The sequence below is a fragment of the Dendrobates tinctorius genome, unplaced genomic scaffold (genome assembly GCF_039654945.1).
Source record: "Dendrobates tinctorius isolate UK_male_01 unplaced genomic scaffold, ASM3965494v1 ptg000155l, whole genome shotgun sequence".
Taxonomy (NCBI): Eukaryota; Metazoa; Chordata; class Amphibia; order Anura; family Dendrobatidae; genus Dendrobates; species Dendrobates tinctorius.
In genome coordinates, this window is record NW_027361822.1 from 4,126,414 (window position 1) to 4,703,129 (window position 576,716).

Consider the following 576,716-nt stretch of genomic DNA (forward strand, 5'->3'; position numbering starts at 1 on the left):
CAGTACCACCTTTATGCTGATGATACTAAGATCTACCAATCTGGCCCAGATGTCACCTCTCTGCTCTCCAGAATTCCAGAGTGTCTATCAGCCATATCCTCCTTCTTCTCCTCCCACCTCCTCAAACTGAATGTGGACATATCGAAACTGATCATCTTTCCCCCATCTCACAGATCTTCCTTACCTTACAGTGCCTTGTGAAAGTATTCAGCCCCCTGGAACTTTTTAACCTTTTCCCACATATCATGCTTCAAACATAAAGATAACTTATGTAAATTTTTGGTGAAGAATCAACAACAAGTGGGACACAATTGTGAAGTTGAACGAAATTTATTGGTTATTTTAAATTTTTGTGGAAATTCAAAAACTGAAAAGTGGGGCGTGCAATATTATTTGGCCCCTTTAACTTAATACTTTGTTGCGCCACCTTTTGCTGCGATTACAGCTGCAAGTCGTTTGGGGTATGTCTCTATCAGTTTTGTACATCGAGAGACTGAAATTCTTGCCCATTCTTCCTTGGCAAACAGCTCGAGCTCAGTGAGGTTTGATGGAGATCATTTGTGAACAGCAGTTTGCAGCTCTTTCCACAGATTCTTGATTGGATTCAGGTCTGGACTTTGACTTGGCCATTCTAACACCTGGATACGTTTATTTGTGAACCAGTCCATTGTAGATTTTGCTTTATGTTTGGGATCATTGTCTTGTTGGAAGACAAATCTCAGTCCCAGTCTCAGGTCTTTTGCAGACTCCAACAGGTTTTCTTCAAGAATGGTCCTGTATTTGGCTCCATCCATCTTCCCATCAATTTTAACCATTTTCCCTGTCCCTGCTGAAGAAAAGCAGGTCCAAACCATGATGCTGCCATCACCATGTTTGACAGTGGGGATGGTGTGTTCAGGGTGATGAGCTGTGTGCCTTTACACCAAACATATGGTTTGGCATTGTTGCCAAAAAGTTAAATTTTGGTTTCATCTGACCAGAGCACCTTCTTCCACATGTTTGGTGTGTCTCCCAGGTGGCTTGTTGCAAACTTTAAATGACACTTTTTATGGATATCTTTGAGAAATGGCTTTCTTCTTGCCACTCTTCCATAAAGGCCAGATTTGTGCAGTGTATGACTGATTGTTGTCCTATGGACAGACTGTCCCACCTCAGTTTTAGATCTCTGCAGTTCATCCAGAGTGATCATGGGCCTCTTGATTGCATCTCTGATCAGTCTTCTCCTTGTTTGAGATGAAAGTTTAGAGGGACGGCCGAGTCTTGGTAGATTTGCAGTGGTATGATACTCCTTCCATTTCAATATGATCGCTTGCACAGTGCTCCTTGGGATGTTTAAAGTTTTAGAAATCATTTTGTATCCAAATCTGGCTTTAAACTTCTCCACAACAGTATCACGGACCTGCCTGTTGTGTTCCTTGGTCTTCAAGATGCTCTCTGTGCATCAAACAGAACCCTGAGACTATCACAGAGCAGGTGCATTTATACGGAGACTTGATTACACATAGGTGGATTATATTTATCATCATTAGTCATTTAGGACAACATTGGATAATTCAAAGATCCACAATGAACTTCTGGAGTGAGTTTGCTGCACTGAAAGTAAAGGGGACGAATAATATTGCACGCCCCACTTTTCAGTTTTTGAATTTCCACAAAAATTTAAAATAACCAATACATTTCGTTCAACTTCACAATTGTGTCCCACTTGTTGTTGATTCTTCACCAAAAATTTACATTTGGTATCTTTAGGTTTGAAGCATGATATGTGGGAAAAGGTTGAAAAGTTCCAGGGGGCTGAATACTTTCGCAAAGGAACTGTACCTATCTATAACAATTGACAACATCATGCTTTTCCCCCGTACCAGAGGTCCGCTGCCTCGGAGTAACCCTTGACTCTGCCCTGTCCTTCAAACCGCACATCCAAGCTCTCTCCACCTCATGCCACCTCCAGCTCAAAAATATTTCCAGAATCCGTCCCTTCCTCAACCCTCACTCTACTAAAATGCTTGTGCATGCCCTCATCATCTCCCGTCTTGACTACTGCAACATCCTTTTCGTTGGCCTCCCTACTAACACCCTCGCACCTCTCCAGTCCATCCTTAACTCTGCTACCCGACTAATTCATCTCTCTCCTCACTACTCCTCCGCTTCTCCCCTCTGCAAATCTCTTCACTGGCTCGCACTCCCTCAGCGTATCCATTTCATATTACTAATACTGACCTACAAGGCCATCTATAACCTGTCTCCTCCATATATCTCTGAACTAATCTCCCGTTATATTCCCTCATGTAATCTCCGATCCTCCTATGACCTCCTTCTCTCCTCCACACTTATTCGCTCCTCACCCAACCGCCTCCAAGACTTCTCCCGAATAGCCCCCATCCTCTGGAATTCCTTGCCCCAACACGTCCGGCTATCAACCACACTCGGATCCTTCAGACGGAACCTGAAAACCCACCTCTTCAGGAAGGCCAACAGCCTGCAATGATCACCCTGACTCCTCACCACTACTGGAGCTACTGCCTCACCATCACTGGAGCTGCTGCAACCCCCCCAACCTACTGTCTCCTTCCCCACCATCCTGTAGAATGTAAGCCCGCAAGAGCAGGGTCCTCTCTCCCCTCTATATCAGTCTGTCATTGTTAGTTTGTTTACTGCAAGTGATATCTGTAATTTGTATGTAACCCCTTCTCATGTACAGCACCATGGAATCAATGGTACTATATAAATAAATAAATAATAATAATGATTATGACCACTAGCAAATAGCTGTCACTTTATCAGTGGATGTAAGTAATCATGGATATCTAAGGTCCAGCAATGCTTGCACATGAGGAAAGCGACATAGCAAATCAGAAAAACTATACTACATTTGTAATTGGAAGAATTTGCTAATATTATTATCATTATTACACCTACTGCATATTGGGATAGGATCTTGTAGATGGGAATATTCCTTTAAGGGCACACTAGACAAATCACTATGTACACAATGGATATATACTGACGAGCAAAATAGTAACAATGTTTTGAATTTTTTTACTTTCAGGCTCCATAACTCACCATCTACTACAGCTTCGAACATCAGGCTATCATCATTTTATAGACAATCATCTTGGCTATCTCATACATAAATTTGATTTGCAACTATTTAGCACATGATTAGTTATTCAGATACTTGTCATGTCACTGCATTTATACTGTTTTGCTCCCGGTGGTGTAAAAATATTTTTCTTCCTATATGCTACAAAATCCAACCTGTGTTATTAGGTTGATTCCCAAGCGAAAGGTCACAGGTTGTAATCGTGGAGCAGCCATGTAGAATATTTCTCAAAAAAAGAGAAATGACATCATCCAGCGGTCTAGATAGCGGTCGCTAGGCCAAGAAAATTGCCAAACTGCATCATGTGAGTGCCATGATAGTTTGAAGAATACGAAATGAAGTCTGTCCATCCATTCAAAAGCCAAGAGGTGGACGTCCAGGCAAAATATTGAAGTCAAGAGTCGGCTCGTCATAAGGTCTGTCATTGTTGGAACAACAAACATGACAGTTGAGGTGGCTCTTATGCTCCTTAATAGTAAGATCACAGACATCCATGCAAGCACCATGAGACGCATAAGTCTGGAATGATGGCCAGAAAAAAATGATGAAGCCTTGACTACAATATCCTCTTAACAAGCATCGACTTGAGTTTACAAAAAAGTACGAAAAGTGGACAGTAGAAGACTGGAAATGGGTAATTTGGAGAAATGAGACAAAAGTCAACACATACTGTATGCAATACAGGTGGTAGTACAATAAGTAAAAGCAGATTATACAAAAGTCAGTTACCAGTTGGATTTTAGACCTTGGTGCGTCTTGGCCATGTCGAAGATATGGAGTGCCAGCAGTTTAGTTTCACCCAACAGGATACGACTATGTAACATGTTAACTGCCCTTAGAAGAGAACCCTTGGACACAGTCTCGCATAAGCAATTAACTCCTTGGTCAGTCACTTCCTTTCTTTGCTCCCAGGGATGGTCCTCATTTCCCTCCCCTTGAGTTTGAAAGCTGAAATTCCAAAACCTCTGATGGAGCATAACTTCTTAACTGAAGGTCATAGGGAGGCAGTTTTGGCACAATCGGATTTGGCCGGGCCTCTGTTACGCTTTGAGACCGATTACATCTTTGCTACCTGGCCTCTACTAGCCGTTCTACGTAACTCCCCACCCCGGGGTGCAAGAACTGGTTGAGACCCTGGCAGATGTGTATCCTGTTACCGAGATCTCGTAAATGTAACTGGTATATGACTAGAATGTGTGATAACTCCATAACTTCCTATGAAATTACGACTCCCGTCTGCCGGGGTTTTTTTAAGAAGTTAAGCAGCTTGGGCTCCGAGCAGTGGTTCATTGTGAAAGAAATGCCTTGGTTCCAGCTATACTGCTAGGGTTGAGATTTTCCACTTAGAGTTTTTGAAGCTTTACCACCTGCTGAGCCAGGGATCCTATTTCAGCTTCACATTTTAAAGTAGGTCTATAATTTCGGACCACATATGATACAGTCAATTGGCATGAAATTTTTTTCCCCCATATTCTTCACAGAATCCTATTGTCAAGACTCAGTTGTTGGGTGACCCGGGACCAGGGGCTTCTTACCTGTCCCTAACACTAGGGGGCACACTAGCTTGCCCTATTCCCTGGGATACTTCTGAAGGTGAAAAAAAACCCAAATCAATCTGGCAACACACACGACCAATGGGACGTCAGTGGCGGTGTGGTATGTTAATATATAGACCCTGTCTACAGTATTCTTCACATTTGCTTGATTTTTCTTGTGTCAACATGGATCTGCGCTGGAAGAGTTTTCACTTCAACTTGGATTTGGACATTGCGATGGCTCAGGCTTATGCAGTTGCTTGCCATGAACAAAAGGAAGAGAGAGAGGCAGCAAAGACGGCAGCGGCGGCGTATGTGGATACATCCGATTGTTGAACTCCGGGAGAGCCGTGGGGCATACCACACCCTCTACAGTGAGCTACAGGCAAACCCGGAGAAATTTACAGATTATATATCCGGATGTCCCAAGAAAGCTTCAGGGATTTGCTTGCTCGTGTCCAAGAATCCATCCGGAGACAGGACACACAGCTCCGTCGTGCGATTCCTCCTGAGGAACGGCTACTGGTGACATTACGGTACGTAATATTTTTAAACACCAAGGGGTGGGGTCTGATGGGTTTTTTTTACATTTACTATTCAAAACCTTGGCTAATTTTTGTTCGTGAATGTAGTAATATTTTATTTTATAGTTTTACAAAACAATATACATAAATATTAATTTTAATTCTTTCTCTGCTTCGCAGATTCCTGGCGACTGGAGAAACCCTATCTTCACTCCACTTCCAGTACCGTATTGGAATCTCTACCTTGTCTGGAATTGTTGCGGACACCTGCCGGGCTCTCTGGAATGTTCTTTGTCCAGAATTTATGCCCCTGCCCACCACTGAAAAGTGGATGGAAATTGCTGACAAATTCTGGACAGTCTGCAATTTCCCCAACTGTTTGGGAGCTGTTGATGGTAAACACATACGGATCATCAAACCCAAAAGGACTGGATCTCAGTACTATAATTACAAAAAGTACTTTTCAATAGTACTCATGGCCATTGCGGATGCTGAATGTATGTTTGTAGCAGTGGACATTGGAGCATTTGGCCGTAGTAATGACTCACAGGCTTTTAAAAACTCAGACATGGGCCGGAGGTTGTTTGGAAACCAATTTAATTTCCCTATGCCACGGCCTCTTCCCCACACCGAAGCTCCGCCACTGCCCTTTGTAATAGTTGGGGATGAGGCTTTTCAAATGTGCACAAACCTACTGAAACCCTACTCCAGCCGTGACTTGGACCACACCAAAAAAATATTTAATTACAGTCTGACCAGGGCCAGAAGAACTGTCGAGTGTGCTTTTGGGATTCTTGTCTCCAGATGGCGAATTCTCGGCACAGCTATTAATCTTAAACTTGAAACAGTGGATGAGGTGGTGAAGGCGTATGTGGTTTTACATAATTTTTTGATGGCTAAAGAGCACCCAACCTTTGAACTCGATGATGCTGCTCCCAACCCATTGCCTGAATTCACTCAGCACCCTCTCAGGTCATCTGTTGAAGTTGGCCAAATGAGGGACCAATTTGCGGCCTACTTTATCTCTGATGTAGGAAGGGTGCACTGGCAAGATGAAATGTTGTAAGAATGTTTTCGTTTGTTTATGGTAATAAAAAACCTTATTTGATACCATTACTGAGTGCACTATATTTTTTACACTCCAATTAAATAAAAAACTTCCCATGTATACCTGTGAATTTTTTGATGTTCTCACACCTGGGCAGGTAAATACACATATGAGTTAAAATGCAGCATTGCTAGTCTGCGTGAAATATATTGGAACGTAAGCAAAGCTGCAGGTTAAATCTGATGTGTATTAACCAGGCCATGATTGATAGCTATAACCAGGCCATGATTGATAAATAGTTATGATTATGACTTTTGAGCGACGTTGGTAGGATCGGGTTTCAGGAAACCAAATTTTTTCAAAAGAAAATTGTTCAACTAGTGTAAAAAAAGTATGAGATTCGTTCAAAACCCAACCCCAATGCAAGTCAATGGGGAATAAAAGTCTGCATTGAGTGGATGAATGTAATCAGCTCAATTCCAACTTTTATTTAACATTAACTAACATTGTGGTAGTGTTTCGAAAGAAACTTTTTTTTGTTTTCTCCAAGTTTCACCAGTTTGTTTTTCAGGAAACCAGATCCTAGTCGGTAAAACTCGAGTTATTATACTAGGCCTTGGTATGGCTATACTAGGCTGTGGTATTTAACATATGACTATACTATTCCTTGGTATTTAACACATGATTATACTAGGCCTTGGTATTTATTATACTAGGCATTGGTATTTAACATATGACTATACTAGGCCTTGTTATTTCACATATGACTATACTAGGCTATGGTATTTAACATATGACCATACTAGTCCTTGGTATTTAACACATGATTATACTAGGCCTTGGTATTTATTATACTAGGCCTTGGTATTTAACATATGACTATACTAGGCCTTGTTATTTCACATATGTTAAATACCAATGCCTAGTATAGTCATATGACTACACTAGGCCTTGGTAATATGTTAAATACCAAGGCCTAGTATAGTCATATGACTATATTAGGCCTTGGTTTGTAACATATTACGTGTATTTACCCATCAGTGAATTCTTCACACAAATGTATGTTGTTAATTACAAGGTATATAAATAATCCCCCTTGCCTAGAATCACAATAAGTGAAATGAGGATTGGAAAAAACAGCCAATCCTCCAAACACTTTTTATGACAGTGTGTGTGAGCGGCACCAAAAACATTAATCAAACTTTATTATGGTGAACCACAAATGTAAATTTATTTTTAACCACAAAAATAAAAAAAATCTTTATTTTTTTCTGCGTTTGGGGGCAGATGGTTGCAATTTGGGGGTGTGCAGAGAAGATGCAACACTTGCAGTTGAAGAAGGTGTTTGAGGGGAAGGGGCAACAAAACTTGTGTGGGAAGGTAGTCCAGTTAAGGGAATTAAACTAGAAACACTTGGAGGAGAGGAAATAGGTTCAGGTACATTTGTTCTAAGTGCATGTCTCCGTAAGCTTGTCTGCCAGGACCTACTTGGGCCCAATGCCCGCCTTGATTGGTTTCGCCTTGAACTTTGGGCAAATATTGAATGTAGGTCCCCCGTCTGCTGCTGTGGCTGCTGCTGCGGTGGCTGCTGCTGTGGCTGCTGCTGCTGGTGCTGCTGCTGTAGCTGCTGCTGCGGTGGCTGTTGCTGCTGTGGCTGCTGTGGTGGCTGTTGCTGCTGTGGCTGCTGCTGATGCTCTGTGTTGGCAGTGCTCGTCCTTGCAGGAGGACTGGTGGCGGCAGTGATGGTCCAGGTTTGCGGAGTGGTGGTGGCAGGGCTACTACATGTTGTTGTAGCGGCAGGGCTGTTGCACGTTTGCCTAGTGGTGGCTGTGCTCCACGCATGCATGGGGGTGGCGGTGGTGCTCCAGACAGGAGCAGCGCTTGCCATGGTGGTGTTGGTGAAGTGACCAGCTGCACTCAGACTTGTGGTGGTGTAACGGTGGGTGTCCTGGCTTTGAATAGAGGTGTCCGTGCAGTGGTATGCAGCACAAGTCGGTACTGAGGTGAAGCGAGTCAATGGTGGCACAGGTGGAAATGACACCACTGACTGCTGCCCGTACCGATTAAGCTGCATAGCCTGCAAGAAAGCATTGTTGCAGGCCTGCAGCACATTCAGCTGTTGCTCAGGACTAAGGTGTTCCGCCATGCCCTTTTCAATCTTACTAAAAAAATGGTGCGCTGGTCTGTTGAGGTCGGCCTCCAGACGGTCAAGGCGCTGTTCGACAGAAAGGAAGCGGTGTTCCATGTGGTTAAAACCACATTCCATGAGTGCAAAACCGCTTTCCACTCTGTCGGACAGTGACTTGAGGCTGGCATTAAAGGCCTCGCTCAAGTGCATAAACTCAGGCAAGACATTCCTGTCCAAGGCCCTCTGCCGCTGGCAGGTAGTGCCCGCATAACCAGTGGCAGAGACCTGGGATAGGGAAACACCTGATGGACCAGCTTCCTGGTCACCAGCTGTCTGTGTGGCTGACCTGCAAGGTGCTTCCTGGCTGTCGGATGGCTGGAACGGGTCAGAGGACGTCCGAGGAAGGACCGCTCCAGGTGCTGTGGAAGAAAGGAAAATCATTACTACCATGCCTTTACAAGAAGCATCAACAGTGGATTAGAAAAACACAGATTAATAAAAATAAAAACCCAAAATTTATAATACTTACGATCTGGTGGCAAGGACCGGTCTTAGGAACTGCAACGTGTGATAGTGACGGTATCTAGTTCTTGTCCTTGACACAGATCCACTGCGAACCTGGCCCTCAGCATGAACATCACTGTTGAAGCGGTCCTTGATCGAGCGCCAACGTGTTCGGACTTTGTCCACTGTTGGAAAAAAAAAACAACAACATGTCACTTGTGTTTTTGATGCACGACATATGCTATCACTAAACCCAACAGTGCCATCAAGAATAATAGTCACTGCGGCACAATACAGCAATGCAATACTCAAAGCAGTCACTGTAGAGCCCGATGACACTGTTGGGTTTCCTGATAGAATATATCTAGCACGAAACCCAACAGTGCCATCAAGGGCAACAGTCACTGCGGCACAATACAGCAATACAATACTCAAAGCAGTCACTGTAGAGCCCGATGACACTGTTGGGTTTCCTGCTAGAATATATCTAGCACGAAACCCAACAGTGCCATCAAGGACAACAGTCACTGCGGCACAATACAGAGCAGGGAAATACTTACTAAACACATTTTTGGAGGATGCAGTGGCGCTGTCCCAGCCATCCATCAACGCTGCGGCCACCTCATTCCATAGCTGCCGGGTCACCACATTGTCCTTGTACAGCCGGTCACGGCTGTCCCACAACGGGGCACGCTCCTGGACAAGGCTGATGAGCTGCTCATTATCCAGGTAGACATCTTCATCCCGTTGTGGAACCTAGACAAAACACATTCATTAGAATAATCAAATTTAAATTGAATAAAAAGTTCCCAAAAAAAAAAATACAGAAAAGATGAAATATAGAAGATAAAAAATAAAGAACATTACAAATCTTTTGATACATACATTCCGTATCACCACCGGGACTTGGCTTCGCTGCACCTGCTGTTCGCCCTCAGTAGTCCCGTCCGCAGAAGATGACGATGTCTTAAAAAAAAAAAACATAAGAGATTTGGAGTAGCAGCAGATATACTTACCAGATGCACGAAAATAATCACCTCACGGTCTGCTTGCGCCAATTCCTGCCGCACTGGGGAATATTCTGATTCCGAAGACATACTGCATGTAAAAATAATAAAAATCATTAGTACATACACAATTTAAAAGGACAGGCATACGATGTAATAATACTCACATTCTTGATGCTGATAGAAGATGGGTTCGTTGCTGAATGTCTGCTCTCCAATCTGTCACTGTAGTTGTGGTACAGTGTTGGCAGACACCTCCTTTATATAGACTTTTTTTTTTGGACTTTTGAATTTTATAACTTGTCTAAATAGTGGACACTAAAAAAAAACGCATACATGCGCATGCCAGTGCGCATGTATGCTCCTCCATAGGCCATAATGGCCTTTTTTAGCGCAAAACGTGCGCATACGTGCGCATGCGCTTTTTTGAAGTGGTTGGGCAGACCAAAAAATGCAACATGTAGTCTGGAAAATAAAATCGCACACCTCAAAAAAACGCAGCGCACGAAAAACGCATACGTGCGCATGCCAATGCGCACGTATGCACGCCCATGTTAAATATAGGGGAAAAAAGCGCATGCGCACGTATGCGGTTTTTTCCAGCACAAAAAAACGCAAATGTGAAACCAGCCTGACCCGTGTATAAGCCGACCCCCTAATTTTGCCACAAAAACTGGGAAAACATTAACTTGTGTATAAGCCGAGGGTGGAATCCATAGACTATGCCCCCATATGCTGCTCCACAGTTTATGCCCCCATATGCTGCTCCATAGAATATGCCCCCATATGCTGCTCCATAGATTATGCCCCCATATGCTGCTCCATAGCTTATGCCCCCCATATGCTGCCCCATAGACTATGCCCCCATATACTGCTCCATAGACTATGCCCTCATATACTGCTCCATAGAATATGTCCCCATATGCTGCCCCATAGAATATGCCCCCCATATGCTGCCCCATAGACTATGCCCCCATATACTGCTCCATAGACTATGCCCCCATATGCTGCCCCATAGAATATTCCCCATATGCTGCTCCATAGACTATGTCCCCATATGCTGCTCCATAGAGTATGCCCCCATATGCTGCAAAAAAAAAAAGCCATACTCACCTCTCCTGGGTGCATCGCCGCTGTCTGCCGCTTCTTGTGTCAGTGACTGTTCAGCCAGCAGAGGGGTGGCGCGCTCTAATCACGTCACCACGCCCCCTGCTGCCTAAACATCACTGACACAGGATGCAGCAGAGACAGCGATGAGCAGCGATGGACCGGGGGGCAGGTGAATATCGCCATACTCACCCATCCTGCCGCGGTCTCTGCAGCCTCGCTCGCTTCTCCACTGTCTCCCTTCCTGTCTTCAGCGGTCACGTGGTACCGCTCATTAACACTCATGAATATGCGCATATTGATAAGTGGTAATGAGCGGCACCACGTGACCTCTGAAGACAGGAAGGGAGACAGTGGAGAAGCGAGCGAGGCTGCAGAGACTGTGGCAGGACAGGTAAGTATGATCTCTGACACCCCCGCTCCCCCTCCCCCGCTGACCCCCAGGTATATGACCCGTGTATAAGCCGAGAGGGGGACTTTCAGCCCAAAAAAATGGGCTGAAAATCTCAGCTTATACACGAGTATATACAGTAATCAAACAATTAATAGTACGTTTTTAAACTGGCCTTTTATCATCAATTTGTCCCTTCTAGTGGGTGAAATGTAATCTTGTCCATAAGTGCTTTCTAGCAATGGCCATTTCCTTTTGTGACAAAGAGTATGTACGGTCTGTCATGGTGTTCGACTCCACCTGAGTTAATATCTTATTTTTGTTAACTTTTAAAATGTCTGGTTTTCTTGGATACACAAAGGATGGCACTGGATCAGAAGGTTGCAGAAAAGTCAATTCTACTTCTTCATTTTCACAATACTTGGAGAGTACAGCAATCAGCCACCAGCTCCAATCATATTCACAGGTCACATAACCAGTTATGTCATCCATTGCCAATCTTGTGCTGCCTTCACTGTCTTTGCTGAATGAAAAAATCCTTGTTTTTACTTCTGCTTCACTACATGGAATGAAAGTGTGGTATTGCTGAGTCCCTTTGATGGGTTCTGTTTCCTGTAACCGATGTTTTAACAAGCTCTCCTCCTCTTCGTAGTCCTGGTTTGTACAATACATGAACTGGATGTTAAGAATATTTTTCTCACTCCATTTGAAAAGTTGCATGGGTGTTAAGATTGGGTCTGAATATGGCCTCTGGAGGCTAGCCCGGGCTGCAAGGCATTTCACGGTGCCTCCTAAACCATCACATACACCTTTGCCATGAGCAGTGGCAAAAAAAAGTGCCATTCAGCTTCCATTCCAAAATCTTTCTTGTTATGGCATACATTTATAAAGTTTTTCCTGTTTTAAACTGTGCAGAAGAGCCATTCAAGAAGTAGTAGACCTTGCTCAAACTTGGAAGGATGTCCGTTTTTATCAATGGAATATTTTTTTTTTACAAATGAACAGCTATTGAATCATGAAGCACTCCGATATCATAACTTTCACTTTTGTACTTTATTTCTCCATTCTCATTGTAATAGATCGCAGAAGGGTGCACAGTTGCTTGTTCATTGTTCCAGTGAAATGACTGTGCTTCATCCTGAACAACAAAGGAATAGTTCTCTGAAAAGTCTAAGCTTATTACTGCCTCATTCTGTTTGATGCTTTCTTTGATGTGATTGTCTTAGGCCGGTTTCACATTTGCGCTTTATAGCGCAGCGACGGCCTGCGCATGGCTGCCGCTAAGCCCCGCCCCCTGCCGGCTCCCTGCCTGCCCCATCCGGTCATTGCCGCCTACTAGCACACATGGGCACTTGCGATCTGCGCACCCTATCTTTAGCATAGGGTGCGCAGATCGTGCGCTGGACGTGCGCTAGCAGGATTTTGCTGTGCGCTGCGCACTTTTGAAGGTGCGCCGAGCGCGCCGAAATGCAACATGCTGCGTTCGGCGCACACGGGCGCACCTTCAAAAGTGAGCAGCGCACGGCAAAATCCTGCTAGCGCACGATCTGCGCACTCTATGCTAAAGATAGGGTGCGCAGATCGCATGCAGCCGTGTGCGATAGTAGACGGCGATGACCGGATGGGGCGGGCAGGGAGGTGGCAGGGGCGTGGCTTAGTGGCACCCTGCGCTGCAGGAAATAAACGCTAGTGTGAAACTAGCCTAAGTCATACTGTTGGCGAGCTATAAATGAGTGTTTCTTAAGGACTATCAGCTGTTCACAAAAACATTCTATAAAATGTTCTGCACTTTTACAAGCAGTGTCAAAAGTACATCTGCCAACAGATATCCACTGTTTATAAGTTGTATTATCTACCATAGCCTCTTCAAAATAATTTAATATTTTTTCTTTGAGAGCCAATACTGAAGGACATTTTTTGCAAATATTGAGGTAACAACTCCAACTCTTCTGGACACAATATTTGAGTCAGACATTATGATTATTATTATTTATTTATATAGCGCCATTAATTCCATGGTGCTGTACATGAGAAGAGATTACATACAAAGTTATAGATATCGTTAACAGTAGACAAATTTACAATGACAGACTGGTACAGAGGGGAGAGGACCCTGTCCTTGCGGACTTACATTCTATACATACTTTGTAATCGCCAAGGATGGACTCGCCAATCTGAATATCTTTCAGCTTACCCCCTTCAATCATGAGCTTAGTGTTCTGGTGTGCTGTACATACGCATACTGAGTGTGTACCACTACCACCAGTCAGGACACAATTCTTCGGTCGCAGTTCAGCAAACTTTGAAAATCCTATTTTGGCAGAAGTGGAATTTTTTTCTTTAAAAAGTTCATAGGTTTCCTTCAAATTCGTAAGGACCAACCTCTTCTGGACAAGAGTTTTCTTACCGTTCACTTTTATAGACACACAATCTTTCTTGCAAGGTATAATTCATCTCACTTCATCACTATGGTAAAAATCTTTCACTTTACCCACTATAGCTTCATCTAATGTTTTGCCTGGTTTAGGATCAGGACAAGACATGAAACCTAGAGATTTGGCTTTTCTAGCCATTCTATTGCTAACGTTAAATTCATTTTCTATTCTTTTGTACGTCCAGCTCTTTGGTACTGTAGTCAGTATCATGAACTGTTCACTTCTGCTATGGGTGGATTTAAATTTATCTTTAACCCCTTTATGACGGAGCGTTTTTAGTTTTTCGCTCCCCTTCTTCCCAGAGCCATAACTTTTTTATTTTTCTCTCAATTTGGCTTATTTTTTGCGGGACGAGTTGTACTTTTGAACGACACTATTGGTTTTACCATGTCGTGTGCTAGAAAACGGTAAAAATTGCAAGTGCCGTGAAATTGCAAAAAAAAGTGCAATCCCACACTTGTTTTTTGTCTGGCTTTTTTGCTAGGTTCAATAAATGCTAAAACTGACCTGAAATTATGATTCTGATTCTCCAGGTCATGACGAGTTCATAGACACCAAACATGTCTAGGTTCTCTTTTATCTAAGTGGTGAAAAAAAATTCCAAAATTTGCGAAAAGAAAAAAAATTGCGCCATTTTCCGAGACAGGTAGCGTCTCCAGTTTTTGTGATCGTGGGTTGGGTGAGGGCTTATTTTTTGCATGCCGAGCTGATGTTTTTAATGATACCACTTTTGTGCAGATGCGATCTTTTGATCCCCCGTTATTGCATTTTAATGCAATGTTGCGGCGACCAAAAAAACATAATTCTGGCATTTTTAATTTTTTTTCTCTCTACATCGTTTAGCGATCAGGTTAATCCTTTTCTTTAATTGATAGATCGGGTGATTCTGAATGCGGCGATACCAAATATGCGTAGGTTTGATTTTTTTTATTGTTTTATTTTGATTGAGGTGAAAGGGGTGTGATTAAAAATTAAAAAAATAAATAAAACAAGTTTAAAACACTTTTTTTACTCAATAGCCACCAGAGGAGGCTAGAAGCTGCCTATGGGTAAGTGCACACGTAGTTTTTAGGTTGTGCAGATTTTGTTGGAAAATCCGCAGGACAAAAGTCTTGCGGTTTATCTGCGGATTAGCCTGCGGCTTTGCACTGCAGTTTCACACCTTATAATAGATAAGGTGTGAAACCGCAGCGGAATCCGCACAAAGAATTGACATGCTGCGGATTGTAACCCACGGAAAAATCCTCAGCATGTGCACTGCGTTTTTCAGTTTACCATTGAAAACAATGATACTGTACAACGCAGCTAAATCTGCTGCGGACCTGCAGGGCCAAAACTGCTGCGGATCCGCAGTAGAATCCGAACCGTGTGCACATAGCCATAGAGGTGATGCTTAGATCACCTCTATGTAGTTGAATTACAGCATTGCTATGGACGCCGACCACAGGGTGGCACTTATAACAATCTGCCATCAACAACCATAGAGGTCTTGAGGAGACCTCAGGTTGCTATGGCAACGCAATGATGACCCCGATCACGTGACGGGTCGTCGGTACGCGTATTTCCAGCCGCTTGCCGGAAGCTCTAGTTAAATACCCGCTGTCAACGTTTGACAGAGGGATTTAACTAGTTAATAGGCAGAGGGTGGATCGCGATTCTGCTCGCGCCTATTGCGGGCACATGGCAGCTGTTTAAAGCAGCTGACATGTTCCGGCTTTGAGGTGGGCTCACCGCCAGAGACCACCTCAAAGCGGGGGATACTGCCAGCTGACGCAATCAAACAATGTAGAATTGATCTTCAGCTCACCTGGTTCAGCCTGCCCAGTCCTCCTTTCCATAATCTCGGTGCACGGAGTGGATCCATCCCCATCTGGGAGAAATGCTCAATGAAAAAAGGTTTTTTATGGTTCCAGCACACGATGTGAAAAAATTAAGAAAAGCCTTTATTTAATCCATAATTAAAAAATGCAATTCCAGTGATGATAAAAGCATGTGTAGGCTTACGCGTTTCGGATCATATTTGACCCTTAATCATAGCATAAAATACTGAATAAATGTTGCACTTATCAAGGAAAAGCAACCAAAAAAGGCTGCCTTGGGTAACACCCACCAAAATCAGCTGTGAAACTGACATCACTAATTCAAAGTTAACAATAGTACCTCACTGGTTTAACCCTATGATGCATTCATCTTATACAAACATATTACAATGTGAATTCTCACTTAATAATAATCTGATGATTAAACCAAAAACAAACAAACTTCAGCCTCCCTAGTAGCTGGGATTAAAGGCACATACCACCGCACCCGGCAAAAGAAAAAAAAAAACAACAAAAAACAAAAAACATATTAATATAGATACATCAATTCATGCTTTAAATTTAATCCTGCTGGATATCTAGTATTAAGTTTTAATATCCTTCGAGCTTCAATCATATGGAGTAATTTAATTCTATCGCCACCACGCCGAGGAGCAGGAACAAATTCCAAAGCACTTACTCGCAGGCTATTCAATTCTCCCTTATGTTCATGCAAAAAATGTTTAGAAGCCCCCGAAAGACTACGGGTAGTAATATTATTGATGTCATAAATGTGTTCCGACAATCTTTTTCTTATGCTACGACTTGTGGATCCTACATACTGTTTTCTGCATGTCGTGCAAAAGATGATATAAACACAGTAATCAGTGGCACAATTCATAAAAGTTTTGAGCTTAAATACTTGACCCTCATTACTTGTAACAGACTTATCATTATTTATCATGAATTTACATAAACCACATAACTTCTGCCCGCATCTAAATGAACCTTTAGTAGATAACCATGTACAACCTATTTTATCTGTGTTCTCACTGAGTTCACTAGGAGAGATTATATTTCCTATCGTCAAAGATTTTTTGGGGACAAATTTGCAACCATTTTTCAAAATTTCCCTAAGTGTACTATCAGTAGTTAATAATGGTAGATGTTTCCGAACAACATTAATTACTTTGTAATAATTACTATGATACGTAGTAGAAAAAATCATTTCATTAGAAAAATCTTTCTTATCTGATTTTTTCGACTGGAATAAATACTGATCTCTGCTTTTTTCATTGGCTTTAGTTTCAGCTTTTTTTAACCATTTTAAGATTATAACCCCTGTGTTGTAACCTTTTTTTAATATTATCACATTCTTCCTTATACTTGCTGTCATCGGTACAACACCTACGGGCTCTGATAAATTCCCCTGTGGGGATATTCCTAATCACATGTTGTGGATGTTGACTAAAAGCATGCAAAATGGAATTTCCTGAAATTTTTTTACGAAAAAGCTGACAATCTACTTTTTTCTTCAGACTATCACCACCCAATTGTATGTCGAGGAAGGAAATCATATCCCTATTGGTATCTACTACGAAAGACAGATTTAGATTATTATCATTAATATAATCTTTAAAGCTGGACACTAGATCATGTGATCCTTTCCACACTATCAAAATATAATCTATGAATCGTAAATATTGTTCTATATAATCTGAATAAGGATTAAATTCAGAATAAATAAATTTCGACTCCCACCAGTTCATGTACAGATTAGCCAGGGATGGGGAGAATTTAGCTCCCATGGAACAACCCTGACACTGCACATAGAACTGGTGGGAGAATCTAAAGTAGTTGTTTTGAAGCAAAAATAGAGTAACATCTAAAATATATTCTTTCATTACATCAGAATAATTGGAATATATATTTAGTTGATCTGTCAATGCTTGCATAGCTAAATCATGTGGAATGCAAGAATACAGTGTTTTAACATCACAAGTCATCCACATGAAATTCTCATCCCAATTCTGATTTAACATTACTGATAGCACATGTTTGCTGTCTTTCAAATAACTAGGTGACATAACAACCAATGGTTGCAATCTCTCATCTAACCAAGAACCTAGTCTTTCCAATAATGAATCCACACCTGACACTATAGGTCTGAAAGGAGGAGGAAAAAGCCCTTTATGGGTTTTAGGTAGGGCATGAAAAATGTGAATTTTGGGATTTACTGGTAATAAGAATTCTTTTTGTTTTAAATTAAGAATGCCTAGATCAAATCCGTCTTGGAAAATTTTTTCCAATTTAATTTTTATAGTTTCCGTTGGATCTCCATCTATTTTCTTGTAAGCATGACTTTCATTTAAAATACTATTAACCTCTCTTACATATAGGGTCTTATCCAATATTACCACTGATCCCCCCTTATCAGCATTCTTCACTACAATGTTTGGATTATTTTGTATGTTTTTTAGAGCTTTTCTTTCTCCCTTAGATAAATTATCCCCCTTGTTATTATCAGAAAATACAGATTTTAATTCCCGTTCCACAGAGAGCTGAAATTCATCCATAATGGGGACTCTTGATTGTAAGGGATAAAAATCCACATTTGGCACTCTAGAGACCACACTATTGTCACTGACAAAATTGTCCCTTTGGGAAGAATCAGATAAGGAATTAAGTTCAGTCAAGGCAAATTGTTCTCTGAAGGTAAGTCCTGCATATTCATTAACTGGTAAGAGAGGAGTGTTGATTTCAGCAGCTGATTGATCCTGATCAAAAAAATGTTTCTTGATAGTTAATCTTCTCACAAATTTGTTGACATCCAAAATTGTAGAAAAAAAATCTCCATTATTCTTAGGCACAAAATTAAGCCCTTAACGCAGTACTTTCAATTCATTATTAGTAAGGATACATGCAGATTGATTTAGGACCGTAAACTGATTTATTTGCGATACCTCATTCTGTAATTGTATTTTCTGTGTTTTAACTCTGTGCTTACGCCCCGCTCTTCTATAGGATTTTGATTTGGATCTATAATTGGGGTTACACCGTTTTTTGCCCCACTAGATCCTTCCCCTGAACTATAGCAATCATTTTCATCTTCTTCCATTTCTCCATCAGTCATTTCAAGTTCAGAGGAGCTGAAAGTAACTCGTGATGTTCCTCCACCTTCTGAAATCCTATTAGCTCTTTGACCTTTCAAGATAGATTTTGGTTTCTTAGAAAACCTAAAATTTCTATAAGGTCTTTGCGGGGGTCGCCAGTCGTACACATGTCCGGTCTCAAAATCTTTGACATCTCTTTCATATTTTTTCTGTTTATTTTCAACAATAATGTCCTCTAATTTATCCAATCTATCCATAATGTCAGATCTCAGTTTCTTATATGTGGCATTAACAAAAGATTCTGTCAAAGAATTTTCAATTTCTTTAATTTTTAAATCAAGATCTTTCACTTTTTTTTGTTCATAATCTATAAGAAGCTCCATAAGCTTAAGGGAACATCCCGTCAAAATGTCATTCCATTCTTTTTGGAAAACTTCATCAAATCGAACAGTAGACTGTTTTTTATTCTCAGTCCTCTGGGAATCATCAAATTTTCTACATACTTTTCAAGCATGATATGATCCCACCAGGTTCTCAGGCGTGTAGACAAGAATTTTTCCAATTGTTGCATGTTATGTCTTAAATCTGCCTGACCTTCCATATTGGGATTTCCCTTATTTTTGGAGACTATAGTTGCCACTTTTTCCAATTTGTATTTGTCATTTAAACTCAGGAATAAAGTGTCCTTGAAAGTGACTTCCATTTTATCAGAAAATATATAATTCAAATGAAAGGGGAATTAGGAGAGTGCAACAAACACTTATAACTCCTATGGGCAGCTGTAACGCTGTTATTGATGAAGGATAAAAAATTCCTTCAGCGTTAATAAACCAGGGAGCACGAAAAAAGTTCAGACAGTAACAATATCAAACAATGTAGAATTGATCTTCAGCTCACCTGGTTCAGCCTGCCCAGTCCTCCTTTCCATAATCTCGGTGCACGGAGTGGATCCATCCCCATCTGGGAGAAATGCTCAATGAAAAAAAGTTTTTTATGGTTCCAGCACACGATGTGAAAAAATTAAGAAAAGCCTTTATTTAATCCATAATTAAAAAATGCAATTCCAGTGATGATAAAAGCATGTGTAGGCTTACGCGTTTCGGATCATATTTGACCCTTAATCATAGCATAAAATACTGAATAAATGTTGCACTTATCAAGGAAAAGCAACCAAAAAAGGCTGCCTTGGGTAACACCCACCAAAATCAGCTGTGAAACTGACATCACTAATTCAAAGTTAACAAGAGTACCTCACTGGTTTAACCCTATGATGCATTCATCTTATACAAACATATTACAATGTGAATTCTCACTTAATAATAATCTAATGATTAAACCAAAAACAAACGAACTTCAGCCTCCCTAGTAGCTGGGATTAAAGGCACATACCACCGCACCCGGCAAAAGAAAAAAAACAAAAACATATTAATATAGATACATCAATTCATGCTTCAAATTTAATCCTGCTGGATATCTAGTATTAAGTTTTAATATCCATCGAGCTTCAATCATATGGAGTAATTTAATTCTATCGCCACCACGCCGAGGAGCAGGAACAAATTCCAAAGCACTTACTCGCAGGCTATTCAATTCTCCCTTATGTTCATGCAAAAAATGTTTAGAAGCCCCCGAAAGACTACGGGTGGTAATATTATTGATGTCATAAATGTGTTCCGACAATCTTTTTCTTATGCTACGACTTGTGGATCCTACATACTGTTTTCTGCATGTCGTGCAAAAGATGATATAAACACAGTAATCAGTGGCACAATTCATAAAAGTTTTGAGCTTAAATACTTGACCCTCATTACTTATAACAGACTTATTATTATTTATCATGAATTTACATAAACCACATAACTTCTGCCCGCATCTAAATGAACCTTTAGTAGATAACCATGTACAACCTATTTTATCTGTGTTCTCACTCCATATGATTGAAGCTCGATGGATATTAAAACTTAATACTAGATATCCAGCAGGATTAAATTTGAAGCATGAATTGATGTATCTATATTAATATGTTTTTTTTTTTGGTTTTTTTTTTTTTCTTTTGCCGGGTGCGGTGGTATGTGCCTTTAATCCCAGCTACTAGGGAGGCTGAAGTTTGTTTGTTTTTGGTTTAATCATTAGATTATTATTAAGTGAGAATTCACATTGTAATATGTTTGTATAAGATGAATGCATCATAGGGTTAAACCAGTGAGGTACTATTGTTAACTTTGAATTAGTGATGTCAGTTTCACAGCTGATTTTGGTGGGTGTTACCCAAGGCAGCCTTCTCTGGTTGCTTTTCCTTGATAAGTGCAACATTTATTCAGTATTTTATGCTATGATTAAGGGTCAAATATGATCCGAAACGCGTAAGCCTACACATGCTTTTATCATCACTGGAATTGCATTTTTTAATTATGGATTAAATAAAGGCTTTTCTTAATTTTTTCACATCGTGTGCTGGAACCATAAAAAACTTTTTTTCATTGTCAGCTGACGCACTATTCCGTCATCTGGCAGTAAGGGGTTAAGCTGCAGAATGATCTCTGAATCAGTGTCATTTTTTCCTTCACCTTCTACTGTTTCAACTACCAGCTCAAGGGTCAATTTTTTTGTAACTTTTTCTACTTTGTTTTGGTAATAACCTTGATAATGGATTCTTTTTTTGCAGTGGGTGATTCTGTGATGTTAGAAAGTGATTTATTCAAATACTTTATTGTTCAATCAGGATTTATAAAATCCTCTGTGTTGGAAGTTACAGGTTCTTCAAAATGTTCTGCCTGCAGAGTATTTTTCTCTTTTGCAAGTTGCTTTCTACAACTGTCACAAATTTTCATGGCTGCATTGATTGATGGATTTATATGAAACATCCAATCTTGTACCGGCCTAAGATTTTTTCTTGTTGTGTGTCCAGTTTTTTTTGAAAGGATTGCAACAGCATATATTATGAAATGCTGTTCCTAGAGAAGGAGCAGCCATTGCTGTGTGAGAAAAATACAGTTAATATTAAGGAAGATAGGTAATAAAACTAAAGATTTAGGCTATGTGCACACGTGTGGAATTCCATTCCGCAGAAATATGCGAGAAATCCACATTTGTAATTCCCACGGAAAAACTAGCGATTTGCAAGCGTAATTAGCTTGCAGAATACTAGCGTTTTCCAAGCGATCTGTAGCATCGCTTTGAAAACTGATTGACAGGTTGGTCACACTCGTCAAACAGTGTTTGACGAGTGTGACCAACTTTTTACTATTGAGGCCGCCTATGCAGCCTCAATAGTAAAAGATAGAATGTTAAAAATAAAAAATCGTGATATTCTCACCTTCCGGCATCCCGTGCAGTGTTCCCGATCATCACGATGCTCCCGGCAACTCCCGTTCCAGCGACGTCATCAAAGGTCATTGTCGCAAGGCATCCCTGGGAACGGGAGTTGCTGGGAGCATCACTGAGGCCTAGTGACGCTGCGTGGGACACCAGAAGGTGAGAATAACATGATTTTTTATTTTCTTTTTTTCAACAGGGATATGGTACCCAGGGCCCGAAGGACAGTCTCCTCTCCTCCACACCATGGGTACCATCCGCAAATGTTCTGCTTACTTTTCGCATGGTGGGCACAGCCACATGCAAAGTAAGCGGAACAATGCATTCCTATGGGTGCGGATTTTCCTGCGATTCTGCACAAAGAATGAACATGCTGCGTATTTTTCCGTAATGCAATTCTGCCGTGGAAAAATGCGCAGCATTAGCACAGCATGTGCGTAAAGCCATAGGATTGCATGGAATGTTTATTTTTTGCGTTTTCGCGACAAAATAGCGCGTTTAAAAACGCCGTGAAAACGCAAAAAAAACTACTTGTGAACTCAGCCTTACAGTACTCTTGAGATATAACTGTGTAACTATAAAGTGAATATTAGGGCTAGCGCACACACAGCTTTTTTCTGTCTGCGGATAAAAACTGTGGTCTTGGCAACATTTTTCTACCGAGTTTTCGCTATATCGGCATTAGTTTTTTTTAATCGCTAGTGAAAACGATGGCAGCTATTTTTTATATAAATAGTGATAAATGCTGCGTTTATTGCAGCGATCAAAAAGTACTTTTTGTGCAAGCAGTGATTTACTCACTTTGTGAGTGTTTCAAAAACACTGCATGTGTTGTACTGTGAGCTCTTAGTGACTGGGCTTTAACAAGTGGACGCAGTATCCACCGCGAATCCAAGGGTGCACCCTTGGATTCGCGGTGGATACTGCGTCCACTTGTTATATAGAACCACGTGGGACGGCCGCAGGTGCCTCCTTGCAGTATTGGTATCTCCCTTAAAGCCCAGTCACTAAGAGCTCACAGTACAACTTATTGTACATTGATGAAGGTCCTAGACCGAAACGTCTGTATGTATGTACTGCAATTCATTAAAACCACCTTTCTGCATCAGAATCTTTTTGGTGTGTGCCAAGTCTATATAAATTGAAGTTCATGGATTGGGATCCTACTTGTGCACCACCTCCGGTTACCAGGGTTGTGCCAACGGTTTTGTTCTAACAAATGCTTTATAGGGCCCGATCCAAATTTTCCTTTTTCTCCATTCTATATTTAATCACAGAACTCAGTCTAACCTCACTGAAAGGGACACAGGGTCTGATTCAGAGGCCATCCTCGATCCTGTAGGTGGAGGGGTTGAGGTGTCTGGCCCATCTTGTGACCTTCCAAGGAGCCAGGCCCTAGTGACTTCTCCTGCTCGATCTGAGCCTGCCCTAGAACCTGGCCCGCCACCAGAAACACCACCACCAAGAACAGAGCTACTACAAGGACCATCAGCTGCAGCACCACCCGACATCCAGGATGAACAGGGCAACAGCAGCAGCCCAACTGTTCGGCTAGAGGGCTCCCCCCAGCCTTCTGTGCCATCCCGGCGAGGTAGACGAAGGCTCCATATCCCTGCCACTGATACCAGGATCAATGTGGATACATGGGACCAAAATTATCTTTCCAGAGTTGCCACTGATGATGGGGAGGAGGCGTACTCATGCAGCCTTGCCCATTATCTTCGTTTCCTTCCCCGTGAGGTGCGGCTACGTGTGCGAGGATCCATTCAGATCCTAATTGATGCAAGCACACCCCCCAATACCGCTTATGAGGTGTTTGAGTTTCTGGACAGGTGGCAGCTGTCACCCAGGAATCTCATGCGTCTTAACCCACACCCCCAAGTGCTTGCTCAATCAGGGTCTGAGGATCCTCCTACTTGTGGGCCTACACCTCACCCCCTTCCCCCCTACCCATCATTGGCAACATCATTCCCAAATGTCAGGGTATAACCCAGCACACCAATATGGCCACTTGTTCCTAGCCAATGTTGGAGGCTGGTCCCAATCTGGTTGGGGACAACATGGCCATTTTGGTGGTTTAGACTCACGGCCCTACCATCCCCAACAGGAGAGTCGTCTCCAATATCATAGTGCCCAGTATCCACCTCAAGCCCATGAGCTGGCCCACTACCTCCATCATGGGCTAGAGTATGCCCCCACACAGGCCGAGGGACAAGTTGGCCAATCTAGCCATCAGGCAACACAGGCTGGGCTGCCGCCTTCTCCCCCCTCTACATATTACAGTTTATAAGTTTTTTTGTGGTTAATGCTGTATTGTAACATTTTGACATTTTTTTGTGTTCTAAGGCCAATTATTGCCATTTTGCTAAATACCATATGGCTCGAATATGGTTTCACAAGGCCTTGAAAAAAAGGATACATAAAAAGTTTTAACTTTCAATTGTTGTTGTCTTTATCAATGATGAACTTACATCACAACATGCTGCCATATGCTTACACAGTGATTTAGAAACAGAAAAGACATAAGGGGTTGTAATATATATATTTTCCCAAAGGCCAAAAAGAAACATTTACAACATAGACACAGCATGCTCTTGCCATGAAGTTTCCCCCTCAGGTGACATAAAATAATTTGTGTAAATATCACGCACTTTGATACCAGAGAGTGGACGACGGGTAGGGTTGACATGTGGTCTCGCCCTGCGCACATTGTCCATCACACGCACCACAACATCAACGGCAGAGCAATCATGAATCCTGGTGAAATTATGTAGGACCACACATGCTTTGATTACCTCATTGACATTTTGTTCACTCAGCTGAATGGCTGACTGGAGAACACGCCATTTGGCACAAAGAATGCCAAAGGCGCACTCCACCAGTCGCCGGGCACATGATAGACGCAAGTTAAATATCCTGTGCCGGTGGTCCAGGTTGCGCCGGGATATGGCCTCATTACATGATCTGTACTTCACTTTTCCAGAAGGCAACGGCCTCCAACAGTCTGCTTCATTATAGTAGCTTTCATCCTCCACATGTCCGCAATGGTATACCCAAAGGACAATTCTATAGGATTAAGAATCATAGAATCGTAGAGTTGGAAGGGACCTCCTGGGCCATCTGGTCCAACCCCCTGCTCAAAGCAGGATTCGCTAAATCTTCCTAGTCAGATGTCTGTCCAGCCTCTGTTTGAAGACTTCCATTGAAGGAGAACTCACCACTTCTCGTGGCAGCCTGTTCCACTCATTGATCACTCTAACTATCAAAAAAAAATTTCTAATATCTAATCTGTGTCTCCTCCCATTCAGTTTCATCCCATTGCTTCTAGTCTTTCCTTGTGCAAATGAGAATAAAGGTGATCCTTCTACAATGTGACAGCCCTTTAGATATTTGTAGACAGCTATTAAGTCTCCTCTCAGTCTTCTCTTTTGCAAACTAAACATTCCCAAATCCTGCAACCTTTCCTCATAAGACAGGGTTTGCAGACCGGTCACCATTCTGGTCGCTCTTTTCTGAACTTGCTCCAGTTTGTTGATGTCTTTTTTAAAATGTGGTGCCCAAAACTGGACACAATATTCCAGATGAGGTCTGACCAAAGAGGAGTAGTGGGCAATAAAGACTTCACGTGATCTAGACTGTATGCTTCTGCTAATACATCCTAGAATTGTATTTGCCTTTTTTGCTGCTGCATCACACTGTTAACTCATATTCAGTCTGTGATCTATTAGTATGCCCAAGTCTTTTTCACATGTGCTGTTGCTTAGCCCTATTCCTCCCATTCTGTATATGCTTTTTTCATTTTTATTGCCTAGATGTAGTACTTTGCATTTTTCCCTGTTAAAAACCATTCTGTTAGTTGCTGCCCACTGCTCCAGTTTATTTATATCTTTTTGAATCCTCTCTCTCTTCTCTAGTATTAGCTATCCCTCCTAGCTTTGTGTCATCAGCAAATTTAATCAGTTTACCCTCAATTCCTTCATCTAAATCGTTGATAAAGATGTTGAACAATACAGGGCCCAGGACAGAGCCCTGTGGTACACCACTTGAGACATTCTTCCAACTGGATGTGCCTCCATTTATGACCACTCTTTGGGTCCGATCACTAAGCCAGTTATGAATCCACCTAACAGTTGCCTTGTCCATTCCATACTTAGTCATTTTTTTCAATAAGGATTGTATGAGATACTTTGTCAAATGCTTTGCTGAAGTCAAGATATACTATATCTACAGCATTTCCTTGATCCACCCAATCAGTGATTCCGTCATAGAAGGAAATTAAGTTAGTCTGACATGACTTATTAGTTATAAAACCATTCTGACTCTGTTTAATCACTTCATTCTTATCCAGGTACTGACATACATGTTGTTTAATAATTTGCTCAAAGATCTTTCCTGGTATAGAAGTCAGACTCACCGGCCTATAGTTGCCTGGGTCCACCTTCTTCCCCTTTTTGAAGACAGGAACAACATTTGCTCTTCTCCAGTCTTCTGGGACTTCTCCTGTTCTCCAAGAATTTTCAAAGATTATGGAGAGGGGTTCAAAAATTTCTTCTGCTATCTCCTTCAGTACTTTGGGGTGTAATTCATCTGGACCTGGAGACTTGAATTCATTTAGGTTAGCTAAGTGTTTCCTCACTATCTTTCTGTTTATAGATATCCTGGATTCTTCTATTCCCTTAATAGGACAGTTTAAAACAGTTGATGTTACATTTCCTTTCTGAGAGAAAACAGATGCAAAATAGGAATTTAAAAGTTCGGCCTTCTCAACATCCTGTCTTACCATTTCATCATTTTCATCCTGTAAAAATCCTATAGCATCTTTGACTTTTCTTTTACTTTTGACATATCCCCAAAATCCTTTATTATTGCTTTTGACATCTCTTGCAAACCTCAATTCATTGTCAGCTTTACTAATCTGATTTGTGCCCTGCAGGTTCTGCAGACAGCATTATATTCTTCTTTAGATATGCCTCCCTCTTTCCATTTTATAAACATTTCTTTCTTAGCATGTGCTTAAGTACTGTGTTCATCCATCCTGGTTTCCTTAAATGCTTCCTATTCTTCCCTATTTTTGGAATTGTTAACAATTGTGCTTTGAGAATTTCATTTTTCAAGATTTCCCATCCTTCCCGGACATTTTTGTCTTTAAAGATATCCAGCCATTGGATCCCTCCAATTCTCTTTCTGAATCCCTTAAAATCTGCCTTTCTGAAATCTAACCTTGAAGTCTGAGTCTTCACAAGTCTTCCTCCTCTAGTTATCCAAATTTCTAAAATAGCTTGGTCGCTACCTCCTAGGGTCCCAGCCACTTTTACCTCCTCAACCATTTCCTCCCTGTTTATAAGGATTAGATCCAAGGTAGCAGTTCCCCTTGTTTTCTCCCCTACCTTTTGGAAGATAAAGTTGTCAGCAAGAGAGGATAAGAATTTCCTAGACTTGTTAGTTTTGCCTGAGAGAGATTCCCAACAAATGTCTGGATAGTTGAAATCTCCCATGACAACTGTCATATTTTTTGGAGAACTTGGCCATTTGATGCATAAAGAGTTCATCCATATCTTCAGCTTGCACAGGCGGCCTGTAGTAAATGCCTACAATGGTGTCCTTTCCATTGTTCTGTCCTTGTATTCTTACCCAAAGTTTCCACAGAACTCCCAGTCTCTGAAGCTTCAATCTCTGTGCAGATATACATGTTTCTAACATACAATGCGACACCTCCTCCTCGTTTATCAAGTCTGTTTCTTGCAAATAAGTTGTATCCTTCTAGTCTTGTATTCCCACCAAGTTTCAGTGATTCCAATGACATATTTCTTTTCCTGCGTTAGTAGTTCCAATTCTCCTTGTTTGTTGCCCATGCTTTGTGCATTAGTATAGAAACATTTTAGCGTGTGATTGTTTTATCTTTCTCCAATATTTTTATTATTTAGGTTCTTTTGTCTTTGTTCTTCCTTTCCACTTCTAATAGCAGAGTTCTCAATAGCATTTGTCAGGTGTATGGCTTTTTCTGGTCTTTTGCTTCCCTTCCCACATTGTTCTAGTTTAAAGCTCTCCTTACAAGTGTAGCAAGGCGACTTCCAAATACTGGTTTTCCAGTCTTCATAAGAGAAACTGCAGTGAACAGAGCCAGTTTCTGAATTAAGCCAGATCACTTTCTACTCGTTTTAGGGAAAGGGGATATTCAAGACGTGTCATCTCACAAGCCTTCGAGGCATCTGACTGTAAGGCACGTAAGGAACTTTTGGAACCAAGACAGCGGAGGGATTTTTCAAGTACCAATATAATCACCACCTACAACAATCGGTGAACGGAAGTCTATGATATTCTTCGTAAGAACTGGAACATTTTGTTGAGCGAATCCAAAGTGATTCCTTTTGTTGGTGAACGCCCTAGACTCATTGCCAGGCGGGCGAAAAACTTGAGGGACTCTCTTTGTGTCAGCCACTTTAAACGTCCTACAGTATCATTGAATAGGGGGACTAAAATAATTGGTACTTACCCTTGTGGGGGTGCACAATTTGTCCATTTGTTGTCTCTAACAACACTCTGAATCTTTCGGTTTTTCCAGGTTGTATTCGTACTACTCTTTATTCTAACTGTCGCACACGCAATGTTATTTACATCATGGTTTGCAGTTGCCCAAAAATTTATGTTGGTCAAGCGAGCCAAGAGCTCCACCAATGTACCCAACATCATTTCTCAAATATTATGTGTGCACGCAGGGACCAGGGTTTGGGCAAACCCATTACTCCATTGGCCAACCATTATTTACTCTGTCACAATGGCTCTCCGGGGAAAACTCGCATTATAGTTGTCGATAAGGTGGAGTCCTCCATAAGGGGTGGTCGTTGTACTGATGCTCTTCTCAGAAAGGAGTCCAGATGGATTTTTGATCTACACAGTTTGGCACCAGAAGGCCTCAATGAAGAATTGCTATTCACTGGTTTCTACAAGAAATAAAAATTCTAACTATTTCTCTGCCACATAGTGTTTTAATTTATTTTATTCCATTTTTTATCTTAACATACTGGGTTATGTGACTCAGCCCTACTATCATCTTTTTGAATGGATTGCACTCCTATTATCATCTTTTTGATTTGATTGCACTCATGTGGTTTATAATGCCACTATTCATTCTATTATGTATCTTCATTTTCTGTTGAGTCTGGTCTCCTCGATTCGAGTTTATGGGAAGTATATGTTGGTGGCTTTGATTTATGGCCCCCAAACTTAATTTAGGAGACTTCAGCTCGAATGCTTGTTTTTTCTACCTACCCCATTGTTTTGACAGCCTGTATGGTTTGGCTGGTATATATAAATTTATTGGCGGCCTTCGGCCTGCTTATTCCATTTTTCACACTCCTCCCTGAGTTGTTTTCTCATCTGGTAGGGATAGTTGACAATAAGAAATTTAAGAAAGACAGGGGGGGCAAGTGAGAGACATAAAGAGACAAAAAAAAGAAACAGGGATAAGTAAGAATTAGGACAAGTTACAACAATAACATCATGGATAATACATAGCCATTTTGGTTTTCCTTTCAATGTCTTTGCACCTATGGTTTGGCAACTTATAACTATGGGGGGGCTTTTGGCCATATAGAAATATAATGGGCCCAAATGTTTTTTACATTCTTTATTGTTTTTTGACAAACATCCATACATTGCTTGTGGACGTGTATGGGGCTCCCCTCTTGAGGGGTGCCTCCTTTTTTCACGTCCACTTGCTCTGCCTTACCACCGTTTGTCATATAGCCATCCTCCATTTTTTAGGGCTCTAAGTGTTTTCCATCAAAAATTCTTTTTTTTTTTAATATTTATGCATGTATTTTGTCACTCTAAATGGCTACGAGACTTCATATTTCTGATTACATCTGTATTCACAAATTTATATTCTTGCCATAGAAGAATTATTTATTTATTATTTATCTATTTTTTTAATTCTATATGGTGATATTTATTAGCGTTGGATTTACTTTCAAGGCGCATGTGCATGTTACAACTTCCGATTATTGCTGTTATTATTCTTTGTAAGGCGTGTGTGCTTTATTTTATCAGCGCAGCATTGGCCGTCAATCTATGGCCTCTACCATGCTAGAACCATGTTTTGATCCTTTACCATATGTTATCAGATGATATTAGAGGGGGTCTGCCCTCTCATTATGTGTGGTCAAGTTTGTTTGGTTCTTGCGACTGCGCCGCATTTGATTCTCAGGTTTCGGTCCTGATCTATCCCTGGCGTCTGCGCACTTGTCCTATTCTTCCCGTCGGCTTTTTCATTACTGAATCAGCTGCGGTCTCCTCTTTTTGACACATGCAGTTATACCTATTTGATATCCATTCAAACTGCGCCTGCACCGCTTCTTGACTCTCAGGTTTTGGTTTCGATTTCATCTCGGCGCCTGCGCACATGTCATTTCCGGACGCCAGCTCCTTGCATGCCGTACTAGCCTACCATAAGTAAGTACTCTATTGTAATTTTGTGGCATATAAAAAGGACATCACTCGTGACTAGGACTTACCTCCATCTCCCCTGAGGAAGCCACGCCAGAGGTGGCGATACATGTGGGGTAATATCCCCCTCCTGGCATTAGATCTTGCGGGCATATGGCTTCACTTTAAGACCTCTACTTGATTTATCTTTATGCAATCCACAGGCATTATATATGTTTGCTTGTCTCCTATTTTAGAGACAATTTAGCCCTTGTCTGAGGTTTCAGCTATTCCTTGTGTATATATTTGTCACTTTGCATTAATTTATGTACATTTGGGGGCTTTTTTGTCTCCTTGGAGGCACTACACTTTATGGATCATTCAGACAGCCTATCTTGGGTAATATGAATCATACATTTGGTCTATATTTTCGTGTCTAAACCATCATTTCCATAATCAGGGTTCTTGTTTCTATGATCATTTGTGGTTAACTGTTTTCAGGTCCATTTGTTCCATCTTATGTTTTCAGTTTTTAGTGCACTCCATGCCTTCCTATGCTATATATTTAGATAGTCTATTTTGGGCACTGCAAACCATACATCTGCTTTTCATTTTTTTGTCCAGACCCTTATTTTTACATATAGGGGCCTGTGCATTTATGGTCATCTGTGGTCACTTGCAATTAGATATATTTGCTCTATCTCCATGTTATTTATAGTGCTCAGTGCACTCCATGCTTTGTCATGCTATATATTTTTTTCATCTAGTACATGCTTCAAATAGGTCTCTCTATATGTATGGATTTACATCTTTATGCATTATTATTCTGTAGGTCGTTGCCCAGCACATTAGAGGGGGTTAATACCAGGTTCCTATCTTAGAACCTGCTCTTTGGGAGTGTCTTCTATGGCCATTTTATTTCGGCCTTTTTAATTTGTTTTAACTTTATCTTTTGTTATTTGTGTGTGTTTTTGTATGCTAACAATAAAATATTTACTATTTTTGATAACATTTTGTTGATTTTGGGGTCGATCGCATCCATGATACACACTTCTTTTCTCCTTTTATTCGCACTGTTTCTTCAAGTGTGTGGATAGCAGTCCCCCGCAGATAGTTTGTAGTGCCCTCAAGTTTTCTTGCCCCATGGCCTCATTACATGGCGCGTTAATTGAAAGGCCTCATCGGCAACAAGGACAAAAGGGACAGGTTGCTGATTTGAGCCAGGTAGCTGCCGTGGTGAGAGTAGGTCCAACTGGTTGGTGCGTCGCCGCCGACCCATAATGGAAGTATTGAAGACTCTAGAGTCTCCCGTCCTTCCATAGGCCACAATGTCTACAATAATAAACTTGTATTCACTGTCGGCCAGAGCCAACAAACCAACAGAAAAGTATTGCTTATAATTGAAGAATTGTGAGCCTGAGTTGTGCGGCTTACGCACCCTGATATGTTTCCCATCCAGGGCCCCAATACAATTTGGAAACTGGCATTGCTCCTCAAAGTCCCTTGAGATCCTCAACCAGTCTTCAATCCTGGGCTCGGGCATGACGACTTGATGGAGTCTTGACCATATTTCACTACACGTAGACCTCACTATGCCCAAAATGGTTGATCTTCCAATGAGAAACTCATGTTGGAGTGCAGCATACGATAGGCCAGCGGACAGGAAGCTGGATAACCACAAAAGGTGAAAAAACTGTATTAAGAAAATTGATAAATAAGAGCTATATGAATAGAACACAGTATCACTTTAAATCTGTTAAAACACACACCTTTTTCGAATAATAAGGCCTATTTGCTAGACATTTAATACTACACATATTAATCTGGTATTAAATGTCCAAGATATCTGGCCAAAGATGAGGGCAACAAATTAAAACAAAGAAGAAACGAAACATACTTTGAGCTATACATCATGAACATAGAGAATGTGGTTGAGGAATACATACCGTAATGTGAATAGAAGTCGCTCCTCCGCAGATATAGCTTTGTGGATTCTGGTGTCCTGAAAGGTGATCCCAGGATGCACTGTCTCCAACAATAGATCAAAAGTGTCCAGGCTCATGCGACAATATTGGAAGAATTTTTCCGGATGAGTCCGCAGAGAATAGAGGGGTGAAAATGACCTCTTGCGAGTCGTTGTCTCAAAAGTGGATGGACCCACATGCGTCTCCTCCTCCGCGGATCCACTATCACTGGGTATGGGTGACCAAAGCGGCATGACAAAAGCCAGTTGTGTTGAAACTTTACTGTCTGCCATGTTGCACATACAACAGCAACACACCTAGTCAAGGCAAAGTCACAATTTGACAGAATGGAGGCAGCCACCTGTTGCAGAGCCAATAGTGTAGGCTGCTGATTTAGCAGGCCTCAAAACCGTTAAATGTCCATTTTGCAATCCTGCGAGAAAATCTCGCCATAGGGATGCTGACATTCACAAAATACGCGACCACACCTTGTTTACGGATGACATACGGAGCACTATTTAGGGGTCATGTGAGACCTTGTGTCACAGGACTGGGATGCCGGGAGGCAGGACATCAACACGGAGGAGACAGCAAGGCGGAGGCACGGGCTGGAGGACAAGGCTTGAGACACAGGAACGAGACAGGACAGCACCATGGGCAGGCATGCACTAGGAGAGAGGAACACGGAGGAGAGTTGAGACAGGCAACGGAACTGCTGGCAGGGGAATGCATGGCAGGACGTGGGGCCAGGATCACTTGCAAGGCACAAATGATAATCAAGCACTGCCAGGAGGAAGGGGAGGCCTGATAAGGGGAGAGGCTAAAGGACTTCCGGGTCAGGGTGCACCGTGAGCAGGGAGACATGAGCGGCCGCCCTAGGCAGAACGGAGTGCGTGTTCGCTGCTAAACACAGCATGGGCGCGCGCCCATCGGGAAGCCGGAGCAGGAGGCAGAGCGAGAGCGTGCAGGGATGCTGGGTGAGTGTGCCAGGGATCGGAGGACCGCGGCGAGGCAGGCGGTGGCAGGAGTGGCATGGGCGGCTTGACAGTACCCCCCCTCAAGTGCTCCCTTCCGCAAGCTTGAAAGAAACCTAGCCAAGATTCGAGGAGCCTGGATATTCTCCCGGGGCTCCCAGGATCTCTCCTCAGGACCAAAACCCTTCCAATCAACCAGAAAAAAGGTCCTCCCTCTTATCTTTTTCCTGGCCAGAATGTATTTCACTTCGAACACATCGTCAGTGGAGAGAGGTGGAGGTGAACAAGTGGTAGAGGCATGAAACTGATTGAGGATGACAGGTTTTAGTAGGGACACGTGAAAGGAATTAGGAATGCGGAGCGAGGCGGGAAGCCGCAGTTTGTAGGAGACATCGTTGATGCGAGCCAAGACCTCGAAGGGTCCGATGTACCGGGGACCTAGCTTATGCGAAGGAATCTTTAGGCAAATGAACTTGGAGGATACCCAAACCTTATCACCCGGGTGATATCGAGGAGGGTCTAAGCGCCTTTTGTCTGCGTGTCTCTTCACCCTGTCACGAGATAACTCGAGAGCGGACTTGGTCTCCTGCCAGATCCTAGAGAACTCCCCAGACAGAAGATCAGCCGCCGGTACACCCGAGACAGGAGGGACCGGTAGGGGTATGCCAGGATGTTGCCCATAGACGACAAAAAAGAAAGGCGACTTGGCAGAAGATTCGCGTGAGTGATTGTTATATGTGAATTCAGCCCACGGGAGTAAGTCAGACCAGTCATTCTGGTGGGCATTAGAGAAGTGACGGAGATAATTCACCAGGCACTGGTTAGTCCACTCCACTTGTCCATTGGACTGTGGGTGGTACGCTGAAGAGAAGTCGAGAGTAACGTTCATAGACTGCCATAAAGCTCTCCAAAATTGAGAGGTGAACTGAACTCCTCTGTCCGAAACAATATGTTGAGGTAGACCATGGAGGTGAAAGATATGATGGATAAAAACTTTCGCCAAGTCAGGTGCTGAGGGTAAACCAGGAAAGGCGATGAAGTGTGCCATTTTGGAGAATTTGTCCATGACCACAAGGATGACAGTACAACCCGAAGACCGAGGTAGATCGGTAATGAAGTCCATTGCGACATGTTGCCACGGAGCCGAAGGGACTGGAAGCGAGTGTAAAAGACCAGAGGGCAGCTGCCTTGGAACCTTGTTCTTGGCACAGAATGGGCAGGAGGCAACAAAACTTCGGACATCATGGAGAAGGGTAGGCCACCAGTAGTAACGGGACACAAGGATAAGTGTTTTTTAAGACCAGCATGACCCGTGAGTTTGGAGGCATGCCCCCAGCATAAGACTCGCTTCCGGTCTCTTTCTGGCACAAAAGTTTTACCGGGAGGTAGAAAAGTTAAAGTGACAGGTGCCATCGTGATGAGCCTGGAAGGATCCATGATGTGCATGGGTTCCTCCTCAGTATCTGCAGACAAGAAGGACCTGGACAAGGCATCGGCCCTGAGATTTTTGTTGCCGGGGCTGAAGTGAAGTTTGAAATCGAAACGGCCGAAGAACAGGGACCACCTGGCTTGCCGGGGGTTGAGTCTCTGAGCAGATCGGATGTAGGCTAAGTTCTTATGATCCGTGTAGATTTTAAAAGGATGTATAGCTCCCTCCAATAGGTACCTCCACTCCTCCAGTGCCAACTTGATGGCCAGCAGTTCCCTGTCACCGATGGAGTAGTTCCGTTCCGCAGTGGAGAACGTCTTGGAGAAGAAACCGCAAGTACCCAGCCGTCCGGAGGAAGCTCTCTTAGAAAGTACTGCTCCGGCCCCAGTTGCCGAGGCATCAACCTCGAGGATGAAAGGTTTGTTGGCCTCAGGACGCTGGAGCACGGGTGCGGTGGCAAAGGCTTGCTTCAGAGCCAGGAAGGCGTTCTCGGTCTCAGACGACCAGACGTGAGGATTAGCCCCCTTGCGGCTCAACGAGGAGATGGGACCAAAAAAAGAAGAAAAATAAGGAATAAATTGCCGGTAATAGTTCGCGAAGCCGAGAAACCGCTGAATTGCTTTAACACCATGAGGCCGCGGCCAGTTGAGCACAGCGGAAACCTTTTCTGGATCCATGCGTAAGTCCGAGTCGAAGATGATGTAACCCAGGAATGGAAGGGACAACTGCTCAAAGGAGCACTTCTCCAGCTTGGCATACAGGCGATTCTCCCTCAAACGCAGCAGTACTTGTCGGACATTTCTTTGGGTGGACAGGTCCGGAGAGAAGACGAGAATATCATCAGATACACCACCACACAGGAGTACAGAAGGTCTCAGAAAATGTAATTTACAAACTCCTGGAATACTGCGGGGGCATTGCACAAACCGAAGGGCATGACCAGATATTCGTAGTGCTCAAGGCGGTCTTCCATTCATCTCCGGAGTAAATACGGATGAGGTTGTAAGCCCCACAGAGATCTAGTTTATTAAAGATTCGTGCTCCCCACAGCCGATCGAACAACTCCGGGATGAGAGGCAGTGGGTACTTATTCTTGATCGTAATTTCATTTAGACCCTGGTAATCAATACAGGGACGAAGAGACCCGTCCTTTTTCTTGATGAAGAAAAAACCTGCGCCAGCAGGTGAAGACGACTTCCGAATAAAGCCTCTGGCCAAATTTTCCTGGATGTACTCGGTCATGGCTTGAGACTCAAGAGGATTCAGAGGATAGATTCGGCCTCTAGGAGGAGTAGAGCCTGGAACAAGATCGATCGGGCAATTGTACGGACGATGCGGGGGAAGACTCTCTGCCTCTTTCTTATCGAAGACGTCAGCGAAGGCCCAGTAGGCCGAAGGCAAGTCTGCAGGCACCGTGACTGGCCGCGAAGTCTTAAGAGGCTGAACAGGAAGGAGGCACTTAGTCTGGCAGGAATGACCCCAACGAAGGATGTCTCCAGACCGCCAATCCAGAACAGGTTCATGTATCCTTAACCAAGGAAGGCCTAAGAGAAGCGTATGGGACAATGATGATCGTCTCCCGATGCAAGGCTCCAATCTGTAACTCCACCTCTTCGGTGACCAAGGTAACGGTCTCCCGTAGGGGAGCACTGTCGACTGACGCTAACTGCTGAGGAGTCTCCAAGGACCTGACAGGTATTCGCAATCTTTTTACCGCCTCAAGCTGAATGAAGTTCCCTGCTGCCCCAGAATCTATATAAGCTACCTCTGAAGAACGTTTAGAACCCTGGTTCAACAAGACAGAGGGTCAAAGGAAGAGAGGTGTCATTGACACCTAGGGAGGCCTCTCTTACCTGTCCTAGGTGGAGGTGTTTCCTGGTCTCACCGGACAAGAACACAGGAGATGGGTGGCGCTGCCACAATAGAGACAGAGACCTTGTGTGAGTCTCTCCTGGCGACGCTGCTCAGCCGGCTTGAGTCGGTCCACCTGCACGGGCTCTGGAGCTGCAGCCGCGGTGGAAAATCACGAGCGAGGAGGACTGCATGTAGCTGGAGACGAGCGAGGAAATCTTCTCTCCCTGGCAGCTTCGCGGGTACGCTCCTGGAAACGTAGATCGATACACGTCGCCAGGGAAATTAGGTTTTCCAGGGACGTTGGTGTGTCTCCCCCTGCCAACTTGTCTTTAATTCGAGCGGACAAGCCAATCCAAAAGGCTCCTACCAGGGCCTCATTGTTCCATCCTAGCTCGGAAAGCCAACGTATGGAACTGGATGGCGTACTGGCCCGAGAGAGTACCCTGGCGGAGATTAAATAAGGACTCGGTGGCAGAGACCAGGCGCCTGGGCTCGTCAAAGACTTTATGGAAAGTCTCCAGAAAGGGGGCGAGCTGGGAGACCAGAGGATCGTCTCACTCCCACAGGGGGTTTACCCAAGCCAGTGCCTCACCCTCCAAGTGGGATACCACAAAGGCCACTTTGGCTCGGTCGGTGGGGTACTGTTGTGGCAATAATTCAAAATGCAACTGGCATTGGTTAAGGAACCCCCGACACAGCTTGGGATCTCTGGTGTACCGTGGTTTAGCCAAACGGGGGGAAGAATGTGGAACCGGAGCCATAGCGGCAGCCTGTAGGGAGAGCAGTCGATTATCCACTGAGGCCATGAAATTAAGCATGTGGGCTTGGGTGTCTCGCTGCTGGGCGAGTTCCTGCTGGAGACTGGCTAGCTGGGATGTGCTCCCCGGATCGGAGGGCTGTAGGGCCGAGAGACGGGACTCCATGGTCTTCAACAATGCCATGATCCGGGTCTGATTTTCCCGCAGGAACACTAGTTCCTTTTGGGCAGCGGCATAGGAACCAGCGGGGTCCATGGCCTGATTATACTGTGAGACCTTTGGAGGGCCTCCCGGGGTGGACCTGCTGGACCGTGGCAACCAACCTCCCTCGGGCGAGCTGACCTGGTGTACCACCCCCTATACAGGGAACGTTAGGGGCAGACCCAAGGGAGACTATCGCCACAGTAGCTGGTACCCAGGGAAGAGACCCAGGAGTAGATGCGGGGGACCAGAGAGGCTGGCGGAGAACCGACAGGACTGGACCATGGACGACGAACAGGACTGGGATGCCGGGAGGCAGGACAGCAACACGGAGGAGACAGCAAGGCAGCACGGGCTGGAGGACAAGGCTTGAGACACAGGAACGAAACAGGATGGGATCACGGGCAGGCAGGCACTAGGAGAGAGGAACACGGAGGAGAGTAAGAGACAGGCACAGACAACGGAGCTGCTGGCAGGGGAATGCGTGGCAGGACGTGGGGCCAGGATCACTTGCAAGTCACAAATGATAATCAGGCACCGCCAGGAAGAAGGGGCGGCCTGATAAGGGGAGAGGCTGAAGGACTTCCAGGTCAGGGTGCACCGTGAGCAGGGAGACATGAGCGGCCGCCCTAGGCAGAACGGAGTGCGCGTGCGCTGCTAAACACAGCGCAGGCGCGCGCCCGTCGGAAAGCCGGAGCAGGAGCCAGAGCGGGAGCGCGCAGGGAGCCGGGTGAGTGTGCCAGGGATCGGAGGACCGCGGTGAGGCAGGCGGTGGCCGCGGCGGTGCAAAGAGCGGCGTGACAGGTCATTCATCCGTATTACGCATGTAAAATACGGACCGTATTTTGCGTCGGTTAGTGTGACCCCGGCCTTACTTCCGGACTCTGCGGTGGGCAGATACTTAACATGACTGACAGAGCTGCTGGCCTGTCATCTGCTCTGCATTCACTGTCTACCCCTGTTCATTCTCAGGTTGAGCCCTAACAAAGCTTTCTCCTCTGTCCTCTCCTGCTTCTAAGTTGTAACATAAACAGTAATCTCTAAAAATCATGGATTATTTGGTAAATATAGACCCCACACTTTTAGACCACAGGTTGAACAGAATTGAATTCAGGATTTTTGAATTGACACTTTTATATTTTTAAATATGATTCCATCACGATCCCAACTTGAATTTTCGTACAGATGTGGCTAGGAGCATAGCAGGCACATGTGCATTTTTTTACATTTTTAAATTAAATGTTTTTTTAGGAAATACATTTTATAATTTAGCATTTGCGTTTGCATGGGTAAAATATTAACAAAGATACTCTTGTGACATATCTGGTGAAAGCCTGTACAGTTCTGAGTAGAATGGTGTTTATTTTGTTTCTCTTTTTTCTAGCCTGAGTTATGAGGAGAAATGTAAAGGCAAGCAACACTGAAATTCGCAATTTTTCCGAACTTTGAAAATCAATTAAAAAAAAAAATCTAGAATTTTTTTCTTCACATTTTGCATTCTCTGACACACTGTTACTAAATAACAAAACCTTAAAAATATAGAGGTAAAAATGATTGGTTCACTTGACATAGAATGACCCTAGAGTTGATCAAGTTAAACACTACCCCACTGTCGAGCAATGCAGGCACAGCTACTTTAATTTCACCCAGGTGAATTTCAGCTGGCAGAAAAATTGTATCCTATCCACAATGATGATGAGTATACCCGGGTTGCTAACCTCCCCGCAACCCGGGCCTCTAAGTTTTCGGGAGGCTGTTTACTGTGAGGTCTGGAAGGACACGTGCCCACGAAATGGCCCTATTTATCACAGTAAAAACAAGCTCTCCCTTTGCGCCAAACAGCAGACAGTTTTCCAGAGTGAGTTGCCACAACCACCTAACATGGGTTCCTCAGATGACTCAGTGCTGATCTCCCTTGACCCCGGACTTCCCACATACAGGGGTGTCACCCTGTCTCTGGCAAAGATGGCGATCATCTCCGCCAAGGTCAGGGTTGTTGTATGTAAGGCCCAGCGCCAGAAAAAAATTCCTCCACCATCTGAAGTGACTGGGAGTCAGACGGGAAAGAAAACACCCTTGCTCCTCTGTACCTGACGAAGCAGGACGTAATCTAAAGTAGTTTATAGGCCTCTCTGAAAACCAAAAACTTGTCACGCCTCCCAGAGAACCTATCAGGCAAAGCAGGTCTTGAGTTCTACTACGGTTTGCTTGGGAGACATGATTACTACACCAGATGTATTAGGGTGCTGCAAAACAACAGTGCATAGATCTGCCACCTCCAGACTGAGCTGCTGCAGTTGCCCTGTCAGAGCAGTAATAAAAAATGGTTCTGGTCAGAGGTAATGTCACGACTCAGCTGTCGGGTGACCGGGGATCAGGGGCTCCTTCCTTGTCCCTAATACTAGGGGGCATACTAACTTGCCAACTCTTCTGAAGGTGAAGATGCCAGAGCCTCCACCCTTGCCTTATCTCCTGAATCAGCTCTCCGTCTGTTCCCTTCCCCCACCCAGGGAAGAGCGAAGCTGCTGTGCACAGCAGTACACCAACCTGACGAACAAGGCAACACAAAAAAGGGGTAACTGAAAATAACAGGTATAGGCATACAAATAGTCACTCACATATAACAGAGGAATGCACCAGGGAGTGAAAGCTGGGGAAAAAACTAAATAAGAGGATGGAACGGAATTATCACACTTTCAAACCCATGCAACCTCTCCTCCAAGCCAAGTAGCATAAGCTAGCTCTAAAAAAAAAGTGTTTCAATTAGTACACAGATTATATAGGGGATAGGAGTGGCTAACAGAGCTCAGCTGAGAACTCAGACTCCCAGAGCTCCCAATATGGCCGATTAACCCCTGTTCTGCCAAAAGAAATAAACACCATTTAAAAAGAAGGTGAAGTGCTTCTTTTCAGTGCAGGAGTAGGAGCAATCAGACGCTGTAGTCTTCTGCCTCCTCTCTGTTGCAGTAACCTTGTGACACATATTGAGACCTCTTAGACACGCTAAGATATTATTTATAATATCTGATCTGCTGCTGCCTTACAATTTGGACCGTGTTCTTACTATCCCATTGTCTTGTCATTTTGCTTTGATCCGCTATCTCCTTGTGTTTTGACCCTTGGACGGTGACCTGATTTATGCCTTTGTCTTTTCCATTGGTTATCTACATGCTCTCTTGATACTGACCCTGGAACATGTGACTTCTCTGCCTCACAATCTGTCTGTGAGTAGTGACAAGTACTAGTAGTCACAGTGCAAACTATCAAAAAAAAGTTTCGATGAATAATTAGAACAAAATAAAATGAATTCCACACTGATCAACATTCGGGATCAGAAAATAAAGCATGCCATTTTAGGGAAGATTAGTTAATGCATTATGGCTTTGCCTATACCCCTTCCTTTCATTCATACATTCTCCCATTCATCAGGTGAACTTCAGGGAGCAGCACAGCTGAGTTTAGCTGTGTCATCTTATAAACTCTTCAATCAACTCTTCTCAAAGAACTATCAGCTCTGCTCTATAGCTCCTTCCTCCATAATGTTTGGAGATTAATCACACTTAAGTTTGTTGTGATAAAATCAGGTTTTGAGCACAACAGATGTAACTGTGATTACTGATACATTTCCACACAGATAGCTTGAAGGAAGGGGCAGTAAAACACAACTTACAATGCGAGGAAAGGAAAAGAACTGATTCTGGAGTGTGACCCCTACATATCTTCTCAAAGGAGGTGTCGAGAGAGACATAAGTAAAGTTAAGAAGGGAAATAGAAAAATGCTTTATCTGTGATAGTGGTAACTCTCTCACTCAACGAGATTAAGTTCACACTAATCGTTTTTTCCGTGTTTTCCTGATGTTTTTTTAATGCAAATTTTCAGCTGGGTTTTACAGTACCAGCAAAGTCTATGAGATTTCAGAAATCTCATGCATACATCTTGTTTTTTTGTCAACAGGATTTTGTGCTTTGCTTTTTTTTTTTTGCACAATGGAGCATGTCACTTCTTTCAGCATTTTTTCAGCGTTTTTCACCCATTGAAATAAATGAACGGTGAAAAAAAGCACCAAAAACACAGGTATCAGGTTTTGCTGTTTTTTTTTTTTTTTTTAGCAAAATCTGATTTTATAGAATAGGACTTTTTTACCACTAAACTTAATGATGCAAGACACAAATCTAGCATGCCAAAACTGCAGCAAAAACCAACAAAAAACGCAGCAAAAAAAACATGCTTTTTTCTGCAGCTTCCTTCCTGCCTAGAGATCATGTTTTGCTGCACAAAAAAATGCTGCAAAAACGTCTAGTGTAAACTTAGCCTAAATATGACTTTTATAGATTTGAAAGGAGACCAGATTGTTCTCATATTGGTGTCGACTTCTGTCTGCAAATCAGAACAGGCTCACCGATGTGACCAAAGAACCATGGCTGAAGTCTTGCTATAGGGGTTTGCTTTAGGATGAAGAAAATAGTCTAATGCCTTTTACAAGTATATCTCTGGTAAGTTTAATTGGACCCAGTAAGTCTTTTGAGGGGCGGGGAAGGCGTTACTTGCCATAGGAGGGAAATAGTGTGAACATGTGATACCCACAATTTTTGTATTTGTTTGTTTGCTGAATGAGAGGCGGGGAAACAGATTCTGCATAGGTAAAAGGCCCAATAATATTTATTTAACTACATCTTGTACTGCAAGCCTCCCTGGTATTGTCTATATACTAAAACTTACAAAGCATTTTTTAAATTCTGAACATGAATATGGCTATTCCCTTGTGTGAGATCTTTGATGTTTAACAAGTAGGTGTTTTTGTGTAAAACATTTCCCACATTCTGAACATGAAAATGGCTTTATCCCTGTGTGAGTTTTCTGATGTGTAACAAGACTTGATTTCACTGTATAACATTTCCCACATTCAGAACATGAAAACGGCTTCTCCCCTGTGTGAATTCTTCGATGTGTGACAAGATGTGATTTCTTTATAAAACATTTCTCACATTCGGAACATGAAAATGGTTTCTCCCCTGTGTGCATTCTCTGATGTGTGATAACAGAGTATATCTGTGTAAAACACTTCCCGCATTCTGAACATGAATAAGGCTTCTCGCCTGTGTGACTTCTCTCATGTATAACAAGATGTGATTTCCTTGTAAAACATTTCCCACATTCTGAACATGAATATGGCTTCTCACCTGTGTGATTTTTCTGATGATTAACAAGTCTTGATTTCTCTGTAAAACACTTTCCACATTCTGAACATGAATATGGCTTCTCCCCTGTGTGACTTCGCTCATGTGCAACAAGATTTGATTTTTGTGTAAAACATTTCCCACATTCTGAACATGAAAATGGCTTCTCCCCTGTGTGACTTCTCCAATGTTCAACAAGAAAACATTTTTGTGTAAAACATTTCCCACATTCTGAACATGAATATGGCTTCTCACCTGTGTGTCTTTTCTCATGTTTAAATAGACTTGATTTAAATGTAAAACACTTTCCACAATCTAAACATGAAAAAGGTTGTTCCCCTGTGTGACTTCTCTCATGTGCAACAAGATACGATTTTTGTGTAAAACATTTTCCACATTCTGAACAGGAATATGGCTTCTCACCTGTGTGCCTTTTCTCATGTTTAAGAAGACTTGATTTAACTGTAAAACATTTCTCACATTCTAAACATGAAAACGGCTTCATCCCCGTGTGACTTCTCTCATGTGCAACAAGATTTGATTTCTGTGTAAAAGATTTGCCACACTCTGAACATGAATATGGCTTCTTTCTTGTGTGAGCTCTTTGATGTTCACAACCAATTCTGTTATTTTTGTTTTGCTTAATAGTCTGTGATGAATCAGAAGATAGAAGCTTTTCAAAAGGATCATATGGTAGATCTTTACTGTGAAGGGCTGAGGATAAATCTGGGATATTGTCATGTTCTTCACATGTATCCTGTGTGATTGTATGATCATGCGCCGTCAAATCTGAAAATGTAAGATGTGTCCCCATTCGGCTGGTGCAGTCATCTGCCATGAATAAAATGCAAATTAAAAAATAACGATGAAATTAGATTAATAATTATAATATTTATACTTTCTATAACATTTCAATGCAAATTGTATTAAAATTCAATTAGTAACTGGTGGCAACAGAACATATCAAAGCAGGGACTCATACATTATGTTAGACCATTAGATTTCTGCTCTTTTCATCTTACACTTTGCCACTTTATAGGTCCATGTTTCAGTGTACCTGACACCAAACATTTGTGCACTTCACCCCAGCTGCCATTTGCCATTCCTTTTGTGGGTCACTTGATGTCATCTTGCAGTTGCTGAGTGACATTCAGTGAAGATCATTAAGGAAGGTGAAGAGTTCTTGGACAGAGCAGAATTATCTCTTCATGTTACAGAAAGAGAAGAAATTCGAAGTACACCTGAAGAAACAGAGGAATGGAGACATGTGACCCAGAGAAGCAGGAGGATCAGGAGGCAGTCAGCACCCATACTGCTCAGAAACCAGTACCAGGCTCTCACGCAGGAAAACGATGAAGAAATACATCAGGATAAGACTTTGCCAACAAACAGCAACCTTGTACGCCTTCAGAGTCCTCCTGGATGGAGAAAGAAAAATGTTGTGAAGAAGAAACGGAGAGTGGTGGTCATGGGGGATTCCCTGCTGAGAGGAACAGAGGCCGCTATCTGCAGACCGGATATAACTACAAGAGAAATGTGCTGTCTTCCAGGTGCAAAAATTAAAGATGTGTCTGACAGGATATCAGGACTCTTCAGACCTACAGATGACTACCCATTCCTGCTACTACATGTGGGGACAAATGACACCGCAAGAAACGACCTGGAAATCATCTGCAGAGACTTTGAAGACTTAGGCAAGAAAGTGAAAGAACTGGGAGCGCAGGTGGTCTTCTCTTCCATCCTCCCAGTGGATGGCCATGGAACAAGGAGGTGGAATAAGATTCTGCAGGTGAACAACTGGCTACGTCGATGGTGCCGTCAGCAAGGATTTGGATTTCTGGATCACGGAGTGAACTACTTATATGATGGACTACTTGCTAGAGATGGGGTGCACCTTACGAAGACTGGAAAGCATGTATTTGGAAGTCACCTTGCTACACTTGTAAGGAGAGCTTTAAACTAGAACAACATGGGAAGGGAAGCAAAAGACCAGAAAAAGCCATACACCTGACAAATGCTATTGAGAACTCTGCTATTAGAAGTGGAAAGGAAGAACAAAGACGAAAGAATCTAATTAATAAAAATATTGGAGAAAGAGAAACCAATCACAAACTAAAATGTTTCTATACTAATGCACAAAGCATGGGCAACAAACAAGGAGAATTGGAACTACTAACACAGGAACAGAAATATGATGTAATTGGAATCACTGAAACTTGGTGGGACAATACACATGATTGGAATACAAGACTAGAAGGATACAACTTATTTGCAAGAAACAGACTTGATAAACGAGGAGGGGGTGTCGCATTGTATGTTCGAAATGCGTATATCTGCACAGAGATTGAAGCTTCAGAGACTGGGAGTTCTGTGGAAACTGTTTGGGTAAGAATACAAGGACAGAACAATGGAAAGGACACCATTGTAGGCATTTACTACAGGCCGCCTGTGCAAGCCGAATATATAGATGAACTCTTTATGCATCAGATGGCCAAGTTCTCCAAAAAATATGACATAGTTGTCATGGGAGATTTCAACTATCCAGACATTTGTTGGGAATCTCTCTCAGGCAAAACTAACAGGTCAAGGAAATTCTTATCCTCTCTTGCTGACAACTTTATCTTCCAAAAGGTAAGGGAGAAAACAAGGGGAACTGCTACCTTGGATCTAATCCTTATAAACAGGGAGGAAATGGTTGAGGAGGTAAAAGTGGCTGGGACCCTAGGAGGTAGCGACCATGCTATTTTAGAATTTTGGATTACTAGAGGTGGAAGACCTGTGAAGACTCAGACGTCAAGGTTAGATTTCAGAAAGGCAGATTTTAAGGGATTCAGAAAGAGAATTGGAGGGATCCAATGGCTGGATATCCTTAAAGACAAAAATGTCCAGGAAGGATGGGAAATCTTGAAAAATGAAATTCTAAAAGCACAGTTGTTAACAATTCCGAAAAGAGGGAAGAATAGGAAGCATTTAAGGAAACCAGGATGGATGAACACAGAACTTAAGCACATGCTAAAAAGGAAGAAAAAAATGTTTATAAAATGGAAAGAGGGAGGCATATCTAAAGAAGAATATAATGCTGTCTGCAGAACCTGCAGGGCACAAATCAGATTAGCTAAAGCTGAAAATGAACTGAGGCTTGCAAGAGATGTCAAAAGCAATAATAAAGGATTTTGGGGATATGTCAAAAGTAAAAGAAAAGTCAAAGATGCTATAGGATTTTTACAGGATGAAAATGATGAAATGGTAAGACAGGATGTTGAGAAGGCTGAACTTTTAAATTCCTATTTTGCATCTGTTTTCTCTCAGAAAGGAAATGCAACATCAACTGTTATTCACTGTCCTATTAAGGGAATAGAAGAATCCAGGATGTCTATAAACAGAAAGATAGTGAGGAAACACTTAGCTAACCTAAATGAATTCAAGTCTCCAGGTCCAGATGAATTACACCCCAGAGTACTGAAGGAGATAGCAGAAGAAATTTTTGAACCCCTCTCCATAATCTTTGAAAATTCTTGGAGAACAGGAGAAGTGCCAGAAGACTGGAGAAGAGCAAATGTTGTTCCTATCTTCAAAAAGGGGAAGAAGGTGGACCCAGGCAACTATAGGCCGGTGAGTCTGACTTCTATACCAGGAAAGATCTTTGAACAAATTATTAAACAACATGTATGTCAATACCTGGATAAGAATGAAGTGATTAAACAGAGTCAGCATGGGTTTCTAACTAATAAGTCATGTCAGACTAACTTAATTTCCTTCTATGATGGTATCACTGATTGGGTGGATCAAGGAAATGCTGTAGATATAGTATATCTTGACTTCAGCAAAGCATTTGACAAAGTCTCTCATACAATCCTTATTGAAAAAATGACTAAGTATGGAATGGACAAGGCAACTGTTAGGTGGATTCATAACTGGCTTAGTGATCGGACCCAAAGAGTGGTCGTAAATGGCTGTACATCCAGTTGGAAGAATGTCTCAAGTGGGGTACCACAGGGCTCTGTCCTGGGCCCTGTATTGTTCAACATCTTTATCAACGATTTAGATGAAGGAATTGAGGGTAAACTGATTAAATTTGCTGATGACACAAAGCTAGGAGGGATAGCTAATACTAGAGAAGAGAGAGAGAGGATTCAAAAAGATTTAAATAAACTGGAGAAGTGGGCAGCAACTAACAGAATGGTTTTTAACAGGGAGAAATGCAAAGTACTACATCTGGGCAATAAAAATGAAAAAAGCATATATAGAATGGGAGGAATAGGGCTAAGTGACAGCACATGTGAAAAAGACTTGGGTATACTAATAGATCACAGACTGAATATGAGTCAACAGTGTGATGCAGCAGCAAAAAAGGCAAATGCAATTCTAGGATGTATTAACAGAAGCATACAGTCTAGATCACGTGAAGTCATTATTTCCCTCTACTCCTCTTTGGTCAGACCTCATCTGGAATATTGTGTCCAGTTTTGGGCACCACATTTTAAAAAAGACATCAACAAACTGGAGCAAGTTCAGAAAAGAGCGACCAGAATGGTGACCGGTCTGCAAACCCTGTCTTATGAGGAAAGGTTGCAGGATTTGGGGATGTTTAGTTTGCAAAAGAGAAGACTGAGAGGAGACTTAATAGCTGTCTACAAATATCTAAAGGGCTGTCACATTGTAGAAGGATCAACTTTATTCTCATTTGCACAAGGAAAGACTAGAAGCAATGGGATGAAACTGAATGGGAAGAGACACAGATTAGATATTAGAAAAAACTTTTTGACAGTTAGAGTGATCAATGAGTGGAACAGGCTGCCACGAGAAGTGGTGAGTTCTCCTTCAATGGAAGTCTTCAAACAGAGGCTGGACAGACATCTGACTGGGATGATTTAGCGAATCCTGCTTTGAGCAGGGGGTTGGACCAGATGGCCCAGGAGGTCCCTTCCAACTCTACGATTCTATGATTCGAATAAGATGATGGTCATCCCGGTCAGTGGAGAGTCGCTTTCGCCCTCTGCCGGTCTGTAGCTTGTAATGGACTGCAATCTTAGAAATTTTAAGGATGGAGGCAACATGACGCTCACTGTATTCCTCTGTTAGTAAAGCCAGAATTCTTTTCCTCACTCAAGACTTCTTTTCAACTCCTTTAGCATGGTTAAAAGTTATTTTTTCATTCCTTTTACTTTTGGGATATTACTAGCACTTGTCTTGCCATCGAGCTTGTCCTATTACAAGAGGACTGTGAACACCACAGCAGAGTTTTTTAGTTTCCTTTGTTAAATAAGATTTGGTTCAGGTGATTATCTAATCAGAAGCAGATTAAGTAGAATGAGGTGTACTCTGGTTGGAATTCAACTGACACTGGAAGGGAATGGCTGCCAGACATGTAGAGAAGCAGATTTTTATAAAACTGTGCAGTGGTCTCTTATCTTCATTATCATCCCCCAATGGGGGTGCTTTGTTGTCCTTCCTCATTCTCGGGTCCTCTACCAGAGGCCTGTGAGTTTGAGGGTTCTGCGCAGGATCTTAGTTATTCCCAGCATTGCGCTTTTCTAGACAGACAGCCCAGATGTTGCTCCTGGGATCTGTTGTAGCCATTCTTCCAACTTAGGGTTCACTGCTCCAAGTGCTCCTATCACCACTGGAATCACTGTTGCCTTTACCTCCCACATCTTCTCCAGTTCTCCTTTGAGGCCCTGGTATTTATCCAGCTTCTCATAATCCTTCTTTCTGATGTTGCTGTTGCTGTCACTTGGCACTGTCACATCTATCATTGCTGTCTTCTGATCCTTGTCTACTATGACAATGTCTGGTTGGTTAGCCCACACCATCTGGATCTTGAAGTTCCACAGGATTTTGGCCCTTTCATTTGCCACCACTTTTTCTGGGTTTTTCCATCTGGACTTAGGGGGACTTAGCCCATATGCTGTGCAGATGTTCCTGTATACAATTCCCGCTACTTGGTTGTCGCGTTCAGTATATGCCGTTCCTGCTTGCATTTTGCATCCTGCCATTATGTGTTGGACAGTTTCTGAGGTTTCTTTGCATAGTCTGTTGGGTCTTGTCTTGTGTGGTAGATTCCTGCTTCTATGGATCTGGTACTTAGTGCTTGCTCTTGTGCCGCTATGATTAGTGCCTCTGTGCTGTCTCGTAGTCCAGCTTTCTCCAGCCATTGGTAGTTTTTCTCCATGTCTGCCACCTCCATTATCTGTCGATGGTACATCCCATGCTCCTGTCATTCCTTCCAGTTCTGTTGTTTTTGCTGCCTTAGGCATTCTCTCACCATCTCCTCTTTTGGTGCCATTTTTCTGATGTATTCCTGGATACTCCTTGTTACATCCATGATGGTGGCTTGGATGCTTATAATAAAGATATCAATATCATAAAGAGAAAGCCATTATATATGAGGCAGTGACCGGTGTCATATGTGAGGGTCGCTATATGTCCCCCAGGATGCACTCAGAAGTGTATTCGATCCGCTGGAGTGCCTTGTGGTGACAGCAGGGTGCCTGTGAGTCACAAGGCAGAATAAAAGTAAGTTTGAACCTGGTCAAGTTATTTTGACCAAGGAGCTTGTTCAGGAAAACCCGGTATGGGCTTTTATTTTTTAAATGGACTGCAGAAAGGTAGTGAGGTCCGGTCCGTTTCCTCCAGCCCAGATCTTATAAGTGGCCTATTGACTCGAGTATAAGCCGAGGGTGGGAAATGTAGCAGCTACTGGTAAATTTCAAAAATGAAAATAGATACCAGTAGGTTAAATGTTTTTGAATATCCATATCGAATCAGATTGGAGTTCATGACTCCTATAGGAGTGGAGATGCATCCATATTCATTACTTTAATGAGCGGTGTCACATGACAGCACAGGAAGAAGACAGGAAATTGAGAAGCAGACGCCAGGACTGAGATGTAGCAGAGCCTGATATGCAGACGCCAGGAGGATGAGTATGATGTTTTCTGCTCTATTGTGGCTATCTGGTGTATGACTCGTGTATAAGCCAAGAGGGGGGTGTTTTCAGTAAAAAAAAAAAAAAAAAGTGCTGAAAATCTCGGCTTATACACGACTATATACGGTATATGTGTGTGTGTGCTACCAGTGGCAACGGAGCTTTTATAGGCACAATATTTTCAAAACACAGGCCAATAAAACCTGTTCAGAAATTACGGTAACCACTTAGTGACCACCAATACATCTTTTTACTGACCTGCAATATAAGAGACTAGCATGCCCCAATGGGTGACAATCGAGCAGCTGTCAGCTGTACAGTATAGCTGACAACTTTCGGCATCAGCCATGATCAGTGTTGGCACCGACTAAAGCCATTTAACCCCTTAAATACTGCTGTAAAAAGTGACTACAGAATCTAGATGGTTAAAAGAGTGTGGGGGCTCCTTCTTGATCCCCATCGGCACCCTGAGATCTTGATCGTGTGGTCCTGATGTTTGCAATGGTGATTCATGACCAAATAGCGGCCTTAGAGTCTGCCAGCCTGTTCAAAAGTAATCAAAATTTAGATGCTAAAAAGAAAGTTCTTAATTCCTGTCGTACCACATTGCATTAATTCCGGAAAAGCACCTGAAGGGTTAATGAACTAACTGAAAGCAATTTTGAATATGTTAAGAGGTGCTGTTTTTAAAGTGGTATCACTTTGGGGGTCCTACATATTGGAAACACCCAATTAAAAAATGAACAGGTCCCAAAAAAAATAAGTTTTGTACATTTCCTTGAAAAATGACTGCTACATTTTTAAACTTTCTAAAATTCTAACAATATAAAACAACATTTTTCAAATGGTGCTGATATAAAGCCGACATGAGGGAAATATTACTTATTATTGTTTTTATGCAGTGTGACTATTTGGATTGAAGGGATATTGATTCAAAGTTGCAATTTTTTTGAAATTTTTGTAAAAAGTTCTGATATTTTTATAAATAAGCACAGTACATTATGTCACGACAAAAAAATAATCTCAAAATCAATAGGATATGTTTAAGCATTCCAGAGTTATTACCACATAAAGTGACAATGGTCAGATTTGAAAAATTTGGCCCCGTCACTAAGGCTACTTTCACACTTGCGTTTTTTGCGCTGCGCTCCGTGCGCAGTGCAAACGCGCATAAAAAACATATCATGCGGTTTTTTATGCGTTTTCTTGTTTTTTGCGCATGGTTTTTTAAAAAAAACGCTTGCTTTTTTTGCGCTGACATGCGCATGACCACACTAGAAAAAAACTACACACTACAAAAAACCGCATGCGTATACAAACGCATACAAACGCATGACTATGCGCACCCATGTTAAGTATAGGGAAAAAACCGCATGCGCATTTATGCGAAAAAACGCAGCGCAAAAAAACGCAAGTGTGAAACCAGCCTAAGAGATTAAGAACGCAGCCTACATTTGATTTTGCATTTACATTTTTTTCCTTCTCATTCTCACTTTTTCAATTTCCTGACAATATAGATGTCATGAGGGCAGTTGTTTCTCTTTTTTTTGCAGTATGAGTTGTTGCTTTGTATGACACCATTCACTTTATCATAAAATTTACTGAAAAACAGGTAATAAAGAAGCCAAAAGTTGGGAAATCGGTAACTACACTTGATGGTAATTTTGTTACCTCAAACCATGACAGCCCCAATATACGCCCACCATTCTTTATTGTTCTCATCCACTATGTGTTGAAGGTTTTTATATTGTGATGTTGGCAGGAAAAAAGTTGCTTAATAAATAAATGTTTCTTTAATTCCTTTGTGGCAAATTTCTTTCTTGCACTTTCAGTTGCACTTTCTTTCTCGTCCCTCTTCCAAGAGCCATAACTTTTCTATTTTTCCATGTGATGGCATAATTATTTTTTGTCTGATGAATTCTCGTTTTGAATATTCATTTTGTCATACAACAAACTGGAAAACAGTAAAATCATTTTTTCCATTGCCGTTTGGGTTTTGAGTTAATTTTACTGTAAAAATAACCTGGCAACATCATCCTGTAGGTCAGAAGAATTTAAAAAAAAAATTAAAAGATTATTCTTTTGTGGACTATATGGTCGGCTTTTTCTTTCTTTGGTTGTTGAGGCTTGTGGTTTTTCCGACTGTCCACACGGTGTCAATCTAGTCTGACTTTTATTGGTTGGGGGCTTGATATATTCTTTAAGGGTAATATGCCAGTCACTTACAATATATTGTACATACCGCCACTACCATTTGTAGCATTTTACTCCGTTTCTCCTTTTTGAAAGGTCAGAAAAATTACAGAGATGCAAAACTTGTAGGATTGTAAAAGAAAAATATTGGTATCTGTTGCCATTTATTGAGACTCATAACTTATTTTTTCCTCATTGCAGCTGTATGAGGGACTGGTTTCTGCTTGGTGACCTGATATTTTTATTGGAAATATTTTATTGTTTTTTACCTAATTCTTTCAGGAGTGGCAGAATATTTTTTAGCACCTCAGGGGTCCTAAACCTGCAATCACATGAGCTGTTCTTCTGTATTTTTGTGCGTAAATTTGTAACTTGGCCATCCAATTTTTTTTACCAGTCCAATCACACATCAATATTACAGACCCTAAAGAGATTAAAACTTATTTCTACAATCTGGTGACTGAGTAGAATCTGTGACTCCTCTGCATTTAGTGGTCATTTCTCACCTGTGCTGTTATCTGTAGGAATCTCCTCTTTACACCGCTCATCACCCCTCACATATGTCTCTGTAGTATTACTATGGGGCAGATCTTTACCCTGAAAGAAATATTGTAAAAGTCACAGATAGATGGAAAAGTCGTGAGAAATGAATTAAAAGATCAGAAAAAATAGCTGCAGGTCTCCTGTATAAATCCAACCTGTCGGATCCTAATTGTATCCAGCAGTCTCCATAACCAGAAAATTGTGAGAAGATCCAGACACCATCTAATGTCTATGATCAGCTTTATCCTGTCATCTCCACCAAGTATAAAACGTACACTGAAAGGCCACATTATTAGAGACACCCGTCTAGTAGCACGCTGAACCTCTTTTGGTCTTCAGATCCTCAGCAAATTATTATGTTGTCAATTCCAATAAGTGTTAATCTTTCTGCACCAGTAATATCCCTTGAGAGCAGGATAGGTTTTCCTAGTTGCCAAAATATGGAGATACTGACGTCCTCGGAATAACTCATGCTTGCTTGTAAATCAGAATAGGATTAAGAACTGAACTCTTTAAGGGCCGAGTAAGCAAGAAAACATGTACAGTCATGTTCCTGGAAGCAATCCATGGTTATATGACCATTGTGGCATCGAGCATTGTCTTGCCGTAAGTGTCCTTCTGCCAGAAAAGGATGAACTTAGTTGACCACTGGCCACAAAGCCTAGGTAAGCTCCCGGGCTTAAGAGTTTGTAATCCTATAAAAACTAGGAAGTCAATTCCAAGTATAGAAATAATCTTTATTTAATATAATTAGGTAAAAAATCTGATTCAATGGAGGTACAGGTACAAAACAAGACTACAAGCATCAGGTAAGTATATAAACAAGTGGCGCAGTCACCTCAACTATATTTCTTTAACCAATAAGTAAAGTATATCAGACCACTCAACTCCTGCTCAAAATTTAAATGCACATGAAAGTGATTTGAAAAAAATATACCGTATATTATTCAAATATTTTCCATTTAATAAAGTGCTTAGTGCTGTAAGTCAGTAGGTCAGTATTGAGTAGCTTAGTGCATCATAAAATATATGACCATCTGACAGACATATAAAGTGCACAAACTGTAACAATATATCTTCATATTAATGTGCATATGGAAAGCTATTAGCAGCAGTTAGTGGCAACAAGAGAGTAAATCCCATTTGCATAATGTTAGGCAAATTAAACCATAGACCTGTGTAGCATATTGCCAGTGCGTAAAGCCATACAAGGTCAGAAGTTGACAGATAGGTGATACCAGTTCAAAGATACATAACCTGAGGTGTAGTCACGGTCCCCGACGTGCGTTTTGCGTTTGCTTCTTCTCAGGGGGGTAATCTGAGCCACTTGTTTATATACTTATCTGATGCTTGTAGTCTTGTTTTGTACCCGTACCTCCATTGAATCAGATTTTTTACCTTATTATGTTAAATAAAGCTTATTTATTTATATACTTGGCATTGACTTCCCAGTTTTTATAGGTTTACAGTCGATGTTAGGAAGTGCCTTTTAGCTAGGCCTGTAATTTTGGTTTTGTGCTGAAGAGCTGTTTATTCAGACACCTTAGTTGTAGATCCAGCATTGTATTCAGCTGCAGGACATGACTGTGCACCGCCTTTTCTTATAACGACTCTTGACAAACCCCTCTGACTTCTTTAACCCCTTTCCGACATCGGGTGTAATAGTACGCCGCAGTTGGACTCCCTCTCTTTGATGTGGGCTCCAGCGGTAAGCCCACGTCTTTCCCGACACATGGCAGCTGGTTTGAAGAGCTGACACGTGCCCAGAACAGCCGCAGATGGAATCGCGATCCGCCCATGGCTATTAACTCATTAAAATACTGCTGTCAAACGCTGACAGTGGCATTTAACATGCGCTTCTGGCAATTGCGATTGAAATCCGCCCACCAGTGTCTGACGTCACGTGATGGCGGGTCACCGGTGGGTTGGCCTGACAACCAAAAGTCTCCTGGAGACCTCTATGGTTGTCACTGCCAGCTTGCAGCGAGTGCCGCCCGATGGACGGCGCCCATAGCAAGTAATTCAGTTACATATAGGCGAACTGATCATCACCTGTATGTAGCGGAGTTCAAATCACCCCCCTTTCGCCCCATTCAAAATAAAACAAGTAAAAAAAAATCAAACATACAAATATTTGGTATCACCACGTTCAGAATCGCCCGATCAATTAAAAAAAGGATTAACCTGATCTCTAAACGACGTAGCGAGAAAAAAAGTCAAAACGCCAGAATTACGTTTTTTTGGTCACTGCGACATTGCATTAAAATGCAATAACGGGCGATCAAAAGATCGTATCTTCACCAAAAAGGTATACTTAAAAACGACAGCTCGGTATGCAAAAAATAAGCCCTCACCCTACCCGAGATCGGCTCTTGGAAAATGACGAAATTTTTTTTAACAAAGTTTGGAATTTTTTTACCACTTAGATAAATAAGAACGTAGACATGTTTGGTGTTTATGAACTCGTAATGACCTGGAGAATCATAATGGCAGGTCAGTTTTAGCATTTAGTGAACCTAGTAAAAAGCCAAACAAAAAGCAAGTGTGGGATTGCACTTTTTTTGCAATTTCACCGCACTTGGAATTTTTTTCCTGTGTTCCAGTACACGATGGTAAAACCAATGGTGTTCTTCAAAAGTACAACTCGGCCCACAAAAAACAAGCCCTCACGCGGCCATATTAACAGAAAAATAAAAAAGTTATGGCTCTGGGAAGAAGGGGAACGAAAAACGAAAACGCAAACACGAAAATACCTCCGGGGGTTAATTGAGGAGTTCCTTGTATACATAGGATCGGTTTTTGTTGGATGTTTTTCGTCAGTCCCAACATTCTCAGTATAATCTCAACACCATTGTATGTAATAAATGTTCAAAGTCGATCACATCACTTTATGTTCCCATTATAATGTGGATTCACATTTCCAAATATCCACAGAAAAGTGATCACTGGATTTCCTGCTGCACTCTGGAGTCACTGGTCACATTTCCATTCACAAAACTTTCCATTAGAAAAGTTTCAGTGTCTCTAATAAATCGACCATTCAGTGTATAATACTGGTGGATAAAACAAGACCGAACACAAGACCTTCACAGGCTTCACCCTATCACTGGGAAGCATGTTTGCAAGCGGGACCATGCAGGGGGGGCCCAGCCGATGACAGAACAATGTTCAACTGCATGTGTGTCTGTGGATGCGCATTCAACTGAAGTGTATTGTGGCTTAGAGAACAGTACGGTCAGTACGCGGCAATATACACTGGCGGCCAATCAGAGGCCAGCAGCTGACATCAGCGTGCACATGACTTATGAAGCATAGCAGTGTCATCATGCGCTCCTGTCGCTGAAACGCTGAAGTCAGCTGCCGGCAGGGGAGCGGAGGGAAGGATGGGGGATATGTATACCAGGATTGGGTCCAGAATGAGGGATATATACAAGGTGATTATGATAGATTCATCTGGTTTTGCATTCATATTACTACAAAGATATAAATGTCACCAGTTTGTAATAATAACTTATCAAAAGGTCACATCTCAGAGTTTGAGACTCCCTTGTGACTCACCAGGTGGCAGGGCAGCATCAGATCCCAAAATGATGACTATGCAAGAAAATAGCGCCCCGGTCTCCTGATCTGACAGTGTGTGACTTCTTCCTTTGGGGGTATGTCAAAGACACTGATTATGTGCTGCCTTTATCAGCAACACTGGATGAGCTCCGAGATCACATTACCGCCGCTCCAATGACCATCGGCGGGGACATGCTGCAGCGGGTTTGGGTGGAACTGGATTACCACATTGATGTGTGTCATGTGACAAAAGGAGGAAACATACAACATTTATAAACATTATGTGCTAAACTTGGAGAGTTTATGTTCGTTATCATGTGCTATTCACTATTGTGCATGAAATACATTATGAAACAAACCTCTTTGAAACCCGATGAATCTTTTATAATTACCCTGTATATATGAGGCCAGGATGAGGGACATATATACCAGGATGGGTGGGGGGCCTGGTCCATATCTTGTACCAGGGCCCATCAAAATCTAGTAACACCATCGCTGTTTAAGACTATATTGCACATTCTCTGCATCTACCTGATGATCCTGAGGAACATTTGGATCTTCTTGTTTACAGCCCTGTGGAAGAAGAGGACGGGGACATCTCTCTGGTGTTGTCCTCTCACTGGATAGAACTGGAGGAAACACATACAGGGACAGAATTCATTCTTTACATACAGATAATTATAGGCCGTGTGTATTTAGTCCTGTCTATTACCTGGTGATGTGAAGGGCTGGGGAACCTCCATCATGACGTCCTTGTACAGATCTTTGTGTCCTTCTAAATACTCCCACTCCTCCATGGAGAAATAGACGGTGACATCCTGACACCTTATAGGAACCTGACACATACAATGATACCGTCATCCCCCCGATCCCTCCATAGCGTTACTGTATAATGTCCCAGCATTCCCAGCAGTGTCACCTCTCCAGTCAGCAGCTCAATCATCTTGTAGGTGAGTTCTAGGATCTTCTGGTCATTGATGTCCTCATGTATCAGGGGGTGAGGTGGAGGCCCCGTGATTGGGCTCAGGGGTCTTCCCCATCCCTCAGACACAGGGGCCTGACAGCGCTGACTAGAGGTCTTCTTCACTACTGTGTAATCCTGGTTATGGAGAGACACATTAATAAACCTCACTACAGACATTTCCAGAGTCCTCACCTCTCCAGTTCTGTCCATCTGTTATTCCCATAGATAAGAATGATGTAATGTGACGTCATCAGAATCTCTCACCTCTCCAGTAAGCCGGAAGAGGATCTCTAGGGTGAGGTGTAACATCTTCTCTGCCATCTTGTCCCTGTCCCTATCCATCCTTGTAGGGTCACTCAGGAGAATTCTCTTATATTGAAGATCTCCACTGAGAGGATCCGATACTGTAGGGACCTGAATGGGGAGAAGATGACGATGTAACATCATAAAGATCCCGTGTAAGAAATCTCCGGAGCTGTTACCAGCTTCACATGATCACTACATCCAGTCATGGCCCCGTCCTGCCCCCGGTATAACACACAGTCCAATTATAGTCACACACAGAGATTTATCCCAGGCTCAGCACTGAGGGGGTTAATGTCCCCTGCCCCCGCCAGTAATGGGGAATCTCCAGCACCTACCTCCACCTGCAGAGCCGCACACCACATATATGGCTGCTCTGTGCGCACAGGACCTGGGATGAGGTCACAGGAGGGGAGGAGTCAGGGGTCACATGATCAGGGGCCTCAGTGTATGCCGGACCCTGCTGTGCTGGTTGTCATGGTGCTGGATGAGGGGAAGTTTCTGTGTGGGGTAAGGAGGGGTTTACAGGGGCCAGGGGGATGTATTTGTTGAACCAAAGAAGATTGATAAGACAATTTTTAACCCCTTCACACCCAAAGCCTGTTTTCACCTTCATGCCCAGCGTCACTTTATGAGATAATATCTCTGGAATGAGTCTGTAGATCCCATACACAAATTGTCTCTTCAGCGAGGACTTACCTCTATAGCGCCACTTATTGGAAGCAGCGACCCTGCAAGTCACAATGAAATATGTCTTAGGATAAAATTCAAATCAGAATCTCAATTTGCAGACACGGTGTTTCGGGCTATTTGCCCTCGTCAGTGCAAAGTATGAGAACTGATTTGGCTAGGTGAGAGGCTCTGGACTGAGGTCTAAGTGGTAACGTTTCTCCTTGCGGAGAGGAGCATTTCACTGCAAATAAGCCTCCTTACCTTGGCATGCCAGAACCAGTATGGTCAACATTATCAATGGATCCCAATGATTCTGAGAAGGTTTTTTTTTTTCCATGATATACTCGTATTGTACTTCATGCTTGTGATAAATTTTGTTCAATATGATTTGCGTTTATTTATAAAAATATCGGCAGTTTTGTGAAAATTTTGAAAAAACTTTGCAATTTCCAAACTTTTATTCCCTTGTATCAGAAAGTTACGTCCTACAAGATAATTAATAAATAACATTTCCCACATGTCTACTTTACATCAGCACAATTTTGGAAACATACATTTTCGCTAGGAACATAAAAGGGTTAAAAGTTGATCAGCGTTTTCTCATTTTTACAACAAAAGTTTAAAAAAAAAAACAACACTTTTTTTTAGGGACCACATCACAATTGAAGTCACTTTGAGGGGTCTATACGACAGAAAATACCCAAAAGTGACACCATTCTAAACACTGCACCCCTCAAGGTGCTCAAAACCACATTCAAAAAGTTTATTAACCCTTCAGGTGCTTCACAGGAATTAAAACAATATGGAAGGAAAATTTTTACTTTTTCCAACAAAAAATATGTTTTAGCGACAAATTTAGCATTTTCATTAGGGTAATAGGAGGAATTCCACCATACAAGTTGTATGATATAATTTCTCCTCAGGGCACAGATACCCCATATGTGGTGGAAAACTACTGTTTGGGAGCACGGCATGGCTTGGAAGGGAAGGAGCGCCATTTAACTTTTTGAAAGCAAAATTGGCTGAGATCATTAGCATATGCCTTGTTGCAATTGGAGAGTCCCTAATGTGCCTAAACAGTGGAAACCCCCCACAAGTGTGACCCCATTTTGAAAACTATACCACTCCCAGAATTTATCTGGATGTGTGGTGAGCACGTTGATCCCACAGGTGTTTCACAGAATTTTACAACGTTGAACTGTAAAAATGAAAAAAATATTATTTTTTCCCACAAAAATGTTGTTTTAGCCCCAAATTTTTTATTTTCACAAGGATAACAGGAGAAAATTGACCCCAAAATTTCCGGTGCAATTTCTCCGAAGTACAACGATCCGCCATGTGTGGTCAAAACTAATTTTGAGGCACAGTGTGAAGCTCAGAAGGGAAGAAGCGCCATATTGGAGTGAAGATTTTGCTGTGAAAGTTTGAGGGTGCCATGTCTCATTAACAGAGCCCCTGAGGTGCCAAAACAGCAGAAAACCCCCCATAAGTGACCTCATTTTACAAACTACACCCCCCACCCCAATTAATTCATATAACGGTGCAGTGAGCATGTTGACACATGTGCCTCACAGAACCATTGGGCGATGAAGAAAGAATAATTATTTTTTTATCCGGACTAAAATGTTGTTTTAGTCCCAAGTTTTTAATTTTTCAAAGGGCTAATAGTAAAAAATGGACAAATGGACCTTTTTTGTTGTACAATTTCTCCTGAGTGCATCAATACTCTACATGTCATCAGGGACTACTTTTCAGACACACAGCAAAGTTCATAAAGGATGAACTGCCATATAAGGCTAGTTTCACATTAGCGTTTTTTTGCGCAGCGCATCGGGCGCATAAAAAACGCAAAGAAAAACGCAAAACAAACGCGCGTTTTTTTAACGTCATGCGCACGCTGATGCGTCAAAAAAACGCAGCGTTGCTTGCGTTTTACATGCGTTTTTGCATGCGTTTGCGTTTTTTTATGCACATGTGTTTTTAGGTGTGACATTTTTTCCATTTTCTAGAGAACATTCTAGACTTGTTTCACTCAAAAACGCATGCGCAAAAAAACGCAACCGTGCGCAAGACCATGCGCACGCATGCGTTACCATAGACTTCAATGTGTCGTTTGTGCGCATTCCGTGCGCAAGCGTGCGCATGCGTTTTTTTGCCGAGACAGGGCGCACCAAAAAATCCAACATGTTGCGTCTGGCGCGCCTGGCGCAAAAGACAAAAAAACGCATGCGCACGAAAACGCAAGTGTGCGCAAGACCATGCGCACGTCATGTTAAACATAGGTGCGCAGTGCGCATGCGCACGGGTGCGCACGATGCGCTGCGCACAAAAGCGCAAATGTGAAACCAGCCTTATAGTGCAGATTTTACTGCTTTGGTTTTTGAGTGCCATGACCAACTGGAAGAGCCCCTGAAGTGCCAGAACAGCAGAACCCCCCATAAGTGACCCTATTTTATAAAGATCGACTGTCAATGAATTCATCTAGGGGTGCAGTGATCATATTGACACCACACGTGTGTCACAGAATTTTGTGCCATTAGGCAACGAAGACAAAATATATTTTTAACCCCTTGGTTTGCACGTTCATGACCGGGCCAATTTTTACAATTCTGACCACTGTCCCTTTATGAGGTAATAACTCTGGAACGCTTCCATGGAGCCCGGTGATTCTGTCATTGTTTTCTCATGACATATTGTACTTCATGATAGTGGTAAAATTTCATTCAAATAACTTGCGTTTAATTGTGGAAAAAAAACAAAAATTTGGCGAAAATTTTGAACATTTTGCAGTTTTCCAACTTTTAATTTTTATGCCCTTAAATCAAAGAGATACGGCACTCAAAAAGCTTAATAAATAACATTTCCCACATGTTTACCTTACATCAGTACAGTTTTGGAATGAAAATTTTTTTTTTAGAAAGTTTTTTAGAAAGTTATAAGGGTTAAAAGTTGACCAGCGATATCTCAATTTTACAACACCAATTTTTTATAAGGAACCACATCACATTTGAAGTCACTTTGAGGGGTCTATATGATAGAAAATACCCAAAAGTGACACCATTCTAAAAACTGCACCCATCAAGGTGCTCAAAACCACATTCAAGAAGTTTATTAACCCTTCAGGTGCTTCACAGGAATTTTTTGAATTTTTTTGAAAAAAAAAGAACATTTAACTTTTTTTCACAAAAAAAATTACTTCAGGTCCATTTTTTTTATTTCACCAAGTGTAACAAGAGAAATTGGACTGCAAAAGTTATTGTGCAATTTGTCCTGAGTACGCTGATACCTGATATGTGGGGGGGAACCACTATTTTGGCGCATGGCAGAGCTAAGAAGGGAAGGAGCGCCGTTTGACTTTTTCAACGCAGAATTGGCTGGAATTGAGATCAGACGCCATGTTGCGTTTGGAGAGCCCCTGATGTGCCTAAACAGTGGAAACCCCCCAATTCTAACTCCAACCCTAACCCCAACACACCCCTAACCCTAATTTCAGCCCTAACCCTAGCCCTTGCCCTAACCCTAGCCCTAATGGGAAAATGTAAATAAATATATTTTTTAAATTTTATTATTTTTCCCTATCTAAGGGGTGATAAAGGGGGGTTTGATTTACTATTTATTGCTGGGTTTTATGTTTGGCAGCTGTCATACGCTAAAAGACACTTTTTATAGTAAAAATAGTTTTTGCATCACCACATTTTGAGAGCTATAATTTTTCCGTATTTTAACCCACAGAGTCATGTGAGATCTTATCTTTTGCAGGACGAGTTGACGTTTTTTATTGGTACCATTTTCGGGCACGTGACATTTGATCGCTTTTTATTCCGATTTTTGGGACGCAGAATGAACAAAAACCAGCATTCCAAGAATTTCTTTTGTGGGGGGGTGTTTACACCGTTTCGCGTGTGGTAAAATTGATAAAGCGGTTTTATTCTTCGGGTCAGTACGATTACAGCGATACCTCATTTGTATCTTTTTTTATGTTTTGGCGCTTTTATACAATAAAACAATTTTATATAAAAAATAATTATTTTTCATTGCTTTATTCTGCGAGCTATATCTTTTTTATTTTTTCACCAATGACACTGTATGGCAGCTATTTTTTTGTGGGACAAGATAACGTTTTCTGCGGTACCATGGTTATTTCTATTCAACTTTTTGATCGCATGTTATTTGCACTTTTTGTTCGGTGGTATGATGATAAAGCATTGTTTTTTGCTTTGTTTTTTAATTTTTTTTTAAAGGGGTTCACTAAAGGGGCTAACTGGTGGGACAGTTTTATAGGGCGGGCCGTTACGGACGCGGTGACACTGAATATGTGCACTTTTATTGTATTGCTTTTTTATTTACAAAAAAAATAATTTATTAGGGAATTTTTTTTTTATTTTATTTAGGGATTTTTTATAAATTATTTTTACACATGATTTTTTTTTACTTTATAGTAATGTCCCAGTGTGGGACAGTACTATAAAGTGTCAGATCGCTGATCTGACACTTTGCACAGCCCTGTGTCAGATCAGCGATCTGACAGGTGATGCACAGGCTTCCTCAGTGCCTGCTCTCAGCAGGCACTGAGGAAGCCGCCTCCCTGCAGGACCCCGGAGGCCACTGTGGCCATATTGGATCTGGGGGCCTGCAGAGAGGAGCCCCTCGGAACAGCGCTATCACATTGTGCTGTTCTGAGGATCTCAGGGAAGCACGCAGGGAGCCCCCTCCCTGCGTGATTTTTCCCTGTGCCCCCGGTACACTGCGATCATGTTTGATCACAGTGTGCCAGGGGGTCTGCTTTAATAATCAGCTGACACCCAGTCACGATCAGCAGCACTCCCCTGTGAGTGCCGCTGATCACGCTGACGTACTATCCCGTCCCCGGTCATAGGGGCCCGGGAACCGTGGACGGGATAGTACGTCAGATATCAGAAAGGGGTTAAGGGATTAGATTCTAGTACATTGTTTCTGGGTACCCTATCTTGCAGCTGTTTTTCTAACTGATCCACCCATATCATAAGAGATCTAGAGGTACAGAAAGCTGCTATAGTGGGCCTAAAGTTATCCCCTGCTGATTCCCATGCCCCTTTAAGAAAAGTGTCAGCCTTTTTATCTCAAGGATCTTTCATTGTTCCTATGTCTTCAAAGGGAAGGGCAAACTTTTTTAGAGGCCTTAGCCACTGCAATATCTAATTTTGGGGCTTTATCCCATGATGTTGATACCTCATCCTCAAAGGGGTATTTTCTTTTAAGGGAAGGTACCAATGAATTTTTCCTGTCGGTCTTTTCATATTCTTTTTTAATTAGGGACTGGATGTTTTCGTTCATGGAAAAGACTCTACGCCTCCTCTGGCCTAATTCCTCAAACATAATGTCCTGTACGTTTTTGTCGAGGAGAGGGTCTACCACCTCCATAGTAGATCTCACCACCTTAACTAGACTTTACCTCCTCCAGGGGAGAACAGTGGTGTCCCCCTTTTCTTCATCCGAGGCTGAGTCTGATATGTCTGAGCCTATGCCTCTGGAGCTAGAGGACTCAGACTGGGGGTAATTGATGGCTTCCTTTTTTCTGCCCTTATCCCCCTGCGTGAGAAATTTAAAGGCACTTTCAACTTCCGTTTTGATTACTCTTCTCAGCTCGGAGGCGAAGTCTGGGATTTCTTCGCATAGCGAATCCCACAGTTTGCAGTATCACCTCTACGCTGATGACACGCAGATCTACCTATCTGGACCCAACCTCACCTCCTTACTGATCGAAATCCCACAATGTCTGTCTGCTATCTCAGCCTTCTTCTTTGCTTGCTTTCTCAAACTGAACATGGACAAAACAGAATTCATCATCTTTCCCCCATCTCACTCTACCCCTCCACCAGATCTATCCATCAACGTCAATGGCTGCTCTTTTTCGCCAGTCCCGCACGCTCGGTGCCTTGAGGTGATCCTCAACTCCGCGCTCTGTTTCAAACCACATATCCAAGCCCTTGCCTCCTCCTGCTGGCTCAAACTCAAAAATATCTCCCGGATCCGCTCATTCCTCAACCACGAAACCACAGAAACACTAGTGCATGCTTTTATCGTCTCCCGCCTTGACTACTGCAACCTCCTCCTCTCTGGCCTCCCCTCTAGCACTCTGGCACCACTCCAGTCCATCCTACACTCTGCTGCCTGACTAATCCACCTGTCTCCCCGCTACTCCCCAACCTCCCCCCTATGTCAGGCCCTTCACTGGCTTCCTATTGCCCAGAGGCTCCAATTCAAAACCCTATCCATGACATGCAAAGCCATCCACAACCTGTCTCCTCCATACATCCGTGACATGGTCTCCAGGTACCTACCCGCACGCAACCTTCGATCATCTCAAGATCTCCATCTCTACTCTCCCCTTATGTCTTCTTCCCACAACCGCATACAAGACTTCTCCCGTGCTTCCCCCATACTCTGGAACTCTCTGCCGCAACACATCAGACTCTCACCATCAACAGAAACCTTCAAGAAGAACCTGAAGACCCAATATTCCTCGGTCAACTTAACCACCGCATGACCTGCTCTACCCTCTCCTACTGTATCCTCACCCATCCCGGTAGACTGTGAGCCTTTGCGGGCAGGGACCCCTCTCCTTATGTACTTGTGTGTCCCTTGTCTTACACATGTTTATTATACTTGTCTATATTTCCCCTTTTCACATGTAAAGCACCATGGATAAATGGCGCTATACAAATGCACAATAATAATAATAGCTCCTGACCTATGCAAGAGTGGCATAACTTCTATCCCAGGTGACAGGTAATGATTTATCCCACATGGGGCAACATCTGTGCTTAGTCTTTGCCAGTCTCTTCCTTCCCAAAATAAAAGGAAGAGAAGGGAATCCCAACTACAATGGTGAACTTTGACGAAGATCACTCACCCATCAGATGCAGCCACGGGTACCGGTTCTGGAGGAGGGATAGGATCCAGTAAAGGGCTTTTTGGAGATGGTGATTTATCCATCGTGTCAGATTTCCTTCTGCGTTGTGTGGAGTGGCTATTGAATCGTCCGCTACGCTTGCCTGCAGAAGGATGTCTTTTAGCCTGCTGTGGCTGCGTCATCAGTTGCTGCTGCTGTTGCCGTTCACTGTCCTCCATGATTACAGGGAATGCATGCAGCAGGGAGTGCCCGTACGCTTCCCCTTTTGAATCTCCCACCTAGCGATTCAAGCCCTACTTCCAGTCTGCTCTGGAAGCCCTCCTCTTGCGGCCGTGTCATCAGGGGGTGTCTCGGCTGAGGGCATGCGCTGGCCCGGAAGCCTCGCATCCATCTCCGGAGTGGCGGCCCTGTCATAAGGGGCACCCGGCTGAACTTTTCATGCACACGTCCAACCGGGAACTGGAAGCCCCGCACCCATTTCCAGAGTGGCGGTCGCGCTGCCCACGTTCACCCTGCAAAACCCCTTCATTCCCAGCAGTGGCGGCCTCAGGCACCGCACCAGCCTTGGAGCAGCCTCCTCACTGCCGAAACCCAGATTGGCCGGCCCTGGAACATCTTTGGAATCTTTACTGCTAGGCCTAGCTGCATCCTGCAAAAAATGATAAAAAGTGCGAAAAAAAATTAGTGCATATGAAATTTTTTAATTTTTCTATGTTAGTCATTTTCAATATTAGTCCTCTGATGAGGACCCTTGACAATGGGTTGCGATCTTATCTATTTTGGCCAAATTATTAACCAAAACCTCATTTAATGTATTTAGCACATGCATTAATTTTTCACACTTTTTATAATTTTATGCAGGATGCAGCTAGGCCTCTTTTTGTTGGCTTGGTGTATTGGGGCGTCTGTCCCTGTGTGGAGCATATATTATAGTGCAGCCCGCTTAATTATACTATGGGTGTCATCAATAGGCTGTATGCCGGACATAATGCATCGCATATACCTGTGTGACTGGCATGCTACGCAAGCCCTATTAATGTGCAATTTTTTTCTACTAGGCAGCCAACCCCTTCATAATCTGGTAGGTGTGTGGGTGGCTTTTTTTTTTATAAATAGTTTGCACCTGTGCTGCCCTTGGTTTTATCAGTGGGGGCCTGCTGCATCCTGCTAGTAGTGCATTTGTCATCAGGCAGGTCTTGGGAACGCTGTATATTTATGGTATGTGTTTTTTTGAATTTTTCTATGTTAGCTGACTTCTACATAATCGGTCATTTTTCTGAAATTGGTCAATGTGAATGGGCCTTTAGTTTTGAGTGAAGATTAAAAGAATGAAATTTATTTAGACTTGAAATAAACAAATAAGGAGGAACAAACAATTATAAGTGTGTGGCGCCCCTGAGGCTTCAGTCGCCACAGAGGTACTGCACCTTCTCCTAAGGTGTAGTGCCCCACCATCCAGGTAGGCTGGGAACTCCTTTCCGCATTCCAACACCTGCACCCCACACACAGGATAGTTCAGCAGTAACCCATCCATGCTTTATGCTGGAAAGGTCATAGGGTGCCTTTGGTGGTCCCTGGCTTCGTAACACGAGAGGTGCTGGGGAGGCGGGTGGAGTTAGATATAAAAGAGAGGGAAGGTGTAGGATTTCAGGTCAGTCTGACAGAAGGTCAGTCTGGGGTGAGTCCCAGAGAAGGGAGTCAGACGAGGGTCTGAAAGAGGGAGAGCAGGCTGACAGCAGGTCAGCCTGAGAGGAGTTCAAGGCGGAGGAAGGCAGTCAGTCAGGAGAGGCTGAGGACTGGTCTTAGTGGAACGAGCTCCCTAAGGAAGGAAGAGAAGGAGAAAGCGACGTAGACCTGAGACTACAGATTCCATAAGAGAGAGAGAAGAGATCGGAACGAAGGAGAATAGAAGGACGGTGGGAAGCAGGTTGAGAAAGAGAGAGAACCCTTCCAGTCCAGAGAGTGCAAAGACCGGGGCCCGGTCCCCGAGGTTGATTGGATCTTTATATCCGGCAACAGACACCGGAGGAGTAGTGAGCCGCTAACGCCTTGCTCCCATCATAGACTTGGGACACAACAGCAACTGAATAGAGAGCCAGGACGCAGAGTGGAGTCCCCGAAGCAGGCTACAGCTGTCTGTCATACAAGTAAAGACTAGGAACACCTAGAGAGAGGCATTCCAGGGTAACTAAGTACTGGAGTGCTTCGCACCTAAAGGCGCATTGGAGGAGTCATTCAGTAAGGTACATGTTGGCGGAGTGTGGAGGGCAGAATCCTATCCTGCCTGGAGGTTGGCTGGAGCCCTGACCTGGAGAACACAGTACGGAGGCAGGCAGTTGTGTGAACTGCAAACAGTGAGTAAAGCTTTGGAACCGCATACTCTGGTGTCGTCCAGTTATTCCCGCACCACTACACCTGGGTTCCAGCCTCCATACCATTCTGCGCCTCTCCTCATCCATTGCGCCTACACTGCCCTGGGACTACAGCTCCACCGTTGGGGAACTATACCATCTCTGCTGCATCACACCATCAGTCCCAGCGGATCTGCATGCAGCGCTGTCTCAACACCTTACTTGCCAAACACCACGGATGGCGTCACAAGCTATTTTAATAAACTTTAACATCACTGCCATTGATATTGGGCGCCCAGGGCCACGGACCGGGTGACCGCTGCTGTGACACATTCCCACCTTGACACAGGCCCGGTACCGAGTACCCCGCTGCCCTGGGTGTGCGAGGGTGACCCATTTTTGGTGTCACGAACAGGATGACGAGACCCGATGCCATCGAGTTCTGTGTGCCTTGGATTTACAACTTTTGAAATTGTGCAGAAGACCAAATTTAATAGACTTTGAAATGGACATTAGAAATGGCCGTTGGCGCGGAGAAGGGCGTGAAGAGATGGGAGGTCCCAAGAAAAGACCGCAAAGAGTCTTGGGCTGTCCCTGCCTGAATTACTATGTGACCGATGCATGGCCCACCCCCCGAGGGGTTCGTATACTGGCTTGGTGTGACGGACTCAGCTCCTGCTGAGCCCATTTTTTGAGTGGACCCTCTGGGTCATGGCACCCACCCGCCGAGGGCGAGCTTACCTTGTGAGAATCCACCCCCTGTACAGGGAGTGTCAGGGGCAAGACCAAGGGGGTGAGCCACCACGACTGCTGGGACCAGACGGCCGGCTCAGGGGACACTAGATGAGTGTCTGACGACAAGGACGAGCAGGAAGCAAGACGAGACAAGACGTAGGTGCAAGGTAACTTCATTAGGATAACATACAGTGTAAACAAGCAAACGTGCAAGGTGCGCGCGTGGGCACGCCAAGGTCCATAGAATGGTACGTGCCAGGTGGCACGCCTAGGTACAGGTATCGGCACGATGGCATCGGACTCCGGACTGCTGGCAACGATCGACATCATCAAGGCATCAGGCTGCGGACATCAGCTCCGGACGTCAGGCCGCAGTCATCCAGCTCATGATCTCTGGCAGCGATGGGCAGGTTCCGGGCATCCGGCAGGCAAACCAGGTTCCAGGCAAGGAGGCACGACAGATATCCGGGAATGGTGCGTGATAGGGAACACGCCGAGGTCCAAGGCTAGGTGCGTGTGTAGGGGACACGCCAGGGTTCAAAGCTAGGTGCAAGGCAAGGTGCGTGTGTAGGGGACACGCCAGGGTTCACAGACGAGACAGGGTGCGTGTGTGGAGACACGCCAAGGCATGAGACAGAGCGCGAGTGTAGACACACGCCAAGGCACAAGGTATGAGACAGAGTGCGTGTGTAAAGACACGCCAAGGCATGAGACAGAGTGCGTGTGTAGAGACACGCCAAGGCACAAGGTACGAGACAGAGTCCTGAGCGTGCAAAGGGCACGCCAGGGTCAGGCGAGGCAGAGTCCTGCGCGTGCAGAGAGGCACGCCAGGAACAGGGTTCAAGGACCAGGTTAGGACCTGTGCGTGCAAGAGGGCACGACAGGGTACATGGCCAAACCTGTGCGTACTATTATGGAAGCACGGGGAGGTATGCCATGGGCAGGCGAGGGCCTGCGCGTGCTTTAGAGAGCACGCAGAGCACAGTGCGGAAACAGCGTGAAGTGCAAGGGAGCACAGAGGGCACGGCTGGGGCACTGGCTAGCTGATCGGGCTGCGGCACAGACAGACGGGCAAGACTCCAGCGAACCCGGCTGAGGCATGGCAGGCGACACAGCTGTCACTGACCGACGAGCACGGCTGAGGCACAAGCAGGCGGGCATGGCTAGGGCGCGCACGGCTGAGGCACAAACAGGAGGCTAGGAAGGCCAGGCGCATGCAAAGAGCATACGAAGAAACAGAGCAGGGGAAGACAAGACGAGAAACAAGGCAGGGCTTCAGCAGAGTACAGAACCAGGAACGGAAGCAGATCAGAGCAAGAACAGAGCTAGCAGCGAAGCGTAGGCCGAAGCCCAGAGCCGGGCCAAGGGAGAACCTTGGGACTAGCCTAGAAACGTGCAAGAGAGCATAATAGGAAAGAGTCTAGCAGCGGAGCGTAGGCGAAGCCCAGAGCCGGGCCAAGGGAGAACCTTGGGACTAGACATGGAAAAGAGAGGAGGAAGGGTGCGTGTGCCAGGGAGCACAACAGAGCACCATAGGAGAGAGCAAGGCAGAGCAAGCAAAGACCATAGGGAGGAACAAGGCAGAGCAAGGCAAGGTACGGAACAAGGCATGGCGAAAACAGGCAAGGCAGAGAAACAGAAGGACTACAAGTCCAAGCAGGACAAAGACGAACATGGCACAAGAGACAAACATAAGACAAGGCATGGGACAAGAGATGGAGTACGAGCACGGAGCGTGTGCAGAGAGGCACGACAGAGCAGAGTGCAAGGGCACAGAATAGAGGGAGCGCCCCACAGACCAAGCAGCCATGCAGGGACACCACACAATACTCAGGCCCTGAGCAAAGGAAGGGGCGGCCTGTTATAGGGCATAGCACCTCCTCTTCCAGGTCAGGACCAGGGGAGCACTTCCGGGTTCAGATCCACAGGATAACAGAGCACAGTCACATGATCAGATTTCCAGACATGATGAGACGACTGCAGATCCAATGCTGAAACCTAGACAGGTCACATGATCATAGTTCTAGACATGACGAGATGATTACCGAACCAGACAGTGCAGGATCTTTAGGAAACGTCACATGATCAGCGTTCCAGACATGACGAGATGATTGCAGAACCAGACAGTGCAGGATCCAGGCAGGGACACATGATCAGGGACTCTAGACAAGACGAGAAGATCACAGAAGGCAGAGCAGAAATGCAGGCATCCTGCAGCTCAGACATGAGGTGAGTGTGCACACTGCTCTAGTGAACATGCAGGACAGCAGACAAGATATGCGCATGCACATCGCTCCAGGAGTTCTTGAGACAAAACAGACATGGCAGACATGACAAACATGGCGGACATGACACTTGGTATGGAGGCGCTGGAAGAAGACACCGCCCCCGGAAGGAGGGGCAGAGAAAACCATTGGCGAGCAGAAGGGCGGAGCAAGAAGAAGAACGCCATTTTGGAGAGCAAGGGAAGGAGGCCTGCGGAGCGCGGGGAACTGAATCTCCCTGGCGCCATGGCTGAAGGCTCTGACCCGATCTCAAGAATGAATCCCCAACAGCTGGAGGACGAGATTATCCAGCTGACATGCCGCCTGCGACTGAGGCGAGAAGCGCTATGGACATTAGACCTGCAGCGCGCCCAGGAAGGGCCCACACCTGCGGTATCTGCAACACCGGTACCCGCCGCTGCTGCACAGGATCTTTTCCTGGCAGACCCCATGGAACTGCTGCCATGCCACCAGCAGCGTACTCTGTTCCTTCTTTGCCGCTGCTACCGGAGGAGTTGTACACAGCCCAGGGAGCTGAAGCGGAGGAAGAGGAGCCCCTGTTTGGACCTGGTGCGGCTGCGCAGGTCCCACCAGCCGCCCCCGCAGAACCGGAGCTGCTGATGCTAATATTGGCTCCACTGCTATCCCCGATATCTCACCGGGCGGCACCCGCTACCACCACGCCAACACCGGAGCAGAGGTCGCACCACCGGGAACTCCCAGGTATTTACCCCGACCTTCCTAATGGGTTGATGGGGAGGAGGAGGACCATGCTGGTGGGGGTACGGTTGGAGCCGGCATGCCCGATCCAACATCTACAGGTCAGAGGGGGATCTGGATCATTTTGGGACGGTGATCTTGGGATCCCTTCACTGCCAAATCCCCAGGCAGTTGCTCATCAGCACCAACACACTGCAGAAGCCTTAGGAGCTAGACCTCGTACCAGAACAGTGGAACCACCTATTGAGGAAGAACAGTTGATGGGCATGGAGATACATCATGGGTTCCATTTGCCACAGCTTCAAGGCCCTTTAACAAGAAGCCAGAATCACGATGATACTACCTCTGAGAACAGTTCCAGTTCAGCTACCAGAACCCCAGGAGGGGATCACCAGTAAATAAGAAATAATTTGCTAAATCTCGTTACCCAGGAGGGTTTGTTTGCACCAGTTGTGCTTTGTTGCTTTTGCTATCATGTTTTTCCGGTAGCACTTTTGTTGCCTGCTTTTGATCGGCAGTGTTTTTCTACAAATGGAACTGTGGAGATCATAGACGCTGATTGATCCAAAAACTTTTATTGTAAATTGTTGCACCTCTTTAGATGCCGTTTCTTGGTTTTACATATAAAGAGACTCTTTGCGAAGATAATGTTTTTGCATGGACACTTTTCGAAGAATGATGTCTACCTCAAGGGACACTGCAAGAAAGCCCGGCTGAGAGCAGTGTTCAGCACTTTGCAAGAATTTTTGAATGTTTTATTAAAAAGTATTTGATAATGTTGTGTCTTATGAAAAGTAAATGCCTTTTATAGAATATTTGAAACAGAGAATTAGATATCTTTTTAGATAGAATGTGAGAATTGAATAAAGACTGAAGAATTGAAAGTGACAGGTGACAGGCCAAGAGTAGATGGTCAGTGTCTTGCGTCCAGTAGAAGAAAGAAAGAAAAAGAGAATAATTGATAGAAAATGTAATAAAGAAAATGTGTTGAGTATAGCACTTTGAATTGAGAATTGCACTTAAGTAAATTTTTAATACTAAGATAGGAAGTTAACCTGTTTGTAACGTATAAGAAATGTGCCTCCTACATTAGGAAGATTAGATAAGTATTGTTGAATAGCATTTAAAAATTTTTGTGTGTTCCTGTATTGTACCTTTTGTTGTCTTACAGCCCGGGGACGTGCTGTGTTTAATGGGGGGGTATGTGGCACCCCTGAGGCTTCAGTTGCCACAGAGGTACTGCACCTTCTCCTAAGGTGTAGTGCTCCACCATCCAGGTAGGCTGGGAACTCCTTTCCGCATTCCAACACCTGCACCCCACACACAGGATAGTTCAGCAGGGACCCATCCATGCTTTATGCTGGAAAGGTCATAGAGTGCCTTTTGTGGTCCCTGGCTTCGTAACACGAGAGGTGCTGGGGAGGCGGGTGGAGTTAGATATAAAAGAGAGGGAAGGTGTAGGATTTCAGGTCAGTCTGACAGAAGGTCAGTCTGGGGTGAGTCCCAGAGAAAGGAGTCAGACGAGGGTCTGAAAGAGGGAGAGCAGGCTGACAGCAGGTCAGCCTGAGAGGAGTTCAAGGCGGAGGAAGGCAGTCAGTCAGGAGAGGCTGAGGACTGGTCTTAGTGGAACGAGCTCCCTAAGGAAGGAAGAGAAGGAGAAAGAAATGTAGACCTGAGACTACAGATTCCATAAGAGAGAGAGAGAACAGATCGGAACGAAAGAGAATAGAAGGACGGTGAGAAGCAGGTTGAGAAAGAGAGAACCCTTCCAGTCCAGAGAGCGCAAAGGCCGGGGCCCGGTCCCCGAGGTTGATTGGATCTTTATGTCCGGCAACAGACACCAGAGGAGTAGTGAGCCGCTAACGCCTTGCTCCCATCATAGACTTGGGACACAACAGCAACTGAATAGAGAGCCAGGACACAGAGTGGAGTCCCCGAAGCAGGCTACAGCTGTCTGTCATACAAGTAAAGACTAGGAACACCTAGAGAGAGGCATTCCATGGTAACTAAGTACTGGAGTGCTTCGCACCTAAAGGCGCGTTGGAGGAGTCGTTCAGTAAGGTACATGTTGGCGGAGTGTGGAGGGGAGAATCCTATCCTGCCTGGAGGTTGGCTGGAGCCCTGACCTGGAGAACACAGTACGGAGGCAGGCAGTTGTGTGAACTGCAAACAGTGAGTAAAGCTTTGGAACCGCATACTCTGGTGTCCTCCAGTTATTCCCGCACCACTACACCGGGGTACCAGCCTCCATACCATTCTGCGCCTCTCCTCATCCATTGCGCCTACACTGCCCTGGGACTACAGCTCCACCTGTGGGGAACTATACCATCTCTGCTGCACCACACCATCAGTCCCAGCGGATCTGCATGCAGCGTTGGCTCAACACCTTACTTGCCAAACACCACGGGTGGCGTCACGAACTATTCTAATAAACTTTAACACCATTAACATCACCGCCATTGATATTGGGCGCCCAGGGCCACGGACCGGGTCACCGCTGCTGTGACACATTCCCGCCTTGACACCGGCCCGGTACCGAGTACCCCGCTGCCCTGGGTGTGCGAAGGCGACCCAAGTGTATACTGTAAATGGCCCATAGAAAAAAATATGGTGAAAAGTTTTTAGATTTAAAAACCACCTCAACAGACAAAGGGCCGTGTCTTTGTATAGACAAAAAAGGTTCACTCTCCAGGGGTGATGAGATAACTCTGCTGCAAAGCCTATCTAAATTTCTTGTCACAGTGGGAATCATCAATGACTTCAAAAAAGGTGAAGATGAATACTTAGAACAAAATTAAATTAATTTCTATGCAAATGTGTCCTTGCGGAGAGTGACATGTTAAGCATGCCGAGCTGAGATTTGAAACAGCAATGCTCCTCTGGGAAATATGCAAATAGTCTCTTCAGAGAAGAAGAAGACTAGAACTCTAGTGCCACCTATAGGAAGCAACATCCCTAGAAGTCAGTGTCCACCCTTTAATGAACCTTGTTACATGACTTAGGATAAAAGCCAAAACCAGAAACTCAATTTGCAGACACTCTGTTTCGGGGTACTGCCCCTCATCATATTTGCATATTTCCCAGAGGAGCATTGCGGTTTCATGTCTCCTCATCTTGGCATGCTTAACATGTCACTCTCTGCAAGGAGAAACGTTACTTCTTGGATCCCGGTCAGACGCCTCTCACACAGTCAAACCAGATCTCATACTTTGCATTGATGAGGGGCAGTACCCCGAAACACAATGTCTGCAAATTGAGATTCTGGTTTTGGCTTTAATCCTAAGTCATGTAACAAGGCTCGTTAAAGGGTTGACATTGACTTCTAGGATTGCTACTTCCTATAAGGTGGCATTAGAGTTCTAGTTATCTTCCTCTCTGAAGAGACTATTTGCATATGCAAATGTGTAAAGTTATTGTTCTGAAGCCAGTATGATCAACATTTGGAACCAAAAAGGAAAGTTTGCCATTTTAGGAAAGATTGGTTTTATGGTTTTGCCTATAACCTTTCCTTTCGTTCACATATTCTCCCATTCCTCAGGTGAACTTCAGGGTGCAGAACAACTTAATTTAGCTGTGTCACATTATTGTCACACTGAAGCAAGGAAATACGCCACGTGTGGAGCAAACAACAGGAGGAGGTAAAGGGTGGACTAGGGAAAGGGGAGATGGGACAGCCCTAAACACTCTCCTGAGACTAAACCCAGCACTCCATATCCTAGACAGGTCTTCTTCCCGTGCACTGTCACGTGTCCAAGCACTGGCTGGCCAAGAGCTAGCCTTAATTAGTGAGTAGGGCAGGAAGGCACTAGTCTCACTACTAAAGATAAGGAAACACAGGGAAGAAAATAAAATGGGACAAATCAAACAACAAATGGAACTCCACAGCTTAACCCCTTACTGCAAGCTGACGGAATAGTACGTCAGCTGGCAGTATCCCTCGCTTTGATGAGAGCTCCGGCGGTGAGCCCGAATCAAAGCCGGGACATGTCAGCTGTTTTGAACAGCTGACATGTGCCCGCAATAGGCGCGAGCGGAATTGCGATCTGCCCGCACCTATTAACTAGCTAAATGCCACTGTCAAACACTGACAGAGGCATTTAACAAGCGCTTCCGGCCACCGGGCCGGAAATACGTGCACCGCTGTCTCCCATCACATGATCGGGGGTCATCGGTGCATTGGTATAACAACCAGAGGTCTCCTTGAGACCTCTATGGTTGTTGATGCCTGATTGCTGAGCACCACCCTGTGGTCGACACTCATGGCAATGCAGTTAATCTGCTACATAGAGATGGTCTGAGCATGTAACAGAGGCGATTGTGCTATGGCAGTTTCTAGCCTCCCATGGAGGCTATTGAAGCATGCCAAAAATTTAAAAAAAAATTGTTTTAAAAATATGAAAAAAAATAAAAAAAATGAAAGTTTAAATCACCCTCCCCTTTTGCCCCATTTATTAAACAATAAAAATAAAATCAAACATACACATATTTGGTATCGCCACGTTCAGAATCGCCATATCAATTAAAAAAAGGATTAACCTGATCGCTAAACGGCATAGAGAGAATGAAAATCAAAACACCAGAATTACGTTTTTTTGGTCGCCACAACAGGGCGATCAAAAGAATGTATCTGCACAATAATGTTATCATTAAAAACGTCAGCTTGGCACGCAAAAAAATAAGCCCTCACCCAACCCTAGATCATGAAAAATGGAGACGCTAGGGGTCTCAAAAAATGGCGCAATTTTTTTATTTTTTTTTAGCAAACGTTGGAATTTTTTTTCACCACTTAGATAAAAAAGAACCAAGACATGTTTGGTGTCTATGAACTCGTAATGACCTGGAGAATGGAAGGTCAGTTTTAGCATTTAGTGAACCTAGCAAAAAAGCCAAACAAAAAACCAGCGTGAGATTGCCTTGACAACGGGAAAGGGAAGAAGGGACACCCCTAAACACCTGAGACTGCACCCTACACTCCCTATTGTCCATAGATGGGTCCATCCCCCATGCACTGTCTGGCCCAGAGCTAGCCATAATTAGTAATTAAGGCAGTAAGACACTGGTCTCACTACTAAGGTAAGGAAACACTGGGAAAGAAACAAAAAGGGAGAAGTCAGACAACAAATAGAACTCCACAGCTTAAACAGGAACAACCTAATCAGGGATAGGAACAACTTCTCAAGCAGGTCAGCATAGCAATCCTGTAACCTACACAGGAGAGAGCTAAAAGTGAGTGTAAATAATGAAAGGGAGTGGCAACAAGCTGCAGCAGCTGAGATTAGAGCCATATAGAATCCCAGCAGGATCAAAAAACAGGATTTTTGGTTGCTTACCGTAAAATATGTTTCTCAGAGCCTTCATTGGGGGACACAGGAACCATGGGTGTATGCTGCTGCCACTAGGAGGCTGACACTATGCACAACAAAAGTTAGCTCCTCCTCTGCAGTGTACACCCCGACTGGCACTAGGTTAATCAGTTAGTGAGAAAGCAGTAGGAGAAGCAACAAGATAAAGATAAAACAAACCATCAAAAACCTTTACAGTAGAACACAGAAATCAGAGCTGATAAACATGGGAGGGTGCTGTGGCCCCCAATGAAGGCTTTTATGGTAAGCAACCAAAAATCCTGTTTTCTCTATAGCTTCATTGGGGGACACAGGAACCATGGGACGTCCCAAAGCAGTCCCTGGGGAGGGAACAGCCGAAGCTTCGTTCAGGTCGGAGAACTCACCACAGCCGCTTGCAAGACACTTCTGCTTAGGCTGGCATCCGCCGAGGCGTAGGTATGGACCTTCTAAAATTTGGGAACGTAGATGGAAGACCAAGTTGCTGCTTTGCAAAGTTGTTGGGCGGATGCCCTATGGTGCACGGCCCAGGAGGCGCCCACTGCCTGGGTAGAGTGAGCCATAATCCCAGGGGGAGGCACTCTGTTCTTGACCCAGTAAGCCTCCAAAATTACCTTTCTGATTCAGCAAGCAATCGCAGCCTTAGAGGCTGGCAGCCCTCTTTGCGCACCATCTGGAATGACAAAAAGAGAATCTGTCTTACTAAAAGGGGTGGTCCTGGCCAGATAGACCCTCCAGGGGATGAGCTGGAGCAAGGAAGGGAGGACAATATTCTCATTTAGGTGAAAGGCAGACACCACCTTGGGAAGAAAGGCGGAGGCAGAAAAACCACATTATCTTGATAAAGAATCAAGAAAGGAGGACGATAGGAAAGGGCCGTCAACTCCAAAAAGCGGCAAATGGAGGTGATGGCCACCAGAAATGCCAAATTCCAAGCCAGAAAGGACAGGGAAACCTCTCAGATCGGTTCAAAGGGAGAATTCCTCAGGGGCTCCAGAACTAGATTGAAGTCCCAGGGGTCCACAGGTGTTCGGTATGGGGGAGCCAAATGTGCAACCCCCTGAAAAAAAGTTCTGACCTGAGAATGGGAGGATAAATTCTTCTGGAAAAGAATGGAAAGTGCTGACACCTGTCCCTTTAGTTAAATAAGGGCAAGACTAGCGTCAAGTCCTGCCTGGAGAAATGCCAAAATGGAAGGGAGAGAAAAGGACATAGGCAGGATGAGATTAGACTCACACCAGCTGAAATAGGCTTTCCAGGTCCGATAATAGACCCTGGAAGACGATGGCTTCCTAGCCTGGATCATGGTGTGAATCACCCGATCTGAAAAACCGGACACTCTCAGCACCGTGGTTTCAACAGCCACGCCGTTAAATTGAGCAACCGAGAATTCTGGTGGCAGATCAGTCCTTGGGACAGAAAATTCGGTCTGTCTGGGAGCCTCCAGGGGACGTCTGCAAGATTGACAATGTCTGCGAACCAAGACCTTCTGGGCTAATCCGGTGTGATCAGTATGACCGGCACCTCTTCCAACTTGATCTTCAACAGGCTGGGAAGAAGGGGAAGGGGAGGAAACAGGGAAGCACAATCTGTGACCAGGGAATGGCCAGAGCGTCGGCCCACCGCGAGAGGATCGTGGGACCTGGAGACGAGCTGTGGAATCTTCCTGTTCAGCCAGGATGCCATGAGGTCCACATCCAGAGTTCCCTATCGAAGGCAAATCTGATAGAAGACCTCCTGATGCAGGGACCACTCTCCTGCTGCGAGACCCTCGCAGCTGAGAAAATCGGCAGCCCAGTAGTTCACGCCGGGCATATGCACTGCGGATATAAGCGGAACAGTCGTCTCTGCCCAGAGGAGAATCTTGGATACCTGGGCCATAGCCAAGGTACTCCGAGTTCCTCCCTGGTGATTGACATATGCCACCGCTGTGGCATTTTCCGTCTGAACTCGGATTGGCAGACCCCTGAGAAGCCTTTCCCAGTGATGGAGGGACAAAAGAATGGCCTTTATCTCAAGGATGCTGATTCCTGTACCGACCAACTTCCCTGGACCATCAGATGGCGAAATACTGCATCCCAGCAGAGAAGGCTGACATCCGTCATCACTACCTGCCAGTGAAGGGAAGTGACCACCAATTGAGAGACCGTTTGACTGGGGAAGAGAGTCGAATCGGACAATCCAGGGACAGAACAGACCTGTCCCACTGTGAAAGGATGGACAACTGAAGTAGTCTTGAATGGAATTGTGCAAAAGGGATCGCTTCCGACACTGCCACCATCTTCCCAAGGACCTTCAGTGCTGCTTGGAAGGAAAGAAGCCAAGGGCCTTGTAGCGAGCAAACTCCCTGCTGAAGATTGCTCTCTTTTCTTCGGGAAGAAAAACCTTTGTCTGACAGGTGCTGAACAGCATGCCCAAAAAATTGAGGCGCTGAGTACAAGGCAGGACTTTGTCCTGTTGACTAGCCACCCAAACCGGAACAGGGTGTCGAGGATGGACAGGCTCTCCTGGGCCTGAGAAAAGGACAGAGCCTTGGTGAAGATGTCGTCGAGGTACAGGATGAGCACTAGGCCTCTGATCCTCAAAATGGCCATCAACACTGCAATGAATTTTGTGAAAACCATGGGAGCGGTTGCAAGTCCAAACAGCAGGGCGACAAACTGGAAATGGTGCTGCTGTACCGCGAAACGCAGGAATCTCTGATGTCATGGGAAAATCGGGACATGGAGATGGGCGTATTGGATGTCTATGAAGCACAGGAATTCCTGCACCTCCATGGAAGCAATTATTGAACGAAGGGACTCCATCCTGAAATGTCACATGTGGACTCTTTTGTTCAGTAACTTCAGATCCGGGATGGGCCGAACCGCGCTGTCCTTCGGTAACACAAACAGGTTTGAATAGAAACCTGTGAAGCTTTCCCGTTCTGAGGCAGGGACGATAAACCCCAAACTGAGGGAGGCGATGTATGCAAAGAAACCCAGAACCAAAGAAGGATCTCTTTGAGGAAGGGATTCGAAGAACCGATCTCGGGGCAGCGAAGCAAACTCTATTTTGTATCCTGAGGATACAACCTCCCTGACCCATGTGTCCTCCATGGAGGTGAGCCAAGCGTCCCTGAAAAAAGGAGACGACCGCCCAGCCTGGGAGATACGCTGGGTTCTTGACACGAATCATGCCGAGGAAGATCTGACAGGTCTAGGACTGGTGGATCTACCACGGGTGTTACAGGAACGCCAGAAAGGGGTGGGTTTGAAGGAAGCCTTTTTCCTATCCTGGCCAGCTTGCAGCCTCTGCTGGTGGGAAACATCTTCCGTCGCTGCGAAACGATGAAAGAGACGAAAGGACCGAAACTGCGGCTTCAGAAGAGGCTGGCGAGGTTTGGACTGGGAAAGGAGGGAACTCGTGCCCCCGGTGGCCTCCTTCATAATTTGGTCCAACAAGAAGCCAAACAGACAGGACCCCTGGAAAGGCAGGTTGGTAAGGGATTTCTTTGACGACAAGTCCACCTGCCAGGCCTTAAGCCAAATAGTCCGTCGGATGGCCACAATATTGCTGGATGCCTGAGCTGCACAAAATGTGGTATCCGGGGGGGGGGCAGATACCATGTACTTACCTGCATGAGAGATCTGGTCGGCGAGATCAGCCAACTCCTCTGGACGAGCTCCAGCAAGGATGCCCTGACGAAGTTGTTTGGCTCATCTAGCTATGGACTTCGAGACCCAGGTAGAGGCAAAAGCAGGGTATAATGTAGAAGCAGCCGCTTCAAAGGCTGACTTTGCCAACTATTCTATACTCCTCTAAATGGAATCCTTGAGGGATGCTCCAGTAGAAAACATGAGGACTGTTGGTGGACAGTCTGGAAACTGGCGGGTCCACAGCCTGAGAAGCTGTCCAGTTAGCGGTGAACTCAGGAAAGGAGGGATATAGGATGCCGAGGCGCTTCTCTCTTTGAAAGCGTCTGGTCGGGTTCTCCCTTTCCCTGGCAAGTACCTTCTCCAATTCTCTATGTGGGGCGAAGACCTTGTAAGGTGCTTTTGACTGTCTAAACGAAACCGCCTGATCTGCAGGTTCCGTAGAGGTATCCTTGATGCTAAAGGTCTGATTGACCGCCACAATGAGGCTCTGGACCATACCTCTCATGTTAGAGGCTTGGCCTGAATCCAAGTCCGAGACATCCTCAGTGCAAATATGTAAAGAAGGGTCTGACAGCACTCACTAAGTTGGGGCGCACGTTCCTAATCCAAAGAACCCACTTGGAAATGATAGCAGTCCAGAAAAGATGAGAACAGCGTCCAATCCAGGTATAATAGTAGAAAAGAGCTTTATACTTTATACTTGACAAAGACCTGTTGCTGGTCGAAACATCATATTATATCATGGTGAAATAAAGCTCTTTTCTACTATTATACTTGGATTGGACACTGTTCTCATCTTTTCTGGAATCCTCTGATAGTGTGTCTGAAAACATCTCCCTGACTTGGGAGAGGAGGGTCGAGAAGAGGCAGATTGCCGGGAAGGACCAGGGGGTGAGATGGAGCGGGAAGAAGACCCAGAACAATGTGCCTACCTGGATCTCTTGCGGCCTTTGTTGGAAGACCCAGATGGTGAAACCTGTGACACACTAGCAAATGCAGGAGCTGGAAGGGGCAACCTGTCCAGCACGGACACGAGGGTCTGAGCCACCTTGGTGAGGTCCGCCACGGACTGTGACAGAGAAGAAGCCCACACTGGAATAGGGGTGTCGCTCTCAGCTGGGGCAGAAAGGGACTCCTGGGTGGTGGGCACAATAGGGTTGCTGCAGTCCTGACAGAGGGGAGGGAACTGACCTGAAGGAAGCTTGCATTTACACAAAGAACACAGAAAGTGTCTGACAAGGGCAGAGGAGGAGGCAGGTGGACGAGAACACTCTCCTTTAGGGTTAGGCATGGTGAGCAGACCCACTAACTGATGCCAGAAGCTTAGGGGACAGGAAAGATGCAGAGAAGAGTGTCAGTCTGAAGCGCAGATCTACTCACAGTAAGTTCAGTGTCCTGTAGGCTGTTTCTAGGCTGTAGTGCGATGATGTTAGGCATCAGGTTCCTGTCGCTGCACAGCGGGAATCCCGAGACTTACTTCCGGCGGTCTCCCATTCCTCTCCAGCCGCAGAGGAGGTTGCTCAGCAAACTAGTCGGTCCTGGTGCTCTGCCCAGACCAGCTCCATGGGTTTGCTCTGGCACAGCTATGGCAATGCATGCTGCTCAGCAGCGAGATTATCCAGGGACTAAGTCCCCATGTCGGGCCACTGAGCATGCCCGTGGAGTGATCTCCCATTGGAGATCAAGGGTCACGTGCTCAGGTCCTGCTCGTGTTCGGATTGGCCCATCCGAGAAGCCAGGAAGGTCCTGGACGCTCGCGGCTATAAAAGGTTTGCATGGCCGCTCGGCCATGCGCTAGGATAGCCTGTATTTTCAGACTGTAAGGAGTGAGTGGTGTATGCACGTATGAATGTCTCTGGTGACTGACTCATTATGAAACCCCTACCCTTGGTACACATGTGTTGTGCAGCCTAGCCTGCTAGCGCCCAGGCTTAGGCGTAGGTAGGTCAGAGTTTGAGTCAGGCATTAGCCATCACCAGTGACTCGGCACGCCTTAGTACCCCGTGCTCCACACTCCATAGTCAGCGTCTATAGCGGCGCTCGTGGCAGCGACGCCGCGCGCTCAGTGGGCCTAGAAGGACTCTAACCCCGTGTCCTTGGGGTAGAGTTCTGTGGCCACTTGCTGTGCACTCTTTGGCCGGGCTCTGTGAGTTAAACAGGCTCCGGCATCCACGTTCAGCGGCTGTGCGGCTCTGTGAATTAACAGAGTCCGCTCCTGTTCACATTGGGTGACGTAACCCACGTGACTGTTTTTACGCCGCTCTATTCTTCCGCCATTACCTAGCAGCAGTGTACCACCTCTGCACGGTGGACCCTGGGCTGCGAACGCACCTACTATTATTTTATAATTTGGTGCGTTCCGCCAGTCCTAACAGATGATAGGCAGAGCAGGTCCTGCCGGGAGAAAACGCTGTCCGGATGCACAAGCCGGAAAATGGCAACCACAAAGATGCAGGGGACCAGCCGTTAAAAGCGTGCCCTGCAGAAGGTCCCGCTCTCTGAGGCCGTAAGAGGGCCGAGGCTAACCAATGGGTGCTAGGGGGAGAAAGATGGCAGCGATCGCAAACTGGTGAGGTTGGAAGGAGTGGGCGGAGCTAACTGCTGGGTGCAGAAAGAGGAAGAAAGGGAACAGCGGGTGGGAGAAAAGCCCGCCCTAAGAGCTGAGGATGGGGACGGATGCTGCAACTAGGCCCGAGAGAAGCCGGGACCTAGTTTACAGCTGGTGACCGAAGGAGCATGGGGGAAGTCCATAAAACGCTGCAAAAGGCATGCCTGATGACCCCATCAATCAGAATTAAAAGGGAAAGACCCCTAATGCCCTCTGTCACTATCAGGGGTTTTGGTTTTGTATGACCTTTGGTTGCACACGGCTATCACATGTGCAGGGGGGCTTATCTTAGTTATCCCACCACTGCCAACAATGTGATGAAAATAGCAAGCTAGTCTTGCCCTAACAATTTATCCCAGGGGTTTATTGTAGATATCACACTGCTGCCACAATATGTCACGAACTGCCAGGATTTATGTATTTCCCACTTTCCAGTTCCACTTTGGAACTCGCAGGTTGCCGGCACCCCCTTACCCTCAGGTCAGAGAACTGCACCTAGGATAATTAGTCGCCGGATGGGCTACTTGTTGTGCAATGGCTAGTAGGCCCGCTTGCAGTGAGGGAGTTATAAATGCTTTGGCCGCAGCCACACAATCAGCTTATAAAACCCGTTCAGTCACTGCCAGCGCTACCCACCTAGCCAAAACACACTTCGCTGCCACCAGCTTCCGTTCTCTCTAGTAATATTTAAAACTAATAAAGGGGTACGAGGCCAACCCAAATTAATAGCGTAATTAGCTTATAGACATGTGAATTCATCACAGAGCAAGGAGACGGAACTAATAAATTTTATGTTCACTCCAAAAAGTAGGCAGTGTTTACAGAGATATAAAAAGATTTTACAATGGGAGACAATTAAGTTATGTACAATGCAATTACAAATAAAATAAAGGATTAACAGAAGAAAAGAGGCACTCACATGTTACTTAGATCATTTTAGGCAGAACCATGTTGGGGGAGGAGACAGACGTCACCATGCATTTGAGAGGTCTGGATGCGGCAGCTTCCCAGGCTAGAATGACTGGGGGGGTGGGGGACAATACCTTCTACCTTTGGGCTTGTGACATCACTAAAGGGGCTGATTTTCCGGCTCCCTCCCCCTTGCTTTCAGAGGTAAAATCTGGCTAAAAACTTATAATAATTATAACTTGCAAAGGGTACCTCGTACAGAAATGTACATAGTATTATCTTTTCCAGTTTGTCGCTGGCGATCATTCAAAACCAAATTCAAACTAGTTATTTCACACGGTTCAGGAGAAATCCATTTCTCCAGTTCTGTTAGCGCTGGAACCAGGAAAAACATGGGTCAGGACGCTTGTCATGATCCAGCGTGGATCTCACAGAGTAAATGGATAAGTGAACTTTTTTCCTTTGGCTAGGTGCCAAAGTTATGTGATTGCCCCCGGTGGCCATTAGAATTATTACACGTGGTGTCGTTCATTCTAACTTGCCCCGGTGGTGGTGAGTGGTAGTGCACTTTAGTTTCTTTGGTTTAGTGCACGTAATTATAAGTCAGGTGTGAGGCTCTATAAAAGAGTTCAGGTGGGTTTGATGATTGTTGGTGATATTGTGTGTTAGGCATTCACAAGGAAGCCTGGGTGAGGAAGGAGCTGAGCATGAGTCCTGCGCAGCCCAGCCAGAGGGGACGAGTGGCAGCTATGTGGTCTGCAAGAAGGGCTGGCATGGCATGGTGGAGTCACAGTTTATGGTGTCGGCAGGAAGTGCTTGCATGGCTTGGTGGAGTGACGACTATGGAGAGAGTTGCACTCAGCATGCGGGACTTGGTTGCTGAGAGCTGGACTTTTTGGGCAGGAGCTGAACTCATCTTTGGGACTCTGTTACTGGACTTCTGCAATTGGTGGTGGACTCTGCTCCAAGGCTGCACTATGGTTAAGGATCCAGTTATGGTGATGGATCCGGGTGGGGGAGAAGATGCACACAGGTGGAGGGCTCTGTTGCTAGGAGCGTACGCAGCAGAGCAAAGCTAAGTGGTGTTTCCCCTGTATTGTCATTTTCCCTCGTGTGTTTAGTGCAGTGGTGGGATTAGTTTCTGCACTGACCAATTCCCTAGTGAGGGTTTAGGTTTAGGGCGACCTAGGGTTTTTAGGTTCCGGCATAGGGAACGTTAGGAGTGCAGGGACACTGGCTCAGGGGAGTACAGGAGGTCTCCACTTCACTATTCCCTATTGCAGGACCTACCATTGTTATTGTTACCCAGGTTCCCCCTTTATTATTTAAATTCGACTTACTGGAGGCGGGGTTTCCAGACTACTGTATGTATAACGTGTAATACCTAAATTCGCCAGTTGGAGGTGGCGTATCCAGCTGCACGTTTTATTATTTAAATTCGCCCCACTGGAAGCGCTGCATCCAGGGTCACGGGTGTCTTACGGGTTCGCCTTGCGGTACTCGCTGCGTCCAGACACACGCATGACCGTGACATTATCACCAACCCTACATTTTTTTTTCTGGTGAGCTTTGGCCATGTGGAGACCTGTGAGTTATTGCTGCTGGGTCTCACTGAGGTGAGTGGGGAGTGGCAAGGTGTGTTACAGCCACTGCAGCAGCAGTTATCATGATCTGGTGCCTGTGCTCAGGCAACCAGGAAATCAAAATGGCGGCTTTGGCAAATTGCGGGTCTGGCAAAAGCCCCCTTGAGTAGCTGCTAGTGAGCGGGACTTGTTCATACAGGTGGACGTAACCAGACAGGTGGGTGGAGTTGGTGATCCCCATGGTGCTGTCTAGGGTTCCCTGAGGTGAAGGGGTATGTTCCTGTAGTGAGCAGACTGGTGATAGTCCGCGGGGCTCACGCCAAATTTTCAATACCATCGAAGAAGCCGCCCCCTCCTGGTCGTTTGGAGGAAGGCGACCAGCGAGTGTATTTTTCCTCCATGTCCCTGCGGCTTTGGTAAAAGCCCCCTAGAGTCGCTGCTGGGGAGCGGGACTTGTTCATACAGGCAGACGTAATCAGACAGGTGGGTGGAGTTGGTGATCCCCATGGTGCTGACTGGATTTTAAGAATAATTATAAATTATTTCTGGCCTTTAAGCCTAACTCATCGGGGAGCTCTGTGCAGCAGGTTAAAATTGTCATCGACTTGCTGCGCGGCGATCCCCAGGATTCGGCTTTTTCTCTGACACCTGAAAATCCTATTCTGACTAATGTGGATGCATTTTTTCAAGCCTTGGGGTTGTTGTATGATGAACCTAATGCTGTTGATCAAGCTGAGAGAACCCTGTTGGCATTAAACCAGGGTCAGGATTCTGCAGTTATACTGTCAAAAATTCCAAAAGTGGGCGGTCCTTACTACATGGAATGATAGTGCATTGGCAGCTCTCTTTCGGAAGGGTTTATCAGAGACCGTAAAAGATGTTATGGTGGGATTTCCTGTTCCCTCTGGTCTGGATGATTCTATGTCATTAGCCATTCAAGTTGATCGGCGTTTACGTGAACGTAAAACTACACGGGAGGCGCTGCCACCTTTTGAACAAACGTCTGAACCTATGCAATGTGATGGGGTTTTGTCTAGGGCGCAACGTCAGGAGTTTAGAAGGCGTAATAAGCTGTGTTTTTTCTGTGGAGATGTCTCTCATACTGTTTCTGTCTGCCCAAAACGAGAGAAACGTTTTGCACACACATTTGCTGTGGGCAGTATACAACCTAAGTTTCTTTTGGCAATTACTCTGATCTGCTCCTTATCCACGTTTTCCACAAAGGCTTTTTTGGATTCAGGAGCAGCGTTGAATCTGATGGATTTGGACTTTGCTAAACGTTGTGGTTTTTCCATGACACCTCTTCGGACGCCTATTCCTTTGAGGGGTATTGATGCTACTCCTTTGGCGGAGAATAAACCTCAGTTTTGGACCCAGATGACAATGCGAGTTGCCCCAGACCACCAAGAAAATTGTAAATTTTTGGTGCTGCATAATTTGCATGATACTATTGTTCTGGGTTTTCCTTGGTTGCAAACTCATAATCCAGTTTTGGATTGGAAATCTGGGTCTGTGGTGAGTTGAGGTTGTCAGTGTGTTCTTAGGGACGCTCCTGTTTTCTCCACCTCTCCTCAGTCTCATGATATTCCTGATTATCTAGCCAATTTTTCTGATGTATTTAGTGAGAGCAAGTCTGCGTCTTTGCCTCCTGAAAGGAGTTATGACTGTGCAATTGAGTTGATGCCTGGGTGTAAATTTCCCAAGGGTCGGCTTTTCAACTTATCAGTACCCGAACATGATGCTATGCGATCCTATATTAAGGAGTCATTGGAGAAGGGTCATATTAGACCATCCTCCTCACCTTTAGGTGCTGTTTTTTTTTGTGGCCAAGAAAGATGGTTCATTAAGACCGTGTATTGATTATCGTTCCCTTAACAAGATGATGGTTAAATATCACTACCCGTTACATCTGATGTCTGATTTATTCTCCAGAGTTAAGAGTGCCTGCTTGTTTACTAAGCTTGACCTCAGGGGGGCGTATAGTCTTATTCGCATCAAGCACGGGGATGAATGGAAGACGGCGTTTAATACTCCGGAAGGACATTTTGAGTACCTGGTGATGCCTTTTGGGCTCACTAATGCCCCTTCTGTCTTCCAGTCCTTTATGAATGATATTTTCCATGACTTTGTGGATAAGTGTAACAACCCTGCTGGCATCACTGCATGGTCTCCCATCCCTCGCACACCAACTTACTTTCTGCTTCAAGCCATGCTGTGAATTCTGTCTGTTGCCAGCTCTGTGCCTCTGCTCTCCATGTTTCCAGACTGTGTGTATAGGGGGGCGGCGCCTGAACTCTCTGGTTCTTATGCAGTCTGGGTGCACCTGTGTAATCTGTCCCTGACCAATCACCTGGAGCCCTTGACTATTTAGTTTCGCCACTCCCACTGAAACATTGCCTGAGCAATGTCTATACTCAGTTAGTATCTCGCTGCTGAGGAAGCCAGGCCCTGTTCTGTGTGTCTCCTTCTCTGGAGGATTCTCTAGTCTTGCTTTGTACCCTGTCTGCCTACCAGGAGGCTGAATATCCTGGTCCTAGTGTCTTTGTCCCTGTGCCTCTGTCTGAACTCAGTCTTACCTCTGTCTGTCAGTCTCCTTGTTTGTGGTTCCTTCCCTGCCGTGTCTTTCCTTGTGTCCACTTTATCTGTGCATCTGCACGCTCGCAGCTCTGTCTGCACAGCTTCCTAGCTGCTCTGCCTGCTCCGCACTCCTGCGCCTCTGCCTGCTCCGCACTCCTGCGCCTCTGCCTGCTCCGCACTCCTGCGCCTCTGCCTGCTCCGCACTCCTGCGCCTCTGCCTGCTCCGCACTCCTGCGGCTCTGTCTGCCTGCTCCGCACTCCTGCGGCTCTGTCTGCCTGCTCCGCACTCCTGCGGCTCTGTCTGCCTGCTCCGCACTCCTGCGGCTCTGTCTACCTGCACCTCCTGTGTGAACAGGCCCAAACCTGTTCCTTCATACTCCATTCCTTCCTGCCTATATCCATACCTGTACCTCCTGTGTGAACAGGTCCAGATCCTGTTCCAGCATACACCACTCCCTCCTGCCTACACCTCCTGTGTGAACAGGTCCAGATCTTGTTCCAGAATACACTACTCCCTCCTGCCTACACCTGCTGTGTGAACAGGTCCCTACCTGCTCCTTTTCATACCACGCCAATCTGTCCTGTGTCTCCAAGCCGTGCCTGCCTGTCCTGTGTCTCCAAGCCGTGCCCGCCTGTCCTGTGTCTCCAAGCCGTGCCCGCCTGTCCTGTGTCTCCAAGCCGTGCCCGCCTGTCCTGTGTCTCCAAGCCGTGCCCGCCTGTCCTGTGTCTCCAAGCCGTGCCCGCCTGTCCTGTGTCTCCAAGCCGTGCCCGCCTGTCCTGTGTCTCCAAGCCGTGCCCGCCTGCCCTGTGTCTCAGCCGTGCCTGCCGTGTCCACCTGCCTGCCTGTCTATAGCATCTGTCAAGGTGTCCTGTTCCCGAGTGGGATCAGCAGCCACAGCCAGACACCACCCTGGAGTGGCACCCGGCAGCTACCTGCCGCACAAGCCTGACCTCACCATCAGAGGCTCCAGTGAAGACCAAGGAAGCTGCCGTAGGTACGCCCCTTCCAGGGTAGTCTGGTTTGTGGCACAGTGGGGCCACAACCCCCCGGCTCGCGCCATTCAGCCAAGGCGCGAGCGCGACAGTTTGCTCAGGCCATGGTCCCCGCTGAGTCCCATGTCCTTACGCTCGCAGAGCGTCATGAACCTGTGTTCCACCAGTATGAGCAACCAGAGGAATTTGTTCCGTCCTGCGTGGTTCCGATTGTGGAGACCTCTGAACCAATCATCGTCTCCAATGCCCTCTACAATCAGCTCCTGGCCTATGAAGAGCACAACCCAGCAGATCTGCCTAGGTTCTATGGGGACCCTAAAGAGTGCCAAGGGTTCCTGAAGAAATGCCTGCACTACATCCTGCAGAATGCAGCTTGTTTCCCCTCTGACCGGGTCAAGGTGGGCTACATCATGTCTTACCTAGCTGGTGATGTCTTGATATGGATTTGTCCCCTTTGGGAAGCAGGGGACCCTGTCGTCATGAGCCTGGGGGCCTTCCTGGTGGCCTTCCGTAAAGTGTTCGACGTGCCTCGTCCAGCTGCTCTTGAAAAGTCTTCCTCTTCAAGCTTCCAGATACAGACCAGACAAGAGGAACCTATGGGTGAATCCTCTCATCCGTCTGTGACCGTCCCTGACACTCCTGTTCCTCAGCCTGCTAAGGCGGCCTCCCGTGTAAGGTCCAAGAGGTCTAAGAAAAAGCGGCTGGCAAGCTTACAGCCGCAATCTGGTCTCATGAAGGAACATCCCGACGGTCTCTGTTATGTGAAGCCAATGACTGTTTCTCTGCCTTCTGGGAGCTTTGGTGTGTATAAACCGCCAGCCATACGGAGTCAGTGTGTTGTCTCTGTCATACAGCTCCCGAAGCCGACGTGGGCGTTGTCTCGAGGTGGCCGAGCCCTGTTGGAAAACAGTCTAGTCCTGCAGGGACAACTACAGCTCCAGGTCGGAGCTTTATACATGAAGAAGTTCATCTTCCATCTGCTGACTGGTATGCCCATGGGTCATTCTGATCCAGAGATTCTAGTACCCGTCTATGTCTGGAAACCTAGTAGGGCACCACGCTTGAAACAATCAAGTGACAAGAAGTGTCTGGTTCCCTTACGTCAGAGTCGGTCAGCAATGTCACCTTCTTCATCTGGTCTGCTAGTCGTCGAGTCAAGGGGTGAAGACGTCTCCGAAGAAGGGGAGGCGGTGTCAGTCTCCTCACACGTCTCCAGCGACTATACCAGTGATCTGCTCCCAGGAGCATCCCTGTCTCTTGATTGTCCTCCCCTGGATTTCAGGCTGAAGATGGGTCCTAAATATATGCCTTCAACCCCTGTGTGGCCAGTGAGTGAAGATACTGAGACAGAGATTTTCTCACCCTCTAACCTGGTAGAGGAGGCCCAGTTTTTTCAGGGTAACAGGTGGAAGTGGCTCCCTGTATGTATGCCTCCAGCTTCCATTTGGCAGGTGGGTGAAGAGGTTGGAACAGTGACCCACATATCTCCGATTCTCACCAACCGGGAGGAGGAGGTCCAATTTTTCTGGCATGTCGGGCTGAAGTCGGACTTGGTGAAGGTGTCTGCTGTTTCTAGCTGGCCGGCTGATGTAGGGGTCAAAGCTTCCAGGTCCCTGCTCTCTGCCAATCAGGAGGAAGAAGTCTTTGTACCCTCTGTGTTGGAAACTGACTCCCTTAGGCACCAAGAAACCGGGCAATCTGTGATTCCTGATGGCACACATACTCCACCCTACCTGAAGGATGTCATGTCAACCTGGACTGTGTGTGGTCCCGTACTCCTTCTTCTGGTCATTCTGGCAGGCTTGAGGAAGAGGGGCCGTAAAGGGGGGGGTACTGTAACAACCCTGCTGGCATCACTGCATGGTCTCCCATCCCTCGCACACCAACTTACTTTCTGCTTCAAGCCATGCTGTGAATTCTGTCTGTTGCCAGCTCTGTGCCTCTGCTCTCCATGTTTCCAGACTGTGTGTATAGGGGGGCGGCGCCTGAACTCTCTGGTTCTTATGCAGTCTGGGTGCACCTGTGTAATCTGTCCCTGACCAATCACCTGGAGCCCTTGACTATTTAGTTTCGCCACTCCCACTGAAACATTGCCTGAGCAATGTCTATACTCAGTTAGTATCTCGCTGCTGAGGAAGCCAGGCCCTGTTCTGTGTGTCTCCTTCTCTGGAGGATTCTCTAGTCTTGCTTTGTACCCTGTCTGCCTACCAGGAGGCTGAATATCCTGGTCCTAGTGTCTTTGTCCCTGTGCCTCTGTCTGAACTCAGTCTTACCTCTGTCTGTCAGTCTCCTTGTTTGTGGTTCCTTCCCTGCCGTGTCTTTCCTTGTGTCCACTTTATCTGTGCATCTGCACGCTCGCAGCTGTCTGCACAGCTCCCTAGCTGCTCTGCCTGCTCCGCACTCCTGCGGCTCTGCCTGCTCCGCACTCCTGCGGCTCTGCCTGCTCCGCACTCCTGCGCCTCTGCCTGCTCCGCACTCCTGCGCCTCTGCCTGCTCCGCACTCCTGCGGCTCTGTCTGCCTGCTCCGCACTCCTGCGGCTCTGTCTGCCTGCTCCGCACTCCTGCGGCTCTGTCTACCTGCACCTCCTGTGTGAACAGGCCCAAACCTGTTCCTTCATACTCCATTCCTTCCTGCCTATATCCATACCTGTACCTCCTGTGTGAACAGGTCCAGATCCTGTTCCAGCATACACCACTCCCTCCTGCCTACACCTCCTGTGTGAACAGGTCCAGATCTTGTTCCAGAATACACTACTCCCTCCTGCCTACACCTGCTGTGTGAACAGGTCCCTACCTGCTCCTTTTCATACCACGCCAATCTGTCCTGTGTCTCCAAGCCGTGCCCGCCTGTCCTGTGTCTCCAAGCCGTGCCCGCCTGTCCTGTGTCTCCAAGCCGTGCCCGCCTATCCTGTGTCTCCAAGCCGTGCCCGCCTGTCCTGTGTCTCCAAGCCGTGCCCGCCTGTCCTGTGTCTCCAAGCCGTGCCCGCCTGTCCTGTGTCTCCAAGCCGTGCCCGCCTGTCCTGTGTCTCCAAGCCGTGCCCGCCTGCCCTGTGTCTCAGCCGTGCCTGCCGTGTCCACCTGCCTGCCTGTCTATAGCCTCTGTCAAGGTGTCCTGTTCCCGAGTGGGATCAGCAGCCACAGCCAGACACCACCCTGGAGTGGCACCCGGCAGCTACCTGCCGCACAAGCCTGACCTCACCATCAGAGGCTCCAGTGAAGACCAAGGAAGCTGCCGTAGTTACGCCCCTTCCAGGGTAGTCTGGTTTGTGGCACAGTGGGGCCACAACCCCCCGGCTCGCGCCATTCAGCCAAGGCGCGAGCGTGACAATAAGTTTTTGATCATCTATCTGGATGATATTTTGATCTTTTCTAGTCATTGGGATTCTCATGTGGAACACGTCCGGACTGTGTTCCGGATTTTGAGGGAGAATTCTGTTTGTTAAGGGATCGAAATGCCTCTTTGGTGTACAGAGGATTTCATTTTTGGGATTTATCTTATCTCCATCGACTATTGAAATGGACCCGGCCAAGGTACAGGCCTTTTATGATTGGGTTCAGCCTATTTCTTTGAAGGCCCTCCAGAAGTTTTTGGGTTTTGCTAATTTCTAACGTAAATTTATAGGTAATTTTTCTGGTATTGTCAAACCACTGACTGGTCTGACCAAGAAGGGCGCTGATGTGCTGAATTGGTCTCCTGAGGCTATCTCAGCATTTCAGGAGCTTAAACAGAGATTTACTTCAGCTCCAGTTTTACGGCAACCTGATGTCTCACTTCCATTTCAGGTGGAGGTAGATGCTTCTGAGATTGGTGCAGGAGCTGTTTTGTCCCAAAAAGACCCTGTGACTTCTAAGATGAATCCCTGTGCCTTCTTTTCTCGAAAGTTCTCCCCATCTGAACGCAACTATGACGTGGGGAATCGGGAATTGTTGGCCATGAAGTGGGCATTTGAAGAGTGGAGACATTGGTTGGAGGGAGCTAGACATCAAGTCGTGGTCCTCACCTATCACAAGAATTTGATTTATCTGGAGTCGGCCAAACGCTTGAATCCTAGACAGGCTAGATGGGCCTTGTTTTTCACGCGTTTTAATTTTGTGGTCTCTTTTCTTCCGGGCACTAAGAATCTTAAGGCAGACACCCTTTCTAGGAGTTTCTTTGTCGATTCTCTTAGTGTGACCGAGCCTACTACCATCCTAGGTGAGGGGGTAGTTCTTTCTGCCATTTCGCCCGATTTGAGACACGCCCTGGAGGAATTTCAGGAGGATAAACCTGAGCGTTGCCCTATGGGAAAATTGTATGTTCCTGACCAGTGGAGAAAGAGAGTGATGTCTGAAATTCATTGCTCCGCATTGGCTGGTCATCCAGGTATTTTTGGTACCAGAGATTTGGTGAGTCGGTCCTTTTGGTAGCCTGCCTTATCTCGTGACGTCAGGAATTTTGTACAGTCCAGTGGGACTTGTTCTCGTTCTAGTGGGTTGCTGATGCTCTTGCCGGTGCCCAAGAGGCCATGGACCCATATCTCAAATGGATTTTATTTCTGATCTTCCTGTCTCTCAGAGAATGACTGTTATCTGGGTGATTTATGATAGATTTTCGAAGATGGTCCATCTTGTACCACTCCTAAAGTTGCCATCTTCCGCTGAGTTGGTACTCTTGTTTTTACAACAGGTGGTTCGGTTACATGGGATTCCTGAGAACATTGTGTCCGACAGAGGAGTCCAGTTTGTTTCCAGATTCTGGAAAGCCTTTTGTTCCAATCTGGGAATTCAGTTATCCTTCTCCTCCGCGTTTCATCCCCAGACCAATGGACAGACTGAGAGAACAAACCAGACCTTGGAGTCTTATTTGAGATGCTTTATATCTGCTGATCAGGATGATTTGGGTCTCATTTTTGCCCTTGGCCGAATTCGCACTGAACAATAAAGCTAGTTTTGCCACTTTGATGTCACCCTTTTTCTGTAATTTCGGGTTTCATCCTTGATTCTCTTCAGGGCAAGTGGAATCTTCGTCCTGCCCAGGTGTGGGCACTGTGGTTAAGAGAATGCAGCAGATATGGGACCAAGTGGTGGATAAGTTGTCACTCTCTCAGGAAAAGGCCCAGCGATTTTCCAAACGGCATAGGACCATTGGTCCCCGGTTTAAAGTGGGTGATATGGTTTGGTTGGCGTCTAAGAATATTCCTATGAAGGTTGCATCTCCTAAATTTAAGCCAAGATTTATTGGTCCTTATAAGTTTTTGGAAATTCTTAATCCTGTTTCGTTTCGATTGGCTCTTCCAGTTATGTTCAAGATCCATAACGTATTTCACAAATCTCTGTTGAAGGTTTGTTGAGCCAGAGGTTCCTATGGCAGCACCTCCTGACCCTGTGTTGGTTGAAGGCAATGTGGAATATGAAGTAGAGAAAATATTGGATTCTCGTTTGGTTAGACGGAGACTCCAGTATTTGGTCAAATGGAAGGGTTATGGTCAGGAGGATAATTCTTGGGTCTCTGCCTCCGATATTCATGCCAATAGATTGGTTCTTGCTTTTCACTGGGCCCATCCTGATCGGCCTGGTGGCGTGGATGAGGGTTGGGTGACCCCTCCTCAAGGGGGGTACTGTTGTGAGTTCATTCTCTGGTTCACCAGTAGTGAGTTCTCCTTCCAGACTCCCTCTGGTGGTAACAGGAAGTAGTGAGGCTGATTTGATCGGTGGAGATCTGCCACCTGAGAATGAGGATGACAATTGGACCTCAGGAGTCTCAGATTGGATTTAAGACAGCCGACGCCCTTTTCAGTTGCTGGGGATTCCTTCTGGCGTGTCAGCTCTTGGTTTTCAGCTCTGTTCCAGTCATCTAAAGTTAAATTTTTCTGCTAATGTTCACACTTGATTTTGTTGGTCTATTCAGTTTTATGTGTGGTCAGCCAGCCCCGGCTGGGGGCTGTGCTGAATTTCCACTCTTATTTATCAGTATTTTGCCAATTTGCTTTTTGTCCCTTACTAGTTTGGTCTCTTTTTGCTCTGTCTCAGAATATTTCAGAGTGCTGATATAGTGGGTGAAGTCTAGTGACTTCAGGGTTAATTTTGCTATCAGAAGTGTTGGACATTATTTTTGTAGGGATTTTTGCAGGTTGCAGACAGTGTCTTTCCTTTCCTTTCTAGTTAGTTTGGGCCCCATCGTTTGCTCAGCCTATTTTCCTGCCTGTGTTTGTGCCTTCATCTTGTTTCACCGTCAATACATGTGTGGGGGCTATCTATTCCTTTGGCGTCTGCTCTGGGGCAGTTAGTTTTCCCCTTTTCATGCTTCAGGCTTATTTAGTCCTCCGGCTGTGACGAAGCATCTAGGAACATCGTAGGTACGCTCCACGACTGCTGCTAGTTGTGTGGTAGGATCAGGGATCTGCAATCTGCATAGTTACCAACCTCTCTGGTTTTCTGTGACTTAGCTTGTTTTGCTTTTTTCTCCTCGGTGACCCATTCATAACAGGTTGGGGTGTCAAGCCAGCTTGACTTATGAGGATTCGGGGTGGTAGTACACGCCGTACTCATAGTCTCTTCGTGGGAGTACAATAGTGACTGTTCACACTGTATCCCTCCAGGTACCTGGAGGGATACAGTGGAGGAAACGACGCAGTGAGGTAGATATGGGTCTATTGAAAGACCTGTGTCCACCTCCTACTGACACTAAGCTAAACCTGATTAACCTAGTGCCAGTCGGTGGGGTGTACACTGCAGAGGAGGATCTAACTGTTGTTGTGCATAGTGTCAGCCTCCTAGTGGCAGCAGCATACACCCATGGTTCCTGTGTCCCCCAATGAAGCGATAGAGAAAGAACCCTTAACCACTTCCTCACCAAGTGAAAATCAATCTGCATCATTCAAGTTAAATGCCGAGTGGACTCCAAAGAGGACTTGCGATCTGCCAACCGCTGCAACATTCTGATCGCAGATATCCCAAAAGGTCTCAGCAGGATGAAGCACATTCGTGACAATTATAAACAATTCAATCAGCTCTCATCTCAGGGACAATACAGCATAACTGACAGTGCTAGGAGAGCGGATTCTGGAGATTGGTAACAGAACACCATTATTTTACATTTGTTCTCTTTTATTTCTTGTACAAATTAAAGTCTCAGTAACTCATACCCAAATAGTTTGCCAGGTACAAAGAGGGAATTCTCTTCACAAATAGGTCTCCCATTTAATCATATTTGTGTGTATGCCAGGGAGGGTAAGGGGTCATTTATCATTAAATATATTTTTGAAATAAGCCCTTTAGTAGAAAGGGAACTGCTACATATATTTTCAAAGGTGGTTGGGAGAGTGATTTGACAGAGACTAGAGAGAGCAGAGTTAAAAAGGGAAAAGGCAAATTTCTATATCTGAAAATTATTTTAACGCCCTCATTCAGGGATATGAAATGTGGGTTTTATAGATTTGAAACATATGGTTCTCATATTGGCATTGACTTTGTCCACAAATCAGAACAGGCTCATCAATGACCAAGGGTTCAGAACCATGGCTGAAGTCATGCTGTATGAGAAATGTTAATGAAATAAGAAAGATATAGGGGATTTCCTATTGTGTTTTACAAATACATCTCATTTAAATGTAATTGGACCAAGAAAGTCTGTTGAGGAGGGGGTCCATTTATTGAATGAGAAGCCCAAGAAGGGATCCTGCATACGGAAAGAGAAAAATAATATTTACCTACATCTGGGACTGCAAGCCTCCCTGGTATTGGCTACTTACTGAAACTGGCAAAGCATTTTTTTACATTCTGAACACAAACATGGCTAATTACCTGTGTGAGATCTGTGATGTTTACGATTTAATATAGCTGTATAACATATCCTACACTCTCAACATGAAAATGGCTTTTCACCTGTGTGAGTTTTATGATGTGTAACAAGATGAGATTTCTCTGTAAAAACATTTTCCACATTGTGACCATGAATATGGTTTCTCACCTGTGTGAATTCTCTGATGCGTGACAGTATGGTATTTCTGTGTAAAACATTTCACACATTCTGAATATTAATATGGCTTCTCACCTGTGTGTCTTTTCTGATGCTGAACAAGAGTTGATTTCGCTGTAAAACACTTTCCACATTCTAAACAAGGAAAAGGCTTTTCCCCTGTGTGACTTCTCAAATGTACAAGAAGATTTGATTTTTTTGCAAAACATTTCCCACATTCTGAACATGAAAATGGTTTCTCCCCTGTGTGATTTCTCTCATGTGCAACAAGATTTGCTTTTTGCGTAAAACATTTCTCACATTTTGAACATGAAAAAGGCTTCTCCCCAGTGTGAAATGTTTGATGAGCAAGAAGATGTGATTTTTTTTTAAAACATTTCCCACATTCTGAACATGAAAATGGTTTTTCCCCTGTGTGCATTCTCTGATGTGTGACAGCATGGTATTTCTGTGTAAAACATTTCCCACATTCTGAACATGAATATGGCTTCCCACCTGTGTGCGTTTTCTGATGTCTAGCAAGACTTGATTTCTCTGTAAAACACTTTCCACATTCTGAACATGAAAAAGACTTCTCCCCTGTGTGACTTCTCTGATGTACAAGAAAATTTGATCTTTGTGTAAAACATTTCCCACATTCTGAACATGAAAATGGCTTCTCACCTGTGTGATTTCTCTCATGTGCAACAAGATTTGATTTTTTTGCAAAACATTTCCCACATTCTGAACATGAAAATGGCTTCTCACCAGTGTGATTTTTCTCATGTGCAACAAGATTTGATTTTTTTGTAAAACATTTCTCACATTCTGAACATGAATACGGCTTCTTTTTTCTGTGAGCTCTTTCATGTTCACTATCAATTCTGTTATTTTTGTTTTGCATAATAGTCTGTGATGAATCAAAAGATTGAAGCTTTTCAAAAGGATCAGATGGTGGCTCTTTACTGTAAAAGGCTGGGGATAAATCCGGAATATTATCATGTTCTTCACTTGTATCCGGTGTGATAGTATGATCATGTGCTGTCAAATCTAAAAATGTAAGATGTGTCCCCGATCTGCTTGTACAATCACCTGCCAAGAATAAAACGGAAACTATAACATATACGGCCTTGAAATTAGATTAATAATTTTAAGATTTATACTTTTTATAACATTTCTATGCAAATTGTACTAAAATTCGGTTAGGAACTGATGAAGGCACTAATGGCAGCAATAGATATTAAAGCAGAGACTCAAATTGTTATATTAGACCATTAGGTTTCTGCTCTTTTCCTTTCACTTCAACACATTATAGGTCCATGTTTTAGTGTACCTGTCACCAAACGTTTGTGAAATATAAAATATTTATTTATATTTAATGCAATATTCAGTGAAGTCTATAAGTCAACCTCCCAAAAAATCCTCAAAACTAATCCACCTCATTCACTTTCCATATTACAAATATAAAACTAACAAACAACAATGAAGTGCAGTCGAATGAAATACAGAAGCGACACGTGTTAACCACTGAAAAATACAGAAATCTAGTATGAGCCCAGAGACACAAAGGGGATATATACAATGAGGTAGTCACAGGAACAGCAAGGCTATAAAGATGCTCTTGGTTTATTAGACACGACATAAACAAAGTTTAAGCACAAAAAAAACCTTGGCCATCTGGGCAAAACAGAACGGGTAGCACTAGATACGGGTAAGCAAGACCCATGGTTCAGGCATAAAAAAATCAAAATCCACTTCTCTGGAGTATTCCTCTCCAGCCAGACACCCTCCTGCCTTTGGAGGCAGCTACTTAAGCCCTAGACCATGTGACTGATCACATGACTGATACCACACAGTTCCTGTCAGCAGGCGGCAGTTCCAGCTCTGCAGGTGGAGATAAGGTAAACATCCTCCCACCCATTCTATGGATGTCTACATAACAAACCAGCCCATTTTGCAAATTAGCTTAAACCTCACGGCACGTAGTGTACTGAAGGAAAATACTCTGGGTTTTACATCACTGACGCCATTAACAGTAATGACATGGCAGTGGCATGTCTGGGATGCTGTGCTGAGAGGACATGCAAAAGGGGAGCTCTCTCCAGACACTGCAGATTACAAGGCTCCACAGCCTCATTTTCAGCCAGATTAGCCTTAGCGATGGGCCCCAGGAGAGGCAGGACCTGGCACATGCAGGGACAGTGTCGGCTGCTTATGCGACAGCCCTGGATGCGTTCCCCTTCAGATGTGGCTGCTTCACAGAAGGCTGGAGGCTCAGACACAAGGGAGCTGCTGATAGGGACAGGAGACGGTGAGCCAGCAGGGGGTGAGGTGGATGGACACATGGAGATTTCCCAGCAGCAGAGATTACAGGAGGGTCTGAAGGAGCAGGGTTTATTTACAGTGTGCACCTCACAAAATGGCTGCTTGGCTTCTACAGACTCCCCTCTCCCCCAGCCTGGATCAAACCCCTAAGCCCACATCACAGACAGGAGAGAAGAAAGTCTCCATACAAAATGCCTGGGGAGACTGGACTATAAGAGCCACAGGTTCTGCAAAGGATCATTCAGAGGCACTTTTACTCTACTAATAAAGAAGGGGACTGGACTGACCCACATGATGATTCCTCTGGGGATGAGGATGAGGGACTGGCATATGATCCTCCCTCTTCAGCTGCTTCGAAGAGACTTGTTACATTTTCCCTCTAAAGATGATTTTAATGCTTTAAATAAAGATGTTAAAAATACTTGCAGATCTGATAAGGATGCATAAGGCAAGATTTGCAGCAACTAACAGGTCGTATAGACAATCTGGAAGAGAATCATGATGTTACTAGATCCCATGTGTCAGAATTGCATCAACTAACTCTCCTTCAACAAAAGCCTGTAAAGATCTTCATGTTCAATTAGAGGATCTAGAAAACAGGGGCAGAAGATGTAATATATTAAAGTACAGGGTGTTCCAGAGTCAAATGAACAGGAGAATCCTAAACCAATTCTGCAAACTATCTTTAACTGTATCCTTGGAGATTCACCCGCAAAACAAAAAATGGACAGAGCACACCGAGCCTTACAACCGAAAGGGTCTACGCCATTTCCTCGCGACATCATCTGCTGCCTCCATGGCTACAAGTTTAAAGAAAATATTATGACAAAGGCAAGGTCTCAGAGGGAAATATCCTACATGGACTTCATAATCCGGATATTTCCAGATCTGTCTCATATTACCCTGCAAAAGAGAAGAATTCGTAAAGATTTATTAATCATCCTGTAGGACCTCCAGATCCCCTACAGGTGGATTTTCCCTTTTGCATTAACAGTCCGTTGTGAAGGAATTTCTGCAACTCTACGTTCTTTGGTGTACTTGCCAGCTTTTTGTAAAGCCCTTAATCTACAACTTCCTAAAATAGTGGACTGGGATGCCCCTCTGCCTTCGGGAGCACCACAGTCAATTTGGAACCAAAAAAGAAGATAAGATATTAGAGGACCAAGCGTGAGGGGCAATGGGGGAGGAGGTTCCCCTGATAGACCTCGATGAGCTGACTTTTACTGTAGTAGTGCTTTATTGTAGGGGCTTCTCTCCTGTTGCTTCTGGTGGAGATTATATGCCGGTTTCTTTTTTTTTTTTTAAGGTACTGGCTGGTACTGGTTTGCTCTTATGCTGATTATTGTTATTTGTGAAGCTATCTAAAAGGCATGTGGAGTTTCCGTGTGTTATAAACAATGTAGATCTGGGGGTCTATTGCCTGATGCACTGTAAAGGGGTTTGTTATTTCTTATCCTCTTTGGATCTCTCTGGGGTTACCTAATTTACAAATTCCAGATTTTTTCCACAAGACTAACCCCTTGCCAGGAGATTTTCCTAGGAAATACAGTTTTATGTTCACTGAAATTTGTACATTTTCTTAAAAATTGTGTCTTTGTGTTTTACCTAACCTCATGAGTGTACCATCCCTTTTTGTTATAGTTCACATTGTTCAGATGGAGCGGAAGTCCTGTGAAAGTAAAGTAATCTGGCATATATTAGGAAGTCCTGGACAGGAGATAGGCCCAGGGTCTTCCACATAGGTGAGTAGTGCACTCGACACTTGCAGACACTGGTCCTTAGGCTTAGGGTACCGTTACACTTAGCGATGCACCAGCGATCCCGACAACGATATGGATCGCTGGTGCATCGCTAAGTGGTCGCTAGTGAGCTGCCACACAGGCAGATCTCACCAGCGACATAGCAGGGGTCGGGGGTCGCTACTTACCTGTCAGACGCGGCGATCCTGACATCCTCCCGCTCGCGTCCACGCATCGCTCATCGGCGCCACAGGAAGCCCAGCAGGAAGCGCCCGACGAGAAATGATCCAGGACCTTCTCGCGCGACCAGCGATAATCAGCGGTCGGAGGTAAGTATCACATGTAGCGATATCGCTAGCAATATCGCTGCTATGTCACAAAATCCGTGACTTTACAGCGATATTGCTAGCGATATCGCTATGTGTAACGGGGGCTTTACACTCGTATAATTTCACTTAATGTAAGGGGTCTTAATTCCCCTAGGAAGAGAAGACTTGCCTTGCAGGAGAAGATGGTAGTGTTTCCACAGGAGAAACATTATGACCATACAGGCACATTTAAGTTTGCACTAAATTCTTTTCCCCGGGCCTACTCAGCTTACAATTACAGTAAGAAGGGTGGAGTAGCGATTTTGTGGTCTTAAAATTGTCCACTACAGGTGACTAAAGCTCATGGCAATCCAGAGGACAGATATGTTGTCTTGGAAGCACTTCTGAAGGGTAAGCCAACCATTTTATGTAATCTGTATACACCAAACATGGAAAAAAATAGCCAAAAAAAGGACCAGCACATCTAAGCTAGTGGGAATAAGCGCCAACCAAAGAAAGCATATAAGTCGAAAAGATTAAGGTTTGCACCATAACTTACCAAGCATGATTACTCTAGAGCATAGGAACTGCATTGCTGCCATAGAAATAGCAATGCAGTTCCTGTGCTCTAGAGTAAAAATTCTTGGTAAGTTATGGTGCAAACTTTAATCTTTTTGACTTACACCAAACACGGGTCAGATTTGTTTTCTACAAAAGGTTTTCTCCTTACTTCAGAAATTGCCTCCAGGGGCTTTAACATCCCTTTTTCAGGGGATTTTGATACTCATTTTGGGGCAGTTTGACTCCACAAAACCTAGTCAGGTTAGCAGTGGAATTAAGGATATTGATGTTTGATTTATGGAGAACAGATCATCCTAAGGAGAGGACCTACTCTTTTCTCCTCACCTCACGGTACACATACAAGAATAGATTTTTTTGGGAGGAAATATTTTAACTCTTAGAATGTTGAAAAGGCTGGAGATGGGACAAATCACTTGGTCCGATCATGCCCCAATTCTGTTGGACCCGAAGTCTTCTCAGCCATTAACTCGGGCCTGCCACTGGCGCCTGAATGAGTTTCTTGCCAAGGACCTCAACAACAGGAAAACTCTGCTTGACAATCTGACTTTTTCCACCTAAATGAGGGCTCTGTTAAATCTCCTTCAATGCTTTGGGAGACTCATAAGGCAGTAATGAGGGGTCATTGTATTAAAGAGGGTTCCAAATATGAAAAAAAAATGCCAAACTTGAATATAATAATTTTTCATTGCAACTCAAAAAAGAACATAACATCTCTGCAGGTTTTGAGGAGGGTGGGAGAGATTAGAAATAAATTAAAATACTTTTCTATGCAAAAAGTAGAGAAACTACTTTTATACACAACACAAAACTATTGTGTTGTGCCAATAAGGCGCATACACTATTGGCGAGGCAATTGAAGGAGAGGGCTTTGTCCTCCAATCCCCAAGCAATAAGAAGTGAAGATGGCACTATACACTACAATCCATCTGAGATTTCTAATTTATTTTATAATTTCTATAGTAAATTAAATAATTTCCAGGATATGCTTCCTTTGGATGAAAACAGAAGGGATTATTGAAAAATTATTTATACAATTTAAATTTACTAGTCCTGGCCCCTGAACCCCTGAAGTGATAAACTCTCTTGGGGCTCTCCCATACCAGATACCTTTTCACATTCATACTTGATACTTATTATACTTATTCCTAAAGCTGGAAAAGACCCCATGGAATGCTCTAATTATCGTCTGATAGCCCTATTAAACTCGGACTTGAAAATATTTTCAGTATGATTGGCTAACAGACTTAAATCAGTGGCTACCCCAGCTTATTAGTAAGAATCAGGTAGGCTTTGTCCATTTTCGCCCGGGAGGGGACAACATTAGAAGGGCGATAGATTGGATTGATGTGTCCAACAAAAATAAAAAACAAACACTTATTTTAAGTTTAGACGCAGAGAAGGCATTTGACCGACTTAACTGGTCTTTCTCATTTGAAAGAGTGAAAACATTTGGTATCTCAGGAGTTTTTTTTACAGCATTATAGGCATTGTATAGATCCCCATCAGCCTCTATTAAATTGCCCTTTTGTGTCTCCCCTTCTCTTCTTCTCTCGAATGGCATAATGTAAGGATGCCCTCTATCCTACCTGCTACATGTAATGTGTATGGAGCCTTTAGCATCAAGAATAAGGTATTTAAGATTTCACTATTTGCTGATGACGTTTTACTGGCCCTCACACTCCCCAACCTCATGGTTACTTTGAAGGAGTATGGACAACTGTTGGGATATAACTTAAATACCTCTAAAACAGAGGCCTTACCCTTGAACATTCCCTCTATTATCAATAATCAATTAAGAATTAGTAGTTCCAATTCTCCTCTAATATTCAGTGAAGTCTAATAGAGGTCAACCTCCCAACAAATCCTCAAAAGTATCCCGCCACATTCACTTTCCATATAGCAAATATAAAACCAACAAGCAATATTGCAGTTCAGGCAATAAACACACAAGTGACAATTGTATTGACCACTGACATTGAAAAATACAGAAAACTAGTCTAAGCCCAGAGGCACAAAAGGGATATATATATATCACACTGTATATATACATATATATATATATACACACACACACATACTGTATATAGCCAGTGGCAAAGAAGCTTCTATCAGAACAATATTTTCAAAATACTGTCCAATAAAGCCTGTTCAGAAGGAACGCCTTAAGAACACAACCTATATTTGATTTAGCATTTTCATTGTTTCCTTCTCTTTCTCTCTAATCTGTGACTTATCTACATACAGTGGTCACTACTCACCTGTGCGGTTATCTGTAGCACTCTGTAGGACATATGTCTCTGTAGTATTACTAGGGGACAGATCTTTACCCTGAAACAAAGATTGTAAAAGTCACAGACAGATGGAAAAGTTGTGTGAAAGGATTTAGAAGAACAGAAAAGATGAAATGGCTGCAGGTCTTCTGTATAAATCCAACCTGTCGGCTCCTAATTCTAACAGCAGTCTCCATAACCAGAAAATTGTGAAAAAAAAATCGAGACAACACCTATCATCTATGATCAGCTTATTCTTGTCATCTCCACCAAATAAAAAACATACAGTGAATGGCCACATTATGAGAGACACCCACTTGGACCTCATTTGGACTTCAGAACCTCAGCAAATTGTTATGTTGTTAATTCCAATGAGTGTTAATCCTTCTGCATGAGTAATGTCCACACAGGATAGGTTTTTACAGTTGCCACAATATAGGTGGATGTGCTAACTTGCTCTGAACAAGTCATTCTTAGGCTACTTTCAGACATCTGTCTTTTGTGTTCCGGCGCCGTGCGGTGAAAAGCCGTACTGCCGGATGCGGCGTGCAGTGCTGACACCAGATGTATGTGCACAGCCAGATACGGTGTCGTGAAGATTTAAAGGAGCCAGACCGCAAAGAGGGCGAGAGACGCAGACAGGTATGATGATCCGGGGGACGGGAGGAGAGAGAGAGAGAGATCTGGGGGATGGGAGGAGAGAGAGAGAGATCTGGGGGACGGGAGGAGAGAGAGACTTTTTCCTGTAGATGGCAGTCACTTATGGGGTTAAATCACAAAGTGTTCGGGCATGCGCTGTTCGGAAAACCGTTCCGGCGCTGTCAAAAAACGTTCCAGGGAACGTTTTTTGCAGACGCCGGACGGCGCATTTTTGCCATATCCGGCAGAAATCTGACACGCCGCATGGCCATCCGGCACGATGCGGCGATAATAACAGTCAACCGGCGCCGGATCAGGTTTTTTACATTTTCGCCGCATTGTGCCGGATTCCAGAAGACGGATGTGTGAAAGTAGCCTTACTTGTAAAGCAGATGTTTTATACAATTAAGATCTAAATACTATAAGGGCCGGGTAAGAAAATAAAAAAAAAGTGTACTGTCATGTTCCTGGAAGCAATCCATGACGATACGACCATTGTGGCATCGAGGCATTTGTCTGCGTAAGTGTCCTTCTGCCAGAAAAGAATTAACTTAAAACTGGCCACAAAGCCTAGGTAAGTTCCTGTGCTGAAGAGTTGTTTATTCGGACAACCTAGTTATAGATCCAGAGTTGTATTTTGCTGCAGGACATGACTGTGCACCGCCTGTTCTTAGAACGACTCTTGACAAACACCTCTGACTTCTTTAATATATGAGTTGCTTGTATTGAGAGGTTCTGTTTTTGCATTGTATGTAATAAATGTTCAAAGTCGATCACATCACTTTATGTTCCCAATATAATGTACCGTATTTTTAGCTTTTAAGACGCTCCGGATTATAAGACGCACCCCAAATTTTGAGGAGAAAAATAAGATTTTTTTTTTAAATAAAATGGTGGTGCTTCTTATAATCCATGCGTCTTATTGCTTACCCGGGGTGGTGGCTGCGGTGAAGCGGGGTCCCATGGTCGCTGCTGGAGGAGGCAAGAGTGGGGTGATGCTGCAAGCAGGGATGAGGGGGTGTTCTGATGTGCAGCGTTCTGCCAGGGGGGCTTGTGCTGCTCTCAGGGGAGCTTGTGCTGCTCTCAGGGGGGCTTGTGCTGCTACCAGGGGGGCTTGTGCTGCTGCCGGGTTTCTCCAGGTGCCCGGCAGTGCTGGCCAGTGCTGTGGGTGTCTCTGGTGCCCAGCAGTGTCTCCAGGTGCCCAGCGGTGTCTCCAGGTGACCAGCACAGGGCTCTGCCGACATTTTGCGACAGGCCAGAGCCCCGGGGCACTTTCTCGGTTCCCTCTGTGTGATGGACTCCGGCAATATGGCGGCAACTGCCGGGGGCGGCGCATGCGCTGAGGGTGATCTCAGGACTGAGATCTTGAGAGATGAGATCTCAGCACTGAGATCTCATCTCCCGAGATCACCATCAGCACATGCGCCGCCCCGGCGGCGACCACCATATTGCCGGAGTCCATCACACAGAGGGAACCGAGAAAGTGCCCCGGGGCTATGACCTGTCGCAAAATGTCGGCAGACACCGCTGGGCACCCGGAGACACCCACAGCAACACCGGACACCCCTGCGGCCTACACCCAGTAAGGCATGTCCGCTTTGTAAGACGCACCTCCATTTCCCCCCCCCCAAGGTTGGGGGAAAGAAGTGGGTCTTACAAAGCGAAAAATACGGTAAATTCTCATTGCAAATGTCCACAGAAAACTGATCATTAGATTTCCTGCTGCACTCTGGAGTCACTGGTCAGATTTCCTTTCACAATAAATAATATCAGAAGAGTTCCGGTGTCTCTAATAAATCGACCATTCAGTGTAAAATACTGGTGGTTAAAACAAGCCTTCTACACATTAGGGAGATTTTAGAACACCTTCTCTCCACCTACCTGATGAACTTTTGGATTTTCTTGTTTACAGTCCTGTGGAAGGAGAGAACGGGGACATCTCTCTGGTGTTGTCCTCTTACTGGATAGAACTGGAGGAAACCCATACAGGGACTGAATTCAGTTTTTACAGATAATTATAGACCATGTGTATTTAGTCCTGTCTATTACCTGGTGATGTGAGGGGCTGGGGATCCTCCATCATGACGTCCTTGTACAGATCTTTGTGTCCTTCTAAATACTCCCACTCCTCCATGGAGAAATAGATGGTGACGTCCTGACACCTTATAGGAACCTGACACATACAATGAAACCGTCATCCCCCGATCCCTCCATAGCATTACTGTATAATGTCTCAGCATTCCCAGCAGTGTCACCTCTCCAGTCAGCAGCTCAATCATCTTGTAGGTGAGTTCAAGGATCTTCTGGTCATTGATGTCCTCATGTATCAGGGTGTGAGGTGGAGGCCCCGTGATTGGGCTCATGGGTCTTCCCCATCCCTTAGACACAAGGGCCTGACAGCGCTCACTAGAGGTCTTCTTCACTACTGTGTAATCCTGATTATGGAGAGACACATTAATAAATCTCACTACAGACATTTCCAGAGTCCTCACCTCTCCAGTTCTGTCCATCTGTTATTCCCATAGATTAGAATGATGTAATGTGACGTCATCAGAATCTCTCACCTCTCCAGTAAGCCGGAAGAGGATCTCTAGGGTGAGGTGTAATATCCTCTCCGCCATCTTGTCCCTGTCCCTATCCATCCTTATAGGGTCACTCAAGAGAATTCTCTTATATAGAAGATCTCCACTGAGAGGATCCGATACTGCAGACACCTTAATGGGGAGAAGATGTAACAGTATTATATTAGAGCACTACTGACTCTCTGGTGATGTATATATGTAGACGCCTTACATACATATATACAGTCATATGTTAAAGTTTGGGCACCCCTATTAATGTTAACCTTTTTTCTTTATAACAATTTTGTTTTTTGCAACAGCTATTTCAGTTTCATATATCTAATAACTGATGGACTCAGTTATATTTCTGTATTCAAATGAGGTTTATTGTACTAACAGAAAATGTGCAATCTGCATTTAAACAAACTTTGACCGGTGCAAAAGCATGGGCACCTCAACATAAAAGTGACATTAATATTTCGTAGATCCTCCTTTTGCAAAAATAACATCCTCTAGTCGCTTCCTGTAGCTATTAATGAGTTCCTGGATCCTGGATGAAGGTATTTGTGACCATTCCTGTTTACAAAACAATTCCAGTTCAGTTAAGTTTGATGGCCGCCGAGCATGGACAGCCCGCTTCAAATCATCCCACAGATGTTCAATGATATTCAGGTCTGGGGACTGGGATGGCCATTCCAGAACATTGTAATTGTTCCTCTGCATGAATGCCTAAGTAGATTTGGAGCGGTGTTTTGGATCATTGTCTTGCTGAAATATCCATCCCCTGCGTAACTTCAACTTCGTCACTGATTCTTGCACATTATTGTCAAGAATCTGCTGATACTGAGTTGAATCCATGCGACCCTCAACTTTAACAAGATTCCCGGTGCCGGCATTGGCCACACAGCCCCAAAGCATGATGGAACATCCACCAAATTTTACTGTGGGTAGCAAGTATTTTTCTTGGAATGCTGTGTTTTTTAGCCTCCATGCATAACGCCTTTTTGTATGACCAAACAACTCAATCTTTGTTTCATCATTCCACAGGACCTTCTTCCAAAATGTAACTGGCTTGTCCAAATGTGCTTTTGCATACCTCAGGCGACTCTGTTTGTGGCGTGCTTGCAGAAACGGCTTCTTTCGCATCACTCTCCCTGTATTGTTGACCGATGCACAGTGACACCATCTGCAGCAAGATGATGCTGCAGGTCTTTGGAGGTGGTCTGTGGATTGTCCTTGACTGTTCTCACCATTCTTCTCTGCCTTTCTGATATTTTTCTTGGCCTGCCACTTCTGGGCTTAACAAGAACTGTACCTGTGTTCTTCCATTTCCTTACTATGTTCCTCACAGTGGAAACTGACAGGTTAAATCTCTGAGACAACTTTTTGTATCCTTCCCCTGAAAAGCTATGTTGAATATTCTTTGTTTTCAGATCATTTGAGAGTTGTTTTGAGGAGTTCATGATGCCACTCTTCATAGGAGAATCAAATAGGAGAACTACTTGCAAGTGGCCACCTTAAATACCTTTTCTCATGATTTGATACACCTGGCTATGAAGGTCAAAGCTCAATGAGGTTACAAAACCAATTTAGTGCTTCAGTAAGTCAGTAAAAAGTAGTTAGGAGTGTTAAAATCAAGAAAATGATAAGGGTACCCATACTTTTGCACCTACAATAAACCTCATTTGAATCCAGAAATATAACTGAGTCCATCAGTTATTAGATATATGAAACTGAAATAGCTGTTGCAAAAACCAAAATTGTTATAAAGAAAAAAGGTTAACATTAATAGGGGTGCCCAAACTTTAACATATGACTGTAATATAGTGAAATATCATTGACAGACTAGTAGAGAGGGGAGAGGATTCTGTCCTCATGGACTGATTTCAGAGTCTCCCAAAATGATGTGAGGAGACAGTTTAGGAAACTAGACATAAGTAAAGCAGCAAGGCCAGACGGTCTCGGTACACGTGTCCGTAAAATGTATGCAAACACTGTGTATTGTTGTCTTACAGCACCTGTTTAACTGGAGTCTATAATCACTGAGGTTACCAGTGCTATGGAAGATGTCCTGTCTGGTTCCGGTTCCCAATACAACTTTCCCAGATTCCCTAAATGACTATCGCCCTTTGGCATGGACGCCTCCAGGACGATAAGATAAGATAATCCTTTAATCGTCCCACCATGGGGAAATTCAGAGCATTACAGCAGCAAGGCAGGAACAAGTACAGATACATATGCATAAAAGGCATTACATTGACAGTAGGTAGGTACATATACGAAAAAAAAAAAAAAAAAAAAATGTAACCGGACTGTCACAACTTTGGATCTATAAGTTCTCTGTTTGGGTCGTTCTCCGTTTTGGACAGTGCTGGTTATACAGCCTAACTGCAGCAGGAAGGAAGGACTTTCGATAGCGCTCCCTCTCACATTTAGGATGAAGTAGCCGGTCACTGACAGTACTGCACATCTTTGTCACGGTCTCATGCATGAGATGGGAATCATTCTGCACCATGTAGCTCACCTTGGCCAGTATCTTCCTGTCGCCTTCTTCCTGAACTGGGTCAAGGGGGCATCCCAGGACAGAGCTGGCCCTTCTAATCAGTTTGTCCAGCCTATTCCTGTCCCTGGTTGATATGCCACTACCCCAGCACGCCACACCAAAGAAGATGACTGATGCCACAACAGAGTTGAAGAAGGATGCAAGGAGTGCCCCTCTAACTCCGAAGGCTCTCAGCCTTCTGAGCAGATAAAGCCTGCTTTGGCCCTTCCTGTACACTGCATCCAAGTGATGGGCCCAGTCAAGCTTATTATTGAGGATCACACCAAGGTACTTATAGGTGTCGACTATCTCAATGTCATTTCCCTGAATGTTCACCACTACTGGTGGATTTTTGCCCTTGCGAAAGTCTACCACCAATTCCTTGGTCTTCCCGGAATTAATCCTAAGGTGGTTCCTCTGACACCACTCCACAAAAGCTTGGTTAGTATCTCTGTACTCTCTTTCATTTCCTCCTGTGATGAAAAGGCCTACTATTGCAGAGTCATCAGAATACTTCTGCAAGTAGCAGCTAAATGAGTTGCACCTAAAATCCGCAGTGTACAGTGTGAAGAGAAAAGGGGCAAGAACTGTACCTTGAGGTGCCCCTGTATTGCAGATCACTGTGTCTGACACACTGTCCCGAACCTTTACAAACTGAGGTCAGTTTGTGAGGTAGTTAAGGATCCAGGTGGAGAGTTGGAGGTCCACGCCAACAAGGCCCAGCTTGTCTCTCAGTAGACCTGGCTATATGGTGTTAAAAGCACTAGAGAAATCGAAGAACATTATTCTCACAGTGTTCCCAGGTTTCTCCAGGTGAGAGAGAGTCCTATCTAGAAGGTGGATAATGGCATCATCCACACCAATGCCCGGCCTGTAGGCAAACTGGAGAGGGTCCATATCCGAGCTCACTAGAGGACGGAGACGTGTGAGAACCAATCTCTCTAATACCTTCATCAGGTGTGATGTCAATGCTACAGGTCTATAGTCATTAAGCTCTTTCGGATAAGGTTTCTTCGGAACTGGTACCACACACGATAATTTCCACAGTTGTGGTACTATACCCATTCTCAGGCTCATATTGAACAGATATGTAATGATCTCACTCAGCTGGTGCCCGCAGGTTTTGATTAGCCTTGCACTGATGCCATCAGGACCGGCAGCCTTCAAAACTTTGATCTTATTCAGTTCTTTTGCAACCTGGGTACTTGTGAAGAACAGACCCTGGCTCAGTTGACAAGTTGCAGCAGGGGGTGAGGTTATTGTAGCAGAGAGGTGTGAATGGTATGCAGGGGCAGGAGCAGCCAGTGTGTGATTAAATCTGTTAAAGAATAGATTAAGTTCATTAAGCCCCTCTTTATCTACAACCTTCCTGGAGACAGTCTGTCTATGCCCAGATATAGACTTTAGACCCTCCCAGACTTCATGGATCCTTTTCTGTGACAATTTCAGTTCAATCCTTCTCTTATAATTAGCCTTTCCCTGCCTGATTAGATACTTCAGATCCTTCTGCACCTCTCTCAGCTTGCCCTTGTCACCTGATCTGAAGGCCAACTTCTCTTTGAGAAGAGCCTTTATTCCGGGGCTGATCCATGGTTTGTTGTTAGAGAAGCACCTCACTACTTTTGTGGGTACCGTGTCGTCTACACAGAAATTAATGTAGTCCGTTATACAGTGTGTGAGACCATCCATGTCATCACCATAGGAATCTTGCAGCACTTCCCAAGTGGTTGTTTCAAAGCAGTCTCTCAGAGCATCATCACTCTCCTGTCATGTCGGACGCTGTTCACACCACAGCGTCCGGCAGGCAGAGGTAGTTCCACCTCCAGCCACTATAGCCTCAGTGGCGCCGGCTTGATCTTCAGGCTCTCGGGGGTTAATCCTGCTGGAGACCAGGTTGGAAGGTTAGTCACGCCCACGGTCTTTAAATAGTCATACTGGCATATGGGCGTCGCCGATTATAGCTTGTGTTTCATACCAAGTGGTTCCGGTCTGGAGTGGAGGTGTTTCAGAGAGAGAGAGATTCGTATCTGGTGTCGTATGATCCGTTGTTATCCTTTCTCCTTCCCATATTTGTGTTTAGTTGTGCCCTGTTCACATTACTGTTTATTCCTGTGTGTGTGCGGCGCAGTGCATTTTAAGTTCTCCCTGTCTGTCTTATTTGTGTGGGAGCTTTGGTGGTGTGACTCCTCACTGGGTGGAGGGTGGAGGGTTAAGTGCAGGGCTGAGCAGGAGATAAGGAAAGGTCGGAGGCTCAGGCATTTGCACCTTCAGCAAAAACCCTGGGTTGAGGGTCAGACAGGGTTTCCCCTAGTAAAAAGGACACCACAGGGGCCCCGGGTATTTCAGCCTTAGTTGAACTAAGCCCCCGTGACATTATAATCGGCCCACATTTTTTCAGGAGTCCATGGATCCATTAGATTCCATAACCCGCCACTTGGCGGCGCTGTCCATACAGGTCTCCGAGTTGAAAGGGGCAGTTCAGCAGCAGGGCCTGGTAGTAGCAAAGGTGCAAAAGGCATCTGCAGGTATCGGTGCAGAGCCGAAGTTTCCGCTGCCAGAACGATTTTCAGGCGATCGCAGCAAATTTGTCGTATTTCGGGAGGCCTGCAAATTATACTTCCGCATGCGGCCAATCTCCTCAGGTAATGAGGCCCAGCGAGTAGGGCTGGTGTTGTCATTACTGAGTGGTGACCCCCAAGCATGGGCATTTTCCTTACCAGCTGACTCAGCTACATTTCATTCGGTCGATAATGTTTTTTCTGCCCTCGGGCTCATTTACGATGACCCTGACCGACTGGCTCTAGCGGAATCTAAAATCCGCGCCCTCCGCCAGGGGGAGCGCTTGGCAGAAGACTATTGTTCGGAATTTCGCCGCTGGGCTGTAGACACACAGTGGAATGACCCAGCACTGCGGAGCCAGTTTATTCATGGGGTATCAGGGAGGGTGAAACAAGCCCTCCTGATGTATGAGACTCCGGCATCATTGGAGTCTGCCATGAGTTTGGTGATACGTATTGATCGCCGTTTTCGTCAGGGGGCACAGGAGACGCTACCTCTGGGGGAAAACAGAGGTGCAGGTGTGGTTGAAGTAGATGAGTCCCCTGAACCTATGCAGATTGCTGGCGTGGCACAGGTTCAGCCTCGCGCTCCGGGATTCCGGAAGCCCGGAGCATGTTTCTACTGTGGTAAAGGAGGTCATTATGTTAACGTTTGCCCGGTACTACCTAAGAGGGTCACACCGGCGGAAAACTGTTAAGCTCAGAGGGTATGGAGGAGACCCAACTGAGCGTATGCATATCCTCCATGATGGTATCTCAATGTATGCTCCCTGCCAAGGTTATTATCGCCGGCAGAGAGCTACCTATATCAGTGTTTGTGGATAGCGGTTCCGCCACCAATCTCATAGATGAGGAGTTTGCACACACCGCCGGGTTTAAGATCGAAAAACTTCCTCACCCCATACAGGTGGTGACCATTAATGCTGTTCCCCTCCCTCAAGGGGAGATTACTGAGTTTGTGGCAGAGGTGAAACTCCACATTGGGGTCCTACATTCTGAGTCGGTTACATGTAGGGTCCTCCGTAATCTTCCAGCTCAAATGGTCCTGGGTTTTCCATGGCTGTCCAGGCACAACCCGGTAATTGATTGGAAAACTCAGGACATAGTACAATGGAGTGGTTTCTGCCAAGACAATTGCTTGGCCACATGTGTGTCCGCCGTGACGCCCAGCCTGCCGGAGGCTTTGCAGGATTTCGCGGATGTTTTCTCTGAGAAGGGTTGCTCAGAACTGCCTCCACATAGAGCCTATGACTGTGCGATTAGGTTAAAACCCGGGGCCAAATTACCTAAGGCCAGGATGTTTAATATTTCTGGTCCTGAGAGACAAGCTCTGAAAGACTACATCGCGGAGAGTCTGAGCAAAGGTCACATCCGGCCTTCGTCCTCGCCTGTAGCCGCGAGGTTTTTCTTCATTAAGAAGAAAGATGGGGGGTTACGCCCGTGTCTGGATTTCCGAGAGTTAAACCAGATTACTATCCGTGATCCCTACCCAATGCCGTTGATCCCGGATTTGTTCAACCAGGTAGCGGGGGCGAAATGGTTTTCCAAGCTGGACCTCAGGGGGGCGTATAACCTCATAAGGGTCCGTCAGGGGGATGAGTGGAAGACGGCGTTTAACACTCCTGAGGGTCATTTTGAGAGTCTGGTTATGCCGTTTGGGTTGACCACCGCGCCTGCCGTTTTCCAACATTTTATTAATGATGTATTTGCTCATGTCCTGGGGAGATTTGTGATTGTATACCTGGATGATATCCTCATTTATTCTAGCGATCGGGACACTCATTTGGAGCATGTTAGGCAGGTGTTACAGTTGCTCCGGGAGAACCAGCTCTATGCTAAGCTGGAAAAATGTTTATTTTTTGTCCAGGAGTTGCCCTTTTTGGGATATATTGTGTCCGCAGCCGGTTTTAAAATGGACACCGCTAAGGTGCAAGCGGTGTTGCAATGGGAGAGGCCGGAGAGTCTGAAAGCACTCCAGCGGTTCCTTGGGTTTGCGAATTATTATAGGAAATTTATAAAACACTTTTCGACTGTCGCCGAACCGCTCACGGACATGACAAAAAAGGGTGCCGATCTGGCGAACTGGCCTGAGGTGGCTATACGTGCATTTGAGCGTCTGAAGAATAGTTTTGCTTCAGCCCCCATTCTGGTGCAACCAGACGTGTCTAAACCTTTTGTGGTAGAGGTTGATGCGTCGGAGGTGGGAGTGGGGGCAGTACTGTCTCAAGGCTCGTCCTTGAGCGAGATGCATCCATGCGCCTACTTCTCCAAGAAGCTGTCGCCGGCCGAACGGAATTATGATATCGGCAACAGGGAGTTGTTGGCCATCAAACTGGCTTTTGAGGAATGGCGACACTTCTTGGAGGGGGCGGCTCACCAGGTCACAGTTATCACCGACCATAAGAATCTGCTCTACCTGGAGTCGGCCAAGCGTCTGTCTCCTAGGCAGGCTCGCTGGGCATTGTTTTTTACTCGTTTCAATTTTCTTGTGACGTACCGTCCCGGGGCTAAAAACACCAAGGCGGATGCTTTGTCTAGGTGTTTTCCGGGGGGAGAACCTCGGGAAGAGCCGGTACCCATCCTCCAGAAAGGGGTAGTGGTCTCGGCTCTCACGACTGAGGTAGAGGCGGAGATTGCCGAGGCCCAAGAGGAGGTACCACCAGGTCTTCCCGCCAACAAATCATTTGTACCCCTGCATCTTCGGCTTAAGGTGTTGAAGGAACACCACGATTCGGTACTGGCTGGTCACCCAGGGGTGAAGGGCACCTTAGAGCTGGTATCGCGTCGTTTCTGGTGGCCCAAAATCCGGCAGGACGTGGTCTCGTACGTGGCAGCTTGCATCACGTGCGCTAGGGCTAAGTCACCCCGAACCCGTCCTGCTGGCACGCTACAGCCTCTGGGGGTACCCAATAGGCCATGGACAGAAATCTCCATGGATTTTATCACTGACTTGCCAGCCTCGGCAGGGAACACGGTCATCCTGGTGGTGGTTGACCGTTTTTCAAAGATGGCGCATTTTGTGGCGTTGTTTTCTTTGCCCAATGCTAAGACGTTGGCTCAGGTATTTGTGAAGGAGGTGGTCAGACTCCACGGAGTACCGTCTGACATAGTATCTGATAGGGGTACGCAATTTGTGGCGAGGTTTTGGAAAGCTTTTTGCTCAAGGTTGGGGATCAAGTTGTCACATTCATCGGCGTTTCATCCACAGTCTAATGGACAAACTGAGCGCATGAACCAAAATCTAGAACAGTATTTACGATGCTTTGTGTCCGACAACCAGGAGGAGTGGCCTACTTTCCTTCCTCTGGCCGAATTCGCATTAAATAATCACCGCCAAGAGTCATCAGGAGAGTCTCCATTCTTTTGTGTGTACGGTCAACATCCTCAGTTTTGTACCTTACGTCAGGGTGACTCCGGGGGTGTCCCGAAGGAGGATCAGCTAGGAGCCCAATTGTCATCAGTCTGGAGGCGGGTGAAACAGCGTTTGTTGAGCATGAGTGCCAGGTACAAACGGGTGGCTGACAGTAGACGCGTGCCAGGTCCGGACCTGTGTGTGGGTGAATGGGTGTGGTTAGCTACGAAGAACATAAAACTCAAAATCCCATCTTTAAAACTGGGTCCAAGGTTTATTGGGCCTTTTAGGATTTCTGCCATCATTAACCCAGTGGCTTATCGGTTGGAACTTCCTGCGGTGTACAGAATACATAACGTTTTTCACAGGGCTTTATTGAAAAAGGTGGTAGGCTTGGTGGACACGACGCCGATGCCACCTCCAGTCATGGTGGATGGCGAGTTAGAGTTCGAGGTCGCCAAGGTAGTGGACTCTCGAGTAGTACGCCGTACTCTTCAGTATTTGGTGCACTGGCGGGGGTATGGTCCAGAGGAGAGGTCTTGGGTTCCAGCCTCAGACATACATGCGGATCGGCTGGTCAGTTCTTTTCACCGTCGTCATCCGGACAAGCCGGGTCCTATGAGTCTTGAGGGCCCTGGGGTCCCTCGTAGAAGACGGGGTACTGTCATGTCGGACGCTGTTCACACCACAGCGTCCGGCAGGCAGAGGTAGTTCCACCTCCAGCCACTATAGCCTCAGTGGCGCTGGCTTGATCTTCAGGCTCTCGGGGGTTAATCCTGCTGGAGACCAGGTTGGAAGGTTAGTCACGCCCACGGTCTTTAAATAGTCATACTGGCATATGGGCGTCGCCGATTATAGCTTGTGTTTCATACCAAGTGGTTCCGGTCTGGAGTGGAGGTGTTTCAGAGAGAGAGAGATTCGTATCTGGTGTCGTATGATCCGTTGTTATCCTTTCTCCTTCCCATATTTGTGTTTAGTTGTGCCCTGTTCACATTACTGTTTATTCCTGTGTGTGTGCGGCGCAGTGCAGTTTAAGTTCTCCCTGTCTGTCTTATTTGTGTGGGAGCTTTGGTGGTGTGACTCCTCACTTGGTGGAGGGTGGAGGGTTAAGTGCAGGGCTGAGCAGGAGATAAGGAAAGGTCGGAGGCTCAGGCATTTGCACCTTCAGCAAAAACCCTGGGTTGAGGGTCAGACAGGGTTTCCCCTAGTAAAAGGGACACCACAGGGGCCCCGGGTATTTCAGCCTTAGTTGAACTAAGCCCCCGTGACATCTCCTCAGTCCATATCCTCACTGTGCGAGTGACAGCAGGTTCTCTCTGTACAAGTGGCTTGTACACGGGTTGGAGGTGCACTAGGTTATGATCCGATCTTCCAAGGGGCGGTAGGGCTGACGAGGCATATGCCCCTCTCACATTGGCAAAGAACAAGTCCATTATTACCCTTACTGGTGTGTGGTGCCTGTGAGCTGGGGGGGCCCTACGTCAGAGTTTTCATAAACCGGAACAACAGGAGGAGCGTCACTGTGTAAGACAGTTTGAAGAGGCAACCAGTGCTGAGCCACAGGAGGGCAGGATTCCACCATCCAATCCCCGCTGAGCCAGCGCTCCTGCAGTATTCTCCCCAGTCACAGTTGTTAAGGATATGTATTTGATTATATATATATTTGATCGTAAAGATATACAAAAAAAAGAAAAAGACTCTTGTAGACATTTAACCAATAAACCAGAATTCATTTGACTGCTTCAGACTGCGGCCCAGCAGTAACATACATGAAAACTTTTTGGGAGAAAAAGCAGGTGCGTCCATTTATAAAAACTATATGCTTTACTTCAGATCCATAAAAAAACAGTTCTGTCGGCTCAAACAGACATTTCTGACGCTTTTCCGTCGCTGCTGACCGCTCTTAGTTATAGAGATCTCTGTGATTAAGATCAGTCAAATATGTCTGGATGAGCCAACAGAACTCTTTTTTATAGATCTGAAATACAACATATTGTTTATATAAGTGGACATGCCTGCTTTTTCTCCAAAAAAGCTTTCATGCATACCTCACCACCCTCTTATTATTGTATAGAGACAGTCCTCACTAATGCCAGGTGTCACATATGTGCCACCGAGAAACCCACAATAATGGTGACAATGCATCTCAGACTGGAAAGGTGGAGGACGGGCGACAGCGGATGATATACTGAGGGTGAGGGGAGGTGAGATGAATCGAGAGTGGGGGATAGGGGACAGCACTTGATGAATTGAAGGCGAGGAGAGCAAATAATGATGAACTGAGGTGGAGAGACCAAATAATAATGATTTTGGGGTGGGGACAGAAAATAATGAATTGGGGGGAGGGAAAACAAATAATGAATTGGGGGTGGAGGAGAGTAAATGATGTACTGAAGCTCAGGGAGAGAAAATGATGCTCTATTGGGGATGGGAGCAAGCCAATGATTATGAATTGAGACAGGGGGTGGGGAACATCTGCTCTGTGATAGTCTCAGGGTTCCGTTTGATGCACAGAGAGCATCATGAAGAGCAAGGAACACAACAGGCAGGTCCGTGATACTGTTGTGGAGAAGTTTAAAGCCGAATTTGGATACAAAATGATTTCCAAAACTTTAAACTTCCCAAGGAGCACTGTGCAAGCGATCATATTGAAGTGGAAGGAGTATCATACCACTGCAAATCTACCAAGACCCGGCCGTCCATCTAAACTTTCATCTCAAACAAGGAGAAGACTGATCAGAGATGCAGCCAAGAGGCCCATGATCACTCTAGATGAACTTCAGAGATCTACAGCTGAGATGGGACAGTCTGTCCATAGGACAACAATCAGTCATACACTGCACAAATCTGGCCTTTATGGAAGAGTGATAAGAAGAAAGCCATTTCTCAAAGATATCCATATAAAGTGTCGTTTAAAGTTTGCAACAAGCCACCTGGGAGACACACGAAACATGTGGAAGAAGGTGTTCTGGTCAGATGAAACAAAAATCAAACTTTTTGGCAACTATGCCAAACGATATGTTTGGCGTAAAGGCAACACAGCTCATCACCCTGAACACACCATCCTCACTGTCAAACATGGTGGTGGCAGCATCATGGTTTGGGCTTGCTTTTCTTCAGCAGGGACAGGGAAGATGGTTAAAATTGATGGGAAGATGGATGGAGCCAAATACAGGACCATTCTTGAAGAAAACCTGTTGGAGTCTGCAAAACACCTGAGACTGGGACGGAGATTTGTCTTCCAACAAGACAATGATCCCAAACATAAAGCAAAATCTACAATGGAATGGTTCACAAATAAACATATCCAGGTGTTAGAATGGCCAAGTCAAAGTCCAGACCTGAATACAATCGAGAATCTGTGGAAAGAGCTGAAAACTGCTGTTCACAAACGATCTCCATCAAACCTCACTGAGCTCGAGCTGTTTGCCAAGGAAGAATGTGCAAGAATTTCAGTCTCTTGATGTACAAAACTGAGAGACATACCCCAAGCGACTTGCAGCTGTAATCGCAGCAAAAGGTGGCGCAACAAAGTATTAAGGTAAAGGGGCCGAATAATATTGCAGGCCCCACTTTTCAGTTTTTGTATTTTCACAAAAATTTAAAATAACCAATAAAATTCATTCAACTTCACAATTGTGTCCCACTTGTTGATGATTCTTCATCAAAAATTTACATTTGGTACCTTTATGTTTGAAGCATGATATGTGGGAAAAGGTTGAAAAGTTCCAGGGGGTCGAATACTTTCGCAAGGCACTGTATATCAATAGAAATTTCCATAGATACAGTATATCCATATCCATGTTTATAATGAACAATGTTTCATTAAAAAAAAAAATGGTGTGGGCTCCCGCGCAATTTTCTGCGCCCGAGGGGGAAAGCCGACTGCCAGTATTTGTAGCCTGGGAAGGGGGTAATACCCATGGCCCCTTCCCAGGCTATGAATATCAGCCTGCAGCTGTCTGCATAGCCTTTACTGGCTATTAAAATAGGGAGACCCCCCAAAAAAATGATGTGGGGCCCTCCTATATTTTATAGCCAGAAAGGCTACGCAGACAGCGGGCTGATATTCATAGCCTAGGAAGGGGCCATGGATATTGCCCCCCCCGGCTACAAATACCAGCCCGCAGCCACTTCAGAGATGTCGCGTATATAAGAGTCCGGCGCTGAGCCTCTCTCTTCCCACTCCCGTGTAGTGGTGGGATATGGGGTAACTAGGGGTTAATGTCACCTTGCTATTGAAAGGTGACATTAAGCCTGCTTAATAATGGAGAGGCGTCAATAAGATACCTCTCCATTATTAATCTTATAAAAGTAAAGGGTTAAAAAAAACCACACACATAAGAATAAAGTATTTTAATTAAATGAAATACAACACGGTTTTCATATTTTTATTGCCCGCCCAGATCCAAGCGACACCCTCGGTCTCCTGCTATAAAGTAAAAAAATAAACAAACCATATACTCCCTGCCTGACGCAGTCCAATTAATAAGGAGTGTCCCAAGATGATCTCCCCAATAGAACAGTGACATCAAGTGATGTCACTGCTCTACGGGGCCTCCCAGTGATGAACTGACAGGAGACAATGGCTCCTGCAGTCCATCACTGAGGTTACCTGAGTTCAGAGTCTCACTTTACAGCAATGCTGAGTGAGAATTAGGGTTACAGGACATCTTTCACAGCAGCGGAGGGATACACAGCTAATCCTCCTGTCATTTCATTGCTGGAGCCCCTGGAGAGTGGTCACATCAGCTGATGTGGAAGCTCTCCATGGGAGATCGTCGTGGAACCCTCGTTATTAATTGGACTACGGCGCAAAGGTAAGTATAGGTTGGTTTATTATTTTATTTTTATTACAGGTGATCGGTGGCTTCGGGGAATTAGGTGATTGGTGAGTATGAACTCTATGTTATGTGTTGTATGTTATATGTATGTTCTGTATGTTATATGTTCTGTATGTGTTTTTGTTTTTTTACATTCATTCAACACATTAGCCGGATGATGAGACTACTTCTGTCCCATCATTGGCTAATGTGTCCCTCACTATCAGGGTAGCAGGCCTAGTCTGATGGGACTTGTAGTCCCATCGGACGATGCCTGCATACAGACACACGCACACACAGCCCCGCACAGCCAGCAGAGCCCCCTCGCACAGCCCCCCCACGCAGACAGCCCCCCTGCCCGCACACACACAGCCCCTCACTCTGGATGGGAGAGGAGACAGACGCTGCAGAGCGACGAGGCTGCCTGTGACGTGTGGTGCAGCACCGCCCACAGACTGCTGTCACTCTTGCTGAGTGACAGGAGTGTGCAGAGCCTGTGGCACGCCTGCTGATGATGTCACGCCAATTTCCAGAGTCAGGAAATTGACGTAACATCAGCGGATATGAGCGGCGGTTGCAGCCTGGGGGTCACGTGACCCGAACTCAGACGCCGGCATAGCGCCAATCACAGCGCAAGGTAGTAACAAAAATCATTAGGGGCCCCGGGGGGATACATAGGGGGGTTAATAAAAAGTAGTGGACAACCCCTTTAAGAAATGAATATTAGGTTAGAGTACAGTACAGCCTTGCCAAAAGAGTCTAACTTGACGTAGTAAGGCTAAACAAAAGTTGCTGGCTATATATGTGATATGGTGTGGTGTTCGATGAGAAATTTTAATGTGTGATTGGTGAGGACGTGGTGAACAAGTGGAATTATTCCAAGAGTGGGCGGTGGGACTGTGGAAGGTTCGAGGGGGGTGGAAGTGGAGCTGTGCGGAGTCCCAAGGAGCCAAAAAAATTTGCCAGTATGGGGCCCTGAATTTCCTAGTGGCAGTCCTGCCCTGTTGTCCTGCAGCCTTAACATAGCATGCTATGAAGTATTTGGAAAGATTAGCGTTTGCTTACTTGAGTCTGAGTGTGAGGGTTTTGATGACCCCCCTATAGTTTGCTTATCAACATAGATTGAGGGGGTGACGATGCTGTTATGTCTCTATTACATACAGTACATTCATTTTGTAACAATGATGGAACCACAGTAATCACAATGTTCTTTGCCTTCTCCAGTGCGCTCAATACCTTACAGCCACATTTACTACACAGAAAGATGACTGATATGAAGGTGGATGAGAGGATGATAAATTGGATATCTGACTACATGTCAGACAGGCCACAGTTTGTACAGAAGGGAGCGATTGTGTCTGGCAGATTATTGAGCAGTGTAGGTGCCCCTCACGGAACAGTCCGGTCGCCCTTTCTTTTCACGCACTATACAGAAGATTTTCAGTATAAATCTGACTTTTGCCAGCTCAAAAAATTCTTGGATGACTCCGTGGTAGTTGGATGTATTAGAGGGGGTCAGGGTGAGGTAGAATATAGAAGTTGGCATCAGATTTTGTAGAATGGTGCTGTGACGACACCGCATATAATCTTAATTATGTAGATGTCTAATTTAAGTTGGTTAAGAACCATATACTGTTGTCATATAAGTCTTAAACATTGATTTTTGATCTGTTTGAATGGTTGCCATTTGCCTCTTATATCAGCTCCTACAGCTTATTGTCTGCTATCTTTGCAAGACAGCGATGCAGGGTCATTGAACAATGGATGTTTGATAATATGTTGATAGACCATTATGAGGAGTAAAAACTATGGAAATTGATTAAATACTCAAACGATGCAAGTTATTCTCATCACATCTTTCTCTTGACCTCTGGATGATGATTTGAAGGATAGCAGTTGTCATCTATATAATGGGGATATGCCTCTGTAACAAGAGATCCAGAGAACCAGAGACTCTTTACAAAACCACAGCCAGGAACACTCTATAAGACAGAGTGCCAGAACATCATGGCTCCATCAGGAGGGACACAGATTTGACATTGTACAGGATGCCAGCTGAGGGGACCATGGCCGCGGCTGAAATACCGATTTGCTCCATTGACCATCACTGAACCCATGGATAGGTTTGGGGACGTCAGGATTTGGACCCACCAGTAATCTGAATCCCATGGATTCATTTGGGGGATGTTCATGGAGATGTTCATAGAAGCCAGGATGTGACCCTCCAGTCACCTGGTCTTGTAGCTCTATGGACTGTCAGCTTCCTAAGCTTGTCATTACCTTCTCTCTGTGAGTGCCACAGGTGAGAGTAGTCAGCCCTGGAAGTCGCAGCTGGTTTTAATCCCGGCGAGTCAGCAGAAAGGTTAGACGCTGTAAATTTTCACTATCTTGAGTATTTTGCTGTGACTGTTCTATGTGTTATTTGCCTGTTTTGTGGTTCAAAATAGTGTTTCCACACTGTTTTACCCTCAACCCTGTGTTGTCTGAGTAGTATTATGCCCTCAGTAAAAGTAGAGTGGGCGTTCAGTGGGATGATCCCTATTCCATGCAGTCTCGATTCAGGAGATAAGGCAAGGGTGGAGGTTCCAGCATCTTCACCTTCAGAAGTATCCCGGGAGCGAGCTAGGGTGCCCCTAGCGTTAGGGACAGGGAAGAAGACCTTGGTATCGAGTCACTTGACAATCGAGTAGAGCCATATGGTCATTTAATATGTGCAGCAAAATGCTAGAAATGTTCTACTAGTCTGTAGTGGAAAGTGCCATCTTTTTTGCAATCACATGCTGGGGATGTAGTGTTCGGGTGTCTGATGCTAATAAAATAAATAAGCTCATCAAGAAGGCAAACTCGGCTGATGGCCGCCATCTTCTTGGATTTGGAATAGCAGAGTTTTGGACACAGGGTATTTGCGCTGGGTTCTACATACACACTTGTCTTCTAGACCTATGCGGATTACAGCATCTAATGAGGGTCTATTCAGGGACAGCACACTGTGGAGATTAGCTTCTCCGCTACAGAAACTCACATGTTGCGGCTCAGAAACCTGCACCGCAGCTCAGATTACTCAGGGTTAAGAAGAAGAAGCCCAGTGGGGATGGGGTTTCTATAAATCTCATCCACTGTGCTTGTAACGTAGAACGCAGCGTGGAGTCCAAAACGCTCCTATTCCTGATGGTGGGTGCGGACGCACCCTAAGGGGCAGGAAGGAAAGAGACAGGGAAAGGGAATGTACAACAGCGACCGGAGTGGGAACTTCTCCGAGTGACCGGTGTATTACTGGCGTCCTAATGGTGAGTGGTACTGAGCGGCCATGAATAGGAACCTGTGAGATCACACCTGCAGGACTCTCCTGTTATGTAGGAACTCAGCTCCTTGTTCTGCTGATCCTGGGATTCCCCTCTGGGTCAATAACGCGAATCACATGGATCCAATCTACAGCCTCATAAACCAGAGACTGCAGGAAATCCCCAGGAAGGAAGAGAATTCCCCTCCAATAACTGACCTGTCCCCTCAGGTCCTGCAGCGGCTTCTCAGGAAGGAAACTGTGCGCACAGGACCTGTGATGAGGTCACAGGAGGGGAGGAGTCAGGGGTCACATGATAAGGGGCCTCAGTGTATGCAGGACTCTGCTGTGCTGGTTGTCATGGTGCTGGATGAGGGGAAGTTTCTGTGTGGGGTCAGGAGGGGTTTACAGGGTGGGAGTAGCAGAGCCGTGTGTGTACGAGGTGTACGGAGCGGAGCCGCGTGTGTACGAGGTGTACGGAGCGGAGCCGCGTGTGTACGAGGTGTACGGAGCGGAGCCGCGTGTGTACGAGGTGTACGGAGCGGAGCCGCGTGTGTACGAGGTGTACGGAGCGGAGCCGTGTGTGTACGAGGTGTACGGAGCGGAGCCGTGTGTGTACGAGGTGTACGGAGCGGAGCCGTGTGTGTACGAGGTGTACGGAGCGGAGCCGCGTGTGTACGAGGTGTACGGAGCGGAGCCGTGTGTGTACGAGGTGTACGGAGCGGAGCTGCGTGTGTACGAGGTGTATTCCCATCTAATAACTCACCTGTCCCCTCAGGTCCATCAGCAGCTTCTCAGGAAGGAAACTGTGCGCACAGGACCTGGGATGAGGTCACAAGAGGAGAAAAGTCATGGGTCACATGATCAGGGGCCTCAGTGTATGCAGGACTCTGCTGTAATGAAAGAAGAAGCGATCCAGCTGAGTGCTCTGGTGATTTATTGAATGCTGTTCAAACAACAGAACGTTGTTTACGCGTTTCTGGCTAGACGCCCTTAATCATATTAAGGGCGTCTAGCCAGAAACGCGTAAACAACGTTCTGTTGTTTGAACAGCATTCAATAAATCACCAGAGCACTCAGCTGGATCGCTTCTTCTTTCATTATTGCTGTGCGGCCAGGGCAGGGCCGGATCCGAGTCTGAGGCGCGGTGAGGTCAGACGTGGGTGAGCTGGACTTCTATACAAAGGACTCTGCTGTGCTGGGTGTCATGGTGCTGGATGAGGGGAAGTTTCTGTGTGGGGTCAGGAGGGGTTTACTGGGCGGATGTAGCAGAGCCATCACCCGTGTGTGTACGAGGTGTATGAAGCGGAGCCGCGTGTGTACGAGGTGTACGGAGCGGAGCCGTGTGTTTAGGAGATGTACGGAGCGGAGCCATGAGAGTTGGAGGTGTATGGAGCGGAGCCGTGTGCGTACGAGGAGTACGGAGCGGACCTGCGTGTGTAGGAGGTGTACGGAGCGGAGCCACGTGTGTTCGAGGTGTACGGAGAAGAGCCACGTGTGTACGAGGTGTACGGAGCGGAGGCGCATGTGTACGAGGTGTACGGAGCGGAGGCGCGTGTATACGAGGTGTACGGTGCGGAGGCGCGTGTGTACGGAGCGGAGGCAGTGTGTACGAAGTGTACGGAGCGGAAGCACGGGTGTACGAAGTGTACGGAGCGGAGGCGCGTGTGTACGAAGTGTACGGAGCGGAGGCGCGTGTGTACGAGGTGTACGGAGCGGAGGCGCGTGTGTACGAGGTGTACGGAGCGGAGCTGACTGTACGAGGTGTACGGAGAAGAGCCTCGTGTGTACGAGATGTACGGAGCAGAGCCGCATGTGTACGAGGTGTATGGAGCGAAGGAGAGGAGCCGCGTGTGTACGAAGTGTACGGAGCAGAGCCGCGTGTGTACGAGGTGTACTTAGCAGAGCCGCGTGTGTACGGAGCGGATCCGCGTGTGTACGAGGTGTACAGAGAGGAGCCGTGTGTTTACGAGGTGTACAGAGCGCAGCCGTATGTGTACGAGGTGTACGGAGCGCAGCCGTGTGTGTGTACGAGGTGTACGGAGAGGAGCTGCATGTGTATGAGTGTATGGAGCGGAGCCACGTGTGTGCAAGATGTACAGAGCAGAGCCGTGTGTGTACGAGGTGTACGGAGCAGAGCCGACTGTACGAGGTGTCGGAGCGAAGCCGTGTGTGTACGAGGTGTACGGAGCGGAGCCGTGTGTGTACGAGGTGTCCAGAGCGGAGCCGTGTGTGTACGAGGTGTACGGAGCCGCATGTGTAAGAGGTGTGCGGAGCTGAGCCTCGTGTGTACTAGGTGTATAGAATGGAGCCAAGTAGGGATGAGCGACTTTGCCTTTTTTAGGGTCGAGTCGGGTTTCATGAAACCCAACTTTCTCAAAAGTCGAGTCGAACAAAATCGGCCAACTATCGTGAAAAGTCGGAGGTCCGACTGAAACACGAAACCCAATGCAAGTCCATGAGGAAGCAAAGTCGTCGGGGAGTGTAGGACAATAAACACACCTACAGTGCCCATTTCAATACCAACGACATCAATTCTTATTACTCAAGCTTCTCAACCTTAATTTACTTTATAATAATAGTTACGCATTGAAAACTTGGGGTTATTTGACTAAAGTTGTGGGGGGTAGGGCTGGCTCCAGGTTTTCATGTGCCCCTGGCGAAACAGTGTCAGTGGGCCCCTTTAACACATATCACAATTCATGATGCTCCAATACGGCAGAGAAATATAGGTATAGTACAATGACAAATACTTCACTTCTTACATTACATGACTGATATCTATTTTAAATTCTACAATAGCTCAAAAACCGGACAATATATTCCTCCATACAGTATTATGGCCACCACATAGTGCGCCATACAGAATAATGAGCCCATTATATTGCTCCATACAGAATAACTGGTCCCATATAATGTTCCATGCAGTATATGATGAGCTCCATATAATGCTACAGTATATGATGGTCCCCATATAATGTGCCATACAGTATAGGACGGTCCCCATAGAGTAGAATGAGCCCCACATATTGCTCCATACAGTATAATGAGTCGCATATAAAGCTCCATACAGTATATGATGGGCCCCATATATTGCACCATACAGAATGGGCTCCATATAATGCTCCATACGGAATAGGCCTCATATGTGCTCCATATAATGCTCCATAAACCATATGATGCCCCATAAATAATGAACCCCATATGATGCTCCAGTATATGATGGGCCTCATGGATGATGCTCCATTGTATGATGGGCCTATATAATGCTCCATATACACTCACTGGCCACTTTATTAGGTACACCTGTCCAACTGTGTGTTAAGACTTAATTTCTAATCAGCCAATCACATGGCGGCAACTCAGTGCATTTAGGCATGTAGACATGGTCAAGACAATCTCCTGCAGTTCAAACCGAGCATCAGTATGGGGAAGAAAGGTGATTTGAGTGCCTTTGAACGTGGCATGATTGTTGGTGCCAGAAGGGCTGGTCTGAGAATTTCAGAAACTGCTGATCTACTGGGATTTTCACGCACAACCATCTCTAGGGTTTACAGAGAATGGTCCGAAAAAGAAAAAAAATCCAGTGAGCGGCAGTTCTGTGGCCGGAAATGCCATGTTGATGCCAGAGGTCAGAGGAGAATGGGCAGACTGGTTCGAGCTGATAGAAAGGCAACAGTGACTCAAATTGCCACCCGTTACAACCAAGGTAGGCAGAAGAGCATCTCTGAACGCACAGTGCGTCGAACTTTGAGGCAGATGGGCTACAGCAGCAGAAGACCACACTGGGTACCACTCCTCTCAGCTAAGAACAGGAAACTGAGGCTACAATTTGCACAAGCTCATCGAAATTGGACAGTAGAAGATTGGAAAAACGTTGCCTGGTCTGATGAGTCTCGATTTCTGCTGCGACATTCGGATGGTAGGGTCAGAATTTGGCGTAAACAACATGAAAGCATGGATCCATCCTGCCTTGTATCAACGGTTCAGGCTGGTGGTGGTGGTGTCATGGTGTGGGGAATTTTTTCTGGGCACTCTTTGGGCCCCTTGGTACCAATTGAGCATCGTTGCAACGCCACAGCCTACCTGAGTATTGTTGCTGACCATGTCCATCCCTTTATGACCACAATGTACCCAACATCTGATGGCTACTTTCAGCAGGATAATGCGCCATGTCATAAAGCTCGAATCATCTCAGATTGGTTTCTTGAACATGACAATGAGTTTACTGTACTCAAATGGCCTCCTCAGTCACCAGATCTCAATCCAATAGAGCATCTTTGGGATGTGGTGGAACGGGAGATTCGCATCAGGGATGTGCAGCCGACAAATCTGCGCCAACTGTGTGATGCCATCATGTCAATATGGTCCAAAATCTCTGAGGAATGCTTCCAGCACCTTGTTGAATCTCTGCCACGAAGAATTGAGGCAGTTCTGAAGGCAAAAGGGGGTCCAACCCCTTACTAGCATGGTGTACCTAATAAAGTGGCCAGTGAGTGTATAATGGGCCCCATATGATGCTCCAGTGTATGATGGGCCTATATACTGTGTGCACAATTATAAAGCAAATGAGTATTTTGATCACATCATCCTTTTTATACATGTCCTACGCGAAGATGTATAGGCTTGAAAGCCAACTGCCAATTATGTAAATCAGGTGATTTGCATCTCTGTAAGGCTACTTTCAGACATTCGTCCTTTGTGCTCCAGCGCCGTGCGGTGAAAAGCCGTACTGCCAGATTCAGCGGGCAGTGCTGATACCAGATGTATGTGTGCGGCCGGATACGGTGTTGTGAAGATTTAAAGGAGCCAGACTGCAAAGAGGGCGAGAGATGCAGTCAGGAATGATGATCCGGGGGACGGGAGGAGAGAGAGAGATCCGGGGGATGGGAGGAGAGAGAGAGAGAGAGATCCGGGGGTTGGGAGGAGAGAGAGATTCGGGGAATGGGAGGAGAGATCCGGGGGACGGGAGGAGGGGGAGAGAGAGACTTTTTCCTGCAGACGGCAGTCACTTATGGGGTTAAATCACAAAGTGTCCGGGCATGCACTGTTAGGAAAACAGTTCCGGCGCTGTCAAAAAACGTTCCAGGGAACATTTTTTGCAGACACCGGACAGCGCATTTTTGCTGTCTCCGGCAGAAACCTGACACACCGCATGCCCATCCGGCACGATGCGGCGATAATAACAGTCAATGGTGGAAAAAACGGATCCGGTGCCAACCGGCACCAGATCTGGCTTTTTACATTTTTGCCGGATTCTGGAAGACGTGTGTGGTCTAATGACATAAACACCCTATATAAGGCGTGCTTAATTATTAGCTAACTTCCTTTCATTTGGTAAAATGGGTCAGAAGAGAGATTTGACGGACTCTGAAAAGTTAAAAATTGTGAGATGTCTTGCAGAGGGATGCAGCAGTCTTGAAATTGCCAAACTTTTAAAGCGTGATCACTGAACAATCAAGCGTTTCATTACAAATAGCTAACAGAGTCGCAAGAAGCGTGTTGATAAAAAAAGGCTCAAAATAACTGCCCATGAATTGAGGAAAATCAAGCGTGAATCTGCCAAGATGCCATTTAACGCCAGTTTTGCCATATTTCAGATCTGCAACGTTACTGGAGTATCAAAAATCACAAGGTGTGCCTTACTCAGGGACATGGCCAAGGTAGGGAAGGCTGGAAAACGACCACCTTTGAACAAGAAACATAAGATAAAACGTCAAGACTGGGCCAAGAAATGTGTTAAGACAGATTTTTGTAAGGTTTTATGGACTGATGAAATGAGAGTGACTCTTGATGGGACAGATGGATGGGTCCGAGGCTGGATCAGTAAAGGCCAAAGAGCTCCACTTTGACTCAGACGCCAGCAAGGTGGAGGTGGGGTACTGGTATGGGCTGGTATCATCAAAGATGAACTTGTGGGACCTTTTCGGGTTGAGGATGGAGTGAAGCTCAACTCCCAGACCTACTGGCAGTTTCTGGAAGACACCTTCTTCAAGCAGTGTTACAGGAAGAAGTCGGTATCGTTCAAGAAAAACATGATTTTCATGCAGGACAATGCTCCATCACATGCATCCAAATACTCCACAGCGTGGCTGGCCAGTAAAGGTCTAAAAGAAGAAAAAAATAATGACATGACCCCCTTGTTCACCTGATCTGAACCCCATAGAGAACCTGTGGTCCCTCATAAAATGTGAGATCTACAGGGAGTGAAAACATTACACCTCTCGGAACAGTGTCAGGGAGGCTGTGGTGGCTGCTGCATGCAATGTTGATCGTAAACAGATCAAGCAACTGACAGAATCTATGGATGGAAGGCTTTTAAGTGTCATCGTAAAGAAAGCTGGCTATGTTGTTCCCTTTTTTTTTGGTTTTGAATGTCAGAAATGTTTATTTCTAAATTTTGTGTTGTTATATTGGTTTACCTGGTGAAAACAAACAAGTGAGATGGGTATATATTTGGTTTTTATTAAGTTGCCTAATAATTATGCACAGTAATAGTTACCTGCACAAACAGGGATCCTCCTAAGATAGCCAAATCTAAAAAAAACCCACACCAACTTCCAAAAATATGAAGCTTTGAAATTTATGAGTCTTTTTGGTTGATTGACAACATAGTTGTTGTTCAATAATAAAAAATCCTCTCAAATACAACTTGCCTAATAATAATTATGCAAACAGTGTATAATGCTCCATATATAATGGGCCCCATTTATAATGCTCAAGTGTATAATAGGCCCCGTGTATGATGCTCCAGTGTATGATGGGCACCATGGATGATGCTCCAGTGTATGATGGGCCCATATAATGCTCCATATGTAATGGGCCCCATACGATGCTCCAGTGTATAATGGGCCCTATCTATGATGCTCAAGTGTATGATGGGCACCATATATAATTCTCCAGTGTATAATGCTCCCCTTTTATTTCTCCAAACATTAAAAAAATGAAATACCTCTCCTCGCTGGGCACTGCTCAACTCTAGACTCCTCAGCGTCACCATCTTCCAGCTCTGTGCACTTGGACTGTTCAGGCAGAGGGCGTACAGACATGACGTCATCGTGCTCTCTGACCTGAATGTCACTGTCAAGAAACGCATAAGAGGTCACAGCGGTGGAGCAGGGAGAGGTAAGTATTGCAAGTGCTGGTGCCCTGAGCAAGCAGGGGGGGCCCACTCATGGGCAACGGCACTGGCACAGGGCCCCTCATAGTACGACGGTGTCTGTAATGGCGAGTGGGCCCCCCCACCATCAGAGACACCGGCCTACTGTGAGGGGCCCTGTGCCAGTGCCGTCGCACATGAGTGGGCCCCCCACCTGCTCAGGGCCCCGGCACTTGCCCGGATGCACCAGGTGCTGATGCCGGCCCTGGGGGGGACAGCCCAGTTAGGGAGGTGGAAAAATTGGCATATGTCAAGGTGTAGGCTGGACGTTCAGCAGCTGCAAATGTAGGAATTGGAGAAGTCGGAGGAAGAGGAGGACAAAGCGAGCCATTTTGCTGGCAACCTATGTGTCATCAGGGAAAGGTGAGACAAAATCCTTTGAAACCAATGTATTGGTTTATTTTAATGAAGGTGAGATCATCAACAGTTTGGGTCGACAACCGGGTCCTTTCTGTCAGGATTGCTCCGGCAGCACTGAAGACTCCTGTAAGGCATATTGTGCCAATTCAGGCCAGGTGTCCAGTTTACAGGCCCAGTAGTCAAAGGGGAATGAACTGTGAGGGAGAACATCAATAGGGGAGGAGAGCTAATTTTGATCCATAGTTGACAACTGCTGTCTCCTGTCTGTTGCAATTGATTCAGTTTTACCAGTCGTGTGAGTGGTCCTCGAGAAATCAGTCCACAACATGGTCATGAAACCCCTGTCTCCAACGCCAGTTCGGCTGTGTGCACCACAAACAGCTCTTCCATTTGGCCCACTATGGCTCGTGGCAGAACCTGCACTGCTGCTGTGTGCTGGGAATGCCTCTAACAAACGGTTAACCAGAGTTGCTTGTTTGTGCTCCAATATTAGCTCTAGGTTCTCCTGTGGCATGATGTTCTGTAATTTGCTTTTATATCGTGGATCGAGGATGCTGGCCAACGAGTAGTCGTCATCCTTCATAATTCTGACAATGCGGGGGTCCCTTTTTAGGATCCGCAAGAGATAATCACACATGTGGCCCAATGTTCCAGGTGTCAATGATGCACTGACAGTGGTGGGTGGAGGAGCACTTTCTGCCAAATCCACATCCCTCCAGTCACGCACAAACCCTGTACCTGACCTTGGAAAGCCAACATTTTCTCTTGCCCCCCGAGAAGCATCCTAATCATACCCCTCATCCTCCTCCTCTTCTTCCTCCATCTCATCCAGGACAGTTTCCTGACCAGACAATGGCTGACTGTCATCAAGGCTTCCCTCCTCCTCCTCTTCCTCCGCTGCAGATGCCTGATCCTTAATGTGCGTCAAAGTTTGCATGAGCAGACGCATAAGTGGGATGCTCATGCTTATGATGGCGTTGTCTGCGCTTACCAGCCATGTGCATTCCTCAAAACACTGAAGGACTTTACAGAGGTCTTTCAGCTTTGACTACTGCACACCCAACAACTCCATGTCTGCCCTCAAACTGCCTCCCCATGTATCCTCCCACAAATGCATTACAGCCTGCTTCTGTTCGCACAGCCTCTCAACGATGTGCATGGTGGAGTTCCACCTTGTTGCATCGTCTATGATTAGGCAGTGCTTGGGGAGGTTGAGCAATCGCTGCAGCCTCTGCATATGACTGGAGTCTACGGGCGAGCAACGGATGTGCGAGCACAGTCTTCGCACCTTATGGAGCAGGGCTGTTAACTCCGGATAATTATTTAGGAAGCACTGCACCAGGTGTTCAAGGTGTGAGCCAGGCAAGGTATGTGTCTGAGTTTTGCAAGGGCTATGGCAGCCACAGAATTACGGCCGTTATCACTGACTACCTTGCCTGGCTCAAGATGTAGACTGCCCAGCCATGACTCAGTTTGTCGCTGCAAGTAGTCAGCTAGTACCTCCACGGTGCGTCTGTTGTCGCCCAAAGACATCATCTTTAAAACAGCCTGCTGACGCTTACCACTAGCTGTTCGATAGTGGGACACCTCGTGTGCAACACTGGCAGCTGCGGATGGAGTGCTCGTGCGGCTGCGCTCTGCCAACAACCTTTCGCTTCTGGAGGAGGAAGAGGAGGGTCGAATGCCTACAGCCAACTGTTTCCTATACCGTGAGCTAGGCAGCACTGCTCCACCGCCGCTGTCCCCTGTGGAGCCTGCATCCACCACATTAACCCAGTGTGCAGTGATGGACACGTAACGGCCCTGGCCATGCCTACTGGCCCATGCATCTGTTGTGAGGTGCACCTTTCCACTCACTGATTGTTTGAGTGCATGGACAATGCGGTCTTTCACATGCAGGTGGAGGGCAGGGATGGCTTTTCTAGAAAAGAAGTGCCGATTGGGTAGGTCATAGCGTGGGACAGCGTAGGCCATGAGCTCACGGAATGCTGCGCATTCAACCAAACGGAAGGGCATCATCTCTAATGAGATCAGTTTGGCAATGTAGGCATTCAAAGCCAGTGTACGCGGATGAGAGGATGAGTACTTTCTTGTCCTACTCAGAGTGTCTGCTAGGGTGAGCAGGACTTGAGAGCTGCATATGGGGGAACTAGTGGTGGACCTGATGGACTGAGAGGGGATTGGTGATGGTGGTGGTGCTGGTTGGTGATGGCCTAGATTCAGTCTTTCGTTGCAAAAACATTGTGATTCCCTGACTGCTTTGGCCTTGCGACGACACCTCAAGATTTCTTGCTGGTGGTGTGCTTACCGGTCGGCTTACAGTGAGGGAAGTGATGGAGCGTTGCTGGCTACCTTCTGTTGGAGCAGGTGCACATGTGCTACCTGAGGTTTTGTAGTCAGTCCACGCTTGCAAGTGCATGGTGATTAAATGTCTAAGCATGCAACTGGTATTCAAATTTCAGAGATTTTTCCCTCGACTAAAGGTCCTTCCGCACTTCTTACAGATAAACTTTGCCTCATCAATAGGATTTTGGTCAAAAAAGTGCCACACTGCACTCTTCCTACTATGGTATAAATTTTCAGGGCTTGCACGCTGTGCTAATTTGACCGTCTGGGCAGGCTGTCCTGCAACTCTTTTTGTTTTTTTACCACGTTTTTGGACAGCTACGAGCCTGCCAGATAACCGCTGCTGCGATGTCGATGCCTGCTGCAGATCCTTCTCTTCTGAGCCATTGCCAGCGGCACCCTCTTCCCCCAATGAATGCCAATCCGGGTCAACAACTGGGTCATCCATCACCTCCTCTTCAATTTCAGCTGCACCTTCCTCTGTGTCACCGTGTAAGGTGGTATAGTATGCGGGAAGGGGCACTTGAATTTCATCAGGGTCAGATTCGGGCTCAGTACACTGCGAGGACAATGTAGTGCTCTGAGTGAATCTACCAGCAGACAAATCTAGCAGTGACTGTGCATCAGTGCACTCCATGTCAGATTCATCTTGTACTGGGGAATTCACGATTTAACTTGATAACCCAGGCATGGTATGTGAAAAGAGCTCCATGGAGTAATCTGTAGTGTGGCCTGCCGCATCCTTCACTTTTGGTAGGGGTGAAGGGCACAAGGAAAGGTGTTGTTCCTGACCAGGAGCCTCCACTGACGACTCAGTGCTTTTATTTTTTGAAACTTCAGAAGAGGAGGTGATGGAGCTGGAGGCTGTGTCAGCAATGTAAGCCAAAACTTGTTCCTGAAGCTCCGGCTTTAAAAGCAGTTTACCTACTCCCAGAAAAGGGAGCCTTCGAGGCCTTGTGGAGCCAGACAATGATGCAGGCTCAACATCTCCTGCCTTAGGTGCTATTGTGCTTTTGCCACTACCAGCAGATGCACCACCACCACCATCAGTACCAGCTGGCAACCCCCGCCCACTTCCATGGCCTCTTCCACCATGCTTCCTCATTTTTGGGAAAATGTACCCAAAATACCACCAGCTATATGGTACTGTAAAACAAGGTACAAGGTGTATATAGTATTGGGGAGAATTTGAATCTCCCTAGAGATTTTAGGAGGCTGAACAATTATCTCAGGCCCACTATAGATTACACCTCAATTTAACAGGCTGAAATTGGCTGGTGTATGACAAAGTACAAGGTGTATATAGTATTGGGGAGAATTTAAATCTCCCTAGAGATTTTAGGAGGCTGAACTATTATCTCAGGCCCACTATAGAGTACACCTCAATTTAACAGGCTGAAATAGGCAGGTGTATGACAAGATAGAAGGTGTATATAGTATTGGGGAGAATCTGAATCTCCCTAGAGATTTTAGGAGGCTGAACTATTATCTCAGGCCCACTATAGATTACACCTCAATTTAACAGGCTGAAATAGGCTGGTGTATGACAAGGTACAAGGTGTATATAGTATTGGGGAGAATTTGAATCTCCCTAAAGATTTTAGGAGGCTGACAATGATGCTCTCAGTCCAAGTATGGCAGCAGGCAGCCTAATAAGCAGGACTGCTGCACACAAAAGTGTGGAAAAATGAACGCTTGGTAACTGTGCAGAAAAGAGGAAGAAAAGTATTTTTGCTTTAAAAAAAAGCAGTTTACACAGCAGTGTGCAAACAGCAATGCAGCTATCAGGGAGCCTTATAAGGCAGCCTAATAACCAACAGAGCTGATGCACAAAAATATAGCCTCCCCTGTCATTGCACACAAACTGTTGTGTTGTACAGTGAAAATCGCTACCAGCAGAAGCAGTTTTTTTTTGTTCTTCTTCCCTTATTCAGAATCAGCAGCAGCAACCTCTCCCTCCCTATGCTAAGATTGGCAGAAGTAAGATGGCGGTTGGCGTGCACACCCTTTTATAGCCCCTATGACGCCACACAAAGCAAGCCAATCACTTGCATGCCCTTCTCAAAGATGGTGGTGACCGCTGCCCATGTCATCGCGTTGCCCACAGTGTGCGTCCTCCATCATTGGCTGAAAAAGGGCGCTGGAAGCATCATTTGAAGCATGACTTTGGCGCTCTGGTCGCTGACTTCATGGCCGACCTCACGCTATGGTCGGTTTTTGTTTCATGAAACCCGACTTCAGCGAAAGTCGGCGACTTATGAACTTGACCGACCCGTTTCGCTCAACTCTAACCACCACATCAAATCCCTGTCATGGGCAGCCCATTCTCCAGACCTGAACCCCATTGAAAACCTCAGGAATGTAATCAAGAGGAAGATGGATAGTCACAAGCCAACAAGCAAAGATGAACTACTTACATTTTTGAACCAGGAGTGGCATAAGGTCACCCAAAAGCAGTGTGAAAGACTGGTGGAAAGCATGCCAAGACGCAGGAAAGCTGTGATTAAAAATAATGGTTATTTCACAAAATATTGATTTCTGAACTCTTCCTGAGTTAAAACATTAGTATTGTTGTTTCTAAATGATTATGAACTTGTTTTCTTTGCATTATTTGAGGACTGAAAGCACTAGTTTTTTTTTTAATTTTGACCATTTTTCTTTGTCAGCAAAAAATACAAAATTTATTGCTTGGAAAATCAGAGGCATGTTGTCAGAAGTTTGTAGACTAAAAGAACAATTTACATTTTACTCCAACATATACCTACAAAGAGAAAAATCAGACAAACTGAACATTTGAAAAGTGGTCTCTTAATTTTTGCCAGAGCTGTATATGAGCTCGATATGGTGTCTTTTCCTGGCATACTAAGAAATTTGATATTTTGCCAGGACTATAAATTTATATTAAATTGATTATACATGTGACTAATTACCACTTTATTCTTTGTACAAATTTATCCCCTTTTAATTTTAATTGTATTTGTCTAAATTACTGCATTTAATAAATATTCATATTTTAATACATTTAGTAATGGGTAGTTTAATATCTATTGGTGCTCCTGTGTATAAAGTCACCTGTAATCCCTGTAGTACCTGTGTACACTGACACTATATAAAGAGCTTCTGTGTATAAAGTCACCAGTAATCACTGTATTACCTGTACACTGACACTATATACAGAGGTCCTGTGTATAATGTCACTGGTGATCCCTGTATTAACTGTACACTGACACTATATACTGAGCTCCTGTATATAATGTCACTGGTGATCCCTGTATTAACTGTTCACTGACACTATATACAGAGCTCCTGTATATAATGTCACTGGTGATCCCTGTATTACCTGTACACTGACTCTATATACAGAGCTCCTGTGTATAATGTCACTGGTGATCCCTGTATTACCTGTACACTGACACAGTATACAGAGCTCCTGTGTTTAATGTCACTGGTAATCACTGCATAACCTGTACACTAGTACTATTGTAGGATGGCAGCCAGATGAGTCCTTGGGGGGAGATATGTGTCATCACAGCTATTAGCTGCGGTGATGTGAGCTCGGAAGCATGCAGCACATACAGTATAAGGCCCCATTACACGAAACGATATTGTGAACAATATCGTTGCAACGTCACCAGTTTGGTGACGTTGCAGCAATGTCGAAATGACATCGTTGCGTGTGACACGTAGCAATGATCAATGATCAGTTGGCTGATCGTTAATCGTTGCCTAATGGTCTGGGCCATAAATCTATCGTTGGTCTCCCACTGGGCAGCACACATCGCTGCGTGTGACAGCAAGAGACCAACAATCATTGAGCTCCCAGCGCCATACAGCAGACGCTGGGTGCTGGTATCCAGGGTAAACAGCAGGTATCTAAGCCGCGCGGCTCTTAGTTACCCACTGTTTACCCTGGATACCAGCGTGCTCGCTGGTCCTGATCGCTGGTGAGTCTGCCTATGTGACAACTCACCAGCGATCAGCTAACTACTGTATGTCCCAGCAATCCCATCCACGTCGGATCGTTGGTGGGATCGCTGGGACATTGAAGCGTGTAACGGGGCCCTTAGTGCTGAGAAAGTTATTTGGCCGTTCCAGCGTTGGGTTTTACGAGTGGTGATAAGAGATGGGTGGGAATCACCGCTCACATATCCCAACCCCAGGGGCGTGGTTTGGCAGATAAAATGGAGGCCGAGTCTCTCATTTATTGCCTGTGGCTGGAGTTGTGGAGACCTCCAGTATGTGTTGCTAAAGGCATTGACCTTAGCGGGCAGACCCGCAGGGCTATATGGACTATTTACTTGCAGTTTGTGTTCACCTTCAGTGTGTGTTGCTAAAGGCACTGACCTGAGCAGGAGAATCCGCAATACCATATGGACTATTTGTTTTCACTTTGTGCCTGCCAAGGCTGTTTTCTTTTGCCTGCTGGAGAGGTTTATGAAGTTAAGCAAACTTGCCTGGACTTTGCATGAATACTGCCTCCTGTGCCTACCTCAAGAGCAGCTGAGTACAAACCTCTACACTGTATACAGAGCTCCTGTGTATAAAGTCACCTGTAGTCTATGTATTACCTGTCACTGGCATTATATACAGAGCTCCTGTGTATAAAGTCACTTTTAATCTCTGTATTACCTGTACACTATACATTATATACAGAGCTCCTGTGTATAATGTCACTGGTGATTCCTGTATTACCTGTACATGGACACTATACACTGCATACTATGTACAGAACTCCTGTGTATAATGTCACTGGTGGTCCCTGTATTACCTGTATGCTTACACTATACACTGTATACTATGAGATAGTCGACACCTATAAGTACCTTGGTGTGATCCTCAATAATAAGCTTGACTGGGCCCATCACTTGGATGCAGTGTACAGGAAGGGCCACAGTAGGCTTTATCTGCTCAGAAGGCTGAGAGCCTTCGGAGTTAGGGGGGCACTCCTTGCATCCTTCTTCAACTCTGTTGTGGCATCAGTCATCTTCTTTGGTGTGGCGTGCTGGGGTAGTGGCATATCAACCAGGGACAGGAAAAGGCTGGACAAACTGATTAGAAGGGCCAGCTCTGTCCTGGGATGCCCCCTTGATCCAGTTCAGGAAGTAGGTGACAGGAGGATACTGGCCAAGGTGAGCTACATGGTGCAGAATGATTCCCATCCCATGCATGAGACCGTGACAAAGATGTGCAGTACTGTCAGTGACCGGCTACTTCATCCTAAATGTGAGAGGGAGCGCTATCGAAAGTCCTTCCTTCCTGCTGCAGTTAGGCTGTATAACCAGCACTGTCCAAAACGGAGAATGACCCAAACAGTGAACTGATTTGGTGGTAATATGTGGTCGGGCCATGGTATGATGGTATTTGTCCCTGTATGTGGTAATAGTAAATTTAAAAAATGTATGTGACACATTCCCTTAAAGAAAATATATATATATATATATATATATATATATATATATATATATTACCGAAAAAGAGTATTGGATATTTTAACAATTGTTTAATAGGTTAGAGTAGAGGAATGCCCTGCCAGAAGAGTAAACCTTGTCGACTTAGAGAATCTTTTGGGCAAAACAAAAGCTGCTGGCTATGTATGTGATCTAGTGTTTGATGGGAACTGTTAATATGTGATTGGTGAGGACGTGGTGCAGAAATGGAGTTTTACTTACAGTGGGTGGTGGAACTATGGAAGGTTTGAGGGGTGGAAGCGGGGCTGGGGTGGAGCCTGGGCAGAGTCTCAAGAGGGCCTGAAAATGTTGCCAGTACAGGGCCCTGAAATTCCTGCTGGCAGCCCTAAGCAGTACATTGCTAAACACTAAGTGACAACATAGTAGAATGAAGGCAGTGATACACAACAAGCATTGGAATTGAACCTGGTCTAGAAATTTTCCTGCATCCATTCCCAATGCATGCTTTGCCCTGCTTTATCATGGGGTGTGCAAGAGGAAGAAGTATGCCTTCTAACTATTATGAGGACTGGCTAAAAGGGAGTGGTACAGGTAGTTAGCTAATTTCCAGCAGCCTAGAACCTCTGATGGATGTTCCTGTTAGCCCGCAATATCTGTTGTATGGTTCATCTCATCCTGCCTTGATCAGGAAACTTCAGGACTTCTCACTGCACATGATCTACATTGCCCCCTTGGAAACTATTCATAGTCTCAAGTGCTGAGTGTACACATGACTTTATTCCAGAGTGCCAAATCTCTGAGTACTCGGTGAGACCGTGCATGCTCTCAGACCATTCATCTGTGCAGCTGATACCTATGTCTAAACATCTCCAATAGGTAAGTTGTGTCCGTAATAAGATGGGGATGAGTGGAAAACACTGCAGCTTTTAATACATCTGAAGGACACTATGAGAACCTTATGATGCCATTTGGGTTGACGAATGCTCCCGCCGTCTTTCAGAACTTTGTAAATTATATCTTTAGTTACCTGGTAGATTTGTTATAATTTATCTTGATGACATTTTAATTTATTCACCTGATCTTGAGTCACATCAGGTACATGTCAGGCATGTCTTACAGATAATCAGAGACAATAAATTATTTGTCAAACCAGAGAAATGTATGTGCTCGGTTGAGAAGATCCCTTTTCCAGGATATGTGTTATCGTCCACCAGTTTTCACATGGATCCGGCGGAAATCCGAGCGGTGCTAGATGGGGATCATCCTGAGAATTTGATGGCATTACAAAAGGTTTTTGGGTTTTGTCAAATTCTACTGTGTTCCGCAAAAGCTTTTTGTTAGGGGCCAAAAATCTGACTGATATGACCAGGAAAGGAACAGACTTTTCCAAGTGGTCCATTCCGGTCAGGGAGGCATTCGATACCTTGATGGAGTGTTTTTCATCTGCACCAATTCTCATACAGCCTGAAGTCACTCAGTTTTTTATTGTAAAAGTTGATGCATCTGAAGTGGGGGCTGTATTGTCTCAGGGTGCATCACCTGGTAAGTGGCATCCATGTGCATAGTGTCAGGAACACCACACTGAACTTGCTTACTGAGCCAGTGCGCGTGTCCTGAGTAAAGCGAACTGTGCTCAACGATACCTGTGGATCGGGCAGCAGCCGAGTAGGTGCGTACTTCAGAACAGCAGGACCTGAAGGACGTGACTGTTGGGGGTGTGGCCTAAACTCCAGAGAGCTAGGAGCTGCAAGATAACTCCTAGCAGGGTAACTGCGAGACAGTTACCAAGGGGCATAGACAGGGAGGATAGTCAGGACGTAGCCAATGAGTCATACACAGAGATAGCTGCAAGGTACAAGAGGGGCGAGCAGAGAGTAGTCAGATCACAGGCAACGAGTCATACACAGAGAGGGTAGCGTAGTACAGAATCAACAGGCAAACTCACAACGGGGAACAGAACTGGGTCAGAACCATATTAACAAGCTATAACAACGAACAGGCACAGGCACACAGAGGTCACCACACTCGGCCAAAGGCAAAAGTATAACTGACAGGGATTGGAGCTTCCCAGGGGTTTAAGAAGCTCTCCCAGAACCAAAGAGAGGACACAATCATTAACCCCAAGTGTGCAGGTCAAAACCTGCACTGAGCTCCAGACATTAACCCCTGACGTGCAGCTCAAAAACCTGCACTGGGATCATGACACAGTTTTCTAAAAAACTGTCATCTGCAGAGAGAAATTATGACATTGGTAACAGGGAACTCTTGGCAATCAAGTGGGCCTTTAAAGAGTGGCGTTATTTTCTGGAGGTGGCAGTTCATCCGGTTATGGTAATCACGGATCAAAACGTCTAAAGCCTTGACAGGTAAGATGGGCAATGTTCTTCACCGGGTATAAATTTTTTGTTACATATAGGTCGGGGAACAAGAACATTAAGGTGGATGCCTTATCTCGTTTTCCTGGGAGTGGAGATAATTGTGAACTGTGTGAGGTAGCGCTGTCATTCAAGTATGGGATACTCGCTCAGCAGCCACAAAATCAGATCCGGCACAGGTTTTCCATACAACATCATAGTCCATGCGGTTTATTAGGCATCATAAACCCACAGCAGTAACATAAACTTCATATAACAGCATAGCGTCCATGACCGAGTTCAGCTCTGTAATCCCTGTGGTCACACGGGTTAGATATGCGCAGGCTTTCTAGCCTCAGTGTTATCTCACCCACGTCAGGGTCACTCATGGTTCCTTCACCATCATGCAGCAGACGTCCATTCCCTCCAGGGAATTACCAGGCACCTGCAGCCATTAACACAGCGTTCACTTGCTGTCAGAAGGCAGCCCCATCTCACTCAGACGGGACCTTCCACACTGGACCAACCAGGTCCCAGCATTCACTCCACGTGACCTACCCTGGCCACCTTATATGGTCCGTAGCCACGCCCACCGGGTCACGTCTATGACCTCATCACAGGTCCTTCACACACACATATACACTTTACAATAGCGTTATTAAACACACCCCCTGGGTGGTTTTGTAGGTAACTAGTCCCTGACACATTGAACCAGCACCTCAGCAGTATCACTGCTGATTAACACACACATAAATCTCCATCTCAAGGCCACCCACCTTGAGATACATAACGGTCATTCAATATCTTGCCATTCATCCACTCTCCTGGGACATCCATACAGCGCCCCCTAGTGGACACAGTGGTCACTACACAACTGGTTCCTATACTACAAAAAAGGGTGGTTATTGCATCTATATGCTCCGATTGTGAAAAAGAGGTTCTTAACGCTCAGTGAGACGCCTCTGCTACCAATCCTTTAGGTAAACTATTTGTGCTTGTGCATGTGAATCTCCATCTGAGAGTTCTTAGTGAACATCATGATTTGATCTTGGCCGGACATCCCAGTAATAAAGCCACCACAGATCTTCTTACTCTGCATTTTTGGTGGTCAGAACCATCCTAAGTTTACTTATTACTATAGAGGTCATCGCTCTCCAGTTGAGCTCTGCAGTGTTGGATCAAGTTGCCTATCACTAGGAAGACGTCCAGGTAAGAGACAATCAAGATCTGCTGCTCCTTCAGGTGTGCCATTGCTTCCACCACAAGTCTGGTAAATACTCGAGCGGCTGCCAATCTGAAAGGGAGGGCTCTGTACTGAAAAAGATCTGACTTTGACTGCTATGAAGACAGCTACCTTGAGGAACTTCTGAGAGTTTTTGTGTATGGGAATGTGATAGTATGCATCCCTCCAGTCCAGGACTGTCATAAAGCAATCTGGAAACAAGATTTTGACAGTTGTTTTTATGGACTCCATTTTGAAAGTCTGAGCCTTTAGAGACTTGTTCAGTTTTATTATTACCCTGAAGGATCCATCTGGTTTCTTCACCAGAAACAATGGGCAGTCGATTCCTTCTGTCTTTGCCTGAGGGGGAAAGTCTCCTGGAGGACAGCTTTGTCCACTAGATTTAACACTTTGTGTTCCAAGGCCCATTGTTCCCTTGGAGAGGACCGTAGAGGAGTTACCACAAAGCTTGGGACTGGAAATGAGAAATTCTATCTTTACACCTGACTTTATTGGGCCCAGTATCCAGGAATTCCTGGAAATCTTTTCCCAGGCTGGGAGAAAGAGGGAAAATGTTCCCCCCCACCTGGGAAAGACCATCACTGAGAGGGATTCTTCTCCTGAGAGGAACCTCTAAAGAGGAACTCTCTGCTTTTCTTTTTCCCTTCTGTTTTGCTCTCTCGGGGGTCTTCTATGAATTTTTTTTTACCCTGAAATGACTTCTAATATGTAGGAATAGGCAGGTTGGGAAACCCCTTTTTCTTATCCCCTGCTTTCTCAAGAAAGTCATCTAATGTTGACCTGAATAGCAAATCACCTTCACAGCGGATAGATCATAATTTAGCATTTAATCCAGAGAGTTTTATGGGCTGCATTTGAGCATGCTGCGAATTTGGCCACCAGTCAAATTGAATCAGCTGACAAGACAGCCAGGAGAGCCGCACCCCCACGCATTAAGGGAATGGATTCTAGTATCCTATCCCGGAGATGCTTCTCTAATTGGTATGACCAAATCATCAAAGATCTAGCTGTGCAACTTGCTGCTATAGCATGTTTTAAACTGCCCTGACGCTTCCCAGGCACCCCTGAGGCTTTTTCCCAGGACATGGAAGCTAGATCATCAAAAGGATATTTCTTTTTGAGGGATGGCATAGTTTTTTTTTCGGGTCTATTCCATTTTTTCTTAATTAGAGATTGTATATTCTCATTAAGAAGGGAAGACCTACGTTTCTTTTTTCAGTGTCCCCCAAACATGGCATCCTGCACTGATTTTTCTTGGCGAGGCTCCATCACTCCCATCATGCCCCTTACAGCTTTGACCAGACCATCTACTTCTTCTAAAGGGAAACAATGGCGCCCTTCCATCTCTTCCTCTGAGGATGAAGAAGAGTCCAATGAACCTGAGTCTCTCTGTTATTCACTAATTCAGGGCAACTCCTGCTGATCTTTTGCCTCTTGATACTACCCCCCCTGGGAGAGGGATTTAAAGGTGCTTTTGACCTCCGATCTGATTACAGATCTTAATCCACTGATAGGCCTCTCGAGATTTATCCACCATGACGGAGCTCTTGCTCTGTTGGGTATAGTGGCTGCTGAAACGCCTAATCTGCCAGAATAAGGGTTGATGCTGCCGAACCTCCTTGGTTACTGCTGCCTTGGCTGCTGCGCTGGCTACCATGATGTGTCATCCTGTGTCTCCATACCTACAGGGGACCGCCTATGCTTCCGGGAACATCTTACCACGCTCCCTTTTTAACTCAGGCAGCCTCAGCGTGTCCTGTCTCCTTCCGGTTTCCGCGCCGAAGTTACATCCGGTCATGTGACCCGCCGGCTGCTTCATCAGGGGGCGACTCTGGCGCGATCCCGCGCATGCACAGTGCTGGATGCCTGGAAGCCGACACTGGAGCATGGTGTGAAGGCTGCACTCCCTGAAAGCCCTCGGTCCCAGTGGTGGCAGCTTCAGGACAACGCACCGGCCACAGCAGGGGCATCCCCACCACCTATACCAGACTGGCCAGTCCTGAACTCCTTTCTTCCATCTTCTTTCTTCACCTGCTCCATAACTGAAAGGTTCCCCATCAAGGACAGGAAATCAACTGATGCGAAGGAGAGGTAATGCCCTTTGTATCTGTAGGTTTCTTGTCCTTGAAGGGAGGATCCCTCTCTCTGCGGTGCTGTCATAAGGAAGGAGAAATAAGAAAATATAGGGGATTTCCTTGAGGACAAAGAAAAGAATCTATTGTGTTTTACAAATACATCTCATGTAAATTTAATTGGACCCAGAGAGTCTGTTGAGGAAAGGTCCATTTATTGAATGAGAAGCACAAAAATGGATTCTGCATATGTAAATGGAACAATAATATTTATTTACCCACATCTGAGAATACAAGCCTCCCTGGTATTGGCCACATACTAAAACTGGCAAAGCATCTTTTACATTCTGAACACAAATATGGCTAGTCCCCTTTGTAAGATCTCTGATGTTTAAGATTTGATTTCACTGTATAACATTTTTCAAATTTTGAACATGAATATGACTTCTCCCTTGTCTGAATTCATTTATGTGCAAGATGTGATTTCTTTTTAAAACTTTTCTCACATTCAGAATATAAAAATGGTTTCTACCCTGTGTGCATTATCTGATGTGACAGTGTGGTATTTCTATAGAAGTGGTCAAATTCTGCACTGCTGAATCACTGTAGTCCAAAGATAATATTAAAAGTGGTCTTTATTCAACGTGTTTCAAAGAATTCCGTCATCAGGAAATACCACATAAGAATGTCATTACAGGTCAGAGGGATCTTTAAATAAACAGACAGTTCAAGTACAATTCAAATCTCGGTGCCAAACAGGTCACCTGATCGAAGATGTCAAAGTTCAATGACTGAACAAATGATAGACACACATTGAACAGGGTATACAGTATATTCACAAAGGAAAATTAATTTAGAATTTAATAATTGTTCTCTTCTGCCAGCCAGTGTTCAGGTAGAACTCGGCCATTACCTAGCAGCAGTATACCACCTCTGCATGGTGGACCCCGGGTTGCGATCGCACTTTCTCATATTTTATATTTAGTGCGATCCGCAACCCTAACATTTCCTGATGACGGAGTTCTTTGAAACGCTGAAACGTGTTGAATAAAGACCACTTTTAATAATACCTTTGGACTACAGTGATTCAGCAGCACTAAATTTGACCACGTTCTCCCATAATGTTTTCTCAATGGCCGGTCTCTCATGGATCCGTGGATCTGCGGCAGCGAATCTCTCCAACGCTAGTCATAAGCTACATATGGTGAGTGCTATTACCTTGCAATGGCTATTTAATCTCGGATAAGACCCTATTGCGCTACTTTTATCCAACAGTTTTCATAGTATGGTATTTCTGTGTAAAACAATTCCCACATTATGGCTTCTTATCTGTGTCTTTTCTGATGCTTAACAAGACTTGATTTCACTGTAAAACATATTCCACATTCTAAACAAGAAAAAGGCTTTTCCCCTGTGTGACTTCTCAAATGTGCAACAAGATTTGATTTTTGTGCAAAACATTTCCCACATTCCGAACATGAATATGGCTTCTCCCCTGTGTGATTTTTCTCATGTGCAACAAGATTTGATTTCTTTTTAAAACATTTCCCACATTCCGAACATGAAAATGGCTTCTCACCAGTGTGATTTCTCTCATGGGCAGCAAGATTTGATTTGTGGGTAAAACATTTCCCACATTCTGAACATGAATATGGCTTCTCACCTGTGTGTTTTTTCCGATGCTTAAGAAGACTTGATTTCACTGTAAAACACTTTCCACATTCTGAACATGAAAAAGACTTCTCCCCTGTGTGACTTATCTGATGTGCAAGAAGATTTGCTTTTTGTGTAAAACATTTCCCACATTCTGAACATGAAAATGGCTTTTCCCCTGTGTGACTTCTCTGATGTGCAAGAAGATTTGATTTTTGTGTAAAACATTTCCCACATTCTGAACATGAAAACGGCTTTTCCCCTGTGTGACTTCTCTCATGTGCAACAAGGCTAGATTTTTGTGTAAAACATTTCCCACATTTTGAACATGAATACGGCTTCTCCACTGTGTGATGTTTTTGAAGATGTGCTTTCTTTTTAAAACATTTCTCACATTCGGAATTTGAAAAAAGTTTATCCCCTGTGTGCATTCTCTGATGTGTTTCAACATGGTATTTCTGTATAAAACATTTCCCACATTCTGAACATGAATATGGCTTCTCACCTGTGTGTCTTTTCTGATGCTTAACAAGACTTGATTTCACTGTAAAACACTTTCCACATTCTGAACATGAAAAAGACTTCTCCCCTGTGTGACTTCTCTGATGTGCAAGAAGATTTGATTTTTTTGCAAAACATTTCCCACATTCTGAACATGAAAAAGGTTTCTCCCCTGTGTGACTTCTCTGATGTGCAAGAAGATTTGATTTTTTTGCAAAACATTTCCCACATTCTGAACACGGAAATGGCTTCTCCCCTGTGTGACTTCTCTGATGTGCATATAGATTTGATTTTTGTTTAAAACATTTCCCACACTCTGAACATGAATATGGCATATTTTTTCTGTGAGCCCTTTGATGTTCACTATCAAGTCTGTTATTTTTGTTTTGCATAATAGTCTGTGATGAATCAGAAAATAGAAACTTTTCAAGAGGATCAGATGGTAGATCTTTACTGTGAGGGGCTGGGGATAAATCCAGAATATTGTCATGTTCTGCACATGGAACCGGAGTGGTAGTATAATCATGTGCAGTCAAATCTGAAAGTGTCCCCGATCTGCTGGTACAGTCATCTGCCAAGAATAAAATGGAAATTATAACATATACTGCCTTGAAAATAGATTAATAATTATAATATTTATACTTTCTATAACATTTCTGTACAAGTTGTGCTAAAATTCAATTAGGAACTGATGAAGGCACTAATGGCAGCAATGGCTATTAAAGCAGGGACTCAGAGTGTAATGGTAGACCACTAGGTTTATGCTCTTTTCGTCGTTCGCTTCAATACTTTATAGGTCAATGTTACTTTTGTGAAATATAAAATATTTATTTATATTTAATGACATTTTCAGTGACGTCTGAGCACAGAGACACAAAGGGGTTATATATATATGTGCGTGTATATATCTGTTATATATATATTTAATATATATTATATACAGTATAATATATATATATATATATATGCATTGCCAGTGGAAAATAAGCTTCTATCAGCACAATATTTTAAAAATACAGGCCAATAAAACCTTTTCAGAAGGTAACCTCTTACAAACGCAGCCAATATTTAATTTTGCATTTTCATTATTTTCCTTCTCTTTCTCCAAGAGCCCACTTTTTCATATTCCTGACAACATAGACATTATGAGGGAAATTTTTTCTTTTTTTACGGGATGAGTTGTTGTTTTGCATGACACTATTCAGTATACCATATAATTTACTGAAAAATAGAAATAAAAAAAGCCAAAAGTTGGGAAAATCGGTAACTACCTTCAGTGGTAATTTTGTTTTCCCATGTCAGTGCTTGATATTTTTTCATTTTGATTTTATCTTCATTTTTTTAAATAATTATTTTATCATACAACATACAGGAAAACAGTGAAAATAATGTTGCCATTGCTGTTTGGGTTCTGAGTTCATTGTGCTGTAAAATTGCCTCGAACATGATTCCCCAGGGTCAGAGCAATTACAGAGATGCAAAACTTCTTAGTTTGTAAAAAAAAATTGGCATCTTTTACCATTTATAGAGAATCATAACTATTTCCCCGTCGTTGAAGCTGTAAGAGGGATTGTCTGCATTGTGATTGCTATAAGTGTGTGCTAGAAGTGTGAAGATTAATTTAAGAATTAAAACCAGAAGGATGTATACAGACTGTGCCCTGCTACCTGCCACCATCGCACTCTAACAAGCATCTCTATTCTTCCGACAGGTATGTCCATCCACCCAGCTCTCCTGCTCTCCTGCTGTCTGTCTATGAAGGACACACAGTGCGTCACCCAGCTTTGCACATAGACTTGCCTCTGCACCTAGCATTCACATGGTATGTCCATCCACCCAGCTCTCCTGCTGTCTGTCTATGAAGGACACACAGTGCGTCACCCAGCTTTGCACATAGACTTGCCTCTGCACCTAGCATTCACATGGTATGTCCATCCACCCAGCTCTCCTGCTCTCCTGCTGTCTGTCTATGAAGGACACACAGTGCGTCACCCAGCTTTGCACATAGACTTGCCTCTGCACCTAGCATTCACATGGTATGTCCATCCACCCAGCTCTCCTGCTGTCTGTCTATGAAGGACACACAGTGCGTCACCCAGCTTTGCACATAGACTTGCCTCTGCACCTAGCATTCACATGGTATGTCCATCCACCCAGCTCTCCTGCTCTCCTGCTGTCTGTCTATGAAGGACACACAGTGCGTCACCCAGCTTTGCACATAGACTTGCCTCTGCACCTAGCATTCACATGGTATGTCCATCCACCCAGCTCTCCTGCTCTCCTGCTGTCTGTCTATGAAGGACACACAGTGCGTCACCCAGCTTTGCACATAGACTTGCCTCTGCACCTAGCATTCACATGGTATGTCCATCCACCCAGCTCTCCTGCTCTCTGTCTATGAAGGACACACAGTGCGTCACCCAGCTTTGCACATAGACTTGCCTCTGCACCTAGCATTCACATGGTATGCCTTTCAGCTAACCCCAGCTTACCCCAGTGTTATTTATGACCTTGTTTACTCTGGCTTGATCATATACATCTGGTCCACTCTTAATTGTCTGGCCAAGATGAGCAGAGACCACTCCTCTCTGCTTCACACCTGACTGCACTTAGTTGTACATATATTGCAGAGCACAAGTCTGCATAGACTTCAGTCTGCATTGTGATTGCTATAAGTGTGTGCTAGAAGTGTGAAGATTAATTTAAGAATTAAAACCAGAATTGGAACTGAAGGGAACTGGACACAGTCACTGTAAACAATGTTTCTGTTTGTTTGCACTTTCACCCCAATAATCCTTCACTTTCTGCTAATTCCCCTAATCCCTACTCCTAGTAAGGAACTGTTCATCTCTTCTTCAATCCTCCCCATCCACCTCACCTCCGCCTCAAAACTGTTCCTTAACATACAATCCTCTGTCTGCAAACACAGACAGCCCCCTCATGCTCTCTCCTGCTCCCACCTGCTAACACTTTCTCTGCTCCTTCTCACTGCTGGTGATATCTCTCCAAATCCTGGTCCTCCTCACCACATTCCCACAGTCATTTCTACCTCCCATCCACGCTCTATCACAACCTTCCGTAACCTCTCCAACCTTATACCCATTCACCCAGCCCCCGCTTCCCCAGTCCCACTAACAGGAGCTCTGTGGAACGCTCGCTCTGTCTGCAACAAGCTTTCCTACATCCATGATCTTTTTGTTACTACCAAACTCTCCTTCCTCGCCATCACCGAAACCTGGCTCACCCCTTCTGACACAGCCTCTCCTGCTGCACTTTCGTATGGCGGCTTCCACCTTTCTCACACCCCCCGCCCCAGCAGCAAACATGGTGGAGGAGTTGGTTTTCTCCTGTCAGATACCTGCTCCTTCACCCCAATCCCACTGCCACCCTATGTTACCCTCCCTTCCTTTGAGGTGCACTCTGTGCGCATCTACTCCCCCTCCAACTGGCTGTCATCTACCGCCCCCCAGGGCCAGCCACCACCTTCTTTGACCACTTCACCACCTGGTTATTTCATTTCCTTTCCGCGGACATCCCTACTATCATCGTGGGCGACTTCAACATCCCCATCGACACTTCCCTCTCAGCTGCCACTAAACTTCTATCTCTCACTTCCTCCTTCGGCCTCACTCAATGGTCTTCTACAGCCACCCACAAAGATGGCCACACACTGGACCTCATCTTCACCCGCCTCTGCTCCCTATCTAACCTCTCTAACTCACCTCTTCCTCTCTCTGACCACAACCTGCTCACATTCTCCTCCCTCTTCACTCCATGTCTACAATCCCCACCCCACAAACTTTCACACCCTCGCAGGAATCTTAAACACCTTGACCTACACTCATTCTCCGAATCCCTCCTCCCTCTTACAGATATAAGTTCCTTACACAATGCGGATGACGCTGCCGCTCTATATAACACCACAATAGCTGTAGCTTTGGAATCCGCTGCCCCACTTACACATACCAAAACTCGCAAAATCAACAGACAGCCCTGGCACACCAGCCTGACCAAAGAGCTGAGGCGAGCTTCCAGGGCTGCTGAGCGCAGATGGAAAAGATCCCACTCCAACGAGCATTTCATCGCATTCAAACAGTCCCTCACTACTTTCAAGACCACACTCGCCACAGCTAAACAAACCTACTTCTCATCTCTCATATCCTCCCTGTCTCACAACCCTAAACAGTTATTCAACACCTTCAATTCTCTCCTCCGCCCCCCAGCACCTCCTCCCTCCCCACTCATCTCAGCTGAAGACTTTGCCTCATTTTTCAAGCAGAAAATTGATAACATCAGGGACAGTTTTGGTCAACAACCCCCAGAGCCCTTCCTCCCGACTTCCCAGCCCTCCACCTTCAAAACCAACTTCTCCACCATTACAGAAGATCGACTCTCCACTCTACTCTCAAGATTACATCTCACCACCTGTGCACTCGACCCGATCCCATCCCACTTCATCCCAAACCTCACCACAGTCTTCATCCCAACCCTAACCCATCTCTTCAACCTATCACTAACAACTGGTGTTTTCCCCTCAAGCTTTAAACATGCCTCCATCACACCTATCCTCAAAAAGCCCTCTCTTGACCCATCCTCTGTATCTAGCTATCGCCCTATATCACTTCTCCCATACGCCTCCAAGCTACTGGAACAACACGTCTACCTTGAACTGTCCTCCCATCTCTCTTCTTGCTCCCTCTTCGACCGCTTACAATCTGGCTTCCGGTCACACCACTCCACTGAAACTGCCCTTACTAAGGTCACCAATGACCTCTTAACTGCCAAGAGCAAGCGACACTACTCTGTCCTCCTCCTCCTGGACCTGTCGGCTGCCTTTGACACAGTGGACCATTCCCTATTATTACAGACCCTCTCATCCCTCGGCATCACAGACTTGGCCCTCTCCTGGATCTCATCATACCTAACAGACCGGACATTCAGCGTCTCCCACTCACACACCACCTCCTCACCTCGCCCCCTATCTGTCGGAGTCCCACAAGGTTCAGTCCTAGGGCCCCTGCTGTTCTCTATTTACACCTTTGGCCTGGGACAGCTCATAGAATCTCATGGCTTTCAGTATCATCTTTATGCTGATGACACACAGATCTACATCTCTGGACCAGATATCACCTCCCTACTAACCAGAATCCCTCAATGTCTGTCCACTATTTCATCCTTCTTCTCCACTAGATATCTGAAACTCAACATGGACAAAACAGAATTCATCATCTTTCCCCCATCTCACGTGACCCCCCCTACGAACCTATCAATTACAGTAAATGACTGCCCACTCTCCCCAGTCCCACAAGCTCGCTGCCTCGGAGTAATCCTTGATGCTGATCTCTCCTTCAAACCACATATCCAAACCCTTTCCACTTCCTGCCGACTTCAACTCAAAAATATTTCACGCATCCGTTCATTCCTCACCCAAGAATCTGCAAAAACCCTAGTCCATGCCCTCATCATCTCTCGCCTTGACTACTGCAACCTCATGCTCTGCGGCCTCCCCTCAAACACTCTCGCACCCCTCCAATCTATTCTAAACTCTGCTGCCCGACTAATCCACCTGTCCCCCCGCTATTCCCCAGCTTCTCCCCTCTGTCAATCCCTTCACTGGCTCCCAATTGCCCAGAGACTCCATTACAAAACCCTAACCATGACATACAAAGCCATCCACAACTTGTCTCCTCCATACATCTGTGACCTCGTCTCCCGGTACTTTCCTGCACGCAACCTCCGATCCTCACAAGATCTCCTTCTCTACTCCCCTCTTATCTCCTCTTCCCACAATCGCATACAAGATTTCTCTCGCGCATCACCCCTACTCTGGAACTCTCTACCACAACATATCAGACTCTCACCTACCATCGAAACCTTCAAAAAGAGCCTGAAGACCCACCTCTTCCGACAAGCCTATAACCTGCAGTAACCACCGATCGACCAAACCGCTGCACGACCAGCTCTACCCTCGCCTACTGTATTATCACCCATCCCTTGAAGATTGTGAGCCCTCGCGGGCAGGGTCCTCTCTCCTCCTGTACCAGTTATGACTTGTATTGTTTAAGATTATTGTACTTGTTTTTATGTATACCCCCCTCACATGTAAAGCGCCATGGAATAAATGGCGCTATAACAATAAATAATAATAATAATAAAATTGTATTTTTCCTTGGTGAGCTGATATTTGGTACAAGTTTATTGGTTTTTACCTCATTTTTTCAGGAGTGGCAGTAATATTTGTAAGCCCCTCAGGGGACCTAAACCTGCAATCTCTTGAGCCCTTTTTCTAAAACACCATTTAATTTAGTCAATTTAAAAGTTTGCTATCAAAATTTTCTACCAGTCCGATCAGACGTTAATATTCTGTGTTACAAACCCCAACGAGATTATCACACAATTCTACAATCCAGTGTTTTACCTAAGATACCCTGCAATAAATAGTAATAGTGCATGAAAATAACATAAGGTACTTGGCTAACAAAACAGTGTGACCAATATGAACACGCACCTACATATTGCATACATACCAACTTATATTCTAGTTCATTAGGTTTTTAATCCAATGACTGAGTATAATCTGTGACTTCTCTGCATTTAGTGGTCACTACTCACCTGTGCCGTTATCTGTAGGACTCTCCTCTTTACACCGCTCATCACCCCTCACATATGTCTCTGCAGTATCAATATGAGTCAGATCTTCACCCTGAAACAAAGATTGTAAAAGTCACAGACAGGTGGAAAAGTTGTGTGAATGATTTAGAAGAAAAGATGAAATAGCTGCAGGTCTCCTGTATAAATCCAACATGTCGGCTTCCTTATTCTAACCAGCAGTCTCCATAACCAGAAAATTGTGAGAAAAATCAAGACAACATCTGTAGTCTATGATCATTTTTTTCCTGTCATCTACACCAAATATAGAACATACTCGGAATGGTCACATTATTAGAGACACCCGCTTGGACCTCCTTTGGTCTTCAGAACCTCAGCAAATTGTTATATTGTCAACTTTAAAGAGTATTATTCCTTCTGCATGAGTAATGCCCTTGACCACAGGAAAGGCTTTTACAGTTGCCACAATATAGATGAAGGTGCTAACTTGCTCGGAACAAGTCATTCTTACTTGTAAAGCAAATGTCCTATAAGATTAAGATCTGAACACTATAAGGACCGGGTAAGAAAAAAAATAAAAAATGTACTGTCATGACCATTGGCCACAAAGCCTAGGTAAGCTCCTGAGCTGAAGAGCTGTTTCTTCAGACACTATAGTTGTAGATCCAGCGTTGTATTCAGCTGCAGGACATGAGTATGCACCGCCTGTTCTTAGAACGACTCTTGACAAACAATTGTAACTTCTTTAATTCATGAGTTGCTTGTTTTCTTAGGATATGTTTTTGCATTGTATGTAATAAATGTTTAAAGTCGATCACATCACTTTATGTTCCCAATATAATAAAGATTCTCATTGCAAATGTTCACATAAAAGTGATCATTGGATTTCCTGCTGCACTGAGTCACATTTCCATTCACGAAAAATTATATTAGAAAGGTTCCGGTGTCTCTAATAAATCGACAGTTCAGTGTAAAATATTGATGGTTAAAACAAGCCTGAAGACAAGATCTTCACAGCCCTCTACACATTAGAGGGGAGATCTCATGACACCTCTCCACCTACCTGATGATTCTGAGGAACATTGGGATCTTCTTGTTTACAGTCCTGTGGAGGAAGAGGACGGGGACATCTCTCTGGTGTTTTCTTCTCACTGGATAGAACTGGCGAAAACATGTACAGGGGCTGAATAATTTATTTACACTGAGATAATTATAGGCGGTGTGTATTTAGTCCTGTCCACATGTCTATTACCTGGTGATGGGAGGGGCTGGGGAACCTCCATCATGATGTCCTTGTACAGATCTTTATGTCCTTCTAAATACTCCCACTCCTCCATGGAGAAATAGACAGTGACATCCTGACACCTTATAGGAACCTGACACACACAATGACACCGTCATCTCCCAATCCCTTTATAGCGTTACTGTATAATGTCCCAGCATTCCCAGCAGTGTCACCTCTCCAGTCAGCAGCTCAATCATCTTATAGGTGAGCTCAAGGATCTTCTGGCCATTGATGTCCTCATGTATCAGGAGGTGAGGTGGAGGCCCTGTGATTGGGCTCAGGGGTCTTCCCCATCCCTCAGACACAGGGTCCTGACAGCGCTCCCTAGAGGTCTTCTTCACAACTGTGTAATCCTGGTTATAGAGAGACACAATAAATTTCACTAAAGACATTTCCAGAGCCCTCACCTCTTCAATTCTGTCCACCTGTTAGTCCCATTGTAGTGCCGCAGTAGCACGCTGCATAGTTATGAGGCAGTGACCCAGCAAATTTTCAACATAAAGTCCTTTTAATATGTTTACTTCACAGCATTAAATGCCCAATTCACACACGTGCATAGCATTAACATCCATTTCATAGCACTACATAGTACCAAGTATCGTTCGCAACCGGACATATATCCTCTGGATTACGTAGTCCCTAAACATGCTAGTCCACCTTCATGACCAGTTGCCATGGGCGACTGCATCGCCAAGGTAATGTCTCTTTACTCCCAGCTTTCCGCAGTACGATATCCTTCAGTTTACAGTCACTAAACACGCTAGTCCTCCTTCGGGCACAGGACAATCTACCTCCATTTCACCACCGGATGCACCTCCGAGACTAGTTACCTTGGGTAACTGCACCGCTGTGTAAACTGGGGGTGCCAGGCATCTCACCTCTCCTGGTTGTTTGGCTCCGCTGGCCTGTGTTGCCTCACACCACAGATGGAGCACTGCAGAGCCAACTGCTCCAAACACCAGACTGACACTGACTTTCACCCTGACCTGACATCCATACCCTATACTGCAGGATTTTTAACTAGCAACCTGTGGCCTTCAGCCACATGGAAAACCCAGACCCAGAATGAAACAGACTGCACGACCACTATCCTGCAGTCTGTTTCAAAATACGAAAACCCCAGAGCAGGTTTTTACCAAAATCTGCCTTGGACACTAGAATGCCCAAGACTAACACTTATTTTTAGTCTGCATTGCAATCACAGCTATGCCTGAGACTTCAATGCACTATCATGGCCTCTATATGCCTCCATGCACATCCTGGGGAGACCCCACAGTGACCCCTACCTGTGATACCAGTCACTACCTCACAATTATAGTCACGTTATGTGACCGTAATGCACCCCCATGGCCTCAACACGCCTCCGTGTTCATCCCGCGGAGAACACACACCGGGCCCCTACCTATGACACCGGTCACTGCCTCACATATCCCCCCATTCAAACCTGTGGGGTTGAACACTTGTCACCCCACATGGGAGTGTGACAGGGCATCTGCATGACCCTGTGACATCCCCACCTGAAACTGCACCGAGAAACCAAAGTAGGGACCGGACCCATACCACTCCTTTGGGTTTCTCCTGCATACTTCATTACTGGACCACCCCATTCTCCATTGCAGATGACACGCCCACTTTCCTGATTAACAGTAGATTTGAACCAGTTTTGGGTGGTCTCAACCTTGTTTATTTGGGTTCACTAACCCCACAGCTCATCCTATCACCTAAGTACCTGCCTTCTGGCCCTTGATACAGTTTCCTCCGTACCCTTACCCATGCCTCGGTGACTATGTCACACTGAAACGCTCAAAAGAAGAAAAAAAGCCAGCTCACCTGAAGGCATGTGTAGTGGATAGCCCGGACCACGTGCAGTCTTCACACAATGACCAAGGAAAAAAGAAAAAGAAAGGTCCAGCTTTGCAAATTCAAGTCCAATTTATTGTTAAAAACAAGTCCAAGACAGAGCAAAAATTGGTATGTTCACATGAGTAACAAGTAGTAGATTACGCGTTTCGAACAATAGCTTGATCTTTCTCAAAACCACTGAAACGCTGCTGTCTGCCCCAGCAACTTCGTGCATACATCTGTATTACATCTCACCTAAACCTGAGCCTCCCGACATTGCTGTCTAGCGAGAACTCTATCGATTCTTCCCTGACACTCGGCCACATTCTTGGCCGGTGCCAGAGGGTTCCCCCATGCGTATGTCCCCAGTCATCTCTGCAACCACACACTTCCGGTTCCTCCCGGCTTTCTTTTTATACAGGCTTTTTTTGCATGAGAACCCGGAACTGAGCTGTCCCGAATCTACCAGGGGACATTTCCCGCTAGGGATTCAGTGGGGTCTTCACAACCTCTCCTGCTACCACCTCTAGATGGAACCTATCAGGTTACACTCTGTCCCTAGGTTGGCGACTCCTATAACAGGTATCCCTGACTTGGGATCTTCGGGTACTGCACCCGGTACAGCATTTATCAGGGGAGGGTCAAGCTTGGTCGTCCAAAGAACCAGAACAGGGGCAAGTCTCTTCCCAACACAGTCCCATATGGAAGGGTCTTCACCACTCCCACCACATGTTCACCGTCCCCACATGATGTGAAAAAATTAACCTCCGACGTCGGGTACTCCCAGATTTCCCCATGGATACCCATCACCTCCACTTACCACCCTTTGGATTTGTCCACGCCAACCAGGGACCCATGTACCAAAGTTACTACGCTCCTCAAGTCCAGGAAAGCATCCGTTTGTCACCCATTAATGAGTACCTTACACAGCTGGGCTTTGGTACCAGCAGCGTCTGTAGTGGCGATGCAGATTGGCTGGGCAAACATAGATACCCAGTGAGTATACTCGCAGTCCTTGGACTCAGATTTCAGGGAATCACTGCAGCATGACTACACCTCGGAGCGGCTCCAGGAGATACAGAACCCTTGTCATCCTTACGTCGGGTTACCCCCTCAACATGGGCTCGGACCTGGCTAGCCCCAACAGAGGTTTGAAGACCTTTTCGATGCTCCTGTGCTGGCGAGGCCTGACATATCAGCTGAAGTGGAGCAGTGTCCCGTACATTGTCCTGAGTGGCTGTATACCACTCAATCCATGTTATCAGCTGGTCCAGAGAGCCAAGGTCCCGTAGCCCCACCCGACACTGCATGGCGGCCGGCAGAGCCCTCATTAGCTTGTCGACCACCATTCTCTACTACCATCTGGGCCAGGGTCAAAGTCTCAGGCTGGAGCCATTCCTGCACCAACTGCAATAAGTCATTCGCCTGAGTCCTGGAGGGACAAGACTCCACAACGGACCACTGGTACACCCTCTGATCGCCCCTTACCTTAAAGGTATCTTCCTTACACCGCTGATCATCTGGTTGCTGCTACAGTGCCTCTTGTTTCTGCCATGGGAACTGCAGCATCTCTTGCTGCTACTGGTCTCATAGCTCCTGCTGCTGCAGCTTGAACTGCAGCGCCTCTTGCTGCTCCCGCTGGAACTGCAATGCCTCTTGTTGCTGCCACTGCAACTGCAGTGCCTCTTGATGCTGCTGCTGGAACTGCAGCCCCTGCTCCTGCTGCATGAGGATCACCTGCTTCAAAAGCTCCTCCATTTCTCTCAGCAGTCTTCAGCTGTAGCAATACAGGCTACATGCTTAAACATGCCAGTCCACCTTCATGACCCGTTGCCATGGGTAACTGCACCGCTGTGTTAATGCCTCTTTACTCAAAGCTTTCCGCAGTACACGATATCGTTCAGTTTGCAGTCACTAAATAGGCTAGTCCTCCTTCGGGCACAGGACAGTCTACCTCCATTTCATCGCTGGGCACAAGACCATCCACCTCCGAGATGCTGCGGGTAATTGCACCGTTGTGTAAGCTGTGGGTGCCAGGCATCTCAGCTCTCCTGGCTGTTTGGCTCCGCTGGCCTGTGTTGCCGCGCATAGGTAAAACGCAGCAGAGCCGACTGCTCCAAATACCAGACTGACACTGACTTTGACCTTGACCTGACATCCGTACCCTATACTGCAGGGTTTTTATCTAGCAACCTGTGGCCTTCAGCAACATGGAAAACTCAGGCCTGGAATGAAACAGACTGCACAACTACCATCCTGTTGTCTGTTTCAAAATACAAAAACCCAAGAGCAGGTTTTTCCTAAATCTGCCTTGGACACTGTTAGCGTGGGTGGTCAGGAGTGGGAGCTCCGAGAGTGGACCCTCTGGACCGTGGCACCGAGGGACCCCGGGCGAGCTGCCAGGTGGAACCGACCCCTATACAGGGACCGTTAGGAGCAGGCCCAGGGGTTCGAGTACCACGGTAGCCGGTACCGAGAGGGGCGGCTCAGGATGGACCGGAGTAAGACTGAGACTGGAGTAGGACGGCAGGAGCACTGAAGACAGGACTGGAGTAGGACGGCAGGAACACAAGGCAGGACTGGAGTAAGACGGCAGGAACAGTGAAGGCAGGACTGGAGTAGGACGGTAGGAACACAAGGCAGGACTGGAGTAGGACGGCAGGAACAGTGAAGGCAGGACTGGAGTAGGACGGCAGGAACACAAGGCAGGACTGGAGTAGGACGACAGGAACACAAGGCAGGACTGGAGTAGGACGGCAGGAACACAAGGCAGGACTGGAGTAGGACGACAGGAACACGGGTAGCAGGACTGAGAAGCTGCTGTGAGGAGCAGCCGAGACAGGAACTGCAGGAGCAGAGTGTGCACGATGGAGCGAGGCCAGAGTGTCAGGAAACACAACGATCAGGCGCCTCCCTCAGGGGGAAGCGGCCTGATATGGCCCCGTCTGGTCAGCCATTGGTCCAAATGTGCTTCCGGGTCAGGGCACAGCCGGAGCATAAGAAGCAGGAAGGAGGCGCGGCCGCGGCCTATGGCGCATGCGCATAGCATGCAGGGAAGGCATCGGTCGCGGGTCTGTCTCAGGTGACCGCCGCGGCCGTCGGGTGGAGAGAGGCTGCGGCGTGGGAGCGGAGGGCGACTGCGGCGTGGGAGCGGAGGCCGGGTGAGTATGGCGGAGCGGTGTAACAGTACCCCCTCCCCTAAGCCGCCCCCCCCGGAGATTAACAAGAAACCTCTTGAGGATACGGGGAGCATTAATATTCTCCCGAGGCTCCCAGGATCTCTCCTCAGGACCAAAGCCCTTCCAATCAACGAGAAAGAAAGTCCTACCTCTAACCCTTTTCACAGCGAGGATGTCCTGCACTTCAAAAACGTTGTCGGCACCCACCGGCTGAGGACCAAGATCAAGCGAGGAATGGAAACGATTCAGCACCACAGGCTTCAGGAGAGAGACGTGAAAGGTGTTCGGGATCCGGAGCGAAGCAGGCAACCTCAATTTGTAGGCAACTTCGTTAATACGTCCCAGAATTTCAAACGGACCGATGTAGCGTGGACCCAACTTGTAGGAGGGCAGTTTTAGTCGGACGAATTTGGAGGAGAGCCAGACCTTGTCGCCAACACGATACGGAGGAGAATCCAACCTCTTTTTGTCTGCATAGTTCTTCATCTGATCAGCGGATCTCTTGAGTGATGTGTTGGTCTCAGCCCAAATCTTAGAAAATTCCGAGGACAAAGCATTGGCCGCGGGTACCTCAGAGGCAGGGGTTATCGGAAGAGGGACACCAGGATGTCTGCCAAAAACAATGAAAAACGGAGACTTGGCCGAAGACTCACCAGCATGGTTGTTATAAGCGAACTCTGCCCAGGGGAGTAAGCTGACCCAATCGTTCTGGTGGGCGTTAGAGAAGTGGCGTAAGTATCCCGTAAGCGTCTGGTTGGTACGCTCTACTTGTCCGTTGGACTGTGGATGGTAGGCCGAGGAGAAGTCGAGGGAAACGTTCATAAGCTTACAAAGCGAACGCCAGAACTTGGAGGTAAACTGAACCCCTCGGTCAGACACAATGCGTCGAGGTAGTCCATGAAGCCTGAAGACTTGATGAATGAAGATCTCGGCCAGCTCCGGCGCTGAGGGAAGACCGGGCAGAGGGATGAAGTGAGCCATCTTGGAAAAACGATCCACCACCACCAGAATGACTGAGCAGCCCGCAGAGCAGGGTAGGTCGGTGATGAAATCCATGGCGATGTTCTCCCAAGGAACCGTAGGGACAGGCAACGGAAGCAACAAGCCAGACGGAGATCTCCGTGGTACCTTGTTCTTTGCACAGGATGGACAAGAAGCCACAAAATCAAGTACATCTTGGCGAAGTGAGGGCCACCAGTAGTGACGTTTGATAAGATCAAGGGTCTTCTTAGTTCCGGCATGGCCGGCCAGTTTGGAGGAGTGCCCCCATAGAAGAACCTTTTGCTTGAGATTCTCTGGCACAAGCGTCTTGCCAGGCGGAGGAGTAAGCCAGTTCACTGGAGCCACGGTGATGATCCTAGTGGGATCAATGATATGTGACGGTTCCTCCGTGGATTCGTGTGGTTGGAAGACCCTGGACAGGGCGTCGGCTTTGGAATTCTTGCTGCCGGGACGGAATCGGAGCTCGAAATCAAATCGGGCAAAAAATAAAGACCATCTGGCCTGGCGAGGGTTTAGTCTCTGGGCAGACTGGAGATAGGCCAGATTCTTGTGGTCCGAGAAGATGACAAAAGGATGGACAGCTCCTTCCAGGAGGTGGCGCCATTCCTCCAAGGCCAACTTGATGGCCAAAAGTTCCCGGTCACCGATCGAGTAGTTACACTCGGATGGAGAAAAGGCCTTCGAGAAGAAGCCACAAGGGTGCAGGCGACCGGAGGCGGTTCTCTGGGACAGCACCGCCCCAGCACCAGTCGAGGAAGCGTCCACCTCGAGTACAAAAGGTCGATCGCTCACAGGGCGATGCAGGACCGGAGCCGTGGAGAAAGCCCGTTTTAGGGACAGAAAGGCCTCCTCTGCCTCAGGAGACCAATCCTTGGAAGTAGACCCTTTACGGGTGAGCACAGAAATGGGTCTTGTGATCGCGGAGAAGTGGGAGACAAATTGCCGGTAATAGTTGGCGAACCCGAGGAATCGTTGTATCGCCTTTAATCCGACGGGGCGAGGCCATTTGAGGATGGCAGACAACTTCTCGGGATCCATCCTTAGACCAGCGTCGGAGATAATGTATCCCAGAAATGGCAGAGAGGTCTGTTCGAAGAGACATTTCTCGATCTTTGCATACAGACGGTTCTCCCGAAGACGCTGAAGCACCAGGCGGACACTCTTTCTGTGGGACGAGAGGTCCGGCGAGAAGACGAGGATGTCGTCTAAGTACACGACCACACAGGAGTACAAGAGATCCCGGAAGATCTCGTTGACGAACTCTTGAAAGACTGCAGGAGCATTGCAAAGACCGAAGGGCATGACCAGGTACTCGTAATGGCCATCTCGAGTGTTGAAAGCGGTCTTCCACTCGTCACCTGCACGGATACGGACCAGATTGTAGGCTCCTCTGAGGTCCAGCTTGGTAAAGACCCGAGCCCCTCTGAGACGGTCAAACAGTTCCGGAATGAGTGGAAGAGGGTACCTGTTCTTGATGGTAATCTCATTCAAGCCCCTATAGTCAATGCATGGCCGTAGAGTCCCGTCCTTCTTTTTGACGAAGAAGAACCCGGCTCCCGCGGGCGAAGAGGATTTCCGTATAAAGCCTTTGGCGAGGTTCTCTTGGACGTACTCGGACATGGCGGTGGTCTCCACGGGAGACAGAGGGTAGATTCTGCCCCTTGGGGGGGTTGAACCAGAAACAAGTTCAATTGGGCAGTCAAACGGCCGGTGTGGAGGGAGGACCTCTGCTTCCTTCTTATCAAAAACATCGGCGTAGGAGCTGTAAGCTGGAGGAAGACCCGGGAGGTCTGGAGGTGACCGTGGAGCGGCCGCCAGGCGGACAGGAGTCAGACAGCGAGCTTGGCACGGGTGCCCCCAGCGGAGTATCTCCCCAGAAGACCAGTCGAGAACAGGCTGATGAGTCCTTAACCATGGAAGACCGAGTAGAATGGCGTGAGAGAGCTTAGGTAAAACGTAAAAGGCTATCTTCTCTCGATGTAAGGCTCCGATTTGCAATTCCACCTCTTCAGTGACCAAGGTGACGGTCACCTGTAGCGGTTTGCCATCCACGGTGGCAATCTGAATTGGGTTAGATAGAGTGACTACAGGAATTTGGTATTTGTCTACCTCTTCCGGCCGAATGAAGTTACCCGCTGAGCCCGAATCCACGTAGGCCACCTCGGAACCACGCCTCCCTCCTGAAACCAAAAGCACAGAAATCGTAAGGGGTTGAGAGGAATCATCATCATCACCTAGGAAGGCCTCTCTTACCTGACCTAGGTGGAGTCGTTTCCCTGTCTCTTAGGACAGGTGCGGATATAGTGTGACGAATGACCGCAATAGAGGCACAGACCTTGTGCCCGTCTCTCTCTGACGTAACTCGGCCAACCTGAGATGATCTATCTGCATGGGCTCACCCGAAGAGAGGGAAGAAGATCCGACTGAACGTGAGCTGGCCGACTGAGCGAAAGGAGGAACTGACCTGGAGGAGCGCCTGTCTCTCACTGACTCCCGAGCGCGCTCCAGGAAGCGCAGGTCAATGCGGGTAGCCAGCGAGATAAGGTCCTCTAAGGTGGACGGGGTATCTCGACCAGCGAGTTCATCCTTTATTTTACTAGAAAGACCGCGCCAGAATGCCCCCACCAAAGCTGCGTTATTCCAGCCGAGCTCAGAGGAAATAGTGCGAAAGCGAATAGCGTACTGTCCGACCGTGAGAGAGCCCTGGTGTAAGTTAAAGAGTGACTCAGTGAGAGAGGCTAACCGGCCCGGCTCATCGAAAACCTTACGAAACGTATCCAGGAAAACCGGGAGACTCGAAACGACCGGGTCGTCACGTTCCCAGAGCGGGTTTACCCAAGAAAGGGCCTCTCCCTCCAGATGGGACATGATGAAGGCCACTTTGGCCCGGTCCGAGGGATATTGCTGCGGCAGCCATTCAAAGTGGAGACTACACTGATTTAAGAACCCCCTACAGAGCTTGGGATCCCCGGTGAAACGAGGCGGCTTGGCGAGGCGGGGCGTCGGATGAGCAGCAGACGCAGGGGGAGGAGTCGGCACTGCAGCGGCAGCCTGGAGGGCCGACAAGCGACTATCAAAGGAGGCCATGTAGGACAAAATGTGGGTTTGAGTATCTTGCTGCTGGCCCAGCTCCTGTTGGAGACTGGCCAGCTGAGTGGCATTTCCAGGATCGGCCACCTGTAAGGCCGACAAACGGGTGTCCATCGACTTCATGATTGACATAATGCGCCCCTGATTCTCCCGTAGGAATAGCAACTCTTTCTGGGTAGCAGCCGTAGTACCGGCGGAGTCCATGGCCTGATTGTACTGTTAGCGTGGGTGGTCAGGAGCGGGAGCTCCGAGAGTGGACCCTCTGGACCGTGGCACCGAGGGACCCCGGGCGAGCTGCCAGGTGGAACCGACCCCTATACAGGGACCGTTAGGAGCAGGCCCAGGGGTTCGAGTACCACGGTAGCCGGTACCGAGAGGGGCGGTTCAGGATGGACCGGAGTAAGACTGAGACTGGAGTAGGACGGCAGGAGCACTGAAGACAGGACTGGAGTAGGACGGCAGGAACACAAGGCAGGACTGGAGTAGGACGGCAGGAACAGTGAAGGCAGGACTGGAGTAGGACGGCAGGAACACAAGGCAGGACTGGAGTAGGACGGCAGGAACAGTGAAGGCAGGACTGGAGTAGGACGGCAGGAACACAAGGCAGGACTGGAGTAGGACGACAGGAACACAAGGCAGGACTGGAGTAGGACGGCAGGAACACAAGGCAGGACTGGAGTAGGACGACAGGAACACGGGTAGCAGGACTGAGAAGCTGCTGTGAGGAGCAGCCGAGACAGGAACTGCAGGAGCAGAGTGTGCACGATGGAGCGAGGCCAGAGTGTCAGGAAACACAACGATCAGGCGCCTCCCTCAGGGGGAAGCGGCCTGATATGGCCCCGTCTGGTCAGCCATTGGTCCAAATGTGCTTCCGGGTCAGGGCACAGCCGGAGCATAAGAAGCAGGAAGGAGGCGCGGCCGCGGCCTATGGCGCATGCGCATAGCATGCAGGGAAGGCATCGGTCGCGGGTCTGTCTCAGGTGACCGCCGCGGCCGTCGGGTGGAGAGAGGCTGCGGCGTGGGAGCGGAGGGCGACTGCGGCGTGGGAGCGGAGGCCGGGTGAGTATGGCGGAGCGGTGTAACAGACACTAGCATGCCCAAGACTAACACTTATTTTTAAAAAAGGCTGCACGGCACTCTGAGAAAAAGAGGTGCACGAATAGGATAACACTCCAAAATAGTCCAAAAAATGAATTTGGCACTCCACTATTAATTGCAGAAAAACATCAATAATGTTTACTAACGGAAAGTGCTTTATCTCCAACACTTCAGTGCAAGTACCCTCGCGCTTTACCACATTATTCTGATAGTCTATTTGTCAGTCTTATCTGACCTGTTGTGTAGTCTCTGAAAACAGAAGATTATTTCTGATGAAGGCCTAGTGTTGGCAGAAACGTCAAATATTTATACACAGTGGATGTACCTCAGTTAATAAAACATTATTGATGTTTTTCTGCATTTAACATTTAATTTTAGTCTGCATTGCAATTACAGCTTTGCCTGTGACTGCAATGCACTCTCATGGCCTCCATATGCCTCCGTGCACATCCTGAGGAGAACCCACAGTGACCCCTACCTGCGATATTGGTCACTGCCTCACAATTGTAACCACAGCTACGCCTGCAATGCACTCCCATGGGCTCAAAACGCCTTCATGCACATCGTGGGGAGAACACACAGCGACCCCTACCTGTGACAACGGTCACTGCTTCACACCATAGATAAGAATGATGTAATGTGACGTCATCAGAATCTCTCACCTCTCCAGTAAGCCAGAAGAGGACCTCTAGGGTGAGGTGTAATATCCTCTCCGCCATCTTGTCCCTATCCATCCTTGTAGAGTCACTCAGGAGAATTTGCTTATATAGAAGATCTCCACTGATCGGATCCGATATTGTAGGACCTGTATGGGGAGAAAATGATGCATCAGTATTATATTAGAGAACTACTGACTAATGATGGACGGGTGCTCATTGCTCAGGTTGAGCAAATTAGAATGCTCAGGTGCTCGGCCCGAGCAACGAGCCCAATGTAAGTCTATAGGAAAGGCGAGCATTTTTCTGGCACCCCCCCGGCAGTCTTTAACCCCTTCACGACCTTTGACGCCACGTAGGCGTCATGAAAAGTCGTGCCAGAACGACCCATGACGCCTATGTGGCGTCATGACTTTAAAGCCCCCCTGCGGGTCGGGTGACCTAGGTCACTGAAAGGTCACCCGACTCGCAGATACAGGGGGCTTTGTTCTTTGCCACAGGGGGCGTGGCTTCGCCCCCACGTGGCTACGATCGCTCTGATTGGCTGTTAAAAGTGAAACAGCCAATCCGAGCGATAGTAATAATTCATCAATGAAAATTGATGAATTATTACAATCCAGCCAAGGCCGATGCTGCTGTAGCATCGGACATGGCTGGAGACACCGATTCCACCCCCCCACCGTCGATCGCCCCCCCCGCAACTGAATGACAGCGGCGATCTGCCGCCGCTGTCATCATCTGCCCCCCTCCCATTCCCTCTGCTCCCCGCCAGCTTCCGATAACCCCCTCACCCCATCTCACCTCCCCCGGCACCTTCTAAGTCCCCCTGTCGCTACCGGTGTCCGGCGGGTCCGGTTCATGGGCGCCGCCATCTTGAAAATGGCGGACGCATGCGCAGTGCGCCCGCCCGAATCTGCCAGCTGCAGATTCCATACTTTCATTTTGATCACTCTCACAGTGATCAAAATGAAAGAAAAAGTAAATAAACCCCCCGATTATCACCCCCATAGGTAGGCACAACTAATAAAGTAAAGAAAATATTTTTATTTTTCCATTAGGGTTAGGGTTAGGGTTGAAAAGAGGGTTAGGGTTGAAAAGAGGGTTAGGGTTAGGGTTGGAAAGAGGGTTAGGGTTGGAAAGAGGGTTAGGGTTGGAAAGAGGGTTAGGGTTAGGGTTGGAAAGAGGGTTAGGGTTGGAAAGAGGGTTAGGATTGGAAAGAGGGTTAGGGTTGGAAAGAGGGTTAGGGTTGGAAAGAGGGTTAGGGTTGGAAAGAGGGTTAGGGTTGGAAAGAGGGTTAGGGTTGAATTAGGGTTAGGGTTGGAATTAGGGTTAGGGTTGGAATTAGGGTTAGGGTTGGAATTAGGATTAGAATTAGGGTTAGGGTTGGAATTAGGGTTAGCGTTGGAATTAGGGTTAGGCTTGTGGTTAGGGATGTGTTAGGGTTAGGGCTGTGGTTAGGGGTGTTGGAGTTAGAATTGAGGGGTTTCCACTGTTTAGGCACATCAGGGGGTCTCCAAACGCGACATGGTGCAACCATTGATTCCAGCCAATTTTGCGTTCAAAAAGTCAAACGGTGCACCCTCCCTTCCAAGCCCTGACATGTGCCCAAACAGTGGTTTACCCCAACATATGGGGTATCAGCATACTCAGGAAAAATTGCACAACAACTTTTGGGGACTAATTTCCCGTGTTACCCTTAGGAAAATAAAAAATTGGAGGCTAAAAAATTATTTTTGTGGAAAAAAATGATTTTTTCATTTTCACGTCTCTGCATTATAAACTTCTGTGAAGCACTTGGGGGTTCAAAGTGCTCACAACACATCTTACATACGTTCCTTGGAAGGTCTAGTTTCCAAAATGGGGTCACTTGTGGGGGGTTTCCACTGTTTAGGCACATCAGGGGCTCTGCAAACGTAATTACGACCGCAGACTATTCCATCAAAGTCTGCATTTCAAAACGTCACTACTTCCATTCCGAGCCCTGACGTGTGCCCAAACAATGGTTCCCCCCCACATATGGGGTACCAGCGTACTCAGGACAAACTGGACAACAACTTTTAGGGTCCAATTTCTCCTGTTACCCTTGTGAAAATAAAAAATTGAGAGCTAAAAAATCATTTTTTGAGGAAAAAAAAATTATTTTTTATTTTCATGGCTCTGCGTTATAATCTTCTGTGAAGCACTTGGGGGTTCGGTGTGCTCACTACACATCTAGGCAACTTCCTTATGGGGTATAGTTTCCAAAATGGGGTCATTTATGGGGGGTTTCAACAGTTTAGGTACATCAAGGGCTCTGCAAATGTAACATGACGCCCGCAGACCATGCCATCAAAGTCAGCATTTCAAAATGTCACTACTTCCCTTCCGAGCCCTGACGTGTACCCATACAGTGGTTTTCCCCCCACATATGGGGTATCAGCGTACTCAGGACAAACTGTACAACAACTTTTGGGGTCCAATTCATCCTGTTACTGTTGTGAAAAAAAATTGCGGGCTAAAAATCTTTTTTTTGTTTGAGGAAAAAAATTATTTTTTATTTTCACGGCTCTGCGTTATAAACTTCTGTGAAGCACTTGGGGGTTCAAGGTGCTCACCACACATCTAGATAAGTTCCTTGGGGGGTCTAGTTTCCAAAATGAGGTCACATGCCGGGGGTTTCTACTGTTTAGGCACACAGGGGCTCTGCAAATGTAACATGACACCCTCAGACCATGCCATCAAAGTCAGCATTTCAAAATGTCACTACCTCCCTGCTGAGCCCCGATGTGTGCCCAAACAGTTGTCCCCCCCCACATATGGGGTACCAGTGTACTCAGGACTAACTGTACAACAACTTTTGGGGTCCAATGTATCCTGGTACCACTGTGAAAATAAAAAATTGCGGACTAAAAATTTTTTAAGAAAAAAAAAAATTTTTTATTTTCACGGCTCTGCGTTATAAACTTCTGTGAAGCACCTGGGGGTTCAAAGTGCTCACTATGCATCTAGATAAGTTCCTTAGGGGGTCTAGTTTCCATACTGGGGTCATTTGTGGGGGAGCTCCAAAGTTTAGGCACACAGGGGCTCTCCAAACACGACATGGTGTCCGCTAACGATTGGAGCTAATTTTCATTTCAAAAAGTCAAATGGCACTCCTTCCCTTCTGAGCCCTGCCGTGCGCCCAAACAGTGGTTCCCCCCACATATGGGGTACCAGCGTACTCAGGACAAACTGGACAACAACTTTTGTGGTCCAATTTCTCCTGTTACCCTTGTGAAAATAAAAAATAGCGTGCTAAAAAATCTTTTTTGAGGAAAAAAAATGATTTTTTATTTTCACTGCTCTACGTTATAAACTTTTGTGAAGCACTTGGGGGTTCAAAGTGCTCCCTACACTAGATAAGTTCCTTAAGGGGTCTAGTTTCCAAAATGGTGTCACTTGTGGGGGAGCTCCAATGTTTAGGTACACAGGGGCTCTCCAAACGCGACATGGTGTCCGATAACGATTGGAGCGAATTTTCCATTCAAAAAGTCAAATAGCGCTCCTTCACTTACGGACCCTGCCGTGCGCCCAAAGAGTGGTTTATGACCACATATAAGGTATCTGTGCACTCAGGAGAAATTGCCCAACACATTTTAGGATCCATTTTATCCTGTTGCCCATGTGAAAATGAAAAAACTGAGACCAAAAGAAAATTTTTGTGAAAAAAAAGTACTTTTTTTTTTTACCGATCAATTTGTGAAGCACCTGGGGGGTTCAAAGTGATCGCTATGCATGTAGATAAGTTCCTTGGGGGGTCTAGTTTCCAAAATGGGGTCACTTGTGGGGAACCTCCAGTGCTTAGGCGCACAGCGACTCTCCAAACGCGACATGGCAAGCGCTAAATATTCCAGCATATTTTCCATTCAAAAAGTCAAATGTGCTCCTTCCCTTCCGAGCCCTGCCGTGCGCCCAAACAGTGGTTTATGACCACATATGAGGTATCAGTGTACTCAGGAGAAATTGCCCAACAAATTTTAGGATCCATTTTATCCTGTAGCCCATGTGAAAATGAAAAAAATTAATGATAAATGAAAATTTGTGGTGCAAAAAATAAAATGTCCATTTTTTCCTTCCACGTTGCTTTAGTTCCTGTGAAGCACCTGAAGGGTTAATAATCTCCTAGAATGTAGTTTTGAGTAGCTTGAGGGGTGTAGTTTTTAGAATGGTGTCACTTTTGGGTATTTTCTGCCATATAGACCCCTCAAAGTGATTTCAAATGTGAGGTGGTCCCTAAAAAAAATGGTTTTGTAAATATTGTTGTAAAAATGAGAAATCGCTGGTCAACTTTTAACCCTTATAACTTCCTACCAAAAAAAAAATTGTTTCCAAAATTGTGCTGATGTAAAGTAGACATGTGGGAAATGTTATTTAGTAACTATTTTGTGTCACATCACTCTCTGGTTTAACAGAATAAAAATTCAAAATTTGAAAATTGCGAAATTTTCAAAATTTTCGCCAAATTTCTGTTTTTTTCACAAATAAACGCAAAAATTATCGACCTAAGTTTACCACTAACATGAAGCCCAATATGTCACGAAAAAACAATCTCAGAATCGCTAAGATGCGTTGAAGTGTTACAGAGTTATTACCTCATAAAGGGACACTGGTCAGAATTGCAAAAAATGGCCAGGTCATTAAGGTCAAAAAAGGCTGGGTCATGAAGGGGTTAAAGGGACTAAAAATTGCAGAAATCGATGGACACAGTGCTCAAATGACATGGGAACAGCACAGGGAACGATCCCTGGAAGCATTTCTGACTCCCAGGTCACTGCTATGAACAATGTTGTCAGAGTCTTATGCCACTTTTACAGACTCACAATAAAACATACAAAAAAGAAACCAAAATGGATTTTCCTGGGAAATATGTTAAGGAACATCCTTTCCAGGGTAATAACTTGTACATAAGGCAAAATAAATAACCAAAAACAAAAAATGCTCCTCCACACCTTGGGAAATGTTCACATGTAACGTTTTTGATGCGTTTTTGAACTTTAGCATTGCTTTCAACCAAGACAAATGCTTTCACTGGGAAATGTCATTTTAACATTTTACAACCTTATCTGGCTATGTGGTGTGTGACACATCATCAGACACATCCTGTTTCATTTATGAAGGAGGGACTCTGAAAGTCACAAAGCCTATTTTTATAGGGCCATCAGGTGGCCTTTACTATTCTTAAAGGGCCAGCAGTCAGCCCTCACTATTCTTAGAATCAGAAATGGTGAATCCATTGCTCGAAAAAGCAAATATTTATATTTTTAAAATTTCAAAAAATTTATTTAATGCATATTAAAAAAATTCTAGTGTGCAGATGGCCAGAACTAACATTAGCCTCGTGTAGCATAGACAATCCTACGCGTTTCAGCATAAAGCCTCATGGATTCCATGTTCCTGCCTGGGCCTAGGCAGTTCCGTGCACTGGGTGTGGACCCATAGGTTTTCCTCAGAACAGGGCAAGTAATGAGCAAAGCTGGATGAAATTGCAAGGAGCAGTTGCTTACATCTCTCATGAATAAGGTAATCCCAACTAAGCAAAGTTGAGTTACAGTTTAAGACGGAATAAGCAGCCAGGAGACCATCTCTACACTGAGGGGACTTCAAGCTCTGCAGTACAAGTGGTTTCCCTACTGAGGATTGCACAGAAGAGAGTTTTACAAGGATTAACCACACTGTGGTGCCCATGCTTACCATCTGCTTTTCCAGCAAATTGCTCTGAAATACACAGATTGACATAGAGGATCCTTTAAATGGGTGTGCTGAAATTTTTCTTTTCTCTTTCACTATTCTTAGAGATCCATCAGCCGGCTATGCTTTGTTGTTTCCATTATTAAACAGTGGGTCTCCTATACTGTTATTGCATATGCAGTGAGTGGCAGGGCTGCCAAAAATTAGGGCGCACCCCAATACCCCTTTGACGAGATATACATGAGAGCCTCATGAAACAATGTTCCCATTATTAGGAAGTGGGTCTCCCATACTGTATGCCTATGCAGTGAGTGGCAGGGCTGCCCAAAATTTGGACGCACCCCAGTACCCCTTTGAAGAGACGTACAGGAGGACCTCCTGAAAACAATGTTCCCATTATTAGGAAGTGGGTCTCCCATACTGTTTGCCTACGCAGTGAATGCAAAGCCTGGCCAAAATTTTGGTGCACCCCAATACCCCTTTGAAGAGACAACATGAGGGCCTGCTGAAAACAATGTTCCCATTATTAGGAAGTAGGTCTCTCATACTGTTTGCCTATGCAGTGAATGCAAGGCCTGGCCAAAATTTAGACGCACACCAATACCCCTTTGAAAAGACTTACAAGAGGGCCTCCTGAAAACAATTTTCCTGTAACGCTTGCGCCCTGACTGACTGACGCAAGCGTGGGGGTGTGTGGCCCCACTGGACCACAAACCAGACTACCATGGAAGGCGCGTAACTAAGCAGCTACCTTGGTGTTCACTGGAGCCTCTGATGGTGAAGTTAGGCTTGTGCGGCAGGGTGGTGCCTGGCTGTGGCTGCTGATCCCACTGAGGGACTGGATACTGCAAGCAGATGCAGGCTAGTACAAACTGACACAACGGGTACTCTAGCAGGCACGGCTTGAGATACTGGCAGGCAGGCGGGCACAGCTGAGACACTGGCAGGCAGGCAGGCACAGCTGAGACACTGGCAGGCAGGCACAGCTGAGGCACTGGCAGGCGGGCATGGCTGAGGCACTGGCAGGCGGGCATGGCTGAGGCACTGGCAGGCAGGCGGGCACAGCTGAGGCACTGGCAGGAACTGACTCGGTAGTGACAGGACAGAGACTCGGACTGAGACAAGTAGTATATGTGTTTGAACATATACACACTATATATGACAGCTATACTGGGTGGGCAGTAACCCTGATGAAGAAGCACGTTTTGCTTTGAAACGGTTTTTGGCCCCAGCTAGGCTCCGTAGCCTTAGCCTGTGACGTCACACGCTGTCAGTGCAGGACAGTGTCGGCCCCCCCTCAGCTGTGCATCCAGGACGCTACCGGCCAGAGCTATCCTGGCTCTGCCCAGCTCTTTTCTTTACTTGCACCCCAGTCAGCCAGCTCATTCACTTCATCCTCCCAGCTTCTCACCTGCTTATCCAGCATTTCTGTGGATCATTCACTGTGATCAGCACAGCACCTTCATTCAGCAGAGCTAGGGTAAGTTTGTATAAGTCCTTTACTGTTCGGCTACTTTCACACATCAGGTTTTCGGCGTCAGGCGCGATCCGGCGTCGTGCCGGAATGCCGGATCCGGCAAATGTTTTGTAAAACCTGATGTGCCGGATCCGGTTTTCTGCCGGATCCGTCTTGTTCTTGACAGACAAAACCGGATCCGTCTCATCCGGTTCATCCGTTTTTCTATCCGTTTTTTCGACGGATTACGCCGGATCCGGTTTTTAAAATTGACCCTTGTGGCCCCTCAAGGCAGAGTACACTGGCAGGATGACAGAGTGTGAAAGATTTGTGCCCTAACCAAACTTGTGTACCTTCTGGACCAACAGTATATACCTTTGCCAACCAAAGTTGGCTATCTTGTCATGGTCTTACTATTTTTAGCTTTAGGCCACAGGTGTGTACCTGGTTGTGTTTTATGCAAAGTATTTCACCTTTTAACAAAAGTTGTGTACATTGTTAGGAAATCACCAACAATAAACACAACTTTTTAGGTGAAATACTTTGCTTCAAACACAACCAGGAACACAACTGTGGCAAAAAGCTAAAATTTACCCACAGTTATATACCTGGTTTTGAATACCTTTTTACCTTTGAAATACCCTGTATTTAACCTTTTTTTTAAACATAGTTCGCCGCAGAAAGAAAAGACAGACAACCATTGTGAAACGATAATTTAACTTTTATTTACATTTTTTTTTTTTTTATGTTTTTAAAGTGCAAAAAACTTTTTTAATAAAGGTTTTAAACCCAATGGGCATTTTTATTACAAAAAAAAAACATTACAACTCTGTGTATTGTGGGGTGGAAATACTGCTGGAGGGGCTGCGGGACACTTCGACACTGGGTGTGTGGAGAGAGGACTGGGATCGTGGTGGGGAAGGAACAGTTAGAGGTGAAGGTGTGGAAAAAACTACAGAATGGGTGGACATGTGGGAAGCAGAAGAGGTGGTGGGTGGTGGAGTGGAGGGTTGGGCAGGGACTGTAGGAGCAGATGATGTTGATGGAAAGTTGTATGGGGAAGGAGTTTGTTACGGGGAAGGAGTTTGGTATGGGGAAGGAGTTTGGTACGGGGCAGGTTGCTGGAAGTGGGGAGATGACTGGTACTGGAGAGGTTGCTGGTACTGGGGAGGTTGCTGGTACTGTGCAGGTTGCTGGTATGTAGTAGGAGGGGGAGGATGAAAAGTGGCTGGAGGGGGTGCAGATGTAATAGGAGGGGGAGGATGGAAAGTGGCTGGAGGGGGTGCAGGTGGAGGAACTACAGTGGTGGGAGGTGGAGGTTGGGAGGTAACCTGCTGTAGAGCACCGTGGCACGAATGCATTACATGCATCTGCTGGGCAGGAGAGAGCGTTTCCATGCGCTCCACAACAGACCTGAAAAAGGTGTGGTTTGGCGAAGATCTTGCTTCTGAATGCATGGTTTGCAGAAGTGTATTCACCTCCAGAATGCTGGAGTTGATCTGCTGAAAGCCTGCGGAGATTTGCTCTGACAAGACTTTGAGACAGTTCTGGAAAGATGCATTCAGATGCAATAACTCTTGCGCATAACTCTTTTCCTGACCCCTCTGCCGCTGCCGCCCAGTACCCGCAGGTGTACTAGAGGCGGCAGGGGCAGAAGGGTGGGGTAAAGGGAAAGCAATCTCCTCACCAGCAGCTTCATGTAATGTAGGCGGCCACGATGCTCCTGTGCTGGTGGATGGGACAGATGGGTCGAATGTGTGGGAAGGCAGGGAAGGTGCAGATGTACCAGGGCGGTCGAAGTGTCCCTCGGTGCCGGTCTCCTCAGGGATCGCCTCAGAAGGGTCCAATCGTGCAGGCTCCCGAGTGCTGCTCACCATGCTGTGGAATAAAGAGAAAAAAAAACAATTAAAATACTGACATGGTATGGCCCTGGCTGAAAAAAAAAAGTTACATCTTTTTCACATGTGGTGTGTAATATTTACCTTCTGGTGAGCATTGTTTCCCGGAGGAACGACAGGGCTCGTGCGTACTTGTACTTGCTCCTGCGTCCTCCAGATCCACTCGGGGCCCGCATCTCTTTATTGAACTCCTTCTTGAAACGATCCCTCACAGACCGCCACCGATTCACAATTCTGTTCCCTGAAACGAGAAAGGAGTGGTTAGTATACAACATCAGTGTTTCACAAACTCCAGTCCTCATGGTCCCCAGGGGTCATGTTTTCAGGATTTCAATAGTAAATAGAAATCCTGAACACATGATCCGTGGGGACCACGAGGACTGGAGTTCGGGAAACACTGGTTTACATCAAGCAACCGTTACTGTATATACTTACGCTCTTTAATCTGGTCCCGAGCTTCGAGGTCCTCCCAGCGGCCCACAAGGAGAGAACAGATTTCCTCCCAGAGTCGTCGGGTAATGATCAGGTCAGCGTGGCGGCGGTCAGCCATATTCCAGAGCGGCTCCCTTTCTCTGACGAGATCGATGAGGCGGTCCACATCAATCCCTCCATCCTCAACGTCAGAGTCGGGAGCACGCTGTGAAGGCTGTTAAAGAAAAAGACAAAAATAACATAATTAGCCTCCACAAAAGAAATGAAATAAAAAGTGCAAAAAAAACAAAGCAAAAATATTTATACTTACACGCTGGTGACCGCCGCGTTGCTGTCGCCGACGACCCTGGGAGGCACTGCGAGGACCTCTTGGCCGAGCACCAGATTGGGAAGACTAGAGAAGAAAACAAAAAATGTTATGAGTTTGGATGTAGGCATTTGTTTGCTGTGTGTGGTCTGCAGAACATTGTTTTCTATGTGTTGTGTGTAGTGTGATGTTGTGTTTCTGCGTTTGATGCAAAAAACTTACGAATTGTGAGCCCACTCCAAGCGTCTGTCCACCCCTTCCTTCTTCTTCTGGGAGCTCCTCTTCATCTTGTGATTCCTGTTTTGAAATAAAAGGCAATGAATAGACATATATTACAGAGATGATGGATTTTGGAAATAAAAACTTACCGTCAAACGCTGACGATGCGAGGGAGGGCTCCCAGAAGAAGATGTGCTGTCCTGTTGATGGCCAGACTCCATGGCTGTGGGTATTGCTGCTGCCAGTGATGCCATTTCTGCTGCTGCTGCTGCTGCATCTCTTTGGCGGCTGTTGAATAAAGAGAAACAAAGGGCCAATGAATATCTTGATATTCCATGGCCCTAGTTTGGAGGAATGGGGGATTTGATAATTACCGTCTCTCATCTGCTTCTGGACTCCCCTCCCGTTCAGCATGCTGCTCCATTTGGGGTGTTGCTGATGGTGCTGCTGCTGCAGATGTCTGCTTCCTTCTCCTGCGCCTGGTTGCTGTCTTGGGTGGCATGTTGGGTGTGGCTGAGGGTCCCATTGTCTTGCTTTTATATATCTCCTGTGGGCAGAGCTACTGAGCATGCCGGAGACAAAAAACGTTACAGTAGACGTTTTTTCCAGACGCCGGATCGCGACACATTGCGACACATTGCCGGATCCGGCGAAAACCGGATGAAACGCATGGCCATCCGGCGCGATCCGGCGCAAATGCAAGTCAATGGGGGGGAAACCGGATCCGGCATTGCATTTCGCCGGATCCGGTTTCTGTCAAAAGCGCCGGATCGCGCCTGACGGCAAAAACCTGATGTGTGAAAGAGGCCTTCATCAGTGTATCTTGCTGTGGTAGATTTTTATCTCCTGCATGCTTTGAGTATCGGGCTTATGTGTGAAAGGCAGAACTTTCACTTTCACTTTTACGTTATCATCTTTGAATTGTCCTGTGAGCGCGGTGCCTTTCTCTATTTACTTAAGTAGTATATGTGAACAGGCAGGGGGCTGTTCACACTGGCGGTGCAGGAACTGGTTCGGGAAGGACGGGAACATAGACATATGAGGGAACAGGTTGGGACCTGTTCACACTGGAGAAGCTGGTACTGACTAGGAACCAATACAGATGGGTAGGACAAGGATCCGCAAGATACGGCCCAGAAGCAAAGCAGAACAGCAGGGTTGCAGAGCAGAGTAGAACCGCAAGCAGCGGAGAGGCGCTGCAGTTTGCAGTAAGAGGTTCTGCAGCAGCAGGAGCTACAGAAAGCAAATAGAGCGTAACTGTAAGGTATGCGGAGAGGAGCTGCAGCAAGAGGTTCTGCAGGAGGAGTGAAGCAAAGTGGAACCGCAAGGTATGCAGAGAGAAGCTGCAGCAAGAGGTTCTGCAGCAGAAGCGGAGCACAGGCAGAGCCGCAAGAGTGAGGAGCACAGGCAGAACCTCAAGAGTGCGGAGCATAGGCAGAGCCGCAAGAGTGTGGAGCACAGGCAGAGCCGCAAAAGTGCGGAGCACGGGCAGAGCCGAAAGAGTGCGGAGCACAGGCAGAACCGCAAGAGTGCGGAGCACAGGTAGAAACACAAGAGTGCAGAGCACAGGCAGACGGCGAGGACACAAGGATAGACATTGCAGGGAAAGGAGCCACAGACAAGGAGGCCAACAGACAGAGGTTAGAACAGAGTTCAGACTAGGCAACGTACAGGGCAAGGCACAGAGACAGTGATAAAATGGACAAAGGTATATAGGACAGAGTTCAGACAAGGCAAAGTACGAGTCGGTGCACAGGAACAAGGACACAGACCAGGATATTCTGCCTCCTGGTGGGCGGAACGAGAAATGCACAAGGCACAGAGACAGGGATACAGAGACCAGGGTATTCTGCCTCCTGGTGGGTGGAGAACATGACACAAAGCACACAGAAACAGATCTTGGTATGATGCCCCCAGAGCAGGCAGAGACAGGACAGGACCTGGCAACTCAGCAGCAAGGCACTGCCTGAGTAAAGGCATTACTCAGGCAGCTTCCATCGGGTGGAGCTGTCTTAAATATCTGAGGCCTCTTGGTAATTGGCTGAGAACACCATAGGCAGGTGCACACTGATTCTATAACCAGAGAGTGCCAGAGCCGTCCCCCCATGCACACAGCCAGGAAGTATACAGAGAACAGGCAAGAGGCATAAAGCAAGGAGCCGGCAGCAGACAGATCTCACAGAATGGCCTCGAGTAGTGAGTAAGCCTGGTGGAAGATGGGAGGCCATGCAGTGATGCCGGCAGGGTTGTTATAGTTCCATTAGAAAGTGGGTTTCCCATACTGTTTGCCTATGCAGTGAATGCAAGAGCTGCCAAACATTTGGGCGCACCATAATACCACTTTGAAGACATAAAGCAGGACCTCCTGAAAACAATGTTCCCATTATTAGGAAGTGGTTCTCCCATACTATTTTCCTATGCAGTGATTGCAAGGCCTGGACAAAATTTAGACGCACCCCAATCCCCCTTTGAAGGTCTCATGAAAACAATAATCAGAAAGGATTAAAAATACTCCGGTCTCAAGATGGGTTACAAGGCTGAAAATAAGAAAGAATAGAAAAAAATTAACCCATCTTGTCTCTGGAGTATTTTTAAACCTTTCTGATTTTAATATACTTTTCTGTTTGTTTTTTCATGTTTTTAGCACTGCAGCTGATGATGAGTTTTCCTTTGAGCTGTGCCGCTGTCGCTTGAATCGATGCCGTTCTTCATATCGCAGATTTCATATTCTTAGCTTAATTACCAAATATATATGTTTATTATTATTATTTTGTTTTTTCATTACATTTTTTACAGTTTGTCTTATGTATATTCATTTATTTTTATTTTTTCATTTTTTAATGGTCTCGGTGATTTCATTAGCCTGGCATTTTGCTAGGCAATGAATTGATGCTCTGTAGGTATACATCATTATGGCTCTCTTTAAATGTATTACATTGGCATACTTACATTTACAGCAATATGACATTCATTGTTAGGGCTTCATGTTATTTATTTGGTAATTCTATATACACGTCCTTAGCTAACATGGCATAATACAGCTTTACGTGTTCTATTTACATCGCCTCTTTGTGTTGCGCGTGTCGTCGGTGATTCCGGTTGACCCCTGCCCCGGAAGGTGTCGGTACAGTTCGATGCATTCCACTGACATCATTGGAACATTTGTACCTGGAATGCATCGCATCCGCGACACCGGAAGTGACGGTGTGGCGCCGGGAGTCCCGCCCCCGTGCTCACACTACGGTTGATTGACCATCTCGACAGGACGGCGGCATATTTAAACACGTAGATCATGAGGGATTACACTGCCCCCTGAGGAAGCAGGGTGCGAAACGCATGTCGGGGCTTCACCTTCACCATAGGTATGAGACCTTTGTGATTTGTTTATTTGATGGTTGCAATTAATAACTGCTGATAGACTATTATGTCCTGAAGGTTTTTTCCATAGAGGGAGCCTTGTGCATTTTTCGGCTTAATTGCACTAGTCTACCACCTTTATGTGGGTGGTGCCTCTATGCACTTTCTTTATATATGAGGATACATGGGGTTTTATTCTATGTATCATTATCTAGCACCCATTATTTGATGTTTAACATGCGTTTTTTTTAGGGTACCGTCACATTTAGCGATGCACCAGCGATCCCGACAACGATACGACCCGGTCAAGATCGCTGGTGCATCGCTAAATGGTTGCTAGTGAGCTGCCAAACAGGCAGATCTCACCAGCGACATAGCAGCGGTCAGCGGTCGCTACTTACCTCCCGCCCGCGTCCATGCGTTGCTCGTCGGCGCCAGCCGACGAGAAACGGACCAGGACGTTCTCGCGCGATCAGCGATAACCAGCGGGGGAGCCGGTCGGAGGTAAGTATCACACATAGCGATATCACTAGCAATATCGCTGCTGCGTCACAAAATCGGTGACGCTTTAGCGACATCGCTAGCGATCTCGCTTAGTGTGACGGGCCCTTTATGCCTTTTGTTTACATATTTCCCGCTCCACTAGCATGGCTGCATCACTGTCCGTCTGTTGTTGATTTTATATATATCTCTAATCAAGTTTTGTAAATTGTATTGTATGATATCTTGTCAAGTCCTGTCTAATTATCAATATTTAATAAAGTGATTTTTCTCTTTTTGAATACAATGGGACTTTTATAGTTTTTTTTGTCATTTTGTTAACACATCTTAAGGAGATTTAAGCTCTCACTTTTTCTTTGATGCATTCTTACTGTCCCATTTTAGTAGACCTGTCTGCCTCGGGAATAAGAGATAGAAAGTTCTCCTTGTAGTGTGAGTCTAGAAGTGTCACCAACCAGTAATGACTGTCACCCAAAATTTTGAGAACGCGAGGGTCACGGGAGAAGTAACATAACATAAACTCAGTCATGTGTTACAGACTACTAATAGGCAAGACTTCCGTGTCCTCACCAAGAGGATGACTGACCATGCTCTCCTCCTCCTACTCTCTGTCCTCAGGCCATCCATACTGAGCAGACGGTATGACAGTTGTGCAGGCAGTACCGTCTATAGCGCATGAAACTAGCTCCTGTTCTTCCCCCTCCTCCTCATTGTCACCCAATCCACGTTGGGATGAGATGAGGCTGGGCTGTGTGTAATCACCCTATATGGTTCCTTACTCCATCTCATCGTGCTCTGCCTGCAATGCATCCTCTTTGATTGTGAGCAGAGAGCGTTTCAGAACACAGAGAAGCGGGATGATGACGCTCATTATGGCATCATCGCCGCTCACCATCTTGGTGGAGTCCTCAAAGTTTTGGAGGATGGTACATATGTCTGACATCCATGTCCACTCATGAGGTCTTATGTGTGGAGTCTGAACTGAATACTGACGACAAGAGATGAGCGACTTTGCCTTTTTTAGGATCGAGTCGGGTTTCATGAAACACGACTTTCTCAAAAGTCAAGTCGAACGAAATCGGCCGACTATAGGGAAAAGTCGTGAAACATGAAACCCAATGCAAGTCAATGGGGAGAAAAGTCGGCAGTGAGTGGAGGACTGTAAACACACCTGTCATGAATTTTAACCCTAGAGGTGGCGAAATCTCTCTCTCTTCTCTCTCTCTTCTCCCTCTCCCTCTTTCTCTCTCTCTCCCACTCCAGCTCCGCTCCGCTTCTCTCATTGGCTGAAAAAAGTCACGTGCAAGCATTCGGCGAAACCCGACTTTGGTGCTTGGGTCGCCGACCGCATGGCCGACTTCACACTGTGGCAAAAGTCGGCGACTTTTGAATCTGACCGACCTGTTTCGCTCAACTCTACCGACGACCTTGTTGATGCTGGTAGTCAACAACTGCCCTCTTCTACTCACAAATCCTTTCCAACATCTGCAGTGTAGAGTTCCAACAAGTGGAGACATTACACACACCTGTCGGTGAGCCAGCAGCTGCAAATGCTGCTAAAGCATGGTAAGGGAGGCGGAAGCTGTAGCTGACCTTCTAAAATAGGCACACAGGCAGAGTACTTTCACAAGCAGATCCGGCAGCTCTGGGTAGGTTTTTAGAAACCGCTGAACCACAAAGTTAAGCACATGGGCCAGGCATGGTACATGTGTGAGCTCGCCACAGAGCTGCCACAAAGTTCTGGCCATTGTCTCACACAACCATGCCTGGCTGTAGGTTCAGCTGTGTCAGCCACAGATCTGCCTGCTCTTTCAGAGCTGTCCACAACTCTTCAGCATTGTGCGGTTTGTCACGTAAGCATATTAGCTTCAGCACAGCCTGCTGGGTCCTGGCTTCCACTATGTTAACCCAGTGTGCCATCAGCGAAATGTACCGTCCATGCCGACAAGCACTTGTCCATGTATACGTGGTTAGGTGGACTTTCTCAGCAACTGCATTGCTGAGGGCACATCTAATGTTGTGGGACACATGTTGTGGGACACAGGTAGTGTGACCTGTGAGGTGTTGGCTGCATATTTTCGCTTGCGTTCCAAGGGCAGTGGTATGGACAACTGAACGCTGCGCTGGGACAAGGACATGGACGTACTTGCTGACGGTGCTAGTTGAGTGTGTGCAACGACAGGTGCTGGGCAGAAGGCATCTTCGCATGCACCATGGACAGGCGATTGACTTGCATGCACAACAGCAAAAGAAGCAGAGGTGTCACCCGTAGACATTGTTCCTGGACCCTGGGGATCGGCCCACAAAGTCAGCTGTTTTTCTGCCATGTGCCTAATCATGCTGGTGGTGGTCAGGCTGGTAGTTTTGCTACCCCTGCTCATTCTGGCCTGGCAGGTGGTGCAAATGGCCTTTTTGAGCTTATCGGCAGAGTCTTTAAATAACAACTAGCCTTGGGAAGACCTAACAATTGGACTGGCAACTTCCGTCATGTTGGTGTTACGGGGAACGATTGCACACCTTCTGTCTGTGGCCACCACACTGCTTCTTCCTGCCTTTTGGGGTGCTATACATCCCTCCCCCTATGTGCTGCTGTCTGCGATCTGCATGTCCTCCTGCCAGCTTGGGTCAGTTATTATGTCATCTACCATCTCGTCTTCCACTTCTGCACTCTGGTCATCCTTCTGACTATCTGGCAATTGTGTTTCATCATCGTCCATCTCTTGTGACACTTTGCCACCTTCGCCTTCATGTGACCGTGGCTGCTCAAATATTTGGGCATCGCTACATGCGATCTCCTCTTGCCCCGCTTCAAGTGGACCGGGTGAGAGGCTCAAATCTATTAATAGAAAAGTGAACAGCTCTTCGGAGTGTCCAAGTGTGGGATCAGTTGTTTCAGGGCACTCAGCATGGTGGGAGGAAGGAGCATCAGGGCGAGGAATATGCGGTCCAGACTCACGGCTACTCAGACTTGACCGTGTGGAAGACAGGGTGGTGGTGGCGGCAATGTGACTGGAAAAAGTATCCACTGTCCAACCAACAGCCTTTTGACATTGCTCTGGGTTCAATAGTGGTGTGCTGCTGCGGTCTTCTAGTTTTTGCGACAGGAAGGTCGGGCGAGATGTGTGTGTTTGCTGTGGCACAATTTCAGCTTGCCCAAGGCCTCTGCATGCACCATTATTAATATTATTATTAATATTTATTTCCATCGCACCATTGATTCCATGGTGCTGTACATGAGAAGGGGTAACATACAAAGTACAGATATCACTTACACCATCACATCCAGTTTCCCGTCCCTTGCCACGCATCTTGCCCATTTTAAATGGAAGACAATATTTTCCACATTCACTACAAATGGCTGAATTTAGAGCAACCTTATCAGTGATCTGTGTGATGGACAAACCCCAGTTTAAAACATCTGGCCTGTAGGTAACTATTTTTTTTCACCAAACTTTTGTCAATAACTTGGCTAAGACACTGTAACAAAATTTAAATGGAGGCCTGAAATGGCACAATTTTGAGTGCAGTGATATGTGATCCATATAACGGACAAACCCCAGTTTAAAATATCTGGCCTGTAGGTAACTGTTTTTTTTTGTTTTTGCAAACTGGTGTCAATAACTTGGCTAAGACACTGCAAAAAAATTTAAATGGAGGCCTGAAATGGCACAATTTTGAGCGCACTGATTTGTGATCCGTGTGATAGACAAACCACAGTTTAAAATAGCTGCTTTTTAGCACGTAATATGGAAAGGATCTGGCTGTATTCTGCAGCGCCAACAAGCAAATGGAGCAGAAAAACGGTGTTCTCTGGATTGCTTTTAAAGCAAATAATCAGGATTAAGATAAAAAAAATTATTCCTGGCCCCTGTTACCTGGGGCTAGGTCTAGAAATATCTGTAATAGGAAGCAGCATCAGCAGACAGAACTGGAATGGACCCTCTTGCTATATGCAGTGAAGTCCGCTGTTATGAATGGGAAACCGAGGAGGAAAAAAAGACAACAAGCTAAGTCTCAGAAAACCAGAGAAGTTGGTAACTATGCAGATTGCAGATCCCTAATCTTACCCGTACAACTAGCTGCAGTCGTGGAGCGTTCATACGTTGGTCCTAGACGCCTCGTCACAACCGGAGAACTACATAAGCCTAAAGCAGGAAAAGAGGAAAACTAACTGCCCCAGAGCAGACCCCAAAGGAAAGACAGCCCCCCACATGTATTGACGGTGAAACAAGAAGAAAATACAAACAAAGGCAGGAAAATAGGCTGAGCAAACGATGGGGCCCGGCTAACTAAAAAGGACAGAAAAGGAAAGACACTGTCTGCAATCCGCCAAAAAAAACCTACAAAAATATTGTCCAACACTTTTGATAGCAAAATTAACCCTGAAGCCACTAGACTTCTAAACCTATATCAGCACTCTGAAATATTCTGAGACAGAGCAAAAAAGAGGCCAATCTAATAAGGGACAAAAAGCAGATTGGCAAATACTAATTAATAGGAGTGGAATTTCAGCATAGCCCCAGCAGGGGCAGGCTGATTACACAAAAAACTGAATTGACCAACAAGCGCAAGTGTGAACCTTAGCAAAAAACAAACTTAACTTGAGAAGACTGGAAGAGAGCTGAAGTCCAGGACCTGAGAAGCAGACTGAATCAGCAGCACCCGGATAGGGCGTCGGCTGTCTTATATCCAGTCTGATATTCCAGAGATCCAATCGTTATCTTCCTCATCAGGTGGCAGATCACTACCACTTAAACCAACTGCACTACCTCCTGTCACCACCAGAGGGAGAACGGAATGGGAACTCTCAACTGGTGGAGCAGAAAATGAGTTCATGACAGTCCGCCACATACACTGCCTGCCAAGCACTGATATCTATGCAGCTTTATTATTCCTCAGAAGGACTGTTAGTTTAGATGGACATGTGTATTAGATATGGTATACCCACACTAAGTATGAAGCAAACAAATCTCTCCCTAGCCTCTCCCTAGGTCAGCAGCAACTCTCCCTACATTGACTGATTCTAGAGCAGACTGTAACGAGCATTGCGGCGCCAGGTCTGATATAGACCTGATGACACTGTGTGCCAAGCCACTCACTATAATGCCACAACCAACATGGCTATGGCACTACAGTGTGTGGCAGACAATCCCTGCATGTTCATTGACTCTCTAAAGAGCACCAAACATGCAGGGTGCAGACCCGAGTTCCCGCCGAGCAACCCATTAAATACTCAGAGAGCTCCGAGCATCTCGAGCAGTGAGATGATGTTTGGGCAAGCATCGAGTATTGGCGAGCATGCTCGCTCATCATTACTACTGACTGTCTGGCGCTGTATATATGTAGACGCCTTACATATGTATACAATACAGTGAAATGTCATTGACAGACTAATACAGAGGGGAGAAAACTCTGTCCTCACGGACTGATTTCAGAGTCTCCCAAAATGATGTGAGGAGACAGTTTAGGAAACTAACAAAGCTGTAGGTGAAATTAGCGCAAATAGGGTCTTATCCGATATATATTACAAGTATGTCATCAGATTATACTAACTGATTTGATCCTTTGAATAAAGTGAGAAATATAATGTGGGAGATATCAGTTGCAGCAGATCCACTGGTCAGCAAGTGATTGTATCAGTACCAGAGAATAATGGAATGTGGATATTATCCGCGCTGCTGATATAAGCATTAATATAGATAGGATGAAATAAAAGATGGTGGCTTATTCTACGCGTTTCGAAGTATGTTACTTCTTCATCAGGAAATTACCACATGAAGCATAGATTGAGGGGGGGACGATACTGTTATGTCTCTGTTACATACGGACAATGATCATGGAACCATTGTACTCGCAATGTTCTTTGACTTCTCCAGTGCGCTCAATACCTTACAGCCACTATTACCACACAGAAAGATGACTGATATGAAGGTGGAGGAGAGGATGATAAATTAGATAACTACCTGTCAGACAGGCAACTGTTGTGAGTTCATTTTCCCCTTCGTCACTGAGGTCTGGTGAACTCCCTATTCTGGTAAAGGAAGGTAATGAGCCTGATTATCAGGCACCTGAGCCTAATGATGATGACTGGCTGAGTGGAGTCACGGACTGGATATAAGGCTGCCGACGCCCTTCTGCCCTGCGGGTGATTTCTCTGTGGACTTCTAGGAGACCAGTCTGATTCCTGCTCCTCTAAAGCTAAGTTTTCTGCTTTGCCTTTTAGAATTTGTGTTTTGTTTTTTTTTGCCTTGCTTTTCTGGATTCTGCCATTCCCTGCTGGGGTGAGCTGAATCTCCTTTTGCCGATTGCTCTGTCTTCAGAATATTCCTGAGTACTGACATAGTCTTTTTGAAGCCTAGCGTCTTCAGGGCCTTTTTCACGGTCAGTCTGTTGGCTCTTATTTTCATAGGGTTTTTCACGGATTGCAGACAGCAGCCTTTCTGTCCTTTCCTATCTAGTTAGCTTGGGCCCCGTCTTTGCTCAGTCTATCTTTCTGTCTGTATTGTGTTCTTTCTTCTTGCTTCACCGTCATTATATGTGGGGGGCTGCCTTTTGCTTTGGGGTCTGCTCTGGGGCAGTTTAGATTTCCCTTTCTTTCTTTAGGCTATTTAGTCCTCCAGCTGTGATCGAGGGGTCTAGGGCATCGTAGGAACCCCCCACGGCTACTGCTAGTTGTGTTGATAGGTTCAGGGGTCTGCAATCCGATAGCTGCCAACCTCTCTGGTTTTCTGGACTAAGCTAGCATTTCTGTTTTTGCCTCCTACGGCGACTCAATCATAACAGAATCACCCGCCATACCGCAGATCCTAGGGTACTAAATAGCAGGAAAGAATTGTGTTTAAAAAAAAAAAAAAAAAGTGTGTATATTCTTTCCTCTATATCTCTGAGGCCGTAGGGGGAATTTTTTTTTCTCTCAATGGAGATAAAGCAGTTGTCTGATCGTGTGGAGCAGCTCGCTGCGGAAGTGCGGGGAATTTCCGTCTACCTTGCTCGTTCGCATGCTGTTGAACCAAAGATCCCTACACCTGATGTATTTTTTGGTGATCGATCTAAATTTTTGAGTTTCAACAATAATTGTAAATTATTTTTTGCCTTGAAGCCTAACTTGTCAAGGAGCTCCGCGCAGCAGGTTAAAATTGTCATCTCTTTGCTGCGTGGCGATCCCCAGGATTGGGCGTTTTCTTTGAAACAAGATGATCCTATTCTGACTAATGTGAACGCATTCTTTCAAGCCTTGGGGTTGTTGTATGACGAACCTAATGCTATTGATCAGGCTGAAAAGACCCTGTTGGCATTGAACCAGGGTCGAGATTCTGCAGAGTTGTACTGTCAAAAGTTCCGAAAGTGGGCGGTCATTACTACCTGGAATGATAATGCCTTGGCTGCTCTCTTTCGGAAGGGTTTGTCAGAAGCCGTAAAAGATACTATGGTGGGATTTCCTGTTCCCTCTGGTCTGGACGATTCTATGTCATTAGCCATTCAGGTTGATCGGCGTTTACGTGAACGCAGGATTGCACGAGAGGTGTTGCCACCGGTTGAACAGACGTCTGAACCTATGCAATGTGATAGAGTTTTGTCTAAGGCGCAACGTCAGGAGTTCAGAAGGCGTAATAAGCTGTGTTTTTTCTGTGGAGATGCCTCGCATATTATTTCTGTTTGTCCTAAACGAGAGAAACGCTTTGCACACACGTTTTCTGTTGGTGGTGTTCAACCTAAGTTTCTTCTGGCAATTACTCTGATCTGCTCCCTGTCCACATTTTCCACCAAGGCTTTTGTGGATTCGGGAGCAGCGCTAAACCTAATGGACTTGGATTTTGCTAAACGTTGTGGATTTCCGATGACACCTCTGCAGACGCCTATCCCTTTGAGGGGGATTGATGCTACTCCTTTGTCGAAAAATAAACCTCAGTTTTGGACCCAGGTGGTCATGCGGGTCGCCCCAGACCATCAAGAAAATTGCAGATTTTTGGTGTTGCATGGTCTGCATGATGCCGTTGTTCTGGGGTTTCCCTGGTTGCAAATTCATAATCCAGTTTTGGATTGGAAATCTGTGTCTGTGGTGAGTTGGGGTTGTCGGTGTGCCTTTAGTGAGGCTCCGGTTTTTTCCACCTCTCCTCAGTCGCATGATGTTCCTGACTATTTGGCGGACTTTTATGATGTATTTAGTGAGAATGAGTCTGCGTCCTTGCCTCCTCATAGGAGTTATGACTGTGCAATTGAACTGAGCCTGGGGTGTAAATTTCCCAAGGGTTGACTCTTCAATTTATCTGTACCCGAGCACGAGGCTATGCGGTCCTATATTAAGGAGGTGTTGGAGAAGGGTCATATTAGACCATCCTCTTCACCCTTAGGTGCCGGGTTTTTTTTTGTGGCCAAAAAGGATGGTTCTTTAAGGCCTTGTATTGATTATCGTGCCCTCAACAAAATTACTATTAAATATCAGTATCCGTTACCCCTGATTTCGGATCTATTCTCTAGAGTTAGAGGTGCTTGCTGGTTTACCAAGCTTGACCTCAGGGGGGCGTATAATCTTATCCGCATTAAGCAGGGGGATGAATGGAAGATGGCGTTTAATACTCCGGAGGGACATTTTGAGTACCTGGTGATGCCTTTTGGGCTCTCTAATGCCCCTTCTGTCTTCCAGTGCTTCATGAACGATATTTTCCGAGACTTTGTCGATAAATTTTTGATTATCTATCTGGATGATATTTTGATCTTCTCCAAGGATTGGGATTCTCATGTGGAACATATTCGGACTGTGTTCCGGATCTTGAGGGAGAACTCCCTGTATGTCAAAGGATCGAAATGCCTTTTTGGAGTACAGAGGATTTCATTTTTGGGATTTATTTTGTCTCCCTCAACTATTGAAATGGACCCGGCCAAGGTACAGGCCATTTATGATTGGGTTCAGCCCACTTCTTTGAAGGCCCTCCAGAAGTTTTTGGGTTTTGCTAATTTTTATCGGAAATTTATAGCAAAATTTTCTAGTATTGCCAAGCCATTGACTGACCTGACTAAGAAGGGTGCTGATGTGTTGAATTGGTCTCCGGAGGCTGTTGCTTCCTTTCAGGAGCTGAAGCGAAGATTTACCTCCGCCCCGGTTTTGCGGCAACCTGATGTCTCACTCCCGTTCCAGGTAGAGGTGGATGCTTCTGAGATTGGTGCAGGAGCTGTTTTGTCCCAAAAGGATCCTGTAACATCTAAAATGAATCCCTGTGCTTTCTTTTCCCGAAAGTTCTCTCCATCTGAACGTAACTATGATGTGGGGAATCGGGAACTGTTGGCCATGAAATGGGCATTTGAGGAGTGGAGACATTGGTTGGAGGGCGTTAAACATCAAGTTGTGGTCCTCACTGACCACAAGAATTTGATTTACCTAGAGTCGGCTAAACGCTTGAACCCTAGACAGGCTAGGTGGGCCTTGTTTTTTACTCGTTTTGATTTTGTGGTCTCTTTTCTTCCTGGAACTAAGAATGTCAAGGCAGACGCCCTCTCTAGGAGCTTCTTTGCTGATTCTCCTGTGGTGACCAAGCCTGCTACCATCTTAGGCGAAGGGGTAGTTCTTTCTGCCATCTCGCCCGATTTGAGACTTGCTCTGCAAGAGTTCCAGGAGGACAAACCTGAGCGTTGTCCCAGTGGAAAGTTGTATGTTCCTGACCAGTGGAAGAAGAGAGTGATGTCTGAAGTTCATTGCTCTGCATTGGCTGGTCATCCAGGTATTTTTGGTACTAGAGATCTGGTGGGTCGCTCTTTTTGGTGGCCCACCTTGTCTCATGATGTCAGGAATTTTGTGCAGTCCTGTGGGACTTGCTCCCGGTCTAAATCTTGTTCTCGCTCTAGTGGGTTGTTGATGCCTTTGCCGGTCCCCAGGAGGCCATGGACCCATATTTCAATGGATTTCATCTCTGATATGCCGGTCTCTCAAAGAATGACTGTTATTTGGGTGATTTGTGATAGGTTCTCTAAGATGGTTCATCTTGTACCACTCCCTAAGTTGCCATCTTCCTCTGAGTTGGTGCCCCTGTTTTTGCAACAGGTGGTTCGCTTGCACGGGATTCCTGAGAACATTGTATCTGACAGAGGAGTTCAGTTTGTGTCTAGATTTTGGAGGACTTTCTGTTCCAAGCTGGGAATTCAGTTGTCCTTCTCCTCTGCTTTTCACCCTCAGACCAATGGGCAGACAGAGAGAAGAAACCAGACCTTGGAGTCGTATTTGAGATGTTTTATTTCCGCTGATCAGGAAGATTGGGTTTCATTTTTGCCCTTGGCCGAATTTGCTTTAAATAATAGAGCTAGTTCTGCCACTTTGATGTCACCTTTTTTTTGTAACTTTGGGTTTCATCCTCGATTTTCTTCAGGGCAGGTGGAGCCTTCTGCCTGCCCAGGTGTTGACACTGTGGTGGAGAGAATGCACCAGATCTGGGACCAGGTGGTGGATAAGTTATCTCTCTCCCAGGAAAAGGCCCAGCGGTTTTCCAATCGACATAGGACCATTGTTCCCCAGTTTAAGATTGGTGATATGGTGTGGTTATCATCAAAAAATATTGCTATGAAGGTGGCTTCTCCTAAGTTTAAGCCTAGATTTATTGGACCTTACAAGATTTTGGAGATTATTAATCCGGTCTCTTTTCGTTTGGCTCTTCCTGTCACATTTAAAATCCATAATGTGTTCCATAAGTCCTTGTTGAAGAGGTTTGTTGAACCAGTGGTTCCTGGGGTGGCACCTCCGGACCATGTATTGGTTGAAGGTAACATGGAATATGAGGTAGAGAAAATACTGGATTCCTGTCTGGCTAGACGGAGACACCAGTATTTGGTTAAGTGGGGGTTATGGTCAGGAGGATAATTCCTGGGTCTCTGCCTCTGATATTCATGCCAAAAGATTGGTGCGTGCCTTTCATCGGGCTCACCCTGATCGCCCTGGTGGCATGGTTGAGGGTTCGGTGACCCCTCCTCAAGGGGGAGGTACTGTTGTGAGTTCATTTTCCCCTTCGTCTCTGAGGTCTGGTGAACTCCCTATTCTGGTAAAGGAAGGTAATGAGCCTGATTATCAGGCACCTGAGCCTAATGATGATGACTGGCTGAGTGGAGTCACGGACTGGATATAAGGCTGCCGACGCCCTTCTGCCCTGCGGGTGATTTCTCTGTGGACTTCTAGGAGACCAGTCTGATTCCTGCTCCTCTAAAGCTAAGTTTTCTGCTTTGCCTTTTAGCATTTGTTTTGGTTTTTTTTTGCCTTGCTTTTCCGGATTCTGCCATTCCCTGCTGGGGTGAGCTGAATCTCCTTTTGCCGATTGCTCTGTCTTCAGAATATTCCTGAGTACTGACATAGTCTTTTTGAAGCCTAGCGTCTTCAGTGCCTTTTTCACTGTCAGTCTGTTGGCTCTTATTTTCATAGGGTTTTTCACGGATTGCAGACAGCAGCCTTCCTGTCCTTTCCTATCTAGTTAGCTTGGGCCCCGTCTTTGCTCAGTCTATCTTTCTGTCTGTATTGTGTTCTTTCTTCTTGCTTCACCGTCATTATATGTGGGGGGCTGCCTTTTGCTTTGGGGTCTGCTCTGGGGCAGTTTAGATTTCCCTTTCTTTCTTTAGGCTATTTAGTCCTCCGGCTGTGATCGAGGGGTCTAGGGCATCGTAGGAACCCCCCACGGCTACTGCTAGTTGTGTTGATAGGTTCAGGGGTCTGCAATCCGATAGCTGCCAACCTCTCTGGTTTTCTGGACTTAGCTAGCATTTCTGTTTTTGCCTCCTACGGTGACTCAATCATAACAGGCAACAATTTGTACAGATGAGAGCAATTGTGTCTGGCAGATCATTGAGCAGTGTAGATGCCCCTTATGGAATGGTGCTGTGCTCCATTATTTTCACGTTGTATACAGAAGATTTTCATTCTAAATCTGATTTTTGCCAGCTCCAAAAATTCTTGCATGACTCCGTGGTAGTAGGATGTATTAGAGGGGGCTGGGGTGAGGTGGAATATAGAAGTTGGTGTCAGATTTTTTAGTATGGTGCTGTGACAACAGAGCATTTAATCGTAATTATCCAGATGTCTATTTTCAGTTGGTTAAGAACCATATACTGTTGTCATAAGAGTCTTAAACACTGACTTTTGATATGTTTGAATGGCTGTCATTTGCCTCTTAAAGCAGCTCCTACAGCTTATTGTCTGCTATCTCTGCAAGACAGGGATGCAGAGTCATTGAACAATTGATGTTTGATAATATGTTGAGTGACCATTTTGTGGGACTCTGTGGCTTGATGACTTGCAAAACAGAGGAGTGAAAACTATGCAAATTGATTAAATTTCAAGTTATTCTTATCACATCTTCCTCTTGACCTCTGGATGATGACTTAAAGGACAACTGTTGTGATCTATATAATGGGGATATGCCTCTGTAACAAGAGATGCAGATAACCACAGACTCTTACAAAATCACAGCCAGGAACACTCTACAAGACAGCTGCCAGAACATCATGGCTCCATCACGAGGGACACAGATTTGACACTGTACACGATGCCAGCTTAGGGGACCATGGCCGTGACTGAAATCTGCTCCACTGACCATCACTGAACCCATGGATATGTTTAGGGAAGTCCGGATTTGAACCCACCGGTCACCTGGCTCCATGGAGATGTTCAGAGAAGCCAGGTTGTGATCCTTCCGTCACCTGGTTTTGTACCTCTGGAATACTCTAACCCAAGAAATCAAGAAATCAGGACAAACCACAACTTATACCGTTTTAGGTGCTCCCTTAAACACATCTGATTAGACCGGCCCATCACAGTCCATAATCGAAGTCCTTTTATACATATAGTCCACACACTTTCTCTGAACATAACTCTAAATCAAACTCCACCACACCCAAAAGCACTACACGTACTGGCTGATGACTAGCTCATGCAGCCTTTATCTATCCCCATTCCCTCAAGATGCCTGGACCATCATTGTAAATAAGCACCTATACTTTGTGTCTCCCCCCCCACCTCATTGTAGATTGTAAGCTCTTACGAGCGGGGTCGTCATTATTTCTGCATTAATTATTGGATTATCTTTAAAGTTGTTACTTATGACTTGTATATGAACTGTTGAATTATAAAGCGCAGCGGAATATGTTGACGCCATAAAAATAAAGATTTTATTATTATTACTACCTCAATGGACAGTCAGCTTCGTAACCTTGTTGTTACCTCCTTTCTGTGTGTGCCACAGGTAAGGGTAATCAGCCCTGGAAGTCGCAGATGGTTTTAATCCCGGTGAGTCAGCAGAAGGGTGAAACTGTAAATTTGCACCACCTTCCTGGGACTGTTCTATGTCTTATTAGCCTGTTTTATGGTTCAATAAAGTGTTGCCACACTGTTTTACCCACAACCCTGTGTGGTCAAAGTAGTATTATGCCCACAATAAAAGAAGAGTGGGCGTTCAGTGGGATGATCCCTGGTCCATGCGGTCTCGAGCTTGAGGACTAGAGCTGACCTTCATGTCTCTACAAGTGCTATGCTAACAATTTGCAACTAAACATAAAGAAAACTAAGGCTCTGGTGATGAACTACAGCAGGAAAAAGATGGACTGCTTACCCCTCCGTATTCCTGGTAAGAAGATGGAGCAGGTCGAGAGTAGAGTTGAGCTAATTTCTTTGGGTCCCTGCTTTTTCAGCAAGCTATAGTGCTTACCAAATAAGCTGCAAAGGGATCAAGGATACATGGAGCGTGCGCCGGCTGATTAGCGCCGCAGCTGCATGTGTCGCGGTTATGTCACTGTCACAGCACATGCATGGACAGCCCAACACACAGGCTGTCCATGCATGCGCTAGGACAGTGACACAGCTGCGACACATGCAGCTGCGACGCCGATCAACTGATCAGTTGGCACGCTCCATGTATCCGGGTTCCCTCTACAGCTTATTTGGCAAACGCTTTAGCTTGCCGAATAAGCGGGGACCTGAAGAAATTCGCTCAACTCTAATTGAGAGTTGCAAATATTTGGGAGTCCATTTGGACAGTAAACTGGATTGGAGGTGCCATCATCTCGACACTTTTGAAGAGGTAGTAGAGGAAAGAATTCCGATGTAAAAGTTTGGCGATAATGAACAATAACACACACCCATTATATTAGCTGTTAATGAGATGGAGGAGGAGGAGGAGCACCTTCATTAACCATCTAACCCTACTAAGGGTATGAGCCTATGATCAGGAATAGTAACATTTTGGATGCACTGTATTTTTGACAGAGGAGCACCTTTATTAACTCTCTACTCCTACTAAGGGTACTTGTCCACGATCAGGAATAGTAGCGTTTCAGACGCAGTGTATTTTCGCTAGGGTTCTACATATGCACTTTTCTTTTAGAACTTTGTGGATTTACAGTATCTAATGACTGTCTATTCAGGGAAAGTACACAGAGGAGGTTAGTATCTCGGCTACAAAAATTAACGTGTTGCGGCTCAGAAACCTGCACTGCAGGTCAGTTTACTCAGCGTTAAAAAGAAGCACAGTGGGAATGGGGTTTCTATAAATCTCATCCACTGTGCTTGTACTGTAGAACGCAGCGTTTGAGTCCAAAACGCTGTTATTCCTAATCGTGGGTGTGTACGTACCCTAAGGTGCAGGAAGGAAAGATACAGGAAAAGGTCGGTGCAAAATACAATGGGAATGTACAACAGCGACCTGGGAACTTCTTCGAGTGACCGGTGTATTATTGGCGTCCTAATGGTGAATGGTACTGAGCAGCATGAATAGGAAAGTGTAAGATTATACCTGCTGTATTCTCCTGTTATTGAGAACAATAATACTGAACAGATATCATCATTGTACATAATCAACAGTACTAAGGGCCACGGTCTTGGAAAGCATCGCCAAACCAGAGATTGAAGCTTGAGGAGGCCAATTTGCATATTCCAGGTGCCTTCTGGGAAAAGAGAAAAGTCTCCCTCAACAAGAAGATCGTTGGGTACAGCCAGGACCAGCTACTTGGAAAGCATCACCAAACCGCGCGATTGGTGATAAGACATTATTGCAAGAAAGCTTGGCTCATTGAGTAGATTACACAAGAAGGAAAAAACACAGCAGATTACACAAGAAGGTTACACATAGTAGATTACACAAGAAGGAAGACACGCAGGAAATCAGCAGAATCTAGGAGCAACCTGGCAGATGTGACAACCTACATGGTGAGCTGCAACATGTGCTACAGTTTCACAGATCGACCAGAAGAAGAATCCAACTTCTTCTGGCCCTTTTAGAAGGAAAGGTGCCGGGTGTGGAAGAAAGAATTGCAACTTTGAAACTCATCAAAGAAAATGAAGACTTCCTAGACAGAACAGAAGCATCTCTACTGGTTACAGAAGGTGAAGAAAGAGTCAGAGAACCTCCAAAAGCAGATGAGTGGAAGCATGTGACCAAAAGAAGAAAGAAGACCATGGACCACACACAACTGAGAAACTGATACCAAGGCCTTGTGGAGGACGAAGATGGCACACCGAAGGATGAGACACTACTAGCAAGCAAAGAAGAAAAGGGCACACAGCAACACCCAGAAATGACAACAAAAAGTACAGCCAAGAAGCAAAGAATAGTAGTAGTGGTGGGAGACTCACTACTGAGAAGCACAGAAGCAACCATCTGCAGACCGGACATAACCGCAAGAGAAGTATGCTGCCTCCCAGGTGCGAAGATCAAGGATGTGATCGATAGAATACCAAAGCTCATCAGTTCCAAGGACGTCCACCCATTTCTTCTGATACATGTTGGCACCAATGACACGACAAGGACCTACCGACAATCTGTAAGGACTTTGAAGAGTTGGGGAAGAAAGTAAAGGAACTGGATGCACAAGTAGTTTTTTCTTCTATCCTTCCAGTATATGGGCATGGCACCAGGAGATGGAGTAGGATCCTTGAAGCGAACAACTGGCTAAGATGATGGTGCAGACAACAAGGATTCAGATTTCTGGACCACAGTATGAATTACCTGTGCGACGGACTCCTAGCCAGAGACGGAATCCACCTCAACAAACCTGGGAAACACACATTAGCAAGAAGACTTGCTTCACTCATCAGGAGGGCATTAAACTAGAAGAGGGGATGGGAAGAAAAACGTTAGACACGAACATGAAGCCAGAAAATATACTGATTAAGGATATGAGGAGCGGCAAAGAAGACCCAAGACAACATACTCCGAAGGGATGTAAGAAAATTTCTAAAACAAACCACAGGGAGGAGATTGGAACAAAACAAAATCCTCTAAACTGAAAGCTTGCACATGTCAGAAGCCTGACAAACAAGATTGAAGAACTATAAGCAGAAATATCTACAGGTAACTATGACATAGTGGAAATGACTACCCGGATATTAACCCCTTTACCCCCAAGGGTGGTTTGCACGTTCATGATCGGGCCAATTTTTACAATTCTGACCACTGTCCCTTTATGAGGTAATAACTCTGGAATGATTCCATGGATCCAGGTGATTCTGACATTGTTTTCTCGTGACATATTGTACTTCATGTTAGTGGTAAAATTTAATCCATATAACTTGCGCTTATTTGTGAAAAAATGGAAATTTGGCAAAAATTTTGAAAATTTCGCAATTTTACAACTTTGAATTTTTATGCCCTTAAATCATAGAGATATGGCACAAAAAAACTTAATAAATAACATTTTTCTCATGTTTACTTTACATCAGCACAATTTGGGAACCAAATTTTTTTTTGGTTTGGAAGTTATAAGGGTTAAAAGTTGACCAGCGATTTCTCATTTTTACAACACCATTTTATTTCTAGGGACCACATCACATTTGAATTAACTTTGAGGTGTCCATATGATAGAAAATACCCAAAAGTGACACCATTCTAAAAATTGCACCCCTCAAGGTGCTCAAAACCACATTCAAGAAGTTTATTAACCCTTCAGGTGCTTCACAGGAATTTAAAAATAAAAAAATCATATTTTTTCCACACACACACACATGATCTATTAGTCCCCAATTTTTTTTATTTCCCCAAGGGTAAGAAGAGAAATTGGACCCCAAAAGTTGTTTTCCAATTTGTCCTGAGCATGCTGCTATCCCATATGTGGGAGAAAACTACTGTATGGGCCTCGGAAGGGAAGTAGTGTCGTTTTGGAATGCAGACTTTGATGGAATGGTCTGCAGGTGTCATGTTGCCTTTGGAGAGCCCCTGATGTGCCTAAACTGTGGAAACCCCCCACAAGTGACCCCATTTTGGAAACTAGACCCCCCAAGGAACTTATCTAGATGTGTGTGGTGAGCACTTTGAACCCCCAAGTGCTTCACAGAAGTTTATATCATGGAGCCATAAAAATAAAAAAATCATTTTTTCCCACGAAAATGATATTTTTGCCCCCAATTTTTTATTTTTCCAAGGCTAACAGGAGAAATTGGACCCCAAAAGAGGTTGTGCAACTTGTCCTGAGTAGGTTGATACCCCATATGTGGGGGTAAACCATTGTTTGGGCGCATGACAGAGCTTGGAAGGGAAGGAGCGCCATTTGACTTTTTCAACACAGAATTGGCTGGAATTGAGATCAGACGCCATGATGCGTTTGGAGAGCCCCTGATGTGCCTAAACAGTGGAAGCCTCCCAATTCTAACTCCAACCCTAACCCCAACACACCCCTAACCCTAATCTCAGCCCTAACCCTAGCCCTAACCCTAATGGGAAAATGGAAATAAATACATTTTTTTTAATTTTATTATTTTTCCCTACCTAAGGGGGTGATAAAGGGGGGTTTGATTTACTATTTATAGCGGGTTTTTATGTTTGGCAGCAGTCATATGCTAAAAGACGCATTTTATTGTAAAAATAGTTTTTGCATCACCACATTTTGAGAGTTATAATTTTTCCATATTTTGACCCACCGAGTCATGTGAGATCTTATTTTTTGCAGGACAAGTTGACTTTTTTATTGGTACCATTTTCGGGCACATGACATTTTTTGATCGCTTTTTATTCCGATTTTTAGGATGCAGATTGAACAAAAACCAGCATTTCATGAATTTCTTTTGGTGGGTGCGTTTACACCATTCCGTGTTGTGAGTTCATTTTCCCCTTCACCATTGAGGTCTGATAAACTCCCTCTTCTGGTGAAGGAAGGTAGTGAGGCTGATTACAAAGCACCTGAGCAGAATGATGATGACTGGGTGACTGGAATTGCTGACTGGATATAAGGCAGCCGACGCCCTTCTGCCTTGCGGGTGATTTCTCTGAGGGATTCTAGGAGACCAGTCTGATTCCTGCTCCTCAAAAGCTAAGTTTTCTGCTCTTCTTTTTGCATTTGTGTTTTGGTTTTGTTTTGCCTTGTTTTTCTGGATTTCTGCCTTCCCCTGCTGGGTGAGCTGAATTCCTTTTTGCTCTGTCTTCAGAAAATACCTGAGTACTGATATAGTCTTTTTGAAGCCTAGCGTCTTCAGGGCTTTTTTCCCTATCAGTCTGTTGGCTCTTGTTTTGAGAGGGTTTTGGCGGATTGCAGACAGCAGCTTTTCTGTCCTGTCCTATTTAGTTAGCTTGGGCCCCATCATTTGCTCAGCCTATCTATCTATCTATCTATCTATCTATCTATCTGTGTGAGTGTTTTTTAATCTTGCTTCACCGTCATTATATGTTGGGGGCTGCCTATTGCTTTGGGGTCTGCTCTGGGGCAGTTTAGATTTCCCTTTCTGTCTTTAGGCTATGTAGTTCTCCGGCTGTGATCGAGGGGTCTAGGGCACCGTAGGAACCCCCCACGGCTACTGCTAGTTGTTGTTGTTAGGTTCAGGGGTCTGCAATCCGATAGCTGCCAACTTCTCTGGTTTTCTGGACTTAGCTAGTATTTCTGTTTTTGCCTCCTACGGTGACTCATTCATAACAGAATCACCCGCCATACCGCAGATCCTAGGGTACTCAATAGCAGGAAAGAATTGTAAAAAAAAAAAAAGAGTGTGTATATTTTTTCCTCTATATCTCTGAGGCCGTAGGGGGAATTTTTTTTCTCTCTCAATGGAGATAAAGCAATTGTCTGATCGTGTGGAGCACCTCGCTGCAGAAGTGCCGGAATTTCCGCCTACCTTGCTCATTCACATGCTGCTGAATTAAAGACCCCTACTCCTGATGTGTTTTTTGGGGATCGGTCTAAATTTTTGAATTTCAAAAATAATTGTAAATTATTTTTTGCCTTGAAGCCTAACTCGTCAGGGAGCTCCGCGCAGCAGGTTAAAATTGTCATTTCTTTGCTGCGTGGCGATCCCCAGGATTGGGCGTTTTCTTTGAAACCAGATGATCCTATTCTGTCTAATGTGAACGCATTTTTTCAAGCCTTGGGGTTGTTGTATGACGAACCTAATGCTATTGATCAGGCTGAAAAGACCCTGTTGGCATTGAGCCAGGGTCGAGATTCTGCAGAATTGTGCTGTCAAACATTCCGAAAGTGGGCGATCCTTACTACCTGGAATGATAATGCCTTGGCAGCTTTCTTTCGGAAGGGTTTGTCAGAAGCCGTAAAAGATACTATGGTGGGATTTCCTGTTCCCTCTGGTCTTGACGATTCTATGTAATTAGCCATTCAGGTTGATCGGCGTTTACGTGAACGCAGGACTGCACGAGAGGTGTTGCCACCTGTTGAACAAGTGTCTGAACCTATGCAATGTGATAGAGTTTTGTCCAGGGAGGAACGTCAGGAGTTCAGAAGGCATAATAAGCTGTTTTTTTTTTTGTGGAAATGCTTCGCATATTATTTGTCTGTCCTAAACGAGAGAAACGTTTTGCACACACGTTTTCTGTGGGTGGTGTTCAACCTAAGTTTCTTCTGGCAATTACTCTGATCTGCTCCCTGTCCACATTTTCCTCCAAGGCTTTTGTGGATTCGGGAGCAGCCCTGAACCTAATGGACTTGGATTTTGCTAAACGTTGTGGATTTCCGATGACACCTCTGCGGACGCCTATCCCTTTGAGGGGGATTGATGCTACTCCTTTGGCGAAAAATAAACCTCAGTTTTGGACCCAGGTGGTAATGCGGGTCGCCCCAGACCATCAAGAAAATTGCAGATTTTTGGTGTTGCATAATTTGCATGATACCATTGTTCTGGGGTTTCCCTGGTTGCAAATTCATAATCCAGTTTTGGATTGGAATCTGTGTCTGTGGTGAGTTGGGGTTGTCGGTGTGCCCTTAGTGAGGCTCCGTTTTTTTCCACTATTTGGCGGACTTTTATGATGTATTTAGTGAGAATGAGTCTGCGTCTTTGCCTCCTCATAGGAGTTATGACTGTGCAATTGAACTGAGCCCGGGGTGTAAATTTCCCAAGGGTCGGCTCTTCAATTTATCTGTACCCAAGCACGAGGCTATGCGATCCTATATTAAGGAGGCGTTGGAGAAGGGTCATATTAGACCATCCTCTTCACCCTTAGGTGCCGTTTTTTTTTTCGCGGCCAAAAAGGATGGTTCATTAAGGCCTTGTATTGATTATCGTGCCCTCAACAAAATTACTATTAAAAATCAGTATCCGTTACCCCTGATTTCGGATCTATTCTCCAGAGTTAAAGGTGCTTGCTGGTTTACCAAGCTTGACCTCAGGGGGGCGTATAATCTTATCCGCATTAAGCATGGGGATGAATGGAAGACGGCGTTTAATACTCCGGAGGGACATTTTGAGTACCTGGTGATGCCTTTTGGGCTCACTAATGCCCCTTCTGTCTTCCAGTGCTTCATGAACGACATTTTCCGAGACTTTGTGGATAAATTTTTGATTATCTATCTGGATGATATTTTGATCTTCTCCAAGGATTGGGATTCTCATGTGGAACATGTTCGGACTGTGTTCCGGATCTTGAGGGAGAATTCCCTGTATGTCAAAGGATCGAAATGCCTTTTTGGGGTACAGAGGATTTCATTTTTGGGATTCATTTTGTCTTCGTCAACTATTGAAATGGACCCGGCCAAGGTACAGGCCATTTATGATTGGGTTCAGCCCACTTCTTTGAAGGCCCTCCAGAAGTTTTTGGGTTTTGCTAATTTTTATCGGAAATTTATAGCAAAATTTTCTAGTATTGCCAAGCCATTGACTGATCTGACTAAGAAGGGTGCTGATGTGTTGAATTGGTCTCCGGAGGCTGTTTCTTCCTTTCAGGAGCTGAAGCGAAGATTCACTTCTGCCCCGGTTTTGCGGCAACCTGATGTCGCACTCCCGTTCCAGGTAGAGGTGGACGCTTCTGAGATTGGTGCAGGAGCTGTTTTGTCCCAAAAGGATCCTGTAACATCTAAAATGAATACCCGTGCTTTCTTTTCCCAAAAGTTCTCTCCATCTGAACGTAACTATGATGTGGGGAATCGGGAACTGTTAGCCATGAAATGGGCATTTTAGGAGTGGAGACATTGGTTGGAGGGAGCTAAACATCAAGTCGTGGTCCTCACTGACCACAAGAATTTGATTTACCTGGAGTCGGCCAAACGCTTGAACCCTAGACAGGCTAGGTGGGCCTTGTTTTTTACACGTTTTGATTTTGTGGTCTCTTTTCTTCCTGGCACTAAGAATGTCAAGGCAGACGCCCTCTCTAGGAGCTTCTTTGCTGATTCTCCTGTGGTGACCAAGCCTGCTACCATCTTAGGCGAAGGGGTAGTTCTTTCTGCCATCTCGCCCGATTTGAGACGTGCTCTGGAAGAGTTCCAGGAGGACAAACCTGAGCATTGTCCCAGTGGAAAGTTGTATGTTCCTGACCAGTGGAAGAAGAGAGTGATGTCTGAAGTTCATTGCTCTGCATTGGCTGGTCATCCAGGTAATTTTGGTACTAGAAATCTGGTGAGTCGGTCTTTTTGGTGGCCCGCCTTGTCTCGTGATGTCAGGAATTTTGTGCAGTCCTGTGGGACTTGCTCCCGGTCTAAACCTTGTTCTCGCTCTAGTGGGTTGTTGATGCCTTTGCCGGTGCCCAGGAGGCCATGGACCCATATTTCAATGGATTTCATCTCTGATATGCCTGTTTCTCAGAGAATGACTGTTATTTGGGTGATTTGTGATAGGTTCTCTAAGATGGTTCATCTTGTACCACTCCCTAAGTTGCCGTCTTCCTCTGAGTTGGTGCCCCTGTTTTTGCAACAGGTGGTTCGCTTGCACGGGATTCCTGAGAACATTGTATCTGACAGAGGAGTTCAGTTTGTGTCTAGATTTTGGAGGACTTTCTGCTCCAAGCTGGGAAATCAGTTGTCCTTCTCCTCTGCTTTTCACCCTCAGACCAATGGGCAGACGGAGAGAACAAACCAGACCTTGGAGTCGTATTTGAGATGTTTTATTTCCGCTGATCAGGATGATTGGGTTTCATTTTTGCCCTTGGCCGAATTTGCTTTAAATAATAGAGCTAGTTCTGTCACCTTTTTTTTGTAACTTTGGGTTTCAGCCTCGATTTTTTTCAGGACAGGTGGAGCCTTCTGCCTGCCCAGGTGTTGACACTGTGGTGGAGAGAATGCACCAGATCTGGGACCAGGTGGTGGATAAGTTATCTCTCTCCCAGGAAAAGGCCCAGCGGTTTTCCAACCGACATTGGACCATTGGTCCCCAGTTTAAGGTTGGTGATATGGTTTGGTTATCATCAAAAAATATCGTTATGAAGGTGGCTTCTCCTAAGTTTAAGCCTAGATTTACTGGATCTTGCAAGATTTTGGAGATTATTAATCCGGTCTCTTTTCGTTTGGCTCTTCCTGTCACATTTAAAATTCATAATGTGTTTCATAAGTCCTTGTTGAAGAGGTTTGTTGAACCAGTTGTTCCTGGGGTGGCACCTCCGGACCCTGTATTAGTTGAAGGTAACATGGAATATGAGGTAGAGAAGATACTAGATTCCCGTCTGGCTAGACGGAGACTCCAGTATTTGGTTAAGTGGAAGGGTTATGGTCAGGAGGATAATTCCTGGGTCTCTGCCTCTGATATTCATGCCAAAAGATTGGTGCGTGCCTTTCATCGGGCTCACCCTGATCGCCCTGGTGGCGTGGATGAGGGTTCGGTGACCCCTCCTCAAGGGGGAGGTACTGTTGTGAGTTCATTTTCCCCTTCACCATTGAGGTCTGATAAACTCCCTCTTCTGGTGAAGGAAGGTAGTGAGGCTGATTACAAAGCACCTGAGCAGAATGATGATGACTGGGTGACTGGAATTGCTGACTGGATATAAGGCAGCCGACGCCCTTCTGCCTTGCGGGTGATTTCTCTGAGGGATTCTAGGAGACCAGTCTGATTCCTGCTCCTCAAAAGCTAAGTTTTCTGCTCTTCTTTTTGCATTTGTGTTTTGGTTTTGTTTTGCCTTGTTTTTCTGGATTTCTGCCTTCCCCGCTGGGTGAGCTGAATTCCTTTTTGCTCTGTCTTCAGAAAATACCTGAGTACTGATAGTCTTTTTGAAGCCTAGCGTCTTCAGGGCTTTTTTTCCTATCAGTCTGTTGGCTCTTGTTTTGATAGGGTTTTTGGCAGATTGCAGACAGCAGCTTTTCTATCCTGTCCTCTTTAGTTAGCTTGGGCCCCATCATTTGCTTAGCCTATCTTTCTATCTGTGTGAGTGTTTTTTCATCTTGCTTCACCGTCATTATATGTTGGGGGCTGCCTATTGCTTTGGGGTCTGCTCTGGGGCAGTTTAGATTTCCCTTTCTGTCATTAGGCTATGTAGTTCTCCGGCTGTGATCGAGGGGTCTAGGGCACCGTAGGAACCCCCCACGGCTACTGCTAGTTGTTGTTGTTAGGTTCAGGGGTCTGCAATCCGATAGCTGCCAACTTCTCTGGTTTTCTGGACTTAGCTAGTATTTATGTTTTTGCCTCCTACGGTGACTCATTCATAACGTTTCCGCGTGTGGTAAAATTGTTAAAGCGGTTTTATTCTTTGGGTCAGTACGGTTACAGCGATACCTCATTTATGTCTTTTTTTATGTTTTGGCGCTTTTTGCAATGAAAACAATTTTATATAAAAAATAATTAGTTTTGCATCGCTTTATTCTGTGAGCTATAACTTTTTTATTTTTTCGCTGATGATGCAGTGTGGCAGCTCATTTTTTGGGGGACAAGATGACGTTTTCAGCGGTACCATGGTTATTTATATCTGTTTTTTGATCGCGCGTTACTGAACTTTTTGTTTGGCGGTATGATGATAAAGCATTTTTTTTGGTTTGTTTTTTATTTTTATTTTTGAAGGGGTTTACTAAAGAGGTTAACTAGTGGGACAGTTTTATAGGGCGGGTCGTTACGGATGCAGCGATACTAAATATGTGTACTTTTATTTTTTTTTTATTTTCAAAAAATGAATTTATTAGGGAATTTTTTTTTTTTTTTAATTTATTTATGGATTTTTTATAAATTATTTTTACACTTTTTTCTTTTACTTTATTTTATTGTCCCGGGGGAGACATTACTGTAATGTGTCAGATTGCTGATCTGACAGTTTGGACAGCACTCTGTCATATCAGCGATCTGACAGGCGCTGCACAGGCTTCCTTAGCCCTGCTCTCTGCAGGCACTGAGGAAGCCGCCTCCCTGCAGGCCCCCAAAGGCAGGGAAGGAGGCCCTCAGAGTAGCGCACCACATCGTGCTGCTCTGGGGGTCTCAGGGAAGCACAGAGGGAGCCCCCTCCCTGTTGATGCTTCCCTAATCCCCCGGTACACTGCGATCATGTTTGATCGCAGTGTGTCAGGGGTTAATGTGCCGGGGGCGGTCCGTGACCACCCCTGACTCATAGTGCCAGGTGTCAGCTGTGATATTTAGCTGACAACCGGTCGCAATCAGCGGCGCCCCCCCCCCGGAGTGCTGCTGATCGCTTAGACATACTATCCCACAGGGCTGTGGAGTCGGAGTCGTGGAGTCGGAGTTAGTTTTGGTTGGAGTCGGAGTCGGTAGAAATGTACCGACTCCAGCTTTAAAAAAAATGTATTAATATTTCATAATTGAACTTTCATATGAATTTTATAAATGTTACTCAAATATATATGTTCTATCAAACTATGAACAACAGTGATAAGCAGTTCTGCTGGAGATAGAGACATTTCTTACTTCTTGTGTGTCACTGTTCTCCACTGCCCTTATCTAATCTTATACTTGGTTAACCTCATGCTGCCCCAACCCCCCTACTTACAATGTATGAAACTGAAAGTGAAAATGTGTTGCAAATTCTTAGTAGTAAAGCTCCTCCTCTAGACTAGATCATACTAGGTGTGCATCTTCCAAGCATCTCACAGCTGCCTGCTACTCAGAAGAGGAAGACTGTAAGAAGTATTATCCTTTCAACAAACTTTGCATCAGTTAACTGTGAGTACATGAGGAATAATAACAGTATTACTGACCACTATATCAGTTGTACGACCTGGCAATAATTTTGTACAATTGTTTTTAGGAAAAACAATTGTCATTTGGATTGTGAATGCAGAATTAAAAACCTGAGAATGTCAAAGAAGCATCACATTAAATCAGCTGTATTTGAACATTTCACCATCACTCAAGATAGAAAACATTATGTCTGTCAGTGTATGACAAATCATCCAGACGAAAACAAATGCTGTGAAGCCAAGATGAGTGCATATTCAGGCAAAGATAAAAATGCTCCTACCAGAGCTTCTAATCTAAAGAGACATTTACAGCGCTTTCATCCAGAAGTACTGAAAGCAGTGGATGAGAAAGACTGCATCCAAACCAATGAACCAGTGCCCAGCTCTTCCAGCCAAACAAAGGAGCAGAGAACTTTGCAGCCATCAGTTGCAAGATATTTTGTCAGTGACAAAGTTACTGTGACAATGACAGTAGATACATTTAAAAAACAGATCACAGAGCTCGTTGTAAAGGATAGTGTGCCTATTTCATTATTTTCACGACCAGCTTTTATGTGTCTGAATGGGGAAATGGCCCGCAAGCTTGGTGTTTCTCTGGAGAGAGAAAGTATTAGAAAATTAGTAATCAAAGAAGCTTTTAAACAAAAGGAAGAACTTAAAAAAACTCTCAAGGGACGCTTTCTGTTTCTTAAAATGGATGCCTGCACACGTCACAGAGTGAACTATTTTGCCATCAATGTCCGATTTGTTTGTGACAAAAATGAAATAGTTACCAAGACATTGGCAGTAAAAGACACTAAAGCTCATCACACCAGTGAGTTTCTCCAGGTCTTGGTGGAAAAGGTTCTGCAAGACTATGAACTTAAAAAAGAGCAAGTTCTTTCTGTCGTAACTGACAATGCTTCAAATATGATAAGTACTATTAAGCTAATGAATGAGAGTAATGATGGTGACCAGCAGCTAGAAGAACATTCTGGGTCCACAGACACAGAAATGTTTGAAATAGAGGAACACAGTATTGTAACTGAGGAGCAAACTGAAGTTGCTTCAGATGAACAGCAACATGATAGTTTAGATGATCTTGTTGAAACTGTGTCGATATGTTCTTTCATTCATCACATGCGCTGTGTTGTGCATACGCTACAGCTGGCTATAAGAGACAGTCTGCAAGAAGGACATGCTGCTGCACTGATTGGCAAGGTGAGAAAATTGGCTACTGTTGCCAGAACCCCTAAAGTTGACTCAATTTTGAAGAGACGTGCTGGAAAAGGGGCAATTATTGATCAAGCCACACGATGGGGCAGTACTTACTTAATGATTCAGTGCTTGGTTGAACTGAAAACCTTTCTTGTAGACATGGCTAACCCTCAACTGACGCTAAATGAAAGTCAGTGGAATCAGGTGACTGAGCTGGAAAAATTGCTAGAGCACCCATTTACAGTGACTAAAAAATTACAAGCAGAGGACTTAACTCCAGGTATTTTGTTATAGGAGTGGAAGAACCTGATGTTTCGCCTGTCCCAAAGAGGAGGGTTAATTGCAAGTGGCATTGCTACATCAATGAAACGGAGAGAGGAGCTACTATTACAAAATAACATTCTTTTGGCAGCTGTTTATGTAGACCCAATGCATCGGATTCTTCTAGATGATCAACAGCTAAGTAAAGGAAAAGAAGCTCTGTTTGAAATAGCAGTAAGGATGAAAGGGTTGCAGAACAGTCAGGAGGAACAAGAAGAATTTGGTCGTCCTGCCACATCTTCACCCTCATCATCAACTGATGAAGAATTTAATTTCGAAAAATATTTGGATCACAAGGACCGTGCAAAGCGTTCCCGCATAGAAGAAGAGTCATCCCCATCAAGGAACACAGCCAGTACATTTCAGCAGAATTTTTCATGTGCACTAAAAGAAATTTAGAAATTTGACCGTTCATCAAAAATAACAGTGCAACAAGCGATTCCTCTGTATCCTGACATTGTCAGAGATGTTGCCCGAGTGGTTACTGTTTTGCCACCAACACAAGTTAGTGTAGAGAGGTTGTTCTCTGCTCTCTAAATAATTAGATCAGATTTGAGGGCATCCATGAAGGAGGATCTGACAGAGGCAATACTTTTTCTGAGGACAAATTTATAGATTTCTTCTTATTAACTGCATAAAAGTGTTTATTGCATATTTACTTACAGTTTATAAGAGTTATTTCCTACATTCTAATTGTATTCTAATAAATGTAGTTTTTGCTCTAAGTGGTCTGATTACTTATATGATGGTGAGAAACTGAATAAGCACGATGTTTAATATTTTACAACAGTAAATTTGTTGTTATGAATTGGCCATTTATGAAGGAGCCGGAGTCGGAGCCGGAGTTGGAGTCGGAGCCTGATAAAATCTAGGAGTCGGAGTCGCAACTGTGGATTACCGACTCCACAGCCCTGCTATCCCATCCCCGGTCATACGGGCCCGGGCACCGTGGACCGGAGAGTACGTCTCATGTCAGAAATGGGTTAACTATGAAACAGAGACCGGCAAAACCCATAAAGGCAACAGGTTTCTGCTAATAACCGAGAAAAATTATCTTTCACAATTGGTGCAGAATCCATCCAGAGGAGCAGCACTTTTAGACCTAACACTATCTAATAAACCTGACAGAATAACAAATCTGCAGGCATCTAGGAAATAGCAACGACAATATTGTACTGTTTCACTTGTATTTCGCAAGGGGGACTTGTCAGGGAGTAACAAAAACACTGAACTTTAGGAAAGCAAAGTTTGACCAGCTTAGAGATGCCCTTAATGTGGCTGACTGGGACAATGTCCTCAGAAATAAGAATACAGATAATAAATGGGAAATGTTTAGGAACATCCTTAATAGGCACTGTAAGCGGTTTATACCTTGTGGGAATAAAAGGACAAGAAATAGGAAAAACCCAATGTGGTTAAACAAAGAAGTAAGAGGGGCAATTAACAGTAAAAAGAAAGCATTTAAACTACTAAAGCACAATGGCACCGTTGAAGCTCTAAAAAACTATAGGCAGAAAAACACTTTATCTAAAAAACTAATTAAAGCTGCCAAAAATGAAACAGAGAAGCACATTACTAAGGCGAGTAAAACACTCCAAACTGTTTTTCAACTATATCAATAGTAAAAGAATCAAAAGTGAAGTGTAGGCCCCTTAAAAAATTGTGAGGAAAGAATGGTTGTAGAAGACGAGGAAAAAGCTAATATATTAAACACCTTCTTCTCCACGGTATTCATGGTGGAAAATAAAAAGCTAGGTGGAATGCCGAGAGACAAAGAAAACCCTATATTAAGGGTCACCAATCTAACCCAAGAAGAGGTGCAAATCCGGCTAAATAAGATTAAAATAGATAAATCTCCGGATCCGGATAGCTTACACCCACGAGTACTAAGAGAACTAAGTAATGTAATAGACAAACCATTATTCTTATATTTAGAGACTCTATAGCTACGGGGTCTGTTCCACAGGACTGGCACATAGCAAATGTGGTACCAATATTCAAAAAGGGCTCTAAAAGTGAACCTGGAAATTATAGGCCAGTAAGTCTAACCTCTATTGTTGGTAAAATATTTGAAGGGTTTCTGAGGGATGTTATTCTGGATTACAATGAGAATAACTGTTTAACTCCATATCAGCATGGGTTTATGAGGAATCGCTCCTGTCAAACCAATCTAATCAGCATTTTTGAAGAGGTAATAATAATAATAATAATAATAATAATCTTTATTTTTATATAGCGCTAACATATTCCACAATATTTACAATTTGCACATATTATCATCACTGTCCCCGATGGGGCTCACAATCTAAATTCCCTATCAGTATGTCTTTAGAATGTGGGAGGAAACCGGAGTACCCGGAGGAAACCCACGCAAACACGGGGAGAACATACAAACTCCTTGCAGATGTTGTCCTTGGTGGGATTCGAACCCAGGACCCCAGCGCTGCAAGGCTGCAGCGCTAACCACTGAGCCACCGTGCCGCCCTAAGTGTTAGGAGTCAGATTTCTGCCCTTACTATGCAGGAATCTAGACGCTCACATTCGGCAGTTTCCTGCTCATTGTCTGCTGCAGAGCAGATTGCCTTGCAGCAACTCTCTCCGGAGGCTAAGTCCTTCGTTCCATCTTCTGAGCATGCTCATGGGACGATCTCCCATTGGAGTTCGGGAGTCAGGTGCTCAGGTCCTGCTCCTGATCCCATTAGCTCACTCAGAGTTCTGGAGACTTCCGGAAGGTCCCGTTTGCTATAAAAAGCGCACATGGCTGTTCCGCCATGCGCTAGTATAGTCATACTTGCTGCAGTGTGTATGTTGATGGATGCATGATCTGGTGAATGACTCATTTGAAACCCCTTTCCTTGGATATTACGACTGTGTGTGGGATTGAGTTATCTAGCCAGCACCAGCGCGCCATTGCTCCAGGCACACTTGCTAGCGTCAGACATCGCACCTGCTGTTCAGCGGTGTCACTCTGCGGCACTATCCACGCCGCACTGCAGTAGCAGCCTACTTGGGCATCCGCGGTTGCGACGCTCGACACACGAATAGCTACGGTAGGTCTAGACGGACGTAGTACCGCCATCTTGGGCTACTCCTGTGACCGCATTACCGCGTGTGTTACTCTGAGTACGTGTGACATTAACAGACTCAGACTTATTGTGTTTATTTCTGTGTTGCAGCTCTGTGATTCAACACAGATTGCTCTGTGCACTTGGGTGACGTCAAACCCTGTGCACACTACCGTCATATTTCTCTGTCATCACTTAGCTGCGGTTTTTCCATCCACCGCACGGTGGACCCCGAGCGGCGAACACACTTTATTTATATTTTTATTTAGTGTGTTCCGCCGTTCCTAACCCTAACAGTAAGCTATAGACTGGACCAAGGTGAGTCATTGGATGTGGTATATCTTGATTTTTCAAAAACGTTTGATACCGTGCCACACAAGAGGTTGGTACACAAAATGAGAATGCTGGATCAATGTGTGTAAATGGGTAAGTAACTGGCTTAGTGATAGAAAGCAGAGGGTGGTTATAAATGGTATATTCTCTAAACTGGGTCGCTGTGGCCAGTGGGGTACCGCAGGGGTCGGTGTTGGGACCTATTCTCTTCAAAATATTTATTAACGATCTGGTAGAAGGTTTACACCGTAAAATATTGATATTTGCAGATGATACAAAACTATGTAAAGCAGTCAATACAAAAGAAGATAGTATTCTGCTACAGATGTATCTGGAAAAGTTGGAAACTTGGGCCAAAAGGTGGCAGATGCGGTTTAACATTAATAAATGGGAAGAAGGAATCAATATCACTATTACACACTGAATGGGAAACCACTGGGTAAATCTGACATGTAGAAGGACTTGGGGATCCTAGTTAATGATAAACTTATCTGGAGCAGCCAGTGCCAGGCAGTGGCTGCCAAGGCAAACAGGATCATGGGGTGTATTAAAAGAGGTCTGGATATATATGATGAGAACATTATACTGCCTCTGTACAAATCCTTGGTTAGACTGCACATGGAGTACTGTGTACAGTTTTGGGCACCGGTGCTCAGGAAGAATATAATAGAACTAGAGCGAGTACAAAGGAGGGCAACAAAATGAATAAAGGGGATGGGGGAACTACAATACCCAGATAGATTAGCAAAATTAGGATTATTTAATCTAGAAAAAAGACGACTGAGGGGCGATCTAATAACCATGTATAAGTATATAAGGGGACAATACAAATATCTCTCCGAGGATCTGTTTATACCAAGGAAGGTGTTGGTCACAAGGGGGCATTCTCTGCGTCTGGAGGAGAGAAGGTTTTTCCACCAACATAGAAGAGGATTCTTTACTGTTAGGGCAGTGAGAATCTGGAATTCCTTGCCTGAGGAGGTGGTGATGGCGAACTCAGTCGAGGGGTTTAAGAGAGGCCTGGATGTCTTCCTGGAGCAAAACAATATTGTATCTTACAATGATTAGGTTCTTTAGAAGGATGTAGATCTTGGGATTTATTCTGACGGAAAATAGGCTGAACTGGATGGACAAATGTCTTTTTTTGGCCTTGCTAACTATGTTACTATATTGTAAAAAAAGGAAAAAGAGGATGGCACTCACCGTTCTGATGTGATAAATTTATTGCAAGATAAAAAGCATTGGCTCGGGAACAATGTGTAGACTATGGACAACGGCCATTTCACGCACCTGCGCTTCAACGGGTCCTAGGGCAGTAAAAGATACTAAAGCTCATCACAGCAGCCAGTTTCTCCAGACCTTAATGGAAAAAGTTCTGTAAGATTATGAACTCAAAAAAGAACAGGTTCTAGCTTATGTAACTTATCATGCTTCAAACATGATAAGTACAATTAAACTGATTAATGAGAATAATAAAGTTGAACAGCAGCTAGAAGAACATTTCACATTCAGTATGTGTCATGTCGGACGCTGTTCACACCACAGCATCCGGCAGGCAGAGGTAGTTCCACCTCCAGCCACTATAGCCTCAGTGGCGCCGGTTTGATCTTCAGGCTCTCGGGGGTTAATCCTGCTGGAGACCAGGTTGGAAGGTTAGTCACGCCCACGGTCTTTAAATAGTCATACTGGCATATGGGCGTCGCCGATTATAGCTTGTGTTTCATACCAAGTGGTTCCGGTCTGGAGTGGAGGTGTTCAAGAGAGAGAGATTCATATCTGGTGTCGTATGATCCGTCGTTATCCTTTCTCCTTCCCATATTTGTGTTTAGTTGTGCCCTGTTCACATTACTGTTTATTCCTGTGTGTGTGCGGCGCAGTGCAGTTTAAGTTCTCCCTGTCTGTCATTATTTGTGTGGGAGCTTTGGTGGTGTGACTCCTCACTGGGTGGAGGGTGGAGGGTTAAGTGCAGGGCTGAGCAGGAGATAAGGAAAGGGTGGAGGCTCAAGCATTTGCACCTTCAGCAAAAACCCTGGGTTGAGGGTCAGACAGGGTTTCCCCTAGTAAAAGGGACACCACAGGGGCCCCGGGTATTTCAGCCTTAGTTGAACTAAGCCCCCGTGACAGTATGTTGGAGATGAAAGGCCACCATCCTGTTCCCATAACGGAGGAACAAACATATATTACTACAGAAGAACAGCAAAACGATTCTTTACAATTAGATGATCTTGTTGAAGCTGCTTCACACCTCTTTCCGATCCATCACATGCACTGTGTTGTGCACATGCTGTAGCTAACAATAAGAGATAGTCTGCAAGAGGGATATGCTGGAACTCTGATTAGCAAAGTGAAGAAATTGGCTATCGCTGCCAGAACCACTAAAATTGATTCCATCTTGAAGAGACGTGCTGGAAAAGGGGCAATTGTGGATCAAGCCACTCGGTGGGGCAGCATCTATTTAATGATTGAGCGATTGCTTGAGCTGAAAACCTTCCATGTAGATATGGCCAACCCTCAGGTAACACTACATGAAGGGCAATGGACACAGGTGGCTGAATTGAAGGAACTGCTTCATAACCCATTTACAGTGACTAAAAAGTTACAAGCTGAGGATTTAACTCCTGACATTTTTATAAAGGAGTGGATGAACTTGTTGCTTTGCCTGTCCCAAAGAGGAGGTTTAATCACAGATGGCATTGCTGCTTCAATGAAACAGAGAGAGACACTGCTATTTGAAAATAAAATTCTTCTGGCAGCTGTTTATGTGGACCCGTGTCATCGTATATTGCTGGATGATCAACAGCTTACTAAAGGAAAAGAAGCTCTGATTGAAGTAGGATGAGTGGGTTACAGGATGGGAAAAAGCAAGAGGACTTGGGTCCTGCCAGTGCTGCTGTTGCCGTTTCTTCATCCTCATCAGATGAGGAGTTTGATTTCAAAAAGTAGTTGGATGACATGGAGTAAGCAAAGCGTTTCCGTATGGGAAAAGATTCCACTCCCATAGAAAACAGATTGACCATATTTCAGCAAAATTTTTCACTTGCTCTCAAAGAAGTAAAAGAGTTCAATCATTCATCAAAAATGACTGTGCACGAGGCAATTCCTTTACAGCCTGAAATTGTTAGAGATGTTGCCCATGTGGTTACCGCTTTGCCACCAACCCAAGTTAGTGTAGAGGGGTTGTTCTCTAGCCTTAAAATAATTAGGTCAGATTTGAGGTCATCTATGAAGGAGGATCTGATGGAGGCGATACTATTTTTGTTAAAAACAGTTTTTTCCACTTACTGCATAGTGTATAATAAATTGTAAATATGCAAAAGTTTTTTTGTTCTAAAGTTGTATTCCAATAAATATATTTTTTGTTCTATCTACAGTATATAGCTTGATTATTGTATCATAATAATGATTAAAAGCCTGATGTTACTATTTTACTACAGTAAATTTATCACTTAAACATGAGCCATGTATGAGGGGGTCGGAGTCAGTGTCATGGAAATTGAGGAGTTGGAGCCAGAGGTTCGGCTTAGTAACTCCACAGCCCTGCACCCCAGGGATGCCCTTTATCCCCCTGATTATGTGTTATGTATTGATCCTCTTGCGGCAATGATAAGACAAAATCCAAACATTTCGGGAATTGAGGTACGAACTAAAGTGATCTCCCTATTCGCAGATGATGTTCTTCTAACATTAACCAACCTTCATATTACTCTGCCTAATCTGATGGAAGATATTAAAAAATATGGGGAATTATCGGGATATAAACTAAATACCTCAAAAGCAGAAGCCCTCCCGTTAAATATCCCTCCTGATGCACTAGATCTTCTCTTTGTACACTGCCCCTATTGGTCAAACAATCAGTAGATTTGGGTTCCAGTACCATCTCTATGCTGATGACACTCAATTATACACTTCTCCTGATATCACGCCTGCCTTTTTGGAAAACACCAGTGATTGTCTTACCGTTGTCTCTAACATGATGTCCTCCCTCTATCTGAAACTGAACCTGTCAAAAACTGAACTCCTCGTGTTTCCTCCCTCTACTAACCTACCTATGCCTGACATTGATATTTCCATGTGAGGTTCCACCATTACTCCCCAGCAACATGCCCGCTGTCTTGGGGTCATACTTGATTCAGAGCTTTCATTCACCCCCACATTCGATCATTGGCTCGCTCTTGCTATCTGGACCTCAAAAACATTTCTAGAATTCGACCCTTTCTTATTGTAATTCTCTACTAATCGGTCTCCCTCTTACCAAACTCTCTCCCCTCCAATCTGTCCTGAATGCTGCAGCTAGGATCATATTTCTCACCAATCGTTATACCGATGCCTCAACCTTGTGCCAGTCCTTACACTGGCTACCCATCCACTCCAGAATTCAGTAAAACTTATTACCCTCACCCACAAAGCCCTCCATGGCTCAGCACCACCCTACAACTCCTCCCTCGTCTTAGCCTACCACCCTACCCATGCCCTCTGTTCTACTAATGAGCTGAGGTTAACATCCTCATTTATCAGAACTTCCCACTCCCGTCTCCAAGACTTTTCACGTGCCGCGCCAATTCTTTGGAATGCACTACCCAGGGAAGTACGATTAATCTCCACAGTTTCAAGCGTGCCTTAAAAACATATTTGTTCAGACTGGCCTATTGCCTCAACGCATTAACCTAAATATCGCTGTGTGGCACATTTCAAAATTTTTTACCATAACCAGGTTCCTCGCATCATGTTCTCACATGCTTTTTGCATTTAATAGCCCTCTGTGTCTGTACTGTTACATATTTAGACTGTTAACTGGTTCATGCAGCAACAGGAACACCCGATTCTTACACTAGGTATGGTCCAAATAATAAAAACAATAAAAGCAATTGCTACCATCCACCTTTCGTGTCTTCCCTTTTTCCTTATAGATTGTAAGCTTGCGAGCAGGGCCCTCATTCCTCTTGGTATGTGTTTTGATCTATGTGTTTATCACTATGCTGTAAAGTCTATTGTCTGTCCAAGTCCCCTCTATAATGTAAAGTGCTGCGGAATATGTTGGCGCTATAGAAATAAAATTATTATTATTATTATTATTATTATTATTATTATTATTAAAACTAAGTGTTAAATTCAGATGGAAGCTGGAGGCAATTAAATACCTGGTGTTAACCTGTCTTCCTCTTATGGTAACCTATATACCACTAACTTCCCACCTCTTTTGAGAAACTTAAGGAGACTGATCGATAGGTGGAAACCACTCTCGCTTTCACTAACTGGCCACATTACTTCAGTTAAGATGTCCCTCCTTCCTAAGTTGCTTTACTTTTTTGAGACCCTACCGGTCAGGCTATGTGCCCACGTATGCAGAAAATTTCTGCTTCAAAACCGGACTCCTTCCCAGAAAATGCGCACTCTATTTTTGCGCGTTTTTTGTGTGATTTCCGTGCGTTTGTTGCAGAAAAAACATGCTTTTTTTGTGTTTTTTTCTGTGCGTCTTCTGACTCATAGAAAATAGCTAAAAACGCGGACTTTCCACAAAATTAATGAGCATACTGCATTTTTTACCGCTAAGCGTTTTTTTGCGCGGAAAAAAAACGCATCAATGTGCACAAAAAGTGCGGAATTCATTTAAAATGAATGGGATGCTTCTTGTATGCGTTTTTGAAGCGTTTTGACCGGGACAAATGCTTTAAAAAATGCTTCAAAAACGCTTACGTGGGCACACAGCCTCAAGGTCCCCATGTGTGAACTTAAATCCGTCCAGGCAGCTATGCTGAGGTACATTTGGAATGACAAGCATCATCGGATCTCTAAGCGAGTCCTCGTCTCCCTTAAAACACAAGGGGGTTTATCAGTCCCTGACATTAGTAAGTACTATTGGGCCACTAACCTACGTAGAATTCCCTCGTGGGCCACATTATGGGCATTCAACAAGTGGACAGAAATAGAAAAACTGTGGTTGGCTCCAACTCACCCGAACTCACTATTAAGATTAAGGCTAAGTTCACACGTACCGGAACTCTAGCGGAAATTACCGCGAGAATTCCAGAATTCCATTCCGCGGGAAAATCGCATTTTAAATTCCCGCGATTTTCCCGCGAAAAAACTAGCATTTTGCAAGCGTAATTAGCTTGCAAAATGCTAGCGTTTTCCAAGCGATATGTAGCATCGCTTGGAGAACTGATTGACAGGTTGGTCACACTCGTCAAACACAGTGTTTGACAAGTGTGACCAACTTTTTACTATTGAGGCCGCCTATGCGGCATCAGTAGTAAAAGATAAAATGGTAAAAAAAAAAAAAAAAAAAATGGTGTTATTCTTACCTTCCGACGTCCCGCGCAGCTGTTCCCAGTAATCCTTTGCGACAATTACCGCGATGACGTACGTTCTTGCGGGATCGCGATGTCTCGCGGTAATTCGCGATGACGTCGCGCGAATGACCGCGAGACTTTGCGATCCCGCGAGAACGGACGCCATTGCGGGCATTTTCGCAAAGGATTACTGGGAACGAGAGCGTGGAGAGAGGCGGGAAGGCTGCGCGGGACGTCGGAAAGTAAGAACAACAATATTTTTTATTTTAAATTCTATTTTTTACAGGGATATGGTCCCCAAAGATCGGAGGACAGTCTCCTCTCCTCCGGACCGTGGGTACCATCCGCAATTGTTCTGCTTACTTTTCGCATGGTGTGCACAGCCACATGCAAGAAGTAAGCGGAACAATGCATTCCTATGGATGCGGGATCGCCGTGATTCCGCAAAATTAATGAGCATGCTGCGGTTTTTACCGTGAAGCGATTCCGCCGCGGTAAAAACCGCAGCATTAGCACAGCATTGTGGAATCCCATAGGAATGCATGGGATGCTTATTTTTCGCGTTTTCACGGCAAAATCGCACGGTTAAAACTGCCGCGGAAACGCAAAAAAAATGCAACGTGTGAACTCAGCCTCAATGAGTCCATTAGAACCCCAGAGGGTCTATTGGGTCCTATACGGCTTATGAGGGAGATTTGGCTTTCTTGTATGAGGAGGTTTACTTTGGCCTCCCCTATCTTGCCAATAACTTCATTCTTATTTCAACCCTTGTTGCCAGTTGGACCATGTGAAGATTCAACCTTGGTCTTCTGCGGGCTTATTTAGGCATACCTCCCAACTTTTGAAGAAGGGAAAAAGGGACAAAGGTTGCGGCGCACGCAGCGCGCCGCCGCAAATTTTAGGCCATGCCCAAAACAACCATTTCACAACTAGTCACACCCATGTCCACACCCAGTCGCACCCATTTAGCACTGCTGATCACACTGACTGCTATTAGGGGCATAGTGGCTGGCATTATGGGCACAGTGGCTGGTACTGTGGGCACACTGACTGGTACTAAGGAAAAGAAAGAAAGAAAACCGAGAAAGAAAGAAAGAAAGAAAGAAAGGAGAGCGAAAGAGAAAGAAAGAACAGATAGAAAGAACAAAGAGAAAAAAGAAAGAACAGAGAGAAAGAAAGAGGGGAAAGAACAGAGAGCGAAAGAAAGAACAGAGAGCGAAAGAAAGAACAGAGAGCGAAAGAAAGAAAGAACAGAAAGTGAAAGAAAGAACAGAGAGAGAGAAAGGATAAAGAAAGAACAGAGAAAAATAAAGAGGGGAAATAAAGAAAGAACAGAGAAAAAGAGAGAGAAAGAAAGAACACAGAGAGAAAAAGCGAGGACAGAAAAAAAGAACAGAGAGAGAGAGAAAGAAAGAACAGAGAGAAAGAAAGAGGGGAAAGAAAAAAGAAAGAACAGAGAGAGAGAGAACAGATAGAGAGAAAGAAAAAGGGGAAAGAAAGAACAGAAAGAAAGAAAGAAGGGACAGAAAAAAAGAACAGAGGGAGGGAGAGCGATAGAAAGAAAGAGGGGAAAGAAAGAATAGAGAGAGAAAAAGAAAAAGAAAGAGAAAAAAAAAGAAAGAACAGAGAGAAAAAGAAAGAAAGAGGGGGAAAGAAAGAACAGAGCGATAGAGTGAAAGAAAGGGGAAGAAAGAACAGAGAGAAAGAAAGAGGGGAAAGAAAGAACAGAGAGCGAAAGAAAGAACAGAGAGCGAAAGAAAGAACAGAGAGCGAAAGAAAGAAGAGAGAGCGAAAGAAAGAACAGAGAGCGAAAGAAAGAACAGAGAGCGAAAGAAAGAACAGAGAGCGAAAGAAAGAACAGAGAGAGAGAAAGGAGAAAGAAAGAACAGAGAAAAATAAAGAGGGGAAATAAAGAAAGAACAGAGAAAGAGAGAGAAAGAAAGAACACAGAGAGAAATGTTGTGAGTTCATTTTCCCCTTCGTCACTGAGGTCTGGTGAACTTCCTATTCTGGTAAAGGAAGGTAATGAGCCTGATTATCAGGCACCTGAGCCTAATGAGGATGACTGGCTCAGTGGAGTCACGGACTGGATATAAGGCTGCCGACGCCCTTCTGCCCTGCGGGTGATTTCTCTGTGGACTTCTAGGACACCAGTCTGATTCCTGCTCCTCTAAAGCTAAGTTTTCTGCTTTGCCTTTTAGCATTTTTGTTTTGTTTTTGTTTTCCTTGCTTTTCTGTATTCTGCCATTCCCTGCTGGGGTGAGCTGAATCTCCTTTTGCCTATAGCTCTGTCTTCAGAATATTCCTGAGTACTGACATAGCTTTTTTGAAGCCTAGCGTCTTCAGGGCCTTTTTCACTGTCAGTCTGTTGGCTCTTATTTTCATAGGGTTTTTCACGGATTGCAGACAGCAGCCTTCCTGTCCTTTTCTATCTAGTTAGCTTGGGCCCCGTCTTTGCTCAGTCTATCTTTCTGCCTGTGTTAGTGTTTTCATCTTGCTACACCGTCATTATATGTTGGGGGCTGCCTATTGCTTTGGGGTCTGCTCTGGGGCAGTTTAGATTTCCCCTTTCTTTCTTTAGGCCTATTTAATTCTCCGGCTGTGATCGAGGGGTCTAGGGCATCGTAGGAACCCCCCACGGCTACTGCTAGTTGTGTTGATAGGTTCAGGGGTCTGCAATCCGATAGCTGCCAACTTCTCTGGTTTTCTGGACTTAGCTAGCATTTCTGTTTTTGCCTCCTACGGTGACTCAATCATAACAGAGAAAAAAGCGAGGACCGAAAAAAAGAACAGAGAGAGAGAGAAAGAAAGAACAGAGAGAAAGAAAGAGGGGAAAGAAAAAAGAAAGAACAGAGAGAGAGAGAACAGATCGAGAGAAAGAAAGAGGGGAAATAAAGAACAGAGAGAGAAAGAAATAGGGGACAGAAAAAAGAACAGAGGGAGGGAGAGCGAAAGAAAGAAAGAGGGGAAAGAAAGAATAGAGAGAGAGAAAGAAAAAGAAAGAAAGAAAAAAAAAAAAAGAAAGAACAGAGAGAGAAAGAAAGAGGGGGAAAGAAAGAACAGAGCAAGAGAGAGAAAGAAAGAGGGAAAGAAAGAACAGAGAGAGAAAGAAAGAGAAAAAAATGAAAGAAAGAACAGAGAGAAAGAAAGAAAGAAAGAAAGAGGGGAACGAAAGAACAGAGAGAGACTGAGAAAGAACAGAGGGAGAGAAAGAAAGAAGTAAAGAAAGAAAGTACAGAGAGAAAGAGAGAGGAAAGACAGAAAGAAAGAAAGAGGGGAAAGAAAGAACAGAGAGAGAAAGAGAAAAAAAGAAAGATTAGAGCGAGAAAGAAAGAACCGAGAGAGAGAAAGAAAAAGAGAGGGAAAGACAGAACAGAGAATGAGAAAGAAACAAAGAGAAAGAACAGAGAAATAAAGAAACAGAGAGAGAGAAAGAAAGATTCTATAAAGACACTATAGCAGCCCGACTCCCATTGAAGTGCCCACCTGAGCCTCCTGGTGTAGGACATATCATGATCTGCTCACATGGCCGACATCCCTGATTTCAAGGCAATCCCGCTGTCCGCACTGTCAGAGGAGGACACGGTGAAGGTTCCGTCAAAATCTCCTCATGAAATTACCTCAATTCCGGTCAGCTTCCAGCACATCACTTCCGGTGGAACGTCATGTGCGAGTTTTAAAGTGCTCCTTGGGGCTCCACTGTGTACTCCTGTGTCTGTGGGAAATGCCCACCTTGTATGCCTCGTACACACTTGGCTCCGCTCCGTACATCCCAGTACACATATGGCTCCACTCCGCACACACACGGCTCCGCATACCCCATACACACGCGGCTCCGCTCCGCACACCAAGTACACACGCGCCTCCACTCCGTACACCAAGTACACACACGACTCCGCTCCGTACACCTCGCACACGCACGGCTCCGCTCCATACACACACGGCTCTGCTCCGTACACCCCGTACACACGCGGCTCCGCTCCGTACGCCCCATACACGCACTGTTCCGCTCTGTACACCTCGTACACATGCGGCTCTGCTCCGTACACACGCAGCTCCACTCTGTACACCTCGTACACATGCGGCTCCGTACACATGCGGCTCCGCTCAGTACACCTCGTACACATGCGGCGCCGCTCCCCACACCTTGTACACACATTGGCTCCTTACACCTTGTACACGCGCAGCTCCGCTCTGTACGCCTCGTACAAACAGGGCTCCGCTCCGTACACCTCGCACATGCATGGCTCTTCTCCGTACACCTTGTACACACGCAGCTCCGCTTCGTACACACACATAGCTCTGCTCCGTACACCTCGTACACACACGGCACTGCTACATCCCCCCTGTAAACCCCTCCTGACCCCACACAGAAACTTTACCTCATCCAGCACCATGACAACCAGCACAGCAGACCAGACTCCTGCAGAATGCAGACAGACAGACATGGAGGCAGACACAGCCCCTGATCATGTGACCCCTGACTCCTCCCCTCTCACAGGTCCTGAGCGCACAGAACACACACAGCCCAGCCACATAGACATGGAGGGCCCTGATCATGTGACCCCTGACTCCTCCCCTCTCACAGGTCCTCTGCACACAGACAGAACACACACAGCCAAGCCACATCATTGCAGGCTGCGGTGCGTCTATCTGGGACGCTGAGCATGGCGTCGGTGGATGGGGGGGGCGTGGCGGCTCAGTGCAATGCGGGAATAATATTGTCCCGGGTGGGACGCGGGTGTCAAAAACGGGACTGTCCCGTAGGAATCGGGACGCTTGGGAGCTATGATTTAGGTTTGCAGACCTTATAAACGGGAACACGCTGGAGCGCCTGACATTTGATGAAGTCAAGTCCATGTATGCTATTACTAATGAAGAATTTTACCTGTACTTACAGATCAAACACTTTGCCTTTTTGCTTTATGGATTTTTTATTGAAAAAATGACTAAGTATGGAATGGACAAGGCAACTGTTAGGTGGATTCATAACTGGCTTAGTGATCGGACCCAAAGAGTGGTCGTAAATGGCTGCACATCCAGTTGGAAGAATGTCTCAAGTGGGGTACCACAGGGCTCTGTCCTGGGCCCTGTATTGTTCAACATCTTTATCAACGATTTAGATGAAGGAATTGAGGGTAAACTGATTAAATTTGCTGATGACACAAAGCTAGGCGGGATAGCCAAAACTACAGAAAAGAGAGAGGATTTGAGAAGATATAAATAAATTGGAGGAGTGGGTAGCAACAAACAATGGTTTTTAACAGGGAAAAATGCAAAGTACTACATCTGGGCAATAAAAATGAAAAAAGCTATATACAGAATGGGAGGAATAGGGCTAAGCAACAACACATGTGAAAAAGACTTGGGTATACTAATAGATCACAGACTGAATATGAGTCAACAGTGTGATGCAGCAGCAAAAAAGGAAAATGCAATTCTAGGATGTAGTAACAGAAGCATACAGTCTAGATCACGTGAAGTCATTATTTCCCTCTACTCCTCTTTGGTCAGACCTCATCTGGAATATTGTGTCCAGTTTTGGGCACCACATTTTAAAAAAGACATCAACAAACTGGAGCAAGTTCAGAAAAGAGTGACCAGAATGGTGACCGGTCTGCAAACCCTGTCTTATGAGGAACGGTTGCAGGATTTGGGAATGTTTAGTTTGCAAAAGAGAAGACTGAGAGGAGACTTAATAGCTGTCTACAAATATCTCAAGGGCTGTCACATTGTAGAAGGATCAACTTTATTCTCATTTGCACAAGGAAAGACTAGAAGCAATGGGATGAAACTGAATGGCAGGAGACAGATTAGATATTGGAAAAAACACTTTGACAGTTAGAGTGATCAATGAGTGGAACAGGCTGCCACGAGAAGTGGTGAGTTCTCCTTCAATGGAAGTCTTCAAACAGAGGCTGGACAGACATCTGACTGGGATGATTTAGTGAATCCTGCTTTGAGCAGGGGGTTGGACCAGATGGCCCAGGAGGTCCCTTCCAACTCTACGATTCTATGATTCTATCTACTGGGGTCTCTCTGCCGACGGAGTTTGAGCGGATCTGTAGGCGAGGGTCGTCGACTAAAGGATTGATATGGGACATATACAAAATAGAGTTCTCCCCAGAATGGGCAACAATTGAAATATTCTTATATGTGCAAATGGGAGTCTTTTCTGGGAAGGGGTCTATCAGCTCAAAACCGAAATATAATTATTGGGATAGAGCGGCCAAGTCCTCTATCTGCACACTTTACAAGAAAATCAATATAAAATCCTAATGTTCTGGTATCACACTCCTGACCTCAATTCCTCCCTTTCTTGATGTGTGTCTTGTCTGTGATAAGAGGCTGTATTCATGATTCTACTGTTTGGGGAATTTTTGGATTTACAATACCTAACTGTGGTACGTGGAATATCCATGGGCTCATCTTATGGGCTGTGTCCGAGCATTCTATTATTTCATGGAGATCCTCCTTATATTGCCCTCCACATTGCCCTATCATTGTAATTTCTTTTATTTTCTGTGCCTCTGGATATAAAGGTTTCTCTGGATTTAATTTCACTTGTTAAAATTTGTAAAACCTTAAAATATTACAGTTTTAAAAAAATAAAGCAGGGTACAGAGTCACATATGGGGCAATGTGTAACTACGGCAGCTCACCCATAAAGGTGCCGGTGTGATGTCCAGTGCACTGCAACCATCAGACAATGCAGGAACAAAGCAGCCACTGAGATCATTCCACACTAATAACTCACCTGTCTCCTCAGGTCCATCAGCATCTTCTCAGGACAGAAACCTGTGTGCACAGGACCTGGGATGAGGTCACAGGAGGGGAGGAGTCAGGGGTCACATGATCAGGGGCCTCAGTGTATGCAGGACTCTGCTGTGCTGGTTGTCATGGTGCTGGATGAGGGGAAGTTTCTGTGTGGGGTCAGGAGGGGTTTACAGGGTGGATGTAGCAGAGCCGTGTGTGTACGAAGTGTACGGAGCGGAGCCGTGTGTGTACGAGGTGTACGGAGCGGAGCCGTGTGTGTACGAGGTGTACAGAGCGGAGCCGTGTGTGTACGAGGTATACAGAGCAGAGCCGCGTGTGTACGAGGTGTACGGAGCGGAGCCGTGTGTGTACGAGGTGTACGGAGCGGAGCCGTGTGTATACGAGGTGTACGGAGCGGAGCCGTGTGTGTACGAGGTGTACGGAGCGGAGCCGTGTGTGTACGAGGTATACGGAGCGGAGCCGCGTGTGTACGAGGTGTACGGAGCGGAGCCGTGTGTGTACGAGGTGTACGGAGCAAAGCCGTGTGTGTACGAGGTGTACGGAGCGGAGCCGTGTGTGTACGAGGTGTACGGAGCGGAGCCGTGTGTGTACGAGGTGTACAGAGCCGTGTGTGTACGAGGTGTACGGAGCGGAGCCGTGTGTACGAGGTGTACAGAGCGGAGCCGCGTGTGTACGAGGTGTACGGAGCAGAGCCGCGTGTGTACGAGGTGTACGGAGCAGAGCCGTGTGTGTACGAGGTGTACGGAGCGGAGCCGTGTGTGTACGAGGTGTACGGAGCAGAGCCGCGTGTGTACGAGGTGTACGGAGCGGAGCCGCGTGTGTACGAGGTGTACGGAGCGGAGCCGTGTGTGTTCGAGGTGTACGGAGCAGAGCCGTGTGTGTACGAGGTGTACGGAGCGGAGCCGCGTGTGTACGAGGTGTACGGAGCGGAGCCGTGTGTGTACGAGGTGTACAGAGCGGAGCCGTGTGTGTACGAGGTGTACAGAGCGGAGCCGTGTGTGTACGAGGTATACAGAGCAGAGCCGCGTGTGTACGAGGTGTACGGAGCGGAGCCGTGTGTGTACGAGGTGTACGGAGCGGAGCCGTGTGTATACGAGGTGTACGGAGCGGAGCCGTGTGTGTACGAGGTGTACGGAGCGGAGCCGTGTGTGTACGAGGTGTACGGAGCCGTGTGTGTACGAGGTATACGGAGCGGAGCCGCGTGTGTACGAGGTGTACGGAGCGGAGCCGTGTGTGTACGAGGTGTACGGAGCAAAGCCGTGTGTGTACGAGGTGTACGGAGCGGAGCCGTGTGTGTACGAGGTGTACGGAGCGGAGCCGTGTGTGTACGAGGTGTACAGAGCCGTGTGTGTACGAGGTGTACGGAGCGGAGCCGTGTGTACGAGGTGTACAGAGCGGAGCCGCGTGTGTACGAGGTGTACGGAGCAGAGCCGCGTGTGTACGAGGTGTACGGAGCAGAGCCGTGTGTGTACGAGGTGTACGGAGCGGAGCCGTGTGTGTACGAGGTGTACGGAGCAGAGCCGCGTGTGTACGAGGTGTACGGAGCAGAGCCGTGTGTGTACGAGGTGTACGGAGCGGAGCCGCGTGTGTACGAGGTGTACGGAATAGAACCTGTGTGTATTGGAACAACACAAAAAAACAGGAAAAACGGCAAATTGGACATAATTTCACATTTCTGGGAGAAATACTTCATTTTCTGGGACAATATTAAGGTTGCCAACACTTTCAGCTATGACTGTATATGATTTATGGTTCCATCATTTCTTATTACATATTTTTCCTCGGATGATTCGTGGTGTCAGCAGTACCATGCACCTTGTGAATATACATTTAGTGATACAGATTTTTCTCTCACTAATAGGGATCACTGCTGTAGGCACAAACAGATACCGATGAAACAATGCATTTTGGTATCTTGCGTGTTTTGCCCATTAGGTGGCGCTGGTGTCTTATATAATACATTTGGTGTATACCTTTTAGCTGGAACCTTTATCCAGCTGGGGGCCATTTGGAAATTTCTACCATCATTCGGGATGGCCACACAAAAATGATCACCTTGAAAATTACCCCAGTATATTTAATCAAACAATTAATTATGGTAACTCACCCTTAATGTGACGTGTTTCTTTGGTGCAGCTGTGATATTAGGTGATACTGATCATGTTGCTTCTCACAGCTGCTTTTCCAGGTTTGTGTCGACCAGGAGAGCAGTCAACTTTGTCATAAGTTTTGTAAATCATATACAGCACATAGAAGACGATGAGACAGCTGTATATACACCACATAGGAGACGATGGGACTGCTATATAAGCATCACATAGGAGACACTGTGAATGCTGTCTATACCATCAAACAGGAGATGCTGGGACTGCTGAATATACATCACATAGGAGACAGGCACTGTTGTATATACATCACATAGGAAACACGGACTGCTGTATACACATCCCCTGGGAAACGCTGAGACAGCTCTATATACACCACATAAGAAATTATGGGACTGCTATATAAGCATCACATAGGAGACACTATGACTGCTGTCTATACATCACACAGGAGATGTTAGGACTGCTGAATATACATCACATTGGAGACACAGGGACTGCTGTATATACATCACATAGGAAACATTGAGTGCTGTATATGCATCACAGCAGACTCTGGGGTCATATGAATTTCAGGAGGGGCTGGGGGGCATAGACATCACAGGAGATGCTGAGACATATCACCGGGGAGGCTGGGGGTAATAGACATCACTGAGGAGCTATATACATCACTAGGAAGCATAGACAGCACTGGGGGTATATATGTCCCTGGGGGGAATATACATCACTGGTGGGGTCACATACATCACTGGGGGCTATATACATCACAGTTGGGGGGATATACAGCACTGCTTCCATATACAGTATTCAGTGGGATATACAGCACTTCTGGGGCAAATGTATCACTGGGGAATATACATATCACTTGGGGCACATACAGCCCTGGGAGATATACAGCACTTGGGGAGGGGGGGATATACAGTACTGGGGGACAGGCATCACCAGGGAGACACATAGATCACCGGGTGGGGCTGATAGATCACCCGGGGGACACAGATCACCGGGGGATAACAAAGATCACGGGGGGTACAAAGATCACAGGAGGGGTACAATGATAACAGGGGGGGCACAAAGATCACAGGGGGCACATAGCTGGGGGGGGCACAGAGATCACCGGGGGGTGCCATGAAGATCACAGGGGGGCACAAATCACAGGAGGGCACATAGCTGGGGTCATATAGCTGCAGGAGACAAAGATCACTGGGGGCACAGAGATCACATGGGAGCACAAATATCACATGGAGGTACATAGCAGGGGGCACATGGACACATAGATCACAGGGGACACAAAGATGGGAGCCACAGATAAAAGGGCTGCACATAGCTGAGAGCACATAGATCACAGGGGGGCATATAGCTGGAGGGCACAAAAATCACAGGGGGTATGTAGATGGGGGTGCAGAGAGATCACAGGGGAACAGAGATCATGGGGGCACATAGCTGGCAGGCATAGAGATCACATGAGGCACATAGCTGAGAGGTAAAGAGATCACAGGTGGGCATATAGTTGAGGGGCACATAGCTGAGGCCACAGAGATCACATAGGTCATATAGCTGGGAGGCACAGAGATCATAGGGGGCATATAATTGGGGGGCACAGAGATCACAGGGGGCAAATAGCTGGGGCACAAATATCACAGAGGTGGCACAGAAATGACATGGAGGCACATAGCTGGGAGGCACAGAGATCATGGGGACATATAGTTGGGGGGGCACAGAGATAACAGGGGGCACATAGCTGGGGCTACAAAGATCACGGAGGGGGCACAGAGCTGTGAGGTACAGAACTCACAGGAGGCATATAGTTGGGGGGCACGGAGATCATATTGGGGCACATAGCTCGGAGAGGCACAGAGATCACAGGGGGCACATAGCTGATGGGCACAAATCACCAGCAGAAAGACACAGAGCTGCGGGCACAGAAATCACCAGCAAACAGGCACAGAGCTGCCGTCATGCACAGAGATCACTCTGGACTCCATGGCAGGAGCTCCTCTTCCGGGACAGGAGGAAGGGAGCGCATTGGGTGCTAACCCCACCTACCGTATGCTAATCCCTCCCACCCTGATGACATTATCATTCATGTGGAGGCAGGCAGCGTTCTGTAATGAATGCAGCGTACCGTGCACTTGGGAGTTAAAGGGTCTGCAGCTAACAGGATACGGCTGCCACCTGAGGATTGTGGACTCCGGGGACCTGCCCGCCGGCCGCATGAAAAGTTACCCACCCCTGGTGTATACACTAACCTATTCTATTGATTTTCAAAATATATGAGACAGACACTGTGTCTTTTCATGGAATACTAAGAAATTTGATATTTTGTCATGATTGTAAATTTATATTGAATTGATTATACACGTGAATAAATTACCATTTTATTCTCTGTACAAATGTATACCTTTTTAATTGTAATTGTATTTGTCTAAATTACTGTATTAACCCCTTTATCCCCAAGGGTGGTTTGCACGTTAATGACCAGGCCAATTTTTGCAATTCTGACCACTGTCACTTTATGTGTCATAACCCTGGACAGAATGGTTCCGCTTCCATCCTGGTCAGGTCAGGGTTAACTGTATCTCACCTCTCTTTGGTTCTGGGGCGGCTATTTAATTCTGGCAGTTCCTGGGTCTGGTGTCAGTGATACTGTGTATACTCGGTTAGTGGTTGCTGACCCAAGTTATTTCCGGAATTGTTGTGCCTCTGTGCTTGTGTGCCTTGCTGTGTATGACCTGGTTCGTCCTCTGACTCTCGCCTCTGTATCCTGCTTTCTACTACCCTGTCCTTCCTGGTTATCTGACCCCCTTGGCTTGTCTTCGTTTACTCTTTGTCTTATCCCTAGGTACTACGCTCTCGTCTGGCTTGACCCTCGGCTTTCCTTGACTACGTGTATTATCTTTGCCTTGCTCTCTGTGCATTTAGTTGCCTTCCCTGCACTCACGCACGGTGGCTCTGCCCCCTGGTTATGTGACTGCTCAGTGCCAGGTCCTGTGCGTTGCTCACTGCTTAGTCTCAGGTCCTTGTGCACGGCGCGCCTTGTTCCTACACTCCCTGCGCTTGTGCATGTGCCCCCTGATTAGTGTCCCCTAGGCAGCGCCAGTGACACCACCAGTGTAATCCCATTATCACCGACCCTATACAATTTTTCAGGGGGGTCTTGTGTGTTTGTTATGGACCTGCTGCATGCTCTGTCAGATCAGGTATCTAACCTAAGATGATGCAGAACCTCTCTGTAGAGCAAAGAGTGTTGGTTGCTTCACAGCAGCAGGTACAGAGGGAGTTGGCAGATACAGTTAATACTGATCGGGGTGCCTCTGGCAATGGGGAGGGTACTGTGTCTGATGTTTCCCTATCCTCTCCTGAACCCTCTGTCAAACTTCCGGATACCTTTTCTGGGGATAAGAAAAAGTTCTGGGTGTTTAAGGAAAGTTGTAAATTACTTTTTTCTCTGCATCCTCGCTCCACGGATAGTGAGAGTCAAAGGGTGGGGATAGTTATTTCCCTGCTACGTGAGGGGCCGCAATCCTGGGCTTTCTCCCTTTTCCCTACCTCCCCTGAGAGAATGTCTGTTGATCGGTTCTTCGAGGCCTTGGGTCTTTTTTATGATGAACCTGATCATGTGAGATTGGCAGAGGACACAATTATGAGTCTCACCCAGGGAAAGCACTCTGCTGAGTGGTACTGTTCCTAGTACAGGCGGTGGGCATCCAAAGTTTCCTCGAATGACTCGGCATTCAGGGGGCTATTCCGACGGGGTCTATCTGAGCATTTGAAGGATGCTTTGGCCCAGCATCTACCGCCCAATTTCCTGGAGGAGGCCATGACCCAGGTCGTCCGTATGGACCGCAAACTAAGAGAAAAAGGTGTCGTGCAATGAGATGTTCCTCTATTACCAGTGAAACCGGAGTCTTTGTCATCAGTTGAACCCATGGAGGTGGGGTCTGTCTCCAAGAGGGAGGAGAGATGTCGCAGAGAGAAAAAACTCTTTCTATTGTGGAGCACCAGGACATTGGATAAAGGACTGTCCCTCTTGCCGCTAGATTCCAAAGTCTCAGGAAACGACTAAGTCTGGGTAACTGCTGAGGAGGTTACCCAGACTCATAGGTACTTTTTTTCCTCTGCCTTCAAACTATTGTTGAAAGTGGAAGTTGGTGTAAACAATTGTTTTTTTCCCTCTTCTTTTTTTGTGGATTGGTAGTCAGCAAACTTGATTGACTTGAGGCTTGTGGCCCACTGTGAGATAGGGACAGTTAGATTGGACAAACCCCTGAGAGTGGTGGCTATTGACTCAACCCTGTTCACCAAGGATGGGATCTGTTCTGTTACTAAACAATTAAGGTGGGGTCTGTGTATCTGGAGCTTATAGCTTGTTACTTTCTGGACAATCTCCCTGCTGGTTTGGTTCTGGGGTTTCCTTGGCTGCAATGTCATAATCCAGTCATTGACTGGGAGGACCAGGAGATTGTTAAATGGGGATCTAACTGTAAAAACAAATCTCAGAATTCTGTGTCGTCCGTAGTTCTGGAGGGTATTCTGGAAGGGGGCGTGGCTTGCAGGGGAAGGGAGCGGTCCTGTTTCTCGGGAGCTCCTGCACTTCCCTAATTTAAGCTTATTGAAGATTGCTAATTCGTGGAATATTTGGACTACAAGCTAAGGGGAATATGCCTGGAAGGAGATACAGGAAGAAAAAAGCAGTTCCTTTGGAGAAGGATCATTTGACAGGACTAAGAAGCTCCGAGAACATGTCCGGCTTAGGCCTTCCTCCTGCTGGAGGTAAACAAGACAAGTCTTCGCTTCATACGGTTGATCCATGGGCAAGAGAAAGAAAAAGAGTTCATATGGAGTCCAGCCAGCAAGTCGAACATTAGCGGTGGGTTCCCCTGGGCTTAGCGCGGTCCTGGCTTCAGCTGATGAAGATCTGAAGGAAAGCCGGGAGACCACAGTGAGTGCCGCGGCCGTGCAGCTGCAGGGGAATGTCAGCGATGAAACTCCTGCTCCGCCGCTACATGAATATGCCGGACCATCTTCCCTCAGCCTATACAAGAGGAATCCGGGTCCATCTGGAGCACAGGCAGCCTGTCGGACATCGGCGATGGGATCCCCTGGGCTCAGCATGGCCCCGGCTTCAGCTGTTGAAGATTTAAAGAAACATCGGGAGACTGCAGTAATTGCCGCGGACCCGCAGCTGCAGGGGAACGATAGCCATGATATTGTCAGTAAGTTGCGGCATGATGCAGCAGAATCTGTGCCGGGTGCTGTGGGCATAAGAAAAAGCCGGCTGTCATCGGAGGGACCGGTGGAGGAGAGGGAATTCCTGCAGCATAACGTACTGGGAGGATCTCTTAATAATGACAAAGAGGTACTGCAGCTTCAGATCCAATCGGGACACAGGGAGAAATTCCCCATTGACACTTTTCTCAAAGAGGAAATATCATCAGGAAACACTTCTACTCAGCTGCTATATGGGGAAGTAAGTAAAAAAACGCTACTAAATTACAATGAGGTCCTATTCTCTTCTGGATTAAATACTCATACTGAGTATCAAAATACTGAGAGAGATAAATTATTAGTGGACACTAATACTAATGAGGGACTGCAAGAGAATGGGACTATAATCCTATCCAATGTGGCACAGGAGGAACTATTTTTGATTTCTTCAGAAAAGAAGGAAACTTTTGATGCTTCTTTTAATCATTCTATAAGTGATAGTTGCCTTAAATCAAGTTATTGTTCGCGAGCTCATTTCAGATACCTGTAAGAAGTCAATTGATTGTCTACATGCCATATTTGAGGAAAATAGGCGTCAAATTAATAACTTTGGACATCAAAATCCTTCTTCTACACATATTTCCAAAGGGGTTCATGTTATTGACCAGTCAGTCTTAAACCATACCACATATTCTGAATCAGACACATCTTCGGATAACAGGGAGGAGTCAGAAAGTATTTATTCAGAGGAATATATTGAGGAGGTGGTTTCTGTTAAAAGTTCAGAAAGAGACTTGTTTGATATCAGCAACTCTGATGAGGCTTCTTCACTTTGCTCTTTTTCGTCGGAGAATTCTCTCAATTATGAGGATATTAAAGGCGAACAGATATTTCAAGCTGATAGGCCTACTATGGCCCAAAAGAAACTCGATGCGGGCTCTGGAGAGACAATTCTTAATTCGCTCTCATTAGACAATATCCCAGTTTCTGATGATTATCCTACGGAAAGTTTTCTGATAAAGTTATGTAAAGCTTTTTTTAGCTTCGTGGAACACTTTGGGAACCAACAGTGAGGGTAATTCATGATCAATGTTTGAAACTAAACAAAAAGAAATAATCCCTCAACTAACAGACAAAGTCAAAGCATCAGAAAGTTTAATTAAGCACTTTTTAAAGACACATTATCAATAATTGCCAGGGATATTGAAGTAAAACCTAATAGTACACCCAACATTTCTCTTCAAGACTCGAAATCTGTGATTAAAAACCATGAAATCTTGTATTATCAAGACGTTTCAAATCTCCATGAACTCTCGAATTCTCTGAGAAATATTCAGAAGGATATTGCCTCTTTTAGATACTGTTTGTCCAACTATGAAGATTTAAAGAGAAAAAATAACGTGAAAGTCAGAGGTATCCAAGAGTCAATTCATCCATCCCGACTGAGAGAATACGTCTCCTCAATGGTGTGTCATCCAATACCGGAAACTAAAGGAAAAAATTTGATCGAGAAAGTATTTAGGATTCGAAGACTTTCTTCCTTGCAGTCCGACCTAGCTAGTGATGTTATCGTCTCGTTTTACCCTAACTGGGTGAGAAACACCCTCCTTGGTATTTCTAGGGAATCAAATTTCCTCTCGTCTCCATATAAAAACTTAATTTTTTTTAAAGCTCTGTCTAGCGATACTATTTAAAAACGCAGATTATTTTACCAGACTACAAAAGAACTTCGACGTGCTGGTATTAATTACAACTGGTCCCAAGAGTCCACACTGCTCGTGAAATTTGCCTCCAAACTAATTCCCATTCGATCTCCAGACGAGGGTATTGACTTTCTTAAAAATGCTGGACTGATCCCTTACATATCTCCTCCCGACACTCTTCGCCCATCTGCACAGGACCTTCGTCTTCACCATACTTGAACTCTGTGGACCGTCAAGGATTCTCAATTTCGTGGACAAAGTTATTCTTTATCTCGGATTACAATTAGCATTTTACCTAAAAAAAAGTGACTTTAATGGTTTGTGGTGTACATATTCCACTAGTATAATTTGAGAAAGAAGCCGAACTTTCCTCCATTTTGGTCTTTGGGTTACCAGGGTACTCGGACCAAATGCGACAAGTTTACATATATTTTATTTTGAGGATATTTTTATTTGTATAAGCATTTCTGTTTATAAGCAGTTTACTAAGCAGAATTTTTCTAAGCAATGTATTAAGCGATTACAATACCTTTTTTTTTTTGCAGGTGTATAAATTTATGTATGCTTGTCTTTATTTATTATAGGGGTTTACTTAATCCCTAAACATATTGAAGAGACACAATACTGTTAGTTGTTAATAATTTATATTTTAATGTAACCTCTACCTTATTATATTATTGCAGAATCACTACTGTTAATTTAAAAATTTAATAAAGTTATTTGAAAATGGAGGGTATTCTGGAGTACCTGAAGGACTTAGAGGATGTGTTCTCTGAAAGTCAGGCCGAGGGGTTACCACCGCACGGTCCTTTTAATTGTGCCATTGATCTGGTCCCTGGGGCTAAGTTGCCTAAAGTTCGATTATTTAACTTGTCTGGTCCGGAGAGGATCACCATGAAGGAGTACATATCTGAGAGTCTCCGCAAAGGGCATATCAGTCCCTCCGTGTCTCCTGTTGCTGCAGGGTTTTTTTGTATAAAAAAAAAAAGAGGTGGTCTCCACCAATGCCTTGACTTTCGGGAACTGAACAAGATTATAAGAAACACATATCCCTTCCCACTCATTCCTGATTTGTGTAATCAATTATCCGGGGCCAAATGGTTTTCAAAACTGGAATTGCAGAGGGCATATAACCTCATCAGGGTGCGGGAGGGGGATGAGTGGAAGACTGCGTTTCTCACCTCAGAGGGGCTGTTTGAAAATTTAGTTATGCCATTTGGTCTAACAAATGCCCCTGCGCTTTTTCAAAACTTCATCAATTATATGTTCCATGATTTTATTGGGCAGTTTGTGGTGATATACTTAGATGACATTCTGGTTTATTCAGTTGATAAGTAGACACGTGACTGCTCAGTGCCAGATCCTGCACGTTGCTCACTGCTTAGTCTCAAGTCCTTGTGCACTGCGTGCCTTGTTCCTGCACTCCCTGTGATCGTGCACATGCCCCCGGATAGCGCCCCCTAGGCAACGCCAGTGACACCACCAGTGTCATCACATTATGAGGTTATAACTCTGGAATGCTTCAACGGATCTCGGTGATTTTGAGATTGTTTTTTTTTCGTGACATATTAATACAGGAAAGATATATATATATATATATATATATATATATATATATATATATATATATTTGTACCGTGTTAGCCAGTAGATAGAAAAATATTTAGATTTCTTTGTTGGTTTTCAAAGATTGTATGCCCTTTCTCTCCTAGGCACTGATGGTAGATGCTTGTCTCTCTAAATATTTTTCATGACATATTGGACTTCATGATAGTGGTAAAATTTCTTCGGTATGACTTGCATTTATTCGTAAAAAAAAAACAAAACTTGGAAAATTTCTCAATTTTCAAACTTTGAATTTTCATGCCCTTAAATCAGAGATATGTCACACAAAATAGTTAATAGATAACATTTCCCACATGTCTACTTTACATCAGCACAATTTGATTTGGAACCAATTTTTTTTCTTTGGAAGTTATAAGAGTTAAAAGATGACCAGCCATGTTTCATTTTTCCAACAAAATTTACAAAACCATTTTTTTAGGGAAAACATCACATTTGAAGTGAGTTTTGGGGGTTCTATATGAAAGAAGATACTCAAAAGTGACACCATTCCAAAAATTGCACCCCTCAAGGTACTCAAGGCCACATTCAAGAAGTCTATTAACCCTTCAGGTGCTTCACAGGAATTAAAAAAAAATTAACATTTAACTATTTTTCACAAAAAAATTTACTTCAGATCCAATTTTTTTTTATTTTGACAAGGGAAACAAGAAAAAATTGACCCCAAAATATGTTGGGTAATATCTCCTGAGCATGCTGATACCCCATATGACGGAGAAAACCACTGGGCGCATGGCAGAGTTCAGAAGGGAAGGAGCGCCATTTGACTTTTTGAATGCAAAATTTGCTGGAACAATTGGCGGACCCCCATGTCGTGTTTGGAGACCCTCTAATGTGCCTAAAAAGTGAAAATCCCCCACAAGTGACCCCATTTTGGAAATTAGTGCCCTCAAGAAATGTATTTAGATGTGTGGTGAGCACCTTGAAGCCCCAGGGGCATCACAGAAGTTTATAACGTTTAGCCGTGAAAATAATCAAATCACATTTTCCTCACAAAAATGTTGTTTTAGCCCCAAGTTTTTAATTTTTATAAGGGCTAATAGGACTTTTATTTTTTACAACAAGCTTAGGTCCATTTTTTCCTGAGTGCACCAATACCCTACATGAAATCTGTCACAGAATTTTATACCATTGAGCAGTGAAGAAAAAATACTTACATTTTTACTATCAAAATTTAATGTTAGCCCCAGATTTTACATTTTCACACAAGAAGTTGATAAAATGGCACCAAAATTTGTCCCACAATTTCTACTGAATGAAGCTGTAAAATACTACTTAGCCATATGTAGAAACTGGGGAGGAACGAAGAGCTATTTGCCTCCTAGAGTGCAGATTTTCCTAGAAGTTTTTGCGGTCGGAGACCATATACAAAGGTCCTAATTGCTAGAAAAGAAGAATCCCCTCAAGTGACCCCATTCTGGAAATTATACCTCTTTGGGAATTTATCTATAGGTGTAGTGCAATGCTGATTTTGACTCAATGGGTATTATCCAGAAACAAGCAGCAATGAATGTTGCCAAGTGAAAATTGCTGCCAAGTGAAAATTGCAAACAGCAGCTGTAGTGACCAGTATGCTATAGTGACCAGTACATTACAGTCACCAGTACGTTATGCCCAGTCCGTGCTTCTGGAGGCATGCACCCATTAATTTAGGCGGGCCTTCATCACTTCAGAAATGCAAAAGGTGGAGGCTATATGAGGTTTTATTACACTGTGTGGCTCAGCAGGGAGGGGGACATTTGTATTTGGGAGCACAAAATTTGCTAAATTTCTTTTGGCAGGTGAGAAGCCATTTTGCTTTTCCAGAGCCTTTGTACTACCAGTAATGTGGAAGCCCCTTATATTTCTGTTAACAGATAGCAGACTTGAGAGAGGACTTGCTTTTTTGTGGATTGAGTTGAAGCTTTTATTGGGAACAATTTACATAACGTTTGGGATAACATTTATCTGGTGCGCTAAGCTGGGCACTTACTTTGGGGTTTCCATCTACATCTGTGAGTGACGTGATTCAGATGAAACCCGCAAGGTATTTACTCACAGAAATGAGGCAGTAGAGTTGCTCTGGACTCAGCTGGCCTCTGTTCAGCAGTGTACTTTGTGACGACTCAACATTTTTTGTAAATTGTGCAGGCCCAGAATCAAACTGTTTTCTGAAGTATTGACTCTTCTTGTAGGATGAATATTAACCTTTAATATTATCTCCTACAGTTTATCTTCTGTTATCTTTGCAAAACAGTAAAGCTGGAGTCACACATAGCGACTTACCAGCGATCCCAACAATGATATCAACGTGTCAGGATCGCTGGTAAGTCGCTATGTGATCACTGGTGAGCTGTCACACAGACAGTTTCACCAGCAATCAGCACAGCGACGCCGAGCGCGCGGCATCGCTGTGTTCGTTAGTTACCAGCGTGCTGATGCAGGGAGCTGGTAACTAACGTACACATCGGGTATCCAAGGGACGTGCGTCCCTTAGATACCCGATGTGTATGTTAGTTACCAGCTGATCGCTGGTCTCCCGCCTGTCACACGCAGCGATGCGTGCTGGCCTCCGGGAGATCAGCGACGAAAGAAATGTCCACAGGTTTCTTGCAGCGATACCGGCAGGGGGCCGGTCGCTGATCGCTGTCACACACAGCGATCTCGCTGGTGAGATCGCTGTTGTGTCACAAAACTTGTGACTCAGCAGCGATCTCAGTAGCGAAATCGCTATGTGTGACGGGGCCCTAAGGCATGGCCACTGAACAATAATGTTTGCTGATATACTAATTATGCATAAGTAATGCTACTTGATCTCATCACCATTCTTCCCCTTATCTGTGTTGCTGGAACGACACGTTAAATCTAAAAATAGGTTACACGCTACTATATAAAGAGACGTTTTCTTCTAGTCAGTGACTTTTCAGGATCTCAGCTTAGGGTACTAAGGACCCGGCTGGAAGGACACAGGACTGCTTCACTGACCATCACTGAAATCCCAGAGATGTCTTAAAGAATTCAGGTTGGGACAATCGGTTCACCTGGCCACATACCTCACTGCTCTCGGTTAGCTTCCTAAGCTTGTCATTACCTACTCGCTGTGGGGGCCTGACAAAAGTGGGGAGCCCTTGTTGGGGTTACGCGACACTGGAAGCAGCTCTAATCTCGGAGAGTCGGCGCAAGGGTGAGACTCTGTAACTTGACTTGGGTATTTGCTGGGAATGTTCTGTATGCTATTGTGTGTTGGTGGTTCAATACATTTTTTCCACACTGTTTTACCCTCGTCCTGTTTTATCTGAGTAATGTTCTGCCCACGGGGAAAGAGAGTGGGCATTCAGTGGTATGAGCCCTGGTCCTTATGTTTTTTCTAAAGAGAGCTAGGCTAGCGGATGAGAGCATCCACTGACCCTCAAGCCTCCACACTTGGTGGCAGCAGTGGTATAATACTCAGCATGGCAGAAGTGGGGGAGCTGTAGGCGACTCGTTTTCGTAGACATGGTCAAGGGCTCCACAACCAGAGAGGCATACAGACAAACCCAGCAGACCATTGATGAGTTATACGCAGTATTTTTCGGATGCCACCATGTCCAACCCCACCAACTCAGCCTTGGGAAGAGGATCAGAGTGGATGTATAGCCGCAACAAGAAACGACAAAGGAGCTGTGCCAGCTTTGACGGCTTAAATACCGCACCACGGACACTCAGTCGGATTTGATCCAGGAATTAGTTTGTTGGGATGCTCAGAACGTTGTGGAGTGTGATGAAAATTATGCTGAGATGGACCCAAAGGAATTGCAAAAGCAAGGACCTTGTGCTGGTCTGGAATTAATCCAGTCACCCACAGCCTGAATCCAGGGAGTTGTTGGTTGTGACCTGGAGTCTCAAGTGGGGAAAGAGCTTGTTTTATGGAATCAGTTTTAGGAGTTCCAGTACCCCTACAGCCAGCACTAGTCTCTACCCCCATGATAGTCCCCCACCAAGGAACCCAGCTCCGCTACAGAGACGTGCCAGTGTTTATTGAATCCAACACCAAAGTCGTTGAACATCTGCAAGAATTTGAGACTCTAATGCTGATGCACCAGGTGTCCATAGTTGATTTGGCTAAATAACTGTGGACTAGTTTGACTGCTCGGTCATGGGATGCTGCTCGGTCACTTGAGCCTCAATACTGCCTGGACTATGGAACTTTTAAGGACACCCTGCTGGCACGTTTTTCTATCACCTCCGAGAAATATCGCGAAAGTTCCAGGCATTGTCTCGCCAGGGGGTCTCCTATATAGAATTTGGCAGTCAACTCTGGAGACACTGCAACTGCTGGCTTGACGGTAGGGCTGCCCACTCTGCTGCTGCCCTTCGGGACGTAATCATGCTTGAGCAACTTATGGAGAACATGACCCCAGAAATTCGAGAGTGGGTAGCCGACCAGAAGCCCGACACTCCAGAGCAAGCAGCCCAATTGGTTGATGAGATTTCAGCCAATCAACCCCGCTGGAGACCCGATATGCCCATCGATCCAAGAAGGCCCTTCAACCAAAGATTTGACCGACCACCAGGACAAAGGGTTACCAACAGTACTCGTGATTTGCTCAACACATGGCACTGCTATACATGTGGGCGGCTTGGACACGTTGTCAAAGATTGTTCCCAGGGCTGGGGCCCCATGCCTGTGGCCCGTCTGCAAGCTCATCCGGTCAATGTTTGCCAAAACAAGCCAGCAGGGTCTGAGGGATGCTATTCCCTGGATACAGCAGCAGCAGTGATCTATCCCATCCATACTCTCCAGCGGGTTGGCCATCCTACACCAGACAACCTCCTACACCTCACACAGCCAGTGAAAGATGGTGATATCCAGGCTCAGGGACTTTGGGACACTGGGTTCTCCATCATCCTAGTCAGCCCAACCAGAACACTATTTACGAGGCCGCCAAGTGACCATCTCCTTAGCTGGAGGTCAGCGCTCGGACATCCCTCTAGCCTGTGTGCAGATGAACTGGGGTACTGACCAGGGAGAGGTTGCAGTGGGACTGATGGATGGCCTCCCCACGCTTGTTATTTTGGGGAATGACCTCAGACAAGGACTGTCCAGCCAATTTGTTACTGTTATCACCCAAAACCAAGCCAAGCAACACCCTGATTTGAATCATTCTACCACCCATCCTGAGGATAACCAACACTCCAAGCCTTCATCAACCTCCCCTGAGCCGACAGCAGTGAGTACACTTGCCCAGACTTTTGCCATTGACTGGGGGGAAACAGATCGCAAATAGTTTAGGGAAGCCCAACTAATGGACCCCATCCTAGAATTTGCTTGCAGTACAGCCGCTCGACCTGGGGAAATAAATCAGGGAAAGATGTATAGATGGGAGAATGGACTGCTATATAGGGAAAAGCCTACATCCTGCCCAGAGAAACCCTGGACCTGTGTCCATCAGCACGTTATGCCTGAGCAGAATCAACCCCAACTACTGCGCTTGGCACATGACATTCCTGTGGCTGGGCACATGAGGGTCAGAAAGACCCAGGCTCGACTGCTGCATAGTTTCTTTTGGCCAAAGGTTGCTCAAGAGGTGTAGAAATAACAAACCTCTTGTCCGGTTTGTCAATGGATACGGGAAGCACCCTGTCATTCCCCACTCCAATCCATACCCTTAATAGGTGAACCAGTTCAGAGGGTTGCCATCGATTTAAGGGTCCTTTAGCAGAAATAGGTTTATCCTCACCCTGGTCGACTTTGCCACCCGCTATCTGGAGGCAGTTGCCTTGTCATCCATAGATGCAGAGCACCTGGTTCAAGCTCTTATGGACATTTTTAGTCGAGTACAGTTTCCACAGGAGGTATTGACTGACCAGGGGATCCAGTTCCAAAGCGAGCTGATTTAGACCCTCTGGGAGAAACATGGTGTCCGCCCCATGCATACTACCACCTACCATCCCGAAACTAATGGGTTGTCTGAGCATTTCAATGGATTGCTCAAGCAGTTCATTAGTTGGTATGTGGAGACCGAGGGGGGGGGGACTGGGAAAAAACCTGCAGCAGCTCCTGTTTGCCTTCCGGGAGGTGTCGCAGAATTCTACCGGGTTCTCTCCTTTTGAATTGCTGTATGGTGGAAAAGTACAAGGGCCATTGCAGGTAGTAAGAGTGTTGGGGGGGCTTTTTCCCACACCAGAGGTTCCCATTTTGGAGTATGTCCAAAGATTTAGGTAGAAGATGAAGTACCTCATGGCCTTAGCCCATCTGAATTTAAAAGTACTCATGAAAGGCAACAATTTACTTGTGGACAGAAGGTTCTTGTACTAGTACCATTATGCAAAAACAAGCTGCAAGCCATGTGAGTCAAGGAGTCTATCCTTTGCACCCATGGGTGCATTGGACAAATTTACTCTGATCAAAGATCTTTACTTGTTTTGCAGGCAGCCGACTTTCAAGTTACTTTATCATCAACCATCCATTATTGATTCTTTGCCACAGGATGAGAGACAGACGTTTCATGATCTCCTGGAGTTGTTACAGGAACATGAGGGGACAGGTAATACCAATGAAAATTTATGGTGAGTACCATTACAGGTTGCACCCTCTTTTTAAATCTTTCCAACCGTACACATTTTTTAATCACAGTCAGTAGATATTGCCAAATTAAAAACTAATAGACATCAGGGTGAAAATCCTGGACCAAGTGGAAGGTCAGCCTTGTTCAGACTCAAGAACAATACCCCTTTTACTTTAAAAGAGGCTGATAAAGGGGGAAATATTGTTTTGTGGCCTACTGAAATGTACATCAGGGAAGCTAAAGGCCCCGTCTCACTAAGCGATCTCGGTAGCGAGATCGCTGCCGAGTCATAACTTTTGTGACGTAACAGCAATCTCACCAGCGAGATTGCTATGTGTGACAGCGATCAGCGAGCGGCCCCCCTGCCGGTATCGCTGATCGCTGCAAGAAACCTCTGGACATTTCTTTGGTCGCTGGTCTCCCGCTGGCCAGCACGCATCGCTGTGTGTGACAGGCGGGAGACCAGCGATCCAACAACCATTTTTAAGAATAAATTAGATTGTTTACATCTATCCACCAAGTGTAACAACATCTTGACTAAGAAAGAATTTACCTTCTTGTCAACACAGCATCTGGTGGTTCCAACCTTATATCTACTCCCAAAAATCCACAAATCTGTCCAAGATCCTCCAGGTAGGCCTATCATTGCGGGCATCGGCAGCCTTTGTGAACAGCCTTGCATATATTTAGATCCATTTTTTGCAGCCATTTGTCACCTCATTAGGTTCCTATATTCAGGACACATCTCATTTGATTCGTCAACTAAAGGACAGCTCTGTTCCGCAGGATACTATTCTCGTAAACATGGACGATATACCAGTATAAGTCACATGCTTGGAATTGAAGCAGTCTCTATCTTTCTCAATCAACAGATCTCAGGTAACCATAGACATTATTCGTTTGTCCTGGATGTGCTATATTTTGTACTTTCAAACAGTTATTTCGTCTTTGACCGTGTCTTTTACAAGAGGATCACTGGCATGGCAATGGGGGCACGCTGTGCACTCTCCTATGCCAACCTCTTTTTGGGTTGGTGGGAGGAGACACAGGTGCGCCCATTGACCACCTTCCAAACCAGCGTCTATCGCTGGTTTCCTTATATAACGCCAGCAGTCTTCATGGTAATTAAGAAGGGGGAGGAATGTGATGACAACATTTTTTCTTAATTATGCCACACGTAAATTGTGTAGCCTCAGTATCATAAACTGTTGTCTGAAGTGTGAAGAAACAGGATTATATCTTAGTTACCCAGACCACTATTTTAAGCAAACCAATCAGAATATGCTGTTATCTATACTTTTCATTGTGTAAAGGCCCCGTCACACACAGCGATCTCGCTAGCGAGATCGCTGATTTTGTGACGCCACAGCGAGATCGCTGTGTGTGACGGGGATCAGCGACCGGCCCCCCTGCCGGGTATCGCTGATTGTGCTCGATCGGCCTGGATGCTGGTTTCTAATGTAAACATCAGGTATCCAGGAGCCACGGCTCTTGGATACCCGCTGTATACCTTGGAAACCGGCGTACACGCTGGTTTAAAAGGTAAACAGCGGGTATCCAGGAGCTTCATATTTTAATCTTTTATTTCTGTCTGAACTTACTGTATTTTGTCTCCTTTTATAATATCTTTTGTATTTTTGTAAACATTGCCTATATTTTCTGGAGTAAACTTATAAATTTACTAGTTTCGTTCTCCTTACTCTATGATCGAACCGACACGTACTCCGCCAAATCACATTACCTGAGGGTTGGTTCCTGCCCCGATATAGGCTTTAGTATCAAACAAGAAACTGGTGTCAGTGTAGCATCCTGATGGTATTGGAGAATCCTGGCAGTGACGTATCGGATGTTTATGTGTGTTTATCCCTGGCCTGGGATAGGTGATATACATATCGCCCTCACTGCAGAGTGTTCAATAGCCATTACAAGACAAGGCAGCCTTTCTGGCGACTAATTACCCTAGGTGCAGTTCCCTGACTGACCTGAAGATAAGGGGGGGCACCAGAAAGCTGCAGTTCCTAACCGAAACTGAAAGTGGAAACAACAGTTGTGGGGTTAATTATATATCCATGACACCTGGGCCAAGGAAAAAAAAACTGGACTGCTGCTCAGTGGTCCAAGGTGTTGTTTTAAGATGAAAGCAAATTTTGCATTTAATTTGGAAATCAAGGTCCCTGAGTTTCGAGGAAGAGAAGAGAAGCACACAATCCAAGGTGCTTGAGGTCTAGTGTGAAGTTTCCACAATCACTGATGGTCTGGGGAGGCAAGTTATTTGCTGATGTAGGTCCACTGTGTTTTATCAAGACCAAAGTCAGCGCAGATGTCTACCAGGAAATTTTAGAGAACTTCATGCTTCCCTCTGCTGACAAGCTTTTTGGAGATGGAAATTTCATTCTCCAGCAGGACTTGGCACCTGTACACACTGCCAAAATTACCAATACCTGTTTTAAAAACAACAGTATCACTGTGCTCGATTGGACAGCAAATTTGTCTGACCTTAACCCCATAGGGTATCGTCAAGAGAAACATGAGAGACACCAGACCCAACAATGTAGACGAGCTGAAGGCTGCTATCAAAGCAACCTGGGCTATCATATCACCTCAGCAGTGCCACAGGCTGATCGCCTCCATGCCACGCCGCATTGATGCAGTTATTTATGGAAAAGGAGCCCTGACCAAGTATTACCTGCATTTACTGAACTTACATTTCAGTATGCCAACATTTAGGATTTTAAAATAGTTTTTCAAGCTGGTGTTAAAAAGTATTCTAATTTACTGAGATAATGACTTTTGGGTGTTCATTGGCTATAAGCCACAATCATCAACATTAACAGAAATAAACACTTGAAATAGATCACTCTGTTTGTAATAACTCTATATAATATATGAATTTCACTTTGTATTAAAGAACTAATAAACTTTTTGATGATATTCTAATTTTGTGAGAAGCACTTGTAGCTTTCCTCAACGTCACTGATGGGTATTGTGATGCCCCCAACACCTGATCCATAATTTTTTTCCATTTTTTCTTCCAAGAGGCGACACTACTGCTTTGCAGAATCTAGTATATGCCACAAGAAGTCCTGTACCCTTTTTAGCTCAAGCTACGATTTTTTAAGTTTAAGACCTATCCTAAGTTTACGTAAGAGGTCAAAACTCGCCAGTTGAGCTCTGCAGTGTTGGATCGAGTTGCCTATCATTAAGAAGTCGTCCAGGTAAGGGACAATCAAGATGTCCTGCTCCATCAGGTGTACCATTGCTTCTGCCACAAGTTTCGTAAATACTCAAGCGGCCGCCGCGAAGCCGAAAGGGAGGCCTTTGTACTGAAAAAGATCTGGAGACCGCTACCTTGAGGAACCTCTAAGAGTCTTTGTGTATGTGATATTATGCATCCCTCAAGTCCAGCAATGTCATAAAGCAATCTGGAAACAAGATATTGACAGTTGCTTTTATGGACACGATTTTGAATGTCTGAGCCTTAAGAGACTTGTTCAGTTTTATTATTGCCCTGAAGTATCGTCTGCTTTCTTCACCAGAAACAATGAGCAGTAGAATCCTTCTGTCTTTGCCTGGGGAGGGGGCTGTGTGTACTGTATGTGTTTTATATTTTTTAACATTCAACACATTAGCCGGATGATGGGTCTACTACTGTCCCATCATTGGCTAATGGTGTCCCTGTAGCAGGCATAGCCGGATGGGACTAGTAGTCCCATCGGACGATGCCTGCCTGCCTGCACACAGACACACACACAGCCCCACAGACCCCCGCACAGACACAGATTCACGCAGACCCCCGCACACACATACACGCACAGTCTCCGCCCACACACTTCCCTCCTCCCAATCTGCAGCGTTTCTTGCACCCACATCCGCAGCAAATCTGCAGATCTTTTCTACATCTGCTGTTTTGCTGCGGATGTGCCTGACTCAATGGAAGTCAATGGGTGCAGAAATGATGCAGATCCACAAAAAGAATTGACATGCTGCGGAAAAAAAAAATGTTGCAAATCTACGTGAATTTTTCTGCAGCATGTGCACAACAAATCTCCATTTCCCATAGACTAACATTGACTGTGCACTGTACTGCAGATTTGATGTGAATCCGTGCTGCCAAAAATGCTGCGGATCTGCATCTAAATCTGCAACGTGTGCACACAGCCTTACAGCTTTGACCACACCATCTACTTCTAATGGGAAACAATAGCGCCCTCCCATCTCTTCCTCTGAGGATGAAGAAGAGTCCAATTAACCAGAGTCTCTCTGTTCTTTCCTGATTCAGGGCACCTCCTGCTAATCTTTTGCCTCTTGATACTACCCACCTGGGAGAGGGATTTAAAGGCGCTTTCAAAGTCTGATCCGATTGCAGATCTTAACTCCGAGAAATTTGTTGTCTCCTCACATGCCACCTGCACTATGCATTATTGGCAGAGCCTTTTTTCCCAGGTGATAGGTAAATCCTCGTTACAAATTGGGCAACGCATGTGCTTCATCTTAGCCAAGCATTTTCCTCCCGGTTTTGAAGGAGGAATGGGATCCACTAATGGGCCGCTGGAGATTTAACCACCATGTCAGAGCTCTTGCTCTGCTGTGTATAGTGGCTGCTGGAATGTCCAATCCGCCGGAATGAGGGTTCATGCTACCGCACCTCCTTGGTTACTGCTGCCTTGGCTGTTGTGCTGGCTGCTAAGGTGGGTCATCCTGTGCCTCTATTCCTAAATGGGACCGCCTATGCTGCCGGGAACATCTTACCACACCCCCTTTTGAACTCAGGCAGCCTTAGTGCGTTCCATGTCTCCTTCCAGTTTCCTCGCAGGAAGTTCCTTCTGGTCATGTGACTTGCCGGCCACGTCATCAGGGGGCGACTCTGGTGTGTTCCTGCGCATGCACAGAGATGGACGCCTGAAAGCCGGCACACGTGCCACTCCCGCACACCCTGAAAGGCCCTCGGTCCCAGTGGTATCGGCTTCAGGAGAACGCACCAACCGCAGCAGGGGAAACTCCGCCGCCTGTATTGGTCTGGCGAGTCCTGGACTCCGTTCTTCCATCTTCTTTCTTTAGCTACACCACAACTGAAAGGATCCCCATCAAGTACAGGAAATCAATTGATGCGAGGGAGAGGTACTGCCCTTTTTATCTGTAGGTTTCTTGTCCTTGAAGGGCGGATTCCCTCTTTCCACGGTGCTATCATGAGGGAAGGAAAAATAAGATATAGGGGATCTCCTTGAGAACAAAGAAAAGATTCTATTGTGTTTTACAAATATATCTCATGTAAATTTAAATTGGACCCAGAAAGTCTGTTGAGGAGGGGGTCCATTTATTGAATGAGAAGCCCAAGAAGGGATTCTGCATATGTAAATGGAACAATAATATTTATTTACCTACATCTGGGAATGCAAGCCTCCATGGTAATAATGAAACTGGCAAAGTATTTTTTACATTCTGAACACAAATATGGCTAGTCCCCTTTGTGAGATCTCTGATGTTTAAGATTTGATTTCACTGTATAACATTTTCCACATTTTGAACATGAATATGGCGTCTCCCTTTTATGTGCAAGATGTGATTTCTTTTTAAAACTTTTCTCACATTGAGAATATGAAAATGGTTTCTCCCCTGTGTGCATTATATGATGTGACAGTATGGTATTTCTGTGTAAAACATTTCTCACATTCTGAACATGATTATGGCTTCTCACCTGAGTCTTTTCTGATGCTTAACAAGACTTGATTTCACTGTAAAACATATTTCACATTCTAAACAAGAAAAAAGGCTTCTCCCTGTGTGACTTCTCAAATGTGCAAGAAGATTTGATTTTTGTGCAAAATATTTCCCACAATCCAAACATGAAAATGGCTTCTCACCTGTGTGATTTCTCTCATGGGCAGCAAGATTTGATTTGTGGGTAAAACATTTCCCACATTCTGAACATGATTATGGCTTCTCACCTATGTGTTTTTCCCGATGCTTAACAAGACTTGATTTCACTGTAAAACACTTTCCACATTCTGTACATGAAAAAGGCTTCTCCCCTGTGTGACTTCTCTGATGTGCAACAAGATTTGTTTTATGTGTAAAACATTTCCCACATTCTGAACATGAAAATGGCTTTTCTCCTGTGTGACTTCTTTGATGTGCAAGAAGATTTGATTTTTGTGTAAAGCATTTTCCACATTCTGAACATGGAAATGGCTTCTCCCCTGTGTGACTTCGTTGATGTGCAATAAGATTTGATTTTTGTATAAAACATTTCCCACACTCTGAACACGAATATGGCTTCAAGTTCTCACCTGTGTGTCTTTTCTGATGCTTAACAAGACTTGATTTCACTGTAAAACTCTTTCCACATTCAGAACATGAAAAAGACTTGTCCCCTGTGTGACTTCTCTGATGTGCAAGAAGATTTGATTTTTGTTTAAAACATTTTTCACACCCTGAACATGAATATGGGTTATTTTTTCTGTGAGCTCTTTGATGTTCACTATAAAGTCTGTTATTTTTGTTTTGCATAATAGTCTGTGATGATTCAGAAGACAGAAGCTTTTCAAAAGGATCAGATGGTAGATCTTTACTGTGAAGGGCTGGGGATAAATCCAGAATATTGTCATGTTTTTCACATGTATCCGGTGTGGTAGTATAATCATGTGCAGTAAAATCTGAAAGTTTCCTCGATCTACTGGTACAATCATCTGCAAGGAATAAAATGCAAATTATAATATACTGCCTTGAAAATAAGTTAATAATTATAATATTTATACTTTCCATAACATTTCTGTACTAATTGTACTAAAATTCGATTAGGAACTGATGATGGCACTAATGGCAGCAATAGATATTAAAGAGGTCCATGTTTTAGTGTACCTGTCACCAAACTTTTGTGAAATATAAAATATTTATTTATATTTAATTAAATTTTAAATGAAATCTAAGAGGTCAACTTCCACAAAAATTCTCAAAACTATCCAACCACATTCACTTTCCATATAACAAATATAAAACCAACAAACAATACTGAAGTGCAGTCAATGAAACACACTGTTAGGGTTTGCGGAACGCACTAAATATAATATGATAAAGTGCGTTCGCAACCTGGGGTCCACCGTGCAGAGATGGAAAACTGAAGCTAATGTGAACAATGGCAAACAGGAGGGTAGTGCTATAGCAACCTAAGCAAACAGTGTTAACCGTCACACTGTGTGGACAGTAGCCTAATAAGCGCACTCTGTTATGCCACAGAGCGATAAGCAAATAACTGAACTAAAAGTGCTGTACCCTGTTACAAGTCACAGGGCACCGCAGGTATGGCACTAGTGAGGTCTTTATGGCTCCCTCTAGAACGCTGGGGTTAGAGTCTGACCGGACCCACATTGCGCACAAAGTTGCATAAGCAACTCCACTACTTGGCGCTGACGCTAGGCACTGTCTCTGCCGCCTACCTGCACTATTAGCCTAGGCACTAGCTGGCAAGGCTGAACAACTCATGCATACCAAGGGTATGGATTTCATAATAAGTCAATCACCAGAGACAAGCATACGTGCATACAACACACACCACATGGTCTATACTAGCGCACACGCTGAGATCCATTTATAGATCCAAGTACGCCAGGACCTTGCTAGTGGACCAATCTGAGCTCACTTCAGGGTCTGAGCAGCTGAACACCGACCTTCAATGAGAGGTTGCCACCTCACGAGCATGATCAGTAGGGCTAAACCCGGACTTAGTCTCAGAAACGACTGTTCGCTGCTGTTCGTTGTTGATTGCTATAGCTGAACCTGGAGAGGCAGCAGCAATCAATCGCACAGCACGGATCTGAGCAATACGCTGAGACCGATGTCTCTGCTGAGCAGGATCCACTGCGGCAGAGACTGAATGGGAGACCACAGGAGAAGACACAGCTTGGGATCCATCCTGTGCAGATGAAGAATCCCGGCGCCTAACACACACAAGGGACATATGTTAACCACTGAAAAATACAGAAAACTAGTCTGAGCCCAAAGACACAAAGGGGATATAATATATATTTATTATTAAATAACACAATATTTTCAAAATACAGCCCAATAAAACCTGTTCAGAAGGTAACCCCTTAAGAACGCAGGGGGGGCATGGCCAGAGAGGGATGAGAGTGTACATCTGCTGCAGAAGCTCCCGCTTAGCATCTGCTATATCCATTATCTGCAGCTGCTTAATCTGGGCCAAACACCCTTACATACCAGGAGCATCTGTTGCTGGCACAGTGTACCAAAAATCTTGTGCCTGCGCAGTGATGGATGGCAAACGGAGCTCAAAGAAGACAGCGGAGGAGCTTTAGAGATGGATCCAGGATGGCGCTGGCGGGGAAGAGGTGCTGTCGGCAGGACCAGAGGATGCAGCGGGGGAGACCCCAGGAGATCTGATGCAGTGGCTAAGCTGCGAAGATTTGCCAGACAGGAGGATGTGACCCAGAGCTTAGCGGGGCCCAGTGGGAAGTAGAGAAAGAATTGTGCAGTATGTGGAGGAGATGGAGGAGGAGGAGGAAGGAGCAGAGAGTGATGGCGGGAGCCAGGCCAGTCTGCAGGAAGAGGAAGAAGTGGACTGTGGAGTGGTGGTTGAGGGCACGAAACTGCACATAAGTGGACTGCAGATTCCTGAGGAGCCCACTCTGAAATATGTTTTTAAGGTGGTCCTGCACTGCCACACTACCATTACTGATGTGGCAGCAAAACTGGGCTGATATGTCTAAGCTGCAGCACACAATGCACGTCACCAAGGAGAGAATGGGAGAGGCTGAAAAACGTATCAGCAACACTGAGGACTATATAACAAAAGCTGACAAGACTACTAAACGCATTAATGCTGCAATCTCTGCCATGCAAGCAAATAGAATGACCTCGAGAACAGGTCCAGGCGCAAAAATGCACGGCTGATAGGGGTGCTCACAAGACGGAGGGTTCGGCGCCAACAGTTTTTTTGAAAAATGGTTACTAAACAACATAGGCTGTGATAAGTTGTCTCGAATGTATGCAATTGAAAGAGCATATTGTCACGGTCCCCGTGCCTCCAGACACTCACCTTCCCGGGCCATCCTCCTCCACGCGCGCTCACGCTGCAGCCTCTCCTCCCTCTGCTCCGGCGCCGGCGTCCTCCTCTGTCCGGCCTCTGGCCAGTGACGTCATTACAGGCTCTGCACCTGCGCAGTAGGTCGCGCCCGAGCCTCCATCTCTGACGTCATCACCGGCGGTGCCCTGACCCGGTAGCACCGCCGGACCAATGGGGGCACAGCTGCATGTATATCAGGCCGCCCTCACATAATGGAGGCGCCTGATCGTTGTTGTTATACAGCAGCTGTAGGTTTCTATCCTGACCTGCACTGAGCCTGCTTCCCCCTGACGGTTCTGTGTTTCCTTGCAGCCTCTACCCGACTCCAGTCCTGCCTGCCTGTGTCCGTGCCCGCTACCCGACTCCAGCCCTGCCTGCCTGTGTCCGTGCCCGCTACCCAACTCCAGTCCTGCCTGCCTGTGTCCGTGCCCGCTACCCAACGCCAGCCAGTCCTGCCTGCCTGTGACCGTATCTGCTACCAGGCTCCGGCCCAGCCTGCCTGTGTCCGTACCCGCTATCTGACTCCGATCCAGTCCTCCTGTGCCCGTACCCGCTTCCTGACTCCAGTCCCGCCTTCCTGTGTTAAGCTCTTGTACCCATTCCAAGCCGCCCCTTTTGGTTCCGGCTGCCGTGGCATTCGAACCCCTGGACCTGCTCCTAACGGTCCTGTATAGGAGTCGGGTCCACCTGGTTGCTCGTCCGGGGTCCCTCGGTGCCACGGTCCAGAGGGTCCACTCCGGGATTTCACCTTATCCAGCGAGCTTACACATATCGTGTTCTTACACATCACCTCCCCCCCGGACGGTCTCCTAGACAAGTGCTGGTTAAGGTCCTACATTACCGGGATAGAGTTGCAATTCTCAGGGATGCCAGAGACCATCCAGATCTTAAGATAAATGGCTCCAGGATCTCCATATTACCGGACTTCTCCAATGAGGTGCAGAAACAGAGGGCCAAATTTGCTAACATTAAGAGGAGACTGAGAGAGCTTGGTGTCACCAACTCGATGTTGTATCCGGTCAAATTGAGAGTGGTCGCTGAGGGGACAGTACAATTCTTCACGGAAGATAAGGAGGCACTCAGGAGGCTAGACAGTAATGAGCAACTCCTGCGCTTCGCCAAACCAAAGGACTCTACTGGTTGACAGGGTCATTCTCTTCTCTTCTTTCTTTATTTTATGGAGCAGTCCATTAGCTTCTTTTCTCCCTTTTGCACTTTTATTCCTGGTTTTTTGATTGCGTGTCCAGACCGTCGATAGACATGAGTATTCTTTGTTAGACTGGAAAATGTTGTAATTTACTTGGCTGCAATTTCAAGTCATGTGGAATTCCCAAAGGATTCGGATGTGTTGCAGGACTGTTGGACGGGATTGACAGTCTGTTTCGGAAAAAGTGCGCCCTCTCCTCCGTATCAGGAGAGGATGGAAAGATGGGGCTGGGTTTTCTTGTTTTTTTGTTAAGTGGGGGGTGGGGGGGGCATTCATTTATTGTTCGTCACACTGGTCACGGCAGTCACAGTTTCAGTTGTAATCGGATGAAAGATTGGGTGGCAATATGTTTGTAAGAAAGAAAATGTCTGGTAGAATGTGGATTGTGAGTTGGAATGTTAGGAGGTTGGCGTCTGGTGTGAAACTGCAGGCTGTGTTTAAATTTTTCACTGATGTCAAGCCGTCGGTGATCTGTCCACAAGAAACTCATATGGAAAAGGAGAGAACACATTTTCTAGCTAAAAGATGGGTACAGACGGGGCATCACGTGACCTATTCAACGTATTCTCGAGGGGTTAGCATCCTTCTTTGCTCTGGCTTGCCTTTTGAACATTGTAAAGTGATTATAGGCCCGCTGGCTAGATTTATATGCCTGCTCTGTAAACTGTATGGCTCCTTGATGTGGCTGGTTTCCATATATATTCCACCGCCATATTGCGGGAAATTGCTCCACAGGATTCTGGAGATAGTGGAAGAATCCTCAGGTGTACCGTTTATGATAGTGGATGATTTTAATAATATTCCAGATGCACATTGGGGCAGGGGTAGACGAGAGGCACTGAGACCGGGAGGTAACTGTACTCTATTTGGAACGGTTCTGAAGGAAATTGCACAGCATGACTTATGGAGGATCCGTCACCCTGGTGTGTATAAGTATTCTTGTTTCTCGTCTTCCTTTGCGTCACTGTCGAGAATTGACCTGGCCTTAGGTAACGATTTGATGTTGGGCCTTGTTGTGGAGGTAACGTATCGAGCTAGAGCGATATCGGATCAGTCCCCTATGAGTGTGATACTTGAGGAAGTGGGGTCTGTGCCTGCTAGAAAGCCCATGTGGAGACTAAACCCGTTTGATTACAATTAATTGATTTGGATGGACATATGGAGGGGGACATTAGAGAATATTTCAAAATTAACACTGGGACTGCTTCAAGTCTTGATGGTGTGGGAAGCCATGAAGGCTTACCTTACAGGGCTTTGCAAAAAGGAAATATCTCAGGTAAAAGCAGAAACTGGCAGGAGAGACCAGATGTTAATAAGAGAATTGGAGGAAGCAGAGGAGGCATTAATCACTAATCAGTCCCCAGGGGCGCAGGGACGGTTGCGGGAGGCACAGACCAAAGTATGTCAGATGGCAGTGAGGATGGCGGAACGTAAGAGAATGTTTCATACTATGAAATTTTTTGAGGAGGGGAACAAGTCGGGTCATCTCCTTTCTAGGATAGTAGCCGCACAGAGAGATTCTACTCATATAGTCGCACTGAGGGGGAGAGACGGGTGTGAACATACCGGTAGCAAAGTAATTTTAGAGGTGATGTCGGAGTACTATTCGGATCTTTATAAATCACGGGTGCGGCCAGGGGTAGATGAGATTGACAGCTTTTTGGGAGATACAGCTTCCCAGGCTCTCGGCGGCAGATCAGAGTCTTCCTGAGGAGCCATTTGCCTTGGAGAAACTTGACGCTGCCCTGGCCGCTATGCCTATTGGTAGAGCCCCCGGGGTGGATGGGATTCCGGGAAAAGTGTACAAAAAAATATAAGGAGACTATGCTCTCTGCCTTACTGGAGATGTATGGTGCTGGTTTGGTGAGGGGTGGGGGTGGGGGAAGAGTTGCCACCGTCCATGCGGGAGGCAATAATTGTAGTGTTGCCAAAGCAGGGAAAAGATCCGGTGGATCCAGCTTCATATCGTCCAATTTCGACGACAGACATTAAACTCCTGGCTAAGATGCTGGCTAACCGTCTTAATAAGGTAATAACGACAGTAATACATCGGGACCAATCAGGGTTTATGCCTAATAGTTCTACAGCAAACAATTTTACACGGTTGTTTCTTAACATGCAGGCAAGAGAGGACAATGTGGGTCGGAGGGTTATGGTGTCCTTAGACGCTGCTAAGGTGTTTGACTGCGTGGAGTGGAGGTACCTGTGGGCAGTAATGAGGACAATGGGTTTTGGTGAGACTTTCATAGGTTGGGTGCAGCTGTTATACTCATTTCCAAAAGCTAAAGCACGGGTGAGTAGTCTCTTGTCTGGGGACTTTCCACTGTTCAGGGGAACGCGGCAGGGTTTTCCTTTGTCACCTCTATTGTTCGCGATCGCAGTAGAGCCTTTGGCGGCGGCAATACAGAGGGATAAAGCTGTAAGGGGTTATAAAGCCACGAGGAGAAGGTAGCCCTTTACGCAGACAATGTGCTATTATACTTAGGAGATGAACGGGAATCTTTGAGGGTTGCTATGTATAGAATTACTAAATTTGGGACTATCTCAGGACTATGCATTAATTGGGACAAGTCAGTGTTGCTCCCGTTGGATGTAGCAGCTCCCCTGACACCTGACGCTGAGATTCCTCTACGGCTGGTTACCGAGTTCAAATATTTGGGCATTGTGATTTCGGCCAAGATAGAGGACTATGAGCGGCTCAATTTGACTCTTCTGCTTGGGAGATTTCAGCAGAAGATTGGAGCCTGGAAGAAGCTGTTTGTCGGCCGCAGGTAGAGTTAATTTGATTAAAAATTATACTTATGCCTCAACTCCTCTATATGTTTCATAATACTCCAGTGGGGTTGGCACAAAATAAATTTTATAGGATCAACTCTTTATTTAGGCATCTGATTTGGAAGAGTGGACGGTCACGCATTAACTGGAATATCTGCAAAGACCAAAAGATGAGGGAGGTTTAGCGGTCTTTAACCCATGGATATATTATGTAGCGTGCCAATGCCAACATATAGTGGGTTGGGGAGAATCCAGACAATGTACATCAGCTGGGATAATCACGGAATTTATAGTGGGGAGGGGCCCATTATTAGCTAGTTTGGAAGCAGGCCGATTTAGACTAAGCCCTTAAAAAATTCCAACTATAGATATGATGGGGAAGGTCTGGAAGAAGAGCAAGCAGTGGAGAGGTATAACAGAATTTACACGCTACACGGCGATCAGGTTTGACCCTAGAATGGTGGAGCTAAAGCGATTGCAAGGGTTTGGTCAGTGGAGGCGTATTGGCATTTGGTTTGTGTTGCAGCTGTTTGATGGTGGCATTCTTAAGACGTTTGAAATGCTTAGGAAGGAGTTCCCTTTGAGCCAGAATTTATTTTTCCAGTATCTGCAGCTGAGACATGCTCTCAATAAACAGATTGAGGTGTCGCGAGTGGTTTTGCAGTCAGATAGTTTATTGAATCTCATAGGACCTCAGAGGAACATGAGGGGGTTCATTACCTTAATGTACAGGGGTCTTTTGGACACATTTTTCCTATGACATCTGTTAATGTTGAGAGAGAAATGAGAGGCAGACTTGGGTTTGATTTCGGAGTCTCAGTGGGAGTCCATATTACAATACAGTATATTCCCAAGGTGTCTTTGAGTGAGGTCAAGAGGGTGTCGCAGTTATACTTAGTTTATAGAGTATACAGGACTCCAGTGTGGATGATGAAGGCAGGACTGAGAGGAGATTCAAAATGCCCAAGATGTTCTGATGGGGATGCAGACCTTCTACACATGATGTGGTTCTGTCCTCGCCTTCAGCCCTTCTGGGTGAAAATTCTTAATTTGATTCAGGAGGTAATGGGGGTGACTATTCCGTGTAACCCACTGACTTTCCTGCTGGGATGCGTGGATGATATTGCTACTGATGAATGGAGGAGATTGGCTATTGCTAGGTTTCTGTATGCTGCTAGGAAACTTATCGCGGTGCATTGGTTAGATGAAAAACCGCCAGTTAAACCAGAATTTGTGACTAGAATAAATGTTATTGTCCTAATGGAAAAAATATATATATTAAGAGAGGTCATCATACACAATTTGAAAATATTTGGGGTGGATGGCTGGATTATCCGGGTGTCCATAGAGAAGAAAGTGGATAGGCACATACCGTCCCGTGCAAAATAATCCTTTATTGTGGCATCAAGTTACCAACAGCAGACAGATAAAACCATGGCGCAAATACAGACGACGACTGTTAAGCGCTTACATTGCGCTTCAACTTACATTGCGCTTCAATGCGGCCGCGCGTCCACGCAGGCGCCATAAGCAAGACATCATGTGATGTCATAGGACGGGCAGCGCAGGTGCGTGAAAAAGAAATGAACGCTGAGGATGCGGCGCCAAATTCAAAAGCAGGACATGGCTGATGGATGTGAGGCGTCTGTGTCCGGGGGGGGAAAGACCTGCCCCCCGGTCAAACTTCAGGTATGTCTGACCAATTTTATTTCGGCGGTGGAAGGGACACTAAATATAAGAGCCACCTTGACAGAATGCAGCATTAGTGCTGCACAAGGTGGCTTTTACTTAAAAACGCCTTGAGGGTGTGACAGGTTCCCTTTAAAGTTGTTACTTAAAGTAAAAACAAAAATTTGTATTGGAAAATTTCTATCAGTCTGGAACTTGTACCAAACTGTGTTACAATTTGGATATATGTTTTAATAAAAAATACTTAACGCAACCAATATTTGATTTTGCATTTTCATTATTTTCCTTCTCTTTCTCCAAGAGTCCACTTTTTCATATTCCTGACAACATAGATATTATGAGGGAATTTTTTTCTTTTTTTGCAGGATGAGTTGTTGTTTTGTATGACACCATTCAGAATACCATATAATTTACTAAAATTAGAAATAAAAAAGCCAAAAGTTGGGAAAAATCAGTAACTACCTTCAGTGATAATTTTGTTTTCCCAAGTCAGTGCTTGACATTTTTTCATTTTGATTTCATCTTGATTTTTAAAAAAAAATATATATATATTTTATCATAGGAAAACAGTGAAAATAATTTTGCCATTGCTGTTTGGGTTCTGAGTTCATTGTGCTATAACATTACCTCGAACATGATTCCCCAGGTCAGAGCAATTACAGAGATGCAATACTTGTAAGTTTGTAAAAAAAAAAAAAAAAATTGGTATCTGTTGCCATTCATAGAGAATCATAACTTTTCTCCCATCATTGAAGCTGTATGGGGGATTGTTTTTTGCTTGGTGAGCTGATATTTGGTACAAGTTTATTGGTTTTTACTAGTGATGGGCGAAATGCTCGGGTGCTCGTTGCTCGGATCGAGCAAATTGGAATGCTCGGGTGCTCGACCTGAGCAACGAGCCCAATGTAAGTCTATGGGAAACTCGAGCATTTTTCCGGCCCCCTTCCCCCGACAGTCACTAGAGGGACTAGAAAATGCAGAAATCGATGGGAACAGTGTTCAAATGACAGGACCTCCAAGGCATAGAGAGCCAGTTCATGCCACATGTCCAGCTTGGATACCCAATAATTATAAGGCACAGAGGAATCATGGAGGATGTTGGTACTGTTAGCAAGGTACTCCCTCAGCATCTTCCAAAACTTTGCACTTGTTGTGAGAGTATCTCACACCTCAGGGCCTGTGCGATGGGAGGGTCTGAGAAAACTCTCCCAGAACTTTGCCAGTGTTCCCCTGCCTCTGCTGGATTGGAGTGGTGTCTCTCTCACCTGTATTCATTGGTTTTAATAATTCCGCAAAATTTTGAGAACGCAAGGGTCATGGGAAAGGCAGCGTAACATAAACTCAGCCATGCGTGCCAGACTGCTAACAGGCAAGACTTCCGTGACCTCACCAAGAGGATGACTGACCATGCTCTACTCCTCCTCCTCCCTGTCCTCAGGCCATCCACGCTGAACAGACGGTATGACAGTTGTGCAGGTAGTACCATCTACAGAGCATGAAACTAGCTCCTGTTCTTCCTCCTCCTCTTCCTCTGTGTCACCCAATCCATGTTGGGATGAGATGATGCTGGGCTGTGTGTAATCACCCTGTATGGTTACTTGCTCTCTCTCATCTTGCTCCGCCTGCAATGCATCCTCTGTGATTGTGAGCAGAGAGCGTTTCAGAACACAGAGAAGCGGGATGATGACGCTAATTATGGCATCATCGCCGCTCACCATCTTGGTGGAGTCCTCAAAAGTTTTGGAGGATGGTACATATCTGACATCCATGTCCACTCCCGAGGTCCTATGTGTGGAGTCTGAACTGAATACCGACAGCCTTGTTGATGCTGGTAGTCAACAACTTCCCTCATCTGCTCACAAATCCTTTCTAACATCTGCAGTGTAGACTTCCAATGCGTGGAGACATCACACACCAGTCAGTGAGCCGGAAGCTGCAAACGCTGCTGAAGCACGGCAAGGGCGGCGGAAGCTGGAGCGCTCTTTCTAAAATAGGCACACAGGCGGTGAACTTTCACAAGCAGATCCGGCAGCTCCGGGTAGGTTTTTAGAAACCACTGAACCACGAGGTTAAGCACATCTGCCAGGCATGGTACGTGTGTGAGCTAGCCGCCACTAGGTTCCAGCCATTGTCACACATGACCATGCCTGGCTGTAGGTTCAGCGGTGTGAGCAACAGATCTGCCTGCTCTTTCAGAGCTGTCCACAACTCTTCAGCATTGTGTGTGCCTTTTGCTGCTTGGCTGAGGCAGTGCTGCTGTGCTTCCAGCTTGTGACTGATGTGATCATTTCAGAGATGGAGGCTAAAGAGGATGAGGTGCAGGAGCTGTAGACTGTGGGGGCAACCCTGATTGACGTAGGACCCGCAATCCTCGGCGTCGGATGTGTTCCATCCCAAGGTCCGACTGGGTCCCTGCTTCTACTATGTGGTTCCACTATTACTCCCCAGCAACATTCCCGCTGTCTTGGGGTCATACTTGACTCCGAGTTTTCCTTTGCCCCCCCCACATTCGATCACTGGCTCGCTCTTGTCATCTGCACCTCAAAAACAGTTCTAGAATTCAACCTTTTCTTACTTTTGACTCTGCAAAAACTCTTACTGTTTCTCTTATTCATTCTCGCCTCGACTATTGTAACTCTCTTCTAATCGGTCTCCTTCTTACCAAACTCTCCAATCTGTCTTGAATGCTGCAGCCAGGATCATATTCCTCACCAATCGTTACAACGATGCCTCTACTTTGTGCCAGTCATTACCCTGGCTACCCATCCACTCCAGAATTCAGTATAAACTTATTACCCTCACCCACAAAGCCCTCCATTGCTCAGCACCACCCTACATCTCTTCCCTTGTTTCAGTATACCACCCTACCCGCGCCCTCCGCTCTCCTGATGACCTGAGGTTAGCAACCTCAATAATCAGAACCTCCCATTCCCGTCTCCAAGACTTTACACGTGCTGCACCAATTCTTTGGAATGCACTTCCCAGGTCAATACGATTAGTCCCCAATCCCTACAATTTTAAGCGTGCCCTGAAAACTCATTTACTCAGACTGGCCTACCGCCTCAACACATTAACCTAATCTATCCCTGTGTGGCACAGCCAAAAGTTTTACCATAACCAAGTTCCCCGCATCATGTTCCCACATGCTTTAAGTTCCATTAGCCCTTTGTGTCTGTACTGTTACACACTTAACATTATGGCTGGTCCATACAATCAGGGCAACTGTTACCACCCACCTTTCGTGTCTACCTCTTTCCTCATAGACTGTAAGCTTGCGAGCAGGGCCCTCATTCCTCTTGGTATTTGTTAGAATCTATATGATTATTGTTATGCTGTAATGTCTATTGTCTGTAAAAATGCCCTCTGAAATTTAAAGTGCTGCAGAATATGTCGGCACTATAGAAATAAAATTTATTATTATTATGTTAAATACAGTGTGCCGTCAGCGAGTTGTACCATCCCTGCCCACAAGCACTAGCCAACATGTCTGTGGTTAGGTGGACTTTCCCCAGTAACTGCATTGTTGAGGGCATGGCTAATGTTGTGGGACATGATTGTGTATTGCAGGAACGGCACACCGGGAGAAATAGAGGCGGCTGGGGACAGAGTACTGAGGGACGGCCGCCACCATCAGGTTGCGGAAAGCTTCCGTCTCCATGAGCCTAAAAGGCAACATTTCGAGCGCAAGCAGTCATGAAATGTGTGAATTTAGTAGCGTGGCCTGTGGGGTGTCGGCTGCGTATTTGCGATTGCGTTCCAAGGACTGGGGTATGGACAACTGAATGCTGCACTGGGACAAGGACGTGGACATGGAAGTACTTGATGATGGTGCTAGTTGAGCGTGTGCAATGACAGGGGCAGGGCAGGAGGCATCTTCACATGCACCATGGACGGGGATTGGCTTACACGCACAACAGCAAAAGAAGCAGTGGTGTCACCTGCAGACACTGTTCCTGGACCCTGTGCAAATGGCCTTTTTGAGGTTATCGGCAGAGTCTTTAAAAAACAACCAGACTCGGGAAGACCTAACAGTTTTACCGGCACCTTCTGTCGTGTTGGTGTTACAGGAAATGGTTGCCCGCCTTCTGTCTGTGGCCACCACACTGCTTCTTCCTGCCTGATTGGGTGCTACACCTCCCTCCCCATGTGCTGCTGTCCTCGCACTGCATGTCCTCCTGCCAGCTTGGGTCAGTTACTATATCATCCACCAACTCATTCTCCACTTCCGCACCCTGGTCCTCCTCCTGACTTTCTGGCAATTGTGTCTCATCATTGTCCACCTCTTGTGGCACTTTCCCTCTGTCACCTTCGTGTGACCGTGGCTGCGCAAATATTTGGGCATCTCCTCTTGCCCCGCTTCAAGTGGATTGGGCGAGAGGCCCAAAACTATAAATGGAAACAGTAAAGTGCTGCGGAATATGTCGGCGCTATAGAAATAAAATTTATTATTATTACAGCTCTTCAGAGTGTCCAAGTGTGGGATCAGTTGTCTCCGGGCACTCGGCATGGTGGGAGGAATAAGGATCAGGGTGAGGAATATGCGGTTGTAAGGATTCCGGACTTTCCTTTGTGCCCGTTTGCCTTTATCCAAGATGGAGTTTTGTATCTCGTCCTGTCATGGAACTTCCTTTCTGTCCTATTATTTAAGTCCGGATTGTGTGTTCCTGCTTGCCTGAGTATTTTGTGCTGTTGGCTCCAGAGCTCCTGCCCGTTGTGCTGGTGAACTCCTTGCTACTGCTACTCATTACTCGGTGGTCTGCCTTTCCTCATTTAGCTGCCTTCCATTTTCTGTGTGCTTCTGGATCCTGACCGGGGTTGCCTATTGACCTGAATACTTGGGTGTTGCCTCTTGCCTCAGAAGCTGCTGCAGTCAGTAAGAAGGTTAACTTCATATCTTCTGGACTACGTCTGTTGGGCTGTGGTGCGGGACTTGTCAGCCCTTAAAAGGTGTCTTTAGAGACCTTCCCCTGTCTACGCTTCTTATTGGACTCCCACAAACAAGCGCCGTACCTACGTGTGATCAAGTTATTGCTGGACTCCCTTGTTTAAGTACTGTGTGCATTTTCACTACCCCCTTGGTGGATAACCATGTTTAAGTACTGTATGCATACCTACTGAAATCTTTAATGGACTTCCTCATTTAAGTGTCTCGCACTTTCCTTCGTCATATAATTGCTGGACTGGTTCGTATTAGCGGTCACGTCCCGCTATTCAGTTTACTGTGATTTACTATATTGTGCTGAGCATCTCCTTACAATTGCAGGAATATCTGTGTTAGTTTGCATTCCTGTTTTGTTTAAATACATCTTTTTGCTGCAGCTTTGTTCTCAGACTGGTTTTATCCCACACTATCAGATTCTTTAGTACCTACATAATTGTTACAGAAGTCCAGACTCACGGCTACTGAGACTTGACCCTGTGGAAGACAGGGTGGTGGTGTCAGCAAAGTGACTGGAAGCATTATCCACTATCCAACCAACAAGATTTTGACACTGCTTTGGGTTCAATAGTGGTGTGCTGCGGTTCCCTATGAATTCGGACAGGAAGATCGGGTGAGAAGATGTCGGTGTTTGTTGTGGCAGAATTTCAGCTTGGCCTCGGCCTCTGCATGCACCATCACGTCTAGTTCCCCGTCCCTTGCCATGCGCCTTGCCCATTTTTAAATGGAGGACAATACTTTACACGTTCACTACAAATGGCTGAATTTGGAGCGCAACTGATGTGTGATCCGTGTGATGGAAAACCCCAGTTTAAAATATCTGGCCTGTAGGTAACTTTTTTTTTTCAGCACACTGGTGTCCATAACTTGGCTAACACTGCAAAAAAATTTAAATGGAGGTCTGAAACGGCACAATTTTGAGCGCACGGATATGTGATCCATGTGACGGACAAACCACAGTTTAAAATAGCAGTTTTTTTAGTGATGTAATATGGAAATGCTCTGGCTGTATTCTGCAGTGCCAACAAGCAAATGGAGCAGAAAAACGGTGTTCTCTGGATTGCTTTTAAAGCATATAATTAGGACTAAGATCCCTAAAAAATGATTTCTGGCCCCCGATACCTGGGGCTATGTCTACAAATATCTGCAATAGCCAGCAGCAGCAGCAGCAGCAGACAGAACTGTAATGGACCCTTGCTATATGCACTGAAGTCTGCCAGATACACTGCCTGCCTAGCATGGATATCTATGCAGCTTTATTAGCCCTTAGAAGGATGGTTAGTTAAGATGGATATGTGTATTAGAAATAGTATGACCCACAAGTACGAAGCAAACAAATCTTTCCCTAACTCAGCTGCAACTCTCCCCACACTGCCTGATTCCGGAGCAGACTGTGACAAATGGAAGCACCTCAGGGGACCTAATCCTGCAATCTCTTGAACTCTTCTTCAAAAAAAGCTGGATTACTTACCGGTAATGCTCTTTTAATGAGTCCACGACAGCACCCACTGGAGGTATCGGATCCACCCCATTTGGAACAGGAAACCCTACAGGAAAGATAAAAGGGGCGGTCCGCCTTTCCTCCTCAGTTTTGCATTTCAGAGTACCAGGAGGACCGCCAAGGATTAGGCAATGTTTTTGTATATCTAAATTTTACTTATCCATCTTTAGCAGATATACTTTATTATCGATATCTTTATCAGGGAGGGAAGTGAGCGGGTGCTGTCGTGGACTCATTAAAAGAGCATTACCGGTAAGTAATCCGGCTTTTTACCCTTCGCCACGACAGCACCCACTGGAGAGATTCCAGAGACCATCACCTGGGTGGGACCACCGTGCCAAGGACCGTCCTGCCAAAGCTTAGGTCAGAAGTTGATGAAAGGTCAAGTCTATAGTGATTATAGAAGGTGGAAGGGGATGACCAAATTGCCGCCTTACATATGGTTTCAATTGGAACGTCTCCCCTCTCGGCCCAGGAGGTCGCCATTGCTCTAGTGGAATGCGCTCTGATGCCTTCCGGAGGATTTTCATTTTTTGCGGAGTAGGCTAAACGAATGGCATCCCTGATCCATCGGGAAATGGTGCTCTTCGTGACTCCGTACCCTTTTTTATAGCCCTGAAAAGAAACGAACAGAGCCCTACACTGCCTCCAGCTTCTAGACCTCTCAATATACTTTAGGACAGTTCTTCTGACGTCCAAAGTGTGGAATTTCTGCTCCTCTGGAGTGAAGGGATCTTCAAAGAAGGTTGGGAGGTGTATGTCTTGAGATCTATGGTATTTTGTTGATACCTTAGGCAGGTACGAGGGGTCTGGCTTTAATATTACTCTATCTTGGTATACTTGAAAAAAGGGTGGAGATATGGACAGGGCCTGGATATCACCCACTCTCCTAGCAGATGTCAGCGCTACCAAGAGGGCAGTCTTGAGTGACAAGTATTTGAGGGATATCGTGTCTATCGGCTCAAAGGGTTCCTCCGTCAGGGCGTCTAAGATCAGATTTAAGTCCCATGCGGGGATTGTAGGTATGTGGACTGGAGTTGTTCATTCGCAGGCTGTGATAAATCGTGATATCCATTTATTTCCTGCTATATTATGGCCGTACAGTGCCCCTAACGCGGACACCTGTACTTTCAGTGTGTTTACTGCCAGGCCCAAGTCCTTCCCTCTCTGTAGAAATTCTAAGATAGGAACTATCGGGACTTCTGCTGTATGGGGTGCTATATGAAACTGTAGGAATTTTTTCCATATTCTTGTATAAATCTGGGTCGTGGACTCCTTCCTGCTCTGTAGGAGCGTAGCAATCAGTGTTTCAGAAAACCCTCTTGATCTTAGTAGCTGCCTTTCAAATTCCACGCCGTCAAGTGTAAGCTGTCCACTTGGGGGTGGATGAAAGGGCCTTGGGAGAGTAGGTTGGGAATCGAAGGGAGGACCCAAGGATCTGTCACTGACATAATTCGTAGCCACGAGAACCACGGCCTCTTGGGCCAGAATGGTGCTATCAGGATTACTCTCGCCCTGTCCTCTCTGATCTTCCGAATCACTTGTGGCAGGAGAATCAACGGAGGGAAGGCATATGCCAGCTTGAACTTCCATGAGGCTTGGAGGGCATCCACTATGTCTGGGTGATCTGATGGAGACAGGGAAGCAAACGTCTTTATCTGTCTGTTCTCCCTCTTGGCAAAGAGGTCCACCTGAGGTTGTCCCCATAAAGTTACTAAATCCTTGAAGATTCGGCGGTTGAGGCACCACTCCCCTTGCCGAAGTGTGTGTCGGCTTAAGAAGTCCGCCTCTTGGTTGTTCTCTCCCCTGATATGAAGAGCCGAGAGGGACAACAAACAGCTTTCGGCTAAGCTTAAGATTCTTGCCGCAGAAGACATCAGAGTCTCTGATCGAGTACCTCCCTGTCTGTTTATGTAGGCCACTGTAGTGGTGTTGTCCGATAGGATCCTGACATGTTTCTGTTGGAGCTGTGGAAGGAAATGGTGTAGAGCATAGTATACCGCTGTCAGCTCTTTTAAATTAGACGAGTATTCCCCTTCCTCTCTATTCCACCTTCCTTGACAAAAGCTATTCCCCATATGGGCTCCCCAGCCATGGGGGCTAGCATCGGTGGTTAGGATGCAGGATGGTACTATGACCCATGGGACTCCTGAGGATAGATGGTCATCATCTAGCCACCACTTTAGAGAAGTCAAGACCTCCTGAGTTAAGGTTATCTTGCTCTCGAGGTGACCACCATGTCGCCTGTCCTCTTGGAGGATCTGATGCTGAAGTGTGCGGACATGATAATGGGCCCACCGGACTGCTGGGGCACAGGAATTTAGCGACCCCAATAGCGACATTGCCCCTCTCAGAGACATGCGTGGTCTATCTATGGCTGCCTCTACTTTCTCTTTTGTGAGTGCAATCTTTACCTGAGGAAGTAGACATCTCTGGGTTGTGGAGTCTAACTGGAACCCTAAAAACATCTGGAGGGATTGCGGAACGAGTCTGGACTTCTGTATATTGATGATCCAACCTAGATCCTGCAAAGATGAGATTGCGTCAGCCACACGTTTGGTACATTGGGTGACCGAGTTCCCGATTATTAGGAAGTCGTCTAGGTAAGGTACGATTAGAGTGTCTTTTTGGCGAAGATAGGCCATCACCTTGGTGAAGATTCTTGGCGCTGTAGAGAGGCCAAAAGGCATGGCTGTATACTGAGAATGACGGATCTTGTCTTCGAACACCACTGCGACCCTTAGGTATTTTTGGTATCTATCATGGATAGGAAGATGATAGTAAGCATCTTTTAAGTCAATTCCTGCCATTACACAGTTTGGAAAGAGAAGCTTTATGGTGGATCTGAATGATTCCATCTTAAACTTATAATTTCTTATAAACGTATTAAGCTTCCTTAAATTAATAATCGTTCTAAACGTACCGTCTGGTTTGGAAATTAAAAATAAAGGAGAGTAGAATCCTCTACCTTCCTGTCCCACTGGGACCTCCACTAAAACCCCCTTAGATAGTAGGCTCCGAATTTCTTCTTCGAGGGCCTTTTGTTGAACTAAAGAGTTAAGGCGGGTTATGATAAAGAAATCATAAGGGGTTTGAAGGAATTCTATTTTCATTCCCTCTTTAATTATACCTAAGATCCATGGGCTCGAAGTTATTTTTTGCCATTTTGAAAAAAAAAATTTTAATCTACCCCCTACTGGTGGGTCTGATTTTTTAATTTTTATTTTCCCTCCGGAATGTTGAACCCCTAAACATGCTACCCTTTTGTTTTTCTTCCTTTGTGGGCCATCTATTTGATCTATCCGTTTGCCTCCTTCTTCCAAACGGTCGTCTTTTAAAGGTTCTCCTATAGAAAGGGATAGAAGAGTCAGGGAACGCCTTCTTCCTCTCCTTTGCTTTGGCGAGTATGTCGTCTAGGGCTTTCCCGAAGAGAAACTCACCCTCACACGGGGTTGCACAAATCTTAGATTTTGATTGTGCGTCCCCCTTACAGCTCTTCATCCACAGTGCCCGCCTGGCGTTGTTCACAAGAGCTGCCGATCTTGCTGCCAGCCGCAGAGTGTCCGCCGAAGCATCAGCCATAAAGGCAGCTGCCCCTCTGATTAATGGAATAGCGGCCCGTAGCTTTTCTCTTGACACCTTCTGCTCGATTTGTTGATCCAATTGGTCCAACCACACAAGCATAGATCTGGCGGTGCACGTGCTGGCTACTGCTGGCTTAAAAATACCCGTGGCAGATTCCCAAGACCTTTTCAATGATGACTCTGCCTTACGGTCTAGCGGGTCTGCCAATAAGCCTGCGTCCTCTACCGGAATAGTAGATTGTTTTGAGGCAGAGGCTACAACGGCATCAACCTTTGGCACCTTGGTACATTTTAACAACTCGTCATCGCCAAAAGGATATTTCCTCTTTGAGGCCGATGGGAGAAAACTTCTTTGATCATGTTTTTCCCATTCTCTTTTTATTAGGGCCTTAACTGCCGGTATCACTGGGAACGCTCTCCTTTTCTTTTCCGCCAACCCCGCAAACATTATTTCTTGTGCGGTCTGGGCACCCCTTGGTTGATTTGACCAGGTTATCCACACTATCCAGGGGAAAACATGACCGTCCCTCCATGTCTGATGATGATGACGAGGATGTGAGTGAGGAGTTGGAGATTAACCCCTGTTCTTCCTCTGACTCTGAGCTGAGGGTCACCTGTTTTTTGCTTCTAGTCTCTGAGGGTGAGGGAGTACTGGCACGGTTGATAGCCTGTATTTCCTCCCTGATTATGGCTCGAATGTCTTTTGACGACACTGCGGACCCCTGCCTAGTCTCTCTGGTGCACTGCTTGCAGAGCTTTTTAGGGTAGCAGTCAGGGAGAGGTTCAGAGCATAATGCGCATTCCTTATGCTTAGATTTTTCTTTTTCCTTTGTCTGGAAAGTGGAGCCGAAAGGAGGGGGGGGTGGGGGGGTAGGAAGAGGTCAGCTTAATAGGTAGAGTATATACTTTGCACACTCACCCAGTGAAGCATTATATTACCGGATCGGATGGCTGAGATCCCGTCCTCGGTCTTGACTCTCCTGTCTCGATCCTGCGGCCGGTGTCTGTCCTAGCGTTGCGGTCCCGGGTGGAGTTGCTCCCCGCAGAGTCTCCTGCTGGAGCGTGCGCTTCCGTTGGGGACGACATGGCTCACCACCGCACAGCTGCGGCGCTGTTTAAATAGATTGCTCGTCTCTTTTTTTTTTTTTCTTTTCTTCCTCTGCTCCCGGAAGTCGCTCCTCCTCCCCGGGATCACTGCGCATGCGCCGTCGCGCTCTCAGCCACCCTGCCCCGGAAGTTCAATCATTACTTCCGGGGGTCAGGAGCCTCTGCGCCGGCCGGCTACCGCGCCCCCGCTTCTGTATGCGGCCCGCGCTCTCCATGCCACCGCCAGTTTCTATTCGCGCCACTGGCGTACTTACCGCTCCTAGCAGCGGCGGTCTGCGCATCTTGGTGCCACCGACGCGCTCCTGGGTGAGACCGGGCGGCCCACCCCGGACCCGGCCATCACCCTCCATACACCAGACGAGGGGGAGCCGTCTAACGGAGTCTCCCCCGACGCTGCCTCCGGACCGCAACCCCTGCCGTTCGCGTGGAGACCATACAGGCGGCATGCATGGCCCAGGTATGCTTTCCTGAAGGAACGTGGCTCCATTTGGAACAGGAAACCAAAACTGAGGAGGAAAGGCGGACCGCCCCTTTTATCTTTCCTGTAGGGTTTCCTGTTCCAAATGGGGCGGATCCGATACCTCCAGTGGGTGCTGTCGTGGCGAAGGGTAAAACACCATTTAAATTAGTCAATTAAAAGTTAGCTATCAAACTTTTTTGCCAGTCCAATCAAACATTAATATTCCGTGTTACAAATCCCAACGAGATTATCACACAATTCTATAATCCAGTGTTTTACCTAAGATAAAAATAAAGTGTGCAAATACCCTGCAGTAAATAAATAGCAATAGTGCATGAAAATAAGATATGGCACTTGGTTAACAAAATTGTGATAAAAAAAAACAGTGTGACCAATATGAACATGCACCTACATGTTGCATACATACCAACTTATATTCTAGTTCATTAGGTTTTTAATCCAACGACTTAAAAGAATCTGACTTATGTACATATAGTGGCCTCTACTCACCTGTGCTGTTATCTGTAGGAATCTCCTCTTTACACCGCTCATCACCCCTCTCATATGTCTCTGTATAATTAATAAGCGGCAGATCTTCACCCTGAAACAAATATTGTAAAAGTCACAGACAAGTGGAAAGATTGTGTGAATGATTTAGAACAGAAAAGATGAAATAGCAGCTGCAGGTCTCCTGTATAAATCCAACATGTCGGCTCCTTATTCTAACAGCAGTCTCCATAATCAAAAAATTGTGAGAAAAATCAAGACAACATCTGTAGTCTATGATCAGTTTTTTCCTGTCATCTACACCAAATATACAACATACACTGAATGGTCACATAATTAGAGACATCCGCTTAGACCTCCTTTGGTCTTCAGAACCTCAGCAAATTGTTAGTTATGTTGTCAGTCTTTCTGCATGAGTAATGTCCTGTGATGAAAGGATAGGTTTTTACAGTTGCCACAATATAAATGGAGGTGCTAACTCACTCGGAACAAGTCATTCTTACTTGTAAAGCAGATGTCCTATAGGATTAAGATCTGAACACTATAAGGGCCGGGTAAGAAAAAAAAAAAAATGTATTGTCATGTTCCTTGTATTCATAGGATCTGTTTTTGCATTGTATGTAATAAATGTTCAAAGTCGATCGCTTCACTTTAGGTTTCCAATATAATGCTGAGTCTCATTGCAAATGTCCACAGAAAAGTGATCATTGGATTTCCTGCTGCACTCTGGAGTCATTGGTCACATTTCTAATATCATTTTTTGTGAATGGAAAAGTTCCGATGTCGCTAATGAATCCACAGTTCAATGTAAAATACTGATGGTTAAAACAAAGCTGAAGACAAGATCTTCACAGCCCTCTACACATTAGGGAGATTTTATAACACCTTCTTTCCACCTACCTGATGATCCTGAGGAACATTGGGATCTTCTTGTTTACAGTCATGTGGAAGAAGAGGATGGGGACATCTCTCTGGTGATGTCCTCTTAGTGGATAGAACTGGAGAAAACACATACAGGGACTGAATTCATTCTTCACATTCAGATAATTAAAGGACGTGTGTATTTAGTCCTGTCTATTACCTGGTGATGTGAGGGGCTGGGGAACCTCCATCATGACGTCCTTGTACAGATCTTTATGTCCTTCTAAATACTCCCACTCCTCCATGGAGAAATAGACGGTGACATCCTGACACCTTATAGGAACCTGACACATACAATGATACCGTCATCTCCTGATCCCTTCATAGCGTTACTGTATAATGTCCCAGCATTCCCAGCAGTGTCACCTCTCCAGTCAGCAGCTCAATCATCTTGTAGGCGAGTTCTAGGATCTTCTGGGCATTGATGTCCTCATGTATCAGGGGGTGAGGTGGAGGCTCTGTGATTGGGCTCAGGGGTCTTCCCCATCCCTCAGACACAGGGTCCTGACAGCGCTCACTAGAGGTCTTCTTCACTACTGTGTAATCCTGGTTATGGAGAGACACATTAATAAATCTCACTACAGACATTTCCAGAGTCCTCACCTCTCCAGTTCTCTCCATCTGTTATTCCCATAGATAAGAATGATGTAATGTGACGTCATCAGAATCTCTCACCTCTCCAGTAAGCCGGAAGAGGATCTCTAGGGTGAGGTGTAATATCCTCTCCGCCATCTTGTCCCTGTCCCTATCCATCCTTGTAGGGTCACTCAGGAGAATTCTCTTATACAGAAGATCTCCACTGAGAGGATCCGATATTGCAGGGACCTGAATGGGGAGAAAATGATGTAACAGTATTATATTAGAGCACTACTGACTCTCTGGTGCTAAACAACCCCTGGCAAAAATTATGGAATTATCGGCCTTGGAGGATGTTCATTCAGTTGTTTAATTTTGTAGAAAAAAAAATCAGATCACAGACATGGCACAAAACTAAGGGTATGTGCACACGCTGTGGATTCTGCTGCGGATCCGCTGCGGATTGGCCTTTGTCGATCTGCAGCAGTTCCGCAGACAGTGTACAGTATAAAGATAGGCAATGGGATTTCAAATCCGCAGTGCACACGGTGCGGATTTTTCCCTGCGGAAAAGCTGCGGTTTGAAATCCGCAGCATGTCAATTCTTTCTGTGGATTCCGCTGCGGTTTGACACCTATTCCATTGCCCAGGTGTCAAACCGCAGGGAAAAACCGCTGGCCAATCCACAGGAAAACCGCAGGTCACTTTACCTGCGTCTTTACCTGCGGATCTGCACCGAAAAATCCGCAGGTGAATCCGCAGCGTGGGCACATACCCTAAAGGCAATTCAAATGGCAACTTTCTGGCTTTAAGAAACACTAAAAGAAATCAAGAACAAAAAATGTGGTAGTCAGTAATGGTTACTTTTTTAAACCAAGCATAGGGGAAAAATTATGGAATCAATACATTTTAAGGAAAAAAAAAAATGATGGAATCACCCTGTACATTTTCATTTCCAAAACTAACACCTGCATCAAATTAGATCTGCTCGTTAGTCTGCATCTAAAAAGGAGTGAGCACACCTTGGAGAGCTGTTGCACCAAGTGGACTGACATGAATCATGGCTCCAACTCGAGAGATGTCAATTGAAACAAAGGAGAGGATTATCAAACTCTTAAAAGAGGGTAAATCATCATGCAATGTTGCAAAAGATGTTGGTTGTTCACAGTCAGCTGTGTCTAAAATCTGAACCAAATACAAGCAACATGGGAAAGTTGTTAAACATACTGGTAGACCAAGAAAGACATAAAAGCGTAAAGACCGGAAGCTTAAAGCAATATATGTCTCCAAAACAGGAAATGCACAACAAAACAAATGAGGAACGAATGGGAGAAAACTGGAGTCAATGTCTGTGACCGAAATATAAGAAACCGCCTAAGGGAAATGGGATTTACACACAGAAAAGCTAAACGAAAGCTTTCATTAACACCTAAACAGAAAAAACATGGATTTTTGTGATAACTCACCGTAAAATCCTTTTCTCCGAGACGCTCAGTGGGGGTTCACAGGTACTGTGATTGTATCCTACTGCCGCCTGGAGGCTGACACTAAGTGAAAAAAGAGGTTAGCTCCTCCGCCGTATACACCCTCGCCCCGATTGCGGGCGGAAACCAATTTGGTGCAAAAGCAGTAGGAGATCAAACAAAATCAGACATCAACCTTAATACAGGTAACAATGTCTAGAAAATAGCCACCCTAGTTTCATACCGAAAGCATATTGATTAAACAGAAGCCACTTGGCTAATAGGATGGGTGCTGTGTCCCCCAACGAGCGTCTCAGAGAAAAGGATTTTACGGTGAGTTATCACAAAAATCCATGTTTCTCCTTCATCTCATTGGGGGACACAGGTACTGTGGGATGTCCTAAAGCAGTCCCTGGGTGGGAAGTTGACTCACCGATCCGAGCTACATGCACCTCTTGTCTAAAGGTGCGCCACTGCTGCTTGGAGAATCCTTCTACCCAGGCTGGTATCCACCGAAGCCTGAGTATGGACATTGTAATGTTTAGTAAACGTGTGCAGGCTGGACCAGGTTGCTGCCTTGCAAACCTGTTCCGCCGAAGCCTGGTGTCGAAGCGCCCAAGAGGCACCCACTGCCCGAGTAGAGTGTGCTCTGATCCCTGCTGGAATCCTGAATAACAAAACGAATCCATCTGGCTATGGTCGATTTTGAGGCAGCGAGTCCCTTCCTGCGACCCTCAGGGAGCACGAACAGCGCGTCTGACGAAAGGGTGACGTCTGCGACACGTACCTCCTGAGAGCTCTCACCAGGTCCAACGCATTAAGAGCCTTTTCCACACGGTGCATCGGTGCTGGACAGAAAGAGGGCAAGACAATATCCTCATTAATATGAAACGAGGAAACGACTTTTGGTAAAAAAGGAGGAGCTTGTCTAAGAACCACCTTGTCTTTGTAAAAGGTCAGGAACGGGGCTAGGCAAGATAACGCTGCCAGCTCCGAGACCCTCCTGATCGATGTTATGGCTACCTGAAACACCACCTTCCAGGAAAGGTATGACAGAGAGACATCCTGCAGCGGCTAAAATGGAGCTTCCTGCAGAACACTTAGGACCAGGTTAAGGTCCCAGGCGTCCATAGGTACCTTATAGGGAGGTACCAAGTTGGAGACCCCCTGGATGAAAGTCTTAACCTGCAAGTTGGTAGCAATCCTGCGCTGAAAGAGGACGGATAAAGCCGATATCTGTCTTCTGAGAGAACTGGGAGCGAAGCCTGAGTCTAAATCAGACTGGAGAAAAGCCAAGATATTAGGGATGGAGAATCTCAGTGGCGAACAACCTTTCCCCCCCACCATGCAAAGAAAACCTTCCAGGTGTGGTGGTAAACTCGTGCCGAGGTAGGCTTTTGGGCGCTAACCATCGTAGCAACCACCTTGCGCCCGAACCCCGCCTGCGTCAGTATCCAGGATTCAACGGCCAAGCCGTCAAACACAGAGCCCCTGAGTTTGGGTGGCAGATCGGCCCCTGAGACAGTAGAGCTGGGCGCTCTGGCAGGCGCCAAGGCACGTCGACGAGCAGCTGCACTAGATCTGCGCACCAGCAGAATCACTGGCACCCCCTCTGCCTTGATTTTCTTGATGACCCTCGGAAGCAAAGGCAGCGGGGGAAACAGGTATGGGAGGCGAAACTGATTCCATGGCAGAACCAGCGCATCCACGGCGATTGCCTGCGGGTCCCGGGACCGCGCGACGAACATGAACACCTTGGCGTTCACCTTGGACGCCATCAGATCCACATCCGGAGTTCCCCACCATTGGCAAATCTGCTGAAAAACCTCTGGGTGAAGTGACCATTCTCCGGATGCAAGCCCCTGCTGAGAAAGTCTGCCGCCCAGTTCTCTACCCCCGGGATGTGGACCGCCGATATCAGCGAGCGGTTCCTCTCGGCCCAGTGAAGCACGTGCCCTACTTCGCGCATGGTTTCCCTGCTGCGGGTGCCCCATGGTGATTTATGTAAGCCAGCGCCGTGGCGTTGTCCGACTGAATCCGGATGGGGCGGCCTGCTAGAAGGTGATGGAATCGATGCAGAGTCAGCCGGATCGCCCGTATCTCCAATAAGTTGATCGGGAGGGCTGCCTCCTGTGGTGACCACCGTCCCTGGGTTGTGTGGTGGCGAAAAATCGCTCCCCAGCCGAAAAGGCTGGCGTCGGTTGTGACCACCAGCCACTGATCTGGGGGGAATGGTTTCCCCTGAAGCAGGGAGGAACTGATTGTCCACCACTCTAGTGACTGCCTGACCTGAGAGGACAACCGGCACCGATGATCGAGCGTGAATGGGTTCTTGTCCCAGGCTGACAAGAGGGCGTGCTGCAGGGGACGAAGATGAAACTGGACGAACAGGATCGCTTCCATCGCTGCCACCATTTTCCCCAGAATCCTCATGCCGAAACGGATGGTGTGAGGGACTGGTTGGCGCAGTACTCGCACCCCCTGCCGGAGGGCTAGGGTCTTGTCTCGAGGGAGACTTACCAACCCTTGGCAAGTGTCGAAGGTCATCCCTAAAAAGGAAATTCTCTGAGCTGGAACAAGGGATGACTTCTTTACATTGACCAACCACCCTAAGCGGGCAAGAGTATCTAGCGTAATGCTGACACTTTCCTCGCATGCCTGCCTTTGGGGCTTTGACCAAGAGGTCATCTAAGTAGGGGAATACTACTATGCCCCGGGAGTGCAGGATGGCCATGGGGATTGCCATGACCTTTGTGAACACTCTGGGGGCCGTGGCTAGCCCGAAGCGCAGCGCTGCAAACTGAAAGTGTAGACCGTTGATGACGAAGCGTAGAAACCTTTGATGCGGAGGGAAAATGGGAATATGTAGATAGGCGTCCTGGATATCGATAGAGGCCAAATACTCTCCCTGCCTCATTGCCGCTATGACTGAACGGAGAGATTCCATCTGGAAATGTCTGATCCTGATAAATCTGTTCAGGAACTTTAGATCTAAAACGGGCCTGACCGTCCCTTCTTTTTTGGGAACTGCAAACAGGTTGGAATAGAAGCCCTGCGCCTTTTCGTTTTCCGGTACTGGAATGATAACTCCGTTGTGAGAGAGCGAATCGGAGGCTTCTAGTAGAGCCCTTACCCGGGTATCCACTTTGGAAAGCCGGGAAAAAAAAAAAATCGTCTTGGGGGGTACCTGACAAATTCTATCTTGGACCCTGTGGACACCAGTTCTCTCACCCAAGTGTCGCGCGTGAAATTGAGCCAGGCGTGGTGAAACCGGAGTAGGCAGCCGCCTACCCCGCCTGACAAATGCCCCGAGTCATTTGGCTGAAGATCTTTGGGACCTGGATCCCCTCGACCTAGACTGGTTAGCACGCATCCTCCCCAATGGGTTGGCTCTATATGAGACCTATTGTTCCCTATTGTGATTGGGACGCCCTGATGCGGCGGAGTTGGCTGCTGTCGTCCACCCGGGCTTGCTGCGAACGAGGGAGAAAGCGCTGATTCTGATGCCTCAAACATTGAGCGAGCCAAGTTCTCTATGAGACGATCAGTGGGATCCTTAATAGAAGAACCACTAGGCACAGATAGTAAAGTTCCTGTAGCCAAACGCGACACCGGTGGGTCCACCGTTGGGGATTCCGTCCACTTTTTACGGAGATCCGGGGGAAAAGGGTACTTCGCCTCAAGTGCCCCCTGACCCGAGAACTGCCTGTCCGACCGTTCTCTGTGTTTTTGCACTATGTCCTCAAATTCAGGGCGAGTGCAAAATACACTATGGGTGGGGATGCTTGACACGCTTAAATGACACCTTATGGCCCGCAGCCAGAGTGGAATCATCCTCAATCCCCAGAGTCTGATTCACGGCTTCTATGAGACTGTCAACCGTTTCCTGACCACCTGGCGTATCTAGGTCCAGGTGCATATCCGAGTCGTAGTCCGAGCCTTGTTCGCTATCGACTGCTGGTGACGGGGAGCGAGAAGCAGAGCTCATGGATGTCGAGGCACCGGATGGAGCGGGAGACGCCGTGTGGGTTCGTTTCCCCCGGGTCTGCCTGGAGTGAGAGCGGCCCCTGCAGGCCGGAGGCTCGCGTGAGGTAGAGGACCCCTCTAAGACAGGAGAGCCACTGTCCCTGCCCTTATCTGGGGCTCGAAGGGACTCGATTGGTATCGTAAGTGACGCTATAGATTGTGACAGTGATAACTCCCATTCCGGGGGACCTGTTACACTGGGCTTGGTCGCAGGGGACGGCTCCTGAGTGCGTTCGGACTCGCAGGCTTTGCATACCCGTTTGATCTGCGCCCGCGGAAAAGCCGACTGACAGTAGATGCATGCAGCATATAGGAACGTATGTGTCTTAGATTTTCCTGACATGCTGTACCTGTCAGGTCTCCGTGCTGACAAAAAAAAAACCGCTGGGGGAGGGCGCTCTTTGTTCCTGATAGCGCCACCTGTCCGTGGGGCTGGGGAGCAGCACTTACCCCATTCCTGTGTCCTCAGCGTGCGAGGCGCTGCTTTAATCTGCGTGCCAGTACTGCAGGCTGGCCCCCGGAAGAAAAAGAAGGATCCTGGGGGCGGTCTTTTCTTTGTGGCCTAAAGCCGGGGACTAAACTCCTCAGGCGCCCGCCCAGGCTACGGGGGGGGGTGGCCACCATGACGCGATGCCGGGGACTTCCGGCCGCGACCTAGCGCTGGCTGAAGCCGGGGCCTCGAGTTATTCCTCCATCCGCCCAGGGGGGCGGGCGAAACCGCCGGACCTCCAGAAACGCTCCGGAACCGGATCCCTGGACGCCGCAGGAGCCCTCCATGGCCATCATTCCTCAGGTAGAGGGGAGGGGGGCCCTAAACAATCAGGAGGGGTTAGGAGAGGGACCGTCAGCCACCTTGCCCCCAGCAGTCCTTAGCATTGGTGGGGCAGCGGGGCCGCGCAGACTACACTTGTGCCTCTGTGCAGCCCAGGGTTTCAATACCCTGGGGTGGACAGAACTAAGTCCGGCATCATGTCCCACAGTGCGGGAGAGGATACGTGGAGGGACACTCATACGTGCTCGCCCGTTGTTGGTTTGGGGAGATCGGACCCCTTCGTTAGGGTCCGTCGCCCGTATCTCACCTCCGTAGTCTGAAAATATCCCACGCCGCAGGAGCCCTCCCTGGCCATCATTCCTCAGGTAGAGGGGAGGGGGGCCCTAAACAATCAGGAGGGGTTAGGAGAGGGACCGTCCGCCACCTTGCCCCCAGCAGTCCTTAGCATTGGTGGGGCAGCGGGGCCGCGCAGACTACACTTATGCCTCTGTGCAGGCCAGGGTTTCAATACCTTGGGGTGGACAGAACTAAGTCCGGCATCATGTCCCACGGTGCGGGAGAGGATACGTGGAGGGACACTCACACGTGCTCGCCCGTTGTTGTTTTCGGGAGATCGGACCCTTTCAATAGGGTCCGTCGCCCCTATCTCGTTTTCATTGTGAAAAAATGGAACATCCGGAAAAAAATCCCCGTTGCGGGAGAGGATACGTGGAGGGACACTCGCACGTGCTCGCCCGTTGTTGGTTTGGGGAGATCGGACCCTTTCAATAAGGTCCGTCGCCCCTGTCTTATCTTCATGGGGAACGAAAAAAAAGAAATCAGTCTTGAGACAGACCGACGTGTGCCTCCAACAGACACTAAGAAAAACTGGTTTCCGCCCGCAATCGGGGCGAGGGTGTATACGGCGGAGGAGGAGCTAACCTTTTTTTCACTTAGTGTCAGCCTCCAGGCGGCAGTAGCATACACCCACAGTACCTGTGTCCCCCAATGAGATGAAGGAGAAAACAAGGTTACAATGGGCTAAGGAAAAGCAATCGTGGACTGTGGATGACTGAATGAAAGTCATATTCAGTTATGAATCGCGAATCTGCATTGGGTAAGGTGATGATGCTGGAACTTTTGTTTGATGCCGTTCCAATGAGATTTATAAAGATGACTGCCTGAAGAGAACACGCAGAATTCCACAGTCATTGAGGATATGAGGCTGCTTGTCAGGTGAAGGAACTGGGGAGATGGCTGTCATTACATCTTCAATAAATGCACAAGTTTATGTTGATATTTTGGACACTTTTCTTATCCCATCAATTGAAAGGATGTTTGGGAATGATGAAATCATTTTTCAAGATGATCATGCATCCTGCCATAGAGCAAAAACTGTGAAAACATTCCTTGAAAAAAGACACATAAGGTCAATGTCATGGCCTTCAAATAGTCCGGATCGCAATCCAATTGAAAATCTTTGGTGGAAGTTGAAGAAAATGGTCCATGACAAGGCTCCAACCTGCAAACTGATCTGGCAACAGCAATCAGAGAAAGTTGGAGCCAGATTGATGAAGAGTACTGTTTGACACTCATTAAGTCCATGCCTCAGAGACTGCAAGCTGTTAGAAAAGCCAGCAACAAAAAAGCGGTGCAACAAAATACTAGTGATGTGTTGGAGTGCTTTTTGTTGGTTTGTTTTTCATGATTCCATAATTTTTCCCCTATGCTTGGTTTAAAAAAGTAACCATTACTGACTAACACATTTTTTGTTCTTGATTTCTTTTAGCGTTTCTTAAAGCCAGAAAGTTGGCATTTGAAATGACTTTAGTTTTGTGCCATGTCTGTGATCTGCTTTTTTTCTACAAAATTAAACAACTGAATGAACATCCTTCAAGGCCGGTGATTCCATAATTTTTGCCAGGGGTTGTATATATGTAGACACCTCACATATGTACCGTATTTTTCCGACCATAAGATGCACTTTTTTCCCCAAAAATTTTGGGGGAAAGTGGGGGGTGCGTCTTATGGTCGCAATATACTAACCTCCAATGCGGTGGTGGCAGCGGGCGGGGCTCTGCGGTGTGGTGGTGGCAGCGGGCGGGACTCTGCAGTGCGGTGATGGCAGCGGGCTGTGCTCCGGTGCAGGGGCGGCGGCTTCGCCGGCATTTCCTCGCAGCCCGGAGGCCCCCGCACACCCCTTGCTGGCCGCCGCCATGTTGCGGTGGCCTCCGGGAACATGGACGCCGGAAAGATGGGGACGGCGCATGTGCGGGATCAAATCTCATCCTGAGATCTCGGGGGACGAGATTCAAATCTCGGCGACAAGATCTGAACCCGCGCATGCGCCGTCCCCGAAACCGGCGGCCATCTTTCCGGCGTCCATGTTCCCGGAGGCCACCGCAACATGGCGGCGGCCAGCAAGGGGTGTGCGGGGGCCTCCGGGCTGCGAGGAAATGCCGGCGGAGCCGCTGCACCTGCACCGGAGCACAGCCCGCTGCCACCACCGCACCGCAGAGCCCACCTGCCCCAGCACAGCTGCCCCAGCACAGCTGCCCCAGCCCCAGCACAGCTGCCCCAGCCCAAGCACAGCCCACCTGCCCCAGCGCAGCTGCCCCAGCACAGCTGCCCCTGCCCCGGCACAACCAACCTGCCCTAGCACAGAGCCGCCACCGCACGAGCCTGGACCACTGAATGACCCCTGTGACTACTCCTCCACCTGTGCCGGATCCCTTCCCAGGTAAGCTGAATTCGGACTGTAAGACGGACTCCCATTTGACACATTATTATTTTTTTCCCTATTTTCCTTCTGAAAATTGGGGTGCATCTTATGGTCCAGTGCGTCTTATAGTCCGAAAAATACGGTATATACAATACAGTGAAATATCACTGACTAATACAGAGGGGAGAGGACTCCGTTCTCACAGACTGATTTCAGAGTCTCCCAAAATGATTTGAGGAGACAGTTTAGGAAACTAACGAAGCTGTAGGAGAAATCAGCGCAAATAGGGTCTTATCCGATATATACTAAGTATTCATCAGATTATACTAACCTGATATGATCCTTTGAATAAAGCGTGAAATATAATGTGGGAGATATCAGATGCAGCAGATTCACTGATCACCAAGTGATTGTATCAGTACCCGAGTATAGTGGAATGTGGATATTATCCGCGCTGCTGAATAAAGCATTAATCTAGATATGATGAAATAAAAGATGGTGGTTTATTCTATGCGTTTCGTAGAATCCCCTGATGAAGGATTAAATCCGAAACGTGCGTCGCGCTGTGTTTACCTGTGACCGGCAGGCCGTGTTAAGGTATATACCCCTCTTTCTCCTCCCTTCTGACTCATCACATTCGCCTTCCTCTCCTACTTGGATGCATATTTGCACACATATTGAACTACACCATATTGCACTCTGCACTTTTTGCCTTTTAAAAGGAGTCATATATATATATTATTGATTGCCTTGTTATTTGATTATATTGATATATTACATTGCACTTTGCACTTTATTATTGATTGCTATGAGGTTTATTGTTTACACCATGCTACATTATAATTTTGCACCTTGCACTTTTTTCTTTTTAAAGGGGCCACATCAATTATTGATTGTTTTATGATTTATGCATACACTCATGTGATTTTGCTATGTTGTGCACTTTTCTAGGCTGTATATGTTATTGATCTTATTTATAATTTTTTTCATATGTTCACCATTTTTTGATCTGTTCATTATTGTTTTATGAGAGAGGAGTTTTTGTAGGCTATATACCAATGATATATATGTATATATATTTTCCGATTAATTATTGTAGGCCTGCTGTGTCTTTGATATTTTACTATATAGGTAGATATTTTTAATATATATTTTATACAGAGAACACGTGCTTGTGTTACTATTTGTTACCAATATTGAATAAAGGTACTTTTATAGAAACATATTTGGTCTATTATTATTTTATTGTACTTTTTATATTGGCCACAATTTATTGTACTTCTCATATTGACCACAACTTCGAGGTTCTCCTTTTTGTCGGTTTTTCTACTAATTCTCGAATGGTCTACCATTCTTTTAGCTGCTAAATATATCACGTATAATATAGTATACAATTATTACAATTTTATATAGATTCCATTTGGATTAAATCGTGATATATATAGATATTGCTACTTTCAGGTTGTCTTGGCATTTCGTAGTACAAGTTACTTCTTCATCAGGAAATTACCACATGAAGCATAGATTGAGGGGGGGGGAAACAATACTATTATATCTGTTACATACGGACAATGATCATGGAACCACAGTACTCGCAATGTTCTTTGCCTTCTCCAGTGCGCTCAATACCTTACAGCCACTTTTACTACACAGAAAGATGCCTGATATGAAGGTGGAGGAGAGGATGATAAATTGGATAACTGACTACGTGTCAGACAGGCCACAGTTTGTACAGATGGAAGCAACTGTGTCTGGCAGATCATTGAGCAGTGTAGGTGCCCCTCACGGAACGGTGCTATGCCCCTTTATTTTCACGTTGTATACAGAAGATTTTCAGTATAAATCTGATTTTTACCAGCTCCAAAAATTCTTGGATGACTCCATGGTAGTCGGATGTATTAGAGGGGGCTGGGGTTAGGTGGAATATAGAAGTTGATGTCAGATTTTGTAGAATGGTGCTGTGTCGACACAGCATATAATCTTAATTATCCAGATGTCTATTTTTAGTTGGTTAAGAACCATATACTGTTGTCATACGAGTCTTAAACGTTAACTTTTGATATGTTTGAATGGCTGTCGTTTGCTTTTATATCAGCTCTTACAGCTTATTGTCTGCTATCTTTGCAAGACAGGGATGCAGGGTCATTGAACAATTGATGTTTGATAATAAGTTGATTAACCATTTTGTGGGACTCTGTGGCTTGATGACTTGCAAAACAGAGGCGTAAAAACTATGCAAATTGATGAAATACTCAAACGATTCAAGTTATTCTCATCACATCTTCCTCTTGACCTCTGGATGATGACTTGATGCTACACCCGGTCCCTATACTGGCTCTGCACCCCGGTCTGCCGCTGCACCCTGTCCTAGTCACTCACCTCCTGCTCTTCATGCTGTCCATGGGCAGCAGCGAGCTCCCTGTCTGAGGTCTCATGCTCTCTCTGCTTGTCTGCATCCTGCTCCCTCCCCCATCTCCTGGCGTGCTGTCAGCAGACCTTCAAGGAAAGCTATTAGAACCTGAGCGCCCACTCCTCTTGTTTCTTAAAGGGACAGCGTGCATTTCTTAACTTTGGTAATTATCCAATGTCAGCGCACTGATTACTATTTGTGGCCTCTCCTCCATAGGGAGAGCGCCGGAGCAACGAGTATCTACCATTGCAATATCCGGTTCTGTCTCTGATCTATCTGCATTGCGTTAGCAGTCTCTGTGCACTTGCTCATACTATTTGTCTCCACAGAGTATCCGTATCCTGTATCCTGCTATCCCTAAAAACCTCTGCAGTCACCTGTGCAAGTTACATCCCCTTCCGCCAACAGCCATCCGAATCCGTGGACTGTGACAAGGTTACTGGAGCCAGCTTGCTACCATCTACCCGGAACCAGGACCTTTCTCACCTGTGTCTACTTCTCTACGGTCTCTTCCATTATACCTATTACCCCTTTTTGTCCTGCTGGGACAGCTGCCACTTGTCCGGGGTCTAACTGGAGGTAGCACCTGTGTCTTCCGGGTATTCTATTCTGGTCCTGTCCGAGGGACTTTACTACGGGTACCCGGGGCTCACTAGTTACGCCCCCTTCTGAGCCCCCCCGGACCGTGGTCCCGAGGTTCCATTTTAAAAATAAAAAACGAATGTGAACTTCACCATCTCTGCCTCTGCTTCCATTTGTTACACTTGAAGGACAACAGTTGTGATCTATATACCGTATTTTTCGCTTTATAAGACGCACCTGATTATAAGACGCACCCCCAAATTTGGTGAAGAAAAAGAGAAAAAAAAAAGTTTTATATTAAATGGAGGTGTGTCTTATAATGCCAGTGTCCGTCTTTCAAATCATATACATGTCCCTCATCCTGGTATCTATATAACCCCCATCCTGGCACATTGCCCCCTTGTGCTGGCACATAGCCCCCCAGTCACTATATGCCTCCTGCTAGCACACACATGGCCCCCACTCTCTATATGTCCCTGCTGGCATGCACACGGGCCCCCCCCGCCCCTCTGTTACCCCTTGTTGACATGCACACGGGCCCCCCCGTCCCTATATTCCCCCCTGCTGGCATGCACACGGGCCCCCCCGTCCCTATATTCCCCCCTGCTGGCATGCACATGGGCCCCCCATCCCTATATTCCCCCCCTACTGGCATGCACACGGGCCCCCCCATCCCTATATTCCCCCCCTGCTGGCATGCACACGGGCCCCGCCGTCCCTATATTTTCCCCTGCTGGCATGCACACGGGCCCCCCGTCCCTATATTCCCCCCTGCTGGCATGCACACGGGCCCTCCCCCCTATTTTCCCCCCTGCTGGCAAGCAAATGGGCCCCCCGTCCCTATATTCCCCCCTGCTGGCATACATGGCCCCCCCATAACTATATTCCCCCCTGCTGGCACACATGGCCCCCCCGTAACTATATCCCCCCCGCAGTGCACACTAGGAGTCACGTGACCGCAGGTCCTATTGGTCACGTGACTGAAGGTCCTGAAACTACAATGAAGTGCCTGAATGAGCAGCTTTTGCCGCGCGCCCTCGCAGGAGGATGTCGGCAGACACAGGAAGAGCCATGGGGGAGCTGGGAGCACGAAGCCATCATTCGAAGGTGAATATAGTGACGGGTCGGGGGGGGGGGGAAAGAGTGCACGCACATGCAATATGCGCCACTCCCCTGTCTACCAACTCGGCGCGGCTTCAGCACCGAGGTGATGGACAGTGGGTGCAGTGAATATTACATGAGCGGGAGCACGTGACCACCCGCTGTCTCTGCAGCCCGCAGCAAGCCGACACCAGCCGACACCAGCCCCCTGACACCATGCCAGAGCTGCCCCCTCCTCTACAGCACACAGATTCGGATTATAAGATGAGCCCCCCACTTTCCTCAAACATTTGGGGGAACAAAAGTGCGTCTTATAATCCGAAAAATACAGTAATGGGGATATGCCTCTGTAACAAGAGATCCAGAGAACCACAGACTCTTTACAAAACCACAGCCAGGAACACTCTACAAGACAGCTACCAGAACATCATGACTCCATCACGAGAGACACAGATATGACATTGTACAGGATGCCAGCTTAGGGGTCCACGGCACCAGCTGAAATACAGATCTGCTCCATTGACCATCACTGAACCCAGGGATACGTTTGGGGAATTCTGGATTTGAACCCATCGGTCACCTGGCTCCATGGATCTGTTCAGAGAAGTCAGATTGCGACCGCTCGATCACCTAGTCTTGTACCACTGGGATGCTCTACCCCAAGAAATAAAAACAAACCACAACTTATACAGTTTTAGGTGCTCCCTAAAAACATCTGTTTAGAGTGGCCCATCACATTCCCTTATCGAAGTCCTTTTACACATATAGTCCACACACTTTCTCTGAACATAACTCTAAATCAAACCCCACCGCACCCAAAAGCGCCACACATACTAGCTAGCGATTAACTCATGCAGCCTTTACCTATCCCCATTCCCTCAAGTTGCCTGGACCATCATTGTAAATAAGCACCTGTACTTTGTGTCTCTCCCCACGTCATTGTAGATTGTAAGCTCTCACGAGCAGGGTCGTCATTATTTTTGCTTTAATTATTGGATTATCTTTAAAGTTGTTACTTATGACTTGTATATGAACTGTTGAATTGTAAAGTGCTGCAGAATATGTTGGTGCTATAAAATAAAGATAATTATCTCAATGGACTGTCAGCTTCGTAACCTTGTCGTTAGCTCCTGTGACGTGTGGCAAGAGTGGACCCTCTGAGTCATGGCACCGAAGCTCCCAGGGGTGAGCTGACCAGGTGGTGCCGACCCCTATACAGGGACCATTAGGGGCAGGCCCGATGGAGTTGAATACCGCGACAGCGGATACCAAAAGTGACGGCTTAAGTGGGGACGAGAGTGCCCAACCGGGCCAGAGGGGACGAGGCTAACAAGGCGGAGGGTCAGGCAGAAGGCAAGGGTACAAGAATGTAGTGGTACAGAGGACAAGGCGGGGCAGGTACACAGGACGGCACACGGAGCAGGAGTCAGGAGCGACTGGAGTCAGGAGCGACCGGACGGGGCCAGAGTACCGTACAGGAAGCACACGATAATCAGGCGCCTCCATGAAGGAGGAGCCGCCTGATATAACCTGTGCTGGAGCTTGATTGGAGATCACTCCTCTGGAAAGGTGCAGAAGGGGTTAAGGGGAGACAGGAGCATGCGCCCGCGGCCTATGGCGCATGCCCGGGACAGGAGCAGGACGGAATAAGGAAGGAGAGACACCATGCTGGATCTCCCGGGTTGCAGGACGTGAGGCTGAGGGCGCAGCGCGGGGCCAGGAACAGTGAGCGGGGAGCCGGGAGAGTACATGGGAGCTGCAGCAGGAGCGAGTACCGGCATGACAGCAGGCGCCGACACCGGCATGACAGCAGGCGCCGACATGACAGTACCCCCCCTTTACGTCTCCTCCTGAGATTGGCCAAGAATCTGTTCAGAATGCGAGGAGCATCAACGTTCTCTCGAGGTTCCCAAGACCTTTCCTCAGGACCGATCCCCTTCCAATCGATGGAAGGGGTTCAAGGCCAAAATATTTCTCACTTCAAAGATGTCATTGCCCTTACTGGCTGAGGAGCAATGGAAGGAGCAGGGCAAAACTTGATTGAGGATGACTGGTTTCAGGAGCGAGACATGGAAGGCGTTAGGGACCCGGAGTGAAGCAGGCAGCCTCAATTTATAGGCCACGTTGTTAATGCGGCCAAGAATCTCAAAGGGACGATGTACCGGGGACCCAGGTTGTAGGAAGGGATTTTCAAGCGGATATGTTTGGTCGACAGCCAGACTTTGTCTCCAGGACGGTATGGTGGGAGATCCCTCCGCCTCTTTTCGGCATGTCTTTTCATCCGGACTGCGGCCTGTACGAGAGACTCCTTGGTCTTCCTCCAGACTTAGGAAAACTCTTGGGAGAGTGCATCGGCAGCAGGAATGCCAGAGGATGAAGATATAGGAAGAAGTACACCTGGGTTCTGACCATAGGCCACAAGAAACGGGGACCTGGTGGTAGATTCATAAGAATGGTTATTATGGGCGAACTCTGTCCAAGGAAGAAGATCTACCCAATTATCTTGATGTGCGTTAGCGAAGTTGCATAGGTAGGAGGTCAAAACTTGGCTGACTCATTCGACTTGCCCGTTGGTCTGTGGGTGATAAGCGGAAGAGAAATCCAGCGATATGCCCAAGAGTTTACAGAGCGCTCTCAAGAAGCGGGAGGTAAACTGTACCCCGCGATCAGACACGATCCGCTGAGGGAGCCCATGTAATCTGAAAATCTGTTGAATGAAGATCTTGGCCAATTCAGGGGCCGTGGGCAAGCCAGGCAACGGAACGAAATGAGCCATTTTGGAAAACCTATCTACTACTATCAAGATAGTCGTGCATTCGGAAGAGCGAGGTAAATCAGTAAAAAAAATCCATGGCGATATGTTGCCAAGGTGCTTCGGGGACAGGCAACGGATGTAGGAGGCCGGAGGGCAACCTTCTAGGTACCTTGTTTCTTGTGCAGGTCGAGCAGGAGGCTTCAAAGTCCAACACATCTTGACGGAGGGAAGGCCACCAGTAATAGCGGGAAAGAAGAGCAAGAGTCTTCTTGGTGCCAATATGTCCTACAATCTTGGAGGAGTGACCCCAGCGCAGAACTTCTACCCTTTTGTCTTGCGGGACGAGGGTCTTGCCAGGCGGGACGGGAAGAAGACTCATGAGAGCTACCGTGATAACTCTGGCAGGATCGATGACATGCGATGGAGCCTCCTCCACTTCGGGTGACTGCAGGGACCAGGACAGTGCGTTGGCTTTGGTAATTTTGTCACCGGGTCGGAAATGGAGCTCGAAGTCGAAGCGAGAAAAAAACAATGACCACCTGGCTTGTTTGGAGTTAAGTCTTTGAGCCGACTAGAGGTAGGCTAAGTTTTTGTGGTCAGTGAATATCATAAAGGGGTGGACAGCTCCTTCCAGAAGATAACGCCACTCCTCCAACACCATCTTTATGGCTAGCAATTCTCGATCTCCGATCGTGTAATTGCATTCTGCGGGGGAGAACGACTTGGAGAAGAACCCGCAAGGAGCCAGGCGCCCAGTGGACGTCCTCTGGGAGAGGATCGCCCCAGCCCCCGTGGAAGAGGTGTCCAGCTCTAGGACGAAGGGCCTGCTGACCTCTGGTCGATCCAAAACTGGAGCTGTGGCAAAGGCCCACTTCAGGGCGAGAAAGGCGTCCTCAGCTTCTGAAGGCCAGATGTTAGGTCTTGCTCCCTACCGGGTAAAGGCAACAATAGGCTTGGTTAATGAGGAGAAGTGAGGGACGAATTGCCTATAATAATTTGCGAAGCCCAGGAATCGATGGATGACAGGTCGCGGCCATTTGAGCACAGCGGACAATTTCTCTGGATCCATCCTCAACCCAGAGTTCGTGAGGATATACCCCAAGAAGGATAAGGAGGTCTGCTCAAACAGGCATTTCTCTATTTTGGCATAGAGTCAATTCTCCCGTAGGCGTTGCAAGACCAGGCGAACACTCCTCCTGTGGGAGGGCAGGTCGGGTGAAAAGATGAGGATGTCATCTAGATATACCACGAGACATGAGTACAGAAGATCCCTGAAGACTTCATTAACAATTTCTTGGAAGACTACCGGGGCGTTACAAAGTCCAAAGGGCATGACCAAATATAATGGCCATGCCGCGTGTTGAAGGCGGTCTTCCACTCGTCTCCGGCACGTATTCGGACCAAATTATAGGCCCCCCGGAGATCCAACTAAGTAAAGATCCGGGCCCCTTGCAGGCGGTCAAAAAGCTCGGGGATGAGTGGTAGAGGATACCTGTTCTTGACCGTGATGTTGTTCAAGCCTCGGTAGTCGATGCAAGGTCGAAGGGATCCATCCTTCTTCCGAACAAAGAAAAACCCAGCCCCTGCTGGGGAAAATGACTTCCGGATGAAGCCCTTGGCTAAGTTCTCCCGGATGTACTCTGTCATGGCTGAGGTCTCTGCCGGGGACAGCGGATAGGTTCTCCCCCTAGGAGGGGTGGCTCCAGGAACCAGATCGATTGGGCAGTCGTAGGCCCAATGTGGACGAAGGGTCTCAGCCTCCTTCTTGTCGAAGACATCCGCAAATGAATGATAGGCCTTGGGAAGCCCTGGCAGATCCATGGGTGCTTGGTGCAGACTAGAAAGGATGACAGGCAGCAGGCAGCGTTCTTGGCAAGAGTGACCCCAGCGAAGGACTTCCCCAGAGCGCCAATCCAGGACCGGCTCATGCACCCTGAGCCAGGGCAGACCAAGGATCAGGGCGTGGGACAAATTGGGCAAAAGTCGTAGTTACTCACCGGTTAACGGTATTTTTCAGAGTCCATGACAGCACCACCTGAGAGCGGGGATCCGCCCTTCAGGAACAGGAAATCCTACAGATACATAAGGGCGGTACCTCTCCCACGCATCAGTTGGTTTACAAAGCACAAGAGGACCACCAAGGTTAATAGCATAATTTATGTACAATACTTTACACAACTATTCATTACCAGTGTACATATAAGAGGAAGAAGTGCACACCCAAATTTAAACTAAAGGGAGGGAATATACGGGTGCTGTCATGGACTCTGAAAAATACCGTTAACCGGTGAGTAACTACGACCTTATTAGGTCGTCCATGAAAGCACCACCTGAGAGAATTATAGAGAGTAATAATAACTTTAGGGAGGGACTACAGCCTTCAGAACGCTGACACCAAAGGAGAGGTCTGAGGAAGCACCCAGGTCTAGTCTATAATGGTTGTAAAAGGTGCTCGGAGAGGACCAAGTAGCTGCCTTACATACAGTTGTGGCCAAAAGTATTGACACCCCTGCAATTCTGTCAGATAATACTCAGTTTCTTCCTGAAAATGATTGCAAACACTAATTTTTGGTATTATTATCTTCAATTAATTTGTCTTAAATGAAAAAACACAAAAAGAATTGTCCTAAAGCCAAATTGGATATAATTCCACACCAAACATAAAGAAGAGGGTGGACAAAAGTATTGGCACTGTTCGAAAAATCATGTGATGCTTCTCTAATTTGTGTAATTAACAGCACCTGTAACTTACCTGTGGCACCTAACAGGTGTTGGCAATAACAATCACACTTGCAGCCAGTTGACATGGATTAAAGTTGACTCAACCTCTGTCCTGTGTCCTTGTGTGTACCACATTGAGAATGGAGAAAAGAAAGAAGACCAAAGAACGGTCTGAGGACTTGAGAAACCAAATTGTGAGGAAGCATGAGCAATCTCAAGACTACAAGTCCATCTCCAAAGACCTGAATGTTCCTGTATCTACCGTGCGCAGTGTCATCAAGAAGTTTAAAGCCCATGGTACTGTGGCTAACCTGAAAACCACAGAAAGAGGAAAAATCCTCCAAAAAATTCAGTTACAAACCAGACAGGCCCAAATGCATTTGGGCCTGTCTGGTTTGTAACTGTGGCTAACCTCCCTAGATGTGGACGGCAAAGAAAAATTGACAAGAGATTTCAACCCAAGATTGTGCGGATGTTGGATAAAGAACCTCGACTAACATCCAAACAAGTTCAAGCTGCCCTGCAGTCCGAGGGTACAACAGTGTCAACCCGTACTATCCGTCGGCGTCTGAATGAAAAGGGACTGTATGGTAGGAGACCCAGGAAGACCCCACTTCTTACCCTGAGACATAAAAAAGCCAGGCTGGAGTTTGCCAAAACTTACCTGAAAAAGCCTAAAACGTTTTGGAAGAATGTTCTCTGGTCAGATGAGACAAAAGTAGAGCTTTTTGGGCAAAGGCATCAACAGAGTTTACAGGAGAAAAAAAAGAGGCATTCAAAGAAAAAAAACACGGTCCCTACAGTCAAACATGGCGGAGGTTCCCTGATGTTTTGGGGTTGCTTTGCTGCCTCTGGCACTGGACTGCTTGACCGTGTGCATGGCATTATGAAGTCAGAAGACTACCAACAAATTTTGCAGCATATTGTAGGGCCCAGTGTGAGAAAGCTGGGTCTCCCTCAGAGGTCATGGGTCTTCCAGCAGGACAATGACCCAAAACACACTTCAAAGCACTAGAAAATGGTTTTGAGAGAAAGCACTGGAGACTTCTAAGATGGCCAGCAATGAGTCCAGACCTGAATCCCATAGAACACCTGTGGAGAGATCTAAAAATGGCAGTTTGGAGAAGGCACCCTTCAAATATCAGGGACCTGGAGCAGTTTGTCAAAGAAGAATGGTCTAAAATTCCAGCAGAGCATTGTAAGAAACTCATTGATGGTTACCGGAAGCGGTTGGTTGCAGTTATTTTGGCTAAAGGTTGTGCAACCAAGTATTAGGCTGAGGGTGCCAATACTTTTGTCTGGCCCATTTTTGGAGTTGTGTGTGAAATGATCAATGTTTTGCTTTTTGCTTCATTCTCTTTTGTTTTTTCATTTAAGACAAATTAAAAGATAATAATACCAAAGAATTTGTGTTTGCAATCATTTTCAGGAAGAAACTGAGTATTATCTGACAGAATTGCAGGGGTGTCAATACTTTTGGCCACAACTGTATTTGGTCGATCGAGACTTCCGATCTCTCTGCCCACAAGGTTGCCATGGCCCTGGTGGAATGCGCCCTCAGCTTGCCAGGAGCCAGTTTGCCTTTTGAGGTGTCTGCTAATGAAATGGCCTCCCTAATCCACCTCGCTAGCGAGCTTTTTAAAGCCCTAAGGCCCTTTCTAGTGCCCTGCTAGGAGATAAACAAGGCATTATCTTTTTTCCAGGGGTCGGTAACTGCCAGGTACTCTAGGAGACATCTCTTAACGTCTAGAGTGTGTAGTTTCCTTTCCTTATCGTTCGTGGGATTAGGGAGAAAGGATGGAAGGACTATCTCCTGAGTTCTATGGAAACTGGAGGCTACTTTAGGCAGGTATGCTGGATCGGGTGTAAGAATTACCCTGTCATCCCTGAATTGTATGTACGGAGGAAGTCTAGATAACGCCTGGATGTCACTTACTCTACGGGTTGATGTCAACGCTACCAGAAGAGCCACTTTAAGAGACAGTTTTTTTGTGGAGGCTGATGAGATAGGCTCAAAGGGGGCCTCCGTCATGGCCATGAGGACTAGGTTTAGATCCCATGGCATAAATTTATTTCTTACTACCGGTCTGGACCTGCCAGTTGCCTTAATAAACCTATTGATCCAATAGTTACTGGCGATGTTGCAGTTAAAAAGGGCCCCTAAGGCTGACACCTGTACTTTAAGGGTGCTGGTGGAAAGACCCATGACCAGACCTGTTTGTAAGAATTCTAGGATCTGCGCTATCGGTGTGGACTGCCCAGCTACTACCCCTGAACCCTGAAGGAATCTTTTCCAGATCCTAACGTAGATTTTGGTTGTAACTGGTTTTCTGCTTTTGAGCAGGGTGTTAATTAGGATTGGGGAGAAACCTTTCTCTTTTAGTATTGCCCATTCAAAATCCACGCCGTCAGATGTAGGCCAGCCACCTGAGGATGGTAAACTGGGCCCTGGGATAGGAGATCTGGGATGTTTGGTAGGACCCAAGGGTCGGACACTGACATGGTCCTGAGGCATGAGAACCATGCCCACCTGGGCCAAAACGGGGCAATCACTATAATCCTCGCCTTGTCCTTCCTGACTTTCCTCATCACCAGGGGTAGTAGAGACAGGGGAGGGAAGGCGTATGCTAGCCCGACGTCCCATTTGATCAGAAGAGCATCTACTGCCAGTGGCTTCTCTCTGGGATTTAGAGAGCAAACCTGAGGCACTTTCCTGTTCTCTCTGGTGGCGAAGAGGTCCACTTCTGGTTGCCCCCATTTTTGTGTGATCAGGTCGAAGATGGAGGTTTTTAAGGACCATTCCCCTTGTCTTAGAAGGTTGCGACTTAGGAAGTCCGCTGTGGCATTTTCTCTTCCTTTTATGTGCAGAGCTGTTAAAGACAAAAGATGTTGCTCTGCCAATTGAAACAGCCACTCTGCTACCTTCATCAGGGGTCTGGAACGAGTCCCACCTTGGTGGTTGATGTAAGCCACGGTGACCTGATTGTCGGAGAATATTCGAACATGGTGACCCTGTAGATACACAAGAAGGTTTTTAACTGCCTGCTCTATGGCTGTTAGCTCTTTCAGGTTGGAGGACATTTCCAACTGATGGTAATCCCATAGGTCCTGGATTAAGACCTCCCCCATGTGGGCCCCCCAACCCGTAGGGCATGCGTCTGTGGTGACTACCCAGGTTAGGTTATATTCCCAGGGCACCCCTCTGGCTAGATTGTTTTTATCTAGCCACCAATCAACGGATCTTATAGCATGTTGGGACAAAGTCAACTGGCCTTCTAGATAACCGCCTAGGATTTTTTGATGACGTAAAACCTCGCCCTGTAGCACCCTTGTATGGAACTGGGCCCACCGGACCGCGAGAGTGCAGGACAAGAGAGAACCCAGGAGGGACATTGCCTTCCTAAGAGACATGGTGGGGTTATTGGAGGCGTTCAAGACCTGATGTCGTAGGCGAACTAATATTTCGTGTGGAAGACGACACTCCTGATTCTGTGAATCTAGGATTAGGCCCAAGAACTGCTGAAATTTCATGGGCTGTAGACGGGACTTCTTAATGTTTAGTAGCCACCCTAACCGTTCCAGAGCGGATTTTGCTTTTTGCAATTGATCCAGACAATGGTCTGCTGTTCTGCCTACAATAAGGAAGTCATCCAGGTAGGGGATTACCAGGATGTCTGCTTCTTGTAGATGGGCCATAACCTCCGCTATAACTTTAGTGAACACTCGGGGGGCAACTGCTATACCAAAGGGAAGGGCGACATATTGGAAGTGCTGAAACAACCCCTCTAAATGAACCGCCACTCTGAGGAAACGCTGATGAGACGCATGGATGGGTATATGGTAGTAGAAGCCTTCACCCTTCTCTGCCTCTGGTACCTTTATCAGTACTTTTTTACGGCATAGGTCATGGATTTCGGTCTCTAGGGCAGCCTGTTCCGACAGGGAAGACCTGAGCGGGGTGACCTTAAAACTGTTGCGGGGGGCACAGGAAAATTCTAGCCTTAGACCTGAGGCTACCAACCCCAGGATCCAGTTACTGTTTGAGATCCGTGACCAGGCTTGATAGAAGGCTGATAGTCTACCTCCCACCGGAGCCGCTAGTCATTGGGGAGGTTTTTAGGTCTCACGGGATGCTTCCTGGTGTCCCCCTCCAAACATAAACCCGGTACCTTTTTTCTTTTTATCTTCCCACCTGCCCCGGTCTCTGGATGATCTTCTACGGAAAAATCTCTTCCTAGTGAAGGGACGTCTGTAGGAAGAGGTGGGCAGGGAAGGGAATTTCTTTTTATCGTCGCTGGCTTTCTCCAGGAGTTCATCTAGGACTGGACCGAATAGATAACCCCCCTCGCACGGGATGGAGAAAAGCCGGGATCTGGCCTGGATATCCCCGGACCAGCATTTCAGCCATATAGCCCTTCGGGCTGCATTTGATAGACCTGGGCTTTGGCTGCCACTTTTGCAGAATCTGCCGAAGCGTCGGCTAAAAAGGCTGCCACATTCTGGATGGTAGGTAGGGTCTTCAAGATAGATTCACTCGAGGCTCTGTCCTCTAATTGTGACTCCAGCTGGTCCAGCCAGACCATCATAGATCTGGCTGTGCAGGTAGCCACTACTGCCGGCCTCAGGGCGCCAGCTGACATTTCCCACGTCCCTTTCAGGTAGGAGTCTGCCTTTTTATCTAGTGGATCTTTTAAGGAAGCCATGTCGTCAAAGGGAATAGCAGATTTTTTGGACGCTTTAGCCACTGCTGTGTCCAATTTTGGGGCTTTGTCCCATTTCTTCACTAAGGGGTCCTCAAAGGGATATCGTCGCTTAAAAGCCGGTGGTAGGGAGCCTTTTCTTTCTGGCTTCTTCCATTCCCTATTGATCAGATTCTGAACCTTGTCGTTTAACGGGAACGACTTACGTTTCCTGGGGTCTAAACCGCCGAACATTAGGTCCTGTGCTGACCGTTCTGGTTTTGCGTATGTTACCCCCATGGTGGCCCTAACTGCCTTGACCAATTTATCCACCTGGTCTAAACTCAAGCAGAAACAACTCTGAAGAGGACGCAGTCGAAGCGGTCGAGGGCTCTGAGGAATCTTCCTTTCCTCTAGGGTCAGCTGAGGAGTCCGACCCTGAGAAATTTGCTCTTTCTTTTCTTAGATGATTCCCCCTGGGATACGGACTTCAGAGCTTTAACTTCCGTCCTGATAATTTGCCTTAGACTCGTAGCAAAGTCAGGGTTTTTTTCCGCCACCTGTAGGAGTGGGGAAAGGGTAAGGAAGTATGTATAGTAATTTTTGGGACTACGCCCCCTTTTTTTTTACCGTCTGTCGTATACATGACTGGCACAGTTTTTTAGGGTAGGCGTCCGGCAAGGGGCAATTGCAAAGGGCGCACTCCCTGTTTTTCGCTTTGTCAGCACACTTCTTCCCCTATAGGAGGAAAAAACATAAGGGGAACACTGCATCAGGGCACATTCACAAAGATCTCTTACCCTCAGCAGAAGGCGTAGGTACCGGATCACGGGGGGGGGGGCAAGTTGGATCCTTCGGCCTGAAGGAACTTCTATGGCCAGATTGTCCAGTTCGTTTTTTCTTTTGCTGGGAGCTTGTCTGGGACCTCTCTGAGGTACGCTCCTGCTCTCGGTCCAGCTGGGTCACAGGAGCTTCTGGCTCATCCATTGCTGCACATGAGCTAAAGCAGCCCTGCAGCGATTCTGCGCCCTTTTTTATCCTCCCCCTGGAAATCCGGGTTAGCAGGTGTCATGGCCAGGGGCTAGTTTCCCCCCCCCCCACCCGAGACATCCATGGACTCCACCCAGTGTATCTCGCCCCCCCGCCACTATGCCGGCGCCCACGCCGCTGCGCTCGGCGATGCACAGAGGAAAGCCGGCCAGCATCTGACTTCCGGCCCGGCGCCACCTGCCCCGCCCCCCGCCACTTCCGGCCTCCGTGAACGCGCGAGGCCGCCAGCGACACGGCGCCACCCGACCCGGCACAGCGCTCCCTGCCCGCCACCAAGCGACCGCAGCCGGCCCCAGACCGCGACCCGGACCGCGGGGTGACCGCACCAGGAGGGTCAGGGACCGCTCCCACCTGCTTCGCACACCGTCGTGGAGCCCTGCCCGGGCCCACCGTGGTGCATCCAGGGGACCCCGCACTGCCCGAGGTAGGAGACCCCCCGCTACCTGAGTCGGACAACCGGCCTGGGGATTCCTCGTCCATGATGGTACGATCTGTAGGGAATCCTGTCCTCCAGGAACAGGAAACCAACTGATGCGTGGGAGAGGTGCCGCCCTTATGTATCTGTAGGATTTCCTGTTCCTGAAGGGTGGATCCCCTCTCTCAGGTGGTGCTGTCATGGACGACCGAATAAACATAAAAGGCAATTGTTTCCCGATGCAGGGTTTCGATTTGCATCTCCAACTCGAGAGTAACCGTGGTAATGGGCACAGGTAACGGTTTGCCATCCACAGAGGAGATCACACGCGGCTCTTCAAGGCTAACAACTGGAATCCGGAACTTGTCAACTTCTTCCAATCGAATGAAGTTGCTGGCCGCACCCGAGTCCACATACGCCTCCACAGATCTACGCTCCCGACCTAGGACAATTAATGCTGAAACAGTAAGGGGTAGAGAGGAAACAGAGTCACCTAGGGAGGCCTCTCTTACTTGGCCTAGGCGGAGGAGTTTCCCGCTCTCTCCGGACAGGAATGTAGAAAGTGACTGGCTCCACCACAATAGAGGCATAAACCTTGCGCTAGTCTCTCCCTGCGCCGCAGCTCAGACAACTTTACGCGGTCCACCTGCATGGGCTCCGGAGCAGCACTACTGGGAGGCTTGATGGGATGAAGACTAGGAGCTGGGTTAAACCTAGAGGGCCCTCTTTCCCTGACCGACTCACGAGAGCGCTCCTGGAACCGTAAGTCAATACGTGTAGCCAGGGATATAAGGTCCTCTAAAGTGGTGGGGATGTCCCGACCAGCAAGCTCGTCCTTGATTTAACTCGAAAGCCCCTTCCAAAAGTCCCCTACCAAAGCCTCATTATTCCACCCCAGCTCCGAGGATAGTGTTCTGAAGCGAATGGCGTACTGTCCCAATGTAAGAGTACCCTGTCGGAGGTTGAATAGGGACTCAGTTGTGGAAGCCAAGCGCCCTGGCTCATCAAAGACCCGGCGGAAGGTGTCCATGAAGTTTTGTATACTGGATACAACTGGGTCATCCCGCTCCCATAGGGGATTCACCCTCAAGATGGGACACGATAAATGCCACCTTGGCTCGATCAGACGGGTATTGCTGGGGCAAAAGCTCGAAGTGTAGGCGGCAATGGTTGGGGAACCCCCGACACAATTTGGGAGGCTTTCCCAAACGTGGCGGCGTGTGCAGGACAGAGTCACGGGACAGAGCAGAGGCCTCAGCAGAAGACTGGCGGGAAAGTAAACGGTCATCAACGGAAGGCATGTAACTAAGGATATGGGACTGAGTATCACGCTGCTGCGCGAGCTCCTGCTGGAGTCCCGCCAGCAGGGGGCGCTCCCTGAATCGGAGGTTTGCATGGCAGATAACCAGGTGTCCATGGATTTCAAAAAGGCCATAATCCGGGTTTTGTTCTCCCGAAAAAAAGAGTAATTCTTTTTGGGTCGCAGCCGAGGCACCAGCGGGGTCCATGGCATGATTATACTGCGACGTGTGGCAAGAGTGGACTCTCTGGGTAGCGGCACCGAAGCTCCCAGGGGTGAGCTGACCAGGTGGTGCCGACCCCTATACAGGGACCATTAGGGGCAGGCCCGTGGGAGTCGAATACCACGACAGCTGATACCAAGAGGGATGGCTCAAGTGGGGACGAGAGAGCCCAACCGGGCCAGAGAGGATGAGGCTAACAAGGCGGAGGGTCAGGCAGAAGGAAAGGGTACAAGAATGTAGTGGTACAGACGACAAGGCGGGGCAGGTAGACAGGACGGCACACAGAGCAGGAGTCAGGAGCGACCGGAGTCAGGAGCGACCGGAGTCAGGAGCGACCGGAGTCAGGAGCGACCGGAGTCAGGAGCGACCGGAGTCAGGAGCGACCGGAGTCAGGAGCGACCGGAGTCAGGAGCGACCGGAGTCCCGTACAGGAAGCACACGATAATCAGGCGCCTCCATGAAGGAGGAGCCGCCTGATATACCCTGTGCTGGAGCTTGATTGGAGATCGCTCCTCTGGGAAGGTGCAGAAGGGGTTAAGGGGAGAGAGGAGAGCTCATGCCCTGGACAGGAGCAGAATGGAAGCAGGAAGGAGAGACACCATGCCGGATCCCCCGGGCTGCAGGATGGGAGGCTGAGGGCGCAGCGCAGCGCCAGGAATAGCGAGCGGGGAGTCGGAGAGAGTACATGGGAGCTGCAGCAGGAGCGAGCGCCGGCATGACAGCTCCTTTCTGTGTGTGCCACAGGTGAGGCGAGTCAGCAGAAGGGTGAGACTGTAATTTTGCACCATCTTCCTGGGACTGTTCTATACGTTACTTGCCTGTTTTGCGGTTCAATAAAGTGTTGCCACACTGTTTTACCTTCAACCCTGTGTTGCCTGAGTAGAATTATGCCCACAGCAGGAGAGTGGGCGTTCAATGGGATGATCCCTGGTCCATGCGGCCTTGAGCTTGCGGACTAGAGCATCCGCTCTCCTGGAGCATCCAAACTCCTGGAACAGCACGTCCATGCTGAACTTTCCTCCCACCTATCATCTAACTTGCTCTTTGACAATCTACCTACAATCTGGTTTTCGCCCCCATCACTCCACTGAGACAGCCCTGACCAAAATTACTAACGACCTACTTACAGCCAAATCAAATGGACAATACTCTATACTCCTGCTTCTAGACCAGTCCTCTGCATTCGACACAGTTGACCACTGCCTCCTACTACAGATCCTCTCCTCCTTTGGCATCAAAGGCCTTTCCCTATCCTGGATCTCCTCATACCTTTCCAATCGCACATTCAGCGTCTCCCACTCCCACACCACCTCCTCATCCCAGCCTCTCTCTGTTGGAGTCCCCCAAGGCTCTGTTTTAGGACCCCTACTCTTCTCAATCTATACACTTGGTCTGGGGCAACTCATAAAGTCCCATGGATTCCACTACCATCTTTATGCTGATGACACCCAGATCTACCTCTCTGGCCCAGACGTCACCTCTCTGCTGTCCAGAATCCCAGAGTGTCTGTCAGCTATATCCTCCTTCTTCTCCTCTCGCTTCCTCAAGCTCAATGTGGACAAATCTGAACTCATCATCTTTCCTCCATCTCTCAGATCTTCCTTACCCGACCTAGCTATAAAAATTAATGACATCACACTTTCCCCAGTACCGGAAGTCCGCTGCCTCGGAGTAACCTTTGACTCTGCCCTGTCCTTCAAACCGCACATCCAAGCTCTTTCTACCTCCTGTCGCCTCTAGCTCAAAAATATTTCCAGAATCCGTCTTTTCCTCAACCCTCAGTCTACTAAAATGCTTTTGCATGCCCTCATCATTTCCCGCCTCGACTACTGCAACATCCTTTTCTGTGGTCTCCCTGCTAACACCCTCGCACCTCTCCAGTCCATCCTTAACTCTGCCGCCCGACTAATTCATCTCTCTCCTCTGCAAATCTCTTCATTGGCTCCCATTCCCTCAGCGTATCCAGTTCAAATTACTAATACTGACCTACAAGGCCATCTATAACCTGTCTCCCCCATATGTCTCTGAACTAATCTCCCGATACCTTCCCTCACGTAATCTCCGGTCCTCCCAAGACCTCCTTCTCTCCTCCACACTTATTCGCTCCTCACCCAACCGCCTCCAAGACTTCTCCCAAATAGCCCCTATTCTCTGGAATTCTTTGCCCCAAGTCCGACTATCAACCACATTTGGATCCTTCAGACGGAACCTGAAAACCCACCTCTTCAAGAAAGCCTACAGCCTGCAATGACCCTGCTACTTCCTTCTCTTTCACCACAACCAGTGATATCACGTCAACCAACACCGAAACTGCTGCAACCCACCAACCTACTGTCTCCTTCCCCACCATCCTGTAGCATGTAAGCCCGAAAGGGCAGGGTCCTCTCTCCCCTCTGTATCAGCCTGTCATTGTTAGTTTGTTTACTGTAAGTGATATCTGTAATTTATATGTAACCCCTTCTCATGTACAGCACCATGGAATCAATGGTGCTATATAAATAAATAATAATAATCCGCTGACCTTCATGCCTCTACAGGTGCTATGCTAACAAATTACAACTAAATGTAAAGAAAACTAAGGATCTGGTGGTGAACTATAGCAGGAAAAAGATGGACTGTTGGTGCCATATGGCGAGGATGTATAATAAGGGGATGGGCAAATTGTACTTCCTATGGAAACTAAGGCCATTAAATGTGTGCAGTGAAATGTTAGAAATGTTCTACCAGTCCATAGTGGTAAGTGCCTTCTTTTTCGCAGTCACACGCTGGGGATGTAGTGTGCGGGTATCTAATGGTAATAAGATAAATAAGCTCATCAAGAAGGCAAACTCGGCTGATGGCCGCCATCTCGACACTTTTGAGGAGGTAGCGGAGGAAAGAATTCAGAAGAAATGTTTGGTGATAATGAACAATAACACTCACCCATTATATAAGCTGTTTATGAGACGGAGGAGGAGGACCTTCACTGACAGTCTAACCCTACTGAGGGTACGTGCCCACAATCTGGATTAGTAGCATTTCGGACACAGGGTATTTGCGCTGGGTTCTACATACACACTTGTCTTCTAGACCTATGCGGATTACAGCATCTAATGAGGGTCTATTCAGGGACAGTACACTGTGGAGATTAGCGTCTCCGCTACAGAAACTCACATGTTGCGTCTCAGAAACCTGCACCGCAGCTCAGATTAGTCAGGGTTAAGAAGAAGCCCAGTGGGGATGGGGTTAATATAAATCTCACCCACTGTGCTTGTAACGTAGAACGCAGCGTGGAGTCCAAAACGCTCCTATTCCTGATGGTGGGTGCGGACGCACCCTAAGGGGCAGGAAGGAAAGAGACAGGAAAAGGGAATGTACAACAGCGACCGGAGTGGGAACTTCTCTGAGTGACCGGTGTATTACTGGCGTCCTAATGGTGAGTGGTACTGAGCGGCCATGAATAGGAACCTGTGAGATCACACCTGCAGGACTCTCCTGTTATGTAGGAACTCAGCTCCTTGTTCTGCTGATCCTGGGATTCCCCTCTGGGTCAATAACGCGAATCACATGGATCCAATCTACAGCCTCATAAACCAGAGACTGCAGGAAATCCCCAGGAAGGAAGAGAATTCCCCTCCAATAACTGACCTGTCCCCTCAGGTCCTGCAGCGGCTTCTCAGGAAGGAAACTGTGCGCACAGGACCTGTGATGAGGTCACAGGAGGGGAGGAGTCAGGGGTCACATGATAAGGGGCCTCAGTGTATGCAGGACTCTGCTGTGCTGGTTGTCATGGTGCTGGATGAGGGGAAGTTTCTGTGTGGGGTCAGGAGGGGTTTACAGGGTGGGAGTAGCAGAGCCGTGTGTGTACGAGGTGTACGGAGCGGAGCCGTGTGTGTACGAGGTGTACGGAGCGGAGCCGTGTGTGTACGAGGTGTACGGAGCGGAGCCGTGTGTGTACGAGGTGTACGGAGCGGAGCCGTGTGTGTACGGAGCAGAGCCGTGTGTGTGCAGAGCAGAGCCGTGTGTGTGCGGAGCAGAGCCGTGTGTGTGCGGAGCAGAGCCGTGTGTGTGTACGAGGTGTACGGAGCAGAGCCATGTGTGTACGAGGTGTACAGAGCAGAGCAGTGTGTGTACGAGCTATACGGAGCAGAGCCGTGTGTGTACAAGGTGTACGGGGCGGAGCCACGTGTGTACGAGGTGTACGGAGCGGAGCTGTGTGTGTACGAGGTGTACGGAGCGGAGCTGTGCGTGTACGAGGTGTACGGAGCAGAGCCGTGTGTGTACGAGGTGTACGGAGAAGAGCCGTGTGTGTACGAGGTGCACGGAGCAGAGCTGTGTGTGTACAAGGTGTACGGAGCGGAGTCACGTGTATACAAGGTGTACGGAGCCGTGTGTGTACGGAGCGGAGCCGTGTGTGTACAAGGTGTACGGAGAAGAGCCGTGTGTGTACGAGGTGCACGGAGCAGAGCTGTGTGTGTACAAGGTGTACGGAGCGGAGTCACGTGTATACAAGGTGTACGGAGCCGTGTGTGTACGAGGTGTACGGAGCGGAGCCGTGTGTGTACGAGGTGTACGGAGCGGAGCCGTGTGTGTACGAGGTGTACGGAGCAGAGCCGTGTGTGTACGAGGTGTACGGAGCAGAGCCGTGTCTGTACGAGGTGTACGGAGCGGAGCCGTGTGTGTATGAGGTGTACGGAGCAGAGCCTGGGGTGTACGAGGTGTACAGAGCGGAGCCATGTGTATACGAGGTGTACGGAGCGGAGCTGTGTGTGTACGAGGTGTACAGAGAGGAGTCGTGTGTGTACGAGGTGTACGGAGCGGAGCCGTGTGTGTACGAGGTGCACGGAGCAGAGCTGTGTGTGTACAAGGTGTACGGAGCGGAGTCGCGTGTATACAAGGTGTACGGAGCCGTGTGTGTACGAGGTGTACAGAGCGGAGCCGTGTGTGTACGAGGTGTACAGAGCAGAGCCGTGTGTGTACGAGGTGTACAGAGCGGAGCTGTGTGTGTACGAGGTGCACAGAGCAGAGCTGTGTGTGTACAAGGTGTACGTAGCAGAGCCGCGTATATACAAGGTGTACGGAGCCGTGTGTGTACGAGGTGTACGGAGCGGAGCAGTGTGTGTACGAGGTGTACAGAGCAGAGCCGTGTGTGTACAAGGTGTACGGAGCAGAGCTGTGTGTGTACGAGGTGCACGGAGCAGAGCTGTGTGTGTACGAGGTGTACGGAGCGGAGCCGTGTGTGTACGAGGTGTACGGAGCGGAGCCGTGTGTGTACAAGGTGTACAGAGCGGAGCCGTGTGTGTACGAGGTGTACGGAGCGGAGCCGTGTGTGTACGAGGTGTATGGATCGGAGCATGTATGTACGACGTGTACGTAGCAGAGCCGCGTGTATACAAGGTGTACGGAGAAGAGCCGTGTGTGTACGAGGTGTACGGAGCAGAGCCGTGTATGTACGACGTGTACGTAGCAGAGCCGTGTGTGTATGAGGTGTACGGAGCGGAGCCGTGTGTGTACGATGTGTACGGAGCAGAGCCGTGTGTGTATGAGGTGTACGGAGTGGAGCCGTGTGTGTACGGAGCGGAGGCGTGTGTGTAAGGCAGCACGGTGGCTCAGTGGTTAGCGCTGCAGCCTTGCAGCACTGGGGTCCTGGGTTCGAATCCCACCAATGACAACATCTGCAAGGAGTTTGTATGTTCTCCCTGTGTTTGCGTGGGTTTCCTCCTGGCACTCCGGTTTCCTCCCACATTATAAAGACATACTGATAGGGAATTTAGATTGTGATCCCCATCGGGGACAGTGATGAAAATGTGTGTAAACTGTAAAGCGCTGCGGAATATGTTAGCGCTATATAAAAATAAAGATTATTATTACTACGATGTGTACAGAGCGGAGGCACCTTTGTACAAAGTGTACGGAGCGGAGCCGCATGTATACAAGGTGTATGGAGTGGAGCCGTGTGTGTGTTTGAGGTGTACGGAGCTGAGCCGTAGGTGTACGAGGTGTACGGAGCGGAGGCGCAGGTGTACGGAGCGGAGGCGCATGTGTATGAGGTGTACAGAGCAGAGGCGCGTGTGTATGGAGCAGACACACAGGGCAGAGCAGTGCGCTTGCGCCGCAGCCATTACAGGATGGGAGAAGAGGATGTCATCGCATGAAGAAGGGAGGCGCCGGACCGGGAGTATAAGTTTCTTATCTTTCAGGTTACAGAATGCTGTAGATAAGCCCCCGATGTCTATGCCAGCACTACAAGCCAAAAAAAAGGGTGACAGGTGGCTCGAGAAATGCACAGTCATGGGGGGCGGGGAGATAGGAGCTCGGAGGGGAATTCCCCTGTATTCTGACTCATGGATATGTAGAACGTATGGTGCCTGGATAGACCTCTCTTTCTGGGCCCCTTCCGTATCGACCTGTACTCACGTTCATACCGATTAGGCTACTTTCACACATCAGGTTTTCGGCGTCAGGCACGTTCCGGCGTAGCGCCAGATCCGGCAAATGTTTAGTAAAACCAGATGTGACGGATCCGGTTTTCTGCCGGATCCGTCTTGCGCTTGACAGCCAAAACCGGATCCGTTTTTCGACGGATTACGCCGGATCCGGTTTTTAAAATCGCCCCTTGTGGCCTTCCGAAAGGGATTGGCTACTGAAAAGCTATATATAGCGTGTTCCTACAGCCCTTCTTTGACAGGTTGTAGAGGAGAAAGTGCAGGTTGGAAAGAAGAGCAAGTTACTGGCGAAGATGGATGTTGTGATTGGAAATATTTTGAAGAATTTGGCGGATTTTACAGCGGAGGCGAATCGTTTGAGGGTAATTGTTCTGGAGAAGGAGAGAGCGAGACAGCAGCGCATCAGGCATCGTAGACGACATTTGTGGATCCACCCCATCACAGCCAAGAGAATGACGCGTGGGGTCTATTCTACACTCTGCATGGACCTTCGACGAAACCCGGATAAATTTTTTGGATATGTTAGGATGAAAATGGAGAATTTTGATTACTTGGTGGAGCGCATTGCACACCTCATAAGAAAAGCGGACACCTATTGCCGCTTCTCTGTTTCACCCGCAGAGCGTCTGATGGTGACTTTAAGGTAAGCCACATTTATTGGATGTGATCGCATCAGAGCACACTTTCACTGCAATCTTGTTGGTGGTAGTTTGCATCTCCAAGTGTTATAGCTGAGTTTTGGTATGTAATGCTGTTAGTTTAAACTAATTGTTTTTTAATTCCCCACAGATTTCTTGCAACTGGAGAATCCCTTTCGTCACTGCATTTCCAGTACAGACTCGGGATTTCCACCATATCTGGAATAGTGAAGCACACATGCCGTGCACTGTGGGACTCCTTAGCTGAAGAGTTTTTACCAGAGCCCACAACAGAGAGGTGGATTGAAATTGCTGACAAGTTTCAACAGATATGTCAGTTTCCCAACTGCTTGGGCGCTGTGGACGGGAAACATATCCGCATTGTAAAGCCAGCTGGATCGGGATCGGAATATTTCAATTACAAGAAATATTTTTCAATTGTCCTCATGGCCATCGCTGACGCGGAATACAAATTTATTGCTGTTGATATTGGGGCCTATGGCCGCTCCAATGACTCTCAAGTTTTCAAACTGTCTGCCATGGGGCGTAAACTGTATGGAAACACCTTCCAGTTCCCACCCCCTAGACCGCTGCCGCAAACATCTGGACCACCTATGCCATTTGTCTGTGTAGGGGATGAAGCCTTCCAGCTGTCAGAACACCTTTTGAAACCGTACGGTAGCAGAGGATTGTCAAGAACAAAACGCATTTTTAATTACCGCCTCACAAGAGCAAGAAGAATGGTTGAATGTACCTTTGGTATTCTGACAGCCAAATGGCGGGTCCTATTGACTGCGATCAACCTCAAGACAGAAACTGTGGACGAGGTGATCAAAGCTTGCGTGGTACTCCACAATTTTGTTATCTGCAAGGAACCCATTTCCATTGAGGACACCTCTGAAGAAACCACCTTGCAAGATTACCATGACATTACCACTAGAAGTTCTGTGACGGTTTCAGTAATGAGGGACAATTTTGCACTGTACTTTATGTCACCTCAAGGCAGAGTACACTGGCAGGATGACAGAGTGTGAAAGATTTGTGCCCTTAACCAAACTTGTGTACCTTCTGTACCAACAGTATATACCTTTGCCAACCAAAGTTGGCTATCTTGTCATGGTCTTACTATTTTTACCTTTAGGCCACAGGTGTGTACCTGGTTGTGTTTTATGCAAAGTATTTCACATTGTAACAAAAGTTGTGTACATTGTTAGGAAATCACCAACAATAAACACAACTTTTTAGGTGAAATACTTTGCTTCAAACACAACCAGGAACACAACTGTGGCAAAAAGGTAAAATGTACCCACAGTTATATACCTGGTTTTGAATACCATTTTACCTTTGAAATACCGTGTATTTAACCTTTTGTTTAAACATAGTTCGCCGCAGAAAGAAATGACAGACAACCATTGTGAAACGATAATTTAACTTTTATTTAAAATATTTTTTTTTTGTAAAATGTTTTTAAAGTGCAAAAAACTTTTTTAATAAAGGTTTTAAACCCAATGGGCATTTTTATTACAACAAAAAACATTATAAATCGGTGTAGTGTGGGGTGGAAATACTGCTGGAGGGGCTTCGGGACACTTCGACACTGGGTGTGTGGAGAGAGGACTGGGATCGTGGTGGGGAAGGAACAGTTAGAGGTGAAGGTGTGGAAAAAGCTACAGAATGGGTGGACATGTGGGAGGCAGAAGAGGTGGTGGGCGGTGGAGTGGAGGGTTGGGCAGGGACTGTAGGAGCAGATGATGTTGATGGAAAGTTGTATGGGGAAGGAGTTTGGTACGGGGCAGGTTGCTGGAAGTGGGGAGGTTGCTGGTACTGGGGAGGTTGCTGGTACTGGGGAGGTTGCTGGTACTGGGGAGGTGGCTGGTATGTAATAGGAGGGGGAGGATGGAAAGTGGCTGGAGGAGGTGCAGGTGGAGGAACTACTGGTGTGGGAGGAGGAGGTTGGGAGGAAACGTGCTGTAGAGCACCGTGGCACGAATGCATTACATGCATCTGCTGGGTAGGAGAGAGCGTTGCCATGCGCTCCACAACAGACCTGAAAAAGGTGTGGTTTGGCGAAGATCTTGCTTCTGAATGCATGGTTTGCAGAAGTGTCTTCACCTCCAGAATGCTGGAGTTGATCTGCTGAAAGCCTGCGGAGATTTGCTCTGACAAGACTTTTAGACAGTTCTGGAAAGATGCATTCAGATGCAAGAACTCTGGCGCATAAGTCTTTTCCTGACCCCTCTGCCGCTGCCGCCCAGTACCCGCAGGTGTACTAGAGGTGGCAGGGGCAGAAGGGTGGGGTAAAGGGAAAGCGATCTCCTCACCAGCAGCTTCATGTAATGTAGGCGGCCACGATGCTCCTGTGCTGGTGGATGGGACAGATGGGTCGAATGTGTGGGAAGGCTGGGAAGGTGCAGATGTACCGGGGCGGTTGAAGTGTCCCTCGGTGCCGGTCTCCTCAGGGATCGCCTCAGAAGGGTCCAATCGTGCAGGCTCCCGAGTGCTGCTCACCGTGCTGTGGAATAAAGAGAAAAAAAAACAATTAAAATAGTGACATGGCATGGCCCTGGCTGAAAAAAAATTATACATCTAAACATTTTTTTTTCACATGTGGTGTGTAATATTTACCTTCTGGTGACCATTGTATCCCAGAGGAACGACAGGGCTCATGCGTACTTGTACTTGCTCCTGCGTCCTCCAGATCCACTCGGGGCCCACATCTCTTTATTGAACTCCTTCTTGAAACGATCCCTCACAGACCGCCACCGCTTCACAATTCTGTCCCCTGAAACGAGAAAGGACAAAGTGGTTAGTATACAACATCAGTGTTTCCCAAACTCCAGTCCTCATGGTCCCCAGGGGTCATGTTTTCAGGATTTCCATAGTAAATAGAAATCCTGAACACATGATCCGTGGGGACCACGAGGACTGAAGTTCGGGAAACACTGGTTTACATCAAGCAACCGGTACTGTATATACTTACGCTCTTTAATCTGGGCCCGAGCATCGAGGTCCTCGCAGCGGGCCACAAGGAGCGAACAGATTTCCTCCCAGAGTCGTCGGGTAACGATCAGGTCAGCATGGCGGCGGTCAGCCATATTCCATAGCGGCTCCCTTTCTCTGACGAGATCGATGAGGTGGTCCACATCTATTCCTCCATCCTCACCGTCTGAGTCGGGAGCACGCTGTGAAGGCTGTTAAAGTAAAAGAGAAAAATAGCAAAATTAGTCACCACACTTAAGACATGAAATAAAAAGTGTACCAAAATTTCACTTAAATATTATACTTACACGCTGGTGACCGCCGCGTTGCTGTCGCCGACGACCCTGGGAGGCACTGCGAGGACCTCTTGGCCGAGCACCAGATTGGGAAGACTAGAGAAGAAAAGAAAAAAATGTATGTGTTTGGATGTAGGCATTTGTTTGCTGTGTGTGGTCTGCAGAACATTGTTTTCTATGTGTTGTGTGTAGTGTGATGTTGTGTTTCTGCGTTTGATGCAAAAAACTTACCAATTGTGAGTCCACTACAGGTGTCTGTCCACCCCTTCCTTCTTCTTCTGGGAGCTCCTCTTCAGCTTGTGAATCCTGTTTTGAAATAAAAGGCAATGAATATACATATATTCCAGAGATGATGGATTTTGGAAATAAAAACTTACCGTCAAATGCTGACGATGCGAGGGAGGGCTCCCAGAAGATGTGCTGTCCTCTTGCTGGCCAGACTCCATGGCTGTGGGTGGTGCTGTTGCTGCTGCCAGTGCTGCCAGTGCTACCACTGCTGCTGCTGCTGAATCTCTTGGGCGGCTGTTGAATAAAGAGAAACAAAGGGCCAATGAATATCTTGATATTCCATGGCCCTAGTTTTGAGCAATGGGGGATTTGATAATTACCTTCTCTCATCTGCTGCTGGACTCCCTTCCCGTTGTTCAGCATGCTGCTCCATTTGGGGTGGTGGTGGTGGTGCTGATGGTGCTGCAGTGGTCTCCTGCCTTCTCCTGCGCCTGGTTGCTGTCTTGGGTGGCATGTTGGGTGTGGCTGAGGGTCCCACTGTCATGCTTTTATATATGTGGCTTGTGGGCAGAGCTACTGAGCATGCTCAGACCCAAAAAACCGGATCCGGCCACCGCCGGCGCACTGCGGCGCTCATAGGCTTTCATTGTGTGAAAAAGCCGGATACGCCGGATCCAGCGTGTCCGGCTTTTTCGCCGGAGACAAAAAACGTTACAGTAGCCGTTTTTTCCAGACGCCGGATTTCGACACATTGCCGGATCCGGCGAAAACCGGATGAAACGCATGGCCATCCGGCCCGATCCGGCACTAATGCAATTCAATGGGGGGGAAACCGGATCCGGCATTGCATTTCGCCGGATCCGGTTTTTGTCAAAAGAGCCGGATCGCGCCTGACGGCGAAAACCTGATGTGTGAAAGAGGCCTTAATCAGACAGCCCACGACTTGGGAAATCATTTAATATTTGCATTGTTTGTGTTGCATCTCTGTTGCTAGGCGGAAGTTTGCCTTTCCCTGTATTTTGTTCCAACTCTCTCCCTGTAGTCCTGTGATGTATGTTTGTTCCCTCCTTTATTCTCCATTTTGTGATCGTCCCTCCATCTGTATGCTTCCTGTTACATGTCCTCTGAAGAATATTCCTTTTTACTATTCTGACTCATGGATATGTAGAACGTATGGTACCTGGATAGACCTCTCTTTCTGGGCCCCTTCCGTATCGACCTGTACTCACGTTCATACCGATTAATCAGACAGCTTAACTCAGCCACGATCTCATGTAAGAAGACTCCAGGAAAAGAAGGATGCTTTAACTGAAATTCTTGTATTATGATGAAAGCAGCAGCTAAAAAGGAATATTCTTCAGAGGACATGTAACAGGAAGCATACAGATGGAGGGACAATCACAAAATGGAGAATAAAGGAGGGAACAAACATACATCACAGGACTACAGGGAGAGAGTTGGAACAAAATACAGGGAAAGGCAAACTTCTGCCTAGCAACAGAGATGCAACACAAACAATGCAAATATTAAATGATTTCCCAAGTCGTGGGACATGACACCCTGTGTGAGAGGGGATAAATAGAAGAAGGCGGGGCTCTGGTTTGGTCCGTCCTGGGAGGAGCTTAGCAGAAGACGACGGAAGACAGAGAACGGAGAAAGCTCGGCCAGGGGAGTGACAGAGAGGACAGTCAAGGGGGGTGACCCTGACACGACGGACCGCAGGACAGTTGGGGGTGACGTGCCGCAGGACAAGTGAGGCCCCGGGGGTACCGACTGGACGGACAGGTGAAGCGCTGGGGGTAGATTGGTCTAGGACAGCCCCCAGTGAAATATCCGCGAGGTGCGTTACTACGACTGGAACGAAGGCACAGGTACCCGGGCCTGGAGATAGTGTGAAGAAGCTGCGGTGTGTGTTTGGTGGTCATCAGGAGGACGACGAAATAAACCTGGAACTGTTACAACTGGATTCTATCTCCGCCTCGTCCTTGCGTCATCTGGTGTCTGTGTCATCTGGTCATGGTAAGCAGTGGTCCACCCCCCAATCCCGGCACGTACCACACTCGCATGGGAATGAAGGCTGTGGGGTATGGGCTGGGGAAGAGAATGATTTTGCTCGCATTGGACGGCGGGCTGTGGGCATCTGGCTTGGGAAGGGAATGATATTGATTGCATGGGACTGCAGGCTCTGAGTGTCTGGCTGGGGAAGGGAATGATGTTGCTCGCATGGGACTGCGGGCTCTGAGGGTCTTGCTGGGGAAGGGAATGATGTTGCTTGCATGGGAGTGTGTGCCAATATGGGGCTCTTAAATTACTGGTGTTATCCCTGGGAGTCAGGCACAGCTTGTATTGAGTCTCCTACATGATTAATTAGCAGGATAATGCAAAAAAATTCTTCCTATTTTTACTCTCAGTTCACAGCTCACTCATGGAAGGTGAGTTTTTTCATATATTCACCTGGTGTTGGTGCTGTGTGGCGGCCATTTTTGCTGTGGTTTTGTGCTAGTGGGGCAGTGTAGCCTGGAGTTATGGGGACTAAGCCTTGAAGCATCGGAGCTGTGAGGCACTGGGCCGCCCGCCCTGCTGGTGCATGGCCGCTCGCCCTGCCGGGTGCGCTGCCGCTGTAACCAAGGTTTGCCCACGGCGACGCACCCTTAAGGCTAGGGACCCACTGTTTTGGTCACTGTGATGTGGTAGTGGCCTTCATACAGTCTGATCAGAATGTAAAGTAATAACCTCATGTACTGTTTGTACATTTTTGCTGATGGGCGTTAGATCAAGGTATGAATCTTGGGAGGTGCGGCCATGTCTTTTTGTACAATTTAAGCTGGATTTTCCTTAAAAAAAAGTCTTTGTTTTATTCTAGGTGTTGTGGATTTCCTCCATCTTTTTCACCGTGCCCTCCACAGTAGTGACCTCTTTGGATGCCAATTCACCATTTGTCATCTCTACACCAAGTGGAGTGCTGGTTTCTCCACCATCCGTGTTCTGCCAAAATAGGTGTGACCCAGCACACCTCCGATGTCAGATAGATGAGTCTAAGATCTCCGATATTCCCCTCCCCTCTTACCACTTCTCATGGCTTGCTAGGGTTGGTCCTGTGGGGGGGTCTACCACCTTTTCATTTCCTTTGTCCAATATTTAGTTCTCACCTTTACCGTATTTGCTTTACATACTCTCTGTACTGTCATGCTTCTCTGTGGCTTTTTTCGGGGCTTTGTTTTATGTTTTTTTGGTCATCTTAGGACGTGTTACCTGTGGCACAGGACCCACCTAGGTCCCCTTCCCTTTACCCACGCTCGTGTCCTATAGTGTATTCAATGAGAAAGGAATTTTGTGTTAAGTACTGCAATACTATTTTTGCAGCTAAAGCACAGGGGACTTTGGTATAAAATGTGTTTTGCTTTTTTAGTCTTTAATCTCTAATGTGGCTTAATGTACTGTTTTGATTTCTAAAACTCATTATTCATTAGTATATATGCATATATGTATATATTTCTCTTCGTTAGTTCTAACTATTTGACTTGTAATAAAATTGTTTGCCAGCTATGAGTTGAATTTTCATTTCTATAGTTGTAAAGCTCGGGGTGACAATGGTGGAGAGTAACTGCAGTTGGATCTGTGTCAGGCTGTGTTTACACATTGCGGTTTATTGGGGAAACTATCTCCAGGGAAGTCCTCACGAGTAGACCAGACCAGCACTTCCATGTAGCTCATACAGCCGGACTAGCAGCATAGTGGATGGGATTTTTTGAAATCCCATCTCCACTATGCGTGCAGGGACGCCTCCGGCTTCTCTGCGTATACGCACATGCGCTGCGTCTTTCCAGACTGCAGCATGTCTATTTATCTTGTGGAGACGCTCCATCTCTGCAAGATAAATATCACAGTCCAATGTATAGGATGCGGCAATTCCGCCTGTGTTCAATGAACACAGGCGGAATCACTGAGCGTACAAAAGGGAGCAGTGTTTTGGGTGGGGCGGGTATCCGCTGCATCCAAAGCGTTGCCAATTCGGAACGTGGACACATACCCTAATTGCTTTTTCTTAAAAAGACATAAGCTGCTTTTCGCTGAGGGTTTGACTGCTGCTGCCACCACTGATGGGACAGGCTATGGCATATTTTACAGATGAAAAATATATCTTTGTAATTTTAGGCAATATTCAGACTTTTGCTTTTTTGTACTAATGGTTTACAAAATGATAACGACCTGTGACAGAGCTGGAATGAATGTGTCGAATGGATTTATGTCCTGCTACATCAATGAAGGAATGTGCTCCTCCGACCTCCTGGAGACCACAACCCTGGATCAGACCTAAAATCACAGGACAATAAAACCTCCCACTCCTTATCTATGAACTGCCCCAATATTTATGGCCACAGCTGCTTCCCCCCCTCCCATATTGATAGTTCTGCTTCCCTTGTCTTATTTCCTGCCAGTACTGTTCTGTATAATATGTGACTCTTCACATTTTGGGTCTCGCTCTCTCTGGCATAATAATCAGCTGAGTGCGATCCTCTGCATATTGCCCTGCACTCGGAGGAATGTTCTTCTATCAGGCCGGGCAGATCGGTGGCATTTTCTCATCTGGACTCACTTGCAATGTGACTGAACTCAGATGGGTCTGAGCAGAAAACATTGGATGCCATACGGCCCATCCGTGTGACATTTATAAAGATACAATTCTGTAATATGGAAAATGGTCCTGTAAAAGATTAATAGCTCCTCATTAACAAAAATTGGGCTAACACACCAATGAGAAGTGAGAGCAAATCATCCCGTTCTCCTGGATAAGAATGGGAGCGGTTTCTTTTATCCACTACTGTAAGCGTACTCCTATACTGCGTCCGATCGAGACCGAAGGAGACTCCCAAGATGCTGTGTATAATCATTTTTACAGTTCTCCTTTAAAAGGGTATCAACCACTGATTATTCTCAAATATTAATATTTTACAGAGGTGCAACAATAGTCCTCATAGCAATTTTGATGAGTATTTTTACCCAGTGAGGAGTACACAATTTGCAGTAACTCAAATCTATAGTATATGCATGGGTGTACATAATACTATTGATGGGGGATAACTGTATCTTATAACAATGCAGCAAAGGATGAGTAGAGAAGTTGTTTTCAACAGAAAACCCCCGTTGTCGCCTCTCCTATCTGGCACTTTTAGCTCTTTTAGAATTGAACAGCAGTGCACATTCTCAGTCGGGCCTCCATTCTTGCCCTATGAGTGTTACCACGGCTGGTCAGGAGACAAATCTCCAGGAGTGGACCCTCTGGACCGTGGCACCGAGGGGCCCCGGGCGAGCTGCCAGGTGGAGCCGACCCCTATACAGGGATCGTTAGGAGCAGGCCCAGGGGTTCGGGTACCACGATAGCCGGTGCCGAGAGGGGCGGCTCAGGACGGACTGGAGTAGGAGTGCGGGACTGAAGCGTAGAAAACAGAGCGGGATCACTGGAGACTACACCGGAGTAGGACTGCAGGACTGGAGCATATACAAGAGGATGGAGCAGGAACACGGGAGGCAGGACTGGAGTAGGACTGAAGGACTGGCGTGTGGATAGCTGAATGGAGCAGGAACACCGGAAGTAGGACTGGAGTAGGACTGAAGGACTGAAGTGTGGATAGCAGGGTGGAGCAGGAACACCGGAGGCAGGACTGGAGTAGGACTGAAGGACTGGAGTGTGGATAGCAGGATGGAGCAGGAACACCGAAGGCAGGACTGGAGTAGGACTGAAGTGAGGATAGCAGGGTGGAGCAGGAACACCGGAGGCAGGACTAGAGTGTAGATAGCTGGACCCACGGAGCACCGGACTGCGGGGCTACTGCAGGGACCACGGAAGGCAGGACTGCGAGACTGCAGAGAGCACACAAGGAAACAGGGCCCAGTGTGCTAGCAAACACAATGATCAGGCGCCTCCCTCAGGAGGGAGCGGCCTGATATGGCCCTGTTAGGTCTGCTATTGGTCCGTAGGTGCTTCCGGGTCAGGGCATTGCCGGAGCACAAGTAACAGGAGGGAGGCGCTGCTGTTGCCTATGGCGCATACGCATTGAAAGTAGAGACCCCGTCGGCCGCGAGCCTGTCAGAAGGGACTGCCGTGGCTGTCAGGCGGCGGGAGACTGCGGTGTGGGAGCGGAGGCCGGGTGAGTAAGAGGAGGTGGCGTGACAGTACCCCCTCCCCTAAGCCGCCCTCCCTTGAGATTAGCAAAAAATCTCTTGAGGATACGGGGAGCATTGATATTCTCCCGAGGTTCCCAGGATCTCTCCTCAGGACCAAAGCCCTTCCAGTCAATAAGAAAAAGACTCCTACCTCTAACCTTCTTCATGGCGATGATGTCCTCCACCTCAAAGACATCATCGGCACCAACCGGCTGAGAACCAGGATCAGACACGGAATGGAAGCGATTCAGTACCACAGGTTTCAGGAGAGAGACGTGGAAGGTGTTCGGGACCCGTTGATACGTCCAAGAATTTCAAACGGACCGATGTAGCATGGACCCAATTTATAAGAAGGTAGTTTCAACCGGATAAATTTGTACGAGAGCCAGACTTTGTCCCCGACACGATACGGTGGGGAATCCAATCTCTTCTTGTCGGCATAATTCTTCATCCGATCAGAGGCCCTCTTGAGTAACATGTTGGTCTCAGCCCAGATCTTGGAAAATTCAGAGGACAAGGCGTTGGCCACGGGTACCTCGGAGGCAGGGGTTATCGGAAGGGGAACACCAGGATGTCTGCCAAACACAATGAAAAACGGAGACTTGGCCGAGGACTCGCTAGCATGGTTGTTATAGGCGAACTCTGTCCAGGGGAGTAAGTCAAACCAGTCGTTCTGGTGGGCGTTGGAGAAATGACATAGTCAATGTCTGGTTGGTACGCTCCACCTGCCCATTGGACTGCGGATGGTAGGCAGAGGAGAAGTCGAGGGAAACGTTCATGAGCTTACAAAGTGCCCGCCAGAACTTGGAGGTGAACTGAACTCCTCGGTCAGACACCAGACACAATGCGTTGAGGTAGTCCATGGAGTCTGAAGATCTGATGGATGAAAACTTTGGCCAATTCAGGAGCCGAGGGGAGACCGGGCGGAGGGACGAAGTGGGCCATCTTGGAGAAACGATCCACCACCACTAAGATGACTGCATAGCCAGAAGAACGGGGTAGCTCGGTGATGAAATCCATGGCAATGTTTTCCCATGGAACCGCAGGGACGGGCAACGGAAGCAACAAGCCGGACGGAGGTCGTCGTGGCACATCTTGGCGAAGCGTGGGCCACCAGTAGTGATGCGTGATAAGGGCAAGGGTCTTCTTAGTTCCGGCATGTCCGGCCAGCCTGGAGGAGTGCCCCCATAGAAGGACCTTTAGCTTGAGGTTTTCAGGCACAAGAGTCTTGCCAGGAGGTGGAGGAAGCCAGTTCACTGGAGCCACTGTGATGATTCTAGTGGGGTCAATGATATGCGAAGGTTCCTCCACTGTTTCGTGTGGCTGGAAGACCCTGGACAGAGAGTCGGCTTTGGTATTCTTGTTGCTGGGGCGAAAACGGAGCTCGAAGTCAAATCGGTCAAAAAATAAGGACCATCTGGCCTGACGAGGGTTGAGTCTCTGGGCAGACTGGAGATAGGCCAGATTCTTGTAATCCGAGTAGATTACAAAAGGATAGACAGCCCCCTCCAGGAGAAGACGCCATTCTTCTAAGGCCAACTTTATGGCCAGGAGTTCCCAGTCGCCGATCGAGTAGTTACACTCGGATGGAGAGAAGGCCTTAGAGAAGAATCCACAGGGGTGCAGATGACCGGAGGCGGATCTCTGGGACAATACTGCCCCGACACCTGTCGAGGAAGCGTCCACTTCGAGTACAAAGGGTTGGTTGCTCTTGGGACGATGCAGCACCGGGGCCGTGGAGAAAGCCCTTTTAGGGTCTGAAAGGCCTCCTCCGCCTCAGGAGTCCAATCATTGGGAGTAGTCCCTTTACGGGTGAGAGCAGAAATAGGTCTGGTTATTGCGTAAAAGTGAGAGATGAATTGCCGGTAATAATTGGCAAATCCGAGAAACCGTTGTATCGCCCTTACTCCGACGGGGCGAGGTCATTTGAGAATGGCAGTCAGCTTCTCGGGATCCATCCTTAATCCAGTGTCGGAGATAATGTATCCCAGAAACGGCAGAGAAGTCTGTTCAAAGAGACATTTCTCTATCTTAGCATACAGGCAATTCTCCAGAAGACGCTGTAACACCAGATGGACACTCTTTCTGTGGGACGAGAGATCCGGAGAGAATACGAGGATATCGTCCAAGTACACGACCACACAGGAGTACAAGAGGTCCCGGAAGATCTCGTTGACGAACTCTTGAAACACCGCAGGAGCATTGCAGAGACCAAAGGGCATGACCAGGTACTCGTAATGGACGTCTTGAGTGTTGAAAGCTGTCTTCCACTCGTCACCTGCGCGGATACGGAACAGATTATAGGCTCCCCTGAGGTCTAGCTTGGAGAAGCCCCGAGCCCCTCTGAGGCGGTGAAACAGCTCTGGAATGAGTGGAAGAAGGTAACTGTTCTTGATGTTAATCTCATTAAGCCCCTATAGTCAATGCACGGCAGTAGAGATCCGTCCTTTTTCTTGACAAAGAAAAACCCGGCTCCCGCGGGCGAGGAGGACTTCCGCATAAAGCCTTTGGCGAGGTTCTTCCGGACGTACTCGGACATGGCTACTGTCTCTGCGGGAGACAGGGGGTAGATTCTGCCCCTTGGGGGGTTGAACCGGGGACTAGTTCCATTGGGCAGTCAAAAGGCCAGTGTGGAGGAAGAACCTCTGCTTCCTTCTTATCAAAGACATCAGCGTAGGAACTGTAGGCTGAAGGAAGGCCCGGAAGGTCTGGGGGTGGCCGAGGAGCGTCCACTAGACGGACAGGAGTCAAACAGCGAGCTTGGCACGGGTACCCCCAGCGGATTATCTCCCCTGAAGACCAGTCGAGGACAGGCTGATGAGTCCTTAACCATGGAAGACCGAGTAGAATCGCATGGGAGAGCTTGGGCAGAACGTAAAAGGCTATCTTCTCTCGATGTAAGGCTCCAACTTGCAACTCCACTTCCTCAATGACCAAGGTGACGGTCTCCTGTAGCGGTTTGCCATCCACTGCGGAAATCAGGCGAGGATTACATAGGGTAACCACAGGAATCTGGTATTTGTCCACCTCTTCCCGAATCCACATAGGCCACCTCGGACCCATGTCTCTCCCCTGAAACCAAAATAGCAGATATAGTAAGAGGTTGAGAGGAATCATTAGCACCTAGGGAGGCCTCTCTTACCTGACCTAGGTGGAGGAGTTTCCCTGTTTCTCAGGACGGCATAGACATTGTGCCCGCCTCTCTCTCTGGCGCAACTCGGCCAACTTGAGGCGATCTGCCTGCATGGATTCGACCGAGGAGGGAGAAGAGGACCCAGCAGGACGGGGACTGACAGACCGGGTGGAAAAGGACGCTGGCCTGGTGGACCTCCTGTCCCTCGCTGACTCCCGGGCACGCTCCTGGAAGCGTAGGTCAATGCGGGTGGCTATCGAGATAAGGTCCTCCAAGGTGGTCGGGGTATCCCGACCCGCGAGTTCATCCTTTATTCTGCTGGAAAGGCCGCGCCAGAATGCCCCTACCAAAGCCGCGTTGTTCCAGCCCAGCTCAGAGGCGAGAGTGCGAAAGCGGATCGCGTAATGCCCGACCGTGAGAGAACCCTGATGTAGGTAAAAAAGAGACACGGTGAGAGAGGCTAACAAACCTGGCTCGTCGAAAACCCTGCGAAAAGTATCCAGGAAGACCGGAAGACTCGAGACAATGGGATCGCCACATTCCCAGAGAAGATTCAGCCAAGACAGGGCCTCTCCCTCCAGATGGGACATAATAAAGGCCACGTTGGCCCAGTCAGAGGGATATTGCTGAGGCAACCATTCAAAATGGAGGCTACACTGATTTAAGAACCCCCTGCAGAGTTTGGGATCACCAGTAAACCGCGGCGGCTTGGCGAGGCGCGGAGCCGGGAGAGCTGTAGACACGGGGGGAGGAGTCGGGATCGCTGTGGCAGACTGGAGGACCGACAAGCCGCTATCAAAGGAGGCCATGTAACTCAGAATATGGGCTTAAGTATCTCGTTGCTGACCCAGCTCCTGTTGAAGACTGGCCAGTTGAGTGGCATTTCCAGGATAAGCCACCTGCAGGGCCGACAAACGTGTGTCCATAGACTTCATGACGGACATGATGCGTCCCTGATTCTCCCGCAAAAAGAGCAACTCCTTCTGGGTAGCAGCAGTAGTACTGGCGGAGTCCATGGCCTGATCGTACTGTTACCACGGCTGGTCAGGAGACAAATTTCCAGGAGTGGACCCTCTGGACCGTGGCACCGAGGGGCCCCGGGCGAGCTGCCAGGTGGAGCTGACCCCTATACAGGGATCGCTAGGAGCAGGCCCAGGGGTTCGGGTACCACGATAGCCGGTACCGAGAGGGGCGGCTCGGGACGGACTGGAGTAGGAGTGCGGGACTGAAGCGTAGACAACAGAGCGGGATCACTTGGGACTAGACCGGAGTAGGACTGCAGGACTGGAGCATAGACAACAGGATGGAGCAGGAACACGTGAGGCAGGACTGGAATAGGACTGAAGAACTGGAGTGTGGATAGCAGGATGGAGCAGGAACACTGGAGGCAGGACAGGAGTAGGACTGAAGGACTGGCGTGTGGATAGCTGAATGGAGCGGAACACCGAAGGCAGGACTGGAGTAGGACTGAAGGACTGAAGAGTGGAAAGCAGGATGGATCAGGAACACCGAAGGCAGGACTGGAGTAGGACTGAAGGACTGGAGTGAGGATAGCAGGGTGGAGCAGGAACACCGGAGGCAGGACTAGTGTGGATAGCTGGACCCACGGAGCACCGGGCTGCGGGGCTACTGCAGGGACCACGGAAGGCAGGACTGCGAGACTGCAGAGAGCACACGAGGAAACAGGGCCCAGTGTGCTAGCAAACACAACGATCAGACGCCTCCCTCAGGGGGGAGCGGCCTGATATGGCCTTGTCAGGTCTGCCATTGGTCCGTAGGTGCTTCCGGTTCAGGGCATTGCCGGAGCACAAGTAACAGGAGAGAGGCACGGCCACGGCCTATGGCGCATGTGCATTGCATGCAGAGACCCCGTCAGCCGCGAGCCTGTCAGAAGGGACCGCTGTGGCTGTCGGGCGGTGGGGGGGCTGCGGCATGGGAGCGGAGGCCGGGAGAGTATGGGGAGGCGGCGTGACAATGAGGCTGCAAAGTGATGATCTCAGTTTATTACAGGAAATATATATCTTTTTACAGTTTTAGCTAGTATAATGTATATAAAAATATTAAAATTTTAGTCATCAGTGGTTGATTCCTTTTAATGGCTAACTCAGAAGATGGTAACAAATAGCAGTCTTCCAGACTACTCAGGTCTCCTCATCAGGCTAGACTAATACAACATCTGAAGAGTCACATATTTATACACAACAGGACAGAGGAAATTTGCAGTATACAGTATAAGATAAGATAAGATAATCCTTTAATCGTCCCACCATGGGGAAATTCAGAGCATTACAGCAGCAAGGCAGGAACAAGTACAGATACAGATGCATAAAGGCATTAGGCTGGTTTCACATTAGCGCTTTTTAAGCGCACGCACGGCCGGGGGTAGCTCCGCCCCCGAGCCGGCTCTCTGCCCGGCGTGCCCGCCCCTTGCTTGTAGCGCCGCCTCCTAGCGCACAGCGGCGCCTGTGATCGGCGCACCCTATCTTTAGCATAGGGTGCGCAGATCGTGCGCAGGCCGTGCGCTAGTTGCGCTTTGACCTGTGCTGCACACTTTTGACGGTGCGCCGAGCACGCCGAAATCCGAAAAGTTTGATTTTGGCGCGCACGGCGCACCGTCAAAAGTGCGCAGCGCAGGTCAAAGCGCAACTAGCGCACGGCCTGCGCACGATCTGCGCACCCTATGCTAAAGATAGGGTGCGCCGATCGCAGGCGCCGCTGTGCGCTAGGAGGCGGCGCTACAAGCAAGGGGCGGGCACGCCGGGCAGAGAGCAGGCTCGGGGGCGGAGCTACCCCCGGCCGTGCGTGCGCTTAAAAAGCGCTAATGTGAAACCAGCCTTACATTGACAGTAGGTAGGTACATATACGGGGGAAAAAAAACAAAAAGAAAACATAACACAAGTGACGTGAAGCAGAACTATCAATATGGGACGGGGAGAAGCAGTTGTGGCCATAAATATTGGGGCAGTTCATAGATAAGGAGGGTGAAAGTTTTATTGTCTTGTGATTGAGGACTGGTCTAGTGTTGTGAAGCCCTCTCATGATCTGAAGAGCACATTCCTTAATTGATGTAAAAAGACATAATTCCATGCGACACATTAATTCCTTCACTGAGAGTTGTCATAAGTTTCTACTCTGAAATTCTTCCATCTCTCTGAGATTAGATGTTGCTTTTTAATACCAGTAATTTCATGTCCATGATGTTGTGATCAGTGCTACAAAAATATTTGGTGACAGGTAAATCTACTCTTTTTTTCTTTTATTGTGTGGCGGTGAAAATTCATCCTTCCTCTAAGTTTTTAATTTTAAATTTCTGTATTAAATTTTATTTTTTCTGTCATAATTTTGATTGCTGTTGACTGCAGTCCGTTATGCCTTTTCCATTGAAGCTCTGCCTTCTCTTCAAAACGGTGGTGGTGCTGCTGGCCAGGAATGGTCTACATTAGTCAAAACTTGAATTTGGGAAAAATGAACAATCCGGTATGTTAAATTATTTGTATTACAAAAAAACAATAATAAAAATGCATTTTTTTGTTTAATTACAACAAATTTTTTGGACGAAAATTTGTTTGGCTGTATTGAAATGCGTTTCAAATATAAAAGTGTTAAAACAAATTCATGCACAACTTTGCATAGTCACTCTGTTATAAAATCAATTTAATGCAAAGAATAACATTAAAAGGCCAAGAAACCAATACATGTATAAAGCTGGCGTGTGTGTATATAGCTAGATGTGTGTGTGTGTGTGTGTGTATATATTGTATATATATATATATATATATATATATATATATATAGTGGTGTAGTGACCACTGTGTCCACTAGGGGGCGTTGTGTGGATGTCCGAGGAGAGAGGAGCTTCCTGGCTAACAGCCTGTGAAGTGGCTGTGGGTAATGGTGACGTGTGCCTGTTAGTTCCCTGGAGGGAATGAACGTGTGCAGCATGGTGAAGCAGCATGAGGAAACCCTGACAGGGTGAGATAACTTGGGGCTAGGAAGCCTGCGCATTGAACAGTGCATAACTTATATGACTACAGGATTACAGAGCTGAATTCTGTAATGGGCGCTATGCTGATTATATGCTGTTTACTGTTGCTGTGATGGTTTATGATGCTGAATAAACCGAAGGGACTATGATTGTTTTGTGGAAAACCCGTGCCGGATCTGGTTTTGTGGCGGCTAAGCGAGTATCCCCTACTTGAATAACAGCGCTACCTCACACTATATATAGATAGATATGTGCGTCTGTTTTGATTCCTAGTCAAGAAAAAAGCGTGGACAAGCAAACACGGGCAGGGACATTACATCTCCCTATCCACACACAGGGTAAATGTGGCGGCTGGGACAAAGGCGGAAGGTGTGCTAGCACATATCCTACAGCTATTGCTGGACATTGCTCTGCCCATGTGGCCTCCTACTCTGCTTACTCCACCACCTAGCAGTAAGACTTGCACCAGCAACTTCAACACTGCCAGGGGGAAAAGACAGTAGGCTCTTCTCAAGCTCATTATTTTGGGGGACAAGCTCCATACTGCGCAGGAGCTGTGGACAGGGATTAACCAAGAGACCGATGAGTGGTGGTTGCCCCTGAACCTAAATCCCACCATGGTGGTATTCAATAACGGGCGAAATCTGGTAGCAGCTCTAGGCCTAGCCAGTTTGACGCACATCCCTTGCTTGGTGCATGCGTTAACTCCTTTACCCCCGGGGGTGGTTTGCACGTTAATGACCAGGCAAATTTTTACAATTCAGACCACTGTCCCTTTATGAGGTAATAACTCTGGAATGCTTCCATGGATCCCGGTGATTCTGAGAATGTTTTCTCATGACATGTACTTGATGATAGTGGTAAAATTTCTTTGATATGACTTGAGTTTATTTGTGAAAAAAAAATGGAAATTTGGTGATAATTTTGAAAATTTTGCAATTTTCCAACTTTGAATTTTCATGCCCTTAAATCACAGAGATATGTCACATATCATATATAATATTTCTTTGGGGGCTATGCTAAGCAATCTACCCAGGTTCTCCGGCAGCAATGCTATGCTGTGGGACTGGACGGAGCAAATGTGTGGGTTATTTAGGATGCATCCGCTTACCCCTGACTTAGAGGAAGAAGTGGCCCTGATGGCGTTGGACAGGGAAGCCCGGGATTCCATAATGTTGAGGCCCCGGGGGCAGCGAAACACCTTCATCAGGGTGTTACAGATCTTAGAAGAGACCTATGGGGACCCGACTGATGTGGGGGAGCTGGGAACCCGGATGCTTATTCGCATGCAGAAAGAGGGGGAAACAGTGACCCAGTATATGAATGTTTTGCAGGAACTGTTTCTAGCCATTGAAAGGAATGATGGAGTCGGCGTGGGGACCGTGGACGTAACATTACGTGACCTGTTAGTGACCGGGTTACGAGACACCCTGACGAGACAGGCTTTGCAAGAGCGGGTGCGAGTGGACCCACATCTGACCTTTTCAGAAATAGGGAACGAGGCACGTGTTCGGGAACAGGATCAAGAGGTGACGGTCCCCGTGGGGATGGCTCGGAATATCGAAATATCCGTAAGCGCCCTGGGGTTCAGATACAGAGTATTAAAGGCGAATTGGCCGAAGCCAAGAAAGAGGCTACAAGGAGTCGGCCAGGGCCAGGTAAAGGAGGCATGAACCATCGCGGCCCTTACCCAAGTCGGTCCCCACGACCATTCACCTGTTACGATTGTGGAGAATTGGGACACTCCGCCTGAGAGTGCCCACGTTCCGGGGGAAACCCGCCCCGCTGGCCAAAAAGAGCAGAGGACCCTGAGCCGTGGAGATGCCGCCCGGAGCCCACCACATGGGGTAGAGGAAGTCACGAAGACCTGGTCGCGCCGTGTCCAGTGGTATGGGCAGAGATCGAAGGCCGTGCCGTACGATGCCTAGTAGATACGCGATCGCAAGTAACGACCATGCCAGAGACTTATTTTCGGCAGTGAGACCTCAGTGGGGGTCCGTGATAAAGGTGGTAGCCGCCAACCAGCTACCAGTTCCTGTCGTCGGAGTAGCCTGGATGCAGATTTCTATAAGCGGCAAATCACTCGGCCACCGGGGAGTGGTCCTGACCCAGGGAGACACAAACAGCAAACATCCGGTTACTCTGGGTATGAACATACTACGAGTGTTCGGCAACCTCCTCCTCAATGAGCCCACACAAGAGACTCTGAGCCAGTGGGGCTCCCGCACGGCCCGGGGGCGGGTCTTCTGGCAGTTGGTGCGGGGAGCACGAGTCCTCCGGGACTGCCAGGAGGGTGAGGTACTGGGGAAGGTGCTCGCGCCGGCAGCTCCTCTACTCATGCTGCCACCTGGGCAGACGGTAGTAGCCTTGCCTATTCGGGCCCCTGTGCCCTTGGAGGGAGTAGAGATGCAGGTGGAGCTGTGCTTCTCGGAGCGCCTGCCTTCTGGAGTCCTGGTGGCCCGCACCCTAGCCACCGTGCGGGAGGGGACCTTCCTGGTGTGCGGTGTCAACCTAGAAGACCAAGACATCGTCCTGAAACCACGAGCCGAAATGGCGTAACTGGTGAGACCTTTGGAAGAGGTGCTGCCGACCCCTGCGTTTCAACTAAAAGTGCAGGCAGGGGACCCTTGGGCGGTGTCTATCCGGTCTCTTCAGGCCACCGGGATCTTGACAGAAGAAAAGGGCCGAGCCATCCTGGAAAGAATGCAAGCAGAACTCTCGGGCCTTACACCTGCCCAAATTCTCCAGATAGAAACTTTTTGGGTCGGTACCAGGAGGTATGCGCCAAACATGAAGACGATTTTGGATGTACCACAGCCATTACGCACAGCATTCCCACGGCAGGAACCGCTGCCATCAGAGAGAGGTATCGGCAGATTCCCCCACAACTATACCAGGAGGTGAAAACTTTACTGGGCCAGATGCTGCGGAAAGGGGTCATCTGAGAAAGTCCCTGAGCAGCTCCCATTGTATTGGTTCGCAAAAAGGATGGCACCTTGCGGTTCTGTGTGGACTATCGGAAATTGAATGTGTGTACCATCAAGGACTCATACCCGCTGCCTCGGATAGAAGAGCCCCTATCCGCCCTGGGGAAGGCAACATACTTCTCGACTCTAGATCTGGCCAGCGGGTACTGGCAAGTGCAGATGTCAGAGAAAGACAGGGCCAAGACTGCGTTCATTCTTCCCATGGGACTGTTTGAGTTCAATCGGATGCCGTTTGGGCTGGCCAACGCCCCAGGGACCTTTCAGCGGCTGATGGAGTGGTGTCTGGGAGATCTCAACTTCGAGGCCATGCTGATATATCTGGAAGACATCATCATCTATGCCGCCACGTTTGAGGGCCATCTGCGGCGGTTGGGGCAGGTACTCGGCCGGCTACAGAAGTACGGGTTGAAGGTAAAACCCCAGAAATGCCACCTGTTCCTCACTGATATTGAATATCTGGGGCATACCGTCTCGGCTGAAGGCGATAGACCGTCCCGGGAAAAGGTTGCCGCAATCCAGGGATGGCCTACTCCCGAGACGGTAAAAGACGTGCGGGCCTTCCTGGGGTTAGCCGGATACTACCGTCGTTTCATAAAGAATTTTGCACGCCGAGCCCGGGCCCTGCAAGACCTGCTAAAGGGGGCTCTTGCCGGGGCGAATGGGCGGAAAATCCAGTGGCAACAACCGCAAGAAGACACTTTTCAAGACCTCAAGGCTGCACTCTCGGGCGCCCCAGTGTTAGCTTATGCGGACTTCTCGCAACCTTTCATACTGCACACCGACGTGAGCCTCCATGGACTAGGGGCTGTGCTGTCACAGGTTCAAGATGGCCGAGAGAAAGTGATCGCCTATGGTAGCCGATCATTACATGACTCCGAACGTAACCCTGACAATTACAGCTCCTTTAAGCTTGAGCTCCTCGCGGTAGTGTGGGCAATGATGGAGCGGTTCGCAGAGTACCTGGCGGGCTCCGAGGTAGTGGTGCGGACTGACAACAACCCGCTGGCCCATTTGTAAAATGCCAAACTGGGGGCTCTGGAGCAGCGATGGGTGGCCCGGATGGCCAAGTTCAACTATAAGATCATAAGAGGAGCCGAAAATGTACACGCCGACTCCCTCTCCAGGATCCGGCACACAACCCCAGGGAAAAGTCAGGACGACGAATTGGAAGGGGAAGAGACGCCGTTCACCCTCACCACCGCCGCGCTTGCAGCTGTCGCGCAGGAAGCGTACCATTCGGGACCCTCACGGGGAATGCTGGAACAGACACGGGACAGATGGATCCAGCAGCAGGAAGATGGAGAAATTGGACTCCTGCGTCGATGGGTAACCACCGGCAAATTGCCCACTGACTCACAGAGACAAACTTTGTCCCAGGATATGTTGATGATGTTGCGCCAATGGGAGAAATTAGTCATCAAGAAGGGGCTATATCGTAAGGCAGTGTCACGGACGACATCTAATATAACTTGGCAGGTGGTCGTGCCCGAAGCCCAACTAGGTGAACTGGCTCGGGAAACCCACGAAAAAGGGGCTCACTTCGGTGCTCAAAAGACTTTACAATGGTTACAGCAGATAGTTTACCATCCACGCTTGCACGCTGCTGTGGAGGAAGTTTGCCGAACCTGCCGCCCATGCGAGCTCGCTATACCACCCGCACAACGAGCCCCAGTGCGAACAATAGTGACATCAGCTCCCCTCGAGCTTCTCACGGTGGACTATTTAACCATAGGTCCCGCGTACCAGGGGTATGAGCATTGTCTCCTTATGGTGGATCATTTCACCAAATTTGCTGTGGTAACCCCCACCTGAGACCAAACTGCAGAGTCGGCCGCCTATGCAATTTGCAAAAACTTCATCCAAGTGTGCGGCTGCCCGCAACGAATACATTCAGACCAGGGAACGTGCTTCCTAGGAAAAGTTATGGAAGAATTACATCGTCTCTGTGGTATCGATAAGTCACGGACTACACCATACCACCCGCTGGGAAATGGAGTCTGCGAACGATTTAACCGGACACTAATTCAAATGTTGCGTACCCTGGAGAGTGACCGAAAGGCCCGCTGGCCTGAGTATGTCCCTGAACTGGTGTGGGTTTATAACAACCGAGTGCACCGGGTGACCGGTTATACCCCCTACTCACTGCTATTTGGGCGAGAAGGCAAAGGAATCACAGAAGTGGAATTAAACCCGGAGGAACCTAAACCTTGCACCGGAGTATCTTGGGTCCAAAATCACCGGCACCGGCTACAAACCCTCCACCGAATCGTCCATACAAAGCTCCAGGATCTAGAACACCCGGGGGGGCACTGCAGCCACCCACTGACTTTCAAATGGGGGATCGAGTACTCGTACGAGATCAACGCCCCCAAAACAAGTTTGATCCACGGTGGGAGGAAAACCCTTACCGAGTGTTGCGCCGGGTAAGCCCCGATGGGCCTGTGTATGAAATACAATCTGAAAGAGACGGTGCACCTCTCACTCGTACTGTGCACCGAAATATGTTGCGCCCCTGTGCGTCCACCGATCCCATGCGACCCGAGCTGATCCCTCAGGTCCCCGACCCCCTGTCAACGGTCTGGGACCTGGATGACGAAGAGAACTTCCCAGCCACATCCGCAGGCCCTCCAAGTAGTGACATAGCAGCAGACCCAGTTAGCCCACCAGAATCGACCAACCTACCACCATTCACCACTCCAGAAAGCTCCCCCACAGTCGAACTTAGACGCTCCGAGCGGTCAACAGCTGGCAAACCCCCCGAGCGTTACGAACAGGACCAGTTCATATGGCAACAAGAACTGTCATCTCCAGAAACTAACTCAAGCCTTCAAAAGCCCTCGCCCGAGGACTGGCGAGCATACATGATGGGGGAGTGTGGGAGGAAGGGCCCCCGCTGAATGTCCAGGCCGGAACCAAGGGGACCGTCATCTAGGTTCCGGGGGAAACTGTTTCCGGGGGATGGAGTTCAGGGATGGACTGGTAAGACTGACAGATGGGCTGGGGGAGGAGCCGGTATAAAAGGGGCGGGGAATGGGAGTCACAGTGAGTCAGCAGACCGGGAAAGAAGGAGCAGGAGACCGTGGGAGCGACTGAGAGCCAAAGCGACTCACCGGAGCCAGGGAGGAGGCAAGAGACAGGAGAGACACTCCCCCTGGACATCAGTGTTACGGTGCCGAGACGACCGTCTGAGAACCGCTGCCGCCTTCCTCCAGCCCGCGGCTGCAGCCTGCCTGGGGTCACTCGCGGCCGTTGCCGCCACGCTCTTGCCTGCGGCTGCGGCATGCCCGCGGACACCAGCGGCCGCTGTCGCCTCACTCCAGCCTGTGGCTACGGCCTGCCCGCGGTCACCAGCGGCCGCTACCGCCCCACTCTAGCCCTCGGCTGCGGCCTGCCCGCGGGTCCCAGCGGCCGTTGCCGCCTCACGTCAGCCCGCGGCTGCAGCCTGTCCCCCGCAGCCGCCCTGCTTCTACTCGTGGCCGCGGCTAGTTCAGTGCCATCGAGCCGGTTAAGTGACACTATATAGTAGTCGGACATACCTGTAGCCCTATAGTGACTGGCTTTGCCAAACTTAGTCGTGTTCTTAGATTTCCGTGTTGGCTGTATTGAGTCCCTGCGAGGACAATCCCTGTTATTTTGTTCGGTTGCTTAGACTATCCCTGCGGATAGTTACCTATAAACCTATAAAAGTTGTTGCCAAAAACACAAAACCATCTCGCGTCTCGACACTGCATCCTGCGTACCTGCTAGTACCACATTTTTGCCCAATAAGACCGGTATTAAAACACTCCTATGGACATGATCTTTAAGCCCTCTAGTTACAGTTTTAAACTATTAACAAAATATGACACAGTTAAGTCAGATGTCATAAAAATATATGCAGCTCTGGCAAAAATTAAGAGACCACCACATCAAAACCCTGTCATGGGCAGCCCATTCTCTAGAGCTGAACCCCATTGGAAACCTCTGGAATGTAATCAAGAGGATGATGGATAGTTACAAGCCATAAAATAAAGAAGAACTGCTTACATTTTTGCGCCAGAAGCAGTGTGAAAGACTGGAGGCAAGCATGCCAAGACACATGAAAGCTGTTTTTAGAAATCATGGTTATTCCACAAAATATTGATTTCACAACTCTTCCTGAGTTAAAGCATTAGTATTGTTGTTTCTAAATGATTATGAACTTGTTTTCTTTGCATTATTTGAGGTGTGAAAGTCCTGTTTTTTTTTTTAATTTTGACCATGTTTCTTTGTCAGAAAAAAATACTAAATTTATTGCTTGGAAATTTGGAGACATGTCAGACAGAAGTTTATAGACTAAAAGAACTATTTACATTTTAATCAAAAATATACCTATAACGAGAAAAATCACACAAACTGAACATTTGAAAGTGGTCTCTTAACCCCTTAATGACTGGAGCTTTTTTCAATGTTTATTTTTCGTTTTTCACTTTCCTTCTTTCCAGAGCCATAACTTTTTTATCTTTCCATCAATATGGCCATGTGAGGACAATCTCACACTCGTTTTTTGTTTGGCTTTTTTGCTAGGTTCACTAAATGCTAAAACTGACCTGCCATTATGATTCTCCAGGTCATTATGAGTTTATAGAAAGAACACCGTGAGAACAACTCAAGATGGTGCTAAGGTTAGGTTCCCAAACCGTTAAAGCATCAAATATGAACCTAGCACTCAACTTAAAGGTATTTGTAAGGCGGTTTATTGTAGTACACGAAAAAAGACGTTTCGGTCAATGTGACCTTCTTCAGTTACGTGTGGTATATAGATTGTGTAGAGCTTATAGGCATCTATCAGAAAGGACGAAATGGCCGGTGGACACCGCATCTGGAGGCACGTTTGCCCCTCTCCTATATACTGACAAGCTCATTACCTTAGAGAAATCATTCTCCTCAATGCCTAAAGCACCATCGTCCTTTCTGATAGATGCCTATAAGCTCTACACAATCTATATACCACACGTAACTGAAGAAGGTCACTGTTACACCCTCCGACGCCTCGTGCCGTCCCCTGTCTGGCTTTACAGGGTCACGGCGCGTCAGAGGCCTGCGCATGCGCGCTCACCCTTCCCCGGCCGCTGGGCATACTGGGAGCACATGACCCGGTGGCTCCACCCCATCATGGCGGCGCCCACCGGGTATTTCTGCTTGGCGTCTTGGCAGGTAAGACGCCTGTTTGTCTTTGTCCGTGGCGCTTGCAGTCCTTGCGCAGCGTCACCCCTGGCTCTCAGGTCCCTGCGCACCTCCTGTGCTGCGCTATGCCCTCTGCCCTGTTCGGTGTCTCCCTGCTATTTGTTCCTTCTCCGTTCTCCCATCCTACCTCCCTCTCCTGGTCCTCTGTTCGCCATCCTGTATTCTCCTGTGCCTGCTTCCCGCCTGTACCGCTGCCTCTGTAATTGTCTGTCTCCTGCGTATTGTGCTTCTTCCCCCTATCTTATGCTCTGCCAGAACCCCTAGGTCCAGTGTCTCCTAATTTCCTTGTGTCCTTCTTCCATTCCAGCTATTGGCCTCGGCTCCGTCCTGTTCCTTCCCGGTTCCACAGCCTGTTTCCTCCTACCTTGTGTCTACTCAATCCCTTGTATACCCTCCCACACTCTGATCTGCTCTCCTGTATACCCCCCGGGTCGTCCCTTTGGTTCCGGCTGTCGTGGTTCCATCTCCCTTGGGCCTGCCCCTAATACTCCCTGTATAGGGGGTGGTCATCACCTGGTCCGCTCGCCCTCAGGGGCTCTGGAGCTACGACCCAGAGGGTCTACTCTCGGGTTTCTACCTAGAACCCTAACAGAACAAACAGGCGATGGACCCCGCTGGAGCCGCTGCAGCTCAAAAGGAGTTGCTCTTTTTGCGGAAGAATCAAACCCGTATTATGGTTTTCATGAAATCCATGGATTCTCGTCTCTCCACGCTCCAGGCCTCTGATCCTGGGAACGCTTCCCAATTGGCTGGACTGCAGCAAGAGCTGGCACAGCAGAGAGATACCCAGACCCATATTCTCAGTTATATGGCCTCTATAGACGACCGCTTGCTCTCCCTGCAGTCGGCCGCCGCATCTCCCATCCCAGCTTTGGCTCCTCACCCACCGCCCCGTCTAGCTAAGCCACCTCGTTACAACGGGGACCCCAAGCTGTGTCGGGGTTTCCTGAACCAGTGCCGCCTCCACTTCGAACTCCTGCCTCAGCAATATCCCACTGAGCGGGCCAAGGTGGCTTTCATTGTCTCCCATCTTGAGGGAGACGCTTTGGCATGGGTTAATCCTCTCTGGGAGCGGGATGATCCTGTGGTCTCCCAGCTAAGTACCTTTTTTGAAACGTTTTGTCGAGTGTTCGACGAGCCGGGCCGTCTGGCCTCGACCACGGAATCCTTACTCAACCTTCACCAAGGGTCCCAAACCGTGGGTCAGTATGCCATCCGATTTCGGACCCTATCTTCTGATTTGGGATGGAACAATGAGGCATTCGTAAGGGCCTTCTGGCGAGGCCTCGCAGGTCGGATTAAGGATGAGTTGGCTGGACGTGATACCCCCACCGCCTTAGAGGAGCTGATTTCGCTGGCCACACATATCGATCTACGATTCCAGTAATGTGCTCGTGAGAGGAGGCTTCCTCGTTCTTCCCCAGCCATCCGTGGACCGCCCTGTCCTCAGTCCGGGATATCCGCTTCAGCTTCTATGCCAGAACCCATGCAGGTAGACCGGCTTAAGCGATCTGGACAACGCCGGGAGGAGAGGCGCACCCAGGGTCTCTGTTTCTACTGTGGCAGTGACTCTCATTTGGTCCGTGCCTGCCCGGAACATCTGGAAAACTCCTCCGCCTAGGTCAGGTAAGAGAGGCCTCCCTAGGTGTGTGATACCTCTCTACCCCTCACTCTGTCCGTCTTGTTGCACGTTGGTGGTAAACGTTTTTCTTTGGCAGCCTATGTGGATTCCGGCGCAGCAGGAAATTTTATTAGGCTCAAGGAGGTCCTTAAATTTTCAGTCCCAGTTAAGACTTTAGAGACTCCACGGATCCTCGCTTCCGTGGACGGTAAACCTCTTTAAGAGGCCGTTACCCTAGTCACCCACGAGGTAGAACTCCAGGTAGGAGCCTTGCACAGAGAGAGGATCGCCTTTTATGTCCTAGCGGGCATCTCTCATCCTATTCTTCTTGGCCTTCCCTGGTTACGGGCCCACGAGCCTACCTTGGACTGACATAAGGGCAATATTCTGCGCTGGGGGGATTCCTGTGGGGTGAGGTGTCTGCTGCCAGTGCGTCCCGTGGGTGGTTCCCGTCCCCTTTCCATGTCCCCCGGGTTGCCCATCGCTTACAGCTCTTTTTCGGACGTCTTTAACAAGAAGGAGGCCGAGAACCTTCCGCCGCACCGACCCTATGATTGCCCCATCGAGCTCATCCCGGGAGCCATCCCTCCGAGGGGTAGGATTTATCCGCTCTCGCCGGCAGAGACACAAGCCATGTCGGAGTACATTCAGGAGAACTTGGCCAAGGGTTTCATACGGAAGTCTCCCTCTCCTGCGGGAGCAGGATTCTTTTTTGTCAAGAAGAAGGACGGTTCGCTCCGTCCGTGCATCGACTACAGAGGTTTAAACAGCATCACGATAAAGAACAAGTACCCGTTGCCCCTCATCCTCGAACTCTTTGATCCCCTGAGAGGAGCACAAATATTTACCAAACTTGATCTTCGAGGAGCCTATAACTTGGTCCGAATTCGCGCTGGGGATGAGTGGAAGACCGCGTTCAACACGCGTGACGGCCACTATGAGTACCTAGTTATGCCTTTTGGCCTCTGTAACGCACCAGCAGTATTCCAGGAGCTTGTTAATTATATTTTTCGAGATCTCCTCTACTCTTGTGTCGTGGTTTATCTAGACGACATCCTTGTCTTCTCTCCGGATCTCTCTACCCATCGGCGGGACGTACGGCAAGTGTTACAACGTCTAAGGGAAAACCACCTCTTTGCCAAGTTGGAGAAATGCGTCTTCGAGCAACCATCCCTGCCGTTTCTAGGGTACATCGTCTCGAGGTCTGGTCTGAAGATGGATCCCGAGAAAGTGTCCGCTGTCCTGGACTGGCCTCGTCCCCTTGGACTCAAAGCCATTCAACGCTTTCTCGGCTTTGCAAATTATTATAGGCAATTTATTCCTCATTTCTCCACCTTAACCAAGCCTATCTCTGCTCTCGTACGCAAAGGGGCAAATCTCCACCTCTGGCCTCCTGAGGCAGAGGACGACTTTCAAACTCTGAAGAAGGAATTCTCTACAGCGCCTGTTCTCCACCGTCCGGATGCCGATAGACCCTTTTTTCTCGAGGTCGACGCATCATCTGTTGGAGCAGGGGCAGTTCTCCTACAAAGAACCTCCACTGGTCGGGCCATCACATGTGGATTTTTCTCTAAAGCCTTTTCTCCTCCCGAACGCAATTATTCCATTGGGGACAAGGAACTACTTGCAATAAAACTGGCCTTAGAGGAATGGCGTTACCTTCTCGAAGGAGCCGTCCATCCCTTCACCATATTTACCGACCACAAGAATTTGGCCTACGTTCAGTCTGCTCAAAGGCACAACCCTCGGCAAGCCAGGTGGTCCTTATTCTTTGGACGCTTTGATTTCGAGCTCCACTTTCGGCCGGGTAATAAAAATACCAAAGCAGATGCGCTATCGAGGTCATTTCTCCCTACCGATGAAGAGGAGAGCCCTGCCCACATCATCGATCCAGCGAAGATCGTCACCCTGGCTCCTCTAAGCTTGGTCAATCCACCACCTGGCAAGACCTTGGTATTGGACCATGACAGAGTAAGGGTTCTGCGTTGGGGACACTCCTCTAAAGTCACCGGGCATGCTGGAGCCAAGAAGACTTTATCCCACATCTCCCGCCATTATTGGTGGCCCTCGCTCTGCCAGGACGTCTTGGAGTTCAGCGCTTCTTGCTCCTCCTGCGCCCGAAACAAAGTCCCAAGACAGTTACCCTCCGGTCTCTTACATCCGTTGCCTGTACCTTCGGTCCCTTGGAGCCATATCGCCATGGATTTTGTCACGGATCTACCTCCATCTTCTGGCTGCACTGTCATTTTGGTGGTGGTGGATCGTTTTTCCAAAATGGCCCATTTTATCCCGCTGCCTGGTCTGCCTTCTGCGCCCGAGTTGGCGAAGATCTTCTTGCATCATATTTTCCGACTTCATGGTTTTCCCCATCACATTGTGTCTGACCGTGGTGTTCAATTCACCTCTCGTTTCTGGAGAGCCCTCTGCGGCTCAATGGAGGTAGCCCTGGATTTCTCCTCTGCCTACCACCCGCAGTCCAACGGCCAAGTGGAGCGAATTAATCAAGTGCTAACCTCTTATCTTCGGCATTTTTCTAATGCACACCAGAGCAACTGGGTCTCGCTGCTTCCTTGGGCCGAATTCGCCCACAACAATCACCCCAACGAATCCTCTTCCAAGTCTCCCTTTTTTGTAGTTTTTGGGCAGCATCCCGGCATTCCCCTTCCCGTTTCCCCTGCCTCGGGCGTGCCGGCGGCAGACTCCTTGTCCTCAGAATTCTCTAAAATTTGGGAGGAGACAAAAGGGGCCCTTGAGAGAGCTAGCGATCGGATGAAGAGGTATGCCGACAAGAAACGCCTTGACGCCCCCCCCTATCATCCGGGTGATAAGGTGTGGCTATCCTCGCGTTTCATCCGACTTAAAATCCCCTCTTATAAATTGGGCCCGCGTTATATTGGTCCCTTTGAGGTTTTAAGTCGCATCAATGACATGGCCTATAAACTAAAACTACCTGCCTCTCTGCGGATTCCCAATACCTTCCACGTCTCGCTCCTCAAACCTACAGTATTTAATCGCTTTCACCCAGCTTCGTCCCACGCTCCTCCTCCTAGCACCGCTGAAGATGCCTTTGATGTCAAGGACATCTTGGCAAAGAAGACCGTCAGGGGTAGGACCTTTTTCCTTATTGATTGGAAAGGGTTCGGCCCTGAGGAGAGGTCATGGGAGCCCCGGGAAAACGTCAATGCTCCTCATATCATGAGAAGGTTTCTGTCCCGCCTTAAGAAGAGAGAGTAAGAGAGGGGGTACGTTACACCCTCCAACGCCTCGCACCGTCCCCTGTCTGGCTTTACAGGGCCACGGTGCATCAGAGGCCCGCGCATGCGCGCTCGCCCTTCCCCGGCCGCTGGGCATCCTGGGAGCACGTGACCCGGTGGCTCCGCCCCATCATGGCGGCGCCCACCGAGTATTTCTGCTTGTCGTCTTGGCAGGTAAGACGCCTGTTTGTCTTTGTCCGTGGCGCTTGCAGTCCTTGCGCAGCATCACCCCTGGCTCTCAGGTCCCTGCGCACCTCCTGTGCTGCGCTCTGCCCTCTGCCCTGTCCGGTGTCTCCCTGCTATTTGCTCCTTCTCCGTTCTCCCGTCCTACCTCCCTCTCCTGGTCCTATGTTCACCATCCTGTATTCTCCTGTGCCTGCTTCCCGCCTGTACCGCTGCCTCTGTAATTGTCTGTCTCCTGCGTATTGTGCTTCTTGCCCCTATCTTATGCTCTACCAGAACCACTAGGTCCAGTGTCTCCTAATCTCCTTGTGTCCTTCTTCCATTCCAGCTATTGGCCTCGGCTCCGTCCTGTTCCTTCCCGGTTCCACAGCCTGTTTCCTCCTGCCTTGTGTCTACTCAATCCCTCGTATACCCTCCCACGCTCTGATCTGCTCTCCTGTATACCCCCCGGGTCATCCCTTTGGTTCCGGCTGTCGTGGTTCCATCTCCCTTGGGTCTGCCCCTAACACTCCCTGTATAGGGGGTGATCATCACCTGGTCCGCTCGCCCTCAGGGGCTCTGGAGCTACGACCCAGAGGGTCTACTCTCGGGTTTCTACCTAGAATCCTAACAGTCACATTGACCGAAACGTCTTTTTTCGTGTACTACAATAAACCGCCTTACAAATACCTTAAACATGGATGTGGAAACCACAAAAACACGACCAAAAGATCCTTTATCTTAATATAAATGTTTCTTTATTAGAAAGGACATAAAGGACAAGAAGGCAGACATGTGCAAAATGCAAACAAAAGTGCAAGTAGTGCCTGAAGACCGCCTGGACCAACACCAGACACAGAGGAAAGGTAGAGAGATATACAAATCTAATATACAAGAGGCATATAGTGTGTTGAGGGCAGATAGAGGCCAAAATTTAAAGTATATCACAGAATTGCCCAGGAAACCTATATCACCTCAAAAGGAGGCGCCAAATATAAGTAAGTATCCATGATTATGTGTATATATAGGGGGAATCACTACCTATATCCTGTGAAGTACACAACTAACCTCCTATCCACTATTACCGTGGGCCCCCATGTAGACTGAGCCGAGAAGGAAATCCTTCTCATACAAGGCTAAACTGTTACACATCCATAGGGGAGGAAACCACCCCCAACATACCTCAATGCAGTCCTCTAATGCCCAGGTGGTCCAGGGGTCACCCCAACGCGCGTTTCGGAGCCGATTGCTCCTTCCTCAGGGGGCATGTACAAATACCTTTAAGTTGAGTGCTAGGTTCATATTTGATTACGAGTTTATAGACACCAAACATGTCTAGGTTCTCTTTTATCTAAGTGGTGAAAAAAAATTCCAAAGTTTACTAAAAAAAAATGCGCAATTTTCCGAGACCCGTAGCGTCTCCATTTTTCGTGATCTGGGGTCGGGTGAGGGCTTATTTTTTGCGTGTGGGCTGACTTTTTAATGATACCACTTCTGTGCTATTACGTTCTTTTGATTGCTCGTTATTGCATTTTCATGCAATGTCGCTGCGACACAAAAAACATAATTCTGGTGTTTTGAAATTTTTTCTCGCTACGCCGTTTAGCGATCAGGTTAATCTTTTTTTATTGATAGATCGGGCGATTCTGAACGTGGCGATACCAAATATGTGTATGTGTGATTTTTTTTTATTGTTTTATTTTGATTGGAACGAAAGGGAGGTGATTTGAACGTTTAGGGTTTTTTTTGTTGTTTTTTTAAACACTTTTTTTTTTACTTTTGGCATGCTTCAATAGCCTCCATGGGAGGCTAGAAGCATGCTATACTTGATCGGCTCTGCTACATCACGCCGTAATCCATATCGGGGATACACAGTTTTCAACCTGGACGGTGCCAAGATGCGAACACCCCACCTGAAAACCACTGGTGATTGAGGAGATGCTCGTGACTAGCGGTGACATCACTGAGGCTGCGCTCCCTCACAGCCTGAACTGCGGTGACCTCTAGACTGTGGGAAAATGCCAGTGATGAGGTCACCGCAATTAAAGCTCAGTATTTTCACAGCAGATCACTGTGAAAAATTCTCATGTAGAGCACAGGCCAGGGCGGTTACAAGGAACGCAGATGCCCTGTCCAGAGTCCCTTGTTTAGCGAGTGAAGGTGTCAAAACCCTCGGCTTTGGGCAGAGGGGAGGAATATGTGAGTCACTAGTGAAGTGATGGAGGGGAGATACGTGTCACTGCGCATGATCGTATCAATGATGTAAAACCAGATTAGTTTCCTCCAGCACTGCATGTTAAAATATATAATGTGCTGGTTTTAGTGGACATTCATAGAGGAGGAGGGAGAATGTACAGGTATCTCATGCAAGCTGCCAAGACCTGTGTGATGTCAGAATCATGTTATCAGTCACATGATGGAGTCACAAGGTTAGGGCTTAAATGGCTGACTGGCAGTGCTTCCAGTGGTCAGTGGTTTCTGGAGAGATAGGACTCCAGGGAGTGGTGTGATCCAACTGAATCATGAACATTGCTGCATGTTATCTGGTGGATCCTGCTAGGAATCTTTCTTTTGTTTCTTTGTATTGCTGTTTTGCCCAGAGGGCTGTTTACTTTTAAGCTTGGTTTATGCTGATACAATAAACCAAGCATTTGCTAAAAGAGAAGGTATTCCAGATATACCTCTGTGTCCAGACGAGTGAGGCGCTCTGCCACAGTGGTATGATTCGGTCACTATGTGGTGGTAAAATGAGGTAAATTCATGGTATGATGGTATTTGTCCCCTGTATGTGGTATTATTGGTCATTTTAAAAAAATGCATATGACACATTCCCTTAAAGAAAAACATACCGAAAGAGTATTGGATATTTTAACAAATGTTTAATAGGTTAGCATAGAGAAATGCCCTGCCATAAGAGTAAACCTTGTCGTGACGGCGGCTTAGAAAATCTTTTGGCCAAAACAAAAGCAGCTGGCTATATAAGTGATCTGATGTTTGATGGAAACTGTTAATATGTGACTAGTGAGGACGTGGGGCAAAAGTGGAGTTTTTCTTAGAGTGGATGGTGGGACTATGGAAGGTTTGAGGGGTGGATGCGGAGCTGCGGTGATGCCTGGGCAGAGTCTCAACAGGGCCTGAAAATGTTGCCAGTACTCTGAATTTCCTGCTAACAGCCCTGAGCAGTACATTGCTAAACACTGAATGACAACATAGTAGAATAAAGGCAGCGATACACAACAACAAACATTGGAATTGAACCTGGTCTAGCAATTTTCCTGCATCCCCATGTTTTGCCCTGCATTATAATGGGGTGTGCAAGGGGAAGGGGTATACCTTATGTTTATTATAAGGACTATCCAAAAGGGAGTGGTACAGTTAGTTAGCTAATTCCCAGCAGCCTAGAACCTCTGATGGATGTTCCTGATAGCACGCAAGATCTGATGTATGGTCCATCTTATCCTGCCTTGATAAGGAGATTTCAGGACTTCTCACTGCACACGCTCTATATTGTCCCCCTAGAAACTATCCACAGTATCAAATGCTGAGTGTACACATGACTATATGCTAGAGTGACAAATCTCGGAGTACTTGGTGAGACCGCGCATGTTCTCAGACCATTCATCTATGCAGCTGAAAACTACGTCTAAACATCTTCAATAGGTAAGTTGTGTCCGGAATAAGACGTCGTCATTAATTACAAGTCCAAAATTAGAATATCATCAAAAAGTTAATGTATTTTAGTTCTTCAGTACAAAAAGTGAAACTCATATATTACACTGCTCAAAAAAATAAAGGGAACACTAAAATACCACATCCTAGATATCACTGAATGAAATATTCCAGTTGCAAATATTTATTCATTAGGCCTCTTTTACACTTCAGTTTTTTACAATCAGTCACAATCCGCCAGGTTTTGAAAAAAACGGATCCTCAATTTTCTTTTGAGGATCCGTTTTTTTTCTCCATTGACTTTCATTAATGGCGGATTGTGACGGATTGCTGTCCGTTGCATCCGTTTTTTTTGAGGATCCGCCAAACGTTGCTGTCCGTCACCATGCTCAAAGATTTCAAAACGGAGCTTGCAACGTTTTTTTTTCTGGCGGATCCTCCAGACACTCATTTAACCCGAAATTCTTTCTGGGTGCCGGACAAAAAAAAAAAATTCTCTCTCTCTCTCTCTCTCTCTCTCCGTTGTCATCAGTTCTAAAACGGATCCAGCATCCGTCCTTTTGGCGGATTTTGACTGATGCAAAAAACTGAAGTGTGAAAGAGGCCTTACATAGTGGCATGCATTGAAAACAGTAAAACATAAAAATGATCAATGTAAATCAAAATTAATATCCCATGGAGGTCTAGATTTGGAAGGATACTGAAAATCAAAGTGGAAAATCAAATTACAGGGGGATCCTGTCATGATCCAGCGTGGATCTGACAGATTAAATGGAAAAGTGAACTTTTTTTCCTTTGGCTTGGTGCCAAAGTGTGCTGTGATTGCCCCCGGTGGCCATTAGAATTATTACACGTGGTGTTTCATTCTAAGTTGCCCGGTGGTGGTGAGGGGTATCGCACCTAAGTTTTAGGGTTAATGTGCACGCAATTACAAATCAGGTGTTAGGCTCTATAAAAGGGAGCCAGGTGGGTTCATTGACTGTTGGTGATATTGTGTGTCATTTTGCAAGTGAGCCTGGGTGAATGAAGGAGCTGAACATGAGTCCTGCGCAGCCCAGCCAGAGGGGACGAGTGGCAGCTAGGTGGTCTGCAAGAAGGGCTGGCATGGCGTGGTGGAGTCACAGTTTATGGTGTTGGCAGGAAGTGCTTGCATGGCTTGGTGGAGTGACGACTATGGAGAGAGTTGCACTCAGCATGCGGACTTGGTTGCTGAGAGCTGGACTCAAGCATGCTGGAATTCTTGGGCAGGAGCTGAACTCATCTTTGGGACTCTGTTACTGGACAGCTGCAATTGGTGGTGGACTCTGCTCCAAGGCTGCACTATGGTGAAGGATCCAGTTATGGTGATGGAGGAGAAGATGCACGTAGGTGGTGGGCTCTGTTGCTAGGAGCGTACGCAACATAGCAAAGCTAAGTGGTGTTTCCCCTGTTTTGTCATCTTTCCTCATGTGTGTTTTTAGTGCAGTGGTGGGATTAGTTTCCGCACCGACCAATTCCCTAGTGAGGGTTTAGGTCAGGGCGAGCTGGGGTTTTTAGGTTCCTGTTGCGTGCCCGGTGCGGAACCGGCATAGGGAACGTTAGGAGTGCAGGGACACTGGCTCAGGGGAGCTCAGGAGGTCTCCACTTCCCTATTCCCTATCGCAGGGCCCACCATTGTTAATGTTTCCCAGGTTTCCCTTATTGTTTAAATTCGCCTTACTGGAGGCGGGGTTTCCAGACTTGTATATACGTGTAATGTCTAAATTCGCCAGTTGGGGGCGGTGTATCCAGCTGCACGTGTTTATTATTTAAATTCGCCCCACTGGAGGCGGTGTATGCAGGGTCACGTGCGTCACATGGGTTCGCCTTGCGATACTTGCTGCCTCCAGACACACGTGACCGTGACAGATCCAATTTCAGTAGAAATGCTTGAAGACAAGGAAATTATGCTCAGTAGTGCGTGTGGCCTCCACACATCTGTATGACTTCCCTACAACGCCTGGGCAGGCTCCTGATGAGGTGGCAGATGGTCTCCTGAGGGCTCTCCTTGTAAGAGAATGGTCAGCCATAATATACTGAGCGGCCATGTTGTCTCTAGCAGCTATTTTGTTGAAAGTTAGAGAAGATTCAACTTTTACAAAAGAGCTAATAAAATGTACTAAATGGAGGATGGAAAATGAGATCATGTCTCTTACCAACTTCAGTAGATGTGCATAGAGGAAGATTGGATCAATAGGGGAATAGGTCACCAAATATATGGTCAATATGCTTATACGTGATAGTGTGGTAGCGAAAAGTAAAGTCATTAAAATGTCAGGATGTAAGAATTTATGGACATAGATTGGAGACAGCGATAAGATTTTAGGACAGTAGCCATAGATACCAATGACTTATGGGTTTTAGTGTTGCTTGGAGAAACGTTAATTAATATCTTCGTATTATGTCATTATATTCTCTGTTCTAAACCACGTTTCTGTAGATTACCATGAAAACGCCTTAGAATTATAATGTTAACACCCTCTGCGGCAAAATGCAGCTTTCTTTGTTCTCATAATGTATAAGAAGCTCCTGTTACTGTTGCTTGTTGCCATTCCATCGCCATCATGCCACTGTGCCTCACCATGGCCAGGGCACAGAGCCTTATCACCACTAGACCTCCTAGCAAATCTCTGCCCGTCTGAATTCCTGTTTTTGCCCGCATATTCCAACTCCTCTGTTATTCTGTATCTGTTTTGCCGTGTATCTCCGAATAAACTTCAACCTCAGCTTCGAGAAGAATTGTCTACAATTTTGTCCGGCTCTTCCAACTCTCCCGATAAGAACATTTTCTTACAAGTGGCGATTGCCAGCCAGGAGGAGCGGCTCCGGAGAGCGGCCTCCAGAAGAACCTTTGTGGAAGAAGTTGCAGATGAGAGTTTGAGGTTGGAAGAGTGAAGAAAAAAATAAAAGAAACGCGTGTGGCCACACGTGAAACCGATCAAAGGAAGCCAGCCTGAAGGAGAACCTCTCGTGATCGCTCCGAGACTGCCTGACCGATTTTTTTTTTATAAGAAAACCACGGACAAAGAAAGAGACTATAAAAAGATGAGTAACTAAGAAGAAGCTATCTACAAGGACGTGAGAACTTTTTTGTGCCCGGTAGCAAGAAGCTTTAAAAGGGCGTGGGGAGACGCCTGGCAAGCTAACGAGTGAGGCTGGAATCACGGCTGCACCTCCTTTGATATCTGGTCGACCCCAAACAGCCGGCAGGAGGTCTTCCATTCGAGAGAGGTGTGAGTATCTAACTTTGCTTAAATTGCATTTGTTGATACTAAAACAGAGTAAAACTCATCCTTGTAGACCACTGTAAATATGGAGTGGTTACGGAAGCAGGCAGTGAAATATGCTGGCACACCCCAGCTGGAGGGGGTTAATGTGGAAACCACGTGGCTAAATTGTATGCGTTGGTTTACCACAGAGAACAGGGAACTAGATAGAAAGAATTCGCTAGGTAAAAGTAACAGCCGGGTAGCGGCTTTGTGTAAGACAGTCATAACCTTTGATCAGGCTCTTGATAAACAGTCTACACAACAATATGTTAACATGATCACCCGGGGTGGGGCAGCATATAGGGAGAGATTAGAAAAGCTGAGTGAGATGCTGGAACTAGCACGGAAGCACAGAGAGGAGGGGTGCGAGCAGCAGCAGCTGAGAGCAGTTATGTCACAGATGGACACTGAAGCTTCGAGACACAGTGCTGATGTAAATATAGGTGTAGACTGGAGAAGAGTTAGGAGAATGGGTGAAGTAGTACATAAGATATAGTGTCCCAACAGCTCCAGCTTATGCAGACACAGTTGAGGAAAGATATATTGTCCCGACAGCTCCAGCACATGCAGACCCTAGGTTAGGTGTGATGCTGCTTCTACCCCGAGAAAAAAAATCCCTGGCCAAATGTCACTGGTCCATCTTAAATTTGTAAAAAAATTTTTGCCTAATTGGGAGGAAAGTAAGGGAGTGTTTTGTTAGGACCATGCAGTCCGAGGAGAAGGGTGATGAGTCTAACGTGTTTGCATGCCAGTCACCTCGGGGTGTATCTGCTGATTCAGGGAGGCCAGAAGTTCCCGGGGGGGTATGCGCAGCTGCCGAGAATGGGCAGGTCCCGTTCGGCAGAGCCCCCACGGGATCCCATGAGAGGTCCCCCCTTGTGTTATTTTTGTGGACATCTAGGACATGTTAGACGTTTTTGTCCCAACCTTGTTCCAGGGATTGTACCCCGAGAACCCCGGGCACCATTTAACCCCCAACAGACACGGGAGTTTTCTAGACCACCTTTCGGAGTTAGACCTCCGTATCCAGCAGTGAATGACCCTAGGCAGTATCAGCAGTACAACGGTCTTCAAATGGTTAACCCAGTCTCACAGGAGCCTTCTGCTCCTGCTCCCTCCCCAATAGCTTTCACTCATCCACACCCGGAGGTCCATGCTATTCAGGGAGGGGTCACTCCTCCTCGTCCCTATGCTCCGCTGATTAAGGAGCTGCGGGAACATGAGGACCGGACCCTGACTAAGGATCTCTTTGGGGCGGAGGTGGCAGCTGTTGGACGGAAGCCGTGTCCAGATGGGGATGATGGATTTTTCGGGCTTCCCACGGCAGGTAACACTGATTGATGGAGTGCTCCCCCTGTTCCCCTTACCCTCCTTGCCCCCCTTTCCCTGGGCAGGGACGGTAGACCTTATGTCAGAGGGAGAATAGAGGGGCTGCCTTGGGAAGACATCCTCATCGATACAGGAGCCTCAGTTTCAATAACACGACACAAATTGCAGTCACCCCCTGGACTGCCTGAGACTACAATGTTGGTAGGATTTGAGGCAGTAAAAAGTTGTCCAGTAAACCTGAGATTTCAGGACACAGGGGGATCGAAGCAAAGGGGTCTTTGATGCGCTTTTTGGGTAAACCCACAGTTACGGCACACTATTTTGGGAACTGATGTTTTGGGAGCAATGGGAATTGTTGTTGATTTATGTAACAAAGTCTTGTGGCGGAACAAAGAAGCCACTATCTGTTCTGTAATTGTCCCTGTGGAGGAGGAGAGTCACAAATTACCCATTGCTAGTTTCGGAGCATGTACTGGTGAAAATGTTGAAAATGCTGACAATGATGCTTTAAAGAATGAATTGAAGCAAAAGTTCCCTGAATTGTGGATCTCAAAGAAAACTGATTGTGGGTTAATGCAAACTCAGGTTAAAATTGATGGTGAGAAACTGCCACCTTTCCAGCGTCAGTACCGTATTCCTGAGGATGCAATCCCTTACATAAGGGTGGCAGTCAGTGAATTGGAGAAGCAAGGTGTTGTTGTGAAAGGTAATTCTCTATGTAACAGTCCTATTCTACCTGTAAAAAAGGAAGATGGCAGTTTTCGAATGGTAGTAGACCTGAGACTTGTAAATAAGTACACTCCCTCAGCTGCTCACCTTGTTGCATCTGTCCCTGAAGTTATGTCACAGCTGAGGAGTGATTGTAACATATTTTCTTGTTTGGACATTGCAAATGGCTTTTTCTCAGTACCCCTAACACCTGAATCCGCCCTCCGTTTCGCATTCACTTGTGAGAATGTGCAATACTTGTTCACGCGGCTGCCCATGGGATTTCACAGTTCTGTGTATTTCCATCAGGCATTGGCTCAAGTGTTAGAACCCCTTGGCTACGGAGACAAAGTCTTACAGTATGTGGATGATTTATTGATTCAAACTGTCGATGAATGTGAACACAGAGAGACCCTTGAAAATGTTTGTCAGGCTTTACAAGATGCAGGACTCAAAATGAGTCTAGATAAAGCACAATTGATGAAATCAGAGGTTAAATTTCTGGGTGTGTCTGTCTCAGCAGAAGGAAAGAAACCCATGCATGATAGGGTTAAAGCTATTCAAGCTGTTCCCATACCAACTAATATCACTGAACTCAGAAAATTTTGGGGTCTTATTAATTTTTCCAGTGAATTTATTGAAGATTTTGCCAATTTGGCTAAACCACTGTATGACTTATTGAAAAATGCTGAGGATGACTTTACCCCTGTGACCGTAGAAGGAGCCGCCTTACAGGCTTTTGAGGGATTGAAGCGCGCCCTTACGGCAGCTGCTGCATTGGTTAACCCTGACCCTTCCCAGCCTTTTTACATTCAGACTCACACTGGTGATATCTCTATTTCTTCAGTGCTCCTACAAAAATGGCCCAAAGAAAGCCCAGAGGTATCTAGTCCTCTTCAAAATCTTGTAAAGGCACAGGAGAAGGATGGAGACTCATCCCTGTTCAATTCCCTTGAGTCCCTGCCCATTGAAGGGGACGGGCTAGCGCCTTACATCCCAACAGCAATGATTAAGTCTTTGCTCAAATTTTCACGCTAAAAAGGTGATTAAAATGGTTCATATCAATCAGTGTAGACTTCTTAATTATTTTACTGAGATTTCTGGTAAGGACTGATACTCCACTTTTTTTTCTATTTCCTCCAGGTCCGCTGAAGATTTTCATATTCGACTCCTGGGACCATGAACCTATTGGATGATCAGGAGAAGATGTTTCACACTATACAGTGGGACTCTGATAGTGTGAGAGGGGGAGAAGATCAGGAAAATCCAGAAGACAAAGAATGAGAAGAAAAAGACCAAAAGACTTGACTATTGTGCAACTTATTTTTTTTGGGACTATTCGAATTATTTTTTTATTATGTGTTTGTGCTATTTTTAAGGACTTTTGCCTTACACACACGTGCATAAAGTGCTGAATTACCTCCATATTCTTATTTTCAGTAATTCACCCATGAATATTACAGTATTGTATGCTGTACTCTGGATAGAGTACAAGAGGGGGACTTGTAAGAGAATGGTCAGCCATAATATACTGAGCGGCCATGTTGTCTCTAGCAGCTATTTTGTTGAAAGTTAGAGAAGATTCAACTTTTACAAAAGAGCTAATAAAATGTACTAAATGGAGGATGGAAAATGAGATCATGTCTCTTACCAACTTCAGTAGATGTGCATAGAGGAAGATTGGATCAATAGGGGAATAGGTCACCAAATATATGGTCAATATGCTTATACGTGATAGTGTGGTAGCGAAAAGTCACGTTAAAGTCATTAAAATGTCAGGATGTAAGAATTTATGGACATAGATTGGAGACAACGATAAGATTTTAGGACAGTAGCCATAGATACCAATGACTTTTGGGTTTTAGTGTTGCTTGGAGAAACGTTAATTAATATCTTCGTATTATGTCATTATATTCTCTGTTCTAAACCACGTTTCTGTAGATTACCATGAAAACGCCTTAGAATTATAATGTTAACACCCTCTGCGGCAAAATGCAGCTTTCTTTGTTCTCATAATGTATAAGAAGCTCCTGTTACTGTTGCTTGTTGCCATTCCATCGCCATCATGCCACTGTGCCTCACCATGGCCAGGGCACAGAGCCTTATCACCACTAGACCTCCTAGCAAATCTCTGCCCGTCTGAATTCCTGTTTTTGCCCGCATATTCCAACTCCTCTGTTATTCTGTATCTGTTTTGCCGTGTATCTCCGAATAAACTTCAACCTCAGCTTCGAGAAGAATTGTCTGCAATTTTGTCCGGCTCTTCCAACTCTCCCGATAAGAACATTTTCTTACACTCCTCCCAGACCAAGACTAAAGCATCCGCCAACTCTTGGACAGTCTGTGGTGCAACGTGACGGTGGATGGAGCGAGACATGATGCTCCAGATGTGCTCAATCGGATTCAAGTCTGGGGAACAGGCGGGCCATTCCATAGCTTCAATGCCTTCATCTTGCAGGAACTGCTGACACACTCCAGCCACATGAGGTCTGGCATTGCCCTGCATTAGGAGGAACCCAGGGCCATCTGCACCAGCATATGGTCTCACAAGAGGTCTGAGGATCTCATCTCGGTACCTAATGGCAATCAGGCTACCTTTGGCGAGCACATGGAGGGCTGTGCGGCCCTCCAAAGAAATGCAACCCCACACCATTACTGATCCACTGCCAAACCGGTCATGTTGAAGGACGTTTAAGGCAGCAGATCGCGCTCCACGGCATCTCCAGACTCTGTCATGTCTGTCACATGTGCTCAGTGTGAACCTGCTTTCATCTGTGAAGAGCTCAGGGCGCCAGTGGCGAACTTGCCAATCCTGGTGTTCTGTGGCAAATGCCGAAGCATCCTGCTTAGTGTTGGGCTGTGAGCACAACCCCATCTGTGGACGTCGGGCACTCAGACCATCCTCATGGAGTCGGTTTCTAACCATTTGTGCAGATACATGAACATTTGTGGCCTGCTGGAGGTCATTTTGCAGGGCTCTGGCAGTGCTCCTCCTGTTCCTCCTTGCACAAAGGCTGAGGCAGCGATCCTTCTGCTGGGTTGTTTCCCTCCTACGGGCCCCTCCCCGTCTCCTGGTGTACTGGACTGTCTCCTGGTAGCGCCTCCAGCCTCTGGACACTACCCTGACAGATACCGCAAACCTTCTTGCCACAGCTCGCATTGATGTGCCAACCTGGATGAGCTGCACTACCTGAGCCACTTGAGTGGGTTGTAGAGTCCATCTCATGCTACCACGAGTGTAAAAGCACAACCAACATTCAAAAGTGACCAAAACATCAGTCAAAAAGCATTGGTACTGAGATGTGGACTGTGGTCCCCACCTGCAGAACCACTCCTTTATGGAGTGTGTCTTGATAATTGCCAAAAATTACTATCTGTTGTCTATTCCATTTGCACAACAGCATGTGAAATTGATTGTCAGTGTTGCTTCCTAAGTGGGCAGTTTGATTTCACAGAAGTTTGATTTACTTGGAATTATATTCTGTTGTTTAAGTGTTCTCTTTATTTTTTGAGCAGTGTATATAGAGTCATTAGAGTGATCTATTTCAAGTGTTTATTTCTGTTAATGTTGATGACTATGACTTACAGCCAATGAAAATTCAAAACTGATTATCTCAGTAAATTAGAATGATTAACAAAAAACACATACAAAAGCTTCCTAAGAGTTTAAAAGGTCCCTTAGTCAGTTTCAGTAGGCTCCACAATCATGGGGAAGACTGCTGACTTGATAGATGTCCAGAAGGCAGTCTTTGACACACTCCAAAAGGAGGGTAAGCAACAAAACACGTATATTACTTACCAGTAATGTGTTTTTACGGAATCCATGGCAGCACCAATGAGAGAGGGGATCTGCCCTTCAAGGACAGGAAACCTTCAAGATAAAAAGGGCGGCTCCTCTCTCTGCATCAGTGGATTACAGAGCATGAGAGGACCTCCGAGTTAGTGTACACATATGTATAAACATTTATACAAATTATTCTTAACCCCACCTTAAGTGGTAAACTATATACAATAACCCACCAACCAGAAGGTAATGGCTTAGTAACAGGAGGGAATATAAGGGTGCCGTCATCTATTCCGTAAAAACACACTACCGGTAAGTAATATATGTGTTTTCCTGTCACCCATGACAGCAACAACAAGAGAATTACTCCATAAGGGAGGGACCACAGCCTGTAGAACCCTTTTCCCAAACACGAGAACAGAAAAGGCAGAAAGATCTAGTCTATAGTGGCTATAAAAGGTGGAAGGTGATGACCACGTAGCTGCCTTACATATCTTTTCAATGGACACGCCTAATCTTTCATCCCAAGACGTTGCCATCGCTCTTGTAGAGTGGGGCCTCAGGTCGTCAGGGACAGGTCTTCCTGCGCCTACATAGGCCAATCCGATAGCTTCCCTTATCCACCTGAATAGTGTACCCTTCGAGACTCCAGTCCCCTTCCTAGAACCCTGGAAGGAGATAAAAGGAGCCCTATCCTTCCTCCAAGGTTTTGTTGTCAACAAATAGTGAAGAAGGCATCTCCTGACATCTAGGGTGTGAAATTTCCTTTCCCTATCATTCTTTGGGTTAGGACAGAAGGAAGGTTGATATATCTCATGTGACCTATGGAATTTAGATACTACTTTAGGCAGATAGAGTAGTTTTAAAACCTGACACTGCCCATTGTCCATTACCATGGTAAAGGGAGGATCTGCTGATAGGGCTTGTATATTGCTTACTCTCTGTGCTGATGTAATGGCTACTAAGAGTATAGTTATTAATTTAACCCGTTTTATGGATCCTTCAGTTAAAGGCAAAATGGGGGGGTTCTGTCAAAGCGTTCAAGACCAGGTTCAAGTCCCATGGAGGAACCCTGGCCACCAGGACCGGTCTCGATCTAGCGCATGCCTTAATAAACCAGACCACACACCGATTACCCGCGAGGTTGTAATTATACAGAGTGACTAAAGCTGATAGCTAATCTTTCAAAGTACTAACCTCCATGCCCTGTTCCTGCCCCTTCTCAAGGGACTCCGGGATTTCTTTTAGGGGCACCTTTCCTTCCAGAGAACAGCCTGTATATGGCAAGAATTTCTTCCAGGTCCTACCGTAAATTTTTGTAGGGACCAGCTTCCTACTAGCAAGCAAGGTAGAGACCAGGTTGGTAGAAAACCTCTTACCCTCTAGCACTGATCTCTCAAGTTCCAGGATGTTAAGTGCAGTCCTTCCATACCAGTATTTTACACTCTTTCCCAAATCCACAAGGATTTGTGGAGACCACCTGGACGACCTATAGTCACCTCCACCAGTTCGGTCTTATCTCCCTTGTCCATCGCCTTAGAGAAAATATTAACTTCCTACGTACCTCTCATCAAATCTTATATAAAAGACACCTCAGATTTTCTACATACTGTAGTCTTAGATCGATTAGTCCCATACCCACAGGCAGTAGGCTTGTCACACTTGATGTAAATAGCTTATGTACAAGCATTGTACACCAGGACGGTATTGAGGCCATGGTTAATAATAATAATAATAATAATAATCTTTATTTATATAGCGCCAACATATTCCGCAGCGATTTATAGTTTAACAGTTTCAAAACTCAAGTCATAAGTAACAACGTTAACAATACAATAATTAAAGCAAAATAAGATGAAATAAGATGACCCTGCTCGTGAGAGCTTACAATCTACAATGAGGTGAGGGAGATACAAAGTACAGGTGTGTATTTACAATTGTGTATTTACAATGAAGGTCCAGCCATCTTGAGGGAGTGAGGGATGGATGGAGATTGTGAATGGGCTACACACGCACACTTACACATAGAATGACTTTGATTAGTGAACGTGATAGGCCGCTCTGAACAAATGTGTTTTGAGGGAGCACCTGAAACTATGCAAATTGTGGATAGTCCTGATTTCTTGGGGTAGAGCATTCCAGAGGATAGGAGCAGCACGGGTGAAGTCTTGGAGTCGGGAGTGGGAGGTATGGATTAGTGCAGAGGTTAGTTGAAAGTCGTTTGCAGAGTGCAGCGGTCGGTTAGGCCGATGGACAGAAATGAGGGAGGAGATGTAGAGGGGTGTTGCACTGTGGAGAGCTTTGTGGGTGAGAACAAGTACTTTGAATTGGATCTGTGGCGCCCCCAGGAGTATGGTCGCCACAGTGGCATTGCCTTCCTCCAGGGAGGGTGATGTCAGGCTTTGAGGCAATGAAAGGTCTCTCTAACAGTTAACCATGTCATGCAACACAGTTCCCACTCCAGGCCAGCAGAGGGAGCTCTGAACCAGAATTGGGGGAGGAGTGCTCTCTGAGAGCCAGGAAGGGAAATTAGGAGTTAGTGTGAGGAGGGCAATGAGTGTAGACGTGTGGGGAGAAGCGGGAGGTTGAGCTGAGGATAGAGAGCTCCCTCTCAGTGATAGCGCATGATCTGGAGCCTGGTCTCCACGGTTGAATGGATACTGAAGGTCCTGCAACAGAAACCAGAAGAATAGAAAGCTGTAAATGCTCTATTCCCAACTAAGACTCGGAGGCACAACAGCGACGGGTGAGCCAAGAGAGATAGAAGGCTACAGCTGTCTGCCATACAAGGTAGTTCAAAGAGAAGATAAGAAGGAGGAACTTCAGTGTAACACTGTTCTGCATGTACCTCAAGCCAGCGCTAGGAAGGAGACTACACAACCCATCTGATAGAGGGATTCCCGAGTTGCTTCCAGGCTAGCCTGCTCCTGTGCCATCTGTAATCAGGACCCTGGACTGCGTTTGCCAAGTAAAGGTAAAGAAACTGCATCCTGTTGTGTCCTTGCCTCCTTCCTGCAACATCCTCAGCACTACTACATCTCTGTGCCAAACATTGCACCTTCTTCTTAACCCTTTATCTACACTGCCTTGGGACTACAGCCCTGCCTGTGGAGGGCTACAACATTATAGCTGCACTACACCATCAGTCCCAGAGGATCTGCATGCAGCGTCGGCTTAACACCTCTCTTGCCGAACACCACAGGTGGCGTCATGAATCATTCATTTATAAACTTTATTCAACCACTCAACCCCTTCACATGGGTGCCCAGGGCCACGGACCGGGTCACCGCTGCTGTGACATTCCCATCTGAGAGACCAGCCCGGTACCGAGTACCCCACAGCCCTGGGAGGGCGACCCATTTTGGCGTCACGAGCATGATTACGGAGCCCGGTATCCCCGGGTCCTGTGTGCCAGAGACTGTTGTGTGCTATAGACTGTGTGCGAAATTGGCGCCATTGTCGCCATTATCCTGCTGATTGGCGCGCGTGGGAAGAAAAGGGACAGGCCTTCGTGGGTGGAGCCTGCCGCAGAGTGCGACGAAGTGAAGTGCCGCGCGGGAAGAGAGGACAGTGCGCAAGAAGGGGAGGAGCTGAGGCCTACAGCCGGTAAGCCGCTCAACCCCGGGGCCTGGCAACCGTTAACTAGGGGGAAGAGAAAATGTCTGAGGCATGCGCCGATGCAGCGGCAGATGCCCCCGCCAGCCCTCAGCGCCGCAAGATGCAGTGCCCAACGCAGCTGCAGCTCCGGTAGCACCCACCGCAGCGGTCCTCATAATGCCACTATCTATGCCCTACATAGCGGGAGCGGCCTGGCTACCGCAGTACTCGGGTGAGTCCCATACCCTGAGTGAATTTAAAGAGAGACTGTGCAGTTTGTTTGAGGTGTATCCTCTATCTGAAAGCCAGAAGGTGAACATCCTGATTGGGCAGCTAACAGGTGCAGCGCAGAGAGAAGTAAAAGCCTGGCAGGACACTGATAAAGAGACTGTTAAAAAGATCCTGGCTAAGCTAAGGAGCACCTTTGACACTCGCACTGCCGCTGAAATCAAGATGAGATTCTTTGGATGTAAACAGAAAGTGCAGGACAGTATAAGGGACTATGCTCTTAACCTGCAGGAGGCGCTGTGAGCCGTCAAGCAAATTGATCCTGACAGTGTGAAAGAGGAAGACAAACTGTTAAAAGAGCAGTTCATTGAAGGACTCCTCTCCAGTACCCACAGAGGGCAGCTGCGCATCATAACCCTACAAAACCCTGACCTGGACTTTGCTGATTTTAAGGACAGGGCTATTCGGGTACTGCAGGAACCAACTGTCAGCTGTCCAGCGCCCCCTAGGCACCTGGTGATCACCTACCATCAGTAAGCAACATCTTTCCCTTCCATCCCTGTGGAGGCTGATGCACAGACTCTGGATAAAGACCCATCTGCAGACCTACGTCTTCAGGTCCAGGACTTGACCAAAGCTATGGCTACAATTGCTAAAACGGTGCAGTCCCTGCAGGTGTCCTCCAAGGAGAAGATCCAGCTGGCTTCCAGTCCAGAGGATGTCCCATGGCTCCGGAAGAGGAGAACCCCGCCACTCCGAGGGAGGAACAACGACTGCTATGACCAGGACAGACGTCCCATCTGCCGTCGCTGCCACAAGGCAGGCCATCTTGCAAGATTCTGTCTTTTAAACGAGTAACCCCTGGGGCAGAGGGCCAACCCCCAGGAGTAGGACCACAAGAACCAAGGAACTGGCGAGCCAAGTATGTTGGAGGGAGACCGATCCTCCCTGTGGTGATTGATGGCATTCCCATGAATGCTTTGCTGGACACTGGCTCCCAGGTGACCACTATGCCCTATATCCTCTACAAGTGGTATTAGGCTGACTCTGAGCTCACCCGTGGCCCAACTGATGAACTAACAGTAGTTGCCAGTAATGGTCAGTCTTTACCACAAGTGGGATATAAAGAAATTACTGTTAAAGTGGGGAGGGTGGAGTTGAATTCTCAAGGTCTGATAGTTGTGGATATTGATCGACGAGAATGTAATCCCATGATGACTCTTGGTACAAATGTAATTGAAAATTGTCTTTCCGAGGTTATTGTCTTGTTGCAACAGGTGGCTGAGACTGCTGGTTCCAGTGAACAATGAGTCCTGCAGAAGGAGATCAAGGCCCTGACGCAAAGACAGCAGGTAGAACTGTCTGGCGGAGAAATTGGCAGCGTCAGAGTTAGTGATGCTTTTCCCATTGCAATACCCCCCAGATGTGAAATGTTGATTTGGTGTCAGGCAGCTATAGGTCTCAGAGGAAAGGATTACCAGGCATTGGTAGAGCCAGTATACTCTGATAGCAGGCCCACTGTCCTGACAGCCAGAGGGGTAGTTGATGTACGAAAGGGGAGAGTACCTGTACACCTTTTGAAATGTGGGGAGGAGGAGGCCACAATACCTCGGTATGCCACGGTTGCTAAGCTGCTCACTGTCAGTAACAATGCAATGAAGGCAGCAGAGCCCTTGGTCTCATCCGACCAGGTGGAGGACAATGGCTCTGTAAAGCAGCAGGAGGAGTGGTGCCAGCAACTGCAGGTGGGGACTGACTCTACACCTTCATACCAGAAAAATGGGGTTTACAGGGTGACCCAGGAATATGAGCGGGTATTCAGTAAGCACCCTCTAGATTTTGGGAAGGCAAAAGGGGTTCAACATCATATCCCCACTGGAGATCATCCACCCAGTAAAGAAAGGTACCGGCCTATACCCCCAACACAATACCAATGTGCTAAAGGTATGTTGAGAGAGAGATGAAGGAAGCTGGGGTTATCAGAGACAGTTGTAGCCCCTGGGCAGCTCCAATAGTTTTTGTAAAGAAAAAGGATGGTACCATGAGAATGTGTGTTGATTACAGGAAAATTAACAGCATTACACATAAGGATGCCTAGCCATTACCCAGAATTGAAGAGTCATTAGCTGCACTTAAAACTGCTAACTACTTTTCCACCTTAGATCTCACTAGTGGTTATTGGCAGGTTCCCGTAGCAGAGGCAGACAAGGAGAAAACAGCATTTACCACCCCGATGGGTCTCTGTGAGTTCAACTATATGCCAATTCGGGCTCTGCACTGCCCCAGGAACATTTCAACGGCTGATGGAGTGCTGCCTGGGACACATGAACTTTGAGACAGTCCTGTTGTACCTTGATGATGTCATTGTTTTCTCCAAGACTTATGAAGACCATCTGGAGCACCTGGCTGAGGTGTTTGAAGCCTTGTCCAACTTTGGCCTGAAGGTGAAGCCTTCCAAATGCCACCTCCTGAAGCCCAAGGTACAGTACCTCGGTCATGTAGTGAGTGCAGAAGGTGTGGCACCAGATCCTGACAAAGTCACAGTCATCCGGGACTGGCCGAAACCCAGCAACCTCCATGAAGTGCGCAAATTCCTCAGGTTGGTAGGCTACTACCGAAGGTTCATCAAAGGCTTCACTGAAATAGCCACTCCTATGCAGAATCTTCTGATGGGACAGTCCAAGAAAGCCAAACAGAAGAATTCCACATTTGAATGGACTGAGGAGTTGGAGAGGTCCTTCACCCGACTGAAAATGTCTCTCACAGGAGATGAAGTAAGGGCCTACCCAGATTATGACCAGCCCTTTGTGTTGTATACTGATACCAGCAACGTGGGACTGGGAGCAGTACTGTCACAGGTACAGAATGGCAAAGAAAGAGTGATCTCCTACGCCAGCAGGAAGCTTCGTCCCACTGAAAGGAACCCTGACAACTACAGTTCCTTCAAGCTGGATTTCTTTGCCATAGTCTGGGCTGTGACTGAAAGATTCAAGCATTACCTAGCTTCAGCCAAGTTTACCATCTTCACGGACAACAACCCGTTGACTCACTTGGAGACTGCAAAGCTAGGTGCACTGGAGCAGCGTTGGATGGCTCGGCTGTCTAACCATGAGTTTACCATCAAGTACCGAGCAGGGCACAAGAATGCCAATGCTGATGCTCTGTCCAGAATGCCAAATCCGCCAGATGCAGGAGAAGACCCTGAGGCTCTTGAAGAAATAGAGTTACCTCCCTTCAACCCGCCAATTGCAGCCCAGCGTGCTCAAGGAGTGAGAAACAGGCGGTCTGGCTTGAGAGAGGCCACCTTAAATCCATTGCCTCATCATGATTGGGCAGAAACGCAGAATAGTGACCCCGCAGTCTGCCTGGTGAAGGAGCTACTGTCACAAGCTGACTCACGCCCAGAGTCAAATGCTCCTTAGGAAACCCAGCAGTTGTGGAAGGAAAGAGGTTGGCTGTTCATTTATGAAGGAAAGCTGTGTCAGAGGAGTATCAATGCCCCCACTCATAAGCTGGTCTGGCAGGTAGTCCCAAAGAGAGAGGCATCAACGGTCTTGGAAGCATACCACAATGGAGCTGGACACTTCGGATGGAAGAAGTTGGAAACATTGCTCCGTGAGAGATTCTACTGGGCTGGTATGAGGAAAGCCATTGAAAAATGGTGCCGGGACTGTGGACAATGTAACCTGCGCAGAAAGGATCGAGACAGCCAGAGAGCTCCTCTACAGCCAATAATAACCAAGCAGCCACTGGAGTTGGTCCCCCTAGACCATGTGAAGCTGGTCCCAAGCCGCTCAGGCTACATCTATGCTCTTACCATCGTTGATCACTACTCAAGATTCCTGGTAGTTGTGCTTGTCAAAGATCTAACAGCCAGGACAGCAGCCAGAGCCTTTCAACAGCACTTCTGTAGACCACATGGATATCCTGAGCGAGTGCTTACAGATCAAGGTCCCGCTTTTGAGGCAGGAGTGTTCCAGGAATTCTGTAACTTGTATGGTTGTAAGAAGATCCGGACAACGCTATACCATCCACAGACCAATGGCATGTGTGAAAAGATGAACCAGGTAGTGATTGACCTGCTGAAGACCTTGCCTTTGGAGGAGAGGAATCTGTGGACAGAAAAGTTGCCAGATCTGGTAGACCTCTACAACCACATTCCTGTAAATTCCACCAACTGTACTCCAGCCTACCTAATGAGAGCGAGGCCTGGTAAGCTGCCTATTGATTTGGATATGGGAGTCCTGACACCTGAAGTGACATCACCAGATGCTGACTGAGATACAGAGAGGCAGCAACAGTACAGAAGAGTACAGGAGTGTGTGGAAAGGAGTCTAGCTCAGGCAAGACAAAAACAGGAAAGGAACTACAATCAGCATGCACCTGCAGTTCCCTTGTCACCAGGAGAACAAGTCTTGAGAGGAAAAGGAGGATGCATAAATTGGATGACCAATGGGAAGCTGAACCCTATACCATTCTACCCTCAAACTTTGACAATACCAAGGTGTGCCTTATTAGTAAATATGGAGGAGAAACCTCAGCAGTATCAAGGGATCATTTGAAATTATGCCCTGACCAGTTAAGAGAAAGAATGGAAGAACAAAATAGCATCCAACCCATAGAAGAGGAAAAGGTCAACACTATACTTGGAGAATTCCCTGCAAATTGGACTAAAGTGAATGATGCCATAGTAGTGCCAGTGTTGACATTTCCCCAACTGGTAGTACAAGAAGAAGTGACTCATGAGAACTCTGAAAATCAGGAAGTTCAGGTAGCAGATGCCATATCAGCAGTGGAGCCAGAGAACCCTCGCCCTGCCAATGGTGAATCTGTCATACCCCTGGTGAGACAAAGAGTCCGTGGGAGAATACTACCCAGTTTACCCACACTAGAGTTATGCAGGTCTACCCGTACTACACAAGGTATACCACCCCTTAGATACCATGTATAGATAGGTCAATGTGATTGTTGAAATGTATATATGTAACTGTTCTCAAGTTTTGTGCCTACAGATAACCTGTAAGAAGCCTTTTTGAAGTTCTTGTTTCATGTTTTGATGGACATTGGACCACAGGACTTGTGTGGTCATCAACTTTGTACATAGCTCACCATTTGCCCAGGAATGGACCATGGACATTGATGCTTGGACTTATCATCATAGGACTATTTTTGGAGCTTTTGGTTTTTTGTAAATTTTTCATTTTTCTTAAATCTTGTAACATTCATATTGTTTATATGTTTTTCATGTTTTTCTTTTATCAGTCCAGGAGTACTGACTTGCACTAGGGGGGAATGTGGCGCCCCCAGGAGTATGGTCGCCACAGTGGCATTGCCTTCCTCCAGGGAGGGTGATGTCAGGCTTGGAGGCAATGAAGGGTCTCTCTAACAGTTAACCATGTCAAGCAGCACAGTTCCCACTCCAGGCCAGCAGAGGGAGCGCTGAACCAGAATTGGGGGAGGAGTGCTCTCTGAGGGCCAGGAAGGGAAATTAGGAGTTAGTGTGAGGAGGGCAATGAGTTTAGACGTGTGGGGAGTAGCGGGAGGTTGAGCTGAGGATAGAGAGCTCCCTCCCAGTGATACGCATGATCTGGAGCCTGGTCTCCACGGTTGTATGGATACTGAAGGTCCTGCAACAGAAACCAGAAGAATAGAAAGCTGTAAATGCTCTATTCCCAACTAAGACTCGGAGGCACAACAGCGACGGGTGAGCCAAGAGAGATAGAAGGCTACAGCTGTCTGCAATACAAGGTAGTTCTAAGAGAAGATAAGAAGGAGGAACTTCAGTGTAACACTGTACTGCATGTACCTCAAGCCAGCGCTAGGAAGGAGACTACACAACCCATCTGATAGAGAGATCCCTGAGTCGCTTCCAGGCTGGCCTGCTCCTGTGCCATCTGTAAGCAGGACCCTGGACTGTGTTTGCCAAGTAAAAGTAAAGAAACTGCATCCTATTGTGTCCTTTCCTCCTTCCTGCAACATCCTCAGCACTACTACATCTCTGTGCCAAACACTGCACCTTCTTCTTAACCCTTTATCTACACTGCCCTGGGACTACAGCCCTGCCTGTGGAGGGCTACAACATCATAGCTGCACTACACTATCAGTCCCAGAGGATCTGCATGCAGTGTCGGCTTAACACCTCCCTTGCCGAACACCACAGGTGGTGTCACAAATCATTCATTTATAAACTTTATTCAACCACTCAACCCCTTCACATGGGCGCCCAGGGCCACGGACCTGGTCACCGCTGCTGTGACATTCCCATCTGAGAGACCGGCCCGGTACCGAGTACCCCACAGCCCTGGGAGGGCGACCCAGATCCTATAATGAATGGGCAGCCAATGTAAGGACTGGCGAAGAGCGAACGTGCCTGAGTACCGATTAGTCAGATAGATGACCCTGGCTGCTGCATTAAGTATGGACTGGAGAGGGGATAGTCGAGTGACGGGGAGGCCAATTAATAGAGCGTTGCAGTAATCCAGGCGGGAGTGGATCAATGCTACAGTGAGGGTTTTTGTGGTTTCCATGGTGAGAAAAGGGCGGATTCTAGAGATGTTCTTTAGATGTAAGTGGCAAGAGCGGGCAAGAGATTGTATATGGGATGTGAAGGAGAGATTGGTGTCAAACATAACACCCAGACAGCGCACCTGCTGCTGGGGTGTTATTGTGCTACCACCCAGGGAGAGGGAAATGTCAGATTTAGGGAGGTTAGTAGATGGCGGGAGCAGAAGAAGTTCAGTTTTGGAGAGGTTGAGATTCAGATAGAGAGTGGACATGATATTGGAGACTGCGGACAGACAGTCACTGGCGTTCTGTAGTACTGCGGGGGTAAGGTCGGGGGAAGACGTATATAGTTATGTGTCATCAGCATAAAGATGGTACTGAAAGCCAAATCTGCTGATGGTCTGTCCAGTTGGGGCCATGTAGAGAGAGAAAAGAAGGGGGCCAAGGACTGAGCCCTGAGGTACCCCGACAGCAAGAGGAAGAGGAGATGACGTGGAGCCAGAGAACAAAACAATGAAGGAGCGGTCAGAGAGATAGGAAGAGAACCAGGAGAGAGCAGTGTCCTTAATGCCTAGTGACTGGAGCCTAGAGAGTAGGAGATGGTGGTCAACAGTATCGAAAGCTGCAGAATGAGCAGAGAGTGGTCGCCGTTACGTTTTGCTGTCAGAAGGTCATTGGTCACTTTGATGAGTGCAGTTTCAGTCGAATGTAGGGGGCGGAACATTTTTATCTAAAAATACCACTTTTTCTGGTGATCAGATCAAGTTTTGCATGGACTTACTCACTTTAATCTTGACAAAAAATTTTGGTAACCCACATCTATTCACGTGTAATGAGCAAATGATGAATCCATGTTGCGATTGTGGACCCTAATTCATACAGGTATTAGAACATTTTTTCCTCTAGATGGCGATATACTGATGTTTGATATATGAAAAAAGGAGACTATAAACTTACTCTATAAGATGGTGGTAATTGATGAAAAAATTTTCTTATACATGGAATCTTATTAGAAACGCTATTTATTTTCAATATATGTATTTCATTTTGAAAGCTGACTATTGCAATTGATATATGAGATTTGTATGTAATATATAAATTCCTGGTTTTCTTGTTACTTAGGAAATGATTTTTCCTCTTCTTTGTGATCATTTATTGATTTTTTTGCCTGTTTTACATAAAATCTTGAGGAAGAGTGACCAGCCGAAACTATGATAATTTATTATCTGTATCACACATTTTTGGTCCGATATCATATTTTTCTGGATACATAAACATTGGATTCATTAAATACTGTGTGCCGAGGTTTTTCTATGTTAAGTGCAGCCCAATCACCTGAGGATTCACGGGCCCCTGAGCCAGAAGTTCCGGGATCACTGGAAGGACCCACGGTTCCGTGACGGACATGTTCCTCAGCCAAAAGAACCAGGGCCTCTTGGGCCAAAAGGGAGCTATGAGTACTAATCTTGCCCTGTCCTGCTTGATCTTCCTGAGAATTGCTGGTACTAGACAATCCGGGGGGAAGGCGTATGCCAGCGTGAAGTCCCATTTGATCTGAAAGGCGTCTACCTTTCTTTTGGGTCCAGGGAACAGAACCTCTCCACTTTGCAGTTCTGCCGAGTGGCGAAAAGGTCGATTTCCGGCCGCAACCATATGTCCAACTGCCAAATGAATATTGCTGTTTTGAGGGACCATTCGCCCTGCAGAAGTAGTCTGCGGCTCAAAAAATCTTCTGTTATATTGTCCTTTCCCCTGATGTGAAGTGCAGATAGTGAAAGGATGTTTCTCTCTGCAAGGCTGAATATCCGCTTGGTAACATACATTAGGGAATGGGACCGTGTACCCCCTTGATGATTTAGGTATGCCACTGTGACTTGGTTGTCCGACAATATTTTCACATGATGGCCTTGCAGGAATCGTAGGAGACTCTGCAACGCATTCTCTAACGCCAGACGCTCCCACATTTGAGGAGGCTTCCTTTTCTACTGCTGACCATGTTCCCTGAACCAGATGGTCATCCAGATGTGCTCCCCACCCCCTGGGACTGACATCTGTGTTAACTACCCTGGCAATGTGAGGAAACTATGGGACCACCTAACCGAGAAACTTTATCTCCTACTACCAGCAGAGTGAATCTACAACCTTCTGAGGTAGTGTCAGCGTACGCTCCAGATACAGGAATGTTGGTTTTACAAGACGAACCCATGCAGTGCTCTTGAGTTGATCTGGGCCCACTTCACTGCGATAATACATGAGGTCAGGGAGCCCAGGAGGGACATAGCACTTCTGAAGGACATCACTGGATCTCATATTGATCGGAAAGAAGACTGAGTAACCTTTCCTTCTTCTGAAAAAGACCCGGGTGTATGGGTGGATGACAAACTCACATTTAGTGGCCAGTGTCAGGCAGCTGCTGCAAAGGCAAATAAAATAATGGGATGCATTAAAAGAGGCATAGATGCTCATGAGGAGAACATAATTTTACCTTTATATAAGTCACTAGTGCGCTCACACTTAGAATACTGTGTACAGTTCTGGTCTCCGGTGTATAAGAAAGACATAGCTGAACTGGAGCGGGTGCAGAGAAGAGCGACCAAGGTTATTAGGGAATGGGGGGGTCTGCAATACCAAGATAGGTTATTACACTTGGGGTTATTTAGTTTGGAAAATCGAAGACTTAGGGGTGATCTTATTACAATGTATAAATATATGAGGGGACAGTACAAAGACCTTTCTAATGATCTTTTTACTCTTAGACCTGTGACAGGGACAAGGGGGCACCCTCTACTTTTGGAGGAAAGAAAGTTTAAGCATACACACAGACGCGGATTCTTTACTGTAAGAGCAGTGAGACTATGAAACTCTCTGCCATATGATGTTGTAATGAGTGATTCCCTACTAAAATTGAATCAGGACAAACATAATCCAGTCAATACAAGACATTAAACAACCACTGGCCACAAATATATAAATATAGTACAACAGCCATATAATCTGTAAGCATACTGTCAATATAACCTCATAAAATACCAAATGCTTTATACACTTTATACACTTTTTCAAGGTGAGCTGTGAGCAACTCACCTTGAAAAAGACACTTTAGGTGTCAGAAATCGTGGGTTATTCTCACACCACTTTGGCTGCCTGACTGCTTCCCACATGACAGGGTGACCTTGTTCTTATCTTTGACTGACTGACCAAGGTGATGTATTAGTCCACTCCATTTATTTAGGTCAGAGATGTCTGTTTACAAAAGCTTATCTCCTATATGAGGGACAGGGGAGTCTGGGACCCACTATGATTAACTCCTTTGTGGGCTAACAATAACCAATGTCTCTACTTCTCCTCCTCATGGTGTATAAAGCATTTGGTATTTTATGAGGTTATATGGGCAGTATGCTTACAGATTATATGGCTGTTGTACTATATTTATATATTTGTGGCCAGTGGTTGTTTAATGTCTTGTATTGACTGGATTATGTTTGTCCTGATTCAATGCATGTTTTAAATGCTTTTAAACTGTGTGTTGTCCTTCTGGTTTTTTACACAATAAAATTGGATATTTTTCTAGTTATTTGGTGTTTGTGATCCTAACTATATGCATGCTCTTTTTGTCTTATTGATTAAATAAGTATTGACCTTCACCATTTCCCTTTTGCCTGAGCATCCCCTGGGAAACCTTTTAACCAGACTGCTCTCCGGCCTGCATTAGATAATGCATCAGAACTTGCGGCCAGTTTGGCTGAGACAGCCGATGCATCTGCCAAGAAGGCCGCTGCTCCCCTGAGTACTGGGAGCATGGTCAGAATTGAGTCCCTGGACGAATTCCCACCCAGCTGCTCTTCCAATGTGCTCAGCCAAACCATGAGGGACCTCGCTGTGCAGGTTGCCACGATGGCTGATTTCAGCGCCCCTGCCAATGATTCCCATGTTGTTCAAAGAAAGGAGTCAACCCTTCTATCAAGAGGGTCTTTCAACAATCCTGAGCCCTCAAAAGGGGAGGGATGAAATCCTTGAGGCCTTGAATATGGCAACATCCAATTTGGGAGCTTTACTCCAGGACACGGTGGCATCTGCCTCAAAGGGGTTCTTCCTTTTGAAGGAGGATGTCAGGGAGCCTTTCCTATCCAGCTTCTCCCATTCTTTACCAATGAGACAGCAATTTATCATTCATAAGAAAAGCTGTTTCTTCTTGTCCAAGGTGCCAAACATGACATCTTGAATAGATTTTTTGGCCTTCTGGTCTAGTCCCACTGTGGACCTTACAGCCTTAACTAAATTGTCCACCTCTTCCAGAGGAAAGCAATAACTCGAGCCTGTCACTTTCTGGCGAGCATGATTCTGAAGTATCTCGCAGAACCCCCTTGTCTAATGCCATTGACGATGAGGGAGACACTTCAGCCCTGTCCCTTCTTGGTGTTCCTGAGAGGGACTAGGACTTTAATGAGTTCTCCACCTCAGCTCTAAAGAGAGTTCTTAAGGTGGAAGCGAAGTCAGGGGTCTCATTAGCCACCGTGTCATTGATACACACCTGGCATAATTTTTTGGCCCATGTGCTAGCCAAATCTTGCCCGCAGAGAGCACTGGCTCTGTGCTTTGATTTCCCTGTACATTTTCTAGGGGGCTCCTACCAGAAAGGACAGACATAGGAGAGAGATTTGCATTATTAAAAAGGCATTCTCCTAGCTCACTCTCCACTCACAGGAAATTCAAGGGTACCGGAACAAGAGGCAGGACATCATCCAAAAGATCTCCATTAGGGACGGCGGAATCTTCCATCCTGGTAGAGCTGTGCTAATTTGCCCTAGAATCTTTGGACCTGCGTTGTCTGCTGGAGCATCCGGAACTTCCATCCTGCTGAGGCTGGCGTCAGGGTCGCTGTGGCCGCTCTGGCTCCCAATGCCGCTGCTGTCGTTGCAGACTCTACTGCTGCTGGCGCTGTGGAGAGGGCTGCTGTGCCTCCATTTCTGCACTAGTGCCCGTGCCTGGCCAGCGATCTACCCTTATGTACTGTGCCTGTAGGAGATTTGCTGGCCGGCATCTCCTGCAGCTTCCAGTACATGCCTCCGGAAGTGCGAAATGTCCCAGACACATCATCAGAGGGCAACTTCCGGTTTCTAGCCATGCTCTGTGACTGCGCCAGGATGCAGGGCTGGCGGCTAACCATGCGGTGATGGCAACGCAGGCTCCCGCATGACGACACCCCATCGGGCCCCCCACGGTACTTACAGTACCTCTGGCGCCAGCCAAGGCAGACACGGTGCCCTGCTGCAACCGACCCACCCAGGTCTGGGGACTCACTTCTTTCTTCTGCCATGCTGCTACTGCCATCATGCAGGTGAAGGTTTCACTATCAGGACAGGAAAAAGGTTGTTGCTAAAGAAGCTGGCTGTTCACAAAGTGCTGTATCCAAGCATATTAATGGAAAGCTGAGTGAAAGGAACACGTGTGGTAGAAAAAGGTGCACAAGCAACTGGGTTAACCGCAGCCTTGAAAGGATTGTTAAGAGAAGGGCAGTCAAAAAATTGGGGAAGATTCACAAGGAGTGAACTGTATCCAGGACATGGGCTACAAATTTCACATTCCTTGAGTCAAGCCACTTATAATCAATAGACAACGCTAGAAGCGTCTTACCTGGGCCAAGGAGAAAAAGAACTGGACTGTTGCTCAGTGGTCAAAGGTGTTGTTTTCAGATGAAAGCAAATTTTGCATTTCATTTGGAAATTAAGGTCCCAGAGTCTGGAGGAGAGGCACACAATCCAAGCTGCTTGAGGTTTAGTATGACGTTTCCACAATCAGTGATGGTTTGGGAGCCATGTCATTTGCTGGTGTTGGTCCACTGTTTTAACAAGACTAAAGTCAGCGTAGCCATCTACCAGGAAATTTTAGAGAACTTCATGCTTCCTTCTGCCAAAAAGCTTTTTGGAGATGGAAATTACATTCTCCAGCAGGACTTGGCACCTGTCCACACTGCCAAAATTACCAATACCTGGTTTAAAAACAACAGTATCACTGTGCTGGATTGGCCAGCAAACTTGGTATTGTCAAGGGGAAGATGAGAGACACCAGACCCAAACAATGCAGACGAGCTGAAGGCTGCTATCAAAGCAACCTGGGCTATCATAAAACCCCAGCAGTGCCACAGGCTGATCGCCTCCATGCCACGCCACATTAATGCAGTAATTTATGCAAGAAGAGCCCTAACCAAAGTACTGAGTTCATTTACTGAACATGCATTTCAGTAAGCCAAAATTTCAGATTTTAAAATAGTTTTTCAAGCTGGTATTATAAAGTATTCTAATTTACTGAGATAACGACTTTTGGGTGTTCATTGGCTATAAGCCACAATCATCAGCATTAATATAATTAAACACTTGACATAGATCACTGTTTGTAAAGACTATATAATACATGAGTTTCACTTTTTGTATTGAAGAACTGAAATAAATTAACTTTGATATTCTAATGTTGTGAGAAACACCTGTAGATTTCCTCAACGTCATTGATGGGTATTGTGATGCCCTCGACACATGACCCATAATTTTTTTCCCTTTTTTCTTCCGGGAGGTGACACTCCTGCTTTTCAGAATCAAAGCCCCCAAAACTCCTGTTCCGGTTTTGTCTCTATCTTTGATTTTCTAAGTTAAGACCCATCGTAAGTTTACTAAAGAGGTCATAACTCTCTAGTTGAGCTCTGCAGTGTTGGATCGAGTTGCCTATCACTACGAAGTCATCCAGGTAAGGGACAATCAAGATGTCCTGCTCCATCAGGTGTCCCTTTGCTTCCGCCAAAAGTCTGGTAAATACACAAGCGGCTGCCACCAAGCCAAAAGGGAAGGCTTTGTACTGAAAAAGATCTGACTTCACCTGCTATGGAGACCGCTACCTTGAGAAACCTCTGAGAGTCTTTGTGTATGGGAATGTGATAGTATGCATCCCTCAAGTTCAGGACTGTCATAAAGCAATCTGGAAACAAGATTTTGACAGTTGTTTTTATGGACTCCATTTTGAAAGTCTGAGCCTTTATTGACTTATTCAGCTTTATTATTGCCCTGAAGGATCCGTCTGGTTTCTTCACCAGTAACAATGGGGAGTAGAATCATTCTGTCTTTGCTTGAGAGGCGATCTCCTGGAGGACAGCTTTGTCCACTAGATTCAACACTTCGTGCTCCAAGGCCCATTGTTCCTTTGAGAGGACCGTAGAGGAGTTGCCACAAAGTTTGGGACTGGAAATGAGAGAAATTCTAACTTTAGACCTGACTATAATGGGCCCAGTATTCAGGACCTCCTGGAAATATTTTCCCAGGTCAGGATAAAGAGGCAAAATATTCCCCCCCACCTGGGAAAGACCATCACTGGCAGAGCTTCCTATCCTGAGAGGAACCTCTAAAGAGGAACTCTCTGCTTTTCTTTTTCCCTTCTTCCCATCTGTTTTACTCTCTCAGGGGTATTCTTCGAATTTTCTTTTTACCCTGAAACAACTTCTAATATGTGGGAATAGGCAGATTAGAAAACCCCTTTTTATTATCCCCTGCTTTCTCTTTTTAAATATTTTTATTGTAGTTTTTTCATAAAATTGGGAGAAGGAGGGGGAGGGGGAACAGAACAGGAAAGGGAAGGGGGAGGGAGAAGGGTATATGTATATAGGATGGGTGAGGGTCATAAAAAAATAGAGAACCCTTGTAACAAAGCATACCTTAATAAGTATACAATATACTTATACCACTAAGAGGTACAATAATACTAAACCTCTAAAGAGGAGATGCATGAGGGCGGTCTAGTCCAAACACTTAAGGAGGTGCATGAAAGAAATTTAAACTCGTCTAAATTTACTGTTCCAGACCTTCCACTTATTAGTGTAGGCGAGAATATTATTATTATTATTGACTGCATACCTCCATTCGTTAGCATTATGTTGGTAGATTTTGTCTAGGATGTCTGAAATTTTTTTTTTTATTGGGGGGGTCAGGTTTCTTCCAAAAGAAAGCCAAATTATTTTTAACTGCCAAAAGGATGTGTATAACTACCTGTCTCACAACAGATGCAGTTGATCCAAGTCCAAAGAAAGCAATGCTTTTTGGTGAGTCAAGGTGAAGTTTCCTGTAAAGGAGTCAATATGACAAGAAACCTGGAGCCAGAGACATTTTAGTTTCGGGCAACACCAAAAGATGTGGTACAGATTCCCCTGTTGTCCGCAAACTCTCCAACAGAGGGGGAGTGGTCCTGGTTAATATGGGAGAGTCTTATAGGCATGAGATACCACCTGTTAAGTAGTTTGAAATAAGACTCGTGAAGAGTCATCGATATGGTAGATTTATACGTATTTTTTATGGCGATGTCCCACTGCTCAACCGAGACAACAGTCCCAAAGTCGGATTCCCATCTCCTTAATTATATCTTCTTGCAAGAGAGTTCCTCTCTATTGAAAGAGAAATATACAGTATATTCCTTAAACTCCATGTATTTTTATTACTAAGGTTGCACAGTAATGAAGACACAATTTCATAGTTAAAAGATTTACCTATTAGAATTTTTTATACCTTATCTTTCAGCATTAAGAAGGGAACCAATTCAGAGGAGGGGATATTATATTTGATTTTTAGTTCACTGAATGTGAGAAAATTAGACCTATCATGTACTGTATATTTTTACTTTTTTATACCTAAATTACTCCAGATTTCTGAGAAAGGGAAATTAAATATTAAAGCCACCAATTGAAGAGGAAACCTCAAGGCCTGTTCAACTTTGTTAAATTTCTTACATGGTTTGATCAATGATCTCCATGCAGAAATGATGGGACTGAAAATAGGGTAACAAGATATCCTTCAAGGCTCATGAAACAGGAAGTAGAAAAGTAAGTCTTGTAGAGAGTTAAACTTACTTGCGTATCTCTCCAAGCAAAACCAAGCTGGAGGTTTCTGTTTGTTATTGAGCTAATACCAGCTTTGCTTAATTAATAAGGCTGCATAGTATGCATCCACATTAGGCAGGCTCATACCTACTCTGCTTTGATGCTTATATAAAATTTCTGACGACACCCTAGGCCTCCAGTTGTTCCTTTCGAATGATTTTAGTAGGCTTTGTAAATTTTGTATGGATTGAAATGGAAGAGTGATCGGTAGCATACGAAAAAAAATGAAAATTTTGGGCAGAATGATGGATTTCACAACCATCACCCTACCAAACATAGAGAGTTCAGTTTGCCTGAAAAAGGAAATGGCCTGAGAGACAGTTGCAAGGATCACATTTAAGTTTGCTTTGACAGTTGCTTGGATAGAACTAGCAAAAGTGATCCCAAGATAGACTATCTCTGTTTCTTCCCAGGCAAATTCAGTACTTCTCTTTAGCTCTTCGATTTCCGTTTTTGTCATGTTGAGGGTCAAGAATTTTGACTTGTGAGAGTTAGTTTTGAAATAGGAGGCCCTTGAAAACATTTCCAGGTCTGCAGCAAGTGCTCTGATGGAATTCAAGGGGTCCAGTAGGGTCAAAAAGAGGTCGTCGGCAAATAGCCCTATTTTAAAACGACGGGAGAGGAGATCAAATCCTGCAATATTTTTATTAGATCTGATCTTTTCCACCAGTGGCTCCATCGCTAATACAAAGAGCAGGGGTGACAGGGGGCACCCGTCTTCTTCCGTTCGAAATGGGGAACGGGTTTGAGAGGCTATTATTGGCATAGATTCTGGCGCTGGGAGCAGAGTATAACGCAAAGACCGATGACAAGAATCCTTGGCTAAAACCAAATTTAGTTAAAGTTGCTTCCAAGTAAGACCAATTCAGCCTGTCAAAGGCCTTTTCCACATCCAACACCAGAAATGCCGATCTACTATTGGACAGATTTGCCCTGGTGATCAAATTCAAAACTCTCCTCGTTCCATCCGCCGCCTGACGGCCCTCAACAAAGCCAATCTGGTCATCGGAAAGCAAACGAGGGAGTATATTTTTCAACCTTTCGGCCAGTAATTTAGAATAAATTTTAATGTTGTTTGTAAGCGATATTGGCCTGTAATTTTGCATCTTCTCCGGGTCTCCCCCTGCTTTTAGAATCAGATCAATTACGGCTTCCAGAATCTCTTTTGGGAAGGAGCCCGGAGAAGATGCTGCATTAAATACTGAGACCATATATGAAATCAAGGCTTTACAAAAGGTCCTGAAATATTCAGATGAGAAGCCATCCGGACCCGGGGATTTCTGGGTCTTTAATTTATTAATAACGGCCAATAATTCTTTTTCCAAGAAGGGGCTATCAATTTGTTCCAGGTCTGATTGTGTCAACTTGGGAAGGTTGATATTCTCTAGAAATTTATTAATGAATTGTGGTTTACCACAGGGGCATCAGGGGCATCTTTAAGTACAGACGCTGGTAAAATTCTGCGAATGATTTAGTGATATCCTTAGGGTGTTTTTTGGTTTCGCCTGAGAGGGACACTTTCCTGTTGATCCTTCTATTAACTCTTTCCCTTTTCAGTTTTGCCATCATGTATCTGGTGCGTCTGTTCAATGATGTGTAAGTCTTAAATATTGAAGCCTTGATTACCGCCTCAAATTCCTGGCTAATTTCGAGTCTTAGACATTGTCTCAATTTTAGAATTTCCCCATGAAGGACAGGGGAGAGACATGTCAAATTGTTTTGTCGTTCCTCTCTCTCATTGATCTGTTTTTGTAATGTGGCAATTTTTTCTATGTTTCTCTTTTCATACCTGGAGGAAATCTGGATGAGAGTTCCCCGTAGTACAGCCTTGAGGGCGTTCCATAATGTGAATATATCAGTTTTGTCTGATTGGTTTTCATTAAAGAAGTTGGCAATATGATTTTCAATCTCTTTTTCTAAATTCAGGTATTTTAAAGAGCGATGAGTTGTTTTTCCAGAGACTGGTATTATCAGGGGATGAGCCTAGTGAGAATTGTGCTAAGACCGGGGAATGATCAGATAAGGATATATTCAAGATTCTAATACTTTGGAACTTCGTTACTGTGAAAATATTTGTAAGAATCAGGTCAATTCTTGAGGATGTCATGTGGACATCCGAATAATGAGTGTATTCCCTTGAAGATGCGTTAAAGCAGCAAAATGTGTCATAATATTCATTTTGAATGCTGGGCCTTATTCCTGACTGATGAGGAAGAATCCAAGCTGCTGTCAGGGATTATATTAAAATCTCCAACCAGGATAAGGTCTCCGGACTTTGTTTTGTTAATTTTCTTTTTGTTCAGGAAAGAAATTTGTCTTTTATTAGGAACATAGGTGTTCACTCCTGAGGAGACAGACAAGAATGTGATATCTCCCCAAGGAATCCATGGTCTCACTGATCAGCTGGAATGGGACATCGCCACTTACCAAAGTAATGACTCCAGCTTTCTTTGATGGACCTAAGGACATGAATTGATGAGGGTAGTTTTTGTACTGGAAATGTGGTTGGTGGTCGACCGCCATCTTAACCTCCTGTAGACAAACAATATCAGAGTGAAAGTGATTGATCTCTTTCTATATTGCGAATCTCTTATGGGGCTATTAGGGCCCCTAACGTTATAAGATAAAATCTTCATAACCCTCCTGAAAAGGAAACCGTAGGTTAGCAACTAAAAAAAAAACAGGAAACAGATAGACAAACTTGCCTGTTAAAATTAAACCTAAAAGAACAAAGAAAATGAAGAGCTATCTTAAAAAAAAATAAGGTAGCAAAAGTTCTCCTGGCGGACTTCAATACAGCTGAAGTCTCACCTTAATTTAAGGACAAAAATTACAAATATGTGGCTGAGATCCCGGAGGGACATCATATGTTTACTAAATTGTTTATTTGGTACAATGAGAAGAGTCACATAATCAACACTGCTCAGGAGGGCCACCGGTTCCTGGCTCTTCTCAGAGAGGAACCAGCTTTCAGGGACGGAGATTAAGAATAGTGATGTAATATATTATTTCCTCTATAATTACTTTTTGTCCTATAAGCCTCTCTAGTTTGATTCAATATTTAAAAAACCAGAGCTAATTCCTTCTTTAGTAGTTTTATTATAGGTTGGAATCTGCGATTCTTTTAGAAAGGAATACCTCGACTCATCTCCCTTTAGTTGGGATCTCGACTTGCCCGGGATTAATAGGCTAGGGAGGTCTTCATATGACTGAAAGTGCTCCCATGTGGGACAGAAATTTTTTTTGAGACTTAGTATTGTTTCTCGGCTTTGCAGCGGCTATTTTGTACAAGTACCTATATGGCAAGATTTGTGTGAAAATATACGACAATTAAGTGAAGCACTAGATTTCAGTTTTAAGAAATAGACTCAATGGGATATGACGTAGGTATACGAGAATGCATAATCATGTAGATTATGTACGAGACTTCAAAATATATACAAGAATTAATCAAAATTATCAGACAAAACGAGATATTAAAGTCTACCAGTAATAAACTCTTAGAATATCCCTCAACAAGAGTAGCGAGGCAAGATAGTATTACAACATAAAATGAGCATACATGCAATCTTAAATCATTTTAAAGCCCAACCAGTCAGTGATCCTGTATTTTTGTAGGGTCAGCTACCAGTTTAGTAAAGGAGAAACAAGCTTCTGAGTGTCCCTTTAAAAGCTGGCTTCTACGCCAACCAGGTAGTCCTATGGGGAACTATTCCCTCAAAGCTCCAGGGAGAGTAGAGATGAAATTTGAAATGTAGAATATATGATTTCAAAGTTTATATATGGCTTCCACTCTTGTGGTCCACCAATGGTTAAAACCCGGACCAATGGATTTGGTAGGAAGTGCTATAAAAATTATGCAGGTGAAGGTATAAGTCCCAGGACTTGTGAGTTCATTTTCCCCTTCGTCACTGAGGTCTGGTGAACTCCCTATTCTGGTAAAGGAAGGTGATGAGCCTGATTATCAGGCACCTGAGCCTAATGATGATGACTGGCTGAGTGGAGTCACGGACTGGATATAAGGCTGCCGACGCCCTTCTGCCCTGCGGGTGATTTCTCTGTGGACTTCTTGGAGACCAGTCTGATTCCTGCTCCTCTAAAGCTAAGTTTTCTGCTTTGCCTGTTAGCATTTGTGTTTTGTTTTTGTTTGCCTTGCTTTTCAGGATTCTGCCATTCCCTGCTGGGGTGAGCTGAATCTCCTTTTGCCGGTTGCTCTGTGTTAGCGTGGGTAGTCTGGAGCCGGAAACTCCAGGAGTGGACCCTCTGGACCGTGGCACCGAGGGGCCCCGGGCGAGCAGCCAGGTGGAACCGACCCCTATACAGGGACCGTTAGGAGCAGGCCCAGGGGTTCGAGTACCACGGTAGCCGGTACCGAGAGGGGCGGCTCAGGATGGACCGGAGTAGGACTGTGGGACAGAAGTATAGATGCGGAACAGGAACACTGGAGGCAGGACTGGAGTAGGACGGCAGGACTGGAGTAGGATGGAACAGGAACACTGGAGGCAGGACTGGAGTAGGACGGCAGGACTGGAGCAGGATGGAACAGGACCACTGGAGGCAGGACTGGAGTAGAATGGAACAGGAACACTGGAGGCAGGACTGGAGTAGGATGGCAGGACTGGAGTAGGATGGAACAGGAACACTGGAGGCAGGACTGGAGTAGGACGGCAGGACTGGAGCAGGATGGAACAGGAACACTGGAGACAGGACTGGAGTAGGATGGCAGGAACACCGGAGACAGGACTGAGAGGCTGCTGCAGAGAGCATGCAAGAACGGAACTGCAGGAGCTGAGAGCACACGATGCAGCGAGGCCAGTGTGCTTGGAAACACAACAATCAGGCACCTCCCACAGGGGGAAGCGGCCTGATATGCTCCTGTCTGGTCTGCCATTGGTCAGGGAGGTGCTTCCAGGTCAGGGCATAGCCAGAGCACAAGAAGCAGGAGGGAGGCGCGGCCGCGGCCTATGGCGCATGCGCATTGCATGCAGGGACGCCGCCGACCGCGCACCTGCCAGAGGCGACCTCCGTGGATGTCGGGCGGTGGGGGGCTGCGGCGTGGGAGCGATGGCCGGGTGAGTACGCAGGGACGGTGTAACACTCTGTCTTCAGAATATTCCTGAGTACTGACATAGCTTTTTTGAAGCCTAGCGTCTTCAGGGCCTTTTTCACTGTCAGTCTGTTGGCTCTTATTTTCATAGGGTTTTTCACGGATTGCAGACAGCAGCCTTCCTGTCCTTTCCTATCTAGTTAGCTTGGGCCCCGTCTTTGCTCAGTCTATCTTTCTGTCTGTGTTAGTGTTCTTTCTTCTTGCTTCACCGTCATTATTTGTTGGGGGCTGCCTTTTGCTTTGGGGCCTGCTCTGGGGCAGTTTAGATTTCCCTTTCTGTCTTTAGGCTATATAGTTCTCCGGCTGTGATCGAGGGGTCTAGGGCATCGTAGGAACCCCCCACGGCTACTGCTAGTTGTGTTGATAGTTTCAGGGGTCTGCAATCCGATAGCTGCCAACTTCTCTGGTTTTCTGGACTTAGCTAGCATTCCTGTTTTTGCCTCCTACGGTGACTCATTCATAACAGAATCACCCGCCATACCGCAGATCCTAGGGTACTCAATAGCAGGAGAGAATTGTGTTTTAAAAAAAAAAGAAAAAAAAAAGGTGTGTATATTCTTTCCTCTATATCTCTGAGGCCGTAGGGGGAATTTTTTTTTCTCTCAATGGAGATCAGGCAATTGTCTGATTGGGTGGAGCAGCTCGCTGCTGAAGTGCGGGGAATTTCCGCCTACCTTGCTCGTTCGCATGCTGTTGAACCAAAGATCCCTACACCTGATGTATTTTTTGGGGATCGATCTAAATTTTTGAGTTTCAAAAATAATTGTAAATTATTTTTTGCCTTGAAGCCTAACTCGTCAGGGAGCTCCGCGCAGCAGGTTAAAATTGTCATCTCTTTGCTGCGTGGCGATCCCCAGGATTGGGTGTTTTCTTTGAAACCAGATGATCCTATTCTGACTAATGTGAACGCATTCTTTCAAGCCTTGGGGTTGTTGTATGACGAACCTAATGCTATTGATCAGGCTGAAAAGACCCTGTTGGCATTGAACCAGGGTCGAGATTCTGCAGAGTTGAACTGTCAAAAGTTCCGAAAGTGGGCGGTCCTTACTACCTGGAATGATAATGCCTTGGCTGCTCTCTTTCGGAAGGGTTTGTCAGAAGCCGTAAAGGATACTATGGTGGGATTTCCTGTTCCCTCTGGTCTGGACGATTCTATGTCATTAGCCATTCAGGTTGATCGGCGTTTACGTGAACGCAGGATTGCACGAGAGGTGTTGCCACCGGTTGAACAGACGTCTGAACCTATGCAATGTGATAGAGTTTTGTCTAGGGCGCAACGTCAGGAGTTCAGAAGGCGTAATAAGCTGTGTTTTTTCTGTGGAGATGCCTCGCATATTATTTCTGTTTGTCCTAAACGAGAGAAACGCTTTGCACACACGTTTTCTGTTGGTGGTGTTCAACCTAAGTTTCTTCTGGCAATTACTCTGATCTGCTCCCTGTTCACATTTTCCGCCAAGGCTTTTGTGGATTCAGGAGCAGCTCTAAACCTAATGGACTTGGATTTTGCTAAACGTTGTGGATTTCCGATGACACCTCTGCAGACGCCTATCCCTTTGAGGGGGATTGATGCTACTCCTTTGGCAAAAAATAAACCTCAGTTTTGGACCCAGGTGGTCATGCGGGTCTCCCCAGACCATCAAGAAAATTGCAGATTTTTGGTGTTGCATGGTCTGCATGATGCCATTGTTCTGGGGTTTCCCTGGCTGCAAATTCATAATCCAGTTTTGGATTGGAAATCTGTGTCTGTGGTGAGCTGGGGTTGTCGGTGTGCCTTTAGTGAGGCTCTGGTTTTTTCCACCTCTCCTCAGTCGCATGATGTTCCTGACTATTTGGCGGACTTTTATGATGCATTTAGTGAGAATGAGTCTGCATCTTTGCCTCCTCATAGGAGTTATGACTGTGCAATTGAACTGAGCCCGGGGTGTAAATTTCCCAAGGGTCGGCTCTTCAATTTATCTGTACCCGAGCACGAGGCTATGCGATCCTATATTAAGGAGGCGTTGGAGAAGGGTCATATTAGACCATCCTCTTCACCCTTAGGTGCCGGGTTTTATTTTGTGGCCAAAAAGGATGGTTCTTTAAGGCCTTGTATTGATTATCGTGCCCTCAACAAAATTACTATTAAATATCAGTATCCGTTACCCCTGATTTCGGATCTATTCTCTAGAGTTAGAGGTGCTTGCTGGTTTACCAAGCTTGACCTCAGGGGGGCGTATAATCTTATCCGCATTAAGCAGGGGGATGAATGGAAGACGGCGTTTAATACTCTGGAGGGACATTTTGAGTACCTGGTGATGCCTTTTGGGCTCACTAATGCCCCTTCTGTCTTCCAGTGCTTCATGAACGATATTTTCCGAGACTTTGTCGATAAATTTTCGATTATCTATCTGGATGATATTTTGATCTTCTCCAAGGATTGGGATTCTCAGGTGGAACATATTCGGACTGTGTTCCGGATCTTGAGGGAGAATTCCCTGTATGTCAAAGGATCGAAATGCCTTTTTGGAGTACAGAGGATTTCATTTTTGGGATTTATTTTGTCTCCGTCAACTATTGAAATGGACCCGGCCAAGGTACAGGCCATTTATGATTGGGTTCAGCCCACTTCTTTGAAGGCCCTCCAGAAGTTTTTGGGGTTTGCTAATTTTTATCGGAAATTTATAGCAAAATTTTCTAGTATTGCCAAGCCATTGACTGATCTGACTAAAAAGGGTGCTGATGTGTTGAATTGGTCTCCGGAGGCTGTTGCTTCCTTTCAGGAGCTGAAGCGAAGATTTACCTCCGCCCCGGTTTTGCGGCAACCGGATGTCTCACTCCCGTTCCAGGTAGAGGTGGATGCTTCTGAGATTGGTGCAGGAGCTGTTTTGTCCCAAAAGGATCTTGTAACATCTAAAATGAATCCCTGTGCTTTCTTTTCCCAAAAGTTCTCTCCATCTGAACGTAACTATGATGTGGGGAATCGGGAACTGTTGGCCATGAAATGGGCATTTGAGGAGTGGAGACATTGGTTGGAGGGAGCTAAACATCAAGTTGTGGTCCTCACTGACCACAAGAATTTGATTTACCTAGAGTCAGCTAAACGCTTGAACCCTAGACAGGCTAGGTGGGCCTTGTTTTTTACACGTTTTGATTTTGTGGTCTCTTTTCTTCCTGGAACTAAGAATGTCAAGGCAGACGCCCTCTCTAGGAGCTTCTTTGCTGATTCTCCTGTGGTGACCAAGCCTGCTACCATCTTAGGCGAAGGGGTAGTTCTTTCTGCCATCTCGCCCGATTTGAGACTTGCTCTGCAAGAGTTCCAGGAGAACAAACCTGAGCGTTGTCCCAGTGGAAAGTTGTATGTTCCTGACCAGTGGAAGAAGAGAGTGATGTCTGAAGTTCATTGCTCTGCATTGGCTGGTCATCCAGGTATTTTTGGTACTAGAGATCTGGTGAGTCGCTCTTTTTGGTGGTCCACCTTGTCTCATGATGTCAGGAATTTTGTGCAGTCCTGTGGGACTTGCTCCCGGTCTAAATCTTGTTCTCGCTCTAGTGGGTTGTTGATGCCTTTGCCGGTCCCCAGGAGGCCATGGACCCATATTTCAATGGATTTCATCTCTGATATGCCGGTCTCTCAAAGAATGACTGTTATTTGGGTGATTTGTGATAGGTTCTCTAAGATGGTTCATCTTGTACCACTCCCTAAGTTGCCGTCTTCCTCTGAGTTGGTGCCCCTGTTTTTGCAACAGGTGGTTCGCTTGCACGGGATTCCTGAGAACATTGTATCTGACAGAGGAGTTCAGTTTGTGTCTAGATTTTGGAGGACTTTCTGTTCCAAGCTGGGAATTCAGTTGTCCTTCTCCTCTGCTTTTCACCCTCAGACCAATGGGCAGACAGAGAGAACAAACCAGACCTTGGAGTCGTATTTGAGATGTTTTATTTCCGCTGATCAGGATGATTGGGTTTCATTTTTGCCCTTGGCCGAATTTGCTTTAAATAATAGAGCTAGTTCTGCCACTTTGATGTCACCTTTTTTTTGTAACTTTGGGTTTCATCCTCGATTTTCTTCAGGGCAGGTGGAGCCTTCTGCCTGCCCAGGTGTTGACACTGTGGAGGAGAGAATGCACCAGATCTGGGACCAAGTGGTGGATAAGTTATCTCTCTCCCAGGAAAAGGCCCAGCGGTTTTCCAATCGACATAGGACCATTGGTCCCCAGTTTAAGATTGGTGATATGGTGTGGTTGTCATCAAAAAATATTGCTATGAAGGTGGCTTCTCCTAACTTTAAGCCTAGATTTATTGGACCTTACAAGATTTTGGAGATTATTAATCCGGTCTCTTTTCGTTTGGCTCTTCCTGTCACATTTAAATTCCATAATGTGTTCCCTAAGTCCTTGTTGAAGAGGTTTGTGGAACCAGTTGTTCCTGTGGTGGCACCTCCGGACCCTGTATTGGTTGAAGGTAACATGGAATATGAGGTAGAGAAAATACTGGATTCCCGTCTGGCTAGACGGAGACTCCAGTATTTGGTTAAGTGGAAGGGTTATGGTCAGGAGGATAATTCCTGGGTCTCTGCCTCTGATATTCATGCCAAAAGATTGGTGCATGCCTTTCATCGGGCTCACCCTGATCGCCCTGGTGGCGTGGTTGAGGGTTCGGTGACCCCTCCTCAAGGGGGAGGTACTGTTGTGAGTTCATTTTCCCCTTCGTCACTGAGGTCTGGTGAACTCCCTATTCTGGTAAAGGAAGGTGATGAGCCTGATTATCAGGCACCTGAGCCTAATGATGATGACTGGCTGAGTGGAGTCACGGACTGGATATAAGGCTGCCGACGCCCTTCTGCCCTGCGGGTGATTTCTCTGTGGACTTCTTGGAGACCAGTCTGATTCCTGCTCCTCTAAAGCTAAGTTTTCTGCTTTGCCTGTTAGCATTTGTGTTTTGTTTTTGTTTGCCTTGCTTTTCAGGATTCTGCCATTCCCTGCTGGGGTGAGCTGAATCTCCTTTTGCCGGTTGCTCTGTCTTCAGAATATTCCTGAGTACTGACATAGCTTTTTTGAAGCCTAGCGTCTTCAGGGCCTTTTTCACTGTCAGTCTGTTGGCTCTTATTTTCATAGGGTTTTTCACGGATTGCAGACAGCAGCCTTCCTGTCCTTTCCTATCTAGTTAGCTTGGGCCCCGTCTTTGCTCAGTCTATCTTTCTGTCTGTGTTAGTGTTCTTTCTTCTTGCTTCACCGTCATTATTTGTTGGGGGCTGCCTTTTGCTTTGGGGTCTGCTCTGGGGCAGTTTAGATTTCCCTTTCTGTCTTTAGGCTATATAGTCCTCCGGCTGTGATCGAGGGGTCTAGGGCATCGTAGGAACCCCCCACGGCTACTGCTAGTTGTGTTGATAGTTTCAGGGGTCTGCAATCCGATAGCTGCCAACTTCTCTGGTTTTCTGGACTTAGCTAGCATTCCTGTTTTTGCCTCCTACGGTGACTCATTCATAGCACACCAGGAACTGAGGCCCCCTCAGTGCAAGTCCCGTGCTGCTTATCCTAGTGTCGCCGCAGGGATTCTTTTCACGTGCTGCTGATATAGATCTAACCAATGCATCACCTGCACACCGGGTCTAATGGATTAGAACCCGGGTGTGCCTCGGTTTAGCAGGTAGCCAGGGGTCAGTCCCGTCGGTCTTCACAGGGAGAGGAACGTGCACACTGTATGAAAACTTTATCCTGAGGGAGCGCACTAGTGGCGAGTGGTATTACTCCACCACTCAACAGCGCTCCGTCACAGCGCAGGTCCCCCGGCCGGGGTCAAAAGGCAGGGCTGTTGATGTGTCTCAGATTAGGGGATAGGGATAGGTAGTCCCCCTGCGGTGTAAACCGCTGCTCCAAGTTATTCCCGCTACTGCATAATCTTATGCAGCCATGGGGACTATTTTCATGTGCTGCGGAGGAAGACCCAGCCAACGTGCTGTCTGGACACTGACTCCAGGGGACCAGGAACCGGGTGTGCCCTGGAGTAACGGGTGGCAATGGGTACCTTAAGATTAGGAAAGCCAGACCCAGTGGTCCTTTCTGAGAAGGGAGCCCGCACTTGTTCTCGGATCCTCTCTTTAAAGGAGCTAACGGTGGAAAGTGGTATCACTCTGCTCCTCAGCCCCGCTCTGTCACTCTGCAGGCCCGCAAGGATTAAAAGTCCAGAACTTGGTTGTGCCTCTGTTTAAACAATACAACTGAGTACCCCAAAGCAGGGGATGATGAATTTAGGTACCTATTTGACATCGCTGCATTTAGTATGAAATTTTCTCCTCAGGAAAGACAATGGCACAGAGCGGTATCCTTCCGCCGCTTCCTCACTGCTCTCACTGTCGGCTTCTGGAATGTTGAAATTTCACTTTTCCTGGACCAAGGAGCTTGAAAGTAGAATTAAAATGATCAAGGGTGTTCAGGGATCTATTCTGAACTGAATAGTATTCTCTAAGTATACCTCCAGTCGCTTTGTGGGTTTGAGGATATCAGACCGGGAGCTCTGGGACTCCTGCTGCCTACATGGCCAGGGTCCTAGGCCATGCCCCCCCATCCCCTGCTTTCTCAAGAAAGTCATCTAATGTTGACCCGAACAGGAAATCACCTTTACAGGGAATAGATCATAATTTAGCATTTAAGTCAGAGAGCTCTACGGGCTGCTTTCAGCTGATGTGTTAGCCAGGAAAGCCGCAGCCCCACGCATTAAGGGAATGGATTCTAGTATCCTATCCCGGAGTTGCTACTATAGCAGGTCTTAAACTGCCCTGACGCTTCTCAGGTACCCCTAAGGAAGGAATCTGCTCTTTTGTCTAGTGCATCCTTCGATACTTCCATGTCTTCAAAGGGAAGGGCAAATATCCTGGAAACCTTAGCAACAGCGTCATCTAAATTTGGGGCTTTTTCCCAGGAAATGGAAGATTGATCATCAAAAAGGATATTTCCTTTTGAGGGATCGTATAGAGGAGTTTTTTTCTTTAGGGTCTATTACATTCCTTCTTAATTAGAGGTTCTAAATTCTCATTAAGAAGGAAAGACCTGTTTCTTTTTTCAGAGTCCCCTAAACATAACATCCTGCACTGATTTTTCTGGGCGAGGCTCCTTAACTCCAATCACGACCCTTACAGCTTTGACCAGACCATTTGCTTCTTCTAAAGGGAAACAATGGCGCCCTCCCATATCTTCCTCTGAAGATGAAGAATCCAATGAACCCGAGTCTCTCTGTTCTTCCCCGATTCAGGGCACCTCCTGCTGATCTTTTGCCTCTTGATATTACCCCCCTGGGAGAGGGATTTAAAGGTGCTTTCGACCTCCTATTTGATTACAGATCTTAACTCGGAGGCAAAATTTGGGGTCTCCTCATATACCACCTGCTCTATGATTGGCACTTGGCAGAGTCTTTTTTCCCAGGTGACTGGTATATCCTCATTACAAATTGAGCAACTCATGTGCTTCGTCTTGGCCAAGCATTTTCCTCCCGGTTTTGAAGGAGGAATGGGATCCACTGATGGGCCTCTGGAGATTTATCCACCATGTCGGAACTTTTGCTTTGCTGGGTATAGTGGCTGCCGAACGTCAAATCCGCCGGAATGAGGATTCATGTTGCCGCACCTCTTTGGTTACTGCTGCCTTGGCTGCTGTGCTGGCTAGTAAGGTGGGTCATCCTGTTCCTCCATTCCTACAGGGGACCACCTATGCTGATGGGAACATCTTACCACGCTCCCTTTTGAACTCAGGCAGCCTCAGCGCATCCCGTCTCCTTCCGGTTTCCTCGCTGGAAGTTCCTTCCGGTCATGTGACCCGCCGGTCGCGTCAACAGCGGGCGTCTCCAGCGCGTTCCCTTGTATGCACAGAGCTGGATACCTGGAAGCCAGCACCAGAGCATGGTGCCACTGATGCGCTCCCAACCTCCCACACACCCAGAAAGGCCCTTGGTCCCAGTGGTGGCAGATTCAGGATAATGCACCAGCCGCAGCAGGGGCACCCCGCCGCCTGTACCAGTCTGGCTAGTCCTGGACTTCGTTCTTTTGACTTCTTTATTCAGCTACGCCATAACTGAAAGGTTCCCCGTCAAGGACAGGAAATCAATTGATGTGACGGAGAGGTACCCCTCGCTCCACGGTGCTGTCATCAGGGAAGGAGGAATAAGATATAGGTGATTTTCTTGAGAACAAAGAAAGGAGTCTATTGTGTTTTACAAATGCATCTCATGTAAATTTAATTGGACCCAGAAAGTCTGTTGAGGAGGGTGTCCATTTATTGAATAAGAAGCCAAAGATTGGATTCTGCATATGTAAATAGAACAACAATATTCATTTACCTACATCTGGGAATGCAAGCCTCCCTGGTATTGGCTACATAATGAAACTGGCAAAGCATTTTTTACATTCTCAACACAAATATGGCTAGTCCCCTTTGCAAGATCTCAGATGTTTAAGATTTGACTTCACTGTATAACAGTTTACCCATTTTGAACATGAATATGGATTCTCCTTTGCCTGAATTCTAGTGTAAGATGTGATTTCTTTTTATAACTTTTCTCACATTCAGAATATGAAAATGGTTTTTCCACTGTGTGCATTATCTGATGTGACAGTATGGTATTTCTGTGTAAAACATTTCCCACATTCTGAACATGATTATGGCTTTTCACCTGTGTGTCTTTTCTGATGCTTAAAAAGACTTGATTTCACTGTAAAACAAATTCCACATTCGAAACAAGAAAAAAGCTTCTCCCTGTGTGACTTCTCTGATGTGCAAGAAGATTTGATTTCTGTGTAAAACATTTCCCAAATTCTGAACATGAAAACGTTTTTTCCCCTGTGTGACTTCTCTGATGTGCAACAAGACTAGATTTTTGTGTAAAACATTTCTCACATTTTGAACATGAATACGGCTTCTCCCCTGTGGGATTTTTTTGAAGTGTAAGATGTGATTTCTTTTTAAAACATTTCTCACATTCGGAATTTGAAAACGGTTTATCCCCTGTGTGCATTCTCTGATGTGTTTCAACATGGTATTTCTGTATAAAACATTTCCCACATTCTGAACATGAATATGGCAACTCACCGGTGTGTCTTTTCTGATGCTTAACAAGACTCGATTGATTTCACTGTAAAACACTTTCCACATTCTGAACATGAAAAAGACTTCTCCCCTGTGTGACTTAACTGATGTGCAAGAAGATTTGATTTTTGTGCAAAACATTTCCCATTCTGAACATGAATATGACTTCTCCCCTGTGTGACTTAACTGATGTGCAAGAAGATTTGATTTTTGTGCAAAACATTTCCCATTCTGAACATGAATATGGCTTCTCACCTGTGTGTCTTTTCTGATGCTTAACAAGACTTGATTTCACTGTAAAACATTTACCCACATTCTGAACACGAAAAAGGTTTCTCCCCTGTGTGACTTCTCTGATGAGCAAGAAGATTTGATTTTTTTGCAAAACATATCCCACATTCTGAAAACGGAAATGGCTTCTCCCCTGTGTGACTTCTCTGATGTGCAAACAGATTTGATTTTTGTTTAAAACATTTTTCACACTCTGAACATGAATATGTCTTATTTTTTCTGTGAGCTCTTTGATGTTCACTATCAAGTCTGCTATTTTTGTTTTGCATAATAGTCTGTGATGAATCAGGAGATAGAAGCTTTTCAAAAGAATCAGATGGTAGATCTTTACTGTGAAGGGCTGAGGATAAATCCAGAATATTGTCATGTTCTTCACATGTATCCGGGGTGGTAGTATAATCATATGCAGCCAAATCTGAAAGTGTCCCCAATCTGCTGGTACAGTCATCTGCCAAGAATAAAATGGAAATTATAATATATATTGCCATGGAAATAGATTAATAATTATAATATTTATACTTTCTATAAGACATTTCTGTGCAAATTGTATTAAAACTCGATTAGGAACTGATGGAGGCACTAATGGCAGCAATAAATATTAAAGAGTGTTATGTTAGACCATCAGGTTTATGCTCTTTTCGTCTTTCACTTCAACACTTTATAGGTCCATGTTTTAGTGTACCTATCACCAAACTTTTGTGAAATATAAAATATTTATTTATATTTAATGAAACTTTCAGTGATGTCTAAGAAGACAACCTCCCCAAAAATTCTCAAAACTATCCCACCACATTCACTAATCAATGAAACACACAAGCAACACATTTGTTAACCACTGAAAATTACAGAAAACTAGTCTGAGCCCAGAGACACAAAGGGGTTATGAATATTGTAGTGCAGCGGTAGCACACTTATACAGTGATGAGGAAGTGACCCTGCAAAGTTCCATATAAAAGTCTCTTTAATGTGTTTACTTCACAGCATTAATGTCAAACTCATTTAAACACAGCACATGATATCCTCCAGATCGCAGCCGGGCACATATCCTCTGGATTACAGTCACTAAACATGCTAGTCCATCTCTGACCTGTTGCCGTGAGTGACTGCACCACCGTGTTAATGTGCTACCCACAACTTTACACAGTACAAGATATCCTTCAGTTTGCAGTCATAAACACGCCAGTCCTCGACCGGTTGCCGTAGACGACTACACCGCTGTGAAAGCTGTGGGTGCCAGACCTCTCAGGTCTCCTGGCTGTTTGGCTCCGCTTGTGTTGCCTCACATAGGTGGAGCTCTGCAAAGCCAATTGCTCTGCACTCTAACAAACACCAACTGACTCTGACCTTGACACACTCAAACCCTATACTGCAGGTTTTTTAACTAGCAACCTGTGGCCTTCAGCCACAAGGAAAACTCAGCCAGGAATAAAACAGACTGCAACTACCATCCTGCAGTCTGTTTCAATACACAAAAGCCCAGAGCAGGTTTTCCCTAAATCTGCCTTGGACAACCAGCACGTCCAAGACCTATACTCACTATAGTCTGCATTGCAACCACAGCTATGCATATGACTGTGTGACTGCAATTTCCTCTCATGACCTCAATACGCCACCAGACGCATCCTGGGGGAACATACAACGACCTCTACTGGTAACACCAGTCACTGCCTCACAAATATATGTTGCCAGTGGCAAAGAAGCTTCTATGAGCACAATATTTTCAAAATACCGCCCAGTAAAACCTTTTCAGAAGGTAACCTCTTAAGAACGCAACCAGTAATTGATTTAGAATTTTCATTGTTTTCCTTCTCTTTCTCCAAGAGTCCACTTTTTCATATTCCTGACATCATAAACATACAGTAATGAGGGAATTTTTTTCTTGTTTTGCGGGATGAGTTGTTGTTTTGTATGACACTATTCAGAATACCCTATGATTTACTGAAAAATAGAAATAAAAAAGCCAAAAGTTGGGAAAATCGGTAACTACCTTCATTGGTAATTTTGTTTTCCCATAATCAGTGCTTGATATTTTTTTCATTTTGATATTAATGTTTTTTAGAAAAATATTTTATCATACAACATACAGGAAAACAGTGAAAATTTTGCCATTGCTCTGTGTCCGCGCGGGGATGCAGGGCTGCCGGCCTACCATGCGGTGATGGCGCCGCAGACTCCCGCATGACCGACACCCCATCAGGCCGACCAACGACACTTCCAGTACCTCTTGCGCCGGCCGAAGCAGAGACTGTGCCCTGCCGCAACCGACCCACCCAGGTCTGGGGACGCACTTCTTTCTTCTGCCATGCTGCTGCTCCCATCATGCAGGTGAAGGTTCCCCCTGTCAAGGACAGGAAACCACTGATGCGGAGAGAGGAACCGCCTCTTTATCATGATGGTTTCCTGTCCTTGAAGGGCAAATCCCCTCTCTTGTTGGTGCTGATATGGGTGACAGGAAAAGGTTGTTGCTAAAGAAGCTGGCTGTTCACAGAGTGCTCTATCCAAGCAGATTAATGCTGACTGAGTGGAAGGAAAATGTGTGGTAGAAAGGTGCACAAGCAACTGGGTTAACCACAGCCTAGAAAGGATTGTTAAGAGAAGGCCAGTCAAAAATTTGGGAAGATTTGCAAGGAGTGAAATGTATCCAGGACATGGGCTACAAGTGTCGCATTCCTTGAGTCAAGCCACTCATGATCAATAGACAACGCTAGAAGCATCTTACCTGGGCCAAGGAGAAAAAGAACTGGACTGTTGCTCAGTGGTCAAAGGTGTTGTTTTCAGATGAAAGCAAATTTTTCATTTCATTTGGAAATTAAGGTCCCAGATGTCAGGAACACCGCACTGCACTTGCTCACTGAGCCAGTGCGTGTGTCCTGAGTACAAAAACGGTGCTCAAAGATACCTGTGGAGCGGGGCATCAGCGGTGAAGATGTGTGCTTCAAACTAACAGGGCCTGAAGCACGTGACTGCTGGGGGCGTGGCCTAAGCTCCACAGAGCTAGTAGCTGAAGGAAAACTCCTAGAAAGGACGAGATAGCACAACAATACCAAAGGGTTAGATAGAACGGATAGTCAGGATGTAGCAATAGATCAGAAAACCAGAAAGGGCAATAGACGGTACAATAGGGACAAACTGTAACGGAGTAACGATAGCCAAGCCAGGAGGTCAGAACCGGAGAAGAGAACACGTGAGACAGAGAACAGAGTGAGGGGACAGACCAGGTCATAAACGGGAATCAAACAAGCAATGCAGTATACAAGCACACCAGGAGTCAGACACACAGCCAGAATAACATTATAGCTGACAGGGAATCCTAGTCTGGAGTGAGTATAAATACCCCTCCCAGATCCAAAGAGAGGCCGGCAAAAGTTAACCCTGTGAGAACAGGACATTAACCATGTCCTAACCATGACACCATAGGATGGAGGAGAGGCACACAATCCAAGCTGCTTGAGGTTTAGTGAGACGTTTCCACACTCAGTGATGGTTTGGGGAGCCATGTAATTTGCTGGTGTAGGTCCACTGTGTTTTATCAAGACTAAAGTCAGCACAGCCATCTGCCAGGAAATTTTAGAGAACTTCATGCTTCCTTCTGCCAAAAAGCTTTTTGGAGATGGAAATCTCATTCTCCAGCAGGACTTGGCACCTGTCCACACTGCCAAAAGTACCAATACCTGGTTTAAAAACAACAGTATCACTGTGCTGGATTTGCCAGCAAACTCGCCTGATTCTCTATGGGGTATTGTCAAGAGAAAGATGAAAGACACCAAACCCAAACAATGAAGACGAGCTGAAGGCTGCTATCAAAGCAACCTGGGCTTTCATAACACCTCAGCAGTGCTACAGGCTGATTGCGTCCACGCCATGCCGCATTAACCCCTTCACTACCAAGGGTGGTTTGCACGTTAACTACCGGGCCAATTTTTACAATTCTGACCACTGTCCCTTTATGAGGTCATAACGCTTCTGTGGATCCCGGTGATTCTGACATTGTTTTCTCGTGACATATTGTACTTCATGTTAGTGGTAAAATTTCATTCATATAACTTGCGTTTATTTATGAGAAAAACGGAAATTTGGCGAAAATTTTGAAAATTCCGCAATTTTCCAACTTTGAATTTTTATGCCCTTAAATCACAGAGATATGGCACACAAAAAAGTTAATAAGTAACATTTGCCACATGTTTACTTTACATCAGCACAATTTTGGAACCAAAATTTTTATTTGTTAGTAAGATATAAAGGTTAAAAGTTGACCAGCGATCTCTCATTTTTGCAACACCATTTTATTTTTACGGACCACATCACATTTGAAGCCACTTTGAGGGGTCTATATGATAGAAAATACCCAAAAGTGACACCATTCTAAAAACTGCACCCCTTAAGGTGCTTAAAACCACATTCAAGGAGTTTATTAACCCTTCAGGTGAGTCACAGGAATTTTTTGAATATTTAAAAAAAATTAACATTTAACTTTTTTTCACAAAAAAAATTAGTTCAGGTTCAATTTTTTTTATTTTACCAAGTGTAACAGGAGAAATTGGACTGCAAAAATTATTGTGCAATTTGTCCTGAGCACGCTGATACCTGATATGTGGGGGGGAACCACTGTTTCGGCGCATGGCAGAGCTCAGAAGGGAAGGAGTGCCGTTTGACTTTTTCAATGCAAAATTGGATGGAATTCTGATCGGACGCCATGTCGCGTTTGGAGAGCCCCTGATGTACCTAAACAGTGGAAACCCCCCACAAGTGACCCCATTTTTGAAACTAGACCCCCTAAGGAACTTATCTAGATATGTGGTGAGAACTTTGAACCCACAAGGGCTTCACAGAAGTTTATAATGTACAGTGGTACAATTAAAAAATCATATTTTTTCCACAAAATGATCTTTTCACCCCCAATTTTTATTTTCCCAAGGGTAACAGGACCCTAAAAGTTATTGTGCAATTTGTCCTGAGTACGCTGATACCCCATATGTGGGTGTAAATGACTATTTGGGCACATGGCAAAGCTCGGAAGGCAAGCAGCGCCATTTGACTTTTTTGGCTGGAATTGAGATCAGATGCCATGTTGCATTTGGAGAGCACCTGATGTGCGCAAATAGTGGAAACCCCCAATTCTAACCCTAACCCTAGCCCTAACCCTAACCCTAGCCCTAACCCTAGCCCTAACCCTAACCCTAGCCCTAACCCTAGCCCTAACCCTAATGGGAAAATGGAAATAAATACATTTTTTTAATTTTATTATTTTTCCCTAACTAAGGGGGTGATAACGGGGGGTTTGATTTACTATTTATGGCGGTTTTTATGTTTGAAAGCTGTCGCACGCTAAAAGACGCATTTTATTGTAAAAATAGTTTTTGCATCACCACATATTGAGAGCTATAATTTTTCCATATTTTGACCCACCGAGTCATGTGAGGTCTTATTTTTTGTGGGACGAGTTGAGGCTTTTATTGGTATCATGTTCAGGCATGTGACATTTTTTGATCGCTTTTTATTTCGTTTTTTGGGACGCAGAATTTACAAAAACCAGCGTTTCATGAATTTCTTTTGGGTGGTGCGTTTACGCCGTTCCGGGTGCGGTAAAATTTATAAGGCGGTTTTATTCTTTGGGTCAGTACGGTTACAGCGATACCTCATTTAGGTCGTTTTTTTATGTTTTGGCGCTTTTATGCAATGAAAACAATTTTATATAAAAAATAATTATTTTTGCATCACTTTATTCTGTGAGCTATAACTTTTTTATTTTTTCGCTGATGATGCTGTATGGTGGCTCCTTTTTTGCGGGACAAGATGACGTTTTCAGCGGTACCATGGATATTTATATGCGTCTTTTTGATCGCGCGTTATTGCACTTTTTGTTCGGCGGTATGATAATAAATCATTATTTTTTGCTTCGTTTTTTATTTTTATTTTTTAAGGGGTTCGCTTAAGAGGTTAACTATTGTGACAGTTTTATAGGGCGGGTCGTTACGGACGCGGCGATACCAAATATGTGTACTTTTATTGTTTTTTTTCTTTTTTTATTTCCAAAAAATGAATTTATTGGGGAATATTTTTTTTTTTTTTTTTTATTTATTTGGCGATTTTTTTTTTAATTATTTTTACACTTTTTTTTATTTTTTTTTTACTTTATTACAATGTCCCAGGGGGGACATCACTGTCCTGTGACAGATCGCTGATCTGTCACATCACAGATCACTGTGAAAGATCAGCGATCTGTCACAGGCACTGCAAAGGCTTCCTCATGCCTGCGCTTTGCAGGCACTGAGGAAGCCAGCTTCCTGCAGGCCCCCGGAGGTCCCCGTCGCCATATTGGATCCGGGGACCTGCAGGAAAGGAGTCCCCCGCAGCAGCGCTGCACATTGCGCTGCCGTGGGGGGCTCATGGAAGCAAGGGAGCCCCCTCCCTGCCGATGCTTCCCTTTAACCCCCGGTACACCGCGATCGTGTTTGATCGCGGTGTGCAAGGGGTTAACGTGTCGGGGGCGGTCCGTGACCGCCCCTGACACATTGTGCCAGGTGTCAGCTATGATAATTAGCTGACACTCGGCCGCGATCAGCGGCGCTCACCACGTGGGCGCCGCTGATCGCGATGACGTAATATTCCGTCCATGGTAATTAGGTCCATGGTCACATGGACGGAATATTACGTCAATTGTAGGTAAGGGGTTAATGCAGTACTTTATGCAAAAGCAGCCCCGACAAAAGTATTGAGTACATTTACTGAACATACATTTCAGTAGGCCAAAATTTAGGATTTTAAAATAGTTTTTCAAGCTGGTATTATAAAGTATTCTAATTTACTGAGATAATGACTTTTGGGTTTTCATTGGCTGTAAGCTATAATCATCAACATTAACAGAAATAAACACTTGAAATAGATCACTCTATTTTTAATGACTTTAATATATGAGTTTCACTTTTTGTATTGAGGAACTGAAATAAATTAACTTTGATATACTAATTTTGTGATTAAGCACGTGTAGCTTTCCTCAACATCAATGAAGGGTATTGTGATGCCCTCGACACATGACCCATCATTTTTTTTCCCTTTTTTCTTCCAGGAGTCGACACTCCTGCTTTTCAGAATCTAAGCCCCAAAAACTCCTGTACCCATTTTGGCTCTATCTTTGATTTTTTAAGTTTACGACCCATCCTAAGCTTACTAAAGAGGTCATAACTCTCCTGTTGAGCTCTGCAGTGTTGGATCGAGTTGCCTATCACTAGGAAGTCGTCCAGGTAAGGGACAATCAAGATGTCCTACTCCATCAAGTGTCCTATTGCTTCAGCCAAAAGTCTGGTAAATACTCAAGTGGCTGCCGCCAAACTAAAACGGAGGGCTTTGTACTGAAAAAGATCTGACTTCACCTGCTATGGAGACCGTTACCTTGAGGAGCCTTTGAGAGTCTTTGTGTATGGGAATGAGATAGTCCTTGACTTGAGGGATGCGTACTGTCATAAAGCAATCTGGAAACAAGATTTTGACAGTTGTTTTTATGGACTCCATTTTTTAAAAGTCTGAGCCTTTAGAGACTAGTTCAGTTTTATTATTACCCTGAAGGATCCGTCTGGTTTCTTCACCAGTAACAATGGGGAGTGGAATCCTTCTGTCTTTTCTTGAGGGGGGATCTCCTGGAGGACAGCTTTGTCCACTAGATTCAACACTTCATGTTCCAAGGCCCATTGTTCCTCTTGAGAGGAGCGTAGAGGAGGTACCACAAAGCTTCTGACTGGAAATGAGAGAAATTCTATCTTTAGACCTGACTTTATTGGGCCCAGTATTCAGGAACGCCTGGAAATCTTTTCCCAGGCCGGGAGAAAGCGGGAAAATGTTCCCCCCCACCTGGGAAAGACCATCTCTGGCAGGGCTTCCTATCCTGAGAGGAACCTCTAAAGAGGAACTTTCTACTTTTCTTTTTCCCATCTGTTTTGCTCTCTCAGGGGTATTCTACGAATTTTTTTCTTCTACCCCGAAACAACTTCTAATATGTGGGAATAGGCAGGTTGCAGGGGTGCATTTATGTACATTTAATCAAAGTACATTTGATCAAAGTATGAGGCAGTTATAACATGGATGAATGTGACACGCATCTCTATTCTCTTCATACAGGTAACCAGCTTTTTCAATCTCTGCTCTGAGTCAGTTCCTGTGTGTCTCCACTCCATTCAATGTCAGCAAGCAGTTAATCTTGAATGCTACCTATGTCTTTTCAACTATGCAAGCTTATATCTGGTAACCAGCTTTTTTAATCTCTGCTCTGAATCAGCTCCTGTGTGTCTCCACTCCATTCAATGTCAGCAATCAATTAATCATGAATGCTACCTATGTCTTTTCAGCTATGCAAGTTTATATCTGGTAACCACCTTTTTTAATCTCTGCTCTGAATCAGCTCCTGTGTGTCTCCACTCCATTCAATGTCAGCAAGCAGTTAATCCTGAATGCTACCTATGTCTTTTCAACTATGCAAGCTTATATCTGGTAACCAGCTTTTTTAATCTCTGCTCTGAATCAGCTCCTGTGTGTCTCCACTCCATTCAATGTCAGCAAGCAGTTAATCCTGAATACTACCTATGTCTTTTCAACTAGGCAAGCTTATATCTGGTAACCAGCTTTTTTAATCTCTGCTCTGAATCAGTTCCTGTGTGTCTCCACTCCATTCAATGTCAGCAAGCAGTTAATCCTGAATGCTACCTATGTCTTTTCAACTATGCAAGCTTATATCTGGTAACCAGCTTTTTTAATCTCTGCTCTGAATCAGCTCCTGTGTGTCTCCACTCCATTCAATGTCAGCAAGCAGTTAATCCTGAATACTACCTATGTCTTTTCAACTATGCAAGCTTATATCTGGTATATAGTTATTTCAACTTACTCTGCTTGTCACCTTATGGTGTGAGGTCAAGAAAATTTTCAAAGAGTTTTATGATCCATGTAGGCCAGGACACTGGTTTATCTGACCACTACATTTATTGGGCTCTGCTGTCGTAGTTTAGTTTGATTGACTAACGAGCAGAGCAAAAAAAAAGATCTAAGCATCAGACTCCTATATATTCAGACCTAACTTGGGGAAGCATTTATGCAGGGGTGCATGTATGTAAATTTAATCGAAATACATTTGATCAAAGTATGAGGCAGTTATAACATGGCAGTTAGACAGGGCAGGAGACAGGTAAGACATCCTGTACATCTGGAATGCAACAAATTCACCACATGCATTTGTATAATTTATATCCTGGCCACTGCATGCTCACACAGCCACCACCCTGGCATTAACTCTCTACACTCCATCCATATTGGCCCTTCACTCCTTTCCTCTCCTATGTATAGCACTCACGCTCTTTTCACATTGCTAAATTGCACAGATCCATTCAACATCAGAGACGCTCTCACAAATCACTTAACCATCTGTTCACTCTTTCTATCCTCCTCCTAGTTGCAGGAGACATTGCTCCCAACCCTGGTCCCCCATGTTACAGAAAGTCAAATCCCCCAACTGCTACACTCAGAAACCCCTCTAATCTTATTAATATTCCCTGCATGCTTTCTGTCTCTCTTAATTGTGCCCTTTGGAATTCTCATTCAGTGTGTAATAAACTCTCCTTCATACATGACTTCTTCCTTTCAAATTCTCTTAACCTTCTGGCTCTTACTGAAACCTGGATCCAGCAGTCAGACACTACCGCTGCTGCTGCTCTTTCATATGGGGGACTACACTTTTCTCATACCGCAAGATCAGACAGAAGAGCAGGTGGAGGCGTTGGTTTGCTCCCATCACCGAACTGTACCTTTCAGGTTATCCCTCAACTACCCTCACTTGTCTTCCCTTCTTTTGAGGTCCATGCCATCAGACTTTACACCCCCTTCTCCATGCAAGTGGCGGTGGTGTATCATCCTCCCGGCCCCTCCCATCACTTCCTGGATCATTTTGCCACTTGGCTTCCACATTTTCTGTCCTGTGACATCCCTACCCTCATCATGGGCGATTTCATCATACCCATTGCTCTTCCCCTGTCTCCACCTGCTACTCACCTTTTATCTCTAACCTCCTCGTTTGACCTTTCCCTGCTTACTAATTCTCCAACACATGAAGATGGAAACTCCCTCGACTTGGTCTTCTCTTGACTTTTTGCAGTGGATGATTTCGCAAACTCCCCTCTCTGACCACAACCTTCTCTCATTCTCTATGAAGAACTGCCACCCCGCTCAGGTCACTTCCACTGTCCATACTTATAGAAACATACAGGCCATTAACACCCAGAAACTTATGAAGAACTTGCAGTCTTCATTAGTCCCTATCTCCTCCCTCTCATGTCCTGATTCTGCACTGAAGCATTACAATGAAACACTTCAAATTGCCCTGGATGAATTTGCACCTCCTATACATGGAACAACATGACACAGATGGCGACAACCCTGGCACACCCTGCAAACACGTTTCCTGCAGCGGTGCTCCAGGTGCGCTGATCGTCTGTGGAGAAAATCCAATCTACACAAAGATTTCATCCATTATAAGTTTATGCTTAGAACATACAACACTACCCTTCAACTCTCCAAACAAACCTATTTCAACACCCTCATCACCTCACCGTCCAATAACCCTAAACGTCTCTTTGACACTTTTCACTCCCTGCTCAATCCAAGAGTGCAGGCCCCAACCATAGAGCTTCGAACTGACGATCTGGCCAATTACTTCAAAGAAAAAATTAACCATATATGACAGGATATTCTCCCAATCACCTTATACCATGCACTGTCCTCCCCCCACTGCATCTAGCTCACTCTGATTTTGAACCAGTCACAGAAGAAGTAAGCAGGCTCCTTGCATCTTATTGCCCAACCACTTGCACCAGTGACCCATTTCCGTCACATCTCCTCCAGTCCCTTTCCCCTGCTATCACCACTCACCTAACTAAAATATTTAACCTCTTTCTCTCTTCTGGTATTTTTCCCTCCTCATTTACGCATGCCATCATACATCCACTACTTAAAAAACCATCCCTCAACTAAAACAGTGTGGCTAACTATAGATCTGTCTATAATCTTCCCTTCATCTCTAAACTCCTGGAATGCCTGGTCCACTCCCGTCTGATCTGCTATCTCTCTGATAACACTCTTCTTGACCCTCTCCAATCCGGTTTCCGCTCTTTACACTCTACTGAAGCTGCCCTCACTAAAGTCTCTATGATCTACTAACAGCTAAATCTAATGGTCACTACTCCATGCTAATTCTCTTGGATCTTTCTGCAGCATTCAAAATGGTGGATCATCAGCTCCTCCTCACTATGCTCTGCTCCTTTGGCATCAAGGACCCGGTTTTCTCTCTTGGTTCTCCTCCTATCTCTCTGACCGCTCCTTTACTGTATCTTTTGCTGGCTCCTCCTCCTCTCATCTTCCGCTTACTGTTGGGGTTCCTCAAGGATCCGTCCTGGGCCCCCTTCTCATTGTATACTGCCCCTATTGGTCAAACAATCAGTAGATTTGGTTTCCAGTACCATCTCTATGCTGATGATACCCAATTATACGCTTCCTCTCCTGACATCACGCTTGCCTTGTTAGAAAACCCCAGCTATTGTCTAAACGCTGTGCCTAACATCATGTCCTCACTATATCTGAAACTGAACCTGTGAAAGACTGAACTCATTGTGTTTCCTCCCTCTACTAATGGACCTATACCCGATATTGCCATTTCTGTGTGTGGTTCCATTATTACTCCCCAGCAACATGTGCGCTGTCTTGGGGTCATACTTGACTCTGAACTTTCATTCGACCCCCACATCCGATCACTGGCTCACTCTTGTTATCTGCACCTCAAAAACATTTCTAGAATTCGACCTTTTCTTACTTTTGATTCCGCAAAAACTCTTACTGTTTCTCTTATTCATCCTCGTCAGGACTATTATAACTCTCTTCTAATCGGTCTCCCTCTTACCAAACTCTCCCCCCTCCAATCTGTCTTGAATGCTGCAGCCAGGATCATATTCCTCGCCAATCATTACACCGATGCCTCTACCTTGTGTCAGTCATTACACTGGCTACCCATCCACTCCAGAATCCATTACAAACTTATTACCCTCACCCACAAAGCTCTCCATGACTCCGCACCACCCTATATCTCCCTCGTTCCAGTCTACCACCCTACCCGTGCCCTGCATTCTGCTGATGACCTGAGGTTAACATCCTCAATAATCAGAACCTCCCACTCCCGTCTCCAAGACCATACACATGCTGCACCAATTCTTTGGAATGCACTTCGCAGGTCAATACGATTAGTCCCCAGTCCCTACAATTTTAAGTGTGCCCTGAAAACGCATTTATTCAGACCGGCCTACTGCCTCAACACATTAACCTAACTATCCCTGTGTGGCACATTCAAAAGTTTTACCATAACCAGGTTCCCCGCATCATGTTCCCATATGCCTTATGCATCTATTAGTCTTCTGTGTCTGTACTGTTACACACTTAACATTATGGCTGGTCCATACAATCAGGGCAATTGTTATCTTCCACCTTTCTTGTCTACCCTTTTTTCCTCAGATTGTAAGCTTGCGAGCAGGGCCCTCAATTCTCTTGGTATATTATGATCTATGTGATTATTGTTAGGCTGTAATGTCTATTGGCTGTACAAGTCCCCTCTGAAATGTAAAGTGCTGCGGAATATCTCGGCGCTATAGAAATAAAATGTATTATTATAATTAGATTGAGAAACCCCTTTTTCTTATCCCCTGCTTTCTCAAGAAAGTCATCTAATGTTGACCCGAATAGGAAATCACCTTCACAGGGTATAGATCATAATTTAGCATTTAAGCCAGAGAGCTCTACGGGCTGCTTTGTAGCACGCTGCAAATTTGGCCACCAGTTAAACTGAAATAGCTGATGTCAGCCAGGAAAGCCACAGCCCCACGCTTTAAGAGAATGGATTCTAGTATCCTATCCTGGAGTTGCTGCTATAGCAGGTCTTAAACTGCCCTGACACTACTCAGGTACCTTTAAGGAAGAAATCTGCTCTTTTGTCTAGTGGATCCTTCAATACTTCCATGCATTTAAAGGGAAGGGCAAATTTCCTGGAAGCCTTGGCAACAGCTTTGGCTAACTCCTTTTCCCAGGACATGGAAGCTAGGTCATCAAAAAGGATATTTCCTTTTGAGGGATGGCATAGAGGAGTTTTTTTCTTTAGGGTCTATTCCATTCCTTCATAATTAGAGATTTTATATTGTCATTAAGAAAAAGAAAAACTAACTCATGTTACAAAAAGAACCAGAATAGATGGACATGTGTATATAAAAAGCTTAATAAAAACCAAATGTATGTAATAAGATAAGCCTTTATTGTGAATTTTGGCCAAACAACTACAACAACAATAAAATATATATAAAAAAAAATATAAATTATGTATTAATTGGCAAAAAACCCACACAATTTGTTAATTATCTAGTATCCATACTTATAATAATATAACCATCCCCTGACGAAGGAGTTTTTCCGAAACGCGCGTCGGGGCGCGTTCCATTGGCATACCACTTTTCCCACTGTCCTTTCAATTGGCCACCTATGATGCTGGGAACATCTTACCATGCCCCCTTTTCAACTCAGGCAGCCTCGGAGCATCCCATCTCCTTCCGGTTTACTCGCCGGAAGTTCCTTCCAGTCATGTGACCCGCCGGCCACGCCATCAGCGGGCGACTCCAGCGCGTTCCCGCATATGCACAGAGCTGGACACCTGGAAGCCAGCACCAGAGCATGGTGCCACAGATGCGCTCCCCACCTCCCGCACACCCAGAAAGGCCCTTGGTCCCAGTGGTGGCAGATAGAGGACAACGCACCGGCCAGTCCTGGACTCCATTCTTCTGACTTCTTTCTTCAGCTACGCCATAACTGAAAGGTTCCCTGTCAAGGACAGGAAATCAATTGATGTGAGGGAGGAGAAATAAAATATAGGTGATTTCCTTGAGAACAAAGAAAGGAGTCTATTGTGTTTTACAAATACATCTCATGTAAATTTAATTGGACCCAGAAAGTCTGTTGAGGAGGGTGTCCATTTATTGAATAAGAAGCCAAAGATGGGATTCTGCATATGTAAATGGAACAATAATATTCATTTACCTACATCTGAGAATGCAAGCCTCCCTGGTATTGGCTACATACTGAAACTGGCAAAGCATTTTTTACACTCTGAACACAAATATGGCTAGTCCCCTTTGCAAGAACTCTGCAAGAAACTGATGTTTAAGATTTGATTTCACTGCATAACATTTTACACATTTTGAACATGAATATGGCTTCTCCCTTGCCTGAATTCTTTTGTGTGTAAGATGTGATTTTTTTTTAAAACTTTTCTCACATTCAGAATATGAAAATGGTTTCTCCCATGTGCATTATCTGATGTGACAGTATGGTATTTCTGTGTAAAACATTTCCCACATTCTGAACATGATTATGGCTTCTTACCTGTGTCTTTTCTGATGCTTAACAAGACTTGATTTCACTGTAAAACAAATTCCACATTCTAAACAAGAAAAAGGCTTCTCCCCTGTGTGACTTCTCAAATGTACAAGAAGATTTGATTTTTGTGTAAAACATTTCCCACATTCTGAACATGAAAATGGTTTTTCCCCTGTGTGACTTCTCTGATGTGCAAGAAGATTTGATTTTTGTGTAAAACATTTCCCACATTCTGAACATGAAAATGGCTTCTCCCCTGTGTGACTTCTCTGATGTGCAACAAGACTAGATTTTTGTGTAAAACATTTCTCACATTTTGAACATGAATATTGCTTCTCCCCTGTGGGACTTTTTTGAAGTGTAAGATGTGATTTCTTTTCAAAACATTTCTCACATTCGGAATTTGAAAACAGTTTATCCCCTGTGTGCATTTTCTGATGTGTTTCAACATCGTATTTCTGTATAAAACATTTCCCACATTCTGAACATGAATATGGCATCTCACCTGTGTGTCTTTTCTGATGCTTAACAAGACTTGATTTCACTGTAAAACACTTTCCACATTCTGAACATGAAAAAGACTTCTCCCCTGTGTGACTTCTCTCATGTGCAAGAAGATTTGATTTTTGTGCAAAACATTTCCCACATTCTGAACATGAATATGGCTTCTCACCTGTGTGTCTTTTCTGATGCTTAGCAAGACTTGATTTCACTGTAAAACACTTTCCACATTCTGAACATGAAAAAGACTTCTCCCCTGTGTGACTTCTCACATGTGCAAGATGATTTGATTTTTGTGCAAAACATTTCCCACATTCTGAACATGAAAAAGGTTTCTCCCCTGTGTGACTTCTCTGATGTGCAAGAATATTTGATTTTTTTGCAAAACATTTCCCACATTCTGAACACGGAAATGGCTTCTCCCCTGTGTGACTTCTCTGATGTGCAAATAGATTTGATTTTTGTTTAAAACATTTTTCACACTCTGAACATGAATATGTCTTATTTTTTCTGTAAGCTCTTTGATGTTCACTTTCAAGTCTGTTATTTTTGTTTTGCATAATAGTCTGTGATGAATCAGGAGATAGAAGCTTTTCAAAAGGATCAGATGGTATATCTTTACTGTGAAGGGCTGAGGATAAATCCAAAATATTGTCATGTTCTTTACAAGTATCCGGTGTGGTAGTATGATCATGTGCAGTCAAATCTGAAAGTGTCCCCAATCTGCTGGTACAGTCATCTGCCAAGAATAAAATGGAAATTATAACATATACTGCCTTGGAAATAGATTAATAATTATAATATTTATACTTTCTATAACATTTCTGTACAAATTGTACTAAAATTCGATTAGCAACTGATGAAGGCACTAATGGCAGCAATAGATATTAAAGAGTGTTAGACCATTAGGTTTATGCACGTTTCATCTTTCACTTCAACACTTTGTAGCTCCATATTTTACTGTACCTATCACCAAACTTTTTCATTTCCTGTTCTGTCCAGTTGTCACCGTATCCCAGAATTCCAAGTGGCGGAAGTTCACCTACCGCCATATTGGGACACCCAAGTGATGGGTGTCTCAATACAGAAACTGCTGCTGGTACTAACCTATTGTGCGGTACCCCCAGTGGAACACCGTCGCACCACACACACACACACACACACACTCTATATGCCGTACACACCACACACACTCACACAGCCTCTTGCACGGTACCATCAGTGGAACACCGTCGCAAACACGTTGCCGTCAGGATCAGCTGAATGATTCACAGACTACCGCCATCTTTGTACAGGAGGAGCGCATGCGCAGTTTTAATGTGAACGCCGCTGTCTGCACAAAGATGGAGGCGGTCTGATTTAGTGCACCTGCAGAATTACTCGCAGGTGCAGTGAATCATTCGGCTGATCCCGGAGGCAGATGCGTGACATGTCTACAGGCAGAGGAAGCCGGTCACATTAAAAGGGGTTTTCCCATGAACGAAAGTTCATTTTAAACATTGTCTGTGTCTGACCATGTACTGAGCATACCACATCTCCTGGGCAGGGGAGGAAGCAAAAGACAATACTGACATTACAGCAGGGGATCACAGAGGATTCATTTTGTGAGGTAAAATATTTCACTGACTGTTTTTAAATATTTTACCTCACAAAATGTATCCTCTGCGATCTCCTGCTGTAATATCTGTATTGTCTTTTGCTTCTTCTCCTGCCCAGGAGCTCAGCTCAAACGAGAGAACACATGAGGGAAGACGACAGCATAGTGGTGGAGAGAGAGCGCAGACAAGGGGGAGAACACATGGGGTACACAGGTCAAAGAAGAGATTATATGAGAGGAAAAGACAGCAGATGGGGGAGAGAGAAAGCGCACAAGGGGGAGACAGCTCATAAGGAACAGCACACGAGGGGAGAACGCAGCACAGGAAGGAGAGAGACAGCAGACAAGGGGGATAGCTCATGGGGTAGACAGGTCAAAGAACAGAGCACAGCCGGGAGAAGTCAGCAAATGGGGAAAGAGAGAGTGGGTGAGCACATGAGGGGGAGAGATTCTCAACGCTGCAAAGCCTGCCCCCATCGTGACATTACCGTCAGGCTTCCATCTATTTTATTTATACTTAATGAAACTTTTAGTTAAGTCTAAGAGGTCAACCTCCCCAAAAATTCTCAAAACTATCCCACCACATTCACTTTCCATATAACAAATATAAAACCAACAAACAATATTGAAGTGAATCAATAGATGTAAATAGTTATGTCCCCCCCAAAAATTGAGAAAAGTATTCAAGGTGTGATACCTTTATTGGCTAACCAGAGAAATTATATTTGCAAGCAAGCTTTCAGGACTCAGAAGGTCCCTTCATCAGGTTAGATTACAAGTGAATTACTTAGAAGAGACGGCCACATTTAAATAGGAATTATAACAGGACATGAGGTGATGCTAGCCAGAGACAGGCCAAGGAAATCAAATTAAGGTTTTTGATACACATGCAGATGAGGACCAAGTGTTCTATTAGAGATCTGATAGAGAGATTTTTACATCTATTTTTCTAGCTAACACGGTACCACAATTTTATTTTGTATTGTACATCAAAGTGAATCAATGAAACACACAAGCAACACGTGTTAACCACTGAAAAATACAGAAAACTAGTCTGAGCTCAGAGACACAAAGGGGTTATTTATATATTGTAGTGCAGCGGTAGCACACTTATGCAGTGATGAGGAAGTGACCCTGCAAAGTTCCAAATAAAAGTCTCTTTAACCCCTTCATGACCCAGCCTATTTTGACCTTAATGACCTGGCCATTTTTGGCAATATTGACCAGTGTCCCTTTATGAGGTAATAACTCAGGAACGCTTCAACGGATCCTAGCGATTCTGAGAATGTTTTTTCGTGACATATTGGGCTTCATGTTAGTGGTAAACTTAGGTCGATAATGTTTGCATTTGTGAAAAAAACAGAAATTTGGCGAAAATTTTGAAAATGTTGCAATTTTCACATTTTGAATTTTTATTCCGTTAAACCAGAGAGCTATGTGACAGAAAATAGTTAATAAATAACATTTCCCACATGTCTACTTTACATCAGCACAATTTTGGAAACAAAATTTTTTTTTGTTGGGAAGTTATAAGGGTTAAACGTTGACCAGTGATTTCTCATTTTTACAACAAAATTTACAAAACCATTTTTTTTAGGGACCACCTCACATTTGAAGTCACTTTGAGGGGTCTATAAGGCAGAAGATACACATAAGTGACACCATTCTAAAAACTGCACCCCTCAAGCTATGCAAAACTACATTCAAGAAGATTATTAACCCTTCAGGTGCTTCACAGCAACTAAAGCAATGCGGAAGGAAAAAATTAACATTTTAATTTTTCCAACACAAATTTTCTTTTAGCATCAATTTTTTCATTTTCACATAGGCAACAGGATAAAATTGATCCTAAAATTTGTTGGGCAATTTCTCCTGAGTACACCAATACCTCATATGTGGGCGCACGGCAGGGCACGGAAGGGAAGGAGCACCATTTGACTTTTTGAATGGAAAATATGCTGGAATATTTAGCGGTTGCCATGTCGAGTTTGGAGAGTCCCTGTGTGCCTAAACATTGGAGCTCCCGCACAAGTGACCCCATTTTGGAAACTAGACCCTCCAAGGAACTTATCTAGATGCATAGTGAGCACTGTGAACCGCCAGGTGCTTCATAAATTGATCCCTAAAAAAAAGGACTTTTTTTTCACAAAAATTTTCTTTTAGCCTCAGTTTTTTCATTTTCACATGGGCAATGGGATAAAATGGATCGTAAAATTTGTTGGGCAATTTCTCCTGAGTGCACCGATACCTCATATGTGGTCATAAACCACTATTTGGGCACACGGCAGGGTCCCGAAGGGAAGGAGCACCATTTGACTTTTTGAATGGAAAATTAGCTCCAATCGTTAGTGGACACCATGTCGTGTTTGGAGAGCCCCTGTGTACCTAAACATTGGAGCTCCCCAACAAGTGACCCCATTTGGAAACTAGACCAACCAAGGAACTTATCTAGATGTGTGGTGAGCACTTTGAACCCCCAAGTGCTTCACAGAAGTTTATGACGCAGAGCAGTGAAAATAAAAAAAATAATTTTTTTTCCTCAAAAATGATTTTTTAGCCCGCTATTTTTTATTTTCACAAGGCTAACAGGAGAAATTGGCCAAAAAAGTTGTTGTGTAATTTGTCCTGAGTACAACGATACCCCATATGTCAGGGGAAACCACTGTTTGGGCACATGGGAGAGCTCAGAAGGGAAGGAGCGCGATTTTGGAATGCAGACTGATGGAATGTTCTGCGGGCATCATGTTGTGTTTGCAGAGCCCCTGATGTGCCTAAACAGTAGAAAACTCCACAAGTGACCCCATTTTGGAAACTAGACCAGCCAAGGAGCTTATCTAGATGTGTAGTGAGCACTTTGAACCCCCAAGTGCTTCACAGAAGTTTATAAACGCAGAGCCATGAAAATGAAAAATCATTTTTTTTCCTCAAAAATGATTTTTTAGCACGCAATTTTTTTATTTTCACAAGGGTAACAGGATAAATTGGACCCCTAAAGTTGCTGTTCAGTTTGTCCTGAGTACGCTGGCACCCCATATGTGGGGGGGAACCACTGTTTGGGTGCACGGCAGGGCTCAGAAGGGAAGGAGCACCATTTGACTTTTTGAATGGAAAATTAGCTCCAATCGTTAGCGGACACCATGTCGTGTTTGGAGAGGCCCTGTCTGCCTACACTTTGGAGCTCCCCCACAAATCACCCCATTTTGGAAACTAGACCCCCTAAGGAAGTTATCTAGATGCAAAGTGAGCACTTTGAACCCCCAGGTGCTTTACAGAAGTGTATAACGCAGAGCTGTGAAAATAAAAAAAATTTTTTCCTCAAAAAATGATTTTTTAGCCCGCAATTTTTTATTTTCACAAGGGTAACAGGAGAAATTGGACCCCAAAAGTAGTTGTCCAGTTTGTCCTGAGTACGCTGGTACCCAATATGTGGGGAGGGACCACTGTTTGGGCACACGTCGGGGCTCGGAAGGGAAGTAGTGACGTTTTGAAATAACGACTTGATGGAATGGTCTGCGGGCGTCATGTTACGTTTGCAGAGCCCCTGATGTGCCTAAACAGTGGAAACCCCCCACAAGTGACCCCATTTTGGAAACTAGACCACCCAAGGAACTTATCTAGATATGTGGTGAGCACTTTGAACCCCCAAGTGCTTCACAGAAGTTTATAATTCAGAACCGTGAAAATAAAAAAATCATTTTTTTTTCACAAAAATCATTTTTTTAGCCCCCAATTTTTTATTTTCCCAAGGGTAACAGGAAAAATTAGACCCCCAAAGTTGTTGTGCAATTTTTCCTGAGTACGCTGATACCCCATATGTGGGGGTAAACAACTGTTTGGGCACACGTCGGGTCTCGGAATGGAGGGAGTGCTGTTTGACATTTTGAATGCAAAATTGGCTGGAATAAATCGTGGCGCCATGTCGCGTTCGGAGACCCCGTGATGTGCCTAAACAGTGGAAACCCCTCAATTCTAACTCCAACTCTAACCCCAACACACCCCTAACCCTAACCCAACCCTAATAATAACTCTAACCACAACCCTAACGCCAACACACCCCTAACCCTAATTCCAACTCTAACCACAAGCCTAACCCTAATCCCAACCCACCCCTAACCCTAATTCCAGCCCTAACCCTAATTCCAGCCCTAACCCTAATTCCAACCCTAACCCCAATTCCAACCCTAACCCTAATTTTAACCCTAACCCTATTTCTAACTCTAACCCTAATTCCAACCCTAACCCTAATTCCAACCCTAAATGGAAAAAAAATATATATTTTTTTTATTTTATTATTTGCGCCTGGCTATGGGGGTGATAAAAGGGGGGTGTATTTACTTTTTTTTTTTATTTTGATCACTGTGAGATGTATCACAGTGATCAAAATGAAAAATGAACGGGCAGCCGGCAAATTTATGGGAGCGCCATCTTGGACAATGGCAGATGCACTGCGCATGCGCCCGCCATTTTGCAAGATGGCGGCGCCCATGATCCAGACTGCGGGATGCCGGGGAGCCACGGCGGGACACCGGGAGCACCATCGGAGGTACCGGGGGTTCGGAATTTGGGAGGGAGCGATAGGAAGGGGGAGCAGATGATGACGGCGGCGACCGATCGCCGCCGTCCATCGGTGGCGGGGGCCGATCGGCTCCTCTCTCCGCATCAGTTGTTTTACAGAGAACGAGAGGAACTCCGCAGGTTAGTGTACATATAAATAATACATCCTTTACACTACTAAACATCCAACACCCAAGAGAGTGTATATTGCTAATAATGCACTCAACTAATGATGTGATCAATAGGGAGGGAATATAAGGGTGCCGTCATGTCTCATGAAAAAACACATTACCAGGTATGTAATATCCGTGTTTTTCCATCATACATGACAGCACCACGAGAGTTACAGAGATTTGTATTCTCTTAGGGAGGGATCACTGCATGTAACACTCTTCTCCCGAATGTGAGATCAGAGGCAGCAGATAGGTCTAACCTATAATGTTTGAAAAAGGTAGATGGAGAGGACCAAGTGGCCGCCTTACGGATTTAGTCGATGGAGGCGTCGCCATGGCCCTCATGGAGTCGGCTTTTAGACCCTCTGGAACAACCCTGCCTGCACTACTATACGCTAGCATAATGGCCTCTCTCACCCATCTAGCTATTATAGTCTGTTTAGAGGCTTTAAGGCCCTTTCTTGCCCCCTGGTATGAGACAAATAAGGCCCTCTGTTTTCTCCAAGGTCTCGTTACCTCTAAATACTGCAGGATACATCTTCTAACGTCTAGGCAATGAAGCCTCTCCTCCTTCTGGTTACTAGGGCTAGGACAAAAGGATGGTAAGACTATCTCCTGAGCCCTATGATATTCTACTGCCAACGGCCCATCTGCTGGACTTAGGGAGCAGAACTTCTGAACCTTCCTGTTGGCTTTTGAGGCGAAGAGATCTATACTGGGTTTCCCCCACATGTGCACTTGAAAAATGGACACTTTTAGGCACCATGCTCCTTGCCTCAATTGGTTCCTGCTCAGAAAGTCTGCTTTCAAGTTGTCTACACCTCGGATATGCAGCTTCATCTTGAGGGTTCCCCATCAAGGACAGGAAACCAAATGATGCGGAGAGAGGAGCCGCCCCTTTTTTCTTGTAGGTTTCCTGTCCTTGTTGGGCGGATCCCCACTCTCTCGTGGTGCCGTCATGCATGATGGAAAATACTCAGCCAGGAATGAAACGGAGTGCAACTACCATCCTGCAGTCTGTTTCAATACACAAAAGCCCAGAGCAGGTTTTCCCTAAATCTGCTTTGGACAACCAGTACATCAAAGACCTATACTCACTTTAGTCTGCATTGCAACCACAGTTATGCATGTGACTGTGTAACTGTAATTTCCTCTCATGACCTCAATACGCCCCCGGACGCATCCTGGGGGAACATAACTATAGGGGTCGCTGTAACACCAGTCACTGCCTCATAAATATATGTTGCAAGTGGCAAAGAAGCTTCTATCAGCACAACATTTTCAAAATACCGCCCAGTAAAACCTTTTCAGAAGGTAACCTCTTAAGAACGCAACTAAAATTTGATTTTGCATTTTCATTATTTTCCTTCTCTTTCTCCAAGAGCCCACTTTTTCATATTCCTGACAACATAGACATTATGAGGGAAGTTTTTCCTTGTTTTGCGGGATGAGTTGTTGTTTTGAATGACACCATTCAGTATACCATACAATTTACCAAAAAATAGAAATAAAAAAGCCAAAAGTTGGGAAAAATCGGTAACTACCTTCAGTGGTAATTTTGTTTTCCCATGTCGGTGCTTGATATTTTTTCATTTTTTTAAAATAAACATACAGAAAAACGGTGAAAATAATTTTGCCATAGCTGTTTGGGTTCTAAGTTCATTGTGCTGTAAAATTGCCTCGAACATGATTCCCCAGGGTCAGAGCAATTACAGAGATGCAAAACTTCTTAGTTTGTATAAAAAAAAAAAAAAAGGTATCTGCTGCCATTTATAGAGAATCATACCTTTTTCCCCGTCATTGAAGCTGTATGAGGGATTGTTTTTTTCCTTGGTGAGCTGATATTTGGTACAAGTTTGTTGGTTTTTTACCTCATTTTTTCAGGAGTGGCAGTAATATTTGTAAGCCCCTCAGGGGACCTAAACCTGCAATCTCTTGAGCCCTTTTTCTAAAACACCATTTAATTTAGTCAATTTAAAAGTTTGCTATCAAAATTTTCTACCAGTCCGATCAGACATTAATATTCTGTGTTACAAACCCCAACGAGATTATCACACAATTCTACAATCCAGTGTTTTACCTAAGATACCCTGCAATAAATAGTAATAGTGCATGAAAATAACATAAGGTACTTGGCTAACAAAACAGTGTGACCAATATGAACACGCACCTACATATTGCATACATACCAACTTATATTCTAGTTCATTAGGTTTTTAATCCAATGACTGAGTATAATCTGTGACTTCTCTGCAGTTAGTGGTCACTACTCACCTGTGCCGTTATCTGGAGGAATCTCCTCTTTACACCGCTCATCACCCCTCACATATGTCTCTGTAGTATTAATATGGGGCAGATTTTTACCCTGAAAGAAATATTGGAAAAGTCACAGACAGGTGGAAAAGTCGTGAGAAATGAATTAAAAGATCAGAAAAAATAGCTGCAGGTCTCCTGTATAAATCCAACCTGTCGGATCCTAATTGTAACCAGAAGCCTCCATAACCAGAAAATTGTGAGAAAAATCAAGACAACATCTGTAGTCTATGATCAGTTTTTTCCTGTCATCTCCACCAAATATACAACATACACTGAATGGTCACATAATTAGAGACACCCGCTTAGACCTCCTTTGGTCTTCAGAACCTCAGCAAATTGTTAGTTATGTTGTCAATCCTTCTGCATGAGTAATGTCCTGTGATGAAAGGATAGGTTTTTACAGTTGCCACAATATAGATGAAGGTGCTAACTCGCTCGGAACAAGTCATTCTTACTTGTAAAGCAGATGTCCTATAGGATTAATCTCTGAACACTATAAGGGCCGGGTAAGAAAAAAATAAAAAAAAATGTACTGTCATGTTCCTGGAAGCAAATCATGACGATACGACCATTGTTGCATCAAGCATTTGCCTGCCGTAAGTGTCCTTCTGCCAGAAAAGGATGAACTTAGTTGACCATTGGCCACAAAGCCTAGGTAAGCTCCTGAGCGGAAGAGCTGTTTCTTCAGACACTATAGTTGTAGATCCAGCGTTGTATTCAGCTGCAGGACATGAGTATGCACTGCCAGTCCTTAGAACGACTCTCGACAAACGCCTCTAACTTCTTTCATTAATGAGTTCATAGCTTGTATTCATAGGATCTGTTTTTGCATTGTATGTAATAAATGTCAAAGTCAATCACTGCATTTTATGTTCCTAATATAATGTAAATTCTCATTACTCATGTCCACAGAAAAGTGATCACTGGATTTCCTGCTGCACTCTGGAGTCACTGGTCACATTTCCACGAAAAATTAAATTAGAAAAGTTCCGATGTCGCTAATAAATCGACAGTTCGGTGTCAAATACTGATGGTTAAAACAAGCCTGAAGACAAAATCTTCACACGCCTTCTACACATTAGAGGGGCGATTTTATAACACCTTCTTTCCATCTACCTGGTGATCCTGAGGAACATTGGGATTTTCTTGTTTACAGTCCTGTGGAACAAGAGGACGGCGACATCTCTCTGGTGTTGTCCTCTCACTGGATAGAACTGGAGGAAACACATACAGGGACTGAATTCATTCATTACACTAAGATAAAATTAAAGGCCGTGTGTATTTAGTCCTGTCTATTACCTGGTGATGTGAGGGGCTGGGGAACCTCCATCATGACGTCCTTGTACAGATCTTTATGTCCTTCTAAATACTCCCACTCCTCCATGGAGAAATAGACGGTGACATCCTGACACCTTATAGGAACCTGACACATACAATGATACCGTCATCCCCCCGATCCCTCCATAGGATTACTGTATAATGTCCCAGCATTCCCACAGTGTCACCTCTCCAGTCAGCAGCTCAATCATCTTGTAGGTGAGTTCTAGGATCTTCTGGTCATTGATGTCCTCATGTATCAGGGGGTGAGGTGGAGGCCCCGTGATTGGGCTCAGGGGTCTTCCCCATCCCTCAGACACAGGGTCCTGACAGCGCTCACTAGAGGTCTTCTTCACTACTGTGTAATCCTGGTTATGGAGAGACACATTAATAAACCTCACTACAGACATTTCCAGAGTCCTCACCTCTCAAGTTCTGTCCATCTGTTATTCCCATAGATAAGAATGATGTAATGTGACATCATCATAATCTCTCACCTCTCCAGTAAGCCGGAAGAGGATCTCTAGGGTGAGGTGTAATATCCTCTCCGCCATCTTGTCCCTGTCCCTATCCATCCTTGTAGGGTCACTCAGGAGAATTCTCTTATATAGAAGATCTCCACTGAGAGGATCCGATATTGTAGGGACCTGAATGGGGAGAAGATGGTGTAACAGTATCTATCATAATAGAGCACTACTGACTCTCTGGTGCTGTATATATTTAGACGCCTTACATATGTATATACAATACAGTGAAATATCATTGACAGACTATTACAGAGGAGAGAGGACTCTATCCTCATGGACTGATTTCAGATGCTCCCAAAATGATTTGAGGAGACAGTTTAGGAAACTAACGAAGCTGTAGGAGAAATCAGCGCAAATATGGTGACCGGTCTGCAAACCCTGTCTTATGAGGAAAGGTTGCAGGATTTGGGAATGTTTAGTTTGCAAAAGAGAAGACTGAGAGGAGACTTAATAGCTGTCTACAAATATCTAAAGGGCTGTCACATTGTAGAAGGATCATCTTTATTCTCATTTGCACAAGGAAAGACTAGAAGCAATGGGATGAAACTGAATGGGAGGAGACACAGATTAGATATTAGAAAAAACTGTTTGACAGTTAGGCTGTGTTCACAAGTATGCATTTTTTTTCGCGGTTTTACCAAATAAACCGCTTAAAAAACGCTTAAAAGAAGCATCCCATTCATTTTAATGAATTCCGCACTTTTTGTGCATATTGATGTGTTTTTTTCCGCAAAAAAAATGCATCGCGGAAAAAACGCAGCATGCTCATTAATTTCGTGGAAAATTTCGCATTTCTAGCTATTTTCTAGGAGGCTGGGACCGCTCCGGAAAAAAATGCATAAAAATGCTTGTTTTTTGCGCAAAAAAAACATGCGGAAAACTCGCAGAAAAAAATGCGCGTTTTCTGGGAAAGAATCAGGTTTACTTTTACATGCAGAAATTTTCTGCATACATGTGCCCATAGCCTTAGAGTGATCAATGAGTGGAACAGGCTGCAACGAGAGGTGGCGAGTTATCCTTCAATAGAAATCTTCAAACAGAGGCTGGACAGACATCTGACTGGGATGATTTAGCGAATCCTGCTTTGAGCAGGGGGTTGGACCAGATGACCCAGGAGGTGCCTTCCAACTCTACGATTCTATGATTCTAAATAGGGTCTTATCCGATATATATTACAAGTATGTCATCAGATTATACTAACCTGATATGATCCATTGAATAAAGTGAGAAATATAATGTGGGAGATATCAGCTGCAGCAGATCCACTGGTCAGCAAGTGATCGTATCAGTACCAGAGTATAGTGGAATGTGGATATTATCCGCGCTGCTGAATAAAGCATTAATCTAGATATGATGAAATAAAAGATGGTGGTTTATTCTACGCCTTTCAAAGTAATATAATATAATAATATATAATAATAATAATAATAATAAATTTTATTTCTATAGCGCCGACATATTCCGCAGCACTTTACATTTCAGAGGGGATTTGTACAGACAATAGACATTACAGCATAACAATAATCACATAGATTATGACAAATACCAAGAGGAATGAGGGCCCTGCTCGCAAGCTTACAGTCTATGAGGAAAGAGGTAGACACGAAAGGTGGGTGGTAACAATTGCCCTGATTGTATGGACCAGCCATAATGTTAAGTGTGTAACAGTACAGACACAGAGGGCTAATGGATGCATAAAGCATGTGGGAACATGATGCGGGGAACCTGGTTATGGTAAAATCTTTTGGCTGTGCCACACAGGGATAGATTAGGTTAATGTGTTGAGGCGATAGGCCAGTCTGAATAAATGCGTTTTCAGGGCATGCTTAAAATTGTGGGGATTGGGGACTAATCGTATTGACCTGGGAAGTGCATTCCAAAGAATTGGCGCAGCACGTGTAAAGTCTTGGAGACGGGAGTGGGAGGTTCTGATTATTGAGGATGCTAACCTCAGGTCATCAGCAGAATGGAGGGCGCGGGTAGGGGTAATAAGTTACTTCTTCATCAGGAAATTACCACATGAAGCATAGATTGAGGAGGGACAATACTGTTATCTAACAGAGACATACGGACAATGATCATGGAACCACAGTACTCGCAATGTTCTTTGACTTCTCCAGTGCGCTCAATACCTTACAGCCACTTTTACTACACAAAAAGATGACTGATATGAAGGTGGAGGAGATGATGATAAATTGGATAACTGACTACCTGTCAGACAGGCCACAGTTTGTACAGATGGCAGAAATTGTGTCTGGCAAATTATGGAGCAGTGTAGATGCCCCTCACGGAACGGTGCTGTCCCCCTTTATTTTCACATTGTATAGAGAATATTTTCAGTATAAATCTGATTTTTCCCAGCTCCAAAAATATTTAGATGACTCAGTGGTAGTCGAATGTATTAGATGGGGCCGGGGTGAGGTGGAATATAGAAGTTGGTGTCAGATTTTGTAGAATGGTGTTGTGATGACACAGCATTTAATCTTAATTATCCAGATGTCTATTTTTAAAGGGAATCTGTAAACTCATTTTTCAAGTATCAGTGGCGGCCACCGCCATAAGGGGCTTATCTACAGCATTCTGTAATGCTGTAGATAAGCCCCCGATGTAACCTGAAAGAGAAGAAAAATGAGTTATATTATACTCTCCGGGGGGCAGTCTGGTCTTGGTCCGATGGTGTTGCGGTCTGGCGCCTCCCATCTTCTAACGGTGATGTCCTCTTCTTTGCTGCCTGCTGTGGCTCCTGCGCAGGCACACTGATCTGCCTTGTTCAGGGCAGAGCAGAATACTGCAGTGCGCAGGCGCCGGACCTCTCCCGGCGCCTGCGCACTGCAGTATTCTGCTGTGCCCTCAACAGGGCAGAGCAGTGCACCGGCGCAGGAGCCACGACAGGCAGCAAAGAGGATGGGAGGCGCCGGACTGGACCGCAACACCCATCGGACCAAAACCGGACCGCTCCTGGGTGAGTATAATCTAACTCATTTTTCTTCTCTTTCATGTAACATCGGGGACTTATCTACAGCATTACAGAATGCTGTAGATAAGCCCCTGATGGCAGTGGCCGCAGCTATTACTCGAAAAATGGGGTGACAGATTCCCTTTAAGTTGGTTAAGAACCATATACTGTTGTCATACGAGTCTTAAACGTTGACTTTTGATCTGTTTGAATGGTTGCCGTTTGCCTCTTATATCAGCTCCTACAGCTTATTATATGCTATCTTAGCAAGACAGGGATGCAGGGTCATTGAACAATTGATGTTTGATAATATGTTGAGTGACCATTTTGTGGGACTCTGCAGCTTGATGACTTGCAAAACAGAGGAGTAAAAACTATGGAAATTGATTAAATACTCAAACAATTCAAGTTATTTTCATCACATCTTCCTCTTGACCTCTGGATGATGACTTGAAGGACAACAGTTATGATCTATATAATGGGGATATGCCTCTGTAACAAGAGATCCAGAGAACAAGAGACTCTTTACAAAACCACAGCCAGGAACACTCTACAAGACAGCTGCCAGAACATCATGACTTCATCACGAGGGACACAGATTTGACATTGTACAGGATGCCAGCTTAGGGGACCACGGCCCTGGCTGAAATACAGATCTGCTTCATTGATCATCACTGAACCAAGGGATGCATTGGGGAAAGTCTGGATTTGAACCCACCGGGCACCTGGCTCCATGGATATGTTCAGAGAAGCCAGGCTGTGACCCTTCGATCACCTGGTCTTGTACCTCTGGAATGCTCTACTCCAAGAAATCAGGATAAACTACAACTTATACAGTTTCAGTTGCTCCCTAAAATCACCTGTATAGAGCGGCCCATCACATTCACTAATCAAAGTCCTTTTACACATATAGTCCACACACTTTCTCTGAACATAACTCTAAATCAAACTCCACCACACCCAAAAGCGCCACACATACTGGCTGGCGACTTGCTCATGCAGCCTTTATCTATCCCCATTCCCTCAAGATGCTTAGACCATCATTGTAAATAAGCACCTATACTTTGTGTCTCCCCCCCACCTCATTGTAGATTGTAAGCTCTTATGAGCAGGGTCGTCATTATTTTTGCTTTAATTATTGGGTTATCTTTAACCCCTTTAACCCCTTTACCCCCAAGGGTGGTTTGCACGTTCATGACTGGGCCAATTTTAACAATTCTGACCACTGTCCCTTTATGAGGTCATAACTCTGGAATGCTTCCATGGATCCTGGTGATTCTGACAATGTTTTCTCGGGACATATTGTACTTCATGTTAGTGGTTAAATTTCATTGATATAACTTGCGTTTATTTGTGAAAAAAATGGAAATTTGTCGAAAATTTTGAAAATTTCGCAATTTTCCAACTTTGAATTTTTATGCCCTTAAATCACAGAGATATGGTACACAAAAACCTTAACAAATAACATTTCCCATATGTTTACTTTACATCAGCACAATTTGGGAACCAAAATTTCTTTTTGTTAGGAAGTTATAAGGGTTAAAAGTTGACCAGCGATTTCTCATTTTTACAACACCATTTTATTTTTAGGGACCACATCACATTTGAAGTCACTTTGAGGGGTCTATATGATAGAAAATACCCAAAAGTGATCAAAAGCGACACCATTCTAAAAACTGCACCCCTGAAGGTACTCAAAACCACATTCAAGAAGTTCATTAACCCTTCAGATGCGTCACAGGAATTTTTTGAATGTTCACAAAAAAATTACTTCAGGTCCAATTTTTTTTATTTTACCAAGGGTAACAGGAGAAATTGGACTGCAAAAGTTATTGTGCAATTTGTCCTGAGTACGCTGATACATGATATGTCGGGGGGAATCACTGTTTCGGCGCATGGCAGAGCTCAGAAGGGAAAGAGCGCCGTTTGACTTTTTCACTGCAAAATTACCTGGAATTCAGATAGGACGCCATGTCACGTTTGGTGAGCCCCTGATGTGCCTAAACAGTGGAAACCCCCAACAAGTGACTCCATTTTGGAAACTAGACCCCCAAAGGAACTTATCTAAATATGTGGTGAGTACTTTGAACCCCTAAGGGCTTCACAGAAGTTTATAATGTACAGCTGTACAATTAAAAAATCATATTTTTTCCACAAAAATGATCTTTTCACCCCCAATTTTTATTTTCCCAAGGGTAACAGGACCCCAAAAGTTATTGTGCCATTTGTCCTGAGTATGTTGATACCCCATATGTGAGGGTAAACGACTATTTGGTCGCATGGCAGAGCTCGGAAGGGAAGCGGCGCCATTTTACTTTTTTTGGCTGGAATTGAGATTGGACGCCATGTCGCGATTGGAAAGCCCCTGATGTACCTAAACAGTGGAAACCCCCCACAAATGACACCATTTTGAAAACTAGACCCCCCAAGGAACTTATCTAGATGTGTGTTGAGCACTTTGAACCCCCAAGGGTGTTACAAAAGTTTATAACACCCGGGAGTGAAAAGAAAAAAATCATATTTTTTCCACACACATGATCTTTAAGTACCCAATTTTTTTATTTTCCCAAGGGTAACAGGAGAAATTGGACCCAAAAGTTTTCCCCAACCCTAATGGGAAAATGGAAATAAATACATTTTTTTTTTAATTTTATTATTTTTCCCTAACTAAGGGGGTGATAACGGGGGGTTTGATTTACTATTTATGGCGGGTTTTTATGTTTGGCAGCTGTCATACGCTAAAATACGCTTTTTATTGTAAAAATATTTTTTTAGCATCACCACATTTTGAGAGCTATAATTTTTCCATATTTTGACCCACCGAGTCATGTGAGGTCTTATTTTTTGCGGGACGAGTTGACGTTTTTATTGGTACCATTTTCGGGCACGTGACATCTTTTGATCGCTTTTTATTCCGATTTTTGGGACGCAGAATGAACAAAAACCAGCGTTTCTTGAATTTCTTTTGGGGGGTGCGTTTACACCGTTCTGCGTGCGGTGAAATTGATAAAGCGGTTTAATTCTTCAGGTCAGTACGGTTACAGCGATACCTCATTTATGTCTTTTTTTATGTTTTGGCGCTTTTATGCAATGAAAACAATTTTTTATAAAAAATAATTATTTTTGCATCGCCTTATTCTGCGAGCTATAACTTTTTTATTTTTTCGCTGATGATGCTGTATGGCGGCTCGTTTTTTGCGGGACAAAATGCGCTTTCAGTGGTACCATGGATATTTATATGCGTCTTTTTGATCGCGTGTTATTGCACTTTTTTATTTTTATTTTTTTAAGGGGTTCACTAAAGGGGTTAACTAGTGGGACATTTTTACGGACGCAGCGATACCAAATATGTGTACTTTTATTGTTTTTTTTTTTTAATTTCCAAAAAATGAATTTATTAGGGAATTTTTTTTTTTTTTTTTTTTTTTTTAAATTTATTTAGCGATTTTTTTATAAATTATTTTTACACTTTTTTTTTTCTTTAACTTTATTTTATTGTCCCGGGGGGGGGGGGGGGGGAGGACATCACTGTAATGTGTCAGATCGCTGATCTGACACTTCACACAATGCTGTGTCAGATCAGCGATCTGACAGGCACTGCACAAGGCTTCCTCATGCCTACGCTCTGCAGGCAGTGAGAAAGCCGCCTCCCTGCAGGTCCCTGAAGGTCCCGGCCGCCATCTTGGGTCCGGGGGCCTGCAGGGAAGGAGGCCCGCAGAGGAGCGCAGCACATCGCGCTGCGCTGGGGTTCTCAGGGAAGCACAGAGGGAGCCCCCTCCCTGCCGATGCTTGCCTAATCCCCCGGTACACTGCGATCATGTTTGATCGCAGTGTGCCAGGGGTCAACGTGCTGGGAGCAGTCCGTGACCGCCCCTGGCACATAGTGCCGGGTGTCAGCTGTGATAATCAGCTGACACCCGGCCGCGATCAGCGGTGCTCCCCCACGGAAGCTATGACGTACTATCCCATCCATGGGAATTAAGTCCCAGGTCACATGGACGGGATAGTATGTCTAATGTCAGAAAGGGGTTAAAGTTGTTACTTATGACTTGTATAGGAACTGATAAATTCTAAAGCGCTGCGGAATATGTTGGCGCAATAAAATAAAAATTATTATTACCCCAATGGGCTGTCAGCTTCGCAACCTTGTCATTAGCTCCTTTCTGTGTGTGCCGCAGGTGAGGAGAGTCAGCAGAAGGGTGAGACTGCAATTTTGCACCATCTTCCAAGGACTTTTCTATGTGTTATTTGCCTGTTTTGTGATTCAATATACACTCACTGGCCACTTTATTAGGTACACCTGTCCAACTGTGTGTTAAGACTTAATTTCTAATCAGCCAATCACATGGCGGCAACTCAGTGCATTTAGGCATGTAGACATGGTCAAGACAATCTCCTGCAGTTCAAACCGAGCATCAGTATGGGGAAGAAAGGTGATTTGAGTGCCTTTGAACGTGGCATGATTGTTGGTGCCAGAAGGGCTGGTCTGAGTATTTCAGAAACTGCTGATCTACTGGGATTTTCACGCACAACCATCTCTAGGGTTTACAGAGAATGGTCCGAAAAAGAAAAAAAATCCAGTGAGCGGCAGTTCTGTGGCCGGAAATGCCTTGTTGATGCCAGAGGTCAGAGGAGAATGGGCAGACTGGTTCGAGCTGATAGAAAGGCAACAGTGACTCAAATTGCCACCCGTTACAACCAAGGTAGGCAGAAGAGCATCTCTGAACGCACAGTGCGTCGAACTTTGAGGCAGATGGGCTACAGCAGCAGAAGACCACACTGGGTACCACTCCTCTCAGCTAAGAACAGGCATCTGATGGCTACTTTCAGCAGGATAATGCGCCATGTCATAAAGCTCGAATCATCTCAGATTGGTTTCTTGAACATGACAATGAGTTCACTGTACTCAAATGGCCTCCTCAGTCACCAGATCTCAATCCAATAGAGCATCTTTGGGATGTGGTGGAACGGGAGATTCGCATCAGGGATGTGCAGCCGACAAATCTGCGCCAACTGTGTGATGCCATCATGTCAATATGGTCCAAAATCTCTGAGGAATGCTTCCAGCACCTTGTTGAATCTCTGCCACGAAGAATTGAGGCAGTTCTGAAGGCAAAAGGGGGTCCAACCCGTTACTAGCATGGTGTACCTAATAAAGTGGCCAGTGAGTGTAGTGTTGCCACACTGTTTTACCCTCAACCCTGTGTTGTCTGAGTAGTATTATGCCCACGGTAAAAGTAGAGTAGGCGTTCAGTGGGATGAGCCCTGGTCCATGCGGTCTCGAGCTTGCGGACTAGAGCACCCGCTGACCCTCATGTCTCTAAAGGTGCTATGCTAACAATTTACAACTAAACATAAAGAAAACTAAGGATCTGGTGGTGAACTATAGCAGGAAAAAGATGGACTGCTTACTGTCCCTATTGCTGGTCAGAAAGTGGAGCGGTTCGAGAGTTGCAAATACACTGCTCAAAAAATGAAGGGAACACTTAAACAACAGAATATAACTCCAAGTAAATCAAACGTCTGTGAAATCAAACTGTCCACTTAGGAAGCAACACTGATTGACATTCAATTTCACATGCTGTTGTGCAGATGGAATAGACAACAGATGGAAATTATTGGCTATTATCAAGACATCCTCAATAAAGGAGTGGTTCTGCAGGTGGGGACCACAGACCACATCTCAGTACCAATGCTTTCTGGCTGATGTTTTGTTCACTTTTGAATGTTGGTTGAGCTTTGACACTCGTGGTAGCATGAGACAGACTCTACAACGCACACAAGTGGCTCAGGTAGTGCAGCTCATCCAGGATGGCACATCAATGCGAGCTGTGGCAAGAAGGTTTGCTGTGTCTGTCAACATAGTGTCCTGAGGCTGGAGGCACTACCAGGAGACAGGCCAGTACACCAGGAGACGTGGAGGGGGCCGTAGGAGGGCAACAACCCAGCAGCAGGATCGCTACATCAGTCTTTGTGCAAGGAGGAACAGAAGAACTGCCAGAGCCCTGCAAAATGACCTCCAGCAGGCCACAAATGTGCATGTGTTTGAACAAACGGTTAGAAATCGACTCCATGAGGATGGTCTGAGTGCCCGACATCCAAAACATCCACCGTGCAGCCCTCCAAAGAAATGCCACCCCACACCATTCCTGACCCACTGCCAGCAGATCACTCTCCACGGCATATACAGACTGTCACGTCTGTCACATGTGCTCAGTGTGAACCTGCTTTCATCTGTGAAGAGCACAGGGTGCCAGTGGTGAATTTGCCAATCCTGGTGTTCTGTGGCAAATGCCAAGCCTCCTGCACGGGGTTGGGCTGTGAGCACAACCCACATTTGTGGACGTCGGGCCCTCAGACCATCCTCATGGAGTCGGTTTCTAACTGGGCAGACACATGCACATTTGTGGCCTGCTGGAGGTCATTTTGCAGGGCTCTAGCAGCGCTCCTCCTGGTCCTTCTTGCACAAAGGCTGAGGTAGCAGTCCTGCTGCTGGGTTGTTGCCCTCCTATGGCCCCCTCCACGTCTCCTGGTGTACTGGCCTGTCTCCTGATAGTGCCTCCAGCCTCTGGACACTATGCTGACAGACACAGCAAACCTTCTTGCCATACCCCGCATTGATGTGCCATCCTGGATGAGCTGCATTACCTGAGCCACTTGTGTGGGTTGTAGAGTCCATCTCATGCTACCTTGAGTGTGAAAGCACAACCAACATTCCTAAGTGATCAAAACATCAGCCAGAAAGCATTGGTACTGAGATGTGGTCTGTGGTCTCCACCTGCAGAACCACTCCTTTATTGACGGTGTCTTGATAATTGTCAATAATTTCCATCTGTTGTCTATTCCATTTGCACAACAGCATGTGAAATTGATAGTCAATCAGTGTTGCTTCCTAAGTGGACAGTATGATTCCACAGACGTTTGATTTACTTGGAGTGATATTCTGTTGTTTAAGTGTTCCCTTCATTTTTTGGAGCAGTGTATTTGGGGGTCCATTTGGACAGTAAACTGTACTGGAGGTGCCATATGGAGAGGATGTATAATAAGGGGATGGGCAAATTGTACTTCCTATGGAAACTAAGGCCATTAAATGTGTGCAGTGAAATGTTAGAATTGTTCTACCAGTCCATAGTGGTAAGTGCCTTCTTTTTCGCAGTCACACGCTGGGGATGTAGTGTGCGGGTATCTGATGGTAATAAGATAAATAAGCTCATCAAGAAGGCAAACTCGGCTGATGGCCGCCATCTCGACACTTTTGAGGAGGTAGCGGAGGAAAGAATTCAGAAGAAATGTTTGGTGATAATGAACAATAACACTCACCCATTATATAAGCTGTTTATGAGACGGAGGAGGAGGACCTTCACTGACAGTCTAACCCTACTGAGGGTACGTGCCCACAATCTGGATTAGTAGCATTTCGGACACAGGGTATTTGCGCTGGGTTCTACATACACACTTGTCTTCTAGACCTATGCGGATTACAGCATCTAATGAGGGTCTATTCAGGGACAGCACACTGTGGAGATTAGCGTCTCCGCTACAGAAACTCACATGTTGCGGCTCAGAAACCTGCACCGCAGCTCAGATTACTCAGCGTTAAGAAGAAGAAGCCCAGTGGGGATGGGGTTTCTATAAATCTCATCCACTGTGCTTGTAACGTAGAACGCAGCGTGGAGTCCAAAACGCTCCTATTCCTGATGGTGGGTGCGGACGCACCCTAAGGGGCAGGAAGGAAAGAGACAGGGAAAGGGAATGTACAACAGCGACCGGAGTGGGAACTTCTCCGAGTGACCGGTGTATTACTGGCGTCCTAATGGTGAGTGGTACTGAGCGGCCATGAATAGGAACCTGTGAGATCACACCTGCAGGACTCTCCTGTTATGTAGGAACTCAGCTCCTTGTTCTGCTGATCCTGGGATTCCCCTCTGGGTCAATAACGCGAATCACATGGATCCAATCTACAGCCTCATAAACCAGAGACTGCAGGAAATCCCCAGGAAGGAAGAGAATTCCCCTCCAATAACTGACCTGTCCCCTCAGGTCCTGCAGCGGCTTCTCAGGAAGGAAACTGTGCGCACAGGACCTGTGATGAGGTCACAGGAGGGGAGGAGTCAGGGGTCACATGATAAGGGGCCTCAGTGTATGCAGGACTGTGCTGTGCTGGTTGTCATGGTGCTGGATGAGGGGAAGTTTCTGTGTGGTGTCAGGAGGGGTTTACAGGGTGGGAGTAGCAGAGCCGTGTGTGTACGAGGTGTATGGAGCAGAGCCCCGTGTGTACGAGGTGTACGGAGCGGAGCCGCGTGTGTACGAGGTGTACGGAGCAGAGCCCCGTGTGTACAAGGTGATACTGAGCGGAGATGCTTGTGTACAACGTGTACAGACTGGAGCCGTCTGTGTACCAGATGTACAGAGCGGAGCCATGTGTGTGCGAGGTGTACGGAGCGGAGCCGTGTGTGTATTTCCATTGTGTGTATTGGAGCAACACAAAAAACAGTGGAAAAAAGGGGAATTGGACATAATTTCACATTTATGGGAGAAATACTTCATTTTCTGGGATAATTTCAAGGCTGCCAATACTTTTAGCCATGACTGTATATGGTTCCATCATTTCTTATTACATATTTTTCCTTGGATGATTCGTGGTGTCAGCAGTACCATGCATCTTGTGAATATACATTTAGTGATACAGATTTTTCGCTCACTAATAGGGATCACTGCTGTAGGTACAAACATAAAGGTGAAACAATGCTTTTTGATGTCTTACATGTTTTGCCCATTAGGTGGCACTGGTGTCTTATATAATACATTTTGTTTATATGCCAACTAACATTCTATAGATTTTCAAAATATATCAGCTTGATACTGTGTCTTTTCATGACATACTAAGAAATTTGATATTTTGTCCTGAGTTTAAATTTATATTGAATTGATTATACATGTGACTAATTACCACTTTATTCTCTACACAGAGAATCCCTTTATCGCTCTTTAATTTTAATTGTAGTTGTCTAAATTACTGTATTAACTAAAAATTCAGATTTGTAATAAATTTAATCATGGGTAATTTAATCTCTGTTGGTGCTCTTGTGTATAAAGTCACCTGTAATCCCTGTAGTACCTGTACACTGACACTGTATAAAGAGCTTCGGTGTATAATGTCAATGATGATCATATTACCTGTACACTGACACTATTGTGTATGCGGAGCTCCTGTGTGCAATGTCACTGGTGATCACTGTATTATCTGTACACTATACACTATATACAGAGTTCCTGTGTATAGTGTCATTGGGGATCCCTGTATTACCTGTACACTGACACTATATACAGAGCTCCTATGTATTGTGTCACTGGTGATCACTGTATTACCTGTACACTATACACTGTAGTGTACCTGTACACTCTACTAATGTACCTATACCCGACATTGCCATTTCTGTGTGTGGTTCCACTATTACTCCCCAGCAACATGCCCGCTATCTTTGGGTCATACTTGACTCCGAGCTTTCCTTTGCCCCCCACATTCGATCACTGGCTCACTCTTGTCATCTGAACCTCAAAAACATTTCTAGAATTCGACCTTTTCTTACTTTTGACTCTGCAAAAACTCTTACTGTTTCTCTTATTCATTCTCATCTCGACTATTGTAACTCTCTTCTAATCGGTCTCCCTCTTACCAAACTCTCCCCTCTCCAATCTGTATTGAATGCTGCAGCCAGGATCATATTCCTCTCCAATCGTTACACCGATGCCTCTACCATGTGCCAGTCATTACACTGGCTACCCATCCACTCCAGAATTCAGTATAAACTTACTACCCTCACCCACAAAGCCCTCCATGGCTCAGCACCACCCTACATCTCCCTTGTTTCAGTATACCACCCTACCCGGGCCCTCCGTTCTGCTGATGACCTGAGGTTAGCATCCTCAATAATCAGAACCTCCCACTCCCGTCTCCAAGACTTTACACGTGCTGCGCCAATTCTTTGGAATGCACTTCTCAGGTCAATAAGATTAGTCCCCAATCCCCACAATTTTAAGCGTGCCCTGAAAACGCATTTATTCAGACTGGCCTACCGCCTCAACACATTAACCTAATCTATCCCTGTGTGGCACAGCCAAAAGTTTTACCATAGCCAGGTTCCCAGCATCATGTTCCCACATGCTTTATGCATCCATTAGCCCTCTGTGTCTGTACTGTTACACACTTAACATTAAGGCTGGTCAATACAATCAGGGCAACTGTTACCACCCACCTTTCGTGTCTACCTCTTTCCTCATAGACTGTAAGCTTGCGAGCAGGGCCCTCATTCCTCTTGGTATTTGTTACAATCTATGTGATTATTGTTATGCTGTAATGTCTATTGTCTGTCCAAATCCCCTCTGAAATGTAAAGTGCTGCGGAATATGTCGGCGCTATAGAAATAAAATTTATTATTAATTTATTATTATTACACTGACACTATATACGGAGCTACTGTGCATAATGTCACTGGTGAGCACTGCATTACCTGTACACTATACACTATATACAGAGCTCCTGTGTATAATGTCACCGGTGATCACTGTATTACCTGTACACTGACACTATATACAGAGTTTCTGTGTATAGTGTTATTGGGGATCCCTGTATTACAAGTATACTGACACTATATACAGAGCTCCTGTGTATAATGTCACTGATGATCACTCTATTACCTGTACACTGACACTATATGCGGAGCTACTGTGTATCATGTCACTGGTGATCACTGTATTACCTGTACACTGACACTGTATACAGAGCTTCTGTGTATAATGTCACTGGTGATCACTGTATTACCTGTACACTGACACTATATGCGGAGCTACTGTGTATCATGTCACTGGTGATCACTGTATTACCTGTACACTGACACTGTATACAGAGCTTCTGTGTATAATGTCACTGGTGATCACTGTATTACCTGTACACTGACACTATATGCGGAGCTACTGTGTATCATGTCACTGGTGATCACTGTATTACCTGTACACTGGCACTATATACAGAGCTTCCGTGTATAATGTCACTGGTGATCACTGTATTACCTGTACACTGACACTATATACAGAGCTTCTGTGTATAATGTCACTGGTGATCACTGTATTACCTGTACACTGACACTATATGCGGAGCTCCTGTGTATAATGTCACTGGTGATCACTGTATTACCTGTACACTGACACTATATACAGAGTGTTAGGAGTCGGATTTCTGCGTTTACTTCGCAGAGATCCAGACCCTCACATTCTGCAGTCTCCTGCTCTTTATCTACTGCAGAGGAGATTGCCTTGCAGCAAATCTCTCCTGAGGATAAGTCCTTCTGTCTTCCTACTGAGCATGCTCATGGGATGATCTCCCATTGGAGATTGAGAGTCATGTGGTCAGGTCCTGCTCCTGATCTCATTAGTCCATCTCAGAGATCTGGAGGCTTGCGGAAGGTCCCGGCTGCTGTAAAAGGTGCGCATGGCCGTTCCGCCATGCGCTAGTATAGACTTACTTGCTGCTGTGTGTATGAGGACGGATGTATGATTCTGGTGAATGACTCATTATGAAACCCCTTCCTTCTGATATTACGTATGTGGTCAGGGACTGAGTTAGAATCAGAGCCAGCGCTCCTCTGCTGCAACATCCACAGCTGCTAGCGTCTGACCTTGCGCTTGCGTCATAGCATTGTCATTTAACGGCAGTGTCAACGCCGCGCTGCAGTAGCAGCTCTCCTTAGCGTCCGCAACGGCGATGCCACACCCACGGTAGGTCTAGACGGACGTAGTGCTGCCGTCTTGGGCTACTCCTGTGACCGGATACCGTGTGTGTATTTATACTGAGCACTGTGACCTCAACAGGCTCATTCTTTGCATTTGTGTTTGTTTTTGCATCTCTGTGACTTAACTAAGATTGCTCTGTGCACCTGGGTGAAGATTAACCCCGTGCGCATTACCGCCATATTGCTCCTGCCACCACTTAGCAGCGGTTTTATCACCTACTGCACGGTGTACCCCGAGCATCGAACACTATTATTATTTTTATTTAGTGCGTTCGGCCGTTCCTAACACAGAGCTCCTGTGTATAATGTCACTGATGATCACTGTATTACCTGTACACTGACACTATATGCGGAGCTACTGTGTATAATGTCACTGGTGATCACTGTGTTACCTGTACATTGACACTGTTTACAGAGCTCCTGTGTATAATGTCACTGGTGATCGCTGTATTACCTGTACACTATACACTATATGCAGAGCTACTGTGTATAATGTCACTGGTGATCACTGTATTACCTGTACACTGACACTATATACAGAGCTCCTGAGAATAATGTCACTGGTGATCACCGTATTACCTGTACACTGACACTACTGTATATGCGGAGCTCCTGTGTACAATGTCACTGGTGATCACTGTATTACCTGTTCACTGATACTATATACAGAGCTCCTAACTATCCCTGTGTGGCACAGTCAAAAGTTTTACCATAACCAGGTTCCCCGCACATGCTTTATGCATCTATTAGCCCTCTGTGTCTGTACTGTTACACACTTAACATTATGGCTGGTCCAAACAATCAGGGCAATTGTTACCACCCACCTTTCGTGTCTACCTTTATTCCTCATAGATTGTAAGCTTGCAAGCAGGGCCCTCATTCCTCTTGGTATTTGTTATGATCTATGTGATTATTGTTATGCTGTAATGTCTATTGTCTGTACAAATCCCCTCTGAAATGTAAAGTGCTGCGGAATATGTCGGCGCTATAGAAATAAAATTTATTATTATTATTTTATTGTCAGCTGTGATTACTGCATTACCTGTACACTGTACACTATATACAGGGCTCCTGTGCATAATGTCACTAGTGATCACTGTATTATCTGTACACTGACACTATATACAGAGCTCCTGTGTATAATGTAACTTATGGTAATATTAGTATTGTAGTATGCAGTCACTATGTGGTGGTAATATGTGATCTGGTCATGGTGTGGCAATATTTGTCCCTTGCATATGGTATTATTTGTCACTATGTGGTGGTAATACAGTGGGGAAAAAAAGTATTTAGTCAGTCAGCAATAGTGCAAGTTCCACCACTTAAAAAGATGAGAGGCGTCTGTAATTTACATCATAGGTAGACCTCAACTATGGGAGACAAACTGAGAAAAAAAAATCCAGAAAATCACATTGTCTGTTTTTTTTTCATTTTATTTGCATATTATGGTGGAAAATAAGTATTTGGTCAGAAACAAGCAATCAAGATTTCTGGCTCTCACAGACCTGTAACTTCTTCTTTAAGAGTCTCCTCTTTCCTCCACTCATTACCTGTAGTAATGGCACCTGTTTAAACTTGTTATCAGTATAAAAAGACACCTGTGCACACCCTCAAACAGTCTGACTCCAAACTCCACTATGGTGAAGACCAAAGAGCTGTCAAAGGACACCAGAAACAAAATTGTAGCCCTGCACCAGGCTGGGAAGACTGAATCTGCAATAGCCAACCAGCTTGGAGTGAAGAAATCAACTGTGGGAGCAATAATTAGAAAATGGAAGACATACAAGACCACTGATAATCTCCCTCGATCTGGTGCTCCACGCAAAATCCCACCCCGTGGGGTCAGAATGATCACAAGAACGGTGAGCAAAAATCCCAGAACCACACGGGGGGACCTAGTGAATGAACTGCAGAGAGCTGGGACCAATGTAACATGGCCTACCATAAGTAACACACTACGCCACCATGGACTCAGATCCTGCAGTGCCAGACGTGTCCCACTGCTTAAGCCTGTACATGTCCGGGCCCATCTGAAGTTTGCTAGAGAGCATTTGGATGATCCAGAGGAGTTTTGGGAGAATGTCCTATGGTCTGATGAAACCAAACTGGAACTGTTTGGTAGAAACACAACTTGTCGTGTTTGGAGGAAAAAGAATACTGAGTTGCATCCATCAAACACCATACCTACTGTAAAGCATGGTGGTGGAAAGATCATGCTTTGGGGCTGTTTCTCTGCAAAGGGGCCAGGACGACTGATCCGGGTACATGAAAGAATGAATGGGGCCATGTATTGTGAGATTTTGAGTGCAAACCTCCTTCCATCAGCAAGGGCATTGAAGATGAAACGTGGCTGGGTCTTTCAACATGACAATGATCCAAAGCACACCGCCAGGGCAACGAAGGAGTGGCTTCGTAAGAAGCATTTCAAGGTCCTGGAGTGGCCTAGCCAGTCTCCAGATCTCAACCCTATAGAAAACCTTTGGAGGGAGTTGAAAGTCCGTGTTGCCAAGCGAAAAGCCAAAAACATCACTGCTCTAGAGGAGATCTGCATGGAGGAATGGGCCAACATACCAACAACAGTGTGTGGCAACCTTGTGAAGACTTACAGAAAACGTTTGACCTCTGTCATTGCCAACAAAGGATATATCACAAAGTATTGAGATGAAATTTTTTTTCTGACCAAATACTTATTTTCCACCATAATATGCAAATAAAATGAAAAAAAAAACAGACAATGTGATTTTCTGGATTTCTTTTCTCAGTTTGTCTCCCATAGTTGAGGTCTACCTATGATGTAAATTACAGACGCCTCTCATCTTTTTAAGTGGTGGAACTTGCACTATTGCTGACTGACTAAATACTTTTTTTCCCCACTGTACATTGTCTGGTCATAGTGTGGCGATATTTGTCCCTTGTATGTGGTATTGTTTGGTCACTACGTAATGGTAATATGAGGTATGGTCATGGTATGATGGTATTTGTCCCCTGTATGTGGTATTATTGGTCATTTCAAAAAATGTATGTAACACTTTCCCTTAAAGAAAAATAAATAAAAATATGCTGAAAAAGAGTACTGGATATTTTAACAAATGTTTAATAGGTTAGCATAGAGAAATGCCCTGCCAGAAGAGTAAACCTTGTCATGACGGTGGCTTAAAAAATCTTTTGGCCAATACAAAAGCTGCTGGCTATGTATGTGATCTGGTGTTTGATGGGAACTGTTAATATGTGATTGGTGAGGACGTGGTGCAGACGTGGAGATTTTCTTAGAGTGAATGGTGGGACTATTGAAGGTTTGAGGGATGGAGGCGGAGCTGGGGTGGAGCCTGGGCAGAGTCTCAAGAGGGCCTGAAAATGTTGCCAGTACTCTGAATTTCCTGCTAACAGCCCTGAGCAGTACATTGCTAAACACTGAATGACAACATAGTAGAATAAAGGCAGCGATACACAACAACAAACTTTGGAATTGAACCTGGTCTAGCAATTTTCCTGCATCCCCATGTTTTGCCCTGCATTATAATGGGGTGTGCAAGGGGAAGGGGTATACCTTATGTTTATTATAAGGACTATCCAAAAGGGAGTGGTACAGTTAGTTAGCTAATTCCCAGCAGCCTAGAACCTCTGATGGATGTTCCTGATAGCACGCAAGATCTGATGTATGGTTCATCTCACCCTGCCTTGATAAGGAGATTTCAGGACTTCTCACTGCACACGCTCTATATTGTCCCCCTAGAAACTATCCACATTATCAAATGCTGAGTGTACTGTACACATGATTTTATGCTACAGTGCAAAATCTCGGAGTACTTGGTGAGACCTTGCATCATCTCTCTGACCATTCATCTATGCAGCTGATACCTATGTTTAAACATCTTCAGTAGGTTAAGTTGTGTCCAGAAGAAGATGTCACTGATTATTCAGTATAAAACACCAATAAGCAAAGTACAAATTGCTGTTCCTCAGTCAGCGTAGCGTCAATACATTAATTAATACAAATTGCCTAAGGCAAAATAGTACCCCTAAACTAAAGACTTAAATGAAAATTTTAGTTTTATTGTGTTGGTTACTAATAGGGATAAAGTGTATTAAATGTAAAAGCACAAAGTGCTATTGACCGGTATTCTTGAATAGTGATTCATTTGGAGATTGCCCCATTAAATTCCCCAGCAGAAAAAATATATAGTAACTAATTATCAGATTATTAGACTAGATGGCGCCGACCACTATAGTATTATGCTGATCTGTATTGGTTATAAATTGCCTGTGCAATTAAAATGGAGAAACGTTAACCTCCCCAACATGTTTCACCATACTGGAGTCATCAGGGGAATGAGTCTATAATGGGCTGGTGGGATGTTCGCTTTTTTGATCCAAAACGGTTTTTTGCTAAATAAGTAGCCTATGTTATTTATATGCACTATTGCTGTTACTTATTTACTTACAGCAGGGTATATGTTCATTTTGTTTCTGCAGATATTACAACAAAAACACACATTTGACGACTCACATGTCCAGCACTGTCCCCATCTATTCCCAACCTGCACAAACTCCTCATCCTGCTTTCACCTCAATACTGATCCGCTGCTGTTGTATGTTTCCTTGTAACTGCATCTGCTGTGTGTTACAATAGAACAAGAGTCTCTGGGTAATGCAGTGCCAGTGAAGGAATTGACAGAGAGGAGAGGCAAGTGAAAAGTGGGGAGATAGGTGGATTAGTTGGGTAGCAGAGTTTAGGATAGTTTGGAGAGATGCAAGATTGTTAGAAGGGAGGCCACAAAGCAGGAAGTTGCAATAGTCGAGGCGGGAGATGATGAGTGCAAGGACTATGGTTTTTGCAGATTCTTGATTAAGTAATGTACGGATTCTGGAAATATATTTGAATTGTAGTTGGCAGAAAGTGGAAAGGGCTTTGATATGTGTTTTGAAGGAGAGATCAGAGTCCAGGGTCACCCTGAGGCAGCAAGCTTGTGGGTCGCCCACATCTACGCCTTGTAGATGAGGGCCCGAAAGAGCATGTGCTCCTGTGGATGGCAAGCACTCCACCAAGTGGCCTCTCTTTCTCTTCTTCCACCTTAACATCACACACAATATACAGTCCTCAGAGGTGTTTCCCCCCCTCCCGCCCACACCTGTTAGTCACCTATTAGTAAATTAACAATCTGTATTTATTTGCTGAGAATATGTGGCAGGGTGATACAATTAGCACAAAGGATTTAGATGCTGAAATAACCAATCCTAGATGGACAACACACTTAGCATAAAGGATTTAGATACTGAAATGTATATTGCTGGCTGGACCATACAATTTGCACAAACGATTTAGATTCTGAAAATGTGGACTCCTGGCTGGCCCACACTATTAACACAAACTATTAACACAAACTCCTACCTACCACACATTCAGAAATCTACAAGCCATTAATCCTCAGACACCTTCAGACTCCCTACACTCATCACTGTCCTCAATCTCCTCTTTTTCCTGTCCTGATCTGGCTGTTCATCACTACAACGACATTCTTAGAAACACACTTGACCAAGTAGCTCCCCTCACCCTCAGAACCTCCAAGCACAGAGTAAAACAGCCCTGGCTCACAGTGCAAACTCGACTTCTCCAGCGATGCTCTAGGAGTGCTGAATGCCTATGGAGAAAAATTCGCACACCAGAAGACTTCATCCACTTCAAATTTATGTTAAGAACCTATAACGCTGCCCTTCACCTCACCAAACAGACCTACTTCACCACCCTGATCTCCTCACTAGCCAACCAAGAAACTTTTTGACACTTTTCACTCCCTTCTCAGGCCAAAAGCACAATCCCCTATCACAGACATCTGTGCTGATGACCTGGCCTCCCACTTTATAGAAAAAATTGATAATATCCGTCAGGAAATCTGCTCTCAACCACCAAGTGCTGTGACTCCCATCCCTTCCTGCATCTCTCCTGGCTCATTTTCTACATTTGATCCCATCACAGAAGAAGAAGTCTCCAGACTCCTCTCTTCCTCTCGTCTGACTAAATGTACTAGCGACCCCATTCCCTCACATCTCCTCCAGTCTCTCTCTCCAGTCGTCACAACTCACCTAACTGCAATCTTTAATCTCTCCCTCTCCTTGGGCATTTTCCCATCCTCCTTCAAACATGCCATCGTTACTCCATTACTAAAGAAACCTGCTCTCGACCCATCCTACACAAACAACTACAGACCAGTCTCCAATCTCCCCTTCATCTCTAATCGTTTGGAGCACCTAGTTTACTCCTGCCTTACCTGTTACCTCTCCACTCACTCCCTTCTAGACCCTTCACAGTCCAGCTTTCGCCCCCTACCTTCGACCAAAACTGCACTCATCAAAGTGACCAATGACCTTCTGACAGCAAAACATAATGGTGACCACTCTCTGCTCATTCTTCTGGACCTATCTGCAGCTTTTGACACTGTTGACCACATCGCCTACTCTCTAGGCTCCAGTCACTAGGCATTAAGGACACTGCTCTCTCCTGGTTCTCTTCCTATCTTTCTGACCACTCCTTCAGTGTTTTGTTCTCTGGCTCCACATCATCTCCTCTTCCTCTCGCTGTCGGGGTACCTCAGGGCTCAGTCCTTGGCCCCCTTCTCTTCTACACGGCCGGAATTGGACAGACCATCAGCAGATTTGGCTTTTAGAATCATCTTTATGCTGATGACACACAACTAAATACATCATCCCCAGACCTAACCCCCGCTGTACTACAGAATGCCAGTGACTGTTTGTCCGCAGTCTCCAACATCATGTCCGCTCTCTATCTGAAACTTAACCTCTCCAAAACTGAACTTCTTCTGCTCCCGCCATCTACTAACCTCCCTAAATCTGACATTTCCCTCTCCGTGGGTGGCACTATAATAACACCCCGGCAGCAGGCGCGCTGTCTGGGTGTTATTTTTGACATCAATCTCTCCTTCACATCCCATATACAATCTCTTTCCCACTCTTGCAGCTTACACCTAAAGAACATCTCTAGAATCCGCCCTTTTCTCACCATGGAAACAACAAAAACCCTCACTGTAGCATTGATCCACTCCCACCTGGACTACTGTAATGCTCTATTAATTGGCCTCCCCGTTACTCGACTATCCCCTCTCCAGTCCATACTTAATGCAGCAGCCAGGGTCATCCATCTGGTTAATCGGTACTCGGACATGTCCGCTCTTCGTCAGTCATTACACTGGCTGCCCATTCATTATAGGATCCAATTCAAAGTACTTGTTCTCACCCACAAAGCTCTCCACAGTACAGCACCCCCTACATCTCCTCCCTCATTTCTGTCTATTGGCCTACCCGACCGCTGCGCTCTGCAAACGACTTTCGACTAACCTCTGCACTAATCTGTTCCTCCCACTCTCGACTCCAAGACTTCTCACGCGCTGCACCAATCCTCTGGAATGCTCTACCCCAAGAAATTAGGACTATCTACAATTTGCATAGTTTCAGGCGCTCCCTCAAAACACATTTGTTCGGAGCGACCTATCATGTTCACTAATCAAAATCATTCTATGTGTAAGTCTGCATGTGTAGCTCATTCACTATCTCCATCCATCCCTCACTCCCTCAAGATGGCTGGACCATCATTGTAAATACACCATTGTAAATACACACCTGTACTTTGCATCTCCCCCACCTCATTGTAGATTGTAAGCTCTCACGAGCAGGGTCGTCTTATTTTGCTTTAATTATTGTATTGTTAACGTTGTTACTTATGGCTTGTGTTTTGAAAGTGTTAAACTGTAAAGCGCTGCGGACTATGTTGGTGCTATATAAATAAAGATTATTATTATTATTATACATGGGTACTCTTGACTGGATCACACTATTAGCAGAAAGGATTTAGATTCAGAAATGAGCCTGGTGTCTGTGGGTCGCCCTCGCACACCCAGGGCAGCGGGGTACTTGGTACCGGGCCGGTGTCGAGGCAGGAATGTGTCACAGCAGCGGTGACCCGGTCCGTGGCCCTGGGCTCCCAATATCAATGGCGGTGATGTTAATGGTGTTGAAGTTTATATGAATAGTTCGTGACGCCACCCGTGGTGTTTGGCAAGTAAGATGGTAAGCCAACACTGCATGCAGATCCGCTGGGACTGATGGTGTGGTGCAGCAGAGATGGTATAGCTCCCCACAGGTGGAGCTGTAGTCCCAGGGCAGTGTAGGTGCAATGGATGAGGAGAGGCGCAGGATGGTATAGATGCTGGTACGCAGGTGTAGTGGTGCGGGAATAACTGGAGGACACCAGAGTATGCGGTTCCAAAGCTTTACTCACTGTTTGCAGTTCACTCAACTGCCTGCCTCCGTACCGTGTTCTCCAGGTCAGGGCTCCAGCCAACCTCCAGGCAGGATAGGATTCTCCCTTCCACACTCCGCCAACATGTACCTTACTGAACGACTCCTCCAATGCGCCTTTAGGTGCGAAGCACTCCAGTACTTAGTTACCCTGGAATGCCTCTCTCTAGGTGTTCCTAGTCTTTACTTGTATGATAGGCAGCTGTAGCCTGCTTCGGGGACTCCACTCTGCGTCCCGGCTCTCTATTCAGTTGCTGTTGTGTCCCAAGTCTATGATGGGAGCAAGGCGTTAGCGGCTCACTACTCCTCCGGTGTCTGTTGCCGGACATAAAGATCCAATCAACATCGGGGACCGGGCCCCGGCCTTTGCGCTCTCTGGACTGGAAGGGTTCTCTCTCTTTCTCAACCTGCTTCCCACCGTCCTAATCTCCTTCGTTCCGATCTGTTCTCTCTCTCTTATGGAAGGTTAGGTTATCTATCTTATCAGTCTCTTTCTCTGGTCTTTCTCGTGCCAGCAGCCCAGATCACTGGGACCTGCTGCAGCACATCCCTCAGACACCCATCTTCTCTCTTCTCTCTCCTCTAACCAACTAACTACTAACTTTCACTCTTCCCACTCTTTTGTATCATCTTACTCCACCCGCCTCCCAGCACATCTCGTGTTACGAAGCAGGGTTCCACGAGGGGTGCTTTGCTAACCCCCAGCATGAAGCTGTTAGGTGGCCCCACTGAACTATCCTGTGTGTGGAATGCAGGTGTGGAGCGTGGTCAGGAGTTCCCACCTTACCTGGATAGTGGGGCACTACACCTTAGGAGAAGGTGCAGTAGCTCTGTGGCGACTGAAGCCTCAGGGGCGCCACATACCCCCCGTTAAACACAGCACGTCCACAGGCTGTAAGACAACAAAAGGTACAATACAGGAACACACAAAAAATTTTAAATGCTATTCAACAATGCTTATCTAATCTTCCTAATGTAGGAGGCACATTTCTTAAACGTTACAAACAGGTTAACTTCCTATCTTAGTATCAAAAATTTACCTAAGTGCAATTCTTAATTCAAAGTGCAATTATTCAACACATTTTCTTTAGTACATTTTCTATCAATTATTCTCTTTTTCTTTTTCTTTCTTCTACTGGACGCAAGACACTAACCATCTACTCTTGGCCTGTCACCTGTCACTTTCAATTCTTCAGTCTTTATTCAATTCTCACATTCTATCTAAAAACTTTTCTAATTCTCTGTATCAAATATTCTATAAAAGACATTTACTTTTCATAAGACACAACATTATCAAATACGTTATCATAAAACATTCAAAATTCTTGTAAGGTGCTGAACACTGCTCCCAGCCGGGATTTCTTGCAGTGTCCCTTGAGGTAGACATCATTCTTCGAAAAGTGTCCATGCAAAAACATTATCTTCGCAAAGAGTCTCTTTATATGTAAAACCAAGAAAGGGCACCTAAAGAGGTGCAAACTATTTACAATAAAAGTTTTTGGATCAATCAGCGTCTATGATCTCCACAGTTCCATTTGTAGTAACAGGCAACAAAAGTGCTACCGGAAAAACATGATAGCAAAAGCAACAAAGCACAACTGGTGCAACAAACCCTCCTGGGTAGCGAGATTTGGTAAATGTAAATTTCAATTGTGGTCCCCTCCTGGGGTTCTGGTAGCTGAACTGGAATTGTTCTTATCCTGATTCTGGTTCCTTGCTATGGGGTCTTGTCTGGTACGAGGTCTAGCTCCTAAGGCTTCTGCAGTGTGTTGGTGCTGATGAGCAACTGCCTGGGGACTTGGCAGTAAAGGGATCCCAAGGTCACCCTCCCAAAACGATCCAGATCCCCCTCTGACCTGTAGATGTTGGATCGGGCACTCTGGCTCCAACCGTACCCCCACCAGCATGGTCCTCCTCCTCATCAACCCATTAGGAAGGCCGGGGTAAATAACTGGGAGTTCCCGACGGTGCGGCCTCTGTTCCGGTGCAGGTGGTGTGGCAGCGGATGCTGCCCGGTGAGACATTGGGGATAGCGGTGGAGCCAATAGCAGCGTCAGCAGCTCCAATTCTGCGGGGGCAGCTGGCGGGACCTGCGCAGCTGCGCCAGGTCCGAGCAGGGGTTCCTCTTCCTCTGCCTCAGCTCCCTGGGCTATGTACAACTCCTCCGGTATCAGCGGCAAAGAAGGAACAGAGTACGCTGCTGGTGGCGTGGCAGCAGCTCCAAGCTCCGTGGGGTCTGCCAGGAAAAGATCCGGTGCAGCAGCGGCGGGTACCGGTGTCGCGGGTACCGCAGGTGTGGGCCCTTCCTGGGCGCGCTACAGGTCTAATGTCCATAGCGCTTCTCGCCTCAGTCGCAGGCGGCATGTCAGCTGGATAATCTCGTCCTCCAGCTGTTGGGGATTCATTCTTGAGATCGGGTCGGAGCCTTCAGCCATGGCGCCAGGGAGATTCAGTTCCCCGCGCTCCGCAGGCCTCCTTCCCTCAGTCTCCAAGGTGGTGTTCTGGCGTTCTTCTTCTTGCTCCGCTCTTCTGCTCGCCACTGGCTTTCTCTGCCCCTCCTTCCGAGGGCGGCGTCTTCTTCCCGCGCCTCCATACCAAGCCAGTATACGAACCCCTCGGGGGGTGGGCCATGCATCGGTCACATAGTTATTCAGGCAGGGACGGCCCAAGACTCTTTGCGGTCTTTTCTTAGAACCTCCCATCTCTTCACACCCTTCTTCTCCACGCTAGCGGCCATTTCTAATGTCCATTTTACAGTCTATTAAATTTGGTCTTCTGCACATTTTCAAAAGTTGTAAATCCAAGGCACACAGAACCCGATGGTATCGGGTCTCGTCATCCTGTTCGTGATGCCAAAATTGGGTTGCCCTCGCACAACCAGGGCAGTGGGGTACTCGGTACCGGGTCGGTGTCGAGGCGGGAATGTGTCACAGCAGCGGTGACCCGGTCCGTGGCCCTGGGTGCCCAATATCAATGGCGGTGATGTTAATGGTGTTGAAGTTTATATGAATAGTTCGTGACGCCACACGTGGTGTTTGGCAAGTAAGATGGTAAGCCAACGCTGCATGCAGATCCACTGGGACTGATGGTGTGGTGCAGCAGAGATGGTATAGCTCCCCACAGGTGGAGCTGTAGTCCCAGGGCAGTGTAGGTGCAATGGATGAGGAGAGGCGCAGGATGGTATAGATGCTGGTACGCAGGTGTAGTGGTGCGGGAATAACTGGAGGACACCAAGGTGTGCGGTTCCAAAGCTTTACTCACTGTTTGCAGTTCACTCAACTGCCTGCCTCTGTACCGTGTTCTCCAGGTCAGGGCTCCAGCCAACCTCCAGGCAGGATAGGATTCTCCCTTCCACACTCCGCCAACATGTACCTTACTGAACGACTCCTCCAATGCGCCTTTAGGTGCGAAGCACTCCAGTACTTAGTTACCCTGGAATGCCTCTCTCTAGGTGTTCCTAGTCTTTACTTGTATGACAGACAGCTGTAGCCTGCTTCGGGGACTCCACTCTGCGTCCCGGCTCTCTATTCAGTTGCTGTTGTGTCCCAAGTCTATGATGGGAGCAAGACATTAGCGGCTCACTACTCCTCTGGTGTCTGTTGCCGGACATAAAGATCCAATCAACCTCGGGGACCGGGCCCCGGCCTTTGCGCTCTCTGGACTGGAAGGGTTCTCTCTCTTTCTCAACCTGCTTCCCACCGTCCTTCTATTCTCCTTCGTTCTGATCTGTTCTCTCTCTCTTATGGAAGGTTAGGTTATCAATCTTATCAGTCTCTTTCTCTGGTCTTTCTCGTGCCAGCAGCCCAGATCACTGGGACCTGCTGCAGCATGTCCCTCAGGCACCCATCTTCTCTCTTCTCTCTCCTCTAACCGACTAACTACTAACTTTCACTCTTCCCACTCTTTTGTGTCATCTTACTCCACTCGCCTCCCAGCACATCTCGTGTTACGAAGCAGGGTTCCACGAGGGGTGCTTTGCTAACCCCCAGCATGAAGCTGTTAGGTGGCCCCACTTAACTATCCCGTGTGTGGAATGCAGGTGTGGAGCGTGGTCAGGAGTTCCCACCTTACCTGGATGGTGGGGCACTACACCTTAGGAGATGGTGCAGTACCTCTGTGGTGACTCAAGCCTCAGGGGCGCCACATCTGGACCACACTATTAGCAAAAATGATTTATATTCTGAAATGTGGACTCCTAGCTGGACCACACTAGCACAGAAACTTTTTTTTGGGGGGGAGGGCAGATTGACACACGTCCCCAGCTCCTGGACCTATTGAGGTGCCTTCACTATGCAAGTCCCCTGATGAACCCCCAAGCAAAAACTAGTGGGGGAGAAATGCATTGGGCCCAGGGATGAGTGTACCTTTATAGCTGGAACAAGGGATTCACCTTGAACATGTAGATAAGTCTTCCTTAAACTTCTGAGCTATTAACTGTTTTGAGCACATCGCTACCTTATTATTGAAGTATTATTCTCCTCTGTGTTTGGTCTCCCTATAAGTTTTAATTGAATAGTTTGAGATTATAGTTCTCTGCCACATTTGAAATCTGATCTTTATACATTAGTGGTTTTCCTTAACATTGATTGCTACACTATTGTTATACAGTATGCTGCTAGATTGCTAGATATTCTACACAAATGGCAGGCATATTTTATTACTGCTTTTGATCTTACAAGCTATTAAAGCAGGTTAGGATTTCTTTTTTCACTAAGGCTACACTAGTGGAGATTTAGGTTGTATCAGTGGAGGTCTAGTTTTTTTTATTTATTAGTGGTTAGGTGTACTCAATAAAAACAGACGCACCGGATCCATTTGAGCCCAAGTGTACCTCTGTTGTTTATATATTCTATGTGTTAGAATAGGGAGTTCCAGAGATTGAAGGGATAGCCGTCATTGAGCGGGGATGCCACATCACAATATTAGGGTGCCAACCTCAGCTGTCAGGTAGGCCATCATATTCTAGGGCCTACTAGGGGGAGTGTCAGGTATATTATATAACACTTCCCACCCCCCATAAGACCGCTACAAGAATTCAATTGGTCAAAAGTTTACATCTGAGTGTCATGCTACAAGCATAAATTTTCTGGATTTGACTATATCAAAAAGGTCCGATGGTGGTATTAGTACATGTAGGAAGGCAACTGCAACAAACAGCCTGTCGAGATGGACAAGTCACCATCCAGTACCACTGAAAAGGGGAATACCGAAGGGGCAGTTCCTCAGGATCCGGAGGAACTGTTCCGATTTGGGGACCTTTAGGAGACAGGCGAGTGACCTATAGGATAGGTTTAAAATGAGAGGCTATCCTGCACATGTATTAAATGGACCACGAAATGAGACCCTTGTAACCGATAGATCTTCCCTTCTTCAACAAAAAAGGGCCTATAATCAAGCCAATAGCAATTTGGTTAGGCTTATTGGTACCTATGATGGCCAGGCTGATAGGGTCTACCATGTTTTGAAAAAGCATTGGGGTATATTGCTGGCTGACCCCAATCTGAGAGGCCTCGTTTCACAAAAAACAAGTCTTACATATAGAAAGGGGAGATCTATAGGGGATCGGCTTGTACATAGCCTGTATCAGAGGCCGACTGGGGCAGGTACGTGGCTGGATAGGAAGCACTTGGGCTTCTTTAAATGTGGCAACTGCTCCAGATGCACTATTATGTCTCAGTGTAGAACCTTCACCAGCTTGACCAATGGAAAAAACCTTCTGCGTAAGGGATTTTGGAAATTGCAGATTGACAGGTTTGGTATATAAAGTGACGTGCACTTGCCCCATGGACTATGTGGGTAAAAACCACTAGAGAACTCAGGGTGAGGGTGGGTGAACATCTGGGGGATATAAACAGGATACCCAGGTTGCACAACATATGAATGCTGTACACTAGGGCCGTCTGAGCGACATCACCTTCAATATGATTGAGCTGCTCAAGCCAAGAGTTAGGGGAGAGAACCTGGATAAAATTATCTTGAGACGTGAATGTGAATGGATTTTTAGATTGCAGTCTCTCTCCTCAGACGGGATGAATGAGTGCATGTCATATGCCTTTTGTTATTGTGTATGCGTTCCAGTGTGGAGCGCACGCCAGCAAGCTTCCGGGTATATTGTACATCGGAAGTGACGTCTTGTTTCATACCGGAAGGTCCGCGGCTATTATGCTTGCGTTTCAGGATGGAGCGCACGCCGGGCCCTGACTGTGAGCTTCCAGTCACATCCACGTGAGTTCTCACATACTGGGGAATAGTGTATTTTTACTTTGGAGTCCATCATGTGTCTTTCTGTGTGATTAAGCCGCCCACGATAGTGTAGGCGGGGCTCAATGAAGTGATCATCTGGGGGGTTATTTAAACCTGGCCCCACTGACCGCTGATACCATCACTCAACATCATGGTATCTGGCATGACGGACATCAGCATTATCCTCTGTACCTCCTGATGAACCGCTACGGTGGGTAAACGCGTCGGAGTGACTCTACACATGATAAGTGACCACTTCCTAACGTTTGTTGCATTATCTATGCTCCTTGTTGTTTAGGACATGTCATTGTTATTATAATGTCATTTAGACATGTGGTGGATCCTTGTTTATCATGATGTGGTTAATCTGGATTTTATTGTCTAATACATTTTTTCTGTGATTGCTTGCATTGTACCCAGGGCATTCTGATGTTTCATCTCTGCATTATTTTGATATTGTTTTCCCTCCTGTGAGATTAGGGACTAGGAGGGGAGCGAGGGATAGTCCTCGTTGAGTTGGAGCGGGCGCCAAAAAATCGTTGCTTAGGGTGCCAACCTCCTCAGACAGGCAGAGATCAGATAGGCCTAATTTAGGGCTTTGCAGCATCTCAGAATAGGTCTTTTTCTCAATTGTGGCATTTGCCATTTTTTCACTAGGAAGGTGTTTTTTTAAATCATTGAATAACTAAGTACTTTTAAGGGATTATATGTTCACTTTAACAGTCTATCCTACTGGCCCAGGATTTTGGAGTATAGACTTCACAGGGCAGAGACCGTCAGGATGTTCCTTCACAAGACCAGATTCTGGCTGCAACTTTGCAAGCCCCTTTTTATTAGACCTCTTGGCTCTTACACGGGAGGCCGCCTTGGCAGGCTGTGGAACAGGTGAGTCGTGGACGGTCACAGGCGGATGAGACGATTTACCCACAGGTTTCTTTTGTCTGGTCCATTTCTGGAAGCTTGGGGGGAAGACTTTCCATCACAGTCAGCAGTACCCGGGACCCAGACCACACTTCGCCGCCACCAGCTCCAGATTTCTCTGATTAAGATTTAATCTTAATAGAGGGGTTTGAAGCCCACCCAAATCAGTAGCATAATTATGTTAAAGGCACTTAAATTCGGTTTTAGAGCATGAAGACAGACTAATAAAGTTATAATTTATTCCCAAAAGATGGGCAGTGTTTACAGAGATAAAAGATCTTACAAAGTTGAGACGTTAGATATGTGCAATGAAAATATAAAAAAACAGGTTTAAAAGCACAAATCAACACGTACATTTGCTTAGATGGTCTTAGGCTAACCATGTGGGGAGAAGGCGGAGCCAAATATCTCCACTCAGTCTGTATAAGTGCAGAGCAGCCTGGAACTCCTGGCTGGAGGCAGCCAGAAGTGATGTCAGGGTTTTTTCCTCACTGGGACCCTCTGGAACCTGCTCTGGGTTTACCTCTGGTTCAGTCTCTCCTGTAGCGGAAGAGGGTCCAGAAGGCAGGGCGCTACCTGCGATCCAGGCACTCTGACTGCGTGTGACAGCGGCTATGTATGCTGTCTCCCTGGGGATTTCTACAGACCCACCAGTTGGCGCTGCTATGGGCTCTACCTCCCCATCCACCCCCAACACTTCAGGAGCAGTGCTATTTATGGACCAGTTAACTTCCTCGGTGGCACTGGTCAGTTGCATGGCATCACCTTCCTCACGGTTTCCATGCACCTCTCCATTTCCTTGAGCACCGACGCTTGCTCCTGTTAGGGGTTCCTCAGCCGTCTCACTCCGCAGAGCGACGGGGCTGAGCACTTGGGTACCTGTGGACACATCTACCGTTTCAGAGAAATGGTTAACAGGTTCAGGCGGCACAGATACATCATCATCATCATTCCTGGGAAAAGAATGGTTATCAGGTTTCTTTGGTACATTTACATCACCATCATTCCTGGGGAAAGAATGGTTATTAGTTGCATCATTACTCATCAAGGCATTAGCAGGTAACACATTCAGTTTCCCATCATCAAGGTTAACGTTACATTATCAGATTGGGGAGGGGTGTCAGGGACATAGTAGGCAACCATCCTCCCCAAATCAGTCCCCAATAAAACATCAGTTGGCAGGTTTTCGGACACCCCCACTTCTCTCACCCCGCTCCCAGCACCCCAATCAAGAAAAACCCAGGCTGCTGGCAAGGGACAGCGGGTGCCCCCAATCCCGGTGACAGTCAGGGATTTCCCCTCAATAAACTCTTCAGGGGCCGCCAGTCCAGGACGGATGAGGGTTTGTTCAGCCCCGGTGTCCTTGAGTCCTGTAGCAAAACGGGCCCTCACCCGGACGTACTGCACGTTGTCATCAATCCTCCCAACCACACCTCTCACCAAAAGAACAGAGGTATTGGGCCCAGAGGCCTTGGCTGGGGGGGGTTCTTCTGCCTTTTTAGACAGGTGGCACTGATATGACCAGTCCGACTGCAGATGAAACACTTGCGACTGTCAGTAGTAGGTCTGGTGTTGGCAACAGGGACAGTGGCTCCGGAGGGATGGGTGGCAGGGGCACTGGGGTTGGTTGCAGGCTTACCCCCTCTCCAGCTGGCAGTGACTGACCTCCGTGTCTCTGGCTTCCGGTTGGCCTCATAGTTGTCGGCGATCTGCGAGGCTTTGTCCGCATTCGTTGGTTCTTGGTCCAGGATGAACTGTCAGACCTCAGCTGGGCAAAGATGCAGGAACTGGTCTTAGATCATCAGGTCCTTCAGCAGGTCAAAAGTATCCACTGACAGTCCATGGGTCCACTGGTCAAAGTGGGTCCTGAGTCCTTGCACTACATCGCTATAACTATCGTGTGGGCCACGTTGGTGGTTCCGGAACTTCTTTCGGTGTACCTCAGGTGTCAGCCGGTATTTGGCGATCAGGGCCTGCTTGATGGCATCATAGTCGTCATCTTCTTCTGACGGAGAGAAACAAACACCTCCAGGGCTTTGCCCTTTAGCCCTGGGGTCAAGTACCTGGCCCATTGGTCTGTAGGCAGCTGGTACTGTCTGCAGGCTTTCTCAAAGGCCCGCAGAAACATGTCCAAGTCTCCGTCCTTTTCCATCATGGGAAAATGCTCTGGCTGAGGCTTCGGACTCTGGGCGCTGCTGGGCTCACTGCTCCGGGCTGCGGAGGGCATTCCCCCCGATGGAGCATCTCCAGTTCATGGTCTCTCTGAGCTTGGCGCTCGGCTCTCAGCTCTCCACCTCCCGCTCGGCTCTCAAGCGCTTGCTGGATCAGCAGCTGACGTTTGTCTGTATCCTCGGTGGGGCAGTGTTGAAGGGCCAGTTCCAGATAGCGGTCCATGTCTTTCTGGCTGCAGGTAAGGCCGACCTGCACCAGCTGGACGTCTACAGTGGCACCATCGGTACTGGTGCTGCCTGCTGTGCCCTGGCTCTCATCCCATTGCACCAGGGCCGCTATTAACTGGTCTTTGGTTTTGTCTGTGTCATCAATGTGGTTTGCCCTGCACAGGGCCCTGAGGGCATCCTTCTTCAATTGCTTATAATGATATTCGCCCTGCGTAGCCATGGTTGCCAAATAAAAGATAGGATAGAAAAACAAAGAGGGAGGGTATACTTTTACACAATTGTCTCAGGACTAGAGTTGAGCGATACCGTCCGATACTTCAAAGTATCGTATCGGATGGTATCGGCCGATCTTTAAAAAAAGTATCGGTATCGCCGATTCCGATACCGGAAGTCCCATTCAAGTCTATGGGACTTCCGGTATCGGAATAAGAAAAACCCTTTCCTGCCCTTGTACAGCCTCTCTGGGGTCTGTACGGGCCTTTCGGGGGGCTGTGCCGGCCTGCCAGGGGGTCTGTGCAGGCTCCGGTGGTCTGTGCCGGCCTGCCGGGGGGCTGTGCCGGCCTGCCGGTGGTCTGTGCAGGCTCCGGTGGGCTGTGCCGGCCTGCCGGGGGGCTGTGCCGGCCTGCCGGGGGGCTGTGCAGGCTCCGGGGGGCTGTGCCGGCCTGCCGGGGGGCTGTGCCGGCCTGCCGGTGGTCTGTGCAGGCTCCGGGGGGCTGTGCAGGCATCGTCCGATGGGACTACAAGTCCCATCGGGCGATGCCTGCTACCATGACAGTGATTGACACATTAGCCAATGATGGGACAGTAATAGTCCTATCATCTGGCTAATGTGTTGAATGTAAAAAAAAAAAAAAAAATTACATGCTACATACATACAACATGCATACTACATACATGCTACATTCATACTACATACTACATACATGCTACATTCATACTACATAAATACTACATGCAACATACATACTACATATATACTACATACATACTACATATATACTACATGCATGCTACATACATACTGCATGCTACATACATACCACATATATACTACATACATACTACATACATACATACTACATGCATGCTACATGCATGCTACATACATAACACATATATACTACATGCATGCTACATACATAGTACATGCTACATGCATGCTACATACATACTACATGCTACATACTACATATATACTACATGCATGCTACATACATACTACATGCTACATACTACATATATACTACATGCATGCTACATACATACTACATGCTACATACATACTACATATATACTACATGCATGCTACATACATACTACATGCTACATACATACTACATATATACTACATGCATGCTACATACATACTACATGCTACATACATACTACATATATACTACATACATACTACATGCATGCTTCATACATACTACATACATACTACATACATACCACATACATACTACATGCTACATACATTCATACATATATACTACATGCATTCTACATACATACTACATATATACTACATGCATGCTACATACATACTGCATGCTACATGCATGCTACATACATACTACATACATACTACATGCTACATACATACCACATATATACTACATACATACAATACATTCATACAATACATACATAGACATACAGTACATATAACATAGAGTAACATACTTACCAATACTTGTCACATTGTTCCCCGAAGCCATTGTCTTTTCCGGAATAAATATTAACATAACAAACCACAAAAATACTCACCCACGATCCGAAGCAGTCCACGAGTGTGTCCCACGACGATCTTGGGTAGAGAACTGCAGCATCAGCTGATGCTGCCGTTCTCTACGGGCTGCAGGAATCCAATGACGGAAGGTAGGTATCCTTCCGCACTGTATTCCTCCGCCACTTAAAAAAAAAAAAGTCCCTAGTCTCACTTTATGCCATTGCTGTGTGGGAAATTCCCACACAGCAATGGCATAAAGTGAGACTAGGGACTTTTTTTTTTTTAAGTGGCGGAGGAATACAGTGCGGAAGGATACCTACCTTCCGTCATTGGATTCCTGCAGCCCGTAGAGAACGGCAGCATCATCTGATGCTGCAGTTCTCTACCCAAGATCGTCGTGGGACACACTCGTGGACTGCTTCGGATCGTGGGTGAGTATTTTTGTGGTTTGTTATGTTAATATTTATTCCGGAAAAGACAATGGCTTCGGGGAACAATGTGACAAGTATTGGTAAGTATGTTACTCTATGTTATATGTACTGTATGTCTATGTATGTATTGTATGAATGTATTGTATGTATGTAGTATATATGTGGTATGTATGTAGCATGTAGTATGTATGTAGTATGTATGTAGCATGCATGTAGCATGCAGTATGTATGTAGCATGCATGTAGTATATATGTAGTATGTATGTAGCATGCATGTAGTATATATGTAGTATGTATGTAGCATGTATGTAGTATGTATGTGGTATGTATGTAGCATGTAGTATGTATGTAGCATACATGTAGTATATATGTAGTATGTATGTAGCATGTAGTATGTATGTAGTATGTATGTAGTATGTATGTGGTATGTATGTAGCATGTAGTATGTATGTAGCATGCATGTAGTATATATGTAGTATGTATGTAGTATGTATGTGGTATGTATGTAGCATGTATGTATGTAGCATGTATGTGGTATGTATGTAGCATGTAGTATGTATGTAGCATGCATGTAGTATATATGTAGTATGTAGTATGTATGTAGTATGTATGTGGTATGTATGTAGCATGTAGTATGTATGTAGCATGCATGTAGTATGTATGTAGCATGCATGTAGTATGTATGTAGTATGCATGTAGTATGCATGTAGTATGTATGTAGTATGTATGTAGCATGCAGCATGTATGTAGCATGTATGTAGCATGTATGTAGTATGTATGTAGTATATATGTAGTATGTATGTAGCATGTAGTATGTATGTAGCATGCATGTAGTATGTATGTAGTATTTTTTTTTTTTTTAACATTTAACACATTAGCCGGATGATGGGACTACTACTGTCCCATCATTGGCTAATGTGTCAATCACTGTCATGGTAGCAGGCATCGCCAGATGGGACTTGTAGTCCCATCGGACGATGCTTGCACAGACCCCCGGACATCAGCACAGCCCCCCGGCAGGCCGGCACAGCCCCCCGGCAGGCCGGTACAGACCCCCACAGGGTGCACAGACCACCGGCAGGCCGGCACAGCCCCCCGGCAGGCCGGTACAGACCCCCACAGGGTGCACAGACCACCGGCAGGCCGGCACAGCCCCCCGGCAGGCCGGTACAGACCCCCACAGGGTGCACAGACCACCGGCAGGCCGGCACAGCCCCCCGGCAGGCCGGTACAGACCCCGGGCAGTCCACACAGCCCCCCGGCAGGCCGGCACAGCCCCCCGGCAGGCCGGCAGAGACCCCCGGAAGGCCCGAAATGACGGCGCATCATGATGCGCACACACCGCGCATCATGATGACGTCAGGCTGTCAATCAACTGAACTTCCGATTCCGATGCCGAATTCCGATATTGAAAAAATATCGGAAGTCGGTATCGGAATTCCGATACAGCAAGTATCGGCCGATACCCGATACTTGCGGTATCGGAATGCTCAACACTACTCAGGACTAGTAAACACTGAGTCTGTTCTTCAAAACCTGTGATGCAGGATCCCCGCAGGAACGGTGCAGGTTTTTAGTGAGAGGAATGATTGCTCAAACAAGATCACTAATGCTCTATAATCATCCCACCGCTCTGCCACCAATGTCACGATCCCGCCGCTGACACCGGTATGTCACGGACGGAGCGACGCGACGCACTGCCGACACACAGTTATCGCATGCACAGGGGGCTTATCTTAATTATCCCACCGCTGCCACAATGTGATAAAAAAATAGCCAGCTAGTCTAGCCCTAACAATTTATCGCAGGGGGGTTATTTTGGATGTCCCACCGCTGCCAACAATACTTCACGAACTACAGGGATTTATGTATATCCCACTTTTCAGTTCTACTTTGGAACTCGCAGCTCTCTGGCTCCCCCCTTACCCTCAGGTCAATCAGGGAACTACACCTGGGATAATTAGTCGCTGGCCGGCTGTTTCAATGAGGACTGGCCACTCGGCACACTGCAGTGAGGGAATTATAAAATGCTCTGGCCGCAGCCACCCAATTAGCTTATAAAATCCCATTCCGTCACAGTCAGCAGTACCCGGGACCCAGACCACACTCCGCCACCACCAGCTCCAGATTTCTGATTAAGATTTAAACTTAATAGAGGGGTTTGAAGCCAACCCAAATCAGTAGCGTAATTATCTTAAAGGCACTTAAATTCGTTTTTAGAGCATGAAGACAGACTAATAAAGTTATAATTTATTCCAAAAAGGCGGGCAGTGTTTACAGAGATAAAAGATCTTACAAAGTTGAGACACTAGATATGTGCAATGAAAATATAAAAAAACAGGTTTAAAAGCACAAATCAACACTTACATTTGCTTAGATGGTCTTAGGCTAACCATGTGGGGAGAAGGTGGAGCCAAATGTCTCCACTCATCTGAGTTCCTTTTAGCATGGAATCTCCAGCTCGAATGACCTCCCAACTGAGTGAGTGTACTCTATAGTTCTGGGTCATGACATCATAAAAGGGGCAGAGTTACCGAGGTCGGCCCCTTTTCTCTAAGTTACACTTTTGGTTCTGGAACCTTCTCGGCTATATAACGGCTTGAGAACCTAGCAGGGTATCCCCAGACACATCATTCATCTTCTCTTGAAATTAGCTTTCCAATGACATCAAACACTAGCTGTTTATTCCACTCTGTATAGGAGGACTCCGTTTCTCTGGTTCTGTCAATACTAGGATTTAGCAAGAACCACTATAGTGAAGCCCGATCGGTGCATGTTATCAATATGTAATTTTCAACTCTCTGTCGCGTATTGTTTCTGAGATCCGGCCTCTTTAATATTTCCCATACTTATCCAAGCACATGGTGCTTCAAACAAAAGAAATCCTTTACTGGCTTTGTGTGTGAGCTGAGGGGAGTGGGGAGAATCCTCACTGGGATCTCAGATTACACAGAGCGGCAAGCAGAGAGTTTACACTGGTGTGTGAGCTGTGGGGGAGGAAGGGGGGGTCGCAGGGGCTGACAGGCAAAATTCTCATCTGTAGAAAGATTCTGGAATGTTCCGGAGAAGTCATATCTTACATTATCCTTACACTCTCTCTATTCTTTCCCTCTCGTTCTTTCTTTCGCTCTCCCTCTGTTCTTTTTTTCTATCCCCTCTTTCTTTCTCTCTGTTCTTTCTTTCCACTCTCTCCCTGTTCTTTCTCTCTCTGTTCTTTCTTTTTTTCCCCTCTTTCTTTCCCCTTTCTTTCTCTATGTTCTTCCTTTCTCTTTCTCTCTCTGTTCTTTCTTTCCCCTCTTTCTTTCTCTCTCTCTGTTCTTTTTTCTGTCCCCTTTCAATCTTTTTCTTTTTGGTCTTTATCTCTGTTCTTTCTTTCTTCCCCCTTTCTTTCTCTCTGTTCTTTCTTTCCCCTTTATTTCTCTCTCTCTGTTCTTTCTTTCTCTCTAATCTTTTTTTCTTTCTCTCTCTGTTCTTTCTCTCTCTCTCTCTTCTTTTTCCCCCTTTCTTTCTATTACTTTCTCTCTGTTCTTTCTCTTTCTTTCTTTCCCCTTTCTTTCTCTGTTCTTTTTCCCCTTTCTTTCGCTCTCCCTCTGTTCTTTTTTCTGTCCCCTCTTTCTCTCTCTGTCCTTTTTTTTCCCTCTTTCTCTCTGTTCTTTCTTTCCCCTTTTTTTCTATCTCTGTTCTTTCTTTCACTCTCTGTTCTTTCTTTCCCCTCTTTCTCTCTCTGTTCTATCTATTCTCTCTTTCCCCTTTCTTTCTTTCCCCTTTCTTTCGCTCTCCCTCTGTTCTTTTTTTCTGTTCCCTCTTTCTTTCTCTCTCTGTTCTTTCTTTCCCCTCTTTCTTTCTCTCTGATCTTTCTTTCTCTGTTCTTTTTTCTGTCCCCTCTTTCTCTGTGTTCTTTCTTTCTCTGTTCTTTCTTTCCCCTCTTTATTTTTCTCTGTTCTTTTTCTCCTTTCTTTCTCTCTGTTCTTTCTTTCACTCTCTGTTCTCTTTCTTCCCCCTCTTTCTTTCTCTCTTGCTGTTCTTTCTTTCACTCTCTGTTCTTTCTTTCCCCTTTCTTTCTGTTCTTTCTTCTTTCTCTCTCTGTTCTTTCTTTCTCTCTCGCTCTCCTCTTTGTTTTTTTTCTGTTTTCTTTCTTTCTTTTCCTCAGTACCAGTCAGTGTGCCCACAGTACCAGCCACTGTGCCCATAATGCCAACCGCTGTGCCCTCAGTACCAGTCAGTGTAATCAGCAGTGCTAAATGGGTGTGGTTGGGCATGGACATGGGTGTGACTAGCTGTGAAATGGGTGTGGTCGGGTGTGGTCTAAAATTTGCAGCCTTTGTCCCTCTTTCCTTTCTTCAAAAGTTGGGAGGTATGGTGTAACTATTAATATTATTCTATGATGAATTAACTATATATGTACTGAGCATTTTCTGCACTATATAATCACTATGATGTGGAATGAACATTTTAAATGTTTTTAGCCTAATTTTTGTACTAAATTGTTAACATGTGCACCCTTTATATACACTGTGTTCCAAATTATTATGCAAATGATATTTTTCTATGATTTTCCTAAATAGTTGGTACAAATGACAGTCAGTCTAATAAAAGTCATCACCTGTTAGATTATACATCGAATTTTATTGAAGAAACCTCCCAATGATAACAGTATAATCTCCAAAATGAATAAAAACTCATAATGCACTGTTCCAAATTATTATGCACAGTAGAATTTCTAAACATTTGATATGTTTTAAAGAACTGAAAATGCTCATTTGTGGAATTTGCAGCATTAGGAGGTCACATTCACTGAACAAAAAAGCTATTTAACTCCAAAACATCCTAACAGGCCAAGTTACATGTTAACATAGGAACCCTGCTTTGATATCACCTTCACAATTCTTGCATCCATTGAAATTGTGAGTTTTTGGAGAGTTTCTGCTTGTATTTCTTTACATGGAGTCAGAATAGCCTCCCAGAGCTGCTGTTTTGATGTGAACTGCCTCCCACCCTCATAGATCGTTTGCTTGATGATACTCCAAAGGTTCTCTATAGGGTTGAGGTCAGGGGAAGATGGTGGCCACACCATGAGTTTATCTCCTTTTATGCCCATAGCAGCCAATGACTCAGAGGTATTCTTTGCAGCATGAGATGGTGCATTGTCATGCATGAAGATGATTTTGTTCCTGAAGGCATGTTTCTACTTTTTATACCATGGAAGACAGCTGTCAGTCAGAAACTCTATATACTTTGCAGAGGTCATTTTCACACCTTCAGGAACCTTAAAGAGCCCTACCAGCTGTTTCCCCATGATTCCGGCCCAAAACATGACTCCTCCACCTCCTTGCTGACGTCGCAGCCTTGTTGGGACATGGTGGCCATCCACCAACCATCCACTACTCCATCCATCTGGACCATCCAGGGTTGCTCGACACTCATCAGTAAACAAGACTGTATGAAAATTAGTCTTCATGTATGTCTGGGCCCACTGCAACCATTTCTGCTTGTGAACACTGTTTAGGGGTGGCTGAATAGTAGGTTTATGCACCACAGCAAGCCTTTGAAGGATCCTACACCTTGAGGTTCGAGGGACTCCAGTGGCACTAACAGCTTTAAATATCTGTTTGCTGGTTTGTAATGGCTTTTTAGCAGCCGCTCTCTTAATCCGATGAACTTGCCTGGCAGAAACCTTCCTCATTCTGCCTTTATCAGCACAAACATGTCTGTGCTCAGAATCAACCACAAATCTCTTAACAGTACGATGATCACGTTTAAATTTTTTATAAATATCTAATGTTTTCATCTCTTGACCAAGGCATTGCACTATTTGATGCTTTTCAGCAGCAGAGAGATCCTTTTTCTTTCCTAAATTCCTTGAAACCTGTGCCTTGCTTAATAATGTGGAACATCATTCTTAAGTAGTTTTCCTTTAATTGGGCTCACCTGGTAAACTAATTATCACAGGCATTTGAGATTGATTTCAGTGATCCAAAGAGCCCTAATACACAATATCATCTATGAGTTTATTTGAAAAACAAAAAATTACATCTTTATGACACTTAAATCCAATTTGCATAATAATTTGGAACACAGTGTACTTGTACTATTGCTATACACATTGCTTGAAAAAGGATTTCACATCCGAAATGTTGCAACACCATTGGGCATTACAGTTCACCTTTTTTACTTCATGTGCTGTTTCCCTGTTTTTTTGCGAATTTTTTTGATACATATCTATCCATAGATATATCAAAAGATAGATAAGACGCTTAACCATTAATAATCTTATATGAATAAAGGGTTAAAAAACCACACTCATAAGACTAAAGTATTTTAATTAAATAAAACGCTTTTTTTTTTAATTTTATTTTACGCCTATCCAGTCAAAGTCATCGATCACCTGCACAAAAAATAAAAAAACAAACCAACAATATATTCCCTTTCCAACGTAATCCCATTAATGATTGTCCCACGATGATCTCCCCTATAGAGCTGTCACATCAGCAGATGTGACCGCTCTATAGGCCTCCGATTACACACTGACCGGAGATAACCCTCCGTCAGTGTGTCATCAGAGATAAGCCTCTCGCTTTACATCACTACAGCGTGAGAAAATTCTCACGCTGTAGTGCCGCAAAGTGACAGGTGAACTCAGGTGACCTGTTGGCGGCGGAGTGATACAATGCGGAGGATTGTCTCCTTCATTGTATCACCGGAACCCCTGGAGAGCGGTCGCATCAGCTGATGTGACAGTTCTTCACGGGAGATCGTCGTGGGACAATCGTATTGATTGGATTGCGTTGGACACAGGGAGTATAGTGTTGGTTTATTATATTAAAAAAATTTTACAGGTGATCGATGGCTTCAGGGATTAGGTGAAGATGGTGAGTATGAACTATATATGTGTATATGTTTTTTTTTACATTCAACACATTAGCCAGATGATGGGACTACTACTGTCCCATCATTGGCTAATGTGTCAATCACTGTCACTGTTGCAGGCATAGCCTGTAATCCCATCAGACGATGCCTGCAGATACACACACACACACATGCAGGCCTCTGCAGCCCCCCCGCATAGCCCCGCATACCCCTGCACAGCCCCCCGCATACCCCCACACAGCCCCCCTGCATAGCCCCGCATACCCCCACAGACATCCGCACAGTCCCACATACCCCCGCACACCAACACACAGACCTGCATACCCCCGCACAGACCCCCCGCACACCTCCACACAGCCCCACATAGACCCCCGCACAGCCTCGCATACCCCTGCAATGCCCCACATACCCCCGCACAGACCCGCATACCCCCGCACAGACCCACCACACACACACACAGCCGCACACACCATACAGGCACACAGTGTCGGCGCATGCGCAGTTAAAAAACAGAATCCGGTGTTGGATTCCGTCATTTGTCTGACAGCGATGGATCCGGCGCCTATAGGCTTCCATTCTAGCAAACGACAGACGGCTCCGGATCCGTCGCTGTCCGACTTTTCGACGGAGACAAAAAACGTTCTTGTGTCCGTTGTCTCCGGCCGACAGACAAAGAATTTCTGATAGATCCAGCGAACTACGGATGAAACGTGCGGCCATCAGTCGGAATCCATCACTAATACAAGTCTATGAGAAAAAAACGGATCCAGCGGCATTAGTCGCTGGATCCTTTTTTTTTTCAAAATTTGACGGATTGCGACTGATGGCAAAAAAACTCATATGTGAAAGGGGCCTTAGCTGGGTGTATTGACGTACAAAGCTGTCAGAAGAAATTTACAAATACAAGTCTTATACAAATATTGATAAGTTTTGTATAGTGAGGGTATAGAGTAATCTGAAAGATAAATCAGACTTAAGTTCAATGTTCAGGTAGGGGTTAAGCCAGGCAATTCTAGAAGATAAGAGGTAATATTAGGCTTTAACATGTCAACATGTCTAAAATATATAAATGTTAAATTATACAAAGTATAATAATTCAATAAAGTTTTATACAAGGTCTCAAGTATGCCATCGTAAAGGTCCATGAACGATAACAGATTCGTTGAACATATTATCTTCATCTCCAGGGAGGAAAAGTGACTAAGTGGCTTTCAGTCTTGAACTTAGAGGATAGCTGGAGCGCTCACATACCTCTGGACAAGTGAAAGATGGAGTTATACTCTTTGAAGGTATCTGAAACAATAAACTAGAAAACCATCTGTAAAGTCTCTGCCAGAGAAGTCTTTCAGTTATGCCTAAAACTCAAGCACATTTCAACTATCAGAGTTCCAAAACATTGGGAAATAACAGACTAGCAAGTACAACAGTAGGTGGGGGTAACCACCATGTGAAGTAGCCTTTTAGCTACCCTGAGTGTGAAGTAGAACAAGAGTCTAGTGCACATTGTCAAGGGGGAGTGATGGATCTTGCGGCCTGGAATGGCAATCCTTGGGTTGAGGAACTGGAGGCGAAGCCAGGGGGGACGAGGAATGTTCCATGAGGTGTAGTTTAGTAAGGCTGCAGCTAGCACCCTCAGGGGAGAAGACTGTATGGACCACGTCCAGGTAGGTGAAGATCAGTTTAAATGGGAATCCCCAACGATACTTGATGTTCTTAGAGCGGAGGATTTCTAGGTATGGTTTCATTGTCCATCTTTTAGCGATGGTAGTGGGGGCCAGGTTGGAAAATAGTTCGTAGGAAAGGCCTTGAAATTTCAAAGGTGCTGAATTCCTTGCCGCCCGTAGAAGTTGTTCTTTCGTTTTATAAAAATGAAATTTAAGGATGATGTCTCGTGGCGGACCATCTGGCTTGCGTTTGCTTAACCCCTTCTTTACATTGGACGTACTATTCTGTCCATGTGACCTGGGACTTAAGTCCCATGGACGGAATAGTACGTGACACGAGATCAGCGGAGCTCTCTGGGGAGCGCTGCTGATCGTGGCCGTGTGTCAGCTGATTATCAAAGACCACCCCCGGCACATTAACCCCCGGCACACGGCGATCAAACATGATCGTAGTGTACCGGGGGCATAGGGAAGCATAGGGCAGGGAGGGGGCTCACTGTGTGCTTCCCTAAGACCCTCAGAACAGCGTGATGTGCTCGCGTTGCTCCGAGGGCCTCCTCCTTGCAGGCCCCCGGATCCAATATGGCCACGGGGGCCTTCGGGGTCCTGCAGGGAGGCGGCTTTCTCAGTGCCTGCTGAGAGCAAGCACTGAGAAAGCCTCCTCAGTGCCTGTCAGATCGCTGATCTGACACAGTGCACTGCAAAGTGTCAGATCAGCGATCTGACACTTTACAGTAATGTGTTATGAATGAGTCACCGTAGGAGGTAAAAACAGAAATACTAGCTAAGTCCAGAAAACCAGAGAAGTTGGCAGCTATCGGATTGCAGACCCCTGAACCTATCAACAACAACTAGCAGTAGCCGTGGGGGGTTCCTACGGTGCTCTAGACCCCTCGATCACAGCCGGAGAACTAAATAGCCTAAAGACAGAAAGGGGAATCTAAACTGCCCCAGAGCAGACCCCAAAGCAATAGGCAGCCCCCAACATATAATGACGGTGAAGCAAGATGAAAAAACACACAGATAGAAAGATAGGCTGAGCAAATGATGGGGCCCAAGCTAACTAAATAGGACAGGATAGAAAAACTGCTGTCTGCAATCCGCCAAAACCCTATCAAAACAAGAGCCAACAGACTGATAGGGCAAAAAGCCCTGAAGACGCTAGGCTTCAAAAAGACTATATCAGTACTCAGGTATTTTCTGAAGACAGAGCAAAAAGGAATTCAGCGCACCCCAGCAGGGAATGGCAGAAATCCAGAAAAACAAGGCAAAACAAAACCAAAACACAAATGCAAAAAGCAGAGCAGAAAACTTAGCTTTTGAGGAGCAGGAATCAGACTGGTCTCCTAGAATCCCTCTGAGAAATCACCAGCAAGGCAGAAGGGCGTAGGCTGCCTTATATCCAGTCAGCAATTCCAGTCACCCAGTCATAATCATCCTGCTCAGGTGCTTGGTAATCAGCCTCACTACCTTCCTTCACCAGAAGAGGGAATTCATCAGACCTCAATGGTGAAGGGGAAAATGAACTCACAACAGTACCTCCCCCTTGAGGGGTCACCGAACCCTCATCCACACCACCAGGGCGATCAGGGTGAGCCCGATGAAAGGCACGCACCAATCTTTTGGCATGAATATCAGAGGCAGAGACCCAGGAATTATTCTCTTGACCATAACCCTTCCACTCAATCAAATACTGGAGTCTCTGTCTAGCCAGACGGGAATCCAGTATCTTCTCTACCTCATATTCCATCTTACCTTCAACCAATACAGGGTCCGGAGGTGCACCCCAGGAACAACTGGTTCAACAAACCTCTTCAACAAGGACTTATGAAACACATTATGGATTTTAAATGTGACAGGAAGAGCCAAACAAAAAGAGACTGGATTAATAATCTCCAAAATCTTGTAAGGTCCAATAAATCTAGGCTTAAACTTAGGAGAAGCCACCTTCATAGCGATATTTTTTGATGATAACCAAACCATATCACCAACCTTAAACTGGGGACCAATGGTCCTATGTCAGTTGGAAAACCGCTGGGCCTTTTCCTGGGAGAGAGATAACTTATCCACCACTTGGTCCCAGATCTGGTGCATTCTCTCCACCACAGTTGTCAACACCTGGGCAGGCAGAAGGCTCCACCTGCCCTGAAGAAAATCAAGGATGAAACCCAAAGTTACAAAAAAAAGGTGACATCAAAGTGGCAGAACTAGCTCTATTATTTAAAGCAAATTCGGCCAAGGGCAAAAATGAAACCCAATCATCCTGATCAACGGAAATAAAACATCTCAAATACGACTCCAAGGTCTGGTTTGTTCTCTCTGTCTGCCCATTGGTCTGAGGGTGAAAAGCAGAGGAGAAGGACACCTGAATTCCCAGCTTGGAACAGAAAGTCCTCCAAAATATAGACACAAACTGAACTCCTCTGTCAGATACAATGTTCTCAGGAATCCCGTGCAAGCGAACCACCTGTTGCAAAAACAGGGGCACCAACTCAGAGGAAGATGGCAACTTAGGGAGTGGTACAAGATAAACCATCTTAGAGAACCTATCCCAAATCACCGAAATAACAGTCATTCTCTGAGAGACAGGCATATCAGAGATGAAATCCATTGAAATATGGGTCCATGGCCTTCTGGGGACCGTCAAAGGCATCAACAACCCACTAGAGCGAGGACAAGGTTTAGACAGGGAGCAAGTCCCACAGGACTGCACAAAATTCCTGACATCACGAGACAAGGCGGGCCACCAAAAAGACCGACTCACCAGATCTCTAGTACCATAAATACCTGGATGACCAGCCAATGCAGAGCAATGAACTTCAGACATCACTCTCTTCTTCCACTGGTCAGGAACATACAACTTTCCACTGGGACAACGCTCAGGTTTGTCCTCCTGGAACTCTTCCAGAGCACGTCTCAAATCGGGCGAGATGGCAGAAAGAACTACCCCTTTGCCTAAGATGGTAGCAGGCTTGGTCACCACAGGAGAATCAGCAAAGAAGCTCCTAGAGAGAGCGTCAGCCTTGACATTCTTAGTGCCAGGAAGAAAAGAGACCACAAAATCAAAACGTGTAAAAAACAAGGCCCACCTAGCCTGTCTAGGGTTCAAGCGTTTGGCCGACTCCAGGTAAATCAAATTCTTGTGGTCAGTGAGGACCACGACTTGATGTTTAGCTCCCTCCAACCAATGTCTCCACTCCTCAAATGCCCATTTCATGGCTAACAGTTCCCGATTCCCCACATCATAGTTACGTTCAGATGGAGAGAACTTTCGGGAAAAGAAAGCACAGGGGTTCATTTTAGATGTTACAGGATCCTTTTGGGACAAAACAGCTCCTGCACCAATCTCAGAAGCGTCCACCTCTACCTGGAACGGGAGTGAGACATCAGGTTGCCGCAAAACCGGGGCAGAAGTGAATCTTCGCTTCAGCTCCTGAAAGGAAGAAACAGTCTCCGGAGACCAATTCAACACATCAGCACCCTTCTTAGTCAGATCAGTCAATGGCTTGGCAATACTAGAAAATTTGCTATAAATTTCCAATAAAAATTAGCAAAACCCAAAAACTTTTGGAGGGCCTTCAAAGAAGTGGGCTGTACCCAATCATAAATGGCCTGTACCTTGGCCGGGTCCATTTCAATAGTTGACGGAGACAAAATAAATCCCAAAAATGAAATCCTCTGTACCCCCAAAAGGCATTTTGATCCTTTGACATACAGGGAATTCTCCCTCAAGATCCAGAACACAGTCCGAACATGTTCCACATGAGAATCCCAATCCTTGGAGAAGATCAAAATATCATCCAGATAGATAATCAAAAATTTATCCACAAAGTCCCGGAAAATGTCGTTCATGAAGCACTGGAAGACAGAAGGGGCATTAGTGAGCCCAAAAGGCATCACCAGGTACTCAAAATGTCCCTCCGGAGTATTAAACGCCGTCTTCCATTCATCCCCATGCTTAATGCGGATAAGATTATACGCCCCCCTGAGGTCAAGCTTGGTAAACCAGCAAGCACCTTTAACTCTGGAGAATAGATCCGAAATCAGGGGTAACGGATACTGATATTTAATAGTAATTTTGTTTAGGGCACGATAATCAATACAAGGCCTTAATGAACCATCCTTTTTGGCCACGAAAAAAAAAACGGCACCTAAGGGTGAAGAGGATGGTCTAATATGACCCTTCTCCAACGCCTCCTTAATATAGGATCGCATAGCCTCGTGCTCGGGTACAGATAAATTGAAGAGCCGACCCTTGGGAAATTTACACCCCGGGCTCAGTTCAATTGCACAGTCATAACTCCTATGAGGAGGCAAAGACGCAGACTCATTCTCACTAAATACATCATAAAAGTCCGCCAAATAGTCAGGAACATCATGCGACTGAGGAGAGGTGGAAATAACCGGAGCCTCAATAAGGGCACACCGACAACCCCAACTCACCACAGACACAGATTTCCAATCCAAAACTGGATTATAAATTTGCAACCAGGGAAACCCCAGAATAATGGTATCATGCAAATTATGCAACACCAAAAATCTGCAATTTTCTTGATGGTCTGGGGCGACCCGCATTACCACCTGGGTCCAAAACTGAGGTTTATTTTTTGCCAAAGGAGTAGCATCAATCCCCCTCAATGGCATAGGCGTCCGCAGAGGTGTCATCGGAAATCCACAACGTTTAGCAAAATCCAAGTCCATTAGGTTCAGGGCTGCTCTCGAATCCACAAAAGCCTTGGCGGAAAATGTGGACAGGGAGCAGATCAGAGTAATTGCCAGAAGAAACTTAGGTTGAACACCACACACAGAAAACGTGTGTGCAAATCTTTTCTCTCGTTTAGGGCAGACAGAAATAATATGCGAGGCATCTCCACAAAAAAAACACAGCTTATTACGCCTTCTAAACTCCTGACGTTGCTCCCTGGACAAAACTCACATTGCATAGGTTCAGACACTTGTTCAACAGGTGGCAACACCTCTCGTGCAGTCCTGCGTTCACGTAAATGCCGATCAACCTGAATGGCTAATGACATAGAATCGTCAAGACCAGAGGGAACAGGAAATCCCACCATAGTATCTTTTACGGCTTCTGACAAACCCTTCCGAAAGAGAGCTGCCAAGGCATTATCATTCCAGGTAGTAAGGACCGCCCACTTTCGGAATTTTTGACAGTACAATTCTGCAGAATCTCGACCCTGGCTCAATGCCAACAGGGTCTTTTCAGCCTGATCAATAGCATTAGGTTCATCATACAACAACCCCAAGGCTTGAAAAAATGCGTTCACATTAGTCAGAATAGGATCATCTGGTTTCAAAGAAAACGCCCAATCCTGGGGATCGCCACTCAGCAAAGATATGACAATTTTAACCTGCTGCGTGGAGCTCCCTGACGAGTTAGGCTTTAAGGCAAAAAATAATTTACAATTATTTTTGAAATTCAAAAATTTAGACCGATCCCCAAAAGACACATCAGGAGTAGGGATCTTTGGTTCAGCAGCATGTGAATGAGCAAGGTAGGCGGAAATTCCCCGCACTTCGGCAGCGAGCTGCTACACATGATCAGACAATTGCTTTATCTCCATTGAGAGAAAAAAAATTCCCCCTATGGCCTCAGAGATAAAAATATACACACTTTTTTTTTTTCTTTTTACAATTCTTTCCTGCTATTGAGTACCCCAGGATCTGCGGTATGGCTGGTGATTCTGTTATGAATGAGTCACCATAGGAGGCAAAAACAGAAATACTAGCTAAATCCAGAAAACCAGAGAAGTTGGCAGCTATCGGATTGCAGACCCCTGAACCTATCAACAACAACTAGCAGTAGCTGTGGGGGGTTCCTACGGTGCCCTAGACCCCTCGATCACAGCCGGAGAACTAAATAGCCTAAAGACAGAAAGGGAAATCTAAACTGCCCCAGAGCAGACCCCAAAGCAATAGGCAGCCCCCAACATATAATGATGGTGAAGCAAGATGAAAAAACACTCACACAGATAGAAAGATAGGCTGAGCAAATGATGGGGCCCAAGCTAACTAAATAGGACAGGATAGAAAAGCTGCTGTCTGCAATCCGCCAAAACCCTATCAAAACAAGAGCCAACAGACTGATAGGACAAAAAGCCCTGAAGACGCTAGGCTTCAAAAAGACTATATCAGTACTCAGGTATTTTCTGAAGACAGAGCAAAAAGGAATTCAGCTCACCCCAGCAGGGAATGGCAGAAATCCAGAAAAACAAGGCAAAACAAAACCAAAACACAAATGCAAAAAGCAGAGCAGAAAACTTAGCTTTTGAGGAGCAGGAATCAGACTGGTCTCCTAGAATCCCTCTGAGAAATCACCAGCAAGGCAGAAGGGCGTAGGCTGCCTTATATCCAGTCAGCAAATCCAGTCACCCAGTCATAATCATCCTGCTCAGGTGCTTGGTAATCAGCCTCACTACCTTCCTTCACCAGAAGAGGGAGCTCATCAGACCTCAATGGTGAAGGGGAAAATGAACTCACAACAGTAATGTCCCTACCTGGGACAATGTAATAAAGTATTAAAATAAGTCTAAATATAATTTGTTAAAAATTTCCAAATAAATAAAAAAAAAATATATTCCCTAATAAATTCTTTTATTTGTAAAAAAAAAAGTATACATATTTAGTATCGCCGCGTCCATAACAACCCGCCCTATAAAACTGTCCCACTAGTTAACGCCTTTAGTTAAACCCTTCAAAAAAAAAACAAGGCAAAAAAAATGCTTTATCATCATACCGCCGATCAAAAAGTGCAATAAATAACACACGATAATAATAATAAATTTTATTTCTATAGCGCCGACATATTCCGCAGCACTTTACATTTCAGAGGGGATTTGTACAGACAATAGACATTACAGCATAACAATAATCACATAGATTATAACAAAATACCAAGAGGAATGAGGGCCCTGCTCGCAAGCTTACAGTCTATGAGGAAAGAGGTAGACCCGAAAGGTGGGTGGTAACAATTGCCCTGATTGTATGGACCAGCCATAATGTTAAGTGTGTAACAGTACTGACACAGAGGGCTAATGGATGCATAAAGCATGTGGGAACATGATGCGGGGAACCTGGTTATGGTAAAACTTTTGGCTGTGCCACACAGGGATAGATTAGGTTAATGTGTTTAGGCGATAGGCCAGTCTGAATAAATGCGTTTTCAGGGCACGCTTAAAATTGTGGGGATTGGTGACTAATCGTTTTGACCTGGGAAGTGCATTCCAAAGAATTGGCACAGCACGTGTAAAGTCTTGGAGAAGGGAGTGGGAGGTTCTGATTATTGAGGATGCTAACCTCAGGTCATCAGCAGAACGGAGTAGTGTGGTATACTGAAACAAGGGAGGAGATGTAGGATGGTGCTGAGCCATGGAGGGCTTTGTGGGTGAGGGTAATAAGTTTATACTGAATTCTGGAGTGGATGGGTAGCCAGTGTAATGACTGGCACATGGTAGAGGCATCGGTGTAACGATTGGTGAGGAATATGATCCTGGCTGCAGCATTCAAGACAGATTGGAGAGGGGAGAGTTTGGTAAGAGGGAGACCGATTAGAAGAGAGTTACAACAGTCAAGACGAGAATGAATAAAAGAAACAGTAAGTTTTTGCAGAGTCAAAAGTAAGAAAAGGTCGAATTCTAGAAATGTTTTTGAGGTGTAGATGACAAGAGCGAGCCAGTGATAGAATGTGTGGGGCAAAGGAAAGCTCGGAATCAAGTATGACTGCAAGACAGCGGGCATGTTGCTGGGGAGTAATAGTGGAACCACACACAGAAATTGCAATGTCGGGTATAGGTACATTTGTAGAGGGAGGAAACACAAGGAGTTCAGTCTTTGACAGGTTCAGTTTCAGATATAGTGAGGACATGATGTTAGACACAGCGTTTAGACAATCGCCGGTGTTTTCTAGAAAGGCTGGCGTGATGTCAGGAGAAGAAGTGTATAATTGGGTGTCATCATCATAGAGATGGTACTGGAAACCAAATCTACTGATTGTTTGACCAATAGGGGCAGTGTACAAGGAGGAGAGGAGGGGGCCTAGAACTGATCCTTGAGGAACCCCAACAGTAAGGGGAAGGTGAGAGGAGGCGGAACCGGCAAAAAGATACAGTAAAGGAGCGGTCAGAGAGATAGGAGGAGAACCAGGAGAGAACGGTGTCCTTGAGGCCAATGGAACGAAGCATAGTGAGGAGGAGCTGATGATCCACAGTGTCGAATGCTGCAGAGACATCCAAGAGAATTAGCATGGAGTAATGACCATTTGATTTAGCTGTTAGTAGATCATTAGAGACTTTAGTGAGGGCAGTTTCAGTAGAGTGTAAAGAGCGGAAACCGGATTGGAGAGGGTCGAGAAGAGAGTTATCAAAGAGATAGCGGATAAGATGGGAGTGGACCATGTGTTCCAGGAGTTTAGAGATGAAGGGAAGATTAGAGACAGGTCTATAGTTAACTTCAGTTTTGGTCGAGAGATGGTTTTTTAAGTAGTGGATGTATGATGGTATGCTTAAATGAGGGAAAGATACCAGAAGAGAGAGAGAGGTTAAATATTTTAGTTAGGTCACGATCAAAAAGACAAATATAAACAACATGGTAGCGCTGAAAACGTCATCTTGTCCCGCAAAAAATGAGTCACCATACCGCGTCTTCAGCGAAAAAATAAAAAAGTTATAGCTCGCAGAATAAAGCGATGCAAAAATAATTATGTTTTATATAAAATTGTTTTTATTGTATAAAAGCGCCAAAACATAAAAAAAGATATGAGGTATCGCTGTAGTCGTACTGATCCAAAGAATAAAACTGCTTTATCAATTTTACAACACGCGGAACGGTGTAAACGCGCCCCCCAAAAAAGAAATTCATGAAATGCTGATTTTTGCTCATTCTGCATCCCAAAAATCAGAATAAAAAGCGATCAAAAAAATGTCACGTGCCCGAAAATGGTACCAATAAAAACAACAACTCGTCCCACAAAAAATAAGACCTCACATGACTCTGTAGGTCAAAATATGGAAAATTGCAAAAGCTATTTTTACAATAAAAAGCGTCTTTTAACGTGTGACAGCTGCCAAACATAAAAACCCACCACAAATAGTAAATCAAACCCCCCTTTATCACCCCCTTAGTTAGGGAAAAATAATAAAATTAAAAGAAATGTATTTCCATTTTCCCATGGGGCTAGGATTAGGGCTAGGGTTAGGGCTGAGATTAGGGTTAGGGGTGTGTTGGGGTTAGGGTTGGAGTTAAAATTGGGGGGTTTCCACTGTTTAGGCACATCAGGGGCCCTGCAAACGCAACATGGCGTCTGATATCAATTCCAGCCAATTCTGCGTTGAAAAAGTCAAACGGTGCTCCTTCCCTTCCAAGCTCTGCCATGCGCCCAAACAGTGGTTCACCCCCACATATAGGGTATCAGCCTACTCAGGACAAATTGCACAACAACTTTTGAGGTCCAATTTCTCCTTTTACCCTTGGGAAAATAAAAAATTGGGGGCAAGGATATCATTTTTGAGGAAAAAAAATGATTGTTTTTATTTTTATGGCTCTACGTTATAAACTTCTGTGAAGCACTTGGGGGTTCAAAGTGCTCACCACACATCTAGATAAGTTCCTTGGGGGTCTAGTTTCCAAAATGGGGTCACTTTTGGGGGTTTTCCACAGTTTAGGAACATCAGGGGCTCCCCAAAGGCGACATGACACCAGCAGACCATTCCATCAAAGTCTGCATTCCAAAACGTCACTACTTCCCTTCCGAGCCCCGACGTGTGCCCATACAGTAGTTTTCTTCCATATATGGGGTACTAGCGTACTCAGGACAAATTGAACAACATTTCGGGTCCAATTTCTCATGTTACCCTTGGGAAAATAAAAAAAATTGGGGACTAAAAGATTATGTTTGTGGAAAAAATATGATTTTTTATTTTCATGCCTGGGAGTTATAAACTTCTGTGAAGCACTTGGGGGATCAAAGTGCTCACCACACATCTAGATAAGTTCCTTGGGGGGTCTAGTTTTTAAAATCGGGTCAGTTGTGGGGGGTTTAAACCGTTTAGGCACATCAGGGGCTCTCCAAACGCGACATGGCGTCGATCTCAATTCCAGCCAATTTTGCATCAAACGGCGCTCCTTCCCTTCCGAGCTCTGCCATGCGCCCAAACAGTGGTTTACCCACACATATGGGGTATTAGCGTACTCAGGACAAATTGCATAATAGCTTTTGGGGTCCTGTTTCCCTTGGGAAAATAAAAAATGGGGGTGAAAAGATCATTTTTTGGAAAAAATATGATTTTTTAATTTTACTGCTGTACTCTATAAACTTATGTGAAGCCCATGGGGATTCAAAGTTCTCACCGCACATCTAGATAAGTTCCTTGGGGGGTCTAGTTTACAAGATGGTGTCATTTGTTAGGGTTTTTCCACTGTTTAGGCACATCAGAGGCTCTCCAAATGCGATATGGCATCAAGCCAATTCTGCGTTGAAAAAGTCAAACGGTGCTCCTTCCCTTTCAAGCTCTGCCATGCGCCCAAACAGTGGTTCACCCCCACATATAGGGTATCAGCCTACTCAGGACAAATTGCACAACAACTTTTGAGGTCCAATTTCTCCTTTTACCCTTGGGAAAATAAAAAATTGGGGGCAAGGATATCATTTTTGAGGGAAAAAAATGATTTTTTTTATTTTTATGGCTCTACGTTATAAACTTCTGTGAAGCACTTGGGGGTTCAAAGTGCTCACCACACAGTTAGATAAGTTCCTTGGGGGTCTAGTTTCCAAAATGGGGTCACTTTTGGGGGTTTTCCACAGTTTAGGAACATCAGGGGCTCCCCAAAGGCGACATGACACCAGCAGACCATTCCATCAAAGTCTGCATTCCAAAACGTCACTACTTCCCTTCCGAGCCCCGACGTGTGCCCATACAGTAGTTTTCTCCCATATATGGGGTACTAGCGTACACAGGACAAATTGAACAACATTTCGGGTCCAATTTCTCATGTTACCCTTGGGAAAATAAAAAAAATTGGGGACTAAAAGATAATGTTTGTGGAAAAAATATGATTTTTTATTTTCATGCCTGGGAGTTATAAACTTCTGTGAAGCACTTGGGGGTTCAAAGTGCTCACCACACATCTAGATAAGTTCCTTGGGGGGTCTAGTTTTTAAAATCGGGTCAGTTGTGGGGGGTTTAAACCGTTTAGGCACATCAGGGGCTCTCCAAACACGACATGGCGTCGATCTCAATTCCAGCCAATTTTGCATCAAACGGCGCTCCTTCCCTTCCGAGCTCTGCCATGCGCCCAAACAGTGGTTTACCCATACATATGGGGTATTAGCGTACTCAGGACAAATTGCATAATAGCTTTTGGGGTCCTGTTTCCCTTGGGAAAATAAAAAATGGGGGTGAAAAGATCATTTTTTGGAAAAAATATGATTTGTTAATTTTACTGCTGTACTCTATAAACTTATGTGAAGCCCATGGGGGTTCAAAGTTCTCACCGCACATCTAGATAAGTTCCTTGGGGGGTCTAGTTTACAAGATGGTGTCATTTGTTAGGGTTTTTCCACTGTTTAGGCACATCAGAGGCTCTCCAAATGCGATATGGCATCAAGCCAATTCTGCGTTGAAAAAGTCAAACGGCGCTCCTTCCCTTCCGAGCTCTACCATGCACCCAAACAATGGTTTACCCCGACATATGGGGTATCGGCATACTCAGGACAAATTGCACAATAACTTTTGGGGTCCTGTTTCCCTTGGGAAAATAAAAATTGGGGGTGAAAAGATCATTTTTGTGGGGGGTTTCCACTTTTTAGGCACATTGGGGGCTCTCCAAACGCGACATGGCGTCCAATCTCAATTCCAGCCAAATTTGCGTAGAAAAAGTCAAACAGCGCTCCTTCCCTTCTGAGCTCTGCCAGGCGCGGAAACAGTGGTTCCCCCCCACATATCAGGTATCAGCGTACTCAGGACAAATTCCATAATGCCTTTTGCAGTCCAATTTCTCCTGTTACCCTTGGTAAAATAAAAAACTTGGACCTGAAGTAATTTTTTTGTGAAAAAAAGTTAAATGTTCATTTTTTTTTTTTAAAACATTCAAAAAATTCCTGTGAAGCACCTGAAGGGTTAATAAACTTCATGAATGTGGTTTTAAGCACCTTGAGGGGTGTAGTTGTTAGAATAGTGTCACTTTTGGGTATTTTCTATCATATAGACCCCTCAAAGTGACTTCAAATGTGATGTGGTCCCTAAAAAAAATGGTGTTGTAAAAATGAGAAATCGCTGGTCAACTTTTAACCCTTATAAGTTATAACTTCCTAACAAAAATAAATTTTGGTTCCAAAATTGTGCTGATGTAAAGTAAACATGTGGGAAATGTTACTTATTAAGTTGTTTTTTGTGTGCCATATCTCTGATTTAAGGGAATAAAAATTCAAAGTTGGAAAATTGCAACATTTTCAAAATTTTCGTTTTTTTCACAAATAAATGCAAGTTATGCCAATGAAATTTTACCACTAACAATAGGTCACGAAAAAACAATGTAAGAAGCAACAGGATGCATGGAAGCATTCCAGAGTTATTACCTCATAAAGAGACAGTGATCAGAATTGTAAAAATTGGCCAGGTCATTAACGTGCAAACCACCCCTGGGGGTAAAGGGGTTAAAAAAAGGTTTAGATGAATACTTACAACAAAATAATATGAATTCTTATGTAAATATATAAAATTATTGTTCTAATGCCAGTCTCATCATCATTCATGATTAGAAACAAAAGTTTGCCCTTTTAAGGATTATTGGCTCATTCATTATGGTTTTGCCTATAACCCTTCCTTTCATTCATATGTTCTCCCATTCCACAGGTGAACTTCAAGGAGCAGCACAGCTGAGTTTAGCTGTGTCACATAAACCCTTCAATCAGCTGCAAGGGAGGGTAGAGAGTCATTTATCATTGAGTATATTTATGAAATTAGCCCTTTAGTACAAGGGGATCGACTAAATATCTTCTCAAGGCGATGGGGAGAAAGACATGAGTATAGTTCAACAGGAAAAATGCAAAATGCTTTATCTTTAATTGTGGTAAAGAGAGATTAAACATGGCTGTTATAGATTTGAAAGGAGAACAGACAGTTCTCAAATTGGTGTCATCTTTGCCCACAAATCAGAACATGCTCACCCACGACCAAGGAAAAACCATGGCTGAAGTCATGCTGTATGAGAGATACTAATGAAATAAGAAAGATATAGGGGATTTGATGAGGACAGAGAAAAAAGTCTATTGCATTTTACAAATACATATTTTGTAAGTTAAATTGGACCCAGTAAGTCTGTTGAGAGGGAATGGGGGGCAGGGTGATAGGATGAAGAGGTGCGATCCACAATTTTTCTATTTCAGTCCATTTATTGAATGAGAAGCCCAAGAAAGAATTATGCATACGTAAACAGCCCAATAATATTTATTTAACTACATCTGGGACTAGAAGCCTCCCTGATATTGGCTACATAATAAAACTTGCAAAGACTGTTTTACATTCTGAACATGAATATGACTACTCCCCTGTGTGAGATCTCTGATGTTTCACAAGACTTGATTTCACTGTATAACATTTCCCACATTTTTGACAAGAAAATGCATTTTCACCCGTGTGACTTTTATGATGAGCAACAAGATGTGATTTCTTGTTAAAACATTTGCCACATTCAGAACAGAGATATGGCTTCTTCCCTGTGTGAATTCTTTGGTGTGTTAGAAGATAGGATTTCTTTTCAAAACATTTTTCACATTCGGAACATGAAAATGATTTCTCCCTTGTGTGTATTCTCTGATGTGTGACAACATGGTTTCTTTGTGTAAAACATTTCCCACATTCTGAACATGAATATGACTTTTCAAATGTGTGTATTTTCTCATGTTTAACAAGACTTGATTTCTCTTTAAAACACTTTCCACATTCTGAACATGAAAAAGGCTTCTCCCCTGTGTGAATTCTCTCATGTGTAACAAGACTTGATTTCCTTGTAAAACCTCTCCCACATTTTGAACATGAATATGGCTTCTCCCCTAAGTGACTTCTCTCATGTGTAACAAGACTTGATTTCCTTGTAAAACATTTCCCACATTTTGAACATGAATATGGCCTCTCCCCTGTATGAAATCTTTGATGTGTAAGAAGATGTGATTTTTTTCTAAAACATTTCTCACATTCGGAACATGAAAATGGTCTTTCCTCTGTGTGTATTCCCTGATGTGTGACAACATGGTGTTTTTGTGCAAAAGATTTCCCACATTCTGAACACGAATATGGCTTTTCCCCTGTGTGTCTTCTCTGATGTGCAACAAGATTTGATTTTTTTGCAAAACATTTCTCACATTCTGAACATGCATATAGCTTCTCACCTGTGTGTATTGTCTGATGCATGACAACAAGGTATTTTTGTGTAAAATATTTCCCACATTCTGAGCATGAAAATGGCTTCACACCTGTGTGATTTCTCTCATGTGCAACAAGATATGATTTCTTTTTAAAATATTTCCCACATTCGGAACATGAAAATGGATTCTCACCTGTGTGATCTCTCTCATGGGCAGCAAGATTTGATTTGTGGGTAAAACATTTCCCACATTCTGAACATGAATATGGCTTCTCACCTGTGTGTGTTTTCTGATGCTTAACAAGAGTTGATTTCTCAGTAAAACACTTTCCACATTCTGAACATGAAAAAGGCTTCTCCCCGGTGTGCCTTTTCTGATGTGCAAGAAGATTTGATTTTTTTGCAAAACATTTCCCACACTCTGAACATGAATACGGCTTCTTTTTTGTGTGAGCTCTTTGATGTTCGCCATCAATTCTGTTTTGTTTATTTTGCATAATAGTCTTTGATGAATCAGGAGAGAGAAGCTTTTCAAAAAGAACAGATGGTAGATCTTTACTGTGAAGGGCTAGGGATAAATCTGGGATATTGCATTGCTTTTCATATGTATCCGGTGAGATAGTATGATCATGTGCGGTCAAATCTGAAAATGTAAGATATGTCTCCGATCTGCTGGTACAGTCATCTGCCAAAAATAAAACGGAAATTATAGCATAACCTTGAAATTAGATTAATAATTATAGTATTTATACTTTCTATAACATTTCAGTACCAATTGTACTAAAATTTAATTAGGAGCTTATGAACGCAGAGGTGGCAAACCTAGATATCAAAGCAGGGACTCATAGAATATTATGATAACCCCTTAATGACCGCCGATACGCCTTTTAACAATGGCAGTTAAGGGTACTTATTCCTCAGAGCTGCTTTTTAACGAATAACGGCGACCGCAAAAGAAAAGTCAGATTTCCCATTTATTTTCGCTCTCCTCTGATGAGAGAGGAATGGGGTCCCCCGATCCCCCCTGGTACCTCCGGTGTCTTTGGGCCCTTCTGCATCCCCCGTGATGTCCCCCGGCTGGCAAACGTCTTCTTCCGGGAAGAAAATGTCGGGTGCATGTGCAGTGTGCCTGCCGAGATCTGCCGGCCGCCACCCCGCAACAATAGGAAATTTTTCCTATTGGTTCATTTTGATCACTGTGATAGACCCTATCATAAAGTGACAGTGTTCAGAATTGTAAAAATTGGCTTTGTAATTAAGTACCAAATTGGCTTTGCCACTAAGGGGTTAAATCTATTCTTTTATCTTTCAGTTTGCCACTCTGTAGGTCCATATTTTAGTATACCTGTCACCAAACTTTTGTTAAATATAAACTATTTATTTATATTTAGTGAAATACAATGGGGAAAATAAGTATTTGATACACTGCAGATTTTGCAAGTTTTTCCACTTACAACAAATGGAGAAGTCTGTAATTTTTATTGTAGGTACACTTCAACAGTGAGAGACAGAATTTAAGGATAAAAACCAGATAATCACATTGTATGATTTTTAAATAATTACATTGCATTTTATTGTATGAAATAAGTATTTGATCACCTACCAACCAACAAGAACTCTGCACTTATTACTTGTTCACACGATCAATCACACTCCAACCTCTACACCATGGTCAAGACTAAAGAGCTGTCCAAGGATACCCGAGACAAAAAATTGTCGACCTGCACAAGGCTGGGATGAGTTACAGGCCAATAGGCAAGCAGCTTGGTGAGAAGGCAATAAATGTTGGCACAATTTTTAGAACATGGAAAAAACACAAGATAACTGTCGATCTTCCTCGGTCTGGGGCTCCATGCAAGATCTCGCCTCGTGGGTTAAGGATGAGTCTGAAAAAGGTCAGCCCAGAAATACACGAGAGGACCTGGTCCATGACCTGAAAAAAGCTAAGAACACTGTCTCAAACATTACCATTAGTAACACACTACACCATCATGGATTAAAATCCTGCAGGGCACGCAAGGTCCCCCTTGCCATGCCAGCACACGTACTGGTCTGTTTGATATTTGCCAATGACCATCTGGATGAACCAGAGGAGGCATGGGAGATCATGTGGTTAGATGAGACTAAAATAGAACTTTTTGGTATCAACTCCACTCACCGTGTTTGGAGCAAAAAGCAGGATGAACACAACCCCAAGAACACCGACCCAACCGTGAAACATAGTGGGGGAAAGATCGTACTTTGGTGGTGCTTTTCGGAGAAGGGGACAGGACATCTGCACCGTATTGAAGGGAGGATGGAAGGGTCATGTATTGTGAGACTTTGGCCAACAACCTCCTTCCCTCCGCAAGAGCACTGAAGGTGGGTCATGGCTGGGTCTTCCAGCATGAAAATGACCTAAAACACAAGGTCAGGGCAACTAAGGAGTAGCTCCGTAAGAAGCATTTCAAGGTCCTGGAATGGCTTAGCTAGTCTCCAGACCTGAACACAATAGAAAATCTTTGGAGGAAACTGAAACTCAGTGTTGCCCAAAGACAGCCCTGAAACCTAAAAGATCTAGAGAAGAGCTGTATAGAGGAGCAGACCAAAATCCCTGCTGCAGTGTGTGCAAACTTGGTCAATAACTACAGAAAAAGTCTGACCTCTGTAATTGCAAACAAAGGTTTCTGTACCAAATATTAAGACCTGTTTTTCTATTGTATCAAATACATACTTTATTATGCAATAAAATGCAAATTAATTATGTAAAAATCATACGATGTGATTTTCTGGGTTTTTTCTTAAGATTCTGTCTCTCACAGTTGAATAAATACCATAGAAAAAGAAATGCTAGGACTAGCGTTCTCAAAAAAAAATATTAGTAAACTTTATTAGACTCAATATTGAAATCCAAAAGACAGACACAGTTGAAGTGTACCTACTTCCAAAATCGTCATTGTATCACATACCTGTTTCCTCCACTGTATTTAGTGAAGACTAATAGAGGTCAACCTCCAAAAAATCCTCAAAACTATTCCACCACATTCACTTTCCATATAACAAATAACAAACAAACAACAAAGGAGAAAACGATTATGTAACAATACACAACATCAAAGTGCAGAATGAAGCACAAAAGCGACCCTTGATAAATACTAAAAAGTAATGAAAACTAGTCCATAGCCAAAAGGGGGTATGGGTATATATATAATGTGTGTGTGTGTGTGTGTGTGTGTGTGTGTGTGTGTGTGTGTGTGTGTGTGTGTGTGTGTGTGTGTGTGTGTGTGTGTGTGTGTGTGTACGTGTGTATGTGTGTATTACCAGCTGTAGTATGATCAGACCATATTCCTGCACGGTCTGACATGGCAATTACACATTATATAGCAGGAGCACATTTATTAAATTATATCAGCACAGGAACGTTTTTGTTTAACACATTCAATTATGGAACTTATTTTATTCCAAGATCGCTAAATTAAAATGTACTGTGTTCGTGGGAAAACCCCATTAATAGTAATTTTGTTTCCTCAAACCATGACAGCACCTATATACGCCCATCAATCTTTATTGTTCTCATCCACTATGTGTTGAGGGTTTTTATATTGTGATGTTGGCAGAAAAAAAAAAGTTGCGCAATAAATATATGTCTATTTAATTTCTTCCAATATGCAAAATAGAAAATTTCCAAAATTTCAATCTATGTTTTTCCATTTTATTTCTCGTCCCTCTTCCAGCCGCCATAACTTTTTTATTTTTTCCATGTGATGGCTTTATTTCTTTTTGTGGGACGAAATCTCCTTTCGAATATTTATTTTGTCATACAACAAACTGGAAAACAGTAAAATCATTTTTTCCATTGCTGTTTGGGCTTTGAGTTCGCTGTGCTGTAAATTTACCCGGCCACATCATCCTCCAGGTCAGAACAATTACAGAGATGCAGAACTTGTCAGTTTGTAAAATAAAAAAATATGTATCAATGTCTAGTTATTGAGACTCAGAACTTTTTTTTCCAACATTGCAATTGTATAAGGGATGGATTTTTTGCTTACTGAGCTTATTTTGTTTATTGGTGCAGTTTTATTGCTTTTACTTCATTCTTTTCCAGGAGTGACAGCAATTTTTTTTAGCACCCTATGGATCCTAAACCTGCAATCTCTTGAGTTCTTCTTCTGTCTACTGCTAATTATGTCACCTATGGAGCCTTTTCTTTTTTTTTTATGTGGAAAAAACACCATTTCATTTAATCAATTGAAGTTTGCCATAAAATTTTTCTGCCAGTCCAATAACATATTATTATTCTGTGTTACAAACCCTAAAAAGATCACATACTTCTACAATCCAAAGAATGAAAATAATCTGTGACTTATCTAAATTTAGAGGTCACTACTCACCTGGACTGTTATCTGTAGGAATCTCCTCTTTACACCTTTCATCACTCCTCACATATATCTCTGTTGTATTGCTATGGGACAGATCTTTACCCTGAAAGAAATTGTAAAAGTCACAGACAGATGGAAAAGTTGTGTGAAATGATTCAGAAGAACAGAAAAGATGAACTAGCTGCAGGTCTCCTGTATAAATCCAACCTGTCGGCTCCTATTTGTAACCAGCAGTCTCCATAACTAGAGAATTGTGAGAAGATCCAGACAACATCTAATGTCTATGATCAGCTTTATCCTGCCATCTCCACTAAGTATAAAACATACACGGAATGGCCACATTATTAGAGACACCCACTTGGACTTCCTTTGGTCTTCAGATCCTCAGCAAATAAATATGTTGTCAATTCCAATGGGTGTTAATCCTTCTGCATGAGTAATGTCCCTTGACGACAGAATAGGTTTATACAGTTGCCACAATATAGATGGAGATACTGATGTGTTCTGAACAAGTCATTCTTACTTGTAAAGCTGATGTTCTATGGCATTAAGATCTGAACAATATAAGAGGTGGGTAAGCAAGAAAAATGCACTGTCATGTTCCTGGAAGCAATCCATGACCATTGTTGCATCAAACATTGTCCTGCCGTAAGTGTCCTTCTGACAGAAAAGGATGACCTCAGTTGACCACTGGCCACAAAGCCTAGGTAAGCTCCTGAGCTTAAGAGCGTTTAGTCGAACACTATAGTTGTAGATCCAGCTTTGTATTCAGCTACAGGACATAAATATGCACCATCTGTTCTTAGAACGACTCTTAACGCCTCCGTCTTCTTCATCATAGAATCATAGAATGGTAGAGTTGGAAGGGACTTCCTGGGCCATCTGGTCCAACCCCCTGCTCAAAGCAGGATTCACTTAGGCTATGTGCACACGGAGTTTTTTGCCTCTGCGGATTTTGTAGTGAAAACCGCAGATAAATCCACAGGACTAAAGTCCTGCGGTTTTACACCTCATAATGGATGAGGTGTGAAACCGCAGTGTTTCTGGACAAAAGAATTGACATGCTGCGGATTGTAAACCGCAGCAAAACCGCACGGAAAAATCCGCAGCATGTGCACTGCGTTTTCCAGTTGAAAACAATGGTACTGTACAACACACCTAAATCTGCTGCGGACCCGCAGCTGCAGAAACGCTGCAGATCCGCAGCAGAATCTGCACTGTGTGCACATACCCTAAATCATCTCAGACAGATGTCTGTCCAGCCTCTGTTTGAAGACTTCTGTTGGAGAACTCACCACCTCTCGTGGCAGCCTGCTTCACTCATTGATCACCCTAGCTGTCAAAAAGTTTTTTCTTATATCTAATCTGTGTCTCCTCCCATTCAGTTTCATTCCATTGCTTCTAGTCTTTCCTTGTGCAAAAGAGAATAAAGATGATCCTTCTACAATGTGACAGCCCTTCAGATATTTTGTAGACAGCTATTAAGTCTCCTCTCAAGCTTCCCTTTTGCAAGATAAACATGCACAGATCCTGAAACAGTTCCTCATAGGACATGGTTTGCAGACCGGTCACTATTCTGGTCGCTCTTCTCTGAACTTGCTCCAGTTTGATGTCATTTTTAAAATGTGGTGCCCAAAACTATACACAGTATTCCAGATGAGGTCTGACCAAAGAGGAGTAGAGGGCAATAATGACTTCATGTGATCTAGACTGTATGCTTCTGTTAATACATCCTAGAATTTTATATGGCTTTTTTGCTGCTGCATCACACTGTTGACTCATGTGATCTATTAGTATACTCAAGTCTTTTTCACATGTGCTGTTACTTAGTCCTATTCCTCTCATTCTGTATGTTTTTTTCATTTTTATTGCCTAGATGTAGTACTTTGCATTTTTCCCTGTTAAAAACCATTCTGTTAGTTGCTGCCCACTGCTCCAGTTTATTTATATCTTTTTGAATCCTCTCTCTCTTCTCTAATATTAGCTATCCCTACTAGCTTTTCTGTCAGCAAATTTAATCAGTTTATCCTCAATTCCTTCATCTAATTCACTGGTAAAGATGTTGAACAATACAGGGTCCAGAACAGAGCCCTGTGGTACCCCACTTGAGACATTCTTCCAACTGGATGTGCAGCCATTTACAACCACTCTTTGGGTCCGATCACTAAGCCAGTTATGAATCCACCTAACTGTTGCCTTGTCCATTCCATACTTGACTCATTTTTTTTTAAATAAGGATTGTGTGAGATACTTTGTCAAATATTTTGCTTAAGTCAAGATATAGTATATCTACAGCATTTCCCTGATCCACCCAGTCAGTGATTCTGTCATAGAAGGAAATTAAGTTAGCCTGAGATGACTTATTAATTACAAACCCATGCTGACTCTGTTTAATTACTTCATTCTTATCCAGGTACTTACATACATGTTGTTTAATAATTTGTTCAAAGATCTTTCCTGGTAAAGAAGTCAGACTCACCGGCCTATAGTTCCCTGGGTCCACCTTCTTGCCCTTTTTGAAGATAGGAACAACATTTGCTCTTCTCTAGTCTCCTGGGACTTCTCCAGCTATCCAAGACTTTTCAAAAATTATGGAGAGTGGTTCAAAAATTTATTCTACTGTCTCCTTCAGTACTCTGGGGTGTAAATCATCTGGACCTGGAGACTTGAATTCATTAAGGTTAGCTAAGTGTTTTCTCAATATCTTTAATTGATGAGTTCCTTCTATTCATAGGATCTGTTTTTCCTGGATGTTTTTCTTCAATCACAACATTTTTATTATAATCTCACAACCATTGTATGTAATAAATGATCAATGTTAATCATTTCACTTTATGTTCCTATTATAATGTAGATTCACATTGCAAATGTCCACAGAAAAGTGATCCCTGGATTTCCTGCTGCACTCTGGAGTCAGTGGTCACATTTCCACTGATGAAAGCTTATATTAGAAAAGTTCCGGTGTCTCTAATAAATCATCCATTCAGTGTATAATACTGGTGAATAAAATAAGACTAAACACAAGACCTTCACAGACTTCAACACATCATTGAAAAGATTTCATGAAACCTTCTCTCCATCTACCTGATGATCCGGAGGAACATTGAGAATTTCTTGTTTACAGTTCTGTGGAAGAAGAGGACGGGGACATCTTTCTGGTGTTGTCCTATGAATGGATAAAACTGGAGGAAACACATATAGGGACTGAAATCATTCTTAACATACAGATAATTATAGGTCACGTGTATTTAGTCCTGTCTATTACCTGGTGATGTGAGGGCCTGGGGAACCTCCATCATGACGTCCTTGTACAGATCTTTATGTCCTTCTAAATACTCCCACTCCTCCGTGGAGAAATAGACGGTGACATCCTGACACCTTATAGGAACCTGACACATACAATGATACCGTCACCTCCCCAATCCCTTCATATTGTTACTGTATAATGTCCGAGCATTCCCAGCAGTGTCACCTCTCCAGTCAGCAGCTCAATCATCTTGTAGGCGAGTCCTAGGATCTTCTGGTTATTGATGTCCTCATGTATCAGGGGGTAAGGTGGAGGCCACGTGATTGGGCTCAGGGGTCTTCCCCATCCCTCAGACACAGGGGCCTGACAGCGCTCACTAGAGGCCTTCTTCACTACTGTGTAATCCTGGTTATGGAGAGACACATTAATAAATCTCACTACAGCCATTTCCAGAGTCCTCACCTCTCCAGTTCTGTCCATCTGTTATTCCCATAGATAAGAATGATGTAATGTGACGTCATCAGTATCTCTCACCTCTCCAGTAAGCCGGAAGAGGATCTCTAGGGTGAGGTGTAATATCCTCTCTGCCATCTTGTCCCTGTCCCTATCCATCCTTGTAGAGTCACTCAGGAGAATTCTGTTATATAGAAGACTGAGAGGATCCAATATTGTAGGGACCTGAATGGGGAGAAGAAGATGTAACATCATAAAGATCCCATGTAAGAAATCTCCGGAGCTGTTACCGGCTTCACATGATCACTACATTCAGTCATGGCCCCGTCCTGGCCCGGTATAACACACAGTCCAATTATATGCAAATTGCCTCTTCAGTGAAAAAGAGGACTTGAACTCTATAGTGCCACCTGTTGGTAATAGCGATCCTACAAGTCACAATCAACCCTTTAACGAGTCTTGTAATATGACTTAGGATAAAAGTCCAATTATAGTCACATACAAACATTTATCACAGGATATCTCCAATCCAGGGACAAAAACACAGAACAAATCTAAAATATCTGAATCTTTTTAAAATATTTCATAAAAACAAGACACAAAGTTATAAAGTGCCAGGAACATCCACAGAGATTGGGACGGCAGAACCAGGGACACCAGTAACCTCCAACTGGCTGTCATCTACCGCCCCCCAGAACTAGCCATCTCTACCTTTCTCGACCACTTCACCACCTGGCTACTCCATTTCCTCTCTGCTGATATCCCCATCATCATCATGGGCGATTTCAACATCCCCACTGACACTTCCACCCCGGCTGCCTCTAAACTTCTATCGCTCACGGCTTCACTCGGCCTCACTCAATGGTCCTCTGCGGCCACTCACAAAGATGGTCACATGCTGGACCTTATCTTAACCCGTCTCTGTTCCCTCATTAATATCACTAACTCACCCCTCTCCCTGTCTGACCACAACCTACTGACCTTCTCTTCTCTCTCCTCTCCTACTGCGTAAACCCCACCCCACAAACTTGCTCACCCTCGCAGGAATCTCAAACACCTCAATTTACAATCACTCTCTGAGTCCCTTCTCCCCCTCACAGAGATAGCTTCCCTTCTTGACACAGATGCTGCTGCCACTTTTTACAACACCACAATAACAGCAACACTTATTTCGGCCGCCCCCCTCACGCAGAGTAAAACTCGTACAATCAACAGGCAGCCCTAGCTGACCAGCCTGACCAAAGAACTGAGAAGCGTTTCCAGGGCCGCTGAGCAGAGATGGAAGAGAACCCATTCTACCGAGCACTTCAAAGCATACAAGCAGTCCCTTGCCAGCTTCAAGTCCACGCTCTCTGCCGCAAAACAAACTTACTTTGCATCTCTCATATCCTCCCTGTCTCACAAGCCTAAACAGCTCTCCAACACTTTCAATTCTCTACTCCGTCCCACAGCACCTCCTACCTCTCCTCTCATTTCTGCTGAAGACTTTGCCTCCTTCTTTAAACAGAAGATCGATACGATCAGAGAAAGCTTTGGCCCGCAGCCCCCCATGCCCCTCTTAGCCGCTCAGCCCTGTTCTTCCAAATCCAGCTTCTCCACCATGACGGAAGATCAGCTCTCCACCCTCCTGTCAAGATCACACCTCACCACTTGCACGCTTGACCCTCTCCCATCTCACCTCATCCCTAACCTTGCCAGTCTTCATCCCAACTCTAACACACCTCTTCAATCTTTCACTTACAAATGGTGTCTTTCCCTCATCCTTCAAACATGCCTCAATCACACTCATCCTTAAAAGCCCTCCATCGACCCATCCTCTGTGTCTAACTATCGCCCGATATCTCTTCTCCCTTACGCCTCAAAACTACTGGAACAGCATGTATAACTTGAAATGTCCTCCCACCTCTCCTCCTGTTCTCTCTTTGACCGGTTACAATCTGGCTTCCGACCGCATCATTCAACTGAAACTGCCCTAACTAAAGTCACCAACGACCTACTAACCGCCGAGAGCAAGCGACACTACTCTGTTCTCCTTCTCCTGGACCTGTCTTCTGCCTTCGACACCGTGGACTACTCCCTCCTGCTACAGATTCTCTCATCTCTTAGCATCACAGATTTGGCCCTATCCTGGATCTCATCATACCTAACAGACCAAACATTTAGTGTCTCCCTCTCACACACCACCTAGTCACCTCGCCGCCTGTCTGTCGGTGTTCCTCAATGCTCAGTCCTAGGACCCCTACTCTTCTCCATCTACACCTACGGCCTGTGACAGCTCATAGAATCCCACGGTTTGCAGTATCAACCCTACGCCGATGACACGCAGATCTACCTATCTGGACCTGACCTCACCTCCTTACTGACTAAAATCCCACAATGTCTGTCTGCTATTTCAGCCTTCTTTTCTGCTCGCTTTCTCAAACTGAACATGGACAAAACAGAATTCATCATCTTTCCCCCATCTCACTCTACCCCTCCACCAGACCTATCCATCAATGTCAATGGCTGCTCGCTTTCCCCAGTCCCGCATGCTCGGTGCCTTGGGGTGATCCTCGACTCTGCCCTCTCTTTCAAACCACATATCCAAGCCCTTGCCTCCTCCTGCTGCCTCAAACTCAAAAATATTTCCCGGATCCGTGCATTCCTCAATCATGAAACCACAAAAACACTAGTGCACACCCTTATCTCCCGCCTCGACTACTGAAACCTCCTACTCTCTGGCCTACCCTCCAGCACTCTGTCACCACTCCAGTCCATCCTACACTCTGCTGCCCGACTAATCCACCTATCTCCCCGCTATTCCCCAGCCTCCCCCCTATGCCAGGCCCTTCACTGGCTTCCTATTGCCCAGAGGCTCCAGTTCAAAACCCTAACCATGACATACAGTCATGGCCAAAAGTTTTGAGAATGACACAAATATTATATTTTCACATGATCTGCTGCCCTCTGGTTTTTATGTGTGTTTGTCAGATGTTTTATCACATACAGAAATATAATTGCAATCATATTATGAGTAACAAAAGGTTATATTGACAGTTAGAATGAGTTAATGCAGCAAGTCAATATTTGCAGTGTTGACCCTTCTTCTTCAGGACCTCAGCAATTCTCCCTGGCATGCTCTCAATCAACTTCTGGATCAAATCCTGACTGATAGCAGTCCATTCTTGCAAAATCAATGCTTTTATTTTGTCTGAATTTGAAGGTTTTTGTTTGTCCACCCGTCTCTTGATGATTGACCACAAGTTCTCAATGGGATTAAGATCTGGGGAGTTTCCAGGCCATGGTCCCAAAATCTCTATGTTTTGTTCCCTGAGCCATTTAGTTATCACCTTTGCTTTATGGCAAGGTGCTCCATCATGTTGAAAAAGGCATTGTTGATCGCCAAACTGCTCTTGGACGGTTGGGAGAAGTTGCTCTTGGAGGACATTCTGGTACCATTCTTTATTCATGGCTGTGTTTTTAGGCAAGTCTGAGAGAGAGCCCATTCCCTTGGCTGAGAAGCCACCCCACACATGAATGGTTTCAGGATGCTTGACAGTTGGCATGAGACAAGACTGGTGGTAGCGCTCACCTGGTCTTCTCCGAATAAGCCGTTTTGCAGATGTCCCAAACAATCGAAAAGGGGATTCATCAGAGAAAATGACTTTACCCCAGTCCTCAGCAGTCCACTCCCTGTACCTCTTGCAGAATATCAGTCTGTCCATGATGTTTTTTCTGGAGAGAAGTGGCTTCTTTGTTGCCCTCCTTGAGACCAGGCCTTGCTCCAAGAGTCTACGCCTCACAGTGCGTGCAGATGCACTCACACCTGCCTGCTGCCATTCCTGAGCAAGCTCTGCACTGCTGGTAGCCCGATCCCTCAGCTGAAACACTTTTAAGAGACAGTCCTGGCGCTTGCTGGTCTTTCTTGGGCGCCCTGGAGCCTTTTTGGCAACAAGGGAACCTCTCTCCTTGAAGTTCTTTATGATGCGATAGATTGTTGACTGAGGTGCAATCTTTCTAGCTGCGATACTCTTCCCTGTTAGGCCATTTTTGTGCAGTGCAATGATGACTGCACGTGTTTCTTTAGAGATAACCATGGTTAACAGAAGAGAAACAATGATGCCAAGCACCAGCCTCCTTTTAAAGTGTCCAGTGGTGTCATTCTTACTTAATCATGACAGATTGATCTCCAGCCCTGTCCTCATCAACACCCACACCTGTGTTAATGGAGCAATCACTGAAACGATGTTAGCTGGTCCTTTTAAGGCAGGGCTGCAATGATGTTGAAATGTGTTTTGGGGGATAAAGTTAATTTTCTAGGCAAATATTGACTTTGCAAGTAATTGCTGTTAAGCTGATCACTCTTTATAACATTCTGGAGTATATGCAAATTGCCATTAGAAAAAATGAAGTAGTAGACTTTGTAAAAATTAATATTTGTGTCATTCTCAAAACTTTTGGCCATGACTGTACAAAGCCATCCACAACCTGTCTCCCCATACATCTGTGACATGGTCTCCCAGTACCTACCCGCACTCAACCTTCGATCCTCTCAAGATCTCCTCCTCTACTCCCCCTTATCTCTTCTTCCCACAACCGCATACAAGACTTCTCCCGTGCCTCCCCCATACTCTGGAACTCTCTGCCACAACACATCAGACTCTCAACTCTCAACGGAAACCTTCAAGAAGAACCTGAAGACCCGCCTGTTCCGACAAGCCTACAGCCTGCAATGATCCTCAGTCTAGTGAACCACTGCACAACCAGCTCTACCCTCTCCTAGTGTATCCTCACCCATCCCTGTAGACTGTGAGCCTTCGCGGGCAGGGTCCTCTCTCCTTCTGTACTTGTGTGTCCCTTGTCTTGCACATGTTTATTGTACTTGTCTATATTTCCCTTTTCACATGTAAAGCGTCATGGAATAAATGGTGCTATATAAATTTATAATAATCTACCTGATGATCCGGAGGAACATTGAGAATTTCTTGTTTACAGTCCTGTGGAAGAAGAGGACGGGGACATCTCTCTGGTGTTGTCCTCTTACTGGATAGAACTGGAGGAAACTCATACAGGAACTGAATTTATTCTTGACATACAGATAATTATAGGCCGTGTGTATTTAGTCCTGTCTATTACCTGGTGATGTGAGGGGCTGGGGAACCTCCATCATGACGTCCTTGTACAGATCTTTGTGTCCTTCTAAATACTCCCACTCCTCGATGGAGAAATAGATGGTGACATCCTGACACCTTATAGGAACCTGACACATACAATGATACCGTCACCCCCAATCCCTTCATAGTGTTACTGTATAATATCCCAGCATTCCCAGCAGTGTCACCTCTCCAGTCAGCAGCTCAATCATCTTGTAGGTGAGTTCTAGGATCTTCTGGTCATCGATGTCCTCATGTATCAGGGGGTGAGGTGGAGGCCCCGTGATTGGGCTCAGGGGTCTTCCCCATCCCTCAGACACAGGGGCCTGACAGCGCTCACTAGAGGTCTTCTTCACTACTGTGTAATCCTGGTTATGGAGAGAAACATTAATAAATCTCACTACAGACATTTCCAGAGTCCTCACCTCTCCAGTTCTGTCCATCTGTTATTCCCATAGATAAGAATGATGTAATGTGACGTCATCAGAATCTCTCACCTCTCCAGTAAGCCGGAAGAGGATCTCTAGGGTGAGGTGTAATATCCTCTCCGCCATCTTGTCCCTGTCCATATCCATCCTTGTAGGGTCACTAAGGAGAATTCTCTTATATAGAAGATCTCCACTGAGAGGATCCGATATTGTAGGGACCTGAATGGGGAGAAGATGACGATGTAACATCATAAAGATCCCATGTAAGAAATCTCCGGAGCTGTTACCGGCTTCACATGATCACTACATCCAGTCATGGCCCCGTCCTGCCCCCAGTATAACACACAGTCCCACTATAGTCACACACAGGGATTTTTCACAGAATATCTCCAATCCGGGGACAAAAACACAGAACAAATCTAAAAGATATGAATCTTTATTAAATATTTCATAAAAACAAGACACAAAGTTATAAAGTGAAGGGAACATCCACAGAAATTGGGACGTCAGTAACAGATAATATCTCCTGACAGTGACAACATGGAGCGGGCGATGACCATAATGGAGACTGTACAGTAACAGAGCAGCGAGCGCCGTCAGGAGGGAAGTGACCCAAAGTAATCCAATACAGACAGAGACCCTGATATAGCGACACAGACGGGAACACGTTCTGTCTCCTGGAATGGGACCGCAGCACTGAGGGGGTTAATGTCCCCTGCCCCCTGTGCCCAGTAATGGGGAATCTCCAGCACCTACCTCCACCTGCAGAGCCGCACACCACATATATGGCTGCTCTGTGCGCACAGGACCTGTGGTGAGGTCACAGGAGGGGAGGAGTCAGGGGTCACGTGATCAGGGGCCTCAGTGTATGCAGGACTCTGCTGTGCTCGGTGTCATGGTGCTGGATAAGAATAATAATAATAATAATAATCTTTATTTATATAGCGCCAACACATTCTGCAGCGCTTTACAGTTTAACAGTTTCAAAACACAAGCCATACATAACAACGTTAACAATACAATAATTAAAGCAAAATAAGATGACCCTGTTCGTGAGAGCTTACAATCTACAATGAGGTGGGGGCGATACAAAGTACAGGTGTGTATTTACAATGGTGTATTTACAATGATGGTCCAGCCATCTTGAGGGAGTGAGGGATGGATGGAGATAGTGAATGGGCTATACATGCACACTTACACATAGAATGACTTTGATTAGTGAACGTGATAGGCCGCTCTGAACAGGTGTGTTTTGAGGGAGCGCCTGAAACTATGCAAATTGTGGATAGTCCTGATTTCTTAGGGTAGAACATTCCAGAGGATTGGCGCAGTGTGGGAGAAGTCTTGGAGTCAGGAGTGGTAGGAACAGATTAGTGCAGAGCAGTGGCGGATTAAGTGGACTATGGGCCCGGGCTGTTCATAAAACCTGGGCCCCTGTACCCCCCTTCCCACCTGAGCGCTGCGGTCCCCGTGCGGGAATTGACAGCCGTACGGACCGCAGCACTTGGTTTGCTGCGGGTCCATACGGAAAACCCGCCACCATTCCACCACGTGTGAACATGGCCTAAAAAGACGTTCCACATAAGCTGTAGGCCTATGGCCAATACGCACAAAATCGCCCAACGTGATCCTGGCCATAGGGGATCCACTTTAATGTCCCCACTTTAATTTGAAGTCCCCTTACTTCATCCATTGCAGTCCCCTATCACCCACTCACTTCATCTGCAGTGCCGCTTCATCATTTGCAGCCCCTTATCCCCCCTTCCATTTTATCATGTGCAGTCCCCTTCCCCCCCAACTTCATGTGCAGCCCCACTCCCCCATCATCATGTGCAGTTAATTTTACCCCCACATCATGTGCAGTCCCCCTTACCCCCCACTTCATCATGTGCAGCCCCACTTATCCCCCACTTCATCATGTGCAGCCCCACTCACCCCCCCTTCATCATATGCAGCCCCACTCACCCCCCCTTCATCATGTGCAGCCCCACTCACCCCCTTCATCATGTGAAGCCCCCACTCATCCCCCCTTCATCCTGTGAAGCCCCCACTCACCCCCTTTCATCATATACAGCCCCCAGTCACCCCCCTTCATCATATACAGCCCCCAGTCACCCCCCTTCATCATATACAGCCCCCAGTCACCCCCCCTTCATCATATACAGCCCCCAGTCACCCCCCCTTCATCATATACAGCCCCCAGTCACCCCCCTTCATCATATACAGCCCCCAGTCACCCCCCCTTCATCATATACAGCCCCTGGGCCCGGGTGCCACTGCCAGCTGGAGCTGCCGCAGCAGGAGCCGCCGGCTCCACCACTCACTGTCTTGGAGTTGGAGCAAGGACTGATGAGCCTCACTCAGCGAGCCGCAGCGCCAGCCACTCACTAGGTGTCAGGACTCAGGTCAGAAGATGTGCGACAGTGCGCCGCCCGTCGCTGATGTCCGGTCACCGCCCGGTCCCTCCATGTCCAGAGAGAGGCGCGCAGCACACTTCACAAGCTCCTGCTTCCTCCTTCCGCCCCGTCCTGTCTCCGCCTCGTCACTTCCTCCCTGCGTCGCACACGTGACAAGAGACAGGGGAGGGGAGCTCTCCACGGTCTCCACCAATCAAACGACACTCCTGGGCTGCTGCTGGACTGCGATTGGCTAATGGCACGCGTCTCCTGCCGGCGCCACTGATTCAGATTCAAGGTCGCATTCCCCAGCAGTCAGACAGTGTGTCACCGTGTGTGGCCCTTCCGTCACGCCAGGGCCCCGGCACTTGCCCGGGTACGCTGGGTGCTGACGCCGGGCCTGAGCCCGCCCCTGCCCCTGGGCCCCCAAAAAACCTTGGGCCCGGGGCGACCGCCCCATCCGCCCCTATTAAGATCCGCCATTGGTGCAGAGGTTAGTCGAAAGTCGTTTGCAGAGCGCAGCAGTCGGTTAGGCCGATAGACAGAAATGAGGGAGGAGATGTAGGGGGGTGCTGCACTGTGGAGAGCTTTGTGGGTAAGAACAAGTACTTTGAATTGGATCCTATAATGAATGGGCAGCAAGTGTAAAGACTGACGAAGAGCGGACACGTCAGAGTACCGATTAGCTAGATGGACGACCCTGGCTGCTGCATTAAGTATGGACTGGAGAGAGGATAGTCGAGTGACGGGGAGGCCAATTAATAGAGCGTTGCAGTAATTCAGGCGGGAGTGGATCAATGCTACAGTGAGGGTTTTTGTTGTTTCCATGGTGAGAAAAGGGCAGATTCTAGAGATGTTCTATAGGTGTAAGCGGCAAGAGCGGGCAAGAGATTGTATATGGGATGTGAAGGAGAGATTGGTGTCAAACATAACGCCTAGACAGCGCGCCTGCTGCCGGGGTGTTATTGTGGTACCACCCACGGAGAGGGAAATGTCAGATTTAGGGAGGTTAGTAGACGGCAGGAGCAGAAGAAGTTCAGTTTTGGAGAGGTTGAGTTTCAGATAGAGAGCGGACATGATGTTGGAGACTGCGGACAGACAGTCACTGGCGTTCTGTAGTACTGCGGGGGTAAGGTCGGGGGAAGACGTGTATAGTTGTGTGTCATCAGCATAAAGATGGCACTGAAAGCCAAATCTGCTGATGGTCTGTCCAATTGGGGCCATGTAGAGAGAAAAGAAGAATGGGGCCACGGACTGAGCCCTGAGGTACCCTGACAGTGAGAGGAAGAGGAGATGATGTGGAGCCAGAGAACAAAACACTGAAGGAGCGATCAGAGAGATAGGAAGAGAACCTGGAGAGAGCAGTGTCCTTAATGCCTAGTGACTGGAGCCTAGAGAGTAAAAGATGGTGGTCAACCGTATCGAAAGCTACAGATAGGTCAAGAAGAACGAGCAGAGAGTGGTCGAGGGGAAGGATAACTTCTGAGCCGCCTTTTATGGATTTGGGTGGGATTGCTCCTATCTCACTAATGTGACTACAATGTTATGAGATTTATCCTCATCACAATAATAACTCCCATATAATTATACCAGCACAGACAGGGTTATCACTGACAGGTGTCCTAACAAATTATCGGTGCTGGATAATTAATTAGGGACAGTTCACCTTTTTTAACCCTTTAATGAGCGCTGATACGCAAAAATCCTTTGACAGCTGACGCCCTGTGGCATTGGCCTTGACCAGTTCTTGAACCGATTTAGGCCGACAGAAGCAGCTAAGTGCTTAAAAGTGGGCCAAAACTCCCCCTTTAACACTATCAAAGCCCCCAAGATTGTCATTGAGGGTGCCTATGGATGCCATTTCATCCCGAGATCATCTAATGACCCCAGCGTTCGATGGCGTGTTAGGCACTGCTCAGAGGCGTAGCTAGGGTTTTGGTCCAGGGGGGGCAAAGCTGAGTGGGCCCCTAATCAGGTAACTTTGATTACAACTCGGTCACGCCTCCTAATAGTGGAGGAGAACCTCTGCAGATGACTGCGATGTTACTGAAAATAATCTCTATATAACGGCTAATATTGATATTACCGCCATATGGTCAGTGGTAAATACCAGTCCTACAAAACATATAAGTGATTACAGCACAGTTATAGATGATGGCTTACCGCTGACATTTCTGATGGAACCGTTCACTTTTCACGTTGTTTCCATCTGGCCCAGAACAACATGACAACTTCTCCAGCCAGGACTTATCTGCAAAGATTACAAGAAAGACACATTTCACTTCTCATATTTTCAACACTGGCCCCAATGGGACTATTCCCAACCTGCACAAACTCCTCATCCTGCTGATACCCCAATACTGAGCCGCTGCTGCTGTATGTGTCCCTATTACTGCACCTGATATCCCAATGTTGAGCCGCTGCTGCCGTATGTGTCCCTATTACTGCACCTGATACCCCAATGCTGAACCGCTGCTGCCGTATGTGTAACTATTACTGCACCTGATATCCCAATGCTGAGCCACTGCTGCCGTATGTGTCCCTATTACTGCACCTAAAAAAATATTCAGGATTGAGAGTCCTCAGTAGTTGATACCTTTTAATGGCTAACTGAAAAGATGGTAACACATTGCAAGCCTTCGAGACTACTCAGGTCTCTTCATCAGGCTAGACTAATACAAAATCTGAAGTCACATATTTATGCACAAAACAGCCTAGAAAAAATGCAATAGATAAGACAAGTGACGTGAAGCAGAACTATCAATATGGGAGAGGGAGAAACATAAATATAAACATTGGACCAGTTCATAGATAAGGAGTCCGGATGTTTTATGGTCCTCTGATTGGGGTCTAGTTCTGTGTTGTGATGCCCTCACACGGTTTTAAAAGGAAATTCCTTAATTGATGTAAAAAGACATAAATCCATGCGACACATTCATTCCAGCACTGAGAGTGTCAAAGTTCGTCATAAATTTGTACTCCCAAACTCGTCTCTCTCTCTGAGAATTGAAGTTACCTTTCAATACCAGTAATTTCATATCCACGCTGCTGTGATCAGGGATACAGAAATGTTTTGCCACAGGTAGATCCATTCTTTTTTCTCTTATTGTGTGACGATGAGCATTCATCCTTGTTCTAAGCTTTTGCCCTGTCTCCCCCACATACAGACCCCCAGTTGGACATTTAGTACAAATAATTAAGTACACCACATTAGATGTAATGCAGGTGAAAGTACCTGGGATCTTGTAGTCCTGATGTGAGTTGGGGATCTTTATGTTGTCCGTGGTTTTACATTTTTTCTGGTTGCAAGGAAAGGTTCCTGCAGCTGTTGGAGAGGACAGGGAGCTTCTGACAATGATGCTTCTTAAATTTGGGGGCTGCCTAAAACACAGCAGTGGGGGGTCTGGAAAAATGGATTTCAATCGGGCATCTTTTTGTAGTAAAGGTTGTAATTTCCGTGCAGCTCCCCTTAGCACCTCCAGATTTGGGTTGTAGGTGACTACTAGAGGCACTCGGTTATTTTCTTCTTTAGCTTTGTAATTTAGCAGGTGATTCCTTGACAATCTGGTGGCTCTTGTAATTTGGTTTTCAATTGTTCTTGGATGGTAACCCTGATTCAAAAAGGTCTTTTTGAGGCGACCAAGGTGTTTGTCTCTATCCATGGGGTTGGAACATATACGATTGTATCTGATGGCTTGGCTATAGATAATAGAGTTCTTTATGTGCTTTGGATGGAAACTGTCCCATTTAAGGTATGTTGGACGTCGATTGGCTTCTGATACAGGGATGTCTCTATTTCATTGTTTTTTAGCTTAATGATGGTGTCCAAAAAATTAATCTCAGTACTGGAGTAGTTGAGGGTTAAATTGATGGTGGGATGAAATTGATTAAACTGTTCGTGGAACGTCTTTAGCTGTTGCTCAGACTCCGTCCAGATGATTAAAATATCATCAATGAAGCAGTAGTAGGCCAGGGGCCTGATGGGGCATGAGGACAAAAAGTCGCTTTCAAGCTTTGCCATGAAAAGATTTGCATACTGTGGAGCCATTTTACTTCCCATAGCTGTGCCAGTCTCCTGTAGATAGATCCTGTTGTCAAATTCAAAGTAATTGTGGGTGAGGATGAATTTTATAAGTTTCACCACAGCATCAGCATCAGTCCCTGTGTTTTCCATGAAGAATTTGCAGGCATTTAAACCATCTTGGTGTGGGATATTAGAGTACAAAGATTCCACATCCATGGTGGCCAGGATGGTTCCTTCTGGTAGAGGACCTATTGCTGCTAGTTTATTCAATAGGTCAGTTGTGTCCTGAATGTAGCTGGATGTATCCTTCACCAGTGGTTTAAGAATACCCTCTACCCATCCAGATACCTGCTCAGTGAGGGTGCCCACACATGAAATAATTGGTCTTCCTGGATTTCCAGATTTGTGGATTTTGGGAAGCATGTAGAATGTCCCTATTCTTGGAGTCTCTGGTATCAGGTCATCGCCAGCTCTTATGGACTGGTCAGACAGACAAGAAACCAACTTGTTTAGTTCCTTGTAATAGTCCTGTGTAGGATCCGACTCCAATTTTCTATAGTAGCGTGTGTCCATAAGTTGCCTGTTTGCTTCCTTCATGTAGTCTGATAATGACCACGGACAAGATATGCAGCCCCTAATGTAATGCACCCCATAGGCAGCCTCTATAGTATAATGTAGCCCCTAATATAATGCACCACCATAGGCAGACTCTTTAGCATAATGTAGCCCTTAATATAATGCACCCCCATAGGCAGCCTCTATAGCGTAATGCGCTCTAATAGGCAGACTCTATAGTGTAATGCAGCCTTTATAGTTTAATGCACCTCCATATGTAGCCTCTATAGTATAATGCAGTACTTAATAAAATACACCCCCATAGGCTGTCTCTATAGTATAATGACAAAGATTGTGAGGGAACCTCAAAAAACACGACCAAGCAGTCCACAAATCACTATAAAAATAGGTTTTATTAAATAGGCAGACAAATGTACAGGGACAGGAGGGTAGTGAGCAGAGAGTGTAATAAATCCAAATCACAAGAGATGTAAAGAAAGGTGCAAAGACTAGTAGTACCTATTAGAGTTGAGCGACTTTTGGTTTTTCAGGGTCGAGTTTCGTTTCGTGAAACCCGACTTTTCCAAAAGTCGGGTCGAGCAAGATCGGCCGATTATAGGGAAAAGTCGGGGTCGTCCCGAAACACGAAACCCAATGTAAGTCAATGGGGAATAAAAGTCGGCAGTGAGAGGAGGACAGGAAACACACCTAGAGTGCTCCTTTGAATGCCAAAGCATCAATTCTTCTTACTTAAGCTTGTCAACCTTAATTAACTTCATAATACAAGTTACGCACTGAAAAATGGGGGTTATTTGGCTAAAGTTGTGGGGGGGTAGGGCTGGCTCCAGGTTTTCATGTGCCCTGGGCGAAAGAGCGCCCCTTTAACACATACCACAACTCATCATGCTCCGATACGGCAGAGAAATAGCGGTATAGTACAATGAAAAATACTTCACTTTTTACATCTCATGACGAGGCCCATCTATTTCTCCATACAGAATCATTGGTCCCATATAATGTTTGAAACAGTATATGATGAGCTCCACATAATGCTACAGTATATGTTGGTCCCCATGGATGAAGCTCCACTGTCTTATGGGCCCAAATAATGCTCCAAACATAATGGGCCCCATTTCTAATGCTCTAGTGAATAATGGGCCCTGTAAATGCTGCTCCAGTGTCTGATGTCCACCTTTGGAATGTTCCAGTGTATGGTGGGCCCCATCTATCATTCTCCAAAGTATAGTGCTCCCCAAAAATTGCTGTCCCAACATTGAAAACAATCAAATAAGTCTCCTCGCTATGGAATTCCTGTACTAGTCTGGACTCCTCGTCGTCCCCATCTTCCATCTCACTGCACAGTATTTCAACCTTGCAAGTGCTGTGATCCTGAGCAAGCAGGGGGGGCCCACTCGTTGGTGACGGCACTGGCACAGGGCCCCTGATAGTACGGTGGTGTGTCTGATGGCGGGTGGGCCGAACCTGCACTTTCATCTACAGCTTCCTCTTTGTCACTGTGTAAGATGGAACTGTATATGGGAAGGGTAACCTGAGTTTCATCAGGGTCAGATTCAGGCCGTGTAGCGTGCGAGGGGAATGTAGTGGTCTGGGTCAATGTACCAGCAGATTCATCGAGCAGTGGCTGGGCATCAGTGCACTTGTGTCGCCCCCAGGAGTACGGTCGCCACAGTGGCATTACCTTCCTCCTAGGGAGTGTGATGTGATGCTTGGGAGCAACGAAGGATCTCTCTAGCAGGTTAACTGATTGGGCGGCGTTATTCCCACGAGTCATGACCCTCCAAACAGCGTTCATGAAGGCAAAGTGTTTGTTTTACGTGGGCAGTATGGTTGCAAAGCTGAACCTTAAAGGAATGTCCAGAAGGGCACCACCAGGAGTGGAGCCTACGGTTAAATTCGACTCCACCTGGGAAACCTCAACCATGCCAGCTACAGAACAGATGCACACAATGCAAGCTTAATTCCGTTAATGAACGAGACTCCGTTATGCCCCACGGTCCGAGTCCGGCTTACTAGAGGGACACGTGAGGCTCTGGCACATGAGATTGGCCAATAACTGGTGTGTCATGCCCTTACATGTCCGTGGCTGCATGTGCGCTACACTGAAAAGGCCAGCGTTTGTCGCTTACAGGTGCAGATAACCCGCTGAACAACGTTAGTGATGGGGATCACTGATTACAATTATTACCCGCGAACGATGATTTCCCAGTAAGTGCAGGTCAACCGCAGTTCCGGAATTAGGCCTAACCGTCATTCCTGAAAAAATGAAAAACTTACTTGTGCAAACCACAGGTGCTGTAGCTTGCTTAACAGCTCGCCAGCCGTTCTCACGCCCAGTATGGATTACACGTGATTGCACAAAGGTGAGAAAGGGTACCGTATCCCCGGATAACATGTATGGATAGCGTAAACATTCAAAATATATGTCTATACATCAGGAGGCAGGCTCAGACGGTGTTAGGCCCAGCATGGCTTGCACGTGATTGCAAAAAGGTGAGAAAGGGTACCGTATCCCCGGATAACATGTATGGATAGCGTACACATTCAAAATATATGTCTATACATCAGGAGGCAGGCTCAGACGGTGTTAGGACCAGTATGGCTTGCACGTGATTGCACAAAGGTGAGAAAGGGTACCGTATACCCGGATAACATGTATGGATAGCGTACACATTCAAAATATATGTCTATACATCAGGAGGCAGGCTCAGACGGTGTTAGGCCCAGAATGGCTTGCACGTGATTGCACAAAGGTGAGAAAGGGTACCGTATACCCGGATAACATGTATGGATAGCGTACACATTCAAAATATATGTCTATACATCAGGAGGCAGGCTCAGACGGTGTTAGGCCCAGTATGGATTGCACGTGATTGCACAAAGGTGAGAAAGGGTACCGTATCCCAGGATAACATGTATGGATAGCGTACACATTCAAAATATATGTCTATACATCAGGAGGCAGGCTCAGACGGTGTTAGGCCCAGTATGGCTTGCACGTGATTGCACAAAGGTGAGAAAGGGTACCGTATCCCAGGATAACATGTATGGATTGCGTACACATTCAAAATATATGTCTATACATCAGGAGGCAGGCTCAGACGGTGTCAGGCACAGTATGGATTTGACGGCCCAGACTACACAGCGGAGGAGCAGGGAGAGGTAAAGATTGCAAATGCTGGGGCCCTGGCCAAGCAAGGGGGGCCCACTCGTGGGCGTCGGTACTGGCACTGGGCCCCTCATAGTACGGCGGTGTGTCTGACGGCGGGTGTGCACCACCACCGTCAGAGACACTTGATTGCACTATGAGGGACCCTGTGCCAGTGCCCGCGCCCAAGAGTCGGCCTACCCACCTGTCCAGGGCAACGGCACTCGCACGGTGTCGTGCGCTAGGTGGTGACCCCGGCCATGGGGGGGAGGCAGCACAGTTAGGGAGTTTTAGAAAGTGGCATATGTTGATGTTGGACATTCAGCTGATGCAAAAGGCGAAATAGGTCAAGTCCCAGGAAGAGGTGGACCAAAGCAAGCCATTTTTCTGTCACCCTATGTGTCATCAGGGGAGGGTGGGACAAAATCCTTGGAAACCCATGCATGGTTCATTTTAATGAAGGTTAGATCATCCACATTTTGGGTTGACAGACGGGTCCTTTTTTCTGTCAGGATTGATCCAGCTGCACTGAAGACTCTTTACGATAGCACACTTGCAGCTGGGCAAGCGAGCTCCTGTAAGGCATATTGTGCCAATTCAGGCCAGGTGTCCAGTTTAGTGGCCCAATAATCAAAGGGGAATGACCTGTGTGGGAGAACATCGATATGGGAGGAAAAGTAGTTTGTAACCATAGTTGACAACTGCTGTCTCCTGTCACTTTCCATCGATGCAGTATTACCAGTTGTGTGAGCGGTACTTGAAAAATCAGTCCACAACATTGTCATGAAACCCCTGTCTCCAACGCCACTTCTGCTGTGTGCACCATGAACACCTCTGCCAAGCTGCCCCCGGCCCGTACGGCTCGTGTGAGAACCATCACCGCTGCTGTGTGCTGGGAATGCCTCAAGCAACCGATTTACCAGAGTTGTTTGTTTATTAGCCAATATTAGGTCAAGGTTCTCCTGTGGCATGATGTTTTGTAATTTGCCTTTATAGCGTGGATCCAGGATGCTGGCCAACCAGTAGTCGTCATCGTTCATCATTTTGGCAATGCAGGGGTCCCTTTTTAGGATCTGCAAGGCATAATCTGACATGTGGGCCAATGTTCCCGGTGTCAATGATGCACTGCGAGTGCTGGGTGGAGGAGCACTTTCTGGCAAATCCACATCCCTCCAGTCACGCACAAACCCTGTACCAGACCTTGCCACGCCAACATTTTCACTTGCCCCACGAGATGCATCCTCCTCCCCTAAGTAATCATCCCCATCATCCTCCTCCTCCTCCTCTTCTTCCTCCACCTTGTCCAGGAGAGGTCCCTGAGCAGACAATGGCTGAATGTCATCAAGGATTCCCTCCTCCTCTTCCTCCTCATCAACATTGGCTGCAGACGCCTGCTCCTTAAGGTGCGTCAAAGTTTGCATGAGCAGACGCATAAGTGGGATGCTCATGCTTAGGATGGCGTCGTCTGCGCTTACCAGCCGTGTGCATTCCTCAAAACACTGAAAGACTTTACAGAGGTCTTTCAGCTTCGACCACTGCACACCTGTCAACTCCATGTCTGCTCTCAAAGTGCCTGGCCGTGTATCCTCCCACAAATGCATTATGGCCTGCCTCTGCTCGCACAGCCGCTCCACCATGTGCAGGGTGGAGTTCCACCTTGTTGCAATGTCGATAATGAGGCGGTGGTTGGGAAGGTGGAGCAATCGCTGCAGCTTCTGCATACGAACGGAGTGTACAGGCGACCGGCGGATGTGCGCGCACAGTCTTCGCACCTTCTGGAGCAGGGCTGTTAACTCCGGATAATTTTTGAGGAAGCACTGCACCACCAGGTTCAAGGTATGAGCCAAGCAAGGTATGTGGCTGAGTTTTGAAAGGGCTATGGCTGCCACAAAATTACGGCCGTTATCACTAACTACCTTGCCTGCCTCAAGATGTACACTGCCCAGCCATGACTCAGTTTGTCGCTTCAAGTACTCGGCCAGCACCTCGGCGGTGTGTCTGTCGCCCAAACACATCATCTGCAACACAGCCTGCTGACGCTTTCCACTAGCTGCTTGATAGGGGGACACCTCGTGTGCAACAGTGGCAGCTGCAGATGGAGTGCTCGTACGACTGCGCTCTGTGGACGAGCTTTCGCTTCTGGAGGAGGAGGAGGAGGGTCGAACGCCTACAGCCAAGTGTTTCCTATACCGTGGGCTAGGCAGCACTGTCCCACCACCGCTGTCCCCTGTGGACCCTGCATCCACCACATTAACCCAGTGCGCAGTGATGGACACGTAACGGCCCTGGCCATGCCGACTGGACCATGCATCAGTTGTGAGGTGCACCTTTCCACTCACTGACTGCTTGAGTGCATGGACAATGCGGTCTTTTACATGATGGTGGAGGGCTGGGATGGCTTTGCGAGAGAAGTGGCGACTGGGTAGGTCATAGCGTGGTACTGCATAGGCCATGAGTTCGCGGAAAGCTGCGCTTTCCACCAACCGATAGGGCATCATCTCAAACGAGATTAGTTTGGCAATGTGGGCGTTCAAACCCAGTGTACGCGGATGAGAGACTGAGTACTTTCTTGACCTACTCATAGTGTCTGGGAGGGTGAGCTGGACTTGAGAGCTGCATATGGTGGAAGTAGCGGTGGACAGGGCGGACTGAGAGAGGGTTGATGATGGTGATGGAGTTGGTGTTCTTTCTGATGGCCTAGATTCAGTATTTCGTTGATATAACAGTGGGATTCCCTGACTGCTGTGGCCTTGCAACGACACCTCAACATTTGCTGCTGTGCTAACCGGTGGGCTTACAGTGGGGGAAACAATGTAGCGTTGTTGACTACCTTCTTTGTGATCAGTTGCACATGTGGCACTTGAGGTTTGGTGTTGTGTCCACGCTTGCAAGTGCATGCTTGTTAAATGTCTAAGCATGCAACTGGTATTCAAATTTTTCAGATTTTTCCCTCGGCTAAAGGTCTTTGCGCACTTCTTACAGATAACCTTGGCCTGATCATGAGGATTTTGTTCAAAAAAGTGCCACACTGCACTCTTCCTACTTTGGCAGACATTTTGCGGCCTAGCAAGCTGTGATCTTTTGACCCTCTGGACAAGCTGTCCTGCAACTCTTTTGATTTTTGGAACATGTCTTTGGAGTGCTCCGGGCCTGCCAGATAACAGCTGTTGTGATGTCGATGTCTGCTGTGGATGCTCCTCCTCATCAGAGCTATTGGAAGCAGCACCCTCTTCCCCCAATGGATGCCAATCTGGGTCAACAACTGGGTCATCCATCACCTCCTCTTCAATGTCATGTGCACCTTCCTCTGTGTCACTGTGTATGGTGGTATAGTGTGCGGGAAGGGGCACCTGAGTCTCATCAGGGTCAGAATCTGTACACTGCGAGGACAATGTAGTGCTCTGAGTGAATGTACCAGCAGAATCATCTATCAGCGGCTGTGCATCAGTGCACTCCATGTCAGATTCATCTTGGCCTGGGTAATTCACCATTTCACTTGATAATCCAGGCATGGTATGTGAAAACAGCTCCATGGAGTTATCAGTAGTATGGCCTGCGTCATCCTTCAATCTTGGTTGGGGTGAAGGACACAAGGAAAGGTGTGGTTCATGAACATGAGCCTCCAATGACGACTCAGTGCTTTTATTTTTTACAACTTCAGAAGAGGAGGCGATAGAGCTGGAGGCTGAGTCAGCAACGTAAGACAAAACTTTTTCCTGAAGCTCTGGCCTTAAAAGCGGTTTGCCAACTCCTAGAAAACTAAGCCTTCGAGGCCTTGTGGAGCCAGACGATGACGCAGGCTCAACACCTCCTGCATTCGGTCCTATTTTGCTTTTGCCACTACCATCAGATCCACCACCAACACCATCATTACCAGCTGCCAACCCCCGCCCAATTCCACGGCCTCTTCCACCAGCCTTCCTCATTTTTGGTAGAAATGTAGACAAAATCCAAAAAACTGTATAGTAATGTAAAACAAGGTACAAGGTGTCTATAGGACAGGGGAGATTTTGAATTTCTGCAGACACTTGTGGACACTGGACACTTTTGGATTGTGTGAGGCCCACTGAATATCAGAGCGCTATGTCACTGGCTCGATGTCGCAGGTGTGAAAAATGTCACTAGAGGATAAGGGAGATTTTGAATTTCTGCACACACTAGTGGACACTGGACACTTTTGGATTGTGTGAGGCCCACTGAATATCAGAGCGCTATGTCACAGGCTCGATGGCACAGGTGTGAAAAAAGTGACTACAGGATCACAGAGATTTTGAATATCTGCACACACTAGTGGACACTGGACACTTTTGGATTGTGTGAGGCCCACTGAATATCAGAGCGCTATGTCACAGGCTCGATGGCACAGGTGTGAAAAAAGTGACTACAGGATAAGGGAGATTTTGAATTTCTGCACACACTAGTGGACACTGGACACTTTTGGATTGTGTGAGGCCCACTGAATATCAGAGCGCTATGTCACAGGCTCGATGGCACAGGTGTGAAAAAAGTGACTACAGGATAAGGGAGATTTTGAATTTCTGCACACACTAGTGGACACTGGACACTTTTGGATTGTGTGAGGCCCACTGAATATCAGAGCGCTATGTCACAGGCTCGATGGCACAGGTGTGAAAAAAGTGACTACAGGATAAGGGAGATTTTGAATTTCTGCACACACTAGTGGACACTTTTGGATTGTGTGAGGCCCACTGAATATCAGAGCGCTATGTCACAGGCTCGATGGCACAGCTGTGAAAAAAGTGACTACAGGATAAGGGAGATTTTGAATTTCTGCACACACTAGTGGACACTGGACACTTTTGGATTGTGTGAGGCCCACTGAATATCAGAGCGCTATGTCACAGGCTCGATGGCACAGGTGTGAAAAAAGTGACTACAGGATAAGGAAGATTTTGAATTTCTGCACACACTAGTGGACACTGGACACTTTTGAATTGTGTGAGGCCCACTGAATATCAGAGCGCTATGTCACAGGCTCGATGGCACAGGTGTGAAAAAAGTGACTACAGGATAAGGGAGATTTTGAATTTCTGCACACACTAGTGGACACTGGACACTTTTGGATTGTGTGAGGCCCACTGAATATCAGAGCGCTATGTCACAGGCTCGATGGCACAGATGTGAAAAAAGTGACTACAGGATAAGGAAGATTTTGAATTTCTGCACACACTAGTGGACACTGGACACTTTTGGATTGTGTGAGGCCCACTGAATATCAGAGCGCTATGTCACAGGCTCGATGGCACAGGTGTGAAAAAAGTGACTACAGGATAAGGGAGATTTTGAATTTCTGCACACACTAGTGGACACTGGACACTTTTGGATTGTGTGAGGCCCACTGAATATCAGAGCGCTATGTCACAGGCTCGATGGCACAGGTGTGAAAAAAGTGACTACAGGATCACAGAGATTTTGAATTTCTGCTCACACTAGTGGACACTGGACACTTTTGGATTGTGTGAGGCCCACTGAATATCAGAGCGCTATGTCACAGGCTCGATGGCACAGGTGTGAAAAAAGTGACTACAGGATCACAGAGATTTTGAATTTCTGCACACACTAGTGGACACTGGACACTTTTGGATTGTGTGAGGCCCACTGAATATCAGAGCGCTATGTCACAGGCTCGATGGCACAGGTGTGAAAAAAGTGACTACAGGATAAGGGAGATTTTGAATTTCTGCACACACTAGTGGACACTGGACACTTTTGGATTGTGTGAGGCCCACTGAATATCAGAGCGCTATGTCACAGGCTCGATGGCACAGCTGTGAAAAAAGTGACTACAGGATAAGGGAGATTTTGAATTTCTGCACACACTAGTGGACACTGGACACTTTTGGATTGTGTGAGGCCCACTGAATATCAGAGCGCTATGTCACAGGCAGAAATTGGCTAGTGTATCACAAACTACAAGGTGTATGTAGAATTGGGCAGAATAGGAATCTCCCTAGAGTGTAGGTCTGTAAGAACGGAACAAGTCCTCCACTTATCCTTCCACAGTGACACACAGATAGCTTCACTGTGGCTGTGATAGCAGCCGTTACACGGTACTGTGTGAGGAGCGTACACCGCTGTATGGTGTGAAAAAATGCACGCTAAGTACCTCAGCAGGACAAAAAAAAAAATTGGGATTGCTTTTAAAAAAGCAGTTTGCAGAGCAGTGGGTAAACAGCAATGCAGCTGTCAGGAAGCCTTAGAAGGCAGCCTAACAACCAACACCGCTGATCCACCACAATATAGCCTCCCATTGCACTGCACACACAGTGACTGGTGTGTTGTACAGGCAAAATCGCTAGCAGCAGAAGCAGTTTTTTTTTCTTCTTCCCTGCCTAACGCTCTCCCTACAGAATCAGCAACCTCTCCCTATGCTAAGATCGGCAGAAGTAAGATGGCGGTCGGCGTGCACGCCCTTTTATAACCCCTGTGACGCCCACCAAAGCAAGCCAATCACTTGCATGCCCTTCTGAAAGATGGTGGTGACCCCTGCCTATGTCATCACGTTGCCCACAGTGTCCGTGGATCCTGATTGGCTGAAAAAGAGCGCAAAACAAACTTTTGAAACGCGACTTTGGAGCGTAAGTCGCCGACCTCGTGGCCGACCTCATCCTAGGGTCGGGTTTCATTTCATGAAACCTGACTTTGCCAAAAGTCGGCGACTTTTGAAATTTTTCGACCCGTTTCGCTCAACTCTAGTACCTATGTCTCACATATAGTAAAATGTAGTTTCCAAATCAAATGAATAGGCTGAGGAGGGACAAAAGAAATGTAGCCAGCCAAGATACAATGGTACAATATATCATGCATTAACATGCATTAGCATCAATAGGCAGATATTAGCATGTGTTAATATGGGGCAATGGACATAATAGAGTCCATAACTAAATAAATTATGTGCCTATAGTAACAATGCCCCAGTATCAGCAAGGCAGCAGTAGAAATGTATCGCATACTAACATACATTAGTGTATATACTCCTGGGGCAACAGGCATGGTGAGCACTATAGATGGTTCAGATACACACGTATCAATAGTGCCCCAGAGCATATAAGGCAGCGGCATTGTTTAATTAACAGACATTCATATTACCTCCAAATCGGCAAGGAGACACAGGGATACAGGTCAGGCACCCACCCGAACGCACGTTTCAGATTTTTAGATCCTTCCTCAGGGGCCATGAGAGGTGAAATGAAGGTAAAATATATATACCGGTTAAACCGGAAGTGGGCAGGCCGCAAAACCGGAAGTGACACATCCGTCACCCCGGCAACCAGCGATGCAGAGCGGCGTCAGCGTCAAGAGGGGAGGAGGAGCCAGGACGTAGTCTATAGTATAATACAGCCCTTAATAATACACCCCCATATGCAGCCTCTATAGTGTAATGCACTCCCATCAAACAAATAATAAATACTCACCTCACTTCCTCCTGGTTCCTCCACTGCTCCGAGCTATACTAAGCAGTCACCTCCTCCATTGATTGTAGGCTGTGAGTGGCTGTTTATTTAGTATTTTGCACCTGTGTTGCCAACATCTAGCTATATGGGCTGGCTGCATCCTGTAGTGCATTTGTTCAGAGACCTGGGCAGGTATGTGGTGCTGCTCTTTTTTCAGCTGTATTTCCGAGTTCCCACTCATCTCCGGACCGCAGGCGACAAGTAGTGATGTCATTGCGCCCGCTGTCAGTGTCGGCATCGATGACATCAGAAGCTGACATGGGGATGATGGGAGAGAAAGCGTAATTCTCCTTTCATCAATGCGGTCAGTTGTATCGGCTAGATGCTGATACAGTTGAACTTGCGATGATGGGTTGGGGTCCCACTGCTGGCACAGGCCCCCCGCCTGCTCAGGTGACCCATAGCAGCTGGGTGGCAGAGCAGGGACATTGATCAGGGGTCACATGATCAGGGGATCAAGGGGAGGAGTCAGAGGTCACATGATCACCAGCGTCAATGTATGCAGGACTCTGCTGTGCTGGTTGTCATGGTGCTGGATGAGGGGAAGTTTATGTGTGAGGTCAGGAGTGGTTTACAGGGTGGATGTAGCGGAGCCGTGTGTGTATGAGGTGTACGGAGCGGAGCCGTGAGTGTACGAGGTGTTCGGAGCGGAGCCGTGTGTGTACGAGGTGTACAAAGCAGAGCAGTGTGTGTATGATGTATACGGAGAGGAGCCATGTGTGTACGACGTGTACGGAGCGGAACCACATGTGTACGAGGTGTACAGAGAGGCACCGCGTGTATACGAAATGTACGGCGCAAAGCCGCGTGTGTATGGAGCGGAGACGTGTATGTTTAACGTGTATGGAGAGGAGCCATGTGTACTTCTATCACTTACACTGCTGGTTTTAGACAAAATGGGGACATAATCAAAAGTTAAAAGTGGGGTCCCATATGCTGTCATATTGAATCACGAAACAGAAATATTTTGGCTGCATTTACATAAGCAGAGCCTCACCCGTCCGCTGACTCGCCGGGATAATGGCAGCTGTTACTTCAGATCTTCCAGGGTCGACTACCCCACCTGTTTCACGCAAACAGAGAAGAGGTAATGATAAGCATAGGAAGATGACAGTCCATTCAGGTACAAGGGCCAGTTGACCGGAGAGTCGTAACCTGGATTCATCTTCTAGGGTCGATTTCCCACTTTTGGCATGCATACAGACATGAAGTAACAACAAGCTTAGGGAGATGACAGTCCATTGAGGTACAAGGTCAATTGACCAGAGGGTCACAACCTGGCTTCTCCAAACTTCTCCATGGAGCCAGGCAACCAGCGGGTACCAATCCTGATTTTCTCCTAAAATATCCATGGTTCAGTGATGGTCAATGGAACAGATCTGTATTCTTCCAGCCGGGACCTAAGTCCCCTAAGATGGCATCCTGTAGAATAAATCTTTGTCCCTCGTGATGTAGTCATGATGTATTGGCTACAGTCCTGTAGAGTCCCTGGATTTTTGGATGTCTTATATAGATGTCTCTATAGAGGCATATAACCTCTTTTTATAATTAACAAGTGTCCTTCATTCAGTATTTACATAAAGGGTAAGAATGGAGATGAGATAAAGTAACATTACTTGATTATTTATTCTATTTGCATAGTTTTTCCTTCTCTGTTTTTGAAGTGAACTAACTATCTGGCCTAGACAATGCATAATTAGCATGTCAGTAAACATCACTAGTCACTAACAAACAAAAATTCTTGGAGGCGAAAGAAGTAGTGGACACATTGGCACACAAAAGGGCAATGCATAATTTAGACTACCAAAAGCAAAGCTACACCCTTCAGAACACAAGCTAGGATAAATAGGATTCACAAAAAAGTGGCCACACAACATCTAAAAACGAGGAGATAGTGAATGATTTCCAAACTTTTTTTTACCTTCTTATAAGAGGAGGGTGTATGGGGACTCGACGATGGCTCATACTTTTTCCAGAGCAACATTACCCCTTCAATCACAGAAGAACAAAGAATAGCTCTTAACACACAGATCATTTAAACGGAGGTGGTGCAAACCTTTAATACTCTAAGTATATCTAAAGCTCCTGGACCGGATGGGTTTGGTAATGAGCATTACAAAATATTACCCACACCTATGCGAGTTGTTCAATGGAATAGTGAGAGATGGTCAATTACCCAACCGGTTTAATGAGCCAACCGGTTTAATGAGACTAATATTATTGTGTTGCCCAAACCAGATAGAGACCTCCTGCAGGTCGATGGGTATAGACTAATAAGTCATGTCAGACTAACTTAATTTCCTTCTATGACAGAATCACTGATTGGGTGGATCAGGGAAATGCTGTAAATATAGTATATCTTGACTTCAGCAAAGCATTTGACAAAGTATCTCACACAATCCTTATTGAAAAAATGGCTAACTATGGAATGGACTGTTAGGTGGATTCATAACTGGCTTAGTGATCGGACCCAAAGAGTGGTCGTAAATGGCTGCACATCCAGTTGGAAGAATGTCTCAAGTGGGGTACCACAGGGCTCTGTCCTGGGCCCTGTATTGTTCAACATCTTTATCAACGATTTAGATGAAGGAATTGAGGTTAAACTGATTAAATTTACTGATGATACAAAGCTAGGAGGGATAGCTAATACTAGAGAAGAGAGCGAGAGGATTCAAAAAGATATAAATAAACTGGAGCAGTGGGCAGCAACTAACAGAATGGTTTTTAACAGGGAAAAATGCAAAGTACTACATCTGGGCAATAAAAATGAAAAAAGCATACACAGAATGGGAGGAATAGGGCTAAGCAACAGCACATGTGAAAAAGACTTGGTTATACTAATAGATCACAGACTGAATATGAGTCAATAGTGTGATGCAGCAGCAAAAAAGGCAAATGCAATTCTAGGATGTATTAACAGAAGCATACAGCCTAGATCACGTGAAGTCATTATTTCCCTCTACTCCTCTTTGGTCAGACCTCATCTGGAATACTGTGTCCAGTTTTGGCCACCACACTTTAAAAAAGACATCAACAAACTGGAGCAAGTTCAGAAAAGAGCGACCAGAATGGTGACCGGTCTGCAAATCCTGTCTTATGAGGAAAGGTTGCAGGATTTGGGAATGTTTAGCTTGCAGAAGAGAAGACTGAGAAGAGACTTAATAGCTGTCTACAAATATCTCAAGGGCTGTCACATTGTAGAAGGATCATCTTTATTCTCATTTGCACAAGGAAACACTAGAAGCAATGGGATGAAACTGAATGGGAGGAGACACAGATTAGATATTAGAAAAAACTTTTTGACAGAGTGATCAATGCGTAGAACAGGCTGCCACGAGAAGTGGTGAGTTCTTCAATAGAAGTCTTCAAACAGAGGCTGGACAGACATCTGTCTGGGATGATTTAGCGAATCCTGCTTTGAGCAGGGGGTTGGACCAGATGGCCCAGGAGGTCTCTTCCAACTCTACGATTCTATGATTCAATCTTGTTACTCAACTCCGATTTTAAAATCTTTACAAAAATCTTGGCAAATAGAGTCCAACAGATGGTTCCTGATCTAATATCGCTGCACCAAACGGGATTTATCCACGGAAAATCTATCATGTATAGTATCAGGACAGAGATAGGAGCGATATACTCACGCAGAATGCATAGACACAGGAAAAGCATTGTGGTCAGCCTTGATGCGACAAGGCCTTTGACTGAGTATCTTGGCTCTACTTGCATAAATTGCTAGAAACTTACAATTTTGGTCCATGGTTCTGCGAGGCAGTCAAGCTAATATATAAAAACCCCACATCCCGACTCTACATAAACAATACAGGGCTGCCCACTATCCCCATTATTATTCAACCTAGCATTGGACCCCCTCCTCAGAACCCTTGAAAATGTACCTGCTTTCCAAAGAATTACAGTGGGAAACACATCAGTTAAATTACTAGCCTTTGCTGACGACATGTTGTTTATTTGTAAGCCGGATCAAGCCATCTCTGCCATATTGAGGATCCTAGACTCATTTGGAGCAAATTCTGGCTTCAAGGTAAACTTGTTATGGATCTGCAACTCAGTACTAGGACAGAAGGGGAAGAAGCTGACCCTGCACTAGGACTAGGCTGAAGCCCTACGATGGAGTGGATGACCTATTCCTTGTGAGTAGACCCACAGATGTTTCCTAGGCTAAACCCAAATGAAGACATAAAGGTAGGGGGAAGGGTATCCCCGAAACGAACTAGGGACTGGGAACAAAAAAACAGGTAACCTCCTAGTAGGAAAATAGAGGAAGCTGCTCCTCCCCCAGACACACGCTGAACAGTGATCTATGGAAAGTGAAACTAGTGAGGAGGGAAAATCATCCTGTATTCTCAGCCACTCCATGATTACAATACATAACTCATTATCAGTAATTTCTTCCCTCACTGTCCCAGGCTGTTGGCAGCAGTGAGAACAGACTGTGTGATGGCCAGTGATGGGGGTCTGCAGCTTCTAATCTGCACAGGGGATGGCAGTCACTGATGTAATCTGTTGTGTGACAAAGCCTCTGCTGTGTGAATGAGACAGCTCTGTGTCACTGATGTCTTCACACAGCAGCAGATTTGGTGCAGTGTATGTGTGAGCACTGTGTCTCTAATGACACAAATACTGATGGGAGCAGCCTGTCCCAGAATGCAGGATGATGTGTGTCTGGGGGAGGAGCAGCTGCTCTCTGCAGTGAGGCTGCTAGAGGGGGAGGATTTGTTACTGTGTGATGAGGGCTTCTTCATGTGGACGGGGAGGGCCTGTTGCTATGGAGGGTGGGGTTGTTGCTATAGAGGGCATGTTTGGAGTAGAGTAGGAGGTTACGACTAGTTCTCATTTCAATGCCATAACACCCCCCCCTTGGACGTTCTGTTCAGAATATCTAGAAAACCGTGCAAACAAATGACAGAAAGTAAATTACTTATTGTCATAATTCTGCAGCCCAGATATGTACTGAGATTATGTGAAAAGCCCGGACAACCCCTTTAATCAGCCTTGAGGCCGAGACATCCTCAGCTTTCACCCAGAAATTATCCTCCGGACCGAAACCCTTCCAGGACACGAGATACTGCAACCTTCTTCTGTGCCACCTGGAATCTAAAATGTGTGAAATCTCAAACTCGGCGTCCTCATCAACTGGAGGAACAGTTGGCATCGCCTCCACATCTGGCGTGTTAACCTTCTTCACTAAAGATACAAGAAAAACTGAATTAATTCTACAGGACGAGGGGATGTCTAATCTCACCGCTGCCGAGTTGACAACCTGAGCCACTTTGAAGGGTCCTACAAACATAGGCCCCAGTTTTTTAGAAGGGATCTTCAAACGCAGATTCCAAGAGGACAACCAGACCATGTCCCCAACTGCAAACGACGCCTCCCTTCTTTTCTTGTTAAAATATTTCTTTGACCTCCTATTCACCTCTTTCAGATTATGGCATACACAGGTCTAAACCCTTTCCAAACTTCCAGAAAAACTCTCCTCCTCAAGCTCAACCGTCCCAATCTTTGAAAATGGACCGAAAGATGGATGCCTCCCTGTACAGCAAAAAAGGAGAACCCCCAGCCGAGGAAGATGTATGATTATTAAGAGCAAACTCAGCTAGTGGTAGATTTTCCAACCACATCTCCTGATAGAATCATAGAATCATAGAATCGTAGAGTTGGAAGGGACCTCCTGGGCCATCTGGTCCAACCCCCTGCTCAAAGCAGGATTCGCTAAATCATCCCAGTCAGATGTCTGTCCAGCCTCTGTTTGAAGACTTCCATTGAAGGAGAACTCACCACTTCTCATGGCAGCTTGTTCCACTCATTGATCACTCTAACTGTCAAAAAGTTTTTTCTAATATCTAATCTGTGTCTCCTCCCATTCAGTTTCATCCCATTGCTTCTAGTCTTTCCTTGTGCAAATGAGAATAAAGTTGATCCTTCTACAATGTGACAGCCCTTTAGATATTTGTAGACAGCAATTAAGTCTCCTCTCAATCTTCTCTTTTGACGGTCTACTACAAAACATCTCAAAAACTGCTCGATGTCCTGGTTCTTCCTTTCGGTCTGTCCATTGGACTCCAGATGATAACCTGATGAAAATTACAAATGAACCTTTAATCTGTCACAAAACACACGCCAAAAGCAAGCCACAAACTGTGGTCCTCTATCAGAAACAATGTCCGTGGGAACACCATGGAGCCTGACAATCTCTTTCACAAATGCCTTAGCTAGAGTCTTGGCGCAGGGTAATTTATTGAACGGGACCAGATGACACATCTTACTAAACCGGTCCACAACAACCCAGATGACAGAAAAACCCTCAGAGACCAGCAGATCGGTGATAAAGTCCATAGCAAGATGCGTCCATGGCGAACTAGGAAGTTCCAAAGGGCACAGCAACCCTGCAGCCGGGGCATGTGAGGCCTTCGACCTAGCACACACAGTTCACTGATGCACCCACTTAATGATTTCTCTTTGCCACCCTGGCCACCAGAAACTTCGACCTATCGACTTTCTAGTTTCCAAAATCCCTGGATGACTCGCCAACCTAGACTCATGACATTCAGCAAACAAAGCTCTCCTCAAGCATCTAGGCACAAATAATTTACCATATGGAGTGTTTGTTGGTGCAGCAGTCTATGATTCTAGGATGCTATTCTCCAATTCAGAACCCAATGCTGCCACCACCACACCTCTCTGCAAAATACATTCCTCCTTCTTAGTATTAACTGCTGGAGAGAAACTATGAGGCAAAGCATTCAGTTTAACATTCTTTGTACCAGGGATATATGTTACGGAGAAATGGAACCGGGCAAAAAAACAGTGCCCACCTAGCTTGACGGGCATTCAAACGTAAAAACCTGTATCGGATGTCTTAGCCCCTCCAAAAAATGTCGTCAATGTTCAAACTTGAGTTTAATAGCCAGCAACTCTCGGCTCCCAACATCATAGTTGAGCTCAGTCTCCGAAAATTTTTAGAAAAGAAAGCACAGGGATGCACCCCATCCTCTCCCTCCTGGAACAGAACTGCCCTCACCCCTACTGATGAGGCATCAACCTCTACCAGAAATGGCTTGGTCTCATCTGTCTTGAACAAAACAGGAGCAGAGCTAAACCTCTCCTTGAGATGCTCAAAGCCTTTACCGCCTCAGCAGACCATTGGACAGTATTAGAACCCTTTTTGGTGAGATCAGTTATAGATTTAGCGATAACAGAAAAATTCTTTATGAATTTTCTATAATAATTAGCAAACCCTAAAAATCTTTGAAATGACATTAAACATTCAGGCCTAGGCCACTCCAGTACTGCCTGAACCTTAACCGGGTCCATCTCAAACCCCTCACTGGAGACAACGTACCCCAAAAAACTCATTTTCTGTACCACAAACTCGCACTTTCCAATTTAGCAAAGAGTGTGTTTTCGCTCAAAATCTGTAGAACTTCGCAGACTCTCTGCCAATGCGACTCTAGATTAGGTGAGTAGATCAAAATATCATCCAAATAAACAATAACTAGAGTTGAGCGAAACGGGTCGAAAAATTTCAAAAGTCGCCGACTTTTGGCAAAGTCGGGTTTCATGAAACGAAACCCGACCCTAGGATGAGGTCGGCCACGAGGTCGGCGACTTATGCGCCAAAGTCGCGTTTCAAAAGTTTGTTTTGCGCTCTTTTTCAGCCAATCAGGATCCACGGACACTGTGGGCAACGTGATGACATAGGCACGGGTCACCACCATCTTTCAGAAGGGCATGCAAGTGATTGGCTTGCTTTGGTGGGCGTCACAGGGGGTATAAAAGGGCGTGCACACCGACCGCCATCTTACTTCTGACGATCTTAGCATAGGGAGAGGTTGCTGCTGATTCTGTAGGGAGAGTGTTAGGCAGGGAAGAAGAAAAAAAAACTGCTTCTGCTGCTATCGATTGTGCCTGTACAACACACCAGTCACTGTGTGTGCAGTGCAAGGGAGGCTATATTGTGGTGTATCAGTGGTGTTGGTTGTTGGGCTGCCTTCTAAGGCTTCCTGACAGCTGCATTGCTGTTTACCCACTGCTCTGCAAACTGCTTTTTTAAAAGCAATCCCAATTTTTTTTTTTGTCCTGCTGAGGTACTGAGCTGCAAACTGCTTTTTTAAAAGCAATCCCAATTTTTTTTTTTTGTCCTGCTGAGGTACTGAGCGTGCATGTTTTCACACCATACAGCAGTGTACGCTCCTCACACAGTACCGTGTAACGGCTGTTATCACAGCCACAGTGAAGCTATCTGGGTCACTCTGTGAGAATAAGTCGAGGACATGTTCCGTTCTTACAGACCTGCACTCTAGGAAGATTCCTACTCTGCCCAATTCTACATACACCTTGTAGTTTGTGATACACTAGCCAATTTCTGCCTGTGACATAGCGCTGTGATATTCAGTGGGCCTCACACAATCCAAAAGTGTCCAGTGTCCACAAGTGTCTGCAGAAATTCAAAATCTCCCTTATCCTCTAGTCACTTTGGTCACAGCTGTGCCATCGAGCCTGTGACATAGCGCTCAAACATTCAGTGGGCCTCACACAATCCAAAAGTGTCCAGTGTCTGCAGAAATTCAAAATCTCACTTATCCTCTAGTCACTTTGGTCACAGCTGTGCCATCGAGCCTGTGACATAGCGCTCAGATATTCAGTGGAACTCACACAATCCAAAAGTGTCCAGTGTCTGCAGAAATTCAAAATCTCACTTATCCTCTAGTCACTTTGATCACAGCTGTGCCATCGAGCCTGTGACATAGCGCTCAGATATTCAGTGGGCCTCACACAATCCAAAAGTGTCCAGTGTCCACAAGTGTCTGCAGAAATTCAAAATCTCACTTATCCTCTAGTCACTTTGGTCACAGCTGTGCCATCAAGCCTGTGACATAGTGCTCAGATATTCAGTGGGCCTCACACAATCCAAAAGTGTCCAGTGTCCACAAGTGTCTGCAGAAATTCAAAATCTCACTTATCCTCTAGTCACTTTGGTCACAGCTGTGCCATCGAGCCTGTGACATAGCGCTCAGATATTCAGTGGGCCTCACACAATCCAAAAGTGTCCAGTGTCCACAAGTGTCTGCAGAAATTCAAAATCTCACTTATCCTCTAGTCACTTTGGTCACAGCTGTGCCATCGAGCCTGTGACATAGCGCTCAGATATTCAGTGGGCCTCACACAATCCAAAAGTGTCCAGTGTCCACAAGTGTCTGCAGAAATTCAAAATCTCACTTATCCTCTAGTCACTTTGGTCACAGCTGTGCCATCGAGCCTGTGACATAGCGCTCAGATATTCAGTGGGCCTCCCACAATCCAAAAGTGTCCAGTGTCCACAAGTGTCTGCAGAAATTCAAAATCTCACTTATCCTCTAGTCACTTTGGTCACAGCTGTGCCATCGAGCCTGTGACATAGCGCTCAGATATTCAGTGGGCCTCACACAATCCAAAAGTGTCCAGTGTCCACAAGTGTCTGCAGAAATTCAAAATCTCACTTATCCTCTAGTCACTTTGGTCACAGCTGTGCCATCGAGCCTGTGACATAGCGCTCAGATATTCAGTGGGCCTCACACAATCCAAAAGTGTCCAGTGTCCACAAGTGTCTGCAGAAATTCAAAATCTCACTTATCCTCTAGTCACTTTGGTCACAGCTGTGCCATCGAGCCTGTGACATAGCGCTCAGATATTCAGTGGGCCTCACACAATCCAAAAGTGTCCAGTGTCCACTAGTGTGAGCAGAAATTCAAAATCTCACTTATCCTCTAGTCACTTTGGTCACAGCTGTGCCATCGAGCCTGTGACATAGCGCTCAGATATTCAGTGGGCCTCACACAATCCAAAAGTGTCCAGTGTCCACTAGTGTGAGCAGAAATTCAAAATCTCCCCTGTCCTATAGACACCTTGTACCTTGTTTTACATTACTATATAGTTTGTTGGATTTTGTCTACATTTCTACCAAAAATGAGGAAGGCTGGTGGAAGAGGCCGTGGAATTGGGCGGGGGTTGGCAGCTGGTAATGATGGTGTTGGTGGTGGATCTGATGGTAGTGGCAAGAGCAAAATAGGACCGAATGCAGGAGGTGTTGAGCCTGCGTCATCGTCTGGCTCCATAAGGCTTCGAAGGCTTAGTTTTCTAGGAGTTGGCAAACCGCTTTTAAAGCCAGAGCATCAGGAAAAAGTTTTGTCTTACATTGCTGACTCAGCCTCCAGCTCTATCGCCTCCTCTTCTGAAGTTGTAAAAAGTAAAAGCACTGAGTCATCATTGGAGGCTCATGTTCATGAACCACACCTTTCCTTGTGTCCTTCACTCCAACCAAGATTGAAGGATGACGCAGGCCATACTACTGATTACTCCATGGAGCTGTTTTCACATACCATGCCTGGATTATCAAGTCAAATGGTGAATTACCCAGGCCAAGATGAATCTGACATGGAGTGCACTGATGCACAGCCGCTGATGGATGATTCTGCTGGTACATTCACTCAGAGCACTACATTGTCCTCGCAGTGTACAGAGCCAGATTCTGACCCTGATGAGACTCAGGTGCCCCTTCCCGCACACTATACCACCATACACGGTGACACAGAGGAAGGTGCACATGACATTGAAGAGGAGGTGATGGATGACCCAGTTGTTGACCCAGATTGGCATCCATTGGGGGAAGAGGGTGCTGCTTCCAATAGCTCAGATGAGGAGCATCCACAGCAGACATCGACATCGCAACAGCTGTTATCTGGCAGGCCCGGAGCACTCCAAAGACAGGTTCCAAAAATCAAAAGCGTTGCTGGACAGCTTGTCCAGAGGGTCAAAAGATCACAGCGTGCTAGGCCACAAAATGTCTGCCAAAGTAGGAAGAGTGCAGTGTGGCACTTTTTTGAACAAAATCCTCATGATCAGGCCAAGGTTATCTGTAAGAAGTGCGCAAAGACCTTTAGCCGAGGGAAAAATCTGAAAAATTTGAATACCAGTTGCATGCTTAGACATTTAACCAGCATGCACTTGCAAGCGTGGACACAACACCAAACCTCAAGTGCCACATGTGCAACTGATCACAACGAAGGTAGTCAGCAACGCTACATTGTTTCCCCCACTGTAAGCCCACCGGTTAGCACAGCAGCAAATGTTGAGGTGTCGTTGCAAGGCCACAGCAGTCAGGGAATCCCACTGTTATATCAACTATTGCAAAAAAAGGGGGAGACAAAAAAGCGCAATAGGGTCTTATCCACGTTACAAAAGACAGTATATCATGAAATATGCTCACCTGGTTAGGATGAGATAAGAGCGTGTAGGTAGCGGCTGCTGCAGATCCACAGGTCTTCAGTGACCAAAGAAATGATGAATCCAAAGGGAGTTTGTAGCTATATTCCGCGCTGCCGCTTTAGACAAATTCCAGGGAGCTGGAATTTGTCTAAAGCGGCAGCGCGGAATATAGCTACAAACTCCCTTTGGATTCATCACTGTTATATCAACGAAAGACTGATTCTAGGCCATCAGAAAGAACACCAACTCCATCACCATCATCAACCCTCTCTCAGTCCGCCCTGTCCACCGCTACTTCCACCATATGCAGCTCTCAAGTCCAGCTCACCCTCCCAGACACTATGAGTAGGTCAAGAAAGTACTCAGTCTCTCATCCGCGTACACTGGGTTTGAACGCCCACATTGCCAAACTAATCTCGTTGGAGATGATGCCCTTTCGGTTGGTGGAAAGCGCAGCTTTCTGCGAACTCATGGCCTATGCAGTACCACGCTATGACCTACCCAGTCGCCACTTCTTCTCTCGCAAAGCCATCCCAGCCTTCCACCATCATGTGAAAGACCGCATTGTCCATGCACTCAAGCAGTCAGTGAGCGGAAAGGTGCACCTCACAACTGATGCATGGTCCAGTCGGCATGGCCAGGGCCGTTACGTGTCCATCACTGCGCACTGGGTTAATGTGGTGGATGCAGGGTCCACAGGGGACAGCGGTGGTGGGACAGTGCTGCCTAGCCCACGGTATAGGAAACAGTTGGCTGTAGGCGTTCGACCCTCCTCCTCCTCCTCCTCCAGAAGCGAAAGCTCGTCCACAGAGCGCAGTCGTACGAGCACTCCATCTGCAGCTGCCACTGTTGCACACGAGGTGTCCCCCTATCGAGCAGCTAGTGGAAAGCGTCAGCAGGCTGTGTTGCAGATGATGTGTTTGGGCGACAGACACACCGCCGAGGTGCTGGCCGAGTACTTGAAGCGACAAACTGAGTCATGGCTGGGCAGTGTACATCTTGAGGCAGGCAAGGTAGTTAGTGATAACGGCCGTAATTTTGTGGCAGCCATAGCCCTTTCAAAACTCAGCCACATACCTTGCTTGGCTCACACCTTGAACCTGGTGGTGCAGTGCTTCCTCAAAAATTATCCGGAGTTAACAGCCCTGCTCCAGAAGGTGCGAAGACTGTGCACGCACATACGCCGGTCGCCTGTACACTCCGTTCGTATGCAGAAGCTGCAGCGATTGCTCCACCTTCCCAACCACCGCCTCATTATCGACATTGCAACAAGGTGGAACTCCACCCTGCACATGGTGGAGCGGCTGTGTGAGCAGAGGCAGGCCATAATGCATTTGTGGGAGGATACACGGCCAGGCACTTTGAGAGCAGACATGGAGTTGACAGGTGTGCAGTGGTCGAAGCTGAAAGACCTCTGTAAAGTCCTTCAGTGTTTTGAGGAATGCACACGGCTGGTAAGCGCAGACGACGCCATCCTAAGCATGAGCATCCCACTTATGCGTCTGCTCATGCAAACTTTGACGCACCTTAAGGAGCAGGCGTCTGCAGCCAATGTTGATGAGGAGGAAGAGGAGGAGGGAATCCTTGATGACATTCAGCCATTGTCTGCTCAGGGACCTCTCCTGGACGAGGTGGAGGAAGAAGAGGAGGAGGAGGAGGATGATGGGGAAGATTACTTAGGGGAGGAGGATGCATCTCGTGGGGCAAGTGAAAATGTTGGCGTGGCAAGGTCTGGTACAGGGTTTGTGCGTGACTGGAGGGATGTGGATTTGCCAGAAAGTGCTCCTCCAACCAGCACTCGCAGTGCATCATTGACACCGGGAACATTGGCCCACATGTCAGATTATGCCTTGCAGATCCTAAAAAGGGACCCCCGCATTGCCAAAATGATGAACGATGACGACTACTGGTTGGCCAGCATCCTGGATCCACGCTATAAAGGCAAATTACAAAACATCATGCCACAGGAGAACCTTGACCTAATATTGGCTAATAAACAAGCAACTCTGGTAAATCGGTTGCTTGAGGCATTCCCAGCACACAGCAGCGGTGATGGTTCTCACACGAGCCGTACGGGCCGGGGTCAGCTTGGCAGAGGTGTTCGTGGTGCACACAGCAGAAGTGGCGTTGGAGACAGGGGTTTCATGACAATGTTGTGGACTGATTTTTCAAGTACCACTCACACAACTGGTAATACTGCATCGATGGAAAGTGACAGGAGACAGCAGTTGTTAACTATGGTTACAAACTACTTTTCCTCCCATATCGATGTTCTCCCACACAGGTCATTCCCCTTTGACTATTGGGCCGCTAAACTGGACACCTGGCCTGAATTGGCACAATATGCCTTACAGGAGCTCGCTTGCCCAGATGCAAGTGTGCTATCGGAAAGAGTCTTCAGTGCAGCTGGATCAATCCTGACAGAAAAAAGGACCCGTCTGTCAACCCAAAATGTGGATGATCTAACCTTCATTAAAATGAACCACGCATGGGTTTCCAAGGATTTTGTCCCACCTTCCCCTGATGACACATAGGGTGACAGAAAAATGGCTTGCTTTGGTCCACCTCTTCCTGGGACTTGACCTATTTCACCTTTTGCATCAGCTGAATGTCCAACATCAACATATGCCACTTTCTAAAACTCCCTAACTGTGCTGCTTCCCCCCCCATGGCCGGGGTCACCACCTAGCGCACGACACCGTGCGAGTGCCGTTGCCCTGGACAGGTGGGTAGGCCGACTCTTGGGCGCGGGCACTGGCACAGGGTCCCTCATAGTGCAATCAAGTGTCTCTGACGGTGGTGGTGCACACCCGCCGTCAGACACACCGCCGTACTATGAGGGGCCCAGTGCCAGTACCGACGCCCACGAGTGGGCCCCCCTTGCTTGGGCAGGGCCCCAGCATTTGCAATCTTTACCTCTCCCTGCTCCTCCGCTGTGTAGTCTGGGCCGTCAAATCCATACTGTGCCTGACACCGTTTGAGCCTGCCTCCTGATGTATAGACATATATTTTGAATGTGTACGCTATCCATACATGTTATCTGGGGATACGGTACCCTTTCTCACCTTTGTGCAATCACGTGCAATCCATACTGGGCCTAACACCGTCTGAGCCTGCCTCCTGATGTATAGACATATATTTTGAATGTTTACGCTATCCATACATGTTATCTGGGGATACGGTACCCTTTCTAACCTTTGTCCAATCACGTGCAATCCATACTGGGCCTAACACCGTCTGAGCCTGCCTCCTGATGTATAGACATATATTTTGAATGTGTACGCTATCCATACATGTTATCTGGGGATACGGTACCCTTTCTAACCTTTGTGCAATCACGTGCAATCCATACTGGGCCTAACACCGTCTGAGCCTGCCTCCTGATGTATAGACATATATTTTGAATGTGTACGCTATCCATACATGTTATCTGGGGATACGGTACCCTTTCTGACCTTTGTGCAATCACGTGCAATCCATTCTGGGCCTAACACCGTCTGAGCCTGCCTCCTGATGTATAGACATATATTTTGAATGTGTACGCTATCCATACATGTTATCTGGGGATACGGTACCCTTTCTCACCTTTGTGCAATCACGTGTAATCCATACTGGGCGTGAGAACAGCTGGCGAGCTGTTAAGCAAGCTACAGCACCTGTGGTTTGCATACGTAAGTTTTTCATTTTTTCAGGAATGACGGTTAGGCCTAATTCCGGAACTGCGGTTGACCTGCACTTACTGGGAAATCATTGTTCGCGGGTAATAATTGTAATCAGTGATCCCCATCACTAACGTTGTTCAGCGGGTTATCTGCACCTGTAAGCGACAAACGCTGGCCTTTTCAGTGTAGCGCACATGCAGCCACGGACATGTAAGGGCATGACACACCAGTTATTGGCCAATCTCATGTGCCAGAGCCTCACGTGTCCCTCTAGGAAGCCGGACTCGGACCGCGGGGCATGACGGAGTCTCGTTCGTTAACGGAATTAAGCTTGCAATGTGTCCATCTATTCTGTAGCTGGCATGGTTGAGGTTTCCCAGGTGGAGTCGAATTTAACCGTAGGCTCCACTCCTGGTGGTGCCCTTCTGGACATTCCTTTAAGGTTCAGCTTTGCAACCATACTGCCCACGTAAAACAAACACTTTGCCTTCATGAACGCTGTTTGGAGGGTCATGACTCGTGGGAATAACGCCGCTCAATCAGTTAACCTGCTAGAGAGATCGTTCGTTGCTCCCAAGCATGACATCACACTCCCTAGGAAGAAGGTAATGCCACTGTGGCGACCGTACTCCTGGGGGCGACACAAGTGCACTGATGCCCAGCCACTGCTCGATGAATCTGCTGGTACATTGACCCAGACCACTACATTCCCCTCGCACGCTACACGGCCTGAATCTGACACTGATGAAACTCAGGTTACCCTTCCCATATACAGTTCCATCTTACACGGTGACAAAGAGGAAGCTGCAGATGAAAGTGCAGGTTCGGCCCACCCGCCATCAGACACACCACCGTACTATCAGGGGCCCTGTGCCAGTGCCGTCGCCAACGAGTGGGCCCCCCCTGCTTGCTCAGGATCACAGCACTTGCAAAGTTGAAATACTGTGCAGTGAGATGGAAGATGGGGACGACGAGGAGTCCAGACAAGTACAGGGATTCCCTAGCGAGGAGACTTATTTGATTGTTTTCAATGTTGGGACAGCAATTTTTGGGGAGCACTATACTCTGGAGAATGATAGATGGGGCCCACCATACACTGGAACATTCCAAAGGTGGACATCAGACACTGGAGCAGCATTTACAGGGCCCATTATACACTAGAGCATTAGAAATGGGGCCCATTATGTTTGGAGCATTATTTGGGCCCTTAAGACAGTGGAGCTTCATCCATGGGGACCAACATATACTGTAGCATTATGTGGAGCTCATCATATACTGTTTCAAACATTATATGGGACCAATGATTCTGTATGGAGAAATAGATGGGCCTCGTCATGAGATGTAAAAAGTGAAGTATTTTTCATTGTACTATACCGCTATTTCTCTGCCGTATCGGAGCATGATGAGTTGTGGTATGTGTTAAAGGGGCGCTCTTTCGCCCAGGGCACATGAAAACCTGGAGCCAGCCCTCCCCCCCCACAACTGTAGCCAAATAACCCCCATTTTTCAGTGCGTAACTTGTATTATGAAGTTAATTAAGGTTGACAAGCTTAAGTAAGAAGAATTAATGCTTTTGGCATTCAAATGGGCACTGTTGGTGTGTTTCCAGTCCTCCTCTCACTGCCGACTTTTATTCCCCATTGACTTACATTGGGTTTCGTGTTTCGGTACGACCCCGACTTTTCCCTATAATCGGACGATCTTGCTCGACCCGACTTTTGGAAAAGTCGGGTTTCATGAAACGAAACGCGACCCTAAAAAACCAAAAGTCGCTCAACTCTAACAATAACACTTTTACCAATCAAGGACCTCAGAATGTCATTAATGAAATTTTGAAAAAATGCCGACGCATTCGTAAGGCTAAAAGGCATCACCAGACACTCAAAATGACCTTCCGGGGTATTAAAGGCTGTCTTCCATTCATCGCCCTCCTTCACCCACAGCAAATTATATGCCCCACAAAAGTCAATCTTAGAGAACCACTTAGCTCCGGTTAGTTGGTTAAACAAATCCGGAATAAGCGGCAATGGGTACTGATTGCGCACAGTGATTTTAATAATCTCCCGGAAATTCAGACACGGCCTAAGGCCCCTATCCTTTTTTTTTTACAAAAAAATCCTACAGCCACAGGGGACTTAGAGGGTCTTATATGACCTGCATCTAAACTAGTCTGTAGGTATTCCTTTAAGGTCTCCCTCTCAGGAATCGTCAGATTAAATAAACGACTTTTAGGGAGTCTAGCACCTGGGACGAACTCAATAGTGCAATCGTAATCTCTATGGGTTGGTAGAGCTTGTGAGTCAACTTACGAAAATACCTTCCAGAAATCCTGAATGACTTCAGGTAGCTCCCTCTTCACAACAGCAGCAATGTGAACATTACAACATTTACCATAACACCCTTGACCCCAGGACCTTATAGTACTGGATGACCAGTCCAGCAAAGGATTGTGCATTTTTAACCAGGGTAAACCCAGGACGACTGGAACAGGCAAATTAGCAAATACAAACAAGTCTATACACTTCTGATGTTCCATATTCACAATAAGTGGGAACCCAGGTGAACTTTCGAGAAATGCACCCATGCTCCGGGGGCGTGTTATCAATCGCCACAACAGGAAAAGAAGATGATAATGGTTCAGAATCAAACTTATATTTGCCTAGAAATTGTTGATCAATCAAATTAAGTGCAGAACCACAATCCACCATTACCTGAAAATCAATGGACTGACCACAACAGTGTTGCTCCTACTGACCTTTTTTTTTTCTTTCCTTATGCGAACCTCGCATTGCTTAATAAAATGGTCAGCCTTACCACAATACAAGCATAGCCACTCAGAGAACCTCCTCTCCCTCTCCGCGGAACGAGAGGACATCACCCCAAGTTGCATCGGTTCCCCACTGGCGACGGGGCTATCCTGAGAGACTGGGTCCAGCATTATAAGGGCTTTCCCTTCATTCTGCCTGTCTCAATCTTCTATCCACATGGATAGCTAACTGCATAGCAGTTTCCAAAGTAGCAGGCGCAGGATATGAAATGAGCAAATCTTTAACTCTTTCACTCAAACCTGCTAAAAACTGACTCTTGAGCGCTGGGTCATTCCACCTGACCTCTGCGGACCATCATCTGAACAGGGTGCAATACCTCTCAGCATCACCAGAACCCTGTTTAAGCCATCTGAGCTCTGCCTCAGCTGATGTGACCAGATCAGGATCATCATATAGCAACCCCATAGTAGTAAAAAATGCTTCTACTGACGCCAAACAAGGATCATCAGGACGTAAAGAAAATGCCCAGATTTGGGGTTCACTTCGCAATAAAGACATAATAATCCCCACATGCTGTGATTCACTCCCTGAGGATCCAGGTCTAAGCCGAAAATAGAGTAAACATGCATTTTTAAACGTAAAAAATTCCTGCCGTTTACCAGAAAAAAACTCAGGTAATCCTTCCTTTGGTTCTCCAGAGCATGCTCCAGGGTAATTACTCATGTGCTGTTGCAGGCTGGCTACTTCCAAAATTAACCCTTGCAAGCGTTGAGCAAGTTCTTGGACGCTGTTCATATTGAAGGAATCCGGGAAATTATATATATATGTGGGGCTGGACAAACTGTTATGGATCTGCAACTCAGAACTAGGACAGAAGGGGGAGAAGCCGACCATGCACTAGGACTAGGCTGAAGCACTACGATGGAGTGGGCGACCTATTCCTTGTGAATAAACCCTCTGACGTTTCCTAGGCTAAACTCAAACAAAGACCTAAAGGTAGGGGGAAGGGAATCCCTGAAACGAACTAGGAACTGGAAACAAAAAACAGGTAACCTCCTAGTAGGAAAATAGAGGAAGCTGCAGAAATGAAAGGAAAACCAAAAAACAAAGCAAGCCGAACTACAGATCCCAGAACTGCACGACATCAAACACAGAACACTATCAAAGCACCTAGCCAGAACTCTAGCGGATTAACACTGTTGTCCAGAAAGGACTGGGAGGCAGGTGCTGGGTAATAAAGAGTGATACAATCACCTGACCTCAGACAAACCCAGCACCTGGGGAAAAAGACCAGCAGCCAGAAAACCACAACAAGATGGTGGATAGTCAAAACAAAATAGATTCTAACAGAACTATAGTAAGTTGGAGGCTCTAGCGCTGTTCCGATAGGGCAGGATAAAAGATGTAGCGTTCCCATTCTACTGAAATGAGGAATCAATTAAGTATTTGGGCATTTGACTCCCGGCAGACCCTTCAAAGTTATATAAAACTAATTTTAGACCACATATAGCATTGATAATTGGTCTTTTAAACTCGTGGAGACATTTTGCACTATCCTTTTTAGGTAGATGCTATTTGAATAAAATGGTCATCTTTCCAAAGTTGCTATGCTTATTCCAAGCTCTCCCACTGCTATTGTCTCAATCAGATATTGAAAAATTAAATGCAGGATTTATGAGGTTCATATTGGGTGAGAAGGGAAGAATGCATATAGGATTGCTCAAGCTACAATTGCCCAAAAGATAAGAAGGAATTAATTTTCCAGATTTTGGAAGATACAATTCGGCAGCTAACTTTAGGTACATTGTGGATTGGATTTGCGGGGTCTCCCATTTTGCCAACGTACAATTGGAGCAATAGTTGAGTCCACGGTGTCACTAACCGCTCTGATCCATCTGAGTAACGATGAGCTCCCTGATGATATTAGAGAGCACTCAGTTTTGTAGCAAACTATTTTAACATGGAGGAGAGGGAGAAAAATTTGATCTGTCTCCCTTTCAGACATTTCTAGGCAACCCTAAATTTATGAATAATTGTCCACCTTTACATTATGTAACCTTGGCAAAACAGGGATGCACCATGGTGACTGACATGTTGGATCAGAATTTCTCCCTAGTGTCTTTTGATACAATGACACAGCGCTTTCCTTTTTTTAGACACAGTCCGTTCCTCTTCCTTCAGGCACATAGCCTAGCCCAAAAATATATTAGTAGGAAAGACACAGCTCAGATGAATAACAAAGAGGTCTTTCTTAAAACCTTGAGGTTGCAGAATGCTTCTGTCATGATCCAAGACGGGGTTTTGTCTTTGTGCCGTCCTGGTCAGACAGGGGTTAATTGTTTCTGCCTCTCTCTGGCAGAGGGCGGCTATTTAGTTGCCAATCGACCTAGGTCCGTGTCAGTTATACTCCTGCCCTCGGCTGACCCCTTGCGTACCTGTGTCTTGTGCCTGATATCTTGTTGCTTGTTTGGTTTTGACCCGGTCCGTCTCTTCGTTGTGCGTTTGTCTACTGTCTTGCTACTATATATTTGCCCGTTCTGGTTTACTGATCTCTTGCTATGTCCTGACTATCCGTTCTGTCTAATCCTTTGGTAATGTCGTGCTATCTCGTGTATTGACCCCCGCCTGATCCGGTTTACGTCCCTGTCTATGCCCCTTGGTAATTTTGTCCCTTAGTTACCCTTCTAGGAGTTTTTCTTCAGCTCCTACCTCTCTGGAGCTTAGGTCATTGGAGCGCCCTGGACCAGGGCTATCTGGGTACTCGGCACCGGGCCCGTTGATCTCAATGGGAGTTGTCACGGAAGCTGTGACCCGGTCCGTGGCCCTGGGGCTCCATGGCAAAAGGGGTGAAAGAACAATGAAATAGAATTGATGAATAGTTTGTGACGCCACCTGTGTTGCTCGGCAAGGGAGATGTTAAGCCAACGCTGCATGCAGATCCTCTGGGACTGGTGGTGTGTTGCAGCCAAGATGGTGAAGCTCTCCACAGGTGGAGCTGTAGTCCCAGGGCAGTGTGGATGTAGGGGTAGCTGAGAGGCGCGGGCAGGAATAAATGGAGGACACCGGGGCTTGTAGTTATAAAGCTTTACTCACAGTCTGTAGTACACACCGGTACCTGCCTCCGTACTGTGTCCTCCGGGTCAGAGGCTCAATCAACCTCCAGGTCAGATGGAATGCTCCCTTCCAACGCTCTGCCAACATGTACCTTTCTGAACATCTCCTTTTATAGCGCCTTTAAGTGTGAAGATCTCCTAGTACTGAGTTACACTGGAGTTCCTCCTGACAGATGTTCCCAAGAACTCTACTTGTACGGCAGACAGCTGTAGCCTGCTTCGGGGACTCCTTACTCCTGAATCCCGGCTCACTATCAATGTTGCTGCTGTGCCCCCAAGTCTTAGATGGGAGTAGTGCATTTACAGCCCACTACTCCACCGGTGGCTGCTGCAGAACCATTAGTGTCCATACAACCTCGGGGACCAGGCCCCGGCCTTGCGCTTAGAACTTCAAGGCAGGGTTCTTCCTCTAACCCACGTCCTCTATTCCCTTTTACTCCTACGTTACGTACTAGTCTTTCCTTCTTATGGAAGATCAGGTTTCTGTTTGACGTCTTTCTCCTTCTTTCCTTTCCTGTGCCAGCTGGCTCAGATCACTGAGGCAGCTGCAGCATTCCTTCCTCCATCCCTCCCTCAGGGATCTTCCTTCCTCACTCCTCTCTGAGTGACTGACTGACCTGAAATCCTAAACCTTCCCACTCTTTTATGTATTCTAAACTCCACCCGCCTCCCAGCACATTTCGTGTTCCAAGCAGGGAGCCTCCAAAGGTGCTCTGCTACACTCCAAGCAGGGAGCCGCAATGTGGCTTTGCTGAACTACCATGTTGTGTGGGATGCGAGTGTTGGAGCGTGGTTAGGAGCCTCCAACTCACCTGGATGGTGGGGTACCACACCTCAGGAGGAGGTGCAGTACCTCTGTGGCAACTGAACCCTCAGGGGTGCCACATTCCTCCCCGTTAAACACAGCACGTCCGCGGGCTGCAAGGTAAACAAAGTTAACAATACAGGAACATACAAAATTTTGTAATGCTTAATAAACATGTCTTATACTAAACTTCCTAATATAGGAGGCACGGTTTCTTGAACGTTGCAAACAAATTAACTGTCTAAATTTTAAATTATGCTACCTAATTTAAAGTGCTATATAAGCAAACTCAATATCAATTCACATTTGCTAGCAACACATCTCCTTTCCACTATCTTTCACATTTTCCTCTTTCTACTGTCTCTTCTAGACGTAGGATGACAACCGTGGATACCTGGTTCATCACCTGTACTTTTCGATTCTATATTCACATCCTCAACATCTTTATTCAAAGTTCTGTAAACATTCACTATGTCTTTTTCTCAAGATACTTCCATAAAATCTGTCATCAGGATTTTCATCATATACTAATACTTTCTAGTTTCTATTCAGGAAATAACATTAAGCATTATCATTAAGTGCAAAAGTAGACACTGCTTCGGCCATCGTGTCTGGAAATGTCCCTATAACGAGGTAGGTCTTCTTTTATGACGAGAGTCCTATGTAAAACCAAGAGAGAGCATCTAAAGAGGTGCAAACTATGTGCAATAACAGTTCTGGACCATTCAACGTTCATAATCTCCACAGTTCAAATGTGAAGGCTGCCAATACAACTGGGCAACACTGGAAAAAACAGAACTAAAGCATGATAGCCAAAAAATAGAAAACTGGTACAAAAATAGGAAACAAAGCACAACTGTGCAAATACTCTCCTGGGTAACGAGTGTTAAAGTGAAGAGCGTTTTAACTAGTAATTGTCCCCTCCTGGGGTTTCTGGACTGGAACGGCTACCAGATGTGAAGCTTTGGGGGTGAAACTTGCGGCTTTCTGTACTTTTAGCTGTGGGATTGGTACTGAAGTTACGTTGCACATAGGGGTAGGTACAAACACAGTCTTCTCGATAACTATTGCTGAAAAGGTAGCAGGTGGCTGCTGCCTGTAGGTCTTTATGAGATCCTCCGGGATCCATGTAACGTTCATTGCATACCATCCCCTCAGTCCTTCGTGTCTAGTGAAGGTCACATAATCTCCCGGGCTTAGGTTTCTGGCAGGGTGCCCTTTTCTCAAGTGAGGTTCTACATCTCTCCGGTTGAAAAACAGATCGGAGGTTCAGCTAGGGTCATGGATAAAGCCAAACCCCCTCTCAGGATTTACATTCAGGACGCGGCCCCAACCTGCCGCGTCCCTGGAACCGTAGTGACCGGCACAAACCTGCTCCTTCCGGTCCAAATCAGGGCCCAGTACAGCTAACCTCCGCTGCTCTCTGTCTCGGTGTTCAGCTGCCAGTTGCCGGATAGTCGATTAGCAGCTAGCCTAGTTCTCCTCGTCCTCCCATTCCTCCCAAGACCGATCCAAACTAGCTTTGTACCGCGGTGCCACTGTCAGGGGTTCTGGTGTTCCCCCCGGGGGCTGGTATCCCGGTCCCAGACCAGATCTAACACGACCTGGCCAGTCGCTGTGACCGCGGTACACCCCAAGGCCTTTCCAGGTGCAGGGACATCAAACATACCGGGAGCCTCCTGGCGGTGTGGGTTCTGCTCCGGTGCTGGTGGGAGCTGGCCGATGGCAGCAGGCCGCGGTGGAGTGGATGGTGGCTCCGGGCCCATGGGGGCCTCTGGTGGGACCTGCGCAGCCGCATCAGGTCCGGGAGGGAGCTCTTCTTCAGCTCCTGGGGCCTCATACAATTCCTCCTGTTGCGGCAGCGACGGGGCTCTGGATGCTGCCGGTGGTGTGATGGCGGCTGCAGGCTCCATGGAGTCTGCCTGGGGAAGCTCCGGTGCAGCGGCGGGTACCGCAGGTGTAGGCCCCTCCCGGACGTGCTGCCAGTTCAGCCTCCACTGAATTTCCACTCTTATTTATCAGTATTTTGCCAATTTGCTTTTTGTCCCTTACTAGTTTAGTCTCTTTTTGCGCTGTCTCAGAATATTTCAGAGTGCTGATATACTGTAGTGGGAGACGTCTAATGACTTCAGGGTTAATTTTGCTATCAGAAGTGTTGGACATTATTTTTGTAGGGTTTTTTGCAGGTTGCAGTGTCTTTCCTTTCCTTTCTAGTTAGTTTGGGCCCCATCGTTTGCTCAGCCTATTTTCCTGCCTGTGCTTGTGCCTTCATCTTGTTTCACCGTCAATACATGTGTGGGGGCTATCTATTCCTTTGGGGTCTGCTCTGGGGCAGTTAGTTTTCCCCTTTTCATGCTTCAGGATTATTTAGTCCTCCGGCTGTGACGAAGCATCTTGGAACATCGTAGATACGCTCCACGGCTGCTGCTAGTTGTGTGGTAGGATCAGGGATCTGCAATCTGCATAGTTACAACCTCTCTGGCTTTCTGTGACTTAGCTTGTTTTGCATTTTTCTCCTCGGTGACCCATTCATAACAGAATCACCAGCCATACCGCAGTTTCTAGGGTACTCAAAAGCAGGAAAAAGTTGTTAAAAAAAGTGTCAGAATTTTTTTTTTTAATTTTATATTTTTTCCTCTTTTTCTCTGGGGCCGTAGGAGGATGTTTTTTTTCTTTTTCCTAATGGAGATTAAGCAATTGTCTGATCGTGTGGAGCAGCTCGCTGCTGAAGTGCAGGGAATTTCCACCTACCTCATTCAGTCACATGCTGCTGAACCTAAGATCCCTACTCCTGATGTGTTTTCTGGGGATCGGTCTAAATTTCTGAATTTTAAGAATAATTGTAAATTATTTCTGGCCTTGAAGCCTAACTCATCAGGGAACTCTGTGCAGCAGGTTAAAATTGTCATCTCCTTGCTGCGCGGCGATCCCCAGGATTGGGCTTTTTCTCTGACACCTGAAAATCCTATTCTGACTAATGTAGATGCATTTTTTCAAGCCTTGGGGTTGTTGTATGATGAACCTAATGCTGTTGATCAAGCTGAGAGAACCCTGTTGGCCATTAAACCAGGGTCAGGATTCTGCAGAGTTATACTGTCAAAAATTCCGAAAGTGGGCGGTCCTTACTACATGGAATGCATTGGCAGCTCTCTTTCGGAAGGGTTTATCAGAGACCGTAAAAGATGTTATGGTGGGATTTCCTGTTCCCTCTGGTCTGGATGATTTTATGTCATTAGCCATTCAAGTTGATCTGCGTTTACGTGAACGTAAAACTACACGGGAGGCGCTGCCACCTTTTGAACAAACGTCTGAACCTATGCAATGTGATGGGGTTTTGTCTAGGGCGCAACATCAGGAGTTTAGAAGGCGTAATAAGCTGTGTTTTTTCTGTGGAGATGCCTCTCATACTATTTCTGTCTGCCCAAAACGAGAGAAACGTTTTGCACACACATTTGCTGTGGGCAGTATACAACCTAAGTTTCTTTTGGCAATTACTCTGATCTGCTCCTTATCCACGTTTTCCACGAAGGCTTTTGTGGATTCAGGAGCAGCGTTGAATCTGATGGATTTGGACTTTGCTAAACATTGTGGTTTTTCCATGACGCCTCTGAGAACGCCTATTCCTTTGAGGGGTATTGATGCTACTCCTTTGGCGGAGAATAAACCTCAGTTTTGGACCCAGATGACAATGCGAGTTGCCCCAGACCACCAAGAAAATTGTAAATTTTTGGTGCTGCATAATCTGCATGATACTATTGTTCTGGGTTTTCCTTGGTTGCAAACTCATAATCCAGTTTTGGATTGGAAATCTGGGTCTGTGGTGAGTTGGGGTTGTCAGTGTGTTCTTAGGGACGCTCCTGTTTTCTCAACCTCTCCTCAGTCTCATGATATTCCTGATTATCTAGCCGATTTTTCTGATGTATTTAGTGAGAGCAAGTCTGCGTCTTTGCCTCCTCATAGGAGTTATGACTGTGCAATTGAGTTGATGCCTAGGTGTAAATTTCCCAAGGATTCGGCTTTTCAACTTATCAGTACCCGAACATGCTATGCGATCCTATATTAAGGAGTCATTGGAGAAGGGTCATATTAGACCATCCTCGTCACCTTTAGGTGCTATTTTTTTTGTGGCCAAGAAAGATGGTTCATTAAGACCGTGTATTGATTATCGTTCCCTTAACAAGATGACGGCTAAATATCAGTACCCGTTACCTCTGATTTATTCTCCAGAGTTAAGAGTGCCTGCTGGTTTACTAAGCTTGACCTCAGGGGGGCGTATAATCTTATTCGCATCAAGCACGGGGATGAATGGAAGACGGCGTTTAATACTCCGGAGGGACATTTTGAGTACCTGGTGATGCCTTTTGGGCTCACTAATGCCCCTTCTGTCTTCCAGTCCTTTATGAACGATATTTTCAGAGACTTTGTGGATAAGTTTTTGATCATCTATCTGGATGATATTTTGATCTTTTCTAGTGATTGGGATTCTCAAGTGGAACACGTCCGGACTGTGTTCCGGATTTTGAGGAAGAATTCCCTGTTTGTTAAGGGATCGAAATGCCTCTTTGGTGTACAGCGGATTTCATTTTTGGGATTTATCTTATCTCCATCGACTATTGAAATGGACCCGGCCAAGGTACAGGCCATTTATGATTGGGTTCAGCCTACTTCTTTGAAGGCCCTCCCGAAGTTTTTGGGTTTTGCTAATTTCTATAGTAAATTTATAGGTAATTTTCCGGGTATTGTCAAACCACTGACTGATCTGACCAAGAAGGGCGCTGATGTGCTGAATTGGTCTCCTGAGGCTATCTCAGCATTTCAGGAGCTTAAGCAGAGATTTACTTCAGCTCCAGTTTTGCGGCAACCTGATGTCTCACTTCCATTTCAGGTGGAGGTAGATGCTTCTGAGATTGGTGCAGGAGCTGTTTTGTCCCAAAAAGACCCTGTGACTTCTAAGATGAATCCCTGTGCCTTCTTTTCTCGAAAGTTCTCCCCATCTGAACGCAACTATGATGTGGGGAATCGGGAATTGTTGGCCATGAAGTGGGCATTTGAGGAGTGGAGACATTGGTTGGAGGGAGATAGACATCAAGTTGTGGTCCTCACCGATCTCAAGAATTTGATTTATCTGGAGTCGGCCAAAGGCTTGAATCCTAGACAGGTTAGATGGGCCTTGTTTTTCACGCGTTTTAATTTTGTGGTCTCTTTTCTTCCGGGCACTAAGAATGTTAAGGCAGACGCCCTTTCTAGGAGTTTCTTTGCCGATTCTCTTAGTGTGACCGAACCTACTACCATCCTAGGTGAGGGGGTAGTTCTTTCTGCCATTTCGCCCGATTTGAGACGCGCCCTGGAGGAATTTCAGGAGGATAAACCTGAGCGTTGCCCTATGGGAAAATTGTATGTTCCTGACCAGTGGAGAAAGAGAGTGATGTCTGAAATTCATTGCTCCGCATTGGCTGGTCATCCAGGTATTTTTGGTACCAGAGATTTGGTGAGTCGGTCCTTTTGGTGGCATGCCTTATCTCGTGACATCAGGAAGTTTGTACAGTCCTGTGGGACTTGCTCTCGGTCTAAACCCTGTTCTCGTTCTAGTGGGTTGCTGATGCCCTTGCCGGTGCCCAAGAGGCCATGGACCCATATCTCAATGGATTTTATTTCTGATCTTCCTGTCTCTCACAGAATGACTGTTATCTGGGTGATTTCTGATAGATTTTCGAAGATGGTCCATCTTGTACCACTCCCAAAGTTGCCATCTTCCGCTGAGTTGGTGCCCTTGTTTTTACAGGTGGTTCGGTTACATGGGATTCCTGAGAACATTGTGTCCGACAGAGGAGTCCAGTTTGTTTCCAGATTCTGGAAAGCCTTTTGTTCCAATCTGGGAATTCAGTTATCCTTCTCCTCCGTGTTTCATCCCCAGACCAGTTCTTCCTCTAACCCACGCCCTCTGTTCCCTTTTACTCCTACGTTCCGTACTAGTCTTTCCTACTTATGGAAGATCAGGTTTCTGTTCGACGTCTTTCTCCTTCTTTCCTTTCCTGTGCCAGCTCTTTTTCTCTTTCAGGGAGGAGCTATACCTACAACGCACCGGCACCGCTATGGGAAGTAAAATGGCACCCCAGTACGCTAACCTCTTCATGGCTAAACTGGAAAATGACTTTTTAACATCCTTCTCCATCAAACCCTTTGCCTATTTCCGTTACATCGATGACATATTAATAATCTGGACTGAGCCTGAACAAGAACTTCTAAATTTCCATGACAAATTCAACAAATTTCATCCAACCATAAACTTGACATTAGAACATTCAAAAACAAAAATCAACTTCCTAGACACCACCATAAAAATCCAAAATGGTTCATTCCAAACATCAGTATATCGGAAACCAATTGACCGTCCCACATACCTCAAATGGGACAGCTTCCATCCTAAACACATTAAGAAGTCCATTGTCTACAGCCAGGCACTCAGATATAACCGTATCTTTTCCAGTCCCAAGGACAGGGATGAAGACCTAACCCAGCTTAAAATGTCATTTTTAAATCAAGGTTACCATCCCACCTCCATTGATGATCAGATGGTTAGGACCACAAGGATCCCTAGAAGTGAAGTACTTCAATGCAAAAAAAAAGAGGAAAATCATCGTGTACCTCTGGTAGTGACCTGCAACCCACAGCTTGAAATACTCAGAAAAATGGCTAAGAAACTTCACCATATCCTACACAAGGATGATTGGTTAAAAACACTATTCAAAGACCCCCCCTTGCTATGTTACAGACAACCTCCCAATCTAAGAAACATCATTATCCAAAGTTCAACGTCCTCAGATTCACCAAGAGGAACATATCCTTGCAATGGGAGAAGATGCAAAACCTGCATTCACATAGAGACTAAAGACAAAATCCAAATTCCCAACACACAGCAGGACTATAAGATCCCAGGGACATTCACATGTTCCTCTTCCAATGTGGTGTATTTAATTCTATGCAATATATGTCCTGTGGGCGGCCTCTATGTTGGAGAAACAGGACAGAGACTGAGAGCAAGGATGAGGTCTCATCGTCATACAATTACAGACAAAAAAAAAACATTTACCTGTGGCTAAACATTTCTGTGATCCAGGACACAACATAGGCAATATGAAAGTTGTCATTTTAAAAGGCAATTTTAAATCACAGACACATCGGAGAGTGTGGGAACACAAATTCATAACAATCTTTGATTCTATTCACACAGGACTCAATTTGTCAGAAGGTTTTATGATCCATTACCATATCTGAGCTATCTCCTCCTAGTAGCCCTTTGATCTCACAGAACTTTTTACACTACCTATCTAATCTTACCTAATTAAGAATTCTCTCTTCAAGCTCATTGTTTGTTTATTGAAATGTTGTGCTTTAAACTGTATATAAATATTGTTTCTTCAAATATTTTGTCATATCAGCCTGATGACGGGACGTAAGCAGTCCCGAAAGCTTTCTTTGTAACAACATTCACTATTATTTGTTAGCCATTAAAAGGTATCATAACCACAAGATTCCTATTTTGTTTCTCTCACTGAGAGCACTTTATATATCTTTTTCCCATTAATAAGTAATAGAACTGCTGGTTCCAAGACCAAATTCCTAAAATAAAGACTAAAAAAAGACTACTATATATTATGCTACTCCACACCATAATCCCTGGAGTAGGAGCAGTGTGATGTTCCCTCGTGAAGGCTTTTTCATGCCGTTGCCTACGTTGTCTCGTCATATTCGAAGACTGGCGCATAGTGATCTATTCTGTATTACTAGTGAAAGTAGATATTAGATAACAAGCCTATGATGTCAAACAGTATCTAAACAAACCATCAGGAGCTTCCATGACAAGCCAGAGGTCCAGCTACAGGTGTCCGTTGACCTCACACCATTGCTTTGTCATTGTGCAGAACAAGGTTGTACTGGAGATTGGAATGGAGGTCTTCAGCGATGAGTCTCTCTTTTGTCTTTGACACAATGAGAGCCAGAGATTGAGCTGGAAACCATGAAGGCAATGCCATTGAAACGCCTTCACAAGGGAATGTGAAAGTGTTCCAGGAGCTGTGTTTCAATGCCAGACTGCATGTTGCTCATGCTACTGTGAGTTGCCTGTAAAAGTGCCACTATGGCCTGCAGCATCTCTGGACTTGTCTCCCATTAAGACAGAAAGAAAGATACAAACATAGGCGCTTTGCACCCAACTATAGCAGCCTTACAAAGCCCTTGACGGACCTCACCAGGAAGAAGCTACCCTATAGAGTCGACTGGACAGATGGCTGTGAGGTTGCCTTCCAGGCTTTGAAAACAGCCCTGAGCAACTCTCCCGTGTTGAAGGCAGTCAACAGCAGTTGGCCGTTCCTGGTACAGACCGATGCCAGCGAGTTTGGCCTCGGTGCCGTACTTAGCCAGGTCGGCTCAGGGAACCAAGAGCACCCCGTGTTGTACCTGAGCCGGAAGCTTCTGCCTGTGGGAAGTGGCCTATTCCACCATAGAGGAGTGCCTGGCCATGGTTTGGGCCCTGCAACGTTTGCAGCCCTACCTGTACGGACGCACTTTCACTGTGGTGACTGACCACAACCCTCTGAGCTGGCTGCACACCATGTCTGGTACTAACGTAAAGTTGCTACTTTGGAGCCTTGCTCTCCCAACAGTACGACTTTAGACACAAAAAGGGCAGCGAGCATGGCGATGCAGATGAGCTGTCCTGCCGTGGTGAGCCTGCAGAGGTGCACATGGAGGAGTACCGAGAGGTCCTGCCTCCATAGCATAGTCCAAAAGGGGGAGGTGTCATGAACTATGACGTAAGTCATATTGTTCAATCACGCACTTTGAACTCCTTGGTTTTGAAAGTTTTCACTTTAATCCCTTTTGTGTTATAATTGTCAGTACATATTGTCATTGTCTCATTTTGCAACATCTTTTGTAAACACTGCCTATTCTTTTTGGAGTAAAATATAAAACTTTACTAGCTTTGTTCTCCTTGCTCTATTCGTATCCCCATGTCCTCCGACTAAGTCAACGCTACTGATTGGGTTGGCTCCTGACATGATATTAATTCAAATCAAGGGCTGGTGGCAGCGATGTGCGTTTTTGGGTATTCGGGAGACCCTGGCAGTGACGGACAGAGTTTGATAAGTGTATATCTCGCCTGGGACCGAGAATAGTCATATCACCTCACTGCAGCATGCCCAATAGCCAGTACGCCGCAAGGCAACCTTTCTGGCAACTACTTATCCTAGGTGCAGTTCCCTGACTAACCTGAGGGTAAGGAGGGCGCCAGAGAGCTGCAAGTTCCAAACCAGAATTGGAAGGTGGGATATATAAATAAAATCTCTTCTGAAGAAGAACTGGGGGCAACCAAACACCCCAAGTTCATGACATATTGGTGGCAAAAGTGAATTTTAACAAGATGATATGGGTAGTACATGCTGTGTTTACTCTATAGGCCTTAGCCCACAGTATATGGGATGACTCTGTACGACATGCTCTATGGGGGCATTGATGAACAAATTTGCTCTAGTAGCAAAGATGAAGTCTTCACAGGTGATTGGAATAAAAATTTTTTATTTAGAATAAGAGTTACAATTAAAGAGGATAGATAAGCATAAGAGATAAAAAGAAGTACTGTAACTGTCTCTGAAGACTGGTCTGGTTTATCGTCTGAAGCCTGCAATATTTAAAGGGAACCTATCACCTGACCTGTCCAAACCTCAGGCAACATGAATCTGAGCCGGGCTGCACCACTGCAACCCTGTATATACTTTAAAGATCTGGCCTGGGACAACGACAGTTGTAAAGACTCGTCTGGCGTCGCCATCGGCTGGCTTTTCTCAGACCTGTTAGAGATGAGTGAAAGGTCTCTTCCTAAGACCAGAGTCACACTTGCGAGAAACTAGCACTAGTCTCGCATCTCAACACCCAGCACTCAGGACCGGAGTGTGCAGCTGCATGTCTTTCTATGCGTGTGACCATGCCTATGAGAGAGACTTGTCAATCACCTGGAGCAGTACTGTGAAAACCTGGAATGCTCTCATCTCTTGCTATGGTCCCCGGACAAATTTTTAAAGGGCTTGTCCATTACTTGGACAACCCCTTCACAAACTGAATGTTTGCCCCCAGTAAAATAAAAACACATATACTCTCCCTCCGTGCTGGCCAGGGCTGCAGAGTTGGAGTCGTGGTACATTTTGGTGGAATCGGAGTCAGTATAAAATGGACCAATGCCGACTCCTAAAATATATAATAAATTGGTTAAAGTAGTTCAGTGCAGTATGTGCTGTTTTTTTCATAAGAATTTTGGAAAGTTATGAAATGTCCTATAAATGCCTGTTCTATTCCTGATCTAAGGATCTGGGCTGTTAGTTTAGATGAATCTGTGCTGCACTTTATGTACATGCTCAGTTGTGAGGCCTTAATGTGGAGTCAGAGGCAGGGATATTGAGGAGTAGGAGGATTGGCTTACCGACTCAACAGCCCTGGTGCTAGCGCCGTTCCAGCTTGTGTTGGCACTCGCATTCCTGGGGCTCATGTGACATAAAAACCACACGATAGCCCTGGGAACGCGAGTGCCACAATCGCTAGAACAGCGCCAGAAAGGAAGGTGATTATAGGTGGTTTTATTTTAAAGGGGTCAAACATTTAGATTGAGAAGGGGTTGTCCTTATCCTAGCAGTAGACAATGCCTGTGAATGCATATTTTCTCTAAAATGGCAGAGCATTTCAGAAAAACATATACTGGGCAGCAATTGTGCAGCCAGGCTCTGATTCATGCTGCCCGTGGTTTGGGTTGCATGACTCAGGTGACAGGTTACCATTCACGTTAAGATTCTGGCTCACAGACACCAAAAAAATTTTGCTCATCAGAAACAATCAAAACAATTAATCAAAAATATCACATTTCATACCGATAACCAAATCAACAATGTTTTCCAGCTACAGACAAGAAGTCTGCATCCTAAGACATTCTTATCAATACATTTTTTTGTAGTTGAACAGAAAAATGTACAATGTAGTTGCCATATACAGTATATATGCACAAACACTAAAAAGAATATACCGTAGTAATTGATTAACTTAAGCAAAATCGGCAACTGATATAAAACACTGTTCAAGCATCATATTATGAGAGGGGGAATGCCCATTGGGGGGCATCATAATGTGCATGCAGTGAATACTGTTGGGGAAAGATGTGTAGGGGGGTTCACTATGTGGACATCATACTTTTTGCTTTCCAATCTGAGGACACCGTGATGTAAAAAGAGAGCTACAGATTACAGTGATATGTCCCTTTCTGGGCTGTTTTTTGCGATCTCACTTCAATCAGTGTTATATCAGCAAGAGATTATCACTGCAGGACTAGGTGTCTGGTTCCTCCTGGTCCAAACATGCCGCCAAGCAATGATACAGTGTACATATAAGCTGTTAATTAGTGTTGTGGCCAGAGTGATACACAGCTGAACTTCTCTGAGTTGTGATTCTATTACAACTGCTGCACTTAGTAAACTAAGTGATACATCACTGGAAACAGGATCTGTGCCCCTATCTACATAATATTCTGCTCTTGTAGACACAATTTTTACTTGACTATAACGTGTATTCTTTTCTTCTTCATATTGTCAATTAAATTATTAAAAAAAGAAAATGTCTACTTCCCTGTGTGAATTTTCTGATGTATATTAAAATTTGATTTCTGATTAAAACACTTCCCACATTCTGAACATGCAAATGGTTTCTCTCCTGTGTGAATTTTCAGATGTGAAACAAGATATGGTTTATTTATAAAACATTTTCCACATTCTGAACATGAAAATGGCTTCTCCCCTGTGTGAATTTTCTGATGTGTAACAAGATTTGATTTCTGATTAAAACATTTCCCACATTCTAAACATGAAAATGGTTTCTCGCCTGTGTGAATTCTCTGATGTGTAACAAGATTTGTTTTTTCTGTAAAACATTTCCCGCATTCCAAACATGAAAATGGCTTCTCCCCTGTGTGAGTTCTCAGATGTGTAACAAGTTTGGACTTCGTGATACAACTTTTCCCACATTCTGGACACAAAAATGGCTTCTCCCCTATATGAATGCTCTGATGTTTAACAAGTCTGGGTTCCGTACTATAATGTTTCCCACAGTCCGAACATGAAAATAGCTTATCCCCGGTATGAGTTCTTTGATGTCTAATAAGATCTGTTTTGCAGGTAAAACATTTCCCACATTCTAAACATGAAAATGGCTTATCCCCTGTGTGATTTCTCTGATGTCTAATAAGATCTGTTTTCCAGTTAAAAGATTTCCCACATTCCAAACATGAAAATGGCTTTTCTCCTGTGTGAATTCTCACATGTGCATTAAGTTTGGATTTCTCGCTATAACGTTTCCCACATTCAGAACAAGAATATGGCTTCTCCCCTGTGTGAGTTCTCTGATGTATGACAAGATTTGTTTTCCAGTTAAAACATTTCCCACATTCCGCACATAAAAAAGGCTTATCCCCTGTGTGAATTCTCTGATGTGTAACAAGATTTTTTTTCTGATTAAAACATCTCCCACATTCTGAACATGAAAATGGCTTCTCCCCTGTGTGAATTCTCTGATGTGTTACAAGTCGATATTTCTCGCTATACTGTTTCCCACATTCTGAACATGAAAATGGATTCTCTGATGTGTGGCTCCACTGATGTGATTTCTCTGTGAAACATTTCCTAGATTCTGAACATGAAAATGTTTTCTCCCCAGTGTGAGCCAGTTCATGTTCAACAGCACTTCCTTGAATGTCGTTTTGCATATTTGTCTTTGATGCAGCAGGAAATTGGACCTTTTGAAAAGGATCAGATGAAAGATTTCTTCTTTGAAGGACTGGAGATCTCTCTGGGATAATGGCATATTCTTCATATGAATCTGGTGTGATACCATGATCATATGCTGTAAATTCTGAAACTATCAGATGTCCCTCTGGACTGCTGGCACAGACATCTGCCAAGAATAAAACTGATTTTATTATTTTTCAATAACAGTGCCTTGAAATTTTATTAATTTACATATATTATACATTTTATAACTTTTCCTTAGAAATTGTAATTCAATTATTGAATGAGTGAGACAGTAGGCAGCAAAGCATGGACTACTAGATTATGATTTTAGGCCACTAAGTTGTGCTCTATCATTTGTTCACTACTCTTCTGAAGCCATCTTTTTCAGTGTGCATGTCACCAATCATTGCCATTTACATGAGTAAAGGCTTATAAAGGCCTCAATCATACTTTTTTGGTTAAATGTTAAAACTGACTTTTCAGTGTGATGGACCCATTCTTGGTCCATGAGTCAGTTTTTGCAATCTGCGTGTCAAATGTTTTTTTCCTTATATAAAAATATATATTGTATGTTTTTCTTATTAACTGCTCAGTGAAAAATCGACAAAACTCGAATTATATATGGATTGCATCTAAGTGCTATCTGTTGATTTTTTCACAGACCCATTTACTTGAATAGGAGAGTTTGATTTATGGTACATACAGTGGGGAAAATAAGTGGTTGACACACTGCCCATTTTGTAAGTTTGCAAAGAATGGAGAGTAGAGTTGAGCGAAACAGGTTGGTCAATTTAAAAAATCGCCGACTTTCGCCAAAGTCGGGTTTCATGAAACGAAAACCGACCATAGCGTGAGGTTGGCCATGATGTCGGCGACCCGAGCGCCAAAGACGCGTTTCAAATGATGCTTCCAGCGCCTTTTTTCAGCCAATGATGGAGGACACACACTGTGGGCAACGCGATGACATAGGCAACGGCCAGCACCATCTTAGAGAAGGGCATTGAAGTGATTGGCTGGCTTTGTGTGGCGTCACAGGGGGTATAAAAGGGCGTGCACGCCGACCTCCATCTTACTTCTGCCGATCTTACAATAGGGAGAGGTGCTGCTGCTGATTGTGAACAGGGAGAGCGTTAGGCAGGGAAGAAGAAAAAAAACCTGCTTCTGCTGATAGCGCTTTTCACTGTACAGTTAGTGTGCAGTGAAAGGGGAGGATTTTTGTTGTGTGCAGCAGCGCTGGTGGTGATTAGGCTGCCTTTTAAGGCTACCTGCTAGCTGCATTGCTGTGCGCACACTGCTGTTCAAACTGCTTTTTTCAAAGCACTCCAAATTTTATTATCTTGTCCTGGTGAGTTACTGAGAGCTCATATTTTTTCACAGCGGTGTACGCTCCTCACACACTACCGTGTATTCCGGCTGCTATCATGGACAAATAGAAGCTATCTGGGTGTGACTCTGGAAGAAAAAGCCGAGAAGTTTGTCCGTTTTTCCAGACCTACACCTTAGAGTTGTGTCCGTTTTTCAAACAGTTTCGTATATCTGCTGTTTGATTACAGTCAAAACTAGACAGAGACAGCGTGTGTCAGTCCGTATACAAATACACGGAGCTTGACAATTTTACATACACACTCCGTACAGCGGTGTACGCTCCTCACACACTACCGTGTATTCCGGCTGGTATCACGGACAAATAGAAGCTATCTGTGCGTGACTCTGGAAAAAAAAACGAGGAGTTTGTCCGTTTTTCCAGACCTACACCTTAGAGTCGTGTCTGTTTTTCAAACAGTTTCGTATATCTGCTGTTTGATTAGTCAAAACTAGACAGAGACAGCGTGTGTAAGTCCGTATACAAATACACGGAGCTTGACAATTTTACATACACACACCGTACAGCGGTGTACGCTCCTCACACACTACCGTGTATTCTGGCTGGTATCATGGACACATAGAAGCTATCTGGGTGTGACTCTGGAAGAAAAAGCCGAGGAGTTTGTCCGTTTTTCCACACCTACACCTTAGAGTTGTGTCCGTTTTTCAAACAGTTTCGTATATGGTATCTGCTGTTTGATTACAGTCAAAACTAGACAGAGACAGCGTGTGTAAGTCCGTATACAAATACACGGAGCTTGACAATTTTACATACACACACCGTACAGCGGTGTACGCTCCTCACACACTATCGTGTATTCTGGCTGGTATCATGGACAAATAGAAGCTATCTGGGTGTGACTCTGGAAAAAAAAAACCCGAGGCGTTTGTCCGTTTTTCCACACATACACCTTAGAGTCGTGTCCATTTTTCAAACAGTTTCGTATATCTGCTGTTTGATTACGGTAAAAACTAGACAGAGACAGCGTGTGTCAGTCTGTATACAAATACACGGAGCTTGACAATTTTACATACACACATCGTACAGCGGTGTACGCTCCTCACACACTACCGTGTACTGCCTTCTAGCACGGACAAATAGAAGCTACCTGTGTGTGACTCTGGAAAAAAAAAAAACGAGGCGTTTGTCCGTTTTTCCACACATACACCTTAGAGTCGTGTCCATTTTTCAAACAGTTTTGTATATCTGTTGTTTCCTTACGGTAAAAACTAGACAGAGACAGCGTGTGTCAGTCCGTATACAAACACACGGAGCTTGACAATTTTACATACACGCACCGTACAGCGGTGTACGCTCCTCACACACTACCGTGTAACGCCTTCTAGCATGGACAAATAGAAGCTACCTGTGTGTGACTCTGGAATAAAAACCGAGGAGTTTGTCCGTTTTTCCACACCTACACCTTAGAGTCGTGTCCATTTTTCAAACAGTTTCGTATATCTGCTTGTTGGATTACGGTCCAATACATACTGTGAGAGCGTCTGTGACTAACATAATATATACGTTGATTTAATTTGTTTAATACACCTTAGACAGCTGGACGCTCCTCATACAGTACCATCTCTCTGCTGGTATTTTGGTTACATTTTCCCAAACATGAGGAAGTATGGTGGAACAGGCCGCAGACTTGGGCAGGGGGCGCGGCTGGTACTGATGGTGGTGGTGCATCGGCTGGTTCTGGCAAAAGCACAATAGCAGCTAAGGTTTTGAGCCTGCGTCATCCTCTGGCCCAAGAAGGCCTGTAAGGTTGCCTTTTCTTGGAGTAGGAAAACCGCTTTTAAAGCCGGAGCATCAGGAACAGCCACCAGCTCTATTGCCTCCTCTTCTGAACGGTCGAAACCTGCAAGCACGGAGTCGTCAGTGCAGGGTTCTGGTCATAAAAAACCCCTTTCCTTGTGTCCTTCACCCCCACCAAAAGTTAAGGATGCGGCAGCCCACACTGCAGATTACTCTATGGTTATCCAGTCAAATCCTGAATTCCCCAGTCCAAGATGAATCTTACATGGACTGCACTGATGCACAGCCACTGCTAGATGATTCTGCTGGTACACTGACCCACAGCACTACATTGCCCTCGCAGTCTATTGAGCCAGAATCTGACCCTGATGAAACCCAGGTGCCCCTTCCCGCATACCATACCACCTTACACGGTGACACAGAGGAAGGTAAAGAGGAAGGTGCAGATGACTTTGAAGAGGAGGTGATGGATGACCCATTTCTGGACCCGGATTGGCATCCATTGGGGGATGAGGGTGGCGCTGGCAATAGTTCAGATAAGGAGAAGGATCCGCAGCAGGCATTGACATCGCAGCAGAGGTTATCTAGCAGGCCCGTAGCTGTCCTAAAACGTGGAACAAAAACTAAAAGAGTTGCAGGACAGATTGACCAGACAGTCAACTTAGCACAGCGTGCAAGGCCAGAAAATGTTTACCATAGAAGGAAGAGTGCATTGTGGCACTTCTTTGTCCAAAATCCTACTGATGAGGCAAAGGTTACCTGTAAGAAGTGCAGAAGGACCTTTAGCCGAGGTAAACAACTCAGAAATTTGAATACCAGTTGCATGCTTAGACATTTAATCAACATGCACTTGCAAGTGTGGACGCACTACAAAACCTCAGGTAGCACATGTGCACCTGCTCCGACTGAAGGTAGCCAACAACGCTCCATTGTTACCCCCACTGTAAGACCACCGCCACCATTAAGCACACCTCCTCTTCCTCTTTCTCCTCTTCCTCGGACTTGCCCAATTACGCCCTTTGCAGCAGCTGAATGTCCAGCCAACACATCGACATATGACAATTTTTAAACCTCTCTAACTGGGCTGCCCACCCCTCCCCCAACGGCTGAGGTCAAGACCTGGCGCACCCCGGCAAGTGCCTTTGCTCTGAACAGGTGGATGGGCCCACTGATGGCCGCCGGCAATGGAACAGGGCCCCTCATAGTACAATACAGTGTCTCAGACGGTGGGAGGGCCCACTTGCCGTCAGACACACCAGCGTACTGTGAGGGGCCCTGTGCCAGTACCGTCGACCACGATTGTGCCCCCCTGCTTGGTCATGCCCACAGCACTTGCAAGTTGCAATACTTACCTCTCCCTGCCCCACCGCTGTGTAGTCTGGGCAGTTAAATCCTTCACAGGGACGGCCACTCGAAATTTGGTGTATTGATCAATGATGGTTAAGATGTAGCTATAGCCTGTCCTGCTGGCCTGTACCTTCAGATGATCAATGGCTACCATTTGAAATGGACGTCAACTTACAAGCGGATGCAGTGGTGATTTATGATCACCTTTCACAGTTGTGATAGTCACAGACGTTTGACATTCCTGCCACAATTTTTCAATGTCTCCTCTCATGCCAATCCAATAGAATCGCCTACGGCCTGTGGCTTCTGTCTTTTGCACTCCAAAATGACCAGACACATCATGATAGGCAGTGAGGACCATGGGTACATCTATCCCTGTGATCACAATTTGATGGAGACGAGTAACGGTGATGTGATCCACGCTACTGCGATAAAGCAATCCTTTCTTCACAAAGAACCTTTTTCGCTTTCTCCACAGACACAGTAATTGAGGGTCTGCATCGCCTCTGCAACATATACCGGGAGGTTTCCCCGCAATGAGTAATTCCAAAATTTCTGCTAACACTCGACTTTGCTTCTATACTTGTATCCATGTAGTTTCCAGTAGCGGAGATTCTTGACTGGCTTACTGAGATTGAAATGTATACGAAGATTTAAAAGTACCACAACACTGTATACTGATGTACGCTATGAATACCTTTCCCTTTTTCTACTTTTTTAATTCTGGTGTAATACATAGTAAGCCTGTGAGTGTCTGTGTCTGACTCTGGAAGTATAGACGGAAATTTAACCCTAGACTGGACACACCTGGTATGTACTGATACAGTACCTTGTTTCAAAAATTTGTATTAAGGTATCATCTGTAGGATAACCAACTGTGGGGGGGACCCTCTTCTTGCCGCAGACAAACACGAGACTGAGACAGAGTTTGTATTGAACAGGTCCGTTTTTAGTGCCCATCCTTCTGTCAACAACAGCAATTCACCACAGCCATTTCACATTTCTCTGTACACAGGCCCCGGTACCTTCACTTCCTTTGTAACTATAATCGTGGCGTCCTCTGTGGCTCTTCCACTGTGGCTGGCCTAGGCCCAAACACCACAGCGCTGCACCAGTCTGAGCACACCGTCCGTATGATAGCCCCAGGCCATCTTCGTTTGCGGTTACTGTCCTCTGGCCCACCCCCCCGTGACCGCCTCAACTGTCAGTCCTCTCTGGAGCCTTTCCACTGTCTCTATTTCCTCAGCAGAACTTCATCTTTACTGTGCTCCCTTCGCTGACTGACTCTTCCAGAACCTTCCCTCGGCCTTTTATACTTCCAGTTCTGGTAACTCCGCTCAGCATCACCTAACAGTTTCTCTGACCAATGGCAGTTATTCAGTCCCACTCCTACACTCTCCACTGCCCTCCAATGGGTTAGCTAAAACACTGCACCTTTTCTCTTTATCTTAGCGGTTTCACACCTACACTGCGCTACTCCTCTGCTTCTCACTACAGGCTTGTTTGTCTGTCAGTCCACCTTCCCTACATCATCCATAGTGAGTGAGCGTGTGTGGGTTACGCCTTCTATATATACGGTGAATCGGAGAAACAAATTTTTACACTATACTCGATACAGCTTGTATCTTGTTATACAGTACCTTTGTTCGACATTTAGCATTACGGTCCAATCCATACTGTGTAAGCGTCTGAGAGTGACTATGGGACTACTTATACGGAGATTTCAATTGTCCCCTAAAAAATATATACTTGCTATCTTGTTATCCAGGAACTTTTTTACAACATTTTTTATTATGGTCAAAACCAAACTGAGTGAGCATCTGAGGGTGACTACGGAAATATATACCGATATTTTCAATTTGGCCAACACTGTATACAGCAGAACGCTTCTGATACATTAACCTTTTTAGCTATTTAGATTCTGGTGTAATCCATAATGAGCCTGTAAACGTCTGTCTGTTACTCTGGCAATATATTTGGAACTTTAAGATTACCCCAACACTGTATACAGCTGTACGCTTGTGTTACATAACCCATTTACAGCTTTTCATATTCTTGTGTAATCCATACTGGGCCTGAGAGCGTTTGTGTCTGCCTCCTGAAATGTATACGGAGAATCAGAATGTTTACACTATACTATATATACCTTTTATCTGGTGATACTGTACCCTTTTTCAACTTGTTATTTTATTGGGTAATCCATACTGAGCCTGTGAGCGTCTGTGTATGCCTCCTGAAATATATACGGAGATTTACTGTTATCCATAGACTGTATAGAGCTGTACGCTTATGATACAGTACCATATATCTGCTGGTATTTTGGGTCCATTTTCAAAAACATGAGGAAGTATGGTGGAAGAGGATGCGGATGTGGGCGTGGAGGGCCACCTGGTACTGATGGTGGTGGTGGCGCATCTGCTGGTAGTGCCAAAAACACAATAGCAGCTAAGGCAGGAGGTGTTGAGCCAGCATCATGGTGTAGCTCTGGAAGGCCTGTAAGGCTCCCTTTTCTGGGAGTAGGTAGACTGCTTTTAAAGCTGGAGTATCAGGAACTGTTTGTGGCTTACATTGCTGAAACAGCATCTAGCTCTATTGCCTCCTATTCTGAAGTTGTAAAAAATGCAAGCACTGAGTTGTAACTGCAGGCTTCTGGTCAGGAGCAACCCCTTTCCTTGTGTCCTTCACCCACACCAAAAGTGAAGGATGTGGAAACACACACCTCAGATTACTTCATGGAGCTCTTTTCACATATCATGCCTGGGTTAATTAAAAATAGGGCCCATCATGTACTGGAGCAATGTAAATGGGGCAGATCACACACTGGAGCAGCATCTAAGGGGCACATTATACACTGGAGCATAACAAATGTGGCCCATTATATATGGAGCATTATTAGAACCTATCATACAATGGAGCATCATCCATGAGGCCCATCATGTACTGGAGCAATGTAAATGGGGCAGATCAGACACTGGAGCAGCATCTAAGGGGCACAATATACACTGAAGCATTACAAATGGGGCCCATTATATATGAAGCATTATTGGAGCCCATCAGACACTGGAGCATCATCCATGAGGCCCATCATGTACTGGAGCAATGTAAATGGGGCAGATCAGACACTGGAGCAGCATCTAAGGGGCACATTATACACTGGAAAATTACAAATGGGGCCCATTATATATGGAGCATTATTAGGGCCCATGATACACTGGAGCATCATCCATGAGGCCTATCATGTACTGGAGCATTGTAAATGGGGCAGATCAGACACTGGAGCAGCATCTAAGGGGCACATTATACACTGGAGCATTACAAATGGGGATCATTATATATGGACCATTATGTGGAGCTCATCAGATACTGTATGGAACATTATATGTGACTAATTATTTGGTAAAGAGAAATATATGGAGCTCATTATTCTGTATGGCGCACAATGTGTTGGCCATAACACTGTATGGAGTGATATACTGTCCAGTTTTTGAGCTATTGTACAATTTAAAATAGATCAGTCATGTCATGTAAGCAGTGAAGTATGTGTCATTGTACTATGCCTGCCGTATTTTTCGGACTATAAGACGCACCGGACCACAAGACGCACCCCAATTTTCAGTAGGAAAATAGGGGAAAAAAAAATAATGTGTCAAATGGGGGTCCGTCTTACAGTCCGAATTCAGCTTACCTGGGAAGGGATCCGGCACAGGTGGAGAAGTAGTCAAAGGGGTCATTCAGTGGTCCAGGCTTGTGCGGTGGCGGCTCTGTGCTGGGGCAGCTGTGCTGGGGCAGCTGCGCTGGGGTAGGGGCAGCTGTGCTGTGGCTGGGGCAGCTGTGCTGAGGCAGGGGCAGCTGTGCTGGGGCAGGGGCAGCAGTGCTGGGGCAGCTGTGCTGGGGCAGCTGTGCTGGGGCAGGGGCAGCTGTGCTGGGGCAGGGGGCAACAGTGCTGGGGCAGGGGCAGCTGTGCTGCGGCAGGGGCAGCAGTGCTGGGGCAGCTGTGCTGAGGCAGGGGCAGCTGTGCTGGGGCAGGTGGGCTCTGCGGTGGTGGCAGCGGGCGGCGCTCTGCGGTGCGGTGGTGGCAGCGGGCTGTGCTCCGGTGCAGGGGCAGCGGCTCCGCCGGCATTTCTTCGCAGCCCGGAGGCCTCCGCACTTCCCTTGCTGGCCGCCGCCATGTTGCGGTGGCCTCCGGGAGCATGGACGCCGGAAAGATGGCCGCCGGTCCGGGGACGGCGCATGCGCGGGGTCAGATCTCGTCCCGAGATCTCGGGGGACGAGATTCAAATCTCGGCAACGAGATCTCGTCCCCCGAGATCTCAGGACGAGATCTGAAGCTGCGCATGCGCCGTCCCCGGACCGGCGGCCATATTCCTGGCGTCCAGGCTCCCGGAGGCCACCGCAACATGGCGGCGGCCAGCAAGGGAAGTGCGGAGGCCTCCGGGCTGCGAAGAAATGCCGGCGGAGCCACCGCCCCTGCACCGGAGCACAGCCCGCTGTCACCACCGCACCGCAGAGCGCCGCCCGCTGCCACCACCGCACCGCAGAGCGCCGCCCGCTGCCACCACCGCACCGCAGAGCCCCGCCCGCTGCCACCAGCCACCAGGTTAGTACCGTGTATTGCGACCATAAGACGCACCCCCCCACTTTCCCCCAAAATTTTTGGGGAAAAAAGTGCGTCTTATGGTCGGAAAAATACGGTATATTTCTGTGGCGTATCGGAGCATCATGAGTTGTGGTGTGTGTTAAAGGGGCGCACTAACACTCTTTGGCCCAGGGCACACGAAAACCTGGAGCTAGCCCAACCCCCTCACAACTTTAGCCAAATAAGGCCGGTTTCACATTAGCGCTTTTTAAGCGCACGCACGGCCGGGGGTAGCTCCGCCCCCGAGCCGGCTCTCTGCCCGGCGTGCCCGCCCCTTGCTTGTAGCGCCGCCTCCTATCGCACAGCGGCGCCTGCGATCGGCGCACCCTATCTTTAGCATAGGGTGCGCAGATCGTGCGCAGGCCGTGCGCTAATTGCGCTTTGACCTGCGCTGCGCACTTTTGACGGTGCGCCGTGAGCGCCAAAATCAAACTTTTCGGATTTTGGCGCGCACGGCGCACCGTCAAAAGTGCGCAGCGCAGGTCAAAGCGCAACTAGCGCACGGCCTGCGCACGATCTGCGCACCCTATGCTAAAGATAGGGTGCGCCGATCGCAGGCGCCGCTGTGCGATAGGAGGCGGCGCTACAAGCAAGGGGCGGGCACGCCGGGCAGAGAGCCGGCTCGGGGGCGGAGCTACCCCCGGCCGTGCGTGCGCTTAAAAAGCGCTAATGTGAAACCGGCCTAACCCCCAGTTTTCAATGCGTAACTATTATTAGGAAGTAAATTAAGGTTGACAAGCTTCAGTTATAAAGAATTGATGTTTTTGGCATTGAAATGGGCACTGTAGGTGTGTTTACTGTCCTCCACTCCCTGCCGACTTGGCTTCCCCATTGACTTGCATTGGGTTTCATGTTTCAGTCGGCCTCCGACTTTTCCCTATAGTCGGCCGATTTCGTTCGACCCGACTTTTGCGAAAGTCGACTCGACCCGAAAAAAGGCAAAGTTGCTCATCTCTAATGGAGAGTTCTGTAATTTTTATTGTAGGTACACTTCAATTGTGAGAAACAGAATCCAAAAATAAAAAACAGAAAATCACATTGTATTATTTTTACATAATTAAATTGCATTTTATTGCATGAAATAAGTATTTGATCACCTACCAACCAGCAAGACCAACCAGCTCTCATAGACTTGCTATTTTTTTTTTTAAGGAAGACACTCATAACCTGTATTAATTGCGCCTATTTGAACTGGTTACCTGTATAAAAGGCACCTATCCACACACTCAATCAGTCACGCTCCAACCTCTCTACCATGGTCAAGACCAAAGGGCTGTTTGAGGACACGAGGGACAAAATTGTAGATCTACACAAGGCTCGGATGAGCTACAGGACAATAGGCAAGCGGTTTAGTGAGAAGGCAACAACTGTTGGCACAATAATTAGGAAATGGAAGAAATACAAGGTGACAGTCAATCTTCCTTGGTCTGCGGCTCCATGCAAGATCTCGCCTTATGGGGTAAGGATGATTCTGAGAAAGGACTACCAGGTTTTTGTTCCTTTTGGTTTATCCCCAATCTAGGCCCTTTATATCTTGGTTTTTTTCAGGAATCAGCTAGAACCACAATCTCAAACATTACCGTTCGTAACACACTATGCCATCATGGATTAAAATCCTGCAGGGCACGCAAGGTCTCCCTGCCCACGCCAGCATATGTCAAGACTGGTTTGAAGTTTGCCAATGACCATCTGGATGATCCATAGCAGGCATGGGAGAAGATCATGTGATGTGGTCAGATGAGACCAAAATAGAACTTTTTAGTATTAACTCCACTCGCCGTGTTTGGAGGAAGAAGAAGAATGAGTACAACCCCAAGAACACCAACCCAGCAGTGACGCATGGTGGGGGAAACATCATACTTTGGGTGTGCTTTTTTGCAACGGGGACAGGATGCTTGCACCGTTTTGAAAGGAGGATGGATGGCGTCATGTATCGTGAGATTCTGGCCAACAACCTCCTTCCCTCAGTAAAAGCATCAAAGATGGGTTGTGGTTGAGTCTTCCAGCATGACAATAACCAAAAACACACAGCTAGGGCAACTAAGGAGTGGCTCCGTAAGAAGCATTTCAAGGTCCTGGAGTGGCCTAGCCAGTCTCCAGACCTGAACCCAATAGAAAATCTTTGGAGTGAGCTGAAACTCAATGTTGTCCAGCGACAGACCTGAAACCTGAAAGATCTGGAGAAGATCTGTATGGAGGAATGGGCCAAAATCCCTGCTACAGTGTGTGCAAACTTGGTCAAGAACTACAGGAAACGTCTGACCTCTGTAATTGTAAGAAGGGTTCCTGTACTAAATATTAAGCTCTGTTTTTTCTATTTTATAAAATACTTATTTCATGCAATAAAATGCAAATTCATTATGCAAAAATATAATGTGATTTTCTGCTTTTTATTTTTAGATTCTGTCTCTCACAGTTGAATTGGACCTGCGATAAAAATTACAGATCTCTCCATTCTTTGTAGGTGGGAAAACTTAAAAAAGCGGCAGTGTATCAAATACTTATTTTCCCCACTGTATATATTCACCGGGTCCGGATGTGATACAATCCCTGAGGAAGAAGGACAATACCTTCGAAACGCGTAGGATTAGTTACATCCTTTTGTTTAATGGACCTTTCCGTAGCAAGTGACGACACATTGCCAAAAGCAGGTTGTTCAGAGGCAAAATCAGCTACTGGCTGGAGCACTGCAGCAAATTTGGACTTACTTACCATGATAGACATAGCAGAACTCTTGCTGAAGGCTATCTGAGACTAACAGCTTACTTACATAGCTGAGTAATTGCTAAAAAAAGGGAACGCCTGAAGTAAGCTCAGCACCTCCCAGTCTCAGATTGGATGGCTGAGCTGTTAAGATACTGACAGCTCATCACATCCCTGCACTAGATAGGATTAGTGAGCTGTTGTAGTGCGAATATAAAAATAGCTATTTTGAGTCCATATACTGAAATATACAAAATGCATTCAGACCATGACAGAGCTGCATTTCTGGTCAAACAGTTACAGACCGAGACAATGACGTAATCTCTGTCTGTGGTGGGTTTATCAGACCATTAGATAGCTGCATTTCTGATGTGACAGACAATGCTCCCGCAGTGACACAATCTTGAGAATTGTTGTTTCACAAATAGTTCTAAGTTTCTATGTTTGTCATTGTAAGGCCTGTTTCACACTTCCGTTTTTTCAAATCCGTCAAAATCCGTTGGTTTCCGTAAAAAAACGGATCCGCCATTTTTTTGCAGGATCCGTTTTTTTGTCCCATAGACTTCCATTAGTGGTTACCGCGGATCCGTCAAAAAAACGGATCCGTTTTTTTAAAAACGGATCCGTTTGCATCAGTTTCCGTCAAAAAAACGGAAACGGATCCGTTTGGCGGACACAAAAACGGAAGTGTGAAACAGGCCTAAAACGTTAAGGTTTACTTAACTTCTGTCTGTGGTGGTTTTATCTAAATCCATAAATCCATGTGGCTTTTATATTGTTCGGGTTTAGGACACATTGTCTGATGATTTCATGATATCTCTGTTTCATCCGACCTTGATAGCTGGCCACTTGAGGGGTGGGATGAAACTAGTAGTTACACATAAGTGTAATTTAGTATATAAGGCCAGAGAAACATGACTAAGACAGAAGCAGAACTTGGACACCTGTACACATGTACAGTGTTGTGATACCTGCATAATTGGGGACGCCCATGCAGTGTTGTGAATCTTCCAGGGGTCTCTGTCTTGGCGCTGCTTCTCTGATATTCCAGACGGATGATGTTTAAAATCCTCTTGGTGATTGATGAGTATACTGTATATAGTTAATCTTTATATATACTTAATCATTATATGTATTCAATCTTTATATGTACTTAACCTTTGTCTCTTAAAATATACAAAAGTGTACGCAATCATACTATCCAATCATACTTTTCCTTTAACCCCTTCCTGACATCCGACGTACTATCGCGTCCACGGTACCCGGGCCCGTATGACCGTGGACGGGATAGTACGTCTACCGCGATCAGCGGCGCCCACGTTGTGAGCGCCGCTGATCGCGGCCGGGTGTCAGCTGATTATCACAGCTGACACCCGGCACAATGTGTCAGGGGCGGTCACGGACATGATCAAACATGATCAAACATGATCGCGGTGTACCGGGAGTTAAAGGGAAGCATCGGCAGGGAGGAGGCTCCCTCCGTGCTTCCCTGAGCCCCCCACGGCAGCGCAATGTGCAGCGCTGCTGCGGGGGGCTCCTTTCCTCCAGGCCCCCGAATCCAAGATGGCGACGGGGGCCTTCGGGGGCCTGCAGGAAGCTGGCTTCCTCAGTGCCTGCAAAGCGCAGGCATGAGGAAGCCTTCGGCACTGCCTGTGACAGATCGCTGATCTGTCACAGTGATCTGTGATGTGACAGATCAGCGATCTGTCACAGGACAGTGATGTCCCACCTGGGACTATGTAATAAAGTAAAAAAAAAATTAAAAAAAAAAGTAAAAATAAATTTAAAAAAATCGCCAAATAAATTAGTAAAAAAAAAAAAAAAATATTCTCCAATAAATTCATTTTTTGAAAATAATAAAAAAAACAAACAATAAAAGTACACATATTAGGTATCGCCGCGTCCGTAACGACCTGCCCTATAAAACTGTCCCATTAGTTAACCCCTTAAAAAATAAAAATTAAAAACGAAGCAAAAAATAATGATTTATTATCATACCGCCAAACAAAAAGTGTAATAACGCGCGATCAAAAAGACGCATATAAATATCCATGGTACCGCTGAAAACGTCATCTTGTCCCGCAAAAAACGAGCCACCACACAGCATCATCAGCGAAAAAATAAAAAAGTTATAGCTCTCAGAATAAAGCGATGCAAAAATAATTATTTTTTATATAAAATAGTTTTCATTGCATAAAACCGACAAAACATAAAAAAACGACCTAAATGAGGTATCGCTGTAACCGTACTGACCCAAAAAATAAAACCGCTTTATCAATTTTACCGCACGCGGAACGGTGTAAACGCACCCCCCCAAAAGAAATTCATGAAACGCTGGTTTTTGTTCATTCTGCGTCCCAAAAATCGGAATAAAAAGCGATCAAAAAATGTCACGTGCCCGAAAATGGTACCGATAAAACGTCAACTCGTCCCGCAAAAAATAAGACCTCACATGACTCGGTGGGTCAAAATACGGAAAAATTATAGCTCTCAATATGTGGTGATGCAAAAACTATTTTTACAATAAAAAGCGTCTTTTAGCGTGCGACAGCTGCCAAACATAAAAACTGCCATAAATAGTAAATCAAACCCCCCGTTATCACCCCCTTAGGGAAAAATAATAAAATAAAAAAAATGTATTTACTTCCATTTTTCCATTAGGGCTAGGGTTAGGGCTAGGGTTAGGGCTAGGGTTAGGGTTAGGGGTGTGTTGGGGTTCGGGTTGGAGTTAGAATTGGGGGTTTCCACTGTTTGGGCACATCAGGGGCTTTCCAAATGCAACATTGCGTCTGATCTCAATTCCAGCCAATTCTGAGTTGAAAAAGTCATATGGTGCTCCTTCCCTTCCAAGCTCTGCCATGCGCCCAAACAGTGTTTTACCCCCACATGTAGGGTATCAGCCTACTCAGGACAAATTGCAAAACAATTTTTGGGGTCCAATTTCTCCTGTTACCCTTAGGAAAATAAAAAATTGGGGGCAAAAATATCATTTTTGTGGAAAAAAATGATTTTTTTATTTTCACGTCCGAGCGTTATAAACTTCTGTGAAGCACTTGGGGGTTCAAAGTGCTCACCACACATCTAGATAAGTTCCGTGGGGGGGTCTAGTGTCCAAAATGGGGTCACTTGTGGGGAGTTTCAATAGTTTAGGTACCTCAGGGGCTCTCCAAACGCACATGACACCCGCAGACCATTCCATCAAAGTCTGCATTCCAAAACGTCACTGCTTCCCTTCCGAGCCCCGACGTGTGTCCATACAGTAGTTTTCTCCCACATATGGGGTGTCAGCGTACTCATGACAAATTGGACAACAACTTTTGGGGTCCAATTTCTCCTGTTACCCTTGGGAAAATGAAAAAATTGGGGACTAATTGATCATGTTTGTGGAAAAAATACGATTTTTTTATTTTCATGCCCGGGCATTATAAACTTCTGTGAAGCCCTTGGGGGTTCAAAGTGCTCACCACACATCTAGATAAGTTCCTTAGGGGTTCTCGTTTCCAAAATGGGGTCATTTGTGGGTGTTTCCACTGTTTAGGTACATTAGGGGCTCTCCAAAGGCAACATGACACCCGCAGACCATTCCATCAAAGTCTGCATTCCAAAACGTCACTACTTCCCTTCCGAGCCCTGACGTGTGTCCATACAGTAGTTTTCTCCCACATATGGGGTGTCAGCGTACTCAGGACAAATTGGACAACAACTTTTGGGGTTCAATTTCTCCTGTTACCCTTGGGAAAATAAAAAAATTGGGGACTTATTGATCATGTTTGTGGAAAAAATACGATTTTTTTATTTTCATGCCCGGGCATTATAAACTTCTGTGAAGCCCTTGGGGGTTCAAAGTGCTCACCACACATCTAGATAAGTTCCTTAGGGGTTCTCTTTTCCAAAATGGGGTCATTTGTGGGTGTTTCCACTGTTTAGGTACATTAGGGGCTCTCCAAAGGCAACATGACACCCGCAGACCATTCCATCAAAGTCTGCATTCCAAAACGTCACTACTTCCCTTCCGAGCCCTGACGTGTGTCCATACAGTAGTTTTCTCCCACATATGGGGTGTCAGCGTACTCAGGACAAATTGGACAACAACTTTTGGGGTTCAATTTCTCCTGTTACCCTTGGGAAAAGAAAAAAATTGGGGACTTATTGATCATGTTTGTGGAAAAAATACAATTTTTTTATTTTCATGCCCTGGCATTATAAACTTCTGTGAAGCCCTTGGGGGTTCAAAGTGCTCACCTCACATCTAGATAAGTTCCTTAGGAGGTCTAGTTTTCAAAATGGGGTCATTTGTGGGGGGTTTCCACTGTTTAGGTACATTAGGGGCTCTCCAAAGGCAACATGACACCCGCAGACCATTCCATCAAAGTCTGCATTCCAAAACGTCACTACTTCCCTTCCGAGCCCTGACGTGTGTCCATACAGTAGTTTTCTCCCACATATGGGGTGTCAGCGTACTCAGGACAAATTGGACAACAACTTTTGGGGTTCAATTTCTCCTGTTACCCTTGGGAAAATAAAAAAAATGGTGACTAAAAGATCATGTTTGTGGAAAAAATACGAATTTTCTATTTTCACGCCCTGGCGTTATAAACTTCTGTGAAGCACTGGGGGGTTCAAAGTGCTCACCACACATCTAGATAAGTTCCTTGGGGGGTCTAGTTTACAAAATGGTGTCATTTGTGGGGGGTTTCCACTGTTTAGGTACATCAGGGGTTTTCCAATCGCGACATGGTGTCCGATCTCAATTCCAGCCAAAAACGTCAAATGGCGCTGCTTCCCTTCCGAGCTCTGCCATGCACCCAAATAGTGGTTTACCCCCACATGTGGGGTATCAGCGTACTCAGGACAAATTGCACAATAACTTTTAGGGTGCTGTTACCCTTGGAAAAATAAGAATTGAGGGTGAAAAGATCATTTTTGTGGAAAAAATATGATTTTTTAATTGTACGGCTTTATGTTATAAACTTCTGTGAAGCCCTTGGGGGTTCAAAGTTCTCACCACACATCTAGATAAGTTCCTTAGGGGGTCTAGTTTCCAAAATGGTGTCATTTGTGGGGGGTTTCCACTGTTTTGGTACATCAGGGGTTTTCCAATCGCGACATGATGTCCGATCTCAATTCCAGCCAAAAACGTCAAATGGCGCTGCTTCCCTTCCGAGCTCTGCCATGCGCCCAAATAGTGGTTTACCCCCACATGTGGGGTATCAGCATACTCAGGACAAATTGCACAATAACTTTTAGGGTCCTGTTACCCTTGGGAAAATAAAAATTGGGGTGAAAAGATCATTTTTGTGGAAAAAATATGATTTTTTAATTGTACCGCTGTACGTTATAAACTTCTGTAAAGCCCTTGTGGGTTCAAAGTTCTCACCACATATCTAGATAAGTTCCTTGGGGGGTCTAGTTTCCAAAATGGGGTCACTTGTAGGGGGTTTCCACTATTTAGGTACATCAGGGACTCTCCAAACGTGACATGGCGTCCGATCTGAATTCCAGCCAATTTTGCATTGAAAAAGTCAAACGGCGCTCCTTCCATTCTGAGCTTTGCCATGCGCCGAAACAGTCGTTACCCCCCACAAATCAGGTATCAGCGTACTCAGGACAAATTGCACAATAACTTTTGCAGTCCAATTTCTCCTGTTACCCTTGGTAAAATAAAAAAAATTGAACCTGAAGTATTTTTTTTGTGAAAAAAAGTTAGATGTTCATTTCTTTTTAAATATTAAAAAAAATTCCTGTGACGCACCTAATGGGTTAATAAACTTCTTGAATGTGGTTTTGAGCACCTTAAGGGGTTCAGTTTTTAGAATGGTGTCACTTTTGGGTATTTTCTATCATATAGACCCCTCAAAGTGGCTTCAAATGTGATGTGGTCCTAAAAATAAAATGGTGTTGTAAAAATGAGAAATCGCTGGTCAACTTTTAACCCTTATAACTTCCTAACAAAAAAAAATTTTGGTTCCAAAATTGTGCTGATGTAAAGTAAACATGTGGGAAATGTTAGTTATCAAGTTTTTTGTGTGCCGTATCTCTGTGATTTAAGGGCATAAAAATTCAAAGTTGGAAAATTGCAAAATTTTCAAAATTTTTGCCAAATTTCCGTTTTTTTCACAAATAAACGCAAGTTATTTGAATGAAATTTTACCACTAACATGAAGTACAATATGTCACGAGAAAACAGTGTCAGAATCACCGGGATCCATGGAAGCGTTCCAGAGTTATGACCTCATAAAGGGACAGTGGTCAGAATTGTAAAAATTGGCCCGGTCATGAATGTGCAAACCACCCTTGGGGGTGAAGGGGTTAATCTTGTACATTGAAATAAAATTGCGTTATATCGCAAGTAGTAGCCTTCTTTAAAGCCGTATCCGAACCTTAGTGTTAAAAAACTTGGCAATACAGCTGTCAATCAAAATATTGACATCTCAGCACGCCCCTGCACAAGACTAGATGACTGAACAGTCACTCACTGTGTCCAGGTCACAATGAGTGGTGGAATCATGAAAATTCTGTTCTGTTCTCTCTCGCCCTTGCAGCAGGAGATCCAGGCACTAAAATGTCCACAGTTCCCTCAACATTGTGCGCCAGACTGCAACAATGTCCAGCATTGAGCACTGAGCCAGTACTGTGAATAAAAAAAGTATTTCTTCTACAGCAGCTCATAATTGTGCTCTAGCTGCAGATGAGAAATCTCCATATAAAACTGTGTAATAATGTGTTTGTTTGGTTTTAAGTGGAACATTTTTAAGCATAAAATCCACATAAGAAACAATGTGAACAAACCCTAAGAAATTCAACAAATAATTCTACAAGCCAGTGACTGAGTAGAACACGATGTGACACCACAATGCGAATAATGAATGCATGAACTCCACTATTGCTGTAAACGGTCTACCTAAACATGGATGGTCCCTAACCGCTATATGTCCTACCTCTCCATGTGCCAAACCGGGTTTCATCTGAACGGGGAGGTGAAAGAAAACCAGTCATACAGCTTGCAATTAAAACATATCGAGCACCAGTAAATTAATTTAATACCAAAGGTCTCATCCATCAAGGGCTCAGCACCCTTATCTACATCTCCTTCCCAGATAAGGTTTTAATTGGGAGCTGTGTATCTGGCTTTTTTGCACTTCCCATTCAAATTAAGTTTACTTTGGCACATAAAGAGGTAGGACATTATTCATATTTTGGTACAGCTTGATGTGGTTGGATGGCTTTTGCACTCTTTGAACAAAATATGCTAAGTACTTTTTTATCGTCTACATCAATAGTGAAGTTCATTCATAGGTCGCAGTGTGTTGACGCATCGTGTATGTATATGTTTATATACTGGCCACATAGCGTATTTGTGCACATATTCATTAATGTAATACTAAAGGTGTACGGGCTATATATATTTTTTTTTTAGTAGAATCGTTGACTTCTCTGCATTTAGTGGTCACTACTCACCTGGATAGTCATATGTAGTAATCTCCTCTTTACACCACTCATCACCCCTCACATATGTCTCTGTGGTATTACTATGGGTCAGATCTTTACCCTGAAACAGATATTATAAGTCACAGACAGATGGAGAAGTTGTGTGAGATGATTTTGATGAATAAAAAAGATCATAAATTAACATGTCGAACAATAATGAAAGCAGTAGTTATCACACAGCAGCAGGTCTTCTGCAAATATCCAACCCGTAGGCTCACAAATCTAACCAGCAGTCTCCATAACCAGAAAACTGTGAGAAATTGCAGGGTAGCTTTTTGCAATTGCCGCAAATTAGATGGATAGGTACTTGTCCCAGACTAAGATAAAGGAACAGTGAAAGTCAGGCAAGAAGCAATCTATAGCTAAATGACCCCTATAGCATGGCACATTGCTCTTCTGCCATAAAGGCATGAACCACAATGATTGACCACAATGCTTAGATAAGCATTACTGTCCAAATGAACAGATATCAGGTTACCTAAGATGTGCCACAAAAACCTTCTCCACACCATTACCTTACCTCAACCATTCTGAAATGATGAAACCACACAGGAAGGGCACATGGATTCATGCTAATTGTCCCCAATTCTGACCTTCCCTTCAGAACAGTTCAACAGAAATCTCGATTTATCTGACCACACAATGTTAGTACACATAGAATTTTTACTCTTTTGTGCCCACTTTCTTTTTTGATCCCTTAGACATCAATGACACTGGAACTGTGTCCATCTATGCTGCAGAGATGATAATTTGGATGTTAGTTGTAACTCTAAAGTAGTATTCATCTGCAGCACATGACTGTGCACCACCTATTCTAAGTCCAATTCTTAAACTCCTCTGACTCCTTCCATTGATGAGTTGCTAATGTCCACAAGATCCACTATTGCTGGATGTTTTTCCCTAATTACAATATTCTCGGCACATTTTCTAAACTAATACACGTAAATAAAGTACAACGCTGCCCAGATAGCTTGTTTTTCCAATTTTTATGTGGATTCACACTGCAACTAATCCACAAAACCTACTGGACTCCGGGGTCCCACTTCTAATTTCCATACAGGTATCTCTAATAAATTGGCCATTCAGTGTATAATACTGCTGGATATAACAAGACTGAACACAAGACCTTCACAGTCTTCTACACATCATAGGGAAGATCTCATGACACCTTCTCTCCATCTACCTGATGATCCTGAGGAACATTGGGATTTTCATCTTTACAGTCCTGAGGAAGAAGAGGACGGGGACATCTCTCTGGTGTTGTCCTCTCACTGGATAGTTCTGTAGAAAACACATACAGGGACTAAATTAATTCTTTACATACAGATAATTACAGGCCGTGTGTATTTAGTCCTGTCTATTACCTGGTGATGTGAGGGGCTGGGGAACCTCCATCATAACGTCCTGGTACAGATCTTTATGTCCTTCTAAATACTTCCACTCATCCATGGAGAAATAGATGGTGACATCCTGACACCTTATAGGAACCTGTCACATACAATGATACCGTCATCCCCCCCGATCCCTTCATATCGTTACTGTATAATGTCCCAGCATTCCCAGCAGTGTCACCTCTCGAGTCAGCAGCTCAATCATCTTGTAGGTGAGTTCTAGGATCTTCTGCTCATTGATGTCCTCATGTATCAGGGGGTGAGGTGGAGGCCCCGTGATTGGGTTCAGGGGTCTTCCCCATCCCTCAGACACAGGGGCCTGACAGCAGTCACGAGAGGTCTTCTTCACTACTGTGTAATCCTTGATATGGAGAGACACATTAATAAATCTCACTACAGACATTTCCAGAGTCCTCACCTCTCCAGTTCTGTCCATCTGTTATTCCCATAGATAAGAATGATGTAATGTGAGGCCATCAAAATCTCTCACCTCTCCAGTAAGCCGGAAGAGGATCTCTAGCGTGAGGTGTAATATCTTCTCCATTATCTTGTCCTTGTCCCTATCCATCCTTGAAGGATCAATCTTGAAAATTCGCTTATACAGAAGATCTCCACTGATCCAATATTGTAGGGACCTGAATGAGGAGAAGATGAGCCAACGTAACATCATTATTAACCCCTTTACGACCGTTGACATATATTTAAGTCAAAGAACGTGCCCTTTTCTATGATGCGGGCTCAGATACTGAGCCCACACCTTTCCCTGCACTTGATGTCTGATTTAATCAGATAACAGGAAGTGAGGACAGGCTTATGCAACGTGGCAGTAAGACACCCAATATAGCACTATGAATGATGCCCTCCAGGGTGGAGGAAACGCGTCGGGAGGCGAATAGGGAACATCAGGGTATGAAGCAGTTTTCTAGGGTCAGCTGGGGACTGTCCCTGTAAGGGCTGGAGATTTGGTACACCTTGCAGTTGCTCCCTGTTTGATGTCAGATGCAAGCTACTATTGTCCCGTATTATCAGTGATGGTTCCAACTTATGGAGGCGAGAACTTTCCATTTGTTTGAGTCATTTTCAATATGAAAAGGTTAATTCAAGGTATACTGTACTTACTTGTCTCACAGTACAAGCTTAATGTCTATATGCGCGTTGCTGTAAACAGATGGTACACGTGCAATATTATATAACTATATTGGCCTATCTGTATAAGGTGTCCTATTGACCTTTGTTGATGTGGCTTTGTGCTCACGGCAACAAGCAAATATAGATGTGGACCACTGTTGTTACATATAAATATCTATATGTCTCTATTGCTTGAATTATTGTTGATTAATGGAAGGACTCCAATAATGGAGCTGTCCATTTAACCCCTTAGGGACCTGGTGTATTTCCGTTTCTGTTTTTAGCTCCCCATTTTCCCAGAGCCATATGTTTGTTATTTTTCCATCAATATGGTCCTATGAGGGCTCCTAAATACATAAGGAGTTAGTATGGAGCTTAGTTTGACTCCGGACCACACCTTTAATAAAGTATATAGGTTTTTTTTTTGTTACCAATGAGTGTATATTGTCAATTTAATACAGTTTCTAAGATTTTACAAGCAGAGAAATGTGATCTTCTACATTTACGTGCCCGTTTCAACAAATGAACACTTCGCTCCAATCACGTTGTCATGCCGTCTGTCGCGCCGCTCTCACCTGGGGGCGGGACCTCGGGTCCGATGTCACCACTTCCGCTGCTGCTCCGGGGGTTCTGTCGGGTGCGCACGCGCACTTCTTGTACCTAGTTTCATGGCTGCGCAGTGTTTTTGGTGTGCACGTGCGCTCTTCTCAGCACTATCTCCAGTCTTGTCCTCTCTATGCTTCTGGAGGACCTGACCCGGAAGTCCAAGTGCTCATGTGCTATATCAGGCTACCTCGCCCCATGGGAGGTGCCCGATTATTGCTGTGCTTCCTGGCTTGGTCTGCTTGGTCCTGTGTGCTGTATTCGGGTTCTCTGCCTTGCACTCTGTTCCTGTACTCTTCCTTGTGCTCCGTTCATACACTCTGCTCTGTTCTCTATTGTGTGTCATTGCACACGCTCTGCCTCTGTTCTTTGTCCAAACTTGAACTCAGGCATGCTCTCTGTGCATGCTCTAACTCTGTACTCTGACGTGCTCCTTTGCGTCCTGCTTTGCTCGCACCCGGGCATGCTTGTCTGTGCACGCCATTCGTGCTCTCGTGTACCCGCCTTGCACTATCCTGCATCTAGCTCACTCCCGTGTACACGCCTTGTATTGTCCAGTACTCTCCGTGCCTCCGTACACTCGCCCTGTACCGTCCTGTTCGTTCTGCGCATGTCACGTGACACGTCATGGGAAGTGTTTGCGCTCCAGGCTGGAACGCAAAACGTCACTGTATCCAACACTAGCAGGTCAGACCGGAAGTGCACGCTGTGGATGCTAGTAAGTGCGGGGAGCTTAGATCTATTTATTAAACAGTTATTCATGAATATCGCCCATGCACCGGAGGGAGTGGGGTGACTGCGGGCTAGTTGATCTTAAGGTACCAAGGTCTGAATTTTAACATTACCCGGTAAATGTACTGTTAAGTGGGCGGGTCTGCATAGCCGGGCCTGATTGGTCTTGGCCCCTATTGTGGGATATATAAACCGCGCCATACACAAGTTTAGTCAGGTATGCCTCTTCATCTGGACACCTCATATCAGTGGCACTGCTAGGTTCCAAATCGGGCCTCCTGATGAACCGCTAAGATGGGGAAACGCGTCGAGGCTGGAGCTAAGTAGGGGTTAAAAGCCCCGTTATTTTTGTTTCTGCTGGATTGGAAATTAATATGAATTTACTCTCTTCACCAATTCGTTCTGTGAATCTTGCATTGTATGTTACTGTTCTTTTGTCCTATGGTCATATTGTCCTTTTTGGAGTGGGGTGACTACTGGTATGAGAATTGATTAATTGATTGTCTTTGCACCCTCTTTCATATTTGTTATATATTTTTGGGTATATCATCTTTAATGCTGGTATACAGCTTTTATTACAGTCCCCTTTTTTAGTGTGGTATACACATTGGCTACATCTTTTGTGCAGATTTCTGCTTTTGGGATATAGTTGTGATAGTCCGGTTATATCTTTTTTTTCCGTATATGTACCTACCTACTGTCAATGTAATGCCTCTATGCATCTGTATCTGTACTTGTTCCTGCCTTGCTGCTGTAAAGCCCTCATTACACACTGCGATATCGCTAGCAATATCGCTATAAAGTCACCAATTTTGTGACGTTGCATCAATATCGCTACATGTGATACTTACCTCCGACCGGCTCCCCCGCTGGTTATCGCTCGTGAGAAGCTCCTGGACCATTCCTCGTCGTCAGCTTCCTGCGGCGCTTCCTGCTGTGACGGCAAGCGATGCGTGGAGATGGGCGGGAGGACGCAGGATCGCCGCGTCTGACAGGTAAGTAGCGATCCCCGTCCCCTGCGATGTCGCTGGTGAGATCTGCCTGTGTGGCAGCTCACTAGCGACCACCTAGCAATGCACCAGTGATCCTGACCGCGTCATATCGCTGGTCGGGATCGCTGGTGAGTCGCTAGGTGTAACGGTACCCTAATGCTCTGAATTTCCCCATGGTGGGACGATTAAAGGATTATCTTATCTTATATCCTACTGATTGGGGATTTTTTTATCTAGATTTATGGACAATAGAGTTATTGTTATTATAACCTGTCAGCATTTTACTCTTATTAATTAAGTTCTATCTATTCATTTCTACACTATCAATTATTGTTTTCCCACCTATAGATTGTTAGGGGCTATCAGGGCTAGTCTGGGACAGCCGTCACGGAGTGGGAGCGCCAAACAACCGTATCTTTTAGGGTGCCAACCTCCACTGTCAGGAAGGGACAGCAGAATAGTGTAGGGAATCAGATAGGTTACATCTTTGCTGACTTGTGTTATGGTTTACGCTGGGTTGGTGATATTTTAATCTTTATCAATAAAGGATTGTTTTTATTGGGAATATATGTTTGCACACGCCATTCGTGCTCTCGTGTACCCGCCTTGCACTATCCTGTACCTAGCGCACTCCCGTGTACACACCTTGTATTGTCCAGTACTCTCCGTGCCTCCGTACACTCGCCCTGTGCCGTCCTGTACCCTGCGTGTCCCTGTGTCCACGCTTTGCACATTCCCTGTTGCTATACACTCTCACTTGTGTCTCCTGTGAGCCGGCCACCTGGTGCCAGCAGTCGTGGTACCTTACCCCCTTGCCCCTGACACTCCCTGTATAGGGGATGGTTCTCACTAGGTCAGCTCGCCCTGGGAGGGTTGGTGCCACGACCCAGAGGGTCCACTCCAGGAGTCGTCACACATGTCAGTGCAATCTGTCCGCTAATTCAGATGGACGTCCCAAAATGCAGTGTGAACAAAGCCTAACAGGGACACAACTACATAATAATCCGAAATGTGCTAAGTACCTAGAGGGTTAATGCCCCCTGTAATGGGGAATCTCCAGCACCTACCTCCACCTGCAGAGCCGCACTCCACATATATGGCTGCTCTGTGCGCACAGGACCTGGGATGAGGTCACAGGAGGGGAGGAGTCAGGGGTCACATGATCAGGGCCTCAGTGTATGCAGGACTCTGCTGTGCTGGTTGTCTTGGTGCTGGATGAGGGAAAAAATAACTTTTGAGCCGCCTTTTATGGATTTGGGTGGGATTGCTCCTATCCTGGGGGACTGCAGTCGCTGCCTATGGTAGCGGCCATTTTATTGGTGGGTCTAGTGTCGCAGCTGCTGGGGGCGGCCATTTTCTTGGTGGGTTTGAACTCAATATTTGATGTTGCTTTATTTGCTGTTCTTGCATTGAAAAGTGTATACACATACTTCATCATACTGATTGGTATAGGGGATTGTTGCTCATTTAATATATAAATAACAAATACACTATATAATTAATATTAATTATTAAACTAAATAATACGTTTATAAAGTATAATTATAATATGTAATATATAAATTGGAGGGAGAGGGGAGAGAGGAAACAGAAGAAACAATAATATTAGAAATAATAAATAAAACATAATAAAATACAAAAAACAAAAAAATAAATAAAACAATAAATAAATAAATAAAAAATTTTAGTAAAAATTGACGTTGGGTAGCGGTGGTCCCTAGCCGGTCACCTCAAAATAACACAACCCTATACACTTCTGTGACATTATCTCCCGGGTTAATTTATTTAATATAAAGTTACTATTCTACTCTTTCTCAGTTCTTGGTTATATCACTTGGCAAAATGAGTCATTTCAACTCAAAATTACTTATGGCTAAAACTAAAGGTGTCTCTAGAGGACAAAAGCAAAATAAAGAACCCAAGTCTCCTCATGGTTCTTCCAGGGACATGGTTAATCTATTGAGTCCGCTTAAGTCCCGTTCTCCCATTGCCCATTGACAGAGACTGTTCGCAGCTTTCTACCGACAATGTGTCTCTCTCGTTGTCCACACATGGTGCTTGTTTGACAACGTTAAGTGGAGATCTTCCTTCCTCAAATTCTCATACTGAGACAATGGATCTTTCATCCTCTTCAAAGAGGAAGGGTACCTCGGGTGGGGGGGAGTACGCGGTCTTCCAGTGCCAATTTCTCGGGGGAGGATTGTAGTTCTTCTTCCCCTAACCCTACTCCAAAAAAATCCAGGCCGAAACCTGAGGAGTTGTCCGGGGCCTTCCCTGGTGCTACAACCCTTGAGGCATATATGAACACATTAGTTGAAAAACTTAGTGCCAGGATGTCTATCGACATGGCTAACCAAACAAAGCTTTTTCAAGACACTCTTGAACACTTTACTGCTCGGTTGGATAACCATGAGTCTAGATTGGGGGAATTGGAAAAGTCACAAACGGTATCTCTAAAACACCATTCAGAGTCCAGGTCGGAGATACACCAGTTGCGACTTAAATTGGCGGATCTGGAGGACCGCTCCCGCTGCAACAATATTAAAATCAGGGGTATATCGGAAGATATTTCACCCGTCAAGCTTTCTGACTATGTTAAGGGAGTTTTTAGGAGGATGATTCCCAATCTTTCGGATACGGATCTTATCATTGATCGTATCCATCATCTTCCTAAGCCTCCTTCCATCCCTAAAGACCTACCCAGGGATTTAATTATGAAAATTCATTTCTACCACATAAAAGAGAAAATTCAGAATTTGGTAAGAATTAAGGGAGGCTTCCTGGAACCATATCACCATCTAAAGTTGTTTTCTAATCTATCTAAAGCAACTACTGTAAAGCGCTGCGGAATATGTTAGCGCTATATAAAAATAAAGATTATTATTATTAGGGTTCTAACACTGTACAATTTTAAGTTTGTACTTATTCTTTGGCTATTTAGTTTTGTAGTGTTTTTAGTCTCCAGGAGACTAAATTTAAAATTAATAATCATCCCACGTTTTCCCTAAAAAATTACCCTCATGTTTTTGAGGCCTCGGGTCCCTCTAAAAAGGCAGGTGTCATGACCCTAGTCAGGGACTCCTTGTCGTTCGAACTGCTGGAGGAATTGGTTGATGTGAACGGTCATTTTCATGTCCTTGTCTGTTCTATAGACTCCCAAATTTATACCATTGTCAATATCTACGCTCCTACTAAAGGTCAAATTAGGTTTTTGAACAAAGTACTAAAAAATATAAAATACCTAACGGCGCTAAGCGCAAGACCTTAGAGTGCACAGCAGCAAGTAATAGGACAAAAAACCACTCAATTTGTCCAGAAACATATAAAATAAAAATATATAGGGTTAACTTGCGCTAAAGTGTACACAGGTTATATGCAAAATATCCAGCTAAAACAAGTACAATGACCCCATGAGAGGGCGAATTACCTTGAATAAACTTTAGTTGGCAAGGGAGGAATTATACCGAGGAGGAGATTCACTCCTGAAGATTCTCTTCCTCAGTATAATTCCTCCCTTGCCCTTAGCTGGATATTTTGCATATAACCTGTGTACACTTTAGCGCAAGTTAACCCTATATATTTTTAAATTACTAAAAAAAACTTGAACCGCTAAAGAGAGGCATTCTTTTACTCTTAGGTGATTTTACCTTGGTACCCGATAATACGCTTGATGCCTCTTCTTCCAGTAGACTTAATTTCCCTTCTTTAAATAATTGGCTTTTCACTAATGAATTTTTTGACGTTTTTTGTTGTCTCAATTCCACCTCAAAGGAATATACATTTTTTTCTGACTCTCATTTATCTGCCTCTCGTATTGACCTCATTTTGTCAGACGTATTTTCTCTCCCTAGATTTTCCTCAGTTTCAATTGGAAATAAATCTATTTCAGATCATGCTCCTGTTATTGCCAAGTTGGTTGTGGGGCACTCTGTTAATAATCAGCAGTTGTGGAAGTGTAATGCTTCTATTTTTAAAAATCCTACTTACCATGAGGAAATATCTAAATCTCTCAATTTTTATTTTTCAGAAAATATATTTGATCCTTCCAAACCATTCCTCCAGTGGAATGCTCACAAGGCGGTTATACGAGGCACTCTTATTCGTATTTCCTCCCGTATAAAAAATTTTAACCGTCAAAAAATTAAAAATTTGCAGGCTTTGATTAACCCCTTCACGACCAATGAAGCCACATAGGCGTCATGAAACCTGGTTCAAATCTGACCAGTGACGCCTATGTGGCGTCATGACTTCAAAGCCCCCCTGCGGGTCGGGTGACCGGGGTCACTGAAAGGTCACCCGACCCGCAGATACAGGGGGCTTTGTAATTCACCACAGGGGGCGTGGCTTCGCCCCCACGTGGCTACGATCGCTCTGATTGGCTGTTAAAAGTGAAACAGCCAATCAGAGCAATAGTAATATTTCATCAATGAAAATTGATGAAATATTACAATCCAGCCATGTCCGACGCTGCTGTAGCATCGGACATGGTTGGAGACACCGATTACACCCCCCTCCCCACCGGCGATCGCCCCCCCGCAACTGAATGACAGCGGCGATCTGCCGCCGCTGTCATCATCTGCCCCCCTCCCATTCCCTCTGCTCCCCGCCAGCCTCCGATCCCCCCCTCACCCCCCCGGTACCTCCTGAGTCCCCCCGTCCCTCTCGGTGTCCCTCGGGTCCGGATGATGGGCGCCGCCATCTTTGAAAATGGTGGGCGCATGCGCAGTGCGCCCGCCCGAATCTGCCGGCTGCAGATTCCATTCTTTCATTTTGATCACTCTCACAGTGATCAAAATGAAAGAGAAAGTAAATAAACCCCCCGATTATCACCCCCATAGGTAGGCAGAACTAATAAAATAAAGAAAATATTTTTATTTTTATTTTTCCATTAGGGTTAGGGTTAGGGTTGAAAAGAGGGTTAGGGTTAGGGTTAGGGTTGAAAAGAGGGTTAGGGTTAGGGTTAAAAAGAGGGTTAGGGTTAGGGTTGAAAAGAGGGTTAGGGTTGAAAAGAGGGTTAGGGTTAGGGTGGGAAAGAGGGTTAGGGTTGGAAAGAGGGTTAGGGTTAGGGTGGGAAAGAGGGTTAGGGTTGGAAAGAGGGTTAGGGTTAGGGTTGGAAAGAGGGTTAGGGTTGGAAAGAGGGTTAGGGTTGGAAAGAGGGTTAGGGTTGGAATTAGGGTTAGGGTTGGAATTAGGGTTAGGGTTGGAATTAGGGTTAGGGTTGGGATTAGGGTTCGGGGTCTGTTGGGGTTAGGGTTATGGTTAGGGTTGGAATTAGGGTTAGGGATGTGTTGGGGTTAGGGCTGTGGTTAGGGGTGTGTTGGGGTTAGGGCTGGAGTTAGAATTGAGGGGTTTCCACTGTTTAGGCACATCAGGGGGTCACCAAACGCGACATGGTGCAACCATTGATTCCAGCCAATTTTGCGTTCAAAAAGTTAAACGGTGCTTCCTCCCTTCCAAGCCCCGACGTGTGCCCAAACAGTGGTTTACCCCAACATATGGGGTATCAGCGTACTCAGGAAAAATTGCACAACAACTTTGGGGGTCTAATTTCTCCTGGTACCCTTGGGAAAATAAAAAAATTGGGGGCTAAAAAAATATTTTTGTGGAAAAAATTTTTTTTTTAATTTTCACGTCTCTGCGTTATAAACTTCTGTGAAGCACTTGGGGGTCCAAAGTGCTCACCAGGCATCTAGATAAGTTACTTGGGAGGTCTAGTTTCCAAAATGGGGTCACTTGTGGGGGGTTTCTATTGTTTAGGCACATCAGGGGCTCTGCAAACGTAATGACGACCGCAGACCATTCCATCAAAGTCTGCATTTCAAAACGCCACTACTTCCATTCCGAGCCCTTACGTGTGCCCAAACAATAGTTCCCCCCCATATATGGGGCACCAGCGTACTCAGGACAAACTGTACAACAACTTTTGGGGTCCAATTTATCCTGCTACCCTTGTGGAAAAAAGAATTGCAGACTAAAAATCATTTTTTTTGAGGAAAAAAAATATTTTTTATTTTCACGTCTCTGCGTTATAAACTTCTGTGAAGCACTTGGGGGTTCAAGGTGCTCACCACACATCTAGATAAGTTCCTTGAGGGGTCTAGTTTCCAAAATGGGGTCACTTGTGGGGGGGTTCCACAGTTTAGGTACATCAGGGGTTCTGCAAATGTAACATGATGCCCGCAGACCATTCCATCAAGGTCAGCATTTCATAATGTCACTACTTCCCTTCCGAGCCCCGACGTGTACCCAAACAGTGGTTCCCCCCCACATGTGGGGTACCAGCGTACTCAGGACAAACTGGACAACAAATTTTGGGGTCTAATTTATCCTGGTACCCTTGTGAAAATAAAAAATTGCGCACTAAAAAATAATTTTTTGAGGGAAAAAATTTTTTTTTTATTTTCACGGTTCTGCGTCATAAACTTTTGTGAAGCACTTGAGGGTTCAAGGTGCTCACTACACATCTAGATAAGTTCCTTAGGGGGTCTAGTTTCCAAAATGGGGTCATTTGTGGGGGAGCTCCAATGTTTAGGCACACAGGGGCTCTCCAAACACAACATGGTGTCCGCTAACGATTGGAAGTAATTTGCATTTCAAAAAGTCAAATGGCGCTCCTTCCCTTCTGAGCCCTGCCGTGTGCCCAAACAGTGGTTCCCCCCCACATATGGGGTACCAGCGTACTCATGACAAACTGGACAACAAGATTTGTGGTCCAATTTCTCCTGTTAGCCTTGTGAAAATTAAAAATAGTGTGCTAAAAATCATTTTTGAGGAAAAAAAATTATTTTTTATTTTCACTGCTCTGTGTTACAAACTTTTGTGAAGCACTTGGGGGTTCAAAGTGCTCCCTACACGTCTAGATAAGTTCCTTAGGGGGTCTAGTTTCCAAAATGGGGTCACTTGTGGGGGAGCTCCAATGTTTAGGTGCACAGGGGCTCTCCAAATGCGACATGGTGTCCGATAACGATTGGAGCTAATTTTCCATTCAAAAAGTCAAATGGTGCTCCTTGCCTTCCGGGCCATGCCGTGCACCCAAACAGTGGTTTATGACCACATATGAGGTATCTGTGCAGTCAGGAGAAATTGCTCAACAAATTTTAGGATCCATTTTATCCTGTTGCCCATGTGAAAATGAAAAAACTGAGGCTAAAAGAAAATTTTTGTGAAAAAAAAGTACTTTTTTTTTTTTACAGATCAATTTGTGAAGTACCTGGGGGTTCAAAGTGATCACTATGCATCTAGATAAGTTCCTTGGGGGGTCTAGTTTCCAAAATGGGGTCACTTGTGGAGGAGCTCCAATGTTTATGCACACAGGGGCTCTCCAAACACGACATGGCAACCGCTAAATATTCCAGCATATTTTCCATTCAAAAAGTCAAATGGCGCTCCTTCCCTTCTGAGCCGTGCCGTGCACCCAAACAGTGGTTTATGACCACATATGAGGTATCGTTGTACTCAAGAGAAATTGCCCAACAAATTTTATGATCCATTTTATCCTGTTTCCCATGTGAAAATGAAAAAATTGATGCTAAAACAAAATTTTTGTTGGAAAAATTAAAATGTCCATTTTTTCTTTCCACATTGCTTTAGTTTCTGTGAAACACCTGAAGGGTTAATTGTGACGAACAGCCCACCGCCGTTCGTCTACTTACGGGCGACGACTAACGGGGGTCCCGCTGCCACCAAAACGCGACGGACAGCGGACCCTGTGTCACCACTATGTCACGATCCCACCACTGACACGGGTGTATCAGCGGACGGAGGGGCGTGACACAATGCCGGCACACGGCTATCACAGGCGCAGTGGGGCTTATCTTAGCTATCCCAACACTGGCACCATGTGACCAACAATATCCAGCAAGCTAATCTCGCTCTACAATTTGCCGCAGGGGGAGTTTAATTTGGATGCCCCACCACTGCTATCAATCTTCCAAGTACTGCGGGGATTTGTGTATATCCCACTTTCCCAGTTCCACTTTGGAACTCGCAGCTCTCCGGCGCCCCCCTTACCCTCAGGTCAGTCAGGGAACTGCACCTAGGATAATTAGTCGCCGGACGGGCTGCCTGTTGTGAACCGGCAATTAGGCTTCTGCAGTAAGGGAATTATCAATGCTGTGGCTGAAGCCCCTTACTCAGCAATATAAGACCCTTCTAGACTGCCAGCAAGCCGTAATAGCCGTACACAACGCGCTGCCACCAGTCACGGTTACTTAATTCACAGTGTTAAATTAAGTGGGTCCGTGGCAAACCCCTTGAATTAGTAGCGATTATCTATCAAAGGCGTATAGTTCGATTCTTAGAGCATGGAGACAGATCTAAATAATTTCATTTATTTTCCGAAAGAGGACAGTGATTACAGATAAAAGTTGCTATAAAATTGAGACATAAAATATGTACAGTACAGGTATAAAATAAAAGTGGAGAAAACAAAGAGATTACACTCACAGTTCCATATTGTTCCTTAGGCAGACCATGCGGCTTTAAGGGGGGAGGAGCCACACGTCTCCACTCATCTGGAGTTCTTGTCAGCACGGATTCTGCAGCTGTTCTGAGCTGGTTTGCCCAGGGAATGCCTTATAGACTTTCCTATGTGACATCACAGAGAGGTGCATTCTGGGTTGATCCCACCTCTCTTATCCAAGTTATGTTTTGGCTACAAAACTTAGATTAGCTATAACTTTATGGGAGAAGCTGGTATGGACTCATCAGTGGTATCATGTTTCCCAGCGTAATGAGCCCATCAAGAAAACATCAAACATCTATGCGATATGACCGTCCATTTGGGCGCAAATCATATCTCATGTTCTGGGCAGGGTGGAACTTCGAAAGAGACACGGTATCGAAGCTGGGACCGCTCAGGTTACAAAAATATGATTTTCATATCTCTACTTGGTACGGTTTTCGCAGGGCAGGCTCTTAAAGGGTTACTTCTAACCTTTATTTCAAACAAAGAGTTTTCCTTTCCCGCACTTTTTTTTCCCTCTTTCAGCTGAGGCTGAGAGAAGCCAAATGGGGTGACAGGAAATTGGTTTATGGCACTCGGGGGAAGGGAAGCTGCTGTAGTGTGCAATGTAACTGAGACACTGGCAGGCAGCTTCTCAAAGAAAATGGAGGATTTGTTAGCACATTGCAACAGAAAACATATCTTGCCGACATGGTACATCACACCTCCCCCCTTAAGAGGGCGCTAAGGAGGCATTACCTCTCGGTAATCGGCCATGCGCACCTCAGCGGGTTCGCCCCGGCGGGACAACCCATCGGCATTGCCGTTTTCACTGCCCTTCCTGTGTTTTACAGTAAAATCGTACTGTTGAAGGGCAAGGCTCCAGCGGAGCAATCTTCCATTGGTTCCGGACACTGTGTGCAACCAGCTCAGAGGGTTGTGGTCGGTTACCACCGTGAAGGCGCGCCCGTACAGGTAGGGCTGCAAACGTTGCAGTGCCCACACCATGGCCAGACACTCCTTCTCGATGGTCGAGTATGCCACTTCCCTCGGCAGAAGTTTCCGGCTCAGGTACAACACGGGGTGCTCTTGGTTCCCCGAGTCGACCTGGCTAAGCACAGCACCGAGGCCAAACTCGCTGGCGTCGGTCTGTACCAGAAACGGGCGACTGCTGTCGACTGCTCTCAACACTGGAGAGTTGCACAGGGCTGCTTTCAAAGCTTGGAAAGCCGCCTCACAGTCATCTGTCCAGTTGACTGTTTGGGGTAGCCTCTGCTTGGTGAGGTCAGTCAAGGGTTTGGCAAGGGCGCTATAGTCCTGTACGAACCGCCTATAGTACCCTGCAGTGCCCAAGAAGGACTTCACCTGTTTCTTGGTCCTGGGGGTGGGCCAGGACACGATTGCGTCCACTTTTCCTGGCTCCGGACTCATGGAACCCCCGCCTACCCGGTGCCCCAGGTAGTGGACCTTGCGCATGCCTATCTGGCACTTCCCCGGCTTGATGGTCAGGCCTGCCTGGTGAAGACGCTTGAGCACCTCCTGGAGGTGCTGAAGGTGTTCCTCCCAGGTGGAACTGAAGACGGCAATATCGTCTAAGTACGCCACGGCGTACTCCTCCAGTCCCCGAAGCAGGTGGTTGACCATCCGCTGGAAAGTGGCAGGGGCATTCTTCATGCCGAAGGGCATGACCGTGGACTCGTACAGTCCAAAGGGGGTGATAAAGGCGGATTTCTCCTGCGCCTCAGGGCTCAGGGGAATCTGCCAGTATCCCCGACTCAAATCCATGATGGATATGTAGTTGGCGTTTGTCAACCGCTCGAGCAGATCCTCGATGCGCGGCATCGGGTGGGCATCAGAGGTTGTGATGGCGTTGAGCCCCCTGTAGTCCACGCAGAACCGGGTGGTTCGATCCTTTTTAGGCACGAGGACTACAGGTGAAGCCCACGCACCTTTTGACCGTCGAATCACTCCCAGCCTTAACATCTCATCGACCTCTTGGCGCATGACTTGTTGCACCGTTTCAGAGATCCGATAAGGTGTTCGCCGTAATGGGGCATGATTCCCGGTGTCCACCTCATGAACCGCTAACTCCGTCCTCCCAGGACGGTTGGTGAACACGGGCCGGAAGAGTTCCAGGGTGGCCATCAACTGCAACCGCTGGGACACGGTGAGCGAACCACTTATCTCCATGTCCTCAATGGACCCATTGGCCTTGGCCAGCATGTCCAGGAGGGAATCTTCCTCCCCATCCTCTGGCAGATTGCAGACCGGTAGGACGCAAGCTTCACGTTCGTAGTGCGCCTTCAGCATGTTGACGTGAAAGGCCTTGCGCCTACCCCGAGCATGGTCAAGCGTGACCACGTAGGTGACCGGGTTGAGCTGTTGGTGGACGACGTATGGGCCTTCCCAGGCTGCCTGAAGCTTATCCGTTGGTACAGGGACCAGCGCCCACACCTTTTGACCCACCTGGTAGGTCCGCTCCCGGGCGTTCTGGTCGTACCAGCGCTTCTGGTCAGCCTGAGCCTGCGTCATGTTGTCATGCACCAACTGCGTCAAGGTCTGCATCTTGTCACGGAAGCGCATGACATAATCCACGATGGACACTTCTGTGGGGTTTGGCTCATCTTCCCAGGATTCTCTTATCAACCCAAGGGGTCCCCGGACTCGCCTGCCATACAGGAGCTCGAAGGGGGAGAACCCGGTCGAGGCCTGCGGAACTTCTCTGTAAGCGAACAGCAGGTGTGGGAGGTACCGCTCCCAGTCGCGCCCTTGGGTCTCAACCAGTATGCGGAGCATCTGTTTGAGGGTACCGTTGAAACGTTCACACAAACCATTAGTCTGTGGGTGATACGGACTCGATACCAGCTGCGTCACCTGCATTTTCTCACAGAGAGCCTCCATTAGGCGAGACATGAATTGGGGCCCTTGATCGGTAAGCATCTCCCTGGGAAATCCTACTCTCGAAAAGATGGTCACCAGTGCGTCAGCCACCTTATCTGCCCTGGTTGAAGACAGAGCTACTGCCTCTGGGTACCGGGTAGCGTAGTCTACCACGGTGAGAATGTATCGCTTTCCGGAGCTGCTGGGGACGGACAGCGGTCCTACAATGTCCACCGCGATTCTCTGGAAAGGCTCCTCTATCACCGGCAAAGGAATAAGGGGAGCCTTAAGAGCAGGCCCCGCCTTACCCACTTTTTGACAGGTGGCACAGGAGCGGCAGTAGTGTGTTACATCTGTCCCCATCTTGGGCCAATAGAAGTGTTGAGACAGCCGTGCCTTTGTTTTGCTGATCCCCAAGTGTCCAGCGAGTGGAATCTCATGGGCAATCCGCAACAACTCAGTTCTGAACTGATAGGGGACGACCAGCTGTCTTTCCCTCAACCACTCCTTTTTAGGATCTCCGGGTACTGTCTCCCGGTACAACCTTCCTCGTTCCCAGAACACCCTCTCCTTATCAGACTTGGAGGTGGGCGTCTCGGCGAGACCTCTCAATTTCTCCAGGCTGGCATCTGAGTGCAGAGCAGCCTGGAACTCCATGCTGGAGGCTGCCAGAAGTGACGTCAGGGTCCCCTCTTTACTGGGACCCTCTGGAACCGGCTCTGGGTTCACCTCTGGTTCAGTCTCTCCTGTAGCAGCAGAGGGTCCAGAAGACAGTGCGTTACCTGCGATCTGGGCACTCTGACTGCGTGTGACAGCTGCTATGTATGCTGTCTCCCTGGGGATTTCTTCAGACCCACCAGCTGGTGCTGCCCTGGGCTCTACCTCCCCATCCACCCCCAACACTTCGGGAGCAGTGCTACTTATGGGCCAGTTACCTTCCTCGGTGGCACTGGTCAGCTGCATGGCATTACCTTCCTCATGGTCCCCATGCACCTCCCCATTTCCTTGAGCACCGTTGCTTACTCCTGCCAGGGGTTCCTCAGCCGTCTCACTCCGCAGAGTGACGGGGCTGAGCACTTCGGTACCTGTGGACACATCTACCGTTTCAAAGAAAGGGTTAACGGGTTCAGTCGGCACAGATACATCAACATCATCATTCCTAGGAAAAGAATGGTTATCAGTTTGCTTTGGTACATTCACATCAGCATCAGCATCATACCTTGGGAAAGAATGGTTGTTAGTTGCATCATTACTCATCAAGGCATTAGCAGGTAACACATTCAGTTTCCCATCATCAACATCATCAGGGTTAACGTTACCCTTATTATCAGTTTGGGGAAGGGTGTCAGGGACATAGTATGCAACCATCCTCCCCAAGTCAGTCCCCAATAAAACATCAGTGGGCAAATTTTCAGACACTCCCACCTCCCTCAACCCGCTCCCGGCACCCCAGTCAAGAAAAACTCGTGCCACTGGCAAGGGACAACGGGTGCCTCCAATCCCGGTGACAGTCAAGGTTTTCCCCTCAACAAACTCTTCAGGGGCCGCCAGTCCAGGACGGATGAGGGTTCGTTCAGCCCCGGTGTCCTTGAGGCCTGTAGCAAGACGGGCCCCCACCTGAACAGGTTGAACGTTGTCGTCAGCCCTCCCAACCACACCTCCCACCAAAAGAACAGAGGCGTTGGGCCCGGGGGCCTTGGCTGGGGGGTTCTTCGGCCTATTCGGACAGGTGTAAGAGAAGTGACCAGGCCGCTGGCAGTGGTGACACAGGCGACTGTCAGTAGCCGGCCTGTTGTTGGCAACAGGGACAGGGCCTCCGGAGGGACGGCCAGCTGGGGCATTGGGGTTGGTTGCTGGCTTACCCCCTTTCCAGCTGGTGGTGACTGGCCTCCGCGTCTCGGGCTTCCGGTTGGCCTCGTGGTTGTCGGCGATCTGCGCCGCTTTGTCCGCGTTCGTTGGTTCGCGGTCCAGGATGAACTGTCGGACCTCAGCTGGGCAGAGATGCAGGAACTGGTCTTTGATCATCAGGTCCCGTAGCTGCTCAAAGGTTTCAACGGACAGTCCATGGATCCACTGGTCAAAGTGGGTCCTGAGTCCTTGCACCACATCACTGTAGCTATCATGTGGGCCACGTTGGAGGTGCCGGAACTTCTTTCGGTATACCTCAGGGGTCAGCCGGTATTTGGCGATCAGCGCCTGCTTTATGGCGTCATAGTCGTCATCGGCTTCTGGCGGAAGAGAAGCAAACGCCTCCAGAGCTTTGCCCTTTAGCCCTGGGGTCAAGTACCTGGCCCATTGGTCTTCGGGCAGTCGGTACTGTCTGCAGGCTTTCTCAAAGGCTCGCAGAAACGTGTCCAAGTCCCCATCCTTTTCCATTACGGGAAAATGCTCTGGCCGGGGTTTAGGAGTCTGGACGCTGCTGGGCTCACTGCTTCGGGCTGTGGGGGCATTCCCACCCCGCTGGAGTACCTCCAGTTCATGGGCCCTCTGCGCCTCCCTCTCGGCTCGCTGCTCTGCTCTCTCAGCCTCCGCTCGGCGCTCAGCTCTCTCAGCCTGGGCTTGACGCTCGGCTTGGGCCTCCTGCCGATATTGCTGGATCAGCCTCACCCGCCCATCACTGTCTTCGGCGGGGAGTGCGTCCAAGGCCATTTGCAGATAGGGGTCCACCCCGTTCTGGTTGAATGTGGGGCCAGCGCTCAGGAGTGGAGCCTCTGCTGCAGCCCCATTGCCACTTGGGCCAACTTCTGCGCTCGCTGGATTCTGGTCGTTGTCCAGCTGCACTAGAGCCGCGATCATTTGAGCTCTGTTTTTGTTCGTGGCGTCAAGGCCTTGGTACGTGCATAACCCAGCAAGAACTTCCTTTGTCTGCCGGTTGTACCAAGGTTCTCCTTTTGCCGCCATGGTTGCCAAATAAAAGATAGAAAAAGAAAAACGAAGAAATGGGAGGGAATACTTGTATGTACACACAAATGTCTCAGAACTAGTAACCACTGAGTCTGTTCTCCAAAACCTATGATGCAGGATTCCCGCAGGAACCGTGCAGGTTTTTAGTGAGAGGAATGATTGCTCAAACCAAATCACTAATGCTCTAGGATTATCCCACCGCTCTGCCACCAATATGTGACGAACAGCCCACCGCCGTTCGTCCACTTACGGGCGACACTAACGGGGGTCCCGCTGCCACCAAAACGCGACGGACAGCGGACCCTGTGTCACCACTATGTCACAATCCCACCGCTGCCACCAATATGTGACGAACAGCCCACCGCCGTTCGTCTACTTACGGGCGACGACTAACGGGGGTCCCGCTGCCACCAAAACGCGACGGACAGCGGACCCTGTGTCACCACTATGTCACGATCCCACCACTGACACGGGTGTATCAGCGGACGGAGGGGCGTGACACAATGCCGGCACACGGCTATCACAGGCGCAGTGGGGCTTATCTTAGCTATCCCAACACTGGCACCATGTGACCAACAATATCCAGCAAGCTAATCTCGCTCTACAATTTGCCGCAGGGGGAGTTTAATTTGGATGCCCCACCACTGCTATCAATCTTCCAAGTACTGCGGGGATTTGTGTATATCCCACTTTCCCAGTTCCACTTTGGAACTCGCAGCTCTCCGGCGCCCCCCTTACCCTCAGGTCAGTCAGGGAACTGCACCTAGGATAATTAGTCGCCGGACGGGCTGCCTGTTGTGAACCGGCAATTAGGCTTCTGCAGTAAGGGAATTATCAATGCTGTGGCTGAAGCCCCTTACTCAGCAATATAAGACCCTTCTAGACTGCCAGCAAGCCGTAATAGCCGTACACAACGCGCTGCCACCAGTCACGGTTACTTAATTCACAGTGTTAAATTAAGTGGGTCCGTGGCAAACCCCTTGAATTAGTAGCGATTATCTATCAAAGGCGTATAGTTCGATTCTTAGAGCATGGAGACAGATCTAAATAATTTCATTTATTTTCCGAAAGAGGACAGTGATTACAGATAAAAGTTGCTATAAAATTGAGACATAAAATATGTACAGTACAGGTATAAAATAAAAGTGGAGAAAACAAAGAGATTACACTCACAGTTCCATATTGTTCCTTAGGCAGACCATGCGGCTTTAAGGGGGGAGGAGCCACACGTCTCCACTCATCTGGAGTTCTTGTCAGCACGGATTCTGCAGCTGTTCTGAGCTGGTTTGCCCAGGGAATGCCTTATAGACTTTCCTATGTGACATCACAGAGAGGTGCATTCTGGGTTGATCCCACCTCTCTTATCCAAGTTATGTTTTGGCTACAAAACTTAGATTAGCTATAACTTTATGGGAGAAGCTGGTATGGACTCATCAGTGGTATCATGTTTCCCAGCGTAATGAGCCCATCAAGAAAACATCAAACATCTATGCGATATGACCGTCCATTTGGGCGCAAATCATATCTCATGTTCTGGGCAGGGTGGAACTTCGAAAGAGACACGGTATCGAAGCTGGGACCGCTCAGGTTACAAAAATATGATTTTCATATCTCTACTTGGTACGGTTTTCGCAGGGCAGGCTCTTAAAGGGTTACTTCTAACCTTTATTTCAAACAAAGAGTTTTCCTTTCCCGCACTTTTTTTTCCCTCTTTCAGCTGAGGCTGAGAGAAGCCAAATGGGGTGACAGGAAATTGGTTTATGGCACTCGGGGGAAGGGAAGCTGCTGTAGTGTGCAATGTAACTGAGACACTGGCAGGCAGCTTCTCAAAGAAAATGGAGGATTTGTTAGCACATTGCAACAGAAAACATATCTTGCCGACATGGTACATCACATTAATAATCTTCTTGAATGTAGTTTTGAGTAGCTTGAGGGGTGCAGTTTTTAGAATGGTGTAACTTTTGGGTATTTTCTGCCATATAGACCCCTCAAAGTGACTTCAAATGTGAGGTGGTCCCTAAAAAAAATGGTTTTGTAAATTTTATTGTAAAAATGAGAAATCGCTGGTCAACTTTTAACCCTTATAACTTCCTAACAAAAAAATATTTTGTTTCCAAAATTGTGCTGATGTAAAGTAGACATATGGGAAATGTTATTTATTAACTATTTTGTGTCACATAACTCTCTGGTTTAACAGAATAAAAATTCAAAATTTGAAAATTGCAAAATTTTCTAAATTTTCACCAAATTTCTGATTTTTTGACAAATAAACGCAAAAATTATCAACCTAAATTTACCACTAACATGAAGCCCAATATGTCACGAAAAAACAATCTCAGAATCGCTAGGATCCGTTGAAGCGTTCCTGAGTTATTACCTCATAAAGGGACACTGGTCAGAATTGCAAAAAATGGCCTGGTCATTAAGGTCAAAATAGGCTTGGTCATGAAGGGGTTAAGGAGAAAGAGTTGGAATTTTCCTTATCTAAGAATCCTCCCTCTAGCTCCACATCTCTAGCTGATTTATCCCGTCTTCGAAATGAATTAAGGGCCACAATTTTTTCGTTCTATGATTCAGCAGTAAAGCAATCAAAATTTCATCATTACATGTCCGTTAATAAACCCACCCATTTTATGTTTAATCGAATAAAGAAGCTTAGAGTATGCAACCGCATTGACAAAATTACTTCTCCTAAGGGATTATCCCTCACCCACCCACAAGACATTGCAAATGAATTTGCGAAATATTTCAATCGACTGTATAATTTGAGGTCTGATCCCTCTCTTCCCGCTCCAGATGCGGACTCTATTAATAATTTTTTATCTTCGGTTAACCTTCCAAATCACAACTCTGTGGACGCAGATTTTTTATCTGCTCCTTTTACTGCTGAAGAGATTGGTGACACCATTAGTCAATTAAATTCATATAAAGCCCCTGGTCCCGATGGTTATAGTAACAATTATCATAAGTCTTTCCGCGACATTCTTGTCCCCCATTTAACTAAACTTTTTAATGCCGCTGCGTCCGTTGGTTCCTTCCCTAGAGAAAATTTAGATGCTACAATCATACTAATTCCCAAACCCAATACTAATCCTGATCAAATTCTTAATTATCGTCCCATTTCATTAATAAATACTGACCTCAAAATTTATTCTAAAGTTTTAGCTAATCGTCTTAATATTATACTGCCTAAATTAATTTCCACGGACCAAATTGGCTTTATCAAACATCGGCAATCCATTGAAGGGACCAGATGGCTGATAAATATTATAAAGTTAATCAATTCCCAAAAACTTCCTTCTGCTCTAATTTCATTAGATGCAGAAAAAGCGTTTGATCGCTTGAATTGGACCTTTCTCCGACGCTCCCTACTAAAATTTGGATTTAATTTAGACTTTATCACCAAAATTATGGCCTTATATTCTGACCCTCAAGCAAAAATTTACATTAATAATCACTTTTCCTCCCCATTTCCAATTTCTAATGGCACCCGGCAGGGTTGTCCCCTGTCTCCATTGCTTTTTGCCCTTGCAATAGAACCGCTAGCCCAATTAATCAGAGATCATTCCTCCATAGAGGGTGTTCGAACAGATCGTCAGGAGTTTAAGATCAGTCTATATGCTGATGATGTCCTCCTGTCTCTCACTAATCCCTGCTCCTCTATTCCACATTTACAATCCCTTCTTCAAAAATTTTCCTCCCTTTCCTATTTTAAGATTAATGAGTCCAAATCCCAAATTTTTCAATTTAATCTCACCAATTCTCAAATCAGGAGTATAAAGGCTGTCTCTTCTTGGGGTTGGGAGGAGAGGGAAATTGTTTATTTAGGTCTGCAGTTTTCTAGAAACCTTGGATCTCTGATTTCCACTAACCTAGATTCTCTATTTGCCTCCATTTCTAAAGGCCTTAGTTTTTACGCGGACAAAGAATTATCCTGGTGGAGAAAATGTCTAGTAGCCAAATCAATATTCCTTCCCAAAATCCTTTATGTTTTCAGATCCCTTCCCCTGCTTGTTTCCACTTCTTATTTAACTAGTCTGTAGACACGCCTTAATTTATTTATTTGGGGAAATAAAAAGGCCCGTATTGCTTCGAATCAGTTATACAAACATAAGTTACGTGGAGGTATGGGACTGCCTAACATCTCAGCTTATTATTACTCTAATCTTATTAAGCAAAGTCTATGTTGGTGGTCAACTGGCCATATACCTTCATGGGCGGACTTGGAATTTTATTTTAATAAAAATTCCCCTCCTTGTTCTCTTATTTTGAATCTATTGACATCTAAGCATTTATCTCAGTCTAATCATCCAATTTTTATGGCTGCTATTGGGGCTTGGAGGAAGTTTTTTAAATTTAAGAGTGGTTTTTCTAGGATTCATCTCCTGTTGAGGCTTCCTCTCTCTTTTCTGGCCTCTGTTTATTCATTCGATTTGCATTCTACTTGGGCTGACTGGGGTATTTCTAAATTAAATGACATCTTTGATGGTCATAAATTTGTATCTTTTTCTCATCTTAAGAATAGGTTTGGGGTTCCCTCCTCTGCTTTTCTACACTTTACTATGTTGAAAGAATTTTTGACTCCACTGGTGACTCGCTGCCCTCTGCTATCGGAGCCAGCGATCAATATTTTATGCAACTCAGGCCATAATATTTTTTGGTCCACTCGTTATATCTACCAGTGGTTCATCAACGATTCTGCATTTATAAAATCCCCATATATGAAAAAATGGGAATCAGTTTTGAATTTTTCTGTTACCCCAGATGTTTGGGAACTGACCATGTCTCTAACCTATTCTGCTACCATGTCTATGGCTCTCCATGAGTTGTACTTTAAAATCATATCGAGATGCTACTATTCGCCATCTCGTCTAGCTTTTATCAACCCTTCCACCTCCCCTTTCTGTTGGAGGGATTGCGAGCATCATGGTAGCCTTTCCCATTTATTTTGGTTTTGTCCACGTCTTCGGCATTTTTGGAACGACATTTCCTCTCTTATTTCTCATATTTTAAATCAATCAGATTTTTCACTGACTCCTCAGTTCGCCCTGCTCTCGTTGGATGCAAGTCGTTTGAATCTTTCTGTTAGGAAATTGGTCATTCAATTACTTTTGGTTTCTAAAAATGAAATTGCGTTTTATTGGAAATCCACTAGAGTGCCCTCTTCACTCGATATTATTGCAAAGCTGACTTTACATAAGTCATATGAGCAAAAATTGGCGTTGCTGAATGGCTGTCTTCCTTCCTTTATAAAGAAATGGTCTCGCTGGCTGGAAATGTTTCCATAAGTTCTTCTTATTATTATTATTTATAGTCTGGTTGTGTTTTTTTATTTTTTCTATCACGTGTCATGAATGCCTCATGATATTGCATTTATGTATGCTCTGTTATAAAATGTTAATAAAATTGTTTGAAAAAGGGATTGCTCCTATCTCACTTATGTGACTACAATGTTATGAGATGTATCCTCATCATAATAATTAATCCCATATAATTATATCAGCACAGGCGGGGTTATTATCACTGACAGGTGTCCTGACAAATTAACGGTGCTGTTTAATTAATTAGGGACAGTTCTCCACTTCTTAACCCTTTAACGAGCGCTTTTTCACGGCGCTAAGTTTCAAAAATCCTTAGACAGCCGACGCCCTGCGGCATTGGCCTTGACCAGTTTTTGAACCGATTTGGGCCAATAGAGGCATCTAAGTGGTTATAAGTGGGCTAAAACTCCCCCTTTACCACTATCAAAGCCCCCAAGATTGTCATTGAGGGTGCCTATGGATGCCATTTCATCCCGAGATCATCTAATGACCCCAGCGTTCGATGGCCTGTTAGGCACTGCTAGAAGAAGAGTCTAAAAGGTTGAGTAAGGCCACGGTCACACGTTTAGTGTTTGGTCAGTATGTTACATCAGTATTTGTAAGTCAAAACCAGGAGTGGGACAATCAGGGGAAAAGTATAATAGAAACACGTCACCACTTCTCTGTTTTTTACCCACTCCTGGTTTTGGCTTATAAATACTGAGGTAAAAAATTCACCAAATACTCAACGTGTTAACATGACCTCAGTAGTACATGAGACCGACGACCAAATTAAAAATATTCATGCCCCACGATGGGGCTAAGAGAAAAATAAAGAAGTTAAACAAAATCTGGAAAAAAACAAAAACACATTTTGCCAATAAAAACACAGCTTTTGTGTTAAAACAAAAGTAAACAGAAAAAAGTACACATAATTGGAATTGCCGTGTCCGGAATAACACGAACTATAAAACTGGCACGTTATTTATTAGGCTGGTTTCACATTAGCGCTTTTTAAGCGCACGCACGGCCGGGGGTAGCTCCGCCCCCGAGCCGGCTCTCTGCCCAGCGTGCCCGCCCCTTGCTTGTAGCGCCGCCTCCTAGCGCACAGCGGCGCCTGCGATCGGCGCACCCTATCTTTAGCATAGGGTGCGCAGATCGTGCGCAGGCCGTGCGCTAGTTGCGCTTTGACCTGCGCTGCGCACTTTTGACGGTGCGCCGTGCGCGCCAAAATCAAACTTTTCAGATTTCGGCGTGCTCGGCGCACCGTCAAAAGTGCGCAGCGCAGGTCAAAGCGCAACTAGTGCACGGCCTGCGCACGATCTGCGCACCCTATGCTAAAGATAGGGTGCGCCGATCGCAGGCGCAGCTGTGCGCTAGGAGGCGGCGCTACAAGCAAGGGGCGGGCACGCCGGGCAGAGAGCCGGCTCGGGGGCGGAGCTACCCCCGGCCGTGCGTGCGCTTAAAAAGCGCTAATGTGAAACCAGCCTTACATAAACACCATAAAGTGTTTGACGCAGGATGTTGGGGGTGGGGGAGGAATGGTTAAAGAGGGCAAAGATGCCTTGCTTCTCAGGCCAGGAGCTACAGCTCCTGAATGCTGGGATCTCAGTGGATGAGGTGAAAATAGCTATCAAAGGACTTAGCAATGGCAAGACACCAGGTCCCGACGGATTCGGGGGCGAGTTTGATAAAGTTCTTAAAGACCAGATCTCTCCTACACTGACGGGTATGTTCAATACTTGGATGGGGGCAGGGGGAATTTCCAACCATGCTAACACAGCGTATATAAAGCTGCTGCCAAAGGGGGATAAGAATCTGGGGGATCCTTCCAGCTACCGACCAATTTCACTAATCAACCAAGACTTGAAACTGATTTCTAAAATTTTGGCAGATAGACTGGCTGTGGTTCTACCTAGAGTAATTACGTCGCACCACTCGGTTTTCATAAAAGGCCAATCTGCAGTATCCAATATCAGAAAAGTTATCTTGATCATGGATGTGGTTAAATACAAGAAGGAAGATCAAACAGGGTTCCCAGCATTAGTCACGTTTAATGCCGAGAAAGCATTCGATAATGTGAGTTGGTCGTGGATGGAATTGGTTCTGGATGGGTTTGAAAGGCAGGATGCACAGTTACATCCAGATGCTCTACTTAAATCCTCAAGCAAAGTAGTGCACCCCTGGATTTTTATAGGATGTGTTTCCTTTCAGGAAGGGTACACTACAGGGCTGCCCGCTGTTGCCTCTGCTATTTAATATGGCCTTTGAACCCCTATTGAGAATTCACAATAGTGGGGATAGTCATGAAGGACTCAAAATAGGGGACAAAATGATGCGGTCTGCATTGTTTGCGGATGATATTGTGCTATTTATGAGTAATCCGTATAAGGATTTAGCTCAAACACTCAATCTCATAGAAAAGTTTGGAGAGTTCTTGGGTTTTAGGCTTAACAAGAAAAGGTGTGAGCTGTTGTTCCTGAAGAGAGGTGATCGGACAACAAACCATAACTATCACTCTGAGGTATCAAGGATTCCAATAGCAAGGTCCTCAATCAAATATTTGGGTATTTGTTTGGGTCGCACGACAGACTCACTTTACGCCTAAAACTACCTCCCACTTATCATAAAAATTGAATCACAATTAAGAGGCAGGAGTGGTCTGTCATTGTCGCTGTTGGCGAGAAGCCACCTGATAAAAATGATGAGTTTTCTGAGGCTGTTGTATCCCCTGCAGATGATTCCCCTGCTGCTTAAACATGGCAATATTTCCAGGTTAAATAAAGCTGTTGCAAAGATTCTTTGAAGGGAAAAAAAATCTAGGATAAAGATGCGCACGCTCATGTCCTCTATGGAGGGGGGGTGGCAGACTCCCTAATGTTAGGGGTACAATCTTTCTTGCTTAGCTAGACACGTGGTTGACTGGTTACGTGGGACTAGTAGACATTTGGACGTTAGTCTGGAGAGTGAATTTTGTAAATCTTGGGACCTAGCTTCAGTGCTACATTCCCGCTATCCTGTTTGAGCTCGGCTATTCGAAACTCGATGGTGTGTAGGGACACAATAATGACCTGGAAGGTGATAAAGAAAAAAGTTAGGATTACCATGGAAGGTATCCAATATCTTAATCCCTGGGCTCATCTGAACTTCCAACTAGGTAGGGAAAAAAATGTGGCAGGAGAAGGGTTTTCTAAGAATGAACATGAGTGAGTTGCTGAATAACAGTAAACAGCTGCTGTGTCTAGAAAAACTGGAAGCTGAAAGAGACAAAACAAAACCAACGGAGAAGTTCTTTAATAAATGGAGAAGATTTATTGAGCGTAAGTGCTCCCAGGATGAGATAAATTGGATAATGACTCCGTTCTTGCAGGCAGACTGGTATTTGATGAACAACCTTCAGGGTACTTTGGGGAAACTAAAGGTTCAAATTTCTTGATTGATGTAACCTCATGTAGCATAGGTGGTGCTATCCGGTCTAGGGATATGGTGATGAAGAGGGTAGGAATGGGGGATGTTCTGACAGTTGTTTTTCTGTATGGAAATGTAATTGTGCTGTTTTTCTTTTGTGCAACTGTTCTAATTTATGAAAATTTATGAAAATTAATAAAAAGGATTTGTTAAAAAAAACACAAGAAATCGCTTTTTCATCACAATGACACAAAAAATGTAATAAAAATGATCAAAAAGTCATATAAAAGAAAATGGAATAAATGAAACTAAATTGTTCAGAAAAAGACAAGCCCTAATATAGCTAATTTGGTAAAAATTGAAAAAGTTACAGCACTCAAAATATGTTGATGCAAAAATAAATGCATTTTTGTAAAATATTGTTTTTAGTGTGTAACAGTAGCAAAGCACAAAAAAAGATAATCTGGTATCGTAGTCATACTGATCTGGAGAATAAATCTATCTTATCACTTTTACGGCACAGTGAACCATGCAATATATATATATATATATATATATATATATATATATATATATATATATATACTAGCTATGAACCCATTCTACGGGTGGCGAGCATTTTTATTGGTATATGGACTCGCTTCCTGGTATGCGCTGCCCCCTCCTATCTTGGTATGCATGGCACCAATCATCCCTATCCTGGTATGCATGGCCCCTCATCTCTATAATGGTATGAATGGTCCCCTCACCACCCCCACCCAATCCTGTTATGCATGCACTCCATTCCTCATCCTGGTATGCATGGTCCCCTCACCCCCTAATCCTGGTATGCATGGTCCCCTCACCCCCTATCCTGGTATGCATAGTTCCCTCACCCCCCTATCCTGGTATGCATGGTCCCCTCACCCCCCAAATCCTGGAATGCATGGTCCCCTCACTCTCCAATCCTGGTATGCATGGTACCCTCACCCCCCAATCCTGGTATGCATAGCCCCTCACTCCCCAATCCTGGTATGCATGGTCCCCTCATCCCAAAAACCTGGTATGCATGGTCTCCCCTCATCCTAATTGTAGGATGTATGGTACCCCTCAACCCCCAATCCTGGTATGCATGGTACCCCCTCATCCCTATCATGGTATGCGTGGTACCCCCTCATCCCTATCAAGGTATGTATGGTCCCCTCACCCCTCAGTCCTGGTATGCCATGGTCCCCTCACCCCCCAATCCTGTTATGCATGGTCCTCTCTCCCCCCTATCCTGGTATGCATGCTCCCCTCACCCCCCAATCCTGGAATGCATGCTCCCCTCACCTCCCTATCCTGGTATGCATGGTCCCCTCACCCCCAATCCTGGAATGCATGGTCCCCTCACCCCCCCAATCCTGGAATGCATGGTCCCCTCACCCCCCAATCCTGGAATGCATGGTCCCCTCACCCCCCAATCCTGGAATGCATGGTGCCCTCATCCCCCTATCCTGGTATGCATGGCCCCCTCACCCCCAATCCTGGTATGCATGGTCCCCTCACCCCCCTACCCTGGTATGCATGGTCCTCTCACCCCCCTATCCTGGTATGCATGTTACCTCTCACCCCCCAATCCTGGAATGCATGGTCCCCTCACCCCCCCAATCCTGGAATGCATGGTTCCCTCACCTCCCAATCCTGGTATGCATGGTCCTCTCTCCCCCCTATCCTGGTATGCATGGTCCTCTCACCCCTTTCCTGGTATGCATGGTAACCCTCACCCCCCAATCATGATATACATGGTCCCCTCACCCCCCAATCGTGATATGCATGGTTCCCTCACCCCCCAATCGTGATATGCATGGTACCCTCACCCCCCAATCGTGATATGCATGGTCCCCTCATCCCCCCTATCCTGGTATGCATGGCCCCCTCACCCCCCTATCCTGGTATGCATGGTCCTCACCCCCCTTTCCTGGTATGCATGGTCCTCTCACCCCCTATCCTGGTATGCATGCTACCTCTCACCCCCCAATCCTGGAATGCATGGTCCCTTCACCCACCAATCCTGGAATGCATGGTCCCCTCACCCCCCAATCCTGGAATGCATGGTCCCCTCACCCCCCAATTCTGGTATGCATGGTCCCCTCACCTCCCAATCCTGGTATGCATGGTCCTCTCACCCCCCTTTCCTGGTATGCATGGTAACCCTCACCCCCCAATCGTGATATACATGGTCCCCTCACCCCCCAATCGTGATATACATGGTCCCCTCACCCCCAATCATGATATGTATGGTACCCTCACCCCCCCAATCGTGATATGCATGGTCCCCTCACACCCCTATCCTGGTATGCATGGCCCCCTCACCCCCCAATCCTGGTATGCATGGTCCCCTCACCCCCCTATCCTGGTAGGCATGGTCCTCACCCCCCCTTTCCTGGTATGCAAAGTCCTCTCACCCCCCTATCCTGGTATGCATGCTACCTCTCACCCCCCAATCCTGGAATGCATGGTCCCTTCACCCCCCAATCCTGGAATGCATGGTCCCCTCACCCCCCAATCCTGGTATGCATGGTCCCCTCACCCCCCTATCCTGGTATGCATGGTCCTCTCACCCCCCTTTCCTGGTATGCATGGTAACCCTCACCCCCCAATCGTGATATGCATGGTCCCCTCACCCCCCTATCCTGATATGTATGGTCCCTTTCACCCCTATTAAACTGCACACATTCAAAAAAAAACCAAAACATTTACACTCACCTTTCTTCCCTGTGATCCAGCGCTGTCCCTTTCTGCCGGAGGCCAGGGGAGGAGTGCGGCCAGAGTACGCGCATGCCCATACAGCGCTGTCCGGCGCTATATTGCTGAAGACACACTGCAAATATGTCTTCAGTAAAATGGCGCCGGATAGCGCTATGCACATGCGCACTCCTGCACCGGTCTCCGGCAGAAGAGAAGCGCCACGGCAACGCTCCTCCCAGTCAGGTAAGTATGAAAGTATGGCTCCGGAGATTGCGGTATGCCATACAGTCTGCGTACCGCGATTTCCGGAGCCATACACACTCCTCTTACCCCTCAATGCCTCCTTCTGTCTGGAGCCAGACTGTGCAGGCGCGTCACGCTTGCGAAGTCTATAAAGGCTTCGGACAGAATGACGCTTACAGCATCACTTATTT

General features: G+C 45.9%; 2 protein-coding genes across 2 annotated transcripts; both read right to left on the reverse strand.

Moving 5' to 3' along the window:
* Positions 1–42,244: 42,244 nt before the first annotated feature.
* On the reverse strand, positions 42,245–297,780 carry LOC141051168 (uncharacterized). The gene is given in 29 exon segments (XM_073548033.1): positions 42,245–42,374; positions 42,376–43,622; positions 52,419–52,509; positions 56,548–56,645; positions 56,729–56,852; positions 56,936–57,115; positions 57,245–57,469; positions 57,983–58,014; positions 96,600–97,595; positions 103,716–103,785; positions 106,248–106,336; positions 106,416–106,539; positions 106,622–106,801; positions 106,931–107,080; positions 123,702–123,756; positions 144,343–144,505; positions 145,752–147,149; positions 153,191–153,281; positions 154,251–154,348; positions 154,440–154,563; positions 154,646–154,825; positions 165,346–165,488; positions 245,921–246,319; positions 266,485–266,575; positions 267,382–267,479; positions 267,563–267,686; positions 267,769–267,948; positions 268,078–268,227; positions 297,637–297,780. Coding segments are annotated over 28 exon segments (6,873 nt in total). The 5' UTR covers positions 268,156–268,227; positions 297,637–297,780; the 3' UTR covers positions 42,245–42,329.
* A 93,241-nt stretch (positions 297,781–391,021) lies between these two features.
* Positions 391,022–551,732, reverse strand: LOC141051001 (uncharacterized). The gene is given in 20 exon segments (XM_073547780.1): positions 391,022–391,602; positions 392,164–393,175; positions 460,099–461,514; positions 465,200–465,290; positions 468,272–468,369; positions 468,453–468,576; positions 468,660–468,839; positions 468,969–469,112; positions 473,822–473,919; positions 474,003–474,126; positions 474,208–474,387; positions 474,517–474,645; positions 474,647–474,666; positions 545,763–545,853; positions 546,976–547,073; positions 547,157–547,280; positions 547,365–547,544; positions 547,674–547,800; positions 547,802–547,818; positions 551,706–551,732. Coding segments are annotated over 20 exon segments (4,578 nt in total). The 3' UTR covers positions 391,022–391,304.
* Positions 551,733–576,716: the final 24,984 nt, after the last annotated feature.